Source organism: Hippopotamus amphibius, chromosome 4 (assembly GCF_030028045.1).
Source record: "Hippopotamus amphibius kiboko isolate mHipAmp2 chromosome 4, mHipAmp2.hap2, whole genome shotgun sequence".
NCBI lineage: Eukaryota > Metazoa > Chordata > Mammalia > Artiodactyla > Hippopotamidae > Hippopotamus > Hippopotamus amphibius.
Genome location: NC_080189.1, coordinates 94,166,143 through 94,717,467, shown reverse-complemented (window position 1 = coordinate 94,717,467; position 551,325 = coordinate 94,166,143). Strand labels below are relative to the sequence as shown.

At 35.6% G+C, this 551,325-nt stretch overlaps 1 protein-coding gene and 1 pseudogene across 1 annotated transcript; both read left to right on the top strand.

The window, feature by feature from the left end:
- The first annotated feature begins 175,363 nt into the window (after positions 1-175,363).
- Positions 175,364-550,438, top strand: PCLO (piccolo presynaptic cytomatrix protein). The gene is made up of 26 exons (XM_057731959.1): positions 175,364-175,620; positions 181,428-182,400; positions 182,671-183,351; positions 201,824-203,221; positions 364,702-365,370; positions 377,349-382,428; positions 382,813-384,827; positions 406,955-409,142; positions 414,571-414,707; positions 420,522-420,612; positions 443,921-444,046; positions 466,631-466,739; positions 467,274-467,341; positions 468,378-468,592; positions 474,493-474,543; positions 477,642-477,766; positions 480,572-480,598; positions 487,926-488,019; positions 489,251-489,322; positions 490,859-491,039; positions 492,634-492,828; positions 508,911-509,052; positions 512,984-513,057; positions 547,686-547,820; positions 548,231-548,376; positions 550,298-550,438. The coding sequence occupies exons 1-26, from the start codon at positions 175,364-175,366 to the stop codon at positions 550,436-550,438; spliced, it is 15,390 nt and encodes a 5,129-aa protein (XP_057587942.1).
- Positions 428,837-434,753, top strand: LOC130851102 (growth factor receptor-bound protein 14-like; annotated as a pseudogene).
- Positions 550,439-551,325: the final 887 nt, after the last annotated feature.

The window sequence follows — 551,325 nt, the reverse complement described above, 5'->3', positions numbered from 1 at the left end:
ACACATGAAAACAATTATTAATATTTATTTAAATGTTAATTTTGAATAACATTAATTTCAGTTTTCAAAATTAGCTTATAAGCTATACATTTAAGAAAGTTAAACTGTTGATAACTTGTGATGGTTTGCAATTTCCTTCAAAAATTAACAAACTTAAGGACGTTTGGAAAGTTCATTGAATAAGCTGCCAAGCTCCAAAAGTCCTAAAGGAAACAAAGATATTGGAAATTAACATGCCCTGAAAAATGCAGTTGTTATTTACCTAAAAATCCACTGGAGGTCATTGCTGCCCACCAATATCCACTGAAAACCATGTGTGTTTCAACAAAAGAGAAAGAGAACCATAACCACACGTCACAGGGTCCTTAGCAAGGTTTATGTCTGAAATATTCAAAGTGAACAGATAAGGCAAAGCGCAATTCAAAATATTAACAGAAGAGAAGGGAAAGCAGAATTTTCTCCTCTATTCAAATTAAAACAAACAAACAAAAAAACAAGACAAATGCCCAGTGTAAGTAGTTATCACTTTAATCTCAATAACACACACAGGCAGTTAATGATAGCAGTGATGTCAATTGTGAAGTAAAATATTTGGTAACTGAAAAGACTGGGGAAAATAACTTTGATGTAACTCTTAAGAATAAATGATCCTACAAGCTGTTCAACTAAAATGAGATGACTATTTTAACAAGAAAAAAAAAAGAAGCTTTTTAAAATGCTAACTTGAAAAAGTCTGATAAGAATATTTTAGGGACACACGTTCACAGTTTAGGGAGAGCACTGCATTTCATATACACTTATTTTTCTATTTTCTCAGTCTTTGTCGCTATCTGTCTCCCACCCTCTCCTCCCTCCTTTTTTCTCCCCCCATACGTGAGTGCAGATACACAATCACAGTCACACACACATCATGACATACTTGAAGACAAATCTCTATTGCCCTCTCAAAAGACAACCCAACAACCGTCCTGTCCTTCTTGAGAATCTGAAACATACCACAAAAATGTATTCCCAGTCTTTAGCTCTGTGTGGCATTAGAAACCAAATTTAGCATCTCTTTTGAGACATGCCCAAGCTTGGAAAATCACAAGTGAATTGATCCTTTGTATCCCCTTTATCTTGAACTCAGGAAGAGCACATACTTAGTCACCTGCCTTGACCCCAGCACATTTTTCCCGGACACCAGGCCCTCTGGGACACACAGCTGAGAAAGAACCATAACCACCCATCCTAGAGTCAAAGGGACACCTCCTTCTTAGGTCAGTCTCCTGCTTCTTCAGACGTCTCCTGTGTTATTCTCTGGGAAGGCAGAGGACCTGTGCGCAGAATGAGCTTTGGCATACAACAATGTGCACCTCCGTTTTCAGTCGTGTCACCCGTTAAGCTAGAGATGGAGATTTGTTAGCTAGAAGGGTTAGAGCTTGAATAGATCTTACTCTATGATTTGTGCGGTCTCTTCCACGTCTGGTCTTCTGTACTGCTAATGTTTTGTGGTTATTACTGAATATTTCAGTGCAAAACTACCAACTTGGAGAAACAGGGATTAAAAATAGTAATAGACGCTAATAAGAGCTCTCGCAAAAAAGGGAACAGAAAGACTCTGCCTGCTTACTAAGTGGCAATCCCATATATATTTTAGAGTTTTTTCCTTCCTAAAGTTACGTAAATACTTAGGATGCCTTTAACCGCGCGTCTAAAATTTGCTATAGGGTGTAGGGTTTTGTAAATCTTCATAGTGATTATGAACATTTGTAAAATTTGTAAATTACAGTAAACCATTTTGAGTGTTAGCGTTAAGCATGAAACAAACACAGCAGCTGTTGTCCCTAAAATGAATTGTATTCAGCCTGACAGATACATTAAAAATATTACTTAGCATCGTATAGGTCTTTGAGACCCCAGGAGAAAGTGCCACAGTCACGACGGCAGTAAGGAGTAGATGTTCTTTTCCTTACAGCGGAGTAGCACATTGAGTTACTTCTTCGAAAGCGGTGCTCATTTTTCAGGCCAACAACTGTTGCATTTGAATCAGATAGAAACAGTAGATTTTCCACAAACACTTTTGATTGTAGTGTTATTTAAGCTGGTATGTTTATTTTTCTTGGGACGATAGCATTATCTTTTTGGCTTTCATGATAAGCGCCGTGTATTCTGTTTGTGTTTAAATGGCTTAGTTACAAGCTGGATGACTCTCTTGGGGTACTTTTGTCTGTATGGCTTCCTTTTATCTGCTTGCCTGCGTCCGTAACCGCATGTACTGTGTTGTTTCTTCTCACTTATTACCATCTGGTGGCAAGCTGCAAAGACCACTGACAGCGGGTCTCTTTGACTGTCGCATGGATCTCTCACTGTACATTGCATAATTTGTACCATTATGTATAATTTCTATTTAGTTCCACTTAGAGGATAAAGAAATAAATATTTGTGAAACCCTTAAGTGCTGTCCGAAGAATATTTTCTAATTTTTTGTCAGTTGAACCCAAGTTTTACAATATGTTTCAGCTTGAATGTAGCATATAATGCTAGACAAGCACTAATTTTTAAGAAGTTTGAAAAGAATTCAATTCTCTTTCATTTCCAATGTATAAGTCAACTTTCTTAAGAAGGAGAGTTCGTTCATCTCACTACTTTGCAGCAGCTGGATTTGTTTCTGCTACATCATGTTTCTGGGACCAGAAGCCAGAAATCCCTTTCACAGCTACCTCTTCCGGGTGAGAGATATGGAAAATGAATGCTTTTAAAATGGTAACCAGTAGGATGTTTACGATTTTTGCAAGCCTCGACTTGTATCTAAATTGCTGTTTTCTCTGCTATTTTTTTTATAAAAACTTGGGGAGGTCATTTACATGAGATTTAGTGTTAATGACTCCTTTTTTTTGGAGTTTTGTTTTCAAGGTCAATGTTATTGTATCGGTAAGTAGTTAGTTCGCGTGTTTTAAAGGAAGATTTTGGCTGGGACAGTGTTTCTGGCAGCTTTGTGATATGACAATGCCATTAATGGTAACTGTTTATACGTGTTTGACATTTGCATTTATTTATAATACAGGACCTACATTTAGTGTAGTATTTGATGAACCCATTGAAACTGCTTTTTAGGTCCATATTTAGTCATTAGTCAAGGGAAAGCAGAGAACCAGTTGTGGGGACTAGAAACATCTTACCTATTACTCAAAGGGAACAAAAGTATGCACCCATCTTTTTATTCAAAAACTATATGGCAGTGGGTAGTTGCTGAATAATGCCATTAAGCTACACAGATAGATAAAAGGTGAATTATATTTGTTCTGAGAATATGTTTTCATTGGAAAAATTCCAAATCTTCATTTTATTTTATGCACTAAGCCACTTAACAAGAGTGTAACTTTAAAAAATTGTTTTCAAGTGTTTGGAATGTGAGAAGTACTTATTTGTGAATCTTGGGACTCTGGTCTGGATGGCATTGAAAGCCACGCTTTGATTCAGAGGAGCTGCAATGATGTAGCAATGTAGATGGTATGTAAAAAGAAAAAATAATTTCACAAAAGAAAGAAGAAACAAGACACAGCAAGAAGGCAGCTGTCTGCAAAACAGGAAGAGGCCTCTCATTAGGAACGAATCAGCCAGTCCCTTGATCTCAGACTTCCCAGCCAACAGCACTGTGAGAAATAATTGTCTGCTGTGTAAGTCACCCAGTCTGTGGTATTTTCTTACAGCAACCTGAGCAGATTAATACACAGTGAAAGCACAGAGGAAGGCAGAGAGATTAAGGAATAAACAGAGACATGCAAAATGAAACTACAAACAAATATTCTAAGATATTTCAAAATATCTGAAGTTAAGTGAAAAGTGATATCTGGAAAAAGTGATGAGAAGTGGCCTCTCAGCTATGACTGTTGGCTTAGAGCAATCAGGTTAGGGTATTCAGAAAGAGTTTCCAAATTGTAGGAGGTTTCTTCTTGGTGGCTCAGAATTGGTTTGGGGGGAGGGGAAAGACAAAATTATAAGTTCAACATTCAAGCAAAAAAACAAAAAGAGCTAGTGACAAGAAGGATGATCCCTTGGAGATTATTCCATAAATTTAATCTCTTCCAAAAAAATGGTTAAAGAGTTTCTTAATTTTACATGGGTTTTTTGTTTGTTTTCATTTTTTGTTTGTTTTTGTTTTCAAGCAGCTTAAAATAACTCAAATTTATCATCTTGTCATTCCCTTAAATCAAAAGTCCAGGCACAACGTGTTTCAGCTGGATTCTCTGCTTAGGATCTCAAAAGACCAAAATCATTGCTTCAGCTGCCTGGGCTCTGGGGAAGAATCCACTTTCAAGTTCATTCAGGTAATTGGGAAAATTCTGTTCCTTGTGGTTCCAGGACTGTGACCCCTTTCCAGCTCCATATCCAATGCCAGCGATGGACTGTTAAATCCTTCTCAGACTCTCTCTGACTTCCTCTTTTGCTGCATTTGTCCACCTCCCTTTGGAGAAATGTCTCTGCTTTTAAGGGTTTGTGTGATTAGACTGGGCCCACCCAGATCATCCAGGCCAATCTGCTGATTTTGAAGTTTGTAACCTTAGTTACACTGCTAAGGTCCCTTTTGCCATGTCACAACATATTTTCAGATTCTAAGGATTAGGATGTGGGCATATTTCAAGGACTGTGTAAATCCCATGGTCGCCAAAGGTTCACATTCCTCATAAGTGAAATATACATTTACCCCCATCTCAAGGTCCCCTTAATGCCTTATCCTTCAGCTCAGAAGTCCTCAATTTTATCATCTGCTTCTAAGTCAGGTATGAATAAGATTCTTGGTGTACCATCAGATGCCCTTCTGGGCACAAGTCCTATCCATCTGTGGCCCTGTGACACTGAAGGAACAAGTTATCTGCTTCCAAGATACAAGGGTGGGTCAGGCATAGGGTAATAGTGAATGGATATTCTGCCTCAAACAGGGAGAAAATGGTAGATAAAAATGGAGTCACCGATTCAAAGCAGTTTGAAAATTCAGCCAGGCAACTTCCTTTAGGTTTAAAGGCCTGGGAATATTCTTCTGTGCCTCTTGGCTTTGTTCTCTGAATCTCCTTCTTAACCTGTGTGCTCTCTATCCCACTCTCTGGCCTCCTTTTTAAAATACCAAAATCAAAGACATAGCTTTCCCTAGAAAACAGTAATATGAAGGATACAGATAATTTTCTCAACTTTGAATTTTGTAAAATCGTTTTTTCCTATTAACATCAGGATGATGTGTAATTGACAGATGACATTGAATGAGTTATGCTGACTATAACATTCTACCAGTTTAATAAATGAAAATGCTAAGTTCAAAGTTGTATTTCCTAAAAGGCTTATGGAAAAGTGAAGTCAAGGCAGAAGTTTAAGGAAAATAATAATAAGTATTTTATAGTCATAAGCACCTATTATGCTAAGTAGTAAATATTTTCCAAGCATTATCTCCTTTAATGCTAAAAAAAAAATGAAAAAACAAAACCTCTTTGAGGTATGTATTTTTATTTACAGATGAGGAAACAGAAGTAATCTGTAGATCTTATAAACAAGGAAAGAAATTAAACAATATTCACATTAAACCAAAGCAGTGAACCTCTGGGACCACCTGATTAAGTGTGAGGACTTCTTTGTATGGTGATAATGTAAATAACTCTTTACCTTTTTAATTGCTTTTAGTTCAGACCTCCACTTTTTTCTGTCCTGAATTTTTATCATAATTCTCCTTCTGGTCTCCCTGCTTTCACTGTTGCCTCCTTCTCATGCATTCTTTACCCAGCAGCCAAAGTCATCTTTCTAAAGCACAGATTGGACCCTGTCCCACTTCTACTTAAAACCATTCAGTGGCTTCTGTATTGTTGATATAAAGCTTCAATCCCTTCACCTTTCTTTGCAAGCTTCTTGAGTTAACTCTGCAATCGTCATGCCCCCCTGTCCTCTTTATCTACTTGCCATATTTATTTCTATTTACCCTAGTTCACCTAACTGTGCTACCTGGGGTCTTACCTCTGCTGGAATTTCCTGGAATGCTTTCTGTATGCTCACACTTTCCTAATCCCCCAAGATGAGTAAGGCAGCACAATTATATAACCACATAGTTCTCTGTAGTCAGCCTTTTCATGGCACTATTAGCACTGGATGGTGATCGTTGGTTTGCTTTGTTAAATTTTCTAATTAGCAGGAACTCCCCCTGTTCGCCCTTGTCCCTGGAATCTAGTGATAATAACTGGTAATGGACACTAAATCAGTAGTTATGGCATGAATGAATGAATCTATAAGGCCATGATTATCCCGAAGTGATTCATGAATTTCCTGAAATTGTACCCAAATGTTGTTCTGAAGAAGAGTCCATAGATAGCTTTTGTCAATTCTTAAAAGAATCATTGACCCAAAAGTCAAGAAGAATTACACTAGTAAAATCCATCAAATTACAGATGAGGACATATAACCAAGGATGTTAAATGACTTTTCAAAAGTACAATGGAGTTGCAAAATGAGAAAAGAATCTAGAATATCAGATGTTGCACATTCTTATGAAGGACACAATGTGTCATAAAATGAAATTTAACATAAAAGTTTTTAGATGTCTGGACAGAGCATTAGGGTATGACTGCAATCAGAGTAAAGTGTCACCTTCATTGTCACAATGAAGATTTCTCAGTTCATTTTCCCTCTAGTCTAAGATGAAGACAGAACGTTTGTTGCGTTGGCTGAATGAAAGAATGCATGAGTGAGTAGATAATGGATGGACAAATCAATTAATCGAAGAATAGTATCATTTAAGCTCAAGTAATAAAGTATCAACAGAAGTTATTTAAATAAAGAGGATATTTATTCTGCACATAGCTAGAAATCCAAAAGAAGGCAGTCCCAGGGTTGGTTAATTCCTTAGCACAGCAAAATTTTCAAAAGCTCAGATAATTTCCATCTTTTCTCTCTGCTGCCCTGGACACTGACTTTATCCTCAGGCAGATGCTCTAGGTTATCTGTTTCTTCACGCACAAGGTGCTAAAAACAGTACTCAAAAGCAGATTGTCTGCTGGTCCCTTACCCCAACCATACCAAAGTCTCCAGAAGACTTCCACACCAGGATTGGGTCAACACCCCCACCAGAGAATCTGGGAAAGGTAATTCTAACCCTGTAATAGAAGACAAATACACCTATAAGAGAGAAAGAGAGGCAGAGATAAATTTTGGGTAGAAAAACAGCAGAATCTGTTATAAATATCATGTTGGGGCAACAAAAAGTAAATTAAAAACTAAAATTTAAATTAACACTGGTGCAGGATAGACAAGAAGCTCATCTATCCTCCTGAACTAACAACTTAGAGTATTAACTCCCTACTTAAGAATCCAAATTCTGGCAAAACATATTCAGGCAATGTTAAAAAAATCCATTATTTTCTTAGTAAATTCTACATGTTGGAAATTTTTCTACAATTGTTTATGAGAAGGTAATATTTGGGCAAGTTTCTGAAAATAGGTTAATAATGAATAAAGACTTATACATAATTGAAACAAAAAGGGGAAAACATTGAAACCAAAAAGAGTATTCAGAGTTTATATTTTATAAGACATAAAAGGACAGCACATTTTTTTTCTTGTCATGCAATTCTTGAAGAACAGATGGTATAAGTGGAGACAGTTTTGGAGCTTTCTTAGAATGTCTGCTCCTAGTCAGTTTTGTCACTGTTTGTATTAGGAAATTTAGTCTTACAGACTGTATGTAAAGCAAAAAGCTCCAAAAGTGTGTGAAAGGCAACCCGACCTAAGCCAGCAGATCAGATTTTGATAAGTATCAAAATCTAGATCTCATTTTGATAAGTAACTTAGAAACACCTCTTAGTTTCTCTGCTTCCAAATGTGTAGAATATATTTCAGCCTCTAAATATATCAGATGACGTGGCTGCACCAGATGATTTTGAAATGCTTACTATTTATAGCATTCTCTGATCCTATAAAAGGGATTTCAATGAAGAGACCATCTTCTGTAGAAAACCCAAACTCTTTTGTAGGAGGCCAAACTACTTTCTCTTTAAACTGTTTTTTCTGAGCTTTATTGACAGAGTTTTGTAAAATAAACTGTACATGTTTAAAGTGTACAGTTTGGTGAGTTTCCACACATGTATACATCTGTGAAACCACTGCAATGAAACTAAGGAATATCCATTCCACCCAAAAGTTTCCTGATGCTCCTTTTTAATTTATGTCTCCCTCCCCTCCCCCACCCCTGCCTAGGCAACCGCTCATCTGTTTTCTAACACTATAGAAGAGTTTGCATTTTCTAGAACTGTATATAAATGGAAGCATACAGTATGTCCTCTATTTATCTCGCATCTTTCACTCAGCATAATTATTTTCAGATACTTCCAATTTGGTAAGTGTATCAACAATTTGTTTTTCTTTATTGATGAATGTATAATGTATTCCACTGTGATGGTTATACAAAAATTTGATGGACATTTTAATTGTTTCAGTTTTTGTCTACTATAAGTAAAACTGATTTAAACATTCATGTACAACTCTTTGTACGGACATTAGCATCTATTTTTCTTTGGTAAATACCTAAGTGTGGAAATTCTGGATTGTGTAGTTCATATATATTGAGCTTTTAAAGAAACCACCAAATGGTTTTCCAAAGTAATTGGACAACTTTACATTCCCACAAGGAGTGTATGAGAGTTCCACTCCCTCTATATCCTCACCAGAACTTGAAATGTGCAGTCTCCTTAATTATAGTCGTTCTATCAGCTATGTAGTTGTATCTCACTGTGGTTTTTGTTGTATTTCCTCAGTGATGAATGATGTTCAGCATCTTGTTGTGTGCTTATTTGTTATCTATGTATCTTCTCTGAAGACATGACTGTTCAAGTAATTTGCCCATTTTTATTGAGTTGTCTGCCTTTTCATTATTAAGTTGTAAGCGTTCTTTATGTGGTTCAGATATAAGACCTTTGTCAGGTATAAGTGGTTTTTGTTAAGTTCAATTTGTTGACATTTCAAGTTTTTTGCATTGAATTTAAGAAATTTTTGCCAAGCACAAGGTCAGTAAGATTTTTTCCAGGATTTTCTTTCAGAAATTTTGCAGCTTTAGCTCTTACATTTAGGTCTATAATCCATTTGAAGTGGGTTTTTGTGTGCTGTGAAGTATGTGTCAAGATTTATTTCTTTGCATGTAGTTGTTCAGCTATTCCAGTACCATTTGTTGAAAAAATGATTCCATCGAACTGTCTTTGCACCTTTTTTAAAAATGGAAGTGTAGTCGATTCACAATATTGTGTTAGTTTCAGGTATGCAGAGTAGTAAGTCAGTATTTTTGCAGCTTATATTCTAGTATAGATTACTACAAGATAATGGGTGTAATTCCCTGTGCTATATAGGAAATCTTCATTGCTCATCTATTTTGCGTATAGTAGTTTGTATCTGTTAAACCCATACCCCCAGTTTGTTTCTCCCCGCTTCCCTCTCCCCTTTGGTAACTACAAGTTTGTTTTCTATGTCTCTGTTTCTGCTTTGTATGTACATGTTTTTTTTAGTCCATGTATAAGTGATATCAAAGTATTGTCTTTCTCTGTCTGACTCATTTCACGAAGCATAATATTCTCTAGGCCATCCACATGGCTGCAGATGGCAGTATTTCATATTTTTTTATGACCGAGTGATATTACATCGTATAAATACCGCATCTTAATCCAGTTGTCTGTTGATGGGCACTTGGGTTACATGTCTTGGCTGTTAAAAATAGTACTGCTGTGAACATTGGGATGCATGTATCTTTGTGAAGTAGTGTTTTCTTTTTTTCCGGTTATATACCCAGGAGTGGGATTGCTGGATCATATGGTAGCTCTATTTCTAGTTTTTTTAAGGTACATCCATACTGTTTTCCATAGTGATTGCATCAATTTAATTTGTTATTTGCAGACTTTTTGGTGATAAGCATTCTGAGTGGTGTGAGGTGATACTTCCTTGTGGTTTTGATTTGCATTTCTCTAATGCTGAGCATTTTTTCGTGGTCTTTGAGCCTTTTGATGAAGGTAATCAGCTATAAAATGTTTAGTTTGGCTGAACCAGGCTAACCTACCAGACTTAAATGTGTAAAATTTCGTATATATGAAAGTCCTTTACTCTAAGCCTGAAAAATTCTGTCAAATAGAGAATGTCTTTGATTTATCAAGCCACCTTCTTTAAAATGCCAATAACTCTTGGTAGAACTGAGTAGACTAGATAGAATTCACATCAGCATATCAGTTAGATCATCCAGCCCTCTGAAGTCTTCTGAACTGTTAAAATGACATTTTTGATGGAGTGGTGGTGGGGGAAGGAAGTGAAGGGAGGAAAGGAAGGAGCCATTTGGCTGTTGAGAATGGAATGCTTTAAGGAAAAGTTCAGGCCTTGGTTGAGAGATAAGAGTAACAGAGGAGGAATGTGCCCCCAGGGGTAAGAAAAATGAAAATAGGAGCTAAAATAACTTTTTATACAATTTTCCCTATATTTGTTCTTTATTCAGGAAATGGTATAAACTTTGAAAATGCTTTCTACAACCCTCTTCAAGTCTGTTGTTCAATGTCATCCACAGTTCTGAGTTCTCAGATGCCACTGCTTCTTCCTTCTCCTTTCTGCACTATTTTGGCCTTAAATCTCAGAAAGCAGAGCTCAGGTTAGTTAATAACTCAGGTGAAGTCTTCCAGGGACATATTGGTTTAAAAGATTCTTATAGCTTTCAAAGTAATTCAATAGTTGTTTACAACATCATTTCCTTAGCAATGGCACAAATTTGAGTTACCCAGCTAGTTTGCCAAAAAATGCAACTCGTACCTTTGGGCAGGATTTTTTATGTTGCATCATCATAAAATGTCATCTAATTCTTCAAAGATGTAATTATATGCAAAATAATCTTAGCGCTAATGTATTTTATTGAAACATCATCTTCTGAAATTTTAAATATATATTTGGTTATCATGTTCTTTATGAACCAGACTATTGTAATATGTAGAATATTATGTCAAATATAAACTAGGTCCTAAAGTTTGTGCCTAAATGGGCATTTGCTGTAACACTTTCACTCTATCAAGAGTGATATTGCAGATATATTCTTGGTAGCAATCTGAAAATTAGCTTGGAGTTTATTTTTAAATGTGAGACTGTCTCATTTCTGCCACTAATTAATTCTGTTTAGTGAGGACACACATTGAAACACTGTGAATTTATTTATTCCAGTGTCATGTCTATATGTAGCCTAGCACTCAAAACGTTTCTAAACAGGAGCTTTTAAAAGTGTATTCATTTGACCACATTTTGTGATATAGCAGAAAAAAATACTACAGAATGTTTTCAGAGGACCCATAAATGAAGGACTGAGGCACTTTCCTGAGGAGATCACTAATTTATGTTCTGCACTGATCCGTTCATCATCTACTATGTTTGAGGCACGTGGTTGATATTGTATTTGGTACAGTGCAAAACTCTCTCTGCTTTATATTAAAAATGATCTCTGCAGCAAGGGACTGGCTTAATTCAGACATTTAATACCAATCTCCTTCCCTGGTCATTCTCCTTTCAGTGATAGATAGAAGGATAGATAGATAAATAGATAGATAGATAGATGATAGATAGATAGATAGATAGATAGATAGATAGATGGATAGATAGATGGATAGATACATTTTATTATTGAAGGAATCTGTCCAAACAACCTCACTAAATCTTTCTAGTGCCTGAAAACCCCCTCCAAGGACTCTATTCTTTGTACAGAATGAAGCCAAAACTCCTTAGCTGGCATTCAAGGCAACTGCATTCTCTCTTGTGTGTTCTATGCTGTGTAACAACTGAGAAGACTTACCAAATATATGAAGCCTTTTTAAACTTCTTTAACCTTGCTACCCTTAGGTCCTGGTATGTTATAAAATAGAGCTATATTCCACTTACATTACAACTTGGATATGCAGAAAAATTCTGGATTCTTTACAGTATCAAGCCCAAGTCTTTTTCACAAGATCTGAGAATCTAGGTATGAGAAAAAAAAACACTTGAGCTCTTTTTATTACCATGTGATCTGATGAAATGACTGTGACAAACCTTATGGGTGGGCCACAGTCCTTTTTGGGACACTGAGTCTCAGTCTCTCAGGTGACCAAGTACTCTCTCCCACCCAAGGTCTTTCGGGAGGAAGGTGTACAGGGTATGTAGGAAGGAAGACATGTGATCTCCTGTCACTTGGAATGACTGTATCTTCATATCTAAGCCATGCCTTAGAATGTCCTTGGGCTGCTAGAGTCTTCCGTAGAATTATGACGCTATTAAAATATCTCATTTTCTCTCAAGGCCTTGAGGATTCAACCTCAGCTCCCAGATCCTGGGTGCTAAGCTACACTGGGCTCTGGCTCTGCCCCTCACAAGATGCTTAGCCCACATAGTCTATGTGTAGTACCACTTCGCCCCTTCCTGTGAGTTCACTGACTGACACTCTTGACTGTCTTTCACTTCTTTCCTCAGGGAGCACGAGAATTTCTGGTACGTTTATTCAACTCAGGGTTTTCAGTGGAGACACCTGTGTACTTTGTGAGCTGATGTCCAGGCTCTGTGTACTTTGCCTCTCACTGTGTCACCAGGTTTCTTTTACCTAGTGCCAGGTTGATATATGGACCATTTATATGGTAGCCTCCTCTAACCCCTCCAGGTGGGATGTGGGATATCACACCTCCCACAGGGACCTCTTCTCGTTATCCTCTTTTTCCATGCTCTGAGGCTCTCAAGCAACTGAGAGGGAAGAAAGTGTCAAGGTGTGAGATTTCATCTCACAAGTTAAGGAGGTAGCCTGCTACGGTTTCATAGATGCTGGCAGAAGACACAAGATCCCTAGATCAGGGACAAAGGACTTATTACTCACAAAACAGAAAGTAGCACGAGTATGATGTTGGCACTGGTTTTTCTTGTCCCCCAAGTTCCATGGAGGTGACAAATTGGCCCTCAAGTAAAATACTGAGTACATTTTGGGTTTGATTCACAGCTGAAAATCATTGATTTGGGGAACTCTGCTTCTTTCTATATTAAGCTTTGCTGTTGTTCTAGAGGGATAAATTGCATCATCTCTTAAGGTTGCTTGCTGCCAGACCAACCCTGAGAAATAATCCAGGTAAGAAATGTGAGGGTTTTGAATTCTTGCTACACTCAGCAGGAACATGCAGAATCTCCTGTCCCGTGGCATAGTGCCTCTTCCAACAGAAGGTTCATATACATTCCTCACACTTAGCCTCTCCTACCTCTCACTCCTGTCCACACTCCTCCAGACCTGGAGGGATGCGCTTTTCTTTTCTTACCCTACATAACATCTGCCTTCTTTCTCATCAGTGCCTAATGCCAGGACGTTGAAGTGGATCGGAGTAGCTCTCCTACACTATGGAAGAAGATCTCAGATGTTCCTTCACATCTAGCACTTGAAAAATTTAGGAGCTAAGTCAGTTCAGGTCCTCTGGAAAACAGACACCAGGATAGAATTAGAATTGCAAGAGAATCTGTGGAGGCAATACCCGTGAAAAATAAAGGTGAGGGAGAAGAGAAGTAGCCAGGGAAATACTTTAAGAATATGATACAGGTCTGACACCTATGGGAGGAGATGGGGGAAGGAAGGAATATTTGGGATGAGGAATTTCTGAATGTGATGTACCTCTGGGGAAGTCGTAGGCAGCCCAATGGGGAGTTCCCCATTGGGAAGAAATGACAAGTCTGTGTGTCCCTGGTATACTCAGTTATCAAGTTGCCCTGGGACCGGACTTCAGCTAGAGGCCATCAGCTGACTCTACTCTTTGCAGCTGGTTCTCTCTTACAGGGAGTTCTGAGCAGTGTACTTTTTTGGCTGCCACAGGGACCAGAGGAATTACCCATCTTATCTCTTTATAATGGCTTGTTTTAAAGCCTCTCATCAAACTAAAGAGCTCAAATACCCTACTTGTCTGCCTTGGAGCCACAATTGGGTTGTACTGGGAGGCAGAAGATTGAAATGGGGGAAATTAGAACATATTCTTTAATTTTTAAAAAATATTCCCATTGCAGCTATTCTTTTATGTTTTAAGATGTTGAAACTTATCTTTTTCAAAGCTGTTTTCAAAGCCTGTATTCTCCATAAAGCTCTTCCAGAATTAATCTCTAACTAGTAAGTATACATTAACATTATGGTATGAATAATAAAAACAAATACTTAATGACATGCCTAAAACCCACTCATTTTTATTTCATGTTCAAGACTTCCCTACCTTCATAAAGCAAGCTCTAAGGAAGTCAACCACATGCAGGTCCAGACCCGCCTCGATCTATCAACAGATCCTCACAGAAGTAGGAATTTCGTTAGCAACCTCTGTCCCACTTTCTTAAAATCAGGTCAGTTCCCCCATATGGGATATATGGCCCAGATGCAGCCTATGCGCCGTGGGTTTTTGTTGTTGTTCTTTTATATATATGTATTCATTTAACTCATATGTTAAATCCACCAGGATTGCACAATTCATATTTCATAGCTCCTACATACATATGTATTTTGTTCTTAGCAGAACATTGGGAGTGCTGCACACACCAAAAAACCTCATCTTTTTTTCTTAAATGAATCAAAACAGAGTTGATTTTTAAGCATATATAAAAACATATATATGCATGTAATATATCAAGTCAAAATTTGTGTATGATTCAAAACTTCTGTCTGTATAACCACCTCATATCTGTAACAGTCGATTTTAAGTTAATAACAAGTTAAATATGATCCCATTCTACATCTTTACTCTCCCCCACCATGTTTTACATCTTCCATGTTTCATCTTACATGTGTGTCCCCTAATTAATTATTGTAATCACAGTTATTTTTACCCCTTTTGTCTTTTAATCTTTTTTTTTTAATTTATTTTACTTATTGGCTGCGTTGGGTCTTCGTTGCTGTGTGAGGGCTTCTTCTAATGGCTGCCAGTGCGGGCTACTCTTCATTGTGGCACGTGGGCTTCTCATTGTGGTGGCTTCTCTTGTTGCAGAGCATGGGCTCTAGGATCTCGGGCTTCAGTAGTTGTGGCACATGGGCTCAATAGTTGTAGCTCGTGGACTCTAGAACTCAGGCTCAGTAGTTGTGGTGCAAGGGCTTATTTGCTCTGTGGTATGTGGGATCTTCCCAGACCAGGGCTGGAACCCACGTCCCCTGCATTGACAGGCGGATTCTTAACCACTGCGCCAACAGGGAAATCCTGTCTTTTAATCTTTATACTAGTTTTATGCATGCTTAATCTACTACCTTTACTATAGATTTACCTTTCCAGTGAGATGTATTCTTTCATATGTTTCCTAGGTACCAATTAGTGCCCTTTCTTCTCATTAAAGAAGTTCTTTTAACATTTCTTAGAAGGCAGGTTTAGTGGTAATGAGCTCCCTTAGTTTTCATTTTTCTAGAAAACTCTCTCTCTCCTTCAGTTCTGAATGACAGCTTTGCCAGCAGAGTATTATTGGATGGAATGTATTTTTTAGTACTTTGAATATGTCATGCCACTCTCTTCTGGCCTACAAAGTTTCTGCTGAAAAATATGCTGATGGTCTTGTGGGGGTTCCCTTGTACACAACAAGTTGTTTCTCTCTCTTTGTCTCTCTCTCCTCTTTCCCCCGCCCCCAACCCGCACCACCACTTCCACCTCTGAATCTCTTTTACTTTCAATCATACAAAAATCTTCTGAGTTAGGGTTAAGTGCTAGTTCTCTGTATAACCAATGTGGAAAAATCATTCAGAACACTGTGGCATGAATTTCTGTTTGAAAATGCTGAGTATTAGAAACTCAGAAGGAATGTTCTGTCTTAGGAAGAAAAGAGTGGCAATTTGTAGCCCTTAGCAAAAGGAGTCAGCTACTCTCAAGAATAGTCAGGGGAAAATGTTTCTCAAAAATGATTATCCTCTAAAAAGGGAGAAGTGATTCCTTCTGTGGATAAGTAGCCATTGAAATGGAAAGGAGGATCTAAGGGCTAAAACCATGGGCCAGAGAAGGTGAGAGGACTAGCTCTGGTGTCCAAGGACATAAAAGGCTCTCAGAAAATTCCCCGTCCTCTGGTTCCTTACACCTTGAAGTTCATGTCTTTGCTCTCCAGTTCCCTATGTGTCCAGTCCAAATCCCTGGGCTTCTGATTCACTTCCTGTATCCTACTTTCTGCTCACTTATCATGCCTCATGCTTCCATCAGTTACAGGAACTGCCTAACCAGGGCATCTGATGTCTTTATCCCAGTGTTAGAGCCTTTACCCCTAATTATCTATCAGGGCTCACCACTTAAGGACAAATCTTATAATGCTACTGAACACACTGCCTTGTTTTGTGTGTGTGTGTGTGTGTGTGTGTGTTTTATATGTATATATATACATTTATTTATTTATTTGCTGTGTTGGGTCTTCATTGTGGTGCGCAGACTTCTCACTGCTGTGGCTTCTCTTGTTGCAGAGCATGGGCTCTAGGTGTGCGGGCTTCAATAGTTGTGGTACATGGGCTCAGTAGTTGTGGCTCACAGGCTTCAGATTGCAGGCTCAGTGGTTGTGGCGCATGGGCTTAGTTGCTCTATGGCATGTGAGATCTTCCCAGCCCAGGGATCAAACCCGTGTCCCCTGCATTGGTGGGCAGATCCTTAACCACTGCACCACCAGGGAAGGCCTGCCTTGTTTTTTAATTGGACAACAGCTACAACACTGAACTCTCCTTTAGCTGTGTCCTAGTAATACAGATGATCCTGACCTTTGTGTAACCAGTTGGATTGTCTGCCTGCCCTCACGGTGGCAGTCTTTGCTGTAGTGAGCAGGTCTCCATTTGGCTTGCTCCTCTTCTCTTCTGTTTCCATTATGCCAAGGTCATGGATTATTTCACATCCATGTAATCCTCCCCAAGTCTTAAAAGAAAAATAGATGGAGTTTTGAGAGATAAATAAGATTCAGGAAAAAGATAGCAAAGGTGCAAAGGGCAAAATGAATTGAAGAAACTGAAAATAACTCGTAACCAACCACTGTTGCTGGAGTGGTTTATGGAGCAAAGCAGGTACGGATGCAATAGAAACTAAAGTGTTGCCTTTGACTGGGGAAGGAGACAGTGCTAGACGTTGCTGATCAACCGCAATTAACCTTCTCTTTCTTCCTCATTGTAATAGAATCCTTTCACTTAAAATTGGACATGTAGCCACCAACCTAAACTCCCTTGCAGCTAGGTGGAGACATGCGACTACTCTCAACCTAATAACATATCTGCAATTAGTGGGGGAAATCCCTTACAAAGGACATTTTTGTCCTTTGTCTTTTCTTTTTGTGCTGGCAGAAAATAGCGAGGTTGGATCTGCTGCCTTGGAATTCATGTCTAGAAGAGCAAGGGCACCCCATCAGTCCTGGGTCTTTGAACTTTTACGTAAGAAAGCAGTAAACTTTTATCTAGGTCTCTGCTTTGAGGTTTTATTTTTACACCTAGTTATGTCATTATTAAACAAAGAGCTCTTGAAGACTTTGGAGTAAATTGTGAATTAAAAAACTTAAGATTGCTATGCCAGAAATAATGACCCCAATCAAATGAAGGTTATCATGAACACAGTCAAGCCCTAACTTACACTGATGCCAGGATGACTCTCACAGTGTCTCTGGTCGCAGTGCTTTATCTGGCCAATGTCCTATGAGCATAAATACATCCAGCAGAGACATCTCTTCCTCTTTTACACTGAGCTTGATTGATGGTATCTTGTAGGAAACTAATTGGCTTTGGAATAGTAACATTGCCTTTCAGTGTCAGTGTTCAGCAGTAGGAAAAGCAGATAGCCATGTTTTTGAAATGACATTTGACCTGAAAAAAAAAAACCACCTCTTTTAAATTCCGGCCAGAGGAACTTCTCTCTTCTTCTAAGCATTTTAATTTAAACATTGCTAATGTTCATATGATCCCTATACGAGAGAGAAGACTAGCGTCTTCTAATATTTTAACTCTTTGTCCAGGTAAAGCGTTTCTTCAGGAGTTGTCACATAGAAAATGGCAGACAAGTAGATATGAAGGAATCCAGTTTTCCTAGGAGCTTTGGTAGATGAGGCCATCTTCCCAGCAAAGGAGGTTGTGTGAAGAGTGCTGTCAGAAGCTCTTTGTCCCCGATTAGCACGTGAGCAAGGCCCTATATAAGCCTTATCTCCTGTAATATTTCCAGCAATCCTAACAGGAAGGACTCTTTACTACCCATTTTACACAGGAGGACTCTGGTTTAACAAGGTTCGGGGATTTGCCCAAGGACTTTGGAAGTGGTAAAGCTGGTGTTGAAACCCAGTAAAACTGACTTCATAGCACTGGTATAACCTCCTCACTATGTTGCCTCAGCGTTTTACAGCTCATATGAGGAGGTGCGTACAACTGATCTTTACCTCTCAGTGTTGCATGGAATCAGCCTTAAAGCCAGTGGGTATTAACCAGCCATCTGGGAGCAGCTGACTTGATACGGCACAGCAGCCATGCAATTTTAGTCAGAGCGCTACTGTTCCTGACCCTGGAAAGGCACTGATGAGAAGGAAACACATGCACCGCATAATCAAAGTTTGATAGATGTTTCTGAGATGAAAGCTGTGTGCCGTTTCTAAAAATATCTGAGCCTAACCTATCATTTCATTAGTTATAAACCAGGGTGATGTTTCTTAATAAAAATCACGCCAAATCCAATCTCAGGATTATTTTCCTTTCCTTTGAAAATTTGCTCTTTTAAAGTGTTCAAATAGAAAATTTCATACACCTCTCCTAAATATATTATACCACTTTTTTTCCCCTTCAGAGATCATTTAAATTTGAAATAGAAAGAAAACCTGGAATGACCTGAGCACAGGAACAAGAGCAGCCCTCGTTTCAATGTGATTTAATCAGTGGGTCTGGCTGTGAATTTTTTGAGTGAGGAGGCTCTGTAATGAGCTGCTTATTTTCCCAGTTATCATAATAGAAAGGGCATGAACCAGAAACGGGTTCCAGAGGAGTGCCTCGTGACTGTCAGATAAGAGGAGGAGTTGCTTTGCAGACCTCGCCTGTGACTCAGCTCTGTGAAACTCACCAGCAGCCTTCTCCTAAAGACTTAAGTGGCAGCATGAGAAATCTGTTAAAATCTCTTAGTGAAGAAGGAGGATTCTGAGGACTGAATTTTCTCATACTGAAGGGATGCTGACTGCTGATCTAGATAAGAAAGGGTTGAAGTGCTCGGTTTTTTATGAAACTGAGATTAACGCAATTTATGGTCCTGCAGATTTCCATGAGATGAAAAGCTTCTTTAGCTTCATATAAGGCTCGCAGCCCATGTGACTTCTCTCTCCTTGGAGCTGTAGAAATTTGGTTGTGCTTTCTTGATAAGACTAACCATATTGTTCTACAATATGCCTCAAAATATACTCTGTCAATAATTTTTACTTTATTAAATTCATTTTCTCAGAGTTTTCTATGTCATACTTACATTTGTATTTCCCTGAGATTCGTGTTTTGCACATAGATATAAATATACTTATTGAATAATGAGGGGAAATGATTCTTTCTGTTATTCTGAAGAATTTTCCCTTTAGTTGTCCAGTGTTATTCTTTTGGCCCCTGGTCACAGACTGCTTAATGAAATTGTATTTGATCATTTGTGCACTATAAAAGCAACAATATCTATGGTTCAACTTAAATTTTCCACAATTCAGAACATTCAAACTATTAAATGAAAGTTTAATATATGGTTCATATTAGGTTAAGTTTATTACATTTAAAACCCCATATTTGACTTTCTGTGGTTTGAGCTTCGGAACATAGGTCCCTGGATGTACTTTTCAATTTTTTAGAGTCTAAACACATAAACCATCTTTTTTTCCATAAGAAATCTTTTTTTTGTCTTGGTCTATGTTCCAAAGTGTGAGAAGGTACTAGGCAACTATGCCCCCTAGACTTATTTATATGTTATTCTGGGAAATTTATAAAAACAGATCTAGCTTGAATGCAAGTTATGATGCTAAGAATTATTTTACTTTTGGTTAGTAGAATGCATAAATATTAAAAATTATAACTCTGTTGCATTATAAAATATAAAACATTTACCCATGCACTTAACAAGTATTACCTAAATGCCCAACGTGGTGTGGGGGAAGGGAGAGCAGAGAACACTGAGTGTGAGGCTACAGACATAAATAAGATGCTCTATATCCTCTCAAGGAATTTATAAAAAGATGAACAACACCCACTTTTCATAGTTCTGTCCCTTATATTCTGAAGTTATGTAATCATCCTTTAATGATTTAAGCTCTAATTCGTTGGATAAAAGAATGTCCTTTCATCTGTTATTATAATTTACCTTGTATGTAATTGTGACATAAACTGTGTACATTACTCTTAAGACTTAGGTTGCGTCATTAGGTCCAAGTCTTTCACTTTTAAGCCTGGGTCTAAGTGAGGGAAATTCTTTAGGAACTAAATGCTGCTTTGACTTGAGGGTGGCTTTAACAGATCAAAAACTTTAAGGCAATAGTTCACAGAGAAATACTAATTAGTGCTAACTCACTCTTACTGCCTCCTTGTCAAAGCTGTTTAAAAGAGCTATGAAATAAACCTGTGAACATCCCCGGTTATAAGTAGTGGGGGTAGAAGGCTTTCTGCAGCAGGTCTGAGGTGTTTGCACAGCTGGCAAGGAGCCTGTTACCTACCAGGCAGGAGGGAGTGTGTTCCAGTGCCACGGTCGTGTGGTAGGCTGCTTCTACATGGCTCCCAATGCCCCCTGACTCTTGGAATTGACACCCTTGTGCAGTCAATCGCCTCCTTTAATGACCTGCTTCTACAGAAGAGAATACAGCAAAAGTGATGCCACTTCCAAGATGAGGGCATGAAAAGTGGTGGTACGCCCTCACTTGACCTCTCGCCGCGTACTCTGCTGAATCCAGCAGCCACAGTGATCCGCCCTTTGGAGATGAGCAAGTAGTAAGGAACTGAGGGCAGCCTGGAGACGACAGTCAGGGAATCGTTCCACCGGGAACCGAATCCTGCCACCAGCCCTGTGTGTGAGCTTGGGGATGGATCCTGTCCCACTTTAACCTCGGATGACTGCGGCCTTGGACAACACCACGACTGCAGCCTGTGACAGACCCTGGGTCAGAGGAACCAGCCAAGCTGTGCTGGATCCCTCACCCAAACAAACCGTGAGTTCACGAATACGGGTTATTTTAAACTGCTATATTTCAGGGTGATTTATTACACAGCAAGAGAGAACGGGTACAAACTCCTATTTCCTAGGGTTGTAAAAGTAAAGGTTTTAGCTATGAAGTAAGGTGGTGGAGAGAAATAGGGAAGAGAAAGAAAATTAGGATAGCTGCGTCAAAGGAACACAGATTAGACTCGCGACCATGGACATCTTTTTTTCAACCAAGGTTTTAAGAATGAAGTGAAATAAATGAGGAAAACAAAAGAAAATATGGGCTTTATAACAGTTGAATCAGAACAACTCCATAGTGGGAAATCCTTTTTATTATGGTATCAACACGCAATCTGGGGGATATGTGTATAAAAACAGATGATTGAACTTGGTGTACCCCCTCCAAAATAATAAATAAATTAAAAAAAATTAAAAAAAAAACACGCAATCTGTATGAACATGATCAATCTCAATGGCAATTATAGTTAACTTTTAAGATATTCAAAGACAAATTATAAACATAACATATAGATACAGACTCACTAGGTAGGGGAACTTTGGAAAATTATTTTACCCTAAGCTCTGTTTCTGTATGTTTAATAGGTAGACTGTATTATTCACCCCCCAGAATTGTAGAAATGAGAACATGTACGCAAATCACCAGCGCGGTATCTGGCACGAAGGCGTTGGCTCCTCCCTGTGTGGTCTAATTTTCCTCTTTCATCATGTAGATTGTAAGAGGCCCACTCAGTGATTGTGAACCCTCCGTATTTAACTTGAATAATGCAGGCCCAAGTGCTCACAGGAGTTTTGAGGGAGGCTCGTCTGTGTGTGCACTGAGGCTTTTACCCTAATGCATTCTGTAGAGAGAGATTTTCTAATCAAATTAGATTTCTAATTCGCCTTCCAAGTGTGGAACTTGGAGTTCACATTCCAGAAATGAAATGCATTTTAACACCCACTTTTCAACACATATATAGATCTAAGTCTGACATGCTATCTTAGTTGAATTCAGCTGAATTTCCTGTTGGGGCTGCCTGAAACAGGGTTATTTTTTTCCCAATTAATCATAGAGCCTCTCTCTCTCTCTTTCTCTCTCTCTCTCTCTCTTTCTCTCTCTCTTTCTCTCTCTCTTTCTCTCTCTTTCTCTCTCTCTTTCTCTCTCTCTTTCTCTCTCTCTCTCTTTCTCTCTCTCTTTCTCTCTCTCTTTCTCTCTCTCTTTCTCTCTCTCTCTCTCTCTTTCTCTCTCTCTCTCTCTTTCTCTCTTTCTCTCTCTCTCTCTCTTTCTTTCTCTCTCTCTCTCTCTCTCTCTCTCTAGGATTAATGTCTGAAATACCAGTTAATAACTATTTTACATTTTTTCCCACATTACTTTTTTCCTTTCATCTGGCATCCTATTTCGAACTAGATTATTAACCTTTCAAAATGGTCACATGGTGGTCTGAAGCAGCCGATGCCAGGAATCCAAGTAAGGGAGGACACAGTTATTAGCAAATAAAAACACTTCTTCCTGAAAAATGGCAGTGCTAAGATTACTCATTATTCTTTACCTACCATATATAACAGCTGGAAAGCAACAAAAAGCACTCTGTAATTTATGTCAGAAGGGAATTGATTAGAGGGCTAGGAAGGCACTCGGGACTGAAGGGAGAGCTGGAACACCAAGCTTGGAAGGAAAGGTGCACTTCACCTGGAGCAGGTCTCCAAAGCAAGAACCACTGGCTAGTGTGACTCAGGTACCACTCCTGAAATGACTAAATAAATGAACAGAGGTTTCGTTTTCTTCTCCATTTGTGACATTTTACTTAAATTTCAAAGTCCTGAGAGAGAATCTGATTGGGGGAGCATAGGTCAGCTGGGCAGGCCTTTTTATATCAATGAAGCAAAATAAATGATGATGGAAGAGACTCCTGGTCCCCTCAAGCTTCTGAAGGGGAGGACAGAGCGTCCTAACCCTAACTCACTTTCCTTCGGACGCTGCACATGCTGTGAAAGACATAATTTCCCAGGAAGGTCTCAGGGTGCTAGTGGGAAATAGAAACGGATGCTGAATGACTTAAAATGGCAAATATCGACCACACGTGTTTTTTAAACACTCAATTGACAGAAAACAACCCGCTTGAACTATATGTGGGATGCAGGCTGTGAAACTCTGCACCATCATCCTCAGGTCAGGTGAGAAGCATTATTTCGTGGTGGCCTAGAACACAGACTATAGCCACACTGAATGGATTCAAATCCCAGCGCTGGAGCTTAGTAACCATCAAACTTTGGCAAATTAGTTTCCTTATGTACATAAGGGCAGAGGAATCGTACCTACCTGAAAGGGATGCCATAATGATTGTGTTATTCTGTGCACAACAGTTAGTAACTTTGAATTAGTGCTACTATTAAAATGAAAGAGTAGGATTAAAGCGTCTAGAGTCATGAGACCCAAGATGAAGCTCAATTAGGCTGGTGCTTGGTGGTCATCAACTAGATTGTTATTCAATGGGAGAAACTCACAAGTAATCCAACTGCAGGAGAGCGAGGCAACAGCAAAACTCAGGTGCCACAGATAATAGGGGCCAGAGCCAGTTGTGAGAATGACAGCAGGTGAGCAGGCACACGAGCAGCAGGGTGTAAAGTGAAGGACAAGGCAGAACACCGGGCCACAGGCATTGCAGGTAGGAACCAAGAAGTTCACAGGAGCGCTGAGGAAGGCAAAGAGGAGGAAACAGATGCATGGAATATGAAGGAATATCATTCTGAGTAACTCTCCTATCTCTGTCAAAAGCATCTCATGATTTCATCACCGATGCTAATAAAACCTAGGTTTTAGGAGAGATAGTGGACCGAGCCACCTGCAGAAAGTGGGGACGTGATTAAACCTAAAAATAGCGGTTGTGAGGATTAGACTAGGGACAGGGAGTGACATGTTAGCGTTGTGTCTATGCCTGTCAATTAAGAAAATAATAATGATGCCACTACTACTAATAACAATAGGAATAATGATCGATAACATTTACTTAGCATTTGGTAGGTGCCCGGAACTGTGCTAAGTGCTTTATATCCACTCTATCACTTAATTCTCACAACCAATTGTGAGATAATTACTAGAAAATAAAATCCCGAAGGGCACACTATTTGTCTGGCTCCTTTGCTACTCTGTCCACAGTGCAGAATGGGACCTGGTACGTAAGAGGTGTTTCCAAAGTGTTGTATGGTCCCTAGTGAAGAAACAAAATAAGGTTTTATGGCCCAAGTAACTTGCTCAAGTCAAATAGTGGTATATTCGAGAGTTAAGGTTCAAAGTCAGGGAGTTTGACTCCAGAGCCCACAGTTAAATTCTACAGTTTCTACCCAACACGCACCAGTCTCCAAAGCATCACCCACAGCTAGTTTTTTTTTTACTTGTTACCCTCTCATTGCTGTACTTCCTCATGATGTCAGAGTAAAAACGATTGTTATAAAAACAGAAAAAAGTTAGTGACAAGACTGTTATAAAACAGGATAAGGAACACATAGTACTGAGGGCTCCAACTCAAAGTTTTTAGTATTATACAAACATGGGCACTTTGAACCAATTGTGTACAAGGCATTGTACTAATTGGACAATAAAAATACCATCAAGAAGGGTCTCTAAACTTGAAGGATCCACATTCTAGTGGAAAACACAGGGATACAAACAAATACTCTAGTAAGTGCAGAAATCGAAGTGCTAGATTTTTTTTTTTAAGCCCAACAGCAGTGAAACTCATCACGTGTGGGACACAGTAGACATGCAGGAGGAATAGGAGTGAGACAAGAAAGGTAGCTGATCGGACACAAGAAGCAAGAAAGGCTTTACACATGATGTTAAGGACACTGTATTTTATTTTGTCAAATGTGGAAAGACAGCAGGGTTAATATGTTAAGTGATACCTCTGGTGGTTGGGTCAGAGTAAAAGAAAGGTGGGCAATAAAAGGCCCAAGCAGTAGAGTAGGGCAGAGGTGATCAGGGCCTGCAGTGAGGTTGTAGCAGCGGGTCCACACAGAATCAATAGGATTTGGTGGCTGATGGAATTTCAGCATGAGGACTGTTAGAATTAAATAGGACACTAAGGTTTCTCATTGCGGTGAATGGGTAGATGGTAACACTGTTAATCCTAAAAACAGAAATAAATAGAAAAAGCAGTTTTGTCCAGTATAGGGAGAAAAAAAACTAATGTCGATACATATATCTAAAGGATTAAAAAATGCAGAGAAGGAACTTAGGTGCATCTAATGATGCAAAATTACATATTTTTTTACATAGTATTACATGTGGGAAGTGATTCTGTTAATTCAGCAGGGTTTTTTGTTTTTTGGTGTTTTTTTTTTGTTTTTTTTAAGTTATTTTCTAGGAACTTAGCTCTAGTGCTGTAAGTAAATGTAATGTAGTTTCCTGGGAGGTGCTTTAATATAAAATTTCTCTTCCTCTGACTGCTGTTTTTTATCTTCTGGAAATAATTATAGCGCTGTTTATGACCTACCAGACACGGTTTGAGTTTACAGTACTTAATGTTGCAGTTTGTGGCCACGGCTCATATAGATAGGTCTTTGAGAATATAATTTTTGCATTTGAAACATCACCTGCAAAGTCTTTTCTATAACTTTTTTAACTTGAAAGAGAATAGCCCTAAGACAGAGGAGAACTTTAGTGTAGCATCAATCAGGAAAAAAGCAAGAAATCTAGATATTGTGAAGACATGACTGTCAGACTGTTGTGTCATTTGTTAGAATGAAGAGAAGTTGTTAGAATGTTGAAAACTACCCATTGTCAATGGACCCTTCAGACTTTATTAGTTGATGAGACTTGTAAGGATATTTAAAATTCTAAGACATCTGTTCCTTAATTGCTCAGCCAACAAGACATTCTTTTTTTTTCCTTCCACTGTTTTAAGGTATAATTGATATATTAAAATTGCATAAAATTAACTATACAAATGACTGAATTTAGACATAAATAAAAATTCATGTTACTATCACCATGATCCAAGTAGTTAACATCTATTACCTCAGAAAGTTTCCTTGTGTCCTTGGCTTTTGTTCTTGTTTTTTGGATTGTAGTGTAAGGATACTTCATGAGAACTACTCTCTTAACAAAATTTTAAGTACAGTATTTTATTGTTAACTACAGGTACTCTGTTGTATAGCAGATCTTTGGAACTTACTCCTCTTGTGTAATTATAACTTTATACCATTGAACAACAACTGCCCTTATCTCTTTTCCCCCATCATCTGGTAACCATCATTCTACTGTCAGTTCTATACTTTTGCCTATTTTATATTCTTAAAGTGTAAGTATCTGTAAACCCAGAGTTAGGTATTTTAAATTTGAGGAAAATAAGGTATTTGGCAGTATTTTCTATCAAAAGACATAAGATAATTGCTTTTTTGTGTCTGTACCTGAAAAATGGGTAAATACAGATTTTCATGTTTGAATTTATATTTTTGTTTGAGATATACACAGATTAGGCCTTGATATGTGTATCTCAGATTCCTTGCACTTTTTGTGTTGATACCCAAAGCTTTTCATTTCTTCTTTTTTGCATGGCCATTGAACAGATCTAATAGATACATTCATATTCTCGAAGAGTATAATTAAGAGAAATAGCTGGCAAAAGTTACATCCATTAAATTCTTGGATTTCTTTATGCTAGAGCTATTTCCAGTTTAGGTAATCTGTAATTATCATTTTTAGGAGGAAGAATAACACAAATATTGAGTGTTAAATAAACTACCATGTTTTTCTCTTTCATCCAAGTGGCATCTGAGTAATTAATGAAGACAAAATCAACATACAGATTTTAAAAACAGCAGTAAATTTATATATCTAATCTAAGGGACAAAAAAAGCAGATTATAACCTATCAATGGACATTAAAACCTGAAACCCTAACTGTTGGTGACAAAGGCTACCACTCGACCTTCATCTACGCCCTCCTTTTCTGTGATTCCCTGGTATTCCCACCAGAATTGGATGCACGTATGATTACCCTACGTATTTGCCGGTCATAATTTTACCGGTCATAATTTTAGTGTAAGTGACACCTAGAAAAACATGAGTTGGTCTTTGATTTAGTTAATTTTTTTTTATAGATGATACATTGGGACCAATTAAAGTTAAAGGGAGATGAAGATAAGTGGGATGACATTAATAAGTTAGATTTTCTTTGCCTCTGAATCCTTTGAATGCTTGATTAGGAAGTCAGTCCCTGGATTTCTAATTGTGTACACAAAAAGAGAGAATGTAATTTCTCAATATGAAAATATCTGCTAATTAATATATCAAAATCTCTCTTCTCTCAAACTTTGTTTCCGTTTAATATCTGTTTGGTTGCTTCCTACTTTTCTTGAAGTATTTTATAGAGGTTTTAGCACAATCTTCACCATCATTATCATTTACAAACATTAAAGACCTTCAATCAGAAAAGCTGATTAGAAAAATGAATGTTGAGAGGCAGAGGCCTGTCTCGGAAAGGATGATTCACAAAACAACTGCTCTTCAATGGCAAACAAGTTCTAAAAATAAGTTGATCATTTATCTGATTTCTGAAATTCACCACAGCGGATCTTAAAGTTAGATTAAATTCCTTAATTGTCACTAGGTTATATCGACTAATATTAACAGACCTCTTAAGTTGCATGTACCTAAATGGCAATACACTAGCTGTGATTCACATACATATTAAAGAATTCAGTCTTAAAAATATAAAAGTTGAGAAAAAAAAAAAACCTTTATGAATAGCTGCCTGAAGAACCTGCAGTCTCTGCCTACATGGCCTAACATCTGTTCCTACTTTAAAGCAGCAAGAGTTACACATTTGAGGTTAATCCATTGACCACTGTGTAGAACTGCAGTTCCTAGATTAATTGTTGCATCATGACTTGTGCTGGAATCCTGTGTGAGGACTTTGTATTAGGAAGTGCCTTTATAAAATTTGTTTCCGATTTTACTCTAAGGATATTATTGAGGACATATTTTGTTCAACCTTGTGAGAATTGACAAAAGTTAGTTTTTATTTTTAGTATCAGGAATTGTTGAGCTTTTCCAGAAAAATTGATTTATTTTATGGTTTCCATGAGTTATGTGACTCAGCAAATTCCAAACTAAGAAAACAGTCACCGAAGAAAATTTTCAAAATGCAGCATCTCAAGCCTGTTCCCAGATTTGCTGAATCAGAATATGGAGGCTTCAGGTCCTAAAAATTTGTGGTTTTTGTGAAGGTCTCCAGGTGACTCTCTAAGACCAGATATTGAAAATCATTGACGTGAATAACGGTTTCCCACTTCTCACTGCCAGTTAGAAAACTTGAGGCAAAATGGTAGTCTAAGCTTTATAAGCCCATGTGATTTTGTGTTAAGCATGCAGTTTTTACTTTACCTATTTAAAAATGTATCCTACTTTGATTTCTTTGATTTTTTTGCCTTAATTTTAGCATTATTTTCTACTTCATATTTCAGACATCTCATGTTTCACAAATGTTGCTTACCACTTTTTAATCCTTTTTAAAATGAAGTAAAATTATATCCTATAAAATACACAGATTTTAAGTGTCCTGTTCAAGAACACATTATGATATTCAAGAACAAATTACACAGCCATTAAAATTAAGATAAAATAACTCCAGAAAGTTGCCAGATCTCCCTTTCTAGTCATTTCTCCCCCATCTACTGTATAATTATATCAATGAATGATCTAAGTCACTATAGTTAATTTAAGTGCTATTCTAGAACTTCAAATAAGTGGAATTGTATGGGATGTACTCTCTTGTAACTGGTTTCTTTCACTGAAAAAATTGCTTTTAAAACCCATCTATGTTGCTAATGAGTTGACCCCTGAACAACTTGGGGTAGCGATACCAATCTGGATACAGTGGAAAATCAGAGTATAACTTTACCACCAGCCCTCCTATCCCTAGTTCTGCATTCTGGGATTCAACCAGCCTGGGATGGTGAGAAATATAGTTGACCCTTGAACAACATGGGTTTGAAATTTGCAGTTTATTTGTACCTGGATTTTTTTCAATGAAAACAGTACTACAGGATCCACGTTGGTTGAGTCTGTGGGGGGGGAATTACAGATACAGAGGGCCCACTCTGCACTTGAGCATCCTGGGATTTTGGTACTGACGGCAGGTCCTGGAACCAATCCCCTGCAGATACTGAGGGATGACTGTAGTTGAATCCTTTTTATAGCCGACTAGTAATTCATTTTCAAGAACATATCAACATGTATTTATTCATTTATCTGCTGATGGACATTGGAGTTCTTTCCAGTTTGGCCTCTTATGAGGGAACATTCGTGTGCAAGTCTTTTGTAATCAAATGTTTTGATGTCTCATGAGAAATATCCTAGGAGTGGAATTGTTGGGCCACAGAGTAGCTCTATGTTTAACATTTTAGAAACTACTTTTCCAAAGTGGTAGTATCATTTTACACTCTCACCAGCAAAATATGACAATTCCACCTGCTTAATGGCCTTGCCAACAATTAAAATTTGTCAGCCTTTTACAAATTAGGAGATATGATCATATCTCATTGTGGTTTGAATTTGCAGTTCCCTGGTGTTTAAGGATGCTGAGAACATTCTCATGCACTTGGTCATTTGTATATACTGTTCAGTAACATGTCTTTTCAAATTTTTGTCTATCTTTATTAGCTTGTTTTTATTTTATTGAGTTAGAGTTTTTTTTTTCCTTTAATATATTCTGGATGCAAGTCTTTTCTCATACATGTGTCTTGTAAATTATTTCTTCCAGTCTGTGACTTGATTTTTTATTTTTTAATGATGTCATTTGAAGAGCGGAAGTTATTAATTTTGATAAAGCCCAATTTATGATTTTTTAAACATTATTTTTAGTGTTTTTGTGCCCTGTCAAAAAATTTCTGTGTACTCTGTGTCTAAAAATACATTCCCCTATATTTTGTTCCAGAAGCTTTATGGTTATAATTTTTACATTGAGGTCTAGAATCCATCTCAAGTTAATTTTTGCATAAGTGTGGTATAGGAGTTGATTTTCATTTTGATCTCCACAATTATCGAGTCGTTGTAACACCATTGCTGAAAAGATGATCTCTTTTTCATTGTTACTTTAGTCTTATATTTACTAGTGTGTTAAATATATATGGATCTAGTCATGGTCTATTTTGTCTTCTATTGATTTATTTCTCTATTTTTATGACAATTACACATCAACTCAATAACTATAGCTGTGTAGCAAGGATTAAAATCAAAGAGAATAGTATACTTACACTGGCTGATTTTACTTAATCTTTTCAAGATTTTCTTTGCTAAGTCCTTGGCATTTCTGCATAAATTTTAGAATTAGCCAGTCAGATTCTTCATATAATTGAATCTATAAGCTGAATTGGGGAGAACTAACATCTTAATAACCTTGACTCTTTAAGTCCATGAAAATGGCATATTTCTCCATTTATTTGGGTCCAATGTCCTTCATCCATTGAGTTGGTATGAAATTTCTTCTTTCATTTGTTAGTGTGGTCAATAAATATAATTAATTTTTAAATGTTGAACCAAAGTTGCATTCTTTTCTTTTTTTATTGCAGTATAATCGACATGTAACATTATATTAGTTTCAGGTATAAAACATAATGATTTGATATTTGTATATATTGCAAAATGATCACCATGATACACTTGCATTCTCAAGGTAAACCCCACTTTCAGATGATATATAATCATTTGGTAGATTCTGGAGTGACTAACATTTTGTTGCAGATTTTTCAGTGTGTACTTGAGTGCTACTTGCCTGTAATTTTCCTTTTTGATGCTCTTATCAGTTTTGCTTTGAGGTTTACATCCTATTTCACTTTACTTTCCAGCTACCTTTTAAGTATTCAAAGGAGATAAAAAGCTGATCGGCTCCTGTTCTGTCTTGGCAGGGTGTATAAGTTTCTAGGCTAATGTATAAAATATTACCACAAACCTGAGGTTAGTGGCTTAAAATAACATACATTTATTCTGTCAGAGTTCTCCAGGCCAGAAGTCTAAATGAAGGTATCAGAGAGGTTGCACTCCCTCCACAGGCTCTAGGGAAGAATCATTCCTGGCCTCTTCCATCTTCTGGTGGATCCAGATGTTCCTTAACTTCTGGCTACGTGACTCCAATATCTGCCTCTGTCTTCTGCGTCTGTGACCTTTGCTTCTGTGTCTGTGTACTCTCTTCTGTCTCATAAGGAATTAAATTTAGGGCCAACCCACATAATCAAGTGTGATCTCATTTCAAGATCCTTAATGTGATTACATCTGAAAAAAACATTTTCAAAAATAAGGCCACAGTCACGGGTTCTGGGGGTTAGGGTATAAACATCTTTATTCAGGGGGACCACCATGGAACTCACCATACAGAGCTTGAATCGTGTTTGTTTGTTTGTTTTAAAAAAAACATTTTTTTTATATGTTCAGTTTTAAGCCCAAAGGCTGGAAAATGTATATCCTCTACCTGAAGAAATGTAGTTAATACAAAACAGCTCAGTCAGGCAAGGGTAAAGTCACTTAAGGTATTAGTTCAGGTCTTCTGAAAAGAGGAAGTCAAGAGAGAATTAGGTGCAAGAGATTTATTGGGAAAACACCTATGAGGGAAAAGGGGAGAGAGACAGAATAGGTAAGGAATGCTGACCCCTGTGAAGTAGAGAGGTAAGGAAGGAGGGTTGGGTAGGCACAATCTTAGATTGCAAATAGTTCCAAGAAAGTTTCATCCAGGTTGATGGGGAGTCTTTGAACCAAAATTACATCAAACACATTTGACATCTTAGAGGACTGGGTCTTTCTTACTTAGTCTTTGGCTGAGAGCAGCCCCTTGGAATTGAGATGTTAGAGAAAACATGGTGGTAGAAAACAGAGACAAGAGTTGGGCTACCAGTAAAATTTCTTCTCTGCAGCAACAGATCTGAGTGGACCATTTTCGTGGCTGCCACACTCAATATGTGCGAAGTTAAACTTTTATCTATCTTTGGATTCCCAGTGAAGTTAATTAACTCTAAATGATTATCCATCCACTACCAAACCCTCTCCCCACGCTGTGATGGTCTTAAGGGATTTTAATTTCATGCATAGAATGTATTTTTTCCAAGGAAAGAAGATGACTCCTCACAAGGCTAATTAATTTAGGTCATTAATTTATAATCTAATCTAATTATAATTTACAGTCTTTCTTCTTAATTATGGGATTTGGCCTATCACTAAAAGGATTTTTAACCCCCTCTTAAAATTTTTGACACTTTCTATTCAGATTTGAGCATTGGAAAATGGAGGGTTAGAATATTATAAAATGGCATTTCTTTTGTCCCCTTGACAGCCTTTTGCAAACCAGAATAAAGAGGTCTAATTCGTTAGGAAACCTTGTGAACCCATATGACTTTCTGTATCTGTGAATGTCGCTAATGCTGTTTCCACCCACACACTTGAACTACACCATCACACTCTGCCTGCTGCCTTAATATTTGTTGGGAAGATCATGTCTTCCGGAAGTCTGGTCAGGGCAGTGAAATGAGTTAGGATGAACTTTAACCTCATGAGAGATGAATGTTGATTTTATTTTTAACTGCAGTGGCCATTTTGTGGCAAAGGAACCAAACCCCATAGGTCTCACCCCTAGTTTAGAGAGTCCAGTTCAAATATTCCTGTTTCCACCATGCTGTGAGGTTTTACAGTGGGATCCCTCCTACATCTCTCCAAGATAGCACATGTGTGGTACGGAAGGTGGGTTGAGCTTCAGCGATTGTCAGAAAAATGTATTGCTTTTCATTCTCTGCCTGGTTACCATGAAATGCATCTCTTATGGCCCCTCTTTCTATATCTTATCAGTGGAGGATTCAGTAGAAATCTGTAAGAATGAAGCATATAGCATCTGGAGGTTGTGGAAGCTAAACATTGTATTTAGGGTTTCTGGGCTTCAGACACCTGCTCTTCCAAGTGAGAGTTAGCTTTTGCTTTCTAACTTTCTAATCCAGCATTAGTAATCTGGATAATGCCTTATTAATAACCGCTTATTAATGGTTTAAAATACAGATATGTATATTTAGGTAAACATGCTAGCAGAATTTGAGTAATAGCTATTTATAAACGTATTTTTAGGGAGCATCTGGTATGTACCAGGCACTTTAAAAAGTATTTTGTAAAATAAATAGAGCTCTTTCTCCTGGATGCTAATCTATCCTAGTGACAGACCAGTAATCATAGTTGCAATGTGCATAGTACGTACACGGATACACATGGACATGGTGTACACAGATGTTACGGAAATTATGTGCCATTTATGTGAGTTTTTTCTGAAAACAAACAAACAAAAAAAAACTATGGTGGTGACATCTAAATAATAACTTGATGACCGGTGTGAGTGTGCCAGGAAATTTGAGGAAAAGTTATGCAGAAGTAGAAAAACTAAAAAATTGAAGTTTATATTTTATTCAAATTTCTTTAATTTCATGTAGTTGGCTTAGAACATGCATATATGTAAAAACTAGAGATGAGATTGAAAAAATAATTAACTGCGGCTGAGGTGGCAAAGGACTGTATTCAGTAGAAAGTGTTGCCATAGGTTTTCAAACAAAAGCAAGTCCTGAGGATAGGGCAGAATCTAAAAAAAAAAAACTTAATTCTGAGAATTTTAAGGATGTTTTCTGAGGAAACTTGAGAAAGAAACAAGATAATACAACGAGGAACAATCTCACCATTAGGGAAAACCATCCAAGGCAGTGCTGGTGGACATTTATAGGTGAGCCTGTCCCCAGCAGATGCCTGAGTGGATGTATCTGGGCTTTTCCAGTGGTGGGTAGTCAAATAGGACTACAAGGAAGGAGGTATTCTACATTAAGCTCCCCGCATGAGGGAGAGATGGGGAATATTCGTCCTGAGTTCTAATTTTTTAAGTCTGTTTTGCATTTCATTTAAAGAAAATTCAAATGGCTCAGTGGTCTCACCTGTAGTAAATTTAGACCGTTTATGGTGTATATATTAAATGTTACCTCTTGGAGTCTTTTTTTAAGGTCGCTTATCTCTCAACAGTGGCTTCCCAGCATTTCTCCAGCATCTCCCCTCCCCTGCCCACCTGCTCAGGAACGTTCACTTGACTTACTCGTCTTGCAAGCTGTCTTCAACTGTTCTTAGTACCATTGTGCGCGTGGAAAGCAGATGGGCACGCTCTCTCCCCAGGACCCAACACGCTTGGCCCTGACAAATTGTGATCGCATGTTATATTTAGAGCAGATACCTATTTCTGACAAGTATTTAAAAATAAATTTGCACTTCAGGTAGAACTCACCGTCATGCTGACAACGTTGTTCATCCCGAGAAAGTAAAACATGTCTCTCTCCCTCTGACGTATTGATTTAATCTGCACTCAACACATACAGAAAGCAAAATGGTGCGGTGGGTGCCTCTTGGGAGAGCTATTTCTAGCACAGACAGCAACTTTGATATTGAAAATCTAGTATCATAATAACTAGGACAGCTTTTTGCTCCCCGGATAACCAGCCTTCTCCAAGTATTTTATGACACTTAGATCAGATCCCTTTTGTGAATTTGTACCTATGCTGCCTTTTTGCACTCAGAAAGCTTATAATTACAGATTGAAGCAGAGAGAAAGGAATTAGAGGCATTGTGTTGTATCACTAGAAAACCAGTCGTAGTGAGTAAGATACGGAAAATTATTCTAGCTTTTTGAAGAAGAAAATTAATTTATAAGACACATGACTTAGAAATCTGTTACTTGGTAGACTTAAACATATTGAAACACTTAAAGACCTAAAAATGCATTTAGTGTTTTCATTCTCAAAGCTTTTATCAGTCCCATCAAGAAATAGATCATATGGACCGTTTCTTGTCTTCTACCATGAGCAAGGGAGTCACTGTTTATACTGCAGTCACGTGACACATTGTCTCTGCTACGTTTGCTATATGATACTAATTTTTAATTTAAATAGTCTTGAGAGCTCATGGGTTTTTTCTGTTGTCATTATTGGGCTATTTGTATAGTTTACCATATATAAAAATATTGCTGGAAAACAAAAATCATACTTGAAGGACCTTGCTTATTCTCTATTTGCTGTTGTAAAGCCTTTATGTTCACCATGCATCTTTAATGTTAAAAAATACTGTTTTGCCATGTAAAATTTCAAGCTTGTTATACTTTAAATTTCTCATAGGTCAAGAGAAAATTTAAGTTGTGCCTACTTATTCTCTATTGTCTAACACAGAAGCTCCTCTGTCCTGTCTGGCTTCCAGCTGGGTTCAGACAATGGCAGGCAACAAAAAAGGTCAGAAGATAGGAGCTGAGAGATTGAGAGCACTATTTTGCTTTCTTGTGGCCACCTTGCTGTGATGCTGAAAATCCCTCAGCAGACCCAGATCCTGTCCTGTGGTCCTTCTTCCAGAGCTCAGCTCTCCATGCTCTCAACACTTCAGGCCTAGAAGTGATAGTGGGTTCTTGCCTACCTTCACCCACTTCTGGAAATGGTCGCTTAATTGAATTCTCTTCAGTTAAACAGTTTTGTGTATACCTTTCATCTTCTAACCAGGATGCTACTTAATATAATATCAGGAGTGGCCCCAGGAAACAAGCCCCATACTTGAGAATATGGTATTGGTTGGATCATATATTTAATGAACCCATGGAGGGAACACCAGTTATCTATAGCATGCAGTGAACATCATAATTAGTTAATCAAGGAGCAGAGTGCTGTACAGCAAGGTGCTATAAGATCAAGAATTTTTGGCACTTAGTTGCCATGTCAAAAGTGATTGCAAAAATAAGGGAGTTGGATAACTTCTTACTATAGTGGGAATATTACAAAAAGAAAAATACATGATATAATTATAACCTTGGCCTCCCGATTCAAAGCACAGGTAGGAAATCAAAATAACTCTATGGTGACCAAGAATTGTGTAATTTATACAACTCTGGGACAGATGGGTTTGAAGATCCTGTCGCCAAACCTGATTGTATGGGCTGCAGAGTTATAATGCCAGTTAAATATGCAATTCTATTATGTCTCTTATACTAAAACAGCCCTTCTCGAGGTTTATTCTTGGAACCCCTGGAGATCCCTAAGATATTCAGGGGGACTTTGAGGTCAAAACTATTTTCATAATAAAACAAAGATGGTGTTTGCCTTACACTTCCAATTCTCTAAGTCTTCAGCGTAATCTGGTAGAAGCTACGTAGTGAGATAAAGTCACCGCTCTTAAAGTTAATGGGATATGCATTAATATATTATCTTTATCAATTTTGTTTTAATTTGAAATCTTAAATATCAAAATATATATTCCATATACTGAACTGTCTTTGGGGTTATCGATAACTTTTCAAAAGGTAAAGGGACCTTGAGACAAAAAGTTTGAGAACCACTGCACTAGTACACAGGCACTAGTTTCAACCCTTGTGTTAAATACCAGTTAAGAACTGAGACTCTGAGACATGTGATGAGGATGTTTGGATAGATTTAGATGCTGCTGAGAATTGAAAGGTTCAAATTTGCTGGAAGCGTCTTTGCCAGTGAAAGCTGTCCTCCCCCCCAGTATCTGAGGAAACTGGACTTCCAATGCAAAAAACAAAAAAACCCTTCCATTACTACTTAAAGTAGTTGCCTACATAAGTCAGACAGAGAAAGATAAATACTGTATGTGTTCATTCATATGTGGAATCTAAAAAATAAAACAAATATAACAAACAGAAAGGTACTCACAGATACAGGGAACAAACTAAGGTTTACCAGAAGGGAGGAGGGTGGGGGGGTGGGCAAAATAGGTGAAGGGGTTTGAGAGGTACAAACTACCAGGAGTAAAATAAATAATTTACAAGGATTTAGTGTACGACACAGAATATAGTCAATATAACAACTCTGGAGTGTGTGCCACAAAAATAACAAATTACATGTTCACCTGAAACTAATTAATGTTGTAAGCCAATTATACGTCAATAAAAAATATAAATAAAAATTTAAAAAGAAACAGAAAAACAAAAGAAGTTTTCTGTAGAGAATGAGTGTTCTCCTCAGCAACAGCTTTCCCCTTGCCTGACACACACGTAGTCAGATACTTTTTATTCTCTTGAGGTATATTCCAAGGGTTGGATTTCAGCATAGTTCAGAAAGGTAAGAATGAGGTTTCCTTCAAGAAGAGAAAGTGAATACACTAAAGATGCAGCATCTTGCCAACATGCATCCGTATAGAGGGTTGGGGAGCGTGTATAGCAATGTATCCTGAGGATGTAAGATCAAGGAGAATGAAGTACAATGTAAGTTGGATCCAGCTAAATTTGTTAATATGGATATATCCATCCAGAATTAAAGATTGCACTAAAGTCCACCTAAGAGTGGCCGTAAATGTCTGCTATGTACCTGAAACCTGAACATGGCTGTGGCTACAGTCAATGAAATTGGGGTGGAACATCCTTGGTACAGCAGAAGAAGTAGTATAAGCCTCACTGTGATAGGACTGATGGATTGGATCCATTTCTACAGCTTGTTCAGCCGTACGCTGACTATTTCTACTGCGAGGACTGGGAACCCTCTCTTTACCAAGGCATTTAGAAATTCGTATGAGAGGAACACTGGTATCCAGAAAAGCTCTCTGTATTATCTGACTTCTGTAAACTGGAGATGAAGGAGGAGATGTCACCACACAATTGGTCTCCCTGGCATCAATAAAAATAATGGTCACGGAAGTAGGGTTGAAGACCATGCTTGAGCTGGACGGCTGAGGACGTGCTCCCTCCCGAAGGCTCATCTGGCCACCACTGCTACTGATTGCTCAACTTCATTTGAGTAAAGGCTAATGCTAGCTCCCTGGTAAGGAACCCTTTCCCAGGTGGCCCATAGCTACTCAGTGTCAAGTTGATTACACAGACAATTTTCATCAAAGAGGGGGCAGGAATTTAATGTTATAGGAATATATATATGCATTCTTCATGCAAAGTTCCCTTTCTTGACAGAAATATTTCTATTAACACTGTTTAAGGACTTGTATAATGCCTGAATCATCACCATGGTATTCTCCATAACATATCAAGGATTTTTTTAACTTTAACTTTCTTTAACTAACTTTCTTTAACTAACTTTCTTTAACTAACTTTCACTAACTTTCTTTAACTAACTTTCTTTAACTTTCTAACTTAACTTTCTTTAAATTATTCAGCAGTGACATCAGACTATGGAATCTCTACTTTTACTATGTACTCCATCACCTTGAGACATCTGAGCCATAGAACCATGAAATTTCCCACTGAAGTCTCAGTAATGGCCCCAGCCGTGAAATACTATCCTGTGTATTGTTGATTTACAGGGTGTAGTTAAACTAGCAACAAATTATTATGGTTTCCCATAAAATGAATAATTGGGCCTAGAAACCAATGACTATTACCCTTGATATCTTGGTGAATTTTCCTCTCTTTAGAATATAATGAAGACACCAGCAAAACAATAGGTTAGAAGGAGAGAATGATTTGGGTACATTATTTCTCCTCTTTCTCTAACTGCCTCATTGAGGTTTTGGCATTGGGGGTGTTCCCATATGAGGACAAATTAAATCAGGTGGCCCCTGTTCCATAGTTACAGTTCTCACTGGGCTCTGGCAACTCCATACTTTTTCTTTCCCTTTTCAAAGGATGGTAACAGCTTCCCCAGTTCCTACCTGTGAGTAGTCCTTGGTACTTTACTTTTGTTGGTTTATCATCCCAGAACTCTGCCTACACTTCTGTAGGTAATTCCTGAAGTTAATCTTTAGTTAAAACCTTTGAATGTTCCATCTGTTTCTTCCCCTTATGTTTATAATTTGGAATCACATACCTAACCCATCTTGAATGAATAATTAAATGTAGCAGAAGAAATAAAGCATGGCTTATACATGAAGCTATAATAAAATACTTAAAAGTAATTTTTTAACAGATGAGTGTTTACACAAGGCAGAAAGTATTTATACCTTTTAGAACAACAGAATACTTCAAAGCAAACATTTAAGTAGGACATAGAAATATTGTTCCAATTTACACTTGCAGTGAGTAGGTGTAGAGGTGGGGAATCATCCAGATGGAGAACATGTGTGAGCAAATGCTTGGAGACGAGCTAGTGTGATTCAAAGTAACGTTGAGTTGTCCAGACCACGCCTGGGAGGTTAAAGATTGGTGTAGAATAAATTGGAATTTAAAAAGCATGGACTTTATATATATTAGTATGTTAGGGGAAAAATGGACTATTCCAAGATAATGGAAAGAATGGTATTTGATTTTCTTTCATTTTTATCTTAATTTTAGAGGAGACTGAGATTTAATATTTGTCATCCTTCACAGTTCATTTTGTGAAACACTATTAGGAAAAATATGTACAGCATTCTTGCATCCACTTACAAATCTGCAAAGCATGTTAGAACCCATCCTATCAAATGCCATCACTTCGTGTCATATGTTTTTACTGGCAAAAGTGCTGAGGACAATGGAAATAAGGTTGGTTTATCCATTCGTATAAAAAAAATGAGGAAGTGTTTTTCATGGATTCCTTTGGTAATCCTTTTTTATGATACACTGTGAAAGATATTTAAATTCTCTTCCTCTGTAGCTCAAGGCATCATAATTTGAAATAGGGAATTATTATGTAATACATGAGGGTTATTTTTTCCTAAATAAGGAAGAAAAACATAAACTAGAGAATCATGTTGTCCATAACAACCAAATGCTAAATTATTGTTGCTGGGTGATTTATTGAGAATTTAATGAAGAAAGAATAAAGAAATTGCCTAAAAAAATTAAATTAAGTTAAAAAAAAAAGAAATTGTCTTGAGCTTTGCTTTCCACAATTTCTGTAAAAACTCCTCAGGAGGTAATATAAACTATTTCCTCCAACTCTGCTCCCAAAAGATAGCCAGGTCTTTGTGTTTTTAAGACTGGAGCCTAATTCACCTCAGGGAATGGGTTTTGATGCTTCTAGGGCCTGTGTCGGGTCTGTGTGGACCATTTACATCCTCTTGTTTGAGTCAGCAAGCAGTATAATTGTGTTAAGAGGCTCGGGGAGCAAATGAGAGTGACCTCAGAATTACACGGGTTTGTAGGACCTGGGGGAGAAGTGGGAAGTATTGATATCTCTACTTCAGTCCCGTCCAGTGCTTGGGAAATGAGAGGACCCCAGAGGCAAAGGCAGGGCAGTAAAAACAAAGACCTCTTGAGCCTAGACCATGGGCCTTAAGGCTGACAGTACAGTAAGGGTGTTGAACAATCTTATATGTCAGTCTCACACAAAATCTCAAAATTTCAGCTGTTGGATTTTCTATCTCCTTGACCACAGTATTTTTATCAGGCAATCCAGATGAGTTTTCAACATGAAACACATGGAAATATGGGAAAGCAAAAGGAGAAGATATTCTCAAGTCTGCATTAGGGCTTACACATTTCTAATAATTTTCTTAAGTATTAAAACAGCCACCTGCTAAATATTTATCAGGATTATGCTAGTTTAAACTTATTCCCAGGTAATAAAAAATGCATCAAATATTTTTTAAAAACTGAAGTTTTACAAATAATTCAATAACCTTGTAATAGCTTAAAAAATAAAACTGGAGTAACAGATCTAATTCCATGCATGAAGGCCAGAAGCAAAAAGGCAATGAACTTTCACAGACTGCATGCATATTACAGCTTCTGAAAGAAGTAAACAAGTCTTGGGGAATATGTATGACTCAACAGATGAAGCCACAAACAAAAGATATTTCTTGTACTTAGAGGAAAATGAGCCAAACAACTTCAATATCAAGGTTAAATGATAAAAGATAAAATAAATCCATTTTGCAAAATGTGGCAAAATCTCTAGAGCAGTGCTTCTCAAACTTCAGTGTATGTGAATCACCTGGGGATATTATAAGGTAAGATTTTTGACTCGGTAGTTCTGGGATGGGGTCTGAGATTCTGCAGTTCTAACAGTTTCCTAGATGCTGCAATGTGGTGGTCTATGGAGTAACTTGAGTCTAGATTCAATGCAGATTATATGTGACCGACACAGGAGCAGGGCTATAGCTGTACGAGCAGATTTCAAGCACACTGACATCAGCTAGAAGTGTTCTGCTACTGAAAACAAGTCATCTGATACATTTGTAGTCTGACTTAAAATTTTTACCCTCGGAAAATTAAGAAAGGAATAATAGTTAACTTTTATTGAGCCTTTGTTATATGTCATGCATTGATTTGAATGCTTTACATTTATTATTTCATTTAATCTTTGTGACAACCCTTTGAGGTATGTGGGTAACAAGATCCAAAACTTGACTTCTACCGACTAGCAATAAACAAGAGAGTATGAAAGAGAGTTAAACAAACACTTTCCCATTTATGTAGAAATGCAATTCGGCACAAGCATCAGGTTGAAGCAATCTTACTACCAGAAATTCAGATAAGAAAGACATGGTCCTGGTAGTAGATCAAATATTTCACATGAGCTAATAGTATTGAGTTCCTTGTGAAACCAAAGTAAGAGAACTATGTTACACGTATCATGGGATGTTAGATATAGCATATAGCAGGAACAGGAAAAATGCAATGTTTAGATCAAAGACATAGAATTTCCATTGTGTTCTTTTGTGGTTAGCACGTATTTATTACGATTTATTATTAAATCTGGCAGCCAGAAATTAGAGGCATGAACAAAGTGGTGTACATGCAGAAAAGAGTAAAGCAAAATTTTAATGTGACTAAAAAACAAATAAAACCTGAATGTCTCACAGTCACTCAGCCTTGTGGTCCATCCTCTGATAGCGTAATAAACTGGCCCAAGTTTGATTCCTGGGAGTGAAGTAAATCCACCAAACTTCCAGAAATTTTGAGTTTCCTGAGGGATTTTTTATTTCCTTGGTCATCTCTTACTCCAACTTCTTGCACTTGCTTATGAATTATAAATTCCCATTTCTGGTTCTATTTTGTGAGACTCCTCTCCTATTTCTATAATACTTTGCCTCATGCCTGGCTGCCACCCCTTCCCTTTAATTCCCCAAAGTACCATTAACACAAAGATCTTGTGCAGAACAGCCTCTTATTCTGAGGGATTAAGGAGAATTCAGTGTTCAAAACACAAAGAGGTGTACTGCACTCTCCTTCCAGGCATTTTAAAATAAGGGAAAAAATAAAATGAATAAATGATTTTGGTTTTAACTCGTTTTGGTTTTGAACAGATGAAACAAGCATAGGTGTATAATTTAAAGATGAACAAAGATATGAAGAATAATTCTTCCCACTCCATTTCCTAGGCTACAATCCTGTTGCCCAGATACAACCTCCATTATCTTTTTCTTGTATATTTTCCCAGAAGTAATCTTACTTAAAGATTTTTAAAAATAAAAAATACCAAGTTCTTTAAAATTACGTTCTTTGAATTCATTTCTTTGACGATTGCTCTACACACATTCTTAGCCTTTCCATTGGGTAATAAGACAATGGTGAGAGCCCAGCTTTGAGAACTCACATTTGACCTACCTATTTAAAAGTCATTTTAAAATGAACCCCCAAAGAAGAAATGTATCACCCCCCTTCTCTATCATTCTCCCTGATATTTGCACCTTCCTTTGGGGGTTCTGCTCTTACCAACATTATTCAGAATCCTCTCTTTTCAACAGAGCCTCTCTTCGCCATCAAATTCTTTGTCTCTCAATCTGCCAGTTTAAAATGCCAAATATGTTATTATACAGAGCAATTTGACTCTTCTTGTCTAATAGTTTTCTCCTGGTGACTCTTCCCAAGGAGGATTGGCCTTGCATAAACAATCACAGCACAGTTCTCTCCTTAAGAGGATTGTTTACTGCCTCTTATGTAACCTCTCAAACTGCAGTCACCTTTTAAAGTAACACTCCATCCTCCACCCGCTAGCAACTAAACAACTAGATTATTTTCCTTCTTTAGCAAAAGTTGTTAAATCACTGGATAGTCTCCAGGACACACATTCTTCCCCCTGAGTGCGAGCGCAGGAGGGGAGGGGGAACGTGTTATTGAATCAGAGAGTTAGGACACTAAGCTTGTACCTAGGGGTGGGATTCTCCTTAGGCAAAGACTGCACAACTCTGTGGCTGTAGCCTGTGCTCAGTACTGTGGGAGTAGAGGAGGGGAGCCTGACCTTAGAACAAATTCCTTCCCCACCTCTGAGGTCACACCTGAGCCCGCCCATCTGAATCTTTCAGGACAATAATTTAGGAAAAGGAATTCTGAGTGGGAGAAAATATCTGGCAGAGCTCATGTACCAGGGATTGGGCAGCTTTCCTCTCCTCAAAGGTGATAGCATGGATTAGATGTGGCCAGAGGGGATGAGCAGATTCCCCCCTTTCCTCAATGCACTTCCTCTGCCCTTCGTCCATTTGCCACCTATGTGAGGAGAGATCACCAACATAAATTAAACTGCCTGCATTCTAAGTAAGATACCAGGAAATCAACTCTGACAGGCTAAAAAAGAATTAAAAAATGGCAAATTAGACTTTAGCCCAGAATAATGTAAAGATACTATCTCAGTGAATAAACATTAAACAATAGGAATTTTATTAATGTAATTTATCATATTAATAGTTTAAAGGAGAGAAAAATATACCACCTTAAAGATGACTGAATTAGTCAAATTGAGCACTCATTTCATACTTTAAAAAATATTTATTTTGAAATAACAATGATAAACTCATTAAAGATTAGCAAATTGCGTTTTTATGGAAATAATTGTATTTTCCAAAACAAATAATAGTGAGAAGAGTGGCACCCCTTTATATTTTTGCAAATATTTTTAAAGCCTGGCTTGTAGAAGACAAATTTTTGTATCTGATTCAGCATTCAATCTGTTGCAATATGTTACTTTAAATAAAGTATATGAAAAAAACCTGGCCTCTCATAGGTATACAGTTGGACAAGAGAGGGCCTTGTGAGATGCCTGAAAGAGCCTGAGACACCCTCACTTTTCCACAAAACATATTTGAGAATTAATGCCCTAGAGAATCTGTATTTAAATTTCACTAAAATTGATTTAGCAACATTCATTCTGTATTAAATCAAAACTTATAGATCAGGAACTATAAAATTATTTTGTAAGAGTTTTGATAAACAATGAACAGTTTTCAACATAAACTTATGGCCAAAATGGCAAATGAGTGCTAAAAGTTTTGAGATGCCTTTAAATAATTGTATAAGTAGATAATAAAATTATTTGTGTTAATGAGTAGCAGCTCTTCTAGGTCTCTGGAGCACCAACTGCAAACTAAAACCTTTTCTTATTGATGTGTGTGTGTGTTACATACCTTTGACGCTCTACTAGTGGGAAAATTTTTTCTTAAATCTTAGCAGTGTCACTTAGTGTTTTTAATTTAAATGATCTCATAGTTATTCTGTTCAGAAAAATGCACAAACAAGGTTTACTTAACAGGATAAAGAGTTTAAAACAATATATATTATGTATATTGTATATGTGTATACATATGTATATAATAAATATACGTACACACAGACAACATAAAGTTGAAAAAGTAGACTGATTACTTTCATCATAAACCCTTTTTAGGGGGAATTTATTATATGTCTTAATTATATGTATATTTTCTCATATATAAATTTGTAACCAGAGATCAATTTTATAGTTATTTATGCATAATGTTATATTCACTTAATAAATTTTTTATTTGAGCTCATCTATGTACCAGATACGATCATAGGTTCTGGAGATAAAACAATAAGGAAGACAAAATACCAGGCTTTATGAAGATTACATGCTAGTGGAAAAAAACAGATAATAAATTATCAAATAATAGTAACATGTCATCAAAATTAAGTACCATTTACACTCATTTGGTAAATAGTAAGAAGTCTTATGATACAATTAGATATGATATGGGCTGAAAGAATATCTTAAATCTAGCTGGTAGGAGTGTAAACTGGAAAACCATTTGTTTCTGATTTGTAAAGTAGAACATAAGACCTAGTAATTCTATTCCTAGGTACATACTCAAGAGACACTCTTGGACATTTGCACCAGGAGATATATACACAAATGAGCCCTGCAATACTGTTAATAGTAGCAGAAAATAGGAACCTACCATAGACAGAAAAAGAGGGAAGAAATGGTATATTTACACTATGAAATATTACACAGTGTAGGAAACAAATAGCCTTGGTTACCTGCAACAACATGATTAGACTGTACCCGAGCACAAGCAGTGGGCCAGAGAGGGTTACATTCAACATAAAGACTTTTTATAAAATTTAAAACTATTTTAATAAAATAAAATATTGTTCAAGTGTGTGTGTGTGTGTGTGTGTGTGTGTATGTGTGTGTGTTCAGGCAAGAAAGTGATGAACGCAGAATTGAGGAGAGTGGTTAGCTGCTTTTAGGAAGACAGCAGGCTGAATAAAGGCCACATAGTAGAATTGACTTTGTTTTAGATCAAGGGGTTGGATATTTGGGTTCAGAAGGACCAATTTGAATTGGCCAAATTTAGCATTCCTTTCTTATACGAGCCTTTTAGCAAGTTAATGATAACAGATGATGTCCTAAAACTGGTAAAGAAAAAAACTGTCTACAAAAAGCACAATCAAAATAACACCAATTAGAATAATTACTTTTAAATTCATGAACAAACCAAAAAGCTTCTATATAGGCTACAGTTTAACAATAGTATAAAGATTCAAGTCAATTCCATCAGTTGAGAAGGAAAAATAAGCTATATGTTTTTGAAAAGAAAAATTTATCATTATTTGAATGTAATAGGATTGCTTATTTAGAAATATTTGTGTCCTATGGAAAATTATTTAAACTACTGTAACCAATAAGATACCTGATTTTAAAATTCATCTAGAAAGAAAAGTAGAAAGAAAAAGTGAGTGAATTTTGCTAATCTCTGTAATAGAACATATATTGAAAAATACAAAATGGAGAGATTAATGGGGTGGAATAGGTAGCATATGTGTAACTTCTTTTGAAGGTGGGAGTAGGGAGTAATTACCAGGGAGTAGCAAGGAAGAACAAGAATGAAACAAAATTACCCAGTGGTCCAGGAAGTGAAACAAACAAAACAATATTAAGAAACAAAGAGAACAACCAGAGGAGAGGGGTGATTGGAAAACAGGGTTTTTACTGACTGTGAACTCTCACGGTGTTCCTCTATAAGGACCTTTTGCCTACCAGGCAGTGCAAATCTTCTGCAGAACTTGAAGTGTGCAGTCCGTTCTCCTGACCCCTGTCCACTAAAGACAAGGAGAGGTGTCCAGTGATTGGGGCAGGTGTTCTTCCAAACATGTCTAACCCCATGGGCTGGGAGTCTTTTGGACCAAGAAGCTGCTCTGGATCAGGAAAGAGGTTGACCATTTGGGAGTTTTGTTTATGACAGATCGTTAATTCAGAGAGAATAGCAGAAGGTATGAGAAACTGGAGATGTATGGGGCTGGTAGTGACTGACATAAATAGGAATGTGGTGCTCGATGGAATTTTCTTGATAATCTCTTTAAAAGGTGTAAATGAGAAGTTCTAATTGCAACTTCCTTCTCAAACTTTTCTCTCAAGAAGTTTCTAGTGATGAAGCGGATGGTATGGACCTGGGAAGTTGCACCAGGAGCCTTTAGAGGTTCACGGACCCTCACACCACTCAAGAGGTGGGCAAGGTTCAGCCAGCGGAAGGCCAGCCACCTTGATGGAGACATATTCAGAAAAATAGATTCTATCATAAATGATCAGATTTTTATCATTTCAACAGAAACATCCAGTTTGTTATTTTCTGATCCTCTTTACAATCCCACAATTTCACATTTGAAGTTACTATAAATCTGATTTGAGGCATTAATCATATGACCCATTGTAATAATTTCTGCCAACCCTCTTTACTTTTGTTATCCTGTTTTAGGCTGCTTTAACCTTGTGTGTCAAACCATTCTGTAAACTGCTACCAAGTCAGCAAAGCCTGATTATAACTTGTTAGAAATCAAAGTTTCAGCATTTCGTAGATGAGGTGAATGTCATGGCTAATTCTGATTCATTTCAGATGCTTCTGAATTTTAATTTAAAATAATTTAAATCAAATTGGCTGTTAGATTTTAAATTTAGTTTAATTTAAATTCCTGACTTAAATGCTTTACAATTTCAATTTAGAATTTCAATTTATCACAAATATAAACTAATTTAAATTAATTTTAAAATTCAGCTTTCTTTCATATTCAGTGTGAGTAAACAGCATTTATTCTGATCTGTGATTTCAGCCCATCAGAGAAGACTAATTAAAAATTTTTTTCATTATATCTTCTTTCTTTCTCTCCCTCCCGGGGCTTACCAAAGGCCAAGATAGGAGAGCAGTCTGCCGAGGGGCAAGCAAGAAGGGTGTGTATTGTAATCCAAAATCAGTAATAAAACCAACTAAGCACCAGCAATTCTTTAAAAATTGATAGATTCTAAAAAAGGGATAAATTATCCTTCTCTGATACGATTTTGTCATCCTCAGCTCTAAACAAAGGTGGTGGTTACTCAAGCCTGTATTCTGCAACAAGAGAAGCCAGCACAATAAGAAGCCCACACACTGCAATGAAGAGAAGCCTCCACTCTCTGCAACTACAGAAAGCCCATGTGCAGCAACAAAGACCCAATGCAGCCAATAAATAAAAAAATACATAAATTTTTTAAAAAGTCAGTTGTTTTAAAAAAATAAACTAGAGTTGGCTGAGTAGAAAAGACTGTGGAGAGAAAGCATTAGAAAAAAATTAACAAATTTATTATTTTATTCTATATAATGTACCTCCAAGTTCCTGAAGAGCTATAACAAATTTCCCAATGTTGTGACTATTAATATATAAAAGAAACTTGATTCATAGACTTAAGTTTAAGTTTTGTTGTTGCTGAGTCTGAGCAAATAGTTGGCGATTTCTCTGTACCCTGAAAACTAAGGCTGACTTTATGACTGCAGCACCATATCCATCACTAGAAATGAATCACATAGACAGAAGCCCCAGGCACAAGTACCTTTAACGTTATTTGTAAGGTGAACTCCATTTATCTGTATCCTTTACAAGCAAGGACTCTGCAGACAGCAACTTTGATTTGAATAGCATGTTTGTCACTTAGCTGTGTGATCTTGAAAAAGTTACTTCGCCTCTCATTGGGAAAAAAAAGTAATCTGTATTAAGTGGATTAATATATATAAAGCACTTAGAACATTTTAAGATATGTAAAGTACTTAGAACAACATATAAATGCTTATTGTTATTATTTCAATAAGTAGCATCACTAGCCCATTGATCCTCTATGTCTCTGATTCCTTATTTTAACCCTGTGAAGTATGAGTAAGTGGATTAATCATCCTAATTCTCTAAAATGGAACACTGAATCTTAGAAAAGTAAATGATTTTCTTCAGGCTGGTGAAATGGAGTTAGAAAAAAATATTTTCACTCTTTCTCATAGTTTGGTACAACCAATGCATTTAGAGGGTTTGCTTTAGTATTGAGAAGCATCTTACTTAGTTCCTCTTTTGCAAAACCATTTATATAACCTGTGATTGTTAGTGTTTTTCTTGTTACAATCTTGTGACTCATGGAAGAGATGGACAAGTACTGCGATGAAGTGAAGTGAGTTGTTTGGTAACATGGTAATTGTTGAGATGATGATATTCCTAAGAGAATATCAACAATGATTCCAAAAAGACAGGGGCAAGGACAACAGAACATGTTTTTAAAATAATATACCCAAGGCCACCTCCCAGCAAGAATGACTAACCATCTTTTCTTCTAATTGCTGCTTTTTTCCAATGATATCTCCATTCCCTCTTCACATTCCCATGTTATAAACATAAATAAGACACTGAATTGCCCCCAATTCTTGATAGCATCCCACCCAAAATCAGCCCTGATCCCTCCTTAGAATTATCTAGCACAAGTGCAAACCCTATCAGAGACACTCATGTCCAATTCCTATGATATGTATCTCTTCCTGGCAGTAAGTCAATAAATCTTTTTTCCTTTTTTTTAAACTACAGGTGTGCTCCCTGTGATCTTTAGTCGGTGGGCCTTAAATTGTACTTTCTTTCAAAGAATATAAAAAGCTGTAGAAGAGAGTTGTGCGCGCACACACACACACACACACACAAACACACACACACACTGCATCTCTCCGTGTCTTTGTACTACTATACTGTATTCTATGATTGACCATAACCAGTCATTAATTTGCTGTGAAGCAGGCAAGTTAGAAAAGACAGCATTTTATCTGTCTTAATGGGACTTTAATAGATCAATAGTTTGTCTTTTAAAGTGTATGCTGTTAAATGCCTTAGAGAGAGAGATTTTACTCTGCTCTGTTCGTTCGCCTATAAGTCACCTAGGAATTTTAAATATATAAAAAATAACTTCCCTATTTTCTAGATTTATTTTTGCTTTAAAAATTACTGCTAGGGGCTTCCTAGGTGGTGCAGTGGTTGACACGGTTCGATCCCTGTTCCAGGAAGATGCCACATGCCACGGAGCAACTAAGCCCATGTGCCACAACTATTGAGCCTGCACTTTAGAGCCCGTGAGCCACAACTATTGAGCCCATGTGCAGCAACTACTGAAGCCCACGCACCTAGAGCCCGTGCGCCACAACAAGAGAAGGCACGGCAATGAGGAGCCCGCGCACTGCAACGAAGAGTAGCCCCCACTCACCACAACTAAAAAAAGAAAGCCCGCGCACAGCAAAAATGACCCAACACAGCCAATAAAATAAATAAATAAATAAATTTATTAAAAAAAAATTACTGCTAAAACAGCAACTCATGGAAAAATGATGATATTAAACTGAGATGGTAAAATCCCTATATACTCAATTATTTTTTAAGCAGACTATGAGAATGCATGATATTATTTAGGAATGCACAGATTCATACTTTATGAAAATAGTTACTTTTAGAATTTATAGTCTGTCACACTAGAAAGGATGCTGCCAATACTCATACCTTCTTTCTCTTTCTTTTGTGGTTCTTGACCCAAATATGTACTGTGGTCAAGCACAACTTTGGTACGTGAAAAAAATGTATATAAACAGTCGTTGCTGTATGGTTTAAATAATATATCTGATTAAGAGTACCATTTAATGGTACTTTATCTTTTTTCTATTTTTCTCTTGAGTTTCTCATTTGCTTTTGCTTTTATATTTTATTAGGAATTTCCTCCAAAGTGCTCATGCTTTTAGAGTAATCCATAGGGTGAGCTCTTCCACATTTTTACTGTCTAGTGAAAATCACACAGGTCTATAAACATTCAAGAATAAAGAAATAATTTCGGCCATAACAGATTGAAGAATTCAAAAGTGAGATGAATACTCCTAACTTTTTCTAAGCTCTCTCCATCTCCCCCATCGAACACTTGTATTTGCATTTTTGCTGTATTTGATGATGGAGGAGTAGTGGTGTCTGGGTGTGTGCTCGCTACGCCGTGAAATGAAACGCCTGAACATGCTAATCCCTCCATTAGATAAGCCTTCCGAGGTAGCAAGGCTTTGTAATTCTATTATGAATACTGGTCAGGTTATTACTTTAGGTAGATGCACAACTTACTCCAGCTTTCTTGAATTTTAATCTGCTTCTGCCCTTCCAGCAGTTAAACAAAGCTGCACCATAGGCCTGTATTTCTCACTGAGAATTGCTATAAAACTGAGAAAAATATCCACTAGCGACAGGAAGAACAAGGACCCGTTATTTTTAAGTGTTGGCATTAAAGCTGAGCCTGAAAAATCCTCATTACTTTAAATCAGAAGCTGAGTGAGAAACATTTTGAACCCCAGGGATTTATCATCTGTCTAGAGTCTAGAACTGGGACCAGATGACTCAGAAGCAGCTGCAAAGGATGACTGGGGGCAGGGGACTGAGAGACAGACCCAGTCAACCTGGACTGTAACTTTTCTCAAGGTGTACACAGTATAAAACTAATTTTACTATTATTATTGGACTGTGTTTTAAGTTTTAAGTAATGTTCCCTGGAAGCATTACACAATGTTTTTTTAAATCAGGGAGAATGAAATCCATTATAAGTGGCACAACATTAGAAATTATTATGTCTTTGTTTACAAGGGAATGTTTGAAGTACAAGACCGGAAGATAAAGGAATGGAATTCTAATGAAAGAATAATAATAAAGCTGAGATGGGACAAAGAGTTGACATAAAAGCATAAATTAAAACAATTCTGGGAGAACATTATTTTAAATAGTTTTAAATTTTAGATTTCGATTCTGCAGCCAAAATAGAGGTCGTATTTTACATTCTTTTTGTTTTGTTTGTTTATGCATACCTCTCCCTATCTGCAGAGGACTTGGTTGTGGCATGCCATCAATGGAATTAATACTCGGGAATTGATGCAACACCCATCAAGTGCCTTCTGGGGGCCAGGAGGGGCTAGAACAGCATCCTGTAGAAATAGGTGTCAGATATACACGTGTTTCTGCTTGTGGCAAAGCCACATTCTGCAAAGTCAGAATTTGTTTTTAATGTTCTTAATTAAAGTGTGGCCAACTACTTCAAGACTCAGCTTAAATAGCTCCCCAGAGAGGCCTTCCCTGCGACCAACCTTCATAAATGAGGATGCCACTGTTATTTATTACGTCAGTTCTCTGTTTCCTTCATAGATGGTGCCAATATCTTCAAGGATTCATTTAATTTCAATTTTTCTTTTCCGTTTCTGTCTACTCACTACAGTGTAAACTTCCCGAGATCAGGGAGCAAATCTGTGTTATTTACCACTGTAACTCCTGCATTTAGCACTCTGCCCCAAGGCAAGTTTATTTTATCTTTTCCTAGGGTTTTAATAAAATTTTAATCTTAACATTTTATTTCAATTTGATAATACCATGATGGATTTTTAAATTTACTCTTATTTCACTCATACTGAGTCACAACCAGAGTAGGAAGTAAGGAAGAAAGGTAATGTCTATAAAATGTTTCTTCATGCTACTCTTCTTAAATAACAAATAAAACTTTATTCATTATAAAAGAAATACTATAGAAAATTTGAGATATCAGAAAAAAATTTCAACCTTCTTATTTTGAAATAATTGTAGATTCATGAGATTACAACAATAGTACAGTTTCACGTACCCTTCACTCATTTTCCCCAATTTCATGTTTTTTTTAGCTCTTTATTGGAATACAATTGCCTTACACTGTTGTGCCAGTTTTTGCTGTACACAAAAGTGAACCAGCTGCATCCATACATATATCCCCACATCCCCTCCCTCCCGCGACTGCTTCCCACCCTCCCCATCCCAGCCCTCGAAGTCATCACTATAGCATAGTATCAGACTCAAGAAGTGAACACTGGTACAATAAGTGCAAATAGTTCTAAAACGTTTTCACATGTGTAGATTCATGTGACTAACTCCATGACCAAGATACAGAACCATTGCATCACCATACGGATCTCCTTCACGCTGTCCCTTATAGTGCAGTTACATTCACCCTCCTCCCCGCTGCCTTTCCTCACCACGACTGTGTTCCCCATCCCTATATGATTTTGAAGTTATGCAAATGAAACCATAGACTATATAGCGATTTTGAGATGGGCTTTTTCACTTGTTATAATGTCTTTGAGATGCATCCAGATGGCTGATACATCATTAGTTTGTTTCTTTTTATTGCGGTATAGCATCCACTGAATGGGTATAATATGGTTCGTTGAACTTACCCATGGAAAGACATCTAGGCTCTTTCCAGCTTTTAATTATTACAAATAAAGTGGATATAAACAAGCATGTATAGGTTTTTGTATAGACGTAGTTTTCGTTTCCATTTTTATATGAACATGTTTTCCTTTATCTTTTTTTATTTTTTATTAATGAAAAAAGTAAAAGTTGTATGAAAAGATAGTATAGAAAATTAAAAATGACAAAACATTTTTAAAGGGAGGGAAAGCAGTCATCTATATTCCTGCAAGTGAAAGTCAGTTTCTATTACTATTTTTGTCTTTTTCTTTCTAATTTTCTTCTATGCACAAGATTTTTTATTGCTGCTCATAAATAGTTATGACTATAACACATAACTGAAATTTTGTAATCTGTTTCTTTACTGTTATAAAATAGTTACAAATAAAAGTGAAGGAAAATGTTTGCACATATACATATAGATGTAAGTTTATTTGAAATACAACGTAATAGTGAAAGAAATAGTCCCTCAAGCCCACCACTCAGTGTAAGAAATAGTATATTCTATTACCACTGATACTCCTTTAGGGTCTCTTTGTGTTTTATCCTTTTCTCTTTGCAGTGTTTTTCAAGACCTCTTGTCAACCATGCTGTTGAAAACAGACGTCATATTTTTCTAAGCAAAACTAAATGAGGAGAGGTAGGAGGCCCCCTGATTTTCTTCTTAACTTACTGTCTGGTAATACATCTCCTTTACTTCGTTCCATTAGTTTTTTAAAAACTAAATCTTACCGGAAGCATCAGAACTTTCTTCCTTTGAGACTCCTGTGATTTAAGTTTCTTCTAAGTAAAGGGCCAGTTAATCCTAGGCTGTAGCAGATCTTTATAAAACCAGTGGACATTAAAACCTTACCTGTGAGCATTTTTCATAATGTGTATGTTGTGTAGTTGAAGCAGCTTGTTAGTCTCTTTTCTAAATCGTTATTGAGATGGATACACTGGTCTTGACTTGTGAATATGGATTTTTCTCAGTATGAATTAGTTTTATTCTATATGCTGCACCAGAAAGCTACTCTTTGGGTCATAATTATGTATGGTGAGTACCTGATGTTTGTTTAGTTCCATGTCCTTTATCTCTATCCAATATCATAAAAGTTATATATTTCAAATTACAATTATTCCAGCTTCTGGGGAATTTGAAATTGAGATTTATATATATATCAATCCTTTCTTCTAATTTTGCTGTCACTCTCGGGTTCTTGGTTATTCCTCAAAAAACTGCCATCATGCTATTAAAGCATGTTAAAATATTAATAAAGATTCAGATCGCTCTTGGAATAATCAGAAATACCACAAAATTAGATTTAGGAAGCTATATATAGATTCTAATGAGTTTTATCTGTTATTGTCTGCTGGATATTCAGAAAATTTAACATGGAAAGATGCTTCTATTGAGATCTGTGTCAGGCACAACAGAAAGGCAGGTAGATCTACAGGTAGAAGGGCAAGCTTCCTAACAGAGTTTTCAGAGACATAGGCATACATAACAAATTCTGCAGTTTAAGCAATTCTGCTTTCAACTGACCTTTGGCCCGGTGATAACTTTAAAATACAATCCTTCCTAGAAAAGTGATACTAAAACAGTGACATATTGATCAAAGAAAGGATGGCACAACACACACTAAAAAAATGGCAAAGAAAATGGTCAGGATGCTCCCAGATGAAAATCAGTCCTCAGGTGTAAGCCTCACCAGGGTACCCCAGATGTCCTAGACTTTTAATTCTGAGACTTTTAGGTCGCATTTTATATACATATGCATATACATTCATATTTAATTCTAATGAATAAATCATGTCAACTTTAACCCTTACCAGTCTGATGGAAATTAGTTCTACTCAAAGTGCCAGCGTGTTGTTCCCAAGAGTTGATTAAATGGCTTCTCATGTATATTCAAAATCATTCTGCAATATCCACCCCACTTTTTCTTTCCCATTCTGGCTCTCATCTACTTCTCTGGCTGCAAAACCACTGGATAATGTCCAGTTACTATTGCCTATCCGTAACTGATGTCAGATGCTCTCCAGACCTAAGACACCAAGGTTTTTTTTCTATCCAATCAAGCTACATTTTTGTCTCTGAGATCCTGAACCCGTTCTTTTTAGTTCTGGATTAGTTTGTATTTTTTTTTCTGCTAAATTCTAACTACTTCTTACCTATATGCTTCCTAAGACTCACAAAAATCAAAAATGTGAACAAAAACCAAAAAAACACCTAACTCTGTTTCTATTTATTTCTGTACTTCTCTCCACTAGCCATAGGTGCTTACGTTTATTTCATGGGACAAACAGAATAGAAACCAAAACTATCATTTTCTCCATTTGACTGTATGTGACTTTCCTTCACGTTTCCCCGGATACCGTATATGCATTTGGTGTACGTGGTAGTTTATACAGAGAGTTACTGGGGAAGGAAGACTATGGCTTTACCTACACTCACAGCATCTAGAACTTAGATCAGCAAATTCCTCATTCATCAAGTGTTTATTATGTGCTAGACACTTACCCTCAGGAGTTTACATTCTAGAAGGAAAGACATAAACATAAGCAGGTAAGAAAACACATCCATTTATGAGTTGGAGGTTGGTTGTGCCCTTGGCAGGGGAAGAATATATGTTGGCAGATACCTGGAGTAGGAGATACACCTTATTTACATAAGATACTCAAATCTGTGAGAAAAGATCCTAAAGATAAGACTGTGGACACAGCTAAAGAATGAACACTTTAAGAAGAGGGCAGGGTGCTACAAGAGAAAGTCTTGGTGAACTCAAGAACAGAAAGAAAGCTGGTGTGCTGGAGAAATTTTTCCTGGGGAAGGAGTGAAAGCAGATTCAGAGAATAAAGTCAGACACCAAGTTATGCTCTAAGGGAAAGAAGAAAAATTGAGTAATTGCTGCATTGGGTGTGGAGTCAATGGTATTTTATTTTTGGAGGGTGGGCAGGGAGTGGTTCTGTGCACTCTTAAAAATGCGAGTATCCTGAATGGCTAATGTAGTGAAGAGGGCAGAGGAGATAGCATAGGGGCTGGAAGGGATCCAGAGGCATCTGGAGAGATTCGCATTTGATAGGAATGAGAACACTTTCCTAGTTGTGATAGAAGAGCAACATAGGCTCAAGTAGGTTTGCAGATTTGTTGAAGGGAATGGGACTGATTTCTGCTGAGCTAGCAAAATTCCCTTAGTTAGACAAGAAAAAATAACCAGATACAAGTAGATATGATAATGAGATACAATGATATTTGAGTAGGAGCCAGGTTTTTGTTTTCCATAAAGCAAAGTCTCATGTTATTTTTTTTTTTAGATTACTATTCTGACACAATTTTAAAATTCAAATAATTCTTTTAAAAAAGATGAACAGAAACTCTCTACCTGTACTTGTTGGATCATTTACTGCGTATTAAAGAGAAATAGGAAAAGTTTAAAATTTAAGTCTGGTAGAAATCTTAAATAGCTTAAATGATATCTAACAATATCTTGGGCCTATTTCATAAAAACAAAAAATGGCTTTAGTCTTTTCTGCTGTAAAACGGCTTGGGTCAATTGACATATTCTTAAATTATTAGCTCCAAGAGAAAGCTGACCAACAGGAGGCAGAGAAAAGGTAATTTTGATATGGAAATAGAATAAGTATATTATCCAGAATTTCATTTTTTAAGCTTTTTATTGGAAAGTAATTGCTTTACACTCTTGTACCAGCTTTTGAGGTACACCAAAGTGAATCAGCTGTATTTATACATATATCCCCATATCCCCTCCCTCCCGCGATTCCCTCCCACCCTCCCTGTCCTGGCCCTCTAAGGCATCACCCATCATCGAGTTGGTCTCCCTTTGTTATACAGCAACTTCCCACTAGCTATTTTACAGTTGGTAGTGTAAATATGTCTATACTACTCTCTCACTTCGTCCCAGCGTCCCCTTTGCCCCCCGCCCCCCAACCCCTTGTCCTCCAGTCCATTCTCTGCATCTGCATCCTTATTCTTGCCCTGTCACTGGGTTCATCAGTACCATTTTTTTTTTTAGATTCCGTATATAAAACAGAATTTCATTTTTTAACTCACATACAGAAGGAGTTTTCATAAATTTGAGCATTTCTGTTAAAGATTGTCAGTGAATCAAAGTAAGTTAGGAACAGGGATTATCACTGTCTAAGAAATATGGGAATATCAATGAAATTTATTTTATGACAATACTTTTCCACATGTTACTTTTTACTTATCAATTTCGTAATGTATGCTTGTTCTAGAATTAAACTGTTTTTAAAAATTCATGTAAGTATTGCTTGTATTTGGCAGAAGAATGAGTTGATTTTAGAATGATGCCTGGGAATTCCCTGGCAGTCCAGTGGTTAGGACACCACACTTCCACTGCGGGGAGCAAGGGTTCAATCCCTGGTTGGGGAAATGAGATCCCACATGCCGTGCAGTGTTGCCAAAAAATAAAATTTAAAGAAATAAAAAATTCAGAATAGCATACATAACTTCTCATGTAATAAAGAGGAAAAAATATTTAATAAGTATTTTGTATTTGTGTTTATATATATTACATATATATGTAATAAGAACATATAATTGTGTCTCTGGAAATATTTTTAAAATATATATGTTGTTTCCTCCAAGAAGGGGAAAGTAATGGGGAGTGAGAAGAACACTTTCACTCTCCTAATTTATACCTTCTTATTACTGACCCATTTGGAAGTAATACTACAATATAAAATTTTGGAAAGGAAGAGAGAAGGAGGGAGGGAGGGAAAAAGGAAGGGAGGGAGGAAGTGGAAATAACATATATTGATAAACAAGTACTTGCTGTTCATGTAGCTGTATTTAAAACCTATGGGTTTTTTCCTTCCAGTTTTAAAAATCTTCTAAGAAGTTTGATGGAGAAGTTCAAAGAGCAATATGAACTAGACAGTAAAACCCTTTATTTTAAAGACTGGTTACCGATCACTAAAATGTTAACTTTAAAACGGAAAGATATCGCCATGCTCTGTGAAATTGAGGACATGTCAAAAGTGATCTCCTCCCCCCAATCACACCTTTGACTCACATTCTCTTTAATAGATTAGCTCAACATTGGTGGCAAATTTTAATAGACTGGAAAGACTTTGCTGTATATTATCTGTGGTTAGATTGTGTTTGTCTTTTTGAAGAGAGAGTTCCAAGACTAATGAGCACCGCAGGTAGGAATTAGGTCAACTGCTAGTTTGTTCAGACTGTTTAACCAGATGGCTACAGCTTGTTAAGTTAAGCTTATATATTGGTTGGAGAGTGATGGGTGGTGATAACAATTTTCCAAAATAATGAGTCCTGAGATGTTTGGGCTGTAAAAGGACACCATACTCCTAAAAATACCATTTATTATTATTATTATCATTTCATTGGTCAAAATTTTTCTAATTGTTAAAAATTAATTTATTGGCTACATGCAGGCTTTCTCTAGTTGCGGTGAGTGGGGGCTACTCTTCGTTGGGGTGCGCGGGCTTCTTATTGCCGTGGTTTCTCTTGTTACAGAGCACAGGCTCTAGGCACACGGGCTTCAGTAGTTGTGGCACATGGGCTCAATAGTTGTGGCTCATGGGCTTAGTTGTTCCGCGGCATGTGGGATCTTCCCAGACCAGGGATCAAACCTGTGTCCCCTGCATTGGCAGGCGGATTCTCAACCACTGCGCCACCAGGGAAGTCCCATTGGTCAAATTTAAATACATGTTTTATGTTATATGCTTCAGTCTATCTAGTCTATTTCTCATAATAGTTTTTGAAAACTATCACCATAACCGGACTTATTTCACCGGGGGAGGGACTTACGTAGTGTACAACAGCCATCGATCACCCATACACCTCTCTTTGTCCTGATTTGCCACACTCTCCATCCTGGAGAAAATGGTCATTTCCATGAGCAAGTCCCAGACTCTCAGGTTCTTTCAAGCTTGGGCACTCTTCCTACCTCTATCCATTGCTTCCCATCCCCACCACACACATAGATCATTACAAATTGGTACATGCATTAAGCAATTTAAGGGATTTGAAACCTGTCATTCTAATATCAAGTAGCTCTTTACAAACCTTAGTAAGCACACAGTCACTTGTTATTTAATGCAGACTTTCATGACTACTCTCAGAGCTTTTAATTTCATAGTTTTGGGTGAGGAATCGGTAGTTTCTAAAAGTTCTCCTAAAAAGTGACGCTGGTGTAGGTAGCTCAGAATCACACTTGGAGAAACTCTGGTATAAAGGAAAGTCGATGACAAATTGCATGTGTACAGAGGCAGTAAGTTACTGACACACAGTCCCAAATGTTTCAGTTGACCGTAGCTCCCTGTGCCTTTTGTCCTCAGTGGTTACCTGCAGGACTAGGACAGATGTATTTCCTTGCTCTCCTCCGGAAAAATAATATCCTAGTCTCTTATAGACCACATGGCTCCAGGTTGAAATTGTTTTCCTCAAAGTCCCAAACACCCCAGGTGACAGGAATTCTCTGTATTCAATGCACAGCTATTCCCTTTCTTAGCCTATCCTCTCCTGAACAATGCTAGGTGTATCTCGGTGGCCTCCAAATTTCTGCCTCCTTTAAGCTCCCTGAGGTTGTCCAGATCAAAAGAGCCTACCTTTCATGATATGAACAGCTCCCACCTTGCTTGTCATCTGGACACCCCTGGATTATTGAAAGCTAGGGCCCAGCTCTCTATGCCGTGTCCTCACACGCTCACAGCTGAGAAGAACCTGCTTATGCCCTGACCAGGGGACCATCGTCTCTTCTCAGACCACCTTTCAGTAGCAAAGAACATTTTTGAATTTTTTTGACAGAACAGCTGAAAATGATTTTTTTGAAGTAAAATAGCAGGAGATACTATTTTCTGGTATTTTGCCAAAATATATCAGGTCAAATAATCTGATATATTGCTGATTCGAATATGATGCTTACACACCTACATACTCACACCCATGTTAGAATTTCAAAATGCACATTCACATGTTTTCAGCAAAGAAGTCCTGAAGTATTTTTCAAGTTTTTAGTTTTTGCCTAACCAAAATGTATTTCACACATTTGACAGTTTAACCTTTTTTTTTTCCCCTCACTGCTGAACATTCTATGAGTGGTCTATGAAACACACTGACAGGCATTTGAAAAACTCTGACAGAGAATAATAGCGTTCTCATAGCTGAGCAATAACTTCCATTTCTTGGCCAGCAGCCAAGTAGGAATATTAAATTTAAATATGAATACGATGTTTAGAAAAGTCCTCTGATGATAAATGCAAGACTCTTTAAAACTTCACTTGAACTTGGCAGTTTGGGAGTTATTACTGAGTTAATCTTAAGGACTTGGTTTGTGGACAGTCCATTAAATTGCATAATTCAGCAATAAATAAAAATCAATTAGACAAAATTTAACTTTTTGTCTTAATATTGGATTATTTCTGTAAATCGATATCTACTTATTAGTATGAGTAAGAGTAGAGCTAAAAAGAGGTGAGGCGGTAATATTTATAGTATGATGTCCTCTGATATAGAAAAGCTTTGTGCTGTGGAAGAAAAGGTGGGAGGGAACGGCTTGCTGAGAGCGTCTCTGGGTGGTGGGCAACGTGCTGTACATGGAAGTGCGGAGGGGAAGGATGGTGGTTGCTGTTCTCACGCTTCTTACCATCGGCCATAGAAGATGAGATCTAGAAAGAGCACAGGCCTCAGAGCATGCCACTGTAGCTGTTGCCACAGGGCACCGTGGAACCAGGTATGCGTTCATTAGAATGCATATAAACTCTTTTTATAGGTTTACATCATGAAATTCGATCAGATTTTCTTTCTGAGCATTTTGATCTTTGGGAGTGTGGGGCACTATTTTTATTTCCATTCACAACTGGCTGAATAACGGGTGAAGAGTACATGCAGGCTATGATCAGGATTTGGGGTGACAGATGTGAAGGGAAAAGCAGCTGACACTGAAATAAAAATAATGGAGACAGTGCTGTGGGTAAGACATGGGATACTGGAAAGGGATTGATCTTATTTATGGCACCTTTCTCAGATTTCTTGGTGAGTCGACATGAATTTATTTGGCCGTTGTGAGAAAATTGTATTTCTTTTAATATAAAAAACCGTTGGCTCTGTTTCACGGATTATGCTATTACATAAAAAAGATTTGAGACTTTTAAGGCACCTTCCATCAGGCAAAGTGAGGATAAAAAAAAAAAACAACTTGGCATTGCAAACAAACACAGGAAATAATTTAGCGATATGATGAATTAACCTGCCCCGGGAAGAGGGTAATTTGATAAGTTGTGCTGTCATGGGGCACGCTGAGCATATGACTTCCTGATGACTGGGGAGTTTTTAATTAATTAAAACTAGTGAGAGAGTGAAGCCGTGGACATTTTCTGTTTGTAACAGGAGGGCGTTAGATCAGAAGCACTCAGAGGCCTGTGGCCAACTTCAGAGATTTAGCTGAATAAGGATGACTGCGTCTCTGTTGAGGCAGGTTAACGAATGGTGTGCAAGGTCGAACAGCAAGTGGAATCCACTTCAGAGGCCGTTTCATAAATGCTACTGGGTTGGCAGAAACATAGTCCTGGAGATTTTAAGCCACTTAAGACAGCGGCAAAAAAAGTCAAGATTAAATATTTTGTGATTATTGGTAGTTGTTAGTGTGGAATATTTCCCAGAGGATAGGCTCAGGACAACCATCTGGTTCTTGTCCTTGACTGAGCTCAACTCTATACTCAGCTCCACTCTAGTATCTTTCAGGCTGAAGCAATTAACAAGGGCCCCATGTATTTTTACCTGCATGAAGATTGAGAAACACTGGTGTATATAGACAGGCTCATCATGCTACATGTTTTGATTAGTTTGAATTTTGCTCCTTTTATTTTTACATCATGCAGAAAATTGTTTACTCGATGCACACCATTTGACTACTAAAGGTCTGTAATTTGGACAAAGACTTATTGCTTCAGATTCTGCTGGTTGCCTACTAAACACTATTTCTAACCACATTAATTCCTTGCTAGCAGAGGTTACCCCCCCCCCCACCTTATTAAAAGCTGAAAATGCCAAAGATTGATTCTACTTCCAGCCGGATCTGGATAAGGGGAACTGAGAATTCTTCTGGAGAGTTTCTTCTATGATACAAAGACATGCATAAGGAGAACTCCTTCTTCTTCCTCCTTTGAATGTTTTGTGTAAGTTATGGAGCTTGGTGCTTTGGTCCACATCTTACGGACAGTAAACGAATGTTTAGAGAAGCCAGGGGCCTGACATGACTGAATCACATCTAGAACCATTTACTCTGTATTTCTTGTTATATCGTATATTAAACTTCTAATGGCCAGTTTTAATCAGAAATGTGGTATTTATTTGCAACTGAAAGCATCTTAAATGATCCAACCTGTACTCGATTTATTTATCTCAGATCACCGTGGAGAGATGTAATTTGCCTGGTCGGCATTCTGAATTAAATTTTTCTCTTCTCTAGTGTCACTGCTTCAAATAACAAACAACACACACAACAAAAAACGTATTACTTGAATACATTATTCCTATTTCACAGTGCTAATCAGTTACCATGACCATAGCTGTATAATACAGTCAAGAATAGAATCAGTTTAAAAATCTTCATAGCAGCACAGAATGTATAAATTGAACTGTGTTGTTATAAAAGATATAAGTATTCCGGAGCCTCTTCTGACCTGGCAGTAATTCAAGCTTAATTCTGACACAATGCAATTAATACTTCTATCTCATTTTATCATTTCCTCTGTCATCTTAACATATACTGGCATATTAGAAATGTCTTTCTTTAAGAGTAACTAATAGGCAAATGTTAGCACACACAGATAAATTATAGAACAATGTATTCTTTTTAAAACTAATTTATGATTCATGTCACAAAAGAATTGGGTGCATTAAACTTTCTTACAGATAAGAAGACTTGTAGTTCACATTCCTAACTGTGTATTAAAACCTCCTGGGGAGCTTTGACAAAATACAGATTACCACCCAGAGAGATTCAGATTTAATTAGTGTGAGGTGGAACCAGAGGAGATGGTCTCAAAGTTCCTCCAGTTGGTTTTAATGAACAATCGGGGTTGCGAATCCTTGCACTGAGCCTTCTTCAATGAAGCTACAGGTAGGCTGGTTGAAGTGGGGGCGATGTGTCGCAGAGGAACTCGGAAATGCCCTACTCCTCAGGGTAAAATTTGCAGTCAGGCCTGGAGATCTGGATCATAGACTGGACATAACTTCAGAAAACTGGCTCAATCACAGAGGAATGTAGTGAGGTTGGAGGAGTTTCAAGTTATCTTGGTTGTTTTTCTCAGAGAAATCTTGGGGGTGGGGGCAGTGGGCAGGTGGTATGAGGTGTCATCTTGTTGAAGAAAATCTCATAGTCGTCAAAATATCCATGTTTAATGTATACGACTTAACATGGAAAAGATAGGTGAGTCATGTATTTTCAGCATCAGTGCTAAATCTAGACAGAAATAATTAGTAATATTGAACAGCTTGGATGCATTCAGGCAATATCATGTATTTTCTTTTTTTTTCTTTTTAAGATATAGTTTATTATTTATTTTATTTTTGGCTGCATTGGGTCTTCACTGCTGTGCACGGGCTTTCTCTAGTTGTGGCAAGCGGGGGCTACTCTTTGTTGCAGTGCACAGGTTTCTCATTGCGGTGGCTTCTCTTGTTGTGGAGCACGGGCTCTAGGTACGCGGGCTTCAGTAGTTGCAGTGCATGGGCACAGAAGTTGGGGCTCACGGACTCTAGAGCGCAGGCTCAGTAGTTGTGGCACACGGGCTTAGCTGCTCCGTGGCATGTGGGATCTTCTCGGCCCAGGGATCTAACCCTTGCCCCCTGCATCAGCGGGCTGATTCTTAACCACTGTGCCACCAGGGAAGCCCTATTTTCTTAATTATAATCCAAAGGGATGTGACACAACCTAAACGCAGCAATACTCATGGTGGTAATAACAAACATATACCCAGGTGAAAATGAAAGAGATGCCAGGCAGGGTCTTTTAAAATCATTTTGTTATAAAATAAAACATATAGACAGAAAACACTACCAAGTAAACAAGTAAATATAAAGATTAATGAATTATTACAAAGCAAACATCCTTGTAATTACCAACCGGGTCAAGAAATAAAATTTTGCCAGCAAGCCTGTCCTTATGGCCCAACACAATCACAAGTAATTCCTTCCTGCAAAAGAAACCACTAACCTAGGTTTTATAGCAACCACTTCCTTGCCTTCTTCAGTTTTATCACTCTAGTGTGCGTCCCTAGACGTTATAGTTTAGTGTTCTCCATGTTGAAAATTTCATAATTCGTTTTCAATTTTAGTTTCCCTCTCCATTCCTTTCATTTCCTTACAACTTATCTGCTGAAGAAACTGGCCAATTAATCTTAGAATTTCCCACAGACTAGATTTTATAGACTAAAAACTCATCATCCAGTTCATGTCGATGAGTCCTCTGTATTTCCTGATAATTGGCAGCTGGATCCAAAGACTTGATTAGACTCCAATTCTATCCCTTTGACGATATTACAAGTGGTGTTATATTCTTGAATCAGGAACACTATGTCAATTGTCTCTCTTTTCATGATAGCAGATACTGGTGCTCAATGCAAACATCTATTAAGAGGTAACAAAATGATGACATTCTAAAGTTATCATTTCCTTATAATATATTAGCTGGGAAACCTCTGTAAAGGACTCCTTCCCTCACCTCTTCTTTACTTAGATTTCAAATGTAGAGATGATACAAATGCTAGGGTTCTCTTTTACTTACCAGTTTTTAAGATAAAAATGTTCCTTATCATCTTCCATCTGTGATTTTATATTATGATGACCACATGGGTTTAAACATATATGCTGGATTTATTCACTTCAATTATTGTTATTTTTAAAGCTCAGGTTGTCTCATCATTGTCCAGTGAAGTTTCTTGAAATTGGTTCCTGAGTCTTTTTGATATGACCTCTGTGGTCCGATGGCTTCCTTGCTCTCTAGTATAACAGAATGTCCTGTTTTGTATGTTTGTATGTTTGTATGTTTGAGAGTGTATATTTTCTATTGCTGAGTAACAAATTACCACAAATTTCAAGTCTTAAGGCAACATCTGTGTTTATTATCTCATACTTGTGTAGTTCTAAAGTCCAGCATTACATGGTTCTCTGCTTAGAGTCTAACAAGGCTGAAATAAAAATGTTGGATGAGCTGCGTTTTATCTGGAGACTCAAGGAAAGAATCTGGATTTCAGGCTTATTCAGCTTTTCTAAAGATCCGGTTCCTTCAGGCTGCAGGACTGAAGTCCTATTTTCTTACTGGCTCTTGGCTGGTTGTCACTCACAGCTCCTAGAAACCTCCTTCATGTCCTTTTCACATGATCCTCTCTCCATCTTCAAGCCAGGAAAGGCATGTCAAATCTACCTTGTGTTTTGTGGGGTGTTTGCTTGCTTCCTTTTTTCCAGCTTTATTGAGGTATCATTGACAAATGAAATTGAAAGGTATTTAAAGTGTATAATGTGATGACTTGTTATACATATCCCTTGTGATTTGATTCTCTGACCTCTCATATTAGCAGCAGGCGAAAACTCTGTGCTTTTAAAGTACTCATGTGATTAGGTCAGCTAACTGAGATACTCTCCATAACTTTTGGACTGTAATTACACCTGCAAATCCCTTCACAGGAATATCTAGATTAGTATTGGAATTAGTATTGCAAGATAGGACTCTGGGGGTATAAAAACACACATATGTAATATATAATATTAAGAATAACAAAACTCCTGAGTTTATACTAATATTTCTAATTCAGATTCAGGACTCTAAGATTTTTACTTAACTTCCATCTTACATCTGTATCTCCATTCTTTCAACCAGGAATTCTGGTTTTCAAGGACACATGAACTTATTCTGAGAACAGGGAACTATGTTTGTTCTGTTCAATACTGTATATCCTGCAGTTAGCACAGTGCCTGCCACATACAGATTCAGTAAATATCTGTGAAGATAAGAATAAATGAAAGTACACTATTGCATAAGCGTGCCAATCACATCAGCCTTTGTCTGGCATAACAGCTGAATCAGATTGTTGGATAACTGAACCAATCATCACATAGATAAGCTTTTAGCTTTTCATTAGTGATATATCAGCTTCAACCTATTTTACTTTTGGCATCTTTCAGATGTGGCCTTCGATTAGGTGAGGTTGGCTACTTTAGGATTTATTCATTCAATGCTCTTGTAGGTGCTGGTATTGAAGAGTAAAAAGGCCAGAGCCCTTGACTTTTTTAGTGTAACAAGAAACACACAACACACATGATATGTGTTTTGCTGGAGTGAGTACACTCTACTTATGTATATATGTAAAAAGGGTGCTCAAACTATTGATTGATTGATTAAATTGAGGTGGGCAAGAAAGTCATTTGTTATCTATGCTGATGTCTCAAACCATGTAGAACCTGATCAGCTGAAGGGAATAAAGGGACGCTGAGAGGCGTTCCAGAGGAAAGATCTTGGAGGTAAGAGAAAGCATGCTAAGTTTATGGGAAACTCTAAGAGTTTATCTTGGTTTTTAAGTTCCACAACATCTATTCCAAATTCATTTAGAGTGCTGATAACATTCATTGTAATTAAAGTTAAGGTATTTTTTGTTGTTGTGTTGTTTTCAGTGAAAACAGTTGGGTATTGTCTTAGTTTGTTGAGACTGCTATAACAAATTACCGTAGAAGGTGTGGCATGTGAACAACATATATTTATTTCTCACAGTGCTGGAGGCCAGAAGTCTGAGATCTGGATGCCAGCACGGTCGGCTTCTGGTGAGTACCCGCTTTGAGGGAGGTTACGTTCTGCCAACTTCTTGGATCCTTTCATGGTGGAGAGCAAAGAGGGGAAGCAAGCTCTCTCCTGACAGTTGCGTTTCAGCAGATTTTTTTGGGGTCTGTGATTTGCTGTTCTTCAAAAATTACGTGGTATAGAAATGTTAGCACAAAAGGATTTTTCTGCTCCAAGCTTCCGTAGTTTTTTCCGTTGGTTAGATGCTTCTCTTCTCCTTTGAAGCAGTGGCTTAGGCAGTAGCTTTCAGTAGCCAAGTTACAGGTGCAGATGCCATTTTCATGTTTCATCTCCACCGGAGCCAGGGCAGGGCCTGCAGCAATCCTGGGAACTTCACTCAGGTCTCGTTCTTGTGTCTGTATTAGCTAATGTGTTAAAATATTAAATTGTTTAAAGATGAAATTGAGTATCCATGCTTAACATTTTGAATTTTTATAGAAAATTTGAATGCAAGTAGTGAAACTAAGTACAGATTAAACACAGCTGTCCAGATGTCTGAGTTATCAAAAGACTTCATAAGTAAGCAGTTCTTTAGAAAAATGAGCTCTTTTGTTCAATTCCTGTAGCAGAGCTCACATTTATTTGTATAGGAAAATTCCATTCCACAAAGAGAGTAGGAGTAGAAATTAAGGACACTTTTAATACATGTATCATTTTTTCTGAATCTAGAAAAAGTAATCAGAGTCCAAGTGACTTATGTGATTGTGATATATCTACATTAATTACCACTTTTCCTTGATGTTAAGGTTGTTCAATATTAAATTTTCTTTGAAAAAACCCCATATTAGGGAAAGCAATGTGGGGGTGGGGGATGAATTGGGACACTGAGGTTGACATATATACACTAATATGTATATAATGGATAACTAATAAGAAAAATAAATAAAAAATAAAAGAAATAAAACCCCTATATTATTCCTGCAGTTTCCCTCTTGTCTCTTTCAGAGTTTTAGTCTACTCAAGCATTCTTTAGTAAAAATCTCTAAAACCATAACATTTAATTGTTTATTAGAATGCCAGCAGTTTAATTTACTTCGTCAAAGATTTATTTTACTTTATTAGAAAGTGAAAAACAAAGAAAAATTTTCTGATTGTTCCTGGCATCTGTGGTCAACATTTTGAATAAGCTGATATTTTTCTTTCTCCTTGAGGCTACTTACTAAAAGACTTACTTACTAAACTGAGAGTGTGATCCTATTCCAGTTAGTTCTTTGCAGGAGGCCAAAACAAGCGGAATTCTTATATCAGCATTTGAGAACTTTGTAGTTAGGAGAGCAAAATCTAAAAAACAATGTTTCACATAATGCATATTTTCAATAATATTTAGCAAAAAACTGTTTTTCACCATTTTAAAAGAAACTTTCTCTTCTATAGGATTCAAACATTTTCTGTACTCATAGAGTGTGTTTTCCAGACAGAAGTGCTAAGTGGAGCAAGGCACATGATAACAGTTAAATCAGAACTTGGTGTTCAAAAGCACATACGTAGGAATTGCCTCTGTTCCGTAAAGTAATGTGTATGTTTGCTTGAGAATAATTGTGTGCTCTGAATTATGTACTGAAAATCCAGAGGGTAATTTCTTAGCTTGCTGATAGAGGAGGGCTTTTGGAAACGTGTCGTCAGTTTTCCTCTCTCTAGCATAAGATAATTTTGATTCTTTACCTAGAAGCTTTTACCCTGGGAAGATGCTAAATATGTAGGCCCCTGATGTAACCTCTGGCTGACCTTGCATTGACCTAACATATTTTTGAGTACAAACAGGATATACCATTTCAAAGAAGATTCTTAAAACTGAATAATCCAAGAGTTTATTGTTTTTAGTTTCTGTCATCACATTTTCATAGAAAAAAGAGCAGGAAAACACCAAGCGACTCATGTCTGTTCTCGCTGCCTGCTGACTTGATAAAACCTCTGCCTTTTGGTGTGAATTATGCAAAGTATTAGACGGCAACATGCAGATGCGCTTTTCACTAAAAATCAATTACCTTCTTTGTCACAAGATGGCGCTGCTTGCAGTGCTAAGTGGGCGATTCTTCCTCAGGAAAGAAATTTTACAGCCTTCAAGAGAATGCAGTACAGCCCTTGGAAACTCATTCTTTGCTTCCATGGTATTGGAAAGTAAGATAGGATGTCCAGACAGAAGGAAAACAATTTCCCAAACTTAAAATTTGTGTCAAAAAGAATAGAGTTAAAATTCATTCTTGAGAATACTTTTAATGTGGAATAAACAAGAGAAAGAATGGTATAACTATCAATATAATAGATTCTGCCCAAATAGGTCTTTTATTCACTCCACTTTTGGATAGATCAGCAACAGTCAGGACAAAAGTGAAAGGGAAAGATGAAAAAATGGGAGTATTAAAGTGGCGATTTGGAACACTGTGTACCTGCTTTTTAAAAATGGGGGGGGGGGGCATTGAAACTGCCCAAAGGAGAATCCTTCCTCCCCTTTCCTTCCTCACTGGACCTAAGGACAGGGTCAGACGTGGCAATAGAATCAGATGTCATTGCATTTTAGATACGCAGAGGTAACACCTATCTCTGGTTTTCATCATATTCTTGGTGAATTTTTGCAGAATGACTATCACATTTTTGCTTAAAGATCCTCAGTGGCTTTCCGTTGTTCTCAGAATGAAGTTCTGGCTCCTGGAGTTACTTACAGTTCATAGATTATGAACTGTTTTTTCAGTTTTGCTGTGTCATAATGTACTGATGACAGATGGGAAAAAATCAATCATGTTATTAAACACACTGTTTACTCAGATGACCTTTTCTTATCTAGACTTTCTCAACGAAGGAAGAAGTGTGTTGGTTAGCTATCAGCACAGTAGGACCATTTTAGAGGCCGCCACCCACCTCTGCCTCTTTGCTTTTTCTGACCCTCTCCCTTACTTCATTCATGTGCTTAATCCACTGTGGCTTTTTAGCACCTACAATGAATGAGCCAAGTAATTTTTCACCATTAGGGCATCTGTACCTACTGCATCTATTGCTGAAATGCTTGTCAATTTCCTCTACATGATTTCTTTTCATCCTCGTGTCACAATTCTGATCTCACAGAGGTATTCCCAGGCCACTTTATCCCAGGTTATCCCATTTCATAACCCCATGTTCTTCATCCTTTATGTCTCTTATCATAAGACGTAACTATATACATTAATGATGGGAGCTTTATGTTTCAAATAGATTTGAGAAAGGCATTTAATGGACCACTCTAGTGAGCTACATTGCACATTAGCCGTGGTAGATTATGCAAAGTCCTAGTCTAAGAAACTTACGGAATTTTATTTAATCCAGAGCTTCCACAAATTACTTTTTAGCATTAACATTTCAGGAGGCTATACAGAAGGTCCTTTAGAAAATACTACTCAAATCCATCCAAGGTCTGCATTTTATGGGAGAGGAAACATGCTCAGGTTAGTGATTGCCCACGCTATAAATGTAGTTAGCAACAGTTCGGGGCTCTTTTTAATGGACACAATGTATTGACAGTGGATTTACTTCCACAGAGTGATTGATCTACTCTTACAATTATTTTTGATTACCTCTGTCTCACTATGTTTTGGCTGTTTTTACCAATCTTTACTCCAGTAGCTCTCCTGGACTAAATTTTAGCAGAATATACGAAATACTTATTTGGATACATGCTTTTCTCTCCATACCTACCTATAAAAAAACTTAATCATTATTGCATTGCATTTTTGGCAGGTCTCCATTATAGCAGGGATCAAACAGAATAACAAAGATTTATTTCCATATCTCTCTTCCCTTTTTTGTTTGAACTTTTAAAGGGAAGGGCGCTTATGTTATTCATTCTTGTATCTCAGATTTATTCGGGACCCCACAAGAAATAAATCTAGAGGATGTAAGTATGAAGGCAATTTCTGTGGTGGTATTCAAGGTCTTAGGGGGAGATGGACATAAATACAAGCAATTATAATGTGTCAGGCTGTGATGTGTTCTGTGTCAGAGCAAGGTTCCTTGTGATGGGGGGTTCTAGGATCGCTTTCCAAAAGTGGTAATATGTAAGTTAGACAAATAGTGTTTCAGAAAGTGGAGGAGGAGAAGAAAGGCCAAGATGACACTAGAGCACAGTCATGTGTTTCTCCCATTTAGAATCCTCCACCCTAGCTAAATACTGCCAACCTTTCGGAACCACGGGGAAGGCTTCCTGGAACCCTCACAAACCAAACCAGTGCCCCACATGAGATCCCCTATCCCATCATCTACTTTTGTTTCATAAAATCCTAATTTAATATTAGGCATGAAATAATGTAGTAAATATTTGTATTGATATTTCCTACTAAAATGTAATCACCCGCAGAAGAAGACACTATATTTTCATTGGTGTGTCTGCAGCACCTAGCAAAGGCTCTTGTGTATGGTAGGTTCTCAATAATCACCTGTAGAACATGTGAAAAAGCGGAGAAGGAGGTGAATTGCTTACTGTGAGGAGGAGCAGGTTTTGAAATTGATGCCGAAGTGTTGGCATTTTATTTTGTTGCTTATAGGAAGTTATTGAAGGTGTTTGAGGAAAAGAGTAAATTGACCAAGAAAAGTATCATTGTCAAGACTTTATACCAAGTGTCCTGACTCCCTAATGAACCATTCCACAATGAAATCCCTGACTGTGACAGAATATGCTATATATAGGGATAAATAAACTGTGTGTGTATATATCAATATATACATTGTCATCATGAGAGTCAAGTATAAAGGGATTTTCTGTTAACAATATAGTTGTAAAATACAGTTATTAACAATCTCGTCCCTAACCAGTCCCTTTATTAATCTGGGATATTTTAAAGATAATCTTTATTTCGAAGATGGCCTACCCTAGAGAAGGCTAGAAATCTAGATCTCATTAATTCTTACATCCTCTAGCCTAGCCTGCAATATTGGGTTAGTGGTTGATTATTTGCAAGTGTTTAGAAACCGTCTTAGAAGGTAACAAATAATAAAACTACTTAATGCCCTAGAGCTATGCTGTCTGTTATGGAAACCACTAGCAAGATGTGCCATTAAATTAAATTAAAATTAATTAAAAGTAAACACAATGAAATGATGCCTCACTCACACCACGTTTCAAGTGCTCTTTTGATCACTGCAGAAAGTTCTACTGAACACTGTTATAGCCTAGAGGGCAATAACAAAAACAGACATACTAAACGTTATCATGCCATCTTCCAGTTTTCAGTACTCTGTGTTTTTCAGACCCCTTTTTCCTGTGACATCTTGCTTGGCTCTGAGCATGAGCGGTTGAGGTGGGGTGTACACGAGGCAGCATCATTGCCAGGATGAGGGAAGGGAGAGAGAGCAACCCCTAAGACTCAGCAGCTGCACGTTAGTAACAGCACCAGGGCTACAATTGAATTTTTACTCAACTACAGACACATTTCCTGGGTGAGAGAGAAAACAAAACAAAACAAAATCACCTCTTGGTCACGGATTCTGAGAAAACCCTCTTCTAAGAGAAAGCAACAAGAAATAAGGAAAATGTGAGATGAATTTTCACCCTTGCTGAAATCATCCTGCCTGTGATTCTAGGTGACAATGTCTCAGCAGCATACTGTAAAGCCATATGACAGGATAAGGGGGTGAGAGAAATATGGGCATTCTAATCAAGTGAAGGAAACGTCGCTAGGAGAGTGATCCTTCGCAATAACGTGGAGTAAAAGCTCAAAATCCCCTCGTCATCCCATGCAGGGCTGGGGGTCTGATTGGCCGTGAGGAGTGGCTGTTTTATAGTGGGAGCAGCTTCCTAGCAACGTCCGGAGAGCCTTGCATCTCCCAGTCACTCGGGCATCCAAGCAGCACTGCCGTTTCTTGGCTCTCTATCCTACTTTTGTTTATATGTAAGCAAATGAGGGGAAATAAAAGGAGAAAGATACAGTTGCAGCTCTGCTTACGAGAATGTTCCTCATAATATGGCTTAACAGGAGAAATATGTTTAACAAATAAAACAGAGGGTAAAACCTTCAGCTTAAATCCAAAAGCTGTAAATCACATAAAATCCATGGCCTAGAGTCCAACGTGCTACTCATAAAATTTCGGTTTGTTTAAGTGGTTGTTGTTCCTGGCTGCACACAAAGACACAAAGCTGCAGTATCATTTCCACAGGAGGCTGCTTTCACAATATCCGTCTTCACTTTTTGTGTGGCCTATAAGAGTTTTAGCTGGGGTCTTCAGGATGTATATTTGAGGATGCTAAGCACAGCATCTGAGTCGTGATACTAAAAGGAAAACCCACTTGCTGCTTATTAACTTTAATAAATCAGAAGAAATTTTGGTAAAATGAGGTAAGATTGCTAGGCACTTTACAACTGAGTATAAATGTTTGTTGAATGAATAAACATTTCTGGAGGATGTCTTCTCACTTGAGTTCTCTCTTGCATGTTCATTATTTTCTTCTTCATGACAATAGAAAAATTGCTTAATGTAATAATACAATCCACTAGATGATAAGCTGTTACTCATCTTTCCCTCCCTCCCGCTCTCTTTCCCTCCATTCTCCTGTCCTCCTTTCCGGAGTCCTAATCACTGCAATTGCTCTATTTACACTATTGACATGATAAAGAAGTATTGGACTATTTTAACTAGAGAAATTTGTACTTTAACATATACTAGGAAAGAATACTTTTCTGGAGGGAAAATTGGAAGACGAAGCTTTTTCATCGTCTGTAAACTCCCACATTTCATCGTCTGTTTGCAGATGTTTTGATAACAAGGGGAAGCTTGTTTTTGCTACATGTAGTAACAGAGTACTCATCTTTCCTCTTATTAGCCTTCGTTGTGTTTATCCATGATTACTCACCCGTAAGCGGGGTGACCAAATAACTTACCTTCCAAACCAGAAAATGTTTGAAAGTGAAAGGGCAGTATTAATAAATAATAACACGGGTAAATAGTATCAGGCAAACTGTGGTGTATGGTTGCCCTGTTCCTCGTCATGTAAGGTCATTGCCATCCAAAGCGTAGCACCTTCTGTATATACCTTCCTGACAAAGGTAGACTATAACTGCTTGGTAATGAATATTGGAGAGTGCAGTTGATGCCTTTTGCCTGCATTTTTCAAACTCTCTCTCTGTTTACCTCTTGGTAAAATGCATGATGTTGTTATTTATTTATAGAGATCTGAGGGATGAGCTAGTTAGACAGCAACTTTTCTCTCATAACACTCAAGAACATATGACAATGGTTTCTAGTTTCAGATGGGGGGCTCTCTTCCTCAGTGGCTCTGGCCAGTCCCGAATTGATAGCACTTTTTGGTTCGACATCACAAGTCTAGAAAACTTTGAGAATGGTCCTGGGCACTTGGTTCACATGTCCAGCATTCTCCCTGCTCAGCAGTACTTGAGCTGCATTGCATGGCTATTTTTATGACTCATGCTGTAGATTCTCACTGACTAGCAGAAGAGAGAAATTCAGCATAAATGTTACTATTTGGTGATTTTCTGCTTCTATGCACAGTATCCCTGAACTGGTTAGTAATTATAGAATGGGTTTAATAACTGCATACTTTCAAATAAAAATACTTGACACTAGAAAGTAAACAATAGGAAGGTAACATTCTGTGACAGAACATGAATTAAGAAAGATTATAGAGGTATCTTCATTATGATACAGACATATAACTGAAATAAGATAAAGAAGTGAAGGCATAAGAATATCAAAATTGAGACAGAACTAGGGAAGGAGACTGGAGATATTTACAGATGCAAATATAGATACAGGTTCAGAAACCAGCTTTGTTAAGATGTCCTTTCTCAGGACAATTATACAGAGAAAGTCAAGAGAATTTCTGAATAAATAAATACAAACCATACAAATATAAACCATAGACTAAGGTTAATTTCCAATTCTTCTGCCTACCATTCCCATCTTCTCCCCATCCCTTTATTTATATCAGTGAGTATCCTTCCAACTGAAAGAAATAGAAAACACAAAACAAACAGTGAAATGCACTAAGGTGCATTTTTTTGGTTTACATACCGGAAAGTTCCCAAGGAAGTGTGATGAGCAGGTATGGTTTGAACAGGACTGTACTGTCAGCTTGCTGTGATTCCCTTGAGACGTGCACCTGTGTATGACATCTTCAACTACAGGAGGCACTTTTCATGGTGGTAATGAAAAAGCTATTGCTTAGACGGAGGTCAATGTTCATGGTATGGTATTCTTGGCCAAAGTCTCAAGTTCTATGCTGATGACTTGGGCTTGGGTAGTTAGAACAATTTTTTTTTTTCATTAAGAGAAATATTCCCTTCCTAGAGTCAAGGGTGAATTCAGTCTTACCTCCAACTGCATGGCTGCCACACAATTAGGTAAATATAGCGTAAATGACAAATGAGTGTAAATGACACTTACCCAAAAGAACCCTGGCTTCTAGTAAGAAGGGGCAAAGGGAAGAATAGATAGATAGGCATGCAATAAATACATATTTTTTTCTACTAGATTCTCCTCTTCTTTCATATCTTGTCATCCTTTTACCCATCGACTTCTATGTTCTTATGCTCTCTTGGCATTAAGCAAACTTGTTACTATAAACATTTTACTTCAATGGTGTATAAACATATATTTCCAAGAGAGGATTTATATGGTAGAACAGCCCTCCCCTCCCCATTACATTTATTTTCTTTATATCATGGCGATTATAGATCTTCCTCTATTCAGCCCCCAACATGCAATCTGGCCTATTATAACATAGTCCTGTTTTCTCTACTGCCAACCAATTTTTTTCTAGTTATTCCTCAAATGGATTGAATCCCACTCTTTTCCAGACTATTTTAAAGAGAAGTGCAATGTGATTATTTTTATAAAAGATTAGTTGCAAACATCAAATCCAAACATATTTCCTAAAATAACATTAATATGCTTAAACTTAATAGTCACATATTTTTCCCTCCAGATTAAAAAAATGATGGAGGTAAAAATAAAATAGAATATTTTAAGTAATTACAATCAAAATACCACTAAAAATGCTCCAGTATCTTTACTTAGAGTGATGTCAATAGCTGGATATAAAATATTAGGGAAAGATAAAAAACAAACAAAAACACAGTACATCCATAAAAAGAAATCTTGTGCAGTTGTAAAAACTGAAGGACCTCTTTATATACTGACGTGGAAAGAATGTCTACGATGTTTTGTTAAGTAAACTTAAAAATTCACAGAGTAGTAAGTAAATTATGTTTTTATTTGCATAAAAATGAGGAAGATACCAATTTATTTACTCGAATATATATATATATTATATATATATATATATATATAACAGCCTTGGAAAGGATACATACAAAATCAGGAAGAGTGGTTCCCCGTGTTGAGTGTCAGGGGAACTAGAACTAGACATATAAGGGACATTTAATGGAATCCAATTTTTAATTTTAGTGTCAATTTACAAAGGATCATGTAGGTATTATACATACAAAATAAATATGCACTAAACTTGGAAAAAAAAGTCAGATTCAAAATAGTAGCCTGATTTTGCAAACTATAGCATATTTAATAAAACGTGGTCTTTTTTTTTTTTTTAGATGCTTCAAAATATCCAATTGCTTTGTAGTTCTGAAAATCAATTCTTATCTTACAAAGCTCTAGAACAAGATGTTGGAGGAAATTGTTATTCTTTTGCACAATCACCTCACTATATATTTCTATTCAGAGTTCTCCTATTTTCTCTTTGCCTTACTGAATGGAAATTCCATGAGGTAGGGGTGTTTCTCCATTTTTTGTTCATTGACATATTCTAGCATATAAAACAGTGCTTATTACATACTAATCAAACCATAAATATTCCTTAAATGAGTAAGAATATTTTTAATACAACTCTGATTCTATGAAGGTAGTCACTCAATAAAATTTTTTGTGTCATTTTTAAAAGCTTCCTTATTGATTCTTTTTATATTTAATAACTGTTTTGCTTAATTTATTACATTTATGAATAATTATTGTAGCTTTTGTTGAAGAAACAGTTAAGAAATCAAATCAAGAAAGACACAAACTAGAAGCTGGGTAATCTTCATAGACTTCCATAGGATGATTTACTGAGAAATCTATAGATTGTTCTCCCCAAATAAGCCCTTATTATCCAGACAGTAACTGAGTTGTTGTGGATTATAGAACATTGTTTAAATTGTCCTTGAGGTAAAGGCGACTATAAAAATATACGTTCTTTGAAAAATAAACTTACCCAATATTTTGATCACTCTAAATATTGAAAATATATACAATATCTGCTCTGATAACATGGTTTAGATTTTTTGAAAATGCATTCAGCTAATTAATGGACCTAATTTTCTCTTGTAAGAAAGAGAAGACTATCTTGTAATAATATTTTCTAATAGTGGTTATCTGTTTATCTCTTCAGGACCTTACCATGATTTTCCATCTTGTTTTATAGCCTCCCTGAAGGGTTGTAATCAGTCATGAACATCTTTGGTAATGACCATGCTGTAGAACATTTTCTTGATTTTTGGCTAGAGATCTTACAAATCATGCATTTCTGCAACTGGCAATTTGTAGCATCTGCTTAATCTCAAACCATATAGGTTGGTACTGACAAAATAGACACGAATCATGATACCATGCTATATTTAATAGAAAATGTGACATTTACTTATGGCAAATATCCTTGACAACCCATTTTAAATTTAGCAACATTTTTTTGTTGGTATGTCTCAAGATTTCCTCTTGCATCTATAAATGATGCAGAAGGAAAGTCATTTGATCTCACCTAAATTATCATATTAATTCTAATAATGACTTGGAAAAAAAAATCTAAGCTACTAACCACTGCTTTGAGCTGTTTCTCTGAGAGCCTGAATATATTACAAGCTCTGTAGTATCTTCCATTTTACAGTAAGCTTCAAAATTGGAATATGAAGGCCTATATAAATACTTTGAACCATGGACTTTCAAAGAGGCAGTAGGAAAATGGACAGAGGAGATGAATGTAGAGTTAACAAAAAATAGATTGTAACCATATGAAAAGCTATTCGCCATCACTTATAGATAAAGAAAAGCAAATAGAATTATCTATGAGCTAGGTTTGAGCAGTGAATTGGCAAAGATGAAATATTTAGTGATACAAAATAATGCTAAGGATGCTAGGGAGAGAAATATTTATTCCTATACAGAAAGATTCAATAGGAAAAAAGCTCTTATTACAGCTTTTATTGTAATAATAAGTGACAATTAATAATTAATCATCAGTAGGACAGTAAATGTACTATACATTCATCCATTGCAGTACGCTGCAGCTGTTAAAAAGAGTAACATAAATTTACATGTGCTGATATGAAAACATCCCCAACATTTATCATAAAATGAAAAAAGCAAAATGAAGAATTATAAGTATAGTACTCTCCCATCGGTGTTCAAAGAAATATATATATATATATACACTCTTAAATAGCTATCAAATATTTCTGAAAGTATATATAAGAATATTAACACAGTGATTTTTCTCCAGGGAAATGCACTGTGACACAAGGGAGAATTTTTTCATTTTATTTTTTTCATGCTGTTAAAAGTTTAAGCCAGGTATGCATATTATATCATTTTCTTAATATGGAATTTATATTGTTTAATAGTATAAGATCAATGCTGTGTGAAGTTTGTTTTGTATTTCATACTGCCCGTAAGCCTAGTGTTCCTTTCTGATTCGTCTCTCTGTCTCATGGTAAATGAGTTGATATTAAAAAATCAAAAGTTGTTAGCTTGTTTACAGGATATCCTTTGAGTGATGGGGTGGAGGTGTGGTGTTACAGCTTCTCTGTTTCAGAGGCAGTCAGACAGCAGGATGCCTTGTGTAAACATACGGGGCAGACTCTCTACTGGACCAGCTGGAGCAGGGTGCAGAGTCTAATTTAGGGAGAGAATTAGCCAGTAAACTGAGCTGTATTTCCAATACCACATTTTCTGATTGGATTCGTGGTTAAAAATGAAAGTGATCATTTGAGCTCCAGCAGATTGGCTCTTATGCTTACTTTTCTTTGTCTTTTGTTTTTTGTTTTTTTTTTTTTTTTTACTTAAAAGGGAAAGATGTTACTATCTGTTGCCCCTCAACAAAAATTCCAATTTTTTTAACATTATTTATTGACAGTTTGACTGGTGGTCAATTTTAAGTTGGCCCCTTCCTTTGTCCCCTATCACTGGTCCAGATAACCTCAAAGGCATTTTTGCTTTTTGGCAGCAAAAACTGCTGTTTTTTTCTAATTTCGAGAATAAACTATATTTGAGGAGTCCTGTTTCCTTTTTAGTATTATGTTATTCCTAGTATCATATTACATTATATATAATTAATATAGATATTATATAAAATAGATATTACATTATATTGTATTTACTATTGCAGATCAAAATCTGAAGGCTAGGAGTGACAATTAGTCATGGGAAAAGTGCCTCTGATGTCATTGTTACTGGGCCACTTCTAGAAAGGCAAAACTCTTTTTACCTCCACTGTAATCTTTATTATTTCCTTCTTCCTGTTTTATTTGACTTTGGTCAGCTCATTTTTTTCTACTTCCTTATGGCAGAAATTAGATTATTGATTTGAAATCTCTTCTTTTTTAATATAGATATTTACTGCTATAAATTTTCTTTCCTTGCGCTACATCTCATAAGTTTTGGCATGCTGTGTTTTTATTTTTATTCATGTCAAAGTATTTTCTAATTCCCTGTGATTTCTTCTTTGACCCATTGATCAATTTATTTGATTTTCACACATCTGAATTTTCCAAATTTCCTTCTATTATTGATTTTTAAATTTCATTCCATGTGGTCAGAGAAGATTTTTTGAGTGATTTAAATTTTTGAAAAACTGTACTGAGCCTTTTTTTTGTGGCCTAACATTTAGTCTATCCTAGAAAATATTCCATGTGCACATAAGAATGTGTGTTCTGCTGGGAATGTGTATATCTGATCTAGTTGGTTTAGAACATTGTTCAGGTCTTCTGTTTCCATCATCATCTTCTGTCTAGTTTCTCTATCCATTATCAAAAGTGGAGTATTGAAGTCCCCAAATATTATTCTTCCTTTATTTGTGTCAGTTTTTGTTTCACGTATTTTGGTGTTCTGTATTTAGGTGACTATATGTTTATAATTGTTAAACCTTCTTGATGAAGTCACTTTTTTATTATTATTATTGTCCCTCTTTTTCTCTTTTAATACTTTTGTTCCAACTTTACCGAGAAATAATTGACGTATAACTACACTTTTTGTCTGAAAGTCTATTTTGTCTGATGTTAGCATGGTCACTTGAGCTCTTTTTTCATTACTGTTTGTGTGGTATAATTTCTTTTCCATTCTTTCACTTTAAATTCATTAGTGTCCTTCTATCTAAAATGAGTCTCTTTTAGACAGCATATAAGTAGATCTCTTAAAAAATTGATTCTGCCAATTATCGATTTTAATTAGGTAATTCTATTTATATTTAATAAATATAAGAAAGGGGGGCTTCCCTGGTGGCGCAGTGGTTGAGAATCCACCTACCAGTACAGGGGACGTGGGTTCAATCCCTGGTCCGGGAACAACCCACATGCCGCAGAGCAGCTAAGCCCATGTGCCACAACTACTGAGCCCATGTGCCACAACTACTGAAGCCTGTGTGCCTAGAGCCCATGCTCTGCAGCAAGAGTAGACACTGCAATGAGAAGCCCACCCACCACAACGAAGAGTAGCCCTTGCTCACTGCCACTAGAGAAAAGCCCATGTGCAGCAATGAAGACCCAACGCAGCCCATAAAATAAACAAATAAATAAATATTTAAATAAATAAATGTAAGAAAGGACTTCTGCCACTTTGCTATTCAATTTCTATATGTCTTGGTGTTTTTTTCCTCAATACTTCCATTACTGCTTCCTTTTGTGTTAAATAGATATTTTCTAATATATCATTTTAATTCCCTGGTTGTTTCTTTGGCTATGTATTTTTGAAATATTTTCTTAATGATTATCTTGGGGATTACAATTAACATCTGAATTTATAAAAGTTTATTTTGAATTACTGCCAACTTAGTTTCAGTAGCATATAAAATCTTTATTCTTATTTAACTCTGACCCCTTCCTTATGTTGTTATTGTTACAAATCACATCTTTATATATTTCTTTGCCCATTCACAAGGATTTATATTTATTGTCTTAAGCAGTTTTCTTTTAAACTATATGAAGTCCACTTTTCTAAAAAGAGAGGTTACAATAATAAATTCAATTATACTGATTTTTATATTTACCTATGTAGTTGCCTATATCAGTGATTTCTATTTCTTGTTGTGGATTCAAATTCCTACATTTCAATTTAAAGGACAATATTTAGCATTTCTTGCAACACAACTCTGATAGTGATGAGCTCTGTCTGTTTATCTGAGAGTATCTTAATTCCTCCATTTTTGAAGGATGGTTTTGCAAGATAAAAAATTTTTGGTTGACAGTTTTTTGTTTTTTCTTTTTCTTTTAGCACTTGAACTGTGTCATCCTACTTCCTTCTGGTCTCCTTGGTTTCTGATAAGACAGCAGCTGTTAATCTTATTGAGATTTGTACATGCTAAAGTTGTTTATCTCTTGCTGCTTTCAAGATTCCTTGTCTTTGGTTTTCAACTGTGTGATTATAACATTCCTCAGTTTGAACCTCTTTGATTTTATCCTTCTTGCAGTTTGTTGAGCTTCTTGAATGTGTATATTAATATTTCTAATCTAATTTTGGAAGTTTTCAGCCATTATTTCTTCAAATAGTCTCTGTCCCTTTCTTTTTTTCTCCTTCTGGGAATATCCTTATGTGTGTGTTAGTATACTTGATGGTCTCCCATTGGCTTTTAGGCTCTGTCCCATATTTCTTCCTTCTTTTTTCTTTCTACTCCTCAGACTGGATAACTTCAACTGTCCTATCTTCAAGTCCTTGATTCTTTCTTCTACTTGCTGAAATCTGCTGGTAAGACTTTTTAGTGAATTTTTCATTTCAATTATTGTACTTTTCAATTGTGGAATTTTATTTGGGTCTTTTATAATTTGTATCTCTTGATTGATATTCTTGATTTGGTGAGACATTGTTCTCATGTTTTCTTCTCAATCTTTGCATGTGATTTTATTTAGCTCTCTTTCACTATAATTTCTTTAAAATATTGACATTAAAAATTTTTTATCTGTTAATGCCAGATTCTGAATCCTTTTTAAAACTTGTTTAGTGTTTGGTTTTTTTTTTTTTTCCTTTTCTTCCTAATTATTGATCACACTTTCTGCTTCTTATTTTATCTCACAATGCTTAATTATTTTCTGGACATTGTGTTTTAAAGACCCGTAGAAATGGAAGTAAGTATTTTCACCCAGATGTAGCATGCCTCTTCCAGGCAGGTAGTATGACCAGCTAAACATCTTGATTCAATCCGATCAGTAGTTAACCTGAACTGGAGCTGTGTTACTGCTGCAGTTAGTTTTGTTTTATTTCTTGTTTCAAAAGTTATTAAAGGCTATGTGTCCTTTGTATACTAGAGGCCCCTTGCTCCAGTAGGAAATTGAAGAATTGGAGAAACCTGAGGTCATGTCTCTTCTTTCTAGCCAAGACCCCAAATTCTGTTGTACCCACACTGCTGCAAATGAGGCAAGAGTCCCACACAGGAGAATTAGAAGCAGTGTGAAGAGCTCTAGCTCTTCAGCTAGGACTCTTACTCAGGCTAATCATTTAGAATGGCCATTTGGCTGTTAAAAGTTCCTTTGGATTCTCTTTAATCAAGCAGAGTTCCTCTGCCTATGGCAGGTCCAATCCTTTACTCACCTAGACCCAGTGACAAACAGTGGTCACACAGATCTGCCGGCCTAAACACGACTTATCTAGCATTAAGATTTAGTTCCTTCGGGCTTCTTTGTGCTTATTGCTCTTTGGTACATTTAATAAATACATGATTTTTTGGTTTACGTGCATATTTTTGGTTGTTCTGGATGAAGGATGTTCTGTTTAGACTGTCATTTCATTTGGAAACAGAACTTTCCAAAGATTGCCTTTAGAGTACTGAATTTGTTACTGCATTAATTTTGTTGTTGCAAATAAATTGAAAAATACTGAAAATCTCCTAATATTTGCTTCATTTTTACCAAATTCTGTTGAAATACAAAGACATTAAAATACACAGTATCATTCTCTAGTGGCATTTTAATTCTTCATTTTTCTTTTTGAAAGAGAAAGTTACTTAGGACAGTATCAAAAATAAAATATTACAAACATAATATTAATATGTGCTAGCCCTAAAATGACTAAAGTTTATTTTCATTATTTAATATAAAACTTAAATTTTACACTTTTAGTTTAAGAAGTCACTGAATTTGAGAATTATCTAACTCCAACATTCTGAAATCTATACATTTCCTTTATTTCAGAGGCTATTTTCTTTCCCTGCTTTTACTTTCAAAATTTACTACTTAATCAGCTTAGCAAAGACATTTCTTTTTTCTCCTTTTTGTTCTTTTTAGATTGCTTCTTCATGAATCATTCAAATTCATTCTCTGCATAAAAAAAGCAGAAAATTTGTTTTGAACAGAATGGCTCAACCTTACCAACAAAATGTGTATTTAGTCCTTACTAAATTTCAAGAAATTTTACCAGCTTCAAAGAAAACTATTTCCTGCTCAGTCAGCTTTCTTATAAGTATTCAGTCAGATTCTTTTCAGCTAATATAATTCAAACCTGGAAAAGAAGAAAAAAATCTGTCTTAGAATTTTATGGCTTTTGAATTTTCTCTTTAAGTTAAGGATTCTTCCATCTGTGTTACCTGATAGACTTCTCTTCACTTTCTATAAGTTCACATTTGGAGATAGTGGTCCCCTTCCTCTATCAGTGAACCTCTGTCAGGCCCATCACAAAATATTCAAAAGGCCCTAATAACTGGTGAACTGCAAAGGGAATGCTTAGGGATCTTAAACAGTTTCCTTAAACAGATTTCTTAACCCCTCATAAATATAGCTAAAATTTATTGAGTTATTATGTATTACTTAATATTGAATTATTAATTATTTAATATTATTTATTTAGCTATTATTACATATTATAGATAAAGAAACTGAGGGTTGAAGAATTGAGAAAATTGCCCAAAGTAGGACATGTAGCATATATGCGGTGGCATCAAAATTCACCAGCAGTGTGACTCTAAGGCTTGTTCTCTTGATCACTATCTAGTGCTTCCACCTCACACTTGCCCTTGTGCTATCTAAAATCCACCAAGCATATCAAAGAGTATCGGGAACAGATGCTTTGTCAGTACATAAACCAAAAAGTTCTTTTCCTTGGTATTGCATTTATACAATAAGGACCATTTAAATCTGATTTTGTTGCAGACAGAGAAAATCTCTCTTCGGGTACTCACTCCGCTCAGAAGCATAAAAAAATGGCTGCCAAATTTTAAATGTCACCTTTTTTCTTTTTGCTAACAAATTACTTTTCCAGGCACCTTGTTATATGTCTCTGCTTCTGGATTCTATCATCTACATGTTCATGTCAGAAAAGGATTGTTGAATAGATGAAACTTAAGCCAGAAGCAATAACTTTAAATAGGCAGCTAATTGTTGACAGTAAATATCAAATTACTAAAACTTGTTGAATGTTTCCTGTCTTCTTAATTTAACGGATTATAGTATTTTCTTTATTATTTTAAAAATTAAACTCAGTCTAGCTCCATGTCCTCATCTCTATGAGTAGGAGAGATACTTAGTCACAGTGGTTTGGGAGTTTGTGTCTGTGTGTTCGTTTTAATGGGGATGGTCTTTTATCTCCTTAGGGATGTAATGTTGTGGGGAGATTTCTGGCTGACTTAAGCGCAGAAAAATTTATTGGAAAGGGTCTAGAGCAGCAGACTCAAGTTGGCCAGGAATTCAGGCAGTCCTCGAAGGAAAGAGTCAGGAAGCACAGCAGCGAGACATCACTGTCACTGCTGCCGCCACCAGGGACACTATGGTGAGTAGGCTCCAAAGATTATTTCCAGCCTGGTGTCACCAGCTCAAGATTTACAGTCTCAGGAGAGAGTATGTGGTTGTCAGGCCTTAGTCTCAGGCCGACCTCTTTTTTAAACCAAGGTATGAGGGGTGGGGAAATCCGACATCTGTAACGAGGACCATAACATGGAATCTTCCTCATGTCAAGAGTAGACAAACCAGAAGTTTCCCAAAGATATATGAGGTTACTGGACAAACAAATCTCTGTACACTCTGCCTGGTAAAGAGAGAAAAAAATTTATACTTGAGTACATCATGGTTGTCCCTGATATTCCAGTTGCCCGTGGTCATCTATTTCTATGAAGGCAGGCAATTCAGCTATATTTCCCCCAAGTTACAGCGCCTAAACCATGGCAGAAGTAGAATGCTTTCCACTTAGTGTTCAGCTTCTGAGATCCTGCCACCACCCAGAGACCTTGCAAGGGAATTGGGTCAAGCTAATCTCTGCTACTTCCCAAGTGCGGAAAATTTACCTCCTCTCTCTCACCATGACCCCTCTTACTCCAAAAAAGGCACTCCAATTTTATCCCTTCCCTTTTGAAATAACTGATGTTGCAATTGTCAGACTTTTCCCCTTGACTCTCCTAAAAGTTATTGAGGATATCAGAAAGACTTTACATATGTGGGTTCTATCCCATTGATATGTATCCTATTAAAAACTAAAACTGAAAAAATTTTAGAGCATAGGAGTATGTAAGCACACATTCTAGTAGCTGTTAACCTAATGATATCACTTGCCGTGTAACTAGTAATAAGAAATCATGATAACCTTGCAGACCGTAGGGGAGTCTCAGGGACCCCCAGAGGTCCCCAGACACATGTTGAGCACCAGTGAGCTAGTCTAAACTTCTAGTGACTAGCTTTTTTGAGAGTTGGAAGCTTTTTATGCAGATAGTGAGTTTAAGCTCTGATACAAAGGTTGTCTTCACAAGCTTCAATTTTCAAATCCACAAAAAGTCTGACTACCTTCCTGAAGTGGAGGAAGAAAAAAATAAAATGAAACAAAAATAATTAACATTTCTTTAAAATGTTTAAAGCAGTGAACATAGAATACTATTTAATGTCACAATATTGTGCATTAAACTTCCTCTCAATATCTGGCAGTGAAAGAAAAAAAATATGTTTTCAACTCATAGACTGATACCAGATGAATAGCATTTTGCCTCTTTAGATGTAGTTAGAAAATGCCTAAAACATAAACAACCATAATGTCAAAGTCAATCATTGCTATATTGATATATTCCTTCATTACAAAGTTTGACATCGGTCGGACCCTTTAGTTACTAAAGAATTGTGAACCAAAATGTAATGGACATATTTTAGATTTAGCAGTGTTTAAAATATATGAGCTATTGTTGCCAGTAAATCTTTAGGGAAATGAGTGTGTCGCTGTGATTCTGATTTTAAAAATTGATATACACAGGTCGTTGTTCTGTATGATACTGTTGGTTACTTTGATATTTAACTTGGGAAGCATACAGTTATAAGGATGCTTATTATTACAGGCAAAGAGGAAACTTGTCAAAGGCTACAAGATGGCTCACACACATCTGGGAAGCAATACTTAGATATAGATAAAAATCACTTGTATATTTTTAATTAAGCAAAATTTACCTAGTAAATTGTCACACAATTTGGATTTTGGTATTAGCAAGAAAAGGTAGATAATAGACAAAATATCCTTCTAAGACTTTTGTCAAAGGGTCCGTTTGAATCAGATAATAAGAAATAATTACTCCTTTGAGGATTTTTTTCTGGTCATTTTCTTTCTCTCATTTGAAGGCTGCAGGTGAATTTTGCCACAGCATATGCTCCTTAAACACACCAGGGAATTACAGCTTCTTGAGGTATTCATAGTCTGCTTTCCTCCAGGACTTTTTATGAAAAGCTGCTAGTAGTGTAGCTTCATGTCCATAATCTCATTGTTTTAATTTATTAAAGGCTTTTTAAATTCTTTTGAGAAACTATTTGTAAGATTTTAAAAAGGCAGTGGGATTGGACTTTCATGTTTGAAGGTTAACAGTTTACGATTAATAAAGAAGTAGAGGCCAACATAACTGCTAGATTCTCCTGGGGGCTCTGTGTGTGTGTGTGTGTGTGTACATAAAATATTAGCAAAACAGAAGTAGACTTTTTGACAGTGTTCTTTAGCCTCTGTCTTTCTCCTGTGACATTAACAAACATAGTATTTGGTGAAAAATCCTAAAACCGAGCTGATTTCCTTTTGAAATCTACTTAAAAAAAGATTGAAAGGCAATGCATTTGCTAATGTATATCTCACTACTTCAGAAGAGTTTTAAATCTCATGCTGCATGTAATCAATGGCAGTTTGGTGGTTTCTCCATGTTCTAAAAGATTGTGCAATGCTTTTTGTTGGTAAAAACAGAAAGACCTGGGTTAACAAAATTTCTGTCTCAACACTTTAAATATTTTAAATTTTCAGTTTACCCATTACCTATGTCTTTTTCACTGTCAGGATGGAGAGATACAGATACAGATATAGAAATACAGATGTAGATGTCCCCTCTAACTCTATTTTTACTATATTTATGTAACCTTTTGAAGTTCAGATCTTTTTCTCAGCTCTCAGGTTTATATTCTCTAGATAGCTTCTATAGGTACTTTCCCAGTACAGTGTTGATTTTGTTTTAATTAACAAAGAATTCTTAGTGGTTTGTTCTATACTAAGCAGTATTCTCAGTGGGAAAAGGAAATGAGGGAAGAAATCCAGCCATTAAAGTAAGCCACTATATTTCTCTTTCCCCAGAAGAATTTTTATCCCTTCTTGGAAGACAAACATGCACAAATAATACAAAGATATGAACTAAAATGAAATAGTTTTCTTTAAGGGATTGATAGGAGCAGGCTTTTGGTAGTTTCCTCCTTAGAACCCACAAGCATAGAGAAAAAGTGTCATTTTCCCCCTTGACGCTCATGGTGGATGACGTGCTCCCCTGTACAAACCCAGATTCATATTTTCTCATGGATAAAATAGACTACAAGATAAGTGTGATTCACAGAGGAATAGATGGGCACTTCTCAAAACTTTTTTGGTCTTGGACATCTTTACACTCTAAAAATTCATTAAGGACTTGAAGGAATTTTTACTTATGTAAATTATATCTTTTGATATTTACCATATTAGAAACTACAACTTAGAATTTAAAAGCATATTTATTGATTTATTTACTTATTTATTATAAATTTTATTTATTTATTTATTGGCTGCCTTGGGTCTTTGGTGCAGCACACAGGCTTTCTCTAGTTGCCGCGAGTGGGGGCTGCTCTTCATTGCAGTGTGCAGGCTTCTCATTGCGGTGGCTTCCCTCGTTGCGGAGCATGGGCTCTAGGTATGCGGGCTTCAGCAGTTGTGGCACACAGACTCCGTAGTTGTGACCCGTGGGCTCAGTAGTGTGGCGCATGGGCTTAGTTGCTCTGTGGCATGTGGGATCTTCCTGGACCAGGGCTTGAACCTGTGTCCCCTGCATTGGCAGGTGGTTTCTTGACCACTGTGCCACCAGGGAAGTCCCTATTAATTTGCTTTAAATCAGAATAATAAATTCATTACATGTTAAGTGAAATGACATATTTTGATGAAAAAAAAATGTTTTCCCCCCAAATAAAAGAATGCTCTCGTTTACCTGTGTGCAAATCTCTTTAAAGCCAACGTAATAGAAAATAGTTGAGTACTGATACCTGCTTCTGCATTCAGCGTGTTCTGATGTGTTGTATATTTGTAGTATAATAAATAAAATTCAGCCTCCCACAGATTCAGACTTAGAAAGAGAGAACCTTGAGATCCTGAGAGGGTTGGGTGGCCACAAGGGTTTTTAAATCATGCTTTGAGAACAACTGTTCCGACTCTACCTCTTTCTCCCGCTCAAAGAAATGTGTGGAAATGTAAAGAAATGAGCACAGCAGTTTTAAATGAGAATTTTAGTTTCTTAAAGTGTACGCTTTGCAATATGCCATGACACCTAGCCTCTGACACCCCTCACATCATGCCTCACTGGTTTGTCACAATACTTACACTGACCTCAGATGTTAAAGGGAGGCTCTGTTTAAATCCTTTCTGTGGGTGGAGTTCTCCAGGTCTCATTTGCCTTCTGCTGATTTATTTCTCTAAAGCCAATCACTTCCTACCCTGCCAGAAAAGGCAAGCAATAACTATAGAATTAAGCCTCAATACTGATATTTAAATGTTGTCCTTTCTTACTTTCAGCTTCTCTTATCACTTCAATTATTTACTCTTCATATTAAGAAGCTTCCTGGGATAAAATGAAATTCAAAGTTGAGATTAATCCTTGCATATAGTCTACAATGGAGAGGATTCGTCAAAAAATTATGTTTTTTCCAGCTTCCATCCCTCCCATGAACTGTGTGCGCCTTTTTCCTTTCTCCAGTCAGTACCCAGGGCCCTTTAAGCTGCTCAAACCCATGGCTACAGCAAAGTACATGCGTCCAGCTTTCCTTGAAGCCAGGTTTCCAGGTTTCGTATGTTTGGCTTGTCATAACCCCTTAAATTAACTGTATAGAGTTCTACTTTTACCACAGAGGAGTGATATGCTCATGTTTTCTAGGAAACAAATTGCTAATATTATAAAATAGTTTATAGAAGGTCCTTTGGGGATGTCACCCGACTGTTCCTCTCAGCATCGTGTACTTTTTAACATCACTAGCAAAAAATATTTGTCTTCATTATTGCTCAACAACCCTTTCAGTTGTCTGCTGTTGATTTTCTTTAACATTCTCTTGAGTGTTTCTTCAAGACTCCCTTCAAAGTCCTAGCCTTACCCCCGCCCTCTGAGATGAAAGTAAATCTACTAAAATCAGTCATGACACAGGCACAACTGTACTCTTATCCATCTTGAAGTCGTTTCACCCCTTCGACCTCTATTATGTCTTCTATCTGGAGAAGCTCTTCCTTTGATGCTGCTGTTTGCTTCCGCTGCCATCATAAATCTCTCCATGTGTTCATTCACCATGATTTGATGGATCAAGAAAATATTTTAAGTAGAAGTTAAAGTGGCAGGTATATTGTGAATTAAGAGTATGGGGTGATTACTGCCATTGGGTGGGGGGGGGAAGGGAAAAAGAAGATACCGTGGAACAGGTAGCCTTTCATGGGCTCTTGCTGGATTGATAGAACTTGGAAATATTGAGATGGAGAAAGTGAGTATATTATTTTGCTAGGGCAGTCTTCATAAAATAGCACAGACTGGGTAGCTTAAACAATGAATTTATTTTCTCACAGCTCTGGAGACTACAAGTACAAGATCAAGGTGTCAGCCCGTCTGGTTTCTTCTGAGGACTCTGTCCTTGGCTTGCAGGTGGCTGCCTTCTTGCTGGGTCGTCATGTGGCCTTTCCTCATGTGAGCACATTGCTGGTGTCTCTTCCTCTTCTCTATGAGGATATCAGTCATATTTGATTAGGGGGCCTCCCTATTGGCCTCATTTTGACTAAATTACCTCTTTAAAGACCTTATCTTTTAATATAGGTACATTCTGAGGTCCTGGAGTTAGGGTTTCAACATATGGATTTGGGGTTGGGGGGGAGCTACAAAATTTAGCCCACAACAGGGAGGTTAGTGTGTTCCAGGTAGAAGGGGCAAAGTAAAAAGTTACGAGGAAAGACAATGGAGATGATCAGTGAGGATTGGATGTGTTCCCCATTTATATGTTAAAATCATTTCTCTATCATCTTGTGAGTTGTACTTTCTGGTAAATATTTTCTGATATTGATAAGTATAAATATGAATGAACTGGAAGGGTTGTCAATATCAATAAAATTTTAAATTGTTTTTGAATTATTATAATAAATGTATTTTAAAATGGTCTCATTCATACTGGCAAATTAACATAGGATAAGTTTAAAATGCTTAAGTATATTTATTAGGCTTTTTTTAATATTAGTTCTTTTTATCTTGAGTTTCCATCTTTTCAGTCTCCTTCAGAGGACGTTTATGATGAATGTATGAGTAATAAGCAATTAAGAGGCAAAGATACAGTGCATTATAATGCTTAGTGGTAATAATTCAGTTTCCTGTAAGCAGCAGAGACTATACATTAATCATAATATTACCCATGTCATCTTTCATTAAAATGTAATATTAAATATTTTTATAAAGTTTTATAATACAGAAAATAATATTTAAAAATTTTAAAAAGATGCAAGAAAGATTATTTAAATTCATTATAGCCAAGAATTTTACGCAATTATACAAATTATCATGTATATACATGTCATATGTTTACATGTACATATTTATGTAAGTATACATATGCCTTAAAATCGTACAAGAACTTACATATTTGGTTGACTATTTTAAATGAATGTGAACTTTAATATTTTGAATTATGAAAGAAACAATGAATAGGTTTGTGTTATATTTATTTTAAACATGTACTGTAAAATATGTATTCTCCTGAAGAAGCCAAAGGATTGGAAGGAGCACAAACCATGATCTCTTTCCCATGTTCCTTCAACTTGATTTAGGAAATCTTTTGTGAGAAATGAAAAAACAAGTCATTGAACTATTAATACTTTATACGTAATTTTTGCTAATTATGATACAAATATACTTAAGTACCTAGTGAAGCCTCTCTAAAGTCTACTAGACAGCTGTTAGGTTCAAGCATCTTTTAGTCTCATGATTCAGGGACTCTTTGGAAGTATTAATTTGAAAGCAAATTAGATTTATCATCCTATATTTGTCAAGTTGGTATTGTAAAAATATTAGTAGAGCTCTCGTATTAGTAGAGCTACCATAAAATATATACATTTGACCCTTGAACAAAGTACGGTTTAGGAGCGCTGACCTCCACACAGTTGAAAATCCACTTATAACTTTACCGTCGGCCTTTCGTATCCATGCTTCTGTGTTGATTCAACCAAGCACAGATCATGTAGTGCTGTAGAACATACGTGTATTGAAAAAAATCTGTGCATAAGTGGACCCACGCAGTTCAAACCTGTGTTGTCCAAGGGTCTTTGTATCACACGCTATCAATGGATTATAAGCCTTCTTTTAAAATTTAGGCTTTTTGTTTCTTGCTTCCTCTCGTTGTTGTAAGTCCTAACAACTGTATTCAAGTACTCGTCTTCTTAAACAATAAGACTCATTAGAGACCATATTATAATAGATTTAACATGTTTTAATTCATGTCAGATCCTTCAGTGAGTCACAAGAAAAGCTGGTAAAAGAAAATGAAAGTGTATTTTGGATAATGAAATGAATTTCCGTTTTCTTCCTGGCATCATCCCCACACCTCCATCCCCACCCCAGAATCTCTTTCTATTAAGCTTGCACACTACTGCCTTTACTTGGTAAGGAGTTCATAATGCCTGAGCAGGAGGTGATACCTATGATTCAGGGCTTGACTTGCACTGCGTCATTCTTCCAATTTAACAAAAAACGTTAAATTTTTATTTTAGGATTTTTGATTTCTTGGGTAATAGCTTAAAAGACATCATGCCTTTGGAAATGAATTCAGAGGAAGATTAAATCAAACCTAGAAAATTACTGTTTCAGGCTAGTACTTAGAGGATTAAAAATAAAAAACCCAAAACTTACTTATTTGAGCAGCTTCCTGCTGTGAATATGTCTCATTTCCTACTCCTACATCCTTTCTACTACAATTTCACTATATGTAGGGAGCCGTGGCAACTATGGTTTTTGCTGCCCAGCATGGTCTTCTTTTCCTATTTTTCGATAACAAAATATATCTTTGCAAAGAGTGGATAACCATTTCCTGTAGTTTGAGCGTGGCAATAGAGGGCCAACCACACGCCTCAAGCCTGGCCAATTAGATTGCCTGGCTTTGGTTGCCACAGTTACTAGTTCAGGATTGGTAAATAATACAGATCAGAATAGGAGGAGATGCATAGAGGAGTAAAGTGCAATTGACTATTAAAATATTAAAAGTGAGACCATGTGGTCGACTATTAAAATATTAAAAATGAGACTGTTCAGTTTTTAAAATGTTTTTTCAGTGTACCTTTGTAATGAGAATAAACAGGCATACTTCACAGGTGAAATGGTTCTTATGGACTTGATATTGGTTGAAGGGTAGAAATAAATATATTCCTTGTTGGGGGAAAAAAAAAGCATTAGAAAAAGAGACAGGGAGTCGATATCTTGGAAAATATCCTAAGTGTTTTGTCTGTGTTATTAGGGTTATATAGTAAATATTTCAGGCAAAATAGTTGAAGATAGACAGCAAATGCCATGTAATCATAGATGAGAAGGATAGAAAATAGACCTCCCAACAGTAGAGCAAACAACAAGTTTAAAGCAGAATAGGCTGTGCTCTGTTGATGATAAAGTACCAATGGAAAGACTGTATCCTCATAATAAGTGAGATGACAAACACTCACACGATAAGAAATGGGCATCATAGGATGAAGAAAGCATTTTTGAAATTTTATATATGCATACCAGTACCTAAATTATTATTATTAAATACAGCTTTCTGTTAATTGAGTTTCTCACTATATCTCATACGTCAAGAATGTTTGCAGGATGATGTAATAGATTACAGTTAAGGACCGTTAGATTGAGATATTAGAATAAGATATTAATGGCAGTTGGGCTGTGATGGTTAATTCTAGCAGGATTGAAATTAGCCTGAGATGTTTTACTGAAACAAGAATGTACCAGGCACTGATGCCCGGTCAAAGCATAAACCATCCTGGTTCATAGGTTTGTTTTATAATCCTGAGTCTTAGAAATTCGAGGGCAGTTTATATCAGCTTGTCAGTATTATTTATTGATAACAACAAGAATGGTGATTTACAACTGGACTCAGTGCGACATCTTGAAGCCTCTGTCATCGAGATTGGTTATATAACAGGAATATGCCTATAGGACCAGCAGGTTATAAGAAAACCTGGTGGAGGCTCCCTTTGGGCTTCCTGGTTCTGAGGTGTTCAGTACACATACCAATGATTCCTGATGTAAAAGAGAAAGTGCATCCAGTGTGGTCTTAATGAAGGAAGACTGTTGGAGCTTACACTTGGCCTCTCTAGCTTCACTGTTGTGAGACACCCATTAGTTGCAATGCATATCCTTATTTTAAAGATGTTGCTGTATTATTTCATTTTCTTGTGATAAACCATAGACTTGTACATATTGCCATGTCAAATCTTCTTTGGTGGTTGAGTACAGTCTTGTTAGCACAGCTAGTTTCAAAAGTGGGATTCATAAGACTATTGACTCATTAACTGTAATTATTTAGAAATAAAAATGATAAAAATGATTTTGTAAAGGGGACTGAAATGAACCATTGATATTGCATGGTGGCCTAACAAAGATTTTAGAATCAGTTACTTGTAATAAGACTTTCCAGTAGAATCTGGAAATGGTAGAACCTAAGAATCAGGAGCTTTCAAAATGGATTAAGGAAAGCTTCAAACTGATAGCAAATTGGCTAAAAATTCCATTCCATGGTTATTTCTTTCAGCACAATTCAAAGCAGAAGTAAGTTTAGATCTTTCAGTTGAGCTCTGTCCTTTCAGACAGGTGGAGCTCCAACCAAAAAATCTTGAGAAACTGTATTTAACAAACCAACTATGCCTATGAGATTGATGCTACCTAAAATGGTAGTTAAAGTGGGGAAAGTTGATACCAGGATGGCAAAAAAGGCATGACCATGAGAGGTAACACAGTGAAGCGATAAATCACTGTAGACCATTACAAACAACTCTCTGATGAACCCTTATTAAAAGGGCTCCTGAGAACCTTACTCTCTGGATTTAAACACTTCTGAGTAAAGGGAAGTTTTGGGCTTAACTGGATCCTCAACTGGTTGTTCCCTTTTGGAGGATGGTTGTGATATTGTGATTAATGATAAATTTATAATCAGTATCTATGGTAAGTATTTGGTTTTTTTCCCATCCCTGACGCTGAGCTGCAAGAACCCTTGGAATTCTCGAAGGTATGAGAGTATTATTGTGTCTTTTGTTATGTTAATGAGGTGGCATTTTGGAATGTTGTCTAATGGGGGCTGGTTGCCAGAAGCATCAATAATGTAACTGAAGGTTTCATACTTTCAGTCCCACCCGTCCTCACCCCAACTCCAGGGAGGAGAAAGGGGCTGGAGATTGAGTTTAGGTCCCAAGGGTTTAATCAGTCATCCCTGTATAATTAAACCTCCATAAACCCCCAAAAGGACAGGGTTTGGAGAGCTTCTGGATTGTTGAACATATGTAGATTTGAAGAGTGGCACTCTTTGAAAATGCATGGAAACGCTGCACCTTTTCTCCGTACCTTGTCCTATGCATCTCTCCCACATGGCTATTCCCAAGCTATATTATTTTACAATAAACCAGTAATCTAGTAAGTAAGATGTTTCTCTGAGTTCTGTGAGCTCCTCTAGCAAACTCAAACCCAAGCTGGGTGTCATGGAACCTCTTACCTATAGTTGGTAGGTCAGAAGCACAGGTGGCAATCTGGACTTACTGTATAATTGACATCTGAAGGTGGCGTTGGTGAGGAAAGTCTTATAAGACTGAACCTGAAACTTTAGGATCTGATGTTATCTTCTCATAGATAATGTCAGAACTGAATTATAGGATACCCAGCTGATATCAGAGAATTGCTTGGTGGTATGGGGAAAAACCCCAACCTACTGAGAATTGGTGATCAGAATTGTAGTGGTTCTAGCTACAATACATTACATGACATTACAATTGTAATGGTCACAGAGATACTCCTAGTTTACTGGGATGGATTAAGGGAAGGGTCCATCATTCATATCCAAAGAAGAGCAGTTGTCCTGTCTCTCCCTTGTCATGTAGATGAACACTATTATTGTGTAAGAAGCAAAGAGTAAAATCTGGATAAATGTTGAAGCGTATGACAAAAAAGTATACAATGGTGGCCTCTCCTTTAAATGAATGTATAATTGGATAGAATAGTGGGACAGTATAGATGTAATAGTATGGATATAATGTGCAAATGAAAAGTGAGTATCTTGAATCAGTGTCTATTCAACCCTGTAACCCAAGAAAAGGAATTTGGCTATGTCCTAACGATGTTTAGGATCCTAAAATAACAAATCTGCTAGGGCAGCCACAACAAAATACCACAGACTGGATGGCTTAAACAACGGAATTCATTGTCTCATATTTCTAGAAGCTGTAATTCCAAGATCAAGCTGTGAGTAGTTTTGGTTTCTCCTGAGGCCTCTCTCCTTGGCTTCAGTTGGTTGTCTTCTCATAAGGTCTTCCATCTATACATGTGCATCTCTATGTGTTCAAATTTCCTCTTTTTTTTTAACAGAATTTTTTAAAATTTTTAATTAATTAATTAATTTATTGGCTGCATTGGATCTTCATTGCTGCATGTGTGGGCTTTCTCTAGTTGCGTCCAGCGGGGGCTACTCTTCGTTGCGGTTTGCGGACTTCTCATTGCTGTGGCTTCTCTTGTTGTGGAGCACAGACTCTAGGTGTGTGGACTTCAGTAGTTGTGGCACATGGACTCAATAGTTGTGGTGCATGGGCTTAGTTGCTCCACGGCATGTGGGATCTTCTTGAACTAGAGATCAAACCCATGTGCCCTGCATTGGCAGGCAGTTTCTTAATCACTGTGCCACCAGAGAAGCCCTCAAATTTCCTCTTACAAGGGCACCAGTCACATTGGATTAGGACCCACCCAAATGGCCTTATTTTAACTTAATCATCTATTTAAAGCCCTAACTCCAAATATAGTATATTCTGAGTTAGTAGGGATTAGGGCTTCAACATATTAATTTGGGGAGACATAATCAGTCCATAGCACATGGCCTCTTATCTTTTATCAGAAGTAATATATTGTGTATTAGAAAAGGTAAACTTTGTTGGAACAAAATAATTATACTGTACTAATATTTGATTTTTATTATAAACATATATTCAGGATATGACATGATATTCCCATATAGTATAAAACAAAGATCATATGTAAAGTTAATACTGTAGAACTTAATAAAACTGATGATAATATTAATGTTAAAGATCAAATGTTTTGGGAGATTGAGTTAAAACTCTCTCAGGATGGTATCCCTATGAAGGAGAATTGGCCTGAAAAAGATTTAGATGTGATTAATCATATATTGACTATAGTTCTGTGCCCTAAAGTACAGGGATATGTAAATCAAGAAGGCAAAAAAATTGTAAAGTTAACAACAAAAAATGAGAAAATTTGTGCTAGTATTATTGGATGGCTTAGTTCTGTGTTTAAATTTATACCAGGTTCTAGTTCTCACTGGTTATTGCAAATATTTGGAATATACATGAAGTTTGAGAAAAGTTCTCCAAGGAGGGATAATCTTTTTTAAAAGGACTTTAGCTACAAAATAGGTAGTAACCTGTCTGCAAGGGAAGGCTTCAATCCAGTGTGACAACATAGATCATGACTAGAACATACAACATTTAGATGAAGGGACAGATGAAATCCATTTTTCAGACTTTGAATAGTCCATTAGGCAACTTAAAATGGGAGCAGGATGAACAGGTTTCCCTGGCTTGTACTTTGGACAAATGGAACAAGTGAGGTAGGCACTCTTCATGGCCTTGTTAATGTTTCCCCATCAATATTAATTTATGAAGGCTGTTGTTTTGTCAGTATACCAATGGATTAATGCATGTACTGTGGTGAGGAGTAGGAATTTTAGAGTCTTTTGTAGGTTTGGGTTGTTATTTGGTCTGAACGAGAGCTTTCACTTTTTACCAAACAATTGTTGAATTTCCAAGTTTGTTTTACCTATTCCAAGACCAATTTTGGGGCCTCTCTAGCCAGTTTTTTCTAAATTATCATTTGAGAAACTATCCCTTGTAATCATGCCAGAGATTGGGCTGCTGTCAGTCCCTTTAAGGCAGCGTTCCTTGCAGAACTATCAGCAAGATGATTTCCCTTAACTTACAGAGAGTTAAGTTTAAAATTCCCCAGAATCTAAATAATAGCTAAAGTGGTAGGTACAAGTATTTCATTTAATAATTCCTGAATATAGGGAGCATTTTTAATTTTATTTCCCTGGAAGCAAGGAAGCCACATTTTTTCTACAACATTCCAGAATCATGAGCTACTCTGAAAGCATATCTACTAGCAGTATAAATATTGGCAGTTTTGTCCTTGGCCAAAGTACAGACCTGTGTAAGAGCATATAATTCAGCTTGTTAGGCAGAAGTGGGCATTGGTAAAGTAGCCATGCTGCCTCAACAACATCAAAAGGATTTGTAGTAGCATACCTAGCACAATATTTGTCATTGTCACCTTTTAAATAAGAACCATCAGGGAGCCATGAGAAGTCAACGTTACCCAGTGGAATTTCCTGTAGATCATTCCCAGGAGTCAGGAGACGGTCTGCCAGTGTTAAGCAGTCATGAGGGACTTTATTGGTGATGGAGGGGAGAAGATGGATTAAGGTTATTACAACTTATATGAGGAGCAGTTAACAAAAGGAGTTCATAAGAGGTGATGCAGCTGCCTGAAAAATGTCGAGTATGACAAGAATTTAGGAAAGACTATTGCACGTGGTACAAAAATGGTTAAGGGAGATCCCATTATTTCTCAGTGGCCTTAACCAAAAAGGCAGTGGATGTAATGGCTCTAAGGCAAGGGATGTATCCTTGTGCCACAGGGTCCAGTTGCTGACTGTAATACCCTATGGGTCAGTGTAGGTCCCTGTGATTTTGGGGTGAGTACTGAGGGATCTTACCTTCATTTTCCTGCACAATAATGGAAAAGGAAATCAGATCATTGGGCTGCCCAAAGGCAGGTGGGTTCATCAAACTTTCCTTTAAGGCCTTGAAGAGTATGTTGTCTGGTTCTTCCCATAAAATTGTTGTTTAGTAAAATGTATACAAGTTTGACCATAAGAGAAATTTGGGATTCAAGTTCAGAAATAACCAACTAGCCTGAGAAAAACCTCGCAGTTGGTGCTTAGCTTTGTGTTTTGGGAAACTTAGGACACCATGAAGTCTAATTGGATCTAGGTATAGCCCTTGTTCTAATATCAGATGCCCTAAATATCAAACCTGGGTTTATGCAAACTGCAATTTTTCTTTGGCAACACTATGCACCTTTAAGGCTAGTGGAGGCTGTCTTCCTATGAGAAGGCTTGAGAAGGAGAGCAAAGAAGTAAATCATCCATATATTGCAACAAAGTAGAACCTCTAGCGAAATTTATGGCATCCAGAGTATCCTTCCCGACTTCTGAGAAATAGGAAGGACTCTCAGTGAAACCCTCAGGCCTTACTGTTCAGCGGCATTGCTTTTCTTCCTAAGTGAAGGCAAAAAGATTGGCTAGCTTCATCAACTGGAATCCTAAAGAAGGCACTGCCTAAATCAATTACAGTAAAGAATTTATTTCCTGTGGGAATGAATGTTAGTAACCTATGAGGGTTAGGAACAGCAGAATGTCTAGGGAGAATAATGTTGTTTGTTGCTGAAGTGTCCTGGAGAGACCTCCACCCTTAGTTTTCTCACCAGTAAAATGGCAGTGTTATAGAGGCTAGGACAAGGGATAATGAAGCCTTGAGCCTCGTAATCTTCTATTCTGGACTTTATGCCTTGAAGGGTTTCTTTACTCATAGGGTGTTGATTAATTCCAGGAAGAGGTTTTATGGAATCTATTTGAATTTTAATGGGAGGCGTGCTGTGAATTTTACCAACATAAGCTGGAGATTTTGCCCATAAGGAACGTGGTGACTGATTCAATAGGGACAAATGATCAGTGTTTTCAGAATCTGTTCTAGTACCATCAGAGACAAAACAAACGCAGTGTGTCAAAGGGTCATTTAATGCACCTGGTGAGTTACTTTGATGACTGCTATCAATTATTTCCTCTCTTGGGGAGAAAGAAATTCTGACATGATACTCCTCTAAAAAGTCTCAGCCTAATGAATGGGTAGGGGCGGAAGAACGAAGGAGAAAAGGGTGGGTAGCTCTCAAAAGGCCTAAACGAAAGGGAATAGGTTCAGAGACAGGAGCCTCTTGTTGTTCATTAGAGATCCCCACTGTTGGAACTGTTTTAGTCCTCCAAGGCAGGGGCTATTTTATCATAATGGGGTTGAGAACCGAGAATGTGGCGCCAGTGTCAGTTCACAATGGAAGAGATTCACCCCCAATCGGGAAAAATGTTTCTCCAAGCTGATTAATAGGGAGGATTGGGAAGAGCTCCTATAGTTTCTCAGACCCTGTCATTAAGAACTGGGAGAATAATGGAAAGGCTACTTAGATGGCTGAAGGTCTGAAAAGCATTTAACTTTGCCACAATCTCTTTTCCAATGACCTGGATCTTTGCAGTAATAATAGAAAGAAGGAGGTTTGGGGTTTTGTTTAGGGGTCTTTATTTGCTATAGCTGAAGACTAAGAATTATGGCTATCTACCATGGAGGTCACATCTAGAGTATGAGAGAACTGGTTTGCCAGATTAATTAAATCTGGAGTGGACAGTTTCCCATTCCATCCTGTTCTTCTTCACTAGAAGGGAAATGTCCTAGTTCAGCCTATTTAAAAACAGAGTTAAAAACTACCTAGGTGAAATCAGCATCTGAAGGAAGACTAGAATTTTCTTTAAAAACAACCCGAAGTCAATATTCATGAATAGGTTTATCAGATTTTTGTGTGCAAGTCTGAATTTTGTTCCAATAACAGACTTTAGAAAAGCTCTAAGAATTGCTGGATGAAGTTGCCGAGCAACTGCCCACACCTGATCATAAAAGTTAGTGGGCTGGTTTCCTGGTTAAAATTCTAGAGATCTTTCAGGAGTTTCCCAATTAATGGTTTTCATGCAATACTGGGCCTGGCCTTCACCAACAAGCACATGAACCAGCTGATATAAGTTAGAGAAACTAGATTATTAAGTATGAATAACTATAATAAATTCCTCCGTAAATCTGTGAGGGTCTTCAGTTATTTTGGAAACATCTTTGACCATGGCTTACAGTTCAGTTTTAGTCCAGGAATTATAAAAAAATTAAGGGTTTTAGCCTCTAGGTCCTCAGAAGGCTTAATTTAAAAGGGACAAGTTCTGACAAGTTCAGAGGAAAAGGAAGTGGGGAGAATTTCGGTGAAAAGGGCAAGTTTGGCAAGAGAATTAGTATGGGGAAATGGAGGGCATAGAGGAGGCACAGGCAGCATAGAAGGGAAGGAAGAAGATGGTGCAGGAGGTAGAGTCAGGCCAGGAAGAGCTGAGGGAGAGACACAGGATGTCTGTCACCTGAGACAGAGCCCAAGGCAAAGAAGCTAAGGAAGAAGGACCTGAGGCTTTGGGAGCCATTTTACATTTCTTTAATCATTTGTTTGTGTCAGGCTTAAAATCTTACTTTGCAGAGAGGTAATATTAGACCGCCGATAATATTGGGAAGCCTCAAAATACCAGTCAAAATAAGCATTGCACTCGGTTGTGGAAATTTTTGAGCTATTGTAGTCTAGTTTGACTTTAAAGGAATGAAGTTTAAGGATTTTGAAAGTTTCCCATAATGGCCATTGATAGTCAAAGTTGCATTTGGTCACGTGGTTGTGGTTCCATTTAGTTAGAAATGTACATAGGGAAGGACTGAAGTTTTTAAACACAAAATCGGCCAGAAGCCCTGTGGTGGTCAACCTCAAAATACCTAGATAACCGGGACCCCACTTCCTAGAGGTTTTTCCTCTAGAGTAAAGAACAATTTTCAAACGGCTTAAAAAGCTTACGGCACAAAGAACTCAATTCAAACAGCTTGCAAGCTTGTATACCAGTCAGTTCAAAGGAGCAGCTTGATCCCAGAGGAGCCCAGCCAAAGGCTTTTGGGGCCAGTTTCTAGCGAACAGCCCTTTCCAAAGGAATAGGCCTATGGCTGAATCAGCACAGTTGCATTTGAAGCAGCCCTTTCCCAATGGAATTGAGCCGAAGGCATTTTCAGCCAGCTTCTTTTGAAATAATCTGATCTTGAGATCAGACCAAAGTATCAAACAAGTACTCATATACAAGACAAGGGCTTAACTAGAAAGATGATCCCTTTAAATAGATCCCAAATAAAACCTGGAGAGCTTCAAACATAAAGAGGGTGTAAGCTCAGACCCAAGAGAAAGACTTACTTTCAGTCTCCAGGGTCAGCAAGAAAAGCGGTGAGTGACAAAGGGGTAAATTTGTAAGTACTGCTCACCAGTCTTGGAGCCATAGGGAGTCTCCTCTGGTCCCAGTAAGGGCTACCAAAATGTTGACCTGAAATAAACAAACTGCCAGATATTTCTCCAGCAAAGAGGGACATATTCAGGATCAGCAGTGAATGGCAATTCAGGGTCTGTCCCTAGCGCGAGCCACACGCAAGTCCCTGCACAGCAGGAGAAGAACCCTTCTACAGAAGCGGGAAAGGAAGTTGGGAGGGCTAGAGTGAAGAAAGAGTCTACGGTGAGTCCTTGCCAGGAAAGAAGAGGAGTCTGTCTTCTTTCTGTTGGGCTCTGCTGTCATCACAGGGCGTGAGAACTCTCCCTTCCGGTATCCTAGCTCTATTTAATTGGGATTCCTGTTTATTAATTTTTTTACAATATATTACAAATGTTTTCAGACAAACTGGCCACAATAATTCCCAGGTTCTTGGCTCCCTCTCTTTTTGGTCCTTTTCTGCAGTGTCTAATCCTTTTGTACACAATTCCTCACCTACAGAGAATGTTTCAGCCTCTCATACTGTCGATTTTTCTTTGTGTCATCTGTCTGCTACTTTACTTATTCCAAGGATGCTCCTCTCCAATTTCACTTATGTCTTTCACTTCTATCTGTTTTGAATCACATTATGTTGTGAAAGCTCTGCAGCTGCATAAAGTTCTTACCTACTCACTAGTAGGAACCACCATTTTCGGAAAGCAAAAATATTGTAAGAGTTCTTTCTCTAGAAATAGAATAGATATTTGGAGATAAACTTCTAGTTTATCTTAGAAAAATGTTTAGAAAATGTCTTAGAAAAATGTTCTTCTAACTTCATTTTATCTGAAAGGAGTCGATCCAGCTATAAGAACAAGGAAGATTTAAATATGCTGAATAAATATTAAAAGGATAATTTTAAAAGAGTGACACAGAGAGTGGAAAAATAAAGAATATAATGAGAAGGAAGCAATGACAAAAATGTGCTGAGAGGTAAGAAGGTAAAGAGTAGACAGTGTATTCTTTAAGAGAATGTGCTTATTCTTAGAAAGGCCTAGATACTGGATTTTAGTGGAGTTGTTCCTGAAACGCAGGAACTAAGGCCTGTGCCTGTGTTAGACCCACCACAGTAAAGTCTCTGAAAAAAGGCCTTGATAAAATTCACAAGTGAGACACAGTTTGCAAGTTGAATCCCATCAAGTTAGAGGAACTTGGACTTTTCACGGATTCAGTTTCAAAAAGTCATAAAACCAAGCCGTTTCAAGTTCAAGGTGATCTACTGTAAGTGAAATTCCTACTAACAACATTGAATCAGAGACTTTACAATGTATTATCCACAGTGTCCAAAATTTGCAATCGTCAGTAGACCTACAAAGGAACCAAGAAGCAGTCAATCAAAACCTAATCCATGATGGCACAGATGTTTGACATAGATGAATACGTCTAGGTAGTTATTATAAATATATTAAAAGAATGAAAGAGAAATGTGTTCAAATTATTGGTGAAAATGCCTTAATTAGTAATCTATAGAAATTTCAACTGAGAAATGAAAAGTATAAAATAAATCAAATGGAAATTTTAGAACTAAAATGTCAGTAGCTGCTCTTAGCAACAGTAGGTCCCCTGGCCTATTGGCAGGACAGTCATGATTGACTCAGCAAGTGAATGCAGACCCTTGCTCACCACCATCCAGGAGAGAAAAGGCTTGTCCCCTGTCAGCTTCTCACCAATGACCCGAAAACACACACAAGGATTCCACACCCATTCTTAACCACCATAAACAAGTTAGAACAATGTTCTTTTCTTTCTTTTTTTTTGTGGTACTAACACCTAACATGAAATTTACCATCTTAGAAAAACGTTCTTCTGACTTCGTTTTATCTGAAAGGAGTTGATCTAGCTACAAGAACAAAACAGTAGGAGGACTGAGCTTATTTCAACAGTGTTTAGTGTTATCATAAAAACCAGAAAAAGAACCTAACGTAAATTTAGGAAGGCATCATAAGATAGGGAAAACAACACTAGAAGAGAGAGGACCTGTAGTTTGGTCACAATTTAGCCACTTACTAGCTGAGTGACTGCAAATGTCCGAGAGATACGTGTTCCTTGTTTGTGAAAGTACATATAGCGATGGACTCGATTTCTAAGGTCTCCTCCAGTTCTAACACAGTGATCCGTACTTAGAGCCCTGTCTGTCCACTGCTCTTTCATTGTCAGCAAAATGCCTCTCCTGTCCTCTCTGGACTTAGTCAACTTGCTTAAAGATGGAGATGGCAGACTGGGAAGGGCTGAGATCTTGAGCTAGACTGACTCATCATGTATTAAACACACCATTTAGGACCAGTTGCATGAAAAAAGTTTCCAGGCAGTTAGACTTTGCAGCAAAAACAGATCCTTGGCCAAGAAAATATTTGCAAGAGGAATCCAAGCTGAGGTTGCACGATATCCCCAAACTTGGCAAGTCATAGAGTTGGGGAACTCAGAGTGGGGGTATTATATATTCAGGAATCCCAGAGGTGAGCTGTCACCTGTCACCTTGTGACAGAGAGGTCTGACAGGTAGTAACAGACCATCAGCCACCAGGCAGTAACACAGCATCAGCTGTAATTCAGACAGGAGCAAGGGAAGACACCTTATAAGTACAAAGCAAGTTATCTTTCCTAGGGGAAATAGGCATAAAAGTAGGAATGAAGGGGTAACAGCAGAGGAGGTAAGAAGGCTCCAGAGACATGTTGTGACATTGGCTGCTCCTCTACCCTAAGTTCATAACTACTAGCCAGACAGCTATCTGTGGAAGGACTAAGACTTCCAATTTCAGTTTCTCACTGGTCCTCCAAAAGGAAGAAGTATAAAATTGGTGCGTAGCATCCCTGAGGCTGGAAGATGCCTGGTGTTACCTATTTGATCCTTCCTTTCTCTGTCAGTGGCTCAGGGATCTATGAGTGCTGAGTACTCACTTGATCTCTGAAGATCCCATCTGGTCCAGCTGTCTGGGACTGATGAACTTGGTTTGTGGGTTACCTGGCCTCTGACTCATGGTTGCCCAGACTCTAGGCCTGCTTCCTTGGTCCTGGCATCCTACCAAGAAAAAAAAAAAAAAAAGGATAATGATGGAAATGAAAATTTCACTAAATAAGCTTAACAACTAATTGGAAATGAAAAAAAAATAGCAGTAAACATAAGGTCAAAGACATAGAAACTATCCAATCTGGAAATACTGAAGGAAAGTGGAGCTTCAGAAATCTATGGGACTGTATCAGAGATTTATAACATACATGTAATTGGAGTCACAGATAAAAAAGTATTGAAGTAGAAAAAGTAAAACAACTTAAAAATAAACCTGAAGAGAGAAGAATCAAGATGGTGGAGTAGGAGGACGTGTGCTCACTCCCTCTTGCAAAAGCACCAGAATTACAACTAACTGCTGAACAACCATCAACAGAAAGACCCTGGAACTCACCAAAAAAAACCACCCCACATCCAGAGACAAAGGAGAAGCCACAATGAGACGGTAGGAGGAGTGCAATCGTGTTAAAATCAAATCCCATAAATGCTGGGTGGGTGACTCACAAGCTGGAGAACAGTTATACCACAGAAGTCCTGAGGGTTCTGAGCCCCACATCAGACTTCCTAACCTGGTGGTCCAGCAACGGGAGGAGGAATCCCCAGAGAATCAGACTTTGAAAGCCAGCGGGATTTGATTGCAGGACCTCCACAGGACTGGGGGAAACGGAGACTCCACTCTTGGAGGGCGCACAAAAAGTGTGCTCACCAGGACCCAGGGGGAAGGAGCAGTGACCCCATAGGAGACTGAACCAGACCTACCTGCTGGTGTTGGAGGGTTGCCTGCAGAGGTGGGGGGAAGCTGTGGCTCACCAAGGAGACAGGGGCACTGGCAGCAGGAGTTCTGAGAAGTGCCCATTGGCATGAGCCCTTCCAGAGTCCACCATTAGCTCCACCAAAGAGCCTGTAAGCTCCAGTGCTGGGTCGCCTCAGGCCAAATGACCAACAGGGTGTGAACACAGCCCCACCCATTGGCAGACAAGCAGATTAAAGTGTCACTGAGCTCCACCCACCAAATCAGATTAAAGTTTTACTGAGCTCCACCCACCCAGCCCAACCCACCATCAGTCCCTCCCATCAGGAAGCACCCAGGAGCCTCCCAGACAGCTTCCTCAACAAGAGGGCAGAAAGCAGAATCAAGCAGTATCAGCAGTATTTGATCTTGTGGAACTGAGAATCACAGCCACAGAAAGACAGAGAAAATGAAAAGGCAAAAGACTTTGTACCAGATGAAGGGACAAGATAAAACACCAGAAAAACAACTAAATGAAGAGGAGATAGGCACTCTTCTGGAAAAAGAATTCAGAATAATGATGGTGAAGATGATCCAGAACTTTGAAAAAAGATTGGATGCAAAGATCAAAAAGTTGCAAGAAAAGTTTACCAAAGACCTCAAAGAATTAAAGAACAAACAAACAGAGATATGCAACAAAATAACTGAAATGAAAAATACACTAGAAGGAACCAATAGCAGATTAACTGAGGCAGAAGGATGAATAAGTGACCTGGAAGACAGAATGGTGATAATCACTGATGTGGAAAAGAATAAAGAAAAAAGAATGAAAAGAACTGACGACAGCCTAAGAGACCTCTGGGACAATGTTAAACGCACCAACATTCACATCTTAGGGGTCCCAGAAGGAGAAGAGAGAGAGAGAGCACCTGAGAAAATACTGGAAGAGATTATAGCTGAAAACTTCCCTAACATGGGAAAGGAAATAGCTACCCAAGCCCAGGAAACACAGAGAGTCCCAGGCAGGATAAACCCAAGGAGAAACATGCCAAGACATATAGTAGTCAAACTGACAAAAATTAAAGACAGAGAAATGTTATTAAAAGCAACAAGGGAAAAACGACAAATAACATACAAGGGAACTCCCATCAGGTTAACAGCTGATTTCTCAGCAGAAACTCTGCAAGCCAGAAGGGAGTGGCATGATTTATTTAAAGTGATGACAGGGAAGAACCTACACCCAAGAATACTCTACCCAGCAAGGATCTCATTCAGATTCGGCAGAGAAATCAAAAGCTTTACAGACAAGCAACAGCTAAGAGAATTCAGCACCACAAAACCAGCCTTACAACAAATGCTAAAGGAACTTCTCTAAGCGGGAAACATAAGAGAAAAAAAGGACCTACAGAAACAAACACAAAACAATTAAGAAAATGGTAATAGGAACATACATATCAATAATCACCCTGAATGTAAATGGACTAAATGCCCCAACCAAAAGACACAGACTGGCTGAATGGATACAAAAACAAGACCCATATAGATGCTGTCTACAAGAGACCCACTTCAGGCCTAGGGACACATACAGACTGAAAGTGAGGGGATGGAAAAAGATATTCCATGCAAATGGAAATCAAAAGAAAGCTGGAGTAGTGATACTCATATCAGATAAAATAGACTTTAAAATGAAAAATGTTACAAGAGACAAGAATGGACACTACACAAAGATTGAGGGATCAATCCAAGAAGAAAACAATTATAAATATATATGCACCCAATATAGGAGCACCTCAATACATAAGGCAAATGCTAACAACTATGAAATAGGAAATTGACAGTAACACAATCATAGTGGGGGACTTTAACACCCCACTTACACCAATGGACAGATCATCCACACAGAAAATTAATAAGGAAACACAAGCTTTAAATGACAAAATAAATCAGTGGGATTTAATAGATATCTCTAGGACATTACATCCAAAAACAGCAGATTACACGTTCTTCTCAAGTGCACATGGAACATTCTCCAGGATAGATCACATTTTGGGTCATAAATCAAGCCTTGGTAAATTCAAGAAAATTGAAATTGTATCAAGCATCTTTTCTGACCACAATGCTATGAGATTAGAAATCAGTTACAGGAAAAAAAACTGTAAAAAACACAAACACATGGAGGCTAACCAATACACTACTAAATAACCAAGAGATCACTGAAGAAATTAAAGAGGAGATCAAAAAATACCTAAAGACAAATGACAATGAAAACACAATGATCCAAAACCTATGGGATGCAGCAAAGGCAGTTCTAAGAGGGAAGTTTATAGTGATACAATCCTACCTCAAGAAACAAGAAAAATCCCAAATAAACAATCTAACCTTACACCTAAAGAAACTAGAGAAAGAAGAGCAAACAACACCCAAAGTGAGTAGACAGAGAGAAATCATAAAGATCAGAGAAGAAATAAATGAAATAGAGACAAAGAAAACAATAGCAAAAATCAATAAGACTAAAAGTTGGTTCTTTGAGAAGATAAATAAAATTGACAAACCTCTAGCAAGACTCATCAAGAAAAAGAGGGAGAGGACTCAAATCAATAAAATTAGAAATGAAACAGGAGAAGTTACAACGGACACCGCAAAAATAAAAATCACCATAAGAGATTACTACAAGCAGCTATATGCCAATAAAATGGATAACCTGGATGAAATGGACAGATTCTTAGAAAAGTATAACCTTCTAAGACTGAATCAGGAAGACATAGAAAATATGAACAGACCAATCACAAGTAATGAAATTGAAACTGTGATTAAAAATCTCCCAACAAACAAAAGTCCAGGACCAGATGGATTCACAGGTGAATTTTATCAAACATTTAGAGAAGAGCTAACACCCATCCTTCTCAAACTCTTCCAAAACATTGTAGAGAAAGGAACACTCCCAAACTCATTTTATGAAGCCATCATCACCCTGATACCAAAACCAGACAAAGATACTACAAAAAAAGAAAACTACAGACCAATATCACTGATGAATTTAGATGCAAAAATTCTCAACAAAATACTAGCCAACAGAATCCAACAACACATTAAAAGGATCATACACCATGATCAAGTGGGGTTTATCCCTGGGATGCAAGGATTCTTCAATATACACAAATCGATCGATGTGATACAGCATATTAACAAACTGAAGGATAAAAACCACATGATTATCTCAATAGATGCAGAAAAAGCTTTTGACAAAATTCAACACCCATTTATGATAAAAACTCTCCAGAAGGTGGGCATAGAGGGAACCTACCTCAACATAATAAAGGCCATATATGACAAACCCACAGCAAACATCATTCTCAATGGTGAAAAACTGGAAGCATTCCCTCTAAGATCAGGAACAAGACAAGGATGTCCACTCTCGCCACTCCTATTCAACATAGTTTTGGAAGTCCTTGCCACAGCAACCAGAGAAGAAAAAGAAATAAAAGGAATCCAAATTGGAAAAGAAGAAGTAAAACTGTCACTGTTTGCAGATGACATAATACTATACATAGAAAATCCTAAAGATGCCACCAGAAAACTACTCGAGATAATCAATGAATTTGGTAAAGTTGCAGGATACAAAATTAATACACAGAAATCTCTTGCATTTCTATACACCAACAATGAAAGATCAAAAAGAGAAATTAAGAAAACAATCCCATTCACCATTGCAACAAAAAGAACAAAATACCTAGGAATAAACCTAACCAAGGAGGTAAAAGACCTGTGCTCAGAAAACTATAAGACACTAATGAAAGAAATCAAAGAAGACACAAACAGATGGAGGGACATACCATGTTCTTGGATTGGAAGAATCAACATTGTGAAAATGTCAATATTACTGAAAGCAATTTACAGATTCAATGCAATCCCGATCAAATTACCAATGGCATTTTTCACAGAACTAGAACAAGAAATTTTACGATTTGTATGGAAATGCAAAAGACCCTGAATAGCCAAAGCAATCTTGAGAAGGAAAGACGGAGTTGGTGGAATCAGGCTTCCCAACTTCAGGCTATACTGTAAAGGCTACAGTGATCAAGACAGTATGGTACTGGCACAAAACCAGGAATATAGATCAATGGAACAGAATAGACAGCCCAGAGATAAACTATGATCAACTAATCTATGACAAAGGAGGCAAGGATATACAATGGAGAAAAGGCAGCCTCTTCAATAAGTGGTGCTGGGAAAACTGGACAGCTACATGTATAAGAATGAAATTAGAACACTTCCTAACACCATACACAAAACTAAACTCAAAATGGATAAAAGACCTAAATGTAAGGCCAGACACTATAAAACTCCTAGAGGAAAACATAGGAAGAACACTCTACGATGTAAATAACAGCAAGAACTTTTTTGATCCACCCCCTAGAATAATGGAAATAAAAACAAAAATAAGTGGGACCTAATGACACTTCAAAGCTTCTGCACAGCAAAGGAAACTATAAGCAAGACGAAAAGACAACCCTCAGAATGGAAGAAAATATTTGCAAACGAATCAACAGACAAAGGATTAATCCCCAAAATATATAAACAGTTCATCCAGCTCAATATCAAAAAAATAAACAACCCAATCAAAAAATGGGCAGAAGACCTAGATAGGCATTTCTGCAAAGAAGATATACGGATGGCCAAGAGGCACATGAAAAGCTGCTCAACGTCACTAATTATTAGAGAAATGCAAATCAAAACGACAACGAGGTATCACCTCACACTGGTTAGAACGGGCATCATCAGAAAATCTACAAACAGTAAATGCTGGAGAGGGTGTGGAGAAAAAGGAATGCTCTTGCATTGCTGGTGGGAATGTAAATTGATACAGCCACTATGGAAAACAGTATGGAGGTTCCTCGCAAAACTAAAAATAGAACTACCGTATGACCCAGAAATCCCACTACTGGGCATATACCCAGAGAACACCATAATTCAAAAAGACACATGCACGCCAATGTTCATTGCAGCACTATTTACAATAGCCAGGAAATGGAAGCAACCTAAATGTCCATCAACAGATGAATGGATAAAGAAGATGTGGTACATACATACAATGGATTATTACTCAGCTGTAAAAAGCAAGGAAACTGGGACATTTGTAGAGACCTGGATGAACCTAGAGACTGTCATACAGAGTGAAGTGAGTCAGAAAGAGAAAAACAAATATTGTATATTAACACATATATGTGGACTATAGAAAAATGGTACAAATCAACCAGTTTGCAAGGCAGAAATAGAGACACAGATGTAGAGAACAAACATATGGACACCAAGTGGGGAAAGCGGGGAGGGTTGTGGGGGGAATGAACTGGGAGACTGGGATACCAAATTGTACACTCTAAATATATGCAGTTTATTGTAAAAAATAAAATAAAAAGTTAAAAAAAAATAAAAAACAAACCTGAAAACTTCTCAGACTTTTTAAAAAACTCTGACTTATAGATCAGAGAAGCCAGGGAAACTACAATCAGAGTAAACAAAAAGAACTACAATTAAATGTGTAATCATTAAGGTACTAAAAAGCAAAGAAAAAGAGAAAGCAACCACAAGGAAAAAAGACATGAAATACAAGCAAAAAAAAAAAAAAAAAAAAAAAGCAATATAAAGAATGCTTGACTTTCCCTCAAAAAATGGAGGTTGAACATTATTTTTTATTGTTAAGAGGCACTTGCACCTGTTTTTCCTGTTCATTCATTCCTCTTATTTTTCTCCTATAACTTTGTGTATTTGTTTTCCTTATTTTCAGAAGCTATTCATACACTAGGAATGTTAAACATTTGTCTTTAAGTGCCATCATTTTTATTCAGTTTCTCATTTACCTTTTTACTTGGCTTATGGTGTCTTTTTCATGTTCTTGAAAATTTTATGCTTCTAGATTTTGTGTCATAGTTGGGCAAGTTTTGCCAATTGCAAGGTTACACAGAAAGTCACACATATTTTTCTTATATTTATGGTTTAATTATTTACATATAATTCTCTGATCTGTTATGAGTTATGGATCTAAATATCTTTTTTCCACAAAGCTATCTTATTACTACAGTACCATTTACTAAAAAAGAAAGTTTCATACTCTCCAGAAGCAGCAATAAATGTGAAACAATGAAGACTAACTAGAGTATATGATCATATTGGGAAACAACAAGGATTTCGAAAGCTCAGGAACAATAACAGCAAAAAATCCCTCAAATATTTTGTGTAAAGAAATAATTGGCTATAATTAGTGTTTAAGAAATATCTATTTTGTAATATTATTCAAGACGTTTATTTTTTGTTTGTTCGTTTAATTAATTAGTCAATCCTAACAGGAAACATGAGCTCTATTGATCAGGAAGCAGAACGTTTACTCACAGAGCAACTTTGCAGTGCCACACGTGCACAGCAATGGGATCCTGAGGTCATTGGTGCCTACAGTGTGGTTTTCATCACACCTAAATTCTGAGACTTGGCCCTTCTGTAAGAAGCCTGAGAGACAGAGTGAAGGAAGAAGGGAGCAAGGGAGAAAGAGAGAGAGAGAAGGAAAGAGGAAGGGAGGAGGGGAAGAGGGAGAAGAGGGAAAAGAGAAGGTGAGAGAGACTTTTACTATCTAAAGCTATAATGTAACAACTCCTCTCCAAGGAATGGGAGGACACTACTGCCCTGGAGGTGCGCAAAAGCCTTTGAGGGAGGACAAAAAGTCATCTCTGCGTGTTACTCTTACAATGTCAGCCGACGGCTATGGGAGATATGCCTTTAAATCTTTCCAGAGCGATTCAGTACCTTTAACTTCCAAGACTTGTTTACTATTCAATCATCCTTTCACCCAGGCTGTCAGTACTCTGCTCAGAAAGCCCAGAATGTGCAGAAATGTGGAAAAAATCAAGGAGAGCTCTTTCCTAACGAAGACTAGTTGCAAGGGAGACTAACGCTAGGAAGGTGCTTAGCATTTAGGTCTGGAATATTATCCAGATTCAGATCAGTCCAGTGGGAATGAAGAGGATGAAATGAGAGGCATATTTTATATAAAACTTGCAGGACTTTGTGATTGAATAAATATTAAGGAGAATGAGAATGGTGGGTAAAAATTAGGACAACGTATTTTCAAGCATAGATGACAGAAATGGTAGGAAAATTAAAACTTTTTTCAATAGAGAGAAATAGGAAAGGATTTGAATATCTAGTTTGAAATGTTGGGAATAGAATTGGAGTAGCACATCAGAATTCACTCTTTCAAGCAATTAGACTTAAGGCGCTTCTGAGGCAGAAGTGTATGGTGTATGTAGGTGGAGAAAAGAATCTAGAAAGGGGCAAAGGCTCATCAATGAAATGGAAGGAATAATAAATAGAATTTGTCAAGACAGTACAGGGTCATGTGCTCTAGAGAAGATGGCATCCTGAGACGCAGACTGTAGAGCACAGGCAATGCTGAGACAGAGCATAAACAAAAGCTGTTTAGTTTAGCAATAGGGAGGCCATCAGTGACTGCGCGACAGAAATTTAATTAGGGTGACTGAGGCAGAAGCCAGTTACGTGGTTAGAAGAACAGGTGAGTAGAAAAGAAATGAAAATAAATACATATTACTCCATTACGCAGAGGAACCTCTGTTCACTTAAGTATAAATGAAACAATTCCGAATTGTTCTGACATATTGGCTTTGCTTCTTTAACCACAGCTTACTCTCAATGGCTTTACCGTTTCCCTCTGAGACTCCAAAATACAAATGCATTTAGCAAGCAAGCGTCTGTATTGAACCAAACCGCTAGCATTTTCTTTACATAGACTTACTATGTTTTAGGATGAGTACTTCTGGGATTGTGTATGGTCTTCAGGATTTTTTTATTAATTGAATTCATGAAATCAAAACAATTACAGTGGGTCACACTCCAGGACATGGCAATAGCTCCAGCAAACAAAAATTTACATTTAAAACAAATTCGTTTTAAATATAATTTTATCTGCAAAAATGTGAATATGCAAATATACACTTTTTAAACTTTTCATGTGATTGTTGCATTATACTCTTTAAAGTTCCTTGACTTTGACAAAAATAATTTCAAAAGAATCTTTTGGTAACATTTAGACATAAGGAAAACTGAAGATTATATACAAGTGTAATTATAAAAGAGAACCCCTTATGTTTGAAGCAAGGAATTAACATCCAGCCCGAAACTGAAAATCTAAACAGTTAAGTGGTAACAGTGCCAGGCTAAAGTATTAAACAGCCATCTGGCCACCTCTTGGAGAGAGATGAACCTTAAAGTCTATCTAGGCTCCATGCTTGGTTCTATTGTTTACATTAAAAAGTACTCTGCCATGATTCCTGAGAAATTTAATGATAAAGATTTCATGTCTAAAGCATTCAACTCCACTTACAGTTTGAAATTGTGTTAAAATAATAAGTAAAATCTCTGTGATTCTCTTAGATGCTCAAATAAGTACAATATCTGGCTTCTCTCTGCCAACGAATCCCTTTTGTCCAGCAAATTTTCAGAAGGAAGTTCAAAAGTTTCCAAGTTTTCTAGATGGAAACACATTTCAATATGGGTTATAATGCAGCTAAGTTATTTCCATACAGTTTTGCCCAATCCTTTCATCAAGACAAAAAAAACCAGCAAAGGAACTGGCATCCATTATCATTAAACAAACAAACAAACAGTTTTTCTTTCAAACAATGGCAAGTACTGATGTTTTGTCTTCAAAATAGTGTTAGAATATTGAGGATATGTTACACTTTAAGAAAAAATTAAATATTTCAGTTATGCTAGAAAAGATTTATACTTAGTGTGTCACTAGTATTATTTCTATGAATTTTGAGAGTAAATCATAGATAATCTGAGTTTATACAGAATGCATTTAGCAAGTCACTGTGTCATATTACCACTAAAGTGGAAATCTCCCAATTATACATCTATACTGCCTAATGTCCATCAGATAATCTCAAAGTCTTGCACGATGGATTGTGATAGCAATCTAATGCCTGTGGCTAACCCTGGTTTCTTTTTAGACATGGGAGCTCTGTCATTCCCCGATTGCTACCTGGTTAGGGAATACTAATGGTGAGAGCTTGCACTGACAAAAATTTTATTAACCAGGCTGTATTCTGTGTGTTTCATACCTTTTAATTAATTTATGCTTAAGCATCCTCATGTGGTAGTTGCCGTTATCATTCCCATTATTACAGAAGAGAAACTGAAGTGACTTGTCAAGAAGAACAAATTGGGGAAAACCTAAATACAACATGAGTGTTTATAGAAGAGTTGGTACTTTGGTTCCTGGATCATACACATCAGGATTTTCTGGGTGCTTTAAAAAACACCCAGCTTTTGTTAACTCTCTCTCCTCAAATCAGAGTCCACCAGTCTCCACCTGCGTTTTTCTTCCCTTTCCCATGGTCTGGAAATCTCTCAAGACAGCAAGTGAGGGCAGGTCTGTTTCCCTCTTCTGAAAGCTCTCTGTCCTTCACTGACTAATATCCAATGTCTTGAAACCTAGTGACTCCTATATTTTGTCTGCTTTCTTGCTTAAGGCAATAGAGTAAATCTGGTCCCCATCCCTTCGTCTTGGTCAGAAGTAGATGACCTCTTGAATTTCAAAAAACATTTTATTGTAATCTCTATACATACAGAAAAGGTATACCTCTCATAAGTATGCATAATCTGTAACCACAGGATGGTAAGACCACCACTCAATATCTAAAGTAAAAAGATTGTTGAATTTATTGTTTATTTTTATGAAGGAGGATTACACTAGTCAGACGTGGTGTCTCTGGGCAGAGCAGACGATAATCTTATATACAGAGTTTGGGGGGAAGGGTGGGATTCTGGTGTTGCCACTTTGTAGAGGCTGAGTTAATGCTGGCTGTAGTGTTCACCCAGGTGAGATTTTTTTATTGATTAGTTGTCGTCAGAGGCATGCTTATTGCAGAGAATCCTTTCCTGACAAACTGAGTCTCAGAAGGGCAGGGCTGTCACTGATTATAAAAGCATGTTCACTGAGGTAAATTTATGATCAATTCAATGAGTTTCGAACCAGTTCTGATGGCTACATGAAAATACTGCTATCGGACAATCACTCTTTGGCTGGGAGTGTGAGAACTTCTTTATGTCATTGAATACACTTAAGTAAATAGCACTGAAAGCAAAAGATTCAGAACATTACTAGTTCCTCAGAATCTCCACCTTGTGCTCTCTCTTGAGAGGGGCCATTATTCTGATTTCTAACAACACAAATTAGCTTCGCCTGTGTTTGTAACTTTACATCCTTGGAATTAGTGTATATTTTTTCTGGTCCTAGTTTCTTTTACTGAACGTTAGATTTGTAAGATTCATGCAAATTTAATATTAACTGAAATATATATGAACATATACACACCTTTGTGGTGGGTATACACTAAGGAGTAGGATTGCCAAATCATACCATACGCATCTGTTCCGCTTTAGTAGATGTTGCTAAACCGTTCTGTAACGTGGCTGTGCAAACTCCTACTCGCATCAGCACTCATGAGAGTTTCAGTTGCTTCTCACCTCCACCAATACATGCCATTACCTGATACATATGGTCGTATCATAATGTAATTTTAATTTTCTTTTCCCTGATGATTAATGAGATCAGACATCTTTCCCTAGTGATTAGTCTTCCATCTCTGTCCACTTCTTAGATCCCAGAGCCTTGGAAACTAGGTTTACACCCTCTAAACAGGAGATGTGAGAATTATTCTCCAGGAAGTCTAACAGAAAACATTTTAAAGATATTGATATTAGTGGTATTCCCCAATAGAATCCAGTCATATTCTACAATTAAGTCATATTGGACAAATCTGTCCATGTATACAAAGCTCTCAGCGTTCTAAAGTGCAAGTCTTAATGATGAATAGGCAGCCAAGTCACATTTTAGAAAATTACCTAACGTGAAATATAGACCCAAACCCCCAAATAATAATTTGAAAGAAACAGTAACTTATCAAATAAAAGCATTTATTGTCACAACAATATAAATGCTAAATACTGGTATAGCCAAAATTATGCTATAATTCTGTTGGGAGGGTGTGTGGGCTGGTTGCATGTCTGCAGTGAGCATATGTATTGAGTATATGTAGTGTATGCAGGTGTGTCGTGGGTGTGGGGGACGTTATGAAAATGATCTAAATTTTCAAGTTCCTTTGTTAAAAGTAAATACACAATGCTTAAAGTTGAAAAATAAAAACCAAAGAATCTTGGTATCTGATTGAATGATAAGGATGATAGGATAGAAACAGCAAGTAGTTGAAAGTAGCTGCCTCTGGGAGGATAAAATAGGGTAGGATAGGAAGAGCTGCTTTTTGTAAGAATCTTTGTAAAACTGTATAACCCCTAAAACTGTGCATGGATAAATATAAGAAAAATAAACCAAATTGAAAACCTCCTTCTCTTTAAATGCTGAATAATACTCCACTAGTATAAGGGGAAAAGAAGAGATTTAAAAAAAAGTGTAACAGTAATTCCTAAGGGTTGGGGAGAGGAGTCATGGGGAGTCACTGTTTAATGCATACAGAGTATCAGTTTTTCAAGATGACAAAAGTTCTAGAGATGCTGGGTGCTGAGTGCCTCAGGAGGGAGGTAAGATAAACATGTGGAGACACTTGGCCACCACATTTTTAACCAGTGGTGCCCCAGTAGATGTTTTAAGTGCTTATGCCAGAAAAAAAAAATCCAGATTCCTCATACCAGGAAGTAGTAGAAGGAAATTGCATTATTTTTAAATAAAAAACAAATAATTCAGCGTCCTTATACTGGTAGGTATCATCTCTGAAATGAAGGATACATCAGTTTTATAAAAAGGTAATAATAAAATCATATTACCTCCTACTTTGGATTATTCTCTCAACAAATATTTACTGGGTATCTACTATGTGCTCGATAATACAACAATGATTAAGATACATTTCTTTACCGTAAATTGTTTGATCTAGTGGAGGAAACAGGAAAGCACATCGACAATTGCTCTACAGTACGGGGAGGGCCACACACACAGGAGAGCTCAGGAGCACGTGAGCACACACATGAATGCAAACAAACCTCAGGGAGGAGTGGACACTTCCTTAAGAGAAAGGGAAAGCCAAAAGTATGAAGAAGTTCCATCAGGAGCCGAAGACACAAACTCAGTAATAGGAGCAAGTCAGTTCTCAGGTCAGTCCCTCAAAGTAGTTTCTACATTGGACAAATCTAGTGAACTTAAAAACATACTAATAATAAATAAATAAAATTAAAAAAAAAATACTAATACCTGGAACCCACAACAAAAGACTCTGATTTAACTGGTTTGGAGTGTGCCCTAGGCATGTCATATGATCCAGCAATCCTACTTCTGGATAGGATTTTGAAGAAAATGAAAACAATATTGAAGAGATACCTGCATTTCCATGCTCAGTGTAGCATTATTCACAATAGCCAAGATATGGAAACAATCTAGGTGTCTATCAGCAGATGAACGGATAAAGAAGATGTTGTATATATATATGCAGTGGACTATTATTCAACCGTGAGAAGTAAGGAAATGCTGCCGTTTACGACAAGTTGAGCTGGAACTTGAGGGCACATGCTAAGTGAAAGAAGCCAAACAGAGAAAAACAAATACTGTATAGTATCACTTATGTATATAAACTAAAAGAGCCAAACTCCTAGAGACAGAGAGAAGAATGGTGGTTATCAGGGGTTGCGGGCTGGTGGGGGGGTGGGGGGGGAAGGTTGGGAGATGTTGGTCAACAGGTATAAACTTGCAATTAGAAGATAAATAAATCCTGGAGATCTAATGCACAGCATGTGCTTATAGTTCACAATTTTGTATCATATACTTCAGAGTTGTTAAGAGACTAGATTTCAACATTCTCTCCCCAAGAAAGAAATGATGACGTGACACAACTGAGGTATTGGCTAACACTTGGGTGGTAACCATATTGCAACATATGAATTTATCAACTCAACACCTTGTACACCTTAAACTTATAGAAAGTTGTATGTCAATTATATCTTAATATTTAAACAAAGATTTCTGAAATATACATATATATTCCCCCAGGGAATTCAACTGTGCAGCCAATGTTAAGAACCAAAGATGTCAGCTATTTTGAAAGATGATTTCATAGTGGGAGAATATCTCAAGGAAAAATGACTACCACATAAAAAGGGTTAGAGCAGAACTCCAGGACCACCACATGTATATATAATACATGTAATATTTTCATATGATGCAGTGGAAATAGTGTCCCTTGCAGGTGTAAGGCAGGAGTGCAGAGGACTAGAAATTTAATTTTCTCTTAAAATGCTGTTTAGTTTTTAAACTCTAAAACAGTAAAATCTCAAAATGATCACACCATATTTTGGCTTAATGTGATCATCTCTGGAATAGCTTCAGGAATCTGGCCATTTGCAATCATCCTGTTCATAGGATGAATGTTGATGTAATATTTGGGAGTTTGTCTCTTTGTGGTGTCTCACTGTCTTATCCAGAACATACAGTTCTCTTCAGACTAGCATTTCATTCTCACCAGAACATTGGCTCTTAAAACATCTACTTATCTTGGGCATTTACTGAGTGTGCGGCTCTTCACCATAATTAACCATATTTTTCAATGTAATTTACTTCGTTTCAGTAAAATCTTATTTCTGAGTTAGCTAAAAGACAAATTTGAAATATTTCTTAAAATAGATTTGACAGTCCAGTGTTTTCTTTACAGTTTTCTTCAGTTCCTTTCACAGAAATAAGACATTATAGATGCAGCTAAAGTCTCTTCTCCCATCAGTATTCCTCCTTCCATTCCCCAATTTTTAAAAAAATTCCAATATGTATTTTTGTATCATACTACATGAATGTAATCATAAAACAGATGCAGGATTTCAAGTGGTATACAAAATTTTGCAACTGGATTCTTACCATCACCACCAATTGTTAGGAAGTGTTGATACTTTTAGAACTAGTTTGTTTATTCTTATTGCCGTATAATAATCTATTGGATGAATAAAGTACAGTTTTTCCTATTCGCCTGAAGAACAGTTCATTTTTAAAAATAGTTTTTACAATTATAAACAATGCTTCTACAAACACTCATATAAATATTTCTATCCTATTTCAGCCATTCTATTCCATGCTTGGTGGTATCACACTTTGGCTTTAATTTATGTCCCTAATGAGTAGTACTCTATGTGTTTTTTGACCATTCGGATAGTATCTTTTGTGAAGTGACTGTTCATGTTTTTCAACTGTATATTATTATAATTATTGGACTGCTTTTCTTATTCACTTGTAGGAGCTCTTTAAATCTGGATATGAGTCCTTGTCAGATAGGGATATTTGGAATATTTTTACCCCTTTGATAATGTTTCTGGTGAACAGAATTTCTTAATATTTATGAGGTTCAGTTTATCAATCTTTGTATGGCTGTGCTTTCTGTCTCCTGTTTGAGACATCTTTCTTTGCCCTAAAATCATGCACATATTCTCTATTTCTTTTCTTTAAATGATTAATGTCTTTTCCCTCCACATGTAAGCTATGTGATTTATTTATTTGGTATGGTGTAAGGTAGGAGTCAAGGTTGATTTTTTTTTTTCATTCAGATATCCAGTGGACTCAGTTCTTTTTATTGAAAAGGGCATCATTTCACCTAATGTTTGCAATGGTAACATTGTTATAAATCAGGAGATGACATATGTGTACATCTCTTTCTGAACTCTGTTCTATTGATCTGTTTCTCCTTAGAGATACTGCATTATGTATATGCCTTGATCTCAGGTAGTAAAGTTCCTTAACTTTGCTCTTCCTGATGATCTTGGCTATTTATTCTAGATCCTACGTATTATCACATGTTTTTGTATGTGTGTGCATGTGTATTTGTCTGTTTTCATCTGCTGAAAAATTTGAATCATATGTATATAATTATATAACATTGTATATAAATATATTTTACAAATAATTATAAATTATTAAATTGTATAACATAGACAGTAAATATTATGTATATATATTTCAATAGTGACTTTGAATGGATGCTATTGAAGTTGTTTCCTGTTTGAATTGTGTTGTATTTTTCTGTAGAGTAACATCTTGTCATGCTGTGGGCAAATGATTGTGACAAGCTATGTGACTTAGTTCCTGGGTTCATTTTCTTCTTCCTTCTATTGTTATTGTATAGGGCAATTTCTTTAAAATAGATGGTGCCTTTTATTATGTTTTTTCTATTCCGATGTTTTATTTCTTTGAGAACTTTCTTTACATTTAACTTCTTTTTATCCCTTCACCAATAAATTTCCAAGAAATATGGTATCTTCCAAGATGTCACTTTCTCTCTCTCCCAGAAGTGTGGTGCTGTCCTGGGACTGTCACATCAGATCTTGTGCACTTTCCAAGACATTTCCCTCAGGTCCTTGGTATCCAAGGTATCCTCCACCAGGTCTTATAAATGATTTCAGTATTTTTTCTCATAGTCAGCCTTTTTCTTCTGGAAGTGAAGCCTCATTGATATTATCTGTGGCCCACTGCTGCAATAATCTGCTATGCTTTCCTTCCTTTTGCCTAATCAGAATGCTAAAATACATATTTCATTTTTAAACCGCTCACTCTAAAATAAACTGACACATAGCATATTTATATAGATGTCTTGTTTCACAATGACCTATTTCATACTCCTCTCCACAGGGATCAGCGTAGGTTTATCTATAATTAAGGACTCCTGTATAAATTAGGTCACTATGTCATTCTTTGGATTGATGGAGTTCATACCTCAGAATGCATAAGGATAACTCCAGGAGCTTTTAAAATTACATATCTGCTTCTAGTTTCTGGTCTGAGATGAGGCCCAGTAGTCCATCTTTTTAAGAAGCCACTATTCTGAAACAGGTGGAAGAAAAGCGATGTTTCTTGACCCTTCTTATATATTATGTGATGAGATAATGTAAGCCAGTGTCACCTCAGTGATAATCAGAACACCTTATAGTCTATGAAATATCTTCAGGCATGTGAAACCAGCCCCTGATTTAAGAGAGAGATATATAAAAAAATTCTTAGGCTCAAAATTATCTGTGGAAAAAATTCAGAATTTCTGCCAGCTAAGTGCTTTCTGATCTCATTCCCAGAAATACTCCACGCTGAGAGTTTAAAAGAGATAAAATATGATTCAGCAGGTTGTACTCCATGTTCTGAATTATCTGGTTTTTCAAAATTAATGATAGTGTAGAGTTATATGATGTCTCATTTGTAATTAGTACCTGAAGAAAATTGCACATAAGTTGCATGTATCTTTTGTAGAAGTCCACCAGGAAGGTATGACTTACAAGAATCAAAAAAGGACTTGTATCTGGAAGGCAGCTATGCTAACCACTATACCACCAACGCTAAAAAAGGACTTGTATCTGGGAGTTTGAATGTCTTAGCTTAAAGACACAAGTTATATTATGATCATAAGATGTATTACTCTTCCTTTACTTAAAAAAATACTATTGTTTTTAACCAGCATCCTCTTAAACTAATCAGTTTATGATAGAAATTAATTTTTGCACTCAAGAATGGAGTAATTTGCCTAAATTATACAACTTGTAAAGGTAATTTTTCATTTATACATAATTTTTTTCACAGAGAAATACGGTTATGTATAAGTGCTGTTTTACATCAAGGGAAAGTGTAGCTGAGATTTAAAGTTAAGAAGGCTTTTAAAATGACTTGCCTATGACTCTTGTTCACATAATTTTAAATACTATATATGTACACTTATAAGGTGACACCAGACATAAGTTAATACCACATTTTTCTAATCAGACTATCCCAAAAATGTTATAAATTCTTGTAGATCTAGATAAATTTTTTTCCCTTTTACAAATATATTTAAAATTCCATATGCAACATATTTCAAAGAACATTATTTCTGTTCCCACTCTTTATGAAAATATTTTGTTTAAAGTCTTCACATGTAACTTTGACATTAAAACATTTGTAATGACTAGAGTCACTTTTGGACTCATCTAACAATTTCTCAGAACCTACTGCCTGTACTTCTGGCTGCCTAAATTGTTTACACTGAGCACTTTTCGAATCAGCATAGGATGCTAATCATTGGAAATTTTGTACCAACCCAATTACTGATTCACATAACTTTAGGGTAGTTTGGGTTTTTGTTTTAACATTGTTTCCTGTGGGCATATACTGATACCTCCAGAACATACCACTTAATATATGGCTTTAGAAAGGATCTTTAAAAGAACTTTTTAAAATAGTGACATCCATCACTTGCAATGTGAGGTCATACCTCTTAAAATTGCTACATCTGTGATAAATCTCTCTATCTCACTCTTTCAATTAATCCACCAGATGTCCTCAATAAGCATTCAAAATACATCAACCAAGTCATTGCAGGCTGTTGTATCCTTCTCAAACAGTACTTCAAAGTAAAGAAATGAGAAGAATTCTCTTACAGTGAGAGGTGGTGTAAGGACTTAAATATAAAGCAATTTCTTTCTCGGAGATGATTTTGGAAACGAAGCTTCCCAGTCATGTAATCTACATTTATTATTTGTACCACAGTTGATTTCTTCTTCAGAAATATTTGTAATACAGAATCAAATATAGTTCAGTATTTTAAGCTTCCTTAAATTAAAACATGAGAATGTAGGACCTTTCCTTAGTTTAGAAGTTAATATTATGCCTTTTGAAAAGAAATAAGAAGGATTTTTTTAATTATCAGTTTTTCAATGTAATATATGAGAGTTTATTTAGCAATTTCCACCACGGCCCCTCTAGAAGTGGGCATGTACTGCAGAAGGGGGCCTCTTGATGTCAGCCTATAGAGGGACCGCAATTCATAAGGGTTCATAAATCCCCCCACTCTGGTTCTACCTTGATCCATGTAGACATCCCCCAAAGAAATAGCTTATATTTTAGATTTTTTTGTAATGCCAGTATCCAACTTGAACACTCAGGTATTTGATTGTTTTTTTCTATTCTTACCTGTAATTTTTTAATATTAAATGAAGAATTTTGACTTTTTTCCCCAAGTATTTCAGTGACTCTTCTTTCCCAAAGCAGAATAATGACCACTTTGACCTTTGTTCTCAATCAAAATATCAGATTGAATCAATAAAGTTTTCATTAAGATCAGCAAAGTTTTTAGAGTGCTGAACTTAGGTAATGAGATATGACTTTGCCTTTCCATGCATGTAAGTAAAGCTATCTAAAAGAAGTTGGCATGAAAACTATACAGATCAGTGTTGAGTCCTTTAAAAGCACGGTAAAAGGATATTAGTACATTACCTGAAATTTCCATATAGGAATAAGGTATATGATAATAGTATCAACCAAGAAGCATATCTGCCTCATAAAGAAAAGCTCTTCTTTCCATAAATCAATTTTTTAAATTGAAGTATAGTTGATTTACAATATTGTGTTTCAGATATATAGTGTAGTGATTCAGTACCTTTGCAGATTATATTCCATTATACATTATTACCAGGTAATAGGTCTAAATATAAAATTAATAACTACCTATCATAGAACTTTAAAAACCATAATTTATTGTACACATAAAGATATTAAATAATTCATAATACTGCTACTCTTAAACATTTAATATTTTGGCATACTGTTTTTTTAAATTTTATATTGGAATATATTTGATCTATAACGTTGTATTAGTTTCAGGTGTACAGCAAAGTGATTTAGTTACATATATGTATATATATGTGTGTGTATATATACACATACACATAATTTCTTTTTCAGATTCTTTTCCCATATAGGTTATTACAGAGTATTGAGTAGAATTGCTTGTGCTGTACAGCAGGTCCTTGAATGATTACCTCTTTTACATGTAGTAGTGTATATATGTGAATCCCAACGTCCCAATTTATCCCTCACCCACATTTTCCCTTTGGTAATCATGTTTTCTATGTCTGTGAGTCTGTTTCTGTTTTGTAGATAAGTTCATTTGTATCCTTTTTTAGATTCCACGTATAAATAATATCATATATTTGTCTTTGTCTGACTTACTTCACTAATATTATAATCTCTAGATCCATCCATGTTGCTACAAATGGCATTATTTCATTCTTTTCTATGGCTGAGTAATATTCCATTGTATATGTACCACATCTTCTTTATCCATTCTTCTGTCATTAGACATTTAGGTTGCTTCTATGACCTGGCTAATGTAAATAGTGCTGCAGTGAACATTTGGGTGCATTGTGTCTTTTTGAAGTATGTTTTTCTCCAGATATGTGCCCAGGAGTGAGATTGATGGATCATATGGTAGCCCTATTTTTAGCTTCTTTTTTTAAAGGAACCTTCATACTGCTCTCCATAGTGCCTGTACCAATTTACATTTCCAACAACAGCATAGGAAAGCTTCCTGTTTCTCCACACCCTCCCCAACATTTAATGTTTGTAGACTTATTGATGACAGCCATTCTGACCAGTGTGAGGTGATACCTCGCTGTAGTTTTGATTGTAGCATTTCACTAATAATTAGTGGTGTCAAGCATCATTTTATATGTGTTTTGGCCATCTGTACATCTTCTTTGGAGAAATGTCTATTTAGGTCTTCTGCCCACTTTTTGACTTTGCATTTTTAATAAATGCAAAATAAAACTTTGGAGGATGATTCTAGTACCAAATCTCCCTCCCTGAGAGGTCAGCTAAGGCCATAGCTACCCAACCCTGCTTCTCTCTCCTCTCTTCTACAGATATTGACCCCAAACATCCCTAATAAGCATCCTGTATGTTCAATTCTCTCTCAAAGTCTGCTTTCTGGAGAACTCAACTTGCAAAAGATATTTGAGACATAAGATTATATACAATTTATGAGAGAAATTCATCTAGAATGAGAACTCACATGACTCATAGAAAGCAGTATAATGGTATTTAAATAAATCTAGATTATCTAAATGCAAAGATTATAACCTACGAGGAGAGATTGTATTAGTACATGTGCATATGTGTGATGTAGTAGAAAAACATATTTAGGTCTGTGGCAGACAAAATGAATTTTAAAAGAAATATTACATTTCCTCCTTCTTCTTTACTAACCAAAATGTCATTTGGTTCAGAGCAACATTATTTCTTATCCCAGGCAAAATACTTATTTTTCTAGCTCGTCTTTGACATATAACATATTTCAAGTTTATAAGATAGAAACAGCATCCTGCTGCATGTCTTGGGAGACAGAAAAATGGGGATGGGAAAATAGGATTGGCTCCTCCCTCTCTATCACTCTTTCCACCTGGAGCCCGGATGTGCTATCCGGAGCTGAAGCATCCATCGATTGTCTATGAGGAGAGGGAAAAGGGGACAAGGTTACAGGGTCCCGAGACACTGGTCCTAACATCACTGAGCTCAACAGCCATCTCTTCTCAGACTGCCTAATATGTGTGGGAAATAAATCCCTTCACTTAAAACAAAGAGGCCTTGAATTAAATTTTTATCATAGGACTGACTTTCTTGACTCTTTAAGAAGATATGAAAACCATGTTTTGTCATGAAATTTTAAAAATCAATAAATCCCTTTAGCTCTGTTTTAATGTATTCAGAATATATTAAAGCATCACATTTTACGTAAAGGATGAAGAGAGGAAAATCAGTCTTTTAAGTTCTGCTGGGTTACTGGGAATAAAAAGAGAGTGAGGAAGAGCAAGGATGTCAGAGATCAAAGCTCCCATCCCTCCTCATCCTCTGCCTCGTCTTCACCTCCAGTTGGATGCTATAGTGGTGTCCAAATTTAACTGAGGGAGCAGTGTCAGGGAGCTATATATCCTTAGGAAATATCTACTCTTCCGTTCAACCATGTCAAAATGCCCAGTCGGTATGGACATGAACATGGCAGAGGAAAGTGGGTAACTAGATGAGCCTGAAGTCGTGGCCAAGGTTCCTCAAAGCTTGTATGGTATATTGGGAACAATGGAGTTAAATATCTGGCCTGGCATCCCTTTCTAGCCTTTAGGAGTAGAGGCAAGGTTGCTCCTGGGAAAGAAAGCAAGCAGGCACCTGGTCTAATCTTCTTGTAGACATATTGGTACTAATAATACAACTGCTAGAAGATAAACCAATATTTATCAGGAGTAGAATTTTACATATTGAATTCTCTTAGCAGGTGTTGCCTGGTTTAAGATTGCTTATGGTAAACAAATCTGGAATCTATGGATTTACGAAATATGACTCCAAAGAGTGTCATGTAAGTTATGCAAATATCTGGGTATAAAATGGAGATGTTTGATAACCTGTGATGCTCCTTATTATGAGAGGTAGCCTCGTGTACCTTATTAAAGACCTCATGTATTATTCTGGGCCACAGAGCATGACTGATGTGTGATGAAGGGACCTGGGACCTGGTGTGTCCAGACCTCTCCCTTCTTCACCTGGTCCTTACTGCTTGTATGCTTGACGTTACTAGTACAGCCTAACAGTGGGTAAGATATTTGACTTTTGTGTCACTTGGATTTGACAACATGATCTTTGTGTTAGCTCACATATACAGGGCCCTAAACTGCTTTTGTGATCTACAAAGCATATGTAAAGGTGCTAAGAGGGCCAGGAGACTACTAAAGACCTTACACTGGAAAAAATGCTATAGTACTCAGAGAAAATATGCTTGGTTCAATCTTAGCCAAGTTAGTGTGATCCAGTAATTTCAGTAGAATAAAAGCTTTGTGAAAATGGAGAATTTTTTTTTCTCTTTGGCTCACTCTATTTCTAATATATTTACTGAGCACACAGAAAATTCCCAATAAATGTATTAAATCAATGTATGAATAAACAAATATATACTTAATAATTTAAATAGCCTTTTCAGGTACTTTACCATCTGCTTGGATGTCTCAGGGGTGTGCTTAGTGTTTTAACTCCCTTCTGCTCCTCTCTAGATGATGTCAACATATATATAGGTGGAGATATGACAACGGGGGAATAAAGGAGATTGTTGAATTAGTGTTGGAGTCTTCTGAATCTCCTGAGGTCTCTGCTGCAGTTAGGGTAGGAGCAATCTCAAATGTCAGTGTCCTGGCATCAGATGTTGAGAGCTATAGCCCTACCAATTTGCCTCCCTCCACAATGTCCTTGAATAAATTGCCTTCTTTGTTCCCAATCCATGCAGGCCCATACTTATCCACTGGCCCTCACAAATTTCCCTCTCCCCTCACATGGACATCTTGGAACTTCTAATTTCCTTGTACACATCAGAAAAGACCAAGAACACTACCTCACCATAATTATATTTGCCTTTTAAAGACTTCCTTTTGGCCATTTCTGCCATGCCTTATTGCACATGGCACTACTATCACTGCAGTTGGAAATATGCAGGGAGTTGGGGTAGGGGGTGGGAGAGGGTTGTCTACAGACCCCTAACTCTTCTCCCAAAGAAGCACACCATTAGTTAGATAGGTATAGGTTTTCTGCTGCTTAATTTGATCTCAACTTGGAAATCCCAAGCTATAATTCCTATTTTTCCTACATTACTCTTCTTCTGAGAGTCCATCAAGATGGGAGAAAGTGGATTCCTTTGTGTCATATCCTGCTAGTGTCCTAGAAGGTAGGCCTCCTGGATCAGCCCCCACATGAGTCATGGTCATCTTGCAGCAGTGTGGATGAAAAACCATAATCTGAATTCGCCAGGTTTGAATACAGTATTTTTAATATTAAAGTCATTTAGAGACTTATTTCTCTATAAGTATTTTTGGCATTGATAACCATTGCCAAACTAAAGCTATGAGGAAGTTCAGCCTCAGGACTCAACGCTGACCAATGACCTTCTTGTTCTAGGTGGTCCCTGTCTGTTCCTTTTTAAATAATACACTATCTGATTAGGACTTGCCTTTGGAAGGCTGTAAGGGAACATGTTTTCAGGGCAAAACAAAATCAATGTTTTAGTACTCACAAATTATTGTCTCCATTACCCTGTGTTAAAAAGGCCTCCTACCTCCTCTCATTTCCTTTCTGCTCTCCTCCACAAATCGGCTGCTTCCCTTACAGAGCAGCAGAAAATGGTTCTACCCTCCCATTATAGATTGAAATTCAAAGATATCAAAGATGCAAAACAGCTGATGCAAAGAGCTCAGGAAAGAGAAGTGGTGGGTCAAGACATGGAGAAAAGGTTGTTTGAGGGGTATGAGGTCAATTGAGTGTGTTCCTCTCTAGTCAAAGAAATAGCTTCAGTAGGAGTCTCCAAGTTCAGGGAAATGGATTCTCTGTCTAGACAAGAGCACTACTTAACTCCACTTAACAGGAGCCGTCTCCTCCCAGCTCCCCGCCATCTTTGATTACTGGCAGATACTTGAGCCGTGCTCATAGGAAGCAACAGAAAGACACAGATAACAGACAGTGAAGACTGGTGAGCGGTCAGAGTTGATTAATAGCGCTGGGTGAAATATTTGAAGGGCAAGAAGATCAGGTTAGTAAGGAGAAACAGAATGTAGGTAGGCAATGAGTTCAGGAGAGAAGGTACAGGTTGGTTAGCAAGGCATTGGGGAGAAATTGAGAAAATAAGGAGAGAAAAACTATAAGTGTTTATATTCTGATGACTATAAAATGAGGAAAGAGAAGAACATAGTGGGAGTTTAATCAAGTAGTTAAAAGCTTTTTTGCATATAGCATTAGAAAGAGAAAGCATGTGCAAATGAATTAATCAGCACTGTACTTACAGATAGAGTCACGCAGGGCCTGGTTAGGCCCATCCTGGAAATTGCCCAGGGAAAATTTGGGAGGGTTTGTGCTGCAGAGAAAGAGCAAATTCTGTATGTAACAATCTGAGTTTTATCAGCCCTCCCACTGAGAAAGATGCTTCTGTGAGAGCGAGACTGCACAATGGCAGGGGAAATCTTTGCTGGCTACCTAATAGTATCTATAGAAAACCAAGGATCAGCACAATTTAGGGAAATTAACAGCATGAAACAGAAAGACCAAATATAGACAATCAGAACAAATGACATGGAAGGGAACAGATAATTTAGGGCACAAAGGAAAGGCATTTTGAGTAGTGTCCTCAGAGGGATTATAGAGGATGCCGATTCTGAAAGCGAGACCAGGCTTCCAAAAAATGGAACAACCAGAGGAGAACAAAAAGTTGGGGGAATATTAAAAATGGATTGAAAAGTTAAAAAAAAATAGTTAAAGGGCTAGATATTAGAAGTTAAATGACTATTGACCAAATAAATAATCTGATAGGTAGAGTCAAAAAATGCCCCAGATCTTCCTAAAGAGAATAAAACCTGTGTACACTTTCTGAAAGAGAGTTACAGATGGAAATAGATCAAAAGGTAGGAGTAGGAAAATGTCAAAGAAATAAGAAACTTTTCTTCCCTTGGAGAAAAGCAAATGTTTTCATACTGAAAGGAGCTCTGTGAATTGAGCAACATAACTGAGAAAAGACCAGCACTTATACAGACCCTGGAAAAGTGTTACAACCCCAAGGATATAGACAGTCGTCTACAAATTTTCTATTTTAAAGATATAAAAATTAGGTGGACTTGGGACAGCTCATCTTTAATAATGGCTACAAGGAGAAAATGAAGTACATTTTCAAAGTCCTAAAAAAGGAGGGGGGAGACCTAGAATTTATTATCCAGGCAAATTATCATTAATATATGAAGAAAAATAAGTATATATTTAGATGTATAAGGATGCTGACATTATATCTACCATGTTCAGACCTTCTTTGAAAGATTTGGTCAAGTAGGTACTATTGTATGTCAAAAAGTAAGTCCAAGATGGAGATAACATGATAGTCAAGAAGCAGGGGTTAGAAAAGAGAGAGTGATTATTAAAGGAACTTACAGTTATGTCTAAAGAGTTGTAAATTTAGCAAGACATAAGTTTCTCAAACCAAAGTGGTCATGTTAACTGTGAAGGTTGATCACTTGCATCTGTGATCATCAGAAAGTTAGGTTGCTCTGGACATGAAAGGTAGGTGGATTTCAACAGGTCTTCCAGGCCTCTAGGTAGAGGATGTGGTATAAATAAAGCATAGAGACAGGAAAGAAAAAGTGGGTCTGGGGAGTAGCAGATGGCATCAGTCACACTTCAGTCTCTTTTGGACAATAGTTGGAGATTAGAATGGAAATATTGATAAGAATTAGAGAATTCTTGATGTTGAAATTAAAATGAACACATAGAATGTTGATTTTTCACATTTTTAATGCCTTTTTGTAATAAAACAAAGCAACAACAAAATAACAATCTCAAAGTTTTATCAAATACTAGTCTTCATGTCTTTTTTTGGTCAGAATACAATTATGACTGTACTACTTCAGTACTCTCCTATATTCCATAGTTTTGTTCTTATGTATAATTATTTTATCTCTGTGATGATCTGGCTGGAGTCCATAAGTCACTCATAAGAGGGAGATAGGTAGATAGTGGAACTTTCTTTACCTCTATATCATAATTCAAGTAATGCTATAGCTTATTGTGAATGTCCTAATAATTAATATTATATGTTGTCTCTAAATATTAAAAGAAAAAGGAGCAGATGTGCAAATACATACAAGAGTGAGTTTTAGTAACACACTTTAGCTGGCATGTGATAGGCACCATTTGGTCTTACCTATATGAAGAATATGTGCCTGGAGCTTTGATAAATAAAAACATTACCTTGAATAGCTTTGTGTTACCATGTACTACCAGGCCAATGGAAAGTCGTGAATGGAATCTTCTTAAAGATGTGTTTAAGAATTGCATGCATTCTAGTCATTACCCAATAGTGATGGCTTTCATTCAATTACATGGGCAGTAGCAACTTTACTTTGGTTGTGTGTCCACGTATAGATAGTCTACCAAAATGATCACTGTGTTGTGACACTACAAAGAACACTACAAAAAATTGTTTGCGAGTTTTAAGATCTACAATAAAGAGAACAAATTTTTTGTATGAAATTCCTTGCCAAGTTTTAGTTTTTGTTAAAAAACTGAAAGAAGGGAGGGAGGGAGGGTTAAAAGGAAGAAACACTGAAAATACTTTTGTTCTTTAATTTATTTTGTCATTAAAGTCAAAGGTTTCTTCAAATTATAAATTTTCCTCACTATCCTTAAGTGGCATGGAGTCAAAATACTTAAGGTAGATAATTACCTTTCTTAAAGGAAAAACAGGTTTTTTTCCTTTCATTAAGCTTGCTTTCTGTGTCCCCTTGGGGGCTCTGAGATGCAGAAACCAAGTTGGGTCTAGATATGCAAGCGATTTATGTGGGAAATGCATGTAAAGGGTAAGGAGGGTAGGGAGTGGGGAAGGTGTGGAGACCCCTCAGATGGATGTGTCCCTGAGGTCTGACCCTGGACACCCATGACAGGAGAAAGAGAAGGAAGGAAGATTGGGGAGGAGGAGCTTCCTACTGCAACAGAGCCTGAGAAAGTCTTGGTCAGGCCTTTCAGAGTCTTTGAGCACCTCTTGCCCTTTAGAAGAGTTCTGGGTACAGACAGAAAAGGCTGGCTCTGTACCATGCTGTGACTGGTCAGTGGCCAGGAGCTGTCCAGTGGATGTGTGGCTGCAGCAGCTTGAGCTGATGAAAGTGAGGATTTGGGCTCTCGAGGCTGTCACGCAAGCAGGTAAGCTGCCTTGCCGCAGGTTCTCTTGAAGGGAGTTTTGAGCAATACAGCTCCTCTTCTCACCTGTCATTTTCTCTTATTTGGGGGACGCACCAGCCAATAAGAAATGTTGTCTTCTGTTTGTATTTATTTGGCTGAATATTTACAAGGGTCTCCCTCTTATGGTCCATTGCTGGTTTATTTCCTAATATATCACTAAGCCAAAAAGGGGAATTTAACGGAAGTGACGTGTTAGACTTCTGGCTCACTTAACTCTGGCAATTTGGTGCCAACTTTAAGGCTATTAGAAAAGTGTGATTGATTAACAGTTTTCAAATCTTTGCTTCCCACGCCTCGACAGAAATGCTTTTTCCTAACGTGTGAATTTATTACCACACAGGTGTGGGAAGCAAATGGGAACTGACCGTGGCTGAGTTCCCTTAGCTCACATAATTACAAAAAAGCTCAGCTATAAAGTTGAAATAATTATTTTATCTCTATTAAGTCTAAATTTTCTAACTTAGTAACACATGATACAATTTGATAGAAGATTGTAATGGGCTGTATAACTGACAGAGTAAACTTTATGAAGGACTATAAAAGAATGTCTCTTTTGTAGAATTGCTGCAGGTTGTTATAAGGGCTTTAATTTTATGTAAAAGAAATGATACATTATGAAAGAATTTATTACATGAGAGCTCTCGACCAATGACAATGAAAAATCTTGATGGACCTTAACAGAAAAGTCTATGAAGGTTAACATACCCATTTAAATAACTTGGGGTTATTAGATGTTTAACCATGGAGAGAGAATCAAGGACTTTTTCTTGGCCTGCTAAGAGGTTAGCTCTGAGCTTTGAGAAAAACTGCATAAAAATATTGAAACACACAAAAAATTTGCATGCCCCTGGAGTATTTTGTTAGACATAATAATAGATGAGAATAGAAATATAATAATTTCTGGACAGATGGTTCAAAAACTTGTGCTATGCATATGTAAAAAGGATACAATCACAGATAATATCTATTCTCTTTCTTGGCAAATGGTGTAAATTTTTTGAGAAAAACATGTTCACTCATCTAGTATTTAGGTCTTAAGTCTTCACAATATAATATCCAACAAGGTGTAGCCCATAATTCTCCCAATTGCACAATTATTCTCTACCATGCCAAGACTTCTGGATAGTCAATTCATCCATATCCCAAATTATCAACAAATTAAATTTGTTGTACATATTAAATTCAATAGCCAACATTTCCTAAATATTTGCCACCCTTTCCTTTTAAAAACTTCAAAATATTTAAGGCTTCACGTTTAATTTTTAATATTGAGACCTCGGTAACTGGCCTTCAGCACCCTCTTCGAAGGAGGCATTTGTTACAGTAAAGATATGATTGAGGTGATGTGCTGGTTGGGTGGCTATGCTGAAGGCTTGTCATAGTAAAAGATAATTGTATTGAATGATCCTTGTATTTCAATGAATTATTAAGCTTTTATTCTATCTTGTCTTAAGAATCTGTTTTTGCTCCTGAGTGCAACGGGCACCAAGATATATTCAAAACATTGTATTTTTCAACAGCACTACTGAAGCTTGTATGAAGTGGCTAAAACTACCGTAACAAAGTACTGCAGACTGAGTGTCTTAAACAGTAGAAATTTATTTTCTCAACATTCTGGAGGCTCAAAGTCTGAGATCAGTGTGTGGGCAAGGTTGGTTTCTTCTAAGGGCCTCTTTCCTTGACCTGTAGATTGCTGTCTTCTGGTATCTTCACTCGGTCTTCTGTGTGTGTGTCTGGATCCTAATCTTTTTTTTTATAAGGACACCAGTCCCATCTGATTAGGACCCACCCATATGACCTCACTTTATCTTAAGTACCTCCCTATGTCCAAATACACTCACATTTTGTGGCAGGGGATGGGACACAATTCATCTTATAACAAGGCTTCCCAAGAGAGGCAGGTTTGAAAATTGTCTTTAGGTTTGGAAATAAGAATCAAGTTTAATTGTACACAAAAATATTTTGACTGTTGCTTCATTTTATATCTTATTGTGATGTGTGTAATGTGTGGGCGAGTGTGCAAAATCCTTGTGGGATTACCAATTTACTCAAATATATAAGGTTTTTGATATAAGAAGTGAAAATCAAGACTATTGAATTCATTTTAGTTTTCCATTTTCCTAAAATTTTGAGAAACGCTGGCAGGATTCAACTTAGTTATATTAGCAATGTCTATTCTTGTCATATGAGGTTTCCTGTGTTTTCCAGCATAAGCATCATAACTTCAATGTTATAACTTTCTGGAACAACACATCATCAGATAATTTCTGAGCACGGTTAACTGGAGCGTGACTCTAAAGGGTTTACTCTCCACTAATGAGAACTCTTATATACTTGACTTTGGCAAATGAAGATAAATGGTAATTTTCAATTGCAAAATGGGTTTTTTGGAAAACGTTGCAAAGAGGGTCTGCAAATAATCGTGAGAATACTCTGAAAATTTGGGCAGTTGCCTGTTTCATGGACAAATTGATCGAAACGTTAACAGCATAACAAAATGCACATGCCGATACGGGAGGTACCTTTACCACTAATGGTAATCTCTTTGGTAGGTACAATTTATTACTACAAGATCATTTAGAATGGCAGGATTCATGGATCTTATTTGTTTGATCATCATTACATTTAGACTCACCATTTTGCGATTAACAAAATAATTTCTCAAACACAGAATTCTTTATCTTGCTTCCTAGTCAGCCAATCCCTTCAGTGATACTCTTAGAAGAAAGTTTTACCTAGGGCCAGGAAGAGATAAAAACAGGGAGTTGTCTCTGCCATCTAACTTATAACAGTTTCCAATAGGTTATTCACCTATTTTATAATGTGAATTAAAATATAATGTCCTTTTTGCTGTATGTCTGGTTCTCTAAACTCTGAGTTACTTGAGGACAAGGACTACATTTTTATAATCACTGCATGGTTGATAATCACAGACTTAACTGATTTTTCTTGGCTGTGATGTATATTTGAACCTTAAAGAGTCTGTATATTTAATGATCTCAAACACAGGAATTAATTTTCATCAATATGAAATAACTGGATAATTAAAATGATCTAGAGGGAAACATTTGCATAGATGATTGCAATAATTCACTAACTCTACTAGTTAGTAGAAATATTTCAAAATATTAAAAATATTTATTTAGAAAACAAACAAATATTTTCCCAAAAAATGGGTGGATGTCCTCAACAAGGGAAGTCATAGTAATGTAGACATTTATTTTGTTAGGAATATCATTCTTAAGTTTTCTCTAATTAAAAAAGAAACATTTTGGTAAAAATAAAACAAAAATTTGTCCTGTAGAAATAGAAATTTTCCTATAGCCAGTCCCTATTTTATATATACAATACATGTATCTCCACCTCCTGTAACCATCTCTGTTAACAGCTTGAAAATGTATCTTTCAAAGTCCATTTACATTTAAATGTATTTTTAAAGATACAACAGAAAGGAGATGCTGCCCAACATATTGTTTTGCAAATTGCTTAAAAAAAAAAAAAACCCCAAAACCTGACACGTGTCTTTTCTGACATCATTCATATCTCTATCTCATTCTTCTCAATGGTGCATTGTATTGTATTTAATGAGTTTTAAGATTTATTTTAATCAAATTTCTATTTAGCAATGTGCATATTGGTTAAATCTTATTTGGTTGAATTTAACTGAAATCTGCCTAGGCTTGGTTAAGCTAAAAGAGGGGTAATTAGATGGTTCCTGGGATATCGCATGTAATCCCAGGAAGAGCTGAGTCAAATCTAAGGGAATTGAGAGAATGATTACCTTTGGTCAGGGTTTCAAAGAAGCAATGTGATTTATAGCGCCCAATCTTAAGTGGACAGTTATCCCAGTAAAGGCACTGACAAACCACCTAATAGGTGGTTTCTCACAATGTTTAAATTGACTGCAATTCTCTTACTAATCCAGGCAATATTACAGTCACAGATGCAGTGAGCATCTGATCAGTACCGGCTACATAATTTGCAGGGCCCCGTGCAAGAGGAAAGTGTGAGGCACCTTGTTCAAATGTTAAAAGAATTTCAAGATGATGCCAGTGAAGCACTGATTAAGCCAAGAACAGGATCTTTCTAAACACAGGGCTCTCTGTGACAGTACAGGTTCCATTGCCATGAAACCAGCCCTGGATCTGAGCTTTCTGCCAAAATTGCATAAAATATTTTTATAAATCTTACTAAAAATGGAAAGGTAAAGAATAATAAGTCTAAAATTTATATGAGTTCTTGTGTATCTTTATCTGCCTTTTCCCCCAAAATTATTTTTCTACAAAAGCTTGAAACGCAGTAATGTACAGGACACTTTTGCTAGCTTAATAAATATACACAATGGAAAGCTAATATGGTAAAAAATAAAAATACTTTTCATTTCATTTTTAATTCAAAGTTTTATTTTGCCCATGCAGGTCAAAGTATATTTACTCCTAGGAGTATTAATCTCCCCAGTTGAACTCATATGTCACTGTAAATCACTGTTGTCATCTGATAGTAAGGAAAGAAGCAATTTTATGGTTGGATTAGCAGATGAAAGATCTAATAGTAAATTATTCAAGGCATGTGGATGTTCTATTATTAGTAAACACACCTGAGAAAACTAGTTCAGTAATCTAGTTACATTAGCTATTGTGTCTTTAAAATTCAGCCTTTGTTTTTGTTTGTTGACAATCAAAGCTGTTTATTTTACTTGAACATCTTATATATCCATAAATTAAAAGCAAATGTTTATGTTAATCTAAGATGTGCTTCTGTTTGTTAAAGACTGTCACGGCGCCATACTCCTCAGCGAACATCTGGCTCCCCGCGTTCAAACCAGCATTAGCACTAACGTAGTGGGGGAGCTGTTAAATGAAGGGCAACAACCTGGAAACTGACTAAAAGGAAACGATTTCTAGCGGGTGAACAATTTTCCTAATTATCCAAATTTGGAGGTATATGTGTGACTTTTTTGAAAGCATGGAAATCTTTTTTAAGAATACAATTTTCTTTTTAATTGCCCAATTATTTTATTCGAATTTTCTTTAGAAAATCTTTGCCTCTCTGTTTTCCTTCCTGTGAATTACTTCCAAAATTCTTACTAAAAAGTAACAAAGTAATATAAAGCAATAGATGAAATACTATTTTCTTAACAAGTAATACTTTTAATCAAGTTTAAGAAAATTATATATAAATAGTAATCTGAATCTTATATGCAAGTTCAGTTATGACAGTCCCATGTCATTTTTCAAAGCAGCTCTTGAAAGGCAGGCAAATTAATACAACTTTGAAAAGCTGTATTTTCTCTTTGCTAGAGCAGTGTTTTCTTAAAATCAGTGTCTAGATGTGGCTGCTCTCTATGGAGATTATACATATGCAAAGAAAATTTAAAATAAATAGTAGCAGAATTACAAAGAAAGAATGGTTTGTGAAAGTAATGGGGAAATGCACAGAATTCACTAAGCTGCACAACATGGAAACATGGGTGCAAACATTTTAATCAAAGATCTAGAGATTGGGACTGCCCTGGTGGCACAGTAGTTAAGAATCCGCCTGCCAGTGCAGGCGAGATGGGTTTGAGCCCTGGTCCGGGAAGATCCCACATGCTGCAGAGCAATTAAGCCCGTGTGCCACAACTACTGAGCCTGCCCACAGCAACTACTGGAGCCAATGAGCCTAGAGCCTGTGCTCTGCAACAAGAGAAACCTGTGCACCGCAAAAAAGAATAGCCCCCACTCACCATAACTAGAGAAACCATGTAGCAGCAACAAAGACCCAACGTGGCCAAAAATGAGTAAATAAATAAATAATAAATCTTTTTAAAAAAAATCTAGAGATGGTTCATTTCTGGTATCATTCAATTCTGGACCTTGGACAACCAAATATTATCTGTTGACTTAAAAATATACCATGTCAAATGCAATCACTGTTTTTAGACATAGAATCAGTCTATTGACATCTGGTTCACTGTTGCTCCTTCCTTGCCCAACCTCCCCTCACCATGTACATTCACCAAAATAGTGTGAACTCCTCAGTACATGAGATTATCAATTTCTGTACATGCATTAAGGACCCATATCAAGGCTGCCTTGCACATTTCCTGGAATATCAAGATGCTAACAGCATCTTTACTTAAAGTAAACGCTTTATAGCTATAAATGCAGAAGCTCAGCAAGGGTTAGTGACTTAGCCAAAGGTGTGCAGACTGTGTCTAAAGAATGTCTAGGATCACTCCTCTCTGAGTTTCACTACGCTGTCCTCTAGCATGGAAGCCTGGGATATCTGACATTTAAGTAACAACCAATATTATATATGAGTAAAAAAGATTCATGAGTTCAGCAGCACTGGGGCACTTCCAGGCTACCAACCATGTGAAATCTGCGCTAGAACAGTATTTTCAGTGCTAATTGGCATCTACAACTGATTCCTGAATTCGCTAATTTGGATACATATTTTTTGAATCCTTTATTGCACGCTAAATATTCCTTAAGTCTTTTCAAAAGTCAAAATTCTATGCTCTGCCAAATGGGGTTGATATTTCAAAATTAGTTTACTTAATTTAACATCGTCATTGTTCCTGGGAAGCATCTTCCCTTTCAAGATTAGGTCTGATTTATCTGATTTGGAAATCTAAATTTAATAAAAACAAGATAATCTCTAAGACTTGATTTTATGATTCCAGACACTATAGCTACTCTGTCACCAGCTTAACAATTGTCAACACTTAGCAATTGTGAAAGGTTTTTGATGTCCATTTAACCATATTTGAATTTATTATATTATGACAATAGGCAGAGTGTACGGTCATATTCAACCATGCCATCATTTTGTATGGCTGTAAACTGAGGTTTAAAGGTATAGACTGTGGGTAAGAGCGTGGGCTCTGGAGATGGACACCTGAGATAAAATCTCAACTCCACTGCTCAAGTGGACATGGAGAAGCAAAGTAACCTCAATTTCCTTATCCATAAAATAAGTCTCTCGTGAAGCTTCAGCGACATAGTGGTGAGAAGAGCATGTGTCCTGTTCTTAACGCCCTAGGTAGGTTGACTATTACTACTTCTCAGCGAATTTCACAGGATACAGAGCAGAGCTGGGTTTTGAACCTTTGTGTTGGAGCCCGAGGTTATACGGCCTCTCTATTGCTACTCTTTTTCCCCTCCTTGTGCCATGATTCCCAGCAGGATAATATATCCCCAAACATTTAAGGAGTGGGTTTCTGAGTGTGGAATGAATCACAGTTTCCTCATTAGAAGAGCACATGGTCTTATGGCCACATAAAACTATTTTCCCTTCTGTTTTGATTTTTATTTCTTCTTTTATTAACCATTTTTAAATTGAAGTGTAGTTAATTTACAATGTTGTATTAGTTTCAGGTGTACAGCAAAGTGATTGAGCTATACATATATATCTATTCTTTTCCAGATTCTTTTCCATTATAGGTTATTGTAAGATATTGAATATAGTTCCCTATGCTTTACAGTAGGTCCTTGTTGTTTATTCATTTTATTTTATTTTTTAAGGGAATGTTTTATTCTATATTTTTATTGAAGTATAGTTGATTCACAATGTTGTGTTCGTTTCAGGTGTAGAGCAAATGTTCTGTTTATACGTGTGTGTATATGTATTCTTTATGTAATATATTGCATAATATATGTTATATATATATTCTTTTTCAGATTATTTTCCCTTATAGGTGACTACACAATGCTGATTAGAGTTCCCTGTGCTATACAGTAGGTCCTTGTCATTTGTTTTATATATGGTAGTGTGCATGTGTTAATCCCAAACTCCTAGTTTATCCCTCCCCCACCCCTTTGGTAACCATAAGTTTGTTTTCTATGTCTGTGGGTCTATTTCTGTTTTGTATATAAGTTCATTTATTATAATTATTGTTTTTTCTACTTGTAAATAAATATATGACATAAAAATATTGAGAATTCCCCTAAGCTCTAGGCAAGGAAAATAAGATGCAAATTATGCAGTAGTTACCAAAATCCACAAGATAAAATGCAGACACTTAATCTAGAACTGCCTTCAAACTGGTTTGAAATATGACTGTAAACAATCAGAAGATCAGACTCCTAACTCTGATATTGGAAGATACAGTTCTAAAAAGTATACCTATTATCTGCTTACAACCCACAAATAAACAGGCATATTATTTGATAACCTCTATGTTCATTTTTCAGTCTAATTTAACTACATTTCTATTATATACTTAAGTAAAAGGATAATAAATATTTCTGATATAGCCGTGTTTAAGTAACTACATGCTTTTCAAAAACATACATTTAAAGGTTAATTATGCTATATTTGATACTCACTGAATGATATATATGAACTTTATAATTATAGGATTATCTGTTTATTGAGCAGATTTCCTTACTAACTGAAAGAGTAATCGTGTATTATAAGTTCATTTTATAAATCATTATATTCTAGAGAAATTGTATTTGGATAAAACAAATGTACTTTACATTAAAGGATTACTTATTTCGCAATCCATATATAGTATTAAGAGAGAGAGAATACATTCATTTGTTCCAAGCAGAACATAGAGAGATTAGCTGGACCAATGTATCACAGTTTTACCTGCTTGTACTGAATGTACGCCATGAGAAGAATAATTATTCATCCAATCCTCCTTATAAAACAGGCTCACTAAGGAAAATAAAGCAGTTTTGAATGCGTGGAACCACAGGAATTAATCGTATGACATTCTTTCTGATTGTTAAACTATGCCATCTAAATAGAAAGCCTTTAAAAAGGCAAGATTAGTAACCCCACACATCTAATACTAAGAGACTTAGTAACTAAGTCTTAAGTCTAGAAAAATGTTGTTGACATCACAAAAGGCTTTTTTGGTTGTACTAATGATTTTTCAATCTGTAAATGTAGGAGGAGCTAGTAGGAAGTACAGTTACTCATATAGACTCCCTCAAAAATTCTAGGAAAACCTCTTTATATTGTCAGATGTTTTTTACAAACCAAGTACCATGTGTTCCTAGCATGAAATTTTCACTACTATATTTTCAGATAATTAGAAAGCTTTCTTAATTGTTTGTTCAGTCAGTAATGAACCAGTTACATTGAAAATCACGATATCTATAAAATTTTAATTGAATCACTAATTATGAACCACTCTGGGAAAAGTTTTCATCATAAAAGTTAAAAGTTGTATAATTTATTTTTTATATTTTAGTTTTTAATATTTGACTTCAGAAATAAGTAAGATTATATTTTATTCTTTACCTTTAGCACAACCCTTGATGTGCCCCTTATTTTTAGCAATAAATTCTGACATATGGGTGACAGAGCGATTGACATACATTTTTAAATATAATGGGTGAATTCAACCTCCAACAACTGTCACCTTTCTTCTTTAAGGTCTTTTCTAGGATACTCTATGAAAGATGCACAGTAGCTGGGCAAAAGGAGGGTAAAAAACACTTTCAATGCCATGTGAAAGGAATGAACAGATAAGTTAGCTAAGTTCCAGTTTCCTAAAACTCTTGTTTCTAAGACCATGAGGATTCAGCTGCTCTAAAGGAGGAGGTGGTAGGGGAATATCCTAGCATGTTACCAGAATCTCTGTGATGGTTTCACTGACTTTCCTCTCTGCGATTCCAGTTTATTCTACTGCTTCCTGGAGCCCCAAATTCTTCATGAGTCCTGGGCATTCACTTCTTCTCTAGGTTTCTCACATTTGCTTCTACTCCTGGTATTTTTCTTTCCTTACATGGACCTCAGTTTTATACTTATAAATGAGTTAATAAATAGATGCATTAATAACTGCTAATGTATAAGTATGCTTCTCCAGCTCAGTCAAGATTTAGATATTTTACTGGTAGCAGCTCACACATGCAAAAAACTGTTGTGTTAAAAAGATCCTGAAAGGTGACCTGTTGGGGCATAAAGTTCAGGTATAAGGGGACATGCTTTGGAAAATGTCCTTCGAATTGTACCCATATGAATAGCCCCCTTTCCTGTTGACTTGTAGGACTGGCTGTGATTTATATTTAAAAAAAAGTTAAATGCCTTCCTATGATATAAGAAAAAATAAGATGGAGGCAGGGTTCAGTTGTAACATTTCATCAGCTTTTCTTTAATATTTAAACTCTGAAAGAATTTTCGAGTAAAAAAAAGTCATAGACGTTCTAAATCTCTCAAAAGGTTATTTTCTCCCAACAGGGCAGCTTCTAAACTCTCCTAAGAAAGTATTCTTTGGTCCCTTGACTATAATTTTCCAAGGAAGGTGACTCTAATTTCTCAGGGTGAAGAGTCCAAGTCTTACAACCATTAGTTTGAGAATACGCTAGATAAAATGTATTTGAAATTTAGCAATTTTCTAGAAAGATAACTTAGAGCAAAAAAGTTGTCCCAGGTAAAGCTCAGCAAAGCATATTTTGATGCAGTCATTCCTATATACACTTTATAAAGTCAGGCTATATTTTCCTGTCAAAAATCACTAAATTATTGATTGATTTATATTAAGAAATAACACCACTGATGTCCTGCACCCTTATTTCTTTCCTGGTTTCATTCTCATACAGAGGACTTTGACTTTCTACTGTGTTTCAAAATCTGAGCCCCATAGTTTCATGAGAGGCACCAAAAACTGGGAAGGGTGAGGGTGATGCTATCCTATGGTTTGTGTTTTAAATGGTCTTTGAGTAAGACTATTAGCCATACACAGAGCCAGACTGTTGTTGCAGCATCCACTTGAGAAGATGGGAATTCCAAAGCAGCATTTCTGATCTACTGCCCCACCTTCCCTTCCCCAGAATCCTACTGCCTTGGGGTCTCAAAATTATGAGCCCCTAGATCTAATGATGGTGAGACTCTTCCTTCTCCATACCCTTCAGTCCTTTGATTCATTTTTCTCTCTGCTCCAGGGTCCCACAGTCTAAATGGTTGTCCATCTGTCTGTTCAGTGGTCTCCTATATGGAATCCCACAGGGTTGAAGGGGGCGAGTCTTCACAGGGCTCTCCCATCAGATAATGGCAGTCTGGAAAATAATCTGGGATTTTTACGTTGTTTTCACACAAAGCATTTCTCTATCTTAAACTATGAGACAGAAGTGAGAGAGAGAATATATTACAATTCTTAGGACAATTCACTTCTCTATTGGTTGAATTTTTATGCTACTGTTGTTTTTTATCATTTCCTATGCTTCAGACACTAATTGTCTTACATATGTTATGCTACTGAATTTTCGTAATAGCCAGATTAATCACTAAAAGTGTCTCTAACAGATAAAACAACCGAGTCAAACCAGATTCATTATATTGCTTGAGCCAAAGGAGGATAAGAAATTTGGCCAATAATGGTACAACTACTAAGTGCAAAATGTAGAACCAAATCCAGATGTGTGAGTCCACAGTATATGTTCATACCCATAATGCTCTTCTACTTCCCATATTCAGGGATTCACCATGTACTTACTGATGGTTTACTTACTATGTGCAGGCATCATTGTAGTTGTGGGGAATACTGTGAGCAAAATCACACAAAATTTGCAGAGCCCAGAGCTCTTTCTGTTTGCCTCCTGATCTGAAATGACAGAATACGGAGCAGACCTTGAAAGCAGGAGTCATGGTCAGCAACTTGAGCCAAACCCTTCAGCTGGTGAAGTCATTGTTTTTCACCAGCTTTCCTACCTGTAAGGCTGACCTAACCTTATTGAAGATCCTTAAAGACAGGCTGTGTCTAGTTGGCAAACCAGCTCACCTGTTAGATAGTACATTTTGTTAGTTTCATTTTTTAAATAAACTTCTTAATTTTAGAATAGCGTTAGATGTACAGAAAAGTCATGAAGGCAGTGCAAAGAGAGCCTATTTACTCACATCCACTCTCATTAACCTTATATTAGTGTGGTACTTTTGTCACAATTAAAGAGACAATACTGATTCATTATTATTAACCAAAGCCTGTACCTTACTCAAATTTTCTTCATTTTTACTTAATGCCATTCTGTTCCACGATCCCATCCAGGATACCAAATTACATTAATCATTAAGCGTCCTTATGCTCCTCTTGGCTGTGACAGTTTCTCCAGTTTTCCTTGTTTTTGATGACCTTGAGAGTTTCAAGGAGTAATGGTCTCTATTTTGTTAGCAATGACCTTCAGTTGGGATATGCCTGATATTTTTATCATGATTAGATTGAGAATTGGGGGAGGAGGACTAAAAGGGTAAAGTACCATTTTCATCACATCAAATCAAGTGTACATATGATCAACATTGTTAATGTTGACCTTGAACACATAGCTGATGTGCAATTTGTCAGCTTTCTCCACTGTTACATGTTTAATCCCCCTTCTACACTGTGCTCTTGAGAAAGAAGTTACTTTTTGCAGCCCATACATAAGGACTGGGGTTATGCTCCATCTCCTTGAGAAAAAGTATCTACATAAATTGTTTGGAATTCTTCAGCATGAGAGATCTGTTGCTTCTCCCACATTTATTTATTCAATTTTTCATTCAAGTATATCAATAAGTATGGACTCATGGATTTTTATTTTATACTTTGGGTTGTAATCCAATGCTACTTTATATTTTGTTCAAATTGTTCCATCTGTGGCCATTGGGAGCTCTTTCAATTGGTTCCTGTGACCTTTTGACCTATCCCATTATTCTGGTCCGCCTTTCTCCTTTCCTTCCTTCCTTTCTCCCTTTCTCCATTCCTTCCTTCCTTCTTTCCTTCCTTTTTTAGTACTTTCTTTCTGGTACTTAAAGATGCTTAGACTCAACTTGTATTGTTCCCTGTCTCAGCGCTAGACTCTGTCATTTTTCTAAGGATCCCCACTTCCTTTTATTGAACAATGGCATAAGAAACTAAGAACTGAGTACTAGGTGTGTTCATTGCACTGGAATATTGTTGTGTATTCTACCTATGTATAGACATATCTATAAGTAATTCTATGTGTATGTAGATGTATTTATAGTAAGCTAAACATATGTTCTTACTGATGCCTTCAACTCTATCACCACATAGCTCATCCTTAGCTTTCTCCCCTTGCTTGCCTGTAAGCTCCCAAGTAATTGTGTTTTCACCCTAAGGTCATGGTAACTGATTCTCTGGCCAGTATACTGCAAGGAATTGGAGATAAAAAGATAAAAAAAAAACAAACTCACCTCTACTCTTGATATTTTTGAAATTGTTCTCCACACAGCTTCCACAATGGTCTTTTAAAAATGTAAATCAGACCATGTAATTCTTATAATTAATAGCCCCTAATGACCTCCCATTGCTCTTGGAATAAAATCCAATTTTTTTGCCTTGGCCGAAAGAGCCCTGTATGATCGGGCTTCCCTCTGCTTCTCACTACTTCATCTCAGACTCTCTCCCAGGCTTCTTTCTAGTCATACCAGCTTGCCCATTGTCATATTCCTGAATCCAATCAGACTCTTTGTTATTTTCTTATCTTTAGACTTAGATATTTTTTTCTTCATCGCATGCTTTTCTCTTAGGTCTTCACATATTCAACCTTTGGGTCTCAGCTCAAATTTCACCTCTTCAGAGACCTCTTCCCATACTACTCCCTCCAGTTTTGCTTCTTTTACTTTTACTTTGCTTCTTTTACTCTTCCTCATTTTCCTATCTGTTTACTTTCCAACATTTGACAAGATTGATAAGTTTCTTGTTAATTGTATGTTTACTTGTGAGTAACAATTCTCACCTCCAAGAGTATAAGCTCTACTAGGGGAGGACTTGGACTATGTACTTACTGCTGCTTCCATCCCTGAGATGCCATTTCTGTGAATAACTTGGCAAACACTGTCGGCACTCTCTTCTGTGAGTTTTGGCTCTGCACCCAAATTCCTTATCCCCAGTGGGACTGCACACTCCTGCTTACTCACTTGTAAAACAAGTATGATTGTTTGGATTCATAACTCAAGCTCTATAGGCTATGGCTTGTCATAATAGAGCCACAATCGAGGATAATAAAGGAACACTCTTGTGGGTGTGTGGGTGGAAGGAGTAAACGGACTGCATGCAGAATTTAGTTGAAAAGTTTTACAGTGAAAACATGTTTTAATCTTTTCTAGTGTGATTACGCTTCTTTTATACCTTCTACAGCCCAGTTACCACAATGGTAGTCACACTAGGACTGTTAGCGTTGAAACAGAGGGTATTTCTTTAAGTACAGTTTCAGGATATGGGAACAAAATTGTTTTGAGAATGGAAAGACATGTTTTCCTGAGAAAGTAGGGGTCTGGGTTAGGTCTGTAGCATACACAGGAAATTTAAATGGAAGATGTGGAAAGGAAAAAAAGAAAAAAAAGGGGAGCTGGTTTCTCTGGATTGGAGTCCTAGGGGAAAAGACACGATTGCTTGAGGAAGAAATCAGCAGAAGACATATGCTAGGATAGAGGCAATAAAAGGAGAGGTTCCGAACTGCCTTGAAAGTCAGAGTTTTCCTCTGGGCCATGGGAGAAGACTGTTACAGAAGAAGACTATTGAACCCTGACTATACATGGAAACTGTATGTAGACACCACGGACACCACTTCTTACCACTCCTGCTCCCAAACTGGTCCATGCACCACAATATTTTACCTAGGTTTTTGGAGTAGCTTCTAACTGGTCTCCCTGCTTCCTTTTTGCTCACTGGAATCTGTCCATAGCAAGCAAAGTGATCTTGAACAAATTTAAGTCAAATAAAGCCACTCTTGTGCTCACAACCCTCCGCTAGATTCCCCTCTCACCCAGAGGAACGTCCTTGCAATCCAGCAGCTCCTGTGTCTGCAGCGCCCATTGTCTTTCTTTGTCACTGCCTCTTTCACCACCTCCACCACTCACTCCATCTGCCCTAACTACACCATCTCCTTGCTGCTCTGCAACAAGTAAGGCAGCCTGCTGACACAGGATTTTCAATTTGCTTTTCCTAACCCAGATTCTCTTTCTCCATTTATATGCGTGGCTTGCTCACTCACCTCCTTCAGATCTTTGCTTAAATATCATCTTCTCAGTGAAGTCTTCCCGGGCCACCCCAGATGGAATCCTTGCCTCACTGTGAGGGTGGGGACTCTTCTTTCATTCATTTATTTATTTAGGAAACTGATTGCTTACTACACCCAAAGAACGAGGGATAAAGTAGACAAAAATCCCTGCCTTCATAGAGCTCATATTCTAAAGCATAGAGATGAAGGGAAATGAAATTAATGTGTGTGTGTATGTGTGTGTGTGTGTGTGTGTGTGTGTGTGTGTATTAGGTGTATTGGAGATAAGTGCTAAGAGGAAAAGGAAAAATGGGAGAAAAAGTGGAGGTGATAGCAGTGGAGGTAGAGGCTGTAATTTTACATAAATGTCTTGAGCTAGACCTCTTATACTAAAAGCGTTACTAACATAATGAAAAAATCACAAAGTATAAAAATAAAACATTTTTTTTTACCATTGGGTTAGCTCCTAGGTGGGTTTTAAAATCTTCCCAAGTTATTGTTATGTATCAGTGTATATCTGTGTTACTAAGAGTTGGTATATAATAGTTGAAATGTACAGACTTTATAGTCCAAAGGACTGGATCAAAATGTCATCTCTTACACTTGCTAGCCATGTGAACTCAACAGGCTTTACTTCATTTCCTTGTCTTCATACCTTCATACCCTCATCCTCATACTTCACCTCATCATGGTGGTATTTACTGGAGTTTTTTCAATCTTTTTTGTTTTGAAATAATTTTAGACTTACAGAGAAGTCAAAAAGGCAATAGTTCTTATACGCTCTTCACTCAGCTTCAAATGTTTGCATCTCACAAAACCACTGTATATATTGAAACTGAGAAATTAACATTGGTACAATACTATTAAGTAAACTACAGATTTTATGCAGATTTTACCAGTTTTTGCACTATTGCTCTTTTTATGGTCCAACATCCATCTAGGATGCCACACTGCATTCAATTTTCATGTTTCCTGAATTTCCTCCAGTCTGTAACAAGTTTTCAATCTCTCCTTGCCCTTTATGACCTTGATACATTTGAAGAGCATTGGTCAGATATTTTGTAGAATGTCAGTCAATACAGATAGAGGTCCAATGTTTTCTCATAGCCCGACTGAGGTTTTCCCTTTTGGATAAAGTGCCACAAACGATTGCTTTTCCCAATGCATCATATTAGGCAATACATGATGTTGGTCTGTTACGTGATGTTAACTTGATCATTTACTTACGGTGGTATCTGCTGGGTTTCTTCATTGTGAAGTTGCTGTTTTTCCACTTTGTAATTAATAAATATCACGGGGGAGATACATTGAGACTAAGCGCACATCCTGTTTCTTCTCAAACTGTTATCTACTAAATTTAGCATCCATTGATAGATCTTGCCTGCATCATTACTGTAGTACTTTAGTGGTGAATTTCTATTTGATGGAGCTGTTGTTTAGTGGTTTAAATAGGTTAAATAATAAAAGTACAATAGATGCATAATAATATTTGTATTTTATTAATGAATATTAATAACAGCCACTATTTATTGAGAGTTTACTCTGTGTACTGTCCTACATATTTTATAAATAGAACCTTGTTTAATCATCACAAGAGCTATATGAGGAAGGCATAATTGGTATCCAAATTATAGACAGGAAAAAATCAACAAGGCACCGACCTGTTCAGCAAGGAAACCAAGGAAATATCTTCTCATTTTAGCCACTACAATGAGAAGATATTTGTTGGGAATTTTCTACACAATCTGGATCTCAGAACAAAAGGGCATTGAGAAAGCCACATGATTTCTATGGTATTCTTGCCAAAAATGTATAGCCCAAATCTACTCATGAGAAAATGTCAAACTGAAATTGAGGATAGTCTGCAAAATGACTGACCAGCACTCTTCAAAAGACACAAACAGACCTTTTTTGCAACCCTATCCCCTCCAAGGTCTTATATTTGTTTGTAATCACACAAAGTCAGTGTAATCAGGAAAACTAAAAGTGCTAGAGATGTCTGCCTTTCAGAGTTTCAAATAAAAAAAATCTTAATGTCATTAATAAGCATGAAGCTCTGTTTATAAATTGAACTTAGTAAAATCAGTTTTGAGAAAGAAGATAAAGAATCTGAAAAGTAGATTATGTAATATACAAAGGACGTAGACAGTTGTACCTTGCTTAAGAACAACTGATGATCTTTAAACATGAGTATGTTAACCATAGGAATCTTTTTTTTATTCTTTTTTAATGAAGTATAGTTGCTGTACAATGTTTTATAAGTTACAGGTGTACAATATAGTGATTCACAATTTTTAAAGGTTATACTCTATTTATAGTTATTATAAAATATTGGCTATGTTCCCCATGTTGCACAGTATATACTTGTAGCTTATTTTATACATAATAGTTTGTGCCTCTTCATCTCCTACCTCTATATTGCCCCTCCCCCTTCCCTCTCCCCACTGGCAATCACAAGTTTATTTCTCTATGTCTGTGAATCTTCTCTTTTTTTGTTGTAGTCACTAGTTTGTTGTATTTTTTAGATTCCACATATAAGTGATATCATATAGTATTTATCTTTCTTTGTCTGACTTATTTCACTTAGCATAATGCCCTCCAAGTCCATCCATGTTGTCACAAATGGCAAAATTTCATTCTTTTTTAAGGTTGAGTAGTACTCTAATGTGTGTGTGTGTGTGTGTGTGTGTGTGTGTGTGTGTGTATACCACATCTTCTTTATTCATTTATCTGTTTATGAACACTTAGGTTGCTTCCATGTCTTGGTTATTATAAATAATGCTGCTATGAACATTGGGGTGCTTGTATCTTTCAAATTAGTGTTTTTGGTTTTGGGGGGCTATATACCCAGAAGTGGGATTGCCGGGTCATATGGTAGTTCTATTTTTAGTTTTTTGAGAGACCTCCATACTGTTTTCTACAGTGACTGCACCAAATTACCTGCCCACTAGTAGTTCACAGGATTCTCTTTCTCCAAATCCTTGCCAACATTTGTTATTTGTGTTCTTTTTGATGATAGTCATTCTGGCTGGTGTGAGGTGATGTCTCATTGTGGTTTTGACTTGCATTTCCCTAATGATTAATGATGTTGAGCATCTTTTTATGTGACTGTTGGCCATCTGCATTTCCTCTCTGGAAAAATGTCTATTTGTTTCTTCTGCCTATTTTTCAATCAGGTTGTTTGCTTTTGATGTTGAGTTGTATGAACTGTTTATATATGTTGGATATTAATCCCTTATTGGTCATATCACTTGAAAATATTTACTCCCATTCAGTAGGGTAAATATTTTTGTTTTGTTGATGGTTTCCTTTCCTGTGCAAAAGCTTTTATGTTTAATTAGATCTCATTTGTTTATTTTTGCTTTTATTTCCTTTGTTTTGGGAGATGGATCCAAAAAAATATTGCTGTGATTTATGTCAAAGAGTGTTCTGCCTATATTTTCCTCTAGGAGTTTTATGATGTCTGGTCTTAGATTTAAGTCTTTAATGCATTTCGAGTTTATTTTTGTACATGGTGTTAGAGAATGTTCTAATTTCATTCTTTTCCATGTAGATGTCTAATTATTGAAGAGACTATTATTTCTCTACTGTATATTCTTGCTTCCTTTGTCATACATTAATTGACAATAAGTGTGTGGGTTTATGGGCTCTCTAATCTGTTTCATTGATCTGTTTCTGGTTTTGTCCTGGTACCATACTGTTTTGGTGACTATAGCTTTGTAGTATAGTAGGAAGTCAGGAAACATGATTCCTCCAGCTCTGTTCTTCTTTCTCAAAGTTGTTTTGGCTATTGGGGGTTTTTTGTGTTTCCAAATTTAAAAATTTTCTGTTCTACTTCTGTGAAAAATACCATTGATATTTTGATAGGAATTGCATTCAATCTGTAGATAGTCTTGGGTAGTATGGTCATTTTAACAATATGGATTCTTCCTATCCAAAAACACGGTATAACTTTCCATCTGTTTGTGTTGTCTTCAGTTTCTCTCATTACTGTCTTATAGTTTTCTGAGTATAGGTCTTTTACCTCCTTAGGTAGGTTTATTCCTAGGTATTTTATTCTTTTTGATGTGAACCATACGACTCTTAGTTTAAAAGAGTTTGTGTACCTGTTAGTACCTATCCCTGACCCTGTCTGTTCTTCACAGTCTCTGCTTTCCAGTTAATCCATAGGAGTGGGAGGCAGTGAGGGGTAAGGGTAGAGGATATCTTCTTTTCATAATTCTGTGTAATAAAAGTAGTTATAATTTTTTGATTTAGGCTGTGTTAAAAATGCCCCTTAGTCAAAATGACTGCATTAATATGCTTGAGTCAAGATTCATTTGCTTAAGCTCATCATTTCCTCCCCTTATCAATCACCTCTACAATGCTGCCAGATCATAGTCTCTCCACTTTATTGCTTTTCTAAGATTTTAGGTTCTTGGGAAGATTGTGACCCTCAATAAGTTGATGCTGTTTTGTGCAGAAGTCTGTTTTGTGTCAGTGGACAGTTTTGCTCATTGAATGTTATTTAATAAAGGGGAAATGAGAGAAGCAAAAAGAGACTGTACTCTTCCAAGGTTAAAAGGCATTATGAAAAGTTGCAGTTCTGGAGCTTCAGAGCCTGTTATTTCTTCCTTTGGTGTTCAGAAAAGTCCTTATCTGAAATGTTAGTCATACTGGTGGCTTTGTTTCCATAGAGAGACAGAGAGAGAGAGAAACAATTGATTTTATCAAATAAATCTTAGCCTACAAATGCTGAAATACCACAGGTATAAATTTAAAGCTGATAGAACAAAGTGATTCAGTGATACCCATACAAGTATCCATTCTTTTTCAAATTCTTTTCCCATTTAGATTATTACAGGATATTTACCCGAGTTCCCTGTGTTATCCAGTAGGTCCTTGTTGGTTATCCATTGTAAATATAGTAGTGTGTACATGTCACGTTGCTGTATACCTGTAACTAACACATCATTTTTAATTAACTATACTCCAATACTAAATAAAAATTAAAAAAATAAAGTTGATAGAGCCTCCATTCTGTTGAATTGGTGGGACATTTAGGGCTCCATGTGCTTGCTATGTTCGAGATCTTTAAGACCTTCCTTGGCAATAAAGGAGGTCACTGGTCATTGGTTCTCTTGGTGTCATTAAGAGTACCATTATTATAGTCTGCATTCCTTTGAGTCTGGGGACTTTCCAGCTCCCAGGTCTTAGTGGAAGAGTATAGCTCTTCGGACGTTCTGAATACCAGTGTGCTTAGGACAGAGCCTTCCTGGGAGACCCATGTACCCAATACAGCTACTTTTTCTAATGTCTTAGTGTTCTCTCTCTTTCTTTCTCTCTCTCTCTTTTTCTCTCTCTGTCTGTCTCTCTCCCCCCACTCTCTATTTTTCTCACTCATACTCTTTCTCTCCTTTCACCCCTGGAAGTATCAGCTTCTACTAGAATGCTGAAAATTCTTGTGCCAGGAAAATACTGCAGGTCTATTCTCCTGCTTGGTGTAAAGAGCAGAGAAAAACAAACAAACAAAAAATCCCCACAAATTTGTCTATTAAATATTATCTGCTGTAGTTTCTTAGAAAGAGAAGGAAAGGACTGGGATACCCCTGCAATTCTTCTTTTTTTATTTTTATTGAAGTATAGTTGATTTACAATGTTGAGTTAGTTTCAGGTGTACAGCAAGGTGATTCAAATACACACTCACACACACACACATACACACACACGTCTATTCTTTTTCAGATTCCTTTCCATTATAGTTTATTACCTATAACATAACTATATTCAATAATATAGTTTTTGAAGATGTTGAATATAGTTCCCTGTGCTATACAGGAGGTCTTGTTCATCTATTTTATTTACAGTAGTGTGTATCTGTTAATCCCAAACTCCTAATTTATCCCTACCCCCACCCCCCCACCACCCCCCCCACCCACCACCACCCCCTGCTTTCCCCTTTGGTAACCATAAGTTTGTTTTCTGTCTGTGAGTCTGTTTCTGTTTTGTAAATAAGTTCATTTGCATATTTTTTTTTAGATTCCACATGTAAATGATATCATATTTGCCTTCTCTGTCTGACTTACTTCACTTAGTATGATTATCTCTAGGTCTGTCCATGTTGCTGCAAATGTTATTTTTCTATTTTTATGACTGAGTAATATTATTGGAGTGCTGAGATTGCTTATACCAGATAAAGGAGGATTCTAGGAAAACTGCTACATATCTGGCTTAGACAAGAAGTGTTTCCATTTAGTGAGTTAGTTAGCATCACAGAATAAGTAAGTTTGGGTGAATATGATGAGATTTGGGGCATGCTGAATCTATCATGCCTGAGGAACATTATTATGCTTTGTCCATCAGAGAGGTAAGTAGGAAACAGTAGAGGGCAGAGAAAAATTATAAGAACCTAACTGTATATGGTATCTAAGTCCAAAAATGTGGTTTGTATCATCCTAAGACAGCATGGGAATTTCCCTCTGAATTTACCAGAAGAAATGTATTATAATTGCATTTCACCTATAATCTAGTTTTACAATACATAATGTTAATCTGCTGGTCGTTCATTCCACCACTCTTACATTCAGAAAATATTTATTGAATAACTATTACATGCCAGCCACTGTTCTGGGCATTAGGGATAAATCAGCAAATGACACAGACAAAGAAAGCCCCTGCTCTAATGAAGTATGCATTCTGGTTGGGAAGACAAAATAGATAAGTAAAATATACAATATATCAGATATGGATAAGCAATGGAGGATAATAAATAGTGGTAAGGTGAGTAGAGATGGCCATTTTAAAGAGATTGTTCATGTAAGTTCTCAGTGAGAAAGCGACACTGAAACAAACAACTAAGGAACAAACACCTAGAGGGAGGAAGCTTTGTGGACATAGTGAAGACTGTACCAAGCAGAGGGAATGGTAAGTACAAAGGCCCTGAAGCATGAGCATGGCTGGTATGTTTGAAAAACAAGTTGGTCAATGTGGCTGAAAGGATACAAGTAAAGGTGAGAGGACTAGGGGATAAAAAAGAGAGTTGGGTTAAAATCACATAGAGCTTTGTAGGTCCTTGCAAATTCTTTGGCTCTTCCTTTGATTGAGATGGGAAGACACTGGATGAGTTTGAGTTAGAGAAGTGACATGATCTGATAGTAGCATTCTGACCATGTGTGTAGAGAATAGACTTAAGCTGGGCAAGGGTGAAAGCTGGCAGAGCAGATAGAGTCTATTGCAATAATCCAAGCAGGAAATAATTGTGTAATCACAGTAGCAGTGTGGGAGGTGGAAAGTGTTTGGATTCTAGATAAATTTTGAGGTTGAAGACAAGAGGATTTGCCATGGGATTGGATACTGAATGCAAGAGAAAAAGACATCTGACCTTAATACTAGAAAGATAGATTTACTGTTACATGAGTTGTGGGAAATGGCAGGAGTAGTGTTTGGGGTCATGGGTGGAGATCAGTATTTATTTTGAACATGTTAAGTTTGATATAACTATTAGGTATCATGTGGGCTGGACAGTTAAATCCATGAACACTGGGTGAAACCATCAGTTCAGCTTCAAAGGGGAATAGAAATGGGCTAAGGCTAGAGGGAGATATGAGGTCAAGAGAAGGCTATTTTTTAAAACATACTGGGAATTTGTCTGCTGATTAGAAAATTTTTCTATGGAAAGAAAATTTGATGGTGTAAGATCTTTGATTTAAGCTGTTAGATCTCAGAACCAGACCATCAATGTGTATTTATAGAGTCTTATTGAAAGCAATTTAGTGGGTAAAAAAATGGGATACAGTCCATTTCTTTCACAAACATACTACCAAAGGGATTAAGACATGTTTCCTGAATAAGATGAATAATATTTCAATCTGGCACATGATATATACCAAAGGATTAACTCAGAGTAATACAGTTAGCAGGGATGGTTTCATGAAGGATATGCACTTGAGAAGGTCCATGAAGTCTGGGTAGGATTTGGATAGACTGGCATGAGGGTAAGAACATAGCATTGGGGGATGCCGACCACCAGAAAAGAAAAGGCATAATATGAGACATCTTAGAAGGGAAAAAGTTCACGTAGGGGACAAGGGGAAAATAAAGCAGGATTTTGGAATATATAATTTAACAACTTTCAGGAAAAGAAGGTGTCTCAAGGGACTCACATATTTCTGGCTTGGGCCAGATTTTTTCTGAAACAAATTAAAAATGTATTGCGGGCCTTAAAGTTTAAATAGAATTTTATTTCAATATCAAATTTATGGCCAGATAGATGGCATGTTAATCTTTAAAATTATCTATAAGAGAGTTTAAAATATTGCTAACTTCTCTCAAAAGTTAGTGAGTCCTAGAGAATTTATGAATTCCAGAGATAAGGGTTTATAAAAGAAGACAGCCAGTGTTAATTTTTGACCTCAAACAGATTTTTAGAAATAAGAGTTACATGGAAAGCAAGTTCGTGTATGACATTTATTGTTTTGGGGAGGGAAATGTTCTTTGTGGCTAAAGGAAGGGATTCATTACCAAAAAACCCTTCTAGACATTAAGTTAGGATGATGACTTTTATATATTGCCATCACTGTTATCCTACCCACATGATCGTTAATTGCAAGTCTGACACATTCAGGTACAGAGGAAGTTCAGCCTGTCACTATTTATATTCAGGCACACAAACCAATGTGTTCAAAGGAAAATCAATGGAAGGAATCAGTGGAGATGCAAAGGAGAAAATGTGGCTGAGGTCTATAATGTAATGCAGGTCTCGTTCCTTGCCCTTTAAAATTGTAGTTCAGTTGTCAGTTTTAAAATCAATTAATTAAAGACGGAAGTGAGAAAGAGAAAAACTAATATCATATATTAACACATGTATGCAGACTATAGAAAAATGGTACAAATCAACCTGTTTGCAAGGCAGAAATAGAGACACAGATGTAGGGAACAAACATATGGACACCGAGTGGGGAAAGAGGGGAGGGTTTGGGGGGGAATGAATTGGGAGATTGGAATACCAAATTGTACACTCTAAATATAGGCAGTTTATTGTCTGTTAACTGTATCTCAATAAAAGTTCTTTAAAAAAATAAAAAATAAAAACAACTGAGGGCTTCCCCCCCAAAAAACAAAAACAACAACAAAAAAAACAACTTATGGCTAATATCACACACATACACACACAAAAAATCAATTAAGAATTTCATAAGCCCTAGCTAGTTATCTTCAATTGGTAGAAATATTGTGTCCTCTCCTGGTAAGAAGTAGAAACTGTAGAATGGTCAAATACAAAATGTCTACAGGAGGCAGGCAGGAAATATCAACCAAGCAGTCAGGTGGGAGCAGGTCTGAAGGAGAAACCGCTACCCCACTAAAGCTGATTGTTGCCAAGAAGGAACGGGCTCAGTGCTGTCAGTTTCATTTTTACATAGAAGCAAGACGTCTGAACTCAGAAATGGGAAATCTCCCAATTACAAAAAGATAGCACATTAAAAAATCACTGTGTGAGGAAGACAGAACATCTCTGGGCCACACTCAGTCCTCCAGTAGTTGGCTTGTCACCATAGTCACTACTGGTGGAGGACGTGGTGTGTGGTCACCATTTTATCCTGACCTATACCTGGGTAAGGGTTCCTAAAGCTTCCCTGATGTTCTTGCCAGAAACCCGGTTCTCAAGATGAATTTAAGGATTTGTTCACTTCCCATTTTTTCTTTGTTTTTCACTTAATTTGTTTTCATATTGGCTCTGTGAGATAATGTTTTATGAGCAAATTACATCACAGTGTTGCCAAAGAAAGACGAGATGGTTAAAAAAAAGTTATGAAAGATTTTAATAGCTCATCTTCATGCTTAACGTAACAAAGTTTATGAAGGTAGTATAAATATTTCTAATTTTAAAAGCAAAGTTTATTTATTTTGTTTTGGTTTGTTTTGTCAATTGTTTTATGACCACAACCAACTACTGCAGAGAATTCTCTGTACAAAGCAACAGAAAATAGGTCCAAAGATCAAGTTGTCCCCTTAGCAAGGCTGCAGATTTCAGGCTCTGGTATTTGGAATTGAGGCTGCAGTCCTGGTTTTTGGATGAATCCTGGTATGCATGGCACAGTCCATGTTTTTAATCAGATTTGAACAGGTGAACGGCCACTTGGCCCAGGCAGAAATAAAGTGTTTGATTTCATAACTACTGAAATTCCTCCTCAGATGCAGGGCTGTGTGGGGTTATATTTATTGTCCAACTCTTTCTCCCTATGGGTCACAAAGCCCTCTAAACGGCGTATCTCCAACAACTGAGAAGTCTGATGCGTCTGCCTTTTTACATCACGGCTTTTCAGTCTTACGTGGCTGCTGTGGAGAAGGGGCTGGCTGACCACAGCAGTCTCCTGGGAAATTGAATTCTTTTTCATATTTAGCCTTGCTTATCACACCTTGAAGACGATCCAATATGTTCAGCAGAATGATTGCTGGTTCTAGACTCAAGATATTGAATTCCAGTTCCACCTCCACTATCATCAAATAGATGCTCTGTCTAAATGCCCGCATTCTCTAAGCCAAAGCATTAAGTGGAAAAAAACGGAAGGCGTATGAAATTGCTTCCTTTCCCTGATTAACGCTGTGTATGCCACAGGATTTGAAAGCATGTTGAAGCACCATCTTTCCAGGTGCTTAAATTAGAAACTACATGGGCTCTAAAACCAAAATACACAGCATCTACATTTCCATCATTCCTTTTCCTTTCTCTGATACAGTACACGCTTCCTTATTCTCATTAATTATTTCAAATTTTGTTTATTTTTAAAAGTAATTATTACTGGAGTATAGTTGATTTACAATGTTGTGTTAGTTTCTGCTGTACAGCAAAGTGAATCAGTTAGATATATATCCACTCTTTTTTAGATTCTTTTCCCATACAGATCATTACAGAGTATTGAGTAGAGTTCCCTGTGCTATACAGTAGCTCCTTATTAGTTATCTGTTTTATATATAGTAGTGTGTATATGTCAATCCCAATCTCCCAATTTATCCTTCCTCCCCTTCCCCTTTGGTAACCATGTTTGTTTTCTACATCTGTGACTCTATTTCTGTTTTGTAAATAATGTACATACAAATCACCTAAGGATTTTGTTAAAGTGCGGATTCTGATCCAGTAGGTCTGGACCCAGGCTTGAGAGTCTGTTTTTCCACAAGTTCTTAGATAGTACTGATGTGGAAGGTCCAAGGATCGCACTTTGCCCAGAAAAATCACAGATAGCTGTTACAATCTCTGGCTCAAGGATCAGTTGGGCATCTCTTACTATTCAGTGTTTTGTTAAATTTTACTCTTTTTAGTTTCCTTTCCCATTCTTCTCATAAGCTACTCCAATCTTCAGCTACATTTTACCACCTCGCCTGCAACAACCTTAAATCTCAGCATCTGACTTCCTCTCTCCCACAAAGAGCACAAATTTTTGCAGGGTTAGGGTGAAAGTACCTTCCTCCAGATAAGACCATCATGTGCTTTTGCCTTCCACCTAGTGGTACTTACAGGCTACTTTAATACTGGAAACAAAATTTGAGATGTAAGTTTTCTACATAACTTAGGCAGTTGAAAGGGAGAGGTGACCCCCTTCCAGTTCACCCTTTGCCTGTAGCCCTTTGGCCTTCCTGCTTATTATTGGGAGCATCTCATGTCAGTCACTACTCCATTTGCAGGGTCTGGGCTTTTGAGTCCTCCTCACTCTACGGTTGAAAGGAAAGTTGAAATTTTTCTGAGTCAGCAAATGCTCTCAGCACAAAAGCAGCTTGCAGGCTCCCTTGTCCCTTCAGTTTGGGCCTGGTAATACTTGATTGTATTGTCAGCTCTGTGATGCATCGTAATATTCTTCTGAACATATTTTGGCCAATTTGGTTTTATTTTCAACAAGAGGACTTGTCCAAATAAGCTAGCTAGACATTTTTGAAAGTAAGCAATCTGTGATTACTTTAAAAAATATCCATCTCCCCTAAATATTGTACACTCTTTCAGCACAGGAACCAGGAAACCTGGTTTGAATCCTTTGTATCACACTATATTTCTACCATCAGCACATAGTAGGTTCTCAAACTGGTTGCTGAATAAGGAAGGCTGCCCCACTGAGCAAACCATGAGATCATTGCTAGCCAGTAAGGCAGGCAAGCAGGAAAGAGATGATTCCAAGATGGGCTTCTTGGCTACCTAAAACAAACTGGTGGGCTGCAAGGTATGACCTTGTTTCTGGTGCTGAATAGTTCATCTTTTTTCAGGATGCAATTGAAAATGGAATGACAACCACAAGATGGCTAGAAAGAAACTATTGTCCTCTTAAGAAGGAGCCTTTCCTTGTGGAAAATCTCTCTAGCAGCTTCTGTTCAAGTCTTTTATCTATGATTAAAAATAGTCACCACTGCCTGCCAAGAATGGCAAAGAAATCAATAAGAGACCATGATTATTTATCTTGGAGTATCATTTATTAAATTGATACAATTACTTTTTTTTCTTTGAAGAGCTCAAACTCTGAATTTGTTATTGGTATGTCTTTGGTCTTATGAGATGGATGATAAGAATAAAATGTGTGGAAAAATTAAACTTCTCTAGGGGCAAGTGTAAATGACTATAGTTAAGCTGGAGACTTGCTCATTGATCCATTTGTAAAACAGACCTGTGATGGTTATTGCAGCATTGTATGGCTGTTGGATTTCAAAAGTTGGAGATCCCTGCAGCAAAAGCCGTTAGAAAACATGAGGTTATTACTATTACAGGCAGATTATGAACCATCTGCCAAAAGTAGAGAGTGATTTTTTTCTATCAGTACTAAGTCGGATGGGGGAAGACACGGGAAGCCTCAGGCAGCATTGTATCAAATCCTTTCCACCCTCTGCTTGCTCATCAATAATTAACCTGGCCAATCTAGAGCTTGGTTGGAATAAAATTAAGTGTTCCCCAAATGGCTTCTGAAATGGTGAACAATAAAATTCTTACCCTGTGATTTGCAGCAAAGACATCTAGCCTTAAATACAAATAAAACGTGATAAATTGATAATGATAAAGGCAACTTTTTAAATTAAATTAGCCTTGAAAATCATAATGAGAAAGTTACAATCTTTTAATATATTTTCCCCTCTCTTTGGCTGCATGGGATATGTCTTAAACGATTAAAGTACTATATGTCATTTTTCAATTATTATACTTTTTGGTTAGCACGTTAACGTATATGTACTTCTTTTTTTTTTATTTTTATTTTTATTTTTATTTTTTTGGGGGGTACATCAGGTTCAATCATCTGTTTTTATACACATATCCCCGTATTCCCTCCCTTCCTTGACTCCCCCCCCTCGAGTCCCCCCCACCCTCCCTGCCCCAGTCCTCTAAGGCATCTTCCATCCTCGAGTTGGACTCCCTTTGTTATACAACAACTTCCCACTGACTATTTTACAGTTGGTAGTATATATATGTCTGTGCTACTCTCTCGCTTCATCTCAGCTTCCCCTTCACCCCCCGCCCCCTCCCATACCTCGAGTTCTCCAGTCCATTCTCTGTATCTGCATCCTTATTCTTGTCACTGAGTTCATCAGTACCATTTTTAGATTCCGTATATGTGAGTTAGCATACAATATTTGTCCTTCTCTTTCTGACTTACTTCACTATGTATGACAGATTGTAGTTCTATCCACCTCATGACATATAGCTCCATCTCATCCCTTTTTATAGCTGAGTAATATTCCATTGTATATATATGCCACATCTTCTGTATCCATTCATTTGTTGATGGGCATTTAGGTTGCTTCCATGTCCTGGCTATTGTTAAGAGTGCTGCAATAAACATTATGGTACAAGTTTCTTTTGGGATTATGGTTTTCTTTGGGTATATGCCCAGGAGTGGGATTACTGGATCATATGGTAGTTCTATTTGTAGTTTTTTAAGGAACCTCCAAATAGTTTTCCATAGTGGCTGTACCAACTTACATTCCCACCAACAGTGCAGGAGAGTTCCCTTTTCTCCACACCCTCTCCAACATTTGTGATTTCCAGACTTTGTGATGATGGCCTAATATACATAATGTATTAACCAAGTTCTGAAAGTGGCCATAAGATGTTCCACCTCACGTGGACTCTTTAGCAGCGACCATCTTTTACAATTAGAAACAGAAGGTAACAAACTATACTGCAAGGCCACAGTGATCAAGGCAGTATGGTACTGGCACAAAAATAGAAAGGAAGATCAATGGAACAGAATAGAGAACCCAGAGGTAAACCCAAGCACACATGGGCACCTTATCTTTGACAAAGGAAGCAAGAATATACAGTGGAAAAAAGACAGGCTCTTCAATAAGTGGTGCTGGGAAAACTGGACAGCAACATGTAAAAGAATGAAATTAGAACACTACCTAGCACCATACACAAAAATAAACTCAAAATGGATTAAAGACCTAAATGTAAGGCCAGACACCATAAAACTCCTAGAGGAAAACATAGGCAGAACACTCTATGACATCCATCAAAGCAAGATCCTTTAAGACCCACCTCCTAGAATCATGGAAATTAAATCAAGAATAAACAAATGGGACCTCATGAAACAAAAGCATTTGCACAGCAAAAGAAACCATAAACAAGACAAGAGAAGAAAACCCTCAGAATGGGAGAAAATACTTGCCAATGAAGCAACAGACAAAGGATTAATCTCCAAAATGTACAAGTAGCTCATGCAGCTTAATACCAAAAAAGCAAGTAACCCAATCTACAAATGGGCGGAAGACCTAAATAGACATTTCTCCAAAGAAGACATACAGTTGGCCAACAAACACATGAAAAGATGCTCAACATCCCTAATCATTAGAGAAATGCAAGTCAAAGCCACAATGAGGTATCACCTCACACCGATCAGAATGGCCATCATCACAAAATCTGGAAACAACAAATGTTGGAGAGGGTGTGGAGAAAAGGGAATTCTCCTGCACTGTTGGTGGGAATGTACGTTGGTACAGCCACTATGGAAAACAGTTTGGAGGTTCCTGAAAAAACTAAAAATAGAACTAACATATCCAGTCATCCCACTCCTGGGCATATACCCAGAGAAAACCATAATCCAAAAAGAAACATGTACCATGATGTTCACTGCAGTAGTATATACAATAGCCAGGACATGGAAGCAATCTAAATGCCCATCAGCAGATGAATGGATAAAGATGTGGCACGTATATACAATGGAATATTACTCAGCCATAAAAAGGAATGAAACAGAGTTATATGTAATGAGGTGGATAGACCTAGAGACTGTCATACAGAGCAAAGTAAGCCAGAAAGAGAAAAACAAACACCGTATGCTAACTCATATATACGGAATCTAAAAAAAAAAAAAAAAAAAAAAAAAATGGTGCTGATGAACCCAGTGAGAGGGCAAGAATAAGGATGCAGATGCAGAGAATGGACTGGAGGACATGGAGTTGGGGGCATGGGGCGAAGGGGAAGTTGGGACGAAGTGAGAGAGTAGCATAGACATATATACACTACCAACTGTTAAATAAATAGCTAGTGGGAAGTTGCTGTATAACACAGGGAGATCAACTCGATGATGGGTAATGCCTTAGAGGGCCAGGACAGGGAGGGTGGGAGGGAGTCACGGGAAGGAGGGTATATGGGGATTTATGTATAAATACAGCTGATTCACTTTGGTGTACCTCAAAAACTGGTGCAAGAGTGTAAAGCAATTATATTCCAATAAAGAGCTTAGAAAACAGCAACAACAACAATACATCCCCTCCTTATCCATTCCACGTCAGTGATCCTGATCCTGGTTCCATTGTCTTTTGAAATAGCAGGACAGGTAAATCTGGGTGCCTCATTGACCCCGGAAAATGCCACGTTCATCTCTTCTCCAGTTTTTATTCCCTCTCATTCTGGCAAGATTTTCCCTTTACCTCTATCCATTTAGGTATTTCTCAAAGCCAAGCTCAAGGCCCATTTACCATGATAAGACCTTTTCCTAGTCTGAAGCAACTATTGTTCTCTATTATTTGAAATTCTTATTATCCATTTGACATTTATTTACATGTTTTTGCTTTATTTAGTTAACTGTTTCAGAACTGAGTTCTTAGAATGATGCAACAATGTTTTTGTCTCTCTTGCAATCCTATCAGTAGAGTGCACACAGTGAATACTCAAACCAACAGACATTAAATGCATTACTTAGGAGTCTTCAGGTTAAAAACGTGAATAATGCAAAAAATACATTAGGTTATTTTGCAGAGGATATCTACAGGGAAGGGGTGGGAGTAATGAGATAAAAGAATCCTCTTCTGTAATGGTACAATACTTAACCCACACATAAAATATTTACTATATTACCAAAGTATTCTATTAAGTATTTTATCTACTTTTATCTCAGTTAATCCTTCTGCCTGTCTTGTCATTTAACTACTGTTTTGTCTATTTTATAAATGAAAAATAGAGATTCAAAAAAGTTATTTAAATTTCTTAAGGTCACTTAACCAATAAATAATGAGAGAGAACGCAAACCTAATTCAATGTGACTCATAATTATAACTACTGCTTTCTTCACTTATATTCAAATACCTTCCACTTTTTTTTTAAGCTCTTTATTGGAATATAATTGCTTTACACTCTTGTACTAGTTTTTTTTTTTTTTTTTTTTTTTTTATTTTTTTTTATTATTTTATTTTATTTTTTTGGGGGGTACACCAGGTTCAATCAACTGTTTTTATACACATATCCCCATATTGTACTAGTTTTTGAGGTACACCAAAGTGAATCAGCTGTATTTATACATAAATCCCCATATATCCTCCTTCCCGTGACTCCCTCCCACCCTCCCTGTCCTGGCCCTCTAAGGCATTACCCATCATCGAGTTGCTCTCCCTGTGTTATACAGCAACTTCCCACTAGCTATCTATTTAACAGTTGGTAGTGTATATATGTCTATGCTACTCTCTCACTTCGTCCCAACTTCCCCTTCGCCCCATGCCCCCAACTCCATGTCCTCCAGTCCATTCTCTGCATCTGCATCCTTATTCTTGCCCTCTCACTGGGTTCATCAGCACCATTTTTTTTTTTTTTTTTTTTTAGATTCCGTATATATGAGTTAGCATACGGTGTTTGTTTTTCTCTTTCTGGCTTACTTTGCTCTGTATGACAGTCTCTAGGTCTATCCACCTCATTACATATAACTCTGTTTCATTCCTTTTTATGGCTGAGTAATATTCCATTGTATATACGTGCCACATCTTTATCCATTCATCTGCTGATGGGCATTTAGGTTGCTTCCATGTCCTGGCTATTGTATATACTACTGCAGTGAACATCATGGTACATGTTTCTTTTTGGATTATGGTTTTCTCTGGGTATATGCCCAGGAGTGGGATGACTGGATATGTTAGTTCTATTTTTAGTTTTTTCAGGAACCTCCAAACTGTTTTCCATAGTGGCTGTACCAACGTACATTCCCACCAACAGTGCAGGAGAATTCCCTTTTCTCCACACCCTCTCCAACATTTGTTGTTTCCAGATTTTGTGATGATGGCCATTCTGATCGGTGTGAGGTGATACCTCATTGTGGCTTTGACTTGCATTTCTCTAATGATTAGGGATGTTGAGCATCTTTTCATGTGTTTGTTGGCCAACTGTATGTCTTCTTTGGAGAAATGTCTATTTAGGTCTTCCGCCCATTTGTAGATTGGGTTACTTGCTTTTTTGGTATTAAGCTGCATGAGCTACTTGTACATTTTGGAGATTAATCCTTTGTTGCTTCATTGGCAAGTATTTTCTCCCATTCTGAGGGTTTTCTTCTCTTGTCTTGTTTATGGTTTCTTTTGCTGTGCAAAAGCTTTTGTTTCATGAGGTCCCATTTGTTTATTCTTGATTTAATTTCCATGATTCTAGGAGGTGGGTCAAAAAGGATCTTGCTTTGATGGATGTCATAGAGTGTTCTGCCTATGTTTTCCTCTAGGAGTTTTATGGTGTCTGGCCTTACATTTAGGTCTTTAATCCATTTTGAGTTTATTTTTGTGTATGGTGCTAGGTAGTGTTCTAATTTCATTCTTTTACATGTTGCTGTCCAGTTTTCCCAGCACCACTTATTGACGAGCCTGTCTTTTTTCCACTGTATATTCTTGCCTCCTTTGTCAAAGATAAGGTGCCCATGTGTGCTTGGGTTTACCTCTGAGATCTCTATTCTGTTCCATTGATCTTCCTTTCTATTTCTGTGCCAGTACCATACGGTCTTGATCACTGTGGCCTTGTAGTATAGTTTGAAGTCAGGAAGCCTAATTCCACCAACTCCGTCTTTCCTTCTCAAGATTGCTTTGGCTATTCGGGGTCTTTTGCCTTTCCATACAAATCATAAGATTTCTTGTTCTAGTTATGTGAAAAATGCCTTTGGTAATTTGATAGGGATTGTGTTGAATCTGTAAATTGCTTTGGGTAGGATAGTCATTTTCATTATGTTGATTCTTCCAATCCAAGAACATGGTATGTCTCTCCATCTGTTTGTATCGTCTTTGATTTCTTTCATCAGTGTCTTATACTTTTCTGAATACAGGTCTTTTGCCCCCTTAGGCAGGTTTATTCCTAGGTATTTTATTCTTTTTGTTGCAGTGGTAAATGGGAGAGTTTCCTTAATTTCTCTTTCTGCTCTTTTGTTGTTAGTGTACAGGAATGCAAGAGATTTCTGTGCATTGATTTTCTATCCTGTTACTTTACTAAATTCATCGATTAGTGCTAGCAGTTTTCTGGTAGAGTCTTTAGGGTTTCCTATGTGTACTATCATGTCATCTGCAAAGAGTGACAATTTTACTTCTTCTTTTCCAATTTGGATTCCTTTATTTCATTTTCTTCTCCGATTGCTGTGGCTAACACTTCCAAAACTATGTTGAACAATAATGGTGAGAGTGAGCACCCTTGTCTTGTTCCTGTTCTTAGAGGGAATTCTTTCAGTTTTTCCCCATTTAGAACGATGTTGGCTTTTGGTTTCTCATATATGGCTTTTATTATGTTGAGGTAATTTCCTTCTATGCCCATTTTCTGGAGAGTTTTTGATCATAAATGGATGTTGAATTTTGTGAAAAGCTTTTTCTGCGTCTATTGAGATTATCACATGGTTTTTATCAGGAGGGGATGTATTGTATTAATGTTAGTTTCTCCTATATAGAGCTTCCTCTTGCTGTACTGGATTAGTTAAGCTAATGCTGAGTACTTCAACAAAAAGGCCAAAAAAAAAAATACTATTGTTCAAGCATGGCATATATATTGTCCCCCTCATTTACAAAACTGTCCAAGGAAGGTGGTGTTAGTAAGGGTAAGCAAAATTCCCTACACGATCATCCAAGAAACCCTCATGATGGAACCTACCCAATGGCTCTGTCATCTTCAACCCACAGACCCACTAGTGTGGACCTGTTGTCTCCATCCCCACCAACCACAGGAGGGTGAACATCAGCATTTCTCTGGGCTGGGCTTAAAAAGAGCACATTTTCATTAGCTAGGTCACAAGGCCACACAAAACTGCAAGAGAAGATGGCAACTGTGGGCTAGCTACTTGCCCCAAAAGGGAGAAATCTGACGCTGGTGAAGAGTTTGCATCCTTCATCCTAATTTGAGATGTAAACAAATCCATAAATGTACTATATCCTTTTTTTTTTTCTCTTAATCATGCCTTTTCCACGTATCTAAAAAGTCCCTTAGTTTTAGTTTACCAGATTTGGGTGAATATTTCAAATTCATATTCTTCAGTAAGAGGCTCCAATTTTTCTAGATTCCTCCCTTCAAACTTCTAGATTGAAGTGATTGATACTGCTTTTTCTTTAATTTGCTGTACCTTTCTAACTGTATTACACCTTTTGCAAAATGCAGTGGCCAGAATTGTATACCATACTTTAAATGCAGGTACACTACCATTTTGAACAGAGTAAATCTCTGTCTTTTACCTTTTTTTTTTTCAAAATTCATTTCTTATGGCAACTGTGTTGCAGATGCCTGTGGCAGCAGCTTCAAAGAAAAGTCTACACTGATTCCCAAGTGCCTCTCTCGGCTTCAGTCTTGTAATTCTGACATTAAAATCCATTATCCTTTCAAAGCAGTAGTACTCAATTCAAGCTGTATATTACAATCATCTGGGGAGATTTAAAAAATACGAATGCCATCCCCTTCCTCAAGATTCTGATGTAATTTGTATAAGATGAGCCTAGCTATTGATCTTTCTCAAAATGTCCATGTAATATCCTCTCAGGGCTGTGAACCATTGTTGTATGAGTAATTAGTAATTTTTTCCCAATTACACTTTACATATCCCTATTGAAATTTATCTCTTTTTTTCTGCTTGCATACGGACAGGAGTAAGCCCTTGCAAAGTTTTCTCCCATTAGTTTGGAATGAGCACATGGGAAAATTATGGACTCTCTGCAAACCATCATCAACCTTGCACTTCAGCATATATGATACTAATGACTGAAACACAGAGGTTAGATGTCCTTTGTCCTTCAGCTCCTGTGTATGTACACATTATATCTTACTGCATATATATGTGTGTGTGTATGTATAGATATATATATTTAGAGATAGTAATGTTTTATTGAGAAGTTTTAGACAGTGAAGCAATATGAGGAGGTCATGTTTCATAAGGCTTCGCCAGCGGTACATTACTCAGGTTTTACAAATGTATCCAGATCAATACTGAATAATTCCCTTAATTTCAGCACATAATTAAAAAAATCATCTTTAAAAAAAACATCTTTATTTTTTGTTGTATTATAACGAAAAATAATGAGCCTTCGTATGTTTACTAAACTGATTCGCCTATTTATATATCATATTCCACTAATTGCAAGGCATTTCTAAATACCAATATCAAGGCTTAATGGAAATTATGAAATTCTTTACCACTATATGTGGATTTGGAAAAAAAATTATACAATAGCTATTGTATAGTACCTATATTTTTAATGTTTATCAGCTTGGATATAAAGCTTTGCATCTCTTTCTGTGCCACCCGTCACCTCTCAAAGACTCCATGTACAAATGCCTTAGTAATGTGGACTTTGCTGGAATTTTCATGTGAGAAACAAAGCTGGGTTTTACATTGCTCAACCCCAGAAACTGCCTTGAAGCCTCACTGACAGTGGGTCCTGCAAAAGCCCCTAGGCTGTATCGCCACTAGAGGGTAATAATGAGAATATTTCCATTTCTCCTTTCCACAAAATAAGTGGCATCAGGTCCCCTCCTTCCCTTATACGTTTCTCTAATTTTGTCTTCCAATCTATGCTCCTCAACCAATTCAGATTGCTCTCTTTATTCTGCAGAGCAATTTAGATATGCCTATCTTCTCTTCCACAGTGTCTGAACTCCAGTCTATCAATGGGCTAGGTAAAACTGAGTATCCCCTAGCTCATGAGCTCCTGACTCCTTTAGAAGTTAATGTGAATATTAACAGGTCTTCCTGGATATATATTAAAGGCACGATTATATATGCATAGTTTACGTATCATAGTAACTTTATAAAATCCTAAAAATATTTTTGAACTTCTGATCCCAAGTGTTTCATCTAGGCATCTGGACATCTGTCAGCGAGCCACTGTCTTGAGTGGGGCCTTAAGAGTATCCTCCTGTCCCAGCAGTTTCTTAAATAAATACATTGCTCTCCCTCAGAAGAATTCTCGTGAATAAGTTTTCTACCTTTTCATTTTACTTTATATTTGGATAGCATTACCTAGTTCAAAAACATCTTCCCATGTATTTTCTTGTATGAGCCTTTCACAACACAAGCATGTAAGTGGTATAATTGGGCTCTTTCCCATTGATAGTTTAGAAGGAGGGTATTTGGAGATTTTGAACAAATAACTCAAGTCCAACTGGACAGCAAATGGGGAAACAGTCACTAGAATTCAAAGAGTGAAAAGGGAACTTTGAAAGATTATACATAATCATAATGTGTAAAGACTGGATGATCAGTTAAGTAGTTTAACTAAAATTCCCACACTTAGTGACTTAAGATAATGATTGTAATAATTATTATCATTTTGTCTCATGACGCGTGGGTTGACTGGGCAGTTGTACTGGCTTCAGCTGGTCCACTGAGGTGGCTGTAGCCGGCAGGGTGCTCCAGGGGGCTCGCAAGACCTCAGCTGAGATCGCTGGAGGCTGGGGCAGCTGGGCTCCTCTCTTCACGGAGTCTGGGCTTATTCTGATCATGGAGGTCTCCTGGTGTGAAGAGGGCCAGATTGGCAGGCTAGCTTGGGAAACTGCATGCCACTCCTACCACATTCTTTTGGTAAAAATAAGGCAGGGGTTCATTTCTAGTCAAGGGGTGAGGAAACACACCCTACCTCTGCTGGGGGAGGTGTGGCAGTCCCACTGTAATGGGCTGTGGACACATGGAGGTGTGACTCATGGAGGACCAGTATTATAACAGTCTACCCGGCTGTCCTAACATGCTTCCCAGTTTACAAGTACATTCACATCTTTAACTCATATCTTGTTATCACAAGAACCCTGGGAGGTAATATATGACCTTCTCTATTTTCACAGTTGAGGAACCTCAAGTCCTGAAAAAGTCAATGACTTCCCCAAAAATGGGTGTAACATAGCAGAGAAAGGATTTAAAGTCAGACACTGCCAACCCAAAAATCATGAAGTAAAGACATGCACACTCATCCAGGTTTCCCAAAGAGTAGGTTCTGAATTCTAAATCTATTTATAAAATGGGTGAATAAATAATACTGAGTAATTTAAGTTATAAGCTTATGACTTAATAATTTTCAATTTACAAAGTAATACTGTAAAGTGATATAGAAGCTAATTTTATTCTTAATATTTTACCCATTCTATGTCTATATGAACTTTTATTTTTATTTTTAATTTTTATTGGAATATAGTTGATTAACAATGTTGTGTTAATTTCTGCTGTACAGCAAAGTGAAACTGTTATACATATACATACATCCACTCTTTTTTAGATTCTTTTCCCATATAGGCCATTACAGAGTATTTAGTAAAGTTCCCTATGCTCTACAGTAGGTCCTTACTAGTTACCTATTTTATATATCGTAGTATATATAAATTGATCGTGTATATCAATTCCAGTCTCCCAATTTATCCCTCCCCTCCCCACTTGGTAACCATAAGTTTGTTTTCTACATTTGTGACTCTATTTTTGTTTGGTAAATAAGTTCATTATACATTTTTTAGGTTTCACATATAAGTGATATCATATGATATTTGTTGTCTTTCTCTGACTTACTTCACTTAGGATGATCATCTCTAGGTCCATCCATGTAGCTGCAAGATGGCATTTTTTTCATTCTTTTCATGGCTGAGTAATATTCCATTGTCTATATATGCCACATCTTCTCATCTTCTTTATCCATTCCTCTGTCGATGGACATTTAGGTTGCTTCCATGTCTTGGCTATTGTAAACAGCCCTTCAGTGAACATTCTGAATATATGCCCAGGAGTGGGATTGCTGGATCATGTGGTAGTTCTATTTTTAGTTTTTTAAGGAACCTCCAGACTGTTTGTTTTCCATAGTGGTTATACCAAGTTACATTTCCACCAACAGTGTAGGAGGGTTCCCTTTTCTCCTCACCTACAGGAACATATTTTAAATGAAAGCAACTTTACTTTTATTTTAAATTACAGATTTATTTGGGAAAAAGTATAAAGTGAAGGAAACTGCCTGATATCTGGAATAGATGTCAGAATTCAAAAATACATTTATCAAACTTTTCTCTAAAAGACTTCTCATGTTTTTTTTTCTCTCAAAATTGAGAAGCCAGTTCATAATCATCTGTAATCTCACTTGAATTTCTTTCACTCTAGCTGCAAATCTCATTTTTAAAGCAGAGCTCACAGAAACGACTGAGAGCAGCAGTTGAGAAACAGCTCAACCCTAGCAAAACATGAGGTTGGACCTTAAGCCACTACAGGTTCCTCCTCCACTAAATTAACAATCTTCTCTTACCTTCTGTTAGAGAGAGAACATTAAAAAAAGATGTGCCTATATAAAAATGTCATAATCGCTCTACTTATACAAACATGAATATATACATTCACACATACACTAGGAATGCATGGACTTTTAAATACAGAAAGTAGTATAAGAATTGTTTGAGTTTTGGCATTCATCATGTCACATGAATCCACTGTTAGGATATATACCGCATCATTTTTTTTTCTGTTTTGTCAGAGGCATTTGTTACAAAAAGATGTTCACATTTTGACTCCCTAGCTTAACAGGTTGTGTTATTTTTGTTGTTTAAAAAAGAATGCTCAGAAATAATTACTAGTGCTCTTATACCATTAAAAAAAAACACCTACAAATTCATTTTGGAAAATTTGAAAAATACAGAAAAATCTAAAGAAAAGGTGAGATTTCCTATGGTCTTGCCATTAAATATACATGGGTTTTGTTCATTGGCTTGTTTCCTGTTTTATTTTTTCAATGCATTTTAGTGGTCTCATGGTTTTGCACACTTGAGTGTATAACTTTATGAAAATTTATCCCATATATATTTTGAGAAATTTTTCCCATGTTATAATGAGCTCTTTAAAAGCATTATATAAAATAAATATCTTCATAAAATACTGTCATCTAGCTGTACCAGATTTTACTTCTCCATTTTTCTATATTGAGGAGCAATGACTGATTTACTTTATTGCTATTGTAAATAGTGCAGTGAAGTTTTTTTTCACAAAATCATTTTTGTAACTCATGATCTCTTTAGGGCTGGTTTCTAAAAGCATATCACAGATCATGAGTCTTTTTAAGGTTCTTGATAAGTACTGCCAAATTATTTTCCAGAAAGGTTGAATCAATTTTTATTCTTAAATTTAGCTTGCAAAACACTCATTAGTGTTATTATAGAGGTCTTAATAGGGACATAATGGGCATTTAAAAAATCAAGTATTCAAACTATGCTTGCTAAATGGAGTTTAATAAACATGCTATTATTTTAATTAAATAGGCTACATTAACATAGATCAAATTTCTTTAATGGTAGGTTTTTAAGAACTAGCGAGAAGACACATTTTTCTACATTTGACGAGGACTATTCTAACTTCAATTCTTGCAGTCTTTAGTTTATTCAAGTATTGCACATGTGACCACATACAAAGTGGTCTATTTGATTTTATCCCCATTTAATGGTTTCTGTAAGGATCTGGGTAAACTGGACCCCCCTATTCCAAGGAATCATTACCTAGTTATGTTTAGTTGTTAACTATCACATGTAGATTGGTTCTAATCTACTGAGATAGAAACTACCTGGGAAACTGAAACAAGAATTAAAAGAAAAATATCTGGTTTTCTGGAGCTGAGAAATCATTTTAGAAAGACATAATGGTATATAACAGTGGAGGTTTTCAGAAACTGATTCATTTCATGACCTACCAATCAGGCTGAGTGAATGGGAGCTGAACTAACAGCTTGTTAAGTTAAATTGAAATTCAAATAAATGATCATTAGAGTAACTATATAATGAACATTAAGCAATAAAGATTTTGAATCTAGCACCATTAGTTAAATTGCAGAATAAAAGTAGTTATGACATTTTTGTGAGTAAACAAAGAGAAACTCCATAAACTTATCCATAGTCTTTAACATCTCATCTTCATCCCCTTAGAATTCTGAATTCACACAAAAGGCATGCATCTGGACTCTTTTCTAGCCTTTCTCTTTAAATCAGAAACACCTCCCAAGTACAGGCAACTAAGCCTAAATAAAGCGTTGGAAAAAAGAAATGTTATTTGAAACGCAACAGTTATAAAGTTCCCAAAGGCAAAATCCTTTAAAAAAAAGTCAACAACCTAGAGTCTGTCATACAGAGTGAAGTAAGTCAGAAAGGAAAGACAAATATTGTATGCTAACTCATATATATGGAATCTAAAAATGGTACTGATGAACTCAATGACAAGACAAGAACAAGGACACAGATGCAGAGAATGGACTGGAGATCTCGAGGTTTGGGGGGGCGGGGGGGTGAAGGGGAAGCTGAGACGAAGTGAGAGAGTAGCATACACATATATATACCACCAACTGTAAAATAGATAGTCAGTGGGAAGTTGCTGTATAACAAAGGGAGTTCAGCTCGATGATGGATGATGCCTTAGAGGACTGGGACGGGGAGGGTGGGGCGGAGTCGAGGGAGGGAGGGAATACGGGGATATGTGTATAAAAACAGATGACTGACCTTGGTGTACCTCAAAAAAAAAAAAAAAGTCAACAACCAGAAAGTTTCCCAGTATCACCATCACATCTCTTGTTTTCACAGTCCATTTACTCTTCCCACCATACATTCCATTTTTGTGTTTTCTGATGATGTTTGCTTCTGGAAGAGAGGAGCGAAGGAGAAAATAAACGCACACATTTGCACATTGGGTTATAGTATTCCCATCTTACACATTACTGTTTTTTGTTAAGCCTATCAACATTACTTTGCATGTTGATTGTCACTTTTTATTTCTTATTACTTTACAAACTCCTTCCTATCTACAATTGCAGAGAATAGGGACTTATATTTTCTCAGTGTAGATATTTTTCAGAGACTAGAGTTTTAAAGGGTATTTATCTTAGTTTTTTAAGCTTGTGGTTTGTGAATCTGAATACATCAATATAATTTATTCTCACAAAACTTGAGCATATTGGGAGAAAACAGCCAGCACTGAATCATCTTTCCTTACCTCCGTCTAGAGTGTTACTGATTCCCAGGGCAGCCTGGGCTGTGAAGCAGTTATTCATTTTTTCAGAGAAGGCATTATGATTCAGAATTGTGTACCTAACTGTCTCCTTTTTTGAAGTAAACTCCTTTCCACAGTAGTGTGTTTGCCTCCAAATGTGGCCACTGGAATGTCAGGTTGCCTCAGCTTGATTTGTTTGAATGAAGCGTGAGCATTCTCTTCTTTATTTAAATGAGTGACTCTCTGCAGTTTGATTTCAGAAGTCACATCTCAGTAAGTTATGAGAGAATCAAAGTTTTTGTAGGCACTCAACCAGTAATAATACTTCATCTGTTGACTAGCCATCTTTCAAAGCCGTAAATTTAGTACAAACTGTTAAAACTATGCCATTATTTTTTTAAGCTCTTTATTGGAATATAATGTGCCACTATTTAGTTTTGATACAAGTGGCATGCACAGTAACAATTATGATTATTACAAAACCCTGGAAACTTTCTGAGCAACTTATTCATTTCTGTTTGATTTAATTATTCGTTCCCAGTTGTTAGCTTTTCATTTTCTTTAATCTCAACAATTGGGAGGTTAAGTCCACTGTGTTAGGAAAGGTGGGTAGCAAAATTGGGGCGGCAGATCCAGTGCTGAATGGAAACACTTCTATAGAATGTAGTAGCAAGAAAAGTGTATGTTGGGGGTGAGTCTGAAAGAGTGGGTATTAGTTATACCTCTGCTGCTAGTCATCTGTGTGACTCTATACAGATTAATTTTTCTTCCTGGGTCTACAGTCGTACAAAAAAAAAAAAAAAAAAAAAAGGGACTGAACCCATGTCTCAAAAGTTCACACTATTATAACATTTTAATATTCGACAATCCGGATTTTACTACAGTATCCTATATGCAATTTCCACAAATCTTACTTTTGGGCAGTCCCTTTAGGGAACAACACAGCAATGAAAGAGCCAGTTTTAGCTCCTTTTAGGAAATCTGTCCCAAAGGTATCAGAGATTTCTCCAATTAATCTCCAGTTACCTGAAAACACTCCTAGGATCTTTTAAAACCCACCCTTAAAAAATAAAAAAAGAAAAGAAAAACTACAAATCCCATGAGCCAAAGATGGAATGGAAACAGACACCTCCCCTCCAACCCCTTCCCGGTCCCCTTGAATGTAGTCCTCTAAAACTCAGGTTGAGGCATCCTGAAATATGCCTGAAAGGAACGTCCGCTGTTTTCTCCCAGGTTTTTAGCTGCTCTCTCCCTGGGCTCCTTTAAATCGGTGCTGAGAGCGAGGAAGGAAAGCGAGCGACGCAGAGCAGGACGGGCGCGGGCGCGGGCATCGCCTGTTCGGAAAGGGGCATGCGCACTGCGAGGGCGCGGGCGAGGAGGCGGGGCGCGGTGGGCGGGGCGGACGGCGCCCGGCTGGCACCGCTCAGATCGGCCTCTCCCCGGCTCCGGGCGCTGAGGCGGCGTCGGGAGTTGTCTTCTGCAAAGGTTGCCTGGCGTGGTCCAACATGGAGGAGGCACCGGCCTCGGGCATCACCTGCAGGAGGGACTGATCTCCGCCTGGCCTTCCGGGCCGCGGTGCCGGGTCCCGAGCCCAGGGACTCTGCCGCCTGCACGCCCTGCGACGGACCCCGGCCCCAGTTGCTCCTCCGGCCGTGGGCTTCCCGGCGGGGACGCAGTGCCAGGAGGGAGCGCGGCGGCCCCGAGTTTCCCTGAGCCATGGGCAACGAGGCGAGCTTGGAAGGGGAAGGGCTCCCTGAAGGGCTGGCGGCGGCGGCGGCGGCTGCGGCGGCCGGAGGAGGGGCTGGCGGGGCGGGGAGCCCCTTGCACACCGCGATCCCGGCCGGCATGGAGGCGGATCTGAGCCAACTGAGCGAAGAGGAGAGGAGACAGATCGCCGCTGTCATGTCAAGGGCGCAGGGGCTGCCCGAGGGAAGCGTTCCCCCGGCCGCCGCGGAGTCGCCTTCCATGCACAGGCACGCACAGCATGCTGTATATGTCCGGGCGTATATGTACAGCTTCCCGTGCACATATGTGCCAGCCCATATGTGCCAGCACGGCAGTACATATATGTCGCCTCCGTTCATTTTATTCTCCTTAATGGGGTGGCGATGAAGAGAACAGAAGTCTTCTGTTGGGCGGAATAAAAATGATGCATTATAGAGTTTCTAGCGGGATGGTCAAGGGTTGCGTTCTCCGAGCTGTGATTTTAGGTTGTGATTTTTGGCCTTTTGGCACCTTTTCCCTCTAGGGTAGCGTGGAGAGACGCCCTCCAGTGTTTTACTAATCTGGAAGTCTTCCATTAATACCAAACAGGACATGTTAGGGAATGGATAGAGCTGGGTGTTTACCTGTCTCTGTTTAAACCTCCTCAGTCATTTTGGGGTCTTCTTTGTGAATGATGTCTAAATATTTCTGTAACAATACCTTTAATTACCCTGGAGGTGATTTGTCTTTCTTTCACACGCCACCCCCAGAGGAGAACAGAAGCTGTTTAGGTAGAAGGCATGGAATGAATACACCTTTTATATTCAGTGAGAAACCCTAAAATATGTTGTGGCATTGAACAGATGGTTTGGTCACAACAGTGCAGGTGCTGTACGTGTATTTATGAATTAGCATATGCTATTTTTTAAACCACTGCTCTTTTATATGGAAAAGTGTCTTACAGTTTATGAAAGAACATTAATTTGTGTTATCTTAAAACTAGTTTCCAATACATACTTTTAAAGACAAAGCAAATAGCAACTTGCACAGGCAATTAAGAGCTAATCTGTAATATTAACATATTCATTTCCCCCTCTAGCTCTCTGTTTTCCTCCATCCCAATAAATTAGTTGTTTTCTAATTAGAGTACTAGGAGGGTATAATCATCGTGCCTGCCCTGCCTTTATTATTGTAAACAAACCCTTTAACTTTGCACCGTCCTTTATAGAACAGTTCTCTGTCCAGGGTCCTGAAACCACTCCTGCTTTATGCTAACCTAACAATTTTCATTAGAGATGCTGGAAATATGAAAGATCTGGTTATAGGTGTAGCTTGTTATCCTCTACTTCATAAAATAAAAACACTTTAGCAGGAGCTATAAGTATATACATATAATTTTCTCAAGTAACTATATTTAATATGGGAGAAATAGAAAATATTTTATGGATAGTGACTATTTTTCACATAGAATCTTAAGTGCATAAAAAGTAAAAACCCTATTTTCTTGAAGGGAAACCAACACTACTAGTAAAATGTAGCCTTTTATATTTAATATATTTTTCTGTGTTTTTAACTAGTAATATATTGGGCTGTTCCTTTGGTATAAAGCCTTTCTTATCCATTCCCTTAAGAATACAGTTTATGATATGTACTGTTTTTCTCTAGTGATTAAAACTTGATTTAGAAAAAATTTTGAGTGTTCATATAATAGATTTTTGTAGCATAATAGCGCGGTACAGTACTTTTATTAACCTTTTAGAAATGCATGCCAGCTCTTCTACAGTTTTTCCTAAGGGGCAGAAGCAACAGGTTTAGCATACTGGTTACAAATACCAAGAAAAATGTGAGCTTTGATTTCTAAATTCCTTCTATTCAGAGAGTGGCTAAAAATATTATTTCAGCCTATGAAAGAATGACGTTTTGTGCATTATTTGTATCAGATAGCATATTTTTAAAGCTCTCCATTGATAATTTTCTTATGGTAGAATTCTTGTCAGTAGATAATCCATAGCCTAAACAGTTATTGATGAAAGCTTCATTCAAATACTTAAACAATACGTGTCTGATTTTGGCAACCTGCTTATATTTTACTGAAAGATTTCTATAAAAAGTGTATAATTTTGGAAGTTATTATCCCCATATGTGATAACTTGGTTTATCATTTAGAGTTTTAGAAACATAGTAAATATATATAGGAAAGTATATCCAAATCATTTTAAGTTTTAGGAGGTTACATGGTGTGGATTAGACACAGTGGGGTTTGACTTTGTTTTTTTTGTTTTTTGTAAAGAAGTGAGGGTTGAGAGCCTAGAGACCTTGTCTTATTAATTTTAACTGACTCATAGCAAATTATGTATGCTTCCCAGCCATATATGCCTATATTTCCTTGACTCTAAATAGAGTGATAATACTTATCTTACCTATCTTGTAGAGCCATTATAAGGATCAATTAAAAATTGACAGGAATATATTTGCTTGGATTTTAATTTGAAGGAACCCTATGTATACATGAAGAGTAGTAATGTTAATATCAGCAGTGAATGGCACTGGCAGTGATGGCTACAGACAAGTTGGATGTTAAATTATTCATTGTTGTGAGTTATTTTGATATATCTATATTCTTTTACATATGGAGAAGTCAGTGCAGTGTACTGGAAATCCTGCCCTCCTCCTCCCCACGAGGAGCTGGGACAACAGATTTCTGTGGCTGACTTAGTTTTATAACCTTGAATTAATTTCTTAACCTCTTTAAGTACTGGTAACCTCTGCAATATAAAAATGAATATACATTCCTAAAGTCGCTTGTATTTCTATTATTATAAAATTTTATGACTCAACACTGTCAAGTGCCATTGCTTGTTGTGTTACATTTAAAAATATTTGAGTATTACAGCCGCTTTTATATTCTTAGTCTTAAATGCATGTTTATCTCATTTGTAGCTGAAACTTTTTTTTTTTCCTGTTAATCCGTGAAAGAAAAATTCCAATCTGAAGATGACAGTAGTGAAATGAAAAGAGAGGTTGTATACACCTTGAGTAGTTAGAAGCTAGAAGTTAGAGCTTGCAAATGAAATACTTCTGGATTTTTTATTTTTTGTGGATCCAGGGAAATGCAATTTTATTACTTCTATTTATTCTGTTTACACCTACAGATGTATCATATGAGAAGAGCTTTACTGAAAAACACTTCTGATTAGTAGAATATTTAGTAACAATTCTGACTGGTTGGATTATTTTCTTTAGCATTCCTTTAGGCATCCCCTGCTGGGTAGACACCTCTACAGTTGTTTTTCTTCCTAGAGCAGCAAGCCAAAATGAATATGGAATGTTTCCATTTATATCTCAGAAGACCTGTAGAAGAATTTAAAGTGAAAAGAATTCAAGAAACATTAATCCAGAGGGAAACCATTTGTGTTCGTTCATTCCTTCACTCACTGTTATTCATTCACTCATTGATTCATCAAACATTAATACTCACCTGCTAGTTACCAGGTTTGGTTCTAGTGATGATGAGATGAGTGAAACACATTTTCTCGCTAGTAGTTCATAGTCTAGTACACAAGACCTAGATTGCATTTTAGTCATTCTTCTTTTTAACACAACTGTTACACCAAACAAAAATTCATCAAAAGATCATAGCTAAGACATTTTTATTTTTTTGTTTGCTATTGTCTGTATCTTCTCTTAATGATTGAGTTTTGATTTTTCACTCCCAGATCTCCATGTTTTATGTTTATTTACATGATTATGGCAACTAAAACTGAGTTTAAATTGTAGTCTTTATAGCTGTATGGGTGTTTTCTCACAGGGGGATTCTGTAATACAACTTAATATTCGTAGGAAGTACACACAGTTATAGTTTATAATGCAAGCGGCTTCCTTTAACCTTTGCTGTTTATTGTAATCTCATATATTTGGTATTCACAAAATTTATTTGTTTTGCACATACGTTGGATTAAGTGAAATAATATCACAGAAACAGTGAGTAAGTTTAATAGTATTTTCAAGAGAGCACCATTTATTTAGAGAAGATTTTTTTTTTGGTATTCTTTTAAATATAGATTTCTTTAATAAAATGCCCAAATAATTACTTATAGAAGAGTCCCTAAGCATGTGCCCCTCAAGGGAGTGGTAAACTTTATTAATTGAATATGGAACATTTCTAGAATAATGTGATGATCTAAACAGTGAAACTTTTTGAAAATAATCAGTTTGGGGTTGTTGACTATGGCTCTTTGGCATTCATATGGACGGGAGCACAGAGAGAGGCCTGTATAGAAACATTCAAAATTATTTTCCCCAAATGGAAATATGTACCAATGTGTTTTAAAAGATATCTTGGAACCGTTGGAATCAATTAGGATAATAATTTTAGTTCCTTATTTAAGAACAGGCTTCAGAGACATGGTAATATCTGAAGTCTTTGTAACTTTTTTCATGGAGGAAATTGCCAGAAACTAAGAATTCTGTTTGTTCATCTTTTATTAGAAGATCCCATTGTGACATACATTGCCATTTATAGATTATTTTCTTTCTGACCCTTGGCTATTTAGAAGTTAATACTTCTGTATTACTTCCTACTTATGCCTTACATCTTGATCTGTACTCAAATTTCTGTCATTAGGGGAAGTTTAAAAACTTAATTCATATTAAGTACCAGGTGATCTGAAATGAAAAAGTTATAGTCTGGTCCATTAGCAGGTGAATTTTGAGAAAACAAATTAAAACCTATAGAACTTTATTGAGATAATCTCATATTTTAAGTGCTACTGAATCACTCCATTTATCTCTTTTTAATTAAAAAGAAACAAATATTTTCCAAAATGAATGGTACATATATCAAACAAAATACTTATAATTTGATTTATCCCATAATTCTAATGCAGCATGTTCTTATTAGTTGCAACTTTATCAGTAAAGAATAGCTTATTTAAAAATAAATGTACTTGATAAAAGTGTATATGAGAAAGCAAGTATTTTAGTTATTGAAACATAGTCATTTAAAATTGATGTTTCCAAAGCTATTTTAAAAAATCCATCTTGTGTATTTATTTGTAAGATAAAGGAAGTCTTGCAGATTAATTACTTTTTACTTTTTTAAGTCGTTGTCAATAATATCTAATAATCTTACAATGGTAATAGTAAGTGTTGTAGAAAACATTAAGTAAAGAGATCATCATGTATTTTCTTTGAGGAAGGTAACAGTACTTTTCATAAGTGCAGTCACAACTGGCCTGTTGCTATTTGTATATCAGGCTATGTCTCAAGATGCTTTAAGCATCTTACTGTTATATTGAGAAATCTCAGATTAAGAATGCTGTTGGGAAAAATAATTGAATGATATAACACTGTTCTTTCACAAGAAAGACTTGTTCTCAAAATTTTCTAATTAAAGTAGAAATTCTTACTGTATAAAGTTTAATCAGGATAATATTTGGTGGATATTACCTTTTTTGACAGAATATGGTAAAATTGAATAGATGATCAACTTTCTCAGAGTCCCTGAAAACCTCCTTTACCAGATCCCCTGATGTCATGTTGTGTGTCTTATATAGTTAATGTAAATTCTAATATTAAATTAAAAACAAAAAATAGTTGCAGCAAACATTTAAAAATGAATATTTTCACTTCTTAGTATGCTAGAATTTGGGAGACTAACATTCTTTGATGATAACTTTGGGTTAAAAAGGATACATCCTGTGAGCATGAATGTACTGGAACATGGCTTTGCATTGATCTGTTGAATTAATATGTTTAAATAGGTTTTTAAATGTGGCCAGATTCTATTGTGTAAATGTAAATTATTTTTATTATAAATAGTTTCTAACTAGATAACTTAATAGTTCCTCACTTATAGTAGCAAGTTTTGAGTTTTTCCACATTGAAAATCTGCAGCCAAGTAAAGAAAGTAACAAAGACATTAAAAATTTTATGATTACTTATAGGATGCTGCAAAAATTTTAGTTATATGTATACATTCATAATTTTGAAGATGTAAGACAGTAATAGCTTTTAAATATTACTTTGCATTGGGATAATTTCCATGATGTTCACTTGTTTTATTTGATTCTTCTAGGAAACAAGAGTTGGATAGTAGTCAATCTCCAAAGCAAGCAGGAAAACCGCCGGACCCTGGGCGTCCAGTTCAGCCTGGTCTCAGCAAAAGTAGAACTACAGACACTCTGAGGTCAGAGCAGAAATTGCCTGGAAGGAGTCCTTCCACTATTAGCCTGAAAGAATCGAAATCCAGAACTGATTTTAAGGAAGAGCACAAGTCGAGTATGATGCCGGGCTTCCTCTCAGAGGTTAACCCTTTAAGTGCTGTCTCCTCTGTTGTAAATAAATTCAATCCTTTTGATTTGATATCAGACCCTGATGCCTCCCAGGAAGAAGCTGCCAAGAAACAAAAAATAGCTCAGAAAGAACAAGGAAAACCTGAAGGAACCACAAAGCCTCCATCACAACAACAGTCACCCAAGCCAGTTCCTAAGCAGCAAGGACCTGTGAAGGTCCCGCTTCAGCAGGACGGTTCTCCCAAATCAGTATCTCCTCAGCAGCCAGAAAAAACTAAATCACAACCTCCAGAAACAGGAAAGCCAACGCAGGGCCTCGCCCCAGCTCCTCAGACAGACCAGGCAAAATTGCCACTTCAGAGAGATGCAGCCAGACCTCAGACTAAACAGACAGACACAGTAAGGGGAGAGTCAGTTAAGCCCTCACTGCAAAGCCCATCTAAGCCACCTATTCAGCAAATAAGTCCTGGAAAACCTCCAGCTCAGCAGCCTGCACCTGAAAAACTTTCCACACCACCGCCTGGGTCTGCAAAGCCCTCAGCTCAGCAACCTGGGCCAGCCAAGGCCCTAGCTCAACAGCCAGGGGCCACAAAACCTCTGGCCCAGCCACCGGGGACAACAAAGCCTGCAGCTCAGCCTCCTGGGCCTGCAAAGCCCATGGCCCAGCAGCCAGGGGCAACAAAATCCCCAGCTCACCAACCTGGGCCACAGTCTCCAGCTCAGCCCCCTGGGCCTGTAAAGACTCCAGCTCAGCAAGTTGGGCCAGCGAAGCCTCAGGTCCAGCAGCCTGGGCCAGGCAAGACTCCACCTCAACAGCCAGGCCCAACGAAGCCCCCTCCTCAACAGCCTGGCCCTGCAAAGCCCCCTCCTCAACAGCCTGGCCCTACAAAGGCCCCTCCTCAACAGCCTGGCCCTGCAAAGCCTCCTCCTCAACAGCCTGGCCCTGCAAAGGCCTCTCCTCAACAGCCTGGCCCTGCAAAGGCCCCTCCTCAACAGCCTGGCCCTGCAAAGGCCCCTCCTCAACAGCCTGGCCCTGCAAAGCCCCCTCCTCAACAGCCTGGCCCTGCAAAGGCCCCTCCTCAACAGCCTGGCCCAGCGAAGCCCCCACCTCAACAGCCTGGCCCTGCAAAGCCCCCTCTTCAACAGCCTGGCTCTGCAAAGCCCCCTCATCAACAGCCTGGCCCAGTGAAGCCTGCTCCTCAGCAGCCTGGCCCAGCGAAGCCCCCTCCTCAACAGCCTGGCTCTGCAAAGCCCCCTCCTCAGCAGCCTGGCCCAGCGAAGCCCCCTCCTCAACAGCCTGGCTCTGCAAAGCCCCCTCCTCAGCAGCCTGGTCCAGCGAAGCCCCCTCCTCAACAGCCTGGCCCAGCGAAGCCCCCTCCTCAACAGCCTGGCCCAGCAAAGCCCCCTCCTCAACAGCCTGGCCCTGCAAAACCTCCCCCTCAACAGCCTGGCCCAGCGAAGCCTGCAGCTCCACAATCTCTGAAACCAGTAAGCCAAACAGGAGCTGGGAAACCTCTACAGCCACCAACTTTTCCATCTGCAGCACAGGCTCCAGTACAAGGCCTCCCTAAAACCATCTGTCCTCTTTGCAATACCACTGAACTTCTGTTGCATGTTCCAGAAAAGGCCAATTTTAACACATGCACTGAGTGTCAAACCACTGTTTGTAGCCTCTGTGGTTTTAATCCCAATCCTCATTTAACTGAGGTAAGTGCATTTTTTCATTATGTTCATGCTTTTAAACCATATTGTCATCTTCTACAAATGGAAGAATGGCATTGTTTTTCTCTGGCTCTTTTCTTCTTTCCCTCTTTCCTTCCTACTTTCCTCTTTTTCTTCTCTGCCAAATGTAATTTAGAGTTTTTCAGCATTTTTTCCAGTGATAATATTTCTCCAAAATATTGCTACAATTTCTGATAAATGTGGCACATAAAGTATGAGTTGATTGAAAGATGCTGAGCATTTACTTATTGCATTCTATGTGTAAAATCTACACTATTACATTATATTAATAGATTATGTTAATTTTCAAATTCATCCTCCTACCTACCATGATATTCTTGATATGATACTCTTAAAAGGGATCCTGTTTATGCTGGGAATAAAATGTGTTTTTAGATTCCAAATACAATTTTAATATAAAATTGAATGCATTGTTTCAAACTGCATATCGCCTTCTCCTGCCAGTGATTTTGCTATAGCCTGTGAGAGGATGCTTCCCTTATTAGTTGAGAGTCATTCATGACAGTGTAATCACTTCATAAAATGAAAAAGTTATTAGAACAGGTTCAACATTGATGGGTGTCTTTTCAGAAGGATCGCGGTTTATAACTCCAAGTCTTTGGGTAAGCCTTCCTGACAAACCGAATCATGAAGGGGCCAGTCGTGACACAAATGAATTCAAGGTTGTTTACTCTGATTCAGGTTAGAAAAGTTGCTCTCAGCAGGTCAGTTAATGTTAACTCAGTGCTTAAAGGCCCTGAATAAAATAACATTTTAATAGGTAGAGATTTGTCGACATTTGAGGGGAAGGGACAGAAAAACATAAAACTGCAGAAGGACTTAGAAATTCTCTGGAGTTAAGAAATAATACAGTGAAGTTGGTATAGTAGTATAAATTAAGTGAGAATAAAAGGGCTTAGGATCCAAAAGAGTATATTTTTGAAAGAAATGCAGGAGCCACTACCCGATGAGAAGGCACAGAAACCATTTAGTCCATCTGGAGAACAGCTGTTAGTGGGCTGTGTGTACATTATATCTGCGAACAGCCCAAGGAGGAATGAAGGCAACAGGCAATGAAGGATTATGTGACTTAAGCATCCGTGAGAGAGGAGACTTGTGTACCCTTGTTGTAAGTGAAATCTATGTTCTGATAAAAACAAGTGATGGTTATTGGTAGCTGTTATGTTAGCCTGGATACATACTGTGATGAAAGATGAAAATGATGTCCATTTGAAATATGAGTACCTCTGGATTTTTGCAAAAGTATCTTTTACTCTTTTTACCAAAAGTCACATTGAGTACTTTAACTTTTTAGATAATGATAAAATTGTAATTAATAAACATTTAAGTTATGGAAGAAATCAGATTATCAAGAGTTTGTTTATATATTTGTAACTTTTTTCATGTCTTAAACTTTTTTCCCACATTCTTTTTTTATTTTTTAATTTTTTTATTGAAGTATAGTTGATATATAAAGCTATGTTACAGGTGTACAATATAGTGATTCACAATTTTTAAAGGTTATACTCCATTTATAGTTATTATAAAATACTTGCTATGTTCCCCATGTTGTACATTATATCCTTGTAGCGTATTTTATACTTAATAGTTTTATACCTCTTAATCCCCCACCCCCGTGGTGCCCCTTCCCCCTTTCTTCTCCCCACTGGTAGCCACTAGTTTGTTCCCTGTATCTGTGTGTCTGCTTCTTTTTTGTTGTAGGCACGAATTTGTTGTATTTTTTAGATTCCATGTATAACTGCTCTTATACGGTATTTGCCTTTCTCTGACTTATTTCATTTAGCCCTCCAAGTGCATCCAGTTTGCTGCAAATGGCAAAATTTCATTCTTTCTTATAGCTGAGTAGTATTCCATTGTGTATATATGTGTATATTGTATATATATATAAATTCTAATTAAGATGCGTTTCTGCACATAGTATACCATCTTGATAGGAATGTGCAGTAATAATGATTTCAAACAGTAGATGACCATTTTATAAAATGTTTGTCATGTTTTTGTGGCAATTTATAAGGCAGAAACATGTAGTTGTACCTTTAAGCCACGTATATCATTATTATTATTAATTTTTTTTGGCCATGTTGGGTCTTTGGTGCTGTGTGCGGGCTTTCTCTAGTTTAGGCGAGTGGGGGTTACTCTGTTGCTGTGCATGGGCTTCTCATTGCAGTGGCTTCTCCTGTTGTGGAGCACGGGCTCTAAGCACATGTGCTTCAGTAGTTGCAGCATGTAGGCCCAGTAGTTGTGGCATGCAGACCCTAGAGCACACAAGCTTCAGTAGGTGTGGCTCATGGGCTCAATAGTTGCGGCACACAGGCTCAGTAGTTGTGGCTCCTGGGCTCTAGAGCGCAGGCTCAGAAGCTGTGGCCCACGGGCTTAGTTGTTCTGTGGCATGTGGGATCTTCCTGGTCCAGGGATTGAACTCTTGTCCCCTGCGTTGGTAGACAGATTCTTAACCACTGTGCCACCAGGGAAATCCCCACATATATTATTTGAGTACCTATACTGTGGAAGACATTTTACTACATTTTTGGTAGGATATAAAGATAAGTAAAACATAATGCTGGTCTTAACATGATCCAAATGTACTAGATAATACATACACAAGGAAATATAATATGTGGTCAAACGATAAAAGCTGTGAGAGACAAGAGCAAACGTTACGAACTTCAGAGTAGGAAGTGCCATTTTCAGTGGGTGAGATTAAGGAAAGCTTCATGGAGAAAATTGCATTTGTGCTGGGTATATAAGGATGGATATTATTTCAACAGAAAAAGAACATAAAAGGGGGTCATGATTTGGTCTAAGACCTAGAGCCAGAATAATGCAGGCTGTATTTAGGGAATCAGGTATAAATCTAGGTTGTCTGAAGTGGTGGGGAAGAAATGGGCAATGAGATTGGAGAGAAGTTGAAGTCATATTTTAGCCTTCCACGTTTAGTCAGTAGCAGTGAGCATTCTGCTTTATGAAACTTACCTTGATTAATGTAGTCATACATTCAGTCCTTCACTCATTTTACAAGTGTATATCAAATGCCAAGTTGTACAGCACCATCAAGTACTTTGATAGAATCAAGTATCTGTTAGATGTGGAGTCTTCCTGCAATTAGAAAATAGGGGAAATAAAAGTTGTAGATAAGAAAGGAAAAAAATATATATGAAAAGTAACTTTATATAGGTCTTAACAGTTCACATAGTTCTTTCCTATTTGTTTTATCAAAATTAAATTTCCAAATAATCCCATGGTCATATATTCTGTTTTTTTGTTAAACTAATAAGAAGAAAATTTGTGTTCAGATGACTACTGTGGTTAGTTTACTTCTTAGGATCATCCTGATTGTAAATAAGCAGAATCCAAACTAAATCTTCTGATTCCAAATACATTTACTTGTGGTAAGAAGAGAGAAAGTGCTATGAGGTCAAAGAAAGAAGCCATCATGTCTTTGGGGGTATCACAGCTATCTTCATGGAAGTAGAAGTATTTGAGCTGGGAATGTGAAGAATGATAAGAATTTGGACACACTTGACAGGAGTTGGGAATGTGGGGGCAGGTGGAGGGTCTCACTGGCTAAAAAAAGAAAGCATCCCTGTTATTAACGAGATGAGCTTGGGCAAGTCATTTACATTTTCTGTAACAGTGACACCATATAAACAGTGGAAATAACATGTTCTCTGCTAAACACATTGGGTTGTTAGGAGAACTAGCTGAACATTTGTATGAGAAGGTTTCTTTCAATATACGAAGTTCTTTTGAAGTTATAATATGATGTGTCATGGATAATTGTAATATTTTAAACAGAGGTGATTTGACCGTTTACTCTGATTGTTTTTTACGTAGATACAACGTCACAAATTGTTAGGTTCTGAGATAGCAGTCAAGAGCCATTTGATCTACAATATTAATTGTAACCTTTCATTTTAACTTTCATTTTTTTCTCTGTAAGGAAAAATGGAATCTAAGTTCTTCTTCTGAGCTCTAGGAAGACATCTTCCCTCATCCTGTCCACCAAGCAGACAGTTCCTGAAACTCCTGAGTTATTAGGAGGTCAGGGTTGGGAGTTAAAGCTCTGGATAAAGGCTGAGAGCTTCTGTTTCAAGAGATATGATAGATGAAATTTTAGGAACGATCACCATTTCTAAACTGATATATGTATCTGTGAGAACTTCTCTGCATCTTCCCAAGAGGATGTACCACTTTGGGTCAGGGTGTCCTCAAATATTCAGATTGAGCAAACAGTTTTTCTATGCAGGACAGAGGCAGAGACTGGGCATTTAATTTAAATGAATTTATTATTTTCAACTTGGGTTTATATGCAAGTTATTCTCTATCGTATTACTTTTTCACCCTATTGAATAAAAATAAAATCTTGGCCTCTTGTATCACTCCTTGAAAAGGCCAGGAGAATTTCTCTGTTTGTTACCAACACAGAATTATAACTGTATTTGCTTTGAACATCCTGGCTCTTAACTACCAGGTCTGAGGAGGAAGGACTGGAGAGGTATCAACACCCAGACACAAGCTTAGGAAAGGGCACTTTTACTTCCTTAACTAAGTTTGCTAACTCTCTCCCACCTCTGTCCACCTGACACACACATACAGACGTACACACAGGCACACTCATACCTTAGATAACCCAAATATCTGTGTGAAGGGGATGGCGTTTAAATTAACTGTCCTCTCTGGTAGTTGTCAAGATGTGTGCTGTTCCAAATAAACCTTAAGAATCCGCTGGCTCTAAGCCTAGACTTGTGATGCTGAGAGGAGTTTATAGCTGTATCTCTTCTTGCTAGTCCATTAATGGAATTAATCTCAGCAACACAGGTTCCCTCTTTGGGTTTTGCTTTCTGACACAGAAACTGAACATTTGCTTTATAGTTAGTCACTACAGTGTTTCTTCTTGTTATTGTTGTTGTTGTTGATTTACTTTATCTCTTTTGATGTCCAGACTGGGGCAAGATAGATTTAAGGAGAGATTTAAAGACTTGTTTCTAACGTGTGATAAGTCTCCTGATTCTTAGGAATTTTGTAATATATGAAATGACTTGTCATTTTTTTAGACTGTTAATAATGAACCAAATGTTAGTGATGAAAGTAGATTTAGGTGGGTGGGTTTTTTTTCTGCTCATATTATTCTGATCATGACAGCCCATATATTAACCTTGGCTGAAACTAGATCCTTTATTTAACAAAAATATGGCCATTTCTCAGGAGCTAAAAAATAAAAATAAGAAACAAACACACTTAGACTTCCACATACATTCTCTCCACTTATTAAAAAACAAAACAAAACAAAAAATGACTGAAAGTTTTCAGGTTGGCAAAGTGACTTAACTGGCCACTTCTTTTAGGTGGATCAACCTGCTGCTTCTAGTAGGAGAAACTGAGGGGGCAAATTTTGTTAAGAAAAGAGCAGAGCTATGACAAATGTTAGGAGGCTGGAACCTGTGGAGTAAGAAAGCCAGTAAGACATTCCTGATGATGGAGTAGCAGACGGAACTTGTAGGAAAAGGAATATGCTGTTTTTAGTTGCTTACTGGTTTAGCACAGAGGTGTTTTGTCACCCCAAATTCTAAGCAGAGTGTGCAACAGGGTTCTTTTGAAAAAGAAGGACTGAGCCCATATGTGTTTATCTCCTCTCTAAAGGTCCCAGTTTTAAAAGATTGAAAGTACAGTAGTTCCGTATACCTCAGTTAAAAGATAAATGAATAAATAAAAACAATAATAAAAAGTACTCATGGAAAAAAAGTGTAGTAGTTTGAGAAAATGGGAAAGACCACCAATAACATAAATTGGCAGAATTCCTAGAAGGTAGAAGGAAAATGGGAAGGTGGTGACAACAACAGAGCTGAGGAAACCACTGTCAGGTGACTTCCTGATGGAGCTTCAGTGAAGCTCTAAGCTTGGCATCGACAAATATAGAAAGCAGCGATGGGTTGTAGGTAGTGATCAAATAATAAATTACAGAACTATGGTAGGAACAGACAGGACAGGTGGACTCTTTCCTAATCTCCAGTGGAAGACAGTGGGTCGGGAGAGGCTTTATTTTCTTCCCCTTAGGCTAAAGCTAAAGAATTCTCCCAATGAAAGGATGAACTGCCTGAGGAAGGGCCCTCATGAGAAAACTAGGGCTTTCGAAAGAAAATGAGAAGTAAATGCTCCTTTCCCACAACAGAGTGATATAAAGAAGGAAACAAATGAAACACTAAAGGAGTCGAATGCACTAAATCTGTTACCCTCCTAGTAAAGCTGTCCTTACTTTGGATGCTGACCCTCTGCCATCCTATTTCCTTTCATTCAAAGGAGAGGACTAATGGGGAAGCAGAACTGTCCAGAAATACAGAAAAACCTCCGTTGATTACCCATTCTAAATAATGGAGCCATTGGCTGTAAATGAATGGTTTGAAGAGACTTGCTTAACATTTTAGCAGTAATATCACATGAAGGACATAGGTGAATTAGTGAAAGACAAAGCAAAACACCTGACCTCACAGGAAGGGGTCCATTCAGGAAATATAAAGAACTTATAAAATTCTTATTATTCCTGAGAAATACTTAAGAGAGGATGTTTCATCAATAATTAGTACACTCAAATTTCAGTGGGCTGATTGAGGGTAAAAATGGGCCTGGTTGATGTTCTGCAAAAGAAAGACCCAGAATTTTCCCAGCTTGTAGAGCAAATTATCCAACTATTTAACTGAGCACCTACTACATTTCAGGCAGTGTTCTGGACTGTCCTAGGTGTAAGAGTGAACAAAATAGCCAAAGATTCTTCCCTTGTGGGATGTATTCTAGTTAGAGTGGCAAATAAAGAAAACATATAGTGTGACAGATGATAATAAGTGTTATGGAGAAAAATGAAGTAGCAGAAGGTTATAGCACAGACCAAGGGAGGGTTGGTGATGTAGTGGTGGGATCCTCTCACTCCCTCTAATTGAGGGATTAGAGTCTGGGAGTTGAGGGATGATTTAGGAATGTGGAATTTTTAGTGGTAACTAAGGGTCTAATTTTTATAGTTTTAACTGAGGTTGGAGGTTTGAGGGGGGCTAAGAAAGGAAAGAGTGAGAATGTACCCAGGAATGTGTAGAATTGAGAGATCCCCCTCTTTATTCCTTCCTGTGGTGATGTGGAGGCTGGGGAATGAGCGTTTTACTCCAGTATAGGGAACTCATTCTAAACTCTTGCCCATGGAGTTGTAAGACATTTTGGGGATGTGGTTATCTGAAATTCTGAGACTGGCTCCCTTGGGACTGTGGGAGTTTTGGGGATCTAAGGGAAATATTAAAAATCGTGGAAATTATATTTAAGAGCTCTAATAGGAGTTCTAAAAAGAAATCAAGGCCATGGAGTCAAGCTCTAGAAAGAAGAAAATGGAAGTCTTCAGATTTTGATCCACCAATGGCCAAGTAAGATTAATAAAATGTCTGATAGATACATCCTGGCGAAATAATCTGATTTCCAAGGATAAGGAGAAAATTGGAAGACTTCCATAGAGAGAAAAATTAGCGTCTGCAAAAAGATAAGAAATGAGGCAGCTATAATACTCGTTATCAACACAGAATACAGCAGAGAGGGACCAATTTCTTTAAATTTCTAGAGATGGTGATACATGAATTCTCTGTCTAGGCAAGACATCAAGAGGGAGTGTGAGGGCAGCTTAAGAATTTTTTTTCACACTTAAGCATCCATAAAAATCATTGGCACTCTGTAAGTGTATGTATACTTGTATTAGTGTGTTTGTAGGTGTGTGTATTATATATCACAATCACTGTAGGAATTCCTCTATTAAAATGGGAAATGAAAAGTGTGGGATGGAGTAGCTGATTATGCCTCAGAAATGAAGACAACTAGAAAGACATTGTCATTTTTTTCCAAAATGTGATTGCATAATGGTAGCAGAATGTGAGATGATATTAGCTGGTACACAAATCAAACTCAAAAACATGCGTTATTTAGGTGTGTTAAAATATTTAATACATCAAATATAATTTCTTGGATATTGCTTAAGACAGGCCTGAAACATTATGTAAGGTCGTTTTCTGAAAAAAATGTAGCTTTTATAGAAGGAGAAAATACGTAATATCTTAAATTTATAAATCAAAACTTATTTGATGTTTTAATGGCAGCCACAAGAAAAAGTCAAAGCAGAAGGTAACACTGATTGATTCTGAGATTAAGACTTAGTGGCCGAGAGAGAAGGTTTTACTTTTGATGTCAAATCTTTTTGTGTTATTTTTTTTAACCTTAGAAATTCATCTTATAATTAACACTGGGGTAATTTGAAAAAGATTCTCATTTATCACATGATCAGTTAAACAATTTATATGATGTGAGGGAATGGGTTAATTAGATTTTCGATTTTCACATCTTTAGCCTTGGCATTCTACTTGGTGAAGTGCCAAGAGTTTTTGGTTCTACATAACAATAATGCTTTGAAATGCTTTATGCCTGTAATGCCAAATTTGGTCAGCTTTTTCATTTGTTCTCTGCTTGTCACAGCCAAATGTACTTAAACTGGCACCATTTTTATATGAACCCAATGAAGAGAAATAAAGCCCCTTGATTCTAAAGTTTTTAGAAGACAAAGAATATTCTGGTTTTATTTTTCTTATTCTTTGATAATCCTTATGGTATCCTTCATTGTGTTTAAAACAAAAATACCCTGACTATAACAAAATTTCTTTATTTAAAATAATTTTCTTATAAATTTAGAGGACTGGAAATAACCATGTAAAAATCCGTATTGCTTACATATGTTCACAAACACCATGCTTGTTTAGCTCTCATTTTCCATGAGGTCTCGTTTGTAGCGTTTTCCTCATGACTTGGATGTTCCACATATAAAATAAGTGTGCATTCCTCATGCTCTGCCCATTAGTTTAATCATTAGAACCAAAGCCTTTTCTCACTTTCAGCTTTTAAATAACTAGATTTTCCAGGTGTCTTTCTGCACATCCAGCTATTTGTAACGTCTACTAAGTCTGTCGCTACACATTATTGCAACTAGTATGATGCTCTGTACTGCTTGGTAAGAACAGATGCTCTGCTGTGAAAGCAGATACCCACAACTAACAGAATCATTTGCTGGATCAGTAAACTTAATACAGTGATGGGTTAACTTGCCTGTTGTTCACATCCCTTGAGAAATCACGCATACCTAACACTCTCACTCTCCACTGCTCCATATCTTAATTAGCTTAGATAAAATTGGGCTCTTACTTACAAACATTTCAAAAGTACTGCATTGAAGACAAAGATGCAAAGAATCTATTACAAATGTAATTTTACATTTCTTTGAAGTAATGCCCCAATATCAAAAGCATCAGTAAGGTATCAACAGATCTGGGTTGTAGTCTAGCTTTGCCCTTTGCACATAAATACTCTTGCTGATATTCCTATGACTTCAATTAATAGTAGTTCTAGCTACCTTTGATAAAGAAGCAGTAACTTCACTATAAACATTGTTCCTTGCATTCTTCTTACTTTACTCTTACTGTGGTTTGGTCAGGTCATTTTAATTTTTCTGAGTATTTAGTTTCCTTATTTGTGAGACTTGTCATAAACTGAAAATCACATTTGGCAATATAAGTGGAAGTGCTTTGAAATCGAAAGGAATAAATGTTTGTATCTATTATTACTATTAATCTTTATAAAAATTCTAATAAGCAAGTAGGGGTAGTGCCGTCATTGTTAACTCCATTTGTCACTGAGAAACTGAGGTTAAGAATTTGCAAGGTCACAGAATTACTTAGCAGTGAATCCCATACAAGAAGCTAGATCTAAATTTAGCATCTTTTTAAAATAGGAGAACACGTTGCTTTTTAAATAGATCATTTCTAGGTTACAGGAAGTGTGTGTGTGTGGGGGGGGATTTTACATATTCCTAAAGTTAAAAGAAATCAACCTTCTTGAGACTCACAGACATAGAGAACATACTTATGGTTACTGAAGGGGAAAGGTGGGGAGAGGGATAAATTGGGAATTTGCGATTAACAAGTGCACGCTACTATATACAAAATAGATCAACAACAAGGACCTACTGTAGAGCACAGGGAACGATAGTCAATATCTTGTAATAACTTAGAATGGAAAAGAATTTGAAAAAGGATATAGACATGTGTGTATATCTATATTGAGTATCTATCTTTATATCAATATATCTGAATCACTTTGCTGTATACCTGAAACTAACACAGCATTGTAAATCAACTATACTTCAATAAAAAAAAGAAATTAACCTTCTTGGCAGGAGTTTATTTTTGAAATTTAGTGTCAAAAATTGAGGTTTAAGAGCACTGACACTTTATACCTTTCTACTTACTCTTGCTCAAACCAGAGCCTTATTTATATTGCTGAGTTCTTTTTTGTTCTTGAGAAAGCTGTGAGCGCCTACGAGGAGCCACCTACTCTGTTAGATTTTGAAAACAGAGTTAATGAAGTTGATAACTTTGCTCACTGTTAGCAATAGAACTCAGAGTTTAGAAGGAGAGTCAATAAGTTAGCAAATGCAGATGGAATCTTGTTTGTAAAATAGAATGTAATAAAGATCATGTAGATGGGATGTGTTCTCACCTGAATATAAAACAGTAAACTACCTTTCTATTATTTTCTTCTCTCTAATTAAAAGTAGATGGCAAAAAAATGGTCAGAAGAAAATAAATGGTAATGAAAAATGTGGCTAGGATTTGTGAAAAAAAGGTGAAAATAATGTAAAGCTGATTAAGTGTAATTTTAAAGTCAGAATTTCCTTAAATACATTCTTGAGAATGCAGATACATAAAACTCTATAGGATTTGAATAAATTTTAAGGGGCTCCCATTCACCGAAAGCTGAAAGAGGCTAAAATCCCTTATAAAACCGTATTTTTACACAAGCTTTAACATATTTTATATACTTCATATTTTAAAATTTGGCTGTGCTCTGCAGCATGTGGGATCTTAGTTCCCTGACCACGGATGATCGAACCCGTGCCCTCTGCAGTTGGGAGCACGTAGTCTTAACCACTGGACCGCCAAGGAAGTCTCTCATATATGTATTTTTAAAAGTATTTCTTTCCTTTCCAAGTTAACATACAAGTGATTGTCTTAATTCCAATTACTAGCTGATTAAAGATATGTAAATTTCAGCATACATAATGAGTTCACAAAGTTTGTGAGCCTTTTGAGTCTTTTCACTAATGTAATTTTTTTCATTTTTAAATGAAATAATACGACGATCAATAAGCTGTTTAAATAACTGCACAAACATTGCCTAATTAGAACTGTTGGATCGCAGACTACAAAATTGTGTGAATAGCTCAAGCCATGTTAATCGTTTGAGATATAAAAATTTGAATTCACCATGTGAGAGGCAGTCAGAAGTGTTAATGTATAATATATGTAAGTTCAGTTTACTGGGATCCTCTTCTCTTGGTGTCACTGTAGAGTACAAATATATTTTCATGTCTGCATACTATATTTTGTAAATTGATTAAAGTGCCAATTATTTTTATTTATTTATCTATCTATCTATTTATTTATTTTTGGCTGCATTGGGTCTTCGTTGCTGCGCACGGGCCTTCTCAAATTGTGGCAAGTGGAGGCTACTCTTCATTGTGATGTGCAGGCTTCTCATTGTGGTGGCTTCTCTTGTTGTGGTGCATGGGCTCCAGGATTGTGGGCTTCAGTAGTTGCGGCACATGGGCTCAATAGTTGTGGCTTGCGGGCTCTAGAGCTCAGGCTCAGTAGTTGTAGCGCGCAGGCTTAGTTGCTCCGCAGCATGTGGGATCTTCCCGGACCAGAGATTCAACCCGTGTTCCCTGCATCAGCAGGCAGATTCTTAACCACTGCACCATCAGGGAAGTCCCAGGGCCTTTTTGCTTAAGGACACAGTGAATGCCTACAGTCCCTGAGAGCCAGTGATTGATTGTATGCTGTGGTCCAAGAGGACTACAGCCTGGAATAGGATAAAAGATAGTAGCCTACATTCTTTCCTTATTCAGAGTCTCCTGCATCTTTACAGCCCTAGTATACATTTTATGTAATATACTCTAGTAAAGAAGGATATAACTCATACACTTGAAAAACATAGTAAAATAATATTTACTCACTCTTTGGGTTCTGTACTCAATTCCAATGTGTGGAGCGAGGTGTTTCCCCCAGACCACCAACCAAGGCTCTGGACACTAACTGGGTGTCCTACAATAAAACTCAATTCTGATACCAGGGAAGTCCCTAAAGTGGCAATTATTTTTTGTTTTGGACTGCACTGACACTCATATTCAAATACGCTTTTATCATCTGACCCTATTTTGTGAAGATTTACCAATGTTCTTGCTAGCCTTTGGTGAACATTACTATGCTTTGGGAAGAAAAAAGTGCAGCTTTAGGTTACACTTCCTAAGATTTGTTAATGGTTTCTGAATTATGCAGCAGAAATTGTAATCCATACAGTTTTAGAAGGTATCCATTCACATTCTGGATGGGTCGTCTTAAAGAAAACTGTTTCACCAAGTTGCTGAGTGTGTCATCACAGTTCTGAGGAATGCTAGTGTCTAGTTTTAAATCAAAATAAATTGTGCATTAATATGCATAGCTAAAGATGTCAACTGCAGTGAGCCATCTGCAGCCAAACTGCTGTCAGCTAGTAGCTGCCGCTATGGAGGAGGTCACGTGGGTTGGGCATTCCTTGGATAGCAGAAAGCATAATCTGTGATCAAACTTAACATGGGTTTCTCTTTTTAATATTATACAGTATTAATCTGATAGGTATTTAATTACATTCTCTGTGGCATTCAAAATAATATGAATAACAATAATATGTAGATAACTTGGAGATAATTTGATGAGGAGTAGGAAACAAGGTTAGAATAATTCATCATTAAATAATATCTAAAATTCACTTGGTATCTAATACAGAGGTAAGAGTCATCATAATAAGTGGTTGCTCTTTTCAAGAGTCTATGTGAGGTTAGGAGAAGAGAGGAAATAATTGGAAAAAAATATAAAGCAGTATCTATTTGAGTCTAAAGGCTATGGTTCAAACTGTGGTAGAAATAGTTGAGTAGACCTTAATGGAGAATGGAATGCTAAGTGGTGAAGGAGAGAGGTCATCGTGGACCATAAAGGACAGGAAGCGTTTAGGTAAGTAAGAACCCAACAAGGTTTTAGTAGAAGGGCAGGATGAATGTATGATTGAAGAAAATGTATTCAGTAGCTAATGTGAATGGTATGAACACCAGCAAATAACAATTCCTAATATTGTGTTTGTCCTTCAGATGTGCCGTTATTCCTAGTACTATGCTATGTTGTTGAGCAGAGATTCCATTATAAATCCTATATAGATTTTGTGTTCAAAATTTCCAGTTTGGAGTACATTGAAGGGTGGATGTTAGTCCTTATGCCTTCTAGACACTTTTTTTTCAGAAGCTTCCATTATTTTTTGAAGCTAAATAGATTAATAATAGTTCCAAGCAGGAATATGCTTTCATTCTGGAACCCCAGCATTTGCCAACTCATCTTATTTGTTAGCTGTATCAAGTTAATTATCTTGAATTATTATTAAAGACATACTCTTAAAAATCAGAATCTAATTTTCAGTATTTTTTTATGATGGCATCAATAATTGAAATTCTGTGAAATTCACAATTAAACTTTCAAGTGATACCCCTTGAAACATTTAATAAGACATTTATGATTATCCAGCAAAGCCTTAGCCAGTGAAGTTGTATTACTATATTTTATATGACTCAGCTCTGATACATAAGAAAGGCTCAGCAAAAGGAAGCCTGGGGGACTGGATTAAAACAGGCAGGTGAGTTAGTAATTATAAGCAGGTCTGTATTAGAATACACAGTGACCTCAGAATGAGCAGAAATCCTGGCTGACTACTCTCTTACCCCCACTTATGTAGCATATTAAGTCAGAAGACTGAATGAACAATTTTATGCCTTTTTTTTGTTCCTTTCCATAGAGCTAATTGAATTAGAGAAGCTCATTAAATAGTTGTGTCTCCAGATCTTGAATTCCATTTATTCATTTGCTATAAGCAAGCTTATAGGTGGGGAAAGGAAAAAAAAGTGACTATTTTTCCTTAGTTGTTACATAAAATCTAGACTTTGGGAATAGTAAGAAAGGAAAATAGGACTCATCAAGGGCCAGATCAGGGACAGTCGCTTTGGAAATATGGATGAAGTTGTAGGCTCCCCTGATACTGTTTCTTGGATTTCTCCCATCATTTATCAGTTGGATGTGGATGATGAGATGAGCGAGTACTACCTGTGTCAGGGGACCTGGGAAGCTGTTAATGAAATGCTGGTGAAAGGCCTCTTCTGAATTAGGCTTGGCGTTGGATATGGTCTGACTTCTTTGACATAGGGGAGAAGGGGCAAGGACTAAAGTCTTCTAAGATCCACATTCATGGCTATAGTGGAGTGAAGACCCAATCATGCAGAACTAGGGCAGCCAGCTGTGTGGTAGGTATGGGTACCAAATGGAATGGGCAGCAGATGTCTGAGACAGTGATGGTAGTAAAATTCAGGTTCATCTCTGCTCTTAGTTAGAGATAAACATTTAATTTTAGAAGTTAAACAAGGCAGTAATTGTCTCCAAGCAGTGAAAATATGTATGGTTAGCAGGTGGAGTAATTATGGGGGATTCCTTCAGTTTGAATCAAAATGGGGATATATGGTCCATGGGCAAAGGTACAGCATAAGGAGAGTGGCATGCAACCAGAAAATGAAGGCAGAAGCTTGTCATTCAGGCTAGGGAAACAGTGGGAATGAACAATGTAAACACAGAAATGTTGTAACTTGAAGGGAATAAACGTTTTAAATTAATTTATTTAATTCAAGCCAGCTCAAAAAATATTTGTGAACATCTATAATGATTAAAGGGTCAGACTACACCAGAAAATCTTTATCATTTGTTGCTTACAGTCTTTTGGGAAATAGATCTGAAGGTAGCAGAATTATGTAAGTGCTAACATAAGAACAGTAACAAAATGATATATTTTGAATATCTTAAAAAATTAACTTTATTTCACAGTTATTGGAGAGGCATTGAAGTTTGAAGGGAAGTAGAGTCAACCCCTTCTGTGGTGGTTTGTTTTATACAGGTTATATTTGGTGGAGGTATGAGGTATTTGAGAAATGACAACGGCCAAGTGAGGGACAGTGGCTTTGGAAATGTGAATGAATGAATGGGGAATTGCCTTTCACAAGCAGTGCAGATACACTCGAGGAATAACGAGGAAAATGCAGTCAAGAAATTACGAGGTCTTTAACGCAGATGACTGAGAGGGCAAAGGTGCTGTTACTACTCACTGCTCTCCCTCAGTGCATTGTGAAAAAGTCGATGCTGGTTCATGAGGTTAATGTCTGGGTGGGCTTTGGATTTTTTCATTTTCTCAATGTACAGGAAAGATTTTTTTGGTTTTGTTTTCAGCTGAATCAGGGAATTGGAAACACTACTGTGTTTAGTAGTAGATTAGGTTCTGAGATAAAACTCATTTCTATTTTCAACAGATTTGGCCAGTAGAATTAAATAAAAAAGAGGCTTTTTCTGAAAAATCCTAAGAGGATAAAAAGCTTTTCATATTGTGAAAGCTATAGACAATGATTTTACCCTGTATTCTCAGAGTGAGGAGGAACGTTTTGAGGAATCAGATATCTTTGATGTGTTGTTTGTCAAAGTGAAGAAAACAGGGTCATGAAAAGGACAAAAGATGGGCCAGTGGAATCTGTTCAAAAAAAAAAAAAAGGGTATATTAAGAGCAGAATTGTGTCCCTATGAAGAAGCAGAGACCTGTGTTTTCCACCCCTCTTATCGTAACTCTCCCTTGTCTGCTTATTGGGAGACATAGTCACATACATTTATAAACTGCAAGGAAACATTTGATTTTGGATTGAGGACAGTATAGGATGTGTGTCCCAGTGTTGAAGTAAATCATACATTAGATATGCCATGGTAGTGTTCTAATTTTGCAGTGGTCCAAAGATGGAGTGAGAGCCTACTGGCCAGCTATACATGAAGCTTCACTGTTCACATGGCAAAGAGACTTAAAATTTTGCTGATAAGACCAAGTGCATCCAAAGAAATTTCAGGGGGTGGGAGGGAGATTTGAGGGAGAACTTGCAGAAAGAAAGGAAAAAAGGACCCATCACAGAATCATCATCAGATACTTATTATATATCTATAATAACACTGAAATTACATTATGCTTTAACCTGTTTCTTATCTGATTCTTCTATAACATAGTCTCCTTGAGGACAGAGATTTTTGTCTCTTTTGTTCAGTGGTATGTTCTAAGTAGAAGTTGCTCAATAAATATTTGAATAAAGGAAGAAACAGATGAATACATTTTGCATCTTTGGCTCTGACACTTGTCAAAAAAGTAAGAGCAATTGATATAATGACAGTCACTAGCCCTAGAAGTTTGTAGTTTAAAGTAGTTAGTGTGGATATAGATCTCATATAATAATTTATAGAGAAAAAATCACTGATAAAAATATAAGAAAAGATTATGCTTTTAATTATATTTTCTTCTTTCATTTTGTCTGGCTGCATGATTATGTGGTGACATGGTATCATTTAAGACTGTGGAAGAAAACAAATGAGAAAAATAAATAGTAGAACAGCAGAATTGATATTGGCAGTAGGGGAGATGGTTGAATGCGTAGATGCATATTTATGGAGAAATTTCCTTCCATCAAGAAGGGAACAAAATGAAATGAATTTCTTTACATTCAAGCTCACCTTTAGTTGTGGTACTTACATAGGCAACAGTTATGTTTTGAGATTCAAATATCTTTATGTTTAAAAAGTTATTCATTTTGTGAAATGCCTCAAACATAGAGAAAGGTAAAGATAATATAGCAAATACATACGTACTCAGCACTCATATTGAAAATGAATGTAATGAACACCCAAGTACCTCCCACCCATATGTAACAAATGTTTTAATTTTGCTTTTTGATTCAGATTTTTAAACAGAAATATAACTTGTCAGAGTGGAAAATCTCTTTCTGCCTTCTATGAACAAAAGTTTGCTTTCCGTGAGATTGCAAAATAAGCCCTGTTATACTGGTACCTGTGTTTAAGTTATTTCAGTGTCTTTTTTTTCTTTTAAAACCAGTTTGATGACTAAGGAAAAGATACAGTAGAGTTTTTTTTTTTATTAGAGTTTAACGGTGTAAAATGTCAAGCAAAAAAGTTTTTAAAAGTTTAGGAATGATTAGTTTCTTTTCAAAAAGTAATTGTTTCAAATAGAGAGTATGTTGATTACTAACCTAATACTTTACAATTTGGAGAACTTTAGTAGAAGAGTACTACAGTAGTTTAGTACTATAGAAAACTTTCCTGGTACTTATGCTCCACATATTGAGTTTTTCATTGTGTAGATTTCTGAACAAAGAACTTCAGTGTTAAACTGGTAACATTGGTTACTTTGGGAGTTAAAGATTAGATCATGAATTTGCCCTTCAAAATTACTTTGGTAATATTTAAAGTTTTGTACAGTAAGCATACATTATTTTGGAATTAAAAAAAGGTAAATTTTAAACATAGGTACTTTCAAATTATCTTCTAAACCAAATTCAGCATCTTCTTTTAATAATGAACGTGATATGAAAGGAGCAGATGCATGTATACCTATACAGGATAGATATACAATACACCTATACATGTCTCACCAGTCAGATAAGTATATTGCTTAGTTATTTTGCTCCTTCCAGGTATAAAATTAAAAGGAAGCAGTGTTTTCTCTGGTAGATCATGCTATCTGGTAATTTGAGGGGATGCCATTATTTTTTCTTTATTTTCTTAACAGAGGATGTTCTCTTTCTAACCCACAGTGGTTAATACTTTTTGTCTTCTCACATTTGATTATGTCGCCTTGGAGGGGGAAGTGATGCTCTTGCTAATTTAAGAAATTAGCAATGTGTTACTAATTTGACAAGCATACTCTGGGTTGTATAACTAAAAACTGTTTATGAGCCACCAATAGAGAAAATATCTAACATAATTAATTTTGGAATCTAATATGTTATAATTCATTTTCTTTTATCATACATGGTTTTCTATTTCTGGGAGTGATCAAACTTTGAATATTTTGTTATTCAAAATATTCAAACTTTGAATATTTTGTTATTCACAGGATAACAAAACTAACATGTTATTCAAAGAATAACAAAACTAACATTGGAATAAAAATACAGTTCTATGTTTTTATTTTTATTTTCCTTAAAATATAGAGTGCTTAAGGCTCTGAAGTTCATTAGTTATATTTTAATGTCCTTAACAGTGTAATATTTTAATAAATATTAAGTAAAATTATTTGACCTATATTTTATGATTTGCATAATGAGAGAGAATTTCAAAAGGTACCATGCAGTTTTTAAAATGTTTTTGTTTCTACATTGTTATTATCTCACTGACATGTTTTATATTATTTATATTATTTCTAGATAAAAGAGTGGCTCTGTTTAAACTGCCAGATGCAAAGAGCTCTAGGTGGTGACCTGGCTCCAATTCCATCATCACCCCAGCCCAAACCGAAGACTGCCCCTGTTCCTCCATCAGCAGTGAGCAAGCCACCTCCACAGTCACAGCAGATTTCTCCAAAGAAAGATACCCTACCCAAACAGGATGTCTCAAAGGCACCCGAGTCGAAAAAGCCCCCACCGCTAGTGAAGCAACCAACCCTTCACGGTCCCCCCCCAGTCTCAGCACAGCAGCCTCCCGTGGCAGAGTCCTCTTCCAAGCCAGCCCCTCCCAAAGAGCCTTCTGTCCCGTCTGAACAGGCCGAGGTCTCTGTGGCTGATGATAAACCAAAGCAGCCCAAGCCGGGAAAGCCCACCGCAGACATTGCGTCTTCATCGTCAACAGCAACAAAACCGGATATTCCAAGCTCCAAAGTACCATCACAGTATCAAGAGAAAACAACTCCTCCTCTAAAACCAGACTCTGCCAAACCCTCACAGAGTTTTCCACCAACAGGAGAAAAAGTCACCTCTTTCGATTCTAAAGTCATACCTCGACCTGCATCAGATTCAAAAATTATTTCACATCCTGGGCCTAGTTCAGAGAGCAAAGGTCAAAAACAAGTTGATTCAGCTCAAAAGAGGGACGAGCCCAAGAAAGCACAAACCAGAATGAGTCCTAAGCCAGATGCCAAGCCAGTGCCAAAAGGGTCACCAACACCCCAAGGTCCGCGACCTCCCACTGGCCCTACTGCCCCCCCATCTGCACAGCCCCCAAAGCCTCAGGAGCAGTCGAGACGTTTCAGTCTGAATCTGGGCAGTATTACTGACGCCCCTAAATCACAGCCCACAACCCCTCAAGAGACAGTGACGGGGAAGCTCTTTGGGTTTGGAGCATCCATTTTCAGCCAGGCATCAAATCTGATCTCCACAGCGGGCCAGCCTGGGTCCCATTCACAGGGTGGGCCAGTGGCTCCCACGAAACAAGTCCCTCCTCCTCCACAGCCACCTGCGTCTCAGGGGCCACCCAAACCCACGGCTCCACCCGCGCCTGCAAAGGTTATACCTGTGAAAAAGGAAACCAAAGCTGCAGGAGCTGAAAAATTAGAGCCCAAAGCTGAACAAGTTTCACCAGTAAAAAGACCAGAAATAGACAGGAAGCCTCTGCCGACTAAGGACAGCAAACCTTCAGCAGCCGAGCCTCCCAAAGCTGTTCTTCCCCCGAAACTGGAGGAAACCCGCAAACCAGAGGCAGCCTGTCCTCTCTGCAAAACTGAACTCAACGTAGGTTCTAAGGATCCTCCGAACTTCAATACTTGCACTGAATGCAAGAAACAAGTGTGTAATCTCTGTGGATTTAACCCTACGCCACACTTGACTGAGGTAAGCAATATTTGTATCACGTATGAATGAGTGTATCGTGTTTATTCTGAAATATTTTGGTAGCCAAGTTTCTGAGCAAAAAATACATTTCTAGTAAAGAAAAATTGATATTAGTATCTCTGAAGAAGTTTCAGTTGCTTATTACAGGCTTACTTTCTTATTAAAAGTTCACATAATTTATACTTTTCTGGCTTAACGTACCAGAAGTAAGAAGATAAAATAAGCTGACAACTTAAAATAATAATTATCCCAATTCTTGAGAAATTAACAACCTGCAGCTTTGGAGGACTATCCAGTTTTCACCTAAAAATACCAAATAAGAGCTGTAATTTACTCTTCCCAATATCTCTAATCCTTCCAGTCTCTTTCATACATTAAAAAAAAACTTGATTGATTGCAAATCCATAAACAACATGAGATCTATTATTTTACAAAAGTTAAGCGCTTTGTGTCAGTTAATAATATTGTCTGCTGGAAAATATTGATTTAAATATATAATGTCTAGCCATTTTATAATTGTGTTTGAGCTGTTATCTGGCATAAATAGAGCACTTTATTAGGAACTGTGGAAAGAAAAAGAAGTGGTATGGATTTCAGGTGACGAATGTCAAGGATTTCTCTTTATGGGGTGACAAAAACACTTTTTCCACAATGTAAATGGCTGAAAAGCAGATGGCAGTTTTCTACCTGATACAGTTATAGAAGAATGAATCTATAAGCAATCGTCCTATGTTAGGGCTGTTAGAATATTTGAATCTTGGGAGACTGAGGGGTTGATTGATTGCTGCTGTCTTAGATAAGTAACAGTGATGTTTTAGTAAACATTTTGGATTGAATTTAAATCATTGCTCATTGTTTTTATACAAATCAGAAATACTTAAGGATTATTTTATTCCACTCTCCTGATTTTGTAATTCACTGGGATGGAAAAAATTGAACATATTTTTAGCAACTATATAAAGTCTTTAGAGATTCTTGGCGTTGTTTTTGAATTAAATGTTTTTAAGAGTAAGTTATAAAATATTTTTATTTTTTACTTTGGAAGGATCTTCGGTTGCTTTGACATGTTTAACGCTGTATGAAAGTGTTGTCCCCGTAGCTTTAAGCTGATTTTTATCCTCTTTAACTGTGATGAATAATGTTAACCACAGTTGTGTTAAAGGTAGATAAAATTTGGTGTCTCTCAGCACTTCATAAATGGCAACAACTGTATTCGGGTTCAGTGCAAAAGCAAAACAAAAAACAGCCTTAAATGTCTTCCATATTTTTAGAAGAGTTGTTTTTCATTGTGTAATTATGAAGAGGGAAATTTCGGTTTCCCTAGGATAATTGTATTTCATAGACTTAAAAAACCGTACCCTTTAATGAGGAGCTTTATGGTATCAACACCATGCAGTTAGTTTAAATATTTATAAAACAAACTGCACCACTAAAAAAACTATAATGTCTGCATTTAAAGTATTTTGTGCACACTGAAAAAAGGGCTATAACTTACGTGTGTGTGTATGTGTGTGTACATATATATATGTATGCATTTGGGCCATAGTGATTATTAGAAAGTTCTGTCAATATTTGGAGGTGTGAAATGAGAGGGACAAACTCCAGGAAAATCTTTGCTTTTCTGAGTGTTGGTAAATTATATTTCAGAAGTGGTAATTTGGAAAGGATTTCTTGAATCAAGCAGAGCATTATCTAGGACATGTGTGGAATTTCAGTAGTTTGAAAATAAAGTGGTTTTAAGTTTTCACATGGGTTAGGGGAAGTCGTATCTTAAATATGATCATCAGGATTTAGGTGATCTGTCATTGTTCAGATTTTTTTTTTTTCTGTGGTCATTTCTTTGAATCTGGAAGATCCTATTTCAGAGGAGAAAAAAAAAATTTGATGTAACAAAAGCAGTTGACTCACGTTCTTGGCTCCACTTGACCATGTTAATCCAAGTGAGGTTTTTAGCTTGTCTAAAGGCCTTAATGCCCTCTGGTCTTTAGGTAAATAAAGTCCATTAGATGACCTGGCATCAAAGGAATGAATGAAGGTTAGTGGAGTTAATCTGTGTTGCCGTAGTTCCTACTCTTTTACCTAAAAGACTTTAGATGATTGCAGAAGGAATTCGTTGAAGAAAAAGACACCCTATGTTTGCATGTGTGTGTGTGTACACGTTTGTGGACGCATACATGTACATGTATACCCAGGAAATTGTAAATTCTATGTATATGCTTAACTTGTAGCGCTATTCCAGTGTTTATACTACTTACTAATCTCTCCTCATTTCGTGTGGTTAGAAAGTATTTCCTCCTTGATCCTTGTTTTATTTCTGTGGTTTCCTTGTTCTGCTTGTGGTATTTTTCTTGTGATCTGAGATTTTCTGCTGGGCTGGTACTGTACTTTCATTCTAGTTTGAAAGAGCACATTCTGAGAATACTCAGACTTTATGCCTACAATGCAGAGAAATGGTATTCCTCGAGAAAGGATTCAATATAGCTGATTCACTTTGTTGTACAGCAAAAACTGGCACAACAGTGTAAAGCAATTATATCCCAATAAAGAGCTTAAAAAAATAAAATAAAAAAAAAGAAAGTATTCAACTATGTATTTCCATTTATTTTTTACAATGAAGTCCATATAACTCTATTTACAAGCCTCTGCTTCTGCTCTTCTCATCGCTGTGGGGCAGGACGCCTTTTCCTGCTGGTGCTTCTCTGCCCTCTCCTTTCTCTGTTCTGTTTTGGTGGTGAGAAGAGCTGGTTCTAGTTTGTTGTGGGTTAGGGAGCTATGGACAGTATCCCCCTTCCCCCGCCCATTCATCAAACACACCTGTCTCTAAGGTTGTTTCCTGTACCTCCTACTCAGCATCTGCCACGGCACCAAAGAGTGCCAAGGCTGCCTGTGGTGCCCTGGGGTGTTGCCAGGCTTCAGCCTTATGGTTTAACTGTTTTGTGCCCAGTTTGTATAAATGGTACTATAATCCATTAACTTCTGATGGCAAGGAACAGTTTTTTTAGGCTTTAATATCTGCCAAGTCAGGAAATATTTTGTCTTTGAAGCAGTTTTAAAAGTGACTGCAAGGCTTTCTGAAAAAAACTAGTCTCAGAATTTGGAAGCCTGCTGAGTAAAACAGATGAAATTGGCAATCAATTTACCTAGTGAATTTTAATCCTTCTGGTTCAATTCAAGTGTAAAAAGGAGTCAAAATTACTCCTAGTGGGTATTTATTTTATCGTTTGTACTATCCTTTTGGAAAGTAAATTTTTACTACGAAAATATGACTTAAAATTATGTTTCCTGATGCTTCAAGAAGTCCTAGAATCACAGTTCTGCTTCTTAGTAAGATAATTATGCCTGGCCTAAATGATGTTGGAATAGCTAGCATATATTTGTCACCAGGCAACAAATGGGCCTCTTGAGACAATTAAAACCCAGTGGTGTAGCCGAGTTCCCTTCAGGTCTTTACTCTTAGCCAAGGTGGCTTCTGCATTTTCTCTCAGACCCTTAAGGAAGGCCCGGTGGGGATGTGCTGCATTTCTTAGTTTGGTAAACATGTAACATCTTGCTTTAACTGTAAAGACCATTACTTACTACTTTAAAAAGTATACCTGTTACTAAAAAGCATTTAAATGTATATATGCCCACATACATACATATATGAGCAATTAAAGACAGAAAGAATGATCAAAGATCAATAAGGAGAAAAGAACTCTACCAATAATCAGTTTTTAAAGAATTCCGTGACGGAGATCTACATTCTGTGTAAAAATTTCTGGCATGTGTGGCAAAGAAGGACACCTGATGGCACCTTTTGACTGACGTAAGAAAATTGAGAAGTTTGTAGAAACAAAGTTTTTACTCATGAATCTTTAGGAGAAATTTGATGTTACCTTTTTATTAAGTGATATTTAGTTGAACAAAAAGCCAAAATGTGAGTTTAGAGATAGCTTGTTTAAACAAATTTAAACAAAAAAGTAGTTTCTTCATTAGTCTTTTTTTCTATGCATTTTTAAGTATTTAATACTTGACTCTATATGGTAGTTCTATATCCCCCGTATTAACATATGATTAAAAAAACCATTTTCCCATGTGATTAAACACTTCTTAAATATTACCTAAAATGATTACATATTATTCAATTCTATGGTTGTATGTTTTTTTCAGACACTTTCTCCTGGTATTAGGGATTTAGGTTGTCTTCATTTTTGTTATTGTAAATAAGATGAATGTTTTTGGATATGAATATTTGTATTTTTAACTGTTCCCCAAGGGAAGCTTACTAGTTCTAAGGTTACGAGATCAGAGAACAAAGACCCTGAAGTATCAAATTCTCTTTGGAGATGTGATAGTAGTTGACATTGCCACTAGCATATGTGGTTCCTTTCTTAATGCAGCCTCTCCAAATTTGAATGCTGTCATTTAAAATGAAATTGATTAATTTGGAAGTCTAAAAGTGCTATAATATGGTTCCTTTGATTTGTACTTCTTTGATTGCCAGAACTTTTATTTAGATATTAAATGTTAATAGATGATTCTAATTATGATTCAGACAAAACATTGTGCAGACATTACAGGAAAAAGTAAACTGGTACTTGACTAGCCCTATGTGAAATGCATTGTGTCAGACATTTTTTCGCAACAACCCTGTGGGGTATGTTTTTACACCTGCTTTAGACATCAGGAGAATGTGTATCAGAGAGGTAGTTACCAAGCCACAGAGGTATCATTCAGAGGCTGAGCTACTGCTCTATCTCCTAGACCATGGTTAAGTAACCTGGGCAACTGGATAACAAATGTCACTTCTGTGCTCGCTTACCTATAAATTGTGTCAGTTGGTAATTACTGTGAACAAATTTGCTAATATGTGCATCAAAACCAGGTAACATTTGGGAACCACAGAATTATGGTGGCTGTATTATATGGTTGAATTTAAAAGCATGTGCAGATTGAGAGCTTCAGAAGCATAGAGGCCAGCATCATTGTACTGGTTTTCTTTCCAGTTAAGCCTACAGACTGGTCACCATTTAGGTGAAAGCATATGGCTGAATGATAAAATGATGTCCCTGCTTTCATATAATGTGAGGGCATAAAATATAGTTGTTCCAACTCTAGGAAATACTATTATATTCCTGCCGATGCATGCAAACACTTTACTCCATAAAAATGATGAACATCTAAGTGTTGCGTTGGTGATAGTGGTAGTGGTTAATCTTTGCTTCTACCGATGTGTTTGTATAGCCTCCTTTGTTACATTCCCAGGAGTGGGATTGCTGGACCATAGGTTATATGTATCTTCAACTGGTTCTCCACAGTAGTTTTATCAGTTTTTATTTTGGCCAACTTTGCATACATGCTGCTGCTGTTCTAGGGATGCATTGTCTGATAAAACAGTCACTGGACACATGTGGCTGATGAGCACCATGGCTCAAATGAAGATTGCTGCACGTGTGAAAAATGCATTAGATTTCACAAACTTAGTATGAAAACTGTAAAATATCTCACTGATAATTTCATGTTGGTTACTATCCTGTAAGGCTTTTCTTTCTTAAATAGTGAGGTTATGACTGCCTTTTCATGTGTCAGTTTGCAGTTGCATATGCATGTACTGCAGTATACTGCTATGTAGGATATATTTCTTTCTCTTTCTACAAGAAAAACATGACTATTACTATATTTGTTGTACTGTGATTAGCTCTTCCAGAGCTTCATTTCCTCATGCTACACAAGATAGCCGGTTCTCTTTGCATGCTCTACTGAGCAGGTAGTTCTCTCGGCTCTCATCTTCAGGAGCACAAGTACTGATGCCCGGCCGGCCTGGTCCAGCCTGCAGATCAATATTCTAGGCCTTGCTAATCATCAGTAAGAGATATCTGTACTATTGATTAGTGTACTGTGGCCATAGCAACCTTTAGGTCAAGATCTCTTCTCTTTTCTACTAACTCCTCTGGTTCCAAATGTTTCCTCTCTTGTTTCTTTTCTTTTGGGTCTGTTTTTATTCTCCCTGTGGGTTTGGGTGAATATCATCAGGTTTTGGGTCATTTGCTTCCAGAAGAGTCAGCAATACAGAGGGTTAGAATTTGAATATGTCCGCTGGTGCATCCACTGTTCTCTTCCTTTCTTTTCTTGATGGCCATTCATTGTCTTTTAAAACTCTATTCCAATAATTTGTGTTACAAAAGTGGTATTCCTTATAACAGTCCGAAGAGTACTAAAATGTCTGAAGAAACATGAATAGCTTCCTTGCACTTCATGTTAATGCTTTAGTATCTATTTAGATGTCTTTTTCTTTTTGTTTATTTCTATAATAGTTATACCAACAGTGAAATGTAGGATTTAAGATTTTTAAAAAAGTTTTATGAGCTAGTTATGTTTTTAAAAATAATGTATTTATTTTGAAATGAGCATGTTTTCTTACTGTACTTACTTTCATTGAATTTTTTATTCCCACAAAACTTTATACATTGGACAGGTGAACTCTCATGGACTGACCTCATTCTGCTTACAAGGGAAATAGCTGTGAAGTATCTCAGTACTGATGCACATTCTTCTCATGAAAACTGAGAAGGTGAAGATATTTTGAGTTCTTGTTACTGTACAACCAAGGCTGCAGTAAAACATTGACACATACATTTTCCCACTGTATCTTGATATGTTAGATAAATTCCTTGAAATGGGTGGGCAAGGTTAAGACAAATGATGCTTAACAGAGTTTCCATATGACTTTATTTAAAAGGGTAGTAATTATAGTCCTGCCAGCAAACTTATTAGCATGTCTAGTTCCGCACACTAGTAGCTCATATTGATCAATTTCGAGTCAGAAATAAAATAACGTCGTTGTATAATATTGTTTCGCTGCCTGTTTTGAGAGTAAACCTTCTATATTTATCAAAATCATGAGCTTATCAACTACGTGCATTTCTCCTGTTTTTCTAAGTTGCCCATTTGTACTTATCGGCCATATTTTCGTGTGCATGTGTCTGTATATTTCTTGAAGTATTTTAGAGAATTTAACTTTTTATCATCTTATCTTGAAATGATTTTCCCTGTTGATCACTTGTTTTTAACTTTTTTAATGAAATTTTCTTCTGTACATGAGGTTCTTAAAAAAACTTTCATGCAATCAAATCTCTTAATTTTTCCTTGATTGCTTATTTTGCTAAAGAAGGTCTTTTCACATTTTTATTATAAAAATAGCCTTCCACATTTGCTCCTAAACAGCTGTAGTTTTATTTTTCACTTCTGATCACTTATTTAACTGTAATTTTTTTGTTTTTGGTATGATGTGAAGGGCCTAACTTTATATTCATAATATATAACCACTTGCCTCCATGTTATTTATTAAGTAATTCATCATTTTCACTCTGGTTTTTAGTGCCACTTTTTTCACGTAATACATTTCCATTAAGACACAGTTTTCTTTTCTAGATTCTTTAATTCATACTGTTAATTATACATCTAATTCATGGTGTCAGTACCTTACTATTTTTATTAGTCTGGTTTTAATATTTAAAAGATATTAAATATTCATGGACACCTTAGCAAGAATCTAGAAATAGGGTATTGTCCTGCCCAGGATTTGACTTTACCTTATTTTACTTATAAGCTAGGAAATTAACTCATTACAGTTTCATGGGTGCCAGTAGTAGACATGAGACTGCTGGGTCAGAGACAAAGAGCTTTATTACTCACAGCACAGCAGGCAGCATGAACGACAGCGTATCTACATCATTCCCCTTGCCTCCCACTGTCATGTGGGTCACGTGAGATATGGGCCTAGACTGAGGCTGCACACACAGGTTTGTCACAGGTCAGGAGCACTGAGTTTGTGGAATCCACCTCTTTTATAGCAAGCAATAAATTAGTCTGCTCTTTGTTTCAGAGGGAGGCATTACCTTATCTCTAAGGTTGCCCATTGCACATAGAAGTTTGAGAAATGGCCAAGTGAAGAGCAGCCAGGGTCAGGCATTGTTGGCAAACCCTGTAATATGTGTAGGTGTGCGAGAGACCCATTGAGGATTGTCTTTCCCAAAGGTATTAATAATCCAGTGGTTTTAAAGCTTAAAATATTATGAACTCCTCCTTCCAGTGAAGTTAACTATAAGACCACGTGTAGAAAACTGACAAAAGTGGAAGTGTGCTGGTTGAGGCCAACTTCATCTGCTTGATTAAGGGCTGGAAGTTGCCCATTTGGCAGCTTCTCTTATTCTTGGGTCTGCCTCTGATCCAGTTCCATGAAACTCTCATGAAAAAAGGCTACTTCTCAAACCTGCTACTTTAAAGATGAAGGAAATTGGCTCAGGGAACTGAACTGATATGCCTTAGTTTGGGAGTCAGATAGTGGTTATTGTAGTAGTAAATAAAAATACCCCTTTCATTTTTTTCTGCATCTCCTTTTAAAACTGCTTTCCTTGACTTAAGCTTTGTAAACAAAAGAAACAAGAGAAAAATTTGTGAAACAAACAACTCAGCCTTATATTCAAACAAGCATTGCTCCAGCAGAAAATACATGCTCCATAATTTAGTATATATCAATATTTTCTTGCCCTATTATATGTGGGTTACATAACACCCCACACATATTGACATAATGTTTATATGATTTGAAAATAAGTTCAATGGCATTTTTACTACAAAGAGTTGTGGGCATGATTCCGAGATTACTCCTTTATTAAATTGTAAAAATCAATCTAATCAGATAGCAAAATAATGGTTTTGGTCTAATTATAACAGTCCATACTATTGATAATGTAATTTACATGGTCATTTTATGCAACTTATTGTAGATCTATCTTATTCTAGGAGGGAAATGTAACAATAGATATTCATGTAAATAATTGGAATAACATTTTGTTTTAACATTTTTTAACACTGGAAAATTTTTATATGTATGTGTATATATATGTATATATATAAATAGATGTGTGTGTGCATACATATATATATATGCATATGCATATATTTTAGAGCTAAAATTAGAAATTTCCTGGAAGAAATTATGACTTAAAATACCACAAAGTTTAATTTGGAAAGATAACATACATGCAGTGTTGTGTATTAACATATAGAACTGTGAATCATATCTAGCAATTTTAATAAGGTATAGTGTCAAGTAGAAATATAATCAGGAGAAATCAAAATAATGCCTCGCACATGGAATCAACCATTGGAATAAACAACCTCAAATATCTACGTATGGAATGCTTAAACTTGGATTTAAATACTTTTTGCTTCTCTTTTGTATTTTTTAAAATTTCACGAGCGAAAAATGGACAGTCAAATGTGGGAAGACACGCCATTTTAATTTACCAATTTGGGAATCCACAGAAAGAAGGGATATTCATTTAAAGCATTTTTAGTTGTTCGTTTCAGGACTATGAGAAGGCTGTTTTAACAGCTAATAAAAATCATAGGTAAATGATGGTTGTGAATTTATCTTAATTGTTTTTAAATCCTTAACTTTAGATTTGTATTCACTTAGATTACCTATTAGGCATGTCAGAGTAACAATTATACATTTTTCACCCAGTTTATCTCACTCTTCCATAACTTTTTAAGTAGACTGAGTTTTCAACATACCACTCATTGTCACTGCTCTTATAAGCTCATAGTACCATCACAAGCAGTTTTCTTTTGCACCTGCTAAAAATAGAACCTCTCCCCCTGAGCCATACTTCCAAAGGAAAGCTGATTAAAGCACTCTGTAAACAATGTACCTTTTCATTGAGTAAATAGTATGCACGGATGCCTGTAAATTTCTTTTGCTATTTACTCAGCCTTCTTGAAACTCTGTGGATTTCTGACATCTGTTATATGTCATGTATTTATTTTTCCATTCTTGTTTAATTCATCAGCATACTACAGTACATGAGTAACTACTGGAAAAATAACCACTCTCCACTTTAAAAAAAACTCACATTCATACAGAAGTAATTGTGTAAGTATTATGTAAGTATACAAAATCTTAATAATAGACTTAAAAGACAGAAGTTACGAGTATCAGCTGGGCCATGCAAAACAAAAGATTGAATATGTTTCATGACTTTTATAAAAAGAATCATCCTCTATTTAAAAGCCTTGTTCATCACTCCCTCTTGCAAGAGCACTGGAATTACAACTAAATGCTGAACAATCATCAACAGAAAAACCCTGGAACTCACCAAAAAAGACACCCCACATCCAGAGACAAAGGAGAAGCCACAATGAGACGGAAGGAGGGGCGTAATCGCGTTAAAATCAAATCCCATAAATGCTGGGTGGGTGTCTCACAAACTGGAGAACAGTTATACTGCAGAAGTCCACCCACTAAAGTGACGGTTCTGAGCCCCATGTCAGGCTTCCCAACCTGGGAGTCCAGCAATGGAAGGAGGAATCCCCAGAGAATCAGACTTTGAAAGCCAGTGGGATTTGATTGCAGGACCTCCACAGGACTGGGGAAAACAGAGACTCCACTCTTGGAGGGCACACAAAAAAGTGTGCTCACCAGGACCCAGGGGAAGGAGCAGTAACCGCATAGGAGACTGAACCAGACCTACCTGCTGATGTTGGAGAGTTGCCTGCAGAGGTGGGGGGCAGCTGTGGCTCACCAAGGAGACAGGGGCACTGGCAGCAGGGGTTCTGGGAAGTGTTCATTGGCGTGAGCCCTCCCAGAGTCCAGCATTAGCCCCACCAAAGAGCCTGTAAGCTCCAGTGCTGAGTCGCCTCAGGCCAAACAACCAACAAGGTGTGAACACAGCCCCACCCATTAGCAGACAAGCAGATTAAAGTTTTACTGACTCTGCTCACCAAATCAAAGTCTTACTGAGCTCTGCCCACCCAGCCCTACCCACCATCAGTCCCTCCCGTCAGGAAGCACCCAGGAGCCTCCTAGACAGCTTCCAACGCAAGAGGGCAGACAGCAGTATCAAGCAGTATCAGCAGTATTTCGTCTTGAGGAACTGAAAACCACAGTCACAGAAAGATAGAGAAAATGAAAAAGCAGAGGACGTTGTACCAGATGAAGGGACAGGATAAAGCCCCAGAAAAACAACTAAATGAAAAGGGGATAGGCACCCTTCCAGAAAAAGAATTCAGAATAATGATGGTGAAGATGATCCAGGACTTTGAAAAAAGACTGGATGCAAAGATTGAAAAGTTTACCAAAGACCTAGAAGAATTAAAGAGCAAATGAACAGAGATATGCAACACAATAACTGAAATGAAAAATACACCAGAAGGAACCAACAACAGATTAACTGAGGCAGAAGGGCAAATAAGTGACCTGGAAGACAGAATGGTGATAACCACTGATGTGAAAAAGAATAAGGAAAAAAGAATGAAAAGAACTGAAGACAGCCTATGAGACCTCTGGGACAGTGTTAAACACGCCAACATTCGCATTATAGGGGTCCCAGAAGGAGAAGAGAGAGAGAAAGGACCCGAGAAAATATTGGAAGAGATTATAGTTGAAAACTTCCCTAACATGGGAAAGGAAATAGCTACCCAAGTGCAGGAAGCACAGAGAGTCCCAGGCAGGATAAACCCAAGGAGAAACACACCAAGACATATAGTAGTCAAATTGACAAAAATTAAAGACAGAGAAAAGTTATTAAAAGCAACAAGGGAAAAACAACAAATAACATACAAGGGAACCCCCATAAGGGTAACAGCTGATTTCTCAGCAGAAACTCTGCAAGCCAGAAGGGAGTGGCACGATTTATTTCAAGTGATGACAGGGAAGAACCTCCAACCAAGAATACTCTACCCAGCAAGGATCTCATTCAGATTTGACGGGGAAATCAGAAGCTTTACAGACAAGCAACAGCTAAGAGAATTCAGCACCACCAAACCAGCCCTACAACAAATGCTAAAGGGACTTCTCTAAGCAGGAAACGTAAGAGAAGAAAAGGACAAAACAAAACAAAACAAAATGATTAAGAAAATGGTAATAAGAACATACATATCAATAATGACCTTGAATGTAAATGGGCTAAATGCCCCAACCAAAAGACACAGACTGGCTGAATGGATACAAAAACAAGACCCATATATATGCTGTCTCCAAGAGACCCACTTCAGACTTAGGGACACATGCAGAGTGAAAGTGAGGGGATGGAAAATGATATTCCATGCAAATGAAAATCAAGAGAAAGCTGGAGTAGCAAGAGTCACATTAGATAAAATAGACTTTAAAATAAAAAATGTTACAAGAGACAAGAAAGGACATTACATAAAGATCAAGTGATCCATCCAAGAAGAGGAGATAACAATGATAAATATATATGCACCCAGTATAAGAGCACTTCAATATATAAGGCAAATGCTAACAACTATGAAAGAGGAAATGCAAGGCAGAAATAGAGACACAGATGTAGGGAACAAACACATGGATACCAATTGGGGAAAGCAGAGAGGGTTGGAGGGGGGATAAATTGGGAAATTGGGACACCAAATTGTACACTCTAAATATATGCTGTTTATTGTCTGTTAACTGTATCTCAATAAAAGTTCTTAAAAAAAATAAAAGCCTTGCTCATTTATGAGCATCTAAATGACCTAGGATCAGTTTTCTCATGACACCGGAATATAATATGAATGGACCCAACACATTCTGATTAACATAAATGATGGACCCAACACATTCTGATAGTGCACCTGTCTGAATAATCTAGGACAATTTTTCAAAAATGCGTTTATGTAAGTCCCATAAGATGCTACACTAGAAACATATCCCTCAAGAAAATTTGCTGATGCTTCATATTTAGTCTCTCTTAAAGATATGAATTACATATGTTACTTCTATGAGAAGCCTTTTAATAAAGGACTTTGTTTAACCAAGTATAAAAAATTTATTTTACCACATAGTCTTTTTACTTATTTGGCAGCACCAGTGTTCTAAATGACATGTATTACTTAAGAAATAGTATTTTAAATATTAAATACATTTTAATCCCTTCATTTTCTTATTCCTAGAACTCTTTCTTTTGCCTCCAGAGACATAAATGACCCTGTCTAGGGAAATTTTCCATTAAGGTGTATGACACACACTTCATGTTCGACATGCCCCATGTTGGAGTCTTCATTTTTTCCCTGTGTCCCCCTTCATGTGTCCCCTGTCAAACTGAAAGGTGTCACAAGTCCCGAGTCATTCCAGACTTCTCTTTGTCTGTCACTTGCCCAGAAGCAGTTGCTCTCAACTGTTGTCAATTCTACCTGCTAAAATTATCTCTGTTCTCTTAGCTCCTTCTTATTCTCACTGTGAGAGCCTTGTTTGAGCCCTTGTTTGCCATCTCTGCTAACATGATAGGCCCTGAATACTTTACTTGGGGAACCTTAGTTTCCTGAATTTCATTCTCCTAAAAATTTCTGAATATTTGTGCAGAACATGATTTCTGAATCATGTTCTAATGAATCCCATAGTCTTTTCTCATGTAGGACTATATTCAGTACCACAAGCAAAGTATGTATATACTTGCAGTCCTCTACGTGCCTCAATATTCTCCACTTCCCCACATCTTTACTTCCTACCCATTCTTTGAGATTCATCTCAAATACCATTTCTCCTTGACCCCCCTACTTCATGTCCTAATACTCCAGTTAGCCCTCTTACATATTTTTGCAGTTGTCACAATCCCACAGGAACGGGACCCTTGGAGTACTATCAGTGCTATCAAAATGCCAGCAGGTGGTAGGTAGTCAATACAGGTTTTTTCAGTGAAGGAAAAACAGAATTTAGAGAATTGGCATTTACAGTAAAAGTCATGCTTTGTGTTAATAGCATCATAATTGTAGGTAGAAATAGTGTGAAACTTCATTATTTAGTTCTGTATTGGCTGCAAGTATTTTTAAAGCCCTCTTAAAAAGGCTTACATACATATATATATATTATATCTTTGCATATGTTCTTAAAGTATGCAAGTTTTAGAAAGAAGACAAGGTCTTTTAACATGAAAAAAAAAGAACTTACTACTTTTAAATTATTTGTTTAAATATTTCCTCAATGAGGCCAACCTAGACCACTCTATTTAAAGTGGTCTATTTTAGAGCACTATAACCTGCCTCCCACCTTCAATAATGCAAAGTTTTCTTACCCTGTTTTCTTTTTCCTGCTGTCCACAGCACTTACTACCTTGTACCTAATAGTTCATTTACTAATTTATTATGTTTTTTAAAAAATTATCTCTCTGCCTCACTAGATGCAAGTTCTATAAGTGCCAGGTGGTTGGCATAGAGTAGAGTCTCACGAAATCTTTATACAACGAATGAACTAGTCCTATATGGTTACTACAGATGCAGTATCTGAATAAGATATACTCGAATATTGATTCAGAATGCTAAGATCTGGCCAACCTCATATCTGGTTAGCTGCAAATATTTTTAATGACTTTCCTACCTCATCTTTTCCCCAGTATACCTCATTTCAAAAGGTGGAAAGGAGACACGTATACCATGTTTGGAAAAACTTTCTGTATATGAAGTCTCATTGTAAAACTGAGTGCATGAGGAATAATATATCTTCTGTTAAGGAATAATATATCTTCTGTTAAGGCTAAATGAATGAAACTTAGCTTCAGGGAGAAGAGACAATGGGTTTGGTGATGCGTAGAGAGGCAGCATAGCAGGGTTGACAAAGTGGCATCTGTGTCACCTCTTATTGCTTGATTTCTTCACTTATAACATGGGAATGGTGATAAGAGGACCTACCTCATGGGGCTGTGGTGAGCATAAGAAGAGTGGATACCTTTTAAGCTTTTAGGAACAGTTTATGCCACTGCACTTGGTAAAGCTCAGTAAATGATAGTTTTGCTTGCTGTAGTTGGCAGATCTAGAAGGCCTGTGGTATCAAGATACACCTTTTGCTGAGTAGACAAGGTAAAAACGATTCTTTTCTAAGAGAAGCTTCACTTCTAAGCAGAGTTAAGCTACTTAATGAAATGTGTTTTTATGTTAAATAGCAAGTGTGGGCCTTTACTGCAAGCCTGAAAGATTATTTCAGGTTGTTTTATATACTGTGGTAAAAAGTAATGGGCCCTGACTAAAAGCAAACACATGCATTGCTATGTTCTTCTATTTGCTATGTCAACGGTGCTTCTATTTTTACTTATTTAATGAGCTTTTCTCTGTGATTGTGGCAAATTAATATGAATGCATTCTTTACATATGAAAAGAAGCAAAGTATCTCTAAAATTTTGAAAAGATTTTCATTGGGAGAAGTTATAGCATGGATTTTCTTAAAATGAGTATATTTGGAAAGCCTTAGAAAACTGCTGATAAGTGATTACCAGCAGGAATATGTTGACATGAGAAATACTCATTGAAAATTATGGCTAAATGGCTTAATTCATGTCAGCTATGGGCCGAGATTTATTTTCTTTCCTGACATTTAAATGAGGTCACATTTTTGTATTTATAAAGAATTTGAATTAAATGAAGGCTTTATATCATCATGACTTTTTACCAAATGAAGCCCAGTAGCCAGAATTGTTAGAATGATTTATCTTAGTTCTTAAAAAACAAGTGTATATTTCCTAATTAAAATACTCTGTCACCCCCAGGGAAATTGTAAATATACTTTTTGACAGATAGAATGTTATTTAAGTTATACAGAAATAATCATATCATTTGTTGTTATAAAAATGATGTTATATTCTCTATTTAAAAAAAATTGTGTAACATTTAAAGGAAACCTAAATATAGAATCCATTTTAAAACTGACAGTACTCTAAATTCAAGTAGTGCTGTAAAGACTGATTTTTTTTTTCCTGCATGGGTTTTAGTTTCCTATTGCTTTGTATCAAGTCGTTTAGTGTTCTATTGCTTTGTATCAAGTTTTGTATTGCTTTGTATCAAACTTGGTACCTTAAAACAATACCCATTTATTATTAACACACAGTTTTGTAGCTCAGAAGTTTGGTATAGTGTGGTTTGGTTCTCAGAGCAGAACTTACAGGACTAAAATCGAGATGTTGTTGGGGTTGTGTTCCTATGTGGGGGTTCTGCCAAAGAACCTGCTTCCAAGTTTATTCAGATCGTTGGCAGAATTCGGTTCTTTGTGGTTGTAGAACTGAGGTCTCTGTTTCCTTGTTGGCTATATACCGGGGCCATTGTTCTTGCAGGTTTGTGGCCTTCCTTTCTCTGGGCTCCCCCACCTTCAGAGCCAGTAACAAAGAATTTTCTCTCGTGCGGAATCCATCTCACACTTTAAATTTCTGGCTTGAAGAAGGACCCAGGCTTTTCCTGAAGGATCAATGGTTGGATTGAACCTGACTGAATATCATCTCTTTGAATTTACTCAAAAGTCAACTGATTAGTAATCTAATCATTGAGAGTTGTCACATCATATTTACAATTTCCACCTATACTAAAGGGGAGAGGATTAAATAATGTGTGTGTACCAGAGGGCAGAAATCTTAGTGGTGGGAGATCCATCTTGGAATTCTACCTAGCCCAGCAACTGACTTATTGAACTTATTAAAACAAGAAAATTTTGTAAAAGAGAATATACCTATTTAATTGATTTTGTCATAGAACATGCATAGTTAATTGTACCTGGGTATTTCATTGACACCTGAATGTAAAGCAGAATTAATTTATCTCAAATCCCCTTGCAGGAAGGAGAGTGAGTTTGAGCAATACCAGAAGTGATCTTTATGGTGTCATCTCTCCTTTAAAGCCTTACCCATAAAAATAGTAATGCATTGGACTTCTATGGTGGTCCAGTGGTTAAGACTCTGCCCTTCTACTGCAGGGGACATGGGTTCAATCCCTGCTCGGGGTACTAAGAACCCGCATCCCTTGCGGTGTGGCCAAAAAAAAATAAAAAATAGTAATGCGTTATTCTGTCTATTGGGGATAGTAATGAGAGGTCTTTATGAATTTACAGTTTAATGCTTGACCTTATTTTGTAATCTTATCATTAATTTATTAAATGAATCAGATTATATTGGAAATTAGAATATAGGATTCCCTCTAGGGGAGGAGCTGGACTCAGGGTTTAGCAGCTAGCTGGGTATGTGGAAGTGGAAGGTAAACAGGACTCCGTGGGTTTCATTCTGGAATATTAGGGCAGCGATTGTAAAATCAAGTAAAATTGAGGTAATGTTCAGTTACTGGAATGTTGATTTCGGAGGGTAATTAGATTACTCGATTCCAGATCTCAGAGAATATTTCAGGGATAACCATCTTTGGATATCATCAGAATAGAAATGATGTCAAAATCATGAAATCAGATTATCGTATCAAAGAAGAGAACACAGAAAGCAGACATAGAGTCTGGAGAGCTAGGAAAGGCCAAAATCTGTGGGGAAGGAGAAAAGGAGGAAAAACATAGCATATTGAGAGATTAGAAAGGAAAAAAGAGAGCATTTTGGAAATACAAGGGAAGAGAGTTTTTTTTTTAAGGAAAACAAGTGATTAAGTACTAACAATATGGTGATAAAACTGATCTCCTAATAGCTGTATTATAAATTGTTACAGATCTTTTTTTTCAAAAGGCATATTCAGAGCCAAAGAGCATCTGTATTCTCTGATCTAGTTGATATTCCTGAGAGTTTTACCAGACAAATGATTTAACAGAAGAAAAGCCCTATTCTTATTGCACCATTTTCTTTAGTAGTAAAAATAAACAAAACCCACAAAGTATAAAGATCTACATTTCCAGCAATAGAGATGGTTATATAAAAAAAAATGACACATTATAATTTATATTGTCTAATACTTATTAAGCACCAACTTGGGTGCCAGGTTCCAAGCACCAAATATACAAAACCACATAAGGACGCATTATTGTTCTTATTCTACAGATGGGGATACTGAACACAGAAAACTAAGTTCTCACTGCAATGTAAGTTGCAGAATTAGAGTTTTAACCCAATCTGGCTCCAGTTGGGAAATCTGAATTCATATACAAGATTGCGTTTCAAAACTGATGGCATGTTACAAAACCACTGAGATAATAACTGAGTGTTATTTTGAGAAATCATTTATTTTTGGTATAATATTAGTTAAAATAGGTTTTGCTCTTATTGTAAAAATTTATAAGGCTGGAAAGATCATTCTTAAGTGAAAATAGATGAATTAGAATGGTAGATTTATCTTCATTTTTTTCTTTAAAGTTTTGTCTTTAATCTTTTAAAAGTAAATGGAAAGAGAGTCTGTCTATAGCATCATGCTACAAAATCATCAGCTAGAACAGTCACTGGAACTGATATATTTTGTTCATTATGAAGCCAGACAACTAGAAAGATCAACTACATTAATATCAAGACCGCAAAAGGTAGAGAGAAAAAGGAGTTGTAAGTTAGTGTTAAAGCTATCGAGAGGGTGTTGAAGGTCCATGGAAATGAGATTCACGCATTGGCAAGATAACTAAACAATAAAGCTTTCAGAAGAGGAGAGTAGTTTGTTAGGGAAGGAACAGTGGTTGGAAAGTAGCAATGGAGAGTAGGAGATATACAACTCCCCTGACTCCATCACACTCCCATGCAGAAATTTGGAGGAATCAGTCTAAGAAAAAAATATAGTTTTGGAAAAGCTGGCAATTAAGAGGAAGAATAGAGGGAAAGGTTCTAGAATTAAAACAGGGTTTGCTTGGGGCATGCTTAAAGTATACTAGAATTGCAGACACCTGTTTATTCAACCTGGTGAGGTACAAGGTTAAGGTGTGGGTATGGATGGGGGTATGTGAGCTGGGGAGTTGGGGCAGATGCTCAGATTTGTGATTATTATTTACAGGCGCCACAGTGAGAGGGCTGAAAGCAAAAAGTCCAAAGAGTACTAAGTCCAAACTTTAAAAGTGGTTACATTAATTATAGTAGAGTCATTTCAAGTAGCTACAAACATTTCTAGGTCCAGTACATTTTGCAGACATAACCCTGATTTGGGTAGGAATTAATGAAAGAGGTTGGTTAATAGCAGAGGTCATGTATATTAATCAATTCTCCCCATGTAAAAAATTGAGGAGGAATAACATATTTTGCAAAATAAAAACAACAGTTCCTTAAAATATTGAATATTTATCCCTTTTTGCCTTTAATGACTAAAGGATGAGTACAGTCTGTTTCAGAATTATGTAACTGATTAAGTATTCATAAAATATTTTACATCGAATTTGGGTACTATTTTTTAAAAGATAAAATTTGGGTATAAAATTGTATTTAATGTTTTAATACCGTAGGAAATTGAACTTTTAAAATGATAGTTTTAGGTTAACCTTTCCGTGTGAAGGAATTTCAGTTTCTCTGATAAGTGTCTTATGATAGAATGATAAGTAGATAAGAAGGTAGAAATGTATATGTATATAGGTGGATGCTATATAGGCTAGGATAAAAGTTGACATATGTGGTGTGAAAAATGACCAAATAAATAAGGACTTGGAATCTAATATACAAAGAAGAGCAAAGGAAAAGAAGATTCATCACTTTCCCTACGAATAGTGATTTTTGCTTCTTCCTTTTTCAAGTCAACGATTTTTTTAGAGATAAGTTTTTTTTTCTCTTACTTATAGATATATACACCTACATGCATCCATAAACCTATTTTACTTAATATTACATAAGTTATATTACTTTTAATTTACCAAAAATCTGAAAACTATTATAATTTGAAACTTGAGCTTTTTCTGCATATTTATTATACCTATAATATATATATAATTTATGGATAGTTTTTGTTCATTTGTGAGTTGTGTTTGTCTTCCAAAGAGTAAGTTTTCTAATGAATTCAACTGGGTATATCTATATATTTGAAAAATCCAAATAAAAACTTAGTTATTAATTTTAATGGTGACTAAGCATTGACTTTTTAATAGATATTTTAGTTACGATTAATTTATAATTTAAGTCAATTCAATCTCAGTTAAGGCCTAAGGAAACATTATTGTATTTTGTGTAATTAACAAATGACAGAAGGGTAGACTCGGGCAAAGTGGATTCATGTTAGTTTTTTTTTTTTATGTTAGTTTTGATTGAATATTAAATTTTGTTCTTCACAATACTTAACTCCAGCAGGTGCTAAATGAAATTCACCCAGGCGTGACAGTGGTGACATAAAACTGCTGACTTCTAGCTGTGTTTTCTTCCTGTTATGTTGGTCACAGACAGGATAAGTCATAGGTGCATAGGTGCCTGGCCGATAATACAGCTTCTTCAGTAATTCTGGCACACATCCACTTGCAGTTAATAGATAGTAATTCTTTTCTTTTAAATATTGCTTGTATTATTTCTTTTTTAAGATAAGTTGGATAGCTTTTGGTAAGAAATATTTAATTGATTTCAGTTTTATAAAATACATATGAATGATCAAAAATTAAGTTATTGAATTTTTTTTGAAAAAAGAAAGGTACCTCCGAAGAGAATAAAGGCTAAGAATTTGACCTGTAAAATAATACTTGATAACTTTTATTTGTTATAGTTACTGGCTGACATAACTAGAGCAGGTGATATTCACTCAGGATGGGATCTAAATACTGAAAGAAGAATTTTGGAACATTGACTTAGGTTGAAAGAATAAAACCAGGCTACAGTTGATAATAGATTGTTCTTTCTTCACTTAGTTGTAGAAAGAATTGCATCTGTCTTTGAAGGTGGGCAATATTTTTGTGATGGATATTTGCTGTGTTATTTTGGTTTTCCACAATCTTGAGCATCCTTTCAGTTCAAGATAATGCTTTTTGGTTGATTTTGGTGGGAGACACAGCCTTGGTTCAAACTAGAGATGGGAAAGTCCAGGTATTCATTCTCCCCACTGCATGCCCTCTAAGACTTGTCTATTGGAACTCTCTCCAAGGACTTGGCACCTTGAGGGTTGCTAAGGCTTGGCAGTGTAGAATTCATACTTGGCCTTAGTGGTAGAGGTCAGCCACTGCAGTGAGCAGAGTTGTGTTACCACCACCACATTCTTTTTATTTATTTATTTATTTATTTGGCTGTGTTACGTCTTTTTTGCTGTGCGCAGGCTTTCTTTAGCTGTGGTGAGCAGGGGCTACTCTTCATGGTGGTGCGCGGGCTCCGCATTGCTGTGGCTTCTCTTGTTGCGGAGCAAGGGCTCTAGGCGCGTGGGCTTCAGTAGTTGCAGCACATGAGTGCAATAGTTGTACCACCACCACATTCTTACCTGGCTGCTTCTGCATCTTGACTTTGCCTCTTGTTTCTATTGCCTTTCTCCTCGTTTTGTATTTTCAGGCTGTTTCTCCAGCTTCCTGCTGATTTTGAGAACTATACTGTATTCTTCTCCACCCCAAAACCTTTTTTTCTGTCTGTTTGTCAGAATTATATTTTTGTTACTTGCAAGCAGGGACCCTACTAATTCAGCTTTAAAAGTTGAATTTGGAAGAAAGGGTGTATCTTAGCTTCTGTTATGCAAGTTCCGCAAAGACAACAGAGCAAATACTAGTTGTGTATAGGCCTGTCAAACCAGCAGGAGGGGAAGGGGGCAGGAAATCATTTATTAGTGCAAACAGAATTCTAAACTGTCTTGGTTCATAGTATCCTTAGTTCTCAATAATTTTTTCACAGGACCCCTAGGCCAAAAGAAGTATCTAAAAGTTTCTTTTGTTAAGAAATTATTTTCAAACAGCATAGTAGTAGGATGTTCATGTGGTGTAAGATGAATGTTGCTGTGATTCTCTTGACAATTTAAAATACTTTAGTGCTGCTGTGAGTTCACCACATCTCACCAGCATGCCTGAGCACACATTTGGAAAACATGGGTCTAAAAGATTCTTGGTATTTCACTTTTTTTTTTCTAATTTATATTTCTCATTTCACATTCAAAATACTCTTATGAGATTTGCAGGTGGAAAACTGAGGTTCACGAAAGTTAAGTGATTTGACTAAGGACATATAAATAGCTAACATGCAGGGAATTGAACCCAAATCTTTACTTTCTTAAGTTTTACAGAGCATAGCAACTAGACTGGGGCAGGAGGGGGGTGCATTTTTATGGCTAAGGCTATGAAAATGGAAGGTATTCTGATGAAAATTGTGCAGAGATGTAATTGTCAGGATGAGGAGTTGGTGCATTCCATTGTATCAGTACAATTTTTGTAACTGATCTTTTGCTTTCAAATAGCTCTAGACCATGGATTCCTTAAACATAAGAACTTTATTCCTGTGTGCACCATACGTCACACCACAGAACCCATCCTATACTTGGTACTCAGTGTATGTTTGCTTAATTTCAGCTTCTATTTGAGTTGACAATTGATATATAAAAGTGATGTTTTACACTATAAGATTTGTACTATAGTAGAAGCTGCTGAAGACTGATTTTGATTTCTGTTTCTTGGCAGTTGATTTGCTCATTCATTCATTCAGCTGACAGATACTTATTGAGTACCTCTCAAAAGTTTTCATATTATTAAGGTTGCGTGCAGTGCCAAAGACTTACAAGCCTTTGTTTAGGTTTGTGTTTTGACCTGTGCAGTTAGTTATGTCACTTCTTTTTCTTGATATTAAAATAATAAAAAATTAATTTAATAAATTATGTTGTAAACTTTAGAGTGTCCAATTCTGAATTCAGAAAAGAAATGTATGTATTTTAAAGATAAAGTCAGCATCATTTGATTGCTGATGAAAATATCAATATTGAGGGTTATGTAGCTTCTGTAGCCAGGTGGTAAAATTTTTCAGCCATGGTGTGATTTTGTTTGGGTGCATCATTAATAGTGTTATGACTAAAAATGAAAGCTGTCTTGGGACAATTAAGTGGAGCTTGTGTGATATTTATATCTTAGTGAAAAATCTGGTTCATGGAATCATGTAAAAGAAAACAAAGAACAAGTGAAATATATGTGCATATTGTTAATTGCTGAAATAATTTTTTTGTTTTGCTTATTTCTCCTGAAGATGGTATTTTTCTTTTAAAACACAATTAGGTATAAGACCAAATAAGCCTTTTGAATTTACTTGTGTTGCCAAATATACACACACATTTCTGTGACACATATAAAATATGATCAAAACTAATTCTTATTATTTTTTTTCTTCTATTTATCTTCATAAAACTCACACAAACTTAAGACATTTATAGATAAATAAATTGAAACTAAAAAGTGTGATTTTTTTTTCAGGTTTCGTGTACTGTTACTGTATTTTCTTAGAATGTGTATTTGAGTGAACAAAAGGCTTTGAAATTATGAGGCTCTAAATGTGCCACTCAATGAAGCAAACAATAACCACTTTAAAAAATAATCTTGGCTCAAAGGGTACAATCCCTTAGATGAGTCTCTGGCATCCATCAGTGCAAAAGTGCATTGATATTCTTGAGGTTATCATTTTATTTTTACTAAGTGTAGGGAAATATCCTTATTTATTTGGAGAAAATGAGATTTCTCTTTGCAAAGGCCCATGAAGCGTTAGCTTGATACAATAAATTGTTTTGTGAATTTATGATAAATAATGGTGGTGAAGAAGGAGTCCTTGCATTTGGTGTTGCTTAATATTGTGTGATTTAGTCTTTCTTGACTTTTGTATGACAGAGTAATTAATATTATTTTGAAGTTTTAGGATCATCCTTTTTAAGGACAGTTTGATAAGCAGGAAAGAAGATAAAAATGAAGTATTTATTATGGTTTGGCAGAGTTAGAAACTGATGTGCATTTAGTTGAGATTCTAATTTTGAAAAAAATATCCAGGCTTCATTTTCTATGTTAAGTACAGATGTATTAAGACAATCATCACAGTCTCGTAATTGTCTCTTAGACACTGGAATACCTAATGATTTGTGTGTTAATAGCTTTTTTTTTCCTTAAAAAATTAAGGGTGACTATTAGAGGGAGTAGGTAGATGATCTTTGAAGGTCTTTCTGGTCAGAATTTTATATTGTGCTGCTTATATTCTGGGCATTGTTCTAAGCACTTTACCTCTCATTGAGGTATTACTAGTTCTATACGTCTTAAGAAAAATTTGTAGTAACAACAGAAGTAAATTACTAATGTTTTACAGTAGAAGTTCCCACCACACAGGGTTTTGTAATTACTTGTGAGGTATGTTAAAAATATGAGTTTCCAGTATAATCAGCCTATATCTATTGGATCCTCATGATAGGCCAGACGTGGCATCAGCTTCTAACTCTAGTGAATAAAGTAGGCAAGTACCCTCTTGCTATGGCAGTCCCAATCCATGAGAGAGAGGAATACAAGTGAATAAATGAGTGCTACTAAAACAGGGTGGTTCACTGAAGGCTTTTTGAGGTTGGATCATTTTAGATGAGACCAGTAAGGTGAGGAGGGTCATGGGAATGGGGTAGGGAGATGCAGTGCAATTCAAGCAGAGGACATGGCCTATGTAAAGGCTCTCAGTGTTAGAAAATGCTGGATTGTGATGCTGGGTAGAGAGAGCCAAAAAAAAAAGTGTCAGGAGATGGCACTCTCCAGTTCATAGACGGCTAATACTTATAAACAACTTTCATAAGCAAGTGAATTAATGCAAATTGAAGTTTACCCTAGAATTACCTCCCTATTTTAATGTTTTCTGATAGGCTTCTTTTGTGAGTAAAAATAGAAGTGTGGTTATTAACTAGAGTAGCAGAAGTTGCACTAAATTTGCTCCCTATCATCTCTAGTAAGCAAAGGATTATTTCTTTTCCTTTCCTATTTGTGGCAGTTGCAAGTTACTGTAATGCTTTATTTCACAAGTAGTTTCTAGAATGCCCATGAAAGCATGCATGTCATTATCACTTGTTGCATGTGTCCAGGTGGAAATACATTGAGAACTCATTTTTTTGGTGGGATTGTGATTTTCAGAACTCTTATATCTTGGGTTCCTAAGACATCTCAATACAAGTTAGATACTCCTTCACATTGCAATGTTTGCTATGCTGCATCTGTCATAGTCCTTGAAACCAATGATTTAAAAAAAGAATATTCAAATTAGGGAGTATTTCAAATACAAAGAGAAAAACATAATGAACACCCCATCCAATCTTGTCAAGTCTTAATATGTAACCTTTTTTTCTTTAGGCAGATATCATTATGGGTCCAGGCAAAGCACCCTGGGTACTCCTCTTTGATTCCATTACCATCTCTCCCTCACTTCTCAGAGAAAACTACCATCCTAAATTTGCTATTTCTTTTTATCCTAAACAGGGTTTTATATTTTTATTATACATATATGTGATCATAAGCAATATGAAGTATTGCTTTGAACTTTAATTCATGAGGATACGTGTATCTTTAGTTCATTCATCTTAACTATTGTATAGGCTGGCTTATTGCATGGATGTTTTCTGAATGTACCATATAATTTATACATTCTCTTCATGATGAACATTCAGTTTGTTGCCAAGTTGAATTTACTGTTAACTTCTGTCTTTGGCCATTGGTATATTTTCCTCTTCATTTTTTTTCTCTCTTCTTTGGAAAGGTATTTTTGTGATGATAACCTAACCTTATAGACAAACATAAAAATATCTCTTAAATTTCATTTTAGTTAATTTGTATTGTTATTAAGATAGATTGGAATAAAGTTAATACATCCTCTCAAAATCAATAATTCCTTTTATAACAATGGTAAAAAAGAAGAACCATGTGTTATAAACCTGTAAGATTTAGAAAGATCCTGTTAGTATGTTTTTCTGAGGATAGCCAATCAGTAATCCTTATTACCACCTTTAAAAATTTTTATTGTAATTAAGGTTTCATATTTCTTGGAAAGGTATATTTTAATAGACATTCAATTTATGAATGCCATATGATTATATTTATAAGGCATTTGGTATGTTTAACTAAAGAAAATAAAACATGCCTTTTTTGGTATGCAAATTAATAAATGTCTAAGGTTTGTTGAAATAAGAGATCTTCTTTTTTTCTTCTGCAAAAAACATCCCACTCACCACTTAGATAGATTATAGAAGCTGCTATACAGTGCACAATTAGAAGTAAATAATTATTCATTCTGCACGATTAGAAAAATCATAATGAGCTGTGTTGAGGTTGAATCTACAAGACACATAATAGTATTTTGGTTCTAACAAAACTTTCCCCTCCACTTCTTAAAGTCACGAATGCAGTTCTTAGAACTGTTTCAGGTCTACTTGTTTGCTTAGTTAAACTCACATTGTTCTTTTAGTTCTGAGTGAAAAACTGATGACATTATCTTCAAAAAAAATTTGTGGGTTTATTTGAGTTTAAGCTTCTATCAGTGAAGCACTTAGATGTCTGCTAAGAAATGTTAGACCTCAGGATAGTTCTGGGAAGGATGATCTCTAAACAAACTTGAAATTTTTTGGAGCGTGAGGTAGGATTGCCTCGTGATTGGCAAAGTTAATTTTAGAAGATTTATTCTTAGAAGCAACAGATTTCAGCTATTGCCGCATTGAAATGTCACAGGTTCTTGTGCCAAAAGTAAAACATGTGTCATTCAAATCTTCCTTCACTTACACATGTATTAGTTAACTACCATCCATCAACGGTGTGCCAATTAGTAGCCTTTGTGTTGATAATTATGTTTTCAATTTAAAGTTATATTTGTATACAAACACATTGTCTTGTGATTCAGAGTCCTAAAGGAAATTTAAGTAGGGTATTTAGTTTAACATTACATAATACCCATGAACAATTTATCATTTTGTGTGGAGTAACTAACATCACTAGAATTTCTTAATGACAAAAGTTATCATCAAGGAAATAAACCATTAAGTTGAGGAAAGATTTGTCAGTGGATGTAATTTAAGCTAAACAAAACCTGTCAAACGAAGGAGAGCTGCAAAATATGAAATTTTTTTAATTTATGAAAGCAAAACTAATGTTTTAGCTAGAGATAAAAAATTTCTGAGTTTTATAAGTAACAAATCTGTATAGCTTTCAATAAGAAATGTATTCAGTGTATATTGATTATATGCTTACTTTATGACAATTGCTTTAGGAGGCATAATTTACATTATCATTGTGATATAAGGTGAGTATTGCTATTTCAATTGTAGAATGTCAGAGATTTTTAATTAACTTGCTTGATTTCACAAAGTGGCAGAAGCAGAATTCAAACCCAGATCTTTCCAATTCCAAAGTCTCTATCTTTACTATTTCTTAATCAGTGCTCAGATTGTGTGTCTACAGGGTGGGGTGCAAATGGGCAGGGGAAAGTTATATAAAATATAGGAAACTGACTATTCAAATAAAATGCAGTATTTGATTCTTGAACCAAATCAATCATGTAATTTGCATTGAGTGGGTGGATGAATGGGGTTTGGAATATTAATACATTTTTGCACAAATTATAATTTTTTTCAGTCATATAGGTAAATGTATGCCTCTTATTTGTTCAAGGTCATAAAATATGTAATCCCAGTGGTTGACAAGTCTGATCCTAAGAGCATTTTAGAATCTGCAACCGTATATAGCTAATAGCTTGATTATCCAAAGACGCATTAGGTAATATCTGTTAAATAGATTTATTTATTTACTTACTTATTGCATTTATTTATTGTTATATATATTTTTTGATTTAGTTCATGCTGAAATTGGTTGAACTTTAGCATAGCTAAAACATTTTCTTTTACTTAGTTCACATTCTAATATACTTAAATTCCTAAGGTTATATTTCAGTCCTGTGTGAATTTAATGTGTAGATTTTAGCTAGACTATCTCATATAAAAGTTAAGGCATCAGTAATAGATATTTACATAATGTTATATAAAACTAGCCTTTATTTCTTGAGTGCTAAGCAAAGTAGAATGTGGCTTTGGTATTTGTTTATGACAACATTTTTAAAAGAAAATTCATTCTTAACTGTAGAGCAAATTCTTGAACATTTTGACTCCCCAGGTGTGGGACTAATGTATATATGTCATTGTAAATGGGAGCGTAAATTTAGAATCTTATAAAAGAAAAAATAATGCTGAGGGTCTTGTATGGTACCAAAGTGTACCGTGAGGTTAATGCCAGCGATGAGACAGATGACTTTTCTACTTTTCTTGGCCACACAACCAAGCAAAAGTCACGGTACTCTATGAAAGATTGTTTATTATTTAAAATAAATGGTAATAAACTGTTAAATATGAAACTTTATTGTATGTGTGCCTTTCTTGTGGAGTGGAAGAGAGGAGGATTTCTCAAGTCACTTCCCGGTCTAGCATTAAAGTCTAAGTATAGCGTCACCATCGCCTCACCATGTGTTTATAACCACACCTGACTGACATTTTTGTCTTCTAAATTCTCGTTCGGTGACATTCTTACATCCTGCCATACATTACCTCTCCCCTACAAGAATATAAACTCTGTAGGAGGAAGAGCTTTGATACTTCCTTTTTTTTTTTTTTTTCTTTCAATCCTGGGCAGAATAAGAGTAGACTTCTTTTTTAAAGAATAGACACTCTGTTCATGTTGTTGAAATAAAGTGAAGTGAAATTTGTGTGTGTCACCAAGGGTTAGAAAATAAGCCTAAGGCTGTGTTAAGCCACAGCTGCAGTGTCCTTGACACCATGGTGTCAGTATGTATGAATACAGCCCCACTGTCCTCATCCCTCACCTTCTGGACTCAGTTGCAGTTAACTTCAGGTACCTGCTTTGGATGCCCAGTATTGTAAACACTGGTCAACATCCTTTAGCCTCCTTGCCACAGGAAATGTGTGTGTGTGGTGTATAGGATAGTCAAGTAGGAAAAAAAAAAAAAAAAAAAAGGAAGAGATGGAGGGATTAATTAAAATAAAAACAGGTTTTCTCTCTTTTTTGGCAAAGGAGCTTTTAAACTAATGTAACTGTTCATTTTAGTTTTACAGTCAAAGAAGAAAGAATGTCTCAGAATGATCTAGACACTTTTTAAAAAAACTTCTAGCTATTTTCTATTTCTTATCAACATGGCAGAGTTAAGTCAGTTGTCCACTGTTGGACAGTGAAACCTCAACACAATTGCTATTGAGTAATCTTGATCATGAATCATAATACTGAGAAACAGAAGGAACTTAGATCAACTCGTCCAACATTTAATCTGTCCTTCTGTTATTGAGCTCCTTGCTTCTTCAGAGTGGAAATCTGAAGAGTGTAGATGGTTGGAAATGAAGAAGGTCCTACCTTTATCTCAAGATTATCTTAATTGAACTCAGACTGTGATACCTATTTAATGATCTGCCTGTGTTCCTTTGATTAGCTGTACTAATTCCATATGGCCCCCCTCTCTAGACATCCAGATGAGAAAGGACATCCTTCTCCCGTTCTCTTTGAATCTTGTAGAACACTGGAAATTTTTTCTCGTCGTTACGATAAAACTTCTGTATCATTAATCCTGCCTTCTATCCTTGTAGCAGGGTTTGCTCTGGCAAATGATGAGCTAGAGCTCAAAGCTAGAGTTACAAAGGCATGACATGTGAAAGTCAGGGTTAAATGTATGGCAAAAGGGAGAACTCACAGCTTAATGCTATGGTCTTAGGAGCCGGTCTAGTAGAAAGAGTACATACTCTCTTTATATTCAGGATCCAGCTGGCACATTCTTCCATGCCTGTTCTTCCATTTTATACCACCTCTACCACTTCCTGTTATATTGGGGAAGAAAGCACCAGAATTTTCCAGCCTTTGGCTCAATAGCTAAAGAGTCTTTACCTCAATCCTTCGCTGAGAATAAAAACAGATAATAGTAATTTTAAAGCTATGCCCAAAGACCGAAGCCCAAGAAAAGTAATTTTTGCAAAATTAAGCCAGTTTGTTGGGTGAAAATACTTACTTTATATTCTATTAATTATATTTTACCCAGTTTTATTCTTTATTTTTCCATTAACAGTGGGTATCCAACTAAGTAGAATTACCAATTAGGTCAACCACTGACAATAAAGGAATAACCAAGAAATAGAAAGAGATGTAACATGAATTAATTTTAGTAACTGGAAGAATCCTTTGTTACTCTGTCTCTTAAAGTAAAAGACCGTAAAAATAGCTATAAATAAATGCTAACATGCCCTGTTTGTTGATGTTCCTACAAATGGCAAAATATTTTATTATCTTTAAAACATTATCCAGACATTTTGTACTTTTAGTAAAAAGGATTCAAAACCATTATAAAATTTGGTGAGTAGAATTCATATGTATTTATGTATATGCGTTGTCTTGCTTTAGATGAGTTTCAATATTTAGAATATATGAATTTCTCATATATAACATAATCTTTATACCATTAGTTGAGCAAATAAAGAATAATTCATTTGGTATAAAGATTATGTTATATGTGAGAAATTCATACATTCTAAATACCATTTATATATTTATAAATAAAACCGTAAAATAAAGTAAACAGTATTATTTAATATAGTAAGTGTAACAGAGTGTAGTCTAGTGTGTGTTGTATGAGTAGCTTGAAAAATATAGTATGCTTTCTAATAGACTTCCTCAAAATGGCTTTAGTATGTTGACATGTCTAGTATTTTCTCTACCAGTTTATGGATTTCATGACAATAGTAGAAGAAGGAGGAAGAATAGTTGGGAGTGGTTTATGGAGAGTATATAACTTTTTAGACATATATTTAAATCAATATATGCCTAAAATGTTTGTAATCCTAGCAGATTTGCAAATATATTATATATAAGGAGAGTAACCACCATTCTACTCTCTGCTTCTGTGAGTTCAGCTTTTTTAGATTCCATATATAATTACCAGCTTGTACACCTTAAATATACACAATTTTTATTTGTAAATTCTACCTCAGTAAAGCTAGAAAAATTAATATTAATAAAAAAGTAAAAAAATTTCTTTTGACTGTAAAGTCACAACATATTGTTTTGCTTCTTCTATCTTGTTTCTTTATCTAATTATTTTTTATCTTTTCATAATCCTTATTTGGAGCCTTCCCACCTCCAGCTGGGTTTCTTGAACACTCCCCTTACCTTTAATACCATATTTGCTCTGGTCACCTCTGCTGTCCCTCCTACCCTTCCCTCATCATGCTGCCATCAGAGCAAAGCATTGCCAGTAGACATTCAGTGTCTTTCCTTTGTCTGTTAGAAGAGATTTGACATTTCTTAGCCTGATATGTTAAATCTGTTAATATTTGTATTTAATTTATATGTTTTGTATTTTTGTAAGCTACCCAGTTGATCTAGTTTACCACCCCTACCTTTCAGGAGTACTTCATTGGCCTTCGGTTGTGTCTTGTGCTTTCCCACCCCAAGGCCTTTGTTCACACTCCTCTTAATGTCATAAATCCCTTCTCTCCTATCCAATTTCTGTTTATCCTTTAAGAGCCAACTTGAATCCCTCTTCTTCTGTGCAATAATTGCTGACTAGCGCAGCTCATCGTTGCCTTTTCCTATGCTGATGTCCTATATTTCATGTCACTTAAGAGACATAGCATAATATCAGGCCAGCAACAAAGGAAGGTGACATGTTTAGTAGAACATGAGAAAATGTTTCGTCTTGAGTATGAGAGAACTTGGTTGGAGAATGTTACTGTCTTAGTAGGAGAATGTGGAACGATGATCATGGAGAGGAGTGAAAGACATGCCGATGCTTTTATGGACTTGTGCTAAGGCAAATGATAGGAGCAACTGTTTGGCGCTGTTATTTATTTCCTTTATCTTTGCCATCCAAAATTCTAATATTCAAAGATGTTCTACTGATATGTAAAGTTTTGGATTCACTGTTATGACCTGCTGTTGTCACTTTTGCTAGACCTTGAACTTGGAAGGCAAGAATTTTTTTTTCCCTTGGTATTCAGCACAAGGCCTTGTGTGTAGCACATGCTTAATTTCTATTTTAGTGATTTGATTATTAACAACACACTAATTTGTATCATTGTATGTGGTGCCTCTGAAAGAGTGTATCTCGTACGCTCATTCTGCAGTATTTATCGAAAAGGATGGTATTTCTTTCCCAAATTAGGAATCTATTTGTAAAGAAATTATTTTCAGGGGTGGTTATTAATGATCTTCATTCCGATTATCTTAACTATTGAATTAGTAAACATCCGGAGAAGCTTTTATCCTCTAAATACTTTAGGTCATGGCATGTCACTAAAATTGGAGTGATGTTTTTGACATCCATATGTGGTACACGGAGAGACACTTCATTTAACTGAATAAACCTAACCTGTCTGGCTTGCATTTACTTATACAAATACCTTCATTCATTTCTTTAATAACAGTGAGGAAATATGAAGCAATCTAGAAGAGCTCTTTTTAATATTTATTTCATCTTTTTCATATTATGATTTTATCAGCAAACAGTATTAATCTGTGTCATTTATTATAAATACTGAGAGTGGGGGGAAATATATTCATCAAGCATTGAATAGTCAGAGCCTTGGAGAAATTTTTATTTGTTAAAGAAGAATCTTTTCCACATCTTTCGGAGCATTGCACATATAGTGAAGATGCTCAGATTTTCCTATTATGCCAGACCAGTTGTCAAAAGATGGTCATGCTCTTGAACTTTTGTTGTTTATTGAAGTCTAAGCATATTTTTTTACAAGAATAAACTGCTCTGTTTCACAGTTTTCTAAAGCAGTTTGAAGGGGTTGCAATGTAGACAAGTGAAATGTGTTATTTAGACCTGAGTCCATTTAGCCACATGTATTCTGGGTCATAGTTTATAAAGCATGATGTTGAAAAACCAGAGGGGTAAGCACTTTTTTTTTTGAGGGGTAAGCACTTTAATCTATGAAAAAAAAATATTTTTTATATACTAAAACTAACCAGGCCTTTGAATTTACCTTTTTAAGTGTATTTACTTTTATTTATTTACCTTGCTGCCTTATTTTACTGCCTTTACAATAGTGACAGTGTAAGTCAAATTAGAGGATGTTGACATGCTGAATTTCATTGACAGTCATGCCCTTTTTTTGCATCACAGGCAATATGCTGTCATAGCTGGCACACGTAGCATGTATATTCTGTGCCAGGCACTGATCTATAAGCTTGTCACGTGTATTAAGTCTTTCAACTCTTACACAACCCTTTGAGGTACATAGTATCATTACTCCCATTTTATAGATGAGGAAACTGAGTTAATGGGTTGTTAACTAACTTGTACACGTCACTCAACTAGTAATTGTCAGAGCCAGTGTTCAAATCCAGCCACTTTCCTACACTAACTTAGACAACAACTAAATTTCTACACTGCAGAATGTGAACCTGGGGTTGAGAATGTTGGTTTTGCATTAGTTGCATTAGTTTAATCATCAGAAAAGAAAATGGAAATGCCAATCATATCTAGCAAGCATGCCAGAGATAGTGTGAGGATCATATTAGTTACTATATAGGAAAGCACTCTAAAACTTGTGAGGTGTGAATCATAGTCTTTTCACATATTAATAAAGTCTGAAAGGATAGAGTTAGGAAGTTTAAGATATATTTAAGACCATTAATTTTTTTAAACAAATGTATCTAAGATGAAAGTGATGTAGAGCCCCTGGCGTTTAAGGACAGGGTGTGCATTGTTTATGGAGAGCAGATCTATTTGGGGATTTTATAACCAGACTCTGAAAAATTCCATTCAACAACAAAAGAATCTACATTCTTTTCAAGTGGCAAGGAAACATATTCTAAGATATGTTGGGTCATGAAGCAAACCTGATCAAATTTAGAGGAATTAAATTATAGAGTGTGTTCTCCAACCAGGTGGAAATGAACTAGCAATTAGTAACAAAAAGATAACAGAAAAATCTCCACACACTTTGAAATTAAACAGTACACATCTAAGTAATGCATGCATCAAAGTGGAAGCATCAAGGGAAATAAAAGAAAATACTCGGTACTGAATGAATATGAAAATAGAACATACTGACATTTGTGGAACTCATCTCAGAAGGAAATTGATGGCACTGAATGCATACATTTAAAAAAAAAGAAGTAGATCTCAGATCAGATCAATAATCTAAGCTTGTACCTCAAGAATCTAGAATAATAGAGCAAAAGAAACCCAAAACAAGAAGAAGGAAAGAAAAAAGAACAGAAATCAGTGAAATTGAATATGGAAAAAACAGAGAAAATAAAACCAAGACCTGTTTTTTGAAAAGTTCATCAAAATTGACAAACCTTTAGCGAGACTGACAGAGAAAACACAAATTGCTAATATAAGTAATGAAGCAGGGGATATCAATACAAATCCTGCAGACATCAAAAAAAGATAATAAGGGAATGATACAAACAGTTTTACACACGGAAACTTGACAACAATGACAGAATAGATTACTTACTGGAAAAACACAAACGACCATAGCTCATTCGATATAAAATAGATAATTTGAATAGCTGTGTAACTATTAAGGAAATGAAGTTTGTAATTTTGAAACTCCCAAAAAGGAAAACTCCAAGTCCAGATGGTTTCCCTGGAGAACTTGAAGAATTAACACCAGTTTTACACAGTCTTTTCCAGAAAATATTAAAGGAGGGAGCACTTGCCAATTCATTGTGTGAAGTTCGTATTACCCTGATACCAAGACGAAACAAAGATAGTACAAGAAAATAAAATGACAGACCAATATACCTCATCAATGTAGACTCTGAAATCCTCAAAATATATATATATATTAACAAAAAGAATTCAACATATAAAAAGAAATTATACCATCTGGAAGAAGTTTGACAATTTCTTAAAAAAAACTAAACGTGATTACTATATAACCCAACAATTGCACTCTTGGCCCTGAGTACAGAAAAATAAAAACTTATGTTCCTACAACTATCTGTACACAAATATTTATAGCATTTTGTTTTCATAATAGCCCCAACTGGAAACAACCCTGGTGTCCTTCAATGAGTAAATGGCTGAACAAACCATGATACATTCATACTGTGAAATATGCAGAAAACAACACCAAAAACCCAAATTTGATACACATAGCAACCTCCAGAGATGAATGCATCTCCAGAGAATTATGCAAAAAAAAAAAAAAAAACCCAAAAGGTTGTATACTGTATGATTCCATTCATATAATATTCTTTTGTGTGTCTGTGTGGCTTTGTCTTTTTTTTTTTAAATAAATGTATTTACTCTTTATTTTTTATTTATTGGCTGTGTTGGGTCTTTGTTGCTGCGCACAGGCTTTCTATAGTTGTGGAGAGTGGGGCCTACTCTTTGTTGGGGGGCATGGGCTTCTCATTGCCATGGCTTCTCTTGTTGCAGAGCATGGACGTCAGTAATTGTGGTGCGTGGGCTCAGTAGTTGTAGCTCGCGGGCTCTAGAGCTCAGGCTCAGTAGTTGTGGTGCACAGGCTTATTCGCTCCGCAGCATGTGAGATCTTCCCAAGCCAGGGCTCGAACCTGTGTCCCCTGCATTAGCAGGCGATTCCTAACCACTGCGCCACGAGGGAAGCCCCACATAACATACTTGAAATGCCAGATTACAGAAGTGGAGAACAGATCCATATTTGATTGGATCTGAGAGTCCAGAACATTAGCCTGAGAATGTGACCTGGGCTCACTTTGAATGCTGTCAGTAGATTTGGGAATTAACTTTTTGGGCTGGTCCCAGGCTAAGTGGTAAAATAGATAAATTCTGTTTGATGCTACCCCACCTCCCTTTTCCTGGGCTTCTCCTTGTCCTCTTTCCTACTGTCTATTTTTTCCCAACCCCATGAGTCCTTGGCTCTCAAGCGGTTGCCAACTCCAAGCAATGTGTGAATTAGCAATAATAGCTTATGGTGTTTTAACTTCCTGTGTGTTCAAGTTTAGTTGAGAATCTCTCAAGACTGAAAAGCTCTCAGGACTCTAATGGCAATTAGTGAAGAGGACATTTTGTTCAGGAGGCCCCCGTGGTGACTCAAGTCATGTTATAGGTGCAGCTGCTGACTCTGGGGCATCCTTAGTTATTCCTGACTTAGTGCTCTCTGCATATTGCATCAGAATTTTCTAAGTGAAAATGTTTTTAATGAATGCACTGCTTTATTCCCCCATCCAAAGGTAATCTTCAATAGTCATATTAAATTCAGGTGGGGAGCAGGCACGTTTTTAACAAACAAGAAATAAAAGAATTTTGAAAGTGATGACTTCCATATTTCTTCCATATTATTACAATTCAAGTGGTAACTCCAGAGTGATTTTTGATTATAGTGTGTAGAAACTTCTATCAATTAAGTACATTTTTTGAAATTATTTTCTTCACTGAACCAAAAGCATCTGTTTTAATACGGCACATGATTACAATTCCCAGTAAAATGTTTTTAAAGGACTTGGTAGTACAATTGATGGACTTACTTTTTATATTATTATTTTTTTTGAATTTTTATTCTTAAACAGTATGTGTAGAATTTACCTGTTGAAATTATCTTCTTGAAAGTCTGCTCTGTTTTTCTTTTATTGAAATGCACATTTTTCTTTCAAGCTCTGACCTTATTTTTCAAAGTGCAAAATCGATTGAATATTTGTTACAAGCGAATCTAAAATCTGTATCAGTAAATAAGGAAAAAAAAGAAGAGATGAAATTTTGGAGCAATTCCTTCCCAAGACTATTTAGCAAAATTCATACAAATTGGAAGCTGATTAGAGGTTTTAGCTCTTGCAATCACTTCAGTCCTTACTTGTGAGATTACACCATTCTTATTCAGTAATTCTCAAAATCAGAGTTTTATTCCTTCTAAGCCCTCATAAAAGTGGTACTAGGGGAAAAAGTCCATTTTCTTCAATTGGCTAGAGAGAATGATTCTATTTTCCATTGCTATTTTTGTCTCATCAGTCCTTTGATACTTTGAAATGAGTGTTGTTTTCCATAAAAACATTCAGTTGGCAAGTTATTTTCTAGCTTTCAGACATGATTTGGCATTAGAGAGATGAACATTTTCTTTCTTTTTTAAATCTCTTCATTCTATATATCATTATTTAATGGTGAGGACCACATGTATATACATAAATACTTGAATTTTTTTCAGAGGCAAGGTTCTATATTTATTTTTTAAATGTCTGTTTTGTAGGAAACTAAAAATGAGTTACTTGAATCAGCATATTTCTTTTTTAAGCTCTTTATTGGAATATAATTGCTTTACACTCTTGTACAAGTTTTTGAGGTACACCAAAGTCAATCAGCTCTATTTATACATATATCCCCATATCCCCTCCATCCTACAACTCCCTCCCACCTTCCCTGTCCTGGCCCTCTAAGGCATCACCCATCATCAAGTTGATCTCCCTTTGTTATACAGCAACTTCCCACTAGCTATCTATTTCACAGTTGGTAGTGTATATATGTCTATGCTACTCTCTCACTTCGTCCCAGCTTCCCCTTCACCCCACCCCCCCAACCCCATGTCCTCCAGTCCATTCTCTGCATCTGCATATTTATTCTTGCCCTATCACTAGGTTCATCAGTACCATTTTTTTAGATTCCATATGTATGAGTTAGCATATGGTACTTGTTTTTCTCTTTCTGGCTTACTTCACTCTGTATGACAGTCTCTAGGTCTATCCACCTCATTACATATAGCTCCATCTCATTCCTTTTCATGGCTGAGTAATATTCCATTGTATATATGTGCCACATCTTCTTTATCCATTCATCTGTTGATGGGCATTTAGGTTGCTTCCATGTCCTGGCTATTATAAATAGTGTAATCAGCATATTTCATTGCTCATCAAAATATCATTTAGGCAAGCAACTTACATTATATACAGATTGTTTCTCTAATTGGTACAAAAAAGCACTGAGTACATAAATTTATTTCTCAGAAGCTAAAATCTGTTTGCGACCTCACTAATGCTCCTGTGGAAGGCGACAGTGACAGGAGGGTATAATATTTTGCATTTAGCACAAGGTTAATACAACTATTATTTATTTACTTGGGGGAAAAAGGCTATTTCCCTGAAAGTATAACTAAATGTTCCAGTTCCAAGTTTATCAGAAAATATGTAAATTTGTAAAATAGCTTTCAGAATAGTCTATTCTTGAAAATGAAATAGTTAGCTTGTACGTTCTCTTGGTTCCTCCGGAAGCACATGTCTTTCCTTTGTATCATCAGAGGGCTTTGTGGGTTATTAAATTATGAGATTTTAGATCTGGGAAGGGACCTTAATGAAAAGCAAGTCCCTTTAATCTTGGGGAAGCTGAAACTCACAGAGTTTAAATAGCATGCCTGGTTCACCCAGATTATTCAGAAATCCTAATATGAAGCGGATGATGTTTTGTGTGAATGCTTCTTGGTGGTGGAAAACTTTTTGAAATGCAGTCATTCTAGTAGCTTCCTAATTGGTTAGTTGTTTAAGGGGAATTAAATTTATGTTCTTCTGGAGGGACAAATAAATATCATCTTTTATTTACTTTTTTGCTTCCTGGTTTCTAGCTCTGTGTATTTTAAAATCTTTATGTCTTCAGCACACATCTACCAAGAAATCACATTAGTTTGCATCGCTAGTATCTATATTTTATGAGTGAAGCTTAAAATAGTTGCCTTCTACTTTCTATGTTAACTTGGGAAAGTTAGTTGCTGGGTTTACATGAGCACAAACTTTTGAATATTCATCAACTGCAAGAACTACTGAATTTAGAGTGAAGTCTCCATACTCTGTAATCCTGATAAAGTGAGGGTAGGTAATTTTAAAGGCTGGGGGGCCTTGGGGCAAAACAGGGTCGATGACTGATGCACTGCGGACCATGGCACACCAGGTCCTCCATCAGTGACCACATCGTTAGTAGCAAAGCTTGCCATCCTGCCTGCCTTTCTACCTGCTCCTGCCAGGGGCGATTGCACTGGGTGCTGTAGTGAGCAATGTCAAATCCTTCTTTCAAGTAAGTGGACCGATGATGTACTAAATACCGAGCAGAGAATTTGACAGATACTAGGTGTCGTGGTCAGCGAAACTGTATGGCAGAGAATGAGGGTGGAGCTTTGTCTATAACAGTGTGTGGTTTGAGGCCTGAGCCAAGGGAGCATTTCCAGAGAGGTGTCAGCTGAGATGGGTTTAATGAGTTAATGGATATGTCTCCCGGAAAAGGGAAAGACCACCATTTCATTTAGATGAAAAAAAGAAAAAGTGATAGGTGCATAAGAGTGCATGATGTGTTCTAGAATAGGAAAGTATTTTAGAAAGACTGGAGAAAGGTTGTTGAGGTGTGGAAGTGGAGAGAGAAAGCTGGTGAGAGAGAGAAAGCTGGTGAGAGAGAGAAAGTCACCTCAAAAATGGCAGAGCGAAGTTCAGACAGTCCTGAAGGCTTCAGCACATCTAAGTCTTTCCACTCTGAGAGTATAACCCAAAATAAACATAATACTGGCTTTTCAATAAAACATAAAACTTACATATATATGGGAATGAAACATATACTTGCTAGATTTTGGTTGTAGATTGTTAGACAACTTACTGAAAGCTGAGCTTGTCTCATTTTCTCACACATGCTTGGTCTTCCAGTGTGTTATTGAAAGCACTTATAAACCATAATAAGGATTTTGATTTTATCTTGAAGAAATTGGCGTGATATTGAAGGATTTTTCACTAAGGATTTTTGATCACTTTTGATTTTTCAAAAGCATATCTTGTCAGCATTGTGGAAAATAACCAGGACGAGATCAAGAGGAGGTAGGGAGAGACCTTTTGAACGAGGCATCAGACTTTCTCTGTGGTAAATAAGGACATCTCCACCCAGGCAGGGTCAGTGGTGGAAAAGAGGAAAGGGGACCTACCTGAGAGGTATTCTTGAGGCAGGAGCTGCAGAATGTCCTGACCAATGAAAGCTGAGGGTAAGAGAGAGGGAGGAGTCACGACCACGTCTGTATTCAGTGTAGGAGAAAAATGATGAATCAGTGGGGGGTGTGTGGTGTGCGTGCTTGTGGAATATGCTGGTGAAATTAACCCACCAGCACTTGAATGGATCTGGAAACATCAAGAATTGAATGAAACAAAGGAGTAAACGAGGTATGGGGTTCAAAGGGAAGAGGATCATTTCTCCCAGCTCTTTACTGGGGCTTCAGGGACCTTAGAAAGAACTTGTTGGAGCTGTTTGTTTGCTTTACTGGCATATCCAGCCCCCAGGCTCCAGATGACAGTCCTCTTCATGGCTGCAAAGCCCTCAAGTCTTCTTGCCTGGTGTTGGAAAAACCTGTATTTAACCCTCCTGTTTTTCCTCAGCATTTTATCTCCTGAACTCCTGTTACTATTGGGTTGTCCCTTGAAAATGCCAGACATAGTTTGTGATTCATAAAAAAGTATCAGTTGGCATTTTACCACCATACATTTTCAAACCTGAATTTGAGAATGAAGGAAGGTGATTACGTGGGAAGCAATTAATTGGTCCATGATAGACAATTTAGAGGTTGTTCATTATGTACATTTAAAAGGACCTCTTTAATGAAATTACACTTTGTTTAATGTCAAGTAATCCCATAACATTTTATGAATTATATTTTGATCTGCTATTTAGAGTAAGCCTTTAGAATACAATGTTAAATCAGTTCAGCAATGTGTAATACAGTTAAGCATAAAATGTCCTAGAATCTGTGCAAGTCTCTTATGAAGTGGTGATGACCTTAGATTTTTTTTTTTTAAGTCTGCTGCAACCACAAATTACCTTAGAACTATATTTAAGCAAGCATATTATTCAGGAGTAATAGATAATTTATAAGATAACAATCTTTGATGTCTCATTCTGTTTCTTACATGTTTATTGTATCTCAAGTTTAGTAACATTTAATTTTTTCTCATTGCAATGAAACTTCATAGTAAAAGTAGAATATTTAAAATATATATATAAAAGTTATTAAAAAAACAAGAATCACCCATTATTAAAACCTATGGATAAATTATGTTTTTTATATATAAGAGCTATAAAGAAGCAATTTCCCTAGGCTGTGGAATATTCTTTAGGAATATAATTTAACCATTATGTAATCTATGTTGTGAATACACATACTTTATTTAAACTCATATATATATGTGTGTATATATATATGCTGGAAATTTCCACCTTACTCTTATACATAACATTTTGATGAATATTCTTGAATATATAACTGTTAAATATTTCCTAAAGTTAAATTTTTATAAGCAGAATCATTGGATCAAAGTATTTGAAAATCTGTCTGTGTATTGTCAAATTTCCTTTTGACCAAGTTGTGCCAGGATCAAAAATATTCCACAATACAGCCAGGATAATGCTGTGTTTATGATCATAGTTCTCCTGAATAATCGTAAGAGAATGAGCTCTTAGTCAGACACTAATGTAGGCATCTGTCTTAGGAAATGGCTTTTTTTTCCCCCAAAAAAAGTCACTTGGCATTGTACCTGCAGTGCCAATAAGAATTTTTTTCTCTGTGCTTGCCATGTAGAGAGAAATCATCAGTATCCACGTAGCAATAATCAGATTTACTGTGTCTGGACACCAATTATACCATTATTATCTGAGATCATACTGTTTTACTGTCTGAATGATTTGTCTGTTGTCACATTTGACAGATATATTGATGTCAAAATTCATTATAGTATTAATACCACTTGACTGAAAATTTTCTCTGGGCTACTGGGCTACAACAAAAATACATACTTGTATTTATTTATTATTTCCATAACATATATTGGAAAAGAAACTTGGATTAAAGTGTTTTACAAAAGTGTTCTCCATTTGATTGAGAATATAGGCTCTCCTTTAGTCGTTTCTTTTTTTAAAGGGAAACTGAATTCTTTAAATAGTAGACTGCAAAAAATGGTAACGCACCTGTTAGTGGCAATGTATCCAACAAGTATTTACCAAATACTAGTGCTCTTGGCACTATGAAATCTGAACACAAGATCGTTGAAGTAAGGAGAGCGCGCGTGCTACACTGTTCAGCCAATTTTGAGGGTGTTATAAGCATGTGGTGGTAGACTGACTGGTTTTTTTTTTGTTTTTTGTTTTTTTATTATTTTTGGGGGGGTACACCAAGTTCAATCATCTGTTTTTATACACATATCCCTGTATTCCCTCCCTTCCTTGACTCCCCCCCCCTCGAATCCCCCCCACCCTCCCCGCCCCAGTCCTCTAAGGCATCTTCCATCCTCGAGTTGGACTCCCTTTGTTATACAACAACTTCCCACTGACTATCTATTTTACAGTTGGTAGTATATATATGTCTGTGCTACTCTCTCGCTTCGTCTCAGTTTCCCCTTCACCCCCCGCCCCCTCCCATACCTCGAGTTCTCCAGTCCATTCTCTGTATCTGCGAGACTGACTGGTTTTGAAACCTGGTGAGTTTTTACTAGCCGTGTGATCTTAGACCACATATTTAAACTCCAGGTGCCTCAGTGTTCTCACTTATAAAATTAACTTGACAGTAGTTCCTTGATTGCGACTTACAACAACTAATGACTTTAGCCCAGTGTTTGGCATGTAGTAAACATCACATAAATCTTACCTACTGTTTAGATCAGAAGTAAACTAAAATTCCCAAACATGGTTCCTTCCACATGCTGCTTTTCTCCTAAAATGGCACACATTTCTGGACCTGTTGCAGGACTGTAAGGAGAGTCATGTAGCAGCTTGGCTCATGTGAATAGTTGAGCTGAGGCATGCGTGAACTGGGCATCATTATTCGTGTGTTTTCAGGATCTTTGAACCAACTGTGGTAAGCATGTAAGGAAGACAGTTTTCTTTCCTCTTTTTGGGCCAAGTTATTCTATATATGATTTTATTTCCCTAGTATGTTATAAGGAAATTATGATGAATCAATTTCAAGGCAGAATGTCTGCTTTGGTCTCTCAAATCCCATCTTAGAGTGCTATGTAGCTGTGGTTTTGATAGGTAAATAGGTAAATCCATGTGTGTTGTCAGCCCAAGTGGAATTACAGTTGCAAGTTTCAAAGGAGTCCAAACCATATTCCTGGAACTAATTGGAGATGTGCTAGTATGTGCAGAATTTGTTAAGAGGAACATGTGAGCAAATCTCTTAAAATCTGATTCCTCAGTGATCTTTAAAGTGTGTGTGTGTGTGTGTGTGTGTGTGTGAGTGAGAGAGAGAGAGAGAGAGAGAGATAATATTCCAGAAAATAAGAATGAAAACAAGTGTAACTCAGTGGTTACATTGAAATTGACAAGTATTTCTTGCCATAGTTAACAACATAACAGCATGTATGGGGCCCCTGTTCTTTTGGAAAAATACAGTTTAATTCTGGGAAGGTACAGAATCTAACCTTTAATTATTATTTAATATTAATTGGGTACTAGCATGCCTTAACCATAAAATAGGAAGAATGAGATGTGGTGTTTTAAGTTGGGATGCCAATTAACAGTAAATAAAATGTAAGGCAGTTATGAATTTTAATGAATTATTTCATTTGTATGTATTTAGATAGCTTCTCCCAGTCTTCTGCAACAGAGTTTTAAGATTGTACCTTGGAGCCTTAAAACAGCTATTTCATAGCATTAACTTATAGCTAGTCTGGTCTTCTTCTAGGATGCTTTCACACTACCTTCAATTCAAGCCCCCTAAATTCGTAAATATATTCCAAACAAAGCTTATAAAATTCACCCCAGTATCAACTAAAAATCAAGAACATTTTCTTCCATGAATTCCTGTCACTGAAAGACAGTTCAGTGTCATGTACTTTCAGGATCTGTGATTCACAAAGCTGAACACTTGGAAGAAAGCATCTTCGTTATCCTCATCTCTTCCTCCAACCTTCATCTTTCCCCTTAACCAGGCTGCTCTGGCATTTGTATCTCATATAGAGGAGGCTCATATGTTAACCCTGCCTTACTCCTCTTCACAACTTGTTCTCAGGAAGAATGTTGAAAATTATATTCACCCTATACCTATTCTTACAAATGACTGATGGAAGTTAAATGGGTTCCTTACTTTTAAAGATCCTTTCTTTTCTAAAGAGAAGAAATTTGTAATCAAAGAAACACATCACTAATGATGGAATTTAAAGAATCTGTCCCAGTCACTGGAAATACTTTTGAGGAGGTAGAGTCATCACTAGCACTGTGTGAAATCATGGCATAGAACTGAATTTCTGCCTTCTCTACATGTAGACCTAGAGCACATACTTTTTCTTTTTACCATTTACCTTAACCTATTCACTAATAAGAAACAGATGGAGTGATTTTCCATCTGCTTAAAATGGTGGGATCCAGCTGTTGCAAAGGTGATTATAATTTATCCATGAAAATAGGGAATGTTTCTCTGTCAACTTGGGAATAATCAGAGAGCACACAGAAGTACAGGTTAACAAAGGAAAACAGATTGCCCAGATTAATTTTGTGTATGCTTTGTGATATAGAAGACCTCATAATATTCTTTTTGCTCAATGTAAGATTTCCCTTCAAAAACACAAAAAAAGCTAGTATTTCATATCCGCAGATAATTAACATTTTTGTTGAATTTTGCTCACTTTCTATAATATTGTTTAGTGAAATTGAGATCATATTTGATTTTGTATGTTACTTTTAAATGTACAGATATTTTCTATGTTAAAATTTTAAGCATTATAGTTTTTATTTAATATTATTTATTTGTAACATACTTCACATTTATAATAAACATACTATTGTTATTTATTTAAGTTGTTTCTAATCTAATAAGATAAACTTTTTTCTCAGTAAACATTTGTTGCTTTTAACATTTTTAACATTGACCACATTATATATCTGAGATTGTATATATAGTATAAAATGAAGTTCTATAGTGACTTTTTCAAATAGTTGAATGCATCAGTGTTTATTTTTAAATAACAGTTTTTCCCCCACTGATTTATGAAAATCCTTTATCATATGTAAAATGCATCAAGCTGTTTGACACTGTTTCTAGATATTCTTTTTGTTCTTTTTTATATATTTGACTTTATACTACATTCATATTTAGCATAGGTTTTAGGAAATAATAAATTAAAAATTAATGTTATCTAAACAATGGCTGTCTCAAATATCTAGACACTAACCCATTTGTAGCTCTAAAAGATCTGTAATTGTAAGTCCATCACAAATCACAGGAAAAACTGTAAATCTAAGTTAATATAAGTGTTTTTTAAAGTATAGTATATACAATATATAAAGTATAGTGTGTATATATATACTATATATAGTATATATAGTTGGATTTATTTAACAAAAATTTTGCATAGTATGTGAATTTAAAGGTATCATCAATTTAAAATTTTTTGTATTTTTATTCTCCTCATTTTCAAATATTTGAATATAGGTCTGGCTGGTTTCCATTTTCATTCAGATGGTCTGGCAACATGGTGATGTGATGCCGAGGCTGTTTAGGACCCACTGCGTCGACTGTCTGAGCTCACTCAGTCTTCAAGTTCATCTTTACATCACCAAATAAATTGTTAAATTCCTGTATGAAATACATGTACATTAATTTACTCCTCACTCATTATAAAATCCATATTTGTCCATCAGAGTAGTTTGAAAACATTGATTTCTTAGCTTTTATGATGGACAGTTTTGAGTTCATCTGAATAGTAATATATTTTGAGGAAAAATTAAGCCCTGCTTTATTCATTAAATGTAGAATAATTGTTAAATCCTCTCTTAATCTTGTAATTTTATTTATGTATAAGTTTATTTATGAGTATGTACTGAGGAGGATGTTATGGATATTGAGAAACAGCTGCAGCCACTAACAAAAAATGCACATAAACATGTGTAAGGCCTCCAGAGACCAGCTAGTTATTTTATCTTCAAACCAAACCACAATTAGAAAAACTTGAAAACTGGAAATTGGGGAGAAGTGTTGTTAGAGAAGTTTGTTTTTTTCCTTCCTCATTTCCATCAGTGGTTCTATGAGAGTTATTTCTGCCTTCTGAATAGCAGCAAGGGAAGATGGGAGCTGATTATTCATCTCCACCTCTATTTCTATTTCGGTTGACCTGGTTTAGAGATAAGAGTAAAAATAATTTCTGGCTTATTTTTATGGGCCATTCTGCAGTTTTCATGTTGGTTTTAAGTTATCACTGGTTAAGTGGTTAATAATTTTGATGACTATATTGCTATAGCTTTTGTTGATATTACTATGATGTTGCTTCATTGAAATGCAGAAATAAATTTTTTATCATATCCCTTAGTTATTATGCTATCTTCCTGTGTATGTGACTACATTAGCAGCAGTATATCAAATAGTAATGCAAAATAATGATATTTGGCATGTAATTTGGTTTGTATCTGTATATTAACTTTGCCTCTGCTATTTGACTTGGATTTAGAGAATTATGATGGGGACCTTTCAATAACTTACTTTTTCTGAACATCTCATATGTATGGTTTAAGAACATTCATGGGTTTTAAATCAGCTACATTCATAAGTTTTTTTTTAATTAATTAATTTATTTATTGGCTGTGTTGGGTCTTTGTTGCTGTGCACGGACTTTCTCTACTTGCAGTGAGCAGGAGCTACTCTTCCCTGTGGTGCACAGGCTTCTCATTGTGGTGGCTTCTCTTGTTGTGGAGAACAGGCTCTAGGTGCATGGGCTTCAGTAGTTGCAGCATGCGGGCTCAGTAATTGTGGTGCACGGGCTTAGGTGCTCTGCAGCACGTGGGATCTTCCCAGACCAGGGATCGAACCCGTGTCGCCTGCATTGGCAGGCGATTCTTAACCACTGTGCCGCCAGGAAAGTCCCTATTGGTAAGTTTTTATCTTTTACTTTGCTGGTACTAGTTTATAAATTTGTAATTTATCTTTGCTGATACTAATTTATAAATGCCAAGGTCTACTAAAAAGGTTTGCTTTTACAATCAATGCTAAGAGCATGTGGATTATCTTTTGAATGACAATTGTTTAACCAGATAGGGCGATTTTACATAAACTTTTTAACACAGAAAAAGTCAACTTTCATGTGTCATTAAATAAGATTCTCCTTTTTTGGGTGCATCTTCACAATTTCTGTTGAAAAAAAAAATAGGGCAGTAAAGGTTAACCTAGGCTATTTTGGGAATAAATAAGAGTTGGCTCAGAGCTGCCAACCTAAAATTCTATTTGAAGGTAACTCCTTGAAAGTAAGGCTTGAGTGCTTTTTGTGTCTAGCAAATCTCTTAGTTAAATGTCATCATTTTGATGTTTTAATAATGTATGTTTGCTGATTATAGGATAACAATGATAGGTTCAGTGTCCATTTATCTGGTTATATTTGAGAAATTAAAGATTTATTTCTCTTAGTAGCCATTATTAGGAGGCATGTGAGAGACTCAGGAGCTCAGAGGGCAGGGCAGAGCTTTTCCTGTACCCTGAGTGCTGGGAATGGCTCGGCTTGGACTCCTTTAAAATGCATTACCCCTCTTGACCTCTGACTGCCCTGTCCTCCTTTTCTATCAATTACTGAGATCATTTGAACCTTTCCCATTAAGTTTTGAAAGCTCTTGTATTTTTAGGCTCACCTGTTTGAGGCTCACCTCAAACATTTCCCGCAGAGGATTTCATGAGTTTCTGTTTGTTTTCATCTCCTTCAGATAAGTCTTTTTATCTGATGTGGCTTCGTATGAAAAACAGTAATCTGTTTGTGGGACAGATTGATCCAGGTGTGATTCGATTCCATGTGAACTGGAATCTACTCAAATCAGAACAAAAAGGAAGAACTTATGGTGCTAACAAATAAGAGTCTTTTTCGTCTGATTGAAACTTTATCTAGACTTGGTTGTCTTTTTTGGTAAAAAAAAAAATGCATATATTTCTTATGCTTTTTTTTCCAGGAAAGTGCTAATGTATTTCTTTTGTTTGTTTGTTTGTTTGTTTTATTGAAGTATAGTTGATTTGCAATATTGTGTTGAATGTCTGCTGTACAGCAAAGTGACTCAGTTATACTTACATATTATATATTTATTCTTATTCATATTCTTTTCCATTATGGTTTATCACATGATATTGAGTATAGTTCCCTGTGCTGTACCGTAGGACCTTGTTGTTTAGCCACTCTCGATAGAATAATTTGCATCTGCTAATCTCCAAATCCTGATTCTCCCCCACCACCCCCCATCCTCCCCATCCTTATGCATTTTTATCTGCCGTTAGAGCTATCAGTTGTTTTTGTTTCTATAACTTGGCATTGAGTCTGATAGAACCTGTTTCCAGCCTCCATGCTTGTATTTTTTTGGTGGTGAGACTACTTACAAAGCCCAACCACAGTGACAATAGCCAGGAGTCAGGGATGAGACCAGGGAAAGAGAGAGCAGATTTGAAGAGGGAAAGTTAGGGAGCACTCAGGAATTTATGCAGGCCCCTTTAAAATTGAATCCTATTACTGATGACTGAGAGACAGCCTTTTTCCCTCTTCTTCCACTGACCTCTTTCAGTCACACAAGCTGGACAAGAGAAATGATATCAACAGAGTAGCAGAACGGGGGAGAAGTGGCACCTGTTATTAAAAGGACCCTATGATGGAAAAGTAAATGCCACTTCTTTGTTAAATTCTATGTATGACATTCTGTAAAATGGCCTCCTGTATGCAGAATATAATCATATTTTAGTCCAAAAGGAGGAATATTAGACGTTTTTGAAACATACATGCACACATGCATGCATATCAGTGTACTTTTTCTTTTTTTCTTTCTTTTTTTTTTTTTAGATTTATTTATTTATTTATTGGCTGTGTTGGGTCTTTGTTGCTACACGCGGGCTTTCTCTGGCTGCGGCGAGTGGGGACTACTCTTGTTGTGGTGCGTGGGCTCCTTATTGCCCTGGCTTCTCTTGTGGCAGAGCACGGGCTCTAGGCACATGGGCTTCAGTAGTTGCGGCACGTGGGCTCACTAGTTATGGCTCACGGGCTCTAAAGCGCAGGCTCAATACTTGTGGCACACGGGCTTCGTTGCTCCGCAGCATGTGGGATCTTCCTGGAGTAGGGATCGAACCCATGTCCCCTTCATTGGCAGGCGGATTCTTAACTACTGTGCCACCTAAGAAGCCCTATCAATGTACTTTTAATTTTAAAATTATTATACTGTTAAATTGTTTAAAGCAGTATATGATGTTCTAGATATAGAAACAGTGCATAAAAATATCTTGAGAATAACCATTCTTTACTATTCTACATTGTATTTTATCTAGACTAGACACAGATTTGAGAGCTGATTATTAAATAGCTCTTTAACAATAAGAAATTCACATGTTCCCCAATTGTTATTCATTGATGAACAGAGGATTAGAAATTTCAGAGGGTTTTGTTTTTATTTACTTTTTCATTTACTTAGTTTATTTTTTGGCTAGAGAAAAATAACATTGAATAGGACATAGATATTTTACATGAAGATTTTAAAAAGTAAATTTCTCAACCATTTACTTTCTGAAGGATTATTCCTTGGATAAGCCAGCTGCATGGCAGGGATAAATTGGAAGGATATAAGGATCTGTAGATATTTCAGTATGAACTTGTATAAGAGACTTATAAAATTATGAGTTTTACAGAAGTCTGAGAAAAACTAGTTTAGAAGAGGTTTGGAAATGAGGAAATGCAGTTTTAGTGATATCTTACACTAGATATAAATTTAAAATTCAGGTCCCATAACATTTCAGTGTTTATAGCAAAACTGTGGTTGTGATGCATTCAAAATTATATCTGAGAGTTAAAAAAACAGTTTTTCTATTCAAAAAATTTCAGCCAACTTTTCCTATCTTTTTTTCACTTCTAACTCTTATCTCCCCTTAAACTATAAAAGATGTGTCCAAAAAAATCCCTTGGTTGTATTACAGGACATAAATTAGGCTTTTTGTGTTAACATTTATAATTGTTAAAATTTCTTAATTCAATAAAAGGTTTACATGTGCATATACACATACATACATATGTATTAGAATGATTTCCCAATACTCTCTTTTGATATACCAGATGTTAATTTGCTGTTACAGAGAGAAAATCATGGTGACTTACTATTTTGACATGAAGGATTTAAAAATTCATTAAAATCTAATAATTATTTGAAAGTAATATCCTGCTTGGATCCTATCAATCCTTAGTATCATTTAATTTACTCTTGACAGAGCATTTATCATGTTTTGTAATCCATGGATTTTGCTGTTTGTTATATCTTCTGCAGTCATTTTATATTTAAAAATGTGTGGAATGTAGTTTAGAGCTTCTTTGGGTGGAACAAAAGATCAGCTCAACTAAGTGGAACCTGTTAGAACTGAAGGGAGACCTGGTATCATGGAGGCTCAGAAATGAACCAACAGAGGACTTCTTAGGTGGCACAGTGGTTAAGAATCTGCCTGCCAATGCAGGGGACATGGGTTCGATCCCTGCTCCAGGAAGATCCCACATACCATGGAGCAACTAAGCCCATGTGCCACAACTACTGAGCCTGTGCTCTAGAGCCCGTGAGCCACAACTATTGAACCCATGTGCCACAACTACTGAAGCCCACATGCCTAGATCCCGTGCTCTGCAACAAGAGAAGGCACTGCAGTGAGAAGCCCATGCCCCACAATGAAGAGTAGCCCCCACTCTCACAACTAGAGAAAGCCCATGTGCAGCAACAAAGACCCAATGCAGCCAAGAAGGAAGGGAGGGAGGGAGGGAGGGAGGGTGGAAGGAAGGAAGGAAGGAAGGAAGGAAGGAAGGAAGGGAGATAGATTAAAAAAAAAAAGAAAGAAATGGACCAACCTACAGCATCAGAGCCTGACTGGCTCCACTCCCAAAGCCATCAAGTTAATAACTGACAGAGAGCAAGAAGTGTAACCATTAAAACTCCAGCTTTTATTCTGGAAAAGCTGTTGATACCACTCCACACTCATGCTTGGTGATGTGTTTCAATTTTTACTTGTCCTTTTGAAGTATTTTTTAATTTTAATGGAAAAATGAATGCTATATTGATTTTTCAATAATCTCTTTTCCAAGGAAGTATATTTTGTTCAATTCCTGTAATTTTGGTAAGGATCTCTAATGGGCTCAAAATACCAACTTGGTGACATGATCAATGAGCTGTTTCAGATGCAACCTGTTCAACTGTTTATTGGATTGATTCTTTCTAATAGGGAGCACTTAGATTTTTGTCTTTAATCTCTTTAGGAAATATTCTGTGATCACCACCTTATTAAAGTAACTCACTAGATATTTGGTTACAGTTAAGCCTATAAAACATGAAAGAGTTATACTATCATTAGTTGTTCATGTCCCGTGTCTTTTTCCTGTGAATACACAAATGGCAGCTGTCAAATGGTGAGGAAGTATGTGTTTCAGAAAGTTCTTAGATTGATCAAGAACATTCTTTTTCCCCAAGTAAGTGCTTCTTTTTGTTTGTGAAGCATCACCTTTGTTAGTTGCTTTATGATGACAGTTCATCTAGTTTCCCCACATTGGCCTATATCATTAAGCACTTAAATGGCGCCATCAAGTTTCCCCATGAAAAAGTCTCTTTAGAATTTTTAAATTGCTTATGTGATTCAGATCGGTTGTCACTGTATTGTGTTCTTTGACCGTCATTCTAGGTCTTGGAAGTGTTCACCCAGCATGTCTCAGCATCTTATGTGGGCCTACTTGCATGTGATTGAGCCCTATTCTTAGAAGATTTCTATCAGAGGTGATTTCATCTCATTAAACTTAGTTCAGTAGTAATGCATCTGATAGGTATCTATCTAATCACTTCTTGGAAAAACTTCTTTCCACATATGATTCTAGGATGTACTAACTTCTGTGCATAGAGAGGGTTAGTTTTACCTATGAAGTTTTCTAAGAATGTTGACATCACTAGGTGTTAAGATACCTATTAGAGATACCTCTCTCTCTCCTTCTCTCTCCCTCCCTCTCTGCCCACTCAATGAACTTGAAAATAAAAAATAATGAATGTATTGTATGTATTCATAGGAATATTACATGAATATAATAGGAAAATTATTTTATTAACAAATTATCTTGAAAGTATTCCAATTATAAAGAGCTAACCTACACATATTGAAGAAACATGTCATTTATCCAGAATTATGTGTTTCGTTTGTATTTAATAATATTATGAATTTGTCTACATCTAGTGCCTGCAGAATTGTATTGAGATTTATCAGGTTTAGAAGGTTTAGAAACAAATATCTAAATGGGATTTGTTTTATTACTAGTAAAATTCTTTTTATCTGTCACTTCCAGATAATTTGATTTCATGATCATAATGGCAATAAATCATTTTTATTATTGAATTATTTTTAAAAGACTATAGTTTATTTAAAAATAAAACTCAATTTGAGCTTTCATAGTTATAATATCCCAGTATCTATAGTTGCATTCCAGTATTACTGTGTGCTTCTTGAGTATTTTAGAATTAATATGTTTCACTAAATTCTTACAGCAAAGTAACAAGATAAATATAGGGTAGCTATTTTGTTTGCATTAAAAATGTTCTTCCTTGATAGTTGAATGGGATAAAAGCTAAATGCAAGGCATAAAGTATATTTCTCCTCCAACGTGGGCTTTTGTTCTGTTTATATTGTGATTTATTTTTTGTTTACATTTCTGTCTCCTGTACAAGGCAGTGAATTCTCGACTGCAGAAAATAGTAATTTCTATTTACCTAACATCTAGCATAATATCTGGCACATGATATATGCTCAATAAATTCTTATTGGAATGAGCCATGACTCAAGGGTGAGAAAATATTTGCCTCATGTTATTTTGTGATGAGTCTTAGTTTAAGTATAATTTTAATATAAATGTAATTTTAACCTACTTATGAGATATTCAAAAGTTTTGGGCTAATTGACGGCATCTTTAATTGAAAAATATTGCCCTATATACTATAGGGCTCAGAGGTTAGAATGGCATTATCCCTGGATCTGAGTGATATTTCCAGTCTATCACTTGATGGTGGGGACTCGGTTGGCAGGGAAACTAAGCTGGAACCTTAGTAGTTGTCTAGGTGAGTAGCAATAAAAATCAGAAATAGTATGATGGAGATGGGACGATACTGGGCTGAAGAGAGTTAAAGATGAACAACTCAAATGAATTTTGCAAATGATTTGATGTTGAAGATGAAGGGAAGGTTAAAACGAGAATTATGGATTTCTAAGCCTGGATAGTGGAAAATGATAGTGTCCTTATCAGGGAAAATAGGAAACGACTGTGTAGGCAGACCCTTCTCATTAGTTTAAATGGATTTGAATTTGAAGCAACAACAAGTGGGAAAATGTACAGAAAGGGAGAAATACCAGAAAAAGTTGCAACTCAGGAGACATGTTTGGATTTGGAAATAAGATTTGAGAGTTATAAAATATTGTTGCTGAACAAGAACTGGCACAAAGCTTAATTTGGTAGCTGAAGAAAATGAGTCCCAGAATGAAGTGATATGGCCGAGATCCCAGACATACTGTCCAAGTGGAGACTGTAATCCTCATTTCTTTTCTCAATACTTTTTTCCCACTTTCTTACCTGTAAATTGAAGATATGTGTAGGAACAAATATAACATTTTTGGTGAGGAGTGCAATAAAAAGGGAGTCCAGAGGGCTATTTTAGATGTGAAAAAAAGGAACACTAGCAATGTTGGATAATATTATTTTAAAAATCAAGAAAGAAAGGGACTTTTCATCTTAACATTTTAGGCCCTGGCAGTTTTAAGAAACTTACTTTTATTTTAAATAGCCATGCTTAGATTGTGAAATGTGTTCTTCCTAAAGCTCTGAAGTACTTTCCATAATTGAAACTCTCATGGATTTGATTTTTCTCATAAGTTCTTCATACTAAGCCCTTTTGATAGAAACCATAACAGCAATACACATAACCTTTATAATGGACTTATTATACAAATCTAGAAAACCATTGTTTTCTTTTTGAGAAAGGTTCTCCTCAACTTGCATATTGAACTGTTATTTTAGTCCACAAAAAATGACAAAATTAAAGAATTTGAATAAAATAATTTGTTTGAATCACAAGTGGATAATTCTCGATGTAAAAAAGGTGCAGTATTTAATAGGTCTCCTGTTATATTCCAGGTAGGTCTTCAGCAACCAATTGCAGGATTGTATTCTAAATCCAGGTATATGTAATAATTGTGAAGGTCCTTTTAAAGTGTTTTCTTTACTCATTCCTTTTCCAATAACGAGACCAAACAACTGTTATAGCCTTCATGTACGTGTATTTCTTTGGAAATTAATTTAAATGAAGAAAATATAGATAACTCTAACTTTTGTTCTTTCTTACTCTCACCCATGGAAGCAATAGAGAGATTGCTGATGTATTAATTTAGTGATAGCGCTTGACTGTTATTCAGTTAGGAAGCTCTTTTGTCCCATATAACTCTATGAAGAGAGGAAGACAGAGGGGAATGAGAGAAGGAAAGAGGGTAATTGATTGAGATTAAAATAATTATTTCAGTCTGGGAAATGTGCCATTTGTTTTATTACTGGAAGAGTGATCCCTTCAGAAACAGTTGCCAAATCTTCCTTTCCTGAAGCTGATATATGATTTCAGGTGCAAAAAAATACATGTTTTTTAAATGTTTGAAAGGCCTCTAGATTTAACTGTCATTACATGGAAAAAAATAATACTGAGCGCAAAAAAAAAAATGTATTGTCACATTTTAGAAATATTTTAAAGTGGTTTAAGAAGTTTCATGTAAAATCAAATTCAAACATAGTTATTAATAGTAGCGATACTTGCCTTCGTACTACTGAATAATCCAAGAGATGGGTAGGGTAGTGACAAACATTATTAGAGTTGAATAGAGAAGCAGTGGTTGAGTAATTCATAAGTAAGGAGCCAGCAAGCTGTGCTCTGTGATGAAATGGCTGAGTCGAGGAGAACTCCTTAATACCTGTTTTCTGGTCTGATTCTATCACCAGTTCCTTGGGTCAGTTTCTGTCACTTTTTAGGGTGTATATTATCCACTGCTGCAAAATTTACAGCTTGGAACAACAAACATTTGTTTATTTCACATGGCTTCTGAGGATCAGGAATGCAAGAATGAGGTAGTTCTTGCTCAAGATCTCTAATGAGAAGCATCCAAGCTTTTGGCCTTGGCTATAGGCAGAAAGTTAACTGGGGCTTGAAATTCCAGGCTTGCTTATGTTACTGCTAGCAGGAGACTTTCGTTCCTCACCACGTAGGAACTTCCATAGGGCTGCTCCAAGTATGGCTTTCCCTACAGAGACTGATCAAAGAGAGCAACAGAAAGAACACCAGAGGTGGAAGCCACACTTTTTATAACCTAACCTTAGAAGTGACTTCCCATTACTTCTGCTGTATCCTGTTTTTAGAAATTATATATATATATATATATATATGAAATCTTCAGAGGACTTGGTGAATAGCTAAGGATGTAAGGGATGATGCCCATGCATATTTATATAGTCACTAAAAGCTTACTATGACAATCACTGAACTAGGCACTTTACAAGCATTTTCTTAATTTTCCCAACAATCCTATAAAACAGATATTAGTATTCCTGTTTTAGATAAAGGAACATAAAGCCCCAAAGTTAAGTAGCTCATCTTAAGTTGAATAAATTTTAAGTGGCAGTTTTAGAATCTAAACTCACGCTATGTGATTTAAAAATATATATGTATATAGGTAAATATAGATATATACTGATTTAAAACTTGTAATTCTTAAATAATACATATTTTGCTAAAAAAAAAACAGTGATTTTCTTCACTTACCCTTTAAATACGATCCAACTATGATAGTCTGAAGTACTGCAGGTTCTGTTTAATATCGTTCCTTTCTTGTTAACTTGTTATCTACAACTCTTGGATGTCAGGTCATTTTTTTTCATCTCAAAGGGCCTAGTTTTAGGAAGAAATTCTTACTTTGGTTGAATGTGGATAGTATTGGGAAAGTTGGCTGAATTTCAGTTTTAACTGAAAAATCTGGAGTTCTATATTATCCACCACTGCTGCAAGGAGAATTCTCAGTAGCTTTTATATAAACCTCTCTTTAAAATACCATCTCTTATTATACTACCCATTTTAAAAAATTAGCATAAGTAAACAAAAAATGATTTCATTAAAACATAGAAGGGAAATACTCCTTGGTTTCAGATATGCACACGAAGTTTATAAGATGTACCCCAGAAGGGTTCCTTATAAATCTTGCATATTGGTTTCTTTGACCTTTCTTTGCACAGGAGGGATTCGTTGTCTGAATCTTTAATCTAAATGTGATAGACTAACTTCCTACTGAATTGCCTTAGAGCAGAAGGAAAGGTACAAAGATGGTTACTTAGAGAAGAGAACAACATGTCGAACAAGGAAAGGTTTCAGTAACCAACACAAAGCCAGTTGATAGCTGAACAGAGGGGTGCTATGGGAGCCCAGTCTCTCCACCTGACAGTGTTCAGCCCACATGGAGGGAGGCCCCTGCTGAGGGCGTTCACTCGGCTTCAGCCAGGGAACTCAGATAAAGAACTCTCTTGCCATCTGCTGTTTCTCTATATTTCAGTAGCTGCTTCAAAAGGCATGCCTATGGACACACACAAGAGAATTGAAAACAAAACAAACTCCTGCTTAGAGGGGAAAAAAATTAACTCCCGACTTTGAAATTTATGTTGAGAAATATCTCAAGTAACTGATGGAGTTGATATAAATGACTAAACACTTCAGAGAAAGTTTCTAAAACTGAACAAAAATTAAGAATGAGAAGGCAAGAAAAAGAAGCTCTTGGACTAGAAAGGTAGTCTGGATCATTTCACAAGTAATCTCATTAATCCTTACATCAACTCAGTAAAGTGGGTAATAGCATTGTTATTTTACAGATTAGAAAACTGAGGTATAGAATGCTTGTTTATCTCGTATGTGAAGAGCAGTGATTAACCCAAATTTCATAGCTAGGGTACGGATTATTTCCATTTTCGCTTCTGCCTCATCAGACATGCCTCAGAGCTGAGTTTAGTGTGGCGTTTTGACAGAACACGTTTGTAACTGAGAACATAGAGAGGTATGTTTGGTTATTTGTCAATCATACTCCAAGTTCAACAAGTTCAAGAGATATTTCAATCATATAAATCCACTAGAAACCTAACATTTTAAAGGTACAGATAGTGGTATGCTAAAAATGAAGAGTATGAAAATAATCCTACATTTAGCTACTTTGGAAATAAAAATAAATTAAAACAATGTGAAAATGCAGAAGGACAAAGGCCTAGTGTCTTTGGTACTGAGACTTTTTCTTTACCGTGTACTTTACACCTGTGTGCGTGCGTACACGTGCATATGAGTGTGTAATGGTTTCTTCAATGAGCAGGTGTTTAAAATTCTATTATTGGAGAAACAAAATGACCTTAAAAATGGAGCAAACTATGTGGTAGACATAGCAGATAAAAGGTAGGAGTGAGGGCTACAATGTAATACCATCAATATAATAAATATAAAAGTCATAAAATTTGACAAATCAGACATGTTAACAAGGTTTGGCTAGTGACTCTTGAAGGGTTTTAGAAGTTTTGACAATTTATTCTTTGATCTATAGAGCTAGACGTCACTGGGTTAGCAACAACAGCTTTTCACAGAGGAGAAACTTGTGAGAACTAGAACTTATTTATTCACAAGAAATGAAACTCATGAAGAAACCAGAGATCTTCAGAAAAAAATACAAGTGTGCAAACAACATTCTCTTGATTAGTTCTGTACCAGAAACATGAGTACAGCCGGCCGGATACATTTAAGGAAACAGAACCTCCATCATAGTCTGCTGAAGATACGAGGGCAGAAGGGACACAAGGAAATTATTAAATTCTCCCTTTTTCACCATTGTTAGGGATAACTTCTCATGACGATATTTCATCATAATTTTGACCTGTTTTCAATAAAATTCACCCATAACTACTAATGGTCTGATTTTCACGTGTTTGTTCATTTATCTGGGGCACAGGAAAAACAGATGATAGCTTTCCTACTTTTATTTTTCTCTCTGTTGTATAATAGAAATAATTACCATTGTTACTTACTTCTAGCTAAATTTATCTCCATGTCTTCATTTTATCTTCATGTTTATCTAAAAATAATATACTTTCATAATAAAATTCAGTTGAAAATAAAGTGGTATTGCATGGGACAGGAGAGAAGTTTAGTTCTCTTTTTGGACTCTTCAGCATACAGTTGAAGTCTGGGGAATAGTCACCATCTTTGCTTTTTTTTAGTTGCGTTCCAGAAAAATCTTTTCTTAAGAACCCTTGAACCAAATGGAAATGAATTTCTTCAACAGCAAAAGAATTTAGGGATTAATAGCCTTACTTCTTGTTTCTCTTTTGAGTAAAACAAAGTTTAAAAGAACTCCACAAATTCTGTGTTTAAAGTCCTTAGAATATTGGGATTTTTTGGAGAGTTTTCATTCTATTGATTATTTAGAAAAAAAGCCACAGGAATATAGCAGGAGAGTAACTATAGCAAGACAAAATTAGGTAGAAAAGAATTTACAGAAATTCAGTAGAATACAAAGAGAAAGAATAGTGAGATGACTGTGGCCGGGAAGGAGAGAAAAGTCAACAAGTCTTCAAGTGCTTAAGTGTCTGCCTCTGGAAACTGGAAGACCAAGTGGCTCAAAGTGGTTGGTTTCCATTCATTTTCTTTCTTGGAGCCAAGCATTTGTAAAGATGATTGGCTGGAGGTAATTTATACTAAATAATTCCAGCGAAGGAAATGAAATGTTGGCGATGCTCGAAAGGGTAAGGCAGTTAGTTGTATTCTGTGTTGCCAAAGGGATCCATCTCCCACCTTCAGAAGTTTCTTCTTCACTTCAGAAAAAAAAAGAAAAGAAAAAACAAAGAGGTGACTTTAAAAGGAAGGAGTACTTAGAATTATTTCTTTTGATTCTTTTCCCTTATAACATCTCTCTGAGGAATGTCCATGGCATTCAAGGAAAGACAAGTTAACTTACGCATTTCTTACTGCTCTTGCTAATGTTTATTGAGTTTTTGTGGCCTCAGAGCATCTCTCTTTTTTCAGGGACACATTAACTGAAAGTTTGTTCCCATTTCCTCCTTTTATCCCCATCCTGTGAAATCCTGGCAGATTTTTCTGTATCAAGCAGAACTCTGACCAGTGAACAATGACAAGGTAACCTTTGGTGAACATCTGTGACTTTGCCGGCCCCACACTAGGTGTTTTACAAACACTGTCTTCTTTAATTGTAACAGCAACTCTGTGTGGCAGTGTGCTGTGTTCATTGTGAGCTGGTACTCAAAACCATGTTGCAGTTCAAAGAGAATCCATAATCTATAGCTTGTCATAAAGGCTGCTCCCTGCTTTGTTCCATCCGTTGTTTTATTAATTTCCATCATTTCATTTCCTATTGTATTTTTGTCAGATTAGTCTATTTCCTCCTCCTACAGTATATAACCTGTGCTTCCCTGCTAATATTTCTTCCTTCTGTTTCCATGTTATGGCATACCATCACCCGAAATATCATAATTTGACTAAGCCTTCCTTGAGTGTCTCTTATGGTACATGCCAATGTCTCACTTGCTTTGCTTCTTGTGTATGCAAATATGCAACAAATTGTATGTGTTTATCCCATACTTTAACTAGAAGTTGCTTCATAGCAACAGTATTCTTTCAGGGAACCTGTAGTCACCTCTGTGTACCTTCCATTCTCATTGTAGGAGCTTGGTCATGGAAACTTCTTACTAAGTTTGCATTGATTGAGGGCCCACTATCTGCAAAGTACTTTCCTAATGTAAGTTATTATTCTGTATGCTGTGAAGGCAAGAGAGGGTATAAGGCAAAATCTATATCCCTAAATAATTTATGTCCTCTCAGTAAGTCAAATGTCATAAAGTACAACCAAATAAGTTGAATATCCCCAGTAAAAGAAGATATTTTATAAGTGCAAAAATGAGAGATGTTCCAGATTCTCAAAGGAGGGGATATCACAATACCCTGAGTGGTCTGAGACAACTTCAGGGAAGGGGCTGAACTTGAGATCAGCTTGAAAGATAAATCACATTTGAATAGGTGGGGAAAGATGACATTCCATATGGCAGGAAAAGTCAGTGGTGGGAGTGATTCATTTGTATTCAGGGATTGAAAAGAGCAGATTTGAGTTCTAGGTTGAAGCATTTGGACTTAGCTTCATGGGTACTGGGCATAGATCCAGGCTGTTAATTTACATGGGAAGGCAACACGATAGTGATTATAAGAAGTAGCTTTGGAGTCAGATACCTAATGCTACCTTAGGAAACTTCCTTGGTATTTATTGTGTCCTTTCTCTGCAAAATGGAGATAAAAAGAGTTCAACTAGATTGTTGCAAGGTTTAAATTACAAAATGCATATAAAGTCGTTGGAAGAAAATCTGACAAATGCCACTCCAGTATGCAGAAAATATTAGCTTCTGCTAGGTATTTGGGAGTGTTAACCTAGCAGTTGTATATGTGACAATTTGGAAAGAGTAGTAATTTTATTTTATTTTATTTTATTTTATTTTATTTTATTTTATTTTATTTTATTTTATTATTTTATTTTATTTTATTGAGTAGTAATTTTAGGCAATGAATTTAGTTCAATGTTAGAATGCTGATGCAGTCATACAGGATTGTGGTTCATGGTTCTTGACAAGAGGAGAATGAAATTAGGGGATTTGTATGGTGAGTATTATTGTAAAACTATCAGCTGGGTTGGTATTCAAGGAGGATGCGAAGTTTTGAACTTGAGCAACAGAACCCAGGATAGTAGCACTGGCTGAAACCAAGAGAAATGGAAGTTGAATTTAAGACAGTTGATGCCATGTAGTGTGGTGTTAAATCTGATGTAGCCCCACACACACAAGTCTCTCGGTGAACGTCTGTTGTTGATTGGCAGGACTAGCTGGGTGTTACACCTTCCCCCGGGTATTGGTGAAGCTGTTTTTGCTTTTATTTAAATAAGGATTATGCTTACCACACACAGTTGTTATTTATACCCAAGTAAGAGATCTTATCGTGAAAGAAAATGAAAGAAATATAAATAAACTCTGATTTTTTTTCACTTCAACCCAGAATATTTGTCCAATTCGAAATGACTTTCTCTGTCCTTTTAATATGGGCTTAGATACAATTTTCCTTTTATCCAAAGAGACACTGTGTGTTATATTTCACATTTTTTAAATTCCACCCATGACAAAGCATATTGGTGAAGGCAAGTATTATTTTTTAAAAGAAGCATTAGTGCTCCATAATTTGATAATGGCCCCAGTTCTGTGAGAACTTTGGAATCAAATCCAATTGCAGATAAGATTGTTTGTGTTTTATAAGAGTTTCCTTAAGACAGACTTCAAGAGCACCTGTGATGGACTACATGAGACCAGATCTGTATTTGGCATATCCAAAGACATACTTCTTAAAGCCTGGTGTACATTTCTTTGCTAATCATAAACCTTATGTCATTTGGCTCTTAGTCACCAAATGTCATATAGATTCTGATAACCTGAGTAAGGTCATGGAAAAGTCCTCTGCCTTCTCTTTATTGTCAAATTAAAAATCCCAAATGTTCAAAACATATGACCTTGATGCCAGTTATAGTCTCAAGTTCTCAGGAATAGGATTGGGTTAAGTCATTTTGTACATATCCAAAGTACCCTAAAACCCAGAGTCAACCCAAATGATTAGAGAGTGAAGCCTAAGTTGACTCAGGATTATTCTTAGCTTTAAAGCTAATGGCTTGTGACTATGTCTAGTTGATGGCCATGTGGTATAATATCATTCACAGCTTAACTGCAAAGGCAGAAAGTATCTTATTTTCAGCAAGAAAATAAATATACCTAGGAAAAAAAACTGGAAGTTGCCTGTATGGTTAGCCTGTGTAGTTAGAATACCAATTCACCTGTGGTAGGAAGAACCTTAAGATAGTCCTTAAAATCTTCACCACCTGGTGCACGTGCCTTGTAAAATCTTGTCCCCTTGAGTATCAGCTGGACCTGTAAATGAGAGAGGTTAGTACTCCCTAGATTGTGTTGTGCTATATGGCAAAATTTATTTTGCAGATGTAATTAGTTTCTTAATCAATTGACTTTGAGTTAATCAAAACAGAGATCCTCCTGACCTAATAAGGTAAACCTTTAAAAGACAAGAGACGGAAATAGATGCTGTTCACAACTTGGCCTTACATAGCAGAGAATATGGCTAGAGGCTACTAGTAGCTGAGCGCCTCAGTCCTATAACCACAAGGAGCTGAATCCTGCCAACAGCCTGAATGTGCTTGAAGTGGTCTCCAAGCTCTAAATGAGAACACAGTCTAGCCAATACCTAAATTTCAACCTTGTGAGGACTCTGAGCAGAAGACCCAGTGATATCATTTCCTTAACTTCTGACCGACAGAGACTGAGATGATACATTCGTATTGTTTTAAGCCACTAAATTTCTGGTGACTTTTTATATGTCAATAGAAATTAATACACCCCTCATATACTCATTCTCATTTTATTCTGTAATTTATATTCTCATTTAACCCCCAATTAATAAAGCATAAAAAGCTTTTGGGAAATAAAACTTTCCAAAGTTGAATTTTAGATATATTCCAGTATAATAAGCTGTGGACCAGCAGTTTGTGGTTGACAGTGATAGCAGAAAGCAAATGTACTGTGTTGCACATAAACAAAAAACTTTATGGTAATAGCATCATTGTGCAGCTGGACTCAGCAATCCTGCCTAAAGGAGCAAATAAGTAGTGGTTCAATCCACTCTTCTTGAACCTGTCCACACCAGCCTGTACCCACCTTCCTGCCATAAGTGACTTTTATGCACCTAGGAGAAACACTTAGCTGAGTAAAATTGGAAGAATTGTGTGACTGTCCACCTTACGTTCCAAAGGTACCCTTTAAGAAAGTCGAACTTAGAGGATCAGGTGAGTTACCTGTTGATATCAGAAAAGAGAGCAGGTTGTGGTGGAGGGTAGAATGGTGATGTCATCAGATTGAGGGACCGGCTGAGCAGCAGCTGGAAGCAGAGGGGCAGCACTGTGGGCGGCAGGCTGGGCACGTTTCCAGCCCTTATCTGATAGAAGCTGTAGCAGAGAGCAAGGGGTCATGAGCAGCAGGTCAGTTGGCATCTCTGGCACAGCAGCTGGCAGGTACTTGGAACACAGTTACAGACAGCAGCATCAGCACCAGCCAGAGCTAGAGAGGAGCAGCATCCTGATTTTATCCCTGGGAGCGTGTGGGTCACTTCTTCGTGGGTAGGACCATGGGTTGTGTGGAGGGGAGGAGAGTGGCTTAAAAGGGGACTGAGGTCCAACCATTTCACCAATGAAGGCTATCAAACTATCAAACTTGAGTTTGGATTTTTAAGGTGGCGTTTGCTTCCCCGTTGTCTTTGCAGTGTAGAGGCACTGGGTTGTATTAGTTAAAAAATGATTTTACCAGGACAGTTTATTCAGGTGTTTTTTATTTCCATGCAACTCTTTTCTTGCTGTAGTGAAGGTGATTTAAGCTATAGTGCTGGTGATTTAAGCCACAGAAAATGAATATTGATGGCAAATTTCTAGAAGCCATAGAAATCAGTAGATCATTTTTTGTTTCTATTCAGAGTATCCCAAAGCCAGAACAATGCTACTATCATCTTCTTAACCTCCCCTCACATACTACTTTAGACTCAGCACATTTCTAAAGGACTCAAATGTTCCCTAGTTCATTTTATGTTATTACATGGCTTTCTGTATCTCTCAGCATTCTGCTGCCATTTCTGCTTTCCATTTAATGGGGGCAACTTGATTGCTGTTTCCTACACTGACTTCTCTTTGACATCTTGTCAAGATTTCCATCTTGACATTCCTTGCAGATGGCAAAGCTCTTCACTTCCTAACCATTGATCTGAATGAATCGCATGATTCAGGGCTTATCTCAGATCCATCTCTTTCGGCAAATTGCTTATAAAACATGCATAAAAGGTTGGTTAGGTATTTTTCTGTCATGAGTGTATTTTAGACCTACTCTCATTTTTTTAATTTAAAAAAATCAATTGATAGTTACTGTTGTTTATGCTAGCGTGAAGGATTCTCATGATTTTTATTTTTGTGATTTATGCATTTCTACCTTTTAAAGCTGGAATTCCATACAGATCAATGTATGTTAACCAAACCATTCTTTTATTGGTTGATCCTTTCTTATTTTAAAATTATATTTATGTCCTATGCTATATATGTACATACTACTATAGATGTGTATATATACACATCTATCCACATATATACATGCATACATATTTTCATAATTTTAAGGAAACTTTAGCTTAGAAAACTATCAATAATTGTGCTTATAACAGAATAAAAGTAATTTTTGGTTCTTTCTAATCTGAGGTCATTTACAGTTTACATCATTTTAGAGACAGGAAGAAGGCTGCTGTTTCTTAAGGTAGGAATGGGAATTTTGCTCAAGTATTGTCATTTTTCATGTTTGATAATGTTTCTTTTATAAATGCTAACATTTTATTATTCCCATCACATGATATCCAGGTAAAAGCCTGGCTGGCTACGTGGATGTGACATTGCAGAGCTGTTAAGAGGGCAGGCTCTTGGAGTCAGATTGTGACTCCATCCCTCGCTGATGATATGAATCAGGGCCTATAACGTAACTCCCCCCCATAGTTCAGTTTCTTTACTTGTAAGTAGGAAGTGATAATGCAGTGTTAATGAGGATTAAATAAATTCATTCATGTCATGTCCTTAGAACAGCACCTGACACATATTAAGTGTTTGATAAATTTTAGCATATATATGTAATTGATCCATATTCTATATTTTGTGAATGTCACACTTGCCCTGGAGAATGTAAACCGCAAAACAGATCATAGAGTTTTACTTTTGTCTGTAGTTTAAAGCTATGCTGATGACAGACTGTCTATAAGGGAATTGCCTCAGATTTCTTTTATGTTTTTGTCTCCTGAAAGGATTTAGTACTTTTTGAGAAACTGTCAGATCTAAGTACCATGACAGTGGTTCACAATATACTGCACTTTGAGTTTGTGTTGCAGAGATTGCTGTTTCCTTGGAGGTTACTTTAGGCAAATGACACAAAACAACAAACAACTCCCTAATAGATGCCTGAATCCTCAGTAGAACATACGAGGCAGATTTTTCTGATTTCAGACAACTCTGAATGTGAGAATGTTCTTCCAAATAATGAACTCAAGTTTGTATTCTTACAGCTTCATCCAGAGTGCTAAATTCTGTAGCTGCATGAAATAGGCCTGAACCTTAAACATATATGAAGACTGTTACCAAGCCCCACCATTCTCTTCTTTAAAGTGAATTTCTGGAGTTAAGCCTCAGAAGCCCCAAACTGCTCACTTTCTGCTTCCCCCAGACACTAATTCATTCTATTTGGAAATGGCAGTAGGTTCAGGATCCAGTTTTCTGGTTTCTCATATTATTATAAAATCAGATTGGCTAATGGTATTTTATTCAAAAGATTTGGAGTAATGCTGTCTGTAGTCTTCTCTGTGTAAGGTAATTTTCAGAGTAAGTATAAAACACTCCAAGTCTTTACTGTTTCAGAGATTTATACATCATACTTTGAGTTTAATTATGTGAAATCATAAAATAAGCAAATCATAAGATTTGGATTTCCTTTCCATTACAATCCGTAGTAAGTTCCAGATCTAATTTTATCTTTGATTATGTTGATTGAAGTTATGTAGGTATGGGATCCCAAGAAAAGAATTTTTTAAATCTTAATGATGAAAGAATGAACATTTTAAAAGTAGTTGTATGGCTTGATATAAACATTGGTGAGGTGTTGATGTATATAACATCTCTGTACTATAGTCAGTTTATGGGATACACAATTAGGAACTCATGCTACATATGTATTCATAGTGGCCCAAAGAAGAAACTAAAAGCTGTTGAAAGAGAACTTTTATTATTTAAGAAGATTATTAGACAACAGTGTAAGAAATTTGTATGATCTAGACAGTAGTGAAGAGTAGTAGACTTAATATCAAGAATTTTCGCTTTTTATTCACCCTTACATTAACATGTCTGTGCTAAACTCTGTAAAGTGAAGTGGCTGGACTGATGACCCCTGAGCTTGCTTTCAGTCTTAATCTCTGTAGTTGTAAAGGCTTCACCTCCGTTTAGCTTGACTTTGTAAAATTTGGAGATTAAAATGATATTTTAAGGCTGAGACAGCCTAAGAATATACATAAAAATGTAGGTGGGAGGAAAGTATTTTCTCTGGCTAAGTCTCAAGATAACAGTGGGTTTAGGGTTAGTTCTGACCACTCAGGACTGAACAGCTATGTAAGGATTGGTGCATTTATCATACTCATTCTATATAGATAATTATTGACTAATTTGAATTACTTATTACTTGGTTGAGTGCAATTTTATATAAAAATATGTTAAAAATGTTTGAGTCCAACTTAAACCAAAGATTTGAGAAGCCTGCTTTCATTTTCTGTCCTTCAGTATAGATGTAACAGATCCTTTCTTCATGGTGAAATGTGGAGGAAGCCTTTCTTGGGGCACACATGCTATTTGTTTTAATGTAGTTGCTCTCAGATTTTATTGTTTATAAAGATCTCAGGGTTAGCTTGTGGAAATACAAGATTAATAAAATTATGAATATCTAGTACTCACTTCAAAATGATTCTGAGATTCAGTCTGAGGTGTAAGTCTCAGAAACCTACTTTTTTGTATTCTTTCTTTTTTTTAAAATTATAGTTGATTTGCAATATTGCATTAGTTTCAGGTGTATAGAAAAGTGATTCAGTTATACATATATACATATATTTCTCATTCTTTTCCATTATAGGTTATTCCAAGATATTGAATATAGTTCCCTGTTTTATATAGTAAATCCTTGCTGTTTATTTTATAAAAATAGTTATGTGTATCTACTAATTCCATACCCTTAATTTATCCCTCCCCTCTTTCCCCTCTGACAACCATAAGTTTGTTTTCTATGTCTGTGAGCCTGTTTCTCTTTGGTAAATTAGTTCATTTGTAATATTTTTTAGATTCCACATATAAGTGGTATCATTAATAGTTGTCTTTCTCTGTCTGGCTTACTTCACCATCACGATAATCTCTAAGTCCATCCATGGTTTTGTAAATGGCAATGTTTCATTCATTTTTATGGCCGAGTAATACTCGTGCGTGTGTGTGTGTGTGTTGTGTACACATCTTCTTTATCCATTCACCTGTTGATGGACACTTAGGTTGCTTCTATGTCTTGGCTATTGTACATAGTGCTGCTGTGAACATTGGATGTATGTATGTTTTTAAATTAGAACTTTCTCCAGATAGATGCCCAGGAGTGGGATTGCTGGATCATATAGTAACTCTATTTTTGGTTTTTAGGGAACATTTATACTACTTTCCATAGTGGTTGCACCAATTTACATTCCCTCCAAAGTGTAGAAGGCGTGTCTTTTCTCCACACCCTTTCCAGCATTTATTATTTGTAGACTTTTTGATGATCACCAGTGTGAGGTGATACCTCCTTGTAGTTTTGATTTGCATTTCTCTAATAATTAGAGATATTGAGCATCTTTTCATGTGCCTGTTGGCCATGTGTATGTCTTCTTTGGAGAAATGTCTATTTAGGTCTTCTGTCCATTTTTTGATTGAGTTGAATTTTTAATAAACACTCTAAGTGATTATGATTCAGAAGCCCCATACTCTGAAAAATACTGTTAAACTGCCTAGACCAAGAAAACAAATTTGGACTGCACCCTGATTCCAAATTCACTGCCTATAAACTATTGTATTAAAATATCTGCCTGTATGCAAATCATATCTACCCAAGAGAAACTACGTCTTCTCACACGACTTGAAGCATTTCAGTGACTCGATTTCTAAAAGTATAGTAGCATTTGTATAATTGGCCTGAATATAATTAGAAAGAAATATTTTATTCGCTTTAAATTATCTTTATGTCTTTACCATTAATTTTTCCTTGTTATGTAGAATCAAAACTAAGAGTAAGAGGAAACATTTTAGAGAGCACTTCTAAACCCCACGTTTCTTTTAAATATTCAATAACTCTGTTCTTGTTTTCCAGAAAATTCACAAATTTATAAAAGCATTTATACCTACTGACAGCCTTTTTCACCCTTCGTCCCTGCAAATAATTGACTTTGACAGCTTTGCAAATGCCTGCCTTTCAAAAACAGACCCAAACAGTGTCTATGTGATGGAGACCATCATAAAAAGTCCACGTTCACAATGGAAATGTAATGTTGGGGAAATAGAGCAGCTAAATAATTTTACGCTCATGTTTTCAGATTAAAATAGATTCTTCCGAAGGCTCCCTTAGTTCCCCCCCAGAGAAAAGGTTATTATTTTTAATTTTTTTGTAAAGGCTGTAGTGAGTCTCCTCAACTAAAATCAATAAGTAATTGCGACAGAATGTCACAGACCATTAAGGATCTCATTCTAAAATCCTTCTCTAGGCACTTTCTTCTCCATAGTCCCTGACTGCCCAATGGGTAGGAAGGCATCCCATTTATTCCGCAATGATTGTGGCCCTCATTAGGGTTTGAACGTATTTGGGGATTATTTATGATATTGCGGGGAAATAATGTTCAAAAAAAGGTCAAGATTTTTATTAGCAAAAGCGTGCTCTTTCTTGTAGTTATGAGATTATGATGGCAATGCAGTAAACACTGAAACCCTTCAGGAGATTTTTAGGTGTGGAGATATTGTGTTTACAACTAGGATGGTTCTGATTTGGCTGTCTCAGCAAATAAAAATAGGATACTGTGTTTTAAAAATCAAAATGCAATTGGAAATCATTAAAAATGTTTAAATTTGCCAGTTTACACTTACGTTACTGTGCTGTGGTTAGAACATTTAAATTCCATTTGAGGTAATCTACCTGCCTGAGAAGTTGGGCGACTGATTCAACAAAATTTAATTCCCAAACATGAAATTCCTCCTCATTGGCAATGCTTCTACCTTACTGCACACTTGCCTGCCAATTAGTTGTATTAGAATTGTACTCAGTTTTGAACCAATTAACCTTTGATTTTATGTGGATGAACTATTATGTAAATTTTGGCCTTAATGTTGCTTCCTGGCCACAAGGGAGAATTTTTGTTCAGCCACTTGATTCTTTGGTATCTGAATTAATGCTTGAGTTTATTCCTTGATTCCTACCTTAGAACTAATATCTTTTTTATTTTAGTTTGTTTTTAATAATATCTCTGTAATTTATTAAATATTTCAAACAATGCTATAATGAAGAAAAATATTTGTGAAACATTATAATTATTTTTGGGCATATGTGTATGTGTGTGTGTGTGTGTGTGTGTGTATACACACGCGCCATTCCTTGAAAAGGAAAACATGTTGGGGGGGGGTACTATTATCCCTAGGAGCTTGGTTGGATTTGCAATATTCGCATGACCTGTATTGCATAAGAGCATTTGCAGTACTTGGCTTTGCAGCTTTCCATTTTGCATAGGAGATCTCCTAAGAATTGAATTTACCTATGATAGAAAGTTCTCTCTTGTCTTAGCAGCTTAGAATAATTTGTAATACCTAAACTTGCAAATATTTTTTAGACCTTCTGAATCATGTAAAATATCATGTTTCCCTCTTGGCAGTAAGTACTAAAAATTTTAGAACGAAAATTAAGATTATCCTGTGGTTCTCTATCTGATCTTTGCGGACCTGCAAAATGTTTCTCTTCCTTTTGGGATACATAGTGAATGGTCCATGAGAATTGCGTTCACTTATATCCAACTGTATTTTGTAGATTCTGCAATGCATATTTTTCACATTTTAACATTTCTGAAGTGGAGATGCATTTTATAATTTAGCTAGAGTTATTTGACACTTCTTTTTCTTTCTCTGGGATACATAAAGTAGTGTAGTCTTAATGTAGATGCCATCTTAGAGTCAATGAAATAAGATATTGCGATAGTATTATTTAGGGAATGCTTATTAGCTTGAAAAGAACAGAGTTACTGAGAACTGAAAAAGACTGGGTGGATTTAGAAGGAATTCCCAGACTATGATACATATTCTGGTAGCTCTAAAACTTAGCTCAATTCCTTGTTTTCTGTGAAACTCACTATATGTTTTATTTTCTATTTGTTTAAATGATCTTACTTGAGTAATATCTAATCTAATTCTTCTTCTATTCCTCCTTCTTCCATCACTTCTTCCTACCATCTTACCTTCCATCCTTCTCTCCATCCATTCCTTTCTGCATTCTTTTCTGTCAATATCCACAAATATTTAATAAACACATTTTGTGTTCTAATGACTTGCTAGTTGTTAGGATATAATTTTGAGTTCAGTACAGTCCTTGTCAAGATGCTTGTACTGAGTTTGCAAGACAGATAGAAAACATGTTGTGTAATATTTTACAGGAGTGATGTAGAAGGAAAGGTATATTATTTGTCAGAATAGGGTGAGAAGGGAAATGATTTGGTGAAGATTAATTCGGGTCTCAAAGGATAAGAAAGAAAATATAAAGATGGAAAAGTAGATGAAATGTGCTTTAAAGAGGATAGAGCGTGAAAGAATAGAGAATGTATAGAAAACTTTAAGTAGGCTAAGAGGACTGAATATTGAATGTAAATTTGTGATGCTGGCAGGAGAGGCCAAAGAGGTAATCAGACCAGCTCATGAAGGGCCCTCTATATTTTACTGGGGAAAATGCCATCCAGAACTTTTTCTATATAGCAGTGTGAACCCAACTTGAGAATTATTTCTAGGACATTATTTGCCTTTTAAAAAACCACTCAGGCAGCAGCATGGAGAAAAGTGTAAAGGTTAAACTGAAGTCAGAGACTCCAGTTTGGAGGATGATGAAGTAAATTAGATGAGAGATGATTAATAAAGGAAAGTAAATAGGAAGGTTGAACTATAAACGTAATTACATGGTACAATTGAAAAGATTTTGGTGACCAGTGATCTATGTGGAGTCCAGTTGAGAGAGAGGAGTCAAGACCATTCCTGTTTGTAGCTGGTACAACTAGGCGCTCAAGGTTGTCTAACACTCAACAAGATAGAGGCATAGGAGGAGCAGTTGTGAAATCAGTGAAATGATCTTACTTTCATTTGGGGTCATGATTTTTTAATCCCTGTGGGACATCCAGTAATTATTTTACAAATGTGAGTTTGAAATGAAACCATTAGAGACACTGTACTAAACATGTAGCAGCCTAATGTCATTTAAATATCAATATCATTCTAAGTCAGACTGTACGTGTTCCCTTTTTACAGATGCAAGTGTAGTCTTAGAGAAGTTAAGTAATACCTGAGCTCAAACTTCTAGAAAGTAGTGGAGACAGTATTGAATTTCTTCTGAGCTCCATCTATTCATCCTTCACACTCCCACCTCCAGACAACCACTGATCATTTTACTGTCTCCATAATTTTGTCTTTTCCAGTTGGAATTGTACAGTTGGAATTACAGTTAGAATCATGTAATTGTAGCCTTTTCACATTGACTTTGTTCACTTAGTAATATTCATTTAAGCTTCCTCCATGTCTTTTCATGGTTTAATGGCTCATTTCTCTTTAGCACTGAGTAATACGTATTCCATTCTCTGGCTGTACCACTGTTTATCCATTCATCTACTGAAGGACATGTTGGTTGCTTCCAAGTTAGGGCAATTATGAATAAAGCTGCTGTAAACATCTGTATGCAGATTTTTCTGTGGACATAAATTTTCAACTCCTTTGGGCAAATAACCAAGGAGTGCAATTGCTGGATTATATAGTAAGAGTATATTTAGTTTTGTAAGAAAGCACCAAACTGTCTTCCAAAGTAGCTGTACAATTTTGCATACCCATCAATAATGAATTAGAATTCCTGTTGTTTTACATCTCACCAGTATTTGGTATTGTCAGTGTTTTGAATTTTGTTGTTTCGTCTTTTAAATTAATACATTATTTTTAAAGCAGTTTTAGATTAAAAAAAAATTATCAGGAAGTGCAGAGTTCCCCTATTCCCTCTCTCCCTTTCCCTACCTGCCCCGGTTTTCCCTATTACTATCTTACATTGCTGTGGTATATTTGTTATAATTGATAAGCCAGTACCGATATATTGTTTTTCATTCGTGGATCTTAATCTGGTTGTTGTATCTAAAATCTCGTCTCCAAATTCAAGATTACCTAATTTTCTCCTTTGTTATTTTCTTGGAGTTTTATCATTTTGGATTTTACATTTAGGTCTTTGATCCATTTTAAGTTAATTTTTGTAAAAGGTGTAAGGTCAGAATCTAGGTTCATTTCTTACATGTGAATATTCCTCTGTTTTATCACAAGTTGCTGAAAAAACTATCTCTGTTGAATTGCCTTTGTTCCTCTGTCTAAAAACACTTGTCAGTATTCGTAGGAGTTTATTTGGGCTCTCTCTTCTGTTTCATTGATCTATTTGTCTATTCTTTCATTAATACCAAACTGTCTTGATTACTATAGCTTTATAGTAAGTCTTACGTTGTGCAGTGACAGTCCTCCAACTTTGTTCTTCTTCTTCAATAATCTGTTGGCAATAGTAGGTCATTTGCCTTCCAATGTAAACTTTAGAATCATTTTGTTAATATTCAAAAAAAATATGCAGGATTTTGATTGAGGTTGTGTTGAATATGTAGATCAAATTGGGAAGAGTTGACATTTTCACAATGTATTATCTTCTTATCCATGAACTTGAAATACCTCCTCATTTATTTAGATCCTTTTTTTTTAATTTCCTTCATCAGAGTTTTATATTTTTCCTCATAAAGATCTTGTATATATTTGTTAGATTTATACCTATTTCATTTTTTAGAGTTATAATGTAAATGGTATTGTGTTTTAAACTTCAAATTCTACAAGTTCATTGCTAGTATGTAGGATAGCAATGGACTTTTGTATATTAGCCTTGTATCCTGTGACCTTGTTATAATCACTTTGTTCCAGGAGTTTTTTTTGTTTATTCTTTGGGATTTTCTGCAGAGATCATCATGTCATCAATTTAAAAATATGATTTCATTTCTTCCTTCCCAATCACTGTGCCTTTTATTTCCTTTTCTTGGCTTATTGTATTAGCTGAGACTTCCAGTATGATATTGCATAGAAATGGTGAGAGGTGATAGCCTTACCCCATCTGATCTTAGGGGGAAGCATAGAACTTTCCACTATTAAGTGTGATGTTACTTGTAGGTTTTTGGTGGATGTTCTTTATCACATTGTGGAAGTTCCCTCTATTCTTAGTTTGCTGAGAATTTTTATCATAAATGGGTATTAGATTTTATAAAATTATTTTTCTGGATCTATTCATACAATCATATGATTTTTCTTATTTTGCCTGTTGATGTGATAGATTACATTCATTGATTTTGAATGCTGAACCAGACTTGCATACCTGGAATAAATCCTACTTGGTTGTGTGTATAACTCTTTTAATACTTTGTTGGGTTTGACTTGCTAAGATTTTATTGAGAGCCTATGTTCAAGTTACTGCCTTGTAGTATTCTAGAAGAGAAAGTTTACTTTGGGAGTCCACAGTGTATAAATGATAGCTAAGGTCAAGGAATGAAAGTAAACTGTGGTATTGGAAGCCAAGAAATGATAGTAAACAGATTAATAGTATCATTAATAATAATAATGGCTTACATTGTTTAGTGTTTTAATGCCAGGCAGTGTTGTATATGGTTTAAAAATATTTACTCTTTAAAAATGCACTGTTAGTTTTTTATTATATTTATCTCCATTTTACAGATAAGTTAAACTACCTCCAAGTTGAGTAGTGATCCTGGGAAGTGTGTTTTACACACAGATTGTCTCATTCTAGAACTCAAGCCCTCAACTACCGTGTAATATTAAGAATTGTAATTCTCTGTCATAGACTGAGAAGAAAAAGACTAAGACCTGAGCTTTGGGAAAGCTTTACATTTGGATTATCAAGGGGAAAATTATATGAAAAAAATAATCTTTGATTTGGAGGAAAGGTAGGAGAGAATGGAGACCAGAATTTTTGTACCATTTCTTAGCAATAAGCTGAATAGACCTCAATTAATCTTATTTTGTTATATAAGATATAACACTTATCACATTGTATTATCAGACCATAAAGTGCCTTTTTATCATGTTCTGTGAGGTCAGTGAATTTATTTTTCACAATTTCATCATTCATGTCATCACTGCCAGATTCCTTCAAAATATTAGAGAGTGACTTAGCAAACTGAAAGTCTCTCATTTCCTTACAGTTCCTTAAGAGCTGAACTTGATGATTCCAAGCAAAATTAAGATAGTGAGAAATCAGCAGCAGGTGGCTAAGTCAGCTTCATCAAAATACCAAAAGGTACATTATTGTCATTTGAGAGGACATTCAACCATGACTAAGCCACCTGCTCAAAGAGCTTCCATATGCAGAATACTTAAGTTCCCCAACTGTGTAAAGGTTTAAGGTAAGAAATGTGTTATGATTAAAATGTAACTGAAACACGTGTGAGATGGTCAAATAAGTGAATCGTAGTCATTTTAGAATAGTTTTCTCTGCTGTCATTGGAAAAAGCAGAAAGAAATATGTGAAGTTTTGCAATACTGTGCTTCTTCAGCTGTGAGAATGAAGGGTGTGGAGAATGTAAAAGCTATCATAAATGAAGGAGACAGTAAGAATCTCAGAATGTTTCACAAACTCATAATTATACCGCTAAGGGTATTCTGCCAGTCAGCTACTTAACTGTCTTCTTTGGGGAATACTGCTTTGCTTTTAAATAAATTTGCCAAATTGCCTGCGGTATTAGTGGAAAATGGGGCAGAGGAAGAAAAAAATGTTTTAATTGTCTTGTATCTCCAGAGATGTTTTGGTTTCTGTCTGACCTGGGGCATGGATCAAAACCCCAGCTGTCCTAGGGATTAGCTGACTTTGTTTTGGGGCAGAAAATCCTTGAAAAAAGCTGTGTGCAGTGCCTTTTTATAAGACCTATGGGCAGACAACATAGATATAGTTCTATAACAATCTCTAGCATAGGATTTTACAGCAATAGGGCTGCTGTAATCCTATAGCAATCTAAAATTTAGATTCAAAATGAAGGTGGGAACAGAAGACAGATACATCTAAGACATCAAAGTAATAAGGCAATATGCAATTCAGTGCTAAAAGATGTGGTTTAGATCATAAAAAACTATCCAAGTTCAAAAAAGGAAGACATCAGTGTATGCTGGAGTAGTAGGGGAGAACCCCATTGAACAAGATGTGGACTCTGGACTCTGGAACAATGTTTGCATGTTAGGCCTGGTCCTCACATGATTTATGTTGCTTCTGTTCCTGTGATTATCTAAAAGAGTTCAGTTTAGTTCTTACAACATTTCTTTTGTGGGTGTGTTCTTTGAGGGGTGTGTGTGTGTGTGTGTGTTGTTTGGGGAGGTGGAAGGAAGTCAAACAAAAACACTTGGGTTCATATCATGAAACAGCTAGTTATTCATGTGTGACATTGAGAAAATTATTTAAATTCTTGAATTCTCATTTTCTCATATTTTTAAGGAGTGAAATATTTCTGCAAAGGATTTTTGTGGATTAGGTGTGATCGTATTTAAGCATTTAACACAGTACCTAGAAAACAGTAAGTCATCAGTTAATGGGAATTGCTAGTATTTGTGCTAAGAACTGCAAGATAGCAGTTGTTTATTTGTGATGTGGATTCTTTAGAGTGATCTATCATCATTAATATGAAAGCCAAGGGAAATGGATTTTGAACTCAATATGCAAGTCACATTGACTATGATAATGTAAAATATTTTCAGCATCTTCAAAATCAGCAAATATTCACTGGACATTATAAGAGATAAAACAGCTCATTTTTAATATCTTAATGTCTAAAAATGTGTTATATTTGACTTAAGGTGGGAGCTGTATACAGTGCTCCTTTGGAAATTTCATCATATGTTTTCTGATGTTAACAAATGTCATATGTATACATAGAAATATACATTCATTTGTAGGTAGATAATAAGCAATGTTTTCATAATCTCTCTGATGTGGAGAATATGGTCACATAAAGGCAAATTACTCATTTTCATTCTTTCCAAAGAGATGGCCTTGTTGTCTGGCAAGAAAAAGTAAACAAATGTGAGTTATGTAATAGGAATCCTTCATTGTCCTGCTTTTCTGTATTTTGTATTTAGAGTTTGAGCTGTTTCCGGTTTTTGCTTTTGCTGTACATTCATAGTGAGTTTTAGTAGTTCGCAAGATAAGAAAGCTCAGATTAGGATTCTATACCTAGGTGAAACAGACTAAAATAACTAGCTGTTTTTATTTCTTTAATGCTACTTGGACAAGTTTGTTGTCTTTTATTGATTTTTCTGCTTATTTTTGAAATAATTGCCCCTGGGCAAACACAGCTATCCTCTTATTGTTCCATATTTGTCAAAATGTTAAAGCACACAGTGTAAGAAATGCCAAAGGTTGCCAAAGCACTCATGTTTAAAAATTGATGTCTCAGCCATGGAAACAAAAACCTAAATTATAAGCACACATTTATGTTTGGGGCCTTGGATATAAATAAAGTTTTATTCCTTTCTGAAAAGAAACATTTTTGAGCCAGAATTAATAAGAATGAAATAAGAATTCAGAAAATATGGGTGTGCATTCATGGTCTGTGATTTATGTTTCAAATCTGGACAAATTTAATATTAAGATCTAAACAGAAAAATCTAATTCAGGAATTTTGAAAGTTATTTAGATAATAGTGTTTATGAAATGCTTTCAGATTCTCCTTCTTGAAAAAGTTTTAGAGGATGAGAATTATTATCATTCCTTGGAAGATGCTGTTTCTTAAAAATTAACGTTTCTTTACCTATTTATAATATCCAAAGCAACATGGTAAGTATATAGAGAACATACAAGATATATATCTGTATTAATTCCTGGAGTTTAACATGGGGAATATTAAGAAGGTGACAGTGGTGTAGTCAGAAATTTAGAAACTCAAATAGGCGGTGTTATGGGCTCAGTTGCACCCTCTTCCCTCAAATTCATATGTTGAAATCCTAGCTTCTGGTACCCTAGAATGTGACTGTATTAAGAGATAAGGCTTTTGAAGAAGTAATTAAGTTTAAAGTGGGGTCAGATGACTGGTGTCCTCATAAGAAGAGATTAAGACAACACAGACTGAGGAGGGGCTATGTGAGGACACAGCAAGAACGTGGCCTTCCACAGGCCAAGGAGAGGGACCTCAGAAGATACCAAACCTATCATTACCTTGATCTTGAACTTCTAGCCTCCATAACTATGATAAAATAAGTTTCTGTTGTTTAAGCTACCAAGTCTAGGTTATTTTGTTATGACAGCCTTAGAAGACTAATACAGACAGGTATCTATGTACCATAATATTAGTATTTTTGTTCTTAGAATCCTCACTTGGTAGTATTCCTCCTAAAAAAGGTGTGCCTCTATTGGAATATTGGACAATTGTAATAAACCATCATTTCTATGAATGAGTCAAGGAACACATTTCTCAGAGATCATCATTTTTGCAGACATCTAGGAGATTCATTGCCTATGGGCTAGGTGGAAGAAAACAATTAAGTAAACAATAATTGAATTACTTTTATATGCAACAGTCTGGAGGATATAAAGATATAGTCATTGATGTACCTAAAGAACATACAAACCAGCAGTGATAATAAGCTCTAAATACAAAAGGCTATAATATGAGCCAAACTGTGCTCCATGCCATGAGAAAGGTCCATGCAGACACAGAAAGTTCTGAGGAGAAAAAACCCTTAGTCGTTTGTATTATCTGTTCCAGAGGGCAAAGTAAGGAAGTCACCTCCTTGGAGCAGTGGGCATTTTAGCTGCTCGTAGAGGATGAGTAGAATTTTTGACAGAGGATTTTTTAAGAGCAAATAACATTTTATGCATTAGCAATGCATAAGCAAGTCGCTTACACACTGAAATTCATGGAAGAACCAATCTCACTTTTGTCTCCATCCCTAATGTAACAACATAACCCTTTTCCCGTTATTCTCCTTTTCTTGAGTACTGATCTTTTCTCTATAAAAGAGGTTGGACTTGAGAAGAAAGTAGACAATTTAGCCATCTAAGAACTGTTGGACTGTTATATTAGCTCAACAGGGGGCTGAATGATGCCATTAAAGTTGAATTGCATCAGGCATGTCTCTGCTTCAGAATTATCAGGTCCTAATCATATTAAATAACTGCTTTGCTGTTAGATTTGAAAGCTACCATCAGTTTATAAGAAACACTGAATACTAGGAGTATATGTTGGTTTTACAGATATTTTTGCTATACCCTGTGGTTAGGAAGAGTGATTTTGTTCCATCACTGTTGCTTTTAGCTGGAGCCACGTTAAATGACAAAAGAAAGCAACTTGTAAAACTTTGACTTTCAATCAGCCAAACAATGCCCTCCCTAAATACACCCCCACCATTTATAGGCAAGAAATTATAGTTCACACAATATTGTGAAGGTTCTTATTTTAGACACTGAAGCAATATCAATATTTGAACACTACTTGTTCTTTTTATACATGTAACCTTGCAATTTTGTGTTCCAGATTTTTAATCAGTAAAATAGTTGCTTCCCCCATTTTATAGAGACTGATCTTGTGTTTATTGCATAATCTGCACCAAAATGTGTTATGTGCAGCAGGTTCATGTGATACTATGTACAAAAAAAGTTTAGGGATTGTTATAATTTTGATGGTAAGATACACATGTATAATTTACTTTTGCTTAATAATTCTTGTTAAATTTCAACCACTCAAGCAACCAGTTAATATTTTACTGATCATCTGCTATATGGAAGGTGCTAGGTATTTAACAACTCAGATTTCTATTTTATAATTATCAAAACTCTTCAAGTTGAAATAATTGTGTTATTTACTCAAAATTCTTATGCTTGAACACTTTAGGTAATTCATGATATAAAGATATAAGGTAAAAAAAATTCAGTAATAAAGTTGACTTAAGGCTATCTTTTCTGCTTCGTGTGAAGAAATCAAGGTTTCAGTTTCTCTTCTGAGAATGGAAATAAAAGCTTTGGATAAAAGTGGATTTGTATGCAGTGAGCATTTGCAGCGATTTTTGCAGTGGCAAGCTTCTGTTCACCCCAGCCACAGCCTGAATCTTTAAATTGCTGTCACAAGCTTTGGGGGCTCCATAGATGCAGGAAGTCTGATGTGTGGGATGCAAATGGAAATTGAGGGCAATTCAAATGGTGCATGAAAGAGAAACAAGCACTGCTTCAGTTCTCTGTTAATTTCTCACTTCCACAGTTATGTAAGAAGTTGCCATATGACTTTTAAATGTAATCTTTTGGCAATTTTTATGCCGTTTTGGAATGCAATAGGGTGCACATAATCAAATATCCAACACTTTTTTCCATCTGACAATTTTGAAATAATGTCATTTCATACCAGCTTATTTACTGTGTGTCTCTTCAATATGCTAGGGCTATAAAGGAACAAAACTCAATCAGATATAGTTCTGTATTCAAGGAGCTTATACTGAAGGTCAAAGAAAATGGAAAGAACTGGCAATCAAATTCACATATATATATATATTATCTTTTTTTTTTTTTTTAATTTCCTTGACTACTATGTTAAGGCTGTCTCCAGAACTTCAAATTCATTAATTTTAAAACAGTGCTTGTAAGTTGGGGAAGAATTTGCCCCCCAGGGGCTATTTGATAGTGTCTGGAGACATTTTTGATGATCACAACTGGAAAGGGATGCTGCTGAATCTAGTGGGTAGAGGCCATAGTGCTCAACATCCTACAGTGCACAGAGAAGCCCCTCTACAATGATCATCCAGCCCCAAATGTCAATAGGGCTGAGTTTACCTGCTTTAAGGAAATAAGTAACTTGAAAGGACAGAGTATGACATAGACCATTGTTCCCAGTTTTGTCATTTGTTCTGCTTTGGGTGCCCTGTCATATTAAGTCATTTCCGTACTATGGTCTAGTTTCCTTATTTATGAAGTGAATATTTTGATTGTATTATCTACCAAGAGCCCTAAGTCTATAAATCTTGTAGAATTCATCTCTGTTTTTCTCATATTTTGGGAAAGAAAGACAAGGAGGGCTTTTTTAAGAGCTCATTTAAGTTATTCAAGTTACAATCATCTTTATGTTATAGTCTTGGAGAAACACCCAATATATATTCATTAATGTGGAGATACTGATGTGATTCACATATTTCACATTTCAATGAACTATCCAAAAAAAGACATGAAGAAAACAGTCTCATTTCCAGTAGCAACAAAAAGAATAAAATATTTAGGAATAAATTAAACCCAGGAGGTAAAAGATCTATACACTGAAAACTACAAAACACTGATGAATGAAATCAAAGAAACCACAAATAAATAGAAAGATATCTTTTTTTCATGGATTAGAAGAATTAGTATTGTTAAAATGCCTATTCTGCCTAAGGCAGTCTACATATTCAAATGCAATCTCTATCAAAATTCCAATGACATTTTTCATAGAAATAGGAAAAAAAATCCTAAAATTTGTATGAGACAACAAAAGACCCCAAATAGCTAAAGCAATCTTGATCAAGAAGAGTAAAGCTGGAAGCATCATACTTCTTGACTTCAAACTATATTACAAAACTTTAGTAATCAAATGAGTATGGTACTCGTGTAAAAACAGACACTAGATTCATGAAACAGAATAGAGAGCCTAGAAATAAACCCATGCATGCTAATAAGCACCAAGAATATACAGTGGGAAAAGGACAGTCTCTTCAGTAAATGATGCTGGGAAAACTAGATAGCCACATGCAAGACAATGTAATTGGACCCTTCTATTACACCATACACAAAAAATCAATTCAAAATGGATTAAAGACTTGAATGTAAGACCTGAAAACATAAAATTCCTAATAGAAAACACATAGGGAAAAATCTCCTTGACATTGGTCTTGGCAGTGATTTTTTGGAATTGACACCAAAGTACAGGCAACAAAAGCAAAAATAAACAAGTGTGACTACATCAAACTAAAACATTTTTGCACAGCAAAGGAAACCATCAACAAAATGAAAAGGCAACCTCTGGAATGGGGACAAAATATTTGCAAACCATATATCTGATAACGGGTTAATATCCAAAATCTGTAAGGAACTGATACAACCCAACAGGAAAAAACCCCCAAGTAACCCAATTAAAAACTGGGCACAGGACCAGAATAGACATTTTTCCAAAGAAGACATACAAATGACCAACAGGTATATGAAAAGATTCTCAACATCATGAATCATCAGGGAAATGCAAATCAAAACCACAAGGAGATATCACCTCACATCTGTTGGGATGCTGTCATCAAAAAGTCAAAAGATAATGTGTTGGGGAGGACATGAAGAAAAGGGAACACTCGTGCACTGTTGGTGAGGATGTAAGTTGGTATAGCCATTATTAAAAACAGCATGGAGTTTTATTTAAAAAAAAAATAGTACTTCCATTTGATCTAGCAATCCTACCTCTGGGTATATAGCCTAAGGAAATGAAATCTGTATCTGAAAGAGATATCTGCACTCCCATATTCATTAGCAGCATTATTTACAGATATGGAAACAGAGTAAGTGTCTATCAACAGATGAATGGCTAAAGAAAATGTGGTATATATGAACAGAATAGGTTAAGCCTTAAAATAAAAAGGAAGTCCTGACATTTGCAACAACATGGATGAATCTGGAGGATATTATGCTAATAATAAGCCAGACACAGGAAGGCTCATATTGCATGATCTCACTTATATGAGGAATCTAAAAAAAAAAAAAGTTTTAACTCATAGAGAGTAGAGTAGTGGTCACCAGACACTAAAGGATGGTGGAAAGTGCAGGTATTGATCAAAGCATACACATTTTCAGTTCTAAGATGAGTACATTGGAGACCTAATGAACAGCATGATGACTATAGTTAATAAGAATGTACACCAGAAATTTGCTAAAAGAGTAGGTCACAAGTGTTCTCACCATGAGGAAAAAAAAGACCTGAGGTGACCGCTATGTAAATTAGTTTGCTTGTGTTAATCGTTTCACTGTGTATACATATATCAAAACATCAGTGTATACCTTAAATATACACAATTTTTCTTATCAAAAATAAATAATTTAAAAGTGTGATTTACATGCTGTTTTTCAGCAGTGTGCAACAATTGAAAGAAGCTGAAAAATATAGGAGTTAGTATTCATACTTCACATGTGAAATAACTGCAGTAATATGGTCTATTAATTTTTGAAATAATATCACTAACCTTGCGTAGTACCTCTTAACCAAAAGACTAATGGTGCATCGTCAAAAACAAACAAGCATATTTAGTACAACTCGTATTTCAGTTAAAGTTCATCTGTAGCACCACAGAATGTATCAGTGTTCACGCTGTAAGATGCATTTGACTTAAATAATGAAAAACCTGAGTTCAAGCAGAAGACTTTATTCCTCTTTCAGCCTTTTCTTCCCCTGTTAAAAAAACATGTCTTTGGAAGCCATAGCTGGTACCTCATATGTTATTATTCGTATATCATATATTATCAAAATATATTCTGATTCAGTTTAGTAGTATATAATGATAAATGTAGACCAAGTCCCATAATATTTTTATATCATTAAAAATGTAATTTGGGGAATTAAAGTTAAAACTGTTATCAAGGAGATAGGATTAAGATGGCAGAGTAGGAGGACGTGCACTCAATCCCTCTTGCAAGAGTACTGGAATTACAACTAAATGCTGAACAATCATTGACAGAAAGACACTGGAACTCACCAAAAAAGACACCCCACATCCGGAGACAAAGGAGAAGCCGCAATGAGACGGTAGGAGGTGCGCAATCGCATTAAAATCAAATCCCATAAATGCTGGGTGGGTGTCTCACAAACTGGGGAACAGTTATACTGCAGAAGTCCACCCACTAAAGTGACAGTTCTGAGCCCCATGTTAGGCTTCCCAACCTGGGAGTCCAGCAATGGGAGGAGGAATCCCCAGAGAATCAGACTTTGAAAGCCAGTGGGATTTGATTGCAGAACCTCCACAGGACTGGGGAAAACAGAGACTCCACTCTTGGAGGGCACACAAAAAAGTGTGCTCACCAGGACCCAGGGGAAGGCGCAGTGACCCCATAGGAGACTGAACCAGACCTACCTGCTGGTGTTGGAGGGTTGCCTGCAGAGGTGGGGGGCAGCTGTGGCTCACCAAGGAGACAGGGGCACTGGCAGCAGGGGTTCTAGGAAGTGCTCATTGGCGTGATCCCTCCCAGAGTCCAGCATTAGCCCCACCAAAGAGCCTGTAAGCTCCAGTGCTGAGTCGCCTCAGGCCAAACAACCAACAAGGTGTGAACACAGCCCCACCCATTAGCAGACAAGCAGATTAAAGTTTTACTGACTCTGCCCACCAAATCAGATTAAAGTCTTACTGAGCTCTGCCCACCCAGCCCTACCCGCCATCAGTCCCTCCCATCAGGAAGCACTCGGAAGCCTCCGAGACAGCTTCCAACGCAAGAGGGCAGACAGCAGTATCAAGCAGAATCAGCAGTATTTCGTCTTGAGGAACTGAAAACCACAGCCACAGAAAGATAGAGAAAATGAAAAAGCAGAGGACTTTGTACCAGATGAAGGGACAGGATAAAACCCCAGAAAAACAACTAAATGAAGAGGAGATAGGCACCCTTCCAGAAAAAAAATTCAGAATAATGATAGTGAAGATGATCCAGGACTTTGAAAAAAGACTGGATGCAAAGACTGAAAAGTTTACCAAAGACCTAGAAGAATTAAAGAGCAAAGGAACAGAGATATGCAACACAATAACTGAAATGAAAAATACACTAGAAGGAATCAATAGCACATTAACTGAGGCAGAAGGGCAAATAAGTGACTGGAAGACAGAATGGTGAAAATCACTGATGCGGAAAAGAATAAAGAAAAAAAAAAAAAAGAAAGAAAAGAATAAAGAAAAAAGAATGAAAAGAACTGAAGACAGCCTAAGAGACCTCTGGGACAATGTTAAACATGCCAACATTCGCATTATAGGGGTCCCAGAAGGAGAAGAGAGAGAGAAAGGACCCGAGAAAATATTGGAAGAGATTATAGTTGAAAACTTCCCAAACATGGGAAAGGAAATAGCTAGCCAAGTCCAGGAAGTGCAGAGAGTCCCAGGCAGGATAAACCCACGGAGAAACACGCCAAGACATATGTAGTCAAACTGACAAAAATTAAAGACAGAGAAAAGTTATTAAAAGCAACAAGGGAAAAACGACAAATAACATACAAGGGAACCCCCATGAGGGTAACAGCTGATTTCTCAGCAGAAACTCTGCAAGCCAGAAGGGAGTGGCACGATGTATTTAAAGTGATGACAGGGAAGAACCTCCAACCAAGAATACTCTACCCAGCAAGGATCTCATTCAGATTCGGTGGAGAAATCAAAAGCTTTATAGACAAGCAACAGCTAAGAGAATTCAGCACCAACAAACCAGCCCTACAACAAATGCTAAAGGAACTTCTCTAAGCAGGAAACATAAGAGAAGAAAAGGACCTACACAAACAAAAACAAAATAATTAAGAAAATGGTAACAGGAACATACATATCAATAATGACCTTGAATGTAAATGGACTAAATGCACCAACCAAAAGACATAGACTGGCTGAATGGATACAAAAACAAGACCCATATAGATGCTGTCTACAAGAGACCCACTTCAGACCTAGGGACACATACAGATGGAAAGTGAGCGAATGGAAAAAGATATTCCATGCAAATGGAAATCTAAAGAAAGCTGGAGTAGCAATACTCATATCAGATAAAATGGACTTTAAAATAAAAAATGTTACAAGAGACAAGAAAGGACACTACATAAAGATCAAGAGATCCATCCAAGAAGAGGAGATAACAATTATAAATACATATGCACCCAATATAGGAGTCCCTCAATGCATAAGGCAAATGCTAACAATTTTGAAAGAGGAAATGGAAGGCAGAAATAGAGACACAGATGTAGAGAACAAACACATGGACACCAAGTGGGGAAAGCAGGGAGGGTTGGGGGGGAATGAATTGGGAGATTGGGATACCAAATTGTACACTCTCAGTATAAGCTGTTTATTGTCTGTTAACTGTATCTCAATAAAAGTACTTAAAAAAAACTGTTATCAAAATAGAATTTGATATTGTCATAAAGTTTTTGAGTGACAGACTACAACACACTTGATTAAATACTGTATTGGAATGTCATCCCTTGGCTGCCCCATTTTTAGCCCCACTCTTCTAAAATGGCTTTATGTTATATATAGGTTAATATTTGCTAGGGAAGTACATTACAATAATGCTTATACTAGATTTTTTACAACTTTGAATTGTAGAAGTTGGTCATTTGGTTGTGTTTTTTGGGTTTTATCAACCATATGTTCTTTTCCTATTATAGCAAATAATTGAAAGTTAAACTACATTAACATGGGAGAGTTTTTAAGATGCAGAATTAAAAAGTGGGCGTCACTGCTTTGAAAATAAGTCAGTTTTCAAGTGTAAACTTAACCAGCCTGGGGTCTAGTGGCAGGAGGTGGAACAGCAAGCCTCTCACAGTTACTATGAAGCGAGCAACTGCAGGTTCACTTCACATGTACACTTATTTTTGATATTTCTGAATCTTCATTTCTTTTGAATAAAATTCATATTATCCTCGTAACCACCTAGGTCATTTCAGGTTTTTGAGGGAAACACGTTATTTTTTTTTTTAATTTTATTTATTTATTTATTATTTTGGGGGGGGTTACGTTATTTTTATTTATTTTTTTGCTCTTACGTTTTAAGGTGCATTGAGTGTCATGATGTTTGTGGTTTTGGTGTATTTCTAAAAGCAGCAGTGATAAAGTCAGCAGTTATACTTTTTATAGGAAAAGATAACCATTGTGTTTGTCATCAAGTTGTCACGTTTAGTGTTTGTCATTAAAAACTATGACATTTCTGTGGAACCTTATACCAAAGCCACAGCAACCTAACTCCAGAGTTAACTCGACCCCCATAGCAACCTTTGATTCATGACTTGGGCTAGCCAATGACCCAACCCCATATTAAGGAAGGTATTCACCCTACAGGACCCTAGCTTATCACATAATGACACCTTTTGCCTTATCACACACTGACCAATTGATTACCGCCATTTTCATAACTGGAATTTTCTTTGTCTTGGGGGTTATAAAGTTGGCTGTGAGCCCACGAAAGAGTCAACAATCCTTGGCTACCAGGAAGTCAGCGTGCTGTCTTTACAGCAACCCTTCTCTCTAATAAAACTCTAACGTCCTTACATTCAGCTTTGTGTCTGGAGATTCTTTTCCAACCAGAACTCAAACCCTGACAACTTCAGAGAGGTTATATTTCCTGATTAAGTGGTATTCTCAGTCTAAAAACCACTCACAGTTGTCCTGTAAAATATAAACTTTTTAAAGAGGTTTAAGTATGCAGGAGAAATGAGAGCCCCCAATGAATAAAAATACTATTCTTGTTACTATGTGATTAGTGCAGCATTGCAGAATTTTGTGTCTGAATATATATACTAGAAACATAGGAGGAAGCAAAATATAGCTCATAATTATTTTTTTGCTCCCTTAATGGAAATTATATTATCGATACAGTTTACATAGCAGGGGTAATTTAATGACTGCCTCTGAAAGAATAAAATTTTGGCTTAATAATTTACTGAGTCAATAAATTACAAAATTGGCTAGTAGTTTACTTGTGTTGAAGGTATATGTATCTCTGCCTATTCTTTCTGTGGTTTAATATAGAGAAAAGCCACAGAACTAGTTATATTTATTAAAGAGAGAGAAGGTTGTTAGTGTCGCAGAGACCTAAAAAGAAAATGGAAAAGGAAATTATTGATAGGAAAACTATCATTTTATAATCCATGTTATAATGACCTCAGTTCAGGTGTACTGAAAAGCTGTTTATGTATTTGCTACCAAGAGCTCATTTCTAATGGTTCCACCTAATCCAACAATGTAGAACACACATGTACACATATACACATGCCTACCCATGATGTTAAATGCTAACTATATATTTTAGGCTCTACTAAGCTTTTCTTGATGGCCTAAGGTGAAAGTAAATTTTCTTTCAATATGCTTATCATTTTCTCCCATGTAATGTTACTGCTTGCAATTCTAGTACTTGATTAAAAAAAAAGAAAATGTTCTCCAATTGGTGAAAGATGTTACAATTCAAGCTTATTCAAAATAAAGGCCTTGGAGTTCCACTTCTGGCCATGACAGCATATGGAGCTCTGAGGATCTGCTACTCAGAGATCCTGCTACTTTGGTTCTGCTACTGGTGAAAATTATGAAAAACAACCATTTAAAGTCTCTGGAATTCGCCCTACAGACATCCAGCAAGTGAAGAAACATTAAGAAATCTACTAAGTCTCGGTTAGAAGTGAGAGAGTCTATGGTATTTGAAACAAGATCCTCTACTTTCCTCCCCTCTTCCTACTGGGTGAGAGGGAAACTCCACTAGGTTGTGGTATTGCGGAGAACACAGAGGTCCCTCTTTCCGGGTTTCCCAGGCTGAGGGCTGCTTTTCTGGAAGGGGCAGGACCTCAGCTCTTCGCATGCTGCCACAAGCTACCTATTATTGAAGCTAAGTTCTGGGCCATGATGACCAAGAGGTGATGACTCCCTTTTTATTACCAGTGCCCACTCCTGGTACAGATGCTCTGCCTTGGGCGGGGCACTACCGGGAATATACTGGGTCCCACCTAGCCCTCACCCCAGATCCTGGCACAGAGAAGGACAAGCTGAGAAGACCTGGGAGTCTGCAGGAGAGAAATGGAGAAAAAAGACAGCTGGGAGTCTTCCTGAGCTCAAAACACATTTCAGACACTGACCCTGGGAACTGTTCCTTAAAAGGTGCTTAAGTTTGATTAGATTGGACTGTGAAACAATTGCTGCCCAAGGATATTGTTGACAACAATGGAAAAATCACCTGGCTATTAGTGGAGTTTAACAGCTGCGTGATCTAAGGGAAGAGACCATTAAAGGGAGCCCTGTCAAAAGCAGTCATCCCAAGGTGACTGTCAGCATTCCCAAGGGGGTGCTCCCTGAGGAGCAGCATCAGAGACCTCACAATGCAGGCAAAGAAGGATGGGGGGAATAGACTTCGCTAAAATAATCCAGCCAGTCATTAAACAAGTAAATAGGAATAGACACTGGAGGGGTTTTGCTCAGATTTGTTATAATTTATTCTCTAAATGATCCAGTTTCTAACAAGAATTTATAAGCCTTGCTAAGAAACAGCAAAGTATGACCTATAGTCTCAAACACCATGATCTTGTACATAAGAAATCCTAAGGTATCTACTAAAAATTATTAGAATAAAGGATTTCACCAAAGTTGCAGGATCAGTATACAAAAGTCATTTGTATTTCTATATACTTGAAATGAATAATCTGAATAGGAAATCAAAACAATTCTATTTATAATGGCACCAAAAAGAATAAAATACTTAGGAATGCATTTCACAAAAGAAATGCCAAACTTATACTCTGTAAACAACACAGCAATGTTGAAAGATACTAAAGAAGATATAAATCAATGGGACAGCATTTCGTGTTAATGGGTGGGAAGATTTAATATTGTTCAGATGGCAATACTCTGCAAAATTATCTACTGATTCATTGTAATTCCTCTCAGAATTCCAATTGGATTTTTATAGAAGTGTACAAGGTAACCCTAAAATTCATGTGGAATTGCGAGGAACCCAGAAGAGACAAAATAATCTTGAAACAAAAGAATGAGAGATGAGGATTCACACTTCCTGATTTCAAAGCCTAATACAAAGCAACAATTATCAAGACAGTATGGTACTGCATAGGATAGACATATTGATAAATGGAACATAAATGTGTCCAGAAATAAACCCAGGTGTTTATGGTCAATGGGTATTTGACAAAAGTGCCAAGACAGTTCAATAGGAAAATAATAGTCTTTTTGGCAAAGAGTATTGGGACAAGTGGATACTCATGTGGAAAAGAATGAAATTGGGCCTGTACACTATATACAAAAACTAGCTCAAAATGGGTCAAAGACCTAAATGTAATGTATGATTTAAAACTGTAAAAAATCTTGGGAGAAAACACCAGGGTAAATCTGCATGAAGTCAAAACTACAACAAAAGAAAAAAATAAATAAATAAATTGGACTTTATAAAAATAAAAAAGTCTGTGATTCAGATCACACTATCAAGAAGGTGAAAAAATCCATATAATGGGAGAGAATATTTGCAAAACATATCTGATAAGGGACTTGTAACCAGAATACATAAAAAAGTCTTAAAACTCAGTATTACAAATTACCTACTTAAAAATGGGCAAAAGATCTAAGTAGACATTTCTCCAAAGAAAATATACAAATAACCGATAAACACATGCTTGACATTTTCAATTATTTTGGAAATGCAAATTAAAACCACAATGAGATACTACTTATAAGATAACTAGAATCAGTCAGAAAATAACAAGTGGTGGTGAGGATGTGGAGAAATCAGACTAGTCCCTAATACACTGCTGTTGCAAATAGAATAGTGCAGCCAGTTGAGAAAACAGTCTGGCACTTCTTCATTACAGTTAAATATAGAGTTATCATATGACCCAATAGTTCCACTCCTACATATATAGCTACAAGATAGGAAGACAAATGTCCACACAAAAACTTGTACATGAATGCTCATAGAAGCACTGTCCATAATAGCCAAAAGGTAGAAACACCGTAAATGTCCATCAGTGGATGAATGGAAGAACAAAATGTGATATATTCAAATAGTGGAAGATTGCTCAGCCATAAAAATGAATAAAGTACTTACACATGCTCAAACATGGCTCAACCTTAAAAACAGTCTGCTAAATAAAACCAGTTACAAAAGACTATATATGATTTCATTTACGTGAAATCCAGCATAGTTAAGTCTGTAGAGACAGAAAGCAGATTAGCGATTATTTTATAGTTAATACAAGCTTTATTTAGGAAAGACTCTTAAATTAGTTGTTTCATGCCATGCATTCAAACAGAGTACAGGGACCCTTCAGGAGCTCACATACTCAAAGGAAAACTATTAAAGAGTTTCTAATAGTTAAAAGCTGGGAAAGATTAGGACAACTTTACAAATGAGTGATTAAAAAGAAAACTCAAAATAGTCTGCGCCGAGAGGAGGGCTGCTTAGGGCTGGGGATAGTGTGGGGGAAAAGCAAAATGGGGGATAATAACGAAAGCATATGGGTTTCTTTGAGAAGTGATGAAAATATTCTGAAATTGATAGTGGTGATCATTGTACATATCTGAGAATCTACTGAAAATCATCAAATTGTATATTTTAAGTGGATGAATTTATGGTATGTGAATTATATCGATAAAGCTGTTGTTAAAAACCCTTACCCTACGCCTAAACACGTCAACTAATACAGGAAGTTGACTCAAAATTTAATCCACATTCTAGCAGGTTGTACAGAACCAACATTATTTGGCAGCAGTTAATTTGTACTTTATCTCTCAATGATTCCAATAAAAACAGTCATTACCATGACAGTTTATAGATTGAAAGGTATTTTTAATTGGTAAATTATGTTAGATAGTTTTTATTTTTTAAAAAAATTTATTGGAGTATAGTTGATTTACAATGTGTTAGTTTCAGGTGTACAGCAAAGTGATTCAGTTATACATATACATGTATCCATTCTTTTTCAGATTATTTTCTCATACAGGTTATTAAGTAAAGTTCCCTGTGCTATACAGTAGGTCTCTGTTGATTATCTATTTTATATATCGTAGTGTATGTATGTTAATCCCAGTGTCCTAATTTATCCCTCCTCCCCACGTTTCCCCTTTAGTAATCATAAGTTTGTTTTCAAAATCTGTGAGTCTGTTTTGTAAATAAGTTCATTTATATCATTTTTAAAAATTAGATTCCACATATAAGTGATATCATATAACATTTGTCTTTGACTTCACGTAGTGTGATAATCTCTAAATCCATCTGTGTTGCTACAAATGGCATTATCTGGTTCTTTGTTTATAACTGAGTAGTATTCCATTGTATATATGTACCACATCTTCTTTATTCACTGCTCTGTCGGTGGACATTTAGGTGGCTTCCATGTCCTGGCTATTGTAAACAATGCTGCATTGAACATTGGGGTGCATGTATCTTTTTGAATTATGGTTTTCTCCAGATATATGCCCAGGAGTGGGATTGCTGGATCGTATGGTAGTTCTAAGGTAGTTTTTAAATAGAAATAAACAGTATGGCATCATTTTGATAGTTGCTACTCACTTTAGATCTTTCTGGATGATTCATTTTGAGGGAGTATCATGAAAGAAATCAGAGGAAACTGGAGCCCCAGGATATGCTTTTTCTTTTTTCCTTGCCATAAAACAAGTCAGAATTGACATCCTATTTATAAAAGTTAAAACATCCTATTTATGAGTTAGAAGTATGATTTTAAAAGTAACTGCTTCTTTCCCATTGGTCTATTGCTGACCAAAGCCCATTGCTAATCCTTCTTGCTAGCCATCAGAAACAAGTAGAGTGCTCTTTCTGATGTCCATTAACTTTGGTTCTCTAGCTCACAAGCTCTAATAGAAAAGTATATTTCAGTAAGAATCTGTCAAACCTTTCAAAACAGCTTCTATCTAAATGTATTAACACTTATAGTGTCATATACTTTGGTCTCATGATGTGGTAATAGGCTGGGTAGCTATTGGAAAATATTCTAATAAGGAATATTACTCAGCTATAAAAAGAGATGAGATGGAGCTATATGTAATGAGGTGGATAGACCTACAGTCTGTCATACAGAGTGAAGTAAGTCAGAAAGAGAAAGACATATATTGTATGCTAACTCATATATACGGAATCTAAAAATGGTACTGATGAACTCAGTGACAAGACAAGAACAAGGACGCAGATGCAGAGAATGGACTGGAGAACTCGAGGTTTGGGGGAGCGGGGGGTGAAGGGGAAGCTGAGATGAAGTGAGAGAGTAGCATAGACATATATATACTACCAACTGTAAAATAGATAGCCATTGGGAAGCTGCTGTATAACAAAGGGAGTTCAACTCGAGGATGGATGATGCCTTAGAGGACTGGGACGGGGAGGGTGGGGGGGAGTTGAGGGAGGGAGGGAATACCAGGATATGTGTATAAATACAGATGATTGAACTTGGTGTACCTCAAAAATAAATAAATAAATAAATTTAAAAAAGAAAATGATATGGAAGAAAGCTGTTTTAAAAGCACATTTGCAGGCCAGGCCACTGTCAGTAATGTGCATTAGGCTTCATGTGGCCTGGCAACCTGCTATAGTGTGATCACAGAGAGGCTTGCTGAACTATCAAAAAAGGTTTGATTTGTCAATAAATAATAAGCAATATTCACTTTCATGTTTCTCCTTTTTTTAAAAAAAAATATTTTTTTCCCTTTACTTTTCTTCAACCCCAGTGGAACAGCATCAGAGAGTTGAATGTCAAATTTGTTACTCTTCATATCTTATTACAGTTTAACCAGTATTGCGTTGACCCCATAAATCATCAATGCCAGACCAGGAGGTAACTTTGAGAAACGGACACAGTGCCCATAAAGTTATTTGGCCGTGAAGAAGCAGCCTTGGAGCTAGGAAGCAGTGGGGGATAGGATGGAAGCAATTACAATAGTAATGGCAGTAGGAGCAATGCAATTAGCAGCTGTTTCAGGGGTAGTAGTTTGCAGACATATGACAGTGGAGAATTGGTATCTCAGAGAACTTCCTACTCCCTCACCCCCCACCAAAACGTTAACTGTCCTATATTCATATTAAGGCAGCCATTTCACACAGGGCTGTGCGCTGGAGCCTTTAGGAGAATCAGTCACTACGGTCAGGTCGTCCCCCCAGTGCATTTTCAGATTATGGTGAAACTCACCCAGGAAGAGCAGGTGAACAATACAAGTCTCATGATCAAGAAATAGGTGATTGTCTAACCCAGATTACTTGGCAGTCGTCCTGCAGGAGACTTAGAAGTATATACAAAGACAGTGGTTTTCAAAGCGTGGCTTCCAGACAGGCAGTGTCAGCATCACATGGGAACTTTTTTAGAATTGCAAATCCCCCCCTCCCCAGACCGACTGAATCAGAAATTTGTGGGATGAGACTCAATAATCTGTATTTTATCGAGCCTTCCAGGCAATTCTGATGAAGAGTGAAGTTTGAGAATCACCGTACTAAGATGTTTTATAAGATTTGAGGGTCACCCCACAGATTGGACATTAAACGTAGTTTTGGAAGCAGTGGGATATAACAGCAGTTGGCAGTGAGTCTCAGAAGGAAAGGGATCAGGACTGGACCTCAGTCCCCCAAAAAACAGCATATTGGGTAGGAGGGCATGCATTTCGAAAAATACATAGTTATAAAAGGCAATATACAGAGTCAAATAAAAATATTCTGGCTTCAGATAGAGATAACCTTTAATAAGTTAGACTCAGTTTTGTCATCTCTAAACCAGTTTGATAATAATAGTGATAGCCTTGTAGAGTTATGGTGAAAATTAGCTGGAGACCAAACCCAGAAAAAGTCTGTCACATAGTAAGTGTGGAATAGATGCTAACTCACATCATGATTTTTATATTATTAAAACTGCGATATAAGGTTCGGGATTCCTAAAGTACAATTTTCTAAAGGCTAAAAACATGGCTCTCATGTACTATTAATTAAACATGTGTCAAAGATTTTTTTAATTCATTAATTAATGAGGTAACTGATAAAATGTCAAAATTGAGTTCAAAGGAAATTTTGGAAAATGGAGCTTATATAATCTGTCAAGAATGCAGAAATGTTTCTCATAGATGTAAGACTAGATAATACCCTACAGACAATATATTGTAATGCTTGGAGGTATCATTTTTATCAGCCTAAAACTACTTGGATCTCTCCTGGACAACATTTATTTGCATTATTATAGACCTGAATCATTTGCATTACTCTCACACAAGATCATTTGAATTGATATCAATTTTCTACAAGATAACCTCTGGCCCTACAAAATTATGAAAGAACCTAGTCAATAGAGAGTCAATCAAAGATGTACCCCTGCACTACTCTGAAAGAACATGCAGTCATTGATTTTACCTGTTTTCCAATTCTGGATAATTTTTCTTGGTGGATGTCTCACGAGAAAGCATGCAAAAGCCAGGTTATTGGAATTGATTTACAGGTACAAGAAAGGTCCAGAAGCAAAGGTGATATGGCCAGTACTTTGGAATCCTGGGCCTGCAGATAGTGGTAAAACAACAACAAGACAACAACTCCGAACGTTACAGAATCTTGTTGCCAGAGCTTCTGAATGAACATTACAGCATAGAAAAATATATACATTATTAAGGAAGAGAAATACACCCTTAATTTGAAAAATACTTTCATTACAACTGGTCAAGGAACCAATCAGAACATTATCCTCAGGTGTATGAAACATTTACTTATTCAAAGTAAAACTGTAACCAAGGGTCTAAGATAGATAAGGATCTTTTTTTTTGTGGTGTCACTTGTGGTGTAACATTCAGTGCATTTTTCTGTCATGCAAAGGGAATCAGCAGTTTGAGACAAAAACTTCAGCAAGAGACTTTAAATTCTTATCACATATTAAGTAGGAATAAAACACAAATGTGGATGCTGCCTAAGCACAGTATATATGTATATTTATATAATTTACTCACCAATATGGTTTGTCTTGAACAATGCTTTTAATACAGCATATACACAAGGATTAGATTGATAAATGTCATATGTCAGAGACTTGGTTAGGGAGAAGCAGTACTTAAATAAGGAGATGAATGGTAGTTTGCTTCTAAAAAATGTCCTGCATTGTTATGGGAAACTTATATCAGATCTATTTTTCTCAAAAGTATTTTGGGGAAAAAAATCATAGCTCTTTGGGAAAAAAATATGAGAGAAATTTATTTCATTCTATTTTAAATCTTTTCTGATTTTCTGTCATGAAATGGAACAACAAGTGAAAGTAAGATATACTTTTGACTTTTTTCTTAACCCTCTTGGGCTCATTTTTAATTTACAGGTATTCAGATTAAACTTATTTAACAAAAGTTTATTGAGCAACTTGAATAAGGCTATGTGCCAGCACCGAAAACAAGAAAAAAGATAAACGTGATACTATTTCTCCAAGGAATTTACCTTTTTATCTGCGAATGAACTAAATATGACTTCAAATAAAGGGAGAAAGAATGTAAGAAAATCAATAATAGTCTAGATGAGCAATGGCATTGCAGCAGAAATATTTTGAGGAATTTGAAAATATGGTGGAGAGAGGTATGTCTAGTGAATAGAGAAAACAAAAATTGAATAAAGGACAAAAAGTGGCTAAAGTGAAGTGCAAAGCATCATGTGTGTCCAAAAGAAGAAATATTAGACTAGTATGGAAGGGTAGTTTATCAGCAAAGGCTTCATGGAGGAAGAATTGTTTAAAGGTGGGCATTGAATGATGCAGAGGCTGTAAATGGCACGTGATGGAGGATATTTAAGGCATAAGAAAAAACTGGTACCTCTGTATAGCTGGGGACGTTTAGATAATAGGTTACATATAGAGAAAGGGCATAATAATAATGCTGCCTTTTGTTTTTTGAAGTCATGTATCCAACTTTCCAAATGTTATTTTGTTTAATCTTTACCTATTAGGTGATATCTTCACTCTCATCTTTGGATAAGTAAGTAATGGGACTAAATTCAAATAGCTAGTGGGGAGTGGCTGCTATTCTTAATCAAGTCTTTCTGATTGGGTTTTGCCCTGTTCTTCATTATGGCTCAGCCGCATCTCAGGCATTTGAAGCGTTACAGATGTTAAAACTTCATGATTTGACTCTAGGTTATTGGAAGTAGGGCCAAAAGTAAAAAGAGTAGTCAAAATAGATGCCAGTGTTTCATGCCTGGGTGATTTGGAAGACAGTGGCACTGTGAGTGAAAAGAGTTTTCATGTGGGCATGGTAATCAAAAATGATGCGTAGACCTGAAGGAAGTTGTATCAAATAAACAAGGATTTGTCTCTGGAGTTCAGGAGAAGTCTGAGCTTAAGAGAGGAAAAAGGTAACAAGAGAACAGCATCTTGGAGAACATTAATGTTAAAAATAGAAGAGGAGCCAATAGAGAGCGAAAGGTTAGCCAGGATGAAAAGAGAGCCTCGGGAGCCTATGTGTTTTCAATAGAAAGAGAGGAAAAAGAGAGTTTGAAGAAGGAGTAATGGGGAAATGTCCAGTACTCAGAGGGTAATGAATTTGTCGATTGGGACCCTCAGGAAGTCTCTGAAGGACACTAGTTAAAGCTGTGTGGTGAAAATAGAGGCAGATTGAAAGAGGAATAGGAGTGAGTGGCTGGTAGACAAGTGGATGCGAGGAGCAGGAACGAAGAAGTTTAAACAGTTCTACTGCATGTCTTTAAGGTGATGCCACAGTTTTCGTGGGTAAGAAACATTAAGGTAGAAACCCCATACTATTAATATCTAAACATCCACATAATAAACCCTTCTGCTGAATTGAAGGAAGAAGGCAACCGAATAAGAGCAAGCCTGGTAGGATAGCAAAGAGGAATGATGTAACAAGGGTAGTCCTGTAAGGGATATGAGTAAAGGAGGGGGAATTAGTGAAAAGATGATGTACGATGTCACATTCAGCCTCCTTAATGTTCGTGATTAGCTTTGTTTGAGGGGACTTTTTCCGGTGGGTCTGAAATAGGAGCCAGTGTGTGTGTGTGTGTGTGTGTGTGTGTGTGTGTGTGTGTGTGTGTGTGTGTGTGTGTGTGTGAGAGAGAGAGAGAGAGAGAGAGGGGGAGGTTGCCTTGAAGTCTCATTTCTTGGTGTAGGTTTTTATTCCTTACGTAGTTGTTAAGTGTTTCTTAAAAAAGACATTACAAGTGCGTTTAGGATCTGATTCTGATGACTGTTCAAAATGCCTCTGCATTTCTTCAGAGACTCTGTCTTGATTTTACCCTTTCCTTTCTCCTGATAATATGTTAGCAATGAGGCTATGACACGGTGCCCACGTGGCCTCCATGATGTTTGACGCTAACAAGGGAGAATACCTGGAACAGAATTTAAAATGGTAGCTTTTGCACTGAATTTTAAAATTTCCAAGATCTTTGATTTAACTGCTTAGAGACTCTTAAGTAAAAGGCCCTTAGATCCTTCCAGTCTGCTGGTAACACGCGCGTGTCATGCTTAGAGCCTCAGGCTGCTAAGGGAAGATTACAGTTGCCTGTTTCTAATAGTGTGGCATGAAATAGATGCTTGGAACATGCATATGACATATGTCTGAATTTCAATTGATCAGAGATTGCTAAATTGATATAGCATGAGCTTTAAATTCAAGTTACAAAGCCCTTTCAAAGTATTTTTCTCACAGCAGCTCTGTCGTTAGAGCAACTGCTATTGTCCCTGATTTATGAGTAAGTATGAACATTGCGGCCAGAGAAGCCAAGTGACTGTTAGGGAAGCTAGTAATACAGTCCTGTTGAGCCTTCAGAGGCAGAAGTGGGCCTGTGACCAGCCTGTGACCCTGCCTGGCCTGCCCGCCTGCCTACACACCTGACAATTGCTGCCAGCAAATCAGAAGGTGCTTAGGATAAGAAAGGGAGTGGTTCTTGGAATTTCTTGAGCCCTGGGGACCTGGCTATTCCCCTGGGGTCTGGAGAATCTTGTGACTCACATGATGAAACCAACAACATTGTTGAAGTAAATCCAGAGCTGCAAACTGATGATATCGGCTTGTGGCCTGGAATGATAAGCAGAAGCCCCCAGAACTCCAATCTGAAGTCTCACCTGTGGGGGGGACGCACTGCTGGGGACCCTTCCCAGTCGGGGCTCCAGATTGCTGTCACTCAGGGCTTCCCAGTGCTGTTTGGGTCTGGATGTAGGTGCTTCCCCAATTCGCTGATATATGAACCTCTGTCTTTACTATTCTTTCTTAGTTAATTCTTTTCTTCATTAGTATATTGTAATCTTTGTTAATTCAATAAACTCTCTCCAATTTCTTGTTTAACTGAGTGTAGAGTGGTTATTTTGCCAGCGAATCCTACGAACCTTGAAACGGAAAGTAAGGCTTTCAGGAAAACAGTGACTCCTCCAAGATCCTGTAGCAAGTCAGAGAAGGACTGGGAATGGATTCCCTCAGGGCAGTGTCTCCTGGAGCCATATGAGGGCCTGAGGAAATAAACGGTTGTGCTCCTATATACACTTATTTAAATAGCTTCCAGTTTTTTAAACCAAGTGGAAAAAAATAATAAAAGCTCTATTAAAAAAAAAATGAGTGTACGTATAAAACCCGGCACTGCTCAGTTGGTTTGCATGCCATTGTGTCTTCATAAACCCAGTCTTTCTAGGGCCTGACATAGACCTGAGGAGGCTTTGCAGACCCGGAACCCTTGGGCTGATTGGAACCACTCCTCCCATGTACAATAATGTAAGGTCGTAAAACAAACAGCGACCACCTGTCTTTAATGTTTGTATATTTTATTCATCATAGAGTTTTGGGCACTAGTTTTGATTTTTAAAAATATTACATGGCTACTGGACTTTTCCATGCCCCTTTAAATTTGTGTCAGAGTGTGTTCTTCACTTACCTCCCTCTAATCTCAGCCCTGCAGCAGCGTTCTTTATGTTCAGCTTCTCTACAGTGTAAATTGCATGAAAGCAAAAGGGCCAAAGAGACGGAGGCGGAATAAATCAAGGGCAAGAGACGGATTGACTGTTGTTTTTAGAAGACAGCTAGCAAGCCGTAGACCACTCCAGGTGGTCTCACTTGCCCATGCCTTTGCTTGTGCCATTTTCTGTGCCTGACGTAGCTTTTTTCCTCTCACTTTGATGAAATTCTAGCATTTTTTCAAATCCCAGATCAAAGGTACATCCTCTGTAGAGCTTTTTTCGTATTCAGACAAGATTAATGATTTGTAGCGCTCTGCTATACACAGAGATCCCTGTATAGATCCCAACTGTTGGGCTTATCAAATGGTATTAGAGTTTTAAATGTCGGTCTCACTCCATCAATCGTGAGGCTCTTAAAACTGAGCGGAGCCTTTTCTTATCTGAGTCTGTGTCATTAATACCTCACATGGTGACTGGCCCACAGCCAGTGGGCAGTAAATGATCATGGAGTGACAGAATGGTTAAGATGAATTACTCAGGAATTACTCAACAGGCAGCTTTTCGATCTTCTTAGTTTGATCTGCATTCCAGAAAATAAAGTTTCAAGAAATACTTATTGACATTTCAAGATTGATAAACCGTAATATTTCCTAGGCACTATTGTTTCTCTATCAATGGCATGAAGAAATTAAAAAGTTATTCGTTTCACTCCCCACCTGTCCCACTGTGCCACAAGACATGCTGACTTAGTTTTTAAACTGCTAAAGCTTGGTCCCAAGTAGTGTTAAGCTTTCCTTAATCACGGCACCCAGATACATCTTTTTTCCAAGGGAAAACATTGTTGGTGAAGCTTTAATTATTTATCTTGTTACTCAGGGGCACAATCTTTTGCGCTGAAGCACTTAGGCACTAATACTCAGTACTTTTAGGTACTGATCAGTTTCAAGTTCAAAGATACGCCCTATTATATGGCAGTTTAACTCCCAGTCAGCATGTGGTTTCGGGCGGGAGGGTATGAAATGTGTTTTAACCACCTTTCCCTCCTGTTCATTTCAAATTGTTTCTGGATTGTCATGTTCTCAGTCATAATACTGTAAACAGCTCTATAATATTTTACTTTTAAGAATAAGAACTTTTTGTATTTTGCTCTTACAGCTATAATTTTTATATTATAATCTGCAAGTCAATACATGAATAGATTTAGAAATAAATTCACTTTGCTGTTTACTAAGATCAGCTTTTTGTATGCCATCAATAATTCATGTTTAAAAATTGACGTGCTTTACGATAGTAAATTTTGCAGGTCACAATACCCAGTGGTAACAGTTTTTGACAAGTGTGATTTCATGATTTGGTATATACGTTTTACATGTGATGTTTACTTCAAATAATAAAAACATAATCATGTATCTAAGGACACAGTCAGATATCAGGTTACCGATAGCTTTCTACTTTTCGACATTTGTTGATAAAAGTTCTTGGGGAACAAGTAAGAAATACTTTTCTTAAAAATACCTTTATCTTACAAATAAGACATAGGATGTGTAGCCATATATTCAGGCTTTTCAGTTCGTCCATGCCAGAGGCACTTAGGAGCTATTGTGTGTTTCTTATATAAGGCAAATAAATGTGCTATAACCTTTTCCAATTTAAAGACTTTTTTCTGTGCAGGCTTAAAAAAGACCTGCAGCTAGAGTAGTTTCTTTTCTGTAATTTTAAAAGATGGGTATTTCTATTTTGAAAGAAAATATGGAATCTTATAATAACAAATATATAACATGTGAATGATTTGTCTTATTCATTCAACAGATATGGATTGTTTAGCTGCTGTATGTCTTTTACATATTTATGGAACACAGGATTTGCCAACAATATTAATGATGATTCTTCAAACAATCCTGTGGGCTTCCAGTAAAGACTCTTAGTTGGTTCTAAGCAATAAGATTGTGGTATTTTTTGGTCTTTTATAAGATTGCCATTATTTTCCAGCTACCTTTGCAGAAGTCACTTTGCTTTTTGAACTAAATCATTGCATATATGATGGATAATTATGTTATATACAAAATTTTTTAAATTTTAGTTTATATAATTTTATCTTGCCAGAATGCTTACAGGTCCATATAAACAACTTTATACCATACGCACTACAATCCCTTGCAGTCTTAAGAGATCCTTATAAATATATTTTATTTTTCTTATCTTGTGATGAAGATTATCATTTTACCTTTATATATTAACTTTTTAAGGAAAATTAAATAAAATATGTCAAAGAACTTAAAATGAAGCATCCTAAAAACTGACACCTTATTCTTAATCATTATATTATTTTACCTTGTTTTAATGCCCATTAATCTTGTTCCAAATGTGCCAAAATGTGTTTTTATTTCTATGGTGTGGTAATTATATCAGGAAATGCATGTGGAAGAGGGGAGGAAAGGAAGGGAGAGGAAAGCAGGGAAGGAAAAAGAGGGAGGGGTTATCAATTGAATTCATATTATATTATCGTGTGCTTGGTTTTTCTAGTATGTTTGCTCATTTCATTCTCAGTGTTGATTTAAGAAGTAGCTATTTTTATCTTCATTATATAGATGAAGAAACTGAGGGCCCTAAACTTTATATAACTTATCCAAGATCACATTGCCAATAAATGGTTGAAATCAGTTTAGATCCAGGACTCTCTGGCCAGTGGTTTCCGGCTCTGTTAGCTCTTCTCAGTGTCACAGTCAACAAGAAATTCGTTAGCAACCATTATCCACTGTTAGCGAATTCTGCACCTCTATGAAAGATGGGAAGTAACAGAATGCAGCAGCACAGGAAACGGGATGTTTTTAAATGCTTCTTTCAAAGAAATCAATCACATTAGCACTTAGGGATCAAACTGGATCTGAGTAATTAAAGGTCTTCTTTGGATGTGTGCCATTTATTTAATAATTTTTGTGTGAAGGGCTATGCTAATGCTTCCAGGTTGTGAATAATTAAATAGGATACATTACCTAGGTTAGTTTAAGTGATCTAGTTTAAAAGTTCTAATTCATTTAACTAAAAAGAAGACTTGAAACCAAGACTGTCATATTCTCTTTCCTCTTTTAGATTCTTTCTTGTTCACTTCTGAGAGCCACACATCACCTAAGCAGTTTTAACTGATAGTGGCTCTGAAATGCTCTAAGAGTCATTCTTAAGTGCTTCCTTTCTCTGCCTCTTTTGAAATAAGGTATTGCATCTTTCTGGTGTTTAAGTGTTTTTTACTGATAGATCAGTTTTTCCCAATCTAAATGATTTTCTAGCCATAGTATATCGTATAGAAATAGTGATTTGGGATATATGTAAGGAAAAAACACCCTGCTTCTTAGAGATAGAGAATAATAAGGGCCACTTAGTGCCTAGTGATTAGAAATTATTTTTATACAGTAAAAATGAGACACTGGTTCTCCTACATGATAGCTTTGTGTATTCCTGTAACTCATAAATGTTTTATGTGGTCCTTTCTGTTAACTTCGAAGACTAATAGGAAACACTTGCCCTTTGTTTGCACTCTTCTTGTGTGCAAACAAAAGAAATATGACTATTAAAAATGTTCCAACCCACGTATATACGATAGAATATTACTCAGCCATAAAAAGGAATGAAATGGAGCTATATGTAATGAGATGGATAGACCTAGAGTCTGTCATACAGAGTGAAGTAAGCCAGAAAGAGAAAAACAAATACTGTATGCTAACTCATATATATGGAATCTAAAAAAAAAATGGTTCTGATGAACCCAGTGACAAGGCAAGAATAAGGATGCAGATGCAGAGAATGGACTGGAGGACACGGGGTTGAGGGGGTGGGGTGAAGGGGAAGCTGGGACGAAGTGAGAGAGTAGCACAGACATGTTTACACTACCAACTGTAAAATAGATAGCTAGTGGGAAGTTTTTGTATAACAAAGGGATATCAACTCGATGATGGGTGATGCCTTAGAGGGCCAGGACAGGGAGGGTGGGAGGGAGTCACGGGAGGGAAGGGATATGGGGATATATGTATAAATACAGCTGATTCACTTTGGTGTACCTCATAAGCTGGTACAAGAGTGTAAAGCAATTACATTCCAATAAAGAGCTTAAAAAAAATATGCCAACCAATGATATTCCATGTTTAGCTTTACATTAATTTGTTTTTCTCTTACAATCTCATCATCTTGTTAAACATTCATGATTGGAAGACAGCTGATTACAATAGATCAAATGTAATAGATTATAAAATACAGATTTTTACATACTTTTGCCCAAAAAGACTTAAAAATGGAAACAAAAGAATTTAGCTCTTTATTTTTGCTCCTCTTCCCACCTTACTCCACCCCTAAAAGATTTAAAATTCATTTGGTCTGCTTAAGCTAAAATAGCTGCACTGTTTACAAGCAAAGCAAAACACACATATGTTGAGGGAACTAAAAATTCTTTAAGATTTTTTAGCAATTCACACAATTTACATTGACGCTTTCATTTATTCACTTACTCATGCATTCGTTCACTCATTCATGTATAAATACATTGATTCTGGGAATATTTATTGAAATTATATTCCACGGTAGATGCTGTAAAATACTAGTAAACAGGAACTCTCACCTACCTTACTGTGTGCCAGCCCTTTTCATTCATTCCACCTCCTTTATTTCACCTTCCAAAGTTGTATTTTCTGCCTAACTCAAATATTCAAAAAGGAGTTTCCCTTTAATATGTATTCTAACAGAATTCTAAAGAAAGTAATGTTTAAAAGGTAGTAAACGTGCCATCAATTCTTCGAAGTTGTGGAATACTTCACTACGTACACTCCAATTACCTCCTAGTATATAGGCCACCAAACTGAGTTCCAAAGACATTTATATAGTAATCAAAACAAACAATAAAACACTAACTTAAATTATAGTGTAACTCCTCCCTAAAATGAAAGGGAAATTAGTATTACTCTTAAAATATCTATTAATATTTAATATGTGTGTACTTGCAGGATGATTTCTAGACCCCTACTTAAAATGGGGTGTATAATATTCTTAATATGCCTGTATTAGGCACATTCTAAAACCAGGTAATTCTGTCACATGTATTGCAGCTCAGATACCAAAATACACAAACTCTTTCAATAAAATACCACAGTTTAACATTTTTTAAAATTATTTATTTTTGGCTGCATTGGGTCTTCATTACTGTACACGGGCTTTCTCTAGTTGTGGCGAGCAGGAGCTACTCTTCGTTGTGGTGCACCGGCTTCTCATTGTGGTGGCTTCTCTTGTTGCAGAGCATGGACTCTAAGTGCACAGGCTTCAGTAGTTGTGGCATGCAGGCTCAGTGGTTGTGACTCACGGGCTTAGTAGTTGTGGTTCATGGGCTTCGTTGCTTCTTGGCATGTGGAATCTTCCTGGAGCAGGGATCGAACCCATGTCCCCTGCATTGGCAGGTGGATTGTTAACCACTGAGCCACCAGGGAAGTCCCCACAGCTTAACATTTTTAAACCTCCTTTTTCTCTGGTTATAATAGAAAATTTTAGAAAATTCAGAGAATACATAAAATTAATTAAAGCAAAATCAGACAGTGTATCATAACTGTTTCCCCGATGATGAAACTAGTCTTAACATTACTTAGTTATTCCTCACATTTATTCTAACATTCTGTACAGTTTTATTCTCTACACGTTTACAACTTTATATTTTATCTTTTTCACTTAACAGAGTTGTGTGGTAAACATTTTCTATGGAAACAAAAATACATTGTAAACATTTTCATGCATAAATTTTATGTCAGCATGTGACAGTTTGTGGAGTCCTTAGCTTGCTTCCAATTTAGGTTTTTTATAAATAATACTGCTATAAACAGTTTTATGCATTTTGAGGTGTTTCATTAGGAAAGATTCTTATAAAGTGAGAGTAAATTCGATTGATTTATAATACAGCACCCCCATTTCGGAGTGCTTCTTTGGATTTATTTGTTAGCCATTTGAAGTATGTTGTCAAGTGTTTTTCCCCATGGAAATCTTAAAGTTAGTTTTTATCTAAATTTTTATCTTGCATAATGTATTTTCCTGTCATCATATAGGAACTATGAGTTTTTTATCGTTTTCTTTTTAATGTCTCTTTTCTCTGAAAATGTAGTATTTTTTTTTTGGTTTTGTATTTAGTGATGCAGCAGAATAATCTGATTTTGTGGCTGTAAATGTAATATGTATTTTATTAACTCCTCAAGAAAATGATGCAATAATAATAATTTAAAAATAATAAGTCTAGGTCTACCTCTTTGCATTGATTTTTCTTGGAATTCAGTGAACCTATATGCATAATCAGGTCCTTTTCTACTCTGGAAAGATACTGGCAAATGTGTCTGATTGTTATTCCTGTTCCAGTTATTCTGGTTTTATTCTCTAGAGAACTTAACAGTTCTTTCATTTCATGTCCTTTCATTGTCTGTCTCCATTTCTGTTTCTTATTCTAGTAAAGTTCTCCACATTTTTCTTAACGATTGTACTGTTTTTTCTTAACATCAAAATAGAGTTTAACCCTATGACTGTATTATTAATTTATCTTCAGTTCTTCCTTTCCTCACCCATTTCCACAACCTTATAGAAGATAAATTTTCACGTCTAATTCTCCCCCTCCTGCTTCATAAAAAGCATTTTAACATTGTATTAAAATGGCTAAATTTTAATTTAAATGGCTAATTTCTAATTATTTTTTCTAAGTATTAAAATTATTTTTAGAGATCTATTTTTCTTCTGAGTCTGCAAACAGATTTTCACCTTTCTTGTTCTTCTTTAGACCTTTGGATAGAGCCAGAGTTTCTTCCTAAAGGGAATAGAGCATGTTTCCCTCTTCATCCACTTTAAGCTCACCTCCAGTGAGGACTGCTTATTCCTAACATGGTTTAAGCCAACAAGTAAAGAACTTGAATTGCCCTGGGCTCTGCTCTCTGTCCTAGGAGTACTGGTTGAATCTTTCCCACAGCCTGAGAGGAAAGTTGATTCGATTTCTGCTGGCCTCCCAGTTTCTAGTGTACTTTTCAGCTAAGCTACTGAACAGACTTTGTTCTTCTCATTTCAGTCTACCCTCTATAACGCTCAGAATCAGTTTCTGAATATTTACTCTCATGATGTCATACTTAGCATTTTTCTGCTAAGAATACTGCAGTGATTTCTCTCTTGTTTAAGAAGGACTTCATGTACCTGGCGTGCAGGACCCTCCATAACACACCTGTTTCTCCAGCATCAACTGAGTTCTACATTTCTCTCCTCTCCCAGCTCTATGGGTTGTCCAAAAAATAACTGTCCTTTGAAGCCAATATCAAAAGACACATTCCGTAACGGTCCAGATTTCTATATTTGCATCTTCGCATACACTTCCTAAATAAACAGAAAAAGTTATGACCATCATTTAAAATTATCAAAAAATAATCGGCCCTCTTCACTCCTTCTGTTAAAATATCTACAATTGAACTGAGCTTTTCTTACAGCAACTGAAATCACGTTTTTTAATCTCACTTAGTTCAACATTGATTCTAATTTCAGGTTCACATTTTCACACATATTTTTTTTCCCTTTTTCCTCAACCTATGTGTTTTAGTTTATTTTATTGTGACATTTCCAGATTTTGGCAGCAGTGCTAATTCTTAGTCAGTCCATCTGTTGTTGGGCCTCTGATGGTGGGTGTCCAACCTTGTGCCATGTCCTTTCTACACCAGGAACTCAGTGAGCTGGTGGGGAAAGCACCCCCAGCCTCCCGATGTTTGCTTTTCTCCCCAGGCTGTGCACTTTCATGAAAACAAATTAGGAGCTGGCGCTTGGGTACTGCCAATTTTCTGCACTTTTTTAAGGAAATAGACATAAGAAAGTGTGACATTTCAAAAAATAAAAAGAGTCAGATGAACAATTGTGTGAAGGAAAGGTTTTTTAACCTTGGCTTTTAGCCATGCCAAAAAAACATATGTTCTTTAGGGTAAAATAAAAGAGTTATATTCTGGGATCTTTTCTGAGAACTTGTATTGTTGTAGGCAAAAAACAAACTTTAAAAAAAAGGAACTAATTCATAATGTGGTAGAAGATTGTGCTATATTTCAATGCTAAGGAAATGGAAATGGAAAGATAATGAGAATGCATCATTTAGTGCTCAAAATGGTACATTTCTGGGTAACGTGATTTCTTATTTCCCCTAAATTTCACAATAAGAAATTCTAATGATAATTTGTTACAGACTGTTGCCTATACCATCTGTTTATATCAGGAAGGAGTATCTTATTTACAAATCTCAGTATTTTTACTACTAAATCTGTTTATTTCTAAAATATAGTCTTATTTCAGAGATACAAAGTGTTATGTTTTATGTATATTTTATAGAAATAAATTAGAATGTATGGAACTTTGGAGAGTATATGTGCAGATAAACATAAAAACAAACTCCTTTTGAGGTCAGTTTCCACATGGAACAGGATGACTCCCCACCCAAGAATGTGATTTTTTATTTAACCTAGACCTACCATTGACAGCCCAGAAATTTAATCTTCACGGGGTCTAGAACTGTAGAAGATTTAGAGATACTGATTTATGCCCATGAAGCTCACAGAAATTATAATGTCAATTAATAAGATCCTATGAGAAGCAGTGTAGTGTAGTAGTTAAGAAAGATCGAAGACTTAGGAGTCAGATTGCCTGGCTCTGAATCTTGTCTCCGTGACTTACTGACTCTGTGATCTCAAGCAACAGCCGTTACCCCTCTGTGCCTCAGTTTCCTCATCTGCGAAATGAAGATAGTAACTGGGTTTAGTTCATAGGGTTGTTGTGATGGTTTAAAGAGCTAATTCAGGTAACACATTTAGGATTATGTCTGGCACATAATAATGCTAAAAAAATGTTCCCTGTTATAATTGCTTAGTGTGAGAAATGCAGCTACAGAGGAGGACACTTGAATCCCTTTTCTGGCATTTTCCTCTTACTCTCAGCTCTGAGGCAATCCAGCGTTTGCTATTTTAAGCAAGAATTTAGGACAGAGATGTTCGTTGCAGAATTCGACTGTCTAGTGCATTTAGGAAGAGGTAGCCTGATACATCCACCTTCATAAATGGTGCAGTCTTGCCTCAGGGAACCAAAGAGTTGGTCGCTCTGTGAATCAAGACGCTTACCAGTTGGTGCTGAGATGAGTACTGTTAATTTTGAGGCTTTTCTTGTCTCTTTTTTCTATTTCCAGTGTTGAACAGCCATTCCCCTCCACTCCCTTATGACTCACACATTCTTTTTATATTTATGTTACTTTCAGGAAATTTTGCTCTAAGAGCTTCACAAAGAAAATATTGTATTCATTGATCCATTATGTACTGATTTTATAGTTAAACCTCAGCAGGGGACCATACTTATTTCCAAGTTCTTTTCTTTAATTGAGGTTTAGTTGATGTACAGTATTATATAAGTTACAGGTGTACAATATAGTGATTCACAATTTTTGAAGGTTTCAGTCCATTTGTAGTTATTATAGAATATCGGCTATATTCCCTGTGTTGTACAATATATCCACGTAGTTTATTTTATACATGTTAGTTTGTACCTCTTCATCCCCTACCCCTATGTTGCCCCTCCCCCCTTCCCTCTCCCCACTGGTAACCGCTAGTTTGGTCTCTGTATCTGAGTCTGCTTCTTCTTTTGTTATAGTCACTAGTTTGTTGTATTTTTAAGATTCCACACTTAAGTGATATCATATAGCATTTGTCTTTCTCTGTCTGACTTACTTCACGTAGCATCATGCCATCCAAGTCCATTCATGTTGTTGCAAACGGCAAAATTTCCTTCTGTTTGTGGCTGAGTAGTATTCCCTTATGGTAGTATAGTAGTATTCATATATATGTGTGTACATATATATATGTGTATTCCACATCTTCTTTATCCGTTCATCTGTTGATGGACACAGGTTGCTTTCATATCTTGGCTCCAATTTCTTGAGGGGAATTTATTTTTATCATCTCATATTCTCTATTCAGTGCATATATAAATGCATAATTAATCATTCTTGTAAATTCCTGGCCACTGATAAGTATTTCTGTTGGATATGATGGTAGATCAAGCTAGATATTTAATTGAAGACCTTTCCAGGCATGATTTGACCTCTCATTTATCTCTCTCATCCTGGCATTTTTTTTTTTTTTTTTACTTGCTGACTTGTTTGGTTATCTACTTCATATGTGTCTCTTGCCTTCCTAGGAAGACAGTAAATTTCCGAAGAGGCTGTTTAACACTAAAGCTTTTCTTCACAGTGCAAAGCATAAAGCTTTGATGTTCAATAAGTATTTGGTTGTTCTCCATGAAACTGTGGATGTTTTGTTTCCTCCTGCTTTGCAGGGGCTAACGGTATAAGATAATATATCAAAACTATCATAAGAATTGCTGTACTACAAAGGATACAGGAGCAGCAACAACAAAACCCCTAACATACTATGTTTAATAACATACTATGAATATCTAATACATATTTTAAAATAATTTTATATAGTAATTATTATCCTTCTATTTCCAAAAGCATTAAGTGCCTTGCAAATGTGTTTATTCCTACCAATATTCCTTTTTAAATCAATTATAAAACTCTAGGAATAGTCTCAGAAGTTTCATTTCTTTGTGTTGTTTCCTCATGTAGAAAGTTTGAAAAACTCTTTTATTTGGATTGATTAGAACCCAGACAAAATATTAGGGTCCCCTACTGTGAACTTTTCTGAGGCTGGGGTTTCCCTTATTTAGATTGACATCTATGGCATCAAGGTTCCATCTTCTGCTCCAGGAAGCATCCATAAAAGTCATTTACCTGGTAGTAAATAGATGTACTGTGTGGTAGAGACTGTGAAAGGCTTCTGGTCATGTCCTTCTTTTTTTTTTTTTTTTAAAGCTCTTTATTTCAGCATAATTGTTTTACACTGTTGTGCCAGTTTCTGCTGTACATAAAAGTGAATCAGTTATATTTATATACATATCCCCATATCCCCTCCCTCCCAGGACTCCTTCGCACCCTCCCTATCCCACCCTCTAAGTCATCACCAGTCATCAAGTTGATCTCCCTGTGTTATGCAGCAGCTTCCCACTAGCTATCTGTTTTACATTTGGTAGTATATATATGTCAGTGCTACTTTTAATTTTATCTTGAGGACAACCATGAAGGAGCAATATAGTATCACCACTTAGAGTGAAGAGCCTCAGGCACATAGAGATTAAAAGATTAAACTGCCTGTGATCACATATAGAACACATTCCAGACCAGATATTCTAACCTGAGTTTTGTTGTTGTTTTAAACTTCAGTGTTTGTTAATCTTTATCAGTTCTCTTGTTTACTGGAATCAAATTTTCAGATATCTGATTTTTTACTTCTGCATTGATTTAAAAACATGAAATATCTACATTAATTGGTGGAGATTGATTAGTGAAGATTGATTCTGTCTCTTCTGGTCAGAAATTCCATTTCTTTTAAATTCTTTCTGAGATTGTGCGTTTTCACAGAGTCAAATCAAGAATTTGAAGTCATATAACTAAAATTTCTAGAGCTGGTCTCTTTATTGAGATGAGAATGTGTTTGAGGTAATGTTAGGCATTGATTTTTTAGGGCTAGTGTTTGTTCAAGGCCACAGTTTGGCCTAATTCTGAAATAAGCAAATGTTCCTTAATATTATAAGGATAAGTCTTGAAAGACTGAATTTTAATGGAATCCAACTAGCTCCTCCCTCTGAATTATCCACACGTTTGCTTGCTTTTGATCAGGTTATTTTACATCTTCACAGAGCTATCAGTTAAGTTGTTGAAACCTGATAGTAATGTAAATAATTCCTAATTCCTGTTCATAGAAAAAAAAAATTGTTTCCTGTCTGTTGATTATCTTACTGTAGATAATGTTCAGCAGTTTTTTTATCCATTTGTAAATTCATTTCAGTATTCTTATCTGACTGTAAATGTATGGTACTTTGAGTTCTTTTCTGAACCAGTTTTAACATCTGTTAATTACCTCATTCATTAACAAGCTAATTAAAATCTTTGATAAGTGTTCATTTTCTGTCTGTATGAGAATGATTTTAGCAGCTCTTATTTTGAAAATTATCTTCTAAGACTATCTTTTTCTGCTGCATTTTTTTTTCTGCCTCTAGCTCACCTTTAAGTGTCTAATGAAGTAACAGTCTCTTAATCATAGGAATTTAAGATTAGATATAAGTATCAAGCAAGTTATCTCTCCCAACACTGTGTTGAATGTCACATCATTTTACAACTACTAAGAGCCTATTAAGCAATAGAAAGATCCAGGGATAGGGATGATTAGTCAAACAATGAAGACTTGTATGATATCAAAGTTCCTTAACTCCATTGTATTCATATTTTAATATGATACACACACACACACACACACACACACACATATGTAGTATATGTACATGAGAAATGATATTTTAAATAGTATGAGAGGTGTTTTTTTTTCCCCCCAAACAGGTATATTATTTTTTATTATTATTATTTTTTTATTTTTTATTTTTTTGGGGGTACACCAGGTTCAATCATCTGTTTTTATACACATATCCCCGTATTCCCTCCCTTCCTTGACTCCCCCCCCTCGAGTGCCCCCCACCCTCCCTGCCCCAGTCCTCTAAGGCATCTTCCATCCTCGAGTTGGACTCCCTTTGTTATACAACAACTTCCCACTGACTATTTTACAGTTGGTAGTATATATATGTCTGTGCTACTCTCTCGCTTCGTCTCAGTTTCCCCTTCACCCCCCGCCCCCTCCCATACCTCGAGTTCTCCAGTCCATTCTCTGTATCTGCATCCTTGTTCTTGTCACTGAGTTCATCAGTACCATTTTTAGATTCCATATATGTGAGTTAGCATACAATATTTGTCCTTCTCTTTCTGACTTACTTCACTCTGTATGACAGATTGTAGTTCTATCCACCTCATGACATATAGCTCCATCTCATCCCTTTTTATAGCTGAGTAATATTCCATTGTATATATATGCCACATCTTCTGTATCCATTCATTTGTTGATGGGCATTTAGGTTGCTTCCATGTCCTGGCTATTGTAAATAGTGCTGCAATAAACATTATGGTACAAGTTTCTTTTGGGATTATGGTTTTCTTTGGGTATATGCCCAGGAGTGGGATGACTGGATCATATGGTAGTTCTATTTGTAGTTTTTTAAGGAACCTCCAAATTGTTTTCCATAGTGGCTGTACCAACTTACAGTCCCACCAACAGTGCAGGAGAATTCCCTTTTCTCCACACCCTCTCCAGCATTTGTGGTTTCCAGACTTTGTGATGATGGCCATTCTGATCGGTGTGAGGTGATACCTCATTGTGGCTTTGACTTGCATTTCTCTGATGATGAGTGATGTTGAGCATCTTTTCATGTGTTTGTTGGCCATCTGTATGTCTTCTTTGGAGAAATGTCTATTTAGGTCTTCTGCCCATTTGTGGATTGGGTTATTTGCTTTTTTGGTATGAAGCTGCATGAGCTGCTTGTATATTTTGGAGGTTAATCCTTTGTCCGTTGTTTCATAGGCAATTATTTTTTCCCATTCTGCGGGTTGCCTTTTAGTCTTGTTTATGGTTTCTTTTGCTGTGCAAAAGCTTTTAAGTTTCATGAGGTCCCATTCGTTTATTCTTGATTTTATTTCCATGATTCTAGGAGGTGGGTCAAAAAGGATGTTGCTTTGATGTATGTCATAGAGTGTTCTGCCTATGTTTTCCTCTAGGAGTTTTATAGTGTCTGGCCTTACATGTAGATCTTTAATCCATTTTGAGTTTATTTTTGTATATGGTGTTAGGAAGTGTTCTAATTTCATTCTTTGACATGTTGCTGTCCAATTTTCCCAGCACCACTTATTGAAGAGGCTGTCTTTTTTCCATTGTATACTCGTGCCTCCTTTGTCAAAGATAAGGTGCCCATATGTGTTTGGGCTTACTTCTGAGTTCTCTATTCTATTCCATTGATCTTCCTTTCTCTTTTTGTGCCAGTACCATACTGTCTTGATCACTATGGCCTTGTAGTATAGTTTGAAGTCAGGAAGCCTGATTCCACCAACTCCATTTTTCCTTCTCAAGATTGCTTTGGCTGTTTGGGGTCTTTTGCGTTTCCATACAAATCGTAAGATTTCTTGCTCTAGTTCTGTGAAAAATGCCATTGGTAATTTGATCGGGATTGCATTGAATCTGTAAATTGCTTTGGGTAGTACAGACATTTTCACAATGTTGATTCTTCCAATCCAGGAATATTGTATGTCCCTCCATCTGTTTGTGTCGTCTTTGATTTCTTTCATCAGTGTCTTAAAGTTTTCTGCATACAGATCTTTTGCCTCCTTAGGCAGGTTTATTCCTAGGTATTTTATTCTTTTGGTTGCAATGGTGAATGGGAGAGTTTCCTTCATTTCTCTTTCTGCTCTTCCGTTGTTAGTGTATAGGAATGCAAGAGATTTCTGTGCATTAATTTTGTATCCTGCTACTTTACTAAACTCATCAATGAGTGCTAGCAGTTTTCTGGTAGAGTCTTTAGGGTTTTCTATATATAACGAACAGGTATATTATAAAGAGACAAGACACGAAGTGATTGTTATCAAGGAGGAAGAGAAAACAGTTTCTAAAATTTGCCTCAGAATCCCAATGTCTCAGAAGGTGCACTGATTTCACGAGGCATCATATGATAATATACTGTAGTATATATACCAAGGAGAATTTATTGTTAAATCCTGCAATATTTCATTTATGTACCTATTGCCAAACTGGGAGGTAAAAACAGATTATTTGTGTATTGAGTTCTCAGTTTATATCAGAGTCCTTCAGAAAATGTGCTCTATTATCATCATAGAATATTTCACGTGTAATATTTCATAGTAAATGGCATATGCATGTGTATTTGTATTTCCTGTCTGGCAAATATATGCAAACTGGAGATGAAAGTATAAGAAGGCTGACTAGCAAGCTACATTAGTAAGAGGAGGGAAGCATGGGATGAGGGATGACTATTGAACTCATAGCTAATTTGAAACCTTTCAGCCTTTCTCTGGTGGGGCACTCTGGACTAGGTGACTTTCCTTCTCTGCCTTGGCTCAACCCCAATATGATCTCGTAAGTTATAGAATTCACTTTGGTGGGACATTGAAAGAAAATATTCATAACTAAATAGATGTATGTTACGTAAAACTAGAGTTTAACCTAGAGGTATCTTCTGGCCTGGAGGCCAGAACCAGTAAACAGGGTTTTTTTTCCTTGAATTTTACTGTACTGGTTCCCACAGTGTTTTGTTTTGTTTTGTTTTTAGAGTGGTTGTAATTATAAAATACTTGAATCATAAGGAGTTTTATGTGACACAAAGATGAAAAAAGCTAAAAGTTCGTTCCGTGAGAAGATAAACGAAGCTGGTAAACCTTTAGCCAGACTCATCAAGAAAAAAAGGGAGGGGACTCAAATCAATAAAATCAGAAATGCAAAAGGAGAAATTTCAGCTGACACTGCAGAAGATGATATGAGAGTATTACAAGTAAATATATGCCAATAAAATGGACAACCTGGAAGAAATGGACAAATTCTTAGAAAGGTACAAGTTTCCAAGGCTGAATCAGAAAGAATTAGAAAATAAAAACAGACCAGTCACAAGTAATGAAATTGAAACTGTAATTAAAAATCTTCCGACAAACAAATGTCCAGGACCAGATGGCTTCACAGGTGAATTCTATCAAACATTTAGAGACGAGCTAACACCTATCCTTCTCAAACTCTTCCAAAAATTTGCAGAGGGAGGAACACTCCCAAACTTATGCGTCCAGGCCACCATCACCCTGATACCCAAAACCAGACAAAGATATTACAAAAAAAGAAAATTACAGACCAATATCACTGATGAAAATAAACGCAAAAATCCTCAACAAAATGCTAGTAAACAGAATCCAATAAGACATTAAAAGGATAATACACCATGATCAAGTGGGATTTATCCCAGGGATGCAAGAATTCTTTAATATATGCAAATCAATCCGTGTGATACACAACATTAACAAATTAAAGAATAAAAATCATATATGATCATCTCCATAGATGCAGAAGAAGGTTTTGAAAAATTCAACACCAATTTATCATAAAAACTCTCCAGAAAATGGGCACAGAGGGAACCTACCTTCAAGTAATAGAGGCCGTATACGACAGACCCACAGGAAACATCATTCTCAGTGGTGGAAAGCTAAAAGCATTTCCTCTAAGATCAGGAACAAGACAAAGATGTCTCAGCACTGTTATTCAACATGGTTTTGGAAGTCCTAGCCATGGCAATCAGACAAGTAAAAGAAATAAAAAGACTACAAATTGGAAAAGAAGTAAAACTGTCACTTTTCACAGATGACATGATACTATACATAGAAAATCCTAAAGATGCCACCAGAAAACTACTAGAGCTCATCAGTTAATTTGGTAAAGTTTCAGGATACAAAATTAATGCACAGAAATCTCTTGCATTCCTATACACTAACAACAAAAGGTCAGAAAGAGAAATTAAGGAAACAATCCCATTTACCATCACAACACAAAGAATAAAATACATAGGAATTAACCTATCTAAGGAGGCAAAAGACCTGTACTCAGAAAACTATAAAACACTGATGAAAGAAATCAAAGATGACACAAACAGATGGAGAGATACACAATGTTCTTGGATTGGAAACATCAATATTGTGACAATAACTATACTATTCAGAGCAATCTGCAGATTCAGTGCAATCCCTATCAAATTACTAATGGAAGTTTTCACAGAACTAGAACAAAAAATTTTACAATTTGTATTGAAATACAAGTGACCCCGAATAGCCAAAGCAATCTTGAGAAGGAAAAATGCAACTGGAGGAATTAGCCTCTCTGACTTTAGACTATACTACAAAGCTGCAGTAATCAAGACAAGTATGGTACTGGCACAAAAGCAGAAATATAGATCAATAGAACAGGATGGAAAGCCCAGAGAAAACCTATGCATGTATGGTCACTTAATCTATGACAAAGGAGGCAAGGATATACAGTGAAGAAAGACAGTCTCTTCAGTAAGTGGTGCTGGGAAAACTAGATAGTTACATGTAAAAGAATGAAATTAGAACATTACCTGACACTGTACACAGAAATAAACTCAAAATGTAAGACCAGACACTGTAAAACTGTTAGAGGAAAAAATAGGAAAAACACTATATGGCATAAATCACAGCAAGATCTTTTTTGACCCTACTCCTAGAGTAATGAGAATAAAAACAAAGATAAACAAATGGGACCTAATTAAACTTAAAAGCTTGTGCACAACAAAGGAAATCATAAACAAGACGAAAAGACAACCCTCAGAATGGGAAAAATATTTGCAAGTGAAGAACTGACAAAAGATTAATGTCCAAAATATACAAACAGCTCATGCAGCTCAATATTAAAAAAACAGACAACCCAGTCCAAAAATGGGCAGAAGACCTAAATAGACATTTCTCCAAAGAAGACATACAGATGGCTAACAGGCACATGAAAAGATGCTCAGTATCACTAATTATTAGAGAAATGCAAATCAAAACTACAATGAGGTATCACCTCACACTGGTCAGTATGGGCATCATCAAAATGTCTACAAACAATAAACGCTAGATAGTGTGTGGAGAAAAGGGAACCCTCGTGCACCATTGGTGGGAATGTAAATTGATACAGCCACTGTGGAGAACAGAATGGAGGTTACTTAAAAAACTGAACATATGACTAGTATAAGACCCAGCAATCCCACTCCTGGGCATATACTTGAGAAAACCATAATTCAGAAAGATACATGCACCCAAATGTTCATTGCAACACTGTTTACAGTATCCAGGACATGGAAACAACCTAAATGTGCATTGACAGATGAATGGATAAAGAAGATGTGGTACATATATACAATGGAATATTACTCAGCTGTAAAAAGCAATGAAATTGGGTCATTTGTATAGATGTGGATGGACCTAGAGACTGTCATACAGAGTGAAGTACATCAGAAATATTGTATATCAACACATACATGTGTAATCTAGAGAAATGGTACAGATGAACCTATTCACAGGGCAGGAATAGACATACAGACATAGAGAATGGACGTGTGGACACAGGAGGCAAAAGGGAGGCTGGGATGAATTGGGAGATTAGGTTTAACATAAATAAATACACTACTGTGCGTAAAATAGCTAGTGGGAAGCTGCTGTATAGCACAGGGAGCTCAGCTTGGTGCTCTGTGATGACCTAGATGAGTGGGATGGGGGTGGGGTTGGGAGGGAGGTCCAAGAGGGAGGGGATATATGTATACATATAGCTTATTCACTTCATCATACAGCAGAAACTAACACAACCATTGTAAAGCAATTATACTCCAGTAAAAAAATATATCTAGTTAATTTTTGTAAGTTAAAGAAGTTTCTTTTGAAATTGGATAAATTTTACAGTTTGGGGAAGACATGATAAATAAAAGATAAACATAAAAGTGATAAAATAAAGCAAATTAGGCTATTAGAAGGAAGTTACTAATGACAGGAAATTAAAGATAAAAAAACCAATGTAGTAAAAAAAATACAAACTGAGATATAGCTGGAAACTTAAAGGTTTAAATTTTGTTGCAGATTTAAAGAGGAAATATTTACTTTTCTTAAAGTGCTTAAATATATAGACATACCAATCTTTGTATTTTTTTTATTCCTTTATTTCTGTATTCTGTAGCCAGAGTATGTTAGGTCCTGTCCTAAGTTCTGAGAAATCAGACCTATAAGACAAATCCGTCATTCTCTCCTGAAAAAACAAGTAGAATATAAACCATTATGGCAGTTTTATACGAGCAATTATGCTCAAGACGTTAATGTTAGAATTATGCTCAAGACACTAACGATCAAAAGGGATCACAATTTACTGTGTGTACAGAAGGGCAGCATCATGGATAGTTTCACAAAAGATCATGTATGTGCTGAGGCTCCCAGATACATCATAGGCAGTGGGAATTAAGCCAGAAAGAAAAGCATGTAGGGCTGAAATTGGAAAGAGAGAATATGACATGTTTGAGCTATGGTGTAGTGTTTGTGTGGGTCTAAAGCAGAGTGTGAGGTGAGCAAGGGTGGTGAGAGATGAGGCTAGGTAAGATGTAGGGCAAATTTTTGAAGGATTTCTTGGACAAAATATTTGGGGATTTATTCTTTACAGAGAGGAAGCATGTTAATGTATTGTGGGCAGGGAGTGACATGACGATCTTAATTCTTAGGAAATATCACTAAGGTACTATATGAAGCTTCAGATGGTGATAAACTGGAGGTAGGGCGACAAGTAAAGACGTAATTTCAGTATGTTAGGGGTGAGAGCTAAGGAAGCATGGTGGGGGGTATACAAATAAATAGACATTTAGGAGACAGAATTATCCTGTTTGATGGCCAAAGTAGTATTGATGCTACATAAAGGATAATTTCCATTATTCCAGAATTGTATGTCAACCTGCCGGGATGCTTGTTGGTGCTATTCACTACATTTGAATTTGGAGATACCTAAGGGTTGGAAGAGTTTGGTGGTGGGGATGTGGTTTAAGATAATGAGTTTAATTTGGAGCATGGTGAGTTGAGATGCCTAAAAAACATTCAGCTGTGGATGTCAAGTAGAACAGTTGTAAATGAGAATTCCAAACTCAAGCTATTAGTCAACAGTGGAAAAGGATGTGCTTCTTCAAATGGCCCAAGAATGGAGTCCTTGGGAGCATTGATATCTAAGGGCATGCAGAATAGAATGCATATAAGAAACAAATATTGTATGACAAGTACTACTTTAACCTTAATAACTACCCTATGAGACAGGTGCGGACCTTACCACAGCGTAATATGGAGCTAGTTGAGGTGCAAAGAGGACAGGTAACTTGTTCAACAGTAAGAAGTAGAATCTAGAAATGTAGGAAAAGAAGAAGAATGGGGAAAAAAAGTGGTGTTTAGGACTTGTTCCAAATTAATGTAATTTGAAAAAAATTTTGAGTACTTGATAATATTTAGTAAATGATAAATTATATTCTAAACTTAAGACTTTGTGATTCTAGTATTTAGAAAGTGCTTTTAAACATTATGCTTAGTTAATTCCTATGTAACCATTATATAACCCAATACTGTTTTTCTTTTGCTAGAATACAGAAACTCTTACATTATTTTTTAATGTAGTCCCAATTTTTACTTAGAAATAAGAATTTATTTTGAATCTGGATTATTTCAGCTCCAGGTGGTTGCTTATACTGAGAAGCCATTCAATTTGATATAAGCTTTATATTCTTTGTATATTATCAAATGTTGTATTAATTAATCTCTCAAAGTAGTATAAAATTGGAAAAGGAATTTATTATGTGCTTTCAGGTCATAGAATGAAAAATGCTCTTTGAAAAGCAAGCTATTATCTCTTTTCTAATACATTTAAACCATTTATCTAAAGTTTATAGAATTCATAATTAAATAGAAATTGGAAATCAGAAATTAAATAATTAAATAGAAATTAGAAATCTTTGTCACAGATGGGCTAAATAACCTGCCCACAAATTACAGAGAAAACACACCGACTTTGGGCTGCTGTCCTTCTCTAATGTTAATTTCACAATACCAAAATGATTTGTTCAAGTTATTACTTTCTATCTTTATATTAAATATTGTGCCAGTGAGTTCATTTGGTGCTAGTAGAATTATCTATCTCTGAAAATGTTCAGATATTACATAATATTCTAGGTCTGTGGTTGATCCATTACTTGCTAGTCTGGGAGCTAAGAATGGAGGCAAGAAGGAACCAATAGACTTATTTAGAAATTTTAAAATATCTGTTACAGTACTCACTAAAAATGCATTTTAAAGTAAGTTAAAATGAATTAGGATAAAGGTGATTTTTCTGTATTGGGTATTTCTGGACATAGAAATTGGTATAGAGGTGAATTTTTGTCTTAGCCTTTAAATAAATATCTCAGGAAATTGCAGCCTGGCCTCCCTCCAAAATCAGATTTTGAAATATAAAAATTGTAAGAATTTAAAGTGCTACCTAATGCATTTACTTACTAAATGTAGAAACCTGTTTTATATAACAGATCAGTAGCCATCTAACTTCTGATTGAATAGTTCCAATGACAAGTTACTTTTTAAGGCCACATTCTACATTTAAATTAATCATCGCATATATACTTCTGGGTAGTCATTTTTTTTTTACCTCCTTTTTAAATTTATTACATTTTTTGTAATCCAGGTTAATGATTTATTTGAACTAAGGCTGTAAATGTATTCATATGCATATTTTCCTCTGACAAAAAGCCCATTAGAAAATATCACAACATGTTACGACTTCAGCTCCACAATTACTACCATATTCTGATTCTATATCAAAAGGCATCCTCAAATTATTTTAGATAATAAAATAGCAGATAAGAGATGAGTGTTCCAGAAAGGATATTTAGTAATTAACGTGACTTGTCTCATTGACTTATTTTTTTTGAGTGTCTTAAAACAGAGAAATTTATTATCTCACAGTTCTGGATGCTAGAAGTCTGAAATCAAGGTGTCAGCAGTGTCCATTCCTTCTAGACGCTCTGAGGGAAAATCCGCCCATACCTTTAAATTATCATTGCATATATACTTTTAGGTGGCCATTTTTCTTACCTCCTTTTTTTTTTTTAGATCTTTTTTTTAAATTTTGTTCCTTCCCCCCTCTTTCTTAATATATACAAAATAGCAACATGTAGTAGAAGTTTAAAAATTGTATAATGTAAGAAACACTACTACTATTAGGCAGATATTAGCATTTTGCTGTATTTTCTTTGAATATGAGTCACAAATACAGTTTTCATATATATTGATGTAAATGTTAGCTATGAAACATCCTGTGTGTATTGATGTGTGTTGTAAATTCTTTATATATGGACTCATAGTATGGGTTTTATTATTGAATTTTTTTGTATTGTCAGATAACGTCATGTGCATGATGTTGGTTTATTGCTGTTTATTGCTATTTGCCTTATATCTTGATATCTAGTCACTTTTTATAAATGGCCAATTATGCTTCTAAAGAATAATAATTTTCTTATTTTTGAGTATGGGATCATATATATGATCATCAGGTCACACTTGTTCAGTTTTACTAATTTTTTGGTCGGCTAGAGCAATCAGTCACTAAGAAATTAGTTAAGATTTCTACCCCATGATTGTGGAATTTTCCCATCTCCTCTTTTTTTTTTAATCAAAGTGTAGTTGGCTTACAATATTATAGTAGTTTCAGGTGTACGGCATAGTGATTCAGTATTTTCATAGATTATTCTCTATTGAAAGTTATTACAGAGCAACAGCTATAATACTTCTCTGTGCGATACAACATACCCTTGTTGCTTATTTATTTTATACGTAGTGGTTTATATCTCTTAATCTCATACCTCCATCTTGCCCCTCCCTTCTTCCTCTCCCCAGGTAACCATTTGTTTGTTTTCTATATCTGAGTCTGCTTGTGTTATGCTATATACGTTTCATTTTTTAGATTCCACATATAAGTTATACAGTATTTGTCCTTCTCTGACTTATTTAACTAAGCATAATATTCTCTAGGTCCATCCATGTTGCTGCAAGTGGTAGAATTTCATTCTTTTTATGGCTGAGTAATACTCCATAGTGTATGTATATACCACATCTTCTTTATCCATTTGCCTGTTGATGGACACTGGGTTGCTTCCGTATCTTGGCTACTGTAAATAGTGCTGCTGTGAACACGGGGGTACATGTACCTTTTTGAATTAGTGTTTTCATTTTTCTTCAGATATATATCCAGGAATGGAATTGCTTGCTCATATGGTAGTTCTATTTTTAGTGTTTTGAAGAACCTCAATGCTGTTTTCCATAGTGACTGCACCAATTTACATTCCCACCAACAGTGTAGGAGGGCTCCCTTTTCTCCACATCCTCCCCGGCAGTTGTTATTTATAAACTTTTTGATGATAGACATTCTGACAGGTGTGAGGTGGTATCTCATGGTTGTTTTGATTTCCATTTCTCTAATAATTAACAATCTTGAACATCTTTTCACATGCCTTAATGTTTTAAAGTTTTGCTGTGTGTATTTTGAGTCTCTTTTATTAGTTGGATGTAAATTCAAAATTATTTCTTCATGGCAAGCTTTCTAGTGTGTTGGCATATAGTGCCTAACTTTATGCACAATGAGATTGTTGTTAAGATCTGTATTGCTATAGCTTCACTGGCATTTGTTCATTTGATATTTGCTTGATATAGATTTTTCCCCCTCCCATTCCCTTTATGTCATTTTGTTTTGAGAGTGCATCTTATCTGGAGACATACACACACACACACACATATGTTTATATATATATATATAAAGTTTAGAATAACAGAATATGTGTGTATATATATTCTGGTAATCTCAATTTTAACTAGTAATTTTCCTTTATGTATATTAATGTGCTAATAGATATATTTAGGTATATTTGTTGAAATTTTTCAATCTATTAATACTAACTGTGCTGAGACAGCCTATACATATCTGTGGAAATTATTCTTTTCTCTGCTTCCCTCTGCAAAACATTCTTTTTCCTTCCCTTGACTACACATTCTTAACCTACTTCAGGTATTCATATTAGCAAACTCTAAATGTTGATATTGAGTAGTAGAAAGACCAAATTACAAAATACATGAAGGGCTTTGTATATAGGAAACACTCAAAAAAAGTAGACTCCTGCCCCAATAATATGTAGCTGGTTAAACTTCTAGAACGTTTTTTGTTTCAAATATCTGATTTCTAACAAATAGAGTCACTGTATTCAAATGATTATTTTGACCTTGAAGGTGATTATTTAGGCCTTTAAATTTAAGAAGTTAAAAATAATTCAGTCCTTTGAGGAGAGATTACTGATATATAATCTTTATTTTTAGAAGATATGGGAGTCCTGCAGTAAACATTTTTATCATGTGTTTTACATATTCTTATGTTGTATGTATTTGCGTGTATATGCTCAAGTGCACATATTTATTATACAAGTAACAGATATTACTTGGAATATACAGGTTGGCTTTAAAAAAAGGAAATAAAGCATAAAAATTACAAGCAAACCAATCTTTTAAAAACAATCACAATTATTGTTTCATTACATATCATTCCATATTTTTTATTCATATACATGCACACACACATTCAAATAAAGTCTGTAACGAAAACAAAAACAACAAAAGTAGCTAACATTTATTGAGTATTTCAGTGATGCAGAAACTCTGCTATATGCTTTACATAGACTTTATCACACAATCCTAATCATAACTCTCTAAAATAGGTACTGTTATGCCTTCATTTCACAGATGTGTAGACTAAGGCTAGAGAGATACTACAAAGTCAAGTAACTTGCCATTATCTCATGTTCTCTAGGTGATGGAAAAGAGATTCAAACCCAGGCAATCTGAATTTACATGCACACACTCTTAAATTCTACTCTAAATGACCTCTCCCCATAGGTACTTTGTGATACATGTTTTCTTGCCTCCCCCCCACCTTGGTAATAATAAATGGATGTCTCATCATTGTATCTTTTAATTGCTACATAGTATTCTTCTTTATAGGTGTAATTTCCCTAAGTGTTTCCCTACTGTTAGAAATTTGTTTCTATTTTTTCACAGCTACAAAATAGGTAATATATCCGTTTTTCATTGTTTATCCACTGTTCATATAAAAAATAACACATTTTACAGCCTGCTTTTCTTCCCCTCTTGTTTTTACTACACAAAGTCTTTTCAAATCTTTGCTCAAATATCAGTTCCTCAATGATGTCTACCTATTTAAAATTGCAATTCTACATTGCCCTCTACATTAACAAAACAGCCAATGAATATTATACCAATTTATATAGCTTTCAGCAATATAATCAATTGTTGTCTCACTAACTTATTGCCAACACTATGCATTACCCTATTTTACGATTTTTCAGAGTGGTTTTCCGCTGATGTTTGTTTTGCAGTGAAATTTTACTTCTTAATTTTTTTCCTTTGAGAATTTCCTGTCGTATGCCTTGACTATTTTTGGAGAACACTTAGGTTTCTAAGGAGGAGACATATACCTCATTTGAATCAACATAATTATTTTAACAAATATTACTGAGGCTCTAGTACTTGACAAACTAACGTTAAGCATCTTGGGGTACATCTGCAAACAAAATAGACAAAAGCATTTCCCTTTCCTTGTGAAGTTTACAGTCTATGGCAGTGAGCAGATAATAAATAAATTAATCTAATAAATGTGGAAAATCTAACCTGTTTGAATGTGGCAAATAGGAATGAAAAAATTAAAAGCAGACCAGCATAAAAGGGGATTGTGAAGGCTAAGGCATGAAGGAGAATTGTAGTTTTCCATAGGGGGTGACCATTGAGGAGCTGATGGTTGAGCAAAGATGTGGAAAGACTGTGTAATAAAAATAAGCGGAGGAGAAAAGCAGGCTGTATGGTTTCATAAATATTATAGGGGCTGTTGGTAACTCTAGTAAAAACATCTAGTATATACCAGACTATAACTGTCCTTTTTGATGATTTTTTGGTCAGGTTTTGGTATTAAAGGTATGCAAACTTCATAAGTTTAACTGGAAAGATTTCTTTCTTTATCTCTGGCCTAGAATAGTTTACATAATATTGAATTTATTTATCTGACCTTTAAAAGTTAGATAAAACTCAGCTGTAAACCCACCTTGTTTTGTATGTTTCTTAATGACACATCTTTAAGCAGCTTTACAATTTCTTCTGTGGTAATTGGTCTATTCAAGGTTTCCACTTTTTATTGGGTCAGTTTAGGTAATTTATGCTTAATTTGTTTTTTTCCTCTACATTTTCAAAGTATTTGCCATAGTATTACATGTGATATTTCCTTTTAGTTTTTCTAAGTTCTCTTTTACCTGTTATTCAATTTCTTTTCTAATTTTTATCTTGAATATTTTTCCTCTCTTAAATCAAACTTTTTTTTTCAAGTGTTCTTTCCAAAGAAACAACTTTTGGATTAATTTATCCTTCTACTGTCTTTGTTGCTATGGTTTTCTGTTTCATTAGTTTTGTCTTTTAAACTAATAAATTCCCACTTTCTAACTTTTTTTTTTCATTTATTTTATAGTTTTCTAATTTCTGGTTTCTTTTTTATTATTTTATCTTTTATTTTGTTATTCTTTTTCTTATTTTTCATCTTTGGTAACTGCTTAAATCTATAGATTTTTTAAAGCTTTTCAACGTGTACCATAGGTTTTTAGAATAAAGTGTTCTCTTCATTATTTTCTTTTTTGTTTGTTTTTTGTTTTGGTTTTTAAATTTATTGGCTGCATTGGGTCTTTGTTGCTGCTCACGGGCTTTCTCTAATTGCGGAGAGCGGGGGCTACTCTTCATTGCAGTACGCAGGCTTCTTACTGTAGTGGCTTCTCTTGTTACAGAACATGGGCTCTAGGTGCACACGCTCCAGTAGTTGTGGGGCCTGGGCTCAATAGTTGTGGCTTGTGGGCTCTAGAGCACAGACTCATTAGTTGTGGTGCATGGGCTTAGTTGCTCCATGGCATGTGGGATCTTCCCGGACCAGGGCTCAAACCCATGACCCCTGCATTGGCAGGCAGATTCTTTTTTTTTTTTTTTTTTCCAGAACTTTTATTGAGATACAGTTACAGACAATAAACAGCTTATATTTAGAGTGTACAATTTGGTATCCCAATCTCCCAATTCATTCCCCCCCCCCCAACCCTTCCTGCTTTCCCCACTTGTTGTCCATATGTTTGTTCTCTACATCCATGTCTCTATTTCTGCCTTCCATTTCCTCTTTCATAGTTGTTAGCATTTGCCTTATGTATTGAGGGGCTCCTATATTGGGTGTATATATATTTATAATTGTTATCTCCTCTTCTTGGATGGATCTCTTGATCTTTATGTAGTGTCCTTTCTTGTCTCTTGTAACACTTTTTATTTTAAAGTCTATTTTCTCTGATATGAGTATCGCTACTCCAGCTTTCTTTAGATTTCCATTTGCATGGAATATCTTTTTCCATCCCCTCACTTTCAGTCTGTATGTGTCCCTAGGTCTGAAGTGGGTCTCTTGTAGACAGCATCTATATGGGTCTTGTTTTTGTATCCATTCAGCCAGTCTGTGTCTTTTGGTTGGTGCATTTAGTCCATTTACATTCAAGGTCATTATTGATATGTATGTTCCTGTTACCATTTTCTTAATTGTTATGTTTTTGTTTTTGTAGGTCCTTTTCTTCTCTTATGTTTCCTGCTTAGAGAAGTTCCTTTAACATTTGTTGTAGGGCTGGTTTCGTGTGCTGAATTCTCTTAGCTGTTGCTTGTCTGTAAAGCTTTTGATTTCTCCACCGAATCTGAATGAGATCCTTGCTGGGTAGAGTATTCTTGGTTGTAGGGTCTTCCCTTTCATCACTTTAAATAAATCGTGCCACTCCCTTCTGGCTTGCAGAGTTTCTGCTGAGAAATCAGCTGTTACCCTTAAGGGAGTTCCCTTGTATGTTATTTGTCGTTTTTCCCTTGTTGCTTTTAATAACATTTCTCTGTCTTTAATTTTTGTCAATTTGACTATGCATGTCTTGGTGTGTTTCTCTGTGGGTTTATCCTGCCTGGGACTCTCTGTGCTTCCTGCACTTGGGTAGCTATTTCCTTTCCCACGTTAGGGAAGTTTTCAAGTATAATCTCTTCCAATATTTTCTCAGGTCCTTTCTCTCTCTCTTCTCCTTCTGGGATCCCTATAATGCAAATGTTGGTGCGTTTAACATTGTCCCAGAGGTCTCTTAGACTGTCTTCAGTTTTTTCATTCTTTTTTCCTTATTCTTTTCCGCATCAGTGATTTTCACCATTCTGTCTTCCAGGTCACTTATTTGCCCTTCTGCCTCAGTTAATCTGCTATTGGTTCCTTCTAATGTATTGTTCATTTCAGTTATTGTGTTGCATATCTCTGTTTGTTTGCTCTTTAATTCTTCTAGGTTTTTGGTAAGCTTTTTGATCTTTGCATCCAGTCTTTTTTCAAAGTCCTGAATCATTTTCACTATCATTATTCTGAATTCTTTTTCTGGAAGGGTGCCTATCTCCTCTTCATTTAGTTGTTTTTCTGGGGTTTTATCCTGTCCCTTCATCTGGTACAAAGTCCTCTGCTTTTTCATTTTCTCTATCTTTCTGTGGCTGCAGTTTTCAGTTCCACAAGACGAAATGCTGCTGATACTGCTTGATACTGCTGTCTGCCTTCTTGACAGGCAGAGTCTTAACCACTGCACCACCAGGGAAGCCCTTCATTATTTTCTAAAAAAAAAAAAAAAAAAAGAAAAGAAAAGGAAACATCCATCTATAAAGTGTGATTCATCCAATCTCTCCTTCTCCACACTGTGGAATTGAACTGTATGGTACTTTTTTTAGGAGTACCTAATTGAGATGAAAAGAACAAATATGCTCAGGAAGCAGAATACAATACTTTGTTTAAATGATATCTTATTATATTTCCAGGGTCCAATGAGAAAAATTAATTATTGTTTTGCTGTGAAGCTTATTTTATGAAACAGCACGACAGGAAAAGGAACTGTAAATATTTTATCTTGTTATTCCTATACTACTTTTCCATCTAATATATCCATAATTCTTAAATTCATAAAAATAAATCTTTTTTCAAAAAATTGGGAAAGTAAGCCTTAAAAATGTCTATTGACTTTACCAAGTTATGTGACATGTATTCAATTACTTCAAGTTTTACAGCTACTTTTAGTTTTATTATTATATTTAAAACACATAATTCTAATTTTAAGTACTGTATTCTGGAGGTTAAGGTTTTTAATTTCTGTTGGTTATTTACTCATCAGTAGCTCTTAAATTTTGTAGTCCAGTGTAAATCTGACCCCATTTAAAATTCAGTAGAAGAAATCATTTACAAAGCTGTAGCTGTTTTCCAGCCCAGACTCATGGTTGATGTTGTTAATTAATTAAATCCTTTTGGAGGGCTTTGTTAATTGCATTAAAGGTCTTCATCATCTGCAATTCTGTACAGTTAAAATCAAGTGTTATGTGTGCCAAGAAAAAAATAGCTTAAGAAGTGTATACATTCATAGTGTTTTCAAAAGCACCTGTATGGAATGATTGGGATAAAACAGAGGACCTGGGTATAGGGTCCCCACAGTAGCATATTACAACATGCCCCCATCAGGCACACCACTCAGAATCCAAGTCTTTGTGTACTCACTTTGCCCAGGGACTTCCTTTGGTGCATTTGTACACCGGCAAACATGATGGTGATACAAGCTGTGGCTGGATAAGCATGTGTGCGCCAAGGCCTTTTTGGAATGCTGCTCTGAGACCACCATGACACGCCAGCATGGAGGACAGCGTGGAGAGTGGGCCCCTGCTGTAAGGGGCACCATGGGGCAGGCATGCGCATGAGGCCACATCTTGTTCTGCCCAGCCCAGCCTACCCCAGCCTGGGTGGAAGCCACAGGAGGGACCCCAGACAACACACAGGATCATGGTAAATACACACGGTTATTCTCAGAGCTACCGTGTATTGGGAGATTTGAAACTCAGTAATGGGTATCTGATTCAGTTTCCAACATTCTTTTTCAATTTGAGAATGAATCCTCTGCACAGGTAAATTTCATTTTTTTTTTAAATGAGACACACCTGCTAATGCATTTAGTTACGTAACACAGAGTGTGAAATAGTCATTAAGGTTTTCTATTTATGCTAGTGATTATTATTTTTTCACTCTAACATGCACGGGTATTCCTTCCAATAATTGGTATTCTTTTTCATGGCAGGAATATATATCTGGGGTTCTAATTATTTCTTGGTGTAATCACACATCTCAGAATCTTCTTAGCTAAAACTCCACTGACACACATTAGGACCATGGTTTCCAGAATTTTAGCATTCACTAAATATTAAAATTAAAGAGAAAATAGTGTGTCTGAAGTAAATGTCCAGTTTTTATTTTGTCACCTAAAGTCATAGAAAGAAAAAGAAAAAACCATACTAAATGCTACTATCATTATTTTAAAAAGTGTGGATATTGTTAACATCAAAATTTTAGGAAGGACATAAACTCAAAATAGTATCCTTTAGTTGAAAATGTTTGGCTTTATGGAAAGCTAATAACTAAAATTTTACTTTGATTATACTGGAGACAGGTTAAAAAAAATGTGTTGACAGTCACCCATGGACCAGTGGATTTACACCCCTTCAGTACTGTTTTGTTTCATCCTTTTGTTTCCTTTGTTTTTCCTTATTTTTTTCATGCTTATTAAAAGCATCATTATTTGGCTGTTTTTCTCTCATAACCATAATAGAAAGTCAAGGAAAGCATGTGTTTGCCAACTGCTTCAGAGGTTGTTTTCTTTTTGTGGCAGAGGTAAAACTTTCTTGTTATTCCCTTAATCATCACCATCATCATCAAATCAGAATTGCTATTGTCAAAAAAGCTTTTTTTTGACCAGTTGTTATAGGTCTATATTAAGAGCTTTATGATGACACTTACTCCTACATCAATTCTGTGAATTAGGTATTATGTTAATTTTACAGATGAAGAAACTGAGGTTTAGAGAAGTTAACAAGTCGCTTAAGGTCACACAGAATGTAGTGGAGCCTGGAATTTGAAATCAACATCTGTCTGAATCCATTACCTGTGTTCTTACCAAGTTTGCTCTAATGTCTCTTCCATTGGATATATATATATGTGTGTAAAGATATAGATAGGTAGATAGATTAATCTTGATATAGATATATAGATACCTATAAATCTATATATCACTCCTCTGAGAAATCACCCTACTCAATCCTGCTTCATTATAGTGGTGAATGGCTTGAAATATATACTTGTGGAAAATTCATAAAATGATATTTTATGGCATGGAACACTAGAAGTTCCATGGGCTTCAAAATCATATTAAACATATGTGATAGTTAATTTTATGTGTTAGCTTGACTAGGCCACAGTACCAGGATACTTGATCAAGCACCAATGTGGCTGTTACTGTGAAAGTATTTTTAAATGAGATTAACATTAATATCAGTAGAGTTGGAGTAAACCAGGTTACTCTGTATAATGTTGGTAGGCCTCATCCAATCAGTGAAGAAAACTAAGGTCTCCTAAAGAAGAGAGAATTCTGCCTTTAGGCTACTTTGGGACTCAAGCAACATCCCTGCTTTCTTGGGTCTCCAGCCTGCTAGCAGGGCCTTCAGCTTTCAGGCCTGCCAGCTTCTGTAACAGCGTGAGCCAATTCTTTATATAAATCAATCTCTCTCTCCCTGTCTCAGTCTCTCATACACACACACACAAACACACACACATACACCCATACACCCCCCCCCCACACACACGCAATCTGTTCGTTCTCATTGGTTGTTTCTCTGGAGATCTCTGTGTGACTGAAAATATGGTCATGTGACCAAGTCACTCAAATTCTTTGAGCCTTAATTTCCTCATATGTAAAAAGGAATTATTTGTGATCATTGAATAACTCAGTACGTGTGAATTATTTACACTAAATGTGATTACACCTTGTCATAAATTTCAGCTAATTTTTTTGTTTTCCCCCAGTACTTTAACAAGCCAATCCATTTTCTCTGTCTTGACTTCTAAAAAGCTTAGGCAAATGGTTTATGCTTAATCCCTGTGACTCCACTCAACTTGTTTTCCTATCCTTTTCCCTCCTCTTTCACTGTTTCATTTTTGTGTTTTGTTCTGTGTTAATTGTACATTTTTTATTGCCTTGTGCTTTAACTATTGAATATGTAGTGTCTCTTTGGGATAGAGCAAAATTTTTTGTCTTTGGAGATACAAAAATATACATAAATCCAGGACTTCCTGTGCATTTATAATCTAAGTGACCGATTAGAATGGTTTAAACTGGTTCCTCATTTGCAACAACAGTTTCCTGCCAGGTCTCTTGACCGATTTCACCAGAATTGAGGGGAAATCTTATGCATGTGACTGATGTGAGGGCGTGGCATCTGGCTGACTTACCTGGGTGATCTCTATAAACTTGTCTATAGTGTATGTGTTTGTACCTTGAAAATTTTTGTGGACATGACTCTACCTATCTATAAACAATATGTAGGTTGTTTCTTTGGTGGGGAGGAAAAATTTCTTATCTTTATGGTTGTAGGTATTGTTACTGATCAGTTCCTATGGGTTACATTTAGGCTTGTTAAAAGAATTGTTCAAGATTTGAAGAATGACAACCATAAAAGCAAAGGAAGAAGAACATATTTTTCCACTTTTTTCTTAAACATAACAGAGAGTATGATGGTTATAATTATTCTGGGTTATGGAGAAAATTGTCTGATAAAAGAAGGTGAGCCATCCACTAATGGTTTTAAATTTAGTCTAGAGAGGATCCAACAGCATTTAACCTTGTGCTCTCCTGAGGTAGCCTATAATCACTTTTCCTAAGAGATGATTGCTCTTCTGTTTACCTGTTTACCATGGTCAGATGAGCTGGTGCACTCTTATTCCCCGATTTAGTTTTCAGTGTTAGTAGTGAGAAGATTCTTTTCATTGAAGGCTTAAGTGTGATTATCCATTGAAGTGCTGTGATGACCCAGATATGTTTGGTCTGTGTCTCTAAACTCTCCCATCTAGTCTTTCCTGTCTAAAATTTTTTTACTTAAAATTGATTCTAGGTTTTCCCTTGGACATAAATGAGAAAAGTATAGGATTGCTCTTTTTTTTTTAACAGTTCTTTTCAACATTTAAAACTTCTTTATCAAAATTTCAGAGGCTTTAGAATCTTTAGGTCCACTAAACACCAGTTTGCTTCAAATTAATTCAACTCACTTAGCAACATGTATTGCGCTAGATGCATAGGTATAAAATTTGTGTGCACGTGCTTGTCCTTGCATCCAAGTGGCTGAGAGTCTAGGTAAGACCTATACAAGGAGGAAATCACTATAATATGCTTTGGGAGCATGAACTAACCAAATGGTGCTTTGAAGGAGAAGCACAGTTTGGCTATGTGAGAAAGGAGAGGAATTGCCTCTAAGCAAATAAACCATATAAAAATCATTAAACCGTGTGAGAGAAAGTATATTCAGTGAACCTTCCACATGTGAATTCATGTGGCAGAGCTTACAAATAGACTTTTATTCATAAGGAAGGAGAGTCACTGTAGGAGTTTGCCTTGGCCAGATTTGCATTCTATGAAGATTGCTTGAACAGCAGGAAGTAGCTAACAAGATTTTTGCTTAAACCTCAGGGAGTTGGGTTGAAAACGCTGGTGCTGACTCAGTTGCCCAAGATTGATGGGTTTAGTACTTCAATAGCAACTAAGTAGCTTTGCGTTCTGATCAAGCCTTAATTTGTAAACTTCCAGGCAACAGAGAGAAGTGTTTTTAATTTTTTAAATAGCATTTTCCTCTTACAAAAATATCATTGATGTTAATTATAGAAAAATTTTAAAAAGCACAAGAGCACAGAAAATAAAATCAAAACACTATAACCCTACCACTCATAATTTACTACTATTGATATTTTGGCAAATATTATTTTAGTGTTTTTTTTCTGTATGTATGTATGATTTCATAAAATCAGATTATTATAGTATTAGTTTTCTAATCATCATTGTTATTCTTTTCCCAGCATATGATGAGCAATTGACATGACATTATGCATTTTCTTCTAAAGTAGTATTTAGTATGTTTATTGTAAAAGTGACAAAATGCTCATTATAAAAAATAGAATCTACTCTTAAGCAAACATAAGGTGATTAGGATCATCTGTGATCTCTCCTTCCATGATAATGATAGACATTTAATATTTTTCCTCCTATATTTGATTCTTCCTATCCACATTTGCGCATACTAAAGATTTTTACATGTTGAACAAAACTGTAACACTTTTACTGCCAGGCATGATTCTAGTACTAGACATGTGTCAATTTTTTTTCCACAAGACCTGATGAAGTTGTTCTTGTTGCCAGTTTTAAGATGACGGTATTAAAGCACAGAAAGATTAACTTACCTAAGGCCACACAACTAGGCAACAGAGAGCGGATGTCCAAACCCAGGCCGTCTGTTTCTAGATTTTACCACCTTGAAACGTGTGTTATGTTGCTTCTTCCTTGATACTATATTCACTTCATGCAGTGATTTATTTCCACCCACACTGTCACAGCCAAACTTCTGGGAAGAGTTATTTGTATTTTATGTCTGCATTTCCTCAGAAGCCTACAACTATGTGATGTCCTCCAATCCAGCGCTTTCTTATACCATTTTACCAAAACTGTGCGTTCTTGCTATAAACTCTCTAATGAATTTTAATCCAGCGGACTCTTTGGCTACCCAGTTTGTTTGCACCATCGACCTTCCAAGAGCAGGGACTCCTGTTCTTTCATTCTCTTTCTTGGTGTCCCTGGTAGAGCCTTCCTCCTCTGTTCCACCTGTGCCTTTGCCCACCCCTTCTCAGCCTCTGATGTTGGACACCAGATGCTGTTGGTCTTCTGCCTGCCTTGCACATGTTATATAGCTTCAGGGCTTGGCGAAGCTCTGCATGTCTTCTCACTGTACATCCTTTCCCTTGGAGTCCATCAATTTCCATAGCTTAAAACATCATTTATTCACTATAACTCCCAAACGTGTCTTTGTATCATATCTCTTTTCTGAGCTTCAGACCCATATATCCAATTACCTCAGTATGACTTGATATCTTAAAGACAACCTTTAAAATATTGGATATCCAAATGTCTTTGATATCTTAAAGACAACTTTTACATATTGGATATCCAAATGTCTTTTCCTCCTTGATTTTGCTATCTTAGTGAATGCTGCAACGGTCCACTCAGAAATTTGAGCCAGCACTGAGGGAGGAATCTTTATACTTCCTTCCTTCCTCACTGCCCACATTCAGTCAAACATTAAGGTGTATCAATTGTACTTTCTTAAATCACTTCAGTTTTCTTATTCCTTCTTCCACTACCAAAACATCACCCTCCATTTCTTATCTGGACTATTACAGCCTGGTCTTTTGTTTCTATCCCAACCATTTCCCACATAAACTGGTGTTTTGAAAATAAATACCTGATCAAGTCATTCTGTGGCTAAACACACTGGTGGCCTCTTGACTGCCACCAGGTATTTATATTATGATTTGATATTATGCTTAAAATCCCTACAAGGCCTATGCCCTAGGGCCTCAACTTCCCACACATTATCACTTCCATCCACAAACTCTGATCTCCCAGTTTAACCACCTTACCCTTTTCATTACCTAGTCTTTACCTCATATGTCAGTTTCACAGGCAAGACTTCTTCCTCAAAGTCTTAGTTGCACCTCCCATTTCAAAACACAGAGAATGTCTTCCTAACACTATTCATAATTTTAATTATTAATTTTGTCAGTGTCTGTTTACCATCTATCTCCCTTGTAACCTTGTAAGCCCTCTAAGGGTAGAAATTGTGTCTGTTTATTCTCTGTTGTATTAATGGTCGATCGGTACCTAGTTATTGAATGATTAATGATACTTTAGTTTGCTGTACTTTGAGATTTTTTATATTTGTTGTTTTATATTGAATCTAAGATTATTGTTGAAATTACTTCATGCAATAAATCAAAACTTCCTCTCATTTAAAAAATTTAACATTTAATCTTTTTCAGTAATTTAGATGTCCTCACTTCAACCTCCACCTCCCAAGTTAGTGAGATGTTATTGTATCAACTAGCTTTCCAAAGTTTTAATGCCCATTTTTTTCTTCTTAATAATTTTTTCTCATTAAAACCAGACATAGTCTATTATCATATTTAATTAGCTTTGAAAGTCTCATTTTACTGCTTAAGTTAATTATTTCACCATTTTTCCCATGACAAAAGAGACAGTTAAAATAATTACTCCAAATCAAACTACTGATATGTAGCAAAACCAGAATTGAAATTCAGGAGTTTATAATAGGCTGCAAAGTCACTCCTCACTCTGGCTCTGTTCCTGATTATGAAACAAAAGAATTCCGCTTACAGCCTCAGCTTGATAAGTGTGTTGTGGACTCAGGGCAATGAAAGATCCCATGATGAAGAATGTCTTTATAGTAGATCGTGATGGATCTTTTACTTTCTTAGGTTCTACAGAAATGTATTGCATTTACTATATCCTTTACGTAAATTTTGGTTTTGAATAAGATACATGAAGAAATTAAACCAAATGTAAACAATTCTCTATTGAGATAGTCACATGGAACATATAACATATTTAATTCTAAAAATACAATTTAGTGGAGGGGGAAAATTACATTTTAAATATTATGTAATCAGAGTTTCACCTTGGGTGATAAGATCAAATGCAACCTTCAATGAACTTAAATTTATATAGTCAATACTGAGCACGTCTTGATTACCAGATGTATCGTTAATGTTAGGTGTATTTAATCATTTAAGTACCCCCTCCAGCACATGTAATATAGATGCATTGATTACTAGATGATTCCTGTCCTACTTCAGAAAAATTTTAAATTGTTTCTGAAATAATACCTTTGTGAATGTACTTAAAAAGATTGGCACCTATATAGATGTCAGTGTTCTTTCTGAATTCACAAAAAGTAAGGCATCAATTTTTCTATAAGTCTTATAAGGCATTTAGGCTTATCAATCTAGTATGATGATTTTAAAATACTAGATAAATAAAATGTTCCATTGTAACAATGCACTACAGTAAACTCTTTGAAGAACTTTTGGCTACTTTCTTAACTCAACTAATTACTCTTTTATTTGATCTTAATCGTGGCGAGCAGCCAGCACACAGAGTAGCCATTCATCTCCCCCCTTCCAGGACTCAGCCTCTGTGATCTTGGAGGGAAACAAGGAGGATGAGCCTACATTTCTCTTTGCAGTTGTCTGTGGAAAGAAGGCTACAGATAGTAAGACACATAGCTCTTAGGGTATGGGGCTGAGCTTGGTGGTCAGACAGTTTACCAATGTTAAGCATTTAGGCAAATAGTAACAGGAAGCTAGTTTAAGTGCTTCCTTACTCATGTGGGGGAAGGGTTCGGAATCTGACAGTCCTGTGTCTCTTGAGCCATTAATAGGATTTCATGTAAAATGCAATTTCAAAGGTGTACATAATCCATAAAATAGTTTAACACACCAATAAGAATATATAGGACAGAGTTCTGAAATGATTGCTCTGTGAAACTAATTTAAGCAAGTGCTGATACTGAGAACATTTTCACATTTGCTTTGTGCATTTTTCTCCCAGGCGGGGACCCTAGCAGTTGTTACGTGGCAACTTGATAATGGTACACTGCAGTTCATTGATGTTATGTTTTGACAATGAACAGCCTTTCCACTGAATAAGACTAAAATATTCTACAAAGAAAGCTTTTAAAATCACTACATAATCCTACAGTGTTTAGAATTTACATGTATCTCTTATCCTAATGCAGATCTTTGGAAAGTCTCTTTAAGGAGTCCCAATAAAACTTTTATTGAAAAATATTTAATTATAACAACATTGATGTAGTTATGGTCAAGGACTTTGATTTACAGGGTTGCTGATAGCTGGTAAGAAGGAACGGTGGTCCCAAACCATGTTAATAAATTGGTAATCAATAACTTATCAAAATGAAAATGACTTCTGCCATTATACCATCAAGTCAGGCTCTTAAAAGAAAATCAGTTCATTGTCATGAATATAAATTTCCCAAATAACAAATTTATACTTTTTATTCTTTATGTTTATCAAAGATGTTGTGAAGATAAGAATAGGAAGGGACACTAAGGTTTTAATAATGTATACCATAAAATATTTGAGTAAATAAGATACATATAAATTATTATGGCTGATTCATGATATTAAATTTTAAATTGACACTTAGCTTCCTTGTTTCATGACACATTTTAAAATGTCTGAAGGTATAAAATTTATATTATAAAGGTATATAAAATTAACATATAAAAGAGTAGCTTTTTAATGTTATGGTAACAATATAGATAGATAGGCAGACATACAAAGACACAGAGATACACAGTTATCTGAAAGAAAAGTCCACTTCTAATTCACATTTTATCTGCACTGGCTAGTAAGAGTTCTTGGAGCATTATTGTTCATAATTACTTTTTACAGACTTGTTCATAAATGTTTATTGAATTATTAAAGGAAACATAAAACAGATGACCGCTTTTTGGAGAACTTGGATTAAATATTACTTCTGGTCTACTAGCAAGTCTAACTGATTTTAAAGTTATTTAGTAAGAAATGAATGCACATCAATTTTGAAAAACTTAGAAGTAACTCATCATGCTTCATCTGATCATTTGCTTTGTTGTTGTGGATATGTAGCTTTGGTGTTAATTTTATTTGCCTATTTTACTATAATGTGCTTTTATAATTAGTCTCAGTTTATGTGATAATAATTAACTAGAGCAATGCTTAATGATGTTTCTCAGAGATCATAATCACATTCAGATATGTGATTTAGATATCTCATACTATATTGCTATTTTTGATGATGTAAGGAGGTGGAGTATTTAATCAATAATAACACCAGTCATGCAAACAGATCATATATTATTATGCAAAATAAAGTCTTTCTTAAAGACATAATAGAGAGCAAAAAAGTCTTTTCTATTATCTTTGTAGTAGTTATGAATTACAGTTGACAATCTCCGATGCGAATATAACAAAGTTATACTTGTTTATTTGTGTGTAACCAAACTTAAGTTCTGTTTTGAGCCCCATTCATTAAGTTGGTGAAAACTTAATCTGAATCAGTTTGGAATCTCCCTAGGCTAGATTCACAGTGTAGAAGACCCAGTCAATTTATAAAGAGTCATAGCAGAGGGGTGGTAACTAACTACTTGTATGATAATCAAGTCGTGTCTGTAAGGTAAATATTGAAAAATCCATCTTATCCTTGGTCTTAGTCTCCACATTTTAGTGAGCCATCTCTTTTCCTGTTTCCATGGTTCCATTGGTTAGGAAGCCTTAAAGGAGTCACAAAAGTGTTTCTCTGCTTTCCTGTTATTCTGGGTCATCTTAAGCTCTGATAGACACTCAGTGGTCCTGTGTTCCTACCCAAAGAATCCATCAACTCTCTGGTCTTGCCCTCAACTCCCACAACGTCTCTGGGGAAGGATTTTTTCATGCTTACCTATTTAGGCATATTTTCCTAGAAAGCATAACTTAGGGCCCCTCCTGCCATCTCCTTTCACTATTCTTTCATAAACTTATGTTAATCTCTCTTATCACCTGAGGCTAAGAAATCTTTTCATATCACGAAGAAATTCTTTACTCTTAAATTTTAATGTTTTCCTATCTGAGGTACTCCCTATATGATGCTGCAGACACACCAAACATATTCTTAATGGGTTGAAGTTTAGAGAAACACCAATCTAGAGACTAATAGGTAACTAATTTTTTTAACCATGTCCTACCTCTTCGTCATGGCACTCAACACGTGATAAACCATCTGATGGAAATTAAGGGAAAGGGGAAATTCCATAAGAAAAAGATATGTCAAAAATAACAGCATTCTATCTACAGAGAATATTTATATCTGATAATTTTTATAAATGTTTTACCTTAAATAACTTGTGGTATTTGTGGATTTAAGATTGGCTTAAGAAACTAAATATATTTAAATTCTATTTGTTCAAAATCATATGTAAAACATAAATATCATAGTTAAAAATCATTGGATTTTTCTTCTTTTATTAAGAATGCTATATTATCATTTGAATAAACTGTATCCTCTTAAGGAGCTAGAAGCACAGAAGCAAATAATTTTAAGTTTTCTAACCTATTTTTAAATAGATTTGATATTAGTGTGTTATTTTTCTGCCTTTAAAGGAAATGGTAGAACTTTTGACTAGAGGTAATTGCTCAGGAAATCCAAGTAGCTTCTTTTTTAGTTTTTTTACTTCATTGGATTGTTTTTTGCCCCCAAAGTTTTTGCCTTTCTACAAAGAAGGAAAAATGGCTCCTTCACCAGATGGCAGCTAACAGTAATCCAGGTTTTTATTTTTTCATTTAGGAGGATCTATATGTAATTTAGAAATTCAGCCACTTGAGAAGTAAATGCTCTAGTAAGAAAACCCTAACTCATCCAACTCAGTGTTACACTTGGATTTGTGGTGGCCCTAGAAAAACAACTTAAGAGCTTTCTTAGAGAAAACTGGGAATATTTTAAGTATGTAGTAATTGAAAAATAGTTAATTTTTGTTTCCATAGTGGAATACTTTATTGCTATTTTTAATGATGTAAGCAAAGATATTAATAAGTAGCATTGAGTGTGCTCATAAGGTTAAGTAGTAGGAAAAACTGTATATGTACCAACTGAATTTATAACTCCTCCTGCATAGATGATTGATAGATACAGATAAAGCAAATGAGTAGTGTATGAGGTCAACTGTACTAAAATAGAAAAAAAGATTGGAATAAAAGAGAAAAAATAGATTGGAATAAAAATAGAAAAATAAATAGAATGAAATATAGCAAATTAAAAGTTCATGTGATTTTTTAATCTTTCTCCCATTTTGCAAGTTTTCAGTAATTCTTATTTACTGCCTTTAAATTGTCAATAGACATTTATGTTGTTTATTTAGTTCTCTTCTGTCAGAATTGTTATAAATAAAAACAACCTTCAAAGTTTGAGAAATAAAAAGGAGTAGTAAGATAAGAGACCAGGATAACCTAAATGTTGTATAAATTATTTAATAACAAAGAGAAAAAGTGAATAAATAGTGTGTGTGTGTATCCATTCACTTTGCTTAGTCATATTATCTACTAAATTTAATTTTTAAGTAATTGATAATGCACTATCTCCCAGTTTCTTTTTTTTAAATATATGTATATTTATTTATTTACTTATTTGTTTATTTTTGGCTATGTTGGGGCTTCATTGCTGTACACGGGCTTTCTCTAGTTGCGGAGAGCAGGGGTTGTGGTGCGCGGGCTCCTCATTGCAGTGGCTTCTCTCATGGCAGAGCACAGGCTCTGGGTGCTAGGGCTTCAGTAGTTGTGGCACATGGGCTCAATAGTTGTGGCTCGTGGGCTCTAGAGCGCAGGCTCAGTAGTTGTGGCACATGGGCTTAGGTGCTGTGCGGCATGTGGGATCTTCCTGGAGCAGGGCTCGAACCTGTGTCCCCTGCATTGGCAGGTGGATTCTAAACCCCTGTGCCACCTAGGAAGTCCTCCAAGTTTCTTAAAACTGTTTACAGTGCTGGCTACTCTTAGCACATGACATCTAAGTGAGTTTACCTTCATCTTACTTTATTTTTCCCCTTTTAACTCCCACCTTTCATATCTAAGAACAATGTGTCTGTGAGTGGGAAGAACTAAGGCCATGGGGAGGAATAAGCAGGTTAATTCTGTCCATTTTTAATTTCATCTTTAAATATATAAAATATATAAAGATATAAAACAATGCTGATTGTTGGTTGAAACTAATAGACAAAATTATTAGATGCAGAACATATTTCTGCAACCTTCTTTGAATTAGGATTTTTTTCCTGTGAAATTCTAGCACACTTCAGCACTATTTAAAATTGTACTTTATTTGCTACTACCTGATTTTAAAGTATTACACGATTAGGCAGAGCTCTGTTCAATACTTAACATTTAATAATAGACTTAATAATATAAAGCAAATGTTTCAACCCTAAATTTTTACTGTTTTTTTCCTACACACACCATTATATCTGGCATATTATTGCCAGCTGTTTTGAAAAACACTGTGTATGCGTTACCTCTCTTAACTACAAGGACGCATGTGATAGGTAGTGCTATTTCTACTTTAGAGATGAAGAAACTGAGGAAGTTGACTATTTTTCCAAAACTCACATCAATAGTATTTAGAAAAATGAAGATTTTACTTTATACAATATCTATCCTAGACTGTTGGCCACTTTGCTATAATTCTGTTTGTAAATCCCAGTTAAAATTTTGTATCCTCAGATTTTCGTCTATTGAAGTTGATTTGATAGTTTAATCTGGGCCACAAATTAGATATATTTAGTGTGCTTAATACCTAATATGAGTCATCAGTTGTAAAATATGTTTAATTTAAATAAAATGGAATACCCTTTCTGTTTGTTTTTGCGGGGGGTTGGTATGCTTACCTCTTTTGGAGCAATATATATGTTTATTGGTAGATTATACATATTATATAAAAGTAAGAATACTTTTACTATTGAAGTCTTGCTCTGTCCTTGCAAATTTCCATTTGCCTCTATGAAACATTACAGGTTCATTTACTGGAATAAATTTCTAGAGCTAATGAAATTCTTGAGTGAGCAAAAATGATATTGCAGTAATTTGATAGACTGTCCCCCATATTAATTTCTTTAAATTATGTGTTTGTAGAGATTTATTCAAGTTTTAAATTTGAAAAGTTAAGCATAGTTTTTCACCAACCCAGCCCTATTTACACATGAGAAAATTGAACTTTAAATTAAATGTACCTTAACTTTTGTTTTTCTAAAATAAACTCATTTGAATAGAGTTTATTCAGCCCCTTGTATTATCCATTTGTTTAAAGAACAATACCTGGTTTAGATGTATATTTTAATATTAATAGTAAAGTGTGAAAATCAGATAAATTAGAATATGAATTATATGAATAATTGAAATACGAAAGAATTAAGAGAATCATTCACCTGTGTGCCAGTGAAGTTCTCCTCACTCAGATACTGTACAGTATTTAAGGGGAAAAAAAGTGGCTTGTTATTTTAGAGCGCGCATATTTGAACTTATAAAAATGCTGTATCTTGTTAATTATGATGGAGCATATTTCTAATTTATTTTCATGTGTATCTAAATATATATTTGAGAAGAGAGCTGTTACAAATCATATATGAATGAGGCCATTTACAGAGAGTGAATAATCTTTGTAAGTAATGATGAAATTTGATGACATATTTAAAAGCAAAAACAACCTATAATCTATTTTTCTGATTCCAGTGATCCTCTCAATTGTAGAGTCCTTATGTTTTTCTTCTCCTTCATCCTGCTTAAATACAGTCCTAACCTAATTTGTGATTTTATTAAATAATTGTAAGAAAAATGTAATCTCATCAAAATGACTTGCCCTGAATTATAGTGTATTGGTAGTCATGATATAAAAATGTATATGAGAAATAAAGACATTGACTAAGTATTCGATACCATTTCTCTTTCAAAGGTAGCATAAAATGAATACTCTTTTCTGACCTTAATAGACTTTATTCAGACATACAAAAATGTAAAAAGTATACTTGAGAATAGATAGATAACAGTATTATTACCTCTAATTTTTAAGCACACGGTTGAAATGCAGAATGATTTTTAAGTAACTGTACTGGCCATGAGATATTTTTAATAGATAAAAAGCATCAACTTTCTTCTGTTATCTGTCCTTAAAATGAAGGACATTTTTATTTTTTTCCCTATTTTGTGTAAATATTTTTGCTACTTAGTAGTATGTGCAGCTTTGGACTCATGTTGGTTTATTGCCACATACATTGACAATTTTCATCACATATTTTTACTTAAAATGTTTTATGAATCTGTGATAGTAGGCACTACAGAAAGCAAGTCCAAAGAGACTCACAGCCCTGCCTGTTGAACATATGCCCTTGTTCAGCTCATTAGCATTCACAAGATGATAGTTTATCATTCAGAACCCCAGTTTGGCTAAATATTAAAACACATGGCTCCTCAACAAGTGGGCTACATGAAATAACTACACTGCAGGGGCCTGACACAGTATAATCCTGAATCAGCCTCAGGTCAGATTTTTCTAAAGCTTGGTCAAAATTAACATCACGGAGGTTTGCTTGAAAAATGTTCAGTCTATTAACTCTTCCTGATCCTCTTGAATGGACTCTAGGACTGAAACACAACATCAGAAAGCCATCTGCCTAGGCACTGTAATCTTGCCTGCTCTACCTCCAGGCCATTGTTTTCGTAACAATTATAATTGTTTTTCATAATTTGAACTTTTTGTCACTATACCACCATCCTTTATTGAGAACATTTTAGGACATACAGTTATGTAATGGGTCCGTAACTGCTCTCTGTGAGGATCCATTTCTATACTTATAGCAACATTAGTTGGACTAAATAGTTTGTCAGTTTACATAGGGAGAAATTCCAGGTTTAGGAAAGGTTAGGTGGTAACAATAAATTATTGTAATATTCCTCCAACTTTATCAATAGAAAGTATTTTCACCTTCATACTTTATTTTATACAGCATTCTAAGAATGTTTCAACTTGATACATGTTGTCTACTCAAGGATATTTTTCAAATTAAAATACAATTAAATTTATCACTTAAAATAACGCCTTTTCCGATAATTAGAATCCCGGAACAGCTTCAAAGGTAGCAAGAAGCATGCACAGAACTTACTGAAAGTTTTGTCAGGCATGAAGGGTCCAAAATATTATGTTCTGCTCAAATATAGAAAAAAACATATGGGGCTAAATGTAGCTAAATAAGCAGGAACTTTGGTAGCAGGCTGGAAAAACAAAATAACAATCAGGTTTAAGGTCAAAGGAGGGACCTTAACACATTAGGAAGATGATGCATTTTGTTGTTCAAGGTTGTTATAATATTGACAGTGTTTCTGGAGTTGGCTCAATATCTCCATACCTAAGCCCTTGGCCACAATACTGATTCTATGTTTGTGGCTTTGTTAATGCACACTTATCTCATGATTTCTGCAATACATATGTACCTTGCATTTGGAATAAATTAAGGAGAATGGGCAATTTCGACATTACCATAAGAGAATTAAAGTCTATTTTATAATAGTTCAAGATAATAATTGTTAGAGATAATGATTAAATGAGTAAAACAAATATATTTCTTGGAATCTTAATATTTGAAAAGGGCACCGTAAAATTAAGTAACACGCAGAAAGAGAAAAGAAATTTTCACATTAGAAAATCAGCATTGGACATGGCCTGATGTAGTGTTAGTATTGAGATTAATTTCTTCACAAAACTAAATGTTTTATATTTGTTATAGTCATAATTATATGTCATAATCGTAGATGTTGAGAGATTAAGAGAAAACTTTTTTTCATGTACCTAGATCCTAACAGAACACCAAATGAAACTGAAATCTGCTTAAATCTCAGGGTGTTAATTTTTCCAATTTTATTTTTTTCTAGTAAAATATTTTTGCTAGCCAAAATAGATTTGTGTTTGAAAGTAGTCCTATTTGAGTCTAGGAAGATAACATCTTTAGTTGTTTTTACAACTAAGATGGTAAGATTACCTTGACTTTTATGCAGAAGCTAAAAGAACATATCATCCAAATGCATTTGGAAAAAAGACTCTTCTGAAATAAGGGCTGATTATATCTTTAGCAACACTGTTTGCTTCATTTTGTTCTTTTGCCCAAGACCTCATTTACACCTGCAATGTGATGACACATTTTATTGACTATAGCTATTTTAAATAAATATATAGTATATGTATGATAATGCAAACATATACTCAAAAGTTTTGCACCCTGTACTAAAATTAGCTTTTAGTTATATATGTAGTATTTATGCTAAGGTCATGTTATATTTTATTTAGGAAAATGCTAATATACATAGCATTTCTTTTTCCTAATTCCCAATTTCTAAGAAATCAAATAGAATCTAACAGAATGTGAAGTAAGCATTTTAATATGCTAAATATGAACTAGAATATTACTTATATGAAATATATTTAATTCAGTAAAACCAGAGGGGATATATAGAGATATCTTTTTTAAATCCTATGCTTTTGTTGATTATTATAGAAAGATAGTTTTGATTGGGATACCAAATTGTACAATCTGAATATATGCAGTTTATTGTATGTTAACTGTATCTCAATAAAAGTTCTTAAAAAAAAAAGAAAGAAAGATAGTTTTAAAAACTAGACCAGATTCTAATTATATATGAGTTAGAGGGCTGGGATAGGGAGGGTGGGAGGGAGTCGCGGGAGAGAGGGGATATGGGGATATACGTATAAATACAGCTGATGCACTTTGGTGTACCTCAAAAACTGGTACAAGAGTGTAAAGCAATTACATTCCAATAAAGAGCTTAAAAAAATCAAAGCATAGTTAGTTTTAGGATTGCCTTAACACTTGACAATATAAAATGAGTATAAAATTACATTATGATAACAAATAATATTTTCTTATAGAAGTCAGGAGATTCTCTGAGACTGATGTGAATAAAGAATATGTATAACTGCAATTAAGAGAATGTTTTAAAAATAACAGCAAAAGTAATTTTAGGGCAGCTAACGTTTATAGATGGCTTACAAATTACCAAATAACTTTTACCTCACTATTTTCCAGACTAAATCAGGAAATTAAATACTACAATATGAATATGATGGTTTTTCAGGGAGAAAATAAAAATATAGAAAGATTAGGTTTTTAAAAGTCTCCTATATAATAAAAGTACATTTTAAATTTTATTATTTCATTAAAATTTTTTATTTACCATCTATGTATCACTGTAAATGGCAGTGTGGATGCTAGAGATTAATCATGGATCGTGACCTTGTAGGAGTGCAGCCAATTAAATATTTTGAAATTCTGTTTTAAATGCATAGACTGTATCAGAATATCAGTAGTATTAAAATACAATCAAAATAAAAAAAATCAAATTGTACACTTTAAGTATATGCAGTTTATTGAATGTCAATTGTAGCTCAATAAAAGATTAAAAAAAATACAACCAAAATGTTGTATGCCTTAATTTATGGGAAGCTATATATTGATTGGTATTATTTAATACTCTATAAGGAAAAAGTGATACCCACAAATAAATTTCTATTTCATTACTTTTATAAATATGGGTCTCAATGCTAAATAGCCAGACCACTTTAATAATTATATCATATACATTTAAAGCTAAATATCAAATTTCTGTTTTGCTTTCCTTTTAAAAAAATCATTGAAGCTTTAACACCTGAAGTTTGAAATATTTTTTAGAATGGTCTTCAAAGTAAAGGGACTATTCTAGGACACATATAGTATGGGTATAATTTATGGAAATGCTGGAAAGCAAAATTCCCATTTATTGAGAATCTACTATGTTTTAGTCACTCTCGTTTTCCATGAACATTTCCCTTTGTCATAATAAATTCCCTGTCAGACTTGCCCTTCAGCCTAGCATGCTTTTTGTCTGGCTAACACTAGTTCTTCATGGTTCATCCCAGTTGTCACTTCTTCTGAAGAGCCTTTCCTGACTTTCATTGTCTTCTATTCTACATTAGTTGCATCTGTATTGTGCTTCCACAGCGCTTTCTACTGACTTTCACTGTAAGGATAGTGACTTTTTTTTTTTTTTTATTTCCTGCTAGACCTTGGGCTCATCATAATAAGCAACAGGGTGTTTAATCTCTGTCTTAACAGAGCCCAATAGTATCTGGTGAAAATATATGAATGAGAAATTAATTGAATGAATTAAACATTATAATATCTCAGTAGCTTCTCCAGGAATAAAGATTATTACAGTAGTTTCAATATATGCATTAATATTCAAAGCATATAGAATATTCTTATATTTACATCTTAACCAATTTTTCCATTTTAAAAACTGGGAGAGAAGAAAGGATGAAGTATTGAGTTTCATTCTACGGTAACTAGTTCACATAAAGCCTAATTATTTAATACTCTATAAGGAAAAAATGATACCCACAAATAAGTTTCTACTTCATAATCTAATGTTGTTTAAAGAAATATTCTAACATGGAACTTGAATTTAATTCTAGGATTCTTTTCATTTGGGTTTATAAATTCTTGTACTTATCACATAAACATGAAACAATGTAATGTACATCCTAACTCGTTTTCAGGTACAAGTACATATTAATCACTGGTAAAACAATTGTTCATAGTCAATTATGCAGACCCCTTGAGAAAAATCAAAACAATTATTGCAGAGATGAGAAGAACAAAGCAAAGGATTAAATAGAGTACTTGATTCAGTTATAAAAAAAAGACACATCTGCCAAACTTTTTGAGATCTATGTTATTTAACCTCAGTGCAGTAGTTGGCACTGTGGCCTATCACTTCCTTGAAGTTCTTAACCTTTCTTTGCTTGAGTTTAATAAAAAACTGCTCGTTTTCCTCCCACTTTCTTGTTTGATCCTGTTTAGTATGCTTTGCTGGTTTTTCTTCCTGTCTAAATGGAGCTCTTCTCCAAGAATCTGCCCTCTGTTTTCTTCTTTTCCACATCATCCCTGGGAAATACCACTTCTAATTCTGGTTTCAGTACCTTTTATATTCCTTAAGATCTAACTTTAGATATTGAGCAGGACATCACTTCTTAGTTTCTATGCTTCAATTTTTTTCATCTGTATAACGAACATAATTATAGAAACTCTTTCCTAGGATTGTTACAAGGATTAAATGAGATACCTGATTCACTGGCTCCCAGAACCAGTTTTCCCTCCATTTTAAAATCATTAGGACTGTAAATTATAATAGTTTTTCTTAACTGTCAGTTCCCTCATTCAGTTTCTTCTGTTGCCACCCTAGTCATCTGTGCAAGCTTGTAACCTCTGCACTGCACTGTCATTCCTTCAGGGTATACCTGTCCTCTTCAATAAATGCAGGTAGCCTAGGGAGGAAGTAACATGCTAAATGGAAATCAATTATCTGTTAAAAATGGGAATTCTGTCTTCAAGTTGTATTTTTTAGCCAAGCACACTATGCACGCTTAAAGACTCAGAAAGCAGTGTTGTTTTTTTTGTTCAGAGTAGATTTATCAGATTCTTTCCAAGATGACATATTCAATCGCCACTTTGACTCAAAAATGTTCATTTGATTCAGCTGAGCATTTTAGGCAGTGAGGCTCACTGCTAACTTCCCCACATAGCAGTTCTGCCTCTGGTTTGCTCAGAGGGCTTTAGAACACCAGGTGTTCCTGGTAACACAACTCCAGTATTCATCCTGGCAGCAATATGAACAGGTGTGAAACTAAGCATCTCATGTGTTTCTGGCAAGACCTTTCCCTTTATCCTTTGTCTGCTCCTCCTTTCACTCCAGCTAATCCCTGGTCTTACATTCTCATTGTCTGGGAAACACTGAGCAGATTTCATGAATTGGAGAATGAGAGTCTAGATAACAAGGACTGACTGGTGTGTCTTTGGCTACTCAAGATGGCTGAGGTATACAGACTGGTCTAAGTCCTCAGATTATTTCAGTGGTCTTGCTAGTCAATGCTGGTTGTGAGGCTGAGACCTGGCATCTGGTAGGATCTATCAGTAAATTCTCTTGTTCTTTAGCAGTAAAAAATAAAAATAAAACAAACAAAAAACCCAATTGAATTTACGCCCTTTATTTGAAACCTGGTTATTTAAAAGTTGGTATTCACTCTCTGTTATTATGTACCCATTAAACTATAGTATAGTTCTACAATTACTAGTGTATGCATTGCAATGAACAGGATAATGGTAGTTTTTGATACCTAACATTTATTTATTTATTTTATTTATTTATTTATTTATTTATTGGCTGACTTGGGTCTTCGTTGCTGCGTGCAGACTTTCTCTAGTTGCAGTGAGCAGGGGCTACTCTTTGTTGCAGTGCACAGGCTTCTCATTGTGGTGGCTTCTCTTGTTGCAGAGTGCAGGCTCTAGGCATGTGGGCTTCAGTAGTTGTGGCACATGGGCTCAATAGTTGTGGCTTGCGGGCTTAGTTGTTCCGCGGCATGTGGAATCTTCCCGGATGCGAGATCAAACCCATGTCCCCTGTATTGGCAGGCGGATTCTTAACCACTGCGCCACCAGGGAAGCCCTTGATGCCTAATAGTTAATAATATCTTTGCAAATTTGACTTCCTATACTATTCAGTCTCCTAATCTCAGTCCCTCATCACCACATCCCATCCGTACTGGCTCTAGGACCCAGAGACAAACAACACATGTGAAAGTTAAACTTACTTGAAATATATCTTCTTCCCTAGATTCTGTGAGTAACTAATGAGTCTTCAGGCTTAGATGGGCTACATCTGCCTGTTTGCTGGCAGCAATATAATGCTGAGCAAAGATGAATGTCTTGAATGTATAATACACATTATTGGCATACTGTTGAGTGCCAGATAGTGAAGCAAATGAATAATATTTTATATGTGGAGTTAAACAAACTAATTTAAACCACTCTCTGCTTCCTTTCTTTGACATTCTGACTTATACTTGCATTGCTATATTTAGAATATTCCTCTAATAGAGGGATCGCTAAGCAAATCAAAATACATCTATACAATTGGTTGTTGCATCATCATTAAAAATTACATTCTTAAAAAATATTTAATGTAATCAGAATATTCAATTTAATAATCCATGATTGTTTCAAACTGTTCAGATATGTCCCATAAACAGGTAATCCTATAAAAAAGAAATATATATATGTGTGTATATTTATGTATGTTTATTTTTTTAAATTCAAGTGGATTTCAGGTTCAGTATATGAGACTTCAATCTTAAAGTCTATGAACTGCTACAGGAAAAAGGACAACTTAAAGAATGACTAGCTTTAAAAGAAATGCTTCTGGTCATGCCATACTGAAGAACTAAGTCCTTCTTAAATGTTTACTTGAATTTGATGTTTTTTTCTTTATCCCTGCAAATTTTAGCCTATGCTGTATAATGGATAATTATTTTCTATATATGAAGTATATATTGTTTTCATTATCCACGTACCTTTCTACTTTTTTGTAATATTCCAGCTAGGAAGGGTGTTCATTTTGTATACATGCATGTGTGTGTGTGTGTGTGTGTGTGTGTGTGTGTGTCCCCTGTTCTTGAAGGTTTGGTCCATTTTTTCTGTTTTCCAAATCTATCTGGCCTGTCATAGCCCACAATAAATTCTACTCCATTTAGGTTTCCTCGACTTTGACCAATTTGTTTGCTACCTTCTTAATCCTGATTTTATCATTCTTACCTTAATTACATCATTTGACTGAATGAGGAGATATATATGATTTATATTATATTATACTACATTATAGTATATATTATTTACATGTAATATATATGAATATATATTTATTATGTTTTTGTTGGTTCTTACATAATTACTCTGGTTCTTCTAAGAGCAAAGATCACATTTAATTAACACTTAGAATAAAATGCATATTATAGGGAATGTGACAAATACCCTTTGAATTAATTTAATAATGCTACTTCCAAATCTTACTGAGATTTCTCCATATCGATTAGTTATTAAGTATAAAGTGAAAACTATTTAAAAATAGAGTATTCAAATTTTTATAAACTATATATTTTTTAACATTTGAATAATCATATTGTCTCTTTTAAAAATTAGCCTCATAATAATCGAGTAATCTGTGATAACTTAGATTGTAAGGTTTTCAATAAGTTTTCAGTTAAAAACTGGTCCAGCGAAGGGAGTGTACACTGGTGGTTCCTAACCTGAGTTTGACACAGGTGTGTTTTATTGGGTCTCTAATTTTTTTTAAGATCTTTATTGGAATATAATTGCTTTACACTCTTGTACCAGCTTTTGAGGTACACCAAAGTGAATCAGCTGTATTTATACATATATCCCCATATCCCCTCCCTCCCGCGACTCCCTCCTGCTCTCCCTGTCCTGGCCCTATAAGGCATCACTCATCATGGAGTTGGTCTCCCTTTGTTATACTAGGTCTCTAATATTTTAAAGAATGAAATTAAATGAGTTCAGTTAAGTCCTGTACTCTCTGGGTTGTCACAGTGCCTACATCCAGCTGTGGTCTTACACATAATATCCATCATCATCATCAATACTTACTAATGGCACCATAGCTTGGATTTGAGGAAATACTTTAATTTTGAAAGAGATAGATAGATAGGACACTCTTTAATTATATCTCTAAAATCATAGGGAACCAAAAGAGAAAGGAAATGTAGTGACCATCTTTCAAAATACTTAGTAGCAAACAATATACTATTTAGGGATCCAAACACATAGGGTAAAGATATACCCCCAAATGTCATAATTATAGACACAAAATTTATAGGCTCAAAGGAGGAGATAAAGGAGTGAGTCTGAAAGAAGCTTCAATATAATGATAATGTTCTATTTCTTTAATTGGATCATTGGCTCACAGGTGTTCACTATAAAGTTATTCTTTATGTGCCACATTTATTTCGTAGATGATTTTTGTACCTAGGTAATGTTCATTGAGAAGAATAAGAAGAGAAATGACAGCACAAAACTATTTATAGTTTTTAAATGTCCAAAAGCAAACACTATATTAAAAGTATATCTATATGCAAAAATCCTCAACAAAGTACTAGCTAATAGAATCCAACAGCACAGTAAAAAGATCATACACCATGATCAAGTGGAGTTTATCCCTGGAATGCAAGGATTCTTCAATATACACAATTCAATTAATGTGATACATCATATCAACAAATTGAAGGATAAAAATCATATCATCTCAATAGATGCAGAAAAAGCTTTTGACAAAGTTCAACATCCATTTATGATAAAAAAAAACTCTCCAGAAAATGGGCATAGAAGGGAATTTCCTTAACATAATAAAAACCATATATGAGAAACCAAAAGTCAACATCGTGCTCAATGGGGAAAAACTGAAAGAATTCCCTCTAAGAACAGGAACAAGACAAGGGTGCCCACTCTCACCATTATTATTCAACATAGTTTTGGAAGTTTTAGCCACAGCAATCAGAGAAGAAAAAGAAATAAAAGGAATCCAAATTGGAAAAGAAGAAGTAAAATTGTCACTCTCTGCAATTAACATGATATTATACATAGAAAACCCTAAAGATGCTACCAGAAAACTGCTAGCACTAATTGATGAATTTAGTAAAGTAGCAGGATATAAAATTAATGTGCAGAAATCTCTTGCATTCCTATACACTAACAATGAAAGAGCAGAAAGAGAAATTAAGGAAACTCTTCCATTTACCATTGCAACAAAAAGAATAAAATACCTAGGAATAAACCTGCCTAAAGAGGCAAAAGACCTGTATGCAGAAAAGTATAAGACACTGATGAAAGAAATCAAAGACGATACCAACAGATGGAGAGACATACCATGTTCTTGGATCGGAAGAATCAACATTGTGAAAATGACTATCCTATCCAAAGCAATTTACAGATTCAATGCAATCCCTATCAAATTACCAACGGCATTTTTCACAGAACTAGAACAAGAAATCTTACGATTTGTATGGAAACGCATAAGACCCCGAATAGCCAAAGCAATCTTGAGAAGGAAAGACAGAGTTGGTGGAATTAGGCTACCTGACTTCAAACAATACTACAAGGCCACAGTGATCAAGACCGTATGGTACTGGCACAAAAATAGAAAGGAAGATCAATGGAACAGAACAGAGAACCCAGAGGTAAACCCAAGCACACATGGGCACCATATCTTTGACAAAGGAGGCAAGAATATACAATGGAAAAAAGCCTCTTCAATAAGTGGTGCTGGGGAAATTGGACAGCTACATGTAAAAGAATGAAATTAGAACACTTCCTAACACCATACACAAAAAGAAACTCCAAATGGATTAAAGGCCTAAATGTAAGGCCAGACACTATAAACTCCTAGAGGAAAACATAGGCAGAACACTCTATGACATCCATCAAAGCAACATCCTTTTTGACCCACCTTCTAGAAATAAAATCAAGAATAAACAAATGGGACCTAATGAAACTTAAAAGCTTTTGCACAGCGAAAGAAACCATAAACAAGACAAGAAGGCAACCCTCAGAATGGGAGACAATACTTGCCAACGAAGCAACAGACAAAGGATTAATCTCCAAAATATACAAGCAGCTCATGCAGCTTAATACCAAAAAAGCAAAAATCCAATCCATAAATGGGTGGAAGACCTAAATAGACCTTTCTCCAAAGAAGACATACAGATGGCCAACAAACAGATGAAAAGATGCTCAACATCGCTAATCATTAGAGAAATGCAAGATGCCACAATCAGGTATCACCTCACACCGGTCAGAATGGCCATCATCAAAACATCTAGAAACAATTAAATGCTGGAGAGGGTTTGGAGAAAAGGGAACTCTTCTGCACTGTTGGTGGGAATGTAAGTTGGTACAGCCACTATGGAAAACAGTTTGGAGGTTCCTTAAAAAACTAAAAATAGAACTACCATCTGATCCAGTAATCCCACTCCTGGGCATATACCCAGAGAAAACCATAATCCAAAACGAAACATGTACCATAATGTTCATTGCAGCACTATTTACAATAGCCAGGACATGGAAGCAACCTAAATGCCCATCAACAAATGAATGGATAAAGAAGATGTGGCACATACATATGATGGAATATTACTCAGCCATAAGAAGGAATGAAATGGAGCTATATGTAATGAGGTGGATAGACTTAGAGCCTGTCATACAGAGTGAAGTAAGCCAGAAAGAGAAAAACAAATACTGTAGGCCAACTCATATATATGGAATCTAAAAAAAAAAAAAATGATACTGATGAACCCAGTGACAGGGCAAGAATAAGGATGCAGATGCAGAGAATGGACTGGAGGACATGGGGTTGGGGGCAGGGGGCGAAGGGGAAGTTGGGATGAAGTGAGAGAGTAGCATAGACATATTTACACTACCAACTGTAAAATAGATAGCCAGTGCGAAGTTGCTGTATAACAAAGGGAGATCAACTCGATGGTGGGTGATGCCCTAGAGTGCCAGGACAGCGAGGGTGGGAGGGAGTCACAGAAGGGAGGGGATATGGGGATATATGTATAAATACAGCTGATTCACTTTGGCATACCTCAAAAGCTGGTACAAAACTGTAAAGCAATTATATTCCAATAAAGGGCTTAATAAAAAAGTGTATTTATAATGTTAAAACCATAAGAAAAAACAAAGGTCTAACAACAAAACAGTTAAAATAGCAGCTGGTATTAGCAAGTGTGAAATAGGATGGTATTGCAGTAGGGCATCTGATTGTCTCTAATGATACTGACAGTGTTCTATTTCTTAAGTCAGTAGCAGCTGCTTGGCTGTTCAACCCTTTAAAAATTTTTTCATTGTGTGTGCTATGTCACAAATTATTTTTGATTATTTTATATTATTTCACCATAACATTTTAAAAAACTACAACCTTTCAATTGACTCATTTATGTATGTCACACTGACAGACCCAAAGACAGTCTCTCTTTCTCTTGAATTCCAGTAAAGTGTGCCTTCTTTGCCATGCAACTTAAACTTGGAAATAGTCTATCAGAATTACTTTGAACACACACCAACATTAATTATAAAAAAAAACAACACCTTGAATATGGATTGACTCAGCATGACTATATCACTTCAACTTTAATTAGAAAAGCAGAACAATTAGGAAGTATAGAATGTACATAAGGGATTTGCTATAGGAATTTGACCTTAAACAATTGTAGGATCTGGGAAAGTGATTGCTGAAAGGCTACTGGAGCCCACAGTCCAAAGGGCAGGCAGAGAGTAGAAACATGAATTTAGAGTACTTGAGAGCAAGGACAAGCTGGAGTCTGTGAGGACAGGACAGAACACCTGTCTCTTCTCACCGCCTCTAGCCTAAAAGCTGATGATGAAACTGAAGGAGAAATCAGATGAAAATAGAGCAGCTGCATGCTTGCCTGCTGCCCCAAGCCAAGCAGTAACAACATGGGTGAACTACAATAGCACCTGGTGATTCTACCCCAACTTTCTGAGCATCCAAAGGGGAGTGTAGCTGCTGCTTCACTTCTGCCCTCCACATCTCACACAAAACGTCTCTAGTGCTAAACTATAATGGGAACCATTTAGGGAAGGGAATTCTGGGAAACATAGTTCAACCTAGAGAAGTTTACACCTTGCAAAATCAACACACTGATTCTTCCCTGTATAAAGAACATCCAGTACTGCACCATGTTCTGCTGCATTGTAGGAGGATTTCACACCCAACCAGTCTGCCCAGTCACCTTGCATTCCTTCTCTCTTATCCAGTGGTGCAAACCCCTTTCTGATATATTTCAGGCTCCCCGGTCTGTGAGATTATTCTGTCTTTGTTATATTCATAATGATGCTTAAGTTTAACATTGGGATTGGTTTTTATTTATCCTGTAAAATGTTTGATAGATTTTATGCAGCTGTAGTGTGCTTTAAATAATCTGTCTTCCAAATGCATATAACTTTGTAATTTTAATGTACATAAAATTCCTTTGTGATGTGGTGTGTTAAAAATCTGCAAAATAAATCTTGTTTTAAAATTCAGTCGTGCATTGCCTGAAGTGCTGACTAGAGACTAAGCTAGATTAAAAAGGTATTTTTTCTTTGATGTAATTATTCACACATGCAAATTATACACCTCTTGTAGTAGGAAATAATAAAATAAAACTCCATAAGAGCAGAGGGATGAGAACTGATTATATAAAAACTTGAAGTTGATATCCATATAACATAAATGATAAGATTTTAAACTGTTGCTTATTTTTTATAGAAATAAACTTAAATAACTATCAGTGTAAAGTGTAGTACACTAGAATGATTCATCACAAATAGAAATGCTGTGAATCCACAGATAAGTCTTACCTTTGAGACTTCTGTTTTTGCAGGAGCTGAGTTTAACTAAAGTCAACATAATAAGTATGTATGATTACCCTTAAGTTTAGTGCATTGTTCGTTGCCATGGAGAAGTCAGCTGTGTCCTTGGAGTTCTCGTTTATACACCCTGGTAGGCGATCAGTTATTCTAATGCTTTTAATTGAAATCAAATCAGGTAGATTACTTAGTCAAAAATAGTTTTAGTGAGCTTATTCTCTCTTCTTGCTGCCCTCTATCCAGATAGGGAGGAATAGGGAGGAAGGAAGAAGGGAGGGAAGATATAAGGGAGGAAAGGGGCGGAGGGGGGGAGGGAGGAAGGAAGGAAGACATTATAGGGAAATTAACCCTATTTAGTTCTCATCCATGCAAATAATACACATATTTACATAAATATAAATGTGTTTATTTTCATATATTTATATTTCTAAAAGGAAACTAAGCCCCTGATCTTCCTCAAGTTCCATGAAAATTGTGTTAATGTAAATGTTCAGAGGTATTTTAATTAATATGTGTGTGTATTTATATATTACTTATGTAATGGTATTTAAAACATCAAACACTCAGAGATTACTTTCTTAGTTTAGAACAATACATTTTAATTGTGATGAGAAAGTGACTAAAAAAATGATCCTGGTCTCTTCAAAGAAAAATGGACACAGCAAAGTATCAATCAACAGTATGCAATTATAATCCAAATATTTTAATCCCTGGTGTGATATATATGATTTTAGTTGGTATGTTACTATTTATGGAAATGTTTGTTAAGGTAGTTTTACATTATGCAGAAACATACATTATGTAGAAACTTACATCAGATGAGTGAAACAGGTTTAATGTGTGTAGACAGGGGTTTGGGGCTCTTACAAAAATAAACGTAAAAGAAGAGATTAATGGGGACATGACCATTGATCAATTTAGACCTAAGAATGATAACCCTGGTACAGGTTCCTAATAGTATGACTATTCTGTTAGGTTTCATTATTGATTTTCTACCCTTCACATTTAGTAATTCCATTAGAAATTGATGTTTAAATTGCCTGCTTGGTTTTTCTTAGTTTCCATGTCAATATTAATGTTCTAATATATTCTGATAGAATTCTTATATCTACATATGAAATAAATAAGGAAGAGCCTCAATCAGCCACTTATATATATTGGATATGAGTTATTCTTGTTTCAGTAATTATAAAAGGAACAAAAATAATCCCATTCATTTTTAGGAGTGACAAAGTAACAGAAGTATCACAAACACATTATTGCATACACTTGTAAAATGTAGTCTCATAAATGATCACAGATTTTTAATATCCTGATTGTGTAGTCTGAACAATTTATGTTGTAATCTGAAAAAGTGCATCAACTGTGAACTCAATACTTTTCCCTTTTACAAATGACAGAAGGAAATAAATGTAGAAATTTAATAAGCAAAAAATCTGGTTTTCAGAATGTCAAGTTGAAGAGTGTGTGGGCCTTTGAGAAATAGAACAACCCTAATACCGAGACTATAGGGGGCACAGATACAAGTGACAAGTTGCAGGTAACATTGCTCCCCAGTTTTTGGATGTGTCAGTAAATAAAATAGTGACTTCTAAGCAGATTATTAGTGTAATTGTTTCTCAGCTTAAAAAAATAACATTCTGAATGATAAGCAAGTAGACAAAAAATATGTGTAAAATTTTTATTGTTGACTCAAAAGCTTCAGAATAGGCAGGAAACTCAGTGGTATTATAGTACCAATCCCCTTGATTGCTTGGTTTTCCTTTGCAGAATTTTAAGTGGGGGCCACCCAGTCTCTACTTAAATACTTTTATTGACAGAAAGTATATGAGCTTCCAGATCAGTCCATTTGGTTTTTTAATGGAAATTCATGTTAAGATACTATTAAGATTTCTCCGACACAAATAGGATTGCTTGTGTAGGTTTTGGGACCATCACTTCTCTACCACCTAAAGTCTAATGGCAGACTTTCAGTCTGCTGCAGGTCTTATTTTCATGCTTCAGAAAAGATACTTAGAAAAATAAATAGGCAGGCCTGAAGTTCTGAGATTTTCCTTAATGGTATTGTTGCTATAGTTACAGCTGAAATGTTATATAAAGCAAATTGCTTATTGATGGAAAAATGCTGAGTAGAACAGCACATCCTTTTTTTTGGGTTTTTACTGCCTTCATTTCCTACTCTCCTCTTAAGATTAATGGATTTTTGGAGTGTTGTTCTGAAGCCTTGATGATTTGATGTTAAAATGCATTTTGTTAACATGTACTACATGGCAATTGGATATATTCTAATATGTTGTGATCTATGTGGAGTTATTTTTTATATACTTTGTTTATCAGAATTGTTCCTCCTTGGAGATGAATTTTAATATCCTGGATGTTAACATTAAAGCACTAAAAAATGTGTTTGGCTTCATAGTATAGAGTCTTCTGAATTTATTTAATATATTTAATAATAATATGGATGAAATATAAACTTTCATTATGTTTATACCATTAAGAGATACTGACAGTATACCGAAAATAAAATATATTTTTAAAACACCAAAAAATAAATGAAAATGGTCTGAGAGCATCCATAATAATGACTATGTTTAAAAAAAGCCTTCATAAGATCTATATTTTCTATTTTTCTATGTAATAAACTCAGTAATATAATAGAAATGTCTTGAGTTTCAATTGATATATATAACATATGATACATTATGTATATAATATATATTTATTTTCTGGTTGTCTCACTGCCTTTATAAGGAAATACTTCAAAGGTGAAACCATAACTCATTTGATATTTCACCTTAAGGCGAAATATGAATAGTCATGTGTGTCACAACTGTAACTATTACAGAAAGAGTTAATTCTATGTCTGGTAAAATCTTTTCAGCTAGTAAAAGTCATATATGGCAATGACATATTATGCATTGAATTTTAATATAATTTAAGAAATCTTGCTTAATTCTCCAGATTGCTACTGAACTGGAAACATTGTGCGTATTTAATAATGTTGTGGCTATTGAGGACCTAACAGTGTAGATACATTTTTTGGACCCAGAAATATAATACTTCTTCATTAGATTCCTGAATACAATGATACAAAAATCTTTGGGATTATTTTTGATTAAAAAAAGGCAAAAAAATTGTGAACCACAGATTTTTACATCTTCTGATGTGGTTCTAGAGTATTTCCCAAATTGTTTTTGTGAAGAAAATTTTTCTAATAATTGTGTTTATATTTAATGCTGATGTGATAATGATGATGGCCTGTATTGTCCTAAATGAACTTTCTTGAAGATTCATTTTTAACTCTTTTTTTTTCCTCTTTGCCAATTTGATCCATTTTACTTTTCTCATTTCTATTTTTGGCTTTACCCTAGCCTCTGCCTTTTCCTCTCTTTTCTCTTAATAAACAAAATTTAAATTTACATGTTTAAAGAAATACAAAATTTTTGATGCTACTATAGTGTTTTTTTCCCTTTTAGTCCCTTATTGATTTATAACTTCCTCTACTTGCTGAATTTGTTGGTATTCTAATTTTGGTTCTAGGGCTTCAGAAAGAAGAGATATACGTATGAGACCACCAATTGAGCATATCTAGTTGTCCAGTGGAAAAATACTCTTGTGTGATTCATAATTTGTCAAATTCCTTATGTTCTAAATGGATTCATCAGACAGTCCTTTTACATCCATAGTGTCCTTTCTATCTTCCTTAATTTCTTGACTGCATATTGTTCTTATTTTTAACTCAGGTCTTCTTTCTTCTGCTTGAGTGTGAGTTCTGATCAAATAACCCTTGGCACATATAATTTCCCCAGGTTATATGTACTCCATAGATATAAATAGACTAGCTATATACAGAATAGATACATAAGTGAATGCTGTTGTCATAATTACTTGACATAATAGTAACATCAGTTTCCAAATTAATTTGGGTGACAATCAAAATGTAAAGTCAAAAAAAAATTGGCTTGGCCTTATAATCTTCAAACTGCAAATCAGTCATATAACCAAGAGTCCAAGTGTAGCCTTGTTAAACATCATGTTAAAAAATAATTACAGAATAGTAATGATTAAAGATACTATGCTGGGGCTTCCTAGGTGGCGCAGTGGTTAAGAATCCACCTGCCAATGCAGGGGACACGGGTTCGATCCCTGCTCTAGGAAGATCCCACGTGCCACAGAACAACTAAGCCCATGCACCACAACTATTGAGCCTGTGCTTTAGAGCCCATCTGCCACAACTACTGAGCCCATGTGCTGCAACTACTGAAGCCCACGCACCTAGAGCCTGTGCTCCGCAACAAGAGAAGCCACGGCAGTGAGGAGCCCATGTACCCGAAGAGTAGCCGCGTACAACGAAGAGTAGCCCCCACTCACCGCAACTAAAAGAAAGCCCACACACAGCAAAAAAGACCCAACACAGCCAATAAAAATAAATAAATAAAAAATAAATTTATTTTAAAAAAAGATACTAGGTTTAACTGTATCAGATTGCAAAATTAAGCGAAACATGAATTTGAACTAGCCATTGAGACTCTCAAGATATGGCCCTTTTTCTCTTAGATTGACGCTATTGCCTTCTCTTTGCCTTGTAGACTTAAGCAGTGGGTTTGTTATCACTGGTTTCACGTCTATCAAACATTATTTTCAGTTAGTAAAATGAAGTGGTTTATGTGACATAAAGATTAAATAGGTTATAACCTTTATCCTCTTACCTAAATTTTAAAATGTGTGAAAATAATGAATATGCCACCTTGCAATAATCACTACGTTTATTTTCTCAACACATTTTCCTTTTAGCAAAAGCTGTGTACCATTGTGGTACCATATGCTGTAAGTAGCGAGAGATGACAACTTCCTAAGAATAATTTGTCCCTAAAACTCAGATAAAGTACAGGAATTTCCAGTGGGATGAAACCTTTATTTCTGCTATATTAAAAACTTCCTAACTTATTTGCATTCAGAGCTGCCCTGACAGGAATGCTTAGCACACACCTGCATTTGGTTTTTAGAATCCAGGTGACAAAACAGCACAGTGACACAGCTATTTGTGTCTGGTTTTGTTTTTTAAAATGTCAGTTTCTGAATGAAAATATCCTAAGATGTGGTCCTACCAAGTAATGGTTTTTAAAACCACGGTACCTATTAAGATTGATTTTCTGTAGGTATTACGGAAGTACCTCCTCTAGGGACTATTCAACACAGGGGCTGGAGCTTTAGAATTTGACATAGGGATCAAATCAGTTTCTTTCCTATAGACTTGTATAAAGTTACTATACAGAGAAGCCACAATTCACATTATTGCTGCTTAGACATGCAATTAAGAAGGGATTGGATGATCATAACACCAAAAGCAGACAAAACCCATAATATACTATTGTTTTATAGACAGTAGTTTACTGAAGTTAAGTAACTGACTTTGGTCTTTACTCTTGTAGGTTATCAAGTAAGAATTATAACAGCTTACAGATTGCAAAACAGGCACTATTATTAAGCAACATTTTTTATGCCTTCAAAGAAATTGAAAGCTGAAGTAAGAAATGAATCTTAGACATCTGATATTCTAGAACAATAAGTGATTTTCTCTCTAAATAATTAGAGTTACACTACTGGAAAGAATGATCCAACATGAAAAGCAATTTGAAATTCGGCTTCTCAGAATACAACATATGAACATGATATTTGCGTGACTCTCCAAACATGAGAATAGATACTCATTAAGTGGTAACAATTAGAAGCTACACGTATAGCCTTTATTGCTTACATTTTCATAGGTATACGTAAGAAAAGGCACCACATACATCAGTAAGATGAATTCTGCAATGTTATGGGTCTAAGAGTCTCTCTCCCATGTTATCATTTATATTTGTTATTAGAGGGTAGTTCTCAGTCTTTAGTTTGCAAAAGAATTAGGCAAGCAGTTTATTAAAAAGGCGGATCCTCCTTCTTTTATCCCAGGATGCTGCTAAAATTATTTTGGTGTAGTTCCTAGAATTTGCATGTCTAAGGACCACCTGAGGTGATTTGGCACCGGTGGCTCATAGATTCCACTTAAGAACGGAGGTATAAGGAAACCGTTTTAGTCAGCAATTGAGAAAACCTTGGGGCAAAAGATATCAATTTTAACCCGTGAATGCTTCTTACACAGTTGCATGAGAAATGTGACTCTTACGTAGAATAACATTATTTTTTAATCTTAAATCGGAGAATTATGCACAAGTGATTCTTGAAAACTGCCTTGTAAAGTTCTGCTCTGGTAGATAGAACTACAATTCACCCAAGTCAGGAGATAGAAGATTATAGGCTAAGTCCCAGAGAAGCTTATGATTAATTGGCTGTTAAAAGAAAATTACTATGAAATTTAATAGCTTTTAAATAAATTTGTGATGGAAACACTAGTTTTGAAGGCACCAGACTTAAAAATAGTTGTATTTGGGACAAATGCAGATTTTTTTTTACCAAAAAAAAGGATATTCCCTGGGTCTACCTTTAGTTCATTTTTTCTTTCTTTTTTTTATGATGAAGTGAGTTAATTGCTAATCTCTGAGGATTCCTCCTATTTTTAGATTTCAAATAGTCTTTCTGCAGTCTTCTTTACTGCAAAGAAAAAAATTCACTTTGCTAAGTCACTCTTTCATTGATCCAGAAAACAATGACCCACCTTCACATACAAAAAAAGTAGCTAGAAATGGCTAAGTGCTCACCTTGGTACATGCACCAAAACAGATGTATTATAATATAGTTAACTTTTTAATTTCTATTTTATTTGCAGATTCAAGAATGGCTTTGTTTAAATTGTCAAACCCAGAGAGCGATATCAGGACAGCTTGGAGACATGGGCAAAATGCCACCTACACAGACAGGACCAAAAGCCTCTCCTATGCCTATCCCTACAGAACAACCATCTCAGAAAACAGCAATACCTGCCCAAGTAAAAGTGAAAAAGAGGGAACAAGAAGAAAAAACCGAAGCTGAAAAAATCATTCCAGAAAAAGTAAAAGAAACACCTTCAGTTGAAAAAATCCCCCCTAAGGAAACCACAGATCAAATCCAAGAAGAGAGTAAACTAGAGAAAGATAAAACTTCGGCCCCTCAAGAGAAAAAGCCACTTCTTCCAGAAAAAAAGCCAACCCTTAAAGACAAAAAGTCAGCTCTTGAAGACAAAAAGTTACCCCCTGGACCAAAATCCTCGGCTCTAGAGGAGGAACATGATTTACTTAAAACTCAAGTACAAATTGCTGAAGAAAAACCTGAAGGCAGCGTGGCTCCAGAGACAGTGCAAGAAAAGAAACAACCACTGACCAAGATGGAAGCGTTACCATCTGGCGCACCTCAGCGTTTGCCTAAGGAAGATGATGGGGCGATTCGGAAAATAAAAGAACAGCCACAGGCAGCGTGCACAGCAAAGCCCGATCAGATGGAACCTGGGAAGGAAAAAACAGTAAGTTATGTTTTTTCCCTAACTTTGCAGTCTTATACTTGTAATTTACTAATGTCTACCTAAGTACACCGAGTACTTAATGGTAATTTTGTAAGTGAAAGCCTTCAATTAATAACATGTTCAGAAAAGTGTGACAGTTGTTTACTAAAATGAAGAACTTTGGCTTTCTGACAGCTTAATCTAATTTAAATAAAGCGTAGATACAAAATTTATTTTTCTAGCTTTTATGCCTAATTTATCAAAATCTTCGGAGTGATAAAGAAGGGTTTCAGGTAATTTTAAATGACTGCTTCTTTTCCCACTATGAACATAAAATTAGTATCCCCCTTTAACATAAAATAATGTTTGTCTTGAAATTGCTGTTTACTTAACCACTTGTTTAATCAAGATTCAACAAGTTTCTTCTCACTTGAAAGCCTTTTAAGGTGTGGTCAACCATAAAATGATTAAATAATTGTGATTTTTAAAAAGAAGTATGACTAAAATTGAAGAGAAACATTTTTTTAAGTTTACTTTAGTATTTAGTGTGAATTCAATATAATGTATTTTGTTCAGTTTTATTCAGTGTGTTTTACATTGAAAGGTTATTTATAATCCAAGCATAATCTAGAATATATATTATTCTTTATATATATTCTTTTTCTTTTTCTTTAGTGGAAACTTTTAAGGGTATCTAATCTTACCCTGTATTTGCACAGGCAATAATACCATTTTTTAGAGGAACTCTGAACTCTTTTTAGAGCTACAAGAGATATTACATCATATCTGGTTGAATAATTTTAATTCACAGATGTCAGCAATGACTTGCAGGAAAATGAAATGATTTATTGGTATTAAAACTTAATATTAGAATTCTATTTAGAACTTATAGTCCAACCCTACCCTGGTTCAATTGTCTCTTTGTTTACAGTTTTAACACATGGTTACTAACCCGTCTCTGGATTGTAATGTATCATTCATTAAATAAATCCTGGTCTTCCTTTGTTATGTCAGTTTGTTAGAGTCAGAGAAAGCAGATGCCTGTGTGTTCTCTATTCTCATGGTTGGATCTAGCCACCTCACCACGCCACCACCCGCGGCTTCTCCTAGCTAACCACTTTGCAGACCTGGATGCTTTTGACCATGTCTCTCTTTGTGAAACTGTCCTGTTCATGACTCTTTCATTTCTGTTCTCTTTTTGTCTTTCTGATCACCTCTTATGAGTTCTACTTTGCCTATCTCTGTTACTTTCTCTTTTCCAGTCTCCATGTGATGAGGTTCTTCTTTGAACTCTGTCTTCCCCTCTTGAGTGTTGAACCTGCATTTTCACATACCGAATAGATCATTCCATCTCAGAGTCTCACCATAAACTGGAACTCAGTGTGTTCAAATTATATCCAGCTCTCTATTGAAGCAGTTTCTGCTTCTGACTTTCTATTTTTGATAATGGCACCATCATTCATCATGTCTCTGGTCTCCCAGTCACTAACCTGGGCAATCTGAGGTTTCTTCTTACACACCCTGGCTCTGTACGTGACACTCCTGTCTCTTAGCTCCTATTGCTAAGGACAGTATCCTACTTATGGCCTTCATGACCTTTAATCAATGATTTGAGTAATCTAATTAGCAGTCACTCTGCCTTCTCTTTTTCCCTTCTCCAGTATATAATTATCAGATAACTATTGTCCAGGGTTCAGATAATTTAACTCTATCTCTCAGACATTTCTAGTGATTCTCTACTGTTTGTTAAATATAATCTAAACAAGAAGTATCCGAATATTTTGTTAATGCACTACTTTTTATTTTACAAATTTAATCACTTTTTAAATTTCCTTTTATCACTACTTTTTTCTAATGTGAGTCCTCTCCCTCATTTTCTTAATGAGTCTTGCTAGAGGTTTATCAATTTTATTTATCTTCTCAAAGAACCGGCTTTTAGTTTTATTGATTTTTGCTATTGTTTTCTTTGTCTCTATTTCATTTATTTCTGCTCTGATCTTTATGATTTCTCTCTGTCTACTCACTTTGGGTTTTGTTTGCTCTTCTTTCTCTAGTTTCTTTAGGTGTAAGGTTAGATTGTTTATTTGGGATTTTTCTTGTTTCTTGAGGTAGGGTTGTATTGCTATAAAATTCCCTCTTAGAACTGCCTTTGCTGCATCCCATAGGTTTTGGATCATTGTGTTTTCATTGTCATTTGTCTCTAGGTATTTTTTGACCTCCTCTTTGATTTCTTCAGTGATCTCTTGGTTATTTAGTAGCACATTGTTTAGCCTCTGTGTATTTTTGTTTTTTAAAGTTTTTTTCCTGTAATAGCTTTCTAATCTTATAGCATTGTGGTCAGAAAAGATGCTTGATACGATTTCAGTTTTCTTGAATTTACCAAGGCTTGATTTGTGACCCAAAATGTGATCTATCCTAGAGAATGTTCCATGTGCACTTGAGAAGAACGTGTAATCTGCTGTTTTTGGATGTAATGTCCTAGAGATATCTATTAAATCCCACTGATTTATTGTGTCATTTACAGCTTGTGTTTCCTTATTAATTTTCTGTGTGGATGATCTGTCCATTGGTGTCAGTGGGGTGTTAAAGTCCCCCACTATGATTGTGTTACTGTCAATTTCCTCTTTCATTGTTGTTACCATTTGCCTTATGTATTGAGGGGCTCCTATATTGGGTGTATATATATTTATAATTGTTATCTCCTCAATCTTTATGTAGTGTCCTTTCTTGTCTCTTGTAACATTTTTCATTTTAAAGTCTATTTTATCTGATATGAGTATCGCTACTCCAGCTTTCTTTTGATTTCCATTTGCATGGAATATCTTTTTCCATCCCCTCACTTTCAGTCTGTATGTGTCCCTAGGCCTGAAGTGGGTCTCTTGTAGACAGCATCTATATGGGTCTTGTTTTTGTATCCATTCAGCCAGTCTGTGTCTTTTGGTTGGGGCATTTAGTCCATTTACATTCAAGGTGATTATCGATATGTATGTTCCTCTTACCATTTTCTTAATTGTTTTGTTGTTGTTTTTGTAGGTCCTTTTCTCCTCTTATGTTTCCCGCTTAGAGAAGTTCCTTTAGCATTTGTTGTAGGGCTGGTTTGGTGGTGTTGAATTCTCTTAGCTGTTGCTTGTCTGTAAAGCTTTTGATTTCTCTGCCGGATCTGAATGAGATCCTTGCTGGGCAGAGTATTCTTGGTTGTAGGATCTTCCCTTTCATCACTTTAAATACATCGTGCCACTCCCTTCTGGCTTGCAGAGTTTCTGCTGAGAAATCAGCTGTTAACCTGATGGGAGTTCCCTTGTATGTTATTTGTTGTTTTTCCCTTGTTGCTTTTAATAACTTTTCTCTGTCTTTAATTTTTGTCAATTTGACTACTGTATGTCTTAGCATGTTTCTCCTTGGGTTTATCCTGCCTGGGACTCTCTGCACTTCCTGGACTTGGGTGGCCATTTCCTTTCCCATGTTAGGGAAGTTTTCAAGTATAATCTCTTCCAATATTTTCTCAGGTCCTTTCTCTCTCTCTTCTCCTTCTGGGACCCATATAATGCAAATGTTGGTGCATTTAACGTTGTCCCAGAGGTCTCTTAGGCTATCTTCCGTTCTTTTCATTCTTTTTTCTTTTATTCTTTTCTGCATCAGTGATTATCACCATTCTGTCTTCCAGGTCACTTATTCGCCCTTCTGCCCCAGTTAATCTGCTATTGTTTCCTTCTAGTGTATTTTTCATTTCAGTTATTGTGTTGCATATCTCTCTGTTCTTTAATTCTTCTAGGTCTTTGGTAAATTTTTCTTGCAACTTTTTGATCTTTGCATCCAGTCTTTTTTCAAAGTCCTGGGTCATCTTCACCATCATTATTCTGAATTCTTTTTCTGGAAGGGTGCCTATCTCCTCTTCATTTAGTTGTTTTTCTGGTGTTTTATCTTGTCCCCTCATCTGGTACAAAGTCTTTTGCCTTTTCATTTTCTCCGTCTTTCTGTGGCTGTGGTTTTCAGTTCCACAAGATGAAATACTGCTGTCTGCCCTCTTGTAGAGGAAGCTATCTAGGAGGCTCATGTGTGCTTCCTGACGGAAGGGACTCTATCAATACTTTTTATTTGACAACCTCAATTTGTGTATACCTACTTAATCCTAAATTAAATCTACTCACTGTTACTAATGTATTATTTGCAATATAGAACCTCTAAAAAATATAAAAGTCAGTGAAATAAGCTAAAATCACCATTTTTATTATATTTATTTAAATGTAGATACATTTGATCACAGTAAAATATGATTAATAATTGTATTTTAGAGAGAGCACTGATTGTGCAAAATGTTTGAAAATTTTGTTCTAAAATTTTTTGATAGAATTCTTGGAAATTCAGCTTCTAAGTTAAGTATATTTTGATATTTTGACATTTAGTTTTAGTGACTCTCCATAACAAAAAATATAATCCACAAGATATACCAGAAATGAAAGAAGTGTATCAAAGATAGTGTTGTACTTGCCAAATATTGTTACCTGTTTTCTGAGTTTGGAATTGAGATTTGTTTTGTTTGTTTTTTTTTAAGTTGCGGAAATTCTACAAATAATTGTTAACCTAACTTGATACCAAGCATGTTCTTGCCATCACAAAATGTGATGCTTTAAAATATGTTTTTTTAACAAATGGCTTTAAAAACCACTGGAGTTCATCTGCAAAGTTTATAAACAGATTAAAATATTCTGTTTGAAGTTTGTTTGAAAAGGCAGACATGACAACTTTTTAAAATGATGTGTCATTTTATGTAGCATAACCGCATGATGATTTCCAGCTGTCTATCTTCAAAGGATTATGTCCATATCCTAATTCTCTTGAAGAGACAGCTTGTGCTTATTTTTTTTTCTAGACACTTGCTAGGTAGCATATTGCTGATAACCAGAGTTTACCTTCTTCCTAAATATATAATAAGTAGTATATTGCTAATAACCACTTCTCATCAACAAAAGGTTCAACAACTTTGGGTTCTTCTACATCTGTTAAAAAAAAAAAGAATTAAATCTTTACAGTCAACTTTTTAATTTAATTTCCCTTTAGATAATCAGCAAACCTCTCTTGTTAAAATAAATTCATAGTTATTCTCTGTCTCAGTACAAAATATTAAAGATATTCTTCAAAATAGAAAGGTCTCATTAGTATACAACATGTACCACATCTGTAAAATCCTGAGGCACTCTGTTCAGTACTGGCTTGCTTATGACAAATGCAGTAAATGAATTTCACATGCACTGCTATCTTGCAATCTTTCCTTTTTTTAAGAAAAATAGTTCCAGTCAAAAGAGCCAGTCCCCAGGATTTAATATAGAGATTTCTTCCATTTTATATCTATCTATCTATCAATCTATCTATCTATCTATCTATCTATCTACCTATATCTTTTTAAACAAATCATTCAATGTTGAGCACCTAGTGGCTCACAGTAGTAATCCTTTAAGTATTTTATTATTGAAACAGAAATAGTGAATATTACAAACTAAGCATGTTAGAAATATCTGCACTTTGATTTTATTATTACCAAACCTTCTGTTACTTACTTTGTTTTAATGATTTTCCCCCAAACCTTGCACAGTTATTTCTTTCTTCTTTCCAACAATATTGCCTGACAAAGAAATGCAATTTAATTTGTCCCCATGTTGTTTTCATGGTGGAAAAATCAAGTTTCCCTGAATGATATGTGACTGTTTTGTCTTTTGCTATTAAATAAGACAGCTCCAAAGAAGATTTTAACTGTTTATTTCAATTCATTGAAAATTTGTAAAGACCTGGAATATTTATTTGCCAAAAATTCTAGAAGTTTGTGATAGTGTCTTGGGATTACTTGCTATAAATAGTCTAAGCACATTATGTGTTCAGTCAGGGTTTGCTATTAGCAATAACCTATGTGAGACAGATATCAAATAGCATTCCTGGTAATGTCAAACCTTTTTCGCCAGTTTTGTGTCAGATCTGATTTAACTTGATCATCACTGCTTTTACCTTGTCATGTTGCTGATGAAAATCTTATAACAATAGGAAGAGTGTCAGCTTTATTAATGTGTTTGTGTATGTCTTGCATTATTAGTATTATCTTTAACACATGATTTTTTGGCAAGAATATTTTGTTGACCACTTACCTATTATAGGAACATTGGTTTGGTTGGTTTGGTTAAAACTAGGTAATAAAAGTCACAGCTAAATGATAAGCTTCAATATAAAGGTGAGCAAATAAAGTGACTGCCTTGCTATGAATTTTTATAGTATAACTTCCAGTTTTCTCCCGGGATTCTTCATAGAACATCTGACCAACTGACATAAGAAGTAAAAGAATACTGATGTCAATCTATTTATTAAATTTTAGTAAAATGTAATTTCTGTTTGAGGTTAAAAATGCCAAAAAAAATTCCTAAATATTTACTTCCTAAAAATATTTACATTTTGCACACCTGCCCAGGATTCTGTACCCCATGACAGAGACTTCTGTCTAAATAGCTAGCTTGGCTTTCTTAGCCCTCTGGACTGTGGCTCCACTATAACTTTCAAGCAACCTAGTATTCCCCATAAATGAGAGGTAGAAAACCAGCCAGGTAAGCCTTTGTGTGGTTCCCAAAGGTGGCCTATGATTTCTTCTTTCTGGACCTGCTGTCACTTCTTCTCTGTGCACTGGCACTACGTCCTATCTGAAAAATCCCACCTGGACCTCTGGGCCACTCTTCTTCCTGGTGGCAGTCACTTCTTCTACTGCTGAACACCCTATGGTGATTAGTTTTAAATTACATTTTGTTTGAAACCAAATAATACTCAGTTTATCTCTTACTGTGTTCTGGGCACTGTGTTGGGTACTTTATCATTTTAACAACACAACTATTGATAAGGTAAATATTTTATGTGCTTTAAAGAGGAGGAAACTGAATGTATTGTGCCCAAGATCACATGACTGAGAAGCAGCAAATTAAAGATTATCATCCTGTTCTGCTTATAAAGGCTGTGCTCCTAAACACTGTGCATAGTACTTCTTCCCCATGGCATGTTTAGGATGCTGCCTTTTTATCATTTTAATTATTCTTCTCCCTTAGCAGCTCCCACTATAATCCCAAACACTTTGTGTAATTTTTTAGTTTGTTTATGTACTTTATTTTATTCATTTGTCATTTATGTCATTCATATTGTTATGGTATATTGTTTACATTTCTTTATTGCCACATCATTTGTCTCTCCACTCACTCCTGTCTTTCAGAATTGTTAGTCAAGTGGAATTAAAATTTATCCTGAAATATAATAAATACTTTGAAAAGTAGATTCTTCTTCACTTTTTTAGTGTAATATTTAAAAATTGTATGTTGCTACAGAGTTTTCTTTTTACCTATACACTTAAAACAGAATACTGCTTGTCTACATTTGATATGTTACATTGAAACCTTATAGGTCTCTTGATAAAAAAAAAAATTGAACATTCTTTAGCATAAAATTTTATTTCTGGATAAAATGACCCAGGGGTTAGTATTCAAGTTATAAATAGCCATGGTATATAAAGGCAGCATAATTGTATAGGATGGAAAATGATGAGGTTTTCTGCAGTGAAAAGGATTCCCATGTACCTGCGACTGTCCGATTTTTCTCTCCAGACCCAGTGAATTTATGAATTTAATCTTGTTTACAGTGTTGGGAACACTCAGACTAGTAATCCATTTTGACCCAAACATTGCATAAATGATTAAAGATTATTCATCTGTTGTTTTACTTTGGCCCATTAATGTAAATGACTTAGGGGACATTAAGCAAAAACTTAATATTTTTTAATATTAATAATATTTTAAGACTGTTCTTTGTACAGTCTTATATTTAACCAAGAATTCAGTTCATAATCCCAGTAATATTTTTTAAAAACCTTCCATGTACCTTCAGCATGGAAGCCTAAAAGTTTCAACATCTGTGAAAGGGCAGAACTAAGGTTGGCAGTACGGAAGTGTCTTGATACGACTGTCAGGATGTGACACCATAGGAAGGTTTCAGGTGGGTCTCAGTTCCTCACTGCCTCTCTCTGACTGGTTTTAAAGTCAATAAATGCAGTGGAATATTGGAAGGAAAAGAAATCTGTGCTTTCTGCTTTTGGTTAGTAAGGTAAAAAATATGAATCTTAGTTTCTGAAAATTTTGAATAGTTGTTTTGTATACACAGTGTAGAAAGTCTCAAGTGCCATAATTCTATACATGGAGAAAAGTGCAATACATACAAAAAATAAAAGTCAGTGTGATAGACTTTAATGCTAAATGTACTTAGACTAATACAGGGAAAATGTGTTCCTCGGGGAATGGAAAAATAACACTATTTTTTTTTAAAAGTATACTTAAATTATAGCTCTTCCCACTCACTGTCTCAATCTAAGATGACAAACAGAGTTCTCATGCGAAGGGATTATACCTGGAATTTTATTCTTCTGTAATAATTTTGGAGGTCATTCTAGATTCTATTTGTATTGCATGTAAAAAAATTAAATGGATAATTAATCCCAACTCCTATCTATTCAAATGAAGAAAATAATGCATAAATAAGAAAATTCGGTGATATTTAAACACAGGGATATGTGTGTTATATATGTAATCTATGCATTTACTTTAAAAAGAATCATTTGAATCTATTCATTTTATTAAATCTTAATATGTTACTAAATAGCTTAATATTCTTCTCAGAAATAAGCATACAACCGCACAGTTTTGAAGCAACTGAGAGAAAACTCCCACTCTTTTAGTCCTAGGGATTTTGAAATTTGAAAGCAAATAAGCCTCCCTCCCATGAATCCTTTGATCATATTCCTTTGGAGGTACAGTACTTCAGATATCCGTTTAAATAATTAGAGAAAAGCATACCCAACTTACACACTACGTTTTACATTCTTCTCAGTTCCAACTACTCTTTCGTATTTGATCACATTATTCCCTCGTTAAGAAATGTTATTCATAAAGCAAGTGTTTGTGGTGTTAACTTTATAATAGACCAGTTAACCTGCATGGGTACGAATTGCACTAGAACTTTCACCCAGATGCCTCACAAATGAGAGTGGATAGCCACAGAAAGAGTAAATGGATAGACAGATAAGCAGCTCAGTATGCTGATCTCTGTATATGAAAAACAGCTTTTTAAAAAAAATTTTAGCAGCAGCAGGTGAAAAGAGGAATGTGTAGGCATCTTAAAGAGGCAAAGGGGCTAGTTGGTGTGTGATCTGACAGTGAACAAGCTAACAGTAATGAAGCAGAAGGTCACTCACCTCTGTCAGGGAGTTTACACCTATGCTAGTTAGTATGAGAAAAATTGACATTATGAATCTTTTCAGTACATCATGGTACCGTAAGTGCATGACCAATTATTCCTTCTAAACAGTTCAGCCAAATGCCTTTTGGTCACCTAACTTGATTTCCTTATTAACCATTCCAAACACTTTATCTTAGACCCACCAACCTGAAAAGGAACATCTTTGCAGACTTTTGCCACCTCATAATATGCAGAGAAAGTCATTTGGGTGAAAAATCATCACAGCATCATCATAGGTAAATGGTGAACGAATCCCATGAGGAGTACGGAGGAAAGAGACCAGGAAGAAAGCGGCGGGAGGGAGAGTGTGTGGAACACAGCACTGAGAAAAGAAGGAAAGCATGCACATATCCAGAAGGGCACATGAGGGGAGTTTGGGGTAGGGATTTTTATTTGTGCGTCTGGGTCTTCTGTCTAGTGTATCTTAATTTCCTTTGTTACGTTATGTATGTCTGATCCTAATCTCATTTTTGTAAAGTGTCAGTAGAACCTTCAGAATTCATTGTATAAATTATAATATATTCTTTATTATACTCTATGAATTGTTATCTATAACCATAGTTGCATTTCCGTCTTATATGTATAATTTTATTACATTGTTATGTGTTATAAAATGTGCAGACTCAAAATAAAACACAATGACACCATCACAATTTGATTATGAAAGATCATTTTCTTGACCTTTTTTTCACAAGGAGCTTAGGTACTCCACCCCTATGGTTATGGTATTTACTGTGATTTAGTGAAATATGGGATGGTAGACAGAGGAAGACATAGAAAGCATACTGGACTGAAAAGATTGTGCTCTGGTATTGTGTAGGATATGAGGAAGTGGAAATGTCCCTCCACTATGACCATCCAGAAAGATTTTATGAGAACACTGCTTCACCTATGATTACCTCTTCAGTGTGTAGCTCTTAAGAGAAACAAACCAGTTAGTTGGGTGCCTGTCAGCCCAACTACTGTGGTCTCACAATGACAGATAGGTAATTCTTTTCTGGAAAGACATCTGAAATGGTCCAGGGAAGTTAATTCTTTGTAAATCAAAGAGTAGGCCTTGCTTTTTGCATGAAAGTTGTAAAGAATGTACCAGACTGTCTTTTTGAATTGCCATGTCATGAATTCAGCAAAAGCATTTTACCCTATAATGTGCCCAAGGTACATCCTCAACCATACATAATAAAGACAGATATTAAAATGGAAATAAATGTAAAATGAGTATCAACCCAACAACTTGTATATTTGAGAACGAGGGGAAAGGGGAAGAGGAAGAGTAAAAGAAGGAAAGAAGAAAGTAGGGAAGGAACAAAAGCAGGAAAGAAGGAAGAAAGAGGTGTTTGTGTGGTTTTTGTTTGTCGTGCAGCCTGCCATCTGTTCATTAGGGCTGCGGTAGGTAGGAGGAACCCATGCCCATACCTGCACTGAAAGTACCAGGATGGATAGTTCAAGATACAGACTTGCTGGAATCCAGGTGGCCTCATAGGCCAGGGTCAGACAGAGCCTGTCCTCCTGCAACTCTTCCTCTGACCTCTTCATTCCATAGGACTGTGGGGTTATTTTGACACTGTCTGTAAAACATGGAAACTAATTGGATCACTTGGGTTTCATTTAGCCCGTAGGTATTTTCCATTTGAATTTATGCAAAAAGTCGGTTTAATATTTCCATTTAAGTCCTCTCTGATTCTCGAAGCAAACTGCTGGCATGGCCTCATCCCAGCCCAAAGGAACCAGTTGTTTGAGACTGTGATTTGTCTGTAAAGTATCCCAGCTCCCTGGAAAGCCCGTGTTCACATTCACAAGTTAGTTATTGTGTTGGTTGAAGGGAGCTGACTTTGCAATAGTGCGAAGGTAAAATTCCAAGTATTTTAAAATCTGAAGACATTGATAAGTGATACTTATTAAATTTCTTTGAGGTGAGATGCTGAAAATAAACATGGTTTGATGACTCTAGGAAAACAGTAGATGGATATTTCTCTTCTAAAACCTTGAGTTAGACCAATTATGACATAGCTTCTTCAAAGTTTATGCTTTCTGAACATTCAAGTGATGTAGAATAATACTATTAGCAATCACACCAAGTAAAATATAGTATTTTACATCTTTCAAAGTGTCTTTAAAAGGCAATGTGTTGTTTGAATCTCTCAAAAAAAAAAAAAAAAAAAAGTCCTTTGCAGAAGGTGCAATGAATATATATTATGGCCATGTTACCCGCTTGTTTTTGTTAAGTAAATTTTTCAAAATCCCATGCAACTTGTAGCCAAGTACCATGCCCATCCTCTGATTCTCTGTTTGCCTGTCCTCATAATCCAAAAGTATTAATTATGTTAATGGAAACTTACTAAAATATTGCTTCAACCATTTGAACTCTTTCCCAAAGTAAATTTACTGAGAAAGATAATCATGTTTTTGAAGAAAAATGGTATTGAGATGTAAACGGATACAACATTAATGAAATAAAATCAATTGTGATTGAGATTTGACATTTAATTAAACTTCAATGAAAACTAACATTAATATGTATCAACCATTTTTATTTTCTTTGTGCTCAAAGATTTTTTAAAAAATACTGTTACATAGTTAAAAAAATTCCTATAATTATTCCTCAATTTGTAATAGTTATTTCAGAGTGATGGAAAGGTCATGTTATTAGTTTAACCATGTTAAGTTTTCCTGTATCTTTTCCTTCCTGCTAGGAAAAGGAAGATGACAAATCAGACACTTCAAGTTCTCAGCAGCCGAAAAGCCCACAAGGTCTGAGTGACACAGGATATTCTTCTGATGGAATATCAAGTTCACTTGGTGAAATTCCAAGTCTTATCCCCAGCGATGAAAAGGATTTGCTCAAAGGACTCAAAAAGGACTCCTTTTCACAAGAAAGCAGCCCATGCAGCCCCTCAGATTTGGCTAAGTTAGAAAGTACGGTCCTATCCATTTTGGAAGCTCAGGCAAGTACACTTGAAGAGAAGTCAGAAAAGAAAACACAGCCCCACGTGATGTCTCCTGAGCAGCCTAAGGACCAACTGAAAACTCAGAGTTTAGCCGAAACACTGGAATCTGCAGTTTCAGAGGAGCTCAAAGAGAGTCAAGAAGAAAAAGACACTTTTAAAAAAGAGAGCCAACAAGACATTCCTTCCAGAAAGGACCATGAAGAAAAGTCTGAAGTTGTTGATGAGCTGACGACAAGAAGACAGCCTTACGATTCCATTGAAGACAGTAGCGAAAGTGAAAACTCACCTGTGCCGCAAAGAAAACGGAGAACTAGTGTTGGTTCGTCAAGCAGTGATGAATATAAACAGGAAGACAGTCAAGGATCAGGTGAAGAGGAGGACTTCATTCGAAAGCAAATCATAGAAATGAGTGCTGATGAAGATGCTTCAGGTTCTGAAGATGATGAGTTCTTTAGGAACCAGATCAAAGAGATCAGCAGCAGTACTGAGAGCCAGAAAAAGGAAGAAACCAGAGGGAAGGGGAAAGGAACAGCAGGGAAACACAGGCGACTGACGCGGAAAAGTAGTGCCAGCTTTGAGGAGGATGCGGGGAGGCGCCATTCGTGGCATGATGAAGACGAGGAGACCTTTGACGAAAGTCCCGAACTTAAATACAGAGAAACTAAAAGTCAGGAGAGTGAAGAACTTGTAGTTGCCGGAGGAGGAGGGCTCCGTCGATTCAAAACGATTGAACTCAACAGCACGATAGCAGATAAGTATTCTGCAGAGTCATCACAGAAAAAAGCAGCTTTGTATTTTGATGAAGAGCCAGAACTAGAAATGGAAAGCCTGACAGACTCTCCGGAAGATCGGTCAAGGGGGGAAGGATCTTCGAGTCTTCATGCTTCCAGCTTCACTCCCGGCACGTCCCCTACATCAGTTTCGTCACTTGATGAGGACAGTGACAGTAGCCCGAGTCACAAAAAGGGAGAGAGCAAACAGCAACGCAAAGCTCGGCACAGATCGCATGGCCCTCTTTTACCTACGATTGAAGATTCTTCAGAGGAAGAAGAATTGAGAGAGGAAGAGGAATTATTGAAGGAGCAAGAAAAGCAGCGGGAATTAGAACAGCAGCAAAGAAAGAGTTCGACTAAGAAGTCAAAGAAAGACAAAGATGAACTTCGCGCTCAGAGAAGGAGGGAAAGACCAAAGACACCACCCAGTAATCTCTCTCCCATCGAAGATGCGTCTCCAACGGAAGAATTACGCCAGGCTGCAGAAATGGAGGAGCTCCATCGATCTTCTTGTTCTGAATATTCACCTAGCATAGAGTCAGACCCAGAAGGCTTTGAAATAAGCCCAGAAAAAATAATCGAAGTACAAAAAGTTTATAAATTGCCCACAGCTGTGTCTTTATACTCACCGACAGATGAGCAATCTGTTATGCAGAAAGAAGGTGGCCAAAAGGCATTAAAAAGCGCTGAGGAGATGTATGAAGAAATGATGCATAAAAGCCAGAAATATAAAGCTTTTCCAGCTGCAAATGAACGAGACGAAATGTTTGAAAAAGAGCCTTTGTATGGTGGGATGTTAATAGAGGATTATATTTATGAATCTTTAGTAGAGGACACATACAATGGTTCGGTTGATGACGGTCTGCTCACGAGGCAAGAAGAAGAAAATGGATTTTTACAGGAGAGAGGGAGAGAGCAAAAACTAAGACTTCCAGAGCAGATTTATGAAGATCCCATGCAGAAAATTACAGACCTCCAGAAAGAGTTTTATGAGTTAGAAAGCTTACATGCTGTTTTGCCTCAAGAGGACATTGTTTCAAGCTCTTTTATCATCCCAGAAAGCCATGAGATTGTGAATCTGGGTAGTATGGTAACTTCTACCAGTGAAGAAAAAAAATTACTAGATGCTGATGCTGCCTATGAAGAACTCATGAAAAGGCAACAGATGCAATTAACACCTGGATCCAGTCCAACCCAGCCCCCCATCAGGGATGATATGTCTGCTGTGGACTTTGACAGGGTGCCTGATGCATCTTTGACATCAAGTGTTCTCTCAGGGGCATCTCTTACAGATTCGACCAGCAGTGCAACACTCTCCATCCCAGATGTTAAAATAACCCAACATTTTTCAGCAGAAGAAATTGAGGATGAATATGTGACTGATTATACAAGAGAAATTCAAGAGATCATTGCTCATGAGTCACTGATTTTGACCTACTCTGAGCCTTCAGAAAGTGCTACATCTGTCCCACCCTCTGACACACCCTCTCTCACATCATCTGTTTCTTCAGTTTGTACCACAGATAGCTCCTCACCCGTTACTACCCTGGATGGCATAACCACAGTTTATACTGAGCCAGTGGACATTGTACCTAAATTTGAAGATTCTGAGGAAATTTCCTCATCAACGTATTTCCCAGGCAGCGTTATAGACTATCCAGAAGACATAAGTATATCTTTAGATAGGACTGCCATACCAGATGGCAGAACTAGTGCTGATCACATTGTGATTTCCTTATCTGATCTGGAACCTTCTGTCATAGAATCTGTAGGAACTAAACCCGAGGGGCTGATTGCTGACACTGTTTCTACAGACTTATCTATATCTGAAAAAGACCCAGTGAAGAAAGCCAAGAAGGAAACAGGGGATGGAATTATTCTGGAAGTTTTGGAAGCTTACAGAGATACAAGGAAGGAGTCTGAGGGTGAACTAACAAAAGTTAGCTTCTCTCAAACTGTGTTTGATCAGACAGCTTCTTCTGTAATAGCCCTTCCAGTGAAGGAGCAGGTTTCAACCACACGCGTTTTATCTGAAGAGGTTTTTGGTCGAGCAAAACCTTCATTTTCGCCACCATCTGGCACTCCTTCTGTTTCCTCTCTTCCAACTAAAATCCGACCATTCCTTCGAAGTTCTTCTTTGGACATATCAGCCCAACCTCCTCCCCCTCCTCCTCCTCCCCCACCTCCTCCTCCCCCTCCACCCCCTCCTCCTCCCCCACCTCTTCCTCCACCAAGCTCACCTAAACCAACTATTCATCCTAAAAAAAAGTTAACAGTTACAGCTCCAGTGACTGTGACAACTGCAGCTACACCTCTAGTAGATTATGTTACTACAGTAGAGACCACAGCTGCCTCAAGAAGTAATGGGTTACCTGTAACAAAAATATGTACCACCGCACCTCCTCCTGTTCCTCCTAAGCCATCTTCAATTCCATCTGGACTTGTATTTACACATAGACCTGATCCAAGCAAACCTCCAGTTGCCCCCAAGCCAGCAGTTCCTCAACCTCCAGTCACTACCCCCAAACCAACAGATACACACCCCAAACCAACAGGTCTACCTTTAACTTCAAGTATGACATTAAATTTAGTGACTTCAGCAGATTATAAATTGCCTTCCCCTACCTCCCCACTTTCCCCTCACTCTAACAAGTCCTCGCCAAGATTTTCCAAATCCCTCACAGAAACTTATGTGGTTATCACATTGCCGTCTGAACCTGGGACTCCAACAGATTCTTCAGCGAGTCAAGCAATTACCAGTTGGTCCTTGGGATCACCCCCCAAAGATCTGATTTCCATTGAGCCAATATTTTCTGTGGTTCCTCCTGTGACAGCTGGAGAAATCTCAAGTTCTTCACAGCAGAGCCTGTACATCTCAGGAGCTTTGGAGACATTTTCTGCTCTCCCTGTCATGACACTCTCTTCATTTCAAGCACCCCCAACTTCAGTCACGCAGTTTCTCCCAGCTGAAGTTTCCGAGGCTGAGGTTTCAACAGCGAGAAGTACCGTCCCTAGTGCTGGTCTCAGCAGTGTCGCTATATCCATTCCTCCAGAGCCTCTTGCTCTAGATCACCTCCATTTAGAGAAGCAACAACATAAAGAAGATGTCAAGTTGCAAATTGTTGGTGATGCCATTGATCTTCGTACAGTACCCAAAGCAGAAGTTACAGTAACTGAAAAATGCATGGATCTTTCTGCTTCTGCAATGGATGTGAAGAGGCAGACCACGACAAGTGAAAGGTATGGGAGACAAATTAGTGCTGTCCAGCCCTCTATTATAAATCTCAGTGCACCTTCATCAGGGGTGACTCCGACACCCCTGATCACCAAGACAGGTTCTGTTGTCACGTGCACAGCTACTACAAGTTACACCACGGGCACAGATAGCCTAGTGGGTCTAGAACATGCAACAGCAGCACCACTCCAGCTCACTACATCAAAGCATGCAGAGCCCCCATACAGGATACCAAGTGGCCAGGCCTTTCCTACAGTTAGGGAGGAAGCACCAATAAACTTATCTTTGAGTACTTCGGCACACCCAGTGACATCAGCTCTTACGAAACCTGTTACTGCACCTCCTGTTGGTGTCACAAATGGATGGACTGATAGCATCACATCCCAGGGCATCACCGATGGGGAAGTAGTGGATCTCAGTACCTCCAAGTCTCAGAGGACTGTTGCAACAATGGATGAAGCTACTTCAAACGTGGTGACCAGAATAATAGAAGATGATGAAAAACCTGTTGATCTGACTGCAGGAAGAAGAGCCGTGTGCTGTGACGTGGTTTATAAGTTACCTTTTGGAAGGAGCTGCACAGCACAGCAGCCTGCAACTACTCTTCCTGAGGATCGTTTTGGTTATAGGGATGACCACTACCAATATGATCGATCAGGGCCGTATGGTTATAGAGGGATTGGGGGGATGAAACCATCCATGTCTGACACTAATTTAGCAGAAGCTGGACATTTTTTCTATAAAAGTAAGAATGCTTTGGATTATTCTGGAGGAACTGATGCGGCAGTAGATCTAACTTCAGGGAGAATTTCCACAGGTCAGTATGATGTAGCAACAGACCTTGCCTTGAAATATCATTACGGTGTTCCTCCTCTCATTTCAGGATGACAACGTGGTCCCTTTTCCAATTTTGTTACTTTTGATCTTTCTTTGGATAGTGTGGCAACATATTTTGGAGTACACGTGCGCTTTTGTTTCTTCGTTTTTCGTTGTGGTTTTTTTTTTTTTTAATTTGTTCCACCCAGAGTCGCCTGCATGTGCCTGCATGTTCAACATTGCTTTTGTTCCGCACCTAAGTAGGTTAACCTGTGGATTTGCATGCAGTCCCGTCCGTTATGTTCTTCAAGACTGAGAGGGCTTTCCAACCCCAAAAGCATCATTCGTTCTGGGAACTGGACTATAACTCTACCCTGTATTTCAGGTGAGGTAATGGATTATTCAAGCAAGACTGCAGGTCCTTATCCAGAAACACGACAAGTCATTTCAGGAGTTGGCATTAGTACCCCGCAGTATTCCACAGCAAGAATGACTCCACCTCCAGGACCCCAGTATGGGGTGGGGAGTGTGTTGAGGTCCTCTAATGGTGTTGTCTATGCTTCAGTAGCAACTCCGATTCCTTCCACGTTTGCTATCACCACGCAGCCTGGCTCCATTTTCAGCAGCTCCCTGAGGGACTTGTCTGGTGTGCACACAGCTGACGCCGGGACTTCATTATCTGCCCTGCACCAGAGCCAGCCAATGCCGAGATCGTACTTCCTAACAACAGGTGCATCTGAAACAGACATCGCAGTGACTGGTATTGATATCAGTGCCAGTTTGCAAACAATCACTGTGGAAACTCTTACGGCTGAGACAATGGACTCGGTTCCCACTTTAACCACCGCGTCTGAAGTGTTTTCTGAAGCGGTGGGAGAGGAAAGTGCGCTTGTAATCGTCCCCGAAGAAGACAAGCAACAGCAGCAGCTGGACTTGGAGCGCGAGCTCTTGGAACTGGAGAAAATTAAGCAGCAGCGTTTTGCTGAGGAATTAGAGTGGGAACGGCAGGAAATTCAACGGTTCCGAGAACAGGAAAAGATCATGGTTCAAAAAAAGCTGGAGGAGCTGCAGTCAATGAAGCAGCACCTCCTCTATCAGCAAGAAGAGGAGCGGCAAGCCCAGTTCCTGATGAGGCAGGAGACGTTCGCGCAGCAACAGTTGCAGCTGGAGCAGATCCAGCAGCTGCAGCACCAACTTCACCAGCAGCTCGAGGAGCAGAAGATCCGCCAGATCTACCAGTATAACTATGACCCTTCTGGAACTGCTTCTCCGCAAACCACTACAGAGCAGGCCCTTCTGGAAGGCCAGTACGCTGCCCCAGAAGGCGGTCAGTTTTGGGCAACCGAAGATACAACCACCACGGCCTCAGCCGTGGTGGCGATTGAAATACCGCAAAGCCAAGGATGGTACACAGTGCAGTCTGACGGGGTTACTCAGTACATTGCCCCACCTGGCATCCTGAGTACTGTTTCAGAAATACCTCTGACAGACGTGGTTGTGAAAGAGGAGAAACAACCCAAAAAGAGAAGTTCTGGAGCTAAAGTCCGTGGCCAGTACGATGACATGGGGGAAAATCTGGCCGATGATCCCCGCTGCTTTAAAAAGATAGTGGACAGTGGGGTACAAACTGATGATGAAGATGCAGCAGATCGGAGTTACGTGAGTAGGCGAAGGAGAACTAAAAAGAGTGTCGATACAAGCGTCCAAACGGATGACGAAGATCAGGATGAATGGGACATGCCTGCCAGATCAAGGAGAAAAACTCGCGTAGGGAAGTACGGTGACAGCACGACAGAGGCGGACAAAGCCAAACCCCTTTCCAAAGTCTCCAGTATAGCAGTTCAAACGGTAGCGGAGATATCTGTGCAAACTGAACCCGTCGGAACCATAAGAACGCCTTCGATTCGGGCACGCGTGGATGCCAAGGTAGAAATAATTAAACACATTTCAGCACCTGAAAAGACTTACAAAGGGGGCAGTTTAGGATGTCAAACAGAAGCAGATTCAGACACACAAAGTCCTCAATATCTGAGTGCCACATCTCCACCCAAAGACAAGAAACGCCCGACACCTTTAGAGATCGGTTATTCATCTCACCTTCGGGCAGATTCCACATTACAGCTGGCTCCTTCCCCACCCAAATCTCCAAAAGTCCTTTATTCACCCATCTCACCACTTTCACCAGGCAAAGCCTTAGAATCTGCCTTGGTACCTTATGAGAAACCCCTCCCTGATGATATAAGTCCGCAGAAAGTACTGCATCCAGATATGGCTAAAGTTCCCCCAGCAAGTCCTAAGGCAGCCAAGACGATGCAGCGCTCCGTGTCTGACCCCAAGCCTCTGAGTCCAACAGCTGACGAAAGCTCCAGGGCTCCTTTTCAGTATACCGAGGGCTACACGGTAAGAGTGCTTCTCAGTTAGAAGACAGTGGATGAGTTGATGTTAACTGTGTGTTTGCAGACTTTAGGAGGCAGTAAAAGCTCCTGGCGCCTAATTCTAAATTTCAGGGAGGACTATTTCATTGGAAATTTGGGGGAAAACATTAAAAAGTATACATCCATGTAGAAAGACCAAAAAAAAACCATATTATGTGAGACAAAAATGAGAAAGGTTATTATTTTATGATGTAATGAGATTGAAATTTTGTTCTAATCCTGAAATCTCCCAAGTAGCAATTGTAGACTGATTTCGGTGAGTACAATTCATATTCATATTCAAGGGTGATGGAATAAGCATTGAACATAAATAGATAAGGCAAAGAATGACCGAACATTAAACCCATGGATACTGGAATTCTTTAGTGAGAGGATCCGTGGAGATCATTTAATCAGTCAATTCTTCCTTCCATCTTCTCTTTGTTGCTCCAAAGAGAGCATTTCTAGGACAGAAAGTGTAATATAATCTTCATAGTTCATCCACGCTCATTTTGTATCTGGCAACTTTCTTAATCTAACTTCAGGTAGGCCTAGTTGATACAGAGGAAAAATTAATTTTTGTGTTTTTTTTGAATGATAGAGTTTATTTGAAAATATGCTTCAAAGGGAAAAGAACATATATAGGTATGTTGGACACATTTGTGAGGATCTCTATAGCTGAGAATAAGAAATGTTAATAATCTGGTACAGAAGCAGGTGTATCCTACTTAAAGAAAACCTAATATATAACTCTTTAGAAGGTTATGGATAAAATGGTAGTTCTATTTAAAACTAGATTTATATTCAGATTAAGAGTTCCCCTAATGCACTGGTTTCTGAACGCCAGATCTTCAAACCCCGAAGTGTCTAAATAGGTTTTTCTGAGATATCGCTCTGTTGCCACCAATCCATATATGTTAAACATTGGCTGTGGGCTGAAAAATACATCACTATATGTAACTGAAAGTCAACTTTTAGGTATACAGGCATATTAATAGTCATATTGATGAATTAAAAATTCTTATCTAAGCTTTCTAGTTTTGTTAGGAACTAGAAACATTTTGTTATGTACTTTCTCAAACAGTGTATAACTGTCTTCATGTGGGGGACAGTTCATAACTGTTACATCAGGGAACCACTTGTGCATTGAGATGTCATTCAATTTACAGAGATTTGTTTTAATATATAACTTTCTAGAATTAAATATATTGCACGAAGTATTTTTAACTCAGTTATGCATAGGTATTTATTTTTACAACTGTGGCCTATGAACTCACCTGAAGAGTTACTTGGAAATCAAGGAAAATACATTTTTTAACAGTATTTTAAAGTTACATTCAAAGCTTCTGTCATTAGAAAGAATAGGCTTTTTCACTTGGTGTGTTGATCATTTACATAATATATGGCCTGATACCCTTAAAACAAATGAACTCAGGGATAGAAGAGATTCAAGGTGTCGATATTTTTTCCCCACAGTATTTACTCAGGATTTAAAAGTACGAAATGGAAGATACAATGGTTTGTATAAGTTGTATTATTGATTGCACAGTGATATTGATTAACTATCTAATGGTAAAAGAAGTTGAATAGAATTACCAAACAATACTCTGAGCCTGAAAAATCCTAAGTGTATCAAGCCTTGGAGCACAATCTAGCAGTTGCTTTTTCTAATTGGTCCCACTCAATGCATGCTTTAATATGGAATAATTGTATACAAGCTCAAAAATAGTGTTCTGTTGCACACACAAGGTAGACCATTTTTTATACCGGCAATGTTATTAACACTTTAGATACTCTGTTTCTAAGATGTGATTTTAAAATTTACTTCTTGACAAATTTCTAAATATTCTTTGAGTGTTTTAAACTAACACCAGTTTCTCAATTATAAGCATGAGTTACTAAATGTTAGTTGTACTGAAAAGAATAACCTAAGTGATATTCAGAGTGATGAGTTTAAGTTTAGCTCAGTAATTTCCATATTGTTAAGTTTCTCAAACCAATAAAACTGAAAAAAATGACACCATCCAGTCAGCATTGGGACAACATAGTAATGCTTGTAATTCAGCATAAAAAAGCAGTTTTCTACTATATGAGATTCTATAGTAATTTCTCCTCTTCCTGGAAGTGCCAGGAAATGTTCCAAAGAGAAGGTTCTGAAACAGGAAGGTGAGATCTCTGTTGGACCATGAAGAGAAAAACGGAGATCATTCTAAATAGAGGAAACGGATGTGCAAAGGTTCAGACTGATGAAGACATAAAGCAAAGAGGAGGAGGAGGAAGGGGTTTACTGTAAATGAAACTGGAACAATAAGGAAGGAATAGGTCCCAAGGGATCTGATTTGCTAAGTTCAAGTTTGGATTACTTCCCTTGGCTGTGGGGAGCCTAGACCAAGCCACCATCGTCTTCTGTTAACCCTGTGCCTAGCCCAGAGACCCCGCCGTTCTTGCCTTCCTTACAGCCTGTTTTCTAAACTGCACCTAGGGTGATTTTCTAAAATGTATGTCAGGCTATGTCACATACTCTCCAGTAGATTCTCAACAGATTCATCAGAATATATCAGAAATTTCTTACCGTGGACCCCTGTGACCTGGTCTCTGCCTGCCTCACAAGCTCATCGGTCACTCCCCACATTTACCCCCCTCTTCCTCTGCTCCAACCACCGACCTTGCCGTTCTTTCGATGTGCCAACCTCATCTCCACCCAGGACCGCTGTTGGGATCTCTCTCTCACCACATCTTTGCTTGGCTCAGGTTCCTGCTTAAATTTCACTTCCACAGAGAAGCTCTCCTTACCTCAATCTCTAAATAAGTCTATCACCATGAATCCCTGCACCCTCTAAATCTGTGTATATTACTTAATATGTAGTTAATCAAATATCATCTTCCTTCTCCAAGAGATCACAAGCTCTACAAGAGCAGGAGTTTCGCTTTTTTTGCCTCTACAGTCCCAAGAGCGTAGAACGGCACCTGGCACAAAGCAGGCCTTTGATATTTATTGAATAAATGTATTAAAGGAAGGATTATAAGCATAGAAGCAATGGGTTAAGGCATGTATTAAAAGACTCTGGCTGCTTACCTTTTCATTGCCACAACCTAGACCCATCCTAGCAAGTCCTGTTGATAATCTAAAATGATACCTCCTTTGCTTAAAGTGTCAGTTCCACTTTGTTTACTTTTATATATTGGCTTGGCCAAAAAGTTCCTTTGGGTTTTTTGCATACGATGTTATGGAAAAGATATTTGAAACATTGAGCACAAGTTAAATAGTATTTAGCTATTAGCCCAGCCACCTTACTGATGAAAAGCAAAGCCCAGAGTAGGCAAATCCGTTTATCATGGTTCTTTAATAAACCAAAAGCCTGGCCAGGGTTAGAATGTTAAACTTGGCACCTGACAGTTATTCTTTATTAGTCTTTTTTGAGCCTTATGGAACATTTTCTGATTCTTCTTGCTAATTCAGTGCCATGCTTGGTGTCTGTTTTTTACCGTGTCATTTCCTCTGCTTTCCCCAAAGTTCCAATTTAAATTCCTGTCAATTAGGTTTATTCCTTTTTTAACTTACTCTTGCTCGCATTCACTCATTATCTTGTTCATCCATTCATTGCTCTTCCAGACACTGTGGTGAACTCTCAACATACAGGATGAGGCAGAGTTCACACTTGATCTCCCACCACTGGGATCATTTTCTTCTTCTTGCCCAAGTATTGTATTTGTTTGCTAGAGCTCTCGAACAAAGTATCACAAACTAGGCAGCTTAAACCACGAAAATGTATTGTCACAGTTCTAGAGGCTAGAAGTCCAAAATTAAGATGTGAGCAGAGGTGGTTCTTTCGCAGGGCTATTGCAGGCCTCTCTCCTAGCTTCTGCTAGCCTCCGGCATCCCTTGGCTTGTAGGTGGCCGTCTCCCTGTGTCTCCTTACATTGTCTTCCCTCTCTGTGTGTCTGTCTCTCTGTCCAAATTTCCCCCCTTTATGAGGACAACAGTCCTGTTGTTCAGGTCAACACTAAAGATCTATTTTAACTTGATTACCTGTAAAGATCCTGTGTCTGAGTAGTTTCACATTTTGAGGTACTAAGGATCAGGACTCCAACAACCTTTTTTTTTTTTTTTTTTAACCCATAACACACGTCGAAGCACTATATTGCCCTTTTTGTTTGTTCATAGGCAAATGTGGACTATTTCATGGTTTGTTTATTTGTTTGCTTTTGGTCTTTCCGTACTCAGTTATTTTTCCTTAGTAACTATCTCAGAAGCTTTTTGGAGAGCTTTCATTATTACAAAATTCTTCCATATCGATAAAGTCTCTCTTCCTGGAGTTTCCAAACATTTGTCTTAATTCTGCAATTTGGAACATCAGAAATTTAAATTTATTCCATTCCTACCCTATAGGAATCCAACTATCTGAGATCCTTTAACTCTGAGTTTTTCCATCATGGGACTGTGGTTACATCTTTGACACAGAAATTCCAAGGCAGAAGCCTACATAATTGGGTTAGTGTTTCACTGGCACTTTGAGTTTATGCTTACCCCTAAGATATCTTATACATTTAATTGGTTAAATTAGCACTCATTAACATAAAATCATAAAATAATACAGAGTGGGCATAGCTGGTGCAGGGAGGTATCTGAGATCATTCTATTGAGTTATGCAATATTCCCCTGTGTCTGTAAGAAGTGAGCTGAATCTCTTTTCTAGACCTTATCACTCTGGTATCAAAGTCACAGCCCCAAAGTCAAATTCTATTTTTGACAACTTTATATAACCAAACACTTTTACCTTCTGGTCTGCTTCCTTTTACAAATAGAAAATTTTAACTCTGAGTGAAGATGGAAAAAAAAATTACTCACTTTTTTCCTTGAGTTCTGATTGCTCCCCAGGAAAATTCCCAAAAGATACAACTAAAACAAATTTAGAATTTATCCCTTCCCATGGGGTTGAGTTTGCTACTTAGATACCACTTGAAAATAATGTATTTTCATCATGATTTAGAAAAAGTACAGAAAGAAATGTTTTCCAATGAAAGATAGTATGCACGCAGATTTTTTTTTTAACTTTTTTCCATGGAATTCTTCAATTAAAGTGTTTTATAGAAGATCAATAGTTAAAAATGAGTGGACACTAGTGGAGAGTGATCACATCATCTGTAAGAATTGAATGGCAGTAACACAACTTTCCCATCACTAAGTCTGGCAATTGTAGATATCCAGTAATGTTAATTCCCTTTCCTCACGGGGGTACATTTGGCAATTTCTGTATTTCCTCAGCAGAAGTTTGCTGACTATCATTAAAGAGCTTTACTTTATGGTTTAGTAGAAAAAAATCTCAAATCTCCTAGTAACTGTGTGCTTTTCATAGTCTGTGGAGCATATAATGGTGCTTCTCTAGAAATTTTAGTTTCCTATTCTTTATAACCATTTTAAACCATTTAAACCATTTCTTTAGAGTAATAAGGCCTTTATTGACTGACCAATTGAAAACCACCCACCTTTCTAACTCTCTATCCTTATGCCCTTCTGATTTTTCTCCATGTCACATATTATTATCAAAAGCACTATGTCTGTTCTTTTATAATTACACGTATTGTCTTTCTTCCCCAACCATAATTTATGGGTGAGGATTTTTGTTTATTATGTTCACTGCTATATCCCCAGTGCCCACAAGAATGCCTGGTTCACGGTAGGTTCTCTATGGCAATAAATTCATTGGATGAATTAGTGAGTGAACAGGCCACTTTCTCCATCAAACTGCTTTTAATTTGGGGGGGGATTCACCAATTCTTCATTCCTGCCTAAAACAAAAAATAGAAACAAAGCAAATAAATTAAATCTTATTCATTCTCCCACTACACTTCTTGTCTAGTTCAGCTTTACAGTTTTGCTTTCTGCTCTCCCGTCTGGTTTTCTTCTTTTCCTGAATGGTTGACAATACACTTTCTCAAATTTACTTCAATCCAGTATTTTTGTGTGTGTCTGTGGACTATCTCTAGCATCACATCTATGAAATTTTCATAAACCAGAGCACCGAAATGTGTTCCTCACGCCCTTTCTCTTTCTTTTACATGATGAGACTGTTTACATCATGACCCCTAAAGATCAGGAACGTTACGAGAGGTTAATGTAGCACGTTCTTTACAAAATCAGGAGAGAAAGTAACAGCCATTGGAAGAAATAGCAGTGTTAATTCAGAGAATTTGCTTGGAGCTAAATTTATCATCCCAAGATGTATCTGTCTTAAAAAAAAAAAAACATAACTGTTTTTCTATCAAAAAGACATGTATTTCAGAAATAGCACATTTCATCAATGATACATGCCACTTTTTGCACTAAAGCCACATTTAAAATGTTATCACCTCTATCTGGTCTTAAAAATATATAAACTGCCATGTGTTAAAGCTGTTTTTTCCTACCCTTAGACTTGTTGAACAACTTTACAGCTTTTTTAGTAATAGACAAACTGCTTATTAAAATATTTTTGTTCTAGAGTTTAAGCCAGGATCCTATTGCAAAGCAGATGGTATTCATGAGCTGATTTTTACAAGAATATGTTTTGCTTCACTGATTGCTGTTTTGATAGCTATTTTTATGATTTTTGGAACCCTTTAATGTCTATGTCTGAGAGTAATTTCCATAACCTAAATTGAGAAATTTTATTTCTGTCATTTTTATTTCTGTCAGAATGTACAGATTTAAGAAATAATGACTGTGATGGCCAAGTGTGATTTGAAGAATAATATTTTTAGGGGTTGTTTATCATTACTCCCTTTGGAAAGCAACATAAGAAACCAGTCTGTTAAAACTGACATTGATGAAATAAGCTGTTTTATAATGGTAGTATTTACATATATGAGAGAAAAAGTATTCACATATTAAAGTTTGGCTTTGTAAATAGTAAAGGCCTCATTTTTTTCTATAGCTCTTACCCTCTTCATTGCTAGTATACTTTTCTTATATTTCTTCTTTATGATTAAAATCTTGAATTATTATTATATTTTATAATAATATAAAATAGGAAATAGTATATTAAAGTGTTTTTCAAAAAATAAATGGCAGTAAAATAATAATTTACAGTAATTATTAGGGTCTGATAAAAATCAAAGTGAATATATACATGTAGACAAATGTCGGTGAAAACCAGAAATTTTTAAAATTGATCTCATCAATTCAGTAGTTAACCTTTGCTATTTCATTATAATCAATATCTAAGGATTAATTTCAAAACAAACCTTTCAGGCTGAAGGGAGAAAAATCAGATTGTGTTACTTTTTTCTTAACATTTACATTTCAAAATATGCCAATAAGCATAATTATAAGAAACAGATGTATGTTGCTAACGTTCAGTGAAAGACCTTTGCTGGAAATGTAACCCTAAATATTAGGACGTACTAGTTTAACACAGGGGAATTCTGAATTAATAGAGCGTTGATTATTACAGACCCGGTTTAAAAATACAGAGCAGCGTTTAACAGTTACTCACTTCCTAAGTATTTTATCATAACATTCTTAATTCAGTACACTACCTATTATGAACAGTTGTGCAGTTTATAACTGACTCGACATAAAGCTACCTACATATTCTCGAAAATACATCCCCTCCCAGCAAACACACATGCACTTTTGTATATGTATGTTTTTTAAAATGGCTACTTATTTAGGATTCTGTAATCTGCCACATGTGCTGTTACTGAAATAAAATAACAAGCAACTAAAATGATTGTCGTATAAAAATTTGGAAAAGTTTTGAGATATAGTGTACATAGTGGCATCAAAATATATTCCAATAGTTGCTTGACTTTTTCTTATCATTATGTTCAACATAAAAATACATTTGTAATCAACATATACGCCTATACATATACATCTATATATAAACTACCTAGTGCTTTTATAGTCTAATATAACTAATAAAATATTTTCGCCTGCCGTTGCTTAGTAGAAACCCAAATCATTTCTTTTCTATAGGTTTTATATTTATTTTATTCCATATTTTAAAGATGAGAAATCTGAAGTCCAGGTCAGTATTCTTCACAGCTCCATCCTCACTCAACATTAATTCCAATTGTAGCAAATGAGTTTCTTCTATTTAACAGGACTTTCTTTTTGGTCCTCTTCTGTATCTTGAGTTATACGTAGAATGTGAATTAGGAAAGCACAAGGATAAGTATAGTGAGGTAAATTGAGCCTTAAGTGAACTGGCTAAATTAACTGAGGTCGCTTAGTCTAAAGCTGTGAACAACGAAGGGGATTTTTATGTATTTTATTTTCTCCTTAAGAACAATTTGCTAGAGATTCAGATTAAAACAGTTGAGAAAAGTGATAGTTGAGCACAATGTAAGAAATCATTAAGCTGAATTATGGAACTGCTATCTCTATTGTTTTTTTTTTTGGTTGCAAAAATTTTACGAGATGGCAAATAAAAGCTTAACCTTGTGAAGAACGGTAAATAACCCTTATGAGGGAGAAAACAGTAACAGTAGAAGAGTTGAAACTAAAAGTGATTACACTCATTCTCTCTCCTCCTCCTTCCTCAACTGGAATGAAAAAATATGTACTAAAATTGTTTGCGCCCACTGATCAACCATTTTAACTGTATAAATAAATCACTCAATAAGTTGGACCAAATTTTAACTTCTGATCTATTAGGCAGTATATTTTAACATGACAAGGACAAGGCAAGTCCCCATTTTTTTTTTTTCTGATAAAACTCAGCCTTAATCACGGAGCTCAGTCTCCAGGCATAGAGACTACTTTTATCGGTTAGTCATTTACTTTTTAGAACATAGAGCTGAAATCACTGTTTAAAGTACTAATTAGTGCTAATGGTAGAGAGTTTCAGGATACTTCATAAAAGACGCAACATCACAACATTAATTTTCCTTTTGACATGAGTAAATGTGCATGAATTTCTTCAGTGTGTCATAGGTATTAGAATGATAGAAATGTTTCTAATAAAACAATGTTATTGTGTTTAGAGAAAGCTTCTTTGCTATGCTTTCAACCAGTTCTTCCATTTATGGCATGAGCTAATGCCTGTAAATGCTCACTAAATACACCACCATCAATAAGCTCAGGTTTCATTAATTATCCATTTGGAAAATCATCTAATCAACCCATCAAAGTATACCTCTATTCTCATGTAACTGAATTTATAGAATTGAGAATTGAAAAGTTAACCTCTTAAAATAACATTCAGTAAAAATATTGTATTTAAGTCCATGCATGAGCTTTATCATCTTAGAAGACTGTATAAAATATTTCTAGCCACTTACTTAAATTGCCATCCTTTATCAGTTCTTAATAGTATTGTTTTCTAAAGAACCAAGTAGTTCTCCAGTTAATATGGAAGAAGGACCATGGTCCTTACTTGCCAAGGAAATTTTGTTATTTAATTTAATTTGAGGGAAGCTATTTATGTGATTTAGGTTTATGAAGAACTATTTTTATTTACTGCAAACATGTAGATGAAAGCAACTGAACTATTTTAATGTCATGTTCCAAGATTTTCTAGGCCAGGGGATATTCACTGAGTGAGAGAGGAGCAAAAAACAATCAGAGAGATTCTTGTGATTTTGTGGTTAGGCATTTCAAGAGTCTAAACATAAAATATCTTTATTGTCTCAAGATAATCTAGTAATACTGTGCCACTATTAAAAGGGTCATTATATTTCTCATGGCTTTAGATAAGTAGTTATTGAATCATTCCTCAAATTGCTAATGATCTAAAGCTCTGGAAAACATATCACATAGTAATCAATCATCATTCTAATATTCTCTGTACGGAATGTAGCATAATTAGAGATTTACATTTCATAGCATTTGAAATACAATTAATTTTGTTCTGATGAGAGATTGCCAATGAGAACTGCAAATGAGGAGATATTTTATAGAAGCGTTGGACTCACTACAATCCCTCTTTGTGGGTCAATAATTTGTTCTCAAAATGAAATGTCACAGGCAGACAATACTATGATATTCATCATGCTGAAAAAAAAAGGGGAGTAGGGGGAAGAGATGTATCTTACTTTTTTAATATACATTTCTGTTTTAGGATAAGTTTTCATGTTAATTCTTGGAAATTTTTATTAACTTTATTATTCTACTTCAGATTGCTCGTGTAAACCATTAACACATTTTCTGGTAACAGGATGTAATCATTATCTTGTGGTAGCATATTAGAACTGTAAATGATTTTGCCCTTGAAGAAGGAATCAATGTTAGATAGTTCTTCACAGCATTCCGTAACTTGATCCAGCAGCACCATGTAAAAGTTAAATGGTATAGAGATGAGAAAATAGGAGGTCTCCGTATTTATTTTCCAGTGATCTGATCTGATTTTTATCCTTATGCTATCATGTTTTCATAACCTTTAGGTTAGTCAATGCTTTTAAATTACTTCTTTGTTTCTCTTTATGCTCACTGGTTATCAAGCCTTGTTTCTGCTTCGCTAAGAGCATATAGGCAAAATATGTTTTGCTGCCCCAATAAATTTTTGAATAGTAACTACAAAAAGAGTGATTTTAAATTTAGTAACAACTGGATGTTGGGAGATTAAAAGAAAAAGGAGGTCATCAGTACCTTTAAGCATTTTCTTTTTTCCTAGGAAAATGATCAAGAAAACATAATTTGGAATGAAGCAACAAACTAGTGAAGAAATAGATCTGTAGTCTGGCATAGCAATGTGTTTTCCTAATGAAAATGTAAAATCTAGAAATGACAGAGATGGATGGATGGGAGAGAGAGAGGATAGAAAGGAGGAGAGAAATACGCACACATACGTAGGTATGAAAAGTGACCACCTTAAAAACTTCTAAGAGGGCTTTCTAAAATACCTTATATAGATTTTAGGAGAAAAGAAATTAATCTGTTTGGGACATTCCAGAAAATAGAAGGCAGTATGTGTTGCATGGACTGACATCTCTAATGCTTCTGTCCAGTGAGGTAGAAACTAGTTTTCTGCTTGGCTGCCCTGCCCAAGAGCAATGACTTTCAGCAAGAAAACAAGACAAACTGGGACAAGAGGCACATTAAGGAAAAGCTTAAAGATATCTGATGAAATACTGAGTGCCACTTTCACAATATTAATTGGAGAACATTTTTGTCTCTGCTACTAGACTTTGAGGAATAACTTGTGTGTGACTTTTAAATACATTCTATTACTTTGTTTTTATTTTCTGACTAATAAGGTCTTGTGATTTAGTTTCTCACTTTTTTCTTGCTGCTAGAATAATACAACAATTAAAGAACTACTTTTTTTTTTGGAATTTTTTAAATTAAAATTTTATTTTCAGATAATTGTAGGTTTACATGCATTTGTGAGAAATAATACAGAGAAATCTTGGGTATCCTTTACCCAGTTTTCCCCAATGGTAACATCTTGTAAAACCACAGGTAGTATAACATCATAATCTGGATATTGACATTGATACAGACAAGATACAGAACATTTCTATCACCATTAGGATCCCTCATGGTGTTTTATAGCCATGCCCACTTCCCTCCCACATACACCCCACCGTCACTCCTGGAACTGCAGTACATTCATACCATGAAATACTTCTTAAAGACAAAAAAGAAGTAAACTGTTGATACAAATGAATCTCCAGAGAATGACCCTGAATGAAACAAATTCAATCCTAAAAGAATACGTACTAAAGACTCTATTTCTGTAACATTACTGAAATGGCAAAATGATAGAACTGGCGAGACATAGTAGTGTATTCCAGGAGTAAAGAACTACTTTTTAAAAACCATTTCAAGTACATTCACAAATGGTAAATTCTCTGCCAAGGCTGTAGAGACTCAAGACTGTTTATGGATAAAGGTGTTTGTATTTTGTCAATGATTCAGAGATATTTTCATAGCAATGATGATACTGCTTATTTTGAGTTTGAATCATGGAAATAGAGAGTAGCACTGACATTTATACACTACCAAATGTAAAATAGATGGCTAGAGCAACTGCATAACACAGGGAGATCAACTCAATGTTTGGTGATGTGATGACGTAGAGGGGTGGGATAGGGAGGGTGGGAGGCTCAAGAGGGAGGGGAAATGGGGATATATGTGTAAATACAGCATATTCACTTTGTTGTACAGTGGAAACTAGCACAACAGTGTAAAGCAATTATACTCCAATAAAGATCTGGAAAAAAATTGCTATCATGTTCCATAAATATAATCAGTGAAAACCAAAATAAAGGAAGAATTAGATGCTAAAAATAATTATCCCACAGTACTTTAGTTGAAGAAATTTGATGGCTTTATTTTGCATGTGCCAAGCACTGTGCCCTGTTACAATGCCTGGTGGATTTTAGATGTTTTTTCAGTTTTTAAAGTATTTTTCCATGAGTGGTATCATTTAGAATTTCACTTTTCACAGGTCTCTCCTCTGTTATCTTTCATTTTTCTTGTATATCTTAAAGCAATAAAAATTACTGAGCCATTGAACTCAACATTTAGAATGTATAAGCTCTGTGTAGGGGTGGGGGTGGGATGGTATTAAATGATGGTTCTATTTTGGGAACACATTATTAATGATACAGTGCATAGGATAGAATGCTGAATATTTTTATATTCAACTGCTATTTTGTCTCAAAACTTGAAACTGTAGATGTTGGGGTAGAGAGACCCTTTGAAGGTGAATTAATGCTTTCATTGACATTTCAGAGAGTGAAACTCTGCTTCTAGTCCTTTTACAAGGGAAGATAGGTAAAGTTATATTTTCCAATTTGCAGCCTTATGTTTACCTTACAGCTTCATCTTCATCCTCCACCCTAAGTTTCCAAAATTAAAGGAATATGCTAACCACTGTTCATATATTCTAAAGAGCTATCTTGTTTGAAGGGGAAAAGTATTTCACCTACTTTCCTAATACTTAGGAGGCATAGATCCTTATAGATGGGTAATGTTTACACCCTAAGAAGGGGGAATGACCAGGTACAGAGCAGAAGGAAAAATATCAGAGAGTATATAGTATGTATGAGTAGTATTCTTCTTACCAAGAAAAAGACTTACTCTTATACTCAAAGTAAATACAAGCCCTGAATGAGGAGAATTCCAAAAATGTGAGACAAATGACTGAGAGCAATTTCTGTCCTCCAGTTCTGTATATTATACTGCACAGTTGAAGGGCAGGGACCATGTCTTACTCATAATCTCAGTAGTCAGTACAGTAAACAATAAACATGTTCTCAGTTTTCTTCACTGAGCTCTCAGATAGGTGTTTTCAGTTTTTGTTGTTACTGTTTTGATTCTTGTTTTTCTTACATTATTTTTAAGTTGGCAAGGATTTCTCCATTTTAAAATTGAGGTTAGCTATCCAATTGATCTCCCTTAGTGATTCTGGGATTTAATTTCTCAAACCAAATAACTGTTATTTCCTCTGAAGTTTGTAATCCCTTTTTTTTATTTTTATTTTTTATTTTTAAAATTTATTCATTTATTATTTTTGGGGGGGTACACCATGTTCAGTCATCTGTTTTTATACACATATCCCCATATTCCCTCCCTCCCTCGACACCCCCCCACCCTCCCCGTCACAGTCCTCTAAGGCATCATCCATCCTCGAGTTGAACTCCTTTTGTTATACAGCAACTTCCCACGGGCTATCTATTTTACAGTTGGTGGTATATATATGTCTGTGCTACTCTCTCACTTCGTCTCAGCTTCCCCTTCACCCCCCGCCCCACCAAACCTCGAGTTCTCCAGTCCATTCTCTGCATCTGCGTCCTTGTTCTTGTCTTGTCACTGAGTTCATCAGTACCATTTTTAGATTCCGTATATGTGAATTAGCATACAATATTTGTTTTTCTCTTTCTGACTTACTTCACTCTGTGTGACAGACTCTAGGTCTATCCACCTCATTACATATAGCTCCATCTCATCCCTTTTTATAGCTGAGTAATATTCCATTGTGTATATATGCCACATCTTCTTTATCCATTCATTTGTTGATGGGCATTTAGGTTGTTTCCATGTCCCGGCTATTGTAAATAGTGCTGCAATAAACATTATGGTACATGTTTCTTTTGGGATTATGGTTTTCTTTGGGTATATGCCCAGCAGTGGGATGACTGCATCATATGGTAATTCTGTTTGTAGTTTTTTAAGGAACCTCCAAATAGTTTTCCATAGTGGCTGTACCAACTTACATTCCCACCAACAGTGCAGGAGAGTTCCCTTTTCTCCACACCCTCTCCAACATGTGTTGTTTCCAGATTTTGTGATGATGGCCATTCTGATCGGTGTGAGGTGATACCTCATGGTGGCTTTGACTTGCATTTCTCTGATGATGAGTGATGTTGAGCATCTTTTCATGTGTTTGTTGGCCATCTGTATGTCTTCTTTGGAGAAATGTCTATTTAGGTCTTCTGCCCATTTGTGGATTGGGTTATTTGCTTTTTTGGTATGAAGCTGCATGAGCTGCTTGTATATTTTGGAGGTTAATCCTTTGTCCTTTGTTTCATAGGCAACTATTTTTTCCCATTCTGAGGGTTGCCTTCTAGCCTTGTTTATGGTTTCTTTGGCTGTGCAAAAGCTTTTAAGTTTCATGAGGTCCCATTTGTTTATTCTTGATTTTATTTCCATGATTCTAGGAGGTGGGTCAAAAAGGATGTTGCTTTGATGTATGTCATAGAGTGTTCTGCCTATGTTTTCCTCTAGGAGTTTTATAGTGTCTGGCCTTACATTGAGGTCTTTAATCCATTTGGAGTTTATTTTTGTGTGTGGTGTTAGGAAGTGTTCTAATTTCATTCTTTTACATGTTGCTGTCCAATTTTCCCAGCACCACTTATTGAAGAGGCTGTCTTTTTTCCATTGTATATTCGTGCCTCCTTTGTCAAAGATAAGGTGCCCATATGTGTTTGGGCTTACTTCTGAGTTCTCTATTCTGTTCCATTGATCTTCCTTTCTATTTTTGTGCCAGTACCATACTGTCTTGATCACTATGGCCTTGTAGTATAGTTTGAAGTCAGGAAGCCTGATTCCACCAACTCCATCTTTCCTTCTCAAGATTGCTTTGGCTATTCGGGGTCTTTTGAGTTTCCATACAAATCGTAAGATTTCTTGCTCTAGTTCTGTGAAAAATGCCATTGGTAATTTGTGTAATCCCTTTTTAATTGCACCATTGATCCTTCTTTTGAACTCAGAGTAGCAAGCAACTTTGAACAAAGATCTGGCATTTACATAATTTTTCAGTCAGACTGGCAATTCCTTATCCTCTGATTTTTCCTTAGTTTTTGCAGTTGTGGAAAATTTCCCAAGATTTTTATGGGGTAAAGCTAGAAAGATTAATCTTCTGTGCTGAATAGACATTCTCATAGTTGTAGGCATCAAATTTTTATTACCATTCTCTAATAAAACTTTCTAAAACTTGGTTGCATATCTTCTGAATATTAGTTCATGTTAATCCAAAAGGTGAGAATTATCCTATTTAATAAAGGAATTAATTTTAGCATCATAAAACAAATTTATAACAAGGCAAAATAATCTAATACATCCCTCTCATTAATTTGCTCAGATTGTTACCATAGCCTAAAATTTCTTTTTCTTTCACTCTTTATCCCAAGAGCTCTCTTTTTCAAGGCATCGTCCAAGTCCCTACCTTTTCCATTCAAAGGTAATATGACATAGAAATACTAGCATTCTCTTCATCAATAGATAAGCTCAATAACAATAGATCAGTGATCTCTTTCTGAGGACACCATCTTATATATTTTCTGACATCAATGGTTTTCGACCAGTGACTGTTTTACCTCCCTCTCCCTCTAGATATTTCACAATGCATAGTGGCATTTTTGATTGGCAGGACTGGGGTAGGATATGCTGATGGTATCTAGTGGGTAGAGGAAAGAATTGCCACTAAACATCCTACAGTGCACAAAGCAGCCCTCCCAACCCCAACATAGAATCATCTGGAAAAAAATGTCAGTAGCACCTAGGTTAAGAAACATTTAATTAATGTTACTTATTGTTGAATTAATTAGTTGTTACTTACGTTGAAGCTGAACCATGAATAGTCATAGTCTGCACGCAGACCCCTGGCAAATTATATGACCGCTTTCCATTCTTATGTCCAAAACTATGTTGGCAATTATGTCAAGGGACAATGTAAAATGCTTTGCTGAAGCCCTTGAAGATTATATCTTCTGTTTCTATGTTATCTACCTGGACTGCCACATTATCACTGAAAGAAATGAAATTGGGCTGTCACAATTTTCTGTTTGGCAAAGCCACAGTGCTTGCTACCCAGTGCACCACATCGCAAGTCATTGCCAATGATTGCACGTTACGGTTTGATGGTTTGTCCTGGGACTTCACGTGGTATTGGAGTTAATTTGACTGGTATGTAATAACCAGGGTTGCCTTTTCCATCTGTTTAAAAAAAAAAAAAGAATGAGTGAAGATTTTAATATAGATACAGATTTCAAGGGCTTTCTATATTTTATATGTATAATACATATATAATTATATATAACATATATATTTTACATATAAATTATGTAACACATATGTATTTTTTGCTTTTCCATTTTTCCTCTTTCTGTTTGCCTAGAACCCCTCTCTGTATATGTTTCCATCTCACAGGTGTTCATGCATGACCAGGCTGAAGTTAAACCAGATAATCCTGCTGTTTCTCTGAAATTTACATTTTATACTGTTCCCTCCACATAGAAAGTATTCTCCTGTTTAAGCCCCATCCCTTCTTCAAAACCCAGGCTTTCTGCTATGTCTTCATCCATCTTTCCTTGCCCAAGATGAAAGTAAATCCTTCTTATTCTGGGTCCCAATATACTCAGTTTATATACTCCTCTAATTTACCTTCTGACTTTTAATATAGATGATCTTTTAAGAGGTTATGTTTTCTCTAGAAAATTGTATGATATTTATCTGTATCAAAGTATCTTATTTATCTATAAATCTATGTAGAATCTATTTGGAAGTGAATCCACTTTTCTCATTATCTAAAAGTGAAGGGACTTCATCAGAATCATTCTTGCTTAACTGAAAGAACAAACTTAAAAACTGAAGATATTATCATGATGAACATTGATTTCCAACAGCAGGTACGACTTTCTATATTTATGAAATGAAAAATACACTCCAAAGTCTTTCTGGTGATACAGTGATTTAGAAGAGTATCTCTGATATTGACAAAAGAGCTATTTTGCAAAAGACTGAAGTAGTTTCTTCATACAACATCCTAAGAAATATTCCTGATTCATGAGTTTTTTTTGAGAATAAGGTTTGTGTACATTTTATTTTACCTCTTAGCTCTGTGCCTTTATTATCTAGAAAAATGCATTTTAGAATTATACTAAGTAAACTCCTGGAATAAATTAATAAATTGAATTTTGCCATATTTATTATATATAGCAATCGATGAAAATTTTGGTCTAGCACCTATTTTTGCTTGTTCAACTCTTCTCATCCTTAGACTGAGCTTTGAGTATTTTGACAGTGAGATAATGCACATATATATATTCAAAGTCCTCAGGATAGTGTATCCATATACCTTAGCTCTTGTTATTTGTATTAATAACCCTGACATCTCAGAACAAGGAAAAATTTATTTCCTTTACCATATAAGATGCATGGTATAAGTGGATTCCCCCAAGAAGAATGTTGTTTAAGATAACTTTGCACAACAAAACTTAGGCTGGAGCTTGTTTGCTTCTTATCATTATTACCTCCTAGGTATTGCAATTGAAATTAGCTATTCTTCCAATCTTCCTCAACCTCCATTCTATTCTTAAGACTTTCTGTGCTTTTCCCTTGGTCTGTTATTTGCACAGCTACTTTAAAATATTTTACAGTTATTTAGTACAGTTATTTTTCAGATTAAGTGCACAAGATCTGTCTGAAAACTTTTACCAAGCAGATCATCAAGGAAAGAAAATCTTATTAAACACCAAGATTTTTCTAGATTATTGTCATCTCTAATTGTGACTGCCAACTACATCACCTTTAATCGTGATAAACTTTTTTTATACATCTCTTGATCTATTCCAAGCAGTTACATTGTTTTGTTTCAATTCTCTATTTTGAGGTTCTCTACTCTTATTTTACATTATATTGTTTAGATTAGAAGTTATTTATTGTCTCAAAAGGCTGTTCTTTTTAAATTATAAGTTAGCAAGATGTCCCTTCAAATTCTCTATTATATTTCTGTCTGTTCTCTGGATTATAACTAATCTAGACTCTTTACTTGTTGTAACTGATTTACTCCTTAGACAAACCAGTAATGTAAAAATAAATATTAACTTCCTCTACATATTTGAAAAACTGAGGCTCAGGGAGTTTAAGCAACTTGCTAAAAGTCTCACAGCTGGTAAAAGCAGACCCAGGATTGAAACTCTGTCTGGCCTGAGAGACTAAGCTTTCAGTCAGTGTTACACTTCCTGTCATTTGGGAAGAATATGGCTGAGATGTTGACAGGTCTCCAACTTTGTTATCAAGAGAGAACAGCAAAGCTAATTTGTTTTGTGGAGACTGAGTGGTTCGCTAGGCTAACTTAGTGAGTATCTAGCTTCTATCAACCAACTTTGTCACTTGTTTCCATGACTCACATTCGTGACACAGAAAATATTAATAAACACAAGTCATGGATCATTAAATATTTGCAACCTTGAAAGATAATTAAAAATCCCTAATACCTGGAGTGTTTCTTTAACCTAGGATTTTAAAACTACCAAAAAATGAGCTTGACTAAGCCCACTCCCTCAAGTGAGAACTATAAACTGTTAAACATAAATTTAAGTTGAATAAATGTACGAGCAACAAACAGTAAGAACTAATGTCAGTTTCTAGCTCATTTCCCTATAACCATTACTCTTAATGCAATAGTCTTTTTTTGTATTCCCTCATAGTTAATCTTTCCTGTGATTTTACATCTTTCCTCTCATTCCACACAATGAATTCTGGGAAACTCACTTCTTTTTTCTTCATCTTTTTTCTAGGTTCCTTTTGTTTGTTGGTTTGTTTTATTATTTTATTATGTATTTTATTGGCTGTGTTGGGTCTTCGCTGCTGCACACGGGCTTTCTCTAGTTGCGGGGTCTACTCTTCCTTGTGGTGCACAGGCTTCTCATTGCGGTGCCCTCTCTTGTTGCACAGCATGGGCTCTAGGCACGTGGGCTTCAGTAGTTTCAGCACATGGGCTCAATAACTATGGCTCATGGGCTCTAGAGCGCAGGCTCAATAGTTGCAGCACACGGGCTTAGTTGCTCCATGGCATGTGGAATCTTCCTGGGGCAGAGATCGAACCTGTGTCCCCTGCATTGGCAGGTGGATTCTCATCCATTGCACCACCTAGGAAGTCCAAAATTCACTTCTTGATTCAGAATTTTTTAAAATAATCACACACAAAAAAATCACAGGTTCTTATTTTAGCCCTTCATTTCTTCATTCTTTCATTCAGCAAATATATGCACCCGTTTAATGGATGCCTTCTATATTTTTTAAATTAATTTTCAAAATGGGTGTGTCCACCCCAGAAATTTCTTTCATTCTCTCTGTTTACTCCATTCCATTGTTATGGTCTCTGTTCTCTGTGTGTTCTCTTTGCTAGGATCAGTTTTAATGTTACATTAATTCATGGGTATTTTTAACCTCCTTTGGTGGGGAGGAGAATTCTTACTTTCAAAGTAAGACATTTCATATGTCTTCATATTATGCAGTGCCATTACACTTTCAGAGTAACACACTAAAATGCTCAAACCATTTCACAACCACAATCACGTCGTACACGTGAACATCTTAAATGTGAAAACTCTTAATGCATATACCAGATCTACCAAATGCTAGTCTAGGAAAAGAAACAGTCATTAATTTCAGCCTCCTGTTGAGCTCCAGTATATTCAGAAAACTGAAAAGATTATAGTGAAAAAACTTTTTAAAAGTAGAAGACGTGTGCGTTAGTATTTTGGAAAATTATTAAGTAGTTATAAGATTTCAATTTTAATTTTATTACTATTTTATGGTCAGTTGATATTAAAAAGCATAACATGTGCATTCATTTTTTCCAAAAAAACCCAGTTTTTTAAATATTTGAAATATGAATTTACCAAATTCCAAAGTTTTCTGTAGAAATAAGGGGATTTCATGAAGAAATAATACTTAATGGATGCCTACAGTATGTACCAATTATTTTACACGGACTCATTTGCTCTTCATAACAACTCTATGACTTGATTGTGAGTATTAAATAAAATGAAAATAATTGAGGGTGAGAGAGAATAAATAACATGCCAAACAGCTGCTCTTTGTGTTTCCAATTCCCCATATTCCTTGAGATGTCTCTGTGAGGATGAATAAGCTACAATTTCTAAATCACTCTACCATATTTTACAAACAACATTTAGTCGTGAATTTGCGTTCAAATATTTTAAATTTCAGAAATACACATGAATCTCAATTGGTCTTTAGGATATTGCTTCTGATTATGATTTCTATTAATTAGGAAGATAAATCGAGCAGAAAAAAAATAACAGAAAACCGATAAAAACACACCAAAGTAATAAATTTGCTAATAGTAAAAAGACAATGAAAGTACCCGGTCTTGGACAAATATGATGTAATTAATTAAACATAATTCTCATATACTTTCTGTTATTTTTTGGGTCCTTAATTTTTGGCAATTGGAAAAAAGGGAAGAATTTAGGTCTGTATTATTATTAAGAAAAGGAAGAAAAGAAGTGAAGAATATGCAACTAGAAGGCAGAAGGCCTGAGATCTAGTTGTGAATATGCTGCTACATGCTTGGGTACCTTAGAGAATATCAGTTAATTTTAACTATAGTCAAAATGATCTGTCATGTCTTCCGATTTTCTAAAATTGTATGATTCTCAAGACCAGTGATTCTTAGAATGCAAGTTTATGACAAATTAACCAAATAAAGTTGAAAATGTCTGACAACTCACCGATAAACTTTATCTGATATTTTTTAAAGATTTTAAAGAGTTTTTGAATTGTTTGTAGTCAGTTCCTTTTGCTTCATGGGAAGTTATTAAAGCATTAAGAACCTGAAATTACTGAAGAGTAATAACATTGAAAGAAAATAGGAAACCCACATAGTCACAGAAATACTGGAAGATTAAATAGGAAATTAGTTCAGGCAACTCTTTTGGGGAAAAAACAGTAGCGAATGAGAGGATTTCATTTCAAAACATTTCATGATTGGAATAGGATTGACAGTCACTTCAGGGGGTGAAAGTAGGAATTGGAAGATAGACGCAAACAGTTGAACTTGACAATGAGCATCTTCAGCAAATGTAACTTAAACTTTAGATGGTTAACACAAATACTCTGGGCATGCCTTCAGTAAATAATATTATGTATATTAAATAGGATGGAAAATGGGTTTTTAAGAGTTCTCCTAGGAGTCTATCTAAAATATAAGCCTGCCTAACAGCGTACTCTGTGCTTGATTTCACAACTCACGACTCATATTACAAAGAAGATTTTTGTAATAAAATCTTCTACCCTCTATTATGTCAGTTTCACATTTTGCATAATAAAATGTTAAAAACTCATCAGAGGTGCACTGATGGTACAAGGATGAGCACTGCTGGGCTACGTGAAATAGTCGCTATTGCCAATAACCAAAATATCCAGCCCTGTGGAAGTTATCTTGTGAATTATAGTGTATCTATATGTTCAAGTTTCATGCAGCCATTAAGAATTCCTGTTTCCGTGGGCAAGTTCATGACATTACAACAATGTTTGTGATACAATATTAAGTGAGAAAAAGGTGTATAAATACTAAAAACCATGTACAATATGGTTTGTGTGAGGAGGACCCCTCAAAATTGGGGAGAAGAATCTTCTGTCCACAGAAAAAAGTTGGAAAGAAATTGTTAATTAGAATACTAAAATATTAACAATGGTAAAAAAAAAGTTGTAATAATAAAATAACCAATGTACCAAGAAGGGGAAAATTATTTTTCAGTTAACTGCATTTGTGACTAATACTTGAAATTATATGTAGAATTTTAATTGCATTATGCACTTATAGCTAAAATATATATGAAATCACTTTTATTTAAATTATGGGTTTTTTGACCTTTTACTTTTTTTCCTTAATAATAAAGTGCTGTATTTTGTTTACTTAATTACAGACAAAAGGTTCTCAAACCGCGACACCCTCTGGCACTCAGAAAAAAGTGAAGAGAACTCTGCCAAACCCACCTCCAGAGGAGACCTCCACAGGGACTCAGCCAACGTACAGCACAGTGGGCACAGTTTCCAGGAGAAGGATCTGCAGAACCAACACGATGGCACGAGCCAAGATTCTTCAGGATATAGACAGAGAGCTCGACCTTGTGGAGAGGGAATCTGCAAAGCTTAGAAAGAAGCAAGCAGAACTTGATGAGGAAGAAAAGGAGATCGATGCCAAGTTACGGTACCTGGAAATGGGGATTAACAGGAGGAAAGAGGCTTTATTAAAGGAGAGAGAAAAGAGAGAGAGAGCCTACCTCCAGGGAGTAGCTGAGGATCGTGATTACATGTCCGACAGCGAGGTCAGCAGCACCAGACCAACCCGAATCGAAAGTCAGCATGGCATAGAGCGACCCAGAACTGCTCCCCAGACCGAGTTCAGCCAGTTTATACCACCACAAACCCAAACAGAATCGCAGCTAGTTCCTCCTACAAGTCCTTATACCCAATACCAATACTCTTCCCCGGCTCTTCCCACCCAAGCACCTACCCCATACACCCAACAGTCCCACTTTCAGCAGCAGACTCTGTACCATCAGGAAGTGTCACCTTATCAGACTCAGCCAGCCTTCCAAGCTGTGGCAACGATGTCCTTCACACCTCAAGCTCAACCTGCGCCAGCACCACAACCTTCTTTTCAGTTGCCCTCACAGATGATGGTGATACAACAGAAGCCCCGGCAAACTGCGTTGTATTTGGAGCCTAAGATAACTTCAAACTATGAGGTCATTCGCAACCAACCCCTGATGATAGCCCCTGTTTCTACTGATAACACGTACGCTGTGTCCCATCTTGGTAGTAAGTACAACAGCTTAGACTTGAGAATAGGATTGGAGGAGAGAAGTAGCATGGCAAGCAGTCCAATATCAAGCATATCTGCAGATTCTTTCTATGCAGACATTGACCATCATACTCCACGAAATTATGTCTTAATTGATGACATTGGAGAGATCACCAAAGGAACAGCAGCTTTAAGCACCGCGTTTAGCCTTCATGAAAAAGATCTGTCAAAAACAGAACGTCTCCTTCGAACCACTGAGACCCGTAGGTCTCAAGAAGTGACAGACTTCCTAGCACCTTTGCAGACTTCTTCCAGACTGCATGGTTATGTGAAAGCAGAGGAAGACCCGATGGAGGATCCTTATGAGTTAAAGCTTCTGAAACATCAGATTAAACAGGAATTCCGTAGAGGAGCAGAGAGCTTAGATCACCTCGCTGGTCTTTCCCATTATTACCATGCCGACACTAGCTATAGACATTTTCCAAAATCCGAGAAGTATAGCATTAGCAGACTCACACTTGAAAAACAAGCAGCAAAACAACTACCAGCAGCCATACTCTATCAAAAGCAGTCAAAGCATAAGAAATCACTAATTGACCCTAAAATGTCAAAATTTTCACCTATTCAGGAAAGTAGAGACCTGGAACCTGATTATTCCAGCTACATGACTTCTAGCACGTCATCTCTTAGTGGCATTTCTTCCAGGGCAAGGCTTCTTCAAGATGACATCACTTTTGGTCTCAGAAAAAATATTACAGACCAACAAAAATTTATGGGATCATCTCTTGGCACAGGGCTGGGCACACTGGGAAATACCATACGGTCAGCTCTGCAGGATGAAGCAGATAAGCCGTACAGCAGTGGCAGCAGGTCCAGACCTTCTTCCAGACCTTCCTCTGTCTATGGGCTTGACTTATCAATTAAAAGAGATTCTTCCAGCTCTTCTCTAAGACTGAAAGCTCAAGAGGCTGAAGCTCTAGATGTTTCCTTTAGTCATGCGTCACCGTCTGGCAGAACTAAGCCTACCAGTTTGCCAATTAGCCAGAGTAGAGGCAGAATACCAATTGTGGCCCAGAATTCTGAAGAGGAAAGTCCACTCAGTCCTGTTGGCCAGCCAATGGGAATGGCCAGGGCTGCAGCTGGACCCCTGCCACCAATATCTGCAGACACCAGGGATCAGTTTGGATCAAGTCACTCTTTGCCTGAGGTTCAACAACACATGAGAGAAGAATCACGGACCCGAGGCTACGATCGTGACATAGCGTTCATCATGGATGACTTCCAACATGCCATGTCAGACAGTGAAGGTAAATCGGGCCTCAAACTACCTTGTTACTCTCAAAACTCAAACTCTTATTTTTCTGCATGTTTAATTTTTCTTCTCCAAAGATGTATTCTACTTTTCTTGGTGCGTCTTTTGCATGTTTACTTCAATTTTATTTCTTGTAAATGGAAATTTTATCTTGTGTGTAGATTTCGTAGCATGCTCTTCTTTATTTCTTTTTAGTTTATTCTTTTATTGTTGTTTCTGGATTGTTTGCTTGATTTGTTTGGAGTCCGCTTTTCCAAAACCATGATCAAATAATTGTGTCAATAAAATATGGTCATCCTTTAAATCTATAGTTGGGAAGTTTTTCCTTGTATGTTTCTTTTATTTCTTTAAAGGCATTTTTAAAGTTATTAGTCAGTTTCTTTCAGTTTGTGAAATGATTAAAGTTTTGAGCCATTAAATACTATTCTGCTAGACTCTGTAATAGAAAATTATTTATGTCATTGTGAGATCAGCGTTCATTAATTCAGAGAATGTTCTCTTTTTGAGAACTTTCAGATAGGTCCCTAATGTTAGCATAATGTAGAGTTTTATAATTCTTATTTAAGTAAAAGGTTTGTATTTTAATCTCTCTCATTATGAATGTTACAATTGACAAGTTTGTATATTTTACATTACTAGAAAGTTTAGTACTAAATATGATACTGACAGTAAGTAACAGTATTACCGATGTGCTTGTCAATATGAATGAAGCATTGTTTAGATTTTAAAATTGGACATTTATACACTGCTTTTGTGAATTTAGCTATTTGAGCTGAAGCCCTCCTTGTGTGTTCGGTTAGCCTTTTCCACGGCTTTGCTTTTTGCATTATTCCTTTTTTTTTTTTTGCCCTAATTTGTTTTACTAGTTTTTCATATTGAACAAGTGATTTATGGCAAGTACATACTTAACTAAAAACTAGTTTATGGAATTTTTTTGTTTAATCATGTAAAACTGTAAGGATTTTAGAGAATGACCTAGACCAAGTCTAAATTTGAAGACAAAGTTGGAGAGGTACAGAGATGTGAAGTCTTGCCCATGCCAAGAGGACTCATGACTCTTGGTTATTTTTCTTTTCCCCCCTCTGTGGTTTACATTTGAAAGTAGGTGTGTTTGGGGTTCTAAAAATAAAATATTTCTCATCAAATAAAAATGTATTACTTCATGGCTTTGGAGATTGAAAAACACTAACATGAACATCTCCTTTTAAATCTAACATTTTCACTGAGGACTTGCAGGAAAATATGTTTTCATGAAAATGATTTTCTTTCTTATGTATCTAGATGCCAATATGATTTTAGAAGTTCAAATGTAGGTGTGATCAGGACTAAAGTAACCACTGGATCTGAAGGAGGAGAGACTGCTTTTTTAGTGACATTCCAGTAGACTAGTCACTTTCTAATTTATTTTATTCTCTACAGGCTATTGGATTGACCATTTTTTATTGATAATTAGCCAATTAAATAAAACACTGTGTTTTTTTTTATTTAGCCAATTGTTTGAATCAATCTACATAGTTAAGTAAGAGTTATGTAATATGGAAATATTTTTTTCTCTTTTCACAATCAACATTTTACACACATTATATATGTATATAAATATATATATAAAATGACTGCTACAGAAGAATAAAAAGGCTCTTCAATAATCATATCTGTAAAATAGCAGAATAAAACAAAAACTAACAGGTCAGTCGCATAACTAAACACCTAAAGGCTGTGTGTGCATGATGAGTGTATATCTGGAGAGAAGTTGTTGGATTCATTTATTCATCACGGGTGTTTTGCCAACATGGTGCCAGACATATAGATGTTTCTAGATATCCTAAAATATGGCAATTATTTATGTATAACCATGTAAAAATAACCAAATTTTTATTTCTCATTTATATGTTTGGATGACATGTACTCACCATGGTCATCAAAGACTATGAAAAATTGTTTTGATAAAATATCAAAACATCAAAAAATACTTATCAAAAACAATTTGGTAAGTATTTGGAAATATCATCAGCTTTAAAAAAAAAAAAGTATGTTAATCTCCAGCAAATTATTTAAACTAATTTAGATGAGCCATCATGCAGCATACAAAATTATGGAATGAGTAAAGATGGCACCGAAGAAGTAAACAATGAAAATGAAATTTGCAGAAAATTAAATTGAGTTAAAATGTATTTTTCAATTAAGCAGACAAGAAATTTAGTCGTAAAAATCATGTTGCTATAGAATTATGCAAAGAAAAACTGTAACAAATTGAATTACATATGTAATATGTGTGTGAATTGTGATTATCTTTAAAAGGTGTCTGTTTTAAAATGTTATGTATTTTCTTTGTGTTTGTATCTCATAAACATATCACTTTTCTTCTGGTGAACAATGGTCTACTTTTCTTTTGAAATCTTGGCTTCCTTGGGCAATTAAGAAAAAAAGTAGAAAATGTTTTTCCCAATCACGTAACTCATGACCGTATAAACGCATGAAAAATAGGGATTTTTAAAATAAACATTTACCCCATATGTACTATATCTGTGTTTGAATGATACTAAAACAACTTTGAAAAGTATAACATTCCAACAGACTATTTAGTATCATATAAACAAAGCAAATTTAACTGATTTCAAATTTATTATGTTTTCTTTGAATTCAATTAACTGGGTTATAGACAAGATGGTTTTCAGATGTATTCTATATGACTCCAGTTAATTTGCGAAATATCTCTTTTGAGGTAAAATCTAAGTAGGCATAGTGTATGTTGCTTAATATTTATGATCATCAGCTTGAAGTCTACAACTTGATGTCCATTCATGGTTAAAGAACAGAGCAGGAAGGCTTTCCTCTGGAGCAGATTGGAGAAAAACTAAACTAGAAACAGTCAAGTTATATTTCTACAACCACAGATATTTTGCTGAAAACATTCTTTCAAAATATAATCCATATAAAAAAAAGGCATCGGTATATGCAGTCTTTTAAAAAAATATTCCAATGAATGTTTTGTACAGAATAGAATTGAGCTCTTCATGTAACTCTTGTTATAGTGAATAATGTGAATAATGCTAGACCCCAAAATAACGTACTTGCATTTTACATTTAAGAGAAGAAAATATCAATAGCTTAATACAAGGGGATGTTAATCTCTGGCAAATTATTTAATTTGGAAAATGTTATTATAAAATTTAGTTTTTAAAGTTCAGATCTACCATGGCAGATCAGACAATTGCAGTTATAGACAATTTGCATTTATGTCTAGCTTGCTGTAAATGAGGAAGACAGAATCCAATATAAGAGCAGAGTTATTTAATTTGGTTTTTCTTCATTGATCTATAAATTCCTATGTGAAGCATGGTAGCCATCCTAACATAGTTACATATAGAGTTATTATAAGACAAAATATGTCATCAGATTTGGAAATAAATTGACAAAATTTGCATCAGGTTGAGATTTTGCCTTATCTGTATAGACACTGCCAAGGAAACATTTTTAAGGATTGTTATTTTAAATGCAGTTAGCAAAATTATATGTTCAAGTGAAATCATGTGGTACATTATCCAAGATAGTCATTTATTAAAATCAGTATAGACTTTTTTTGTCAGAATTATGTAATAAAGATATACAAAAAGTAATATAAAATGATGTTAGTGTGTTTGTTGATAATCGAATAAGTTTGAGAGACTGATGATTAAATAATGGATTTGTTTTCTATTTATCAAATTTATATTAAATATTTCTTTCATAAATTTAGTCACTTGGTGTCAAAACTGTGAAAAACCATAATAAATATTGAGTAGATTGTGAGAAAAGATTGTGTAACTATTAATGAGGTCCAAGGGACAAAATTGATATTTTAAAATGTGCTTATCATAATTAGGATATTTAACTTTCTTTAGTTGATGACTAATTTTCCTATGTTTCATTCATTTCCCAAATACTTAATGAATATTATGGCATTTGCAAGGCACTGTTTTTAGTATTGAGGGAGAAAAAAAAAAAAGAAGACCTGAGCCTTACCCTCAAGCAGCTTAGAGTCTAATAAGGGAGATCAGATAAGTACATATGCAACCACAAACCAGGTATGTACCATTATATTTCCTCCAATCTAAGACTGGCTAAATTATGACACATCATTTATTATTCTGTTTTTACTGGGAGAAAGTTTTGTGGTTAATCAGTGGCATTGACCGAGGTCATGGGAGGTGTAAAGGTGAGTAATGTTGTATATGCTGTGGATTTGTATATACTGTGGATTTGCCAGCCCTGCCAGTAAAGAACTAATGGAAATTGCCTGGGAAAAAAAGTCTTGGGAGAAAGTAGTGGAATAGAAGTCAGTGATGTGGACAGAAAGAGAACTGTAAAGAGATAAAGAGGAACACTCAATAGTACGGCATCGTAGAAGCTAGAGTTTCAAGAAGGCATGGGTTGATAGCATCATCAACAGATCTTTCAGGATGAGCGCTTGAGAAGATGTGTTCCATCTGCCACTTAGGAAGCAAGAATGTATTTCCAGAGACTATTAATTACGGATCACAGAGAATAAAACTGTATAAAGTCAAATCCTATATATTAGGTAAATAGTGATTTGGGGTCACTAAATAAGAACTTGAAAAGACCTTGGAAGTACTAAGAACTGAATGGGATGAAAAATTTAAAGTAATAGTTATATACTCAAATATGGTTGTGTTTTCAAAAAAGTATTTTAAGAGGTCAGTTTTGTCACATTGTAAGTACAGAAAGCAGTCAACCAACTCATTAATTCCTAAATCTGTGATCCCACAGAAAATAATTGTTTAATTTTTCACAAAAATTCTAATAGATATATTTTTAGTATTAGGCTACCAGGTGATTATGGTACACATGTTCCTAGCAATGATATCTGGGATCCTCCTAAAAATAAATGGTTTTATTTACTTATGAATGTCATAGAAATGTCATGTTTTCAAAAAAGGCTCACTTGATGTCCAAAGCCAGGAGCCGCATATTGGTACTCGGTTGATATAATATTGGGAAAATAACAGAATCTGCTGAATTCAAGGAATGTATCTTCCTTAAATTTTGGTGGTGGGTGGTGGGGAGAGGTGAAGAGGCAGAACTGATGGACTGAGGTTGAATAGAATGACCTTTGAGAAGTATTCTTTGTTCATTTATTTATTCAATCACTAAATTTCTTTTTCCAGCTGGTTTAAATTTAAATTTTGTTTTATTTTGTTTTGAAAGGTTGAACAGGTGGCACATCATTTTCTCTAGGGTATTCCATGGTACAAAATTTTTAACATCATATTAGAAATGATTTTTCTGATCCCGTTGAGAATTGTGTTTGAAACGCATGCATGGTTAGTAAGCCTGGAGCATGTTTGTACTTCAGAACGTCTGCTGCCCTCTATCATCTGTATTAGTTAGAGTTGCAATGTTTGATGTTTCCTTGATCTCCAAAGCCTATCACCTGCGTCGTGAAGAAACAGATTGGTTTGACAAGCCCAGGGAGTCTCGTTTGGAAAATGGGCATGGTCTGGATCGAAAACTGCCAGAAAGATTGGTCCACTCTAGACCGCTCAGTCAACATCAAGAGCAAGTAAGTGCTATATTGAGCAGTCTCTTTTAGATTTATTTAAAAAGCAAAAAAAAAAAAAAAAAGATTCATTTCATCCTAGAATGGTCTCAGTTATCCTGCAATGCATGGGACTTCTGTCAGTAAAATTTACAAATGATTTTTTTCTTAGTATCTCAAAGTACTAAGTACCTTACTTCATCAGCCATGACTGATTGACGCTGCAGCATAGCCATGATGCTTCTACCAGGCAATTTAAGCAATTGCTTTCCTCTAACAGATAATTAAGTTTGTACAACATACCTAACACTGCCATGCAAAGAGAATACATGAAGCTCCTAAAGAGCTTACAGAATATTGGGTGAAACAGATTTGGGTAATTTCAGTGCTTTCCAATAACAGTATGTTTCAGGTGTCAAGAAATAGCAAAAAAAGGAGGATGACCAAAACAAGTCAGCTGGGGACAGGGAAGGCTTCAGTTGGGGATGAAAGGAACTGATGTTTTAGAGGCTATTATATGGAAGTGTTAGTTTTTTTACATTAATTTTTGGATTTTATCTTCAGAACAACTTTCATAAAGTATGTTTTATTAATTAATATGTATTTATAGAAGAAAAACAAACTTGGAGGTACTATTAACTATTAAATAAATATAGTACCGTAATTCATGATCTTATTCACTTTAGAACAAATGAAGTGATGTTTGCATTGCATTTTGATAGCTATTTAGGAGATTAACAGTTAGATAACCTGAGGGAGATTACTCTGGTAAGCCACGTGGCCTTAGATGAATTGCCGTAACAGATCAGCTATTTGCAGACTGTTTATTCATTGTGACCATTAAAATCCCCACAAAAGAGTCTGATTAATGATTCACTGATCTAGATAACAACTCTACTTTGAGCAACAATGCGGAACCATATGAATTTACTATAATGTAATCCAGTGTTTGTCCCATTGAGGTGTAAAAGAAAACAAGACTTTTGCATATATAAGTACTGTCTAAAAGATAGTAACTATGGTCTTAGATTTGATTTTTTCCTAAGCAGTTTCATTTTTTGTTGGCAGATTTCCAGCTCATAGAATTTTCTTTTCTCAGAAGTTTTTTTTCTGGGTTTTTCAGAATTATTCTGAATGTTTTCTCAGAATTTTATTTTGTTTTTCAGATGCTGTCATATTTTATAGAAATCTGTTCTTCTTTGTGTATTGTAAATATTCTAAAATAGATCTAGCTGGAAAGTGAGAAAATTATAGAATTTAAATCATTCTGAACATGTTTAAAAATTTAAATTCACCTCATCTACAGTTACAAAAATAATCAATTTGTCAACTAAAAATAATTTCCGTGAATTTTTTTTATTATAGGAATCTCTTTGAAATGACTTACTTGCTATATTTTACCCATCTTGTTTGTTTCTCTGAAGTTTAGTATTTCCTTTAAAGAAATCCTTATAAGATGAAATATAAACACTGAAGAGCTAAAAAAAATAATAACTTCCATATACCATTATTTCCCAACACTTCTGAGTCTAATCAGAATAGTCCTATAAATTTATCCAACTAATATTCTACAGGATATATTTTAAAATAGTCTGTGTCCATCCCCCAAAATATGTTCTAAAACTCTGTTTTATTGTATGTAGATAAAATATAAATATTCCTAATGACTTTTTTGTTCATAATTTTCTGTTACTAACATCTACAGATTTATGATTTGGGGTCACTGAAGACACAGCACATCATATTTAAATATATAATTATGGAGCAATATAATATCAAAATTCATCAGAGAGGCTATATTTGAGAATCATTTAATGAATTTCTTTCTTTGTTTTGATAACATAGAAAATGTCAGAGTCCTTGTTAGAATTATATACAGGTAAATGTAATGTGTATTTTCTTGCTAAAAGTTATTTTTTACATTTGTATTTTGTTATCTAACATGCAAAGAAACTATACAATACTCAAAACTGAAAATATGTGGAATTGTAAACTAGTTATAAAGTGAGCAGCCATACAACCACCACACAAGCAAAGAAGGGGAGCATTTTCTGCCCCCTGTATCCTCGAAGTGCCCTTTCCATATTGTAATTTTCAGTCTTTCCCAAACAAGTAGCAAATATATTGACTTTTGTGACAATAATTCCTTTGTTTTTCTTTATAGATTTCTCTAAATAAAGCTACACAGAAGACAACATATGTTTTGATTACATTTATATCAAGTTCAGAATTGATGCTTTTTTGATTAGTATTTCAAATATTGTCTTCCTCAATAATTCATCAAAACTATATTTTGGTCTAGAAGGAATAGCAAAATAGCATTCTTGTTTTACTCACTTCTTTGCATATTTAATCACAAAAAGGTAATATTGAACTCTTGGTACCAATAAGCCCAGCTGCTTTTATTTGAAAACTCATGCATAATAAGAATTTATGTTCATAAAATGCCCTGGAGGCAAAGGTAATAAAACCAAGTTGACTAATACAAGCACTAATTTATCTGCTTTAAAAATTATTTAATGTAAAACATACATTAGAGAAATTGAAATGTATTTCTGAAGTTAGACTCAAAATCATATAAACTATAAAAATAAACCAAATTTGCAAACTGTATTTGTTTCCTTTCAAATATATATATTTAGGTTTAACCTGTGTACTGTTTAGTAGAAATGCAACTCTGCTTTGTGAATTGAACAGATCACCTGACTTCTTTCCTTTTTTCTTTTTAAAAAATTTTTCTTTAGTCACTTCATCTATAAATAGGACTAATACCTTTCACAGGGTTGTGTTACAAAGGTCAACATTTCTCTACTAGTACAAAATGCCTTCATTCTGCACTAATGCCAATGCCTTGTTTAATTCCCATGCAATCGCTATATTGAGGTACTTTGAGCTCCTCTGAAAGGGCCATTCTTTTTCTTTATTCTGGGCTTTTGAGTGTCTTGTTTCCTCTTCCTGAGCATTCTTCCTCCCCTTTTCTCTTGGCTAACCCTATGCATCACTCAGGTCTCCAAGTGCATTCATTCCTCATCTGGCACGAAGCCTTCTTTGACACTGCCACCACCTCCTCCCCACAAATCTGCAGCAAGTGTTCTTCCTTTGTGCTCCAGTAGTACTACACACGTTGTGTTTTGAGCTATGAGCTTTTAGAGAGCAAGTGCTCTCTATTCCATCCACCGTGGTATCTATGCGGTGCCTAACACAGGGCACTCTGTCCCCTGCATCTACCATACACAGTATTTAAGTGAGGGAAAGGATGAATGTCTGTATAAATAAAAGATGTGTTAACACAAGAATTGTTATTTCATAAGTATGAAGAGCCAGTTCATGAATGCAATTTCTTCTGAAATATTTGTAGGTAGGGAAGAGGAAGAACCCTTTTTCTGGGCGGCAAACAGGTAATAGTTCTGTCCATGCAAAATACTATGCTATCAGAAACCTGGCTCTTAGGGAGAGATATGGGGCACTACTTGACATCTTGACATCAGTCCTGCCCTCTGACCTTGTTACTATTCTTATTTGGCAGAAGCAACACCTACCCTAATACCTCTCTCTGCTAGAGAACTTTTTCAACATTCACCTGCAATGGTTAGAAAAAAGCCAATATCCAACTAGTTCAAACATGGAAGGCAGATACTTCTGTTTTCCTTAGGCTCTTGGTCACATGGATCAAAATTAGGGCAGTTTAATATTTTTAATTAAGTGAATTCATGAAGCTGATTGCAGACAGTCTCTGAAACTACAGGAGATCCTATGAGATGCTCTGAAAGCAATATTCATTGAAGATGAAGATGTTTAACATCCCTTCTACTAGCACTGTCATATATACAAATTAAAAGGCAATAGTGACTAGCTGATAAAACTGATGAAAAATTTGGGAAACCTGATTACTCTTCTAGACTGTGCAGTAAGGGTACTATGAGATTATATCAACTTCTCCCTAGTCTGGAAAATTGGAAAGAATAACAAAAGGCAAAATTGTGTTTTCCTAGTTTATTTTGGGCCAAGTAGGGGGAAAATGACTTTTTTAAAACCATTGTTGAATAATACGTGAAATTAGATGGTATTTGAAGTAAAATGAAATATCTATAATTTTAATGAATTATCTACAGTAACAAAACAAAGTTGAGTTATATCTAATAGTTGTAGGATATTCAACACACATGGTTTAATTTTTCATAAAAAAAATAAAAGATCTTTAAATTCAGATAAGGGGAGGGAGAGGAGAGGAGGAGAGGAAGAAGGAAAGTAAAAGAAGGAAAAAAGATGAAGGGAAGGAAAGTAAGGAGGCTGGGAGAGAAAGTAAGAAAGAGAGACAGAACAGGAGGCGAGAGTAAGGAAGAAAAGAGGGAAAGGCACACTGTTTTTGAATATATACAAGGTTTTCAGTGGTTTACAAAGTTAGCATTAGTATAAATTGTCTAGGTTGACTGATTACACTGACCATAATATTTTTATAATCTTGCAAACAATATGTTAGTTTTACTTTGCAGAATTCATTTAGTATTCTTGGACTCGACAGGATTCTGCTGTTGTCTAGGGAGTGTTTTTTGTTCATCAGAGGCCTGATTAAGCTTATTCTTTCCTGAAGAGAATAAAAGTTAAAGGCTATAATTTAACTTTGCATTTTTCAGTACATTTTCCTTTTAAAATCCAGAGTTCTAGCAGTTTTACAGATGGATTTTCAAAGGCACACCAAAATTACACGTGTTCCAAGGAATCTTTCTTCACAAAATGTACATCCCTTTGGTTCTAAATTCTAGTTAATATTTTGGCTTAGTAGTCCTAAACACTTCTTAAGCATCTTCTGAAATGGGTAGTATTGAATGTCTCTTTACTAAACCTTATTTCATTTGTAATTTTAGTCAAAAATTTTCCTGAGATGATAGATACAAGATTCCATACTAATAAAGTCCTATTCATATAGGTATATAAATATTTTACGATTTCTATCTTTCATTTTTTTCACACATGTCTTTTGAAAGCCAAATTCCATAAAATATAAAGCACAAGTTTGTATTTGCTAATTTACTTTTGTTTCAAAAATCTCATTTTGCCAGGTGGAAATGGCAATAATGCAGTCTATAGTGTTCTCATGTTCAAGTCCCAGTAATGAGAATGGAAATCACAGACTTGCAACAAAAGCTTTGAGTGTTGTTTCTTCCACCCAAAGGAATGTCAGAAGTAAATGAGAAATAACACCTTTGCATACAAAGAAGTCTTCAGAAAATATTAGAATGAGCAAAGATTTGATTTCTTTATACAGATTTAGTCTCGGCATCAGGTGTACATAGAAACTCCTGGTAGATGTGCTCAGCAGAAGCAAAATTCCACAATGAAATCAAAATAACATAAATATGCATTCCTAGTAGAGTGATAGAGATGCAGAGTATGAAGATCTTCTCTGGCTTTTCTCCCTTGGAATCACTTGATTGCTGAAGCTTTAAAAATGCCTCTCTATTTCTAGGCTGTCCAGAACAAAATCAGCAGGTGTCAATTTTCCATATACATTCTCTGTCCACCATCATCACTACGATGTACTACCACAGTAACAGACATCCTTTAGGTGTTCCACGTACTCATTGATTTTCCAAACACAACGAATCAGTTTGCAAGAGAAACGGGTGGTAAATGTGAAGACTGTAATGAACCCAGAAACCAACAGTATCATTATGTAGTATTAAATGTTTACAATTGCCATCATTTGAGACTCTTCTAATACATTTTCATTGATTGAATCAGTGTGCTTTAAGAAAAAAAAAAGACAGGTGAAGTCTGTATATTGCCCTTTAAGCGTCTTTAACATTGCTTTTTCACCTTATCACATGTATGTCTTAGATTATGCAGATGAACGGGAAAACTGTGCACTACATCTTTCCTCATGCAAGGATAAAAATAACAAGAGACTCCAAGGATCACACGGTGTCAGGTAAAGGAAATCAAATAATCTAGTTCTTGTTACTTTAATGTCACTTGAGATATGTATCTGAATTTCAGTTTGTAGGACTCATTAAATTTTAGGAAACACCACCTTTTTTATGTCAGACATTGTGTATTGGGAAATTTCAAAAATAAGCAGGCTGTGCATCTGAATATAAAAGACAATAATGGCATGATCATTAATATGACACATTACTAAATGGTATGTATTTAGATCATTCTGATATCTTCGTTTTTAAAAATGTGCGTGACATTACAATGCTCCAAAATTACTGCACTGTTGAGTACTTTGGTCATAGGACCATAAAACATTCTTACACAGAAAGTAAAAAACTAACTTGAATTTTTCTAAGGGATAAATTCTGCTATACCTTGTCAATTTGAACATTATCAGTTATGCTGTTTTTATTTGTTTGTGTGCTTCTGTGAACCAAACTTATGACAGAAGTTTTAAACTTTTTATTTTGAAATACTTTGGACTTCTAGAAAATAACACAGTCAGTTCTTTTGCCCACCCTTTACCTAGTTTCACTAATATTAACATGTTTCTAACCACAAAAAATGATCAAAACAAGAAATCAACATTAATATGAAGGTATTGAAATATCTATATCCAAATTTTGAGTTTCCCCACAGACCCACTAATTTTTTTCTCTGGTCCAGAATCTAAGCCAGATCTCAAGTTGCATTCAGTTTACAAATAAAAAGTTCTCTTATATCCATGAGATGGAAGTATAAATTTTGTCAAAGTTAATAAATTTTAAAAATATGAGTATTATCTATATTCTCACTCAAGTACATTCTCTGTGTTTCAAAGACACTGTACATTAACAGAAAATATGCATAAATATATATAAATATTTGTGTAGGTGATATATCTAACATGGCATATGTGTTGGAGGGTGGTTTTTTTTTTTTTGGACTGATATAACAGAGAACAAAAAAGAGATATTTCTTAAGTGTTCTTGCTATTGTTCCTTGCAGATTTTAGACCCTAGGGTATGTAGATGTGGAACAGGTTTTGCTTTGAGCAATTGTCCTCTCTTTATTTTCACAGAGAATGAATAGATTGAGTCTAATGTTGTTTTCCTTTTAAGTTTGGGTAATTTTTCTTCTGCCGGAGACAGATAATTCAACTTGTCATGATTTTAGTGCATACAGACTGTATTTTAAGTACTGATGAACATTCCAAGGGTGAATCTGAAAGTCCAGGGACTCTCTTTGTAGAAATAACTACCTGCTACAAACTATTTCAGTTACCTCCAGCTCATAAGGCAAAACAACATAATATATACTTTCTAGCAATGCCAAAATTTTTTTCAGGGAGTACAACAAAAATCTTCAAAACATTCTTACTAAATCGTCAGGACTCTATATCAATGTGTCTATTTTGTCATTGTATTATTATTAATATACTATGTCAAAGTAATTATCCCTTTAACCTTAACATTTTTCTTTTGCAGCTTATTTTAATTTGTTGTCTTTTAATACAATCAGGAAATTTTTTTAAATTTGTTTTCTTTTGCTACAATTCAGAAAAAATAATAATTCTTATTTTAAAATATAAGAATAGCAGATATAAGAGCTGTTGGTTTCTTGTTATAAATATTCTAGTCTGAAAACTAAATTCAGTTTCCTCTGTATATAGATTTTGCAAAATGAGAAGAGGACTATAGTTTTGAACGGTAAATTTACGTAGTGTATTATATTAGCTCTCTGAATGCTCCTTTTTTAGTTTGATATTTGCCTAAAATAATAATAAAAATATTTTACTTATTATATTTACCCTGCATTTCTACTGAGTATATTTTCCATGTATTCCGAGATAGCATGATCTCATTCTAAATTAAATGTTTTGAAACAATTTGTATTGTTTTCAGATAAGTCTTAAGCACCTCAAAGGGATTTAAATGCATGTATATGCAAGACTAGAGCCAGAAAAGGCAATTTTTGGCAAACAGTCTAGAAGTTTGAGGTTAGTAGCAGGGAAACCCTGACACAGAGCATTTACACTCCTGTCTAATCTCTATGTTATTTGCTGGTCTACCAAAAGCTTAGTTTGAGTGACTGTTTGGTGACACTAAGGTTTTACTGTTATTTTTAGCTATCAGTATCATTTTTATGTTTATGTTTTCATTAAAAATGGAGTACTAAAATATTTTCAGATGAAACAATGTCTTGTGTGGAATTTGCTTCACAATTAGCTTTGTAGAGAGTGGTGAATAGATGGAACAAAATTGACCATGATTTGATTAATTGTTGGAGCTGGAAGATTAACCACCCTGGGTTGTATTATAGTCTTGTCACTACTTTTTTTATATGTATGAAATTTTTCATAATAGAAAGTAATTAAATTCCTGTTTCTCTCTCATGTTTAGAGAAAAACAGCAGTGTCCAATAGCTTCATCAATAGGGAAAAAGCCACCTAAGCTAGTAATTTAACTGCCTTTGTAAAAAACATAACAACATAATCAAGGAAAGAGACAAGAATAAAATGTAGTATTACTGCTCTCCCAGAGGGGGAAATTGTCGTTAATAAATTTTCATTTTGGTTATATAAGGCCACTGAAAGTAGAAATAAAATATATCTTTTATAGTATTTTAATAGCCCATTCTAAATGGGTCGAGCATTAATATATTTTATAAAATTAAATTAAACAAGCACACCTCACAGAAGAGAAAAAAATATATTTCTACTTATTGGAAGCAAAGGTAATTTCAAAATAGCAGATAGGAATAGAAGGTGTTTTGTTTGTTTTGTTTTTAGTTCTTTCTACTGTGTGTTTGTCAGAGTATGAACTGGGAACCCTCATGGTTCCCAAAATTCTTTCAGGGGGTTTTCAAGGTCAGAGTTATTTTCAGAGTAATGCTAAGGTAGCATTTGCCTTTTGCACTCTCATTATCCTGTGAATATACAGTAGAGTTTTTCAGAGATTACATGATATGTGACATCATAACAGATTGTATACAGAGCAGATAAGAGAATTCAGCTGTCCTCTATTGAACTCAATATCAAGCAGACTTGCAATAATGTGAAACAATGCCACCTTTATCATACATGTTTTGTTTTTTAACATATATTTTTATTAAAAATGTTATTTATTTTAACATGGAATGAGTTTATTAATACTTTAAATTCATTAATAAATAAATACTTTAAATTCTCAATTTTAGTTTATAATACAGAAAATACACATAATTATAACCCACGTAAACAAAAGCTCTTTGCGATCCCCAGTAATATTAAAAAATGTCCATGGCTCCTTGAAACCAAAATGTTTGAGAAATACTTCTCTCAAAATTTTTATCAAGAAAGTTAAAAGAATTCTAAATATGCTTTTTTCCTTAAAATCTTATACAAATAAAGTATATTTTATAACTGCTTTTAAACTTGTACTGAATACATATGAATTTTTTATCCATTAATAATTGTGCAGAGAACACCCATGGTGTGATTGACATTGTGTTGGTTTCTGGGTTACTAGAATGAATCAAACAAAGACCTTGAGCTACAATTTACTCATACTTTAGTAGGAGAATCTGAAATGTGAATAATTATTACAGTAAAATTTTAGGAACAACGGAGACAAAGCCAGGGAATTTATAAAACTTTATTGTTCATAGACATATGTACAAGTGTGTATACACATATACATATGCACCATTATGTATAGTATTTTTATATATTTTATATATATATTTATGATGTGTGCAGAGGGAAATACATGCATACAATCTTGTATCAAGTGGGCCATAATTTTAAGAAAATAGATCCTTAAACTTTTAACTGTAAACTTCAAAGATATACTTACACGTGGATCAACAGATGTGCATTGGTTTTGAAAATCTTTCTTTAACCAAGCACAAGGCAGCTTGTCCCTTGGAGAAAATGGGTCATGAGTTTCAGAATCAGAAAGACCTGAGTTGGAGTCCAGCTCTATCAATTATTTAAATTTTGAGAATAAATTTATCTATAAAATAAGATCAGCTCTCTGTATCTCACATAATCGCAAGTGAACCTAGCCCCAATACTTAAAGTTACTATACACTTAACAAATGTTATTTTCCTTCCTCTTAGAAATAATCAGGAAAAAAGATAAAATGTAATGCTCAAAAAATGAGCCTCTTTCTTTTTTATTTAGAACTCCATCTTTAAGGCTCCAAAAACACAGCTGTTTGAAACAAGTCAAAGAAATTCTTCTGATTTTAAAAAAGATATTTGCTTATGTTATAGTTCTGTAATGGACTGGTTCCATCTGCAAAGCTAGAAAATTAGGAAGTGTAATAGTGAAGAAAATTAAAAATGTTTAGGTTCAAAAGATAGCAGTGTCTTCTATGGAAATAGTGGCTTATTTTCTATTTCTCTTTAGTCCACCATCTTCATGAGCTTTTAGAAACAGGAGCCATACATAATAGATCTCATTGGATCTGAGTTGGTAGGAATACCAAATGTAGATAGCCCTTTTAAAATTATTATTTTAACTTGATTGTGCAAAGCTTGCATATCATAAATGTGCATGTTGTAAGTGCACAATGACTTTTATAAACGTATGGAGTTGTGTGACCATTACGACACTCTTGTTTTAGAACATTTCAATCATTACAAAAAGTTCTTTTGAGCCTGATATCAATAGCGACTTCCAACACTCCTCTGCCAGCGACAGGTGGGAAATCTACTTTCTGTCTCTATGAGTTTACCCTTTCTGGGCACTTCTTATAAATTAATACAGTTTGCAGTTTTGGTGTCTAGCTCCTTTCACTTACCAGTATTTTTTAGGTTTATCCATTTTGTTGCAAGTATCAGAAGTTTGCTCTTTATATTGTTAAGAAGTATTCCATCGTTTGGATTGTTTGTTTGTTTAACCATTGGATTTTGCCCAGTTTTTCTTGATATTTGCATACAAGTTTTAGTTTGGACATATAGTTTTGTACGGCATCCTAGAAGTGGAATTGCTGAGTTACATGGTAAGTTTCTTTTTTAACTATTTAAGAAATTGCCAAATAGTTTTTCAAGGTGAATGTACCATATTGCATTCTTGCCAGCAATGTCTAAGAATTCCACTTCCTCCATATCACTGCCAACACTTGGTAATGTCTGTCTTTTGGGGTGAGTGTGGATGATATCTCATTGTAGTTTTAACTTGCGTTTTCCTAATGACCTCTGATAATAAGCGTATTTTCAGGCAGTGATAAGCAAAGCATACATCGTCTTTGGTAAAATGTTTATTAAGAAATTTTTCCCATTACTTATTTCAGTTGTTTGTCTTCATACTGAGTTGTAAAGAGTTCTTTATATATTTTGGATATGTTTTTTATAAGATACATGGCATGAATATATTTCCTTCTAGTCTGTATCTTGTCTTTTTATTTTCTTAAAGGTGTATTTTAAAGCAAAAGTTTTACATTTTTATGGAATTCAATTTATTGATTTTTTGTGTGTGTGAACCATTCTTCTCTTGATAGTGTACTAAGAACTCTTCCAAGGGAGAGTCAAAAGATTTTCTTTTATGTTTTATACCAGAAGCTTTAAACATTCAGGTCAATGACCAGTTTCGTGCTGGTTTTTATGTATGATAAGAGATTGAGATTCAAGGTCTCATATTTTTGAACCACTAATGGATATCTAACTGTACAAACACCTTTTGGTAAAAAAAAAAAAAAAAAAAAAAATCCCTCATTGAATTGCCTTGATATCTTTGTCAAAAATCAATTTACTATTAATGCAAGAATTTATTTCTGGATTCTAAATTCTGGTCTGTTTACTATATGCCTAACTGTTACACTCTTTTGCTTACTGTATAGCTTTATATTAAGTTTTGAAATCTAGTAGTGTTAAGTCCTATAACTTTTTTTTTCAAAATTGTTTTGGCTATTCTAGATCCTTTTAATTTCTGTATTTTTTTAGTATCAACTTACTGGAATTATGATAGAGGTTGCATTGAAATTATAGATCAATTTGGAGAGAATTTCTATCTTATCAACATTAAATCTTCTAATTCATGAACATGTAATATCTCTTCACTTACTGATATATCCTTTAATTTTTTTCGTTAAAATTTTATAGTTTTCAGTGTACAAAACTAGCATTTCTTTTGTTAAATGTCTCCCAAATTATTTTACTTTTCTTGATTCTATTGAGAATGAAGTTGTTTTCTCAATTTCAATTTTGGATTATTCATTGCCATTTTATAGAAATATGTTTGATTTTTGTATATTGACCTTTTGGCTTATAATCTTGCTAATGTTTTTAGTTCTAATAGGTTTTTTGTGGAATACTTAGGATTTTCTACATGCAAGATTATGTTATCTGCAAATAAAGACAGCTTTATTCTTCCATTCCAGTGGGGATAAGTTTAATTTAATTTTTGTCCTTTTTGCAACTGCTAAAACTTGTGGTACAATATCGAGCAGAGTAGTGAGAGCAGACATCCTTGCTTTGCTCTTAAAGAACATTAGTGACCAGTTGTGACAACAATGCAGGAACTCTACCTGCTATAGAATTCCTTTCTTTCTTTTACTTTAATCCTCACTGGAAGGAGTTTTATTGGCCTAAAATTTTAAAAAGCTGAGATCTCAAACACTGGCAGTATGAAAAGGCATTGAGTGAATTACGTTTTCATATTCGGAAGAGGAGAGGGAGTTTCCGTAGGTGCATACACACATGTGCACAGCAGAGAAACCCTCATACTCACTCTGGGTTATATTTGAGTAATTTTTTTAATGGAAATGATTACATTTGTGATAATGGCCTCATTTACATAGGTTGGTCATTATATTGTCCCAGTGTGCAACTAAAGAAATTATGTATGCAAAATCTTAAGAAAGCACATAAAGATTTTAAATATGTTAGGAACCTAAGATATGAAAATAATTACATTGTTTACTTTGCACTTACATATTTTCTATTTGCCTCTGAAATAATTTGAAAGCATAACCATTTCCACCAAATACTGATAACATTCTCCTCTTTTTTTTCTTATTTATGCATGTTTACAATGAAAATCCACAAACCTAAAGTAAAGGTGATTTAGATAGATCTCTGTATTCTGACTCTAGGTTGAACCTGCTAGATGGTAAGAATAGTTCTACATATCTTATCCAGTATTTCTCAAAGGTATCATATTATGATCAGCAAATTAGTTTAAAAAAATACCTCCGTGTTCCATGAAATATGTTCCATAGTCAATAAAAATACTGAAACAAAAGTTTAGCTACCTTTTGTAACCATCAAATTTACTTGAAATTTTTTCAAATAATATAGGATTAAAGAAAGTAGAGTTTCAATAAACAAAGGCCTATCTTTCACTTTCCCACTGTAAGCAAGTAAATAGTTCATATTGGATATAGATTCAACCTTAACCTAGACATGAGGCAGATATGGGAAAAGCCTGTGGCAAGAACTCTACTTCAAAGAACCTGCAAGATACTTGAAGCAGTGGAGCTATACATAGGAAACAATGAAGTCATGAGACTGTCTATTGAAAATTAAAATATGTCACAGGTACATGTATCTACATGTATACTTTTTGTACTCTATATCTTCATTTGCTCAAAGAATCTTATCAGTGGGGTATAGAGAACACATCTTTTCCCATTCTCTCATGAAGGTTTTCATTTCTGTTTCCTCTTTTAAAGATCTAAAAGGTAAGCCTCCCATCTAGCTTTCAGCTACCAGTAGCTAATGGCTAAACACATGTATCATTTTCAACTCTCTTCTTTGTATGTATACATAAAATGAGTGTGAGTGTTGCATGTGTGTGTATGTGTAGATAGCTAGCTAGATGGTTGGGTAGTAGATAGGTAGGTAGATCCCCAGTAAATTATGATAGTAATGAAAAATATTAAGATGAAAATAAAAGCCATCGTAATTTGACAATTTGTATTTTTCTTTCCTTCTTATCATCTTTATAGCCATATACACACACAGTAAAAATTAGGAGTATATTGTAAAGTAGATCACAGACATATTTTTAGTGTACTGTAAACTGCCTAACAAAGATATTTTCCTGTTACATGAAAAGTTCTTCATAAATGTAAGTTTAATTGCTAGTTTTTATTATATTTATAGATGTTTAATCATCTATGCCAACCATTCCTCAATTGTTGGATATTTGTGCTGTTTTCCCCTTTCCAGTATTATAAACAATACCACAATACCACAGTGAAAAAATGCTGCCATGATGTTTATTATTTTCTTAAAATATACAGACCACATGGGAGTTGTACTCAGGCACAGAGTAAACAACCAGGAGCTGTGGAAGGCAGACATTTTAGTATCAAAAGGTTAGAGTGCCCCCTGGTTCCTGCAGGAAGATATGCTTGATTGATTGAATAATTTCACAGATTTGCAGGAAGCTCAACCCCACATTCTCAGAGATAAGCAGAAATTGTACCTGATCCCCTTGGTAAGGGAGGGCTGTTTGGCTAGGGGTCCTTATATCCACCACAGTGAGGAGGGGATCTTATGGTTCGACCATTTAAGGCCCTACTAATTTGACCAGATAATGTGGCAGCACATAATATTGAGTCTTAATTTTAGGCCTTAGACTAGAATTAGTGCTATTTATTTCCTTTTAATGACTTTATCATTGCAGGAGAGCAGATTATTGGTGTTAGGATTTTGTTGTTGTTGTTGTTATGAAAGAACACAGAGTACATAAAAGGGACCAAAGTTAAGGCCAGATCATGGTAGACCAGACAAGTAAAGAATCTGGATTTAGTTTGATAGGTGGGATGGGCATCATTGAAATCATTGAAGCTCCTTTGTGAGGTCTTCTTAAAAAATGGTTTTGTCTTATTTGCTTCAAAGCTGAATTCTGAAAGAAGCTTAACCATAATGAAATAAGGTACACCAGTTTTTTAAAAAAACATTTGATCACCTTTATTTGAGACTATACTGCTGTCCTCACATATCAAATAAAGGGGAACAGAGGCAAAAATGTGGTGCATTTGAGATAAATTATAGCTAACACATACTTAACATGCCTCCAGCATTATTTACATGAACACTTCATGAGAAAACTTTTTTTTAAGGCCAAGTCTTAGAACGTTAAAACAGTTATATCACCTCTTCTGTTTCTTGTGGAACACCAAGAGAAAGTGTTGCTGTCACTTTGAGAACATGTGTGTTCAATCCTAACTGCTGCAAGTTCTGGGAAACTAAACAAGATTCTACCAAGCAGACCTTAACCCCCAAATTTCTCCCTCCCCGTTTAGGATGGCTTTTTCTCTTTCATTCTTATCAACAGTCCAAATTATATATGATACAGTTTCTCATTGTAAGCCTCTTAAATTATTTTTAGGAATAAATGGAGTATAAAACTAGAAATAAAATAATATTGGGGTTGAATCTCTTCTAAAATCACAGTTTCTTCCTGCTAAATATTAGAGAAAGCTTGCGTTCATTTCCTCAGTGACAAAGGATATATTTACTGCGGGGACTAGTTCCTCACTCATATCATCACTTCTCTTGACATCTGTCAAGATAAATATTGCTTGAAGAAGTGTGTACCCACTAAGGAAGTGACATTATAGACAGTGCCTCTGACTGGAGATAGGTGAGCACTTTTTTCTGTTTTTCTTAATAAAGTAAAATTAAAGGAATTAATAATTGATTCTGTAAGGAGAGGGTGTAGACATTCAAGATGTTTAACCTACAGGTTAAGGAGGATGAATTGGTGCTGTTAATGTTAAATATAAGGGTATAAATGTAAAATATATATGAATTGGCCATGGAAAATGGATAATAAGAAATGAGCTTCAGTTAAAGGAAAAAGGATTTATACTGATCTTCTAGAATATTTTCTTGACAGTCATGAGCGAAGGTTTATAGAAAGAACAAGGATGTGAACCTCAAGAAAAAAAAGGGTTCTAATCTTAGCTTTTTTGCTTGCTAGCCAACCTAGGCAAGTTTCTAACCATCCTTAGTCTCAGCTGCTTTGTCCAGACATGGTGTGAACAATACCCAACATGAAAAGTTATAGAGACGATTTAAAAATGTAAAAAGTAATGTAAGACAGATGTAAAAGCAGCCCCCTTTTTGTTTAAAGCACAATTTCAGCGGAATGTTTAAATATTCTTAGCCTGGTCACCTAACAACATATAACCTTTCTTCTCCATTCCAGATAACACTAATACTTTTTAATAGAGTAATGAATATAACCAAAATGATTATATTAAGTAACACTTGAGTGAAAAATAGCCCCTGATATATACTGGATGGTAGAAGCTGTTGCACTGTGTTGAATACCTCCTTCACCAAAAGCAAATTGATTTTGATGAGAACAGGTTTAGCCTGTAGTGCAAAAATAATCTGGACACCTGGATTTTATTTGTTTCCCTAAAGTGACTCAGCAAATTCAGAACTTTTCTTTACAAGTCAGTTTCTCAACTACTCCTGCAAACAGTGATAATTCTAATAGTATTATTTTTCCAGGCCTGTATATGCTTTCTTCTTTATAGATTTGCATACTAAGATATATAAGTATTAATCTAATTATTCATTTGACAGATATATATGTGCCAGTCATCTTTGTAACACAAATACTAAAATACAAAAATAATATAATCGGTAATACTAAGAAAGGAACAGTTTCATCTTTGTAATGTTTGATAAAGATATAAGCAAGCCATAAGTATTTGTGCATCAATAGAAAAATGGAAATTATATTGACAAGTTATATTGACAGAACAAGCACAGTCTTTCCCAACTAATCAGTTACAGCTTCAGATTAAATGGTGCAGTGTCATCTGTGAGCTGCCGAAGCCAGAAATGTCTCTTCTCCTCAGTATTGCCTGAGAGATGCTGACTCCCCAACATTTTTTATATCCTGGTGGTTTCTCCTTTTAATGGCCTGATTGTAATGTCTCTTGTCACTCTCCCCTCTGCGACTAAATGAGAAAGGGGAGGCCTGGATATGCTGCTCCCATCCTTTCTGCTTCCCAGCCAGGTTCCCTGGCCTGAACCCGACAGGAGACTCATCGCTGAGTTACTCATTTGGACTGAGAATGTGGGCTTTGCTCTAGCTTTCCCATATGTTAGGTGTTGTCTTGAGCATTTAACCTCACAAAACCATATTTTACTCACACAAAATAGAGTTTTTTATTTGTTCTTTTAATTTGAAGAGTTATTGAGTTCATGTAATTTTAAAGATATTTTCTAAGAACAGAATACAGTACAAATCAATTATTTTTAGCATCACTATCACTAATACATTAGCCCCACTTGGAGAAAATTAGGCATTTCAGTTTTCATCTGTTCATTATTCATTCAGTTATATATTTAGTGTAGCCTGGATGCCATGTGCTTGCTACACACATTATACCAGAACCCCAGCATTGCAGAACTGATACACAGAGCTCTTCCTCTTCATTTAGGAAGGGCAAAAGATTATCTATGCATGGACTCTTTTCCCTTTAATTCCTACCCTCTCCAGCTGCTTGATCACTGTGGTAACTACTATAAACACAAAATTTTCCACAGGTTTTGCTACCAGGATAAGGTCCCTATATATTTTGTGCACAGAACACTCAGAGTACAACTTTCATCTTGGAATTAGTGTTCTGTTGATGTGTAACAAGTTACCACAAATTTAATGGCTTAAAACAACATACATGTAGTATCTCACATTTTTCATGGTTCAAGAATTTAAGCATGGACTGGGTGCCCTGGTCAGGATCTCACAAAGCAGCAGCTTATGCGATGGTGGGGCTATGTTTTGTCCTAGATCTTGGGGATCTTCTTCCAAGGTCACGAGGTTATTGGTAGAATTCAGTTCCTCCAAGTTGTGGCACCAAGTTCCCCATTTTCTGGCTGGCTGTCAGCCAGGGGCCATTCTCAGCATCTAGAGGCCTCTCTCAGTCCCTCTCACACATCACAGTTTACTTTTTAAGGCCAGCAGAAGACTCATTCTAGTCTGCTGCGATGGAATCTTACATAATATGAGGATGGTAGTGACTATCACATCACCTTTGTTAGGACCTGTTGATTAGAAACAAGTCACAGGTACCACATGCACTCAAAACGTGTGGATTATACAGAAGTTACACATCGGGAGTCGATAGTGTATGTCTGCACAATCTCTATTATGTGCAGAAGTACAAAAGGAAAACTTAATACTATATTTTGAATTAGGATATTATTTTTCTTCCTACTATCTTTTATTTTAAGTGAAACTAGCATTTATTTGGGAAAGCATATCATAGCTTTACACTAATGCTAGTTTAAGCTATTTTACTTCCAGTGACATCATAGGGTTACATAAATGTGTCCCGATACAACACTTTTCTTTAACACACGTAGTCAATGACCCTACCCTGGGTCCTGGCCTGCCATCAATGAGATCAATATCTAAACAAGTAAGCCTTAAAGCCATATTGATAAACTGACCCTATTTTCTCATTTTATAGCATCCACTTTCACCTCAAACAATCATTTCATTTTGTCCCCTAAGTACTACTAAATGGTATAATATTTTTATTTAGATATAGTTGACATGTTGACATATAATATTGTATTAGTTTCAGGGATACCACATAATTGAATATTTGTATATATTGGGAAATCATCATCATGATAATTCTGTTTAGCATCCATCACCAAGCATAGTTACAGAATTTTTTCTTGAGATAAAAACTTTTAAAATCTACTCTCAGCAACTTTCAAACATGTAATATTGCACACACAGGCTCTTTGGCAGACTTCGGGAGGGCTCACGCCAATGAGCACTTCCGAGAACCCCTGCCACCAGTGTCCCTGTCCCCACAGTGAGCCACAGCTGCCCCCCACCTCTGCAGGCAACCCTTTAACACCAGCAGAAAGAACAATAGAAGACCACGAGCTGGCGATTGAAGTGCTATCTAACTGGGGAATGGAAGACGAAAATAAGCTATACTTTAGAAAAAATTATGCCAAATATGAATTCTTTAAAAACCCAATGTATTTTTTTCCAGAGCATATGGTGTCTTTTGCAACTGAAACCAATGGTGAAATATCCCCCACACAGATTTTGCAGATGTTTCTGAGTTCAAGCACATATCCCAAAATCCATGACTTCTTACATGCAGAAGAACAGGGAAAGAAGTCCTGGGAAAAGATTTACTTCCTTTTAAGAAGATCCGGTTTATATTTTTCTACTAAAGGGATATCAAAGGAACCATGGCATTTGCAGTTTTTCAGTGAATTTGGCAATAGTGATATTTATGTGTCACTGGCAGGCAAAAAAAAACCACAGAGAGCCAACTAGTTACGGATTCTGCTTTAAGGTACAAGCTTAATATTTTGATGGATGAATAAAGCAAGCCTCAGCATTTTAGGTGTTACCTTCAAGATATGCATTAACAATAGACAATGTGCTGTGGCCTTCTAGCCTAACAAAGCAGGAGGGCCCCGAGACCTGAGAATGCTGTGTGCAGAAGAAGAGCAGAGTAGGATGTGCTGGGTGATCAAGATTAGATTGCTTACGAGAAAGAAGCTGGCATTCTGTGGAAGACTTTACTCCATCACAGTTATGCTAGAGAAAATATCTCAAGTATGGCATGCAGCTGTACCAGAATTACATGCATTCAAATCAAGGTAGAAGTGGCTGCTGTTCTCAGAGTATATCACCCATGAGAAGTGTATCAGAGAATTCCCTGGTAGCAGTGGACTTCTCAGGCCAGAAACGCAGAGTTATAGAAAATCCCACTGAAGCCCTTTCAGTTGCAATTGAAGAAGGACTAGCTTAGAGGAAAAAAGGATGTTTATGCCTGGGCACTGATGGTAGCCCCACTGCATCTTCCCAGAGCTCTGCCACAAACATGGCTATCCACCAGTCCCAACCGTGGTTTCACCACAAAATTTCTAGAGAGGAAGCTCAGCGATTGATTATTCAGCAAGGTCTAGTGAATGGAGTTTTCTTGGTACAGAATAGTCAGAGTAACCCCAAAACTTTTGTACTGTCAATGAGTCATGGACAAAAAATAAAGCACTTTCAAATTATACCAGCGGAAGATGATGGTGAAATGTTCCATATCCTGGATGATGGGCACACAAGATTTATGGATCTTATCCAGCTTGTGGAGTTCTATCAACTCAATAAGGGCATTCTTCCTTGCAAACTGAAACATTATTGCACTAGGATTGCACTTTAGGCAAACCAGAAGTGACTTGTTAAACTCTTGAAGAAAAAGGACTCAAGAAAAAGAAAGACCAAGCATTGCCATGGTGAAAAGAATCTATTTCACCTACAAGTTACAAAAGATAGTTTGTGCATTACAAATTAGTAAAGATTTGGATTGACATTACCTTCATCATTTAAAAATTCATTAGTTAAAATTAAACCTCAGAAAAAAAATGAAAAAAAAAAACATGTGATGTTGTATAATTTAGTCACCATGCTTTACACTATATCCCGATGACTTAATTTATTTTATAGCTGGACGTTTGTGCTTTTTAACCCCTTCCACTCATTTGGTATACTCCTCACCCCCACCCCCCTTCCTCTGGCAGTCACCAACCTGTTCTCTGTATCTGTGAGTTTGGTTTTTTGTTGTTTTGTGGTTTTGGTTTTCTGTGTTTTTGTGAGATTTTGGGTGTGTGTTTGTGTGTGTGTATGTGTCTAAGGTTCCACATATAAGTGATGCTATGTACTATTTGTCTTTCTCTGTTTGACGTATTTCACTTAGCGTAATGCCCTCGAGATCTATCCATGTTGTCACAAATGGCAAGATTTTCTTCTTTTTATGGCTTGAATAATACTCCATTGCATATGTGTGTGTGTGTGTGTGTGTGTGTGTATGCCATAGATATATATTTAAGCTCTTTGTTGGAATATAATTGCTTTACACTCTTGTACCAGCTTTTGAGGTACAACAAAGTGAATCAGCTGTATTTATACATATATCTCCATATCCCCTCCCTCCTGCGACTCCCTCCCTCCCTCCCTCCCTGTCCTGGCCCTCTAAGGCATCACCCATCATTGAGTTGATCTCCCTTTGTTATACAGCAACTTCTCACTGGCTATCTATTTTACAGTTGGTAGTGTATCTATGTCTGTGCTACTCTCTCACTTCGTCCCAGTTTTCCCTTCACCTCCCCTGCCCCCAAACCCCATGTCCTCCAGTCCATTCTCTGCATCTGCATCCTTATTCTTGCCCTGTCACTGGGTTCATCAGTACCATTTTTTTAGATTCCATATAGATGAGTTAGCATACAGTATTTGTTTTTCTCTTTCTGGCTTACTTCGCTCTATGCCATATATTTTTTATCCATTCTTCTGTAAATGCACAGGATATAGTTTGCTCCCCTATCTTGGCTGTTGTAAATAATGCTGAAATGAACATGAGGGTGCATATATCCTTTTGAGTTAGTGTTTTCATTTTCTTCAGATAAATACCCAGAAATGGAATTGCTGTATCATATTTAATTTATTCATTTTTAATTTTTTGAGGAACCTCCATACTGTTTTCCATTATGGCTGCACCAATCTACATTCTCACCAACAGTGCACAAGGGTTCCCCTTTCTCCACACCCTCACCAACACTTGTTATTTCTTGTCTTTCTGATGATAGCCATTCTAACAGGTGTGAGGTGAAATCTCATTGTGATTTACCTTTCCCTGGTGATTACTAATTTTGAGCACCTTTTCATGTACCTGGTGGCCATCTATATGTCCTCTTTGGAAAAATGTCTATTCAGATCTTCTCCCCGTTTATGAGTTCTTTATGCATTTTGAATATTAACTCCTTATCAGCTGTATGATTTACACATATTTTCTCCCATTTAGTAGGTTGCTTTTTCATTGTGTTGATGGTTTTGTTTACCATACAGAAGCCTTTTAGTTTGATGTAGTACCAGTTTTTATTTTTGCTTTTGGTTGCCTTTTGCTTTTGGGGTCAATCCAAAAAATTATCACCAAGAACAGTATCAAGGAGCTTACCACAAATGTTTTCTTCCAGGAGTTTTATGGTTTCATTCAACTCTCTGATCCATTTTGAGTTAATTTTTATGTATGGTGTAAAATAGTGGTCCAATTTCATTTTTTTTTTTTGCATGTAGGTGTCCAGCTTCTCCAACACCATTCATTGAAGAGACTCTCCTTTTCCCATTGTGTATTCTTCGTTCCTTTGTTGTAAATTAAGTCACCATATTTGTGTGGGTTTACTTCTGGGCTCTCTCTTCTGTTCCATTAGTCTTTATCTGTTCTTATGCCAATGCCATACTGTTTTGATTACTATAGCTTTGTAATATTGTTTGAAATTAGAGAGCATGATTTTCCCAGGGAATAAATTTATTTTAATTGCCTTTTATAGGAGTATCATGCAAACCCCTCAGATTTGGTCTGTATGCTTGTAATTTTGCATTGCTTTATATAAGCTAAAATTTTTTAAAATTCCTTATCTTATTGCATGAATGTAATGTGCATTTATGATGTGGAAGTCCTGAGAACTTTTCTTGGTGAGAATTATTTCTGAAGTATTTCAGGAAGAGGAAATCCTATGCCCTTTTAGTAAAAATAATTTATCAGTACATACATCGTCTGCCATTTGAAAGATATTGCTCAACAAATCCAGAATACCATTGTCTTTTGATGTATATCCATGACTTATCTTCCTTATTTCCCATGCCAGTGGCCATTTCAGCCTGTGGCAGGGCAACTTTGACCCATCTCATCCAGTATGGTATAAGTGTGAATAGAATTTTATACATGCTTTGAATCCCATGCAACATTTTTACTTTAATATTATTCAAATTACATTAGAAAAGATAAGTGGTGAACTTTTGTTCACACACATGTGAAATACAATGTTCACTTCGAATTCTTCATGTATGTTTACATATTTAAAACTAGGGAAAAGGATGTTATACAGCAATTGGCTGGATTAGAAAAATCTAATGGGAATAGCTGAGTTTGTAATTTGCATGCCCAGGCTTAGAGTAAGCGTTAATGTGGTGTTGCCATTTTGATGTTTCTGGAAACAGTCAAGTATAGTTTGCTAATAAGGCAATTGATATGCTTTGCTATGTTTGTAGAAATGTTTTTCTTATAATGAGTGAAAGTAAATAAAGTTAAAGAACAAATGGTGAAATATCCTTTAGGTTTTTGATTTCAAATATTAATGAATTAATGTAGCATTTGATAAGACATGCAAAGGAAATCATTATGGATTTTTAATATAATTTGGTTTATTTTCCTAAATATTTACTTAAATAATTTATAACATTAGTAGATACAAGAGTATAAAAATAAACTTTCACAGCCTTATGCAGGAGTATAATTAACATGAACTATAAAAATAGATTTAATTGAGCTATCCTTTGGGGACATTTTCATTATCCTTAGTACTTCATTAGCATTAATATTTATATAGACAATCTTTCTTCTTCCTCAGCCCAACTAATGACATGACCTAACTATGCAATGTATCTTCTTTCTGTAATAACTTTATTATGAATAATAAACTCTATTGACTTCAAGACTACTATTCATAAGATAGTATGTTCACTGATAAAAATTTTGCTTTTCCTTGATGCTTAGGTGTACCAAAATATGATAGTGTTGAAATGAAATAAGTATTTTAATTTTGTCCACACTTAATATGCTAATTATAACATCATAATATTTTCATATGTTATTTTAATAATGGAAAAAAAGATTTTTGTAATACTTTAAAACAGAGCTTTTAATGTAGCATGTTAAAAAACATAAAAATTAAAATAGATGTAAACTGCAAATTTAAATGCAACTGTGAAGATTTTTCCTTAGTATGTGCTCATATTTATCTTATGCACAGCTTATTTTTTTTATTTCTTATTTCAGCTTTATTGAGGTATAATGGACTTATAAAATTATAAGATATTTAAAGTGAACATCGTGGTGATTTGATATATGAATACATTGTGCAAGACAGTCCTACTTTCTTAGCAGATTTTAATTATACACTAAAATACAGTGTTAGCAACTATGTTCACCATGTTTTACATTAGCTCTTCAGACCTTTTCCAACTTATAGCTAAAAATTTGTACCCTTTTACCAACTTCTCCCTATTTTCACCACCCCCAACCTCTGGCAAGCACTTTGCCACGCTCTCTTTCTATGAGTTTGACTTTTTCTTCCCCACATGTAAGTGATACCATGCAGTATTGGTCTTTCTCAGTCTGGCTTATTTCACTGAGCATAATGCCCTCAGTGTCTATGTATGTTGTCCCAAGTGGCAGGATTTTCTTCTTCCTCATGGCTGAACAATATTCTGTTATATATATGTACCACATCTTTATCCAATCATCCATCAATGGATACTTAGATTGTTTCCATTTCTTGACTATTGTGAGTAATGCTGCAGTGAACATGGGAGTACAGATATCCCTCCAATGTCCTGTTTTTGTTTCCTTCAGATATATACCCAGAAGTGGGATACGTGGATCATTTGGTAGTTCTATTTTTAGTTTTTTGAGAAATTACCATACTGTTTCCCATAGTGGCTGTACCAATTTACATTCTCATTAACAGTGCACAAGGGTTCCCTTTTCTCCACATCCTCGCCAATACTTGTTATTTCTTGTCTTTGATAATAGCCATTCTAACAGATGTGTAGTCACATCTCATTGTGGTTTTGATTTGTATTTCCCTGATTGTTAGTGATTTTGAACACCTTTTCATGTACCTGTTGGCCATTTGTATGTCTTCTTTGAAAAAATGTCTATACATTTCCTCTGCCCATTTCTTTTCAATCAGATTGTTTATTTTTTTGTAATAGAGATTTCTTTTCAATCAAATTGTTTATTTTTTTGTTATGGAGTTAAGTTCTATATATAGTAGTATACATTTTCATGTCGACACTTTATCAGAAATATGATTTGCAAATATTTTCTCCCATTCCAAAGTTTGCCTTTTCATTTTGATGGTATCCTTTAAGTTCCTTAATCTACCTTCATTCTTTTTCATTCTTTTTTTCTTCTTACTCCTCTACTTGAATGACTTCCACTGCCCTGTCAAGTTCACTGATCCTTTCTTTCACTTCTGTAGTCTGCTATTGAACTGGTCTATGAATTTTGCAGTTCAGTTACTGTATTCTTCAGCTCTGTACTTTCTGTTTGATACATCCTTATATTTTCTATTTGTTGAAATTTTCACTTTGTTCATGCATGCATTGTTCTCCTAACCTTAATGAGGATCTTTATGACCATTATTTTAAACTTGTTATAAGTAAATAACTTATCTCTGTTTCATTAAGGTCTGTTTCTAGAGTTTTATCTTGTTCCTGTATTTGGAACATATTCCTCTGTTTCTTCATTTTCCTTGACTCTGTGTGTTGGTTTCTGCACATTGGATAAAACAGCCACCTCTCCCAGTCTTGATGGGGTGGTCTCGTGTAGGAGATGAACACTATCATTCTGCCTAGCCCATTTCTTGGTTGTCTATCAAACCTTTGTGATTGTCAAAGCTACCTTCTTTGTTCTTGACAGCTCCCAGTAATTGAGGGTACACCAGGACCTGTTTGGTGTGGCTATTTTCTCATTAAGCCCATGTATAGGGGTTGCTCAGCTAGTTTCTGAATTTTTTCCAGAGGGAATTTCTCCACGTATAGCTGTATATTCAATGTGTCCATGAGACAAGGTGAGTTCAGGAGCCTTCTGTGTTGCCATGTTGGACCGGAACTTTAGAAGTGACTTACATAATAGTATATTTATCCCATAATTATAAAATACATGGACTTGAAAACACCAATGCATTTAAATCCTGAGGTTCATCCTGAGGTTATCAAGATATAGTAATACTTCTTCTTAGTGATTTTGTTACTTTTATCATTGAACTTCTCTTTTTTTATAAATATTTCCTACATATTTTAATGGATTTCAGAAATTAGGATTTCCCTAGTAGACTTCCTTAACCACATTTATGCTTATATATTGTGAAGTTACTATAACTTTTGATGATCTCTTTTACTAAAGCTCCTATACTCTTTATAGAAACTGTTGGCCTCTCTACTCTGACATACTGTGAACTCAAGAGCAAGACCATTGCGTGTTTATGGCATCTAACTGAGGAAGCGTTTTAGCAGTGCTTCTAGATGGAATAGAAGCAGAGAGAAAAATAAGTTTATGTTGTTAAAAATTTGTAAAAGTTGAAAACAATGATAATATAAATAGCCCTTATCAAGGACCATTAAGATTTAATTATTTCAGTTAAAAAATTAATGTTGCTTCTTGAGTTTATCACATCTTTTATTGGCATTCTGCTTTTCAGATTTGAGCTGAGGTGTTTGATTTTTACGGAAGTGTTTTTGTTCATTTTATCTGTATACAATACAGAAAATATCAAAGTGCAATGATAGAAATGTTAAATCAAAATGTCCATATTTAAATTCTTAGAAATTATAAAAATTAAATTTGTACTGGTGACATCGAAGTTAGGATACAGGCAACTCCTCCAAAATAAACAAAAAATGTTATCCTTCCTGGGTCTTTTTATATTCTACCTTGTCTTTCACAAATTTTTAGCGTTTCCATGCTACTGTATTGTATACATGAAAAACAATAGCAGCCATCACAGCAGCATCGAGAGGAAAAGTAATTTTTGAAAATTTACTACATGCCTGAAGTGGTTTCTATCTACAACATGGGTTTGAACCGCATGGGTCCACTTATACGCATTTTTTTCGATAGTAAATACTGCAGTACTACACAATCCACGGTTTGTTGAATCCAGGGATATGGAAGCGTGTATACACAGGAAACTTGTATACAGAGGGCTGACTATAAGTTCTATGAGGATTTTCGACTGCACAGAGGGTTGGCACCCCTAAACCCCACTTTGTTCAAGGGTCAACTGTATATCAAATCTCATTTCTCATAGTATTTTCGTGGTTGTATATTACTCTTATTTTACCGAAGACACTGAAGCTTATAAAGTATATTTAGAAAGTGTTGAATTCACTAGCATGAAACTATTTTACAATATTAAAGAATTATTGTGTCATGCCACTTTATTAAGATGGACAGGGTTTTAGAATGTACTTGGTCACTCAAATTCAAATGACACAAAGGACCCAACTACTTAATCCTCAAGACAATGTCATCTATAGAGTGAAACTGTAATCAGATTTTTTAAAAGGGTCATATGTTAGTTAATAGATTTTGAAATTCTACTTTTTAGCTATACCTCTGCAAGGTATAACAATTCTATTTATAGATTCTAAGTTTATGGCTGCACCATGTATTATATGGTGCTGAAATTATTTTTTATGAGCTACACTTATATACTAATTTTTAAACTTAAAAAGAAATAGGTAAGACGAAAGCCACAAGCACTCTGTTTACTCTGCTATAGTCTAGCATAAATTATGATAAATTTTGATGTAGGACATCGTCTTGAAAATATGCCTTTACACTAAGGAAATCTCATGAATCATTTTTTGGAATCTCAGATTGACCACATCTTAAAATTGATATGGATATACTGACCACTTAGAAATTCAGTATCTGTGTGTGGTTTTATGGAATCTTTAATAAGTGATGAATTACAACTTGTGAGCGAGTCAAACCATGGAAAGTGAAACCAAATCTTAGATTAAGAATCTATTTTTATTTTTTCAGATAAATTCCATGGAATAACCCTTTAAATATGACCAGCTATTTTTAAAACCTCATTTGGTAATTTATAAAATATCTTAGTACACTAAAAAAAAAATAGGCTAAACTGAATGAAGAGTGGCTCATAACTTTTCTTATCTTCTGCCCTTTTTTAGTATTTATCTAATATCTTACTGTAGTCCTGATGAATCTTTAAAGGCTAATGTCTAAGAAATCAACTGTCTCTATCCAGGCTTAGTTGAGACTAAAAAATCATATGGTAGATGATCGTCTTCATTTGCACAGTTACATTCAACTTGTATTATCAGTTAATCTCTACTAAGAATAGTAACACTAAACCAAGAAACCTGTTACAGAAAAGCTCCACAAGTGGGGCCAGAGAGAGCTAGCATCTTATTTAATTCTGACCCTTGACAGCCCCTTGTAGAAGTATGCAGTTCACTTGTTTTATTTTTGCGTTGAGGCTAAATCATTTTTCAGAACACTTGCTCTGGTGTAAAAACAGGTCTGGGGGTGGTGAGGGTGGGAGCGGGGATACTAGAGAAAGGGAGAAAAGAGGGGGAAAACAAGGAAGGAAAGATGGAAGGAAAGGAGGGAGGGGAGAGGAAGAAAAGAAAAGAGGGAGTTCATTTGGAAGTATCACATCACCTAGAAATGAGAAGCAGTATTTTACCAAAATATATCCCTATTAGACAAATGAAGAAGGGTTCCATAATTCAGCTACTGCCTGTTGCGTGTTTGGACTATGTTGACGCTGACTACAGAGATTGTTTTTAAAGAGTTAAGTAGGAAGGGAACAGGATTTGGAAAAGTGCTGGCTTTTAATTTTGGAAATTTTGAAAGAGTTGAAAATGGCACTTCAGTCACTGAATGGAATGAAGTTTATTTTAAAGACATAATTAATTGTGTCTTCAGTAAAGGAGACTTCTGCTTTCTTTCAGTGCTTTCATTTTAAAATCTCCTTGACATGTGTAGCAAAAATGTATCTGGTGCTGTACAAATAGATAATTTTAGCTTATTTTTTAAAACAGATAAAATATCAACAGTTTATTTCTGCGTCAATTAGATTTCTCATAATAATCATTCTCTGTCTTTCTTCCGCATGGCTAATTACAGAAAAATCTGCCGTGGAATAAGGAACAGTTTACCCAGTTGTTCATCAGTCAGGAATGCTTGTATTGTCCCTGTACTAAATGCCATATGAGTGCACAAACAATATTAGTTGATGAGTTAAGGCTGAAATGTGAATAATAATTCATAGGTTATGATGAGGTTTTCACTTTATCAGTTGTAGCCGTTTATATGTTTAGATTGTGTCTTCTCAATTAATGATAGCCATTACTACCTTTTTGTAAGTTAAATGCTCCTCAGTTTCATAAAGGAATTGTATGTTGTGGAATTTCTTACATGGGAACATCCTCATACAAAATTTTTACAAAATATCTGATTAAAATGGACAAAGCCTTATCACTGAATATGGCTGAAATAAAAATTGTTAATATCAGATTAATCATTATAGATCCTACCAAGATCTCAGAAAGTTCTCTGTCCTATCAACTATTATTGAAGTCAGAATATTGTTCTTTTGTTATTGGTATCCAGTTCCAATATTCATCTTGTAGTTAACTTCTAGATACCAGAACCCATTTTTTGTGTACCTTATAACTTGTGGTAACTGTTGTCTCTTAACTGATTGTTAATAATTTGCTAATTTTTCAATACAGGTAATGGATTAGGAATTAGAATCGTGGGTGGTAAAGAAATCCCTGGACATAGTGGAGAAATTGGAGCCTATATTGCCAAGATTCTTCCTGGGGGAAGTGCAGAACAGACAGGGAAACTTGTGGAAGGTAAGAATAAGGATTTCAGAGTAAATTAAAATGAATGTGCACATATTAAATATATCTTAATTTGATGTGAAAACTTTCTTTTACACTCTAGGAAAACCTCTCCTTATGGTTAACTATGACATTTTGGTAAAGTAATATAAAGGAAGATATGTCCACAACTATATTCATTTTATTTTCAATTGCATTGTCCTTTTGGCAGTTGGATTGCTTTGAGAATATCTTGTTTAAGGAACAGTAATTAGTCAAGATCTTTTCCAGACTGGGGCAATATTATATTAAAAAAAAACACTTTGATTAAAGAGATTAGTGTTTCATAAACACCAAAAAAATTATATTGAAACCAGAGCCATAAAAACATCAGATGATTCAGTACATACTAAAGTCAGGTCAGCAAACTATAGATGATCCACAGGCCAAATTCATCTGCTGCCTTTTTCTGTAAACATTGTTTCATTGGAACACAGCCAGGATTATTAATTTACATATTGGACATGGGTGTTTTCCCACTACGGTAGCAGAACTGCATTCACAACAGAGACTGTCTGGTCTACAAAGCTTAAAATATATATTTTCTGACCCTTTAGAGAAAAAAAATTGTGAACTCCTGTGCTAGGTACTATTCTATTCACCTCATTACATCATAAGCATTTTAAAGTAATGAGCTTTACAGATGTATTTTATGGGCCATAAAATGATGTTCTTTCAGTAAAATGTTAGAGCTTGATTCTCAAGATACACAATGGTAATCTTGTTAGTTAGATGATGTGGTCATTTGCATTTTCCAAAACCTTACATAGATATAGCTTACAAGTTTTCAGTGATATTGTTTATTATGAATATTTTTATCATAAAAAAGCCTCACTCTATCCTTTTATTTTTACCCTAAATTATTAATGCTTATTTAGAAAGTGTTTTTCTGTCATTTCATAGTTTAGTAAAATATTGCCTGTTACTGTTTAAAACTTAATTATGTTACAGTTATTCACTGTCATTATCTTAAATTAAACACATCAGAACCTACTGAAAAAGTCCCTGGATATTTTGCTAGGCTGTTAGAATAAATACAAACTTGAGACAATGTTTATTCATCAGAGTGTCCTGCTGAAACCAGCTTGACCAGCTCACTAAGAGATGTTTTGGCACATCTCTTCCCAACACTCAGTGTCATCATGTTGATAGCTTGAATTGGCCATGGTGGGAGTATTTACAACATGAAAATAGGCAAATGCTATAAATCAGGCCTTTGTGTTCATCTATTTGCTTGCTGATTTTCAGAAAGTCAGTTTGCCAGGACATCACCAAGTATATAACTGAAAGCACATTATTAAACATATTCTAATGGTATTCATACAGCAGGGAAAATTGGGAGGGCTAACCAGATAGCTACATGAAAGAGAAGCGTGTATGACTCAAGACATAACCATTATGAGCAAACACTAGTTCTGTATGAATTTTCTGTGACTATAATTCTATCATGTCTAATGCTGCTGTTTTAGTATTGCAGTCTAGAGAAGATACAGGAATTGAGGATGGGAGTGATATGATTGCTTTCAGATAGCATTTTCATTTCTTTCTGAAGTATCCTATTTTTATTTAAAAATAAAATTTGCAACAGTAACTGTGCCTGATATAGTTTAACAAAGATACTTGAATAATTTAAAGACAAAATTTCATACCCTTCTTTGTCTTTACACCGTGAAAATCAGCAAATGCTACAAATCAGGATGATTTTTAAGTACAATTTCAATGAAGCACTCTGTAATGAAGTAATGCTCTCTGCATTTGGTAGCTTGTGTGGCCATTTTTAAGTTCATGCACCTAAATTAAAAATAGATAGTGATACAAACTCATTCAAGAAAGAAAACTGAAATGAATCTAAAATTACATTTGTGATTTTATAAACTCAGAGACTGCCACTGAGGTCCTCATCTTTTTTGGAACTAATAGTTTTGCTGTTTGTTTCATTGGTTTAAGTGGTAAATCATTAAAAGCGATGTTCATGTGACTTAAGATTTTACTTTTATTAATTGTACTATTTATTAATTCTTCCAAAAATTTGCCAAGGTGCCAAACCAGGCGTTTCTATAGGTATAGATCCTCTGATTAGAGTCCAGTCGTTGCATAAGCTACACCTATAATTTATTTATGATTTCCAGCTTTACCTTATTTTCTCTTAAAACATAAATCTTTAATACAACTCTTGGTAGTATTTCTATTAGATTCACAATGCTGTCTTGACTGTCAATATTTAGATCCTGTTTTTGCTACATTAAATATTTTGAGGAGTAATTTTGACATATGATGTCATTTACTTTCTCCCATCCATAAGGCTGTACCTATATTCTGTGACACCTGGCTAGAATGATAAAGATTCATTGTTTTTTTATGGCCATAGATGAACTGACTAGAAGGCTATTAGTCCAAGTTAGTGTCTACAATGACTCACCTTGGTTAGACCAGTGTATTTTCTGCTTTTATTATATGTATATATATTTGGTTTTGTCTATAATTATGTGTTTCATTTATACATGAAATCCTTAGGGAACTTAGCCTCAAGCTGGAATAGATGATCAAAACATTTCAAAGCAGTGGATTGGTTGAAACACAACTTGATTTTTATGCCTGATGTTAAATATAACTATAATAATACCAATTGTCTATCACTGGAGTTTTGGGGTTGTTTTGTTTTGTTTTTTGTTTTTGTTTTTTCTTATTTATTGGCTGCATTGGGTTGTTGTTGCTGCACACGGGCTTTCTCTAGTTGTGGCATGCAGGGGCTACTCTTCATTGTGACGCATGGGCCCCTCATTGCGGTGGCTTCTCTTATTGCAGAGATGGGCTCTAGGCACGTGGGCTTCAGTAGTTGCAGCACATGGGCTCAATAGTTGTGGCTCACGGGCTCTAGAGTGCAGTCTCAATAGTTGTGGCACATGGGCTTAGTTGCTCCGCGGCATGTGGGATCTTCCTGGAGCAGGGATCGAACCCATGTCCCCTGCATTGGCCAGTGGATTCTTAACCACTGTGCCACCTAGGAAGTCCCTTAGGGTTTTTTAATTTTATAAATTGTGTCCCTGAATGTTGATTTTTAAAAATTTATTTATTGAAGGGAATAAAATTGGTTAATTTCCCACAGTTTGAAATATATGTAAGTGTAAATACATAGATGGATGAAATATGCATTGTATTTATGTAATTTAATTTCTCGATTTGTATAATGAACTCCAGGTAGACATAGGAATTGATTTGATCTCTTCCAGGTATATCATTCTGCATTTCTGAATACGAAAGTATATAGACTGAGCCTTTATGATTCAAAATTGTTCTTCCAGTTGATTTAAAATATAAATAATTGGTTGACTATAGAAGTTTTAGACTGTACTTTTTAGCGTTCCAGACTTGTTCATAGTTTGACTGAGTCTACTGTTTTTTCTAAATTTGGTCATTTTTTCCTACGATAAGCTTTTCAGACTCATCATAGTCCGACATGTAAACACTCTTGCAGTACTCAGTGGCATGAACTCTGTGTTGATTTGGGGGAAAGCAAGAGTATTTTCAAATTTCCTCCACTTCTGTTCTCTGAAGTTGTGCGTTTAAAACATACTGATCAATGATGTAGGTTTTTTGATGCTCATAAGCCAAGAGCTATTCTGAAAGTACCCACTTACGTAATTAATATTAAATGGAGGAGAAAAAATATCCCTGGTATACTTTCTGAATCACTACTCTGTTTACTTGTTTGAAAAAAAGATTTTGATTCAACCTTTTTTAAAAAATCTTTCTGAACAAGATTGTCTATCTTGTTGAATAATGTAAGAGAATTTTATGTTTCAGAATGCTGAGAATTAGCGGGGTTTTTTTTGCAAAATCATTAGACTATATTCAAGAACTTGGTTTTAAAACACTCCTATTATTAGCTTGTGTGCCCTAAAATTTTAAAATGTAGTTAGAAACTGTTCCATTATTTAAAATTACCTGAACCAGTTTTTTTAGTTTTACGATAGTTTACAATGGTTTTCTGAAAGAACTCAGGCAATTGGGTACTTGAGGGATCCTAATCTATCCAAATCTTAAAATTTATTTCCCAGGAACATTTAGTGAATATTCTTAACCGAATACTGGACAAAGAATGATCTTTTGCTACCTATTGTTCTTCTTTTTCATGCATACGATCAATCTTTGTTCTGTTGAGAGAATGAAGACAGAAGAGCTGGGGGATTAAATTACAAATCTAATTAAGTTTCTAGAGTGGCATTTCTTGCTATTTGCTTTAAGATTAAAATGTTAACAGTTTTAGACCAACAGTGTCAAAGCTGTGAAATGCTCACCAATATTGGGGTTTTAAATAGTGTGTAATATTTTATTTTGGTCTTTAATATTGTTATTTCTTTTTGAACTAATCTGAGCATTTAAAAGTACACTCAAATATATGGACTTTGAATGTATATTTACAGCTTGCCACTTCCATTTTGAAATCTCTATCCTTAGGCAAATAATTACACACCTTATTTATATTAAATATCAATACAACATTCAGTGTAATCAACACTTTAATAGCCTCAAAATTTAGATACTTCCCTGGTAATACAACTTCTTTTCTCTGGGCTGTTTTACCTATTGAAACCTACATATCATTTCCATTTTAGGAAGTTTTGAACTCATGGTATGCTTTCAAAATAACATTCTTTTAAAATAACTCTTTATATATTTTTCTCAGATCACAGTTCCAACCATCTCCAAACTTGGGGAGTCTGTAATACAATTGTCAGTATCTCATGAACAAGCACAGCCTTTATTCTTTGACCAGGTTCAGTTCTTTGTGTTTTATACCACTTGTGCCTGTATCTCTTGTGTCCATTGACACCGAGGTTTTTTTTTCTACATGCCCAGTGCCCAACACAAATGCCTAATAAAACAACATTTCAAGCGATACACGTAGAAATGAGTGATGAAGAATTCCTTTTTAATTATAAAAGTTGGTACTCACTAAGGTATCACTCCTCACAAGGTTGTATGAAGCAAATGATACATGTACTTACACTCCGCTATTTGCAAAGAACCACGTACAGTGAGGACAGCATCGATATTTGGTAATATAACTTTTGTTTGTCTTTTCAGAAAAAGATGTAAAAAATAGAAACTATTTCCTCTGGGCACACGTTCTTAGAACTGTCAGCTTAAGTGCTTATAAATTTATATAAATTTACTCCCTTTTTTTTCTCTTAGTTTTTCTTTGCTTTGAATTTAAATTCATTTCACTGGAAAAAGCGTGGGGGATTGGATAGTTCCTGACAGAGAAAAACTTCTCCCATTTGGGAAATGCAGCACCTTCTCCCTGTGCACTGACAGAGTGTGAGAAGGGGGTTTTTTTCTGGTGGGAGAGATTCAGCCCAGAATCTCTGAGGCATCATGTGTGGTTACGAGAGGGTGAAGGGCACATAATAGATGACTTTTAAATCAGAAGTTAAAATCTTAACTCAAAATAGCAAGTCCTACATGGAAGTGTTTGCTGCCTGACACATCTCTTTCTGATTCATTTGCACTTAAATGGTGAGTGGGTTTTGCTCTCAATCTTGGAAAATCTTACTGAAGCAACTCAGAGGTTACATTTCTCCATTACATGGTAAACACAGAAAGTCAGGGTTTGATGTTCACTAATTCATTGAAAGTGGATGTGATTTTCTCTAGTCTGAGCCTCCTCCACAATCAGGAAAATTGCCTTAAAAGATTTGCCTTTTAAGATTCCTCATCTATGGGGACGCCCAGCCCAACATCCCACATCTTCTGTTTTGCCTTCCGCCATGGGAATGGGGCAGGGGGAGCTTCTCAGCATTCTGGTTTGATGTATGCAATTTAATACTTAATTGGGCGCTAACCTGTAATTTCCATTACAGATGTTTGAGTGTACAGAAAAGCTGTAGAGAATAATGTGGCAAACAGCCATGTACTCACCATGTTGTTTTCAGTCTTAACATTTTGCCTATTTCATGTTTTTAGAAGAGGTATGCACCTATAAATCAGTTAAAGCCTCCTGTAGTCACCTCTCCTCTCCCAAACCTCTGTTACTAGCCCAAAATAATAGACTTAACATGGACTTAATTTGAGATTAGCCTTCGCTTGCTTTTCTTTACAGTTTTACATATGTATTCGTAAACTTTATACAGATTCATTTTGCTTGTTTATGAAATTTCAAATAGTGATAGCTTACTGTACATGTATTTCTGCCACTTTCTTTAGTCCCAGAGTTTATGAGTTTTATCTAAAGTGGTACATATAGCTACATGTACACACATGTAGCTCGTTATCTATTTTAACTACAGGGCAGAATTCTACTACTGTTTGTCTCTACTCCAGTTTAATGTAAGCATTCTCTGGTTATATAGGTTATACGTGAGTTATTTTTTACTACGTCCAGCAATGCTGTAATTAATTTTTTGAAGTAGTCTCCTTTTGCACATAGCACAGAAGTTTCTTCTACAATAAAAGTTCAAAACATTTAGAAAAAAAAAAGTTCAGTTTCTGGGTTATAATGACTATCTTGTTAAATAATGTAGGAGATGTTGTGTGGTTTCTTCAACAGTAGTTGATTTTTCCAAATTGCTCTCCAAAGTGTTATGCTATTTTCACATTCATCCGTAGTAAATTAGTGTTCTTATTCCTTTATATCCTTGATCCTCTTTCTCTACATTTTCTCTTTCAAATATAATGTGAAATGATAGCCCATTGTTATCTTCATTCACCTTACCTTCAGGAATGTTGAGTATGATAACACGTTATTGATCTTGTTAGCACTAGGATGTTCCTCGTCTGTGATTTACCTGTTCTTTTGCTTATTCTTTAATTGGACTGTTTGTGTATTTTAAATTGAATTTTAGAGAATCTTTATATATTCTGGTTATAATCATTTCTCAAGTGTGTAGGCTATAAATGCTTTCTCCCAGTACATGGCTTTCTTTTTAGTGTCGTCTGTTTATTTTTTTAAGTTGAACTTTTAACATAGCTTATCATTTTCTTTCTATTAAGTTTTATAAATGTTCTGTATTATTTAGGAAATTCTCCTTGTCCTGAAGTCTTCAAATATTGGCCTATATTTTCTTCTAAAAATTGTAAAATCTTACTCTTTATATAATGTCCTTATAGACATAGAATTAAGTTGCTTTTAATCTGTCGTGGCCTGACTAGAAATTTTAGTTTTCTCCCTCGTCACTGTGGAGAGTCAGCTGCCTGTGCACCATTTATTGAGTAGTGTATCATTACTCCCACTGATCTACAGTGCCCCATCTGTCGTATATTGATTTTTTTTATACGTGTGTGAGTCTTTTATGAGATCTTTGTTCTAGCCTGCTGGTCTCTTTGTCTATCCCTACCTCAGTGTCACACTGTTTTAATTATGATGCTTTATTTGAAATTCTGACATATGGTAGGTAATCTACCATATTACTGTTCTTCAAAATCCTCTTGGGACAATTCTTGACCTTTGGTCTTGCATATGCATTCTAGAGCCGGCTTGTCAAATTTCACGATGATCTCTGTTGAAATTCGATAGTGATTATTTTGAAGGTGTAGATTAATTTAGGAAAAAAATATTTTTATATTGAGTCTTATCTATTTGAGTCTTCTATGGGTTCACAATGCTGGACCTTTGTTCTTCTTAGACATTTAATCATTGTAGTTTGAATCACTACAGTAAAGTAAGTTAGGACATTAAAAAAAATTAACACATAGCAATTGTTAAACTTATCAACAGGTTGTATCATTTTATATCAACTTATAACAATATTATATTTCCAGAAAAGGAAGAGTAAAAAATATAAATAAAAGTTTGTTTAGGAAGTATAATGAGCCAAACCTAATCCTTTATGTGCATATCATTGGTTCTAAGCTTTATTTAGTTGCTGGACTGTGGAACTTACTCTCCAAATGATTTTTCCCCTAGTATTGTATATCATAACATCATAATTGTGAAATACATTACCTGCATCATGTCTTTCACGTTTCAGGAATCTTCATAAGAGAACAGTGAATCCACAAGAACTAAATACCTTTTCTCCATTGAACCAAAAACAATTATTTGTTTACATTGATAGGTTTTCCAACTGAAAATTAATTTAGTTGAAGTATTTTGAAGATAAATTATGTTGATTATTGGTAATAAAATCATATTTGTTTGGAGAATGCTGTTTGGAGCTAAGATTTAAACTTTGAATGTAGCTTCAAGAAACTTTTTAATGAATCAGTAGGAACACAGACTAGGAGAGCAAAAAGTTAAAACCAATGATATCCAATGTTTGCTTATGGATTTAGCCAGAGCGATATGGAAAATTAGTTCCTGCCAGCCACTAGGCCTATAAAGAAATAAGTTTATCGTAATTTGTCCATATGCTATTCTGTGAGGAAATGTACCTGTGGCATAAATTTTAATTCATGAGTATTTCCATGTTTTCAGTTTCTAGTCATCTCTCAATGTAGGGGACATTTATCCAGCTAGCTAGCTCCTCTTAAAGATGAATCGACAGGGTTTCTGGCAAGAAAATGTTGGATTTATGTTTGAGAATCAGCGATTGGAGTGGAGGTGAGGTTAGGTGTTTTGCCATGGTGGTTTTGATTTTAGAAGCTGGCCTCTGGAATTCCCTGTCCTGAAGAAGTCTATGGTAGAAGAGCTAATTCCAGTGGAGGACACACTTCTGTGTGACTTAAAGGAGAAAGTTCTGAGGCGAGAAAGTTCTGAGGCAAGAAAGTCTCTATTTCTGCTTATGCTTTTTTGGCATATGTTACAGATGGCATGGCAGTGATCAAGGTTGGAGACCAAGAAACACACCACACAGATGAGTGAGCTTCCTTGTTCTTGTTCCAAGGGGATCACCAGGTACGGATTGGTCCTTAGCAGGAGATTTCTCAGAACTCCGACAAGAGAGTGTGTTAGGTATACATGGCACAAGAACACATTTCTTATTAATATAAAGATTTTTCTAAAAAATATTTAGGAAACTATCTCCTGGGAAGAAAAATATAAATTGTGGGTACCTGGACTGGTAGGTTGTAATATACTATTTTTAAGATGAAGTGATATCATAGTTACATATTAACAATTAGCTATATTGCCAGGACAAAGAAAGATATTTCTCTTCTTGATCCATTTATTTTGAAAATTATCAGAGGAAATTATGTTTGAGTCAATATTTTCAGTAGGGACATCAAGAAAATAAAATAATTGCCGTTTTCCACACATTTTTTAGTATGTATAATACTCCATATCCTACTTTGATTGCTTTTATCAATGAGTGGTATATCTTGAAATATATATGTATGTTCAAGTGATACTACTTAATGATGAACAATTGTTTCTGTTCTTTAATTTCTGGATTTGTCTAATCAGTATGCCACAACAGGCTGCATTTTGTGTGTGTATGAACTTGGAGTGGTTATTTTGTAAGCAAAGATGCTAGATACTCTTTACTAGCTATACCAAATCTTCAAACAGCCAATGCTTAAGCATCTTCATTACATAAAGAGAATGTTTTTAGAGTCAGACACGTCAGGATTTAGATTGAGCTCTGGTACTTACTACCTAGATAAGTTGTTTAACTTTTAGTACCTTGGTGTTCTCAGATGGGAAATTGGGATAATAATAGTGGCTGCAAAGTTGTATCAGAAACATTAATATAGTGTTTTTAAGTATTAAAATAACATTAATATAGTGTTTGGCATAGTGTTTCACAGAAGTAATGAAAAGATGATACTTACTTTGGAGATCTTTGATGGTAAGAAGAGTATGTGCTATTTAAACTTGAACTCTGTCCTCTCTGTCTGTACATGCATAGATAATTGACCCTGGTCAGGTCTGAGCTCTGAACTGCAGGGATTTAGAATATTCCTAATGGAAAAAGCACAGACTTAAAGGCAGAAAACTCTGAATTAGTGCCATCTTCATGATGTTAGGCAAGTTGTTTATATTCTCTTAGTCTCCTTTTATCTCATCTGTAGGGTTGATGTTTCAATTAGGAGGTTTCAAGAACTATCTCACAGGGTTAACTGTGAGTATAAAAGGAGCTAATGTATTTCTTGTGCTTAGTTAACTATTAAGAACTAGACTAGCTAAAAAAGCTATTTTGTTAAGGATAGGCAAAATTATTTTCATAGATGACAGTTAATCTTACAAAGTTCAGGCCTTCTGTAAGGGAGCATTGATCTGCTAGAGGTATCTGCTATAATGGAATATCATTTTAGGTATCAGGCCTGAATAAATTTTTTAAAAATATAATGCCTGAAGTGATTGTCATGTCTCATGTAAATATATCACCTTCTCACTGTAAAACCATAGTTTCGGCTAATCTTTTAAAAAGATTTCTAAGTTTGTCTTCTTATCAACAATGTGTTAACCTCATGTCTGGTTAAAGTCTATGGACATACATGCAGTGAAAATCTGTTTATGTAACTCTCATGGTCTGTCAGTCACCGAAAGCTTATCTTGTTAGTGAACAGAATCATGGTGGCGGTGTCACATGTCAGGTATCTGGCTCCCAGTGTGTGGACCGATCTTTCTCATCAATTCCTTTTGTGGCTGTTGACAAATCACGGAAACTCACTGAGTGTTCAGCATTAAGTGTAAGGGATCCTCCACAAAACGCTTTGTAATGCATACTTTTGAGAGACTTTACCTGTTGAAGAGCTGCAGGGGAGAGATTGAAGCTTGTGAAGAGTCATAAATAGTCCAAGGTTTGGAAAGAGGAAGCAAAACTGTAGTATGTGTGCCGTGCTAAGTTGTGTATATTACATAAAATGGAAATGTGAGCACTAGAATTAAGAACGGAGACTAATTACTTAAGATGAAAGAAAGAATGAGATCATAATGGATAAATCATGACACTTAAGTCTCAGGGCTCCTTCCTCACTTGCACAGGCCCTTTACAAGGCTCCAAGAAGTTGAAAAACATCTGTGATATTTGTAGCATTTGTCAGTTTTTTAACGTTTATAATTTGTTGTGATTTCTTTTGTCCTTTTAACAAGTGTTCACTTGTACCAATTTTGTATTCATAATTTTCTCTTTTTTCTTAGAATTGCATAAGCTTCAGGCCTTACGGTAACTGAGTTCATCCCTGAATGAGATGTTATTTCTTATTGATGAAGAACGCTGAGGTACTTAGTGCAGAATTGTAAGAACCGGCTGGTATGCAGTAGTAATATACTGACAAGGTAGATGGAGGTGAGAAAAAGGGGGTTCCGAAAGAAGGTTGTTATGAAGGAGTAGAGGTGAGAATATTAGGAATACAGGAAATAATGAATACAAATGGATCAAAACATTTATTCAGTAACTACTCTACAGGTATATCCTAGAATGATGTAGAATGATATAATTCCACCTTCCTTTCAATATGCTTACAGCCTGGAAAGACAGTGGGTAGAGGATATTCATTGTGTGGGAAAAGTTTGATCAGGGTTTAAATAAGTAAAAATATAAAATAAATCTGAAGAACTAGGAGAAAGGTAACTTTACGGAAAGAAACCCCATTATTTAATGACTTTTTGGACAAAGTATATTTTCTTCTAGTTTCAGTAAAAGAAATATAGAAATGCAGAATATATTGGTTGATTCTGCAGGCTTCTATCAGAACCAGTACCATAACTAAATGTGGCTTACAGATATGCCTCCTCCCATTCCAAAGAATTCCAAGTAACTTTCAGGAATGTCTAACAACAGACTGTAACCTCTTGAGGGCAAAGAACTGTCCAGTAACTGAAACAGATCTTTTTATGCTTTTATCTCTTCATTGGTTAATTTTTTTAAATAGTTCATATTTTATTTATTTATAGTGATGGAGCCGAGATGGAGCTCTATGTAATGAGGTGGATAGAACTACAATCTGTCATACATAGTGAAGTAAGTCAGAAAGAGAAGGACAAATATTGTATGCTAACTCACATATACGGAATCTAAAAATGGTACTGATGAACTCAGTGACAAGAATAAGGATGCAGATACAGAGAATGGACTGGAGAACTCGAGGTATGGGAGGGGGCGGGGGGTGAAGGGGAAGCTGAGACGAAGCGAGAGAGTAGCACAGACATATATATACTACCAACTGTAAAATAATCAGTGGGAAGTTGTTGTATAACAAAGGGAGTCCAACTCGAGGATGGAAGATGCCTTAGAGGACTGGGGCAGGGAGGGTGGGGGGGACTCGATGGGGGGGAAGTCAAGGAAGGGAGGGAATACGGGGATATGTGTATAAAAACAGATGATTGAACCTGATGTACCCCCCCAAAAAAAATAAAATTAAAAAAAATATATATTAAAAAAAATAAATAAATATAGTGATGGAGTACTTCTATGTTCCAGATGTAGTGACAAGGCTGGATCAGAAAGACTATTCTATGGGAATGTAGGTTTTCATATCAGACTAAAGGTTTTTCATATATATACTAAGTTAAACACTGAGAGTGGTACAAGAAAAATAAAATTGTTTTTATTTCCTCTTAGGCTATTTTTGTTTTCTTTTACTCTCTAGGTTTACTAGATCCTCAAAACTCAATGGTGCTTGAGTTTTCTAAGTTCTAGCGTGTGTGTGTGTGTAAGTCTAATATATATATGTGTGTGTGTGTGTGTGTGTGTTTGTATATGTAAATACATGCTCTATACAGCAACCTCTCTTGTCCTCTGGAATATAAATAAAGAAAACATGAAGCATACATTTTAGTAGGTGAGACAAAAAGTAACTAAGGTATTTATAAACATCACATACTAAGTGATAATAAATGCTAAGGAGAAAGAGATAACAAGGAGGGTAGATATGACATATAGGAGGGTGGAGTTGCAATTTTAGATGGGATGCTTGGGGAAGGCCTCACCGAGAAGGCGCAAATTGAGGAAAGCCCCCAAGGAGAGGAAGGAGTGAACTTGGAGTAATTGGTATTATAGGCAGAGGAATGAAAGGGGCAGAGGCCCAGAGCAAGAGCCTGCCTGGTGTATGCTGGGAACAATAAGACCCCAAGGAGGCCTGTATGGCTGGCACTGAGTGAGGGTGTGAGAGAGAGGAGAGAAGCACTTTCAGGCAGGAAAGTAACCGAGGTAACAGAGTAACAGAAATGACAGAGGTAGAATCTTGTGGGTCAGTGTAAGGACTTCAGCTTCTATTAATGCCAAGTGAGAAGGCACTGGGCTGACACAAGCTGAATGATGTTTAAATAAAATCACTCTGAATGTTGTAAGGAGAATAGTTTGAAGGAGTAAAGAATAGGAAGGAGAGCAGTTAGGAAGCTATGGAAATAATCCAGACATGAAATATGGCTGTTCAGACCAAGATGGGAACAGGAAACATGGGGATAAATGATATTGTATCATATATCTATAAATACTAATACAACATGTATATTAAATTTCAACTCAGTGAAAATGACCTCAATGTGTTCATTCATTTGTTCCCGTACATAGTACTTAAATTTAGTAGTCCAAAAGGCATTCCACCATTTTTTAAAAAACTTAAATCCCTACATACTATAACAAACCTATAGACCCGTTTAGCATTCAAGTCTTAAGTCTTACTTTAATTAATATAGTAAATATACATTCTTTATTAGAAGTCGTACAACCTAAACATATATTATGTAGTTCTGTAGATGGCAGTTCAAATACTTTTTATTCCTATCATTTGCAATTTGCATCTCACCAAGAGCCACAGCTGTTTTTAGTGTTTATGATGAAAAATCATTCTGTAATACATTTTTATATATGAAAATTACGTCTGTCAATATCACCTTATTTTTTTAATTTTATTTATTTATTTATTTATTTAATGGTTGCGTCGGGTCTTCGTTGCTGCGTGTGGGTTTTCTCTAGTTGTGGCGAGTGGGGGCTACTCTTAGTTGCAGTGCGAGGGCTTCTCATTGTGGTGGCTTCCGTTGTTGAGCACGGGCTCTAGGTGTGCGGGCTTAAGCAGTTGCAGCACGTGGGCTCAGTAGTTGTGTCTTGCTGGCCCTATAGAGTGCAGGCTCAATAGTGGTGGAGCACGGGCTTAGTTGCCCTGTGGCATAAGGGATCTTCTTGATCCAGGGCTCAAACCTGTATCCCCTGCATTGGCAGGCAGATTCTTACACTGCGCCACCAGGGAAGTCCCAACCTTAAGTATTGGAGAGGAACAAAAATGTGTAAAATCTCTCAATATTTTATAGTATTTAGGCAGTTTGCATTAATGAATTATGAAAATGGATTTAAATATTACACTGACTCAAATAACTGATTCTCAGCAATCCCATATTTTTCCTCATGACAGTATTTTCTGAAAACTATTACAAATGTAAAAATGTATAGTCAGTTGCTATTTTGAATTCCTGTCTTCTTAAGCAGTCGCCCAGCTTCCAGTCTGTCTCCGCCTTCATTCCTCCATTCATTCAACAAACATATGTACTATGTATGTAGAAATGCACAAGACAGCAGTGGAGATAATTATACGTATGAATAATTTAAAATAAAGTGTGTTGAATGTAACAATATAAGTATGTCAAGAGAAAACATGAAAGAGATTGACATTAACCTCCACACTGCAGACTGTTATTAAAATGACAATTTCATTATGGTAAACCTTTCCTCTTGTGTCTTACATTATCAAATGAATTAAGCCTGAGTTCAGTGTGATCTACCAGGCCTTTCGTAACTTCTGCCAATTCATTCAAACTCATCTTCATCCACCCCTGCTCTCATTTCTCAGCTCAAGACTGGAGCTGCAATCTTGTGTACTTTTTCTGAGCATGTATTCATGATGTTCGTAATCCTAAGTAGGAGAAATCATGTCAGAAATTTTAACTGATTGGTGGTATGACCCCAAATCTAGTCCTCTCTTTGACATACTCACTAAATGTGGACTTGATATGGTGAGTGTTATCATAATTAAGTACACTTATTTATATTGATTATGGACATAAATCTAAGGTATTAGCTATAAACATAGCCAAAATTTTATAATTAGGTGTTCTGTATGTTTTAAACAGAAATGAAGCCCTTAGAATGATAATAATACTCTTGAACTTAGAGGAATCAGGAGTCCTGGCTTTTTGAACTACCATTCACTATGATTTCAAAAACAGATTTCAGATCTATAAAAATAGAAATAGTTACATTTACCCTACGTATTTTACTGAATTGCTATAAAGATAAATAAGAAAAAGCAGTCAAAATGACTTTGTAAAAAATAAAAAAAAAAGCAAAGTCCCATGTTGGTGTGATTAACATAATGAAGTAGGTCTAATTTTATTCCTTTTAACCTAAAAGACTTCTTATAATCAGATAGTATATATCTGAAAGTTTTGTGTAATTCATCCAGAATATATTACCATTATTTTTTGTGGTTGTTATGTTTGCTTCTGAGTTAGGGGAAATAATTTCTCTACGTGAATTTTAAAGAACTGGAGGGAAAATAGCTGAGTTTTGTTCTCTATCATTTCGCAGATTTTGCTGTTAAAATGTCTTCTTGGACAACTCTTGTTTATTAATAGGAAAACCAATTATTGTAATATGTTGTATATATATAATAATGTTGTATATGTATAATGTTCCTATATTATATATATAGAGAGAGAAATTACATTCTGTTTACTGAAAGTAACTGAGAACTTTTGAATAGAATTCTACCATCAAATCACACTCATATATTGAACACCCATGGAGCCAAAGTGAATTATTTGCTAATTCTTCTTCATGATGTAAATAATAGAATATTGGCACTTCTTACGAAGTAACAACACATAATTCATTTTATTTTTTAAAAGTTTCTCTCAAGGTGATAAAATGGTTATTGATTTTTTATTCCTTGAAATGACTTCTCTGTTTCATTTCTGTTATTTAAGTCTTCAAATGATGAAAGAATTTATGTGTTTAAAGTTCATTTTTTTAGTCTTGATTATACCATTCATAATAATTATATAGTGTCTTTGGCTCAAAATAAGCAAAATATAAAAACATTTTTATATTTATATTTTAAGTATAAATATATTTTATATTTACATTTTAAATGCACAGAAATTGACCATGCTGTAATATTTCTAGTGATGAGTACTTAGGTTATGATAAAAAAAAAAAGTATTTTCTTATACTCTAGAATGAGTATATTGGAATTTTCCTTTTGCTCTTAAATTTTCATTGGGAGATTTCTTTTTATAACCTTACTTTTTTAAATATAACTTACTTTTTTGTCTGATTTTGCACATGATTTAAAATTACAACACAGAAATCATTGCAAAGTTCTGCACATTTTATCTGTCAAAGAATGTTATGAAATGGAATTTGTACGTTTTACATATATGCTCAGTGGAGATGAAGTTGATTTTGCCACTGGTTCAGGCGTCTCCTGTATTTATTAGGAAATGCTTTTCCTAGTATAAATTGATATTTTACATTAAAATCCATTGTCTAAATAGTGGGATCCATTTAAATAATTTTAGAAAGGGAATAGTACAGAACACATGAATATCAAAAAAAAAGTTAAGAACATAATTGAAGTTAAAATCCTTGATGGTTCACTAGGAATACTTAAAGCAGAGGAAGCACCAATTAAGACAAGCATTTCCCATGCATAATTGTATCATTTAGCCTAGCTTCCTATGTCCATTTAACCCAACTCTGTATCTCTATATAATCATGAGTACATTTTGGATTAATCTGTTACTGTAGCTGGTCATGATATCCTTTAGATTTAATTATATTAATCTCTTCATGCCATTTAATTAGAAAGTCAATAGAAAGCATCTATTCTGAGTATTTTAACAAAATAAATTAGGAAATTAAACTAAGAAAAGTTTATAAATTTATGAACTTCAACCTACTTAAATGAGGTGGTAGCATCACATACCTATGATTGGATATCTCTACATGTTATATTATTTTGGGGGAGGGGAAATCAATAAAATTTTACTAATCTACCCATAATCCCTTTTCTGCCTCATTCAGCTGCATTCTATTTTAGTCTGTTTCAAATAGTATATCTAATTCTAAATACTATTAACTGTAGCCATAGAGTGATTTTGGCATCTGTACCAGTCCTTCCAGGAAATATTGACCTGGAGTAATAGATTATTTTAGGGGTCATTATAATTAGAAATAGAAATAGAACCCTGTCATGATAATTTTCTTCAAATGGGACCCACAAATCATAGATATATTCTCCAACGTATCTTAACTCTGTTTAAAAAGCATGAATTTGCAACATCTCTCCTGGAGGGTAAGATACACATGACTTTTTCTGCAAATCAAATGTAATCAATTCCAATCTTCCCTTCATCTACTGCTAAAAAATTGGATCACATTTATTATTGGATGTTGCCTGCCCCCTGAGCACTGGAGAAATTGCCAGGGAGGGTCCTACCCATTGTAGAGTACTGAGGGTTGGGCCCCTGTACATTGACTCACACCACAGAAAGCAGTATCCAAGCCAGCACGCTTCCTTGAGAATGGGTGTCTCCCTTAACTGTGACGAACTTTTCATGAGAGTAATTTTGCCTGGGTTGAGCCACCAGATCTAAGGTCAACTTTTCTAGTGGCAGAGCACAGAAATTTTTCTAGGAGGTAATGCCATCTTCCCTGGATAAAATAAGCAAGCAGGACGCTGCTCCTACTGCCTCTGCAACCAACATTGTTGGAGGAGAGCTTTTCCATAGAACTCTCTACCTCCCATTTCTTTTATTCATCCTACATTCTTTTATTTTTCCTTTTTAAAATCATGGTGAGTCCTTTTAACGTGAGATCTACCCTCTTCACAGGTTTTTAAGTGCGCAATACTGTATTGTTATCTAAAGCACAATGTTTTTTATCAGATACCTAAAACTTTTGTCTTGCATAAGTGAATTATACAAGTTAATAAGAAAGTCCACATTTCCCCCTCCCCCAGGCCCTGGCAACCACCATTCTATTCTTTGTCTCCATGAGTTTGACTGTTTTAAATACCTCATGTAGATGGAATCCTGTAGTATTTGTTCACCTGTAACCGGTTTATTTCACTTAGCATAATGTTTTCGAGGTTCATTCATGCCTCATATTACAGGATTTCCGAAATCTTGAACAATAAAGGCTGAATAATATTCCTTACTATTTATGAACCATATTTTCTTTATCCGTTTATCTGTTCATGGATATTTAGGTTATTTCCAATTTTGGCTATTGCGTATGGCACTGCAGAGAACATGGTAGTGTTAATATCTCTTTAAGATCCTGATTTCAGTCCTATTGGATAAATACCAAGATGTGGGATTACTAGATCGTGTGGTAGTTCTATTTTTAATTTTTAGGAAAGTTCATACTGTTTTCCATTAGTGGCTGCACCATTTTGCATTGCAACCACCAGAGTATCAGAGTTCCAATTTCTTCACTTCCTTACCAACACCTATTGTCTTTTGTGGGCTTTTTTTTTTTTTTTTTTGGAGTATAGCCATACTAACAGGTGTGAGATGATATCTCATTGTGGTTTTGATTTGTGTTTCCCTGATGATTAGTGATATTGAGCAATTCTTCCTACATTAGTTTCCCTTCCAGAAGGGCTCAGCATAATTTCCCATCATTGTGCCTGTAGAAATGTGATATTGGTTTCTTTCTTGGGAGTGGAATGGAGAAAGATGTGAAAGCCAATCAGCTTTTTTTCACTCCTAATTGTCATTGTTTACCCACCATAAAATGATATATCCCATAGCAACTTTCTGTTTGTTCAATAAGATCTTCGATTTTTGCATGCCCAAATTTTCAAATAATATTGTTATAGAGATAATACACTTTCTAAATTATCTTTCTTTATTGTAATTGAAAATGGCATTACACATATTACATGTGTTCTTTGTGCCGGGTTTTACATATTTGAACATTGTTTATATTCAGGTGGGCTCTGATGTAGGTTTAGTTAGCATAGTTTGAGTGAGTTTTCCAATTTACTGATATTGAAACTAGCATTGGCCTGAGAGACAGTTAATTGGAGTTCATATTTCTACATTACCATTAACTAATTGTGTGATGTTAGAAAAGTCATATAACCTCATGTTTTACTTCTCTAATCTAGTGTACAAAAGACTAAAACCAGCATATCTAAAAGGATGTTGCCTGCTTATGTGTCTATGAAATAGTTGTGACATGCTTTTACACATGCTTAATTCTGCCACGTTGCACTCCAGAGTGCTTGCATTTATCTGCATTCCCATTAAAACAATTACATGTTTATAAATTGTAAACAAGCAGTTGTTTTTTTCATCCAGACTTAGTCATAGTATTCTCACGTCATAGAGTGGGGATAAGACTGAACAACCTCCTAGCAAGTATAATCTCCCTTGAAGTCAAGGTCCCCTAATCCCATATCCTGGTCAACACACTGTATTTTCTGTCTTTTAGACTTTCCTCAGTATGACGAGAGTTAAGTAATACATCATTATTGCTTTACTTTGTACTTTCTAATCTCTATGAGTCTGGGCTTTCTTCATATACCTAAAAAAAACACTTTTGAATTTCCTTCTCTATGATTTGTCTTCATTTTACTAATTGCCAAGATACTTCTGTTTTTTCTGGTAGAATATCATTTTTATTAACTATTCTAACAGCATAAAATAGTAAATACAAAGGTGGTGATCATCAAAAAAGGTGATGAATTATGTAGTGCTTGCCACATAAATATTTGTGGAATAAATAAGTAAAAATGATGAGCTTTTGTGTGATATATGTTTGAATATACCTTAACCTATAAGATTTTGATTGGTAATGCAATAGAAGATGTCCTTCTAGAACATCAATCTAGAAGATGTTTTTGAAGTAGTGATAAATATTAAACACAGTCAAAGAAATAACACACAGGAAGTTGTGTATTATAAAGATTAGAACAGTTTTTGCCAATTTGAGGAGCGTGCAAAATTAAGTAATCCCAGGAGTTATAAAAACACATATCTGAGAATATTTTATGGTGACTGATTTTTTAAAATTCAAAAATTACCTAATTATTGCCTTTTTTTGGTTTTTAATAACCTATTAAGTGTAAGATTTTGAGAAGCAAATGCCATCATTACTATTGCACATTCAAAAATAATTCAAATTATTTTGGTTTTCCTACTAGAAGTTATTAGAATAGGCACTTTCTAGGCATATAATTGAAGTGCCATCTGTACAATCTCGAACTTGAACAATTGGTTAACATACTTGTTGATATAATTTAAATATAAAGAAAATGTGTTTGCTCATAATGCTAAACAGAAGATAAAACCATTCATGTGTTCACTATCTTACGGGAATTATTTCCAAACCAAAGTCAGAGTAAAAAGTTTCCGTAAGATTGAATATACTTACATTCAAATCAATTAAACGATAAAATACTGCTTTAGTGAACTTCTGTGTAGTATGATCAAACAATTTTTAGATGCAATTTAATATAGTTTATAGGATTTTACAATTATTTTCAAAAATGTCAAATTTGAAAACACATACTTAACCATTCTTAATTCTCACAACTGCTGAAACTATCTTCTGAATTTAAAAGGAGTGATTTGTCTATTCATTTGGTTATCTTACTAGGGTTCTTGTAGGATTTGTAGGAAGTTGGGGAGGCGGAGCTAAGGGAAGTTATTAAATAGCTATGTCCAAGTAGTCACATTCCCTATAGAGCTCATACTCACCATTGAAACCAAAAATAAAAGGATAAAAGAACTGGCCAGCTCTTTTGAACTGCAGTGCTGCATCAGTGCTAGTGGGAAATTGAAGAAGGGGGAAAGACGTTCAGCTGGTGTATCTTGGGACAGAGCAAATCATGTAGTTCCTGCTCTCAGGTACACATCTAGGTTAAGATCCTAGTTATCTGTATTTTTTCATCAATTTTATTAATGTGTCTAAATAGTTTTCCTTGTTTACGACTGGAAGTGTTTACTCATTTCACTGAATAATTATGTTTTATAAATTTGCCCCTTTATTTTAGATGTGAAAAATGAATAGGTAAATTCAACAGAAGAAGCGTGAAGAGTATGCAGCTATTTCCTTTCATAGAATTTGCTCCTGCAGAAAAGTGACAATGCAATTTCTGGATTGTAACACCATTAATTTGTTTCAGAATCATCTGTTCATAAATATATTCTTTCTTGTGACTTCAAAAAAAAAGTGTTTTCAGTTTGCTTCTCCTCTTTCAGTACTAAATTTTTCTTTAGTACAGTGGATATTATCACTGTCTTTTATGTGACTTTCTCATTTTATGTGTACAACAGCCTGGGATTGTTGACATAAACCTAAGGCCCATCTGAAGATAACGTTTTCTTGGAGTAAGTTATAGAAAAGTCATTCTTGTTTGTGTTATTGTGGGCATTTTTATGGACTTCTTTTGCCATTTCCCAATAGTAAAACTTCCCTTACTTGTTTGCAACTGGTAATATGCTTCCCAGTGGATATCAAAATCATTAAAACTTTTAAAGACTCAGTCATGCCATGTTGAGAATTTCCCATGGAAGCCAATAATAAGCAATAGGGAATTTCACATTGGCATCTGTGAAGCTCATTGAAAACCTAATTGTTCAACAAGTATTTCTTTTTATGTAAATTATAACCTAGTCATGGCATGCAGGTATTGTTTCTCAGGTGAAGCTGGTAAGCATTCACAAATATCTGGGCACTGTAACTTTGGATGGTTTCATCGAATTTTTATCTAGCCCCACATAGCTACATATTAGGACCATGTACTTCGTGCCAAATACGCACCCAAAAGTATTTGACAGCTCATATAAAATGGACAAAAAAAACACAATGTAAAATATTGAAATATTACTTATGTTACTACTTTTTTGTATGAAAATTATATTTCTAGAAAGAGAGGAAACATGAAATGCCCTGTAACCAGTCCAGCAACATAATTTATGGGACCTAGTGCAAAATGAAAACGTAGGGCTCTTTTTCAAACAGTGTTAAGAACTTCAAGATGGCAGCAGTAAAGCATGAAACCAAGCATGGGGCCCTTCTGAGCACAGGGCATACTACTGCCCAGGCCATACACACACCCATGATGCTGCCCTCTCTATAACACTTCTGCTGCTTCTACTCAGGGCTCTCTTGCATGCAGTGAAGAAAAAGACACACCATGGAAATCTTTTTTATTCGAGCAAGGTTGAAGCCCTAACAGTTTCTTAACAGTTTCTTAAAGGGAGCTTCACAACAAAATCCTAATGACTTTTTTCTACCCCTCCTATTCCATAATGGAATGGAAGTTTACACTCTTCTAGTTGCTTGTTGCCCATGAAAAAATTATATTCGTGATTGCAATTATTTTTTTCCCCACACAGAATTGATTTAAGCAATATATAGTCAAGAATGCTTTTTTATAGCAGTGTGAACAAAATGCATGTGTTTGATAATATTTAATAGATTTTCAAGAGCAACATTTTGCATGTTGTGTTAGATGTATTTTATATGTTCAGGTAAGTTGATGACATCAAACTACATGTGGTTTTGGTATTAATGTTCCGGAGAACTTTGAACTGATGTTCTCTGAAATGGTGTGCTGAGTTGATTTCTAAATGCAAAGCAGTGTCTTCTGTGCCTAATGGACCCAGGTGAGACATAGCACACCTTTTTTATTTTACACTTGAATTTGTCGTTTTAGGCATGCAAGTATTGGAATGGAATGGAGTTCCTTTAACTTCTAAAACATATGAAGAAGTGCAGAGTATTATTAGTCAGCAAAGTGGGGAAGCAGAAATATGTGTAAGACTGTGAGTTTTTCCCCATCTTTTTGTTTCCATTTTTTGGCTATTCATGGCTCTTTTAATTTAAAATTGTTAAGGTGGAACCTTTGCCAGTCAGCAAGATTTCCTGTAATTAGAACATAAAGTGAATACAAACTTTATAGATTTCTTGTGTCCAGAATCAAAGTCTAAAGCATAGAAAGAATCTAGCTAATTTTGTTTCTGATTATGTCCCCTTTCATGCTTTTATTGAAACATGCATCATTTAAATGAAAGCCTAAACCCATTTAGATTTCATGGATGTGTACAGTATTTCAAAATGAACTTATATTTAATCCATAAAGATTTCACCTTAAATAATCATTTTTATCAGCTGACTTTTAACAGCATTGCAAATATGTATTTGCTTAGAAGGGTGAGCATGCTTCGAAATTGCTTTGTATCATTAATCACTTCTCATTTACCTACTGAAAAAAATATTCAGCGTAGTTGGGGAAAAGGGCCTTTTGTCTCAGACCTCCTCAGTAGTTTTCTTAATTGTTTTTTTGTTTTAATTTTTAGGGACCTCAATATGCTATCAGATTCTGAAAATTCCCAGCACCTAGAACTTCATGAACCACCAAAAGCTGGTAGGTGAAAGCAATCTGCTTCCAAATGTGGATTAAAACGTAGATTTAAATGGAGAGGTAATTGTAGAGGCAGATGTAGCTGTAGATGAACATATAGACATAAACATAGATATAGGCAAAAAGAAACTTATAGACAAATGTTTATGTATTTATATAATCATAAAATCAAAAGCATTGTAGCTACACATTCTAGGGAAACACATATTTACATGTTAAACCCATTAAAGAAATTCATATGAAATTCTTGCTGTGTGAGTTCATATTGTTAATTCTTTAAAATTAAATTCACTGTCTGAAAGTAATCCATGGAGCCATTAATTTTGAGTCCTATGTAATTTTTAGATGATACTGGGTTCTTTTTTAGCAGTTGGTTTCAGAACACTTATTCCTGAACCTTTTGATTGCCTTTCATAATAAATGAAATTCAACATATAATTTCATAAGTAAATGATGAAGTAGATTTATCTCTTAGATAACAAATACAGTCTGTAAATTTAAATCACTGGTAAGATTAAAAATATCACTATTGCTTTGTTCAACAAATATTTATTGAGCACTTCCTGTGCTATAGCTAGCATTTCTAAGTCTGGATCACTGCACTAAATAGAACAGACCAAGGCCTATAGAAAGTTCCATACATCCGTAAATGTAAATATGTTCTTTGAAATTTCTCCCTTAGAGAAATAGATATGATTTCAAAAAGGAAAAACAGCCAATCATACAAATTAAATTCCAGTGAGTAAAATAGAGTATTTTATTATGCATACAGTTGTTGACCTAAAACATTTAAAAACATTTTTCTGAAGATGTAATAGTAATCTCGATATTCTTCTATAATTAAGTATTCTTTGACTTTTCTCTGAGCCTTCTAGATTTCTTTAGAAATTGATTCATAACAGTACAACTGCGTGTTTTTTTTTATTTAACATGTTTTATAAGTAACATATTGACTTTATCATCCACAAGTCAGATAAATTCCATGGTATTATGTACCTATGAAGCCGAAAATATATGAAGTCATTTCCTTTTCTTGTAGTGGATAAAGCGAGATCCCCGGGGGTTGATCCTAAGCAGTTGGCAGCAGAGCTCCAGAAGGTCTCGCTGCAACAGTCACCACTGGTTCTGTCGTCTGTCGTTGAAAAAGGATCTCATGTTCATTCAGGTCCTACATCAGCAGGATCCAGTTCCGTTCCCAGCCCTGGGCAACCTGGGTCGCCCTCAGTGAGCAAAAAGAAACACAGCAGCAGCAAGGTGAGAAGTGTCCAATGCGACCTCTGAGTTACTTATTTTCTAGCTCCTTATTCAGACTAGGAGATAGGAAACAGAGTGTCATGTCCTAAGGTGTTTTTCATGTGATTTCTCCTTTCCTAATGATCTACTAAAACAAACAAAAAAATGTTTCCATTTCTGAGAATATAACTGATCAAGATATATCGAAATGATGTATTTCTACATCTCTTAAAATATTGTAGCAGTTACTATCACAGGAGCTTGAAACTGTATCTGATGCTTCGTGTTCTTTTTCTTGTTGCATAAATCTGAGCCTCTTTGTGTATCAAATATAACTTTGTATCTTTTTGGAAACACAAGATATACATTACATGATATACATTACATTAGAGTTTGTAATTTAAGTAAAAGTTAAAAGAACACAGAAATGAGAATTTAGAACAACAAGAAACAAGGAAGAGCATTAATAGAGCGTTAACATTTTCAAATTTATCCCTAATTCCATACTAATAAATTTCTCTTGATGCAACTCTTCGTTTAGAACAGATGTTTCTAACATTATTATTTTAGAATTACTGAGGAATTAAAAGAAAACATGAATCAATATTTTAACTTTATAAACTCAGATGACAATGTAAGCAATTTGTAATTTTCCCGCCATAGATTTGATTATTAATAGAGAAACTCTCCTCATGGTTGATAAGTACATTAAAAGGTGGGATTTTTGTTTTGTTTTGCTTAAATAAAGGTTTTTTCTTTATGTGATGAGATATATAGTAAGGACAGGCTATGGTTGGGTAAGTTGACTAGACTTCAGAAAACAAAGGTTTTTTTGCTAAGTATAAAAACACAGCAGGTGTCAGTAAAAACCCCTTTTATTCAGAAGCAAAAAAGAATGGCAGGATGATCGTAATCATTGCATCATAAAATGACTTGTTTCAAACTAAATACGTAAGGTTTCATGAGGAATAAGTTCAAGGATAGACTCAATTTCAAAGTAAATTTTAGCACAACTACATTTTCCCACATGCAGTTGTGTGTTAATTTTGACAAATTACCTCATGGAGATGCCCTGTCTCTGGAGTTACAGACTGATACCATTTCTGATTCCTTTCTCAGTATCTCCACACAGAAAACCTAAAAATATGACAAACTCAAAGTTTTCACACCAAGCACATTAAAGTTCTGTACGTCTGTCACCCGGATATTTTTTATGCATTTGACGTCACTGTCCTCCCCCCAAATTAAGTAGAAATGTAAAAGCACCATCGTCTCTTATTTTCTCTTGATTCACTGAATCCTATTCTTATGAATTCTAATTTTCTAATGTCTCTAATTATTTTCTATCTTCTCTGAACTTGCCAATTTTCCTTTAGTAAAGTATTATTCTTTTTTGCCAAAATACTGTACCCACTACTGGTCACTCCACTCACCAGTCTCTCTTCCTTCCTCTGAATCTATCCTCCAACTATCTGATCTGTGACACAGTGATCTGATTTGGCCACTATCCTGTTTAAAATTAATTCCTGCTACCTGGAATGTCAGCTTCCCTACCTCTACCTGGGACCCTGTCTTGCTCAGTCTAAAAGGGCTTCATCAATAGTTTTCCTTGGAAGATTATCACAGTAAGCGTAATGTTGTCAGGTATTTACAACAGCCTTGCTAATAAGTACTCTAATTATTAGGGTTTTCAACTCATTCTACTTTCCATAGATATTTTTAGATGCCACCTCCAGTGTCATGGGTCATAATTGGTACCCAAGTTCCAAAGATGGATAAAATCTTTCCCTGCATACTATGTAGACTATTGGTTCTTAAAATGTGCTCCCAGTCCAACAGCAGCAGCAGCATCTGGGAATTTGTTAAGAATGCATGTGCTCGATCCTACCCTAGGCCTTCTAGATCAGAAACCCCAGCGATGAGACCAAGCAACCTGGGTTTTAATAAGTTCTCCGAGTGAGTGTGATGCCCTTTAAAGTTTGAGAAGTGCTGATCTAAGTATAGATAAAGAATGATATAGAGGAATCAACATCTGAAGAAAAGAATGCAACACGAAAAAAAATCTCAGAAACAGAAAATTGTGTGCTTAGGACATAAGTGTACAAAAGATATAGGGGTAAGACATAGAGGAGAAGCCTAAATGAGTGTAAATTGGAAGACATTGTATGCCATGCCTGGCTTTTACTCTACAATCTACAGAAAATGAAGAGTCAGTGATAAGCGAAAGTAAAATAACAGGAAGCCTTCCTCCACGAAGTCTTTCCATATTCTAATCGTTCCTTAAAGTCAGAAGTTATCCTTCCTTCCTCCTTCCCTCCCTCCAAAGTGCCAGATGCTTTATGTATCTCTTAAGACAATTTGTATCTTGATTATAGTTACTCGTTTGCTTATTTTATCCTCCCAAATGGGCTGCAAGTTCATTAACTACCAAGAACCATTTCTTATTTTCCTTATAGCTCCCTAAGCACATAATAGAGTAGCTTGCATAGACCATAAAAAAATAAATTAAAATTAAATAAAATACCAGTGGCACCTGTGAGTCTCTGTAATATAATGGGGGTACAAATATAATTTTTTTAATATGTTAACTTTTTTGGTAATGACTAGAAGATGAAAAGAGGTGCTGTACTGTAGGACAAACATCAAGGGAATGACATAGACAGGTTTTATAAGTGGTAATTCTTTTCTGTGCCAAGAATGTGGCCTATGCAGTTTTTACAGAAGTTTTGCTGAAATAAAGAGTTATAGAGCTGCACTTTGCATGACAGGGGCTGCTTGCCACATGTGACAGTTGAACACTTGAAATGTGGCTAGTCCTAATTGAGATATGCTGTATATGTGAATTACATAGCAAATTTCAAAGACAGTATAAAGAAGGAATGTAAAATAGCTCATTACAGTTTTTATATTGACTTCATGGTGAAATGATAATATTTTAATAAACTGGATCAGATAACATATGTCAGTAAAAATTAATTTCACCCATTTATTTTTATATTTTTAGTGTGACTACTATAATATTCCAGATAACCTATGTGGCTCACATTATATTCTACTGGACAGTGATGGTATAGAGATTATTTTTTAACCCTTATTAGTAGTAATAGCAATAATCAAATCTGGTTATTTTTGAGATATATGTGTGTGTGTGTACACACACACATATATATATAAATGTATAGTCAATAAATGTTAACACTCTTGAAGAAATGGACTACTGCCTATACATGTTTTGGAGGATTTATCCTCAACATTTAGCTGGTACTGAGTTTCTTAAAATATTTTTTCTGAATGAATGAATGAATAAATTTAATATTTCTTGACCAATCCACATGTAGTATGCGTAAAAGGCAATAATTACTTTTATTTGTTCTCCAAATTCTACAATTGATACTGAGAGATTAGAGAAATATCCAGATATAGCATATGTTCTTCAGTTAATTTAGAAAATCATAGTTTTAACATCCTTTTGTTTTTATTAGGTATGAGGCTAACTATATATTAAATTATAAAACATTAATGTAATGGAATGTATTAAAAGTAAAATATTTAAATCATAACATAATTATACATTTAGAGATTTAAAATACCATCTATTAAATGCTTTAAGTGATTATTAATAAGTAATTGTTAATCTATTAATAATACTCTAAGTTATTGCTTCTGGGTAAATATAAGTAAAATATGAATCTAAATTATTTAGATATATGTTTAAATTATATGTTATATATGTAAGACTATTTTAAATTATTATTTTGCTTACTAATTCAACATGAATTTTTGTCTTCAGAATTTTTATTTTACTGCCTCAAGCTGTTTTTATTTCTGAAACCTAATCAGACTTTCTTCATTTTATCTTTAAAATCTGAATAATTTCTTTCAAATCATGATATAAATAAATAGCTAAAGGGCTTACTAGTCTTAAGTGTTCTGATGAAATAGGTCCTTGCTCTCCCAAAGTTTTCTCCCATGGCACACAACATCTCAGTAATTTTTTCATGATGCCCTTATGCCCAAAGAAATACCTAAAATAATTTCATTAATTATGTGGTTAGGTCCTAACAATTTAACTAGTATTTATGTCCTACCATCTCAGTAACCATTGGAAAAAAATAATACACATAAAATGAAATCAAAATAGTATATTTATTCCATTGTTAATAACTAAACTTATGTATCAGTGGGGTATGCGTACCTGATGAGCACTGCACAGCTACTCAAACGGTGGAATCAGTTTGGACCCTGACACTCTCACTTCCTGTTCCACACTGATCTTACTGACTTTCTTGCAGTACATTTTTTTTATCATCACAGTCATCAAAAGCCAGCCTGAGAAAGGTATGACATCATTGAAAAGAAATATTTGTCTCTAATCTTAAACTGTAACTACCTGGAACTGGTAGTTTGCCCACTGTCCAACAGATATTACTGTATCCTTCTGTGCTCTTATAAGTTTACTGCCACAACCCAGAACTTTTTTAAATGGTCCATAAGTTTATCCTCTGCATTGAATCTAGCTATGTTTGCATGATCATATTTCAAATGACTTACAACGGTCAAAAAGAAATCAAAACAAAATACATTATCATTCATTACTCTCTGGGTTTTTTTGTTGTTGTTCTTATTTTTGACTTTTTATCTCTCTTTATACCCCAGCCTTCCTCGCTGAGATGCAAGCATATGTAGTTTTAGGAAACTTCCCATCTTTAATTGAGATAGAGTTTCAGGAACTTGTGTGGTCCTTCTTTTTCTAGATTCAGTTTGCTTTTCTTAAAATTTAAACAGTAAAATAGTTATGAAGTAAATATAATTGTTCATTAACTAGCAGTTTATCCTTTGCAGCCGGAGCATAGTTTCTGTGTTGATAAATGGCCATTCTTATAAATGAGCTTAACTAATAAGGGATAGATGGCTTAGAAAATTTAACCCCTATTCCATAACTTTACCAATGATTACAATATTTTTATTCTTGTTTCACAGAACAAGACCTGGAATAAAGCTGTCTTCTTTGATCACTCTCATTTCTAGCATAAATTTATCAAAAGAAAGGTAGCAGAACAAGTATATACACCTAAATATTATGAATTTTTCCTTTTCTGGTTAATTATTAAAATAAGGCCAGTATTATGTATATATAAGGAGACAGGACCTTATTTGTAGGGTAGCAAGCTTGCCTTCATTTTAGGAAATAACTCCCTATAGAGATGCCACATAGCCTGAAATTCTATTATAGATGTAGCATCAGGGACATCATCTCATTTTTTGGTACACATTTGTACATTCTATTGAAATATAACAATTCAGCTATCAGTCATTTAACCAGCAGAATGAACCACTTTACCAGATCACATTCCTGTTGGTTTTTAAGGCTTTACTGACGTAAGGAAATTATTAAGGAAATGAGAACTTCTATAGGATGGGATGGAATTTTAATTAACATAGTATGCAATACTAATAAGTGATTGTGCAGGTGTTCCACTGTAGAAGGGAGCAGGAATGGGCTGAGAACCCAACAAAGGAATATAAGGATGAACTTTTATAACTTCTGGTCTCCTAGGCAGTCAAATAAAAAATATCATTTTCATTCTCTTATGGATGTTTAAAACCTGTTAATATTTAAATTGAATACTTTCAACCAAAAGTGTTCCATTTCTTAAGTAATTGAACGTACATTACTGCAGGTTTAAAATTATAGCTTCAAAACAGGTTTCACCAAATGAAAAAGAGATTTATGCATCTAGAAAATTAAACATGTATTGAGAAGTGTAAGTAGACACCACCATCTCGAGCAGCCAAATGGATGAAATGTGTTTTCTAGGCAGTGTGCTCTGACCAAACAGAAATTAATTCAGAAGGAAGTTGAAATGGTAAATCCTATGAAGGGTTTATCCATTAATCTAATATGTATTTTAATATTGCAGCCTACTGATGCAACAAAGGTTGTCTCTCATCCAATTACGGGGGAAATTCAGGTATGACAGTCTTTAAAAGATCATTATTATACCATCTTTTGTGGCTCTTTTCCCCACTGGTCTATTGAAATTATAAGCACTGTTAAAACCTTTCCTGTTTTATAATGATGTATAATGAAAATATACAATTTTATAGAAAAGTATTTTAATACAAGTACATGTTTTATTAAACCTAATTATGTCTGTGGAATTCTATACTTGAAATCTGCCTGATACTTTAACAGTATCAATGTGTTATGCCTCGGTTACTTTATACTTGTCAAATGTGTTTCAAACATGACAGATTCTCCTGAAAATTTGGAGGTTCCTCTTTAAGAGTTTCATAAGTCAAATGCTGTCCTCTTTTCTTCCTCTGGTCAACAATTGTTAAATAATTGCTGAACAATTCTTCTGGAGCAGTGTTTCTCATACTGGGGGGTCATAACCAATCTGTAATATATTAAATCAATTTAGAGGATTTTGACCAGGAAAACAGAAGAAAATAGTATAGAAAGAAAAAATAAATAGTTCTGTATGTTTGTTTCCATGTTTATTTATTGCATCATACATGGGCAGAGTCAAAAATGTTAGACAAACTGTACTTCAGGTGGTACCAAAAAGTAATTTAGGGTAGATAAGAAATGTCATGTGGAAAGAATTAACACAATATGAAATAATAACCATTTGAAGATAGTACATTTCAGATAAGGGAAAGAGAACAGTGAGTCTTAGTTGCATCTACAGTACATTTTCACAAAGGATAACAGAGATTTGAACTAATTTGAGGATAAGCATAGAGAAAGGGGGAGTGTTTTCCTGGAAGAAGAAATGGTGCAAGGAGAGATTCTGCTGCCAGAGGGTAATGAAAGGAACAGATCTGCTTTGCTGCAGGAAAATGTTCCTGTAGAGATAAGCTGAGACTAAATTAAAAGAACCTTGAACAGAAGCTGATGGATGTTAGCCACGACATAATGGAGTGATCAGGAAATATTTCGGAGTGAGGGAGAAGCTAATTGAAAGGACTATGTAATAGAAATTCAGAGCTGTGGCCTCCAGGAAGTGTTATGAAGGGGAGGACACAAAGACAAAGAAGTCAATTAAGTGTTATCTAGGCACACCCTGATTCAAGCAGAGGTGAAGTGTGAGAGCAGAAATGGAGAAAGAGTGCAGCACGGGGCCACTTTGCTAAGAAGGACCCAGCAGGATGAAGCTGGGATCACCTTTGTGCTCTGAGTCTTGCTGTCTCACTGCTATTTCCCACTTCTAGAAAGACAGACCTGACCTTTTTCTTCATTTCACATGCAGCAAAGAAAATGCTAGGTGTTCTGATTCATAATATCTCTTTTCTTTCTCTCTGTCTCATTTTTCTTAAACGTCTTGCTCGTGGGCCAATATTTACTGTTTCTTTTTGGCTTGTTGTTGTTATTTGTACTTATTTTATTTTCCTTTCCCTTCACTAGTAATATTTAATTTTATAGTGGAAATTTACTGTAATAATTTTTCTCCTTAACTCCCAGGATATTTTCTTTTCTTTTTTTTTTTTGGATATTTTCTTATGACTGATTTCAATTTTTTATATTTTATCTTCCATCTTTTAGCAAACCTTATTCCAAATGAAACCTTATGTAGACACCGGAATGATGAATTTCCAGCTTGGAGTAGCTCTGGTTGAGGGTTACTGGGGAGCATATCATTCCCTCTTAGATGTCACCTCTGAGCAACTTCAAGTGTTCTCTATGGCACCAGATTTACAGAGTACATTTTGCAAAGCACTCTCTTAGGGTAGCCTGCAAATTTCAGTTTCAATGAGAAATGATTTTGCTGCCTCACCAGTTAAAAGTGAACTTTTAGGCTACGGAAGAAAGGAGAAAATGGGGAAAAATTTCTCCTTAAAGATTTGGAAGCTGTTCTAAACCTCAGTGAAATTAATTGCAGAGTAATTCCTCTATTTCAGTACACATTATAGCAGTTACTGCAGTTCTAAACTCCTTTCTCCTCTTTCTTCACGGCCCTTTGTTTCATGTTTCATATTGTTTTCATGATGGCCAGAGAGACTGGGCCTTTCCGTACTGAGAAAAGCAATCAAAGATTCCTTTTCTGCCACAAAATAAAACCAGATAAAAATTATGATGAAATTAGGAAATTATTTTAATCACTAATATGAAGACTTTCTCATCTAAATTATTCCATTTTCAACATAAACATAACATATCTGTTTTGTATGATTATAAAAAATATGTTCATTTTTTATTTTTGGATTTTCTTTTTCAGAATAAATATACCTTCCTTTCTGTTCTTGATAAACAGAAATAGCATCAAACAGAATTGTCTTATTCTAAATGATGCCAAAAGAATCCTTTGAATTTTTGAAGGAGAAAAATTGGTTAATTTGATTATTTTGAATCATGCAGCTTTCTCAAATATTAATTTGAATTGTAAGTCTTTTACTATTCAATGACAATTTTACAACAGCCATTAAGCATCTATGAGGCAGTGTCTCTTCTTTTCTCTTCAGCATCTAAAATTAAAGAACAATATTTCATTATCTTGGCCTCACTCTATTAAGAAAGCAGGCACAGAAAGAAAAGCTATAGGTTTATCAGCTAATGTAATATAGGAAGAGATAAAATCGACACATTCTTAAATACTCTTACAATTCAGTACTAACGTCTTTGTCTTTAAATAATGATTCCACTCACTACTAATTATCTGATAAAATGCAAAAGATATTTTCTAATAAATTTATCAGTTTATTTTCAAAATTCTGGCAATTGTATTTATGAATGTTACCATTTCTGATTTTCATAAGAGTAGAAATTTAGTTTAAAAATATAACTAGCATTCGCTGTGTGATTATCCTTCTAAATGAATTTTAGACAGGCCAGAACTTTCACGGTGGAAAGAATGAACAGCACGTTTCCTAGTAATTAATGTGTGCCTGGGAGCTCCCAATTAAATTAGACATTAACTGGTCTGTTCAGTTTCCAATAAAATGAAAGTGACAGTTGATGTTTCTTATGAGAATTTTTTTTAAATACTGGTAAAATATTGAATGATAATGTATTATATTTTTTAAAAGAAAAAAATAATGTTCATGGAATATTTACTGTCCCCTTAAGCTTCAAATCAACTATGATCTTGGAAATCTCATAATACATATTCTCCAAGCAAGAAACCTTGTCCCTCGAGACAACAATGGTTATTCAGACCCCTTCGTTAAAGTGTACCTTCTTCCAGGGAGAGGGTAAGTAAAGAAGCAATGTCTTCTAAGTATTGTAAGTATTGCCCTATGGTTTAAAAGATAGTGATAGTGTCTTCTGGTATCTAATTTAAAGAGTTTAATATCTTTTCCTTAGTTTTATCTACATGTCACATTTAGTTATTTCCAATTAGTAAGTAAAGTGGAGTTAAAAATTTGTAATTAGGCCTTAATGGGTTTTAGGAGAGCCATGATCATAACAAAACCTGCCTGGATGAGAACACATCAGTATTTCAATTCTGGAAACTGCTTATGCTGTGACTGATCAGTTAGACGGTGAAATCATTTCAGGAATTATTTGTGGCAGATTTAAAGAATTAGTTTACTTTTCAAAATGTATTTGTGAAACCAATGTTCAAGGACTCATCAGTTACTCTTATTTTATAGGACGTGTACTATTCAATACATTAAACGTTTATTAAGTGACGATGTATTATTATTTATATGAATATTTTCAAATCAGCGTTTTAAAATTATAAAATGAGCAACACAAGAGTAATGTTTGAAATGTCAACTTTGCTAGACAAATGAAAAATATCCCTTTGAATCTCTTGTGTGATATAGAAACTGTTTATATAAAGCAAGCAATCTTTAGAGATGTTTGGTTTTCACATACTAAATGCAAGTTGCTATGATCTGGCATATACATCAGTACTCAAGGATGTCTTCAAAGCAGTAATTTGGACCCAACAGATCATTATACCTTATCTGAACAGTTTATACTAGCCAAATTAGTGTGATGGAACCACAAGTAATCAACAATTAAAGGTATAATAAAAAAATGTGGGGGCTGGTTATTGAAGACCCTGGTTTTCTTTTTGCCCAGTTTTCATTTAATTTGAAGAGTGACATTTGAATATAACTTTTTACTTGGAAATTTTCAATTGTTGGAAGTATAAGTAGAAAGAATAATATAATAATCCATCATGTCCCCATTACTCAGCCGTAACAGTTACCACTTCCTCATCAGTCATGTTTCATTCTTACCCTTGTAAACCCCCTCCATACAGATTGTTTAAAAATAAATCTCAACTATTGTAACTTTTTTCTGCAACTATTTTAGTATATATTTCTAAAAAATCACATTTTAAAAATAATCATAATACCACACATAACCATAATACTTTTAAATTTTTAAATAATTACTTATTTTTCCCAGTTGCCTCATAAAATTTCCTAGTCAGTTTGATGACCTAATTGATATTTATAGAATATTCTACCCACCAACAGCAGAATATATATACTTTTTCCAGTGCACATGTAACATTAACCAACATAAACTATGTCCTGGGCCATAAAAGAAACCTCAACAAATTTAAAAACACTGAAATCATACAAAGTATGTTCTATGACTGTAGTTGGTTTGTTTGAACAGGATCTAAATTGGAGTTATACACTGCATTTGAATGCTGTTTACTAGTATATCACCATGGGCAAGTTATCAATTCTTAGAGACTCAGTTTCCTTATCGATATTGAAAGAGCCACGATAGGCAGAGCCATAATTTTTAGTTGGTCAGCAGAATCAAATTAGACAGTACTCAGAAAATAACTTGAAAATTGCCAAGTGCTATATCAAATTCATTATACAACCTTTAATTTCATCCTACCCAACAGTTATATTTAGAAAATTAGAATTTCTGATATTGTTTCTGTAGTTTTAATACATTAAATTTAATTCATAGACATTACCAACGAGCCATATAGAACAGGAAAGGGGAGTTTTTATTTTATGTTAGTTTATATCTTTATGTAGTAGTTATAACAGTAGTTTGTCTACTTTTTTGAAGTATAGTTGATATACAACATTGCATTAGTTTCTGGGATACAGCAAAGTGATTCAGTTATACATATACGTGTGTATTATATATATACACGCGTATATGTATATATATATGTGGATATATATTCTTTTTCATATTCTTTTCCATTACAGTTTATTACTGGATAGTGAGTATAGTTCCCTGTGATATACAGTATGACCTTGTTGTTTATCTATTTTACATGCAGTAGTTGGTATCAGCTAATCTCAAACTCCTAATTTATCCCTCCCCCCCACTACTTTTTTTTTCAACATGAATATAACTACAGACTGATAACTTCATTCTGCCTTTGATTTGGGTCATTAGACCTTCAGTGTTATTTAATGACAGTATTATGGGACAAGTGGAAATGACTGCTAAGGGTATATCTCTAATCAGCAATTGCTAATGAATGAATGAAAATAAAGCACGGTCTCATTTTGTATCTTCTTTAATATCCTGGAGTATCACCTCTTATGCTATAAGAGAATGGTTGTCTTTTATTTGTTATAGGATATGTTTCAATGAGACTGCAGCAAACTTGAATAACTGGAAAGGTCAGGCAGGTGGCGTGAACATGTCAGTCCTTTCTGGCGCTGGTAACAAAGGAGGGTGGGAACTATAGTGAAATGAGTGGGGTTCTCTGCTAAAGCTATCTCCATGCAATTTGTCAAACCAAACATGCCTTCTGATTGGGATTTGACCCAAAAGCAGACTAATGTGCAGCTTCTATTCAATTCTTAGCCCATTCATCAAATTACACCTAATTACTATAGCGGCCAAGACCTTGGATTTTATTATTCTTGTGAGGTATTATTTTCACTTTATTTCTAAGATTAGTTTCTACCTCATGTTGTGTGTATATTAATGTATAGCTCCTCTAGTTTTTATTCTCACATTTCTTCCTTATTTCTGTTCCTAACTTTTTTCTTCCTGTCTTTCCTACTTTCCTGCTGTATCCTTCATTCTCGATCTTGGAATCAATGCAGTCAAGTCATGGTTGTGCAGAATGCAAGGTAGAGTTGGTTCTCTTTCAGTGTCGCGCTTTGATGAAATGTCTAGAATTCTATTGTTTGCCTTTTGAACATTCATCTGCAGTTCAACTTGGGCTATAATTTTTATTTTCTACATGTTATTATCAGCTGAAGTAGGCTAACAGCAGACTGTTCTGACCAAACCTTACTACATATGTGTAGCAGATATGTGCAATGGAGCACAGAAAATAATTTCAAAAAATAGAAAATAATAAAATAATAGAAAATAATAAAAACACGCAAAAGTATGACTAAGGAGCTATCACTCTGAAATTAGATATAAGTAAAGTTTTCATTTACAATTTGTCTGCTGAAATTCATTTAGCTTCTCATGCAAAAATCATGGCTGAGGTTCTTTTGAGTCTATGACAAACCAAAAAAATCTAGAGTCATTTTTCAAAAGAAATTAACTGATCTTCTGGATGACCAGTACTAGGTGTGTATCTCATCGTAAAGATGATAGTTGTCTGGTCTTTTACCCTCACTTAGACCTGATATTGAAAAGTTTCCATGCCTCTGTACCTTCTGTACCACAGAATTATTGCTGTGCAATATAGGATACCATAATAACACCTGCTCTAGGGTGTTAGCAACAGCAAAAGAGCAACCTCCTTTGTCCGTTTTCTGCTAGAGCATATTGCGTCATTACATTGGCAGCTAAGGATAGTTCTTAATACATAGTCAAAAGTATTTTTTGCACATCTCATTGCATTATAAATTAAATGTGTTATTTAGTTTGAATGAATCTTGTACCATCTGTAGCAACAGGGTGATGGGAATTTTAATCCCACCCAGAATATTAATTGTACAGGATTTTTGTCTGTGACTTAAAATTCAACATCTTTACTAAACCTGACAAGCTGTTGCCGAAAAGAGGCAGTTTCTGATTTGTAAAGACCTAAATATTTAAATATTTCAAAGAATAGTATTAGTCGCTACAACCTTTCTGGTGCCCAGAAACTTTTTGTATCCTTGCAGCCGCATAATTAAGGCAACCAGTAAATTTGATACTGAGAAAGGTTGCCTGTTGTGACTGGCTCTCTCATCTCCAGATTGCTCAGACTGATAGGCAAAATGAGTTTTGTTTCACAGAGACAGTACCATTTTAGAACAGACATTATCAGTCACTTCATTCAGAAGCTTCCTATCTTTTATCCAGAGAAACTAGGGGGAAATTGTCAGAATGACAATGATTGTCTATATTTAACTAAGAAGAGAACATGTTTTCTGTAAATGTAAATAATGGTCGAAATAATCTGGGATGTGTTAGATTACAATGTAGAAGATCTAGAAGTCATTTTCTCATCATATCTTTCATCTTGAAGTCATTTTCATCATTGAGACCTGTCAATGTGAAAAGGAATTATACTGATAAGGTACTGACATTATAAGTTAGTCTGAGGAGGCCAATAAGTGAAGTCCTTAAGAACTTGGGTTTGAATTTCAACCCTGCCACTTCGAAGTTGTGAGATTGCTGTAAAATTATTTCCTCTTCTACATGGGAGTCATAATAGCCCCCCTCCCAGGGTTTTTGTGAAACACATGGAGAATGCACCAAAAATTATCAGCATAATGTCCAGCACATAATAAGCTCTCAATAAAGGGCAGTTGCTATTATTGCTAAAAATATGTACAATAAACTTCATGTAGCCAGTGGTCAGTTATCTCTGCAAAGGAGAGATACAGAATTCTTGGGCTACTGAATTATACCAAATTTTTTAACAACACTATATAGAAAATCAAACAGCTTTTCTTCAATAATAAATGTAATGCAGCCTACATTCTTAAAAATGTTTTTAAATGTCCTGTTAACTAAAAGAATTTCACTGGTCCAGTTTTTTTGTCTCCTTTCATTTCCTCTTCCTGTCCTTTGATCAAGATACTCTTAAGCGCTGACAGCCCAAATGTCAGCTGAGATGAGGTGAAAGAAAGACAAGGAAATAGCCTGATGAGTCCATGAACTCAGTACTTGTCCCTGGGTATTTAAGAAATGAAAATGAGCATGTCTTAAGGATTTCATTCTGGTTTTCTATCATTGCACTGTTGGACAAAGTACACATTTTTTTCCCACTGATGAGATTTTTCCTATGATTGAAGCTGATTTTCATTATCATGTTACCTGGCTGCCTAATTCCTGGCTGGACTTTCTCTAAACACCATTGGTAGCATCTCAAAATATTTCCTCTGCAAAGAATGTAAAACAGGTACAGGTGTTGTTATGTATTTACAATTTGAAGACCAAATCTTATTTTATTTCAATAGATTTTAAAGGAAAAAGAAGAAGTACAAGTATGTTTTAAGGATCCATCCAATAAACATTTATTTAGCCCAGACTGCTCTAGACTCTGTGCTGGGTTTGGAATTGAGAACACAGCCGTAGTCTCAGACCTCAGGGAGCACAGAGGACAGTCAAGTAACAGGCCATAAACGTGCTATTGCACACAGAGAAACAGGGCTTATAAAATGGGATATGTTCTGTGCTTTTTTCTACATTAAAGGAAACATCCTCAGAGGAGAAATTTTGAAAAAAATTATGTATATATATATATATATGTGTGTGTGTGTGTATCTTTTTTGGAATCATATTTTTTCAATAAAGAAATATATATGTATGTTTTCCAATCAAGAAAAACCAAATAAAGGAAATGAATTCCTTCAATATTTTAGGTAATTCTATGAAGGTTAAATATGAACAAGCCATTATATTCCATTCTTCTTTTTCAATTTTTTTAATTAAAGAGAAACTCAGAGAACTGTTTTTCCTGCTGGCTTAGGAGAGAATAATTGAATTTTAAGTATCTTTTTCTGCCAGCCTTAAAATCATATCTACTTATGAAAACATGACTGTCCAATAATAAAAAACAATGAAAGAAAAAAGAAATTAGTCAAAGCTTCAAGAACATAAAGGTTTAGATTTTTTTGATAAGTATAATGTCCCATCTTGATTAATCAATGTTTTATTTTCGCCTATTAAAAACTTCTCTAATTATTAGATATGGCTTAATTGTCCTAAAGTATATCACTATTGCAGTCTTCCCATGAGGGATTGTGTAGTATGTTTACCAGACAAGGTAGGAAAGGAAAATGAGCTCCACTTTTTTCTCAACCTGGATTTCTGCTCACATTCAAGAATCTCCCTGCTTACCTGGCCACCTTCAACTTGTAAATTCACAGATTTTTATATGGCAGTGAGAATTGCGGAGTTTTCAATTGTGTCAATTGGGAACACAGCCCATTGGAATCATGCCCAAGATGGTCAGTACATGGTAGCTGTGAAACAAGGGTTATTGAAGGAAGAGCTTTGTGTAGCCATCTCTGCGTGTCAGGAAATTCATGTGTGAAAAGATTGCAGAGGATTTTATTGGCATTTACGTAAACAGGTCAACCACAGCTGGTGGAGGCAGGACCAGGCCTAAGGTGAATTTACCTTCGTTAACTCTAAAGGCAAAGGAAACATACCTTGAGTCTTGAGACAACTAGAGAATCAAACTTCTTAATAAGATTAAGATAATCTAGGAAAGTGAACATCTAAAGTTTTCCCAACTAGTTGGGGTTATAGCTGAGTGTATCTGGGCAAAAGTAAATATCTATAATAATTACCCTTAGTTATCCCACAACACTCACTTACAGTATACCATTCTATATTTCCCTAAGCAATGCTGAAACAGTCCTAATTTTCAGTGATATGCTTATATATACACACACTATAAATAATTTATGTTATATACATGAAACATTTAATTTGAAGTATATAATTGTAGATTGTAAAATAAGACAAACGACACTTCAGCTAATGAAACCTGCAATTAAGAAATTTTATGATGGGCTAATCAATCGAGTTCATATAGCCCATGTTTAAGAACAAGAAATCAGTTTCCCTGTATTTGAAACCTGGTCCTATGAATTAATAACTATGCAGCCTTGGCAACATGCCTGAATTCCTCTGAGTTTCAGTTCTTATCAGCTATAAAATAGGATAATAAATAATACCTGACTCATAGAGTTGCTTTGAGGATTAAATAATTTAACACATGAAAAGCGCTTAGAACTCTGCCTGTGAAAAAGTAACGTTTCATAAATGTTAGCTGTTATTATTTCAATGTACTTATAAAGTGCTTCTCATGACATGTCAGTACAATTAAGCGTTTTGCAGTTGTACATTTTGATAGAGCATAGTTCCTGGTACAAAGTTGGCATTCAATAATTTTGCTAGATATGGGTGAAAGTGACTAAAATATTCATGTGAAATATTATAACAAATACTAATATTTATAAATTAAGAAAAATATTGACTAATGCATCTTTTTGAAGACATTTCAATAGTTCAGGCTCTTTTAATATATATTGACGTATCTAGAATTTTAGTAAAAATATGTTTGCATTTAACATTAATTTCTATCTTCAGTCTTATTTTAAAATGTTATGCATTCAATTTTTCAGAATGTGAAAAAAAATAACAATTTTACCACTGTTCACCATATTATGAATCTTATCCCTAATATGTTTTTTCCCATGATCTCACCACTTTGATAATTAAGTCCAAAGCAGATAGAAACTTTAAAACTCATACTACACAGTGTGTTTTTTTCTTAGTATACCTACAACAGGAATAGCCATGAATTCTAAGGTAGCATCTAAAGTTGGATATTAACTTAAAAGTGGTCATATTCACTCTTCTTATGTCATCATTAATTTAAAAAATCAAAATCATCAAATACAAAGGATATAATTTGCTAAAATAGTATTGAATTTTATAAAATATTTTAAACTTACTGAAAATTATAGAAAATACTGTCACAGGCTTCTTAGGTGGTGCAGTGGTTGAGAATCCGCCTGCTAATGCAGGGGACACGGGTTCAATCCCTGCTCCCGGAAGATCCCACATGCCGCGGAGCAACTAAGCCCGTGTGCCACAACTATTGAGCCTGTGCTTTAGAGCCCTTGAGCCACAACTGTTGAGCCCATGTGCTGCAACTACTGAAGCCCACACTCCTAGAGCCCGTTCTCTGCAATAAGAGAAGCCATGGCAATGAGGAGCACGCATACCACAATGAAGAATAGCCCCCTCTCACCACAACTAAAGAAAGCCTGCACGCAGCAACAAAGATCCAACACAGCCAATAAATAAATTAATTAATTAAAAAAAAATACTGTCACAAGTATTTGTGTTCTTGCTACCCTGTCCACCTAAGAGAACCACTAAATAGAGTTTAACATCTATAATTTCCAACCTGTCTTATGATAGTAATGTTTGTCATATATACAGGTAAACATAAATAATTTACAGTATTATTTCATGTGATTTTAACTTTATATCATAACTTACTATAGGTTTTCTTCTGCAGATTTTTTACTCAGGACTTCTTTTTAAGATTTATCTGTCTTGATATATGAAGGTGTATTTCATTCAATTTCACTGTTGCTTAAATTTCATTGAATGAATATATCATCATGTATTTATTATATTATTAGTACACTATTAGAAATGATGTTGCAATGAATGTTCTTTCACATATTCCTTTTGTACATATGAGAGAATTTCTCTAAAGTAGAAGTACAATTAAGTTGGAGTGAAATTTTCTGGGTACTTGGGTACATAAATTTAACTAGACACAAACAAATTTATCTAAAAAGTGTATGCACAAATGTATACTTCCTGTCTACAGTCTATGAAAGCTCCTGTGTCTTTGAATCATCGCCTGTGCATTTCCCCAGAATTATTTGAGCTTTGTGCTGAATGACAAAATTGTCAAATCCTACTCTTTCTTTGTGCATTCAAATAGGTTGGTTAGCAATGAGAACAGTGCTGCTTCATTTTTTAAATTGGATTCACTTCACAGTAGCTGAAATGTGAAGTCTTAGGATACATAAGCTCAGTGATTCTCAGTCTTGGCAATACCTTAGATTTACCTAGATCATTTTTAAAATTCTGATGCTCAAGCCTCACCCCAACGTGTTAAATAAGACTCTCCCTGTGGGTGAAGGGCAGGGAGATGTGGGTGCCATGCTGGTTGCCCCGCCTACCACCCTTGGAATTCAGATTCCAAAGTGATTCTAATATGCAGTCAATGTTGGAAATTATTGCCCTTGTATATGGCCGATAAGAAAGAGAATAAAGCCAGAGGGAGAAAAAAAGATATATGACTGCAGACCCATCTCTAAAAGTGAGTGGTGAACTGGAGCTTAATTCTCAATAGTTTTATCTAGAATGAATGAGGATATTAGCATCTGGGGAAAAATAGTAGGTATTCCAGCATTTGCCAACATTTGAGACCAGGAATATAACAAGACTTAATCTGCCCATAGTTAGAAACAGAACTACAAATCCAAGGTCAGGATCCAGTACCTTTAGGGAAAGGCAGTTTATGAAGTCCAGGCACATGAAAGGACCCCAAACAAGTAGGTTTGTTTTCTAGGCAGAAAATGTGGAAAAAGCCTGTGAGTGTTAGAGAGAAGCTTTGTCTGTGTGGCCACTCTTGGCTTATAGCAAATAGCGATAATTCCAACCCCATCAGCTGGTTGATGCCAGTTATAGATGTTTTGTCAAACTTAATTAGAATAAGTTTTGAAAATAAGTTATGCTTGAACATGTAAGATGCAAGCTTCTAACTGGTGATCAGAGGGCATGGAAAAGTCAAGGATAAATTGAAATGCCCCCAAGTTATAATGAATAAGGAAAAGTTTTGATTTGGTTCATCATTTGTTACATAAGCTATTGACATAAACCGAGAATTTGTATTTAATTAGGACTGTTTCATAACTAGATTAAGATTCTGCTTTACTAAGAGTGTCAGAATATACTATAAATAACAAATGTTCATGGAATCTCAGCTATAGCAACAGCCATTTTTCATCCTTTCCTCAGTCAATACAGCTATTACAGTTTTTTATAGAAAAAAATGAAAGACCATTTGCTGACATGATCAGTTGCAAAACTATTGGGAAGTTAAATATCAAATTATTATTTATGGGACAAGAAGATATTGATGTTACTATGGAGTTCATATAATTAACTCACACATTCAGGAGAGATTAAGATTTCTAAAATTGTATTGTAGTTGGAATACCTAAAAGCTTTTCTTTAAAAAAAAAATACCTTAGGGAAAATAAAACTAAAGGCATTCAAGATATTTTTAAATTGTCATTGTGCATTCAACTTAAAATACAGTTTAAGACATGAGGATGGTGTGATGATTACATAATGATTCAAAACAAAATATCCTCAAAATCTGCATGCCCTTCAGGTTGACTATGAAGTCATCAGTCAAAGTAGATAATCAGAGTAACTCTTTTTTTTTTTCCAATTCAGTGCTGAGTACAAGAGAAGGACTAAATATGTTCAGAAAAGTCTTAATCCTGAGTGGAATCAAACAGTAATTTATAAAAGTATCTCCATGGAACAGGTATGCAATGTTTATTTTCTGTATGACAGATTCAGGCTAATATAAAAATAGTGATGACAGAATTATTGAAAAATTGTGATTCATATCAATTTTGCTATACAAAAAAAAATTTAAGTAAAATACATATAAGAAGTGTAGCCAGTAAAAGGAGCTGGGCGCAGTTCAAAAATAGAGTGAAAGAAAATGTGCACATTTTGACAAAACAGCTAAAAAATAAACAAAATAAATAAGACTAGTGGAACATTTTCCATTGATTATTTCAAAATTAAATAGTTCAATAGATTGGGCTCTATTTATCATATTTTGAGGGAAAATATTTTCCAACTAGCTATATCATGACTTTCATAAACAATATAAAGAAGAAAAGATCCAGATGCACTGAAATGAATTACCCCTCCAGGCAACAATTTAGGGATCATCTCTTTTCTAAAGTGAGGCTTCCTAGGGATCTGGCATTGTGCAACTAAACTGTACACAAGAAAGTATGACGAAGACTAGTGTAAAGGAGTATCACAACAAATAGATGACTCTAGGCAAAATTGCATCAATGTGTTTCTGAAAATCTTCATGTCATAGCTTTGTATGAATAAGAGAAAATAACTGATGGTTTATCAAGATGAATTCAGAGAGAAAAGAACACAAATAAAATAGGAAGAAGGCATCTGTGAAAACAATATACAAATGAATTGTCTTTCAAAATGAGATTTCTGATTTATCCTCTGGAATATTTCTAATTTGACTATGAAGTTGAAGCTGGATATAAACTGTAATCTGGGTTCTTGAATTTAAAATAAATTAAATTCACCTGCAGAAATAAGAAAGCGCTACTAATGTGTTTTGGCAATTTACTGAAACAGAAAACTATAATCCAAATACTCTGAATAACCTAGACATTTTTGCAACCTATGAATTTCACGTATTTAAAGAGTATATACAGGTTCTGCTTTGTACTTTCAATGATGGGCAGGGGTAGAATAACAGAAAATAAGTACAAGTCACACTTTTGTTTGCAAAATAGTGAGGTACCTTATGATCAAACACTTGGCTGGACCACAAAATGATTGACAGTTACATGATACTTAATGTAAGTATACACTTTTAGATAAAATTTAAAGTAAATTTACATAAATGGAAAGAGTTCAAGGAATGAAAATAAACGAGTCTGTTATATGAGTATAATGAAAATTTATGATGAGAAATGAGGTTAATGACATTTTGATTTGAACTGTAGCTCAAGAAGAAAACACTGGAGGTGACAGTCTGGGATTATGATAGATTTTCTTCCAATGACTTTCTTGGTGAGGTGAGCCTATGGTTTCTTTTTTTTATTTGCTTCATTATAACCATCAATTAAATCTTGATGGAAAGCATATTTCTTAAGTGTATAAGATAACTGTTTCTGGATAAAATTCTTTGGTGGATAGAATTTATTTCCAAATGACAGATGAATAGCAACTGGGGAAATAATTTTCACTTTACCACTTGATATACTTTATAATTAATTTGAAAGATGAAATATTGTTTTGATAGAAAGTTATATAATCATGCTGTGAATCCAAATGATTATGTTAAAGATTTGAGATAAATTTATTGTATTATAAAATGAGCAGCTTTTTCAAATGCATTTTCAGTCTGTTTAATCGCTATTCCTCATTGCATCTATGAATGACTTGTGATATTTTACGTTCTTATTTCTTTTAAGTGTCCCACAGAGAATCTCAAAATATTTTAAGAAGCAAAACTAGAAGTAGGAGAAAACAGTAAAAACAATTTTTAGAAATTAACAAGGAATGTAACCTTATTATGACATCTGGCAGGATGGTCAGATTCTGTGATATTTTTCATCTATCATATTCCAAAAATATATATTTTGTGTAGTGATCTTTGCTTAAAGCAGAAGTTATGAATTGTTAAAAAATAAATCCTTTCCAAAAAATATATAACACCCAAAAAATATGATATCCTTTTGATAGAGACAATAGAAAACAGTTGCATAGACTAGGTGACAGGAGGTCTTGTTTGGTTCCTACACTGTGTGCCTCTTTCCCATCAAAACCAGATCATTTGAATTTCATTTGCAGGCTCCCTGTGGTATAGCCACTTGGACTAATCTTGGTCTTAGGACTATTCTAGAATACACTATTATATCTGATTTATTGTCCTATTTCAAAAAGCTGATTTATTGAAGTCATTATAATTTATTGTTCACATGTACCTAAAGCATATATCCATTGTGCTGGTTTTCGTTTTTTAATATTGATCAAATTTAAGATGCCAGCTATTGTAAAATGCACCATTGTTTAGGTACAACTAAGAAAAAGAAAATGTTGCCAATTAAACCATGACAGGGCACTTTCTTATTGTAAATTGTTGGTCATATCATTGTTTCAAATTATGTTTTAAAATAGAGGGAATAAGTTAGTAATTGAAAATTCGCCATTCTTTTTCATTTTGTCCTTCATGTAACTAAAGTCAGACAATCTGCAAAAAAACACTAGCCAAGTTTAGGAGTAGAAGGAGTCCATTTAACAAAAGAAAACTTTATTTCATGAAGAAATTGATTTGTGACGCTTCCTTTTTGCATCATCTCCAAGTAATTTAATTTATAGTCAGACATGTCATAGAGTTCCATTTAACCAAATGTTTATAAAGCATCTAGTATGCACAAGATGTTCCTAACATCATGGGTGAAGAAAAATGAGGAAGACCTCATCATCCTAAAGATTATACTATATCCTTTGACTTAGGTCCTTAAATAAATTTCAGGTCACAGAAAAAAACAATGAATGAATTATAGCTTAATCCATAAATTTTATTTACTTATTGCACTTTTTTTTAGGTATTGATTGATTTATCTAGCACATCTCACCTTGATAACACGCCTAGGTGGTATCCTCTCAAAGAACAGACTGAAAGCATTGATCATGGCAAGTCCCATTCCAGTCAAAGCAGCCAGCAGTCTCCAAAGCCATCTGTCATCAAAAGCAGAAGCCATGGTATCTTCCCTGACCCATCCAAGGGTAGGAGATATTTCAAGTAGAAAAAGCTTTTGTCTATTTGTTCACTCAGTATCTTCTTGAATGTGAGTGCCTGTATATTTAGTATCTTTTGAAAGGTTGGATTCTATTGGGAAATATTTCATACAATATCATGGAGAGTGTAATGGTTATGAAGTCAGGAGACATGGGCTTTAGTCTTAGATCAGCCCATCATTAGGTTGATGCCTCTGTGATCTCCCTGGTTCTCTGTTTTTCAACCTGTAAAATGGAGGCAGTTGGGTTATATGAGCTATTGGGTCTTTTTAAGCTCTCAAAATCCAGTATAATTTTATAAAATATATGTTGGAGTACTTCATAAAGAAAACATAAAAATCCCCAACGGTTCATTGACTAGACATAATCGTCATTACCACTTATGCATATTTCTTCTAACTGTTGAAATCCCTATTTTTTTATATGTATATTCTTACACATAAAATTATATATGTAATATATGGACATATACACTTTTGCATTCTGCTTTTTAATTATATAAAAAACGTTTTCTCCACTCATCAAAATGATCGGTATGCTGAAAATTACTTAAACCTTTCGTAAATGGTGGATTCAAACTAATTCTATGATTTTTTTTTAACTCCTATTATTATTTTTTAAATCACAGAGTCATACATTGGGTTTGGCAATATGCACAGCTTGCCCATTTGAATGAGCTTTTCCTTTGGGAGGTTCATTAACCAGTTATCCTATAAAACAACATTAATTTTCATCATAAAATGAGTTTCTGCCTGTATGAGATAACCATGTAGTATCTTTCCAGGATATGCTGAGCTATTTATAAATATTAAAGAAATATTTTTATATTGGATCTTTATTCCTTCCTTTTCGCCTCTTCTCAGGAAGTACAGCAAATTTAAAAGTGGTTCTTTGCAATTTGGATCGGAAATGCAAGTGTTCTAGGAGATGGAAAACTGAGGTTATGTCCACAAGGCCACTGAGTTGATATGATAAACCACTGACTACAATAAGTGCTATAGATTATTTATGAGTTTTATAAATCATTTTTGGATTCCACTTAGCCAGATCAACTCTGCCCTGATTAACATTCTGGAATATGACTGGTATAAAGACCTCGCTCTCTATGACTACCATAGTAAATGTGTGATCTTATGTATACATTCTCTAAAATCACCTGAGAGGATGATAATAGCCTCCACTTCCGTGTATCCCCATGACTCACACACCTTCCTCCAGGAATTTTACTTAAAACTCCTCCTGCCACTGTATCAGCCTATTGTTTCTTGCCTGGTCCCTACTAAAATTAGCAGAGTTGCTAGGTGAAGCTGTAAGTTAATATCATTCATTTACATGAGACTACTTAGAATGTATTCCTCTTCTCAAACCTCTCTTCTCAAGATTATCATCCTCTTGCCTTTCCTCCCCAAAATTGTCTCCCAAATGTTGAACCACATTGCTGTATGGTGAGCAGTTGCATACATGAGCCAGAAAAGAAAGAGAATTAACATAAATCTTAGACGGTTTCAAATTATATGAGACCAAGCTTGGCAGGAGGAGCGCTGGAGCAACTTTAACTCATGTTTTACCCTTTTGTAACCAGACATGCCGGTTCCCACCATTGAGAAATCCCATAGTAGTCCCGGTAGCTCGAAATCCTCATCAGAAGGCCACCTCCGTTCTCATGGACCATCTCGCAGTCAAAGTAAAACCAGCGTCACTCAGGCCCACCTGGAAGATGCAGGGGCTGCTATAGCTGCTGCTGAAGCCGCCGTGCAACAACTCCGCCTTCAACCAAGTAAAAGACGCAAATAAATTCCTCAGCATGGCAGCTTAATGTTCATCTGTTGCCTTTCTTTCCTGCTGTCCTTCCCCATTTGCTTTGTTTTTGGCATTCCCTGCTCCCTCTCTTCTCTGTCCCTTTGTCTGTGTAGGAACAGTACCAACACATAAATATGCTCTTTCTCATTTAGATTTTTTTTTAATTTACATAGAACGAGATAAAACTGGCTGTTTCTCCTTTGTCTCCACCCTACATCCAGCCTGGCTCATAGTATTTGGTAGCTGTGTCTGTGATGTTTGCAGGCAAAGCCATGTTGTGTGTCCTTTTTGTGTGCGCTTAAATATCCTTTAGAATACAGAATTATAAGCACAAGTGGCTGCCAGTTTTCCAGGCTTTACACCAAAAAAAGGCACAGACACAAGCATTCCTGCAGATTAGCAATGAGATGCTCGCCTCTGAAAAACACTAAAAACTTTTAGGCAGAAGGGTAATGTGACCAGCAGTCAAGTTCTAGAACCTAGAGGAAATGGAAAAGCCATTTCAAGCTTTAAATTTCTAATAAATTATGCATGTGAAATGATGAAGCTTTCCGTGTGTGAAACTTTCTAGTCTTTTGAAAAAAAAAATCTGTGAAGAAAATCGTGTTTCTTATATTCTCAAAAGAGTATATAGTATTAATATACATCTAAGCATATTCAACAAGGCAGTGTTACCTCATTAAGGAGCACAGTTGGGTCCATTCTGTTGGATCACACTTTGTATATGATATCAGAGAATTTATAGGGTTATTCTTTTTTCTAACCATTGGAAAGCCTTTGAAAGTCAAGATATCAGTTAAAGCATAACAATTCACCCATCTTAACTGCTGTAATTTCAATCGATAGAATCATATGAGAACTTACTGAGTACAGAGACTTTAAAAATACAGGGGCACTGTTACTTCCAGGAGGCATCAACCAAACAACGGAGATAGATGAACGTTTTCCCCATCTGCCAAAGTCATCATTTCCAAAGAAACAGCCAGTTTTAACCCCCTTTAGTGCTGTGCATGTGGTGTCATTTTGGCATTTGAAAACACGACTTCTTTCAGTAGAGCAAACAACCACTTCTGTTTGCATGAATAACATTGAAGCTGGTTCCATCTGAGGATACGTACTCTGGGTTTCCATTTCACCCACACTGCCACAGCAGCACATAAAAGCGGTCAGTCTAATCATGCCAGGAAGCAGCACAGACACAGCATAGCAGGCGTCCTCCCCATTCAAAGAACTCAGTCTGATAATCTGCCTCCACCAGCCAATGGCAACCAAGACCAAAGCCAGCTAGCCCTCAGGAAGGTGATGTCTGATGGACCCGTCAAGCCAGAAGGAGGTGAGCAGAAAGGCGCTATTCAAAGCACACAGCAAGAACATCCCCCAAATTTGAAGCCCTCATCTTTTAATTTTTAGAGATTGTCTGATAAAGTATGTTTATCCACTTTTTAATGTGCTTTTGTGGGCATGGCATTTCAGGACTTCATCATCACCGTGTAAGTCCCAAGATCAGTCCCATAATATATTGACTACAGTGATTTGTATTTTTCTATGCACTGGGCATCTTTTGACTTTTGTTGGGTAATAGATTAACAGTATTCATATTGCATAATGGAATGCATGCTACTAACCTAATCTGTTCAAGCATGACTATAAAGATGTTGCATTGTGATAAAAGTTTAAACTGCTCACAATTCGAGTTAGCATACCAATTGGAATGTAGATCAGTTTTTGTTGAATATTATTTCAAGTGTAACTTTTTAAAAAAACTCAGTGGATTTTGGAAATTCCTAGAGGAAAGTAAAGGAAAACATTGTTAATGCGCTCATTCACCTATACATGGTGAAAGTTCTCTCCTGATCCTACAGACACCTTTTTTCCACTCGTGTTTCCGTAGTTGTCAAGTGTATCAGATGTGTTGGGCATGTGAATATCCAAGTGCCTGTGTAATAAATAAAGTATCTTTATTTCATTCATAAACTACTGGGTTCTGAGCCATTGTTATATGATGCAGCTTAAAATGAGTGTGTCAGTTTTTGCTTTCTCATTTGATTCCTTGCAACAGAGAATTTAGAGTTACTGCTTCATTGCTAGTGAGAACGGTAATGATAGAATATTGGGTTGTAGGACAAAGTTTCATGTCAGAAACATTATAAGATAGATGGGAAATGATTACCAAATGCAAGTACCAGAGCTTACATGAACATGTAAATAAATAATGGGGTTGGGCTACCCTAGGCAATGCTTCCACTAGTCCTTTCTCCCATGTATGATCTACTTCCCAATCTTCTCAGCTTTCTGGATAGAGGAAGACAAATCAGATGAGCCTTGCTCTGAACAGGCACCTAAACTTGATTCCATGGCCTTGTTAGGAAAGAAAGCAAGTTAATATCTGTCCCTAACTTGATCCCAACATTTGTGGAATTTTCCCCAAGAAAGAATGCCACTCACTGCCAGCGACAGGGATCAAACCAGGATGCTTATAAAATTATCTTCATTGTAATTCAAACTTAAATTGAATTTTAATTCAAAAACATATATCAAAGAAAGGTTTAAAAAAAAGATAGCAGTGTTTGCCCCGTTAAGTCCCTTCCAGCCCTAAAACACTTGATTCTACGATTCTATACTTTCCACACAACTAAAATTAAGCCTTATACTTTCCTATTGCATTTCTCTTTATTCTTAGAAAATTTAAAAATTTAATATGCTCTTGTCCCAACTAATCAGATATTTAGGAGCAATGGAGGATGTATGTGGCTGTACAAAGGGCAAACCACTATGATGTTCCTTGAATTAGCAGGCAATTAAGGAAACAGCTTAAATATTAAGATAATTCTAAATATGCATTTACTCAGCCCAGGTTATAGACTCTCACCAAAGCTAGTAAGACTAACTAGAAAGTTTCCCTTTTCCAGTTAGCCTTACTAGTATGTTCCAAGAGTATTTAAAATTCCGCCTCTCACCTTTTCTTCCATCAAATAAGTTCAGTTGTACTTACTTCATTTTCTTACTGCAAATATTCCATAATTATAAATGTCACAGTAGTCAAATGCTTCTTTTATTTCACTCTATTTTTAATTATGATGATTTGAGTATTCCTATATGATATTGTCTGAGTTTTTTCTTGTGGGTCTTACAATTTGCAGCAAAATGTGTTTAATTCCCTTTCTGTGAATAATGCTCTAATGGATATTCTCATACATTTAGAATAGTTCTTCACATTGTACAAAGTGTCTCATCACCCATTTTCTCATTTTATCACACCTAGTAGATGAGGAGTTCATTGCAGATCCTCTCATTTCTGTTTTCTGAGTGGGCCGTCGGGGGATGGGGTGGGGGTGGGGCAGCATGACTGATAAAGAGCACGTAGCTGGAAATGGTCAGGATGGGCAGTCTACCCCTTGTCTTCAGACTGCACCTAAGCCTTTCCTTTTTAAATACACTGGCTCCTTTGAAATCAGAGTCTCCTGATTTCACTAAAAACAACTGTCATTTGCTTATTAGCTATTTACACTCAAGGCCTTATAAATGATTAGAGGTTGCTTGGAAGTGATGGTGGAATACAATTTAGACTTGCTCTGCCTACTTGATCCTCTTTTCTGAAAGCTGATAATTAAGCTGCCACAAACCAGGGAAATAAAACCCTCTCACTGCACAAGCTGGGTGCGGCAGTAAGCAAGCTCTGTAGAGGAGGCTGTGTGTACATCTGTAGTCATTTCTATCAGGGGCGACGAAATTGTCCCTAAAGAGCTTTTCATATATATATATGTATATATATATATTTTTTTTTTTTGCGAGCTTCTCAGCAGATTTCTGCTTGAAGTAACATAAAATATAGGTCAGGTAAGAATTCTGGAATAAGCCAGAAGGAACTTTTTCTCTCCCTCCAAGGTGTAGTTGCATGCTAGGAAACCTGAAGGGAATGATTAGACAGATTGTGCCAGGTCATCGTGATACCTAAGCAACTCTCTGTGTATATTTAGAAATCCCTGGAAATGTTTTTTTTCCAAGCCAGTTGGTTTAGTGGAATATAGGCCCGGCTGTTTTAGAAGGTAACACCAACTAGGGAAAATAGTTTTAAAATAGGTTGTTTTTTTAAAACCATACCAAAACTAAAACAAATCGAAGTGTTCTTAAAACCTTGAAAAGTAATGTAGTTGCTGTTGAGTATATTACATTTTAAGGGCATTTTGAAATTTCTGAGCTATTTTTGTTTGATGCTGAGATGTTCAGTAAGCTTTAGGTTTAGAAATATTCATACAGGATGGGTAGAAATAGCCCTCCATCTTGGGCCATAAGATGAGAGCTTTGAGAGTTTAGCTAAGAAGCTGAATCATTGACTGAGTTATGTGAGGAAACTATGATTGAGGGTCCCCTTGTTGTGGCCAAATTATAGGAGAAAAGCCTGAAGCTACTTCTACAGAATGCTGCTGGAAACTCCACTTTCCATAAGGCTCCTTTGCGGCACCTGTCAAAGAAGAGTTTCCTATCCATATTGCCATGGTGAACTCTGACTGAGCCATTTCTCTGTGAGAGCTGCTGTCTTGGGCAAGTGGTGTGGGTGGCTGGGTTGGGAAACAGGGTGGGCACTTGGAGTGGAGGGAAGTGTTGGTTACAAAGGCAGTAGCTGATCAGTGGTCCATTCTCTTCTGATCGGAAGTAGATGGTCATTTTTGATCAGAAGGGATTTGGCATTCTCTTTCTGGAAAGGAGAGGGTCCAAAAGGGAAGTGAAGGCAAAATCAGAAAAGAAATCAGAATGAGATCATTTGAAGGTGAAGTCTTCTGGAATGTATGTAAGAGGTTAATAAAAAACAGACTTTACATTCCTCATTTCAGTGTGTTTGTGCAAAAAAAAAGAAAGGCAGAAGAGAAAAGCTTTGAAAATAAAACTTTGGATAGCTTAAAATAAAAAGAAAACAAACTGGAATGATGTGAACACAGCAAATAGCCAACAAAAATCTAAGAGAATCAAATTGGATTTCAGCTTTCAAAGTTTTCTGCCTATTTCTCTGGGGGCAAAGATTGCCTTTCTTTGTTGTCTGTGAAAAATCAAAATGTTCTTCTGTAGTTTTGGTTTTTTAAGAGTTTCCATATTTTCTTAGAATGATTGATTATGCGTTTTTAAATCTTTCTGTTGTCATTTAACATTCATTGCCAGAATTATCTCTGCTGTACATGCGGAGTCGCAGACAGTAAATATATAGCTCTGACTATATGACACTGTCTCTTGTGTATTGGCCTTCCTCCCCAAAGGTGAATTCACTGACCTATCATCATTGGATACTTTTGTTCTTGTCAAATAGTAGCCATGAGTGCCTCAAGCCATCCACGTAAAGAATTACTGGTTCATACTGAGGACTTACACATTCATTTCATCCCACATGAGCAGCAAGAACTACTGGCCTATCTAAGTATCAAACTTGGCTCAGTATTGCTGTGCCTTTGTCACGTGATCTAACTATGGGCCTAGATGATTGAGTGGGAATATTGATACATGATCTGAGAAGAGAAAGGCCTAATTTTTAACATGCCAGAGTCCCTTAAATGCTGTTTATGACATGTCTTTAACAAAATTAAACTTTTTTAAATGCAAATTATTTTACTTTAGGTTTGAGCAAATTTATTTTCAAAAAGTTAATGTATCAAATTACCAGCAGAGAGCAGGCAGGACCCAGAGGAAATGAGACAGGCAAGTAAATGCTGATGGAGGGAAGAAATTAGAAGCATGGAGCATGGGAAGGCTTATGGGGACACAGTGCAGGACCCTGGAGAGAGGGTACAATCTGAGCTAGGGGCTGGGAACCTTATCACTGGGTAGGAAGGATCGTGGAACCAGGGAAAATGCTACCTGAAGAGAGGCAGAGGAATGCCAAAGGCTAGTAGGTAGCTACTTAACAATATTGCCTAATTCCAGATATCTATCCATGAATTACTTGATTTTTTCCCACTTTCCATCTGAATGTACTGCATTGTGTAAAATCATGATATTTCACCCATTCTCTGTTGTGCAAGATAATCTTTGGGGGGGGGGCAGGGAGACATATGGGGATGGGATAAGATGAAAGGAATTTTTATGTATAATGAGTCAGACTGTGGAAAATAGCCTTTTTTATTTTATTACTTTGTTGAATGTGTAAATATATATTTTAATCATTGAGGTGCCAAAAAAACACTTTTGGAGTTTAAATGAAAACATCATATCAGCAATATTTTGACTGCAGTATTGTGGTTTTTAGATGTATAAATAGGAATAATATAGATAGAACCATAGCTTTATGCCTCGATGTATTTTAAAATACTGAAAGATAAAATTGATAATTTGAACAGAAACTAATCAAAATATTAATATTGCAAATCAAACAAGAGCAGATAAGTTTTTAAGAAGAAAATGCTTGATCAAAGTCAGGAGGTAGGAATTCCCTGGAGACCCGGTGGTTAGCACTCAGCCTTCTTCACTGCCGAAGGCCCAGGTTCCATTCCTGGTTTGGGAACTAAGATCCCACAAGCCACACAGCGCGGCCAAAAAAACAAAAAAAAAGTTAAAAGCAAAGAAAAAGTCAGGAGGTGTGTCCCTATTCCTAAACATAAAGACAATGGAATAAAATTTCTACTTTGTTCTTAAAAGAACACAGAAGCAAAATCCACTTTTCCTCATTAAGACATTTGAAACTAAAAACCACATTATTTTAAGTTCTATAGGTCATACTGGCTTTTTTTTCAGAGATATTATAGCTTTTATTTTTATTAAAAATTTTTTGAAGTATTGTTGACTTACAATGTTGCGTTAGATTCTGGTGTACAGCAAAGTCATTCAGTTATACATAGAGGTCCCATTATACTTTTTCTCTGACTCTTTAGGTAAAATGAGAGAATCTAGAGAGAGAGAGAAAATGTACTTTTTATACTACACAATTCAAATTTCTTTCTATATGGATATATATACTTTCTGTATATACGTTTAGTTTGCTGTAAAGCATTCTCATTGCTACTGACATTTTTAAAGGAAATAACTACTTTGGCTCCACCCAACTATTAATGTACAAGAAAATTAAAGACACTTTATGTAGAGAAAAGCCATTTGGGGAATAATTTGCATTATTTTATGCCTGCCAAATTTCATTGTTCACTCTGGGTTTCTGTGTAACATAAAGTAGCTTTAAAAAAAATGCAAAAATAGAGCACACAAGTAAATTCTTGTGGTACATATAATATTTAACTCAGACCTTATACTTCTAGAGTTGTGAAGCTCTGGGTCAAATTCTGAAGAAGCTTAGAGAAATTAAAAGGATGATGATGTCAACAATAATAAATGTTTTCGAGTAAGGCGTTAGAACTTGATTTTTTAGTATAGAAAAGAAAATAAAAAATAAAAGGCACCATAGAATGATTGTCACGTATACACTGGTTTAAGATGATTGTCAAAAAAAGCTAGTGCTAATTGTTTTTTTTTTTTTTCATTTTCACAGTTCATACTTCATTTGCATCACTGTAGATATAGACCAGTAATTCTCAAAGTGTGTCCATTGATCCCTAGGCATCCCAGAGACCTTTTCAGGACTCTACAAGGTCAAAACATTCTTAAGACTATTAAGATGTTATTTGCCTTTTTCACTCTCATTCTTCCTTAGTGTGCAGTGGACTTTCCCTACATTTTCAGCAGATGTCATGACATCATTGCTTTGATGGCTAATGAAATATGTTATTTGTCAACTATTTATGTTAAATTTTTCTTAATTTTGAATATGATAAATATTGATAGATGTAACTCACATAAAACAAAGTTCTTTAAGAAATGCAATAACGTTTAAGAATGTAAACGAGGCCTTGAGGCCAAAATATTTAAGAGCTACGGATCTATACCTGGACACAATCATAATTTTTCCAGTATTCAAGAATGTTGGATAATTAGAAGTTTCTTACAAGATATAATTATCATATCCGTCTCTAAATTTTCTTTGCCTTTTATATCTCATATTGCATTTCAGAACTCCTACTTTCTTTTCTTATTTAATGTTAATTTATAATTTAAGATTGAAAAATGATTTTTCATTTTATATTCTTATTTTAAATATTTTATTGGGCATGATTTAGATTAAATTATGATGATGTGCCCATATTCATTATTTACTTTTGCAGTTTGACTGGTAAGTTGTCTATCAACTTTAATCAGGTTGTTCCTAGCCTAAGGTAGAGTGAGGGAGTATTATAAATGTAGAATACATTTTATTTGTGTCCTTATTTTGATGATAAAATTTATCGGAAAAGCAGTTCTTTATAAGTTGTTTCTTTAATCGTCTGTTGTATTATCTATATTAGTGATCCTATACATTGCAAACTCTTGGTTGGCATAAATAACAATAGAAACACTGAAGATCATCCCTTTGATTCAAATGTGAGGAAAAGTTAAGTTTCTTACCTCTTACCTAATCCTTGATCTTTAATTTTAAGTATATAATTTAGTGTGTTTTTAAATAATTAAAGCTAAAAGGGGAATTCTGAAAATATGTATTTTTCATTTACAGGAAATACTATCTGCATTACCCATTTTAGTTGCTCATCATTTATTCACACTCATACACGCAATTTTTCTAATGAGTACTATGTTTCAGAAATTATTCAGTGTTAGTGATTCTGCAGTGAACACAATAGACAGAAGTCACTGTCCCCATAAATCTCCCATCCTCGTGATATTTATCAAATAAACAATTAAAGATTTGTGGGAAGAATTTGAAGACTGACAAAAGCATGAGTTTTGTCTATCTTCAACTGAAATTGAAGAAGAACATTGCAGTTAGTCCTTGACGTAAGTTTCTATGCAACCAGCCACCATCATGTTTAGAAATATCTGAAAATAGAATTGTATGGTTATTTGTTCTGGTCTGGTTCTCATAATCTTTACAGTTCACTGGGATAAAACTAAATATAGGAGGAGAGAAAGTGTTTGAAAATGATCTATTGGGAGAAGGTAGGAATATTAATGAAATTAGAGACATTAGATTCCATTGCACTGGACATGTGTTTATCAAATAATTGTCCAAATTCCTCTTTAGTTTATGGCCATTGACTACATTTGAATGATACGAAAAATAATACTCAGTGTTTGTTGTGGCATTAGCCATGTAAATCAGCATGCTATTATTTCTATTTGTTTACACTGGAAATGTCTCCTTTGGGAAGGATTTTTATATAAATCAAACTATTTGGATTCCATTTAAGGATAACATCCTTGTTATCTAAGTATTTATGATCTAGGTGATCAGTTTCAGGATTATGTAAGAACATTTTTCAAAATGGACTATTTTTATAATTACTTTCACTCATTTGTTTTGCAAGCAAACTGCAAGAGAGAATATTTCAGTTTCAAAAGAGAATGTAATAACTATCCAAAAAATTGAGTTTCCCCTGAAAATTGATGTAGCTCTTGAATATTTTTTTCTTTCAAATATGATTCTCCTTACTATTTATCTTTTATCCATTATATACTGTGAAATTTTGGTCCCCACTTAAACTGTATTTTAAGTGGCTTCTTCCAAAACAATTTCTGAACCAAAAACACCTTTAGAAAGGAAGACACACTTCAAGGGCAACATTATACATAAGTGCAAGAACTATAGTACACTGAGCCATCACAAATTGTATTTATGTAAGAAAAAAATACTCTCTACCATGTTATTAAGCTAACTTAACTCTCATTTCTAAATACATGTTGTATTGAAGTTATATACTATTACTTTTGTTCCCTAAAGTGATCATTGATCCTATTATCCGTAAAGCTAAGGAGTGAGTGGGAGACACCTGCAAAATGGTGATGCGTTAGATCAAAAAATATTGAATTGATTATTAAAACGTCTTGAAAAAGTCAGTTGTAAGGCCAACGTGGATGGAGAGGGAAGAGTGCAAACATGATGGAACGCTTTACCGCCTTTCCCGAGACATAGAAAAAGAGAGGCATCGCACCTTCATCTTGCTCTCTGAAAGAAGCTACTATGTGAATAATATGGAATATCTTAAGGGACATATTTTGATTTTTATAAGTTTGTTATAACTTTCTGATAGATATAAGTAGTTTTTCTGAATGACCAAGCCCAATGGTAGTGTTAATTTCATCCTCAACGACCCTGGGAGAGAAGTAATATAATCACCAATAATTTTTCATTTATAAAATATTTCAGTGACATCCTTCCTTCCACTGCCCCCACCCAAGGGTTTACAAATGACTGATACATTGTAGAAATCAGAGTTGTCTATTTTAAATACTTTTATTTGTGAAAATTTGTAATTTGGAGGGATGTGAACACTCCTACAAATAGTTGTACCATTTTTCTAGTGTCTTGTTTCTTTTCAGTTTTTCCAAGTTGGACAATGAATATACTGAAGTACATTCAGAAAAAAAGTATATTGAATTTCCAAAGTCCCTGTAAGATGCAACATCCCTCCTTAATACCCCTGGAGGGTGCTTAGAAAACCTAAAAATGTCATTGTACATAATTCAAGGGAAAACCCACCAGTAGTGCTAGTAACAGTGGAAACTAAAATCTGGCATTTTTCAGGTCCACATCCAACTCCAATCAACAAATGAGCTAAAACTGCAAGATCTCTTTAGTAAATATAACAAAACAACAGCAATAATAAAAGATAGATAAATACAGTGAAAGGTAAAAGAGATAAAGTAGAAAAGGTCACTAAAGTAAATACCAGCTAAATTAAAGTTAAAGGTAGCTAAAGAACCAAGGGGGGAAAAAAAAGTGCATGCTATAAGTATATAATTTCTAAAATAGCCAGGCAGTTATTTCAGTTCCATCATTATACTATTGGAATAAACAAAAGAATTATTGATTTATTTCTCTTAATTTCAAACAGTTGATCCTAAAATCTTAGTACATTGTATCTATGATGATGATATTAATACTGCATCAACCAAGTAATTTGGGAAATTAGAGGTTACCTACATAATAAATTACTCCTGAAATATTTGGAAATACCTTTGTGCTAGACCAAAGATATAAAACCAGTGGAAGAACAGCACAGGAAGTGAGGCTTCATGCATTCCAAGTACTGCATTCTAAGGTAGGCAACCTCTCTTAATTCGAGACAATTCAATATGATAGAAAAGTGGCTGAGCACTTTTTAGTTTTGATTTGTGACCTGGAACAAGTCACTTGAACTCACCAGGGCTCAGGTTTTCTATAAGCAAGATGATGGTTCTGGAACAGGTTATATTTAGATTCCTTACCAACTATGAAGTTCCATGATTCCACAATTGTAAAGCCATCTACAATTCCGATCCCAGACTTTGAGTGTGGTGCTGCCATCGTGTGGTATGTACAGCGATAGTTCTGCATTTTTTAAGTATGTATAGGTAGTAGAGGGGAAACATCAACAGAGCAAACTAATGGAAGACAGATGTGCAGTCAAAGAGAGACTACCAGGTTTAATTAAGATTAGCCACAGAGGAGTAATAAAACAAAATGATGTCTAGCCACCTAGCAGCCGCGTAAAATGAAGAGGCCAAAGAATAATTTAAAACAGATTGAATTGCCTCACAGAAGATAAAATTTGTTTACCTGAAATGCCCTCTCAAAAACTGAGTCACAAGATGATTCAGTATGCTAGTATTTATTCTTCTAGCATACAGGGACCCTCTCTATAGGAGTGGGTTTATTCCATCTCATATTTATATGATACATTCTTTTTTTCTAGTTGGTACTTAATAGTACAAATAAAAATTCAAAAAGATAGTAGCTCCCTTCCAAATTGTAACTCATTAAGAAAATGGCTCCAAAAATGTTTTTCATTATTAAATGTCTTGATTCTAATGTAAAACAAATATTTTCATATGTAATATACAGGTGAATAGTACATGATTTTTGAAATTCAGATTTCAAGACTTGGAAGGATAAAGCAGAGGCAGAATATTTTTAAATTGTTTATCAAAATTATGGAAAGTCATATTTAGTTTTAATGTTTTAAAATAGTATAAGAACATAGACAGAGAGACATTAAATTATACTGAAACATAAACGGGAACTCTCTACCTGTCTGTACACCAAGAGGTGCAATCAACCTAAGTACTAGTATCTACATCAGCACCCTCTAGTGCCTCCCATGCAATGTTACCATACATATTATTTTGTCATTCCAATTTAGAAATATATGTATATTATTCATGGTCTGTTAATGAATTTTTTAATTCACAAGGCTATGCCCTCCCATGTTTCATGTATTGTCATTAAATCTTTCACTCAAACCAGTTTTGGGGGACCTGGGATAACAAAACATCTGGTTGAGTGATCACATTTTTCTATACAGTATGACAGATTAAAGTTGAATCCCTGCTTTTAAAAGCTACCAAAAAAACTAGATTACCCAAAGTTTCATTGGCAAAGAATACAGGGTTAAGAAAAAAAACCCTATATTATGGTATCTTTGATGAGATGTTTTTGATTTGTATCAACACAGAACTGGATAAAAACAAGTGAAAAATCTACTAAATCCCTCAGATGTTTTAAGTTGTTTGGTTAAAGGAAAGAATTATTAATATATTATAATTATTATTATTACAATTTTACTATCAACTTATTAAATAGTGCTTCAGCATAGTTCCAGGATTAAGCTTTTAAGAAGGCTGGCATGCAGCAAACACGGGTAGGTTCAGTTTCCAAAAACCACATGAATGTAACAACTATAATTAAAGGTAGAAAGTGACAATTGCCATAAAAAATACACAAATTATGTGCTATAAGAGTCTAGATACAGAAGTTCACTTCTGACTGTGAAGGTGAGGAAAATGTATGAAGCACATCCCATCTGAGCTGAGCCTTTCTGAATGAATATAATTTAGGCATGAGAAAGGGACAGGGTCAGAGGAGGGCATAACAAAATTGGGAAGAAGAGGCTTGGCTAGAGCTCCAGAGGAGAAAAGCCAAACCATAGGGATTCAGAGTGAGTGGTCTGAATGGGCTTCACTGAAGAGCATGCACAGGAAAATTACAGGAGGTACCTGTGGAAAGGAGCAGATGATAAAGGATTTCGAATTTGACCGAAATTATGAGATGTCTTGAAATTACGATCTGGTCTCCAATATTAAATCCTAAAAGCACTTTATTCATTGAGATGTTTGCAGTGATACAGATTTAGTTCAGTTTAATAGGGTTGATGGTTTCTTATGTGGGGGCTGATTCAATGAAAAGAAATCCACAGAGTGTTGTTTCAAGTAACTGAAAAAAGAACTATTTGGACTCTTAGCACCAGCTTATTGAAACCTCAGCATTTCTGTGTTTTAAATCTCACTTTATGCTGTGTAGTTCTGCACAGGGAAGATCCATTCTGCATTTTAATTTATTTCATTTTCAGAAACTAAATCTCAGGCTGTCTATCTCTATGCTTGCATACCAGGTTAAGAAAAAATTCAGTCATGTACCAGATGTTATATTAAGATAATGCCAAATATCTATAGATTCATTTGAATGATTTGCCTAACTGCCCAAAATTTCTTTAGATTCAGCTTTACATGTACTTTTGTTTTGCAAAAATATTAAGGTAGACTTAGACGTATTCTGAAATATGTATATGTTTCCTATATTTAGTTTTCTTTCTTTTAATATTTCTGATAAAATATTAGTTGGTTGGTTGCATTTAAAATATTGACAACACTTGCATAGGTTTTCCAAATGAAATTTCTATTCACTTAGGCAATATGAAAAAGACTCTTTCCTTAAATTTATTTCTAGCCTGTTCCTTTCCTATTATTATATTGTTTTACATTCTGTTCACATTTTCCAATTTCCCAGAAGAGGAATAGAACTAGAAATTGCATCAAGTAAGATCAAAGTTTTCAAAAGAAAAGAGTGGATATTTTTAAATATAAATAATAAGACATCATTTCTATAATGTGGATATTTTGATATACTGTGAGATTTCTCTGGGATAAAGTTTTAAATTAGTAAAGATAAATTGATTTTAAAATTAATGTCTATTAATTGCTTTGTCTTTGAAAATAGTACATTGAGATTTTCCAGTTGATGAAATTAAATCTTTACATTCCATATCATACTAAAAAATATTAACAATCTAGTTGGTTGGATTATATAATGACAATCAAAAAGTATGTTAGCTTTTCCTTGTTTACAGTCAGTTGACTTATCTGACTCATTATGTGGTTGGTTATACAGTTTAATCTACTTTATAATGTTCATAATTTTATATCAGTCATGTTACCTTTACAATTTTTAACTTATCCTTTTAAAAAGTCTTTAACACTAAATACTTCAGCTGGGTTTCTTCTACAGAAGTCAAAGAAAATATTAAACAAACATTATGACTATTATTCTTTTCCTGCAAATCCAGTCCTATGAGTTACTCTTAGTTCACTGGTGACTGGCTATTTAACAGGATTCAGGCGCTTTTCTAACTAGCTATTCCCAATTTATAGACACCTGGTATATAACTAACTAATTATCAAACATTTCTTCCTTCTCCATTCTGGGAAAGGAATCCTGCTATGACTGGAATGAATAGTATGAAAATTTCTGATAGCTTTAGAGAAACTGCTCGTTCAGAAATGGAAGGGAAGCAGTGAGGAAAAGCTAAACCTTTGCAAGACTTGATCCTGGCTAATCTGACGGAGAGTTTCCTGCCCTCGAATGATTTCCTTCACAGTACCTATGCTTTTCGCTTTGTTTGGACATATGGGTTAACACTCCACTGGATTGTCATTGTGTTTTTGTACATTGCCTTAAGAAAAATGTTGATAATTTAGGATCATTAAATGATCATCAACCCTTTACCCAGTAGTGTGGATCTATCCAACTGCTTAAGAAACTCCTGAGTGAACAAGAGGAGAGTATTTATGGAGGAGACAGACTCTTAAGCAGTTCTGCAGCCTAGAACACATCTAAAAGTAGAAGAGTATCAAGGTGAATTCATTGTCAGGGACCAGGTATGGTCAAAGACACTGGGGAACAGCCGTTGACAATAAAGCCCTGAAGAAGAGATTGGGGGTACCGTACATAAAATCACAAGACAAAGAAGAGTGAGTTACTGAGTTCCTGCTTTATCTCACTCCTCATATTCAAAGTCTGGAGGGGGGCTTTATTGACCCCATTATTTTCAAGATGAGGAAACTGAGACTTCCTAGAGTTACTTCAGCAGGAGTTGGGATTCAACACCAGATCCGTATAATCAGACCTCATGCTCTTAAACTCTGACCACGCGGCAGAAGACAAATGACAATTTCAAAAATTTGCCTAGATCTTCCCTCCCCGCAGAAAAAGAGGAAACACTTGCCTTCTCTTCATTCCTTTTGCATCAAAATTACTCCCAAATTTCTAATCTAGAACTCTGCTAACAATATTACCATTCTCTTACTGCATGATTTATAACACAAATTCATAACGCTTCTATGGGAATATGGATTCTTATATTCAAAAAATCAAACACATGGGTTATTTGGAATAAGTCCCAGTCATACACTTGGACATGCCTAAGGGGAAACAAATATCTTCAAATTTAAAAACCTGCTGGAGGTAGTTGGTAGAGCTACATATGCAAACAAGTCCAGAATTTTCAATCATTTCCTGAAATCATCTATTCTATTTTGCATTTTCACTTCTCAGGAGAAAAGCAAATTATTTGTTATTGATATAGAAAATAATTAAGCAATTTTCATGTATTCTGTCATTTCTATTTACCCAGGTCTTCCCAAAGTCCTTTCTCCATGAAATAGCCACAATTCTTATTTGTTTGCTATATCACTATTGCAATACTGTACAAAGAAATCACACATAGTAATAATACTATTTAACTCAGTCTAAAAATCCGATAGTTGACTCCTAGAAATTTTTTTTTTCTTTTATATCCAACAAAAACAATCAAGGGCTTTAGTGTTGCCACTGAGAGTTACTGGGTAAGGAAAAGAAAATGAAAGGCAGGTTAAGAAATGTGGAGTCCTTGTTAGAGCTGTTTCTTTACACATGTAAATGAAGAAAACATATAAGTATGAATTTGGAGGTCAATGGGAGGTCCATTGATTGACTGTGGTGTTGACTCTTCCCACACCATGCAGCCAAGCCCACCAATCACCGGCCTGCAGAAAGCTCCGTGTCTACTGGCTCCTCGGGCAGCAGCTTTGGCAGTGGGTATAGCGTGGACAGTGAAGGAAGCAGCGGCACTGCAGGGGAGACTAATCTATTTCCTATTCCAAGGATGTAAGTGGTTCTTTTTTTTTTCACTACAGAGTTAACAGCCTCATGAGTAAGCTTTTCTTAACATTGAAAAGGAAATAACTAGATAATTACCCAAGTCTGAGTCAGTGTCCCTGAAGCACTTCAACTGTTTATGCCTGCATAAAAAGTAGACTGTTCAGAAAAGACTGGATTAATTTAGTGAATTCTAAGCATGTATGGTGGTCACCGCCAGGACTATTTAATCAGTACATTCTGTATTTCATAGAAAAACTGCTAAAATAATAACCTGGCTTTGCCTGAATCAAGTTCAGCAGCAGTAATACATGAATGCTTTAATCGCATAATGCATAGATTAATTTGTTTTCAATCAGGAGATATTTAAACATATTTAAATAACTCATATTGGAAATAGATGACACATTGGGCTACTCATATAGACTACAACTATGAATTCTCTACCATTAAAATGGAAGATTTTGAAGTGGTTCCATATTTTCCAGAACAAATAACAAGCAGTACATAGGTCCCTGAATAGATACTCTAGGAATAAAGTTCATTTATAATATGTTAAGCCTCAAGAAAATCATATTGCAAATAAAATGGAAAACTAAAGCAGATTGTGTTTAGAATGTGTTAGAATGGGTTTAGTCATACTGGTGGCAAAATTTAGCCGCATCCAAGATAAATCCAAGATAAATATGTTATCTCTATTCCAATATCAAAATTTAAACTTCCCAACTTTCGCCAGTAACTAGTTTTCTAAGCCTTCAAAAACACCATTGGACCATGCAGCTCCAGGATCTAGGCCAGGGTGAGTCCAGCCTGCTGCCTGGTTTTGTAAGGCCTGCGAAGCACTAAAAATGGCTTTTGCATTTTTAAATGTTTCCCCAAAACCCAGAAGAATAGCATTTTGTGACATGATAATTACATGAATTTGAAATTTCAGTGTCTGTATATTAAGTTTTATTGGAACATGGCCACACCAGTTCGCTTACGTGCTGCCTAATGTTGTCTGTGCTCTACAGGCACGCTTGTATAATTACAACAGGGGCCATTCAAATTATTCACTGTCTGGCCCTTTGCAGAGTGAATTTGCAGACCCCTGGTCTAGGCCGTTGTTAAAGGGTCTTTATCATTTTCTCTGTTGAATGAAACCTTCTCTGGAAGTGGAACTTCTACTCCTATGGAAAGCAGCATAACAGGGAAAGTGGATTTGTACAGTGAAAAATGTGTTTATTCTGTGATTTTCAGGTTACATTTTTTCCTACTTAAATTTACTAATTATTGGGTTATCTGTCCATCTCTTTTTTTTTAAGACCTACGGTGTAGATTCAATGGAGTTATTTGTATTTAATCAGTTCTTTTTTATTGGCAATTATTTCTAAAAGGAGTGTGATCTCATTAGTCCACAGACTCTGATGATCCAATTTAACTGAAGAGAATTTCCACAAATTCATTACGTTCCTTTCTCCAAGCTGGGAACATCATATAAGTTTTTAAAGATTTTGAACCATACATCACTTACTATCCTTCCAATTTATCTGTACCTTTCAAAATATATAATTTAACACTGCTGATAAAATTATAACTTCCAGAGCGTAAAATACATTATTTCCTCAACATCTGAATGTCTGAAGTGGAAGTAGATTGGTTTTTTTTAACATACAAACCACATTTCAGTTTTGTTTTTTCCCCATTTTCCTGTTTCTCTTGTAAATCAAAAGTTTTAAAACTGCCTAAAAGGCTATTGGTTTTGCCATATGCGCACAAAGAAAATTCTCTTTTCTAAAGCCTTACAGAATATATGTAAGAAGCAGTATTTGGTGGTTCTTTTCTATCTCCTTTGGTATCTAATACAATTATTACTTGGACTAGCTAAGTGTTCGATAACTATTTGGTAATTATTTAACAAATATAAATTATAACCTGTGCAGTCGGAATGTTCTGAGCTGAAGATTATTTATTGAGAATTCAGAAAAATTTCATCCTTTGTGACTCACAGTTACATTTCCTTTGTACTTCATTTAGTTTCACAGTGCTGCAAGTTTTCTGTATAATCTTAGAAATGCACCTAACATGGATTTTGGCTAAGTTCCAAATGTTAAAATCAGTTTTCATTAGAAGCAAATACTGCAGCTGAATAGCATCATTAAAATATGAGATCTAGGCCTCAAGATCAAATAAAAATTATCAAAAACTTGATTACAATTATTAAAAATGATACATAGGTTGTTGAAGTTTGGCATGGTATAGGATGGTAATTGTTCAGTACTCTCATCTGCTCGATTAGCACTACTAAAATGTTATCCTCACTTCCAATTGACTTTGGCTCAATAACAAGATGTGTTTTGGCTTGCTCTACTATTACAGTGCACTGCTAAAGGTAAGGTTGCTACTAAAGCTTTCTCCCTGTCTAATCGTAGCAAAGTTAATTTTTTTAACTTATCAACTCTTTGTCTTGAATCTCATTGAAGTGATTACACAAATTGAAGTTTTATGCATTGCTTGATCAAGACTTTTTTGTATATATTCAGATGCAGACTATATATAATTACATATATATAATTTCTAACATTTCTTCATGCACTTTATCCTTCACATAATCACTTAATAAAAATTTGTGTTTAAAACTTTGACCTAGAATTGTCATGTTGGAACAATGTAATGGCTTTCAAGATAAAATAATTTTTGAATTTATATCAGTTCCTCTTTCATTATATGCAGAACCGTTTCAGTAGAATGCTAAGAGGATCTTTAGAGCAGTTTTCAAGTAAGATCTAATTGGATTCTTAAGAAATAAATATGGTTAATTTTCAGCTGGTTGGGCAAACTAAGTATTTTTGTAAGAATGAATTGTGAATAAATACTGCTATGTTTGAATTATTGTCTAGAAAGTATAGTATCAAGACATTCCTTTGTTCAAGCACCTTTTTTAACCCTTAAGCATTTTTATTCCGTCTTTTTAGAATATCTTATATAACTACATATAAAGGCAACTTCAAAATCTTTTGTATGCCATGTAGCTTTTTCTCTGAAGAAATAAGAAATGACCTATAGTCTTTTTGGCTGTTATATTATCAATATTCTGAACCCACAGTGCCCAGAGTATAATGAATTCTTCAAATGCTTAGCCTTTCAAGAAGTTTAAGGCTGAAACTAAAAATGGTTTGCAGCCTATAGCTGGATTCTAAAGCCATTATGTACATATATACCTATTAATACTTTATATGTATTGATTATTATGATGTTGCAGGCACTGTGTTAAGCACTTATACCATTTTCCGTGTGATTTTTTATACCCAAAAGGTAGCTCATATTACTACCCTTAAATTACAAAAGAAGAAATAGTCTTCCCCAGATTAAGTAGATTTACCTTAAATGATGCATAGCATAAAGTAGCAAAGCCAGAGGCAGGGACCAAGCAGTATGACTTCAGGAGCCAATATGCTGCACACAGCTGAAAATGCAGGAAGGATCTGAAAGAAGGAAAAATGCATGTGATTACAGTATTATATTTATAAGTTATTGAATTCAAAATTTCCCTCCTCACCAAAGGATCTATGCCACTCATCACAATAAAGTATGGAGATATAAAAAAATCTGCTCCTTCTTGAGTTAAAAATGGCAAAAAACAAACAAACCCCCAATTCTAAAACAAAATTTGAAGATTTCATGATGGTTATTTCTTTGATAAATGAGTCCATGAATAATAGGACACTGAATTTTGAGATACTATGTTGGGACTAAACAGGAATGATAAACAAATGTCCACTTTAAAATTAACATGATATAGAGCAATTTATTGTGTTTATACAATTTTTGCCATTCAAGTAATTTGTTGCAGGTCTAAATATATGATGTCATTCTATTTTTTCAAACTTGGACTACCCATTTGAAATTATATAAATATATATAAACCGAATCTATAAACTTCTATTTCATTTTTAAACAGAGGAAAGATGGGGCAGAATGGGCAAGAGCCTATAAAACAGCCAGGAGTAGGCGTAGGACTAGCAGACACTGAAGGTAAGTTAAAATTTACAATACTGGATTTTGGTTGTATCTGTATGCTATACTGTTTGCTTTGTTTTTGTTTTAATATTAATGCTAATTTCTAAGTACTGATACCGAAAGCACTAGGAAGTAAGTCACCATTATCCATATGATCTATTACATTAGAATGACTTTGTCACTTCATTTAACAATTTTCCAGTTTCCTTACTCATATTTAACATTTAAGCACTTTGGGGTAATACAAATTTTAAAGGGAAAGAAGAATGAGGATTACAGAAAGAAACAAAGACTTTCTCAAGGAAAAAATATCTTCTTGAAATTTAAAAAAAAAATTATTTAACATACTATGGTGTAAAGAAACTAATGGTGTAAAACTCTTTTTATAGAAAATATAATGACTGAACTAACTTCTAAAGTGAAAACTTAATTTGAAATTAAACTTTGTTTTATTAAATAGTATTATAAATGTATTACACAATGCAAAAAATATCCTTCTCTTCAACACATAATCAGTATCTCTAAGGTGCACAATGACATCCTTCATTTAAAAAAAATCTTTCATAATATTGTTATAAGATCTGATAGCACTGGTATCCATCATGATCTAAACCAACCTCTCAATAATTTTAACTATTCTGAGTACTTAACATTATTCTAAGTACTTTTCACATATTACCTTTTTTAATTCTTATAATACCTATGAAGGTACTTGGTTTTACATGAAAAGAAACTGAACTGCAAACATCATACAAGATAAGAGCAAGTGATTGAATTCAAGAAAATGATGCCAAGTCACATGCTATTAAAAAGAATGATTAATGACATGGTATCACAAGGACATTCAATAGGGAAATAGGAAACCCAAATTTGAGATTCAAATCTTGTCTTCACTGGTGACCCGATCTTGCTGTCTTTAGAAACCTCATCTGAAAAATGCTGGGTTTAAGTAATGCTTAAGTTCCTAGTGGACTTAAGTAGATATCACATATTTCTTGTTCTACTAAAAAATTTTTTTGAACTCATTCAAAGACTGTGCTTCCTCTACTTGTTGCCATGGTCCCAGGGTCCCAGTCTCAATCCACCATTCCTTTTACCTACCTTCTTTCTGCATAAACTCATCAAGTTGTCTATATGTTGATTACCTTCCAAGCTCACTGCAATTCACACTCAGGTGTCTGCCAGCCATTTGTGTCCAACCAAGAAAATAGACATCATGTTAAAAATATGCGTATTTTAAAAATAGGACATTTATGGCTGGCAATTATTATATACTCATGGAAGATGCTGAGAAACCCAGCAGGGGATAGGGAGGTAACAGAAGAAAGCTACTGCCCCTAAAGGCTGGAGGACAGTGAGAGCTGAAACCGAGATAAGCCGGTCTGCTGGGATCAGGAGGTAAGGAAGAAACACAACAAAAACTAGAAATCTATATTGAGACAGACAAGGATGGGGAGAACTATCCCAGTTTCTCCCTTCCTCCCGTTCTCCAGTCTCTGCCAGTGCCTGATCAAGTCAGCTGCAAGCCAGCTAACGGGGGGCCTGGGAAACATGCCAGGGAGCAGCTATTCTGAGAAGAGGGTGGAGAAAGACTGAAGATGCATCTGAGGGCACATAGGCATAGGGCTGGCACAATATTTTACCTGGAGATTCCATAGATGCATCAAACTACATATGCCCTGAATTCAATTCATCCTTTTCCCTATTTTTCCGCCTTCCTCCTATCCTCTTCTACCATCACAAAATCTGCACCTATTTATACCATAATTTGCATACTGTGTTATCATTATTCTTTGACTTAAATTTACCTATTTCTATGCCAGTCTCCTTAATGAGGCTGAACAACTCTCATACCAGAGCTCTGGTTTATTGATCTTGGTGTCCCAGCACTTAGCCGAAAGCTTTGCCCATAAAGTTGCTTCAAGAATGTTTGTTAAGTGAATGAATAAACAATATAATCTCATATAAAAGTAATGGCCATTGATTTTCATGACTCTAGGATTCAGGTATACAGGGAAGTAATTCATGGCTGTTTTTTTCCAAAAGTTTTAGCTGCTTAACTTCATCTTTCTCTTAACCTTAAAGTTTATAAATAAAATTAGTTTAGTATAAATGTTAACATCTGAAAAGAATAGAAATTGTTCATTCTAATACTGATTTTTTTTTCTATCAGTCCCACACAAAACATGCTTGTTTTCCAAGAAGGAGTCAGTTATAGGCTACTTTATATTTTATTTAAACTTATGAATCAATATGTTTATATTTTAGTGAACTGACCCTTATCAACAGTTAATCTCATTAGTAACTGAGCAGAGGGGTGGGGGTTGAGGATGGGAACCGTATGGAATATGTAATGTAATGTGAGTCATGCCCTTTTGGCAGAAATATTTTGGACAAATTATTTTTGACTGAGTTACTTATGACATTTTGACAATAAGCAAATTTACAAGTAACACATCTATGTAAAGTTAGTAGTTCTAGAAGAAATATATGAGATTGCTAATAATATGAAAAAGAAAACTGCAATAAATATTAAACCTTTACAAACAATTTTACGTTAAGAAGAATACACAGACAGAGATTAGGGAGAAAATTATTGAATCAGACAGAAATCTATATGTTCTAAGCAGATAAGAAGAAGATACCAATTTAAAGGGTAAGATTTAGTTTTGTCCCCATAGAAATATGGACTCAACCTTGTGTTGGACTTGAGGTATATGTATAATGTAAATTTTGTCTGTTTTCAGTGATCCATAGGATTGCTTTCACTTCCTTTTGTTGTCAGTCAACATAAACAGCTAATTCATGGGGCGGGGGGCGGGGGGGGAGGAATTGGCAAAACAGTTAATTTAATTTGTTTTTAAACGTAGTGTATAGTTTCCTGACCACGATTTTCCTCTTTTTAATTCTTCTTCATGGCCTTAGAAAAATAATCTCTATCTGTAGATTAGCATAGTTTTCTTGAAATTGTAGATCTGACTATGTTCCACTTCATCATGAGCCTTTCATATTATTCATTTAAGCACTTTGTTTTGTGAACGCCTTAGTCCACTCTAAGTGAAACTGATCTCTGGTAATATGCCCTAGGATGGCCATACTTTAAATCAGAAGTATATTATAGATTTTAAGTAATCACTTTTAGACAGTTTGTTTTCATAACATTTTTATTCTTGTTTTAGAATTATAGTGTACAAAATACAAAAAGTAATGTTTCATGGGACTGAAATTTTGTGTTGAGCATGTGGAGTTTTTTTTTAATGCTAGATAGCTGTGTCCTTATTCTACTTATTGAGCAAGTCTGCTTATTCTGGGTTCTGATTTTCAAAAATCTATTTTCCTCTTAGTCATTTTCTCTAATAATGTTTCATCTTCTGTACAGCAGTGACTCAGAAATTTTAATCCTAGCATGAGATTAATTCAGTGGGTCAGAATATAAAATCAATCAAATGTTCTGGAATTCTAAGTTGTAGTGGAAAATAGTAATAATCTTGTGGACTACCTCTACTAATGAATGGCTGAATGCCCACAGTTTAAGTAAGTGCACAATGTAAAGAGTGAATAAGCACCATGTGTAGCACATGATTAACGTTCTTTAAATTGTAGCTATTGTTAAATTAGAAATGGATGTAAGAATGAGCTATTTGAGGGCTTCCTAGGTGGCGCCATGGTTGAGAACCGGCCTGCCAACGCAGGGGACACGGGTTCAAGCCCCGCTCCAGGAGGATCCCGCGTGCCGCGGAGCAACTGAGCCCGTGCGCCGCCACTATTGAGCCTGCGCTTTGGAGCCCGTGAGCCACAACTGTTGGGCCCGTGTGCTGCAGCTACTGAGGCCCATGCGGCTGGAGCCCGTGCTCCGCAGCAGGAGAGGCCACCGCAGTGGGGAGCCCGTGCACCACAACGAAGAGTGGCGCCCACTCTCTGCAACTAAAAGGAAAGCCCACGCACAGCAAAAAAAGACCCAACACAGCCAATAAAATAAATAAATAAATTTAAAAAAAAAAAGGAATGAGCCATTTGAATCCCATCCAAAAGAGTGATATTAGTTAAGACAAAATATGCACTTCTTGGGAGAGCTATGCAAGACCACTTCCTTTAAAGATTTAGATCAAATCAATTCGACTTTCCAGTTGTACTGACAAGTATTTTCCCAGTTTACCTTAAAAACTTCTAATACCCTCAAAAGAGATGATCTGGTTCTTTCCCACTTTTTTAAAAAATTTGTAATTATGTTATTCTTTGCTGGTAGGCATCCATGTATGTTATTGATACAAATAGTGACTGATTTGACCCATTTATTCTTCTAAGCCATGTGTTCACAAAAGCAGCAGGCATTAGGATCACGACTTTGTATGAAGCTTAATTTGCCTGGCTGCGTGCGTTTAAAGAACAAATTGGCCTCCCGCCTTCTGAGATAGCCCTCATTCTTGTTGGGGAATGTGTTTCTCTCTAAATAAATCCACTTCTTATCTATCAAAAAAAGAAAAAAAAAAGAAAAACAAATAACCCTAATAAATCATTTATTCTCTTAAGTATCTTTGGAAGCCTGAATTTAATCACTCAATTTCAATTTTCAGTAGGCTAGAACAAATAAACCTGCACTACTATAGAAATATGCTAAGTTCTACCCACACATATGTTCAGACAATTGAGTGTGAGAAAGCACATCACCTAAGGATGTGATGGGGAGGGATTTAGGGTAGAGAACAAGATTTGACTTAATATCTTATTGGAAATGATTTTAAAAAAAAGCATAACAATTTATGTAGAAATAATGGAAATCTATAACAACCACAACAATCTCATTTTTAACTGGCATCTCAAGTCTATTTTATATAGATATATATTCATACATAGTTGTAACAATGATTGGTTCAAATCCTTGTTATGTGATGAACATATTTTGCAAAGTCCATGAAGCAAGTGTAGAACAGAAATGACTTCTTGCATTAAACCAAGAAAAATCTAGGTCCCAGGATTGAAGTCTATCTTGTTGTCTTGTTTTGACAAACACACACACACAAAAAGTTTTTTAAATTATTTTCTCCTAGCAGAGAGGAGCATCATCTCTTTCAAACTCCAACCACCAAAATAAGAAAAATCTCAGTAACAATCTAATAGACATTTTTCCCCCTCCAAGTCATACAGGGAGCTTGAAAGTTGGGGGATTTTAGTGCCATTAGGGACAAAGTCAAGACCCAAACTCAGCTGTGTCTGATAGTAAAGCGCACACTTTTAACCAACACAGTGCTGCCTCCCTAGGTGTTAGAAGTTGCTGAGGTTACTGAGAAGAATGGACAGTGCAGAGGGTGGTTGTTCAGTCCATGGGTGTGAGTAATAGACTGTGTGAACAAAGCGTTGCATCCCATCCTTTTAAAATAGCAGTTTAAGTCCCTGATTTTGTCCCTAAACTTAAATGCAAAAATATGTGGGATCACATTTATAAATAATTTTATTTATCATTTCTTACTTAATCGTTTGTTTAGATATTCTTTACCCACACAGAGGATAGTAGATACATAATGATTTGTATTTTCTTCTAGCTCTTTTGTGGTATGAAGGGTAATATTGAATTATTTAAATAAACTTTGTTTATTCCATGTGATGATGTAATAGTTAAGAAATTTCCCTGGGGACATTTGTTGAATAAGCTTTCCTTTCCTCACTATTATGAAATACCATATCAATCATACTCAAAATTTTCAAGAATATGCATGCCTGGTAATGGACGTTATGGAATATTTCATTGACCTTTCAGTCTATTTGTATCTGTCAGTGCCTGTCTCATTGTTATTCTCGTTTTATTTTCAGTTTTTCTAAATTAGGCTGTTTTTACCCATTTATTTTTTTAATATGTTTTTAAAAATTTAAAACTCTCTTTTTTGAGAAGAAAAGGAAGTTCCACATGAATATTTGTTGAAATTATATTAAAATCCTAATACAGTGTTGAGGGCATTGACATCGTTACATATAATATTTTCTTACTCGTGGACATGGTATATTTTTATATGCCAATGTGGACATGACAATTTTTATAAGTATGTTATTAGACAAGTTACTCAAATTCTCTAAGTCTCTGGTTCCTAGCCTACAAAAATAAGAATAACAATGGCATCCACCTTATCAGTGTGTTGCAGGATTAATGGAAGTAATGAGTGTAGGGTGCTTGGCACTGTGGCTGGCACATGGTCAATAAGTGCCAGCTGTCATTGTCACAGTCATCGCCTATGTCATGTAAGTGATTACTCCTGGCCTAATTTTTCTCAAGACTTTTAAACTCATGTTTTCTAAAACAGTTTCTTTTTCTGCCTTTGGCATTGCACCAGAAGAGATGTCTTCAGGGTCCTGCATTTTCCAGTTTGTTTTGAAAATATGATACTTATATTTATTACAGTATTTTGAAATACTCTTCTTCCCAGAATAATTCTGATGTGATCCCTTGTATAGTAATGCCTCCCCTCTGTGAAGGATGGCTTTCCTAGACCTTATTATGCTTTTCTAACTGGCCTGAGTTTAAAATTCACTGCTACTGATTTCTAGTCCTGGATTATTCACTGGGAATTTAACAGTGAAAGCATATCCTAAAAATAGTCTATTATTGAAATAAAAAATAATTCTGGATCTTTAGTCTCAGCCAGATTCATCACTGGAGGTTATTAACTGACCACTAAAAATGAATTAAATTAATTATACTTCTGGAATATATCTTGAATTTTCCTTAACCTTAAGCATACATCAAAGAATTGGCAATTGCTAAATTTAAGCCCAGAATATTTTAGACTTTCAGAGATTAATATCTCTAATGGCAGTTTTTAATATTTTTAAAAAATATCTTTGCCTAGAAGTCCCTGAACTGCTTGCATTGGAAGTTGATGTTCTGATTTATTTATGAGAGAGAGGTTTTTGAATCAAGAAAAGGACATTAAAATATAGCAAAGAGTAGTGAATGAATATAAAACAAAAATATTCTCTTAGCATAGATGTAGAAAACTAACAAAAAAGGCATATAAATATTATAGATACATAGTTTTACTATGTTCTAAATGCTTTTACATTATATGGTTCATTGTCACAAAATAGTAGGGAATATAAATATAGGATAATGATTTCCACTTTAAAGTCGTGGAAACAGAGACCCAGAACAATGGAACCATTCACCCAGAGCCAGCTCATTAAACAGTGTGCATTAAAATCTACAGATGTATAATCTAACATCACCTCACTCTTGCCCATTGTCCTTTCCAACATTTTTGGTATTAATGGTTACAGTGCTATTGCATGAAAAATATTTTAAATTTATAAAACTATCTGCAATTAACGAAAAGAAAAATAATCAACATTGTTAATGATCATGGCTAGTTAACTATGGTTAATATTAATTACATTATAGACCCTATGTAGCTTACAAAACAATTTTAAATCTTGTTCTATTTAATATTAAAAATTTCCATAAAATTACTGTGCTCAAAACGGCAAGAGATATAAAGAAGATTCCAAATATTTCTATAAACAATTAACTAATTGAAATATATTACATACAAAGGAGGAATTGTAAGAATGCATACAATGTCTCAACAGCAAGAGGGTCCTGCCCTTGAAATTCCAAGTGGAAGAGAGTATAAACTACACTTCAACCCACAAACTATTCATTAGAGTAAGGGTTGAATAAAATCATTTTGGGATGTCTAGCTCTCAAAAAATTTTAGGTCTCCATGCTACTTGAGGATATGTTCCACCAACATAGAGAATAAACCACACTCAAACACACTGACCCCCCCCCACCCGGGCCCCTCCACACACACCTTGGGAACCAAGAGACAAGAAGGGTAGAGATAAGAAAGGTGGGGACGTCAGTGATGAAACGAGGAGACTCTTAAGACAGTAGCCACGCAGCAGGCCGAGAGAACATGTGGAAAAATCTGATCAAATATGGAGAGTTCTAGCTGCAAGTGGATGATGAGTGAGGTGTTAGTGTGGGAGCGGCAAAGAGGAATTGACAGGCATCAGTATCTAGCCAAGCGAAAAGGTCTTCAGAGGCGATAAGTACTCATGAACATTTTAGGAATAATTAGGAATAAATACATAGAAAGCTAAGCAAATTGTAAAACAGAGTAATAATTTGAGAATAAAACAAAAAAGAAATCTTTAAGTAAAGAACTGCATGAAATACCCAATGGTCTCAGAAGCGAACAATGTTAGTCACATTAGATGCCAAATATTAGGTTAATCAAGATTGTGGCATAACTGTATTGCAGGGAGGAGGAAGGCTAAATCTTCATCTACTATAATTTAAATATCAATAAATTGTAAAGGCAACACACAATTATTTTGAGAAATATGAATATAAAACATTAAAGAAACAGATAGAAAGAGTTGACAGTAGATTTTTCTTGGCAATTTTGTTAAGGGTTAGGGGAAATGAAGAGTGGGGCCATGGGAGAATCGATTGTTTTAAAAAGGAGTTATAAAATTATGTAAAATGATTCAACCTATTGATATATGAAGAAATAAAAATTAGGGATAGTGATCAAACAGTATTAACAAGTATGAGAAAAAAAGTGGCATTGTTTACAATTAATAAATAACTTCCTATTACCCTAAATGAATATGAGTATCCATTCTCTTAAAACTTTTTAGTAATAGTTATTGCAACTAAGTCCTCTGTTTAACATACTCATTAAAGATACTCTGATTGCACCAATGCTATATAGAGTAAGCTTTTTCACTTTTAAGAAACCCAACTTTAACTGATGACAATAAAATACAAAATCTCTGTAGAAAAGAATGCTTAGAATTCAAATGTTAGAATTCAAAGTACCAAGTAGTTTTAACATTTTTTGCACTTCACTCAAAGTTGAAATGAGTTTTCTAAATGCCCAGCAAGAAGAAAGTTTCAGAGTTTTAGAAAATGCAAAATTAATTGATGATAATTCACTTTTCTACCATGTAAATTATTACTTTCTTTGATTGAAACATTCTGATTTATTTTATCCAGAAAGTCATTTGGGAATTTACATAACTTTCTATAGGGGGAAAAAACCCTACATTTAAGTAAAAAAAGTAGCACTGACAGAAAAAAAAGACCAGCACATTTCACAAAAGTAGCCCTTGCTCAGTCAAGTAACAACTTGCCTACAGGAACCAATTTTACAGATAAGAGGATAACCCAGACACGAGATAATATACTTTGAGGAAAGTCCACACTGCTTGTTTATTAACTGTTTGACTGTTAGTCTGTAAAAAAAAAAAAAACAATATATTCTACTATTTTCTTTGTGACAATATAATTGTAGGAAAGAAACATTTGCCTGTTTAAATCTTTTATTTTAAAAAAATGCTTTGCTATCTACTCAAGTCATCTTTTGCATTTAAATATTTTCCTGCACCAAGTAAATGCAATTTTAGACTGTTATCACCCAAAGAAGATGCTTCTTATCCACTAAATAACACACCATTGTGATTTCTGTAATTTACATTGCCCCCTGAAGCCCAAACAACTGTCATTGATGTATGAAATACTAAGTAGCAGTAACAGTGCTTCATGTTACATATTTTATTATGACATTGTTGCTATTGAATAATATATATATACACACACATATATATTATCCATTCTACTTATCCTCTCAAAAAACCCAACACATCCTCCTTAACAGCAGTAACCACATCAACACTGCAACTAACATTTATTTGCTAAACATTTTGCTGGGATCTTTAAATATTTGGCAGCTCCATTCTCACAATAACCCTCTAAAATAGGTATCATAATATTTATGATATTCCCAATGTCTAGCACAGAGACTTCTAAAAAATACCCACACAATAAATATTTTTTGAGTCAAGACATTGACTCCGAGAGACTAAAGGATAAATCAAGACTAGTAATACACCTGTGAAATTGAAATTAATATTTACACAAATATATTGAGCCTTAAAACCTAAGATTTTTGAATATACCTGCCATATCCCAAAGTCTTAAAAAGTGATGTTAGCATGTACGTTGATGGACAACATTTTAAGGAGTTCACTACCCTAAAACTGAACTCAGAGAAAAGATATTGCTTCAATTAAAAACTAGATAATCTACTTAAAAGTATAGTAACTCCTTATTTTTATTGATGGTGCTTCTTTTTTCACAAAGCCCAGCTGACTCTACAGAAGATGATTAATGCTGAGTCTCTGCTAGAAAGAACCAGTGCCCTGGGGCAGACAGATATGTTCACATACAACTGGGTTAAGAGTTATGATAGAGGTGAATGTATGTTAACTACTGAGTCACTCTGCTTTAGGTTAGATAAGGAAAGCCTCCCTGGCAGGCAATACTTTTTTAGATAGTTCTTGAAATAAAGGTAATAAGTAGTCTAGCTGGAGGAGGGCTGGTGAGGTTTTTAATAAGGGGGAACTTGATGTACCAAGCCTTAGGAACGTGAAAGAATGTGTATTATTGGTGAACCTGCGGGCCCTTCTGTGTGACTGTAGCAGGGTTCTGTGTTGGAGGCAGACAAGACTTGAAAGGTAATCACAGCTGACATAATTTATAAAGTGTCAGACACTGTGAGGAAGAATTTCGACTCTATGCTATGGACAGGCAGTTGGAAGCAAAGGAAAATTCCATGATCAGATTTGATGCTGTGAAGGATGGATTATAAGGGATCACATCTGTAGTTAGGGGACCAGTTAGGAGGCAATTCAATAGTCCAAGTAAGAAAGGATAAGGACTAGAATGCTGGCAGAAGCAGCCGTAGGAGAAAAGGGGATAGATAGCTCTGAGGACTCTCTAGAAAGACAAATAGGAATGGGTGGCTTTGTTCTAAAAATGATTCAAAATCAAAATGCAAATAAAACAGATTTGGGCACTAGCATCTTAGAGATAAAATGATGGTCACTGTAAGCGATCAGTAGTTAAACATAATTATGATTTAAAGTGAAGAAACTGAAAAAGTGTTAACAGAGGTCAGTGTAAAAAGTGATAAAGGGAAATGATAAAATGCAAACCTATGTTCCACAGAATTTTAAAGAAAGAAGTTGACTGTGCTTTAAAAGACCATCTGATATACACTTCAGAGTACATTTTAAAGATGAAATAAAAGAATAAAATGGAAAATGGAGTTCGAATGAGGGAGAACACAAATGTTGCTCTCTTAACTATGTCTGTATATACAGTGACATTGATCTCTTGTTCCAAATGTGGAAAGCTTGATGAATCAGATCCTTCCACATTCTGATGAGTGTGAGAATGTGGGTACAGGGCACACACTAAGGAAGAAAGTCACTGGCAAACAAGTTTAAAAGAGGCATTTGACATTTTTTTTAATAAAAACTTCCTGGCTGTATCCTGAAGACAGTGGGGGAATTAGGTCAATTTGTTTTTTTGGCAGATAATTTTTATTTATTAAATTTTTATTTATTTAAATAAGTATTTGTTAATACTTATTTTTACTTGTAGGACAGAGTCACAGAAGTCACAGAATCACAGAAGAGTAGGCTGTTAGTAGGTATTAGGGGGTTCAGGGATCTAGCATAGCATCTAGTACACAGTAGGTGGTTCAATAAGGACGTATGGTGGCTCTCAAATGCCAACTTTTGGTACAGTAAATTGTCAATCACTTTTTATATAGATGCCTTGGGTGGTTGCTACACTACATTTCTGTTAATTAAGGATCGGTATTTTTTATACATCTACAGAATCATGCAAGGAGATAAGATAGCTTCAGAATGGTGCCATAAGATATTAAATGCAGATTTAATCAAAAGAAGTTACATGAAGCTTAATACCAAAAAAGCAAATAACCCAATCCACAAATGGGCAGAAGACCTAAATAGACATTTCTCCAAAGAAGACATACAGATGGCCAACACACACATGAAAAGATGCTCAACGTCACTAATCATCAGAGAAATGCAAGTCAAAGCCACAATGAGGTATCACCTCACACCAATCAGAATGGCCATCATCACAAAATCTAGAGACAACAAATGTTGGAGAGGGTGTGGAGAAAAGGGAACTCTCCTGCACTGTTGGTGGGACTGTAAGTTGGTACAGCCACTATGGAAAACAATTTGGAGGTTCCTTAAAAAACTACAAATAGAACTACCATATGATCCAGTCATCCCACTCCTGGGCATATACCCAAAGAAAACCATAATCCCAAAAGAAACTTGTACCATAATGTTTATTGCAGCACTATTTACAATAGCCAGGACATGGAAGCAACCTAAATGCCCATCAACAAAGGAATGGATACAGAAGATGTGGCATATATATACAATGGAATATTACTCAGCTATAAAAAGGGATGAGATGGAGCTCTATGTAATGAGGTGGATAGAACTACAGTCTGTCATACAGAGTGAAGTAAGTCAGAAAGAGAAAGACAAATATTGTATGCTAACTCACATATATGGAATCTAAAAATGGTACTGATGAACTCAGTGACAAGAACAAGGATGCAGATACAGGGAATGGACTGGAGAACTCGAGGTTTGGGAGGGGGCGGGGGGTGAAGGGGAAGCTGAGACGAAGCGAGAGAGTAGCACAGACACATATATACTACCAACTGTAAAATAGATAGTCAGTGGGAAGTTGTTGTATAACAAAGGGAGTCCAACTCGAGGATGGAAGATGCCTTAGAGGACTGGGGCGGGGAGGGTGGGGGGGACTCGGGGGCGGGGAGTCAAGGAAGGGAGGGAATACGGGGATATGTGTATAAAAACAGAGGATTGAACTTGGTGTACCACCAAAAAAATAATAAAAAAAAAATCAGTATAACATGAGAGAAAATATTTATAAACCTGAAGGAGAGAAAAAACAAAAAGAAGTTACAATTCTGTGCTTGAAAAGGCATACATGTTGATATATGGATTTTAGAAAGTTCTCTGGGAATATTAAGGTATTTTTTTGAACCAGAAGAAATGGAATGTATTAAAATACCACATCTCCAAAAGTAAGTGAGCTACCAGAGTTCTTATTTTGCTTTTTTTACCCTTTACTAATATTTCATTAAACCAGAGATACAGGATTATTGGTTGAGCACTTTACATCAATAAGCAATCTTTAGTACCAAGGTGTGAGTTCATTGCACAGTCTGTGCTTTTGTGTTCAGTCAGGCCAGGGTATGCTCTGTTTGGCTTCTAACTGTTTTAATTGGTGGAAAAGTAGTTTAAAAGTATCTCAGTTACTGCAAGAAGCCAGAAGAACAGGGACTGTTTGACAACAATTTGTTTTCAAGACAGATAGCATTATCTTCAAGAGTTATTACTTTTGATAGTCTAATAGTTGGAGCTCATTTCCTTTTAGTTAATGATGACTTGCCTGGGTCAAAATTTAGGTCAAGTTGTGCAGTTCAGTTTGATTTTGAGACTGCTGTGATATTTCTCAGCCAGTTTACAGTATGCTTTTTTATAGTTAGTGAGGTTATCTGAGTTAAATTAATATGAGCTGTTGCTCATTGGTTTTGTGGTTGCTTGGAATAGGATCTGTCTTCAGAATGTGTTTTTCTTGTGACTTTAGGAACATGGATTAGCAGTCTCAGATGGAGATGGTTCTAATGTTTGATTGGATTTATTAAACTCTCATGTAACTAAGTTTAATCATTTCCTTGTTCATAGATTTTTCCCTAGTAAAGTGTGTAGACATATTAAAAATAAGACATGTTACTAAAATGTTCCTGAAAATAATTGTATTACAAATTAAGAGAATGGTGTGAGATGGCATGAAATGATTGTTAATTACTTGCTTTTAAAAATATCTTCATTAATTAATGAGTGACTGTTACCGTGGTGTACCTGATAACAGGAAGATGTATTATGGAAATACACAGTATTATGTTACTTAATTTTTTTAATTTATTAATAATTCCTTGCTAATTTCAACATAAAGCTTTGAAGAAAAATTAAAACTTTGCAGCTTTATTGGTGTGGAAAAATATATCAGGTTTTAGTGTAGTTTTGTTTTGCTAGAGGATAGAATGGAAGACTATAGCTCTTAACCTATAAACTCTTCCTCTTTCTATATTTTATATTTTAGGTTTGGTTGCATTATTCTTCCAGTCACTGTCTCATTTCCTCACTTAGGCAGTTGCCAAATTCTTGAAGATTTTACCTCTTAAGTATTTTTTAAATGTCTTCCCTCTTTTCCATCCCAATGACTGCCCAATTTTAGATTTTCATCACAGCTCATCCAGGGAAGTTCCTAGTCTCTTAATTGTTCTCTTCGCCTACAGTATCATCATCTTCAAAATCATCTTTGACAGCACTGTCTAATCTGGCTTCGTGACTCTCTAGTATAAAACATTTCTGTGAACCCATATCGGCTACCTGACTCTAGCAAGGTTCTAATACAACAAGCCCCTCCTTCTGCTTCTCTGGTTTATCTCCCAGCATGTTCTCTCTCCCACTTTACATCCTGTTATATCAAAATTGCTTACATTTGCTCATGCTGTTTTCTTTACTTAATATGATCACCCCCTCTCAAACAGGTTTATCTTGGAAAACATCTATTCATCCTTTGAGGTCCAGGCTCCTCACCTTACCTCTTCCAAGAAGCTACCCATGGAGCACACTCCACCTGCCTCTGTTAGGGAAATCCTCTTTTTATACCCTCAGCACCCGTATCATCGCACTAAACACATCGTATTGTAATGATATTGTTAAGTTCCATCTCCTTGCCAGAATGTGAGCTGAAATGATTGAGGTGGAGAGATAGAGGGTTAGAGACATATGTGGAAGAATTTCTTAGCTTATATCATTGAAGTCTTTTTTTCCTCAAGGACAATAAAGAATAATTGCTTTCTTAAGCTAAAGGCCAAAATAAAATATGAAATAGTACTGATGAAACATAAATTATTTCGTATGTAAAGACTTATAATGCCATTAGTAAAGTGATGCTTTCGAGTTTTTGTGTGTGTGTGGTTGGGAAAAATTGGAGTCATGTGTGTCCATTGCTGTAGAATGCAATAATAAAACACATTATATGCAGGTAAAGGAACATTATGCAGCTGTCAGAAAAAAAATGACCTAGATTTACATATAAGAAAATCAATAGATTTCAAAAACATAACTTTGAGTGGGAAAGAAATGAATAACACAAAAGAGAATTTTTACTGAAGTATAGTTGGTTTACAGTGTTGTGTTAATTACTGCTATACCACAAAGTGATTGTTATATATATACATTCTTCTTTTTTAATATTCTTTCCCATTATGGTGTGTCATAGAATAGTGAATGTATTTCTCTATGACATACAGTAGAACCGTGTTGTTCATCCATTCTACATATAAAAGCTTACCTCTGCTAACCCCAACCTCCCACTCCATTGCTTCCCCAGCCCCTCCCCCTTGGCAACCAGCAGTCTGTTCTCTAGGCCCGTGATTCTGTTTCTGTCTCATAGATAGGTTCATCTGTACCACATTTTGGATTCCACATATAAGTGATAGTGTATGGTATTTATCTCTCTCTTTCTGACTTATTTCACTTAGTATGATAATCTCTAGTTGCAACCATGTTGCTGCAAATGGTATTATTTCATTCTTTTTTATGGCTAAGTAGTATTCCATCGCATAATGTACCACATCTTCTTTATCCATTCGTCTGTCAATGGACATTTAGGTTTTATCCATGTCTTGGCTATTGTGAATAGTGCTGCTGTGAACATAGGAGTGCATGTATCTTTCTGAATTATAGTTTTGTCTGAATATATACCCAGGAGTGAGATTGCTGATTCCTATTGTAATTCTATTTTTAGTTTTCTGATGAACCTCCATACTGTTTTCCACAGGAGCTGCACCACTGTCATTCCCACCAGCAGTGTAGGAGGGCTCCCTTTTCTCTACACCCTCTCCAGCATTTGTTATTTGTAGGCTTTTTAATGATGGCCATGCTAATCAGCGTAAGGTGGTACCTCACTGTAGTTTTGATTTGCATTTATCTAATAATTAGTGATGTTGAGCATCTTTTCATGTACCTATTGGCCATCTGTATTTCTTCTTTGGAGAAATGTCTGTTTGGGTCTTCTGCCCATTGTTTGATTGGCTTGTTTGTTTTTTTGTTGTTGAGTTGTATGAGCTATTTGTATATTTTGGAAATTAAGCCCTTGTCAGTTACATCATTTGCAAATATTTTCTCCCATTCTGTATGTTGTCTTTTTTTTGTTTATGGTTTCCTTTGCTGTGCAAAAGTTTGTAAGTTTGATTAGGTCCCACTTGTTTACTTTTATTTTTGTTTCTACTGCCTTGGGAGAGTGACCTAAGAAAACATTGGTATGATTTATGTCAGAGAATATTTTGCCTATGATCTCTTCTAGGAGTTTTATGGTGTCTTGTCTTATGTTTAAGTCTTTAAGCCATTTTGAGTTCATTTTTGTGTATGGTGAGAGGGTGTGCTCTAACTTCATTGATTTACATGTGGCTGTCCAACTTTCCCAACACCACTTGCTGAAAAGACTGTCTTTTTCTCACTGTATATGCTTGCCTCCTTTGTCCAAAATTAATTGACTGTAGGTGTATGGGTTTATCTCTGGGCTCTCTATTCTATTCCATTGATCCATATCTGTTTTAGTGCCAGTACCCTGCTGTTTTGATTACGTAGCTGTGTGGTATTGTCTGAAGTCTGGGAGGGTTATGCCTCCAGCTTTGTTCTTTTTCCTCAGAATTGCTTTGGCAATTCTGGGTCTTTTATGGTTCCATATGAATTTTAGGATTATTTGTTCTAGTTCTGTGAAAAAAATCATGGTTAATTTGATAGGGATCACATTAAATCTGTAGATTGCTTTGTGTAGTATGGCCATTTTAACAATAGTAATTCTTGCATTCCAAAAGCATGGGATAGCCTTTCATTTCTTTGAATCATCTTTATTTTCCTTTATTAATGTTTTATATTTCTCACTGTATAAGTTTTTCACCTCCTTGGTCAGGTTTATTCCTAAGTATTTTATTTTGGGGGGATGCAATTTTAAAAACAGATTTTTTTTTTGATTATTTAAAAATAATTTACTCTTCTTTTTCAGAAAACTCACCAATATCAATCCACTATTAATGAAGCATTTTTATTTGAGTCTGTTTTCAAGGATTATTTTACTGTGAGCTAAAATTATATACCAGCTTTTGCAGTGCCTAGCAGTATATTCTCAATATACTTTGGCCAATTTAAAAATATAGTTCAAGGCTTCCTAGGTGGCGCAGTGGTTAAGAATCCGCCTGCCAATGCAGAGGTCATGGGTTCGATCCCAGCTCCAGGAAGATCCCACGTGCCACGGAGCAACTAAGCCCGTGTGCCAAAAAATAAAAAAATAAAAATAAAAAAAAAATAAATAAATAAAAATATAGTTCATCCATTTCCTGTAATTTCAAAGAAACCAAAGAAAGTCTGATTTACTGATTTGGAGGATAATAATGCCAAGCACTTTTGTACCAGATACTATCTTTGTCATTTGAGGAAAATGATGGACTTATGAGGACTTAAAAGAGAGATAGTATTAACTACTTATTCAGAGTATCACTGTGTAAACTGAGTACAGAGAGGATATAAGGAGACTTTTATTTTACTGCTGAAGCACTTCGGGAGATGATAGCTATTTTTGATTGGAAAAGGGCTTAGCTTCGGTCAATCAGAAATACTAAAATTTGGTAGCAGGTTTTCAAAGGTGGTGGCAAGCATAGCAATTAGTCCATAGAACATTCTATTTTTTGTTCTTTGAAAGTAGGTTACTAAATTTTCTACTTAATAATTTCAACTTTAATAGTCATTGTGTTCTGTATTTATCAAGAGTATCAATGATCTTGCGTTTCATTAACTAGGAAGCCTGAGGTCTGTGCTGCTCATGCGTGTAGGATGACCACAGCTCAGTTCCAGCAGGCACCGTTCACATAAGTCAATTAATGATTGGTACGCTCTGGATGTATCAATGTGAAGTTCCTGCCAGAAGGACAGAGTACAATAGGTCATTCCATTTTTATTGATGAGTAGTATTCTCTTATATGGGAGTACCCGAGTTTGCTTATCCATTTCCCAGTTGAGGGACATTCTTGTTATTTCCAGATATGGGCTTTTATGAATAAAACTGTTATAAGAATTCAATAAATAAATAAATAAATAATTTAAAAGGAGTTAAACAGAAAGTAAAATTAATTCCAAACTACTTTTAACTTGTTGATGTGTTAAAATCACCTAATGAAAGATAAATTTCATCCAAGTAGATTAAACACATCTAACTGCGTGCCATTTATAGAAAATCTACTTAAAGTAAAAATCTCACAGAAAATTTGAAAAAAAAGAGATGGAAATATACACATCACACAATTATTATTCAAATAAAGCTGGTGAAATGGTATCAGAGTCAGAAAAAATAGAAAAATCAAGGCAGGAAATAATAGCCTTCTTATATCACCTTTAATGACCACTTCAAAAACATTATTTAAAAAGAAGACCTCTTCACAGTAGAGATAAAGTCTAAGATTCCAGGAAATAAATCTAACAAAAAAACTCACACTTTTATGAGAAGATTGCAAAATACTCTTCAAATTCCAAAAAGAAGACATGAATGAATAGGCATATAAAGCTTGTCATAAAGATTAGTATCATAAAGATTGTGATTGTTTCCCAATTATCATGGGAATACCATGAAAGTTCAATTAAATAACAAACAGTTTGTAGTGGAACTTTGAAAGCTGATTCTGAAATTTATGTAAAGGGGGTAAGGGCTAAGATATTTTGAATAAAAATGATAAAGTAGGGCTATTCCTAGTTATCAAGATTAATTAGAGAGTTATAGTATACAAACTACTGTGGTATAGCACAAGTATAATCGAGTAGACCAGTGAAACAGAGCAGATGGACCAGAAAATCTTTTCATGTATATGAAACCTTTATTTATAACAAAAATTGCATTGTAGGTAAAGAAATAATTAAAAGAAAGTTGGCTGCCTGCATGGAAAAAAAAATTCCTACTACCTCACACTGTAGAAAAGCAATAAAGAGTAACTGTAGATGGTCTTGGGTGTGACTAGAAAGAGTAGAGATCCTGCCAACATTTAGTGGACATGTGCAATGAGAGAGAATAAAATCTTTCAGTTTTTTTTTTAATTAACTTTTTTTTATTGAAGTATAGTTGATTTACAATGTTTTAGTTTCAGATATACAGCAAATTGAATATATATATATATATATATATATATATATATTCTTTTTAAAGAATAAACTTTTAAACTTTTCCAGATTCTTTTCTATTATAAGTTATCACAAGACATTGAGTGTAGTTCCCTGTGCTATACAGTAGGTCCTTGTTGGTTATCTATTTTATATATAGTAGTGTGGTTTTTTTTTTATCTGACTGCCTGCTCACCGACAACTTCTGTGAGAAACTGGGGATTATTCTACAATGGATTGGTAACCTCACTCTTACAGAGACAAACTTGTTTTTTAACAAGAGTTTCTAGTTTCCCAAACATTAAACTATTATTTGATTTTATTTTCTAAAATCATTACATGGTGATGCTAAGGTTTCTCTGTAAAAAGAGAATATGTGTAGACCCATCACTTCTAGGTGGGTAATCTTCCTGGTTTTAGATCAAAGGTCAAGAAGTTTATATGGGAAGTCTAGTCAATGCCTTGTGAACTCAGAAAGCTGGGCTTATCTTCTTAAACTTGATACTTCTCTGGAAAAGAACATTACTGCTTCTTGTTATATCATACCAGCTCTCCCATTTCACTCATTTTAAGATTTGTTTTCCGGATGCATTTGAGGGATATTTGATAACTACAAATATTTAAAACGTAATGTCCTTTTAGGTTTTCAGTTTTTATTCCCTAACAGTGAATTTTTGTTTTTGTTTTTCTTTATGTGTGGGGTTTTTTGTTTTTGTTTTTGCTTTTGTTTTGGTCTCATACAAGATAGTTGATGGGAGGCTTTAATTAAAAGGTTTTTTTACAGAACTCTGGTTATTTTCAGTCACAGCAAAATGAATGATAAGAAGCATGTACTAAAAGGACAAAAAATGCCAAAAACATTAAAGATCAATCAGAAAAACCTATTTTTTCCTCCTAAAGTGATGTTCTTTCTGGCTTTGTCTCAGAAAGAAAGGCTTTTTTTTTTAATGTAAGAACACAGAGAGAACATGCAGGCTTGTCCTACTTTCGCAAAACTCTTAAATCATATTAGCCCCAAATGCCTGCCTTATTGAATAAAATACCTCCTTGTATCTGGGTTATTTCAAATAAAGGCCTTAATGAAAGCTTACAGAACTTTTTTGCCTTGGAAAAATAATTTTTAATGAAAACGTAACAAAATGCCTCCTCTTTTGGCCCTCCTCAGCTCTGAGACACGACTATGTACTAGCGTGTCTCTCCACGGCTGTGAATAACAAAGGCTTGCATATGCACGTAAACAGAGAATGCAGTTAATAAATTGACAAAAAGCATTTATTTGGGGGAGAAAACCATAGGTTTGAAAAAAATTCCAAAATATCTCCAGATCTATGGCCTCAGCTTAGTTTAATGGGAAGAGCATGGGCTTTTAAGTCAAGCCTTATAAATCACGTCCTTAAGAACTAAATGAGAACGATACCTAATTTGTAGGTTTGTTGTAAAGCTTAGAGAAAGTTTTACAGACTTATTCATTAAACATCTAATATATTCTAGGTGTCTTTTCTATGGGATAAAAAGACAAGGATAAATAAGGAACCGTCTTTACACTGTAAAGGCTGTAGTAGTCTAAAGAGGTAATATGCCTGGAATAGGAGAACTGTTTAGGAAATTGAATACATTGTTGGTACCATTCTAGTAAATTGTAACTCCCTGAATGTAACAAACCAAGAAGTATATGATCACAAATTAATGCTTTGGAAAGGAAATGGGTGAGCATTTGTTTCTGTCTGTACCTGGTCTTCCCAGCACAACTTCCCCACAAATCCTGAGCCCCACCCCCAAAATCCGAAATTTCCTCCCTGCAACATATGCATATACATGAATTTGGCACATAATCACTGTTACATAATAGACCATCAGAATTTTGGCAGCAACCTTGGGGTGTCTTGCTGGAAGCATCTAGTCTGGCTATGTGACTTTTGGCAAAGTAATCAACCTAAACTTTATAGTCTCTTTTCTTTAATGTGAAGTTAGTAATACTTCTATTTCAAATAGTTTAAGAAAATGATATGACTGAAGTTTACATATGTTATTTTTTTTGCTTGCTTTTTTTAAATCGAAGTATAGTTTATTTACAATGTTGTGTTAATTTCTGCTATACAGCAAAAGATACACGTTCTTTTTTTATATATTCTTTTCCATTGTGGTTTACCATAGGATATTGAATATAGTTCTCTGTGCTATACATATGTTATTTTAAAATGTATTTAATCTATATTCTTTATCCATAGCAATATAGTAATATTTATTCTCTTGGTTACAGATGAATATATACTTAAACTGTTAGAAGTGGAAAATTATATTTTTTGAAATATATTTGGGATGAGGATTCTTTTTTGTTTTTTGAAAACCAAATATATTGAATTGTGCTAAAAAGGAATCATTTATATCTAATCACAAAGCATTTCACAAATCCTGTCTTAGGAATTCTCTAACACTTTATTAATGTTATGTTTTAGTAAAAAGTTCTGGACCCAAACGTTTACAGTCTTGTGTTATATACAAAGGTAGCAAAGAAGTCAGATAATAGGGCTGGCGGCATGGTATCATTTTCATTGAATGACCAAGATAATTTATGGAGAGTCAGTTTCGGGAGATCTTACAGTGAGGGTACTTGGAATAGAATTTAATACAATATAGAATGAAAAATTAGTTTCATTTTTGCTTCTTCCTTTCAAACATTAAATTACTAGGATAAACCTTTAAAAACTGTAATTCTTCACGCCTTCTAGTCAGTCCTACGTACAAAGTGTTCTCTACAGGTAAGAACTTTTGTCCAGAAAACATGTTTCTGAGAACTAACTTTAAAACATATCAATGACTTGAATACAGCCTCTAGAAAATAACCATATACTAGGAGATGAAATTCAACACAAATAAGATTACCAGACTTGTTAAAATACTTAGTAGCTTTCCCTGCTACTTAAGCACATGGTGTAAAGAAAAAGGACGCGCCAATTTTAGATAGTTATTGAGTACCACCATTGAATTAGTGAGTACCAGTTTGAACTTTTGGAAGAGAGAGAGAGAATTTCAACATGAAAGGTAAAATTTATTATAGACTGTAGGGTAGGGTTGATATACATGGTTGCAAATTATAGAGAAGGACTGTTGACTAGAACAAATTGTTATTAGCTTACTTCCTCTCTCTAACAGGCTCAGTGAAGTAGAATAATACCTTTTATTAAAGAAATTTCCATTTAAAAACTCTTGATTTATATGGGTATGTCAAGATATATTTTGGGTTTGTTTGTTTGTTTACTTTGAATAGATTGAGCAATTGACCTAATGGTATAGATCCTCTTGCTAGGTGTAATCAGTTACTTCTAGAACTGATCTTCCTTTCCATCAAATGTTGAGAAATAAAAAGAGTTAACGCTTATTGAGTAATTTCCATTTTAGGCATTAAGCTAACAATTTATCGTGCTAGTTTTTTTTTTAGAAGATCATCACTTAGACTTGAAACTGATAGAGCAAAAATAATTGAAATGAAGGAAAATACAATTATACATGAGGAATAGACATCACTATTTTGGCTATTAACATGTATTAGCATATTATTAAGACTTTCTGTAATCAGTAGGTTTAGAATCCCTGAGTAAACAGACAAAATTATCTAGGATAGAAGATGCTTAGTGGAGGGTCAGGACTAAATACTATTTAGATAACGTCAGGAAATGTCTAAATATTTATTATTCTATAAAGTTGAAAGAGATTATAAGTAGTCTATAAATAATCTTATTATATATATTCACTTTACAATATGAGGGAATACAAAACAGAGATATTTAATGGCTGGCTGCCATCTCACGGGGCTGGAAGCCAGAATTCCTGGTTTTTAAAATCCATTTTAATTCCATACTAGATTTCTCTTAGATTTGGAATGAGTAATAGGAGCTTGGTAACAAATTACGAGGTGATAGACTCTCAGAACTAAATACGCATCTTACCTAACACCAGTTCAGACTGTATTAGCTAGCACCAGTGACTTGCAACATTGCTATATAGTACTGATATTTATTAACGAAAATTTGCAAATGCAAAGAAATCTGTGTTGATGAGAATTTTATTCACTGTTTGCTTTTTCCTTACAGACTTTACTTTTACAGAGTATCATTCTTTGCTTCTTTACTCTTCCACATTTCATTCACTTCCAGTTCATTAAAAATTGTCTCTAAAGAGATCTTTGCCTAAAATGGCCTTTTGTTGGCAAAAGCTGTTCAGGTTGCAATATAATTCTTTCAATTCTGGGAGAGGGTAAACCTTGCTGTGTACACCATCCAGTCAAGTGTTAAAAATACCAATAATGTAAATTAAAAAGAAAGAAATATTTTCTTAATCAATAGTTACTCCTTTTAAATTACTCTGTATGTTTAAGTCAATTCCGTGTAGAATCTCATATAATTATAAATATTTCAGGAAGTATTTATTGCTGTTTTTTTCTTTCATATAAATATCCTGTGTGAGTGATGTAGTGTGTAAATGTAGACAATAACTTCCAGCTATTGTTTAACAAACTAAAATAATTGCTGGCTATGCCTTCTCTGCTGTCTAAAGTCTTGCGTGTGGCTAAAATAAAATAGCAAAATCCTTTCCTTCTGATAATATTTTTTTAAAATATTTTTAAATAACATTCCCAGAATGAGCCATTGTTTTAAAAATATTATTTGTAAGAAAATATAAGCTGTTCATGAGAGAATAGAGCCCTATGCTTAAAATCAGAAGATCTAGAGTAAAGATCTAGAGTAAAGGATGTTTAACAGTTTTACAAGTTACTTAAAGCATACAAGCCACTGTTTTTTCATCTGTAAAATGGGGATTATACCAACCCTATTTCTTATTGTGGAATAATGACTGTGTTTTGTTAATTGTAATGTTTTCTTAAAATATATTTCTCTAAAAATATAACTTGGAGATATAGCTATAGGTATGTGTATAAATGTTGCTTACAGATACAACATACACATTTTTTCAAAGATAAATTATATGTAAACTCTTTTTTAAGAAAACAGAAAAGTAGAAGGAACACTGCATATGTTAAAGGAGAATAAAGCACCAGAGGGTGTGAAAAAAGAAAGCTGTGGAAGATTAAAAATAAGCCAATTTTACAGTTACACTTACTTGGAGCGCTTCAGCTACCTAAGGAGATAAAGGGACACAGCAATTTTGTTAAAATGGAATTAAATCATTCCTGTTCTTTGTCAAAAATGATTATATTGTTTTTTAATTTAATAAGAATATGACATAGTAAAAACAAAGAAATAGCTTAATTTCAATAAGTATTTTAGTCATGTAAAATATTTCAATACATATTTTAGCCATAGTTTATAAAAGATCTCACTAAATTTAAGAAACAAACAAAAATATTGAGGTTGAGTAATTATGTTTTTTAATACTGTATTTCAAATTTAAATTGTATTGATTAACTGTCCATTTAAAGGAAATCAACACTCTTACACTTTCTTCCACTTTCCCCTTCCATTATTTTATTGATAGCCTGGATTTCATCTTCAAATTTCCCCTTCATTCCCTCTTCCATCCCTCTCTCCCTTTCTCCCTCTCTCTCTCCTCTCTTTTTCTTTCATTCATTACTATAGCCTCTATATCCTTGATATAGTCTTTTAAATATTTTAGGAAGGCTGTTTCTCTTATACACCAATGTACTCTTGCAGGGGACTTATTTTTTCCCCCTGGATTTTTAAAGAATGTTTTCTGTATCCTTGAAGTAGCTTAAGTTGGATATATCAGTATAGCAACTTATTTCCAGAAATATAGGATGATCTTTTGATCCAGAGATTTACTCTTCTGTTTTTTCTCTGAAATACCTTTATATTTTAAATAGATGTTATTTTCTACTCCCTTGAATTTACTTCTTCTGAGCACTCAGTTATGTTGGATCATATTTTTCAGTTTAAACATGTCTATCGTTGTTCTGTAACTTCTTTATTACTTATTTTTCTCTCTGTATCATCCTAAGCCTTTCTTCCCTCTATGGCAATAATATAGATTTCTTTTATTTAATTTTGTTCCCAAGATGTTTCTAGTTCATTAACAGCTTTTAAATGGGATTATTTGTGTTTTAGCTCTGTTATCTCCATTTTCACCCCACCTATTATTGTGCCATCTCATTTTTTAATCATACCCTCTATATCCGTCATCTCTTCCTCTTCTTCTTTCTATTCTTTTTTTTTTTTAATTGAAGTATAGTTGATTTACAATGTTGTGTTAGTTTCTGGTGTACAGAAAAGTGATTCACATATATATATATAGTTGTACATACATATATTCTTTGTCATATTCTTTTCCATTATGGTTTATTATAGGATATTGAATATAGATAGTTCCTTGTGCTACACAGTGGGACCTTGTTGTTTATCCTTTCTATATATAATAGTTTGCATCTGCTAATCCCAATCCATCCCTCTCCACTCCACTCGCCCTTGGCAACTAAAAGTCTCTTCTCTATGTCTGTGAGTCTGTTTCTGTTTCATCAATGTTCATTTGTGTCATATTTTAGATTCTTCATAAAAGTGATATCATATGGTATTTGTGTTTCTCTTTCTGACTTATTTCATTTGGTGTGATAATCTCTAGATCCATTCATCCTACTGCAAATGGCATTATTTCATTTTTTTCATAGCTGAATAGTATTCCTATATATATATATATATATATCCATTATATAGATATAGATATATATAGATAACTTCTTCTTTATCTGCTCATCTGTTGGTGGACATTTAAGTTATTTCCATGCCTTGTCTATTGTGAATAGTGCTACTATGAACATAGGGGTGCATGTATTTTTTGAACTAGAATTTTGTTCAGATATATGCTGAGGAGTGGGATTGTAGGATCATAAGGCAACTCTATTTTTAGTTTTTTGAAGAACTTCCATACTGTTTTCCACAGTGCCTGCACCAATTTACACTCCAACCAATAGTGTAGGAGGGTTCCCTTTTCTTCACATGGTCTGCAGTATTTGTTATTTGTAGTCTTTTTAATGATGGCCATTCTGACTGGTGTAGTTTTGTATTTCTTGAATAATTAGTGATGTTGAGCATCTTTTCATGTGCCCGTTGGCCATCTGTATGTCTTCTTTGAAGAAATGTCTACTTAGGCCTTCTGTCCATTTTTTGATTGGGTTGTTTTGTTGTTGAGTTGTATAAGCTGTTTGTATATTTTGGAAGTTAAGCCCTTGTCATTCACCTTGTTTGCAAATATTTTCTCCCAGTTTGTAGGTTGTCTTTCTGTTTTGTTTATGGTTTCCTTTGCTGTGCAAAAGCTTATAAGTATGATTAGGTCCCATTGCTTTTATTTCTATTGCCTTGGGAGATTGACCTAAGAAAACTTTGGTATTATTTATGTCAGAGAATGTTTTGCCTGTGTTCTCTTGTAGGAGTTTTACGGTGTCATGTCTTATATTTGTCTTTAAGCCATTTTGAGTTTATTTTTGTGTATGATATGAGGATGTGTTCTAACTTCATTGATTTACATACAGCTGTCCAACTTTCACACCACTTCACACGAAAGCTGCTAGAACTGATAAATGAATTCAGCAAGGTAGCAGGATACAAAATTAACATATAGAAATATGTTGCATTTCTTTACACTAACAACGAAATATCAGAAAGGGAAAGTAAAAAAACAATCCCTTTTAAAATTGCATCAGAAAAAAAAAATCACTTAGGAATTAGCCTGACCAAGGAGGTGAAATACTTATATACTGAGAAGTATAAAACATTAATAAAGGAAGTTGAAGATGATTCAGAGAAATTGATAAAATATCCCATGGTCTTGGATTGGAAGAATTAATATTGTTAAAATCACCATACTACACAAAGCACTCTACAGATTTAAAGTGATCCCTATTAAATTACCCATGACATTTTTCACAGAACTAGAGCAAATAATCCTAAAATTTATATGGGACAATGAAAGACCCAGAATTGCCAAAGCAATCCTAAGGAAAAAGAACAAAGCTGGAGGTATAACCCTCCCAGACTTCAGACAATACTACAAAGATACAGTAATCAAAACAGCAGGGTACTGGCACAAAAACAGACGTATGGATCATTGGAACAGAATAGAGAGCCCAGAAATAAACCCACACACCTATGGTCAATTAATCTTCGACCAAGGAGGCAAGAATATACAATGGCGAAAAGACTGTCTTCTTTCTACTCTTAATCATAGCTATATGCTGTATTGTAAGATAAATATCTTCTCTAGAGTAGGATTAATTTTTATTCTTTTCATACAACCAAAACATAAGTTTTGGAACACCAAGAGACCTGGAGGCTGGTCAAAGCAATTTTTACTGCCCATTTACTGTCTATTCCAAACAAAATTACAAAACACCCTCATGTGTTCTCTACGTGTGTGCTGTCCTCTTTAGTTCAAAGGTTCAAGCAGATCTGGAGTTGCTGCCCTGCCACCCACCCCTCTCCCTCACCCCGTGGAGAGAGTGGACACAAAGGTTTTTGTCACCATCCATGCATCTGTTTCCAATGACAAAGGCATTCTGAACCTGTGAAAGGACAAGCATGATTAATAGTGACAACTCATAAGTAATACAAGCGTCCTTTGAGACCACCTCAGTAGGCATGGTCCTTTCCTCCTTTAGTAGAAAGAGTAAAGCACAAGCTGGAACAATCTTGGAGGAGGAAAAACTTAACAAGAACTATACAAGTATCACACTGTGAAGCATGTGAATTTAACCTTCCAAGAAAAAAACTAGGCAACGTGATGCCTTGAGAACTTTAGTTAGCAAGTTTTTAATTCCACCTTTCTTCTGAAGTGAGAAAGTAGAAAATAACAGCAATAAATTTTATATCCTTGGCGTGTTGGAGTTTTAGAACCTATAAAAAAGCAATATGACCTGTAACAGTGAATTTTCCCCAGAAAAAAAATTTGTCTTGCTGTTTCATTTCATCACGTGCATTGGTGTGATCAATTCTGTCCACAACTCCTATTGGCTACAAATAGTGGGATTGTTTTCCTTGACTCCCTCCTTATTAGTTAGAATACTCTTTTTTTCCCCGCATCCCAGTTACAGTTTGAGAGACAGAGCGGTACTAGTTCTGGCTGATTTTCGATGGCTTTGAAGGAAAGAAATAGAGCTGTTTTGTGGATGAATTTGCTGCCCTGATTGACTCGGTTTTGCTCTCTCTCTCTCTCGAGATTTGATTTTTTTTTTTTTTTTTTTTTTTGCCAGCACTCACTCAGCCAAGCCCAGGTTTGTCTTATTCCAATGAAAAGATTCTCTCAGCTTTGGATTTTGCTCTTCCTTCACCTTGGAGTTCCAGGAAATGGGGAGCACTGGTTGTTTTTCCTGTTTGCAGGGAAACCCTCAGATCTCCCTGGTGATGAGCCAGAGCTGCCACTCCCCAGGGTTTAGTATGACTTTTCTGGGGCTGCCTAAGCTCATTGTTCATCCGCTTCTCTGTGATGGGGATTTGGTGATAATTCTCAGGGTTTTGTCCGTTCATCTTTCTTTTCCTGGCAAAATTATGTGGAATGTATTATGGGTGGGGATGCTTCTAGGCTGAGCCTTCCCAGAATCTGCCTTTCCATTCCTATATACCACTCGCAGCATTTTCTGGCAGGAGGCTATTCTTTGGTTAGTTGCTACTGGCTAATACTTTCCTAAATTTGACTTTTTCTCCTAGTTTTTCCAGGTATTAGAGAAAGGCGAGTCTAAGATCTGTCCTGTTTTCTCATTTTTATACTGACGATTCTTCATTTTCCTGTGAAGTTCTTTAAAATAAAACAGATGGATTTGAATGGGCTTGTTTATACATATTTAAAATGGTTCACTAACATGAACTGGATGCTCCCTCACAAGTTCAAAGAAATATATTAGACATGTTTGCAGTTTCTGTTTGTCAAGAATGTGTAAACAGAATGTGAGCCAATAGTATTCAGGTATACTCTTGACACTAAAATATTTATACCAAATCATTGAGAGGAGAGTAGTATCATAGATAAAAGGCCGCATGCCATTTCTAAATCATAATATTAAGGCCACATATTATTGACTGAATTCATTATTGGTTTTTCTATTTTACTGATGCTATGCAAAGTACCAGAATTTTGATGCATTAATAATTTTTCTACTTTTTCTATTTTTTCCATTCTCCATCATATTAATTTTAGTGTATGTTTTTATTATTTAATTCTTTTTTTGAAATACAATTGATTTTTTAATAAATTTATTTATTTATTTATTTATTGGCTGCGTTGGATCTTCCTTGCTGTGTGCAGGCTTTCTCTAGTTCTGGTGAGCAGGGGCTACTCTTTGCTGCAGTGCACAGGTTTCTCATTGTGGTGGCTTCTCTTGTTGCAGAGCATGGGCTCTCGGCACACAGGCTTCAGTAGTTGTGGCTTGTGGGCTCAATAGTTGTGGCTCACGGGCTCTAGAGCACAGGCTCAGTAGTTGTGGCGCACAGGCTTGGTTGCTCCGAGGCATGTGGGATCCTCCCAGACCAGGGATCGAACCCGTGTCCCCTGCACTGCCAGGCGGATTCTCAGCCACTGTGCCACCAGGGAAGCCCTATTATTTATTTTCTTGTACTTTCTTTTATATTACTTTGTTGTTCTTTTTCTAGCTTTTGGAATTGGAAGTTTAAATCAATTGTATTTTTAAAAATTTTGTTCATGGAATGTTAATGTATAAATGCATTTTCTTCTGAACATTGCTTTAAATGATATAGGTGTTTAAGACTGGTGATTTTCCTCTGATCATTATTTTAACTCTCATGGAGTCCAATAGTGTTTTCATTATCATTGTTTTTCAGAAATTCTGTCTTTTCTCATTGTATTTACCATTCAGTGAAGAATTGTTTCATTAAAACCTTTTTGTGTGTGTGTTTTCAGACAGTGTATTAGCATCATTTTATAGAACTTACCGATGTCTACTTTGTAAGTCAATACATAATCAAACAACATGATCAACATTCCATGTTTAATTCAGGAAAAGATATTTTCTCTTTTATCAGGATGTAGCATTTAATATACACATCTTGAAATCTACTTTATTGATTATGGTGTCTCAATATTGTCTTTACATATTTTAGTCTTGCTTCACCTGTCTTGGACTGAAAACATTGTGATACAGTATTTTATTATTATTCTCTTTATTCTGGCTTACATTTCCTACATCTTTACACCTTATTTTGTAGTTTCAACCTATTTTAGTGGTGCATAGATATTCATAATTGTTGTGTCAGTTATGATTGATGGATTTTTAGCTTTATAAAATGTCCTTTTTTTGTCTTATTTACTATATTCTGTACTGATTTCTATTCAGGCTCCCAATAACATATCAACCCCTACTCTCTTATTGTTTGCATACATCTGGCATGCTTACAATTTATTTTTTGTGACTATTTGAAATGAAACTGAATTTTAGCATAGCAAAGCTTGTAAGTTTTGCTTTATGGGCCAATCTGAATATCTTTTTAAAAATATGCTTACTAAACCTGTTCATGTTTATTGATATGACAGATACGTTTGATCACAACCCTGCATTTTGTTATAACTATTGTGTGTATGATGTTATTTTTGTTGCATTTCTTTCTCCATTTGGTGTCTTTAATTTTTTTAATTTCTTTTGTAATTAAGAAAACTTCGTATCTTTGTCTTTTTTTATACCTTTTACAATGTTTGCTTTTCTTACTTACCATTTACAATCTGTCTTGTCAATTTTAAATGGTATTTTTGTCATCTACCATTTACCTATACAAAAATCAATCTCATTCTACTTGTCCCTTTCTCTCCCTTTGTCATCTGTCTCTTTTCAGGTTCATTCTTTATACTCTACCAGAATACATGACAATTACATGCTGCCCTTCCACCCACCTATATTCTCACTCAGTTTAATCTCAGCTCTACAATTAAATATGTTAAATATTCACCATCACTTCTTTAGCTGAGGTCTCTCTAGTTATCTCTTTGATTTGATGAAATGCATCCTCTCATGTATTTCTTGAGAATGAACTTTTCTATGGTATTCTTGAGTTCCTCGTGCTTAAAATTATAGGCTTGCTGCTTGAAAGACATTTTAGCTGTATAAAAAATCCTTGGCTTGCACTTTATTTTCTTGACTTTCTCAAGAGTAAAGCTAACACTCAGCTACTGTGAAGTATCTATGATCATTGGCTGCTGAATTATCATGATTTAACTATGTCTAGAAGATCTGTGTTTCAGTTTATAAAACATATAGAAGGCAACTTTGCCTATTTGGGGAACTTTTTTGAAAGAAGGAAGAGAGCAGGTCAAAATATAGTGTTGGTAGATATTTTTCCACATGTCAGGGTACATCTAGACATGAAAATGTAAGTTAATTTAAGCAAAAGTTAATCCAAGGAAGAAATACACTTTAAAAACCCATATCCCATATGTGTGTAGATGCAGCTGATTCACTTTGGTGTACCTCAGAGACGGGTACAAGAGTGTAAAGCAAATATATTTCAATAAAGAATTTAAAAAGCAAACAACAAAAAAAAACCCCATATCCCAAAAGTGTGATAAAATTAAATCAAAGTGATTAAATAAGTACAATCTAATAGATTTTATACATGATACTTTTGTTACTTTAATTTCTTCTTGGAGAGTACTCAAATATATTCTTTAACAGTAATTCTCAAAGCATGGTTCAGAAATCCTTGTGGGTCTCCAAGACCATGGAAGTGCAACCAAGTCAAAATTATTTTTTTAAATATACTAAAATATTATTCACCATTTTACTGTGTTGATATTTACATTGATAATGCAAAAGCAATGCTTCAGAAAACTGCTGGTGAGCTAGCATAAATCAGGGCAACAGCACTGAAATATACTAACAGTCACTGTATTTTTTTTTTTTTACCACCTTGCACTGATAGGAAAAACTTGCCTGTTTCTGTTAACAATATCCTTAATAAAGAAGTTAAAATTCTTGTTATTAGACCCTTAAGTACATGTCTTTCTAATATTCTGTGTGATGAAATGGGAAATACACATAAAGCACTTCTGCTGCATACCAAAATATGAAGGTCGACTTGAGAAAACACGTGAGCACAATTTTTTTGAGTTGCAAGCTGAGCTAGCCTTTTTTTTTTTTTTACAAGAAATATCACTTTTACTTGAAAGACAACTGATAGATAAACTCTGCTTATTCAGACTTAGGTAGAGTTCGTACTTGGTATCCATGAGAAATTGTTTGTAGGATCCTCCCCCAAACTCTGCAAATACCAAAATCTGCTTGCACTAAAGTCCCTTGTATAAAATGATGTAATATTTGCATTTAAACCTATGCACATCCTCCCATATACATTAAATCATGTCTAGATTACTTATAATACCTAATACAATGTAAATGCTATCTAAATAGTTGCCTGCATGTGGCAAATTCAAGTTTTGCTTTTTGGAACTTTACGAAAAAAACTTTTTTTAGTATTTTGATCTTCGATTGGTTGGATCCATGGATGTATAAGCCACGGGTGCAGAGGGCTGACTGTGTTCAGCTGCCATTTTCTTAAAAGTTAACAAAATGTTTTTCACTTTAAGGAAAACAATTGACAATAGTTGTTGTCAATGATAAAATTCAACTTTTAAGTAAAAATAAAATTTTCCAAAGTTTGTATCTGCCTCCCTGAGCTTGACAGCTTTTCGATATTCAGACTTTTTTTGATGATATCGGTGGTGATATTAACAAATGTGCTTGTCAATTTTTTAAAGACCTACATAACTCAGTAAAGCAGTATTTTCCAAAATGAACAATATATGATGTTAGCAATTCAGGCACAGTTAAATGGTCCATTCAAGGTGCAAGATAGAGAACTATATTTTAAAGTAACAGTACAAAAAGTTCATTGACATGGTTTCAGATTCCACATTTCCACTAATCTTAAAGAAACTACCACTTTTCAAATTGTAATGTAGTATCAAAGATTGTCCAGTTTTCTGAAAAGGATGTTAAAATACTCCTTCCTTTTCCAACTATATATATGTGTGTGTGAGACTGTCATGTTTTTCAACTAAAACAGCATATTCAACTGGATTAAATGTAAAAACAGGTATGAGAACCCAGCTGCCCTCTATTAAGCCAGGCACTAATGAAATTTGAGGAAATATAAAATGGCACTTCTCACGATTTTTTGTTGTTTTGGGAAACATGGTTATTTTTTCATTATAATACTTATTTATAGATATTGTCATTTTAACTGAATCAATCAATAAATTTTTAAAATATCTAATTTTACTTTTTAATTAGAAATTTTAATGTTCTTTGAAGGCCACCATTTTTTTTTAAGAGTATAGAGAAATCCTGAGACCAAAACATTTGAGAACAAATGAACTACATCCATGCTAAGGACCTTTCATAGATTCCTATTGTTCTAAAGGTAAAACCCAAATTCTTAACATAGTACCACTTAGCAATATGTTATAATCACACGAATATTTATTTAGTTCCTCAGTCCCGTGATGTTGCCTTTTGTGAACACACTGTTCCTTCTCTTTATAATGTTCTTCCATATCTATGTCACCTAGTTAATTCTTGCTTATTTTTCTGGTTTCAGCTCATAAAGCCCTTTCCCAGGCTTTCTTGTAACCATGCTCTTGTACTTCAGAATCTTTTCTCTCTTTCTAACTGTACACTTATTGATGAAAATATTTCATTGATCAATTTCTTCTCAATAAGACAGAAAAGCTATAAAGCATGCATATGTTGACTTATCGTTGTATCCATTCTTCCTAACAGTACGTATCGCAGAGTGTGCTGGGAAATAAAATATTTGTTGGTGAATAATAAGTGGATGAATATACGAGTTGATAGAGAATAGGGTGAATCAATAGAGAATTTGACCTAGCATGAATAGCTTCTGCAGTAATGTAAAGATCCAAGATAAATGCTAGAAAGAAATACATTGAATTCATTTCAATCACGCATGTTTTCCCTTATGTAACGTTATTACTATGTTACTCTTGTTGGCTACTTCTTTTACGAAGAAAATAGAATGGAAGAAAATAGAATGGAAGTAGACATAATACACAATGACATTTAGTTGGGTTAGCAAGTGTTCTTTTGCAAGCCTGGTAGGTAGTGAGCAACTGTTGGCAAACAACTTCTTGTGTTTCACTTGACTTAATACTTCCTATAAGTTATATTAGAATTCTATTATTTTTATGTGTGACTGTCTTCCTATAGTCTCCTATAGTCTCGTCTATTACCTTTTTTGGCCTAAAGATCTACAGCTGAGTAGCTGCATTTCCTCCATACCTCTCGTTACTAGCTTTCATTATATTTAACATGCTTTATTGGAAGTGTATAATTTATCAGTCTCCCCATGAGACCTTCTGCTCCTTAAGGGCTTGAACTGTATTTTATTCATCTGTGTATCCACAGGATGTGATAAGTTGTTTAGCACTTGACAAACACTCAATAAATGAATGTATGAATAAATAATTGAACTAACCACTTAATAAATGACATATTCCTTAACTTTTTAATTAAATTGTTCCAGTTAAAACTCAGGTAATGGGAGAAATCAAGATTGCATTGAAGAAGGAAATGAAGACAGATGGGGAACAACTAATAGTTGAAATCCTCCAGTGCAGAAATATTACCTACAAATTTAAATCTCCTGATCACTTACCAGGTATCTAATTTTATGATAATGAGCCATGGAATGTATCTAGGAACTCCTTAGGGGTATGTGCTAAATAGCCTAGCGAATGCTAACTAAAATATGGGCTGTGTACCAAATATATCTGAACAATATAAAATAAATAATTTCTCTTATATAGAGCACGTTGATATTTTACTAGTTAAAAATTAGATTTTTTTCCAACACAAATGTAGAGTGATGTATTTATTATACAACAAGAAAACATTTAAATTGCTAAGAAAATTGGCGTATATTTTAATTACTCTATATTGTCTGAAACAAATTGTTCACAGGCGATGGCTTTGTGTAAAATGTAGGAAAGCTCTCAGTATATGATTATAACTTTCAATAAAAAATTGTATTATTAGTGGACACTTAACAAGCTGAATTCTTATTTTCAGATTTATATGTGAAATTATATGTGATGAACATTTCTACCCAGAAAAAGGTAATCAAGAAAAAAACAAGAGTATGCAGACATGATCGAGAGCCTTCATTCAATGAAACTTTTAGATTCAGCCTAAGTCCTGCTGGACATTCTCTTCAGGTAACTCATACGGTTCCTATTTTTAAATTTTCATTTATACTGTATTTATTTCCCATGTAATTATTCAATATTTAAATGTCAATCATATTCTATGTGACATTTTACAAGTTAATTTTTGGAGGCAACTTCCCAGGGGCCTTGAAAAATTCCACAACTCACTCACCGTATCCATTTAGCTACCAAGTTGCCTCTCTTCTACCTACTCAGTTTCTTTTACATAGATTTTTTTTTCCATGCTCACTGCCGCTAAACCTCTTTGGGTCCTCATCTTTGTTATGCAAATCATCTCAGCAGTATACCTGGCCTACTTGCCACCAATATCTTACCCTTTTAATTCATTTTATCACACTGCTGGCAGAGGTATCTTTTGATAATACTGGGTAGATTACATTGAACCCCTCCAATGATCCATTATCCTGACTCATTCAGAGTCCTCTAAGATGAGTTCTAATTTTATTGATTTAATTTCATCTCCTTGTATATTTTTCCACTCATTCTTTACCCCAGTCACACCAGAATCTTCAAATCAGGTTAAACCTCTAATTCTTTGCTCATATTTTTCCTCTTCTTCAACACTCCCTTCTCCATCTCTCTCCATTTATCACAGTATTCCATATCTCTCAATGTAACCTCAGCAATTTACTGATGACCCTGGGTGTAATTTATCACACCTTATTCGCATAATGTTTTGCTTGTCTTATTAGGCCATTCATCCCAGTCTTGTACAACAATTTATATACTTACCTGTCACTGCTTCTATTCTATCAGCTTCTCTAGTGCAAGGCTTGATTTTCACTCTTCTTTGTTCTGTAGCCTGGCACAGTGTTTGTACATAGTATATCTTTGGTAGATATAGAGACAAGGAATGAAAAAGGAGAAAGGAGGAGGGAGGGAAAACATGAAAAAATGCGGGAAGAGAAGACCATGGTACTGGCACTTAAGTAGAGGCCTGTACTAGAGACCAATATAAGAGATATTGCAAAGCAACAACTGCATTGAGAGGATTAACTGACATTAGAGTTGAAGGAATTAAAGGACACTGAAATCTGTGTAAACAAATGTGTCAATCACAGAGACTAAGTAGTTACAGAAGGGATGGAGAGGGAGAAGGGTCATGAGTTTGTCTGAAAAGTGATAAATTTGATAAGAAGGCAGGGTCCAAGTAAAATATAATATGCCATTTGAAATCCCCAAACCAGAGGTAAAAGATAGAAAAGCAGATTTTGAAGTCAGAAACATAAAAGCAAATTTTAGCCAGGAATAAAGATGAATTATCTGAAGGAGATTCTGAAAAGAGAGAGCATGAGAGAAGAATTGTCGAGGATTAATGGTTATCTCCATCTCTATTTCTCTACCTTTTTCTCAACGGAACCCTAAAAGAAAAAGATTTCTTAAGTATGAGAGCCCATGGAATTTCAACTAATATAAGCTCTACAAATGACAAGAAGCTACTTTGGAAGTGCTTACTGTAGTAAAATTCCCAGTAAATTAAATGCTATTTAAAATCAATGTTATACTCTTTCTCCCCTGTAAACTCTTATTTATTTATTCACCACTCAAATAATTCCACATTTTTGTTAATATTTCATAAACTAGTAAAACATGCACCTAGCAAATTTCTTTTGTGAAAATTTCTGTCAGTTTAAGCATAAACCTAGTTAGAATTAGCTGGTAATACATATCTTATCTAGAATTCTCCTGTCCTTCAGGATGTGTCTTTGCCTTTGGGAAATGTTTATGTAAATTAATTAATATTATGCACATCTTTTGAGGACGTCTTAGTAATTAGTTCTCCTACAAGTATGCCTGCTACTTCTCTCACCCTCACTCTTTCTTATCTCTGTTTTTTAATGAGCAAATGTCCATAAAAAAGGTTGAATATATATACACAAATATATATAATTTTGGCTATTTTTTCTAGATTTTACTTTTTTCCAATGGAGGGAAGTTTATGAAAAAGACCTTGATTGGTGAAGCCTGTATCTGGCTAGACAAAGTGGATCTCAGAAAAAGAATAGTCAACTGGCACAAACTTTTGGTCAGTCCTACTCAAACCCACTGAAGAAACGTGTCTGCTCAGGGTATAGAAAGTGCTTTAAATAATCTTAAATCAAGACTATAATTGAATACTATTGTTCTAAGCTATGTTTTCAGGGGTAACCATGAGAAGAACATAAAACAAAAACATACTCAAAGACTTGCAAAGGTATTGTTGTGGAACATAGGAAAAAACTCAACTGAGAAAGTTCATATATTGAAGACAAGAAAAAAAAAGTTCTGAACCTTGGATTTCTTGTGGCTGTCAAGAAAAACAGAGAAATTTTGATTACTTAATGCAAAAATTTTTGAGTAGAGTTGAGCTATAGCTAACCAGAGGCTAAGACGCAAAGATTAATGTTTTCTAATGCAGGCAAAAGTAATCCTTTATGCAAAAGAACTTGGTTGAAAGGAAAGAACTGATATAACAAATTTTAGTTTTCAAAGGTCTCTCTTCTTTATCTTATCTTCTTAAACAACTAATTGTTTTGAGATTCTGACATAGGATACACCTGCAATATGTGTCCAGAGTAGAAGTAAGGAGGTTGTGTTTATAGGGAAAAGGGAACCAGAGATGTAGAAATTATAGCTTTTAGATCATGTTGTACAGGTTTTCTTTGTGTCTAAATGTTACAGGGTGGACAACACCAATTTTGGAATTCATGTTGTAAAAGCACATTTGTAAAATTTGAAATAATGTATAGTTACGATAATACTAAGTAGAAATGAAAGTACATTTATCTAGAAATAAAGCCATGACTGGCTAACAAAAAAGAATATTGCCCCACAAACTATTGAAACCTTGGTTGAAACATCAAAATCTTCACAATTTACCCTTAATCCAACACATTTTCAATCTACATACCGAAAGACCTGGACTAAATTGATATGTTCTAGGAAGCATGATAACTT

Bases quoted from the DNA above. Each gene is read 5' to 3' on its own strand.
- PCLO (XM_057731959.1), top strand. From the start codon at position 175,364: ATGGGCAACGAGGCGAGCTTGGAAGGGGAAGGGCTCCCTGAAGGGCTG. The intron at 468,593-474,492 runs GTGAGAAGTGTC...TTAATATTGCAG, and splicing joins AGAAACACAGCAGCAGCAAG to CCTACTGATGCAACAAAGGT. The intron at 548,377-550,297 runs GTAACTCATACG...TATTTTTTCTAG, and splicing joins CTGCTGGACATTCTCTTCAG to ATTTTACTTTTTTCCAATGG.